The sequence below is a fragment of the Peromyscus eremicus genome, chromosome 13 (genome assembly GCF_949786415.1).
Source record: "Peromyscus eremicus chromosome 13, PerEre_H2_v1, whole genome shotgun sequence".
Taxonomy (NCBI): Eukaryota; Metazoa; Chordata; class Mammalia; order Rodentia; family Cricetidae; genus Peromyscus; species Peromyscus eremicus.
The window spans coordinates 18,059,869-18,636,584 of record NC_081429.1 but is presented as its reverse complement, the minus strand read 5'-3'; the positions used below and the strand labels follow the sequence as shown (position 1 = coordinate 18,636,584).

The 576,716-nt window shown below is 40.3% G+C and overlaps 1 protein-coding gene and 1 pseudogene across 1 annotated transcript; both read left to right on the top strand.

Moving 5' to 3' along the window:
* Nucleotides 1-90,660: 90,660 nt before the first annotated feature.
* Nucleotides 90,661-91,396, top strand: LOC131923629 (splicing factor YJU2-like; annotated as a pseudogene).
* A 30,209-nt stretch (nt 91,397-121,605) lies between these two features.
* On the top strand, nt 121,606-571,143 carry Fbxl17 (F-box and leucine rich repeat protein 17). Its single transcript, XM_059277888.1, has 9 exons — nt 121,606-122,780; nt 134,172-134,294; nt 137,078-137,335; nt 153,652-153,783; nt 248,210-248,317; nt 280,726-280,856; nt 414,670-414,746; nt 549,707-549,849; nt 568,345-571,143. Exons 1-9 carry the CDS (start codon nt 121,620-121,622, stop codon nt 568,483-568,485), a joined length of 2,274 nt encoding a protein of 757 aa, XP_059133871.1. The 5' UTR covers nt 121,606-121,619; the 3' UTR covers nt 568,486-571,143.
* The last annotated feature ends 5,573 nt before the right edge of the window (nt 571,144-576,716 follow it).

Genomic DNA, 576,716 nt, shown 5'->3' with positions numbered 1-576,716 from the left:
CACACGTGTGCACATGCAGGCATGTATAGATATACATCTAGATTCCGTATTTAAGAGAAAGTATTGATATTTTATCTTTCTTATTCCCATTACTCTTTTTTTTATTATTAATATCCTGCTGCTTCTGGGCAGTGGTGGTGCACGTCTTTAATCCCAGCACTGGGGAGGCACAGGCAGGTGGATCTCTGTGAGTTTGAGGCCAGCCTGGGCTACAGAGTGAGTTCCAAGACAGCCAGGTCTGTTACACAGAGAAACCCTGTCTTGAAAAAAAAATTAAACCAAAACAAACTATGCTGACTTCTTTGTCTAAACATTTGTTCAACCACAGTTTTATCCATAAAAACAGAAGCCCTTGACATATGTTACTCAAATAAACTTCTTAAAATCAAACAATTATAGCAATAAAACAAGCATCTTTATTTAGAAATAGAAACTAGAATATAGTAAGATTAATTAAATGCACATTATTTTAAAAATTCTGGGGCTGGAGAGACTGCTCAGCAGTTAAAAGCAAATGCTTTTCTTGCATAGGACCCTAATTTGCTACCTAGTACCCACATTGAGTGGCCATAGCCACCTGTAACTTCAGTTCTGGGAGATGACCTTTATGAACACACATGTATACACATGGTATACATACTCTCAGGCACACACACACACAGAGTAAAAACTATAATAAATATTTTTTTCTTTCTTTTTTTCCCAAGACAGGGTTTCTCTGTGTAGCTTTGCACCTTTCCTGGAACTCACTCTGTAGCCCAGGCTGGCCTCGAACTCACAGAGATCCGCCTGCCTCTGCCTCCCAAGTGCTGGGATTAAAGGCGTGTGCTACCACTGCCTGCCTATACTAAATATTTTAAAATGAGTTTCTAAAAACTGCAAGGTAATTCTTAATTCACTGGTATAAAAATAGTTATGAAGGGCAAGGAGAGAATTTTGACATTCCTTTCAAATGACATTGAATCCTTTAGGTCAAGAAAACCTTTGTCCTCCTTGTCTTTGCTCTAAATTTGTTTACAGCTCTAGGTGATCTTTGGAGTTGTACAAAAGCACTAAGCTTTTAAAGTCTTCCAGCACCCACCAAAAGAAACCACAACTCATTCTTGTTGTGTAGTGTGTCTTGAGAGTTGAACATAAACAGTGCTAGGCTGGTGGGTGACCTGATTACAGGATGAAGACTAGGCAATAGCGAAGTTAATCACCCTGCCCCCTCTGCAGAAAGAGCCCTGTAAGCAACGAATCCAAGCTACAAGTAGTTCATTACTTGGTAGCCTTTTCCAAAGCAGGCGGTACAGAGGCTGACAAGGCAGCCCAAAATCACTCACTCAAAGGTCACTTCCTCTGGCCTTTTCAACTGGAAATACAATAGTGACCTAAGGCATCAGTTTTCAAAGGTTTTAAGTTGTGCTTCAAAAACCAAGCACAGACCTGTGATATTTGTGCTTTATTGTTAGTGAAAACAACTCATTGCTATGGTTAGTGGAGTGGCTTTGATGGAGAAGTGGAAGCCAAGTGGTGAAAAAAAAAAAAAAAAAAAACAAATTATATGGCTCTTGTGTAGAAAATCTGAAAGAAAATCCATCACTTCACTTTCTTCAGAAAGTAAAGAGGTAGTGTTTGGGATTGGGTTTCTTTTGCTTCTAAGCATCCCTGGGAATGGACGGGAAGCCTAGGGGTGTTGCCATGGAGAGGGTCACCAAGCAGAGAGGAGGGATGCCCTAGACAACTGAGGAGCTCACTGGGAACAATTGACGAGACCTGAGTCACCCTCATTGGGAAGAAAGACAAGGGCTGTAGACATAGTTCCCCAAAGCTGTGCAGGAAATCCAAGCAAATCTTGAATGGGGAAGCGAAAGCCACACGACTCAGAACGAAGTATCTTCTACGTCTGACTTTACTGATAGTATCATCAGTGTTAGCCAAAGCCAATTTAGTCCCATCCACACAGCACTGACTTGGATTTGGCTCATTCAGAGAAAACGAGTTCCAAACTGAATAAGGCTGATTATTACCTATAAAATATCTTTGCTAATCATGCCAGTGGTGTTATCTCTTTATGATAAATCTGTGCTTTCATAATAGCCACTTGAATGTGTCTATGACCAGAGTGGATCTTCCCAACCATTCAAAAGTGGAGATGGATAAGGTGGGCATGGTGGTGCTTACTTGTAATTCCCACCCTGGTGTGGTGATATATTGTGTACCCTAATAAACTTGCCCGAGGATCAGAGGACAGAGCCAGCCACTAGATATAGCCACCGACAGAGAGGTCAGGCAGTGGTGGCACACACCTTTAATCCCAGTACTGAGAAGCACAGACACCTTTAGTCCCAGGAAGTGATGTCTGGGCAGAGAAAGGTATATAAGGTGTGAGGAAACAGGAACTCACTCTCTCTTTAGACTGAGGATTTCGTAGAGGTCAGAACTAGTAGCTGCCCAGCAATACCACTCTTGGGCATATACCCAAGGAACTTTCAATCATACCACAAGAATACATGCTCAACTATGTTCATAGCAACATTATTCGTAATAGCCAGAACCTGGAAACAACCTAGATGCCCCTCAACTGAAGAATGGATAAAGAAAATGTGACACATATACACAATGGAGTACTACTCAGCAGTGAAAAACAATGACCTCATTAAATTTGCAGGCAAATGAATGGAACTAGAAAATATCATCCTGAGTGAGGTAACCCAGGCTTAGAAGGACAAACACGGTATGTAATCAATCATTAAGCGGATATTAGATGTAAAGGATAATCAGACTACAACCCACAGCTCCAGAGAAGCTGGCTAACAAGGAGGACCCTACGAGAGACACATGGATAGCCCTGGGAAGGTGAACTAGATGAACTCTCCATGAATAAACTGGGAGTGGGAGGGCAATGGAGAGTAGGGGATGGGGGTGAGAACATAAGGGAATGGGATGGTCAAGCTGGAACAGGGATGGAATGAGAGAGCAATGAAGGAGATACCATGATAAAGAGAGACATTATGGGGCTAGGGAGAAACCGGGTGCTAGGGAAGTTCCCGGGAATCCACAAGGATGACCTTAGCTTAGACTACTAGCAATAGTGGAGAGGGTGCCTGAACTGGTCTACCCAAGTAATCAGATTGGTAAATACCCTAATTGTCATCATAGAGCCTTCATCCAGTAACTGATGGAAGCAGATGCAGAGATCCACAGCCAAGCACCAGGCCAAGCTCTGGGAGTCTAGTCAAAGAGAGAGAAGACGGATTCTGTGAGCAAGGGGCATCAAGATCATGATGGGGAAATATCCAGAGACAACCAAACCAAGCTAGTGAGAGCTCATGAACTGTGGAGCAACAGCTGTGGCGCCTCCATGGGACTGGACTAGGCCCTCTGCATAGGTGAGACAGTTGTGTAGCTTGATCTGCTTAAAGGGCTCCCTGGCAGTGGGATCAGGATCCATCCTTAGTGCATGAGCGGGCTTTTTGGAAACCACTGCCTATAGTGGGACACCTTGCACAGCCTTGGTGCAGGGGGAGGGGCTTGGACCTTCCTCAACTGAGTATGTCAGGCTCTACCGACTCCCCATGGAAGACCTTGCCTTGGAGGAGATAGGAATGGGGGGTGGGTTGAGGGGGAAGACTGGGGGGTGGGAGGAGGGAGTGGAGGGGTATCTATGGTTGGTATGTAAAACAAATGGAAAATTTCTTAATTAAAAACAAAGAAAAGAGGCCGGGCGGTGGTGGCGCACGCCTTTAATCCCAGCACTCGGGAGGCAGAGCCAGGCGGATCTCTGTGAGTTCGAGGCCAGCCTGGGCTACCAAGTGAGTTCCAGGAAAGGCACAAAGCTACACAGAGAAACCCTGTCTCGAAAAACCAAAAAAAAAAAAAAAAAAAAAAGAAAAGAAAAAAATGAACTAGTGGATGGCTGTTCTGCTTCTCTGATCTTTCAGCTTTCACCCTGATATCTGGCTCTGGGTTTTTTATTGAAAGACCATCTAAGATTCGAAGAACACCCTGGGGAGGCTGAAACAGTATGATGGAGAGGACCAGTTCAGCCTGGACTGCATGGTGAAAGGATGGAGTTATTATACTGACTGTTCATTCATAACTGGCTCATGCTACTTGTGGAGAGAAGTTACTCAGCCCAAGATGTTTTGAAACCCAACCAACTCAACCACTGACTTGTTATTCAACCTGCCTAGTAACACTTCTAGTTTTTCTTGACTATGTCAATGTACCTCAGAAGTGAGTGGTTGACAACGGCTTGGCTTTGTGTCCTGATCATGAACTGAAAGGGAAAAATCAGTAGCCATCTTGAGAGATGCTTCCCCCTCCCCTTCTCCAAAGGAATTTGCTGACCAGCAGTTTTAGAAGTGACCAGAAGTTGAACTTATAAGACTGGGACAATAAATCTATGTATCCTGGACTTGGCAAAACAAGATATGGGGAGTAATGGGCTTATGACCAGAAATTGAACTTAATGGAACAATAAATCTGAATGTATCTCCTGGGTTCAGCAAAAGCAGGACATAGGGAGTAAAAAAATGTATGTCTCTTTAGATACCCTGAATCCTGTTAGCCATCAGTAACCTCATGCTTATAGTTCAGTCAGTAACTTCAAAGAGCTACCTCACCCCTAGCCCCGTCATCCAATCCCAAGCTGCATGAAAACCTTTCCTATATAAACCCCTTCAAGTGAGTGCTCAGGCATCCTCCTCAACCGTTGTGTTGGATATTGGATGCAGACCAAGCCCGAGCTTGCTATCAATAAACCCCTTTCTGTTTTGCATCAGGTATTGGCTCTGTGGTGGTCTTGCTTGGGGGTCTTGCAACGCAGGCACAATAGAACTAACCATTGGTCATTAGTCTTTCAATCAGACTTTCTACATATCTCACACTGCAGCTGTGTAGCTTTGCCTTGGGGCCATCACCACTGAAATCCATAACTCAGAGGTTCCACATTCCAGGCTGTTTCCGAATCACGTCAAGCTGCCCTGCTAAGAACTCCATGGAGACAATGGGCTACTGAGTTTGGAGCTGATTAAAGGGACCAGGCGTCAGTTTTGCTTCCAGGAGAATTGATGCATCCGCAACAATGACAAATTAATGAAACCGTAGGTTGGGTGGGAAATTGTCATAAAATGACAATAGGTTTATACCTGTCATGAAAATCGATAAGAACAGCAACAAGACAAATGAAGTATGAAGTTCAAGAGATAATCTTCCAAAGAGTAAATGTAGCTAGTAAAGAAACCTGGAGAAATGTTCAATTCTACCAGTGATACAATGAATATGAAATTGAAAACCAAGACTTTACTTCCATCCTTCAAACTAGCATGTAATTAAACTAATTGACAATACCCAAAATAATGGAGTATCACTGGCACTCTGACCGCGGCTGCCAACTACATTTTAATTGGCTCACCCCTTCAAAAAACATTTTGTCAATAAGCACTGAGAACATTTGAAAACATGCACGCTTTAGGGGCTGCAGAGATGACTCACTGGCTAATAGCACTTGCTGTTCTTACAGAGGACTGTAGTTGAGTTCCAGCACCCACATAGTGGCTTACAGACCCGTGGAATTTGACACCCTCTTCTGGTCTCTGTGGGCCCATGCTGGAAGCCCCCCCCCCACACATGTCCCCTGAACATATACATATAAATACTAAAAATAAGTTCTTTAAAATAATGAATGCTTTTGGTTCAGTAGTTAATGATGAAATAATTTCTAATGTATATAAAACATCATAGATAATTGCCTTTGCTTGGGGGATGATCTGTCCTGGGAAACATCTGTTGTTTGTGGGTAGTTTTTGTCCCTTGTTATGAAGATATATATTGATATCCCTACTGTAAATGGATGTTTCCTGTTGTTCCAGCAAAATGTGACTGAAGGGTTAGGGCAACACTGAAGACTTTCACATTCCTTTCATGGGTCTGAACTAGGACAATGCCAAAGCTAACCGAAAGATGGTTACTGGAGAAGGACAGAAAATGAAGACAAAGGCACCAAACTTTGGCCCTGCCCTTGGATACACAGTGGGCTCACGTGAGCCAATGCAGCTCTAAGCCCCTGCAGGATTCATCACAGAGTTATTCACATGAGATTTTTTTAAAAAAACAACTTCAATTATCAAAAGGGAAAATATAAGCTGGGCTTGGTGGTACATGCCGGAGCTCAAAGAATTTAGTCATTCTTGGTTATATAGCAGCTTAGAGACCATCCTGGTTATGTGAGATCCTCTCTCAAAAGACAGACTAACAAAAAAACAAACAAACAAAAAACAGGGAAAATGTTAAGCAAGTGGCCAATTACATAACCACAAAGTAAATGAGTATTTAATATGCACAACTGAAAGCTGTATATAATTTCTGGCCAGCATGATAGTTTGTAATGTGTGAGAGATACCTTCTTTATCTTATGTGTATTAAATTTTCTCTCAAGATTTAACTTATTATCCAACTTGAACTCCAGATAAAGAGTAGAGATACAAGGGGACAAATATATATACATATTTAAAGTAATTGCTGAAAATTCCCTCAAACAGGCATCAAGAAACTTTTAGAAGTGATAGAAATTTTCTGTTTGGGGGATGTACTATAGTTTCATAGGTATACACATTCACCAAAACTCATATAATTGTAGAGATTTAAATCATATGTTTTATTGTACATAATTTGCTTGTTCATAAAATTGTTTTTAAGGGTAAAAATGTGCAATTTAAAAACATTAACTCTGTAAGTCAGTTCAACATTATAAAGAGAACCTCATGCACACTGCTAGTTTGCTTTCTGTTCCTATGTTAAAACACTGGCCAAAAGCTACTTGGGGAGGAAAGAGTTTATTTCAGTGTTCTCAGCTGCAGGAAGATAAGGCTCAAACCAGTTGCCAAGGCATGCACATATCATACTTCCTTATAAGCCAACCTGGAGTCTGCCCAAGGGCCTAGCAACAGGTGCTGTCAGAGGTCCTGATAGTGCCCAGCCAATGAGGCGTGACCATGCATTGTCACCAGATGGCTGTCAGAGGTCCTGATTGTGCCTAGCCAATGAAGGGTGACCACGCAATGTTACCAGATTGGAATGCAGCTTGGGTGCTGGGAGGAGGGTATATAAGGTTTCCCCATTACTGAATAAAGGAGTCTACTGTTTGACTTTGACCTGACTCCCAGTGTCTATGTCTTCTCACCCCCTCCCCCAAGAGAGTTGTTAGGACCCAGCAACACTCAGTCTTCCTAATACTGTGACCTTTTAATACAGTTCCTCTGTTGTGGTGACCCCCAACCATAAAATTATATTCGTTGCTACTTCATAACTGTAATTTTGCTACTGCTATAAATCATAATATAAATATCTGATATGCAGGATATCTGATATGAGACCAAGGGGTCATGACCTACAGGTTGAGAACTACTGGTTTATTTCATCTTATATTTCTAAATAACAGTCCATCATCTAAGGAAGTCAGGACAGGAAGTCAAGCGGGAACTTGAAGGTAAAAACTGAAGCAGAGACCTCAGAGGAAAGCAGCTCACTGGCTTGCTCTTCATGATTTACTCAGTTTGGTTTTATTTGTTTGTTTGTTCTCTTGTTTTAAAAAATGTTCTTTAATTGAAGTAGAATTACATCACTGTAAATTCAAAACAGAAGTATTGACTTGTGTGGTAGGTCTAGAACAGGGCTTCTTAAACTTGTCCATGCATAATTCCCCTTTACCCAAGAACATCTATAGTACCTTGAGTTGTATATAAAATACACAAATCAAACATTGACTGACAACAAATCACAATAAAATATATTTTAGAAGAATTTTGGTATGCATGTAATTTTGCAGTTAATGAGATGGATATGCTGGCTTTATTTTTGACATAAAGAATTATCTATTCACTGAAAAAATGGTATTACAAGATATAGCTGGTCTATAATTAGTTTTTCAGAGTTGATCAGTATTTTGATTTCATAATCCTCATTGTTGAGAGCATATATATAAAGTAAAATTGGAAGAATTGTGTTGTATTTTATATTGTTAATTTTCTAGACATGCTTTCATGTAGCTAAACTGGCCTTGAACTCCTAATCCTCTTGCCTTTTCCTCTGGAGAGCTCAGACGACAGAGGTGTGATGCCAAGCCGGGCTGGGGCTTCTTGAGGGTTTTTTGTTTGTTCCCTTGTGACTATTCTGTTTTGGAGATGGAATCTAGTGTTCCAAAGCAACTTTTAAACTTAAACATTCTAACACAATCCAATCCAAAGATCAGTTCCTTATATGCTTAAGAATGATGGCAGGAAAATACTACAAGTTTTACTTTTTTGTAATAAAATCATTGTATGCAGAAAATTTTGTGTGTACATTAAAAAAACAAAACAGTGTAACCCATAACATATGATAATCCTGACTCTGACCTAAAGCACTTCAGACCTCTGCCTCCTGAGTGCTGGGATTAAAGGCCTGTGCACCACTGCCCAGCTAAGATAGTTTTATATATACACACTTATATATCAAACAGAAAAAATACAAATATAATTAGGAGAGTTTTTTCTGAACTGTTTGGGAGTGACTGGACCTATTGCACTATCACGCCTGTCTATCCCTAAGTTTTCTCACAAACAGGGAAGTGCTCTTAACCACTGAACTGGGTCTCCAGCCTCATTATGTACATTTTTAATATCTTTAAAGGTTGTCATATAATTTTATGATTTTGATTTACTAACAGGATAAATTTTTGATGTTGGATTGTTCTTGTACTTTCAATCTTGACATTTTTTTTAATTTGCTGCTGAGTTTTGATGATATATATAATATATATGAATGGCAGATCTAAGAAGGATTTTATGAGTTCCTCCCTTCTACCAGATTTTGGCTCCTATGTCAAAGTGTTCTCATTATATGAACAGAATGTGGAAGCTGTCCTTCTGTCCTTCTGTCCTGCAGTAGCTTACACAGGGCTGGAATTTTCTTTCCTTCAGGGACTAAAGAAAGGTGTCCAGTGAGAACCCCTGGACTGCATAATGGCTCCTTTTCACCGTGCTCTCTTTTGGTTCTCTGTTAATTTCTTTGATTGTGTTTTAAAATAATCTTCTTAAGTCATTTTTTTTGGTAATTAATGTTTTCCTATGGAATACATTTTAAGCAAGATAGTTGTTTTTGTTGTTGTTCTTGGTTTTTCGAGACAGGGTTTCTCTGTGTAGTTTTGGTGCCTGTCCTGGATCTCATTCTGTAGACCAGACTGGCCTTGGCCTTGAACTCACAGAGATCTGCCTGCCTCTGCCTCCTGAGTGCTGGGATTAAAGGCATGCACCACCACTGCCCAGCTAAGATAGTTTTATATATACACACTTACATATCAAACTTAGAAAAAATACAATTATAATTGGGAGAGTTTTTTTCTGAACTGTTTGGCAGTGACTAGACCTATTGCACTATCATGCCTATCTATCCCTAAGTTTTCTTACAAACAGGGAAAGTCCTTTTATTCATACTCATTTCTTTTTCTGAGCTGTTAGATTAATTTCTTTTAAAAATGTGACTTCATATTTTCATTTACAAAGAAGTCTTTATAAGAGGAATATTAATATGATCTCTTGAATACGTTTTTCATTTCTAAACATTTTAATTAATGCACAACAATGAGTTTCACTGTGTCTTTTTCATACATAAAAACCCTCAATAATCCTTTATGAGTCTCTCATTCTCCTTCTGTTCTAATGGTTTCACCTCTAATTTCATGGTATCTCTTCCCCTCCAAGATTATCTCCAAGAGATACCAAGATATCCATGGTATCTCTTCCCCTCCACATGTGAGAGAAAAATCTTATTATAATCAAAACACAAGCACCAAATGCAGGAAATTCACATTGACATGTCACTACTTGTAATTTTCAAACTCATTTACATTTATAAATGGGGCTAATAATGTCCTTTAGAGCGAAAAGATCAAGTTCAGGATCGTTTAGTTACCATATCCCTTTAGTCTCCATCAGGGTGGAAAATACATTCTTTCAGTGATGTTTATGCATTGCACTTTAAAACATTTATTGACCAGCTTTTTTGTAGAATGTTCTCTGGTTAATATTTGTCTAATGTGTCTTTATGATTCAATGCTGATTATTTTGGAAGAGAATATCATAGAAGCGGTGGAGGAATTTTTATTTTATGTAGTTAAATTTATCAGTATAAAAAAATGTCTAGACTTTTGTGTCACAGGAGATAAGCTGTTCCCATGCTAAGATTAAGGAGGTATTTGCTCTTGGTCTTTAAGTTGTTAGAACTTCACATTTGGATTTCTGAAGACTCTGAAGTTTCCTCTTGTGTAGACTTTGAGGTTCTTTACATTTTCACAAATGGCTGCACAAGTGCATCTTTGGTTCAGTGACTTGAGATGACCCTCATCACATGCTGAGCTTCTGAGTGAACTCAGTCTCTATCTGAGTTTTCTGGTTCACTCCAGTTCATCTGGGTATTTTTGTGCCTTGCCTCAGACTATTTTATTTAGAAACTGTGACTGTTTTAATGCCTACTAAGAGCTGTCTTCTGTCATATTTTTCAGTTTTGGTGTTTTAGTTTATTTTTTTACCCGCAATTCTTAAATTTTTTTATACAAGCACTGTTACCAACTGATCTACCTCCATACCAAAACTTGTTGGTGTCTGTATTGTGGTTAAATGAACAATAACTTATGTAGGAAACATGCCATGTACTTCCTAGTTCAAATATAGAAGATCTACTTTGTACTTGTTCAGGTCTGTTGTGTTCTTTGGGGGTGTTTTAAACTTTATCTCATATGGCCTGTTAACTTTAATTTTAAGTAACTCTTGCCATTATAAGTGGTCTTATTTCTACCATTACACAGAAAACTTTATGTTAAACTAGACATAATTGCCTTGCTTCTTACAGCAATTGCTTTTCCTGTGACAAATTAACTGCCAAGAAGGAACTTAAGGGAGGAAGGAAAACTCCCTCAGATGTGTGTGTCTTTTAGGCGACTCTAGATCCTGTCAAGTTGACAATCTATCTTACCCATCATACCTCCAAAAGCTGCCCCTTTCTTCTTTGCAATAATTTATTGACCTAATTAACTGCCTCTCTAAATGTTCATCCATTCAAATATTTTTCAGCAAGTTGGAACTCAGCATCCACTTCGCTGAGTACCACCATGTATAGTCTTCATAGGTGGTATGCTGCCCCATGATGGAGCACATCATTCTTACTGTAGTTATAACCCTATGCAGAGGTCCTGCTAGCACACATAGAGCATCATCTCTGATGGTCCTGCAGAAAGGACATGGGGAGACCCCCTAAGAGTGTTGCTATAGAATTGAATTTTGGCAATGTCTGACAAACATTAATCACTTTATTTTCTGAACAGCTTGCATATTATTATGCTTAACACGGTCATTACCAGCTAGAAGTTTAAGTATTTGACTCCATGTCTACCTTCCTTCATCTGTGTTCCACTTTTAGGGGTAACATGTTGGTTATTTAATGTATTCATAGTGCTTGGCTCATATTGGAATCTCAATGAATGTCCGTTCAGTTGGAATGAATGAATCGTGTCCACTGCAGAGTCCTTTCTACTCAGGGCATGGGAGTTGCTGCTTGTTGTTATTTTGTTTTCTGTCCCCAACATTCAAGCTTTTGAGAACATTTTCTCAGACTTACTACCTCTTTTTTTTACTTAATGTATTTATTCATTTTACATCCCAAATGCAGTCTCCCCTCCCTCCCCCCTCCTGCCCTCTGCCTCCCTTCAATCCACCCCTCCTCAGCAATTGCTCAGAAAGGGGCAGGCCTCTCATTGGCCTCAGCAAAGCATGGCCCATCAAGCTGCTATAAGACTAAGAACCTCCCCCTGCATCCAGGCTGGGCAGGCAATCCAGCATGGAGAATAGGTTCCCAAGAGCCAATCAAAGCACTAGGGACAACCCCGGCTTCCATTGCCAGAAATTCCACATATAGACCAGGCCACACAACTGTCACACACATGCAGAATGCCTAGGTCAGTCTCATGTAGACTCCCTGGTTTTGGCCCGGACTCAGTGAGTTTGTTCCCTTGAGTCAGGCCAGTGGTCTTTGTGGGCCTTCCCGTGACATTCCTGACTCCGCTGTTTCCCACATCTCTCCTCCCTCTCCCTGGCAGGCTCTGAATCTGCCTCCATCTGTCTCTGGATGAAGGCTCTCCTACAACAATACAGGCAGTCACCAATTTGATCATAGGGGATGGCCAGTCCAGGCTATGCATCTACTGCTGCCAGGAGTCTTAGCTGGGGCCATCCCTGCAGACTCCCAGAAGTTTCCCTTGCATTAGGCTTCTACCTGACTCTGTAAAGCCCCCCTTTCCAGTCATCTCTCTCGACACTGTCCCCCCTCCACCCCACCAACCTGATTCCTCAAGTTCCCATGCCCACCCATGCCCAGTCCAACTAGGAGATCTCTTCTATTTTTCTTTACCAAGGAGACCCATGCCTCCCCCCCCCCCACACACACACTTAGGCCCTCCTTGTTACCCAGCCTCTCTGGGTCTGTGGATTGACATCCCTTGCTTCACAGTTAATATCTACTTATGAGTGAGTGCATACCAGGTTTGTCTTTCTGGGTCTGGGTTACTTCATTCAGGATGATTTTTTTCTAGTTCCACCCATTTGCCTACAAATTTCTTGAGATCTTCCATGCTCATAGATTGGTAGGATTAACATAGTAAAAATAGCCATCTTATCAAAAGCAATCTACAGATTCAAAGAAATCTCCATCAAAATTTCAACACAATTCTTTACAGACCTTGAAAAAACAACACTCAACTTCATATGGAAAAACAAAGAACCCAGGATAACTAAAACAATCCTGTACAATAAAAGAACTTCTGGAGGTATCACCATCCCTGATCTTAAGCTCTACTACAGAGCTATAGTAACAAAAACAGCATGGTATTGACATAAAAACAAACAGGTGATTAATGGTATCCAATCAAAGACTCAGACATAAATCCACACACCTATGGACACTTGGTTTTTGACAAAGAAGCCAAAACTATGCAATGGAGAAAAGAAAGCATCTTCAACAAATAGTGCTGGTATAACTGTATGTCAGCATGTAGAAGAATAAAAACAGATCCATATCTATTGCTGTGCACAAAATTCAAGTCCAAGTGGATCAAAGACCTCAACAGAAATCCAGTTACAGAACCTGATAGAAGAGAAATTGGGAAATAGCCTTGAATGCATTGGCACAGGAGACAACTTCCTGAATGGAATACCAGTAGTATAGACACTAATAAGGACAATTAATAAATGGGACCTCATGAAACTGAAAAGCTGCTGTAAGGCAAAGGACACCACCAATAGGACAAAATGGCAGCCTACAGAATGGGAAAAGATCTTCACCAACCCCATATCCAACAGAGGGCTGATCTGTAAAATATAGAGAGAACTCAAGAAACTAAGGCATCAAAAAAAAAACCCTAAACAATTCAATTAAAAAAGGGGGTAATGACCTAAACAGAGAATTCTCAACAGAAGAATCTCAAATGGCAGAGAAACACTTAAAGAAATCATCAACATCCTTAGACATCAGGAAATGCAAATCAAAATGACTGAGATCCATCTTACACCTGTTAGAATGGCTAAGATAAAAAATACAAATGACAGCTGGAGAGGATATGGAGCAAGGGGAACACTCCTCCATTGCTGGTGGGAGTAGAAACTTGTATAGCCCCTTTGGAAACTAATATGGTGGTTTCTCAGAAAATTGGGAATCAATCTACCTCAAGACCCAGTGATACCACTCTTGGACATATACTCAAGGATGCTCAATCATACCACAAGGATACTTGCTCAACTATGTTCATAGCAGCTTTATTTGTAATAACCAGAACCTGGAAACAACCAGGATGCCACTCAACTGAAGAATAGATTAAGAAAATGTGATGCATTTACACAATGGAGTATTACTTAGCTATTAAAAACAACATCAGGCATCCATTGGATGGCAAATGGATGGAACTAGAAGAAAGTCATCCTGAGTGAGGTAACCCAGACCCAGAAAGACAAACATGGTAAGTACTCACTCATAAGTGGATATTAACTGTAAAGTAAAGAATAAATATGCTATAATTCACAGACCCAGAGAGGCTGGGTAACAATAAGGACCCAAGGAGGGGACACATGAATCCCCCTGGGAAGGGGAAACAGAAGAGATCTCCTAGTGGGACTAGGGATTGTGTGGGCATGGGAACTTGAGGATCAGGTTGGGGAGAAGGCAGAAGAGGGCAGTGCTGAGAGAGATGACTGGAAAGTGGGGCTTTACAGAACTGGGTAGAAGCCTGATGCAAGAGAAACTTCTGGGAGTCTGTAGGGATGGCCCCAGCTAAGACTCCTGGCAGCAGTGGACACATATCCCTAACTGGCCATCCCCTGTGATCGAATTGGTGACTGCCTGGGTTGTCATTGGAGAGTCTTCATCCAATGACTAATGGAGGCAGATTGAGAGACCCATGGCCAACCATTGAGCTGTGCTTGGGGAATCCTGCTGAGGAGGAGGAGGAAGGATTATAGGAGCCAGAGGAGTCAGAGACATGGGAGGAAAAACCCACAGAAATGGCTAGCCTGGCTCATGGGAACTCACAGAGTCTGAACCAACAGCTAGGGAGCCTGCATGGGACCAACCTAGGCCCTCTGCAAATATGTGACAGTTGTGTAGCTTGGTCTATTTGTGGGACTTTTGGCAATGGGAGCAGGGGCTATCCCCGGTGCTTTGACTGGCTCTTGGGAACCTATTCCTCATGCTGGATTTCCTTGTCTGGCCTGAATACAGGGGGAGGTTCTTGGTCTTATGACAGCTTGATATGCCATGATTTGTGGATGTCCATGGGGAGGGCAGGGGCTGGCCCTTTCTGAGTGAATACAGAGGATGGGTAGATGGGGTAGTCAGTGGAGAGGAAGTGGTGGAAGGGAGTGGGAAGATAGGAGGGAGGAGAGGCTGTAATCAGGATATAAAATAAATAAGTAATTTTAATTTAAAAATTGTTATTAAAAAAATGAGAGTGACCCATGAGCTGAACAAAGACAATAGACATAATAAAGCACACAAGGCTTCAACCCTATGCAAAGATCTGCAAGCAACTAAGGAATGCTGAGTGGGAGAAATAGTCTTTCCAGGGAAGAGCACACCCATTGGTGGTCCAATGACAAATTGTCAGCCCTGAAAATACATGCACATAACACTATATAGACTAAGCGGGTTATATTATATATTATACATTATATATCATATTATGTTTTATGTTATATATGTATATAACAACAATCAATGAAAAAGGAGGCCATAAATTTGAAAGAGAACAAGGAGTAGTATATGGGAGGCTTTGGGGGGAAGAAAAGAAAAGGGAAAATGATATGATGATATTAATCTCAAAAATAAGGAAATATATGTATTTTAAAGTGAAGTTTCTCAAGTAGTTTATAGACACATAGGCCCTCTTTCACGGATTGTCAGACCCTCTCAGAGCCTCGCCTAATCAGACACCTAATGATAGTGAAGCCACTAGACACACTTGGAGTACTTAGCACATATTTACACGTGACCGTCTGTAGATATTTTTGTCCCTATCAAAATTCTTCTGGCTAAGAAAGATTTCTTCTCTGTATCTAATTTAAAAAAAGATATTTTAAAGTTAACGAGTGAAACCCACTGCACATGGCCACCTTCTCTCTCCTCGGTTTTAAGCTACTCTGGAGCCTTAATGGAACTCATAGTTCTGCAGGTTCAGGAGAGCAGAGTGCTTGCAAACTTTTCTGTTGTCTTTCCAGGCAGTGAACTGCTCATATTACTCTAAGTTTTCTAATTTGGTAAGCTTCTCTCACAAACACCAGAGAGAAGCCAGGCATGACAGGGTGTGACTTTGACCCCAGCACTTGGGAGACTGAAGCAGGCAGGTCTCTATGAAGCCAGCCTGATCTCCAGAGAGCTGAAGCTACATAGCAAAACAAAACAAAAAAACAAAAAAACAAAACAGAAACAAAAGATAAAAATACAACAAATACTAGAAAGAAATGTCTCATATTTCTTACAAACATGCAGCTCTTATTTTCCAAGAGTCAACATGCAGTATGCAAACAGCACACTATTTTTTACATGACTACTCAGAGGAAGCAAATGTTCCAACAGAAACAAAACACAGGACAGATGAAGGGAAAGTCAGTCTGATGGGTCTGATCACTCAAGGGAGTACCCTGTCATTTCAGCAGTAACTGGAGGTCCCTCGCGTTCTGATGAGATGGGATGTCCAGTGGGGGCGGGAACAGGCAAGAGGTGGACAGATGGTGTCTCAGCTCATTTGTGGAAGTAGTAATAACGAAGGACTTTAATTCTGATGGTTGGGTAAACTATCACCTCTCATAGAAACATATGGAAGGGATATTACCATGGCAACAGTGGAGGTAGGAAAGAGAAGACAGTCTTCCACTTTATCCACTCAAAGTGTCAAGGACACAAAGAGAGTAGACATGCCACTAGTGGCCAGACACAGGCTGAAGGCAGGGAAAACGTGGTGCTTAGGCAGTCTTGACCCTAAAACACACAGGCTGTTGACTGCTGCACTGTACAAAAACGGGTTTTTAAGAAATGTTGATTGGCATAGTTTGTGTATGCTCCTTTTGTTTATGTGTTTGTTTTGGTTTGGTTTGGTTTTTTTTCAAGACAGGGATTCTCTGTGTAGTTTTGGTGCCTGTCCTGGATCTCGCTCTGTAGACCAGGCTGGCCTCGAACTCACAGAGATCCACCTGGCTCTGCCTCCTGAGTGCTGGGATTAAAGGCATGCACCACCACCACCCAGCGATATGCTCCTTTTTTATATGATAAGTACTACTAAGTCATGACTATTATCTTTAGATGTTAGGATCTGAGTTTCCTGTTCATTTGGGGGGAAATAGTAGACACTTGCAGGTGATCCCAGCATGAGTACATGTGCTTGTGTGTACAGTTATTTCTATAACAGTGCTTGAACTAAATATACCTTTTCAGTTTAAAGTGCATAATATCAATAAGAAAATAGGAGCATTCTCTACAAGCTAAGATAAACATTTTATATTGAAAAATGTGTCAAGTTTTCTTCAGATCCAGGCTACCACATGAACTTGTAAACACACACAGACACACAGACACAGACATGCACACACACACAATGAGATTCAGAAGTGAAGGGGCATTTGGAAGTGTTTTTATTCTGCTTTTATACTCTTTGATTACATACATTAATACAAATAGTGAGAGTCCATGTCCTCGTCATTAAAATTCATGTGCATTGCATATAACTAAAAGCCCTTTCATTATGGTGGATAGATAAAAACAGTGGGCTGTTTTAAAACAGCTAGGGATTTTCAATGCTAAAAAGACAAGAAGATAACAAATGTCCAAAGTGATAGACATGCCAATTCCAGTTGGCATATCTATAATTACGTATCACTATCATGTGTTAAAATGTGACACTGTACCCCATAAATACATATAATTACTGTGCGTGTCAGCTAAAAATAAAAATATATGTCTTTAAAAGTATCTACAGATCTTTAATTTTTTAAGGGTTTTAAAATTTTTTTATTTAGTGTTTGTCTGTCTTTGCTGAGACTAAAACCCAGAAGCTCCCTACATACAAGGCAAATGCTCCCCCCACTGCATTTTAGCCCATGTTGTTCTTTGAGTACGTATCTAGGCACCAGTCACGGTGGCACACAACTGTGATCCCAGCACTCAGGAGGCAGGGATAGGAGGGTCACTCAAGTTCAAGGCCAGCCAACACTGCACAGGGAGACCCTGCTGTTAATCCCACTGAACATGACTACAGACCATTACCCAAATTATTTGCTCAAATTATGCAAGCTTTGTTTTCTGTCAGGCAGGGCTATCTTCCAAAGCAGGGCTTGAGAAAATAGTATTGAACACAGGAGAAGGTAGGGTTTGTATAGCCCCCACAAATTGCAAGGTTAGGGGTTTCCAAGGGTTGGGAGGTTTCCAGAGGAACTTTGGTTACATAGGAACTTGGCTGAACATTTTAAAATTACTTGGTAGAACATCTTATCAGGGTGTATTCAAGCTGTGAGTCAAACTCCATCAGGTGGGGAGCACTATCAAATTCCAGAAACAGGTTAAAAGCACTTAGGTCAATTTGAATTTTGCAGCGGACAGACATGAACTCGGTCTGACCTTATAACAAAATGGCTTCCACTGTTAAGATGAGGTCAGGCTGCTCCATCACTGCCTCAACAAACAACCCCGCCTCAAAAAAATCACCCAAAACTTTGGTGCATACATACATATATATTTACCACCTCGTGTCTTAAGTCATTCTTTAGCATCTATTACCTCATGTGACTTTGTGGAATAATTCTTGTTCCAGGGCAGCTTTCATGCTAGTATCAGAGTTTTAATGCTAAGCTGCTGCTGACATGTTTGGTTAACTGAAAAACAGCTCCCTAGCTGACTTTTAAATGGCCGCAGCCTTTCCTTCTGGTAGCATTAGAAGTTATGCCACCACTGGTTGATGAGTCAAAAGAGGAATTTTCACTACTCTCCTGAGATTCCTGACCCTTTCAGGATGGCATCGCTGTCATCAACAACCTATAAACGAGACTACGTCAGTGTATGCGAAAGTGTCAAGAATTGAAAACCGTAAATGTACGTCCCAATAGGGTGAGCATAAGTAGAGTACATAAGATAATCAAAAGTCCTGCATTTAAAACTACTGGTCACTCAGAATCCAGCAGGGCCTCCACAGCTAACTCCGCATGCCTGTGATAAACTATTCCAACATGAAATGGTTTCCGTTTTGATCATCATAGCTAAACTATTTTGCTAACTTTCAGGGTTGAACTTGCGACTTAAGTTTAACTGTCTCTACACAGTACCTCGCCCATCAACAGCAGAAAACAAGCATCTGCCCTTGCAGTAAGCATTAGCAAATGGTGTGCATATTTCTGTGCTGCAGACAACTACGTCACTGTAATCTAATTTTTGTTCCAAGATCATTCATCTCCAGTTCGGCATCAGAGACAAAAATTACTTTATTTGATTAACCACGAGGACTGGGAAGCAGTCTTCCATATATCTTAATATTCAACTTTAATACATTCATTAGAGAGAAATGATCATATAACCTCAAGTAAATTGTCTCAAATTGGAATGGTCAAAACAAAAATGTTAATATCCAAAGAGAATTTAGTGTATTACATAAGCGTATGCAATCATCTAAAATGAAAACTAATCACTCTGTATCAGAAGAGTAATAAAAGCCAAACTTCTGCCTCGTTGTCTTCCAGTGGAGGATGAATAATTCATGACTCAGGTAAGATTTCCATCTCCCCTGCATCTTCCATAAGATTTTACCAATTTCATTATTCAAATCGTTTCTCTTTGGAGGAGTTTAGCCATGCTGGAACCGAAACGATGTTAGACATCAAACCTCCTGATGTTATTTGTACATCTGTCCCCGGTAGCAAGCACAGTGTGACAAAGCCTTCTGGGAAAATGCACGATCTGTGGGCCTGGAGCTGTGGCTTCAGAGCTTGACACACTCATGAGTCTGACCTGCTTTTTCTCCATGTTTCCTTACACTCTCCCTGTAAGCAGATCTTTTCTTACTCAGAAGTATTTGGTCTCATTAATTTTTTTCCATATAGTAGAATATTTAAATTATCCTTTTACGGCTAACACCTTCTTTTATTAGTGCTTTTTATCTCATAATAAATGCCCCCATCAATACTGTCACCATATTCATCCACCAGTGATATATTTAATCAGTCAACATTTGCTGAGGTTTCAAGTGGGGGTATTGTGCTAAAAATGGAGGGCAGGGGGAATCTCGAACTCTGCCTCCCGGGAGGTAACAGATGCAGTGGGCTGGATGTTAGCATGCCCAGCAATGCTACTCCACACAGACAGACAGGTGACGCCCGGGGCTTACAGGGTTCCCTGCTTCTTAAGGATGGCGATGTCTGAGGGAAGAGTGAAGAGACCTGTAGAAGGAAGGAGAGCATGAACATCTATGAAGGTGGAGAAGGTGGGGAAGCAAAAGAACTTCAGGAGAGGCGTTGCCAGCTCTAGTGTCTCCAGGCATCAGGGTCTCCGTGTGGATGACATCATGCAGCTGAGCGCAGGGTAGTAGAAAGAGGAAGACCAACTGGGGGGGGTGGGGCTCGGCACACTGGGGCCCTGGCTTAAAGAAACAGCTACACGGAAGTCAGACACTCCTTACTTCTCAAGAGAAGCCAGAAATACATATCTACTCTGGCAAAAAAGAAAACGGCCCTGGAGGATAGACTATTTTAAACAGAAGAAGGACAGAAATTGATATCCTAAGGACTGGCTTAGAAAAGCACAACCAGACCCAGTATGTTGGTTGGAAAGCTGTTGCAGAAATAACAGCAGTCCTAAAAGCCGGGACCACGTCCATGGAGGTGTGGTGTAAAGACTGATCAGATACTGAAATCTGAACTGGCAACATGTGGAAACTAGTTCAACACTGGGAGAGAAGGGAATGGAAAGTCCCAGATACGCCTCCAGTTTCTACCAGCCAGAGTTAGGTGGGAAAAGGATGTATGGGAAATAAGGTGAGTTTTGTGTTGCACAGGTTATGTTTATAGCTCTAATGGGATGTCAAAATGGAGATGTTCAGTTATCACATGTTCTTGAGTTTAGCTGGAGTTTTACGGCACAACTAAGAGATTTTTGTCAATGGTCGCTGTATTAAAGCCAGAGCTTTTGAAGTACCTCGTAGAGATAGTCCATGAGAAAGAAAAAGAAAGGGAAGGGGAGGGGAGGGGAGGGGAGGGGAGGGAACAGGAGGGGAGGGGAGGGGAAGAAAAGGGAAGAGGAGACGGAAGGAGAAGGGAAGGGAGAAGGGGGGAAGGGAGGGGAGGGGAAGGGAAGGGAGAAGAGGGAAGGAAGGGGAGGGGAGAGGAGAGGAAGGAAGGGAAGGGGAGAAGGGGGTAGAAAGGGGAGGGGAGTGGAGAAGAAGGGAAGGAAGGGGAGGGGAGAAAGGGGGAAGGAAGGGGAGGGAAAGCCAAGGAAGGGAAGAAGAGGAAAGGTGGGAGAAAAGGGGAAGGAAGGGGAGGGGAGAGGAGAAGGAGGAGGGCAAGGAAGGGGAGGGGATGGGAGAAGGGGGAGGACAAGAAAGGGGAGGGGATGGGAGAAGGGGGAGGGCAAGGAAGGGAAGGGAAGAAGAGGTGAAGGAAGAGGAGGGGAGGGGAGAAGGGGGAAGGAAGGGGAGGGGAGGGGAGAAGGGGAAGGAAGGGGAGGGGAGGGGAAGGAAGGGAGGGCAGTGTGAGCATAGGCTCAAGACAAGTATCCTTCCAGAAGAGAATAAACAGTGAAGGAGACAGTGAAGAAGAGGAAAGCAGACAAACAGAGATGAAGGAAGATCCAGCCGGAGAGCTTACTGCAGAAATGTGAGGTACAGAAATTAGCAAAGACGAGTGTGCAGGAGTGAATGTCAGGCACTGTGGACTTTATACAGTGAAAAGAACTATGGCTCAAGAACTATGGCTACTGCAGGAATAAACTGCTACTTGTAAGAAACACTTCAGTGGTAGTGAAAGGCTGTGGGCAGCTGTTGGGCACAAACCAGACTGCAGTTGAGAAGAACATGAAAGGTGAGTATATAACAAGGGTGAGCAGAGGTGTAGGGGTTAGCGCTGGACACAGGCTAATTGAAGTTGTTGGTGTCTTGGGGTAACTTGTGTGAAGCCAGAGTTTAAATCCTTTCTCAAAAGCAATGGTGGTTTGAAAGGCACAAGGAGAAGAACTGTTAGGTCGCCAAGTGATGGAGAAAGACAGCTGCCTGGGAGAACCATGATCAACGCTTGCTATCACAAGAGGTCAGTGTATCCTAGAGGCCCTGAATTTGTGTCAACCCAGGCTCTTGTCCTCCCTGGCTATTACAGTAAAAAAACAACACTCCAAAAGAGTGAGAGTGTTGGTGTGTCGTGGATCTCTGCCAGAAGGAGGGAAGTAAAGGTGGGAAATGGGAAGCCAAGGACAGGGTGCTGGGAATAAAGGAACCCAAATGATAGACCATAAGAGAACCTGTTCTAATTTCAGAACTGTACTTACATCTCTATTTAAGCATTGGGGTGTCTAGATGGGAGCAGGTAGAAATCTTTAGAGCCAAGGACAGTATGAATTCTAATGTGATGATGGAAGTCTGTGTTCATATATGGAGATAACCCTCGTTATAGCTTGATTATGGAATATGCCACAGACTCATGTGTTGAGTACTTACTCCTAACTGGTAGCACTATTTTAGGAAGGGCTAGAAATTTGGAGATGTAGGGTCCATAAGGAAGAAGTAAGTCACCAAGGATGTACCACTGAAGGCTATTCTGGTCCCTTTCCCTCTCTCTGTTTCTGGTCCACTACGTTGTAAGAAACATCCTCTTCTACACAGTTCCTTAAACATGTTCTGCCAAAGCACATGGGGCCAAGCAACAGTGGAGTATGTGTAGATGTGCATGTGTGTGTGTGTGTGTGTGAGAGAGAGAGAGAGAGAGAGAGAGAGAGAGAGAGAGAGAGAGAGAGAGATTCATAGACATGCATATACCATGACACTCAAGGAGATTAAAGAACAAGTCTGTAGAGCCATTTCTCCCCCTCCTCCTTTACATGGGTTTCAGGGATAGAATGCTAGTCATCAGGCATGCAGACCAGTTCACTTTATCCTCTGATCTATCTATCTCCTGGGTACTCCCTTATCTTTAATAATATTCCTACAATATGCTATGTGCCTCCCTTCTCACTAACAAATACTTGTGTTCACTGCCACATTTTTGCCATGCGACCTCCTCACCTAGAGTGATTTTTACCAAAGGAAGTCATCCTTATTGGCTACTCTGGATGAAGTTGCACTACTGACATGGAGTCCTTTCCTTAGCCATTGCTGAATCACTTTACTACACAAAATAGTCTTATCTTCTAATATTCTCTAACTATTCATATGTTTGTCTTCTAAATAACATCCCTGAGGACTTTCAAACACCTAGCCACAGTGGTTTGTAGAATGTGGAGTGCACTGTACTTAATACAGTTGAAAATGCTTGAATCAAGACATCTCATACTTTGTATTTTAATTCCAGCTTTGTCCCTTGGGCTGAATTCTCTTATTTGTGCATTCAGAAGCTCATGATCACTTAGATCCTTTTCACATACTGAAATCACTTTTAGCAGAACTAAATAAAAAAAAAAATCTGGAACTACATGAAAATGAAACACTACAACAAAATCTCTAGAACATATTGAACACAGTCCTACAAAATAGACCATATCCTGAAATACAAATAACATCTCTGCAAATTCAAAAAGTTTGAAATCACTCCTCATATCCTAGCTGACCACAATCCAATAAAATTGAAAGTTGCAATAAATTTTAAATTCTCCAGTAAATACACAAACTTGTGGAGTTTAAAGAACTCATTACTAAATGGAGAATGAGTCCAAGAAACAATCAAGAACTAAATTTTAAAAAAATTCTGCTGGACATGAGTGGGGGTAATGAAGGGCGAGGATCGAGGGAAAGAGAGCTTGGGGGAGTGGAAGATCCCAGCTGGATCAACAACAGAGAGGGAGAACAAGGAATAGGAGACCATGGTAAATGAAGACCACATGAGAATAGGAAGAAGCAAAGTGCTAGAGAGGCCCACAGAAATCCACAAAGATACCCCCACAACAGACTGCTGGCAATGGTCGAGAGACAGCCCGAACTGACCTACTCTGGTGATGGGATGGCCAAACACCCTAATTGTCGTGCTAGAAACCCCATCCAACTACTGAGGAATCTGGATGCAGAGATCCATGGCTAGGCCCTGGGTGGAGCTCTGGGAGTCCAATTAGCGAGAATGAGGAGGGTTTATATGAGCGAGAATTGTTGAGACCAAGGTTGGACAAAGCACAGGGACAAATAGCCAAACGAATGGAAACACATGAACTATGAACCAATGGCTGAGGGGTCACCAACTGGATCAGGCCCTCTGAATGGGTGAGACAGTTGATTGGCTTGATCTATTTGGGAGGCATCCAGGCAGTGGGACCGGGTCCTGTGCTCATTGCATGAGTCGGCTGTTTGAAACCTGGGGCCTATGCAGGATCGCTTGGCTCAGCCTGGGAGGAGGGGACTGGACCTGCCTGGACTGAGTCTACCAGGTTGATCTCAGTCCGCGGGGGAGGCTTTGCCCTGGAGGAGGTGGGAATGGGGGGTGGGCTGGGGGGAAGGTGAGGGGGGCTGGAGGGGGGAGAACAAGGGAATCTGTGGCTGATATGTAGAATTGAATTGTACTGCAAAAAAACAAACAAACAAACAAAAAATTCTGGAACTAGGTAAAAATGAAACACAATACAACAGAACCTCTGGAACATATTAAACACAGTCCTACAAGGGAAATTTATCTTTCTAAGTGCCTACGTTAAAAAATCAGAACAAGCACAGATGAATGGCTTAATAATAGTACTCAAAAAGTTGGAAAAACAAGAATAAACCAAATCCAAACCCAGTCGAGCTTAAATCAATGAAATGGAAACAAAGAAAACAATCCAAAGAATCAACAAATCTAAGTGCTGATTCTTTGAGAAGATGAACAAAATTGACAGATCATTGGCCCAAGTAACCAAAAGAAAGAAAGAGGGGACTTAAATCAATAGGATCAGGACAACAGGACAACATTACAATAACTCCCAAAGAAATTTAGAATACTGTAAGGGAATATTTTTAAAACCTGTACTCCATTAAGCTGGAAAAACCTAAAAGAATGGATGAATTTCTAGATTCAGCCAAACCACCAAAATTAAACCAAGAAGGAATCAACATCCTTAACAGATCAATAACAAATGAAGAGACCAAAATAGTAATTAAAAGCCTTTCAGATTAAAAAAAAAAAAGTCCAGGACCAGATGAATGGATTCAAAACAAAATTCTATCAGACTTTCAAAGAAGATATATAGCCAGTCCTTCTTCAGTCAGAAGGAGCACTCCCAAACTCTTAATACCTTGACCAGGTAAAGAAAGACACATACACACACACACACACACACACACACACACACACACACATACACACACACACACACATACACACACACATACACCACACACCACACACCACACATCACACAAGAAAAAAAGAAAAGAAAAGAAAGAAAGGAAAAGAAACTACCTGCCAATATCCCTGATGAACATAGACTCAAAAATACTCATGGGATACTTGCAAACAGAATATAGGCATACACTATGACCAACGTGGCTTTATTCCTTAAATGCAAGTATGGTTTGACATATGCAAGTCAATAAATTTAATAAACCACAGGAATGGACTTAAGGGCAAAGATCAAATGATCATCTCAATAGATGCAGAAGCCTTTGACACAATCCAACACGCATTCACAATAAAAGGCCTAGAGAATGTAGGGCTACAGGGAATGCACCTCAACATAATAAAAGCCATAGCCGACATCATCCTAAGTGGACAAAAGCTTGAAGCAACCCCACTGACACCAGGAAAGTCACAAGGGTGTCCACTGTTCCCGCCATTTTCAATACTGTGATCAAAGTGGTAGCTGAAGCAATGAGATAAGTGGAGGAAATCAAAGGGAATCGGATAGGGAAGAGGTTGTCAAACCATCCCCTCTGACAGAAGGGATCCTGCACCTTAGCCAAAAGTGCTACCAGAAAATGGAGATAAGATAAACAAATTAACCAATGTGGTAAGATAAAGAATCAACTTGCAAAAATCAACACCTTTTCTATATACTATCAACAAATATACAGAGAAAGAGCTCATGAACACACTCCCATTCACAATAGCCTCAACAAAATGAAATATCTAGGAGTAAGCCTAACCAGGGAAGTGAAGGACCTCAATAGTAAAAACTTTAAACCTCTGAAGAAAGTTAGAGAAACATACTAGAAAATGAAAAGACATTCCATGTCCATTAAGTCTATCAATTCTAATTCTTTTCATTGATAGAATATTGTAAAAATGACCATTCTCCAAAAGCTATTAATTAATATACTCAGTGAAATCCCAGTCAAAATCCACATCTCTTTTTTTTACATAAAGGGGGAAATCTATCCTAAAATTCATATGGAACTACACAAGACCCCAGATAACTTAAACAGTTTTGAACAAAAAGAACAATGATGGAGATATTACATTTCTAGATCTTAAGATATATTACGGAGCCATAATAACTAAAACAACATGAAATGGGAACAAAAACAGACATGTAGACCAACGGGACAAATTTGAAGACCCAAACATGAGCGACACAACTTCAGCCACTTAAGTTTTGACAAAGATGCAAAAACATAAGCTAGAGAGAACATTTTCAGCAAATGGTGCTGGGAAAACAAGGTGTCCACATGCATAAGAATGAAATTAAATATGTAACTGTCACTTTGCACAAAACCTGGAATCTGGAACACTGCAACTGCTAAAAGATAACACAGGCAGTACCCTACATGATATAGTTGTAGGAGGGGACATTTTGAATAGGACTCCATTTGCCCAAGAATTTTAAGGCCAATGATTGACAAATGGAACTTCATAAAACAAACAAAGAAAGAAAGAAACCTGCACAGCTAAAGAAACCTCAACCGAGTGAAGAGGCCACAGCATGGGAGAGTATCTTTGCCAGATCTAGATCTGACAAAGGAATAAAATCCAGAATATACAAAGAACTAAAAAGCAAATAAAACAAATGATCCATTCAAAAATGGACCTGGGCCCTGAAGAGCAAGTTCTCAAAAGAAGAAAAAAATAGCTAAGAAATATCTTTTAAAAAGAGAGAAAAGTGCTGATTGTCCCTAGCAGTTTGGGAAATGCAAATCAAAACAACTTTGGTATTTCATCCTACCCTCATCGGAATGGCAAAGATCAACAGAATAGCCAACAACAAATGGAGGAGGGAGAGAATGATGAGTAGAGATGAACAGGAAAGAAATGGTCAGCATATAGACTCTTCACTTCTCACATATATGTGTGTTGCATTAAAATAACTGAACATTCTTGAGACAGATTTCATACTAAAGCCCAGGTTGACTTTGAACCTCTGGGGATACCTCACTCTTGGCATCCTAAATGCCATGCTTACATGTTTTAGTCAGCCCATGTGACTATATTTTTTTAAAAAAGAATAACTACGAGCAATAAGATATCTAAGCTTGCTGGTAGCATATTCTTATGCAAATAGATGTTTTCTCACAAGGCATATGAATCTTCTTTGAGAGTTCTGATTAATACGTGCACACTGAAAACTGCTATTGTAATAAAACGTTGTCTTCTTAATAATGGTCAAACCGTAGTGCTCCAGAAACAAAGAATAAATGGATAACACTGGGGGAGTAGAAGGCATGCACACAGATCATCTTAATGCTGTAGTTAAAAACAGTTATAATGTAACAGACACCTAAGGAATGGCAGGATCCCAAAAGCTGCTTGCAAGTGTGCTAGGTTTAAAATTGGATTGTTTCTCAAAATTTCCCCACTATGTAACATTTTCCTTTAAACTTAAAAATCTCAGAGAACCCATGAAGTTACATATTACACATGAGAAAGTGATAGCAAATAAAGTTATGTGGAGGCCAGAGCTATGTGTTGTCCTTCCACTTGACGTATTTTTAATATAAAATGCAGCAAATACTAATCATTTGCCCCTTGGAGTCATGAAATTTAAGTGTTTAGATGGAACAAGCATGTCATCTGTGGGAGTCTACTTAATTTATATTCAGCCTCTGGGATGAAGCAGGTGGATGGAGTCCAGGGTACAGCCTCAGGATGACCCACTGGAATCAGACCCATTATTAGCCACCTTCAGGTACTATCACTTACTGTTCATATAATTGCAGCTGAGAAGACGATTTTCTGTCAATGAAAAGCTTTTTATATGCTATACATGTCAGCTTTATGTGATTAGTTGGGTCTGTAATTAATGCCTCTTTATAATAAGCTTGGGAAGGATGTGGGATGTGGGCAATGAAATCATGGCAGACAGGTGTTCTTTGGCATTTTGTACTCTGCTTAGTTATCAGAAGAAAAAAAATGTTTCAGGTCAGCTTAAAATTGAACACAAAATTATCTTCCATTTCCGAGAGTATTTGGAAATAAATAGATAACTGTGGCTGGTCAGGCAATGACCCTCCATTTATAGAAATGTGATCCCTTCACTCTGGAACCTCTCCCTCACAGCAAATGCCATTTTCTCTCTTTCTACTGAAGCAAGCAGATCACAGAACCATGCGCCTATCTGGACAGTGGGTGGAATGTATATTTAAAGGAGACACTTTCTCAGCATGGAACTAATTTAATGATGCTGAAATGACGCTTCTAAGAGCTGCATTATTAGCATCCCATTTTAACTGAAATACTCAGGTACCTTTGACTCCTGTGCCATAGTCTGTGAGTTATTAGTAGAGACACTGCTGTCACATCTCATTAAGGATACACAGTTTATTTGGGGAAAGGATTTTATTAATTTCTGATCATTTGAAGCAGGTTGTGAGATTTTAAAAAAAAAACATAAAAATACTTGAAATTTAGCTCAAAAAAACCCAAAGGGTTTATGTAACTCATTAAGAGTGTGAAATCACTTTCATCTGGAATACACACATCCAAACAATGAGTTTCCTATTATAATACAGAGGGAAAAAAACACACTGAAATAGAGTCCTTTTAACAAAGCTAAAAAACTGGGATGGGAATAACAGAACTGTAAAAACATGTTCTTCTGAACTTGGAAATCAAAGGCTCCCAGTTAGAAAGCTGTATTATCACATATCTGGACAGAATCTCCAAGATAAGAATGTGTCTGCCTGAAAAAAAAATGACCGAAACCATTTAATATTAAGGCATGGAGTTGTTATCTTATATCCTGTGCATGTAACTGAGAATCTAGGCTGTGTTTCCTTTAATTCCTTGCATAGATGTACATTCGTGATGGATATATCATGCCTTCCTGAACACTCCAGTATAACGTGACAATGTCTGGACATATTTACACACAGAAGGCTTGTCTGAGGAGAAACAAAGACAGCTACAGGGATGAGCAACCAGTTTTGCTGAAGTCATTAGCCCTTCTGTCATCAAGTGTGCGGTCACTTTCCTACCAGACATAATAAAAGAAGATAGGACAGTATAAAGGGGGTATTCTTTTTCCGTAGATTGAGAAAGAGAGATGTATATCCTCAGAGCAGATGATAGCGTGCTTAGAAACAATGATCTTATGCACTGTGGAATATAGGACAGTAAGTAGTAGCATTTGGCCAGCTTTCCAATACTCTGGGAAGATTGTGTGGTGATATGCATTAGAATGGAGAGAGATTTACACAATCTAGATTTTGAGTCATAGGCACATTAATACATGAAATGACTTAGAAGCCTTAAGAACGTTGAGAGTGCTTGGAAAAATGTGTCTTAACTCCACTCAAGAGTTTCAAAAGATTTCATTTGGGCAAGAGTGAGCAAGACAGAGTAAAAAAAAAAAAAAAAATAGTTATAAAGCCTGTCTGGGCTGCTATTCTAGTGTTGTGAAGAAATACCATGACCGAGGCAACTTATAAAGCAGTCATTTCATTGGGGTTTGCTTACAATTTCATGAGTTCATGGCCATCATGGCAGGGAGCAAGGCCACAAGCACAGAGGCATGGGGCTGGAGCAGTAGCTGAGAGCTCATATCTTATCCAAAAGTCAGAGGCAGAGAGAGAAGGATTAGACCTGATACAGGCTCTTCAAACCTCCAAGCCCACCCACCAGTGACATACCTCCTCCAACAAGGCCACACCTCCTAACCCTTCCTCAAACTGTTCTCCCACCTAAGGAACAAGCGTTTAAATATAAAAGCCTATGGGGGCCATCTCATGGAGACAGACCACCACAAATCTTCAATTGGCAAGGAAGTAGACAGGGCAAGTTTGCAACAGTTCCAATACAAAATCCAGAACTTCAATTTTCTTCTGCTGTCATTAAAATATCCACAGGTAGATAATGAGCAATCGAGAATAAATTACACGTAAGTACAAATTCCAGCTACATTAAAAGTCCCTGGAAATTTTGTTGCAAAAGCACCACCCAAAGGTCATCCTCATGTAGATGTGCTTGAAAACAAAACAAAAGAACACAGAAGAAAACATCAATCTTGGGTTGCATAGAACAAAGTGACAACCTTTAAGCTAAAATCACCCAATCCACGCCAGGAAACTCCGACTCTATCAAAGCCTGTTCTTGCCTACATTTATTCTGGAGCAAATTCAATTTCTCTCTCCACTGTGGAGGAGAAGCAAGAGGGTGAAAAGGGGCAGCTTCTAAACTCAGACACTCTAGCAGCTACATATGAAGCAGCAAGCCATCTGACAGTGAAAAGGGAGGCAGAAAGACATTAAAAGCCCCATAATTTGAGAGACATTGAGAGACATGTACAACTATTTACTTTAAGCTGTGGTTAATTACCTTAATATAAAAAACCTTATTAAATTACTTAGCGCTTTATTTGCATTCTCTGGTGGTTTTCCTATAACACAGGCCTACATTGTCCAAAACTACTCAAAAGAGAAGAGCTTTAAAATTTACCAGAAAGGTCAATCTTCCTCTGATTTTCCTCACCAAGCTCAGATTTACATCCTTCCTCTTAGTTCTCCAATGTAACATGTGGTTATACTTACACAGGATGCATAATACTTGCTTCAAAAGAGCTGAATGAAGGGTATTGTACAACTAACAATATCTTCCTTGTAATACTGTAATCACATCTTTGTAGAGAAATAACAAAATTCCGAGTAGTAATGTTTAAAGGCATATGCGATCTAAGAAAAATGTCTTCTTTAACAGGAAGACGTCTCTTCTCACTGATTTCATATCTTACAAACTGCTCCAAGTAAGCACACAAAAATGGAAATTGCTTCAGGGTTGAACATGACTCTGATAGAGCAGTTGTATTCTGTCGCCTCCCTGTATTAACTGTTAAGTCACAAGAACAGAAGGTGTAAAGATCTAAAGTCCTGCTTATACACTGAGCCACCAGATGTGCATCCAAATGTGGCCAAAGAAGCAGATGCCAACAGCAGCATTCTGTGAGGCTTCTGGGTGTCTTTCCAAGACTGGATGTTTTGATGTCTAAAGCTGATGAGGAATAAAAATCATAATGCATTTGGGAGTGCTAATTATTCACAGGCAGCATGCTAAGCTTGTTTCCTAAACTAACCTGTTTGATTTTTTGATCTGAGAGTCCTACTAGGCAAGACTACTATTACTCCTACTCTAAATCGGAGCAACTGTGGCTGAGAAATTAAGTAGTTGACCACAGTCTCAAAAGCAGAAGGTGGAAAAGAACTGCCATGATGATGTCATCCTGGATTTCACTAACCACTGCTCTCTGCTGCTTTGTCGTCTTTCCTTCTGTGCTATTCAAGATTTGTATTGCTGTTGTTGTAATGGATGAAAGAAAATCAAGTAACTTGAGTTAATGCAGTTCAAAATGTTGACAGTTTCTGGCTTCAGGTAAAGCTAGATTTATGTGCTCAAACAATATACTTTTCTTATTCAAAATAGTTTATGAGCAGTCTTAGACTTAACCCCTGGAATGGAGGATGAGCTTCCTTTTCCCAGCAGTTCTAGCAGAAGGTCTAGCCTGATGTCCATAGCTGTCATTGGCCTTCTTTGAAGTGGCCAGGATCATGGACCATGATGATTGGTTTTTATCAACTTGAAACAAACCTAGACATGTCTGGAAAGAGAATCTTGAGAAAATGCCTTCAAAAATTGGTCTGTAGGCAAGTCTGCTGGGCATTTTATTGATTACTGGTTGATATGGGAGCGTTCAGCCCACTGTGGGTGGTGCTACCCTTAGGCAGAGTCCTGGTTTGCATAAGAAAGCAGGCTGAGCAAGTGTTGGGGAACAAGGCAGCAAGCAGCACTCTTCCATGGCCTCTGTATCAGCTCTGCTTCCAGGTTCATGACTTGAGTTTCTGGTCTGACTTCTTTCAACAGTAGCCTCTAATGTAGAAGTGTAATACGAAATAAACTTTTTCCTCCCCAAAATGCTTTTGGTCATGGTGTTTTAAACAGCAATAGATATCCTAACTAATAGATATGACTCTCAACAGTTGTATAACAACTGTTAGCTTCAGAGCATAATTCAGCCCCTTGTTCTTTCCCCACACCCCAAGCATAGATATAAATGAGCCAGTGGTAGAGGATGGTTCCCTAAAGAGGTAGATTTCATATCATTATAGGAGAATAGATGCTGAGAAGAAATGAATTACAGATGTCTATTATATGCACCTTGCCATACTAGAAAAATAAATTGTGGTCATGTTATATAACTGAGGAGATTTTAGTTTCTGCATCAAAAAAGCTCTCCTATAATGAACTACCCTGTGTTAAGTCAAGGCAAGAAGTAGTCTGTAGAATCTGAATAAGAATGATCTCCATAGGATCATATATTTGAATACTTGGTCTCCAGTAGGTGGAACTGTTTGGGAAGGATTAGGAGGTGTGGCCTTGTTGGGCAAGGTGTGTCACTGGGGGCTGGGCTTTGAGGTTTTAAAAGCCCACTTCATTCTCAATTAGATCCCCCCCTCTACTTTTTGATTGTGGGTCAGGATATAAGCTCTCAGCTATTGCTCTACCTGCCCACCTGCCTGCTGCCATGACCCCTAACATAATGATCATGGACTCACTTTCTGAAAAGGTCAGCCCCTTTGTCTTTATACTCTCTAATATACTCTTTCTTCTCTGAGTTGCCTTGATCATAATGTCTTCACAGCAATAGAAAAGTAACCAAGACACAGCTAAAGAAAATCAATGAGATCTCATCGGAAAAGTAACTACAAGACAGGTAAGCATCAGATTTTGTGTCTGTTCAAATAAATATGCTGAGAGCAATACTACTGTTATGGGCAGCAGTATCTTTATATACCACAGTATTTTATGGAAATAAAGCATGAGGGAGCTTCAGTACTCTCCTGCACAGACAATTTATGCTAATTTGACTCAATTTGCCATGCTACACAGGTTTTCCTTCATTAGAAGTTATAGCCACTGGGGGCTGGGTATATAACTTAGTTGGTACAGTATTTGCCTGCCATGCATGAAACCCTGGGTTCCATTCCCAGCACCACATAAAACTGAGCAAGGTGGTACATGCTTGTAATCGCAGCACTTATGTTTGAGGCCAGTGTAGGTTACAAGACCCCTGTAGGCAAAAATACAACAAAAAGGGGGGCGGTGTGGTCATCAAGTTCAGACAGTTCTTCACCTTCACCATCTTAAGAAACTTCATTTGTATTCGGTGAACAGTTAGAGCCATTTTTCCCACTGAAAAACTATTACAAAGATAACTGGGTTCTAAAACTTGGCATAGAGCTTAGGACATTATAAACATGTAGCAGATTAAAGCTCCTATTATTTCATAAGTATGAACAAAATAATCAAAACTATTTTAAAATAAAAATTAAGGTGTTGGTCACTTAGAAAAATAAGAGGAATACTCCATAAGATACTATGAAAAATTAAGTCCTTGATTCCACTTCAAAGCAGATATTTAATATAATTCAGCTTGGAAATTTTTTCTTAATACCAAGGAAGAAGTTAAGGAATTACTTAAATATACTTTATAATAGAATATTTTATTACAACTTTAATTAGTGAATTCATATACTGTGATTATAGCTATACCCATTCAAACGGAAATAGTATTTAATGAATTTCTTTTTACTTAGCAGAACTTTTCAGACTTCGTCTTTGCACATGCCCATGTGGGATACAATTCCACTTACAAGGTGAAGGCACAGTCTATTAGCAGAACCAGAAACAGAGCTGTGATTGGGATGCAGCCTGAGTGAACTCACATCTTAATTACTTATATCCTTCTCTCTCCAGCCTGCGTATCCCATGCCTGAGAGCTGGTTTGAGGACAAAGTATCATCCAGAATTAGTAATGCAAATAGTCTTCCAACATTGGTGACAAGCTCTTTTAGGGACTCGTGGAAGTTCTCAGTGAAATTACTTTCCTTTAAGAATAAACTCCAGGCCGGGCGGTGGTGGCTCATGCCTTTAATCCCAGCACTCGGGAGGCAGAGCCAGGCGGATCTCTGTGAGTTCGAGGCCAGCCTGGGCTACCAAGTGAGTTCCAGGAAAGGCGCAAAGCTACATAGAGAAACCCTGTCTCGAAAAACCAAAAAAAAAAAAAAAAAAAAAAGAATAAACTCCAGGCTGGGCAGTCATGGAGCACACCTTTAATCCCAGTACTTGGGAGGCAGAAACAGGAGGATTTCTGTGAGTTCGAGGCCAGCCTGGTCTACAAAGTGAGTTCTAGGACAGCCAGAGCCCTTACACAGAGAAACCCTATCTTGAAAAAAAAAAAGGAATTAATTCCATAGATCTCTTATGGAATAATTTGATGCTGATTCCACTTTTAATTATATAAATGCTGAAGGTAAGATATCTAGCTGCTATAATTTATATGACCACTGGTAACTTTAGGGGGAGCTTTTTATTAATTTTTTTTGAGAATTTCATGCCTGAGTACTGTATTTACATAATTTTTACCCCTTTCCATCTTCCTCCAGCTCCTCTGATACCCCCTCTCCACTCCTGTCTCAATTCACAGCCTCTTCTTTTAGTTATTGTTACACACACATAATGCTGAGACCCATTCAGGTTGTTTCTATGCATGTTAAGTTTGGGGATAACAGCTGGGAGTGGACCTATCAGGGACCTCATTTGTAGTCAAGAACAATTCTTCCCCCCCTCAATAGCCATGGTCTGTGGCTTTTCATCTGTGGGTAGGGCCTTGTGGAATTTCTTGGGGCAGTTTTAAAATCAAATGTATGCTTAGGAAATAATAAATAGCTGGTGTGGCGGTGCATGCCATTATCCCAGCAGAAGCAGGCTGACCTCCATGAGTTTGAGGCCAACGTGATATACATAGTGAGTTCTGGGACATCCAGGGCTACAGAGAGAGGCTGTGTCTCAAAAGAAAGAAAGAAAGAGAGAGAGAGAGAGAGAGAGAGAGAGAGAGAGAGAGAGAGAGAGAGAGAGAGAGAGAGGAGGGACATATTAAAAAATGTAGAAAATGATATCAATGACTTACTGACAATAATGCTATCTCAATAGTTTGGGATTCTATTTTCCAAGTATCTGCCACATGATGTATCAAGAGATGAAATGGAGGTATAAGTTGCTGGAACTTTGTTTCATTCTTTCATTCAATCAATAAACTCATTATTGAGCCCCTAGTATGTGGTATGTATCAGGCATTTTCATAGATTGAAGGAAGACAGAAGGAAACAATACAAAGTCCCAATTTTCCGTGGAACTCTGCTTGGTAAACACACACATGAAAGTGTTAGGTATTTTTCACCCTTTCCATATGGGGGTGATAAAGATATAATGAGGAGAAGGGGTAGTGATCTGGGAAGAACTCCCAGGAAAATGATAGCTGGGTGAGTGAGCCACACAAAGCCCAGAGTGCTGGGAAGTGCAAAGATCCTGATGGGGAACGAACATGTCCTGTTCAAGCAAAGACATGGTGGCCACAGCCAAGTGACTGAGGGGCTCTGAAGGGAGTGGGGGAGCAGATTGCTCAGGACCCTGTGTGGTGAGTCACCGAGGCATCTTACACTTACTGCAGTTGTGAGGAGAAGCCCCTGGATGTTGGGAATAGGCGAACAGTGTGCAGAGGAGACTCTACAATGGAGGTTCCAACCTGGGGGTCACGACTTCTTTTGGGGTCAAATGACCTTCACACAGGGTTGCATAGCAGATATCATGCATATCCAATATATATGTTATGATTCCTAACAGTAGCAAAATTACAGTTATGAAGTAGCAACAAAATAATGTTATGGTTGGGGGTCACTACAACATGAGAAACTGTATTAAAGGGTCTAGCTTTAGGAAAGTTGAGAGCCATTGCTCCACAAAGACCAGTTAGCAGTTAACAAGAGCTGATGTTAGCATCTGCATAATTGTAATGCTGACTATCACTGCCTAGTTTAAAGCATGAAAAATAAAAAATGGTTTCTGTACAAATGGTGTGTTGAGAACAACAACAACAACAGAAATCAGCTTTCTAACCAGAGTGTTACAAACGCAGCTCAAAAGAAAATCCCTGTTCCTATTATGACTGTAGGGGAACTACCTATGCGAGCTGCCAGCTTAGAGGTGTTCTTTATGGATGGTAAGTTGAGTAGAGTATAAAAGTTCAGGATATTCTGAAACATGTCTACCACCTCGGCTCCCATCTCCTCCCCCTGTTGACAGCCTGACTGCAGTGAACAGAAAAGCAGAGTGGAACTCCCAGCATCGTCTTCCACAGGAACATGCTGCCATCTGGAGGCTTCCAGAGGAAAATAAAATAGATAAAGAGGAACCTGGGCCCTGACTCCACATCTGTTCATTTCTGTATACAACCTATTTTCTCTGGAGAAAATTATAAAGCTGTTTATTTAAAAGCAATCAGAAGGCACGTGACCAGTTTCACCCCGTGACCAGCTTCACCCTGTTGCTTTGACAGGCCTGCTGTATGAAATGGAAGCCCCAGCAGTTGGTTTTATAAACCTTATTTTTCCTGTGGGCTGTCCATTCATCACCAGGGTAGAGTGAATGCCATTTCCCCCCTAGAGCTACTGTACCAGGTCCCATCCCCTTTCAGATGGCAAATCTTCTCCATTTCCTCCATGATTATGGACCAATTCAGGCTTTCCCTGTGTTCAATTTTGATGACCTTTTTTTAGATAAACATTAATTCTTTCAAAATTTCAAATATATTTCCAGAATTATATGTAATATTCTTCCATAAAATTTTTGTTCTCTCATTTGCCTATAGTCAGATATGATTTTTAATCCTTCAGATTATCCTTTTACTTCCCTTTTATGTAGATTTTTTTTTTTTTGGATGCTGCAATGTTGGAATGGGATTCAGGGCCTCATACATACCAGGCAAGTGCTGTCCACTGAGCTGCATATCCAATGCTATTATGGATTTTTGGGTGGCAGAATGACATATTTGGAGTGTGTTTTACCCTGGAAGCATTGTTATAAGCTACTGTGTTGACAGAAAGATGTGGTGATATTTTGTTTGTGATCTAACAAATAAAGCTTGCCTGAAGATCAGAGTGGGGAGCTAAGCCATTAGTTAGCCACAGAGGCCAGGAGGTGGTGGCTCACACCTTTAATCCCAGCACTTGGGAGGCAGAAGCAGACCGATCTCTGTGAGTTCAAGGCCAGCCTGGGCTATTCAAGATTGATCCAGTCTAAAAGAGAAACAGAGCCAGGCAGTGGTGGCACACACATTTGATCCCAGCACTTGGGATCTCACACCTTTAATCCCAGCATTAGGGAGGTGGAGACAGGAAGTGATATGGCTGGGTGGAGAGAGGAATATAAGGTGAGAGGAGACAGGAGCTCACTCTCTTTTAGGCTGAGGAGTTATCGAGGTAAGAGGTGGTGACTGTGGCTGGCTCATTTGTCTCTCTGATCTTTCAGTTTTCACCCCTATATCTGACTCCCAGTTTTTATTATTAAGATCAATTAGGATTTGTGCTACAGAGATAAGACTCAGGAACACTGTTTAGAGGGCAACTTCCGCATCTCAGAGTAGCAGTGACTAGTGTCTGAACTATACAAAGGACAATTTAGAACTCTGGCCAGGCAGTGGTGGTGCACGTCTTTAATCCCAGTACTCAGGAGGCAGAGGCAGGTGGATCTCTGTGAGTTCGAGGCCAGCCTGGTCTACAGGAAAGGCGCAAAGCTACACAGAGAAACCTTGTCTCGAAAAACCAAAAAATTAAAATAAAAAAATAAAACTCTGTACAATAAAATTAGCAGAAGCCTGTGACTATTGACATTTAATGGGAGAAAAGAGTCGACATGACGGTCAGTTCCCTGCCTCTGGAAATGGGGATGCCCTTAGTGGAAAAACATTGCTTTCTTTAAGGACATTTGAGTTTGAAATGATGGAACGGGTGCCATGTAAAAATGCCCCGTAAGTCTGATATATAAATACAAGTCCCTGGTAGGAGTGGTAGGAAGGGCCGCAAGGTCATCTGGGGAAGAGAGGGGGAGAAAAGACGCAGAGAAAGGATGGGAGGAGAGGACAGAGGAAGAGGGAGAAGAGAAGGAGAGCAGAAGGGAAGAGGGAAGAGACAGATACGTTAAGACAGAATGCGTGTAAGTATTAATAATTAGAAACCTTCTGCCAGACCTATGCTTTGAAGCAGCTGAACAAAATCAAAGAGCAAATTGCAAAAGTCAAATGAGAAAATAATTTTTTAAAGGTTTAGGGAAAGCATAGCACATAACGGACAGCAAATGAAAGATTAACAAATTGGCTACACACACACACACACACACACACAAAAAAAAAAATATGAAACAGAAGTACCACAAATAGGAAAATCTTTCCAATAAATATGAGAACCATAGACTAATTTCCTTAATATGTGTTTCTGCCAACTTGATAAAAATTAAATTCACCTGGGAAGAGGGAACCTCAATTGAGGAATCGCATCCATCAGATTGGCTTGTGGGCATGTCTGTGTGGCTGGCGTTTTCTCGATTGTTGATTGGTGTAGGAGGGCCCCGCCCACTGCGGTCAGTGCCGTCCTGGAGCAGGTGGTCCCGGGTTGTCTGTAAGCTGAGCAAGCCATACGGAAAAGCCAGGAGGCAGTGTTCCTCCATCCACCACGGCGTCTACTGAAGTTCCTGCCTCCAGGTTCCTGCCCTGAGTCCCTGCTGAAAGAGGCTTTCGTTGGTGATGTAACTGTGAGCCAAATAAACCCTTTTGTTCCCGAAGATGTTTCTGATCAGTGTTTTATCACAGCAACAGAACATGAGCTAGGGTAATATGCAAGCACTTAAAGTCAATGAAAAGATCATTTAAGAATTAGAGAAAAACTGCTAAGCTGAATTTTATCAAAACTGAAACATTCCCTCTGTGAAAGACCCTGGTTAGATGAAAGGACAAGGTCTGAGCAGGAGAAACTGTATAAATCTCATACAGGGACAAAAAATTTTATCCTGAATAAAAACCCCAAAATTAAAGATGGGGGAAGAAACAGAGGAGGAAGAAAAAATATATATCCACCTAAAACGTGTAAAGAAATGAGACATTGTATCAAGGCTGGGGTAAAAACCGCAAACAAGTGCAAGAAAAGCTTGTCAGCGCTGTTCAGTGTTAGGGAAATACAAAGTAAAACCAGTGCGCTCATCACAGGACTGTAGAATGGCTAAAGAAAAAGATGATGGCAGTACCCAATGCCCCCCAGCATGGGAAGATGACGAAATTCATACATTTCTGGGAAGAATGTAAAAATGATACAACTTTGGGAAATAATTTGGTAGTCTCTTCAGAAACCAAACATGTATCTGCCATATAACCCAGCTGTCAGACTTTTGGGCATTTCTCCCAGAGAAATGAAATTTTATACTTATACAAAAACCTGTATAGAATATTCACTTATACAAAAACCTGTATAAAATATGCTGTATAGAATATTTTACTTTCAACACCCAAAGAGAGGGGGGCAGTCGAATGTCCTTCAACAGATGAGTAGTTAAACTCTGGACCATACATGCAATGCGCCACCCTTGAGCAATAAAAAAGAGTAAACCTGCATAACAGCCAGGATGGATCTCAAGGTAATTACGCGGAGTTGAAAAGCTAGCCTCCAATGGTTAAATACTGTACAGCTGCACTCACATACCATTCTTAAAATGACACAGTTACAGAGACATAGAACAGACTGATGTCTTGCTTCTTGGTGACAGGGATTGGGCTGGTGGAAATACAAATAGTGTATAGTATCCCCAAAGAAATAAAGTGGTTCCACATTTTGGTAGTGATAAATATACAAATCTACACATGGAACAAAATCACATAGAATTTTACATGTAGGAGGATGAAAACTATATGAACTATATAACCTGTTACTATTGGAGAAACTAGATGAAAGTGTACTGGGCTCTGTGTATTCCTCAAGTCCCTTTAAGTCAATATTACTTAAAACATTTTAGGTTAATGAGGAAGCATGTTATGGGTTAGAAATAGGTTTAAATATTTAATTTATTTAATAATATTTAAATATTAAGTATTAATTTATATATTCTTGATGTCTTAGGGTTACCATTGCTCTGATGAAACACCATGACCAAAGCCACTTGGAAAGGAAAGGGTTTGTTTGGCTTACACTTCCACACTAATCCATCACTGAAGGAAGTCAGGACAGAAACCTGGAAGCAGGAGCTGATGCAGAGGCCATGGAGCGGTGCTTCTTACTGGTTTGTTCCTCCTGGCTTGCACAGCCTGCTTTCTTATAGAACCAGTAAGTAGCCCAGGGATGGCCCCACCCACAATGGCCTGGGACCTCTTCCATCAATCACTAATTAAGAAAATGCCCTACAGCCGGATCTTATAGAGGCATTTTCTCAACTGAGGCTCCTTCCTTTTAGATAATTTCAGCCTGTTCCAAGTTGACCCAAACCAGCCAGCACAAGCTTGTCAACTTGACACACAAACACGTCACCATTAAGCCACAACTCTTTTCTTTCCTTCCCAAGATTACATATTAATAGAAACATTCCAAAACTTAAAAATCCCACAGTCTTTAAAAAATTCAAATGCTTAAAAATTCAGCCTTTTTTAAAAATCCAAAGTCTTTTTAAAATTCAAAGTCTCTCAACTCTGGGCTCCGGTAAAAACCAAAAATAAATTAAATACTTTCTTACTTCAAGAGGGAAGAATCAGGTCACAGTTACAATCTAAATAAAGCAAAACTAAACTTGAAAAGTATAAATAACTCACCATCCGATTATCTGGGATTTACTCACCATTTTCTGGGCTCCTCCAGGGGGCTTGGGTCACTTCTGTGGCTCTGTCCTCTGCAACACACACAACTTTTTGGTGGTGGTCCCATGGTACTAGCATCTCCAAAATGCTGGGGTCCCTTGCTGCCACTGGGCTACACTTTTACCAATAGCTCCTCCTAGGCTCTCTTCAGGGACTCCAGCCCTGCTACACAGTGTCAAGCCTCAGCTGCTCTCCATGACCTCTTCATGCCTTCAAAACCAGCACCACCTGGGTGACTCTTACACTACCAAGTTCCGCTGCCAGCACTTGGCTGCTTCTGGAACACAGCTTCTGTGTGCTGAGCCTGAGGAAACACTTCCCAGAAGACCTTACCTCAGTGATGCTGGTGTCTTCTAACTCACAAATGGTTCTTCAGCCCCAGCTGTCCAGCATCCATCATCCCAGGAAAGCAAAGGTTTTACTTTAGTGGTTCTGGTCTCTTGTCAATCACAGCCAATTCTCCAGCTCCAGCTGACCAGACACCACAGATTCTTCACACAAATGGTCTAGTAGCATCTTTGCTTCCCTCTGAAACTTCGCAAGCCAGGCCTCTGTCATCTGCACTGCTCTCAACATTCTTATCTTCCAAACTCCTACAGAGCAGCTCACTGAGCTCTCAACACCCAATGGCTTTTCTAGAGCAAAGTTCCCAAGTCCTTCCACAGTCCTCCCTAAAGCAACATGGTCAGGTCTGTCACAGCAGCACTCCACTATCCCGGCACCAACTTGTCTTAGTTAGGGTTGCTATTGCTGCAGTGGAACACTATGACCAAAGCAACTTGAAAAAGAAAGTACTTGTTTGGCTTACACTTCCACATTGTAATCTGTCATTGAAGGAAGTCAGGACAGGAACTCAAACAGGGCAGGAACCTGGAGACAGGAGCTGATGCAGACACCATGGAGGAGTGCTGCTTACTGGATTCTTCTTATCTTGCTCAGCCTACGTTCTTATAGAACCCAGGACCACCAGCCCAATGATGGCACTCCTCACTAGGAGCTGGGCCCTATCCCCTCAATCACTAATTAAGAAATGCCTTATAGCCATATGTTCTGGAGGCATTTTCTCTGAGTTTAAGACCAACTTATTCTAAATAGCAAGTTTCTGGCCAGCTAAAAAGACCCTGTCTCAAAAAAAATGCAAAAAGAATGTATCTAATAAGTTCACTCACAGAAATGTTCAAAGATGTATATCCACAGATCATCCCTTTATTATCATTATAATACAATTATCAGAAATATTGCTATAATATTATCTATTAATAATGTGCAGTTTAAAGTTAGGATATAGCTATACAACAAAATAGAAGTAATCTAATTAGTGCTAACTACTTACCAGATCTTTGTCCTAATTGTTTTCTAAACATTAACTTAGATAATTAACCCAACACTCCTGTGGAGCAGAAACTGTCATTATCCCCACTGTTCAGAGGGAAAAGAAAAGTGAGGCTTAAGGAGCTGAAGCAACCCAAACAAGGTACTCAGCTAAATACGGGCAGTCCTTGCTTCTGATGCAGAGGTGCTGGATCAGTGCAAGTTGGCCTTCACAATCAATGAGAGAATTGTGGTTTTAAAACCCTACCGAGCATTAGGGTTATTGCTCAGTGATAAACTGCCTACTTAGCATGCACAAAGTTCTTGGTTCGATCCCCAGGACCTCAAAAACAAAGACAGAAACTCTGTCAAAAGATTGAACAATTTTGTGTTTGTATCCAGCCAGGGATGTGAAATGAAAAGACGGCAGCTAATGAAGGGGTTTTCTTCTGGAGGGAAGTCGAGCACCTCCTCAAACTCTCCTAGAACATCTGTCCTGTGAACACCTTTTCTATTCCTTTTGACTGTGGCTCATCTTCCACTCTTGGACCCTTGTGCCTTTGGTGTTATGATACATATGGGAGAGATTTTGTTAAGTGAAGGCTTTGCTGCTGCCCCTTTCTCTAGGGCATCATTTTTTTTTCAGCATGGTCATTTCCTGTACATTGTTTTGCCTTTGCCAGATAATTCTGATTAAGGATATTTGTAAAATGTCTTCCAGGTTTACCAATGGTAGACTAAGAGGTGCCATGGCACGCTTTTGCTATCTGTGTATGACCTGAAAAGCAGAATCCACAAGAATTGATGCTCTGGTCACTGACCATGATGCACAGTTGCTATTTATGTGATGATCTGTGTCCTAAAGAGCTAAAGGCAACATTTGTTCTTTACACAATTGCAGTTAGAATTCCATGGGTACAATTAGGAGACTAGCATTATTTAATTGAAACATACCAACTGACATATTTTGTTATTGAAAAATATATGTTTTCATACAATATTTTCTGATCACGGTTTAAACCCTCTCATCTCCTCCCAGATCCAACTGTATACCTCCTTTGTCTCTGTCTTTAGAAAACAAAACAAAACACCAGAATAGAACAAATCAGAGAAAGAGAAAAAGCACTAAGGAAAAGCATTAGAACCACAGAAGTAGAGGGAGAGGGAGAAAACTAATAAAAACATAAAATTGGAAACCATAATACATTAACGAAAGACCAGTTAGGTGAAAAATGACCATAGCATTATGAGATTTAAAAAAATCTCTAAAAATACTATTGAGTTTATTTTGTGTCAGACATCTACTGCTGGGCATGGGCCTGTCCTTAAGTGTGGTTTGTATATCCAAGGAGACTCCCTTGGAGAAAACCAATTTTTCCTTTGCAAGCGGCTGTCAGTTGGAGACAGCTTCTTGGCTAGGGTTGGGAGATCATGTCCACTTCCCATCTTAGTGCTGGGACCCCATCTGGTTTGGGTCTGTGAAGGCACTGTACATGCTGCTACAGTCTCTGTGAGTTCATAAATGTGTCAGTCTTGTGTCCAGAAGGCCTTGTTTCCTTGGTGCTATCCATCCCTACTGGTTCTTACAATCTTTCTGCCCCCTTTTCTGTAAAGTTCCCTGAGCCCTGAGGGGAAAAGTTTGATAGAGACATCCCATTTAGGACTGTCACTCATTGCACATTGCCTAGTTGTGGGTCTTTGTATTTGTTCCTATCTACTGCAGGAGGAGGCTTCTCTGGTGATGGCTGAACTAGTCACTGATCTGTGGGCATAGCAGAATGCCATTAGGAGTCATTATATTGCTACATTTCTTTGACAGAACAATAGTATTTGGTTTTCCCCCAGGTTCTTGGCTTCAGTCTCATGGAGTAGGCCTTCAATACAATCAGATAGCAGTTGGTTACTCCCACGATTTTTGTACCCTTATTATACTGTATCATGTAGATCAGTCACCATTATAGATTGAAGGGCTTACAGCTAGGTTGTGTTTGCCTTTATCCTCTGGTAACAGGCAGAGTACCTTCCAGTACTGTGAAATCATTCAGTAGAGGGTGAAGGTTCTAGTTAGGCATTAGCTCGACTTCCCTGTGTTAAATGAAACATGTAGGTGTTATCTTCATCAATTTGTGAAGAGCTATAAGTAGCCTTGGCAAAAGTCCGAGTAGTTTGGGAGATTCCATGGGGTCCCCATAGCCAACAACTTAATTAGATAGATGTAACCCATTCCTGGAACTGGAAGTTTCATTTGATGATGGGAGTTGTTTAGTTGGAGCTTTATATTATTTGGTGATTCAACATATATATATATATATATATATATATATATATATATATATATATATATTTATTTATTTATTTATTTATTTATTTATTTATTTATTTATTTATATGAAGCTGGGCCGTGGTGGCTCATGTCCTTAATCCCAGCACTGGGGAGACAGAGACAGGCAGATATCAGAATTCAAAGCCAGCCTGGTATACAGAGTGAATTCCAGGATGGCCAGGGCTACACAGAGAAATTTTGTCTCTAAAACAAAACAAAGGAAGGAAGGAAGGAAGGAGGGAGGAAAGGAAAGAAGAAAGAAAAAATGAATGAATGAATGAAAAAGGAAGAAAAAATGAATGAATGAATGAATGAATGAATGAATAAGGAAGGAAGGAGGAAAGGAAAGAAGAAAGAAAGAATGAATGAATGAATGAATGAATGAATGAATGAAAGAGAGAGAAAGAAAGGAAGGAAGGAAGAAAGAAGAAAGAAAGAAGGAGGGAGGAAAGGAAAGAAGAAAGAAAGAATGAAAAAAGAGAGAAAGAGAGAGAGAGAAAGGAAGGAAGGAAGGAAGGAAAAAAGGAAGGAAGAAAGAAAGGAAAATCTCTACTGTAGCACTATGACCCCTTAGATGTCCTTAGTGTTAGCTGTTCCTCCTTGTATTCCTTCCCTTACCCCGTCCCTCTCCCTCTCTGTTTAATCATCCTGATTTTGTCTATCCTCCCAACCCCATCCCTCTATTCCTAAATATTCTATTTCCCCTTCCTTGGGAAAATTCCTCCCTTCCCCCTAGTCCCTTACTCTGTACGAAACCTCTGTGCTTATGTGGATTGTAGCCTACTTATCAAAGACTTAATAGCTAACATCCACATATAAACAAATATATGTTGTATTTGTCTTTTAGGGACTGGATTACTCCATGCAGGATGATTTTTTTTTCCTAGTTCCATCCACTTACTGAAAATTTCATGATTTCATTCTTTTAACAGCTGAATGATATTCCATTGTGAAACTGTACCATATTTCCATTATTTATTCATTCATTGATGGACATAAAGCCTGTTTCCAATTTCTGCCTATTATGAGTAGAGCAGCAATGAACATGCATGAGCAAGTGTCTCTACAGTAGAGCACAGAGTACTTTGGGTATATGACCAATAGTGGCACAGATGGAGCTTGAGGTAGATCTATTCCCAGCTTCCTGAGGACCCACTGCACTGGTTTTCATGGGGCTGCTCAAGTTTGCACTCCCACCAGCAATGGAGGAGTGCTCCCCTCACCAGCATGAGCTGTCTTTTTTGTTTGTTTGTTTGTTTTTTTAATCTTGGCCATGCTGACAGGTATAAGATGAAATTTCAAAGTGGTTTTTGTAGCAAGTCTTTCTTTGGATTGCCAGCTCCTGAATAACAACATGGAGACATTTTATTCGTTATGAAAGCTTGGTCTTAGCTTAGGCTTTTCCCCAACTAGCTCTTAAGACTTAAATTAACTCATTTATGTGAATCTACAGTTTGCCATGTGACTTGTTAACGCTCCTCAGTACTGTCTGTCCAACTTCCTCCAATTCTGCTGGCAAATTTCCTGAACCAGATTCTTTCCCAGAGTTCCTATCTCTGCCCGGAAGTCCCGCCTATCTTCTTTCTGCCTAGCTGTTGGCCATTCAGCTCTTTATTAAACCAATCAGAAGGTGCTTCAGGCAAGCGAGCAAGGACAGTGATAACATCTTACAAAAAGATTATCCTAACAGATTTTGGTTTGAATTTTCCTGAGGACTAAGGATGTTTAATATTTCCTTGTTTCTCAGCCATTTGTGTTGCCTCTTTTGATAACTCTCTGTTTAGATCTGTACCCTCTTTTTTAATTAGATTATTTATTTGTTTTCATTATATCCAGTTGATTCTTAGTTCTTTATATATTTTAGATATTAGCTTTCTATTGGACATGGAGTTAGCAAAAATCTTTTTCTATTCTGTAGCTTGTCAGTTTCTCCAAATCATCGTGTCCTTTGCCATGCAGAAGCTTTTCAGTTTCATCAGGTCCCACTTATTATTTGTTGATCTTAGTGCCTGTGTTAATGGTGCTCTGTTCAGAAAGTCTTTTCCTGTGCCAATAGGTTCAAATCTATTCCTCACTTTCTGTTCTAAAAGGGTCAATGTATCTGGGTTTAAATTTAGGTCTTTGATCCATTTATAGATGAGTTTTGTTCAGGGTGATAAAATATGAATCTATTTGTATTCTTCTACATGCCAACATCCAGTTGACCCAGCATCATTTGTTAAAGATGCTATCTTTTTTTCTAGTGTACATTTTTTGCTTCTTTGTCAAAAATCAGATGTTCATAGGTATGTAAACTTATGCCTGGGTCTGCAATTTGAATTCATTGATCAAAATGTCCTTTTTTTATGCCAATATTATGCTGTGTTTTTTTTTTAACTATAGCTCTGTAGTACAACTGGAAATTGGGGATGGTGGTACATCTAGCAGTTCTTTTATTATTCAGGATTGTTTTAGATATTCTGGTGTTGGCTTGTGTGTGTGTGTGTGTGTATCTTTCCATATGAATCCAAAAATTGTTCTTTCAAGTTCTGTGAATAATAGTGCTAGAATTTTGATGAAGATTACATTGAATTTATAGATTGCTTTTGGTAGGATGATCATTTTCACTATATTAAACCTACTAATTCATGAGCATGGGAGATCTTTCCATCTTCTGATATCTTCTTCAATTTCTTAAAGTTTTTATTATACAAATCTTTCATTTGCTGGGTTGGAGTTACTCTAAGATATTTTTTAGAGGTTACTGTGGAAGTTATTGTTTTCTTGATTTCTTTCTCAGTCCATTTATCATTTATATATAAGAAAAGTACTGATTTTTGTGCTAATTTTATATCCTGCTACTTTGCTGAAAGTAGTTATCAGCTGTAGAAGTTCCCTGGGCCATTTATGTATACTATCGTATCATTTGCGAATAAAGATACTTTGACTTCTATTTTTCTATACATCTCATTGATCTCCTTCAGTTGTCTTATTTCTCTAGATAAGACTTAACGTACTACAATGAAATAGGTATAGAGAAAGGGGACAACCTTGTCTTGTTCCTGATTTTAGTGAAAATGTCTTGAGTTTCTCTGTTTAGGTTGATATTGGCTGTGGGCTTACTGTAAATCACCTTTATTATATGAGGTATGTCCATTGTATCCCTGTTCTCTCCATGACTTTTATCATGAAGTGGTGTTGGATTTTGCCAGTGGCCTTTTCAGCATCTAATGAAATGATCATGTGGTTTTTTTTGCCTTTCAGTCTGTTATGTGGTGGATCACATTTATCAATTTAGATAATGTTGGACTCTGCCTACCTCTAGGAGGAAGCCTACTTGATTATGGTGGGGGTTCATTTTTATGTTTTCTGGATTTGGTTTGCAAGTATTGTATTGAGAATTTTTACATCTATGTTCATAAGAAAAATTGGGCTGTCATTTTCTTTATTTGGGGGGAATTTTGTATGGTTTAGGTATCAGGGTAATCATGGCCTTGAAAACAAATTAGGCAATGTTCCTTGTGTTTCTATTTTGTGAAGTATTGGCATTTGAGGAGTATTGGTATTAATTCTTCTTTGAAGATCTGGTAGAATTCTGAGCTGAATCCATCTGGCCCTGGACATTTCTTAGTTGGAAGACTTTTAATTACTGCTTCAATCTCACTAGGGGTTATGGGCAACTGACATTTGCCTATAACAAGATTGTGAAAAGGCTATAGTAGCTTGTCCAGGTTCGAAAGCAGTCTAACTGTACTATAATGCTTTCTTGTAACTAGTAGGCAATACTGTCTCTTGGAATAGATATGTTAAATATACTAAAACCTATACATGTATTATTACAATGGAAAAATCAATTACTGAGATATTATAATATTTGATAGTTATAAAAATAAATTATTGCAAAAATGTAATAGAGTTAATATTTATAGAGAAAAAAATCTTCATCAAGGGTCACTAAACTCTTTACAATAGTGTCTGTCTCAGGGCTGGAATGTAGATTCCGAGACCTTCATCTTGTGCATTACATTGAGCAAGTCTGATCTACTAAGTTGGTTAAAAGGAGAGGACGTGAAGTGAAGTACAAGGAGATTGAGAAGTGATGGGTGATTATTCGTGAGAGCATGCAACACAGGCAGGACACAGCCTGTGACAACAAGAACACATAATGCAGGCAGGCAGGACACAGCCTGCAACACCGAGACCGTTCCTTTACATGCTCTCTCAATCTCCATCATTCCAGTTCTTCCTTCCTCTTTCAAGCTCTCTTCCCCTTTTCTCTGTAGTGTTGAAGAGTCTTCCTCTCCACTCCTTTGCTCCCTCTCACCTTTTTCCTGTTCCTGAGATGTGTTCCCAGGATGTGTCTGTCGTGGAACTCACTCACCATATAGCTAGGTCAACCTTCAAACTTACGATCCTTCTGCCTCCTGCTCCTGAGTGCTAGGATTGCAGACATGCACCATTTCATCAGGTGTCTATCAATATTCTCTGTGTGTGTGTGTCTCTGCCTGCTCCCAGTAAGTTCTAGAACAACAGGGATGCTTAAAAATGAATTTTATTTGATGATGTATGAGTCTATTTGAAGTTCAGATCCAGGAAATACCAGATTACCAAAGTACCAAATTACAAGAATTTGGTAAGACACTTACTGCCATGTGCACAATGGATGCCAATCTTTTCAAGGACCTTCTTGTATCATATGGAAGGTACGTCAGAACCATCTCATCAGTGAGTGGAGAAGCTGAGCTCTCGGCTCTCCCGTACTTCCCTGGTTGAGGATAGTCCAGAGGCATTACTGTCCCTTTATGACCAGATCTAGAGAACAGACTGGGCAGAGGGACTTGAGAAACTATGATCATGAATACAGACTGAGTGCCAGCAAGTGTTGGTGGGGATGCTCGTTATCAGATAGGGGCTGGGTAAAGGCAGCATCATTACAATGGAACATACTCTGCAAACAACTGCCAAACAAATGCAGTGTTGACAAGTAAACTAAAGAACGGAATTCTATCACCAAGGAAGATTGGTTTTCTGTTGGCCTCAACTGTGATCCAGAGTAGACTTTCACAAGCTCCTTCCTGTCACCTGTTCCCCTCCCACTGTGCACTTCACATCCCTTACTCACCAGGACCATTTCCTCCTTCTCACCATTCTCGGGGAAAAGTTTCAGATGAACTTAATCCCTCTAACTTTTATGAGGCAAAACACCGCCAGGTTTCATGGAAATAAATATAGCATTACTTGCTGATCCAATTTTTCCTGACGTGTGAGTTATTGCCTATAAATTAGTTGGCCAACTTTTAGAAGTTGCATTAATTCTTTGGGGCCAATTGAGTACCCTTTAGTGCACAAACAGCAATAGAAGTTAGATTTACAACCCTGAAGACTGGAACCATTAATCCAGATCAAAGCCTTCTAGGGACCACTTCCTTCTCGCCTCCTTTTTATATAGTTTTCATCTGGGTTATGAATAAGACATCTTATTCTGAGAAAAGAAGTATTATGTCTTTGGGACACTTAAATTCTTGATTAATAATACTAAAAAATATTTAAACCTCCAATGAATGTGCTGATGTGCACATTCTCTTTGTTCCCCCACCCCTGGAGCTCTTGACTCACAGAAGGTTGGTTTAATTTTATTACATAGCAGTAATCCATGAGAATTAGCTCTTTTTTTTAAACTGTGAAAATGATAAGAATGAAATTGAGGTTACTAAACTTACCCGGCTTGATTTGTAGTTGTTTTCTACAGATCCTTTTCTCTTGACTGTCCTTAACAGTAACTTTTTCTGACTTCCAAGTGACTTGCTATTATAGTGTATATTATATGTGTTATAGTGGGTAGTAAATTTACTTTTTCTAGAAGGGGTCACCCAAATAATACTATTTTATCTTAAAATTAGTTTTATATGTAACTCTTCTTTTTTGGTTCCTATAATGGCTAATTTTATGTATTAAATTGGATAGGCCACGGTAGCCCAGTTTTTGGCCAAACACCACACTGGGTGTTTCTGTGCAGATACTATGTAGATGTGACAATAGACTTTGATAAAGTGAATCACTTTTCATAATGTAGGTTGATCTAGACCATTCAGTTGAAAGTGCTAAGGAAAAAGACTGAGATTTTTTTGAGGCAGGTGGAATCCTGCTTCCAGGTAGCCCTTGGACTGTAGATTCCCATCAATATTTCCATATATTAAATGGTAGCCATGGAGAAGCACTTGCTCTCATTGTTTCAAAGAAGGTATTATGAAGAGCATTGCAGAGTGATATGTCTTTGTATCCCCAACAAGGTTCACATGGAGGCCATGCCATCCAGCTGTTCCCTGCTAATGACTTGTTAAAATAGGGTGCCAAATAAATAAACTATGAAATTTCCAAGCCTCACCCCTAAAATGTTTCGTAATTTGTTCTTGGTCTTCACATGCTAGCATCATATGCAAAAGCTCAAACATCCTCCTGGAGAGCGAGAAGCTGTGTGTGAAGACCATGACCCAGCCAATGGCTGATATCAACCACCAGACCTATGGGAACATCTTCAGCTTTCTCGTTCTAGTCAAATGGCCAGGCAATTTGTAATTATGGAAACAATCACAGATGAAACTTTTAGAGGAAGCGCTTGGCTGATTACAACTCACGTTGTTAACCCGTGGAACAGTGAGCATGTCAAATTTTTGCTATAATAAGCCATTAAATTTTGGAGTAGTGTGCTAAATAACAGTAGGGAACTGGTGCATACCTTCCATAGAACTACATAGTGACAAAAAATGTAAAAACAGAGTTGTAGACACCACCAAGGTGAAAGTTTGGCTCTCTACATTGATATCAGACAAAAGAGATTTAAAGACAAAAATGTTATTAGAGTTAAATGGGGTTAATACATATGTAAACTATATGTATCTGATAAAATAGTCTTAAAAACATGTAAAGTAGAAAAAGAGAAAGAGAATTATAAAAAGCAAACTCAAAATCAACAAAACAGTGTATGATCAAGATAAGTCAAGCAAGAGGTCAGGAAGGATGTTGGGGTCTTCAGACTCCAGACCCAGTAGCACTCTGAGATCAGTGCTGCTCCCAGCCATCGCCAGAGATGTTTCTTTCAGCCATGGGTGGTGGTTCCAGGAAAACAAGGAAGAGGGCTTGGGCCTCTATAACACACACACACACACACACACACACACACACACACACACACACACACACTGACAGAGCTCAGGGAACAAGAAAGAGAGGGGTGGGGCTGGAGGGTTGGCTCAGAGGTTAAGAGCACTGGCTGTTCTTCCAGAGGTCCTGAGTTCAATTCCCAGCAACCACATGGTGGCTCACAACCATCTATAATGAGTGAGATCTGGTGCCCTCTTCTGGCCTGCAGGCAGAACACTGTATACATAATAAATAAATTAATTAAAAAAAAAAGAGAGAGGGGTGAAAGAATGTAGAGGTTAGAGAGGAGTGTTTGGGGACAGGACATATGGCAATCACAAACTCACCACAGTTGTGGTTACCTGCACAAGACTGCCCCATTTCATTGTGTATGGAGGAGGGGCTCATAAGACCACCTTTCTCAGTAGGGGTCAAATGTTCAAAAATAACAATAAAAAGAGGCAGATCAAAGTAGAAGATTGTTGAGAAGAAGAAGAGTTTTGGCAGGATGGGGAGTAAGAGAGGGCATCAAAGCACCAAAGCTTAGTATATACATGTGTGGAAAGTGTCAAAGCAGCTAGTGCTGGCAAGGATGTAGGGTCAGGGGAACACACATTCATTGCTGGTGGGAGTGCAAACTTGCACAGCCACTATGGAAATCTGTGTAGGTTCCAGTAAGATAGGAACAGATCTGCCTCCAGCTCTAGCTACACCACTCTTAGGCACATAACCAAAGGATTCTACATCCTACAACAGAGGCATTTGGTCTATAGTCCATTGCTGCTCTATTCATAATAGTCAGAAATTGGAAACAATATAGATGCCTGTCAACAGATGAGTGGATAATGTATTACATTTACATGATATAATATTACTCAACTGTTTAAAAAAATGAAATCATGAAATTGACCATGCCAGAAATAAAAAATCTTCCTGACCCAAAAGATGACCCAGACCCAAAAGGGCAAATTTGCTTATAGATGGAGGTTAGCTGTGGAGTGTTTGATGAGCAGGCTACAATCCACAGAACCACAGAGGCCAGGTACAGAGTAAGAAACTGGGGAGAAGACTGGATCATCTAGGAAGGGGAAACAGGATAGTTATAGATGGATGGTGTGTTTGAAGGGGACTGGAATGGGAGGATCAAATGGGGAGGGTGCTGGAACAGGGGGATGGAAGGAGGAGATATGAGGAGGGACAGCTAAAACTGAGGGTCATTTGAGGGGTTGTATGGAACCCTAATAAGGTAGAAACTTCCTAAAAAAATACATATATGAAGGTGACCTAAATGGAATTGCCAAATAATGAGGGAGATGGAGTCCCAGTTCATTTAGCAACAAGAGATGTCCTGGTAACTCATTGCAATGAACATTTGCTAGTAAAGCTGATAGGACAAATGGGTATACTAAAGGACACAGCATGGCCCCCAGTGCCACCAAGATGAATGAAGAGGAGTTGGAGAGGCGGGTATAAGAATGATAAGTGGAGCTGGTTACCGCACGGAAAGGTCACGGCCATGACAAAACCCAGTATCTGTATCAGACCTTTATTGGGGCGGGGGGGGGGGGGCAAGAGAACCAGGCCTGGGGAAGGAGCATGTGCAGAGAGAGAAAGAAAGATGGTGGGGGGAAGAGAGAACAGAACAGAGAGAGAGGGTAGGGTCTGTGTCCAGCTCTCTAAGGCTCTGGTGAGCTTACGGAGCTACACCACACATGCACAGATTGTGTGACCACACCACGTGTACGTAATCATCAGCGCACATTGATGACATAAGATGTAAAACCCTTGACTAGCTCCTGAACTGCACATCTGTGATCATGCAGCTGGAGTGTGGCAGAATCCCAACATTCTAGACTTTTTGCCTATTATAAAAAATCAAGTGAACAGGAACAGGGGCATCATTTCTCCCAGAAAAACGGCTTCCAGCTGACTTGGTGGGCATCGGTTGACTCTTGGGGGTTAGGGAAGGGGACTTCTGAGGCAGACAGGAGTCCTGGGATGGTGGGCTGTGGTCTGCTGCCTCAGAGTTGTCCAACTTTCTTGGCTTGGCACCCTGGCTGTTTTTGTGTTTGACAGGATGCTGGTGAGGCAGAAAGGCTTAGGGAAAAGAATCTTTTTTTTTTTTTTCTTATTTTTTTCCTTTGGAGGGTTTCCAGGGTGATAGAAGAGGTCCCAAGACCGGAAAGGTTTGAGTTTGGCACTTATCTTGAAGTAGATCCGACCTGTCCAGATGGATTTAAGCTGGTTTCTGGAGCTTGGGGAAAATTTTGAACATATTAAGGAGGAGCCATGAGAAAATTAAAGTCTTGGACTGGTAACCATTGTATTGTTTAGCATTTTGTTTAATTTTTACCTGAGATAAGCTTTACTAGAGACAGATTCTTTTAAGGCACCTGGAGGTCTTTGTCTGATACTCCCATGCTCCTGGGTGCATGGAGGCAGTCAGCTGACCAGTTATCTCTCTAGGTGGCACTTTGAACAAGGCTCAATTGATGGCCCAGCAGGGCATGCACTAGCCCACGTGGCCTTCTTTCATCCACTTAAAACAGGAGTCCAGCAGCTTTCAGGAGCCGGTTGGATAGCATGTGCCAGCATTTTGTTCACGGCTTTCTCATCTCTCCCATGGTACACTTCAACATGCCACAGCTGAAACTTCCATCTGTGGGGTCAGGAGCCTTGCTCTCCAGATGCTTAAGTTTTAGCCCTAAGGTCAGGGAGCTCTGGGAAACAAGAGACAGATTTTATTTCGTGTCTTGAATTTTTTTTTGATAGTTTGCTGGCTTGAGGACAGCTTTAGGAAGACCCACCAGGAGGCAGGCTGTAAAAGGATCTCTGGCCAAAGAGCCATCCGGATTACTGTGATCCCCATGTGGGTCCTGACTGTAAACTTATTTGCATGCATCCTAGCCTGTTTCAGACCTGTCTGCGCTTCTCAGGGCTGCTTGAGAATGAGTAAGAGGAAGTAAGAGTGGGAAGAATTAAGGTGAGAACCAGAGTTGGGCAGAAGCAGCCAACCCGATACTGGAGAGCCCGCCCAATACTGGAGAGTCGAGCGGAAGTCAGATAGGCAGAAGTGGTTGCACATGGCAGAGAAAGAATCAGAAATGGGGAGGGAGGAGGGTTCAGCGCTTAGGTAGAAAGCTTGGGGATGAGGTAACTCTTTTCATTTGCCAGAAGTTTTTCATTTGGCAGAAGTTAGATAATTCCCGTGACGTACCGGGGTTGAAGCAGCCGTGTTGCGGCCATATTTATTGGGATATTTAAGGCATTTCTCAGAGGAGGAGTGGGACCAAGAGGAGGAAGCCAGATGTCCCATGACTGCAGCGCTGAGAAAAAAAAAATTAAAATAAAGAAACGGAATCAGACTCCAATCCCAGGCATCCCCGAGGTTGGAGAAGGATCTGTGAATCGGCACAAGGTTACCCCACCCTTTGTCAAGAGGGGGGTAAGGGCTGGGGGCATACACAGCCTGAGAATCCCCTGGGGGTCCAGCAGTGAGAAGTATATCTCAGGCTACAGTCGCAGGAAATGGCAGGGGACAAGAAAGGGAAAAACTCACCAATCTGGTTATCGGATGTGGTGTGTGGAGTGGTCTGGCGGCTGGGCAAATGAAAAAGCAGAGTGGGTAGTCATACAATAAACCACGGTACAGGTTTCCAGACGCTGAGCCCTGGACACAGAGTGCTGGAAGAGCCTGTCTCGTCACGGCACCAGTGGGAAAGAAGGAGAATCAATTTTCCTTTTCGTTTTGTTCTTATTTTTTGTTTGCTTGCTTGCTTTTTGCTTGCTTTGTTTTATTTATTTATTTTTTTCTTTTGTGGTAGAATGCTGCAGGGGTGAAGGGAGGGTATGGGAGGACCAGGAGATGAGCAGAATTGGATGCATGATGTGAAACTTCCAAAGAATCAATAAAGAAGTCAAATTTAAAAAAAAAAAAAAAAAAAAAAAAAGACAAGAGGTCCTCTCTATGTAGATCAGGGCTGACCTCCAGCTCATAGAGATCTTTCTGCCTCTGCCTTCCCAGTGCTGAGATTAAACGTGTGGACCACCACACCTGGCTGCAGATTTATTTATTGCCATTTGTGTGTATGTATGTGTGCCTGTGTGAATTTGCATGCACCACATGAGTGTAGGTGCCCATGGAGGTCCAAGAGCATCAGATCCTCTGGAACTAGAGTTACAGGTGGTTGTAAGCTGCCTGCTGTGGGCACTGGGAACTAGACCCAGGTCCTCTGCAAGAGCAGTAAGTAGTCTTAACTGCTGAGCCATCTCTCTAGCCTCCAAAGACTCTTTAAATAGAAACAGGCTGACATGTTACTGATTAGCAAGAATAAATTTTGTTTTGTATTTTTACTGTGTAAGATATGTGGTTGGTGAGGCGTATTTCCATACCTGAGAGGACATGAGTCTGGATGTTTTAAAATATCACATGACCTTTTCAAAATTCATTCATGCCGGGCAATGGTGGCATATGCCTTTAATCCCAGCACTCGGGAGGCAGAGCCAGGTGGATCTTTGTGAGTTCAAGGTCAGCCTGGTCTACAGAGCGAGATCCAGGACAGGCACCAAAACTACACAGAGAAACCCTGTTTCAAAAAACCAGAAAAAAAAATACTCATTCATAAAAGGTTTTAAGATTTGTAAGACTCCATCTCATGGTATATGTTCTCTTGATAGACCTAATTTTATACTGTGATCTCAGACTCAAGTGCTTATCGAGTAACATATATGAACGAAGCAGACTTATTTTAAAAGAAGATATGGTGGATCTTTGGTCAACTATGGAAGACATGCCACAAATTAAAGTATCTTATATTCAGGTGTGGGCTTTCTGAAAGGCCTCTCTCTATTTTCTGTCTTTCATAATATGGAATCCATATGTACAGTTGTTATCTCTATAACAGATTAATCAGATTGTGTCATAGGGATTTGTTGCCCCTACGGTGTGGTCTTCCAAATGCTGGAAGCAGTCCCGTTCCTCTCTATATCCCTAGGATCCAGGCCATGGCACACAGTAGCCTGCAATCAACTGTTTGTGGCAAGAACGGTAGATGAATGAATAAATGAACAAGGATCCTGGCAGAAAATCATCCCAGCAACACATTAACATAACGATAACAAAAGTAATGAAATCAGAATATGGACATGGGACACCTCATCAAGGTCTGTTCCTCCGCAGTGTGATATACAAGCAACAGTGTCCTCTGCTCAAGGACACTCAGCAACCTGAGATTCTAGAAGCTCAGTGTTTGAAAAGGCATTAGTTTCTTTCATTTTTAATTAGATAACCAGTGATTACATTCTTATTGCTAGACACAGGCAGAGTAAGATGTCACTCACAGGCATTTGTCCTCCTCAGAAGGCTGTTACACTGGTCCATTTATACAACGACAGCTTCCCGGCTGGGACCTCTGCTCTCTGCTTCTGTCATCTCTTGCAAGAAATAACGTTTCCTCCCTGCTTGGGACTTCAGTATATTTCCCAACCAATCTTTTAGAAGAAACTTTTATTGGAAAATCTTAGAAATGGAACTCTACCCTAAGGGAAACGGCTGAGGCTTCTCCTCTCCTGGCCAGCCCTTCCTTCATATGGTGGATGTAGGGAAGGGTGAGAAGAAAGGTGGGGGGGTGGGTAACATTTCACAAGGGGGATAGCATAGAGAGTAAAGATGGGGAGTTGAGGATGGGTGGAAGGAGTCTTCTAAATACTGGTGAACCTACAAACAAAAACGACTTGAAACTGGAACAATCCTAAGCCTCAAGAACGTCTTACTTTTAATGTTTTTCATTTTAACAACCTTTTGAGGCTCATTGCATTTCTTCATTTTCATATAAACAGTTGATTATATTCAAAACATGAAATATGAAGAGAGAGAATTCTACTTTTGATGATTTCAGATTAGTGAGGCCTCAGCTATTTTCTAAATGGAATGCTATTAATCAGTTCCCAAATTGAATCATAAGAGGAAAAATGAATACACCGACTTCAAGTACAGCTCTCAAAATAGCCAAAAAGTATAAGACAAGCTAACTCATTTGGAGCAAGTGTTTTATATTAAAGCCTGTGCAAAATAAGAGAAATTGGTTTATATAGTGTTGCCAGGTACGATCTTCTGGGGCTGTGTAATGAGTTTCTCTCAAGTAGGTGAAATATTTTTCACACGTTTCATCTAAATCGTTAAGTTGTTTGGTAAATCTGTTTTGTTCATGATTACACTCAGGATGGTGTCCAAATTGTGGGAGCCCATCATGAGATAAAGAGGCCTATGGAGGTGAGTTCAAGCTCAGAAGATCTACAAATGCAATTGCATCTTAGAGACAGACAGCAGAAAGGTGCAGCGGTACCAGACATTGATCTTGCTCTCACAAGCCTGCCATTTGGATTGTGTGGTTGAGGTGGGCCTTGGTGATCAACTTCCAAAATCATCCAGTTACTTGGACAGAAAGTTGGAATTAGTTGTTGTCTAGAATCCCAGAAGGAAGTCTGAGTAGAGGTCAGCTCTCTCCACAGGGGGTGGGCTTCTGTCCAGCATGACAAATGGGAGTAAGAGCGAGCATCCGGGACTTGAGTAGAAACTACAAACTCCATCAAAATCCCAAAATGTCATGTCAGCTACATTCTATTACCAAGCCAGTCTCTGCAACCAGCTGAGATCCAATGGGAGAAAACTGCCTAGCTTGGAGCGAGGGGCCAGCTTTTGTAGGCATCGTATGCAAACACTACCTGCTTGCAGACAGAGATCTTAGCATGTATAGCACCCAGTCCACAGCGGGAGGAGTTTCTGATCCCGTGGGAAACTGAACCCACATGATCTCTCCCCAAGGAAAGTGGTAAGATGAGGTCTCAGCCTGCTTACCAATCTCTGCCTATTTTCCTGCATTCTTCTGGGCTCACTCAATATTTTCTGCTTTGCTGTCTCTTTGATCTTTGTCCCTGACGTATTTGGACATTGAATTTCCTAGACTAGTCTTCTAACACTGACATATTTTCATCTCTTTATATATGCTAATGGGCGACTACCTCACTTTTATCTTCTAGTAGTCTATTGAATTTTCTGCTACTGTTACAGCTTTTAATCTCACTGTTTTGTTCTTTATACAGTTAAGAATCCTGTTCTTATTTCACAATCACAATATTTTATTTCTCAGAGGATATTAAAAGTAGCATTTCTTTGTTGTAGGGCTGTTTGTTTAAGTTTTATTCTGCCTGGATAGCTCTGTTTCCTACAGATTGCTCTTTATCATTATTTTTGTCTTCATTTTCTGTAGTATATTTCCCACACACATGCAATAATATGTAGCTGCATGCCTTTATTTAATGTGGGTCACTATAATACTAATTAGAAGTGCCTGGCATGCAGATGAGGTCTATCAACTTAGAAATTCCTGCTTATTTGTCTGGATAGGCCATTTTTGTCCAAAGCCCTAGTGCTAATGTTTTGGATAATTCCTCTCACCTGATGACATCATTTTCTAACATTCTGACTGGAATGTGAGAGTCTGCTTGTACTTCTGTTGATGCTGAATGTCTCCTTGCTCTCTAAGGTAGTAATACGAGATGGCAGCAGAACCTTCAAGGGGTAGGGAAGACAGGAGGTTTGTAAGTCATCGGGAGTGTTCACCTGAAGGGAAAATAAGACTCTAGACCCCTTGTCTGTCTGTCTTTTATATTATGGCCACAAGGTGACCATTTCTACTCTGCCACATAGTCCCCTCCATGTGTTACCTAGCCACAAGTGCAAAGACACAGAGCCAATCAATCATGAGTTGGAACCTCTGAAACTATAAAAGAGAATAATCTTTTTTCTCTGAATACATTCATTGTTTCAGGTATTTCATTATAATGATAGAATATGGACTAACACCCTGACTGACTGTTGTTCAGCAATTTCCTCTAAATTGAAATATTTCATCCAGGACAGAGAGGCTCCTCATGACTCAGGAAATCAACAACTCCTAAGTCTGAGGAAGTTCCTGAAACTTAAGTCATATAATAATGCTGATTTTGTTCTGGAAGCCAACTTCAGCAAACCCCCCCCCCCCCATTCACCCTTCATCTGACTTCCAGGACAAAGTCAACATTGCATGACTTTTTCTGGGGAGACACAAACAAATGTCTACTCACTCCAGATAGGGCACTGACCACAAACCAGATTCCATGAAAGTCCAACTTGGCAAAAGAGTACGTTAACCGGTGTTAGTTACAGGAACGAAGAAGGAGGTGGTTACTCACGGGAGTATGGATGAGGGATAGCGTAGATGACTCAAAGGCAGCTACCTCATCAAAATGCTCGCTCATTACCCTGCCCCCATTCCCCTGGTTACAGTTCAAGAAATCTGTATGCTTAGACTCTCTGCATGATTGCAGGTATCTCAACAAGTTGAAGAAATTCTTCTTCACAGCAGTTGTTACTCCTTATAGAATCTTGAGGAGGGGCCTTATAAATCTTTTAAATTAAGTATATGATGATCACTCTTTGCTCCTCATAGAACTCATGTACCTTCAACTGTGAACATAAATCCCTTCCCTATCAATCCTGGAACTGAAATGTGGCAGTGGCTTGTTCCTTTGTCTCTCTGATCTTCCAGCATTTACCCCAATATAGGGCACCAGGTTTTTATTAAAAGACCTTTAGAAATTTGAGCAACATTTGGCATCCAACTTCTGGGGGCACGAATTTAAAAAAAAACAAAAAAAAAAACAAAAAAAAAACACAGGTTCAGGCAATAGCTACATGTGGCTGGAATCTGCACCCCGCCTGGGCCAGAGTCCCTAACGCGCTGGCTAAGTTTTTGTTGCAGCCTCTTTACAGCAAACTCCATAGATTTTTGGGCTCCAAAAACCATGGGAGTTAGCCACTTTCACACACTTCCCCCATGTAGACACTGGATCTTTTGCTTCTTTCCTCTCTGGGTGGGTTTTGGCTTTCTCTCATCTGAGTAAACACAACAGCCTCCAATCATTTCCTTTGTACTATGGGAGACCTTGTCTTCCAGTGACATGGGTAGCTCAGGCTCTAAACATGCCAGAATTAGCTGCTTTTGCACATTCCCCCATGAAGACAGCTGGCTCTCTAGCTTCTTCCTTTTGGCTTTCTCTGGGCCCCCTCCTAGGGCTGCTGCCACACTGTCATCTGAATTGTCATTGTCAGCAGATTTGGTGAGTCAATTGGGACTTCTTAAAGGGAGGAATCAATTAAAAGAGAGTTTTTCCCCCACATTCAAAGATGGGAAACATTAATAAAAATGGAAGGTGTTTGGTCTCTATTTGATAACACATTAGATGGTCTGAAAATGGAACAATAAAATGAGAGGATAATGTTGATGGGATTTATGTAATGTCAACTATAAATAATATTTGTTTGATCATTTGTTTTATCATTAAAAAGTTGGTTAATATGAGTGCCAAGATAAAAGTTTTAGAAAAACCTGTTAAAACAGATCATAGAGATATTCAGACCCAGACAGAAGAATTTAAAGGAGAACCAATCTCAACATTGCCTTATAAAGTTAGAGAGAAATAGGCTAAGACTTTCAAACAGTCAACTTTATTCAATCCAGTAACCTTACAAGAACTTACAGATGATAGATATCCTCAAAGCTGTGTAAGAGCTGACTGGACTCCTGTGCAAATGTTAAATTTGAGGAGATTCAAAGAAGCAATAGTCCCATATGGCATCCACTCATCTTTTGTGAAGCTAATGTTAAACTCGTGGTCAACTTGTAATAGAAATATCTCTCAAGACTAGAGAGATTTGGTTACAGCAGTCTTAGAGGCTGGTCCCCAATTCTAATGAAGGACCTGGTGGAAGGATGAGGCTAAGACCATTGAACAACAAAGTAGAGCTAGAGGTATAGAAATGTTCCAAGATCAACTTCTTGGAGAAGGTGATTATGCTGACACACAAAGACAATCTTTTTTTTTTTTTTTTTTTTTTGGTTTTTCGAGACAGGGTTTCTCTGTGTAGCTTTGAGCCTTTCCTGGAACTCACTTGGTAGCCCAGGCTGGCCTCGAACTCACAGAGATCCGCCTGGCTCTGCCTCCCGAGTGCTGGGATTAAAGGCGTGCGCCACCACCGCCCGGCCAAAGACAATCTTTATATGATGACAACACCCTAACTTTATGCCACATGGCAGCCTTGAATGCTTGGGACAGAACTGAAGAAGTAGGAAAGAAAATTGAGTAATTTACTGAAGTTATACAGGGCCCCAAAGAAACTTTCACTGATTTCTTACAAAGATTGACTTCAGCAATGAATAGAATGATACCAAATTCAGAAGCTAGACAGGTAATTGAATCTCTGGCTTTTGAAAATGCTAATGCACAATGCAAAAGGGAAATTAGGCCATTAAAGGTAAGATCAGCAATCTTGGAGGAATGGATCCAAGATATAATAAATATTGAATCTCATGATCATGATGATGCTCAGATAGGAGAAGTGATTCCAGAGGTTTGAAGAAAAACAATAATGTTAAATGTTTCAATTGTGATAAACAAGATCACCTAAAAAGGACTGTAAATAGTACACTTCTAGAAACAGTGTTCTTGCTAGGAATAATCCCAATAGAATACCACTTCCTTCTTGATTATGCAGAAGGTGTAGGAAAGGCAGACATTGGACTAATGAATATAGATCAACCAGGGACAGTCAAGATAATCTTTCACCATCAGTAAACTCCCTGAGGGGCCCCTCACAGGCCCCCATGTCAAATTCCATTCAGTCCTTACCTGTCATCATAGAAGAAACTCTTTTCCAGAGTAATTAAAGAACATAATACTTATTATAAAAAATCATACTGCTCTGGATGATAGAACAGCTACAGAAGAGAGAACAAAAAATGAGGAGAAACCATAAATCAAAATCGATAGAGATTAGATTTGGAAATTCCCCAAAGTTAGGGTTGGGAAAGGGTTTTGTTTTTGTTTTCTTAGGAAAATAAAACAACCACCTTGAGGAATTTAAAGACCTTTGGAAATATAAACATTCAAAGAAGAAGAGAGAACTACCTGGAAAAAATTGCCAAGAAAATGAATAATCTGACCCAATGAAATCTTTGAAGTCTCCAAAAAGATGATGGGACCCCACAATGGTGATTCCATCAGGATGATGATAACACCACCAAGCTGAAAAACATCACCCAAAGATCAGCTTTGGACTACAAACTGCTCAGGACAATATTGAAATGGCTAGCTGAGATGATACAGCCTCACAGACTACTCCAATCAGGACTTGACCATCATCCTAAATTTTCTTTGTGTTCCCATAAGATTATCAACACCCTTAATCATCAGGAAGTAGCCTAGAAAACTACACACATGTTCCCAAAAAATGGATTATGAATGTTTGTTTCTGTTTAGGGATTGGTTAAAAATTATTATTGGTCATAGTCAATCTCTTTCTAAAAGGAGAAAGGGGGTATGATATAGAAATGTATTATATAGAAATGATAGGACAAAAGGATAGATTATTGAATCTACTCCAAAAAGAAAAAAGGGAGGATATGGATATGATAAGATAAAAAGGCAGATTACTGAATCTACTTTTAAAAAGCAACTATTTGTTTCAAATACATTACATTGGATTGGATTTTTTGTATATTGTATACAAATTTTGTATATTGATACAAATTTGAGATTGTTTTTGTTAGAACACACTGAAAATACATTTCTAATCTTGTTCAAGGTATTATATCCATACAACTCACTTAACAATGTAATGAAATTTTCTAATTCTTGAAAGTTATTACTACAAACTATTTAGGATAATAAAGAAATGCAGGTTAGTAATTAGTCACCTATTACAATGAATTGTCAGGTTAGGTATGTTTTCAAGGTCAAACAGATATATTTTATATAGATAGGTCATCTTCAGATACTTCAGAGATCTACAGAATATTTAAGATGTTTTAATAACATAGATTCTTTTTTTATGACTATGAGACATGTCTGCTCTTGGCAACACCAATCTACTTCAGAAAAGATGGGCATTGAAGAAACTCCTTATGGTGTTTACTTTCTTTGTGGCAAAAGTTAGCCACTGGGCAAAAAAGTGCCCTTGCCTCGACTACTGACAGTATGCTGTCCAGATGGATAAGTAAGACACAAAAGAAAGGACTGCTGCACCTTGCCAAGACAAGGTAGCAAGGCCCTTTAGAAAATCCTGTTTCACAGACAAGTCTGTAAGATATGCTAAGCCTATAGACCATAGATGGATGCCCCAATGTTGCAGAGGAGCTTTGGATGATTGTCTAGGCAGCCAGCTGTTTCTGTCATTTCTAATATTTTTTGGAAGTTGGTTATTTGCACTTCCTGCTTACTCAGTTAATATTATTTCCTTCTCAGGTCTCTGAGTGAGTTGAAGATTAGATAATTATAGTTTTCCTTGTTAAACAAACTGAGAAAAGAAACTCACTAAAGAAGTGTAAAGTGTGTAAATTTGAAAGACATCAAAAGATAGTTTGGGGTTGGTAATACAAGTTAGAATAGAAAGTGAATTAGTTACAACACTTTGGACTTACCAAAATAGGATAAATAATGGAGTACTTTCTCTAAATCTCTCAAATGTTAATGGACTGGACGTTGTTAATATAATTATTGACTGTATATATTTTATATACTTATTGTATACAGTTTTTCTTACATTAGTTATAACCTTCTTTTATTATTTTAGACAAAAAGGGGAAATGTGGTGATATATTGTATACTATAATAAAATTTGCCTGAAGATCAGAGGACAGAACAAGCCACTAGATTAAACATAAAGGCTAGGCAGTGGTGGTACACACCTTTAATCTTAGCACTTGGGAGGCAGAGATCTATCTGGATCTCTGTGAGTTCAAAGCCACCCTGGAATACATGAGTTTGACTCAGTCTAGGAGAGAAACAGAGCCAGGCAGTGGTGGCACACACCTTTAATTGCTACTTGGGAAGCACACATGCCTTTAATGACTAGGCAGAAAAAGGTATACAAGGCATGAAGAGACAGGAACTAAAGACTTTTTCAGCTGGAGCCTTTTGGGTGAGGACTCAAAGGATTTCAGTCAGAGGACTTGTGGAGTTGGCAAGGTGAAACGTGGCAATGGCTTGTTTCTTTGACTCTCTGATCTTTCACCATTTACCCCAATATCGGGCACTGGGTTTTTATTAAAAGACCTTTAGAAATTCAAGCAACATGGAATGTTTTGATTCATAACCAACTTTGCAAAACTACTCTAAAATTGCTAAATGACTGTATATTCTATGGATGCTTGGTCTTTACAATTTTTGCAAAATTTACTTGGTGTATAGATGTTTATTGAATGGCGCAGCTCTTCAAGTTGTGGAAAACTGTAACTAGCATAGTTGGAGTCCTAAGACTCCATTTTTCTAAAGCATAAGTGCTAGGAACTCACATTTCTCAGAAAGAACTGCTTAACTATGACATATGGAAGTATTTGAAGCAGTGGGTGGAGCCTGGTAAGTACTCAATAAGGGATAGGAATTAAAACTGAAATTCAATTTGGCATACTAAGTATTTCAAGTAAAAATCCTTAAACTATTTTTTGAATAGTATTATAAATACTATTGCCTTATATATGACTGAGAAAATGTAAACTAAAAAAGTTAACACTTGTTTTTGTTTTGTAGGAAAACTTAAAGGGATTTACAACGGTTTCTAATTTATGTTTACTTACCTTTAATTTTATCAGTTCTGACAAAAACGATGAGAAAGCAATACTTCAAATCTCCATCATAAATAGGATGTTATAAATTAAAGTTATGAAGCAACCACTGTGTATGGGCATTTAATAAAGCCAGGATATTATTAGCAACATGGTAAGTTCCATGCAATAATTCCTTCATTCTTGACAACCCATGTTTTAGACAATTACCATATCTTTTTATAATTAGAGCTAATCAAGCAGGAGTTTTTGCTTTCGTACTACCAAAATGAATTCCATTTTATGTCTTATTGCTTAATTACAAGATATAAATCTTCCCTGCTGATAAAGATGTTTCATCATGTGAAGACCAGCATTGCAGTCTTTTCCATTTTCTGGCTAAGCCTGAAGCAAGAGTGACACCCGGTGGTTAATGGGTTTAGCACATGCAACTGTGTCAGAATTATTTCTTGTGTTTTAAGGTTCTTTTCTATTAAAAAAAACAACAACAAGAAGCATTTAAGGTTATATTTAGGTAAACCATATGAAAGTTATAGAAATAATAAAGTGTGTGCTATGCAATTAAATATTCAAAATATTCTCAGATGAAATTTTGAATATGAAAAACATAAAATGACAGATTTATTTATCTTGTTTTATTGCTAGAAGAGATAAAAATCTGATTTTACACAATAAAAAGGCATATTTGTTTTTCTGAAAATACGGATGTTTTGCAGATGATTCTTCCTACTAATCCTTTTTTGAAAATAATAGCAACAAAGAAAGCGAAGTATAAAGATAGTATTGTCAATACTGAACTAAGGGGATGAGCTTGAACATTTCTACAAGCTTTAGAAAGCATCAATAAAGAAAATTCAATACTGACCTAAGCAAAGATAAATAAGTACAAACAGTAAAAAGAGAATTTCTTTGTGTAGGGTCAAGGCCTTGTGGGCTTGTCTCTGTCTAGTGAAAACTGGGAAAGCTGGGAGAAGAAGGGGTGGCCCTCCCTAGGGAGGAGAAAACCAATTGGTTGTCCAGTGCTAAATGGTCAGCTCTAAAAACATACAGTATGGGAGAGCAGCCCCTACCTTTTCCCCCAGGGTACTCTTGAGGAGTGAGGGGTAAGAGATTCAGATAGAAGGATAGAGGGAAAAGAAAAAGTCGGAAGCACAGAATAGCCTTGGGAGGGCCTGGATCCTTATTCACCAGCCCAGAACTTTATTTCAAAGGGCTTTTTAATAACCATGCCAAGAGGTGAGGCAAAAGACCTCCCCCTTGCTAGATACAACCAAGGTTAGACCTTTTCAAACACCTGGTACCCAAAGCCTGTGGTCCAATCATCCTCTTATGCAGCCTTGCTGGCAAAGCAAGCTCAGATCTCACTAGGAAACCTCTGTAGGATCCCACAGGTCCCTCTTCTTAATATTTAAAAAAGCTCCCCATTAATAGCTTGCAAATAACTGTAACAACCACAGTAATCCTCATTGCTGCCACACCTCCCAGTGAAGGAATAGAGGATGATAAAGATGAAATATCCTTTTTGAGTGGGTCTAAAATGTAGTCTTAGCTGTACCAAGCCCTTTTTTAAATCAATAAACTCTTGATGCAACTGCATCAAATAAATCAAACTCTGGATGCAACTGCATCAAACTTAAAGACTCCCTTAGGTTCATCAAACATTAATAGGGTAACATAATTCTAACATAAATATTACTATACATAATTACAATTCTCCCAAACTTATATCCAAAAGCAAACTCTTAATAGAACCATTAACACTTTAAAAAACTTTAGTACACTTTAAAGCAATCTCTTAATAGAACCATTTGCATTTTTTGCTAACAAAACATAGGATAAACTTCTTATGCATCCACATAAAACTTAAATACTCCCTTAGCTTCAACAAACCATGGTGTATCAATATCAACAGATTAACATAATAACTCTAACATAAATAGTACTATACACAATTATAATTCCTACAGACCTATGTCCAAAAGCAATACTGTCAACATAACCATTAACACTTTAAAAACTTTAGCAAACATCCAAAAGCAATTTCTTAATAGAACTATACAAAACATAGGGTACATTAACACAAGTTAACATTAATCCACTCAAGTAACAAGAAAAAATTTAAATTAAATAAACTGAGGAATATTAACTCCCCCTTTTCTTTATAAATTTTTTAAGCCACATCTTGAGCTTGAGAAAAAAAAAAAAACCAAAGTTCTCCATTTCTACATAAAGCTTTCACTTTTATACAAAACACCTGGTACCCAAGCCCATGGTCCAATCATTCTCTTATGTAGCCCTGCTGGTAAAGGAAGCTCAGATCTCACTAAGAAACCTCTGTGGGCTCCCACAATACAGACACATAGCATTATATAGACTGAACAGGTCATATTTAGGAATATATATCTATATGCTTATACATATATGCATGCAATAACAATTAATGAAAAAGAGGCCATGAACTTGAAGGAAAGCAGGGAGGGGTACATAGTAGAGTTTGGAGGGTAGGAATAGAAGGGAGAATTTAATAAAAGGAGGATTTTTATTTCCTGTAGAGGTCAAGGTGTTGTGGCAAGACACTGAATAAAAACTTAGCTGCTACTCTGGGAAGTACTAGGATCCATGACAAAAACATAATAGGAAAAGTGGAAGGAATGTAACCTGAGAACTTTAGCACAAAGCAGGAGGTAGAAGGGATACCAAACAGTAGAGGTTTTCTCCTTGACCTACCACAAAGTGTAATAGAGAAGGGGGTCATTTCTGGGAATTACCTTGTTACTTAGTGATATCAACAAGTAAGAGTGAGTGAGGACATGTGAGTATAGATACATATTTGCACATCCACAGCAAAAGTAGATGAGTAACTCATCCTGAAGAACAAAACATGTTGTAGAGACTAGGATCAGGAAATACCACTGACTCAGCCCAAGAAATAGAGAATAGGGTTAGGAAGTATTGCTGACTCAACCTGAGAAAAGGTTTAGCATAAAGAAAAGGAATAATGAACAGTGGCACTCAAAGTTCAATTCAAACTCCAGAAGTTTACTCTGGCAAATAGGGAACAAGTGCTTGCTGATATCAGAGTAAATATAATGTCAGGAATAAAATAAGAACCACATAGGTAGAGGAAAACATTTTAGGAATAAGCTAATTGATTGGTAAGCCTAACATTCTGTAGGAATAAAACTCAACCCTCAGAAAAGGGCATCTACGACATCATGCCATAACTAAGGATACCCAAGAAAGACAAGGAATAGTGACAGATACTGATAACTTAGAAGATGAATAACAGAAAGTCAAAGTGAGAATAGCAATATAAATACAGATCTGGAGCCTGTGGAACAAAATCAAAGATGCAGTGGTGTCATAGAAGCTTTCACACTTGCATTAAGGAATCATTGCTGTCGTTGGTTGTCTTTGCTCTTTTTTCTCTTTGGGGGCCTACCATCCAGCTCCCAAATAAATCACACACAGAGGCTTATTCTTAATTATAAATGCCCAGCCTTAGCTTGGTTTGTTTCTTGTCAGCTTTTCTTAACTTTAATTTATCCTGTCTACTTTTTGCCTCTGGGCTTTTCCTGTTCTCTTACTTCTGTATATCTTTCTTTTCTTCTTACTCTGTGGCTGGCCTCTAACATCCTCCTCCTCTCTCTCATTCTTTCTTTTTCCTCCCAGATTGCTCCTTGTATATATTCTCTCTGCCTTCCAGCCCTGCCTATCCTTTCTCCTGCCTCACTACTGGTTATTCAGTTCTTTATTAGACCATCAGGTGTTTTAGACAGGCAAAGTAACACAGCTTCACAGAGTTAAACAAATGCAACATAAAATAATGCAACACATCTTTGCACCATTAAACAAATGTGGAACATTTGTTCCACAGCATAAACAAATGTAACACATCTTAAAATAATATTCTATAAAACACTACTTCCCAGATAAAAACCTGTACAATCCTAACAAGCTGTCCACAGCATTATGTGTAAACATGCTACTGTTTCACTTCTTTCATTTAATTTCTTTCATTTATTTCTCCCTAAATGCCTTATTAAGAGGAAGTTTAGTCTCTCTGATCAGAAGCACCATCTTTCAGATCAGCCATAGGTCTCATGGCCATCACAATTTCCAAAAGAGAAGGAAAGAACATCATCCATTACATCTGCAGAAAAAGCTGTATCATGCCAACTTGTTCTCAAATAGTACAGTAGAACACGTCACTGACATCAGTCCAGCAGGCAAACTACACAGCAATAATGTGACATACAAGAATCATCAGCGGATGCAAAGAAGGTGTGTGGACAAAAGGACAGTCTTTGAGATTGTCCTCCTGTCCTTTCAAGATGTTTATCAATTAAAAGGAAATGTGGGGGCTGGAGAGATGCCTCAGAGGTAAAGAGGACTGGCTGCTCTTCCAGAGGTCCTGAGTTCAATTCCCAGCAACCACATGGGGGCTCACAACCATCTATAATGAGATCTGATGCCTTCTTTTGGTGTGCAGACATACACGTAGGCATAAATATTTAAGAGAAGGAGGAGGAGGAAGAGGAGGAGGAGAAGAAGAAGAAAAGGAAAAAGAAGAAATGTGATGCTTTATATATTTTAAGTTTTTTATAATAAAGTTTACAAAATTAAAAATAAATAAAAATAAACTCTATCAGACATTTTTACAAAGCTCTAGAGATCAAAACCAGGTCTTTATGCATGCCTCAAGCACTTTCACTTGCTGAGCCATCTAGCCTGCCTACTATTGTGTTTTAGATGTAAATTTCAATGTGTATTAATTGTATACAGAACAGTGAATCTCTGTGAGTTCAAGACTAGACTGGTCTACAAAGTGAGTTCCAGGACAGCAGGACTGTTACACAGAAAAATAAAACAATTTTAAAATTTTTTTAAAAAAAGAAGAAAGAAGAAAGAAAAGCAATTCACTCTTTTGTGTTGACCTTGCATCCTATAATCCTGCTGTCACCACTTCCAGTTTCTGAAGCTTTTTAAAATTCTTTGTCATCTGCTAAGCTACTGTGTAGCTGTTTCCTTTGGATTCAAACACTTCCTCCTGGCGGGAGTCTCTTTAACACCTGGCAAACAGGTAAACTCAGAAGTCTCAGGAAGCTCCCGAAACTGATGAGATTCTCAGATGATGCTCCTACGGATATAAACTGTACAATTCCTGGGGAGACGAGACTGTCACCAGCAGAGTAGTCAAGCTGCCTAAAGTTGTGCAGGGATCTCTAGAGATGCAGCTCTCATGATGTGCCCCCTTGCTGCGCTCAGCTTTTTGATGATGCAGTTGCCTTGGAATCATTCATACTCCTACAAATAACCTCTGGGTTATGCTCCTGTGAGTCACCTCAGTGTCCCCTTGTTCACTAAGTTAAACTAGGGTGGCTGCTTTCTTTGCTCTGTCATTGGTACCCAACTTGGGTAAATGGACATTTGTTCATGTCTCCCCAGGAAACGTCAATCAACAGAAGCTTTTACATTTTTTCCACATAATACATATTATTTATTCTTGTATATGCTTTTTAAAGGAGCCTCAATTGAGAGATTGTTGTTTGTTTGTTTTTTAATTAATTTATTTATTTATTATGTATACAACATTCTGCCTCCATGTATCCTTGCACGCCAGAAGAGGGCACCAAATCTCATTATAGATGGCTGTGAGCCACCATGTGGGTGCTGGGAATTGAACTCAGGACCTCTGGAAGAGCAGTCAGTGTTCTTAACCACTGAGCCACCTCTCCAGCCCTCTTGTATATATTTAATCCACTTACCATTTATTTTATAGAATGAGAATATGAATATGAAAGAAAAATCATTGCCCTAGCAAATCTCTTTACAAGGTAAAATATATAGTTAAATCTTTTGTTTAACCCATGCTTTCTTTCTCCTGGAAAAAAAATAATAATCCTTAGTTGGTAACCAGTTCGTGTTCTATTTCCGGGTTTGTTTTCAGGGGGGCTTCCAGTTGGGACAAAAACTTAGTTACAGTTAGAAAAAATAAAATGAGCATAGTGTCTCTTTAAGAAAACTTGCTGATTACACTTGACCACTTTATTTTAGGGACTTTTTCTTGCCTTGCTGAGTATAACTCAACTTGCTAGCAATCTCTTCACTCGTCGTGTTCTGTCAGCCAAGACCAACTGAAAGTGCAAGACAGACCAAGCCAAGCTTAAAGTGGCTGTGAAAACTCTACACAACACTGGGGCCACAAGGGATGCCAGAAATTTCCCAGCCCTCTGTGTAGAAATCACCTCAACTCTAGCCAACAGAGTAAGCTAGGGGTCAACAGAGTCTGGGCTGCACGTGATTTTGCTGGTTTAACCCTACATCGGAGTCTGAGAAGTGACATCGGCTATCACCTAGTGACTACAAGAGGAAATGCAAGGCCAAGAATTACCTGAAAGATTGCAGACAATGGCCTACCACTCTGGTTATAGTAGCTTGAGGAGAAAGAGGACAGAAGTGATCTGGAAAGCAGAACAGAAGATGTAACCATCACTTTCTGAAGGCTGCTGATGTGAGAGATTCTCTGGGTACACTCTTCCCAATTGCTGACTGTGTAGACCAGGAAAAGAAACCATCATCAAATGTTGCACTGTGAATGCACAAGTGTTAACCAACAAAATGGAGCAACTTTCCGTAGACTTTGACACAAGCTCTTCAGGGTCCATTAGAGCATCAGAGAGTCAGTTTTCCCTTAAGCTCTTACTTGTCCATTTGAGCCTGTGTACTGGAATAACCAGTCCTTTCGAAATTCTTGAATGTCTTTTTTCAGGATTTCATTTACCCAACTCTTCTCCCAACTGTAAACTGTCCAATTCTTAAAATAAAGCTTTATTCCATACATTCTAGGTGGTTGTGTATGGTTAATTTTGGCTGTCAGCTTGAGAGATTTTAGAGTATAACCTTGGAGACAAAACTCTCGCAGTGTCTGTGATGAGGTTTACAGAGAAGTTCAACTGGATGGGAAGATCCACTTTACATGAGGGTAGCACCATTTCACTGCTGATAGACTGGATAAAAAGTAATGGAGCAAGTGGTCAGGGTACAAACATCTGCCCAACTTTCTGACTCGGGATCCACTATAACTTTTTAACTTCGTGGCTCTGCCACGCCTTTGCTGCATGACGGACTGAATCAAAAATAAATCCTCTTTTCCTCTCTCACTCCCTCGGTCCTTCCTTCCCTCTATACTTCCCTCCCTCACCTTGTTTTTTATCAGGTATTTAGTCACAGTAATGAGAAAACTAATTAAAACTGTATTAAAATTGTATTTCCCTGAGCAAATTTTATAAAACATCCCTGCACAATAATCCTTGATAAGTAAACACAGGTACCTGCTTGTTCCCCTATATTACTAAGCTTCAGTTAAAAACAAACAAACAAATGGAGGTGAGTGGCCTGTCTCCTGGCTTGACAGCCATGCTCTCTATGCCCCAGGTCCCAGGGCACATCCTGTGCCCCTCTCCCAACCCAATGCACCCCCAGCAGCCCAGACTACTATACCCAGCAAAACTTTCAATCATCACAGATGGAGAAAACAAGATATTCCATGACAAAACCAGATTTAAACAATACCTAACTACAAATTCAGCCCTACAGAAAGTACTAGAAGGAAAACTCCAACCCATGGAAGTTTGCTACACCCACAAAAACACAGATGATCTCACTCCAGCAAATCCTAAAGAAGGGAAACACACACACACACACACACACACACACACACACACACACACAACCACCAGCAAAAGCCAAAAAAATTAACAGGAATTAACAATCATTGGTCATTAATATCTCAATATGAATGGACTCAATTTGCCTATAAAAAGACTCAGACTAACAGAATGGGTACGAAAACAGGATCCATCCTTCTGCGGCATACGAGAAACACACCTTAACTTCAAAGACAGGCATTACCTCAGAGTAAAGGGTGGGGAAAAGATTTTCCAATCAAATGGACCTAAGAAACCAGCTGGTGCAGCTAGCTTAATATCTAATAAAAATAGACTTCAAACTAAAATTAATCAAAAGAGATGGAGAAGGACATCTCATATTTATCACAGGAAAAATAAACCAAGATGAAGTCTCAATTCTGAACATTTATGCCCCAAATTAAAAAAAAAAAACCATTTGTAAAAGATATGTTACTAAAACTTAAATCACACATCAAACTCCACACACTAATAGTGGGAGACTTCAACACCCCACTCTCACCAACAGACAGGTCAGCCAGACAGAAACTTAACAGAGAAATAAGGGCGGTAGCAGATGTTAAGATTCAAATGGACTTAACAGACATCTATAGAGCATTCTACCCACACACAAAAGAATATACCTTCTTCTCAGCACTTCATGGAACCTTCTCTAAAACTGACCACATACTCAGGCACAAAGCAAATCTCCACAGACACACACAAAAAAAAAATTGGAATAACCCCCTGTATCTTATTGGATCACTATGGCTTAAAGTTAGAATTCAACAACACCACAAATTACAGAAAGTCTACAATTTCATGGAAACTGAAGAATGCTCAACTGAATCACCACTGGGTCAAGGAAGAAATAAAGAAATTAAAGACTTCCTAGAATTCAGTGAAAATGAACGCACAACATACCCAAACTTATGGGACACTATGAAAGCAGTGCTAAGAGGAAAGTTCATAGCAAAAAGTGCCTACATAAAGAATTTGGAGAAATCTCACACTAGTAACTTAACAATACACCTGAAAGCTCTAGAACAAAAAGAAGCAAACTCACCCAGGAGGAATAGACACCAGGAAATAATCAAATTGAGGGCTGAAATCAATAAAATAAAAACAAAGAGAACAATACAAAGAATCAATAGAATAAAGAGTTGGTTCTTTGAGAAAATCAACAAGATAGACAAACCCTTATTCAAACTAACCAAAAGGTAGAGAGAGAATATCCAAATGAACAAAATCAGAAATGAAAAGGGAGACATAACAACAGACATTGAGGAAATCCAGAGAATCATTAGGTCACACTTCAAAAACCTCTACTCCACAAAATTGGAAAATCTCAAAGAAATGGACAATTTTCTGGATAGGTACTACATACCAAAACTAAATCAAGACCAGATAAACAACTTAAATAGACCTATAACTCCCAAAGAAATAGAAGCAGTCATTAAAAGTCTCCCAACCAAAAAAAGCCTAGGGACAGAAGGTGCAATGTACAGTTTGGGCTTCTTGTCAAAAATCAGGAGTTCATGGGTATGTGGATTAATGTCAGGGTTTTCAATTCAATTCCATTGATCCACATGTCTGTTTTTATGCCAATATCAAGCTGTTTTTATTACTATAGCTCTACAGTAGAGCTTGAAGTCAGGGGTGGTGATGCCTCTGGAGGTTTCTTTATTGAACAGGATTGTTTTGGATATCCTGGGTTTTTTGTTTTTCCATATGAAGTTGAGTATTGTTCTTTTGAGGTCTATGAAGAATTATGTTGAGATTTTGATAAGGTTGCATTGAATCTGTAGATTGCTCTTGGTAAGATTGCAGTTTTTACTATGTTGATCCTATGTATCCAAAAGCATGGGAGATGTTCCCATTTTCTCATATCATCTTTAATTTCTTTCTTCAAAAACTGTACAATGGAAAAAAAAGAAAGCATCTTCAACAAATGGTGCTGGCATAACTGTCAATGTGTAGAAGATTGTAAATAGATCCATATCTATCGCCATGCACAAAACTTAAGTCCAAGTCGATCAAGGACCTCAACAGAAATTCAGTTACACTGAACCTGATAGAAGAGAAAGTGAGGAGTAGCCTTGAATACATTGGCACAGGAGACCACTTCCTAAATATAACACCAGTAGCACAGACACTGAGAGCAACAATTAATAAATGGGACCTCCTGAAACTGAGAAGCTTCTGTAAAGCAAAAGACATGGTCAATAAGACAAAACGGCAGCCTGCAGAATGGGAAAAGATCTTCACCAACCCCACATCTGACAGAGAGCTGATCTCCAAAATATCTAAAGAACTCAAGAACCTAGACATCAGCTGGGCCATGGCAGCATATGCCTTTAATTCCAGCACTCAAGAGGCAGAGGCAGATGGGTCTCTGTGAGTTCAAGGCCAGCCTGGACTACAGAGCGAATTCCAGGACAGGTTCCAAAGCTATACAGAGAAGCGTTGTCTCAAAAAAAAAAAAAAAAAAAAAAAAAAAAAAAAAAAAAAAGGAAAAAAAAAGGAAGGATGAAAGAAAGAAAGAAACTAGACATCAAAATACCAAATAATCCAATTTAAAAAAAAAAAATAGAGTACAGATCTAAACAGAAAATTCTCAACAGAAGAATCTCAAATGGCAAAAAGACATTTAAGGAATTGCTCAATATCCTTAGTCATCAGGGAAATGCAAATTAAATGACTCTGAGATACCATCTTACACCTGACAGAATGGCAAAGATCAAAAACACTGATAACAGTTTATGTTGGAGAGCATGTGGAGTAAGGGGAACACTCCTCCACTCCCTGTGGGAGTGCAAACTTGTACAGCCACTCTGGAAATCAACACGGTGGTTTCTCAGAAAATTGGGAATCAATCTACCTCAATCCAGCAATACCACTCTTGGGCATATACCCAAAGGATGCACAATCATACCACAAGGACACTTGCTCAACTATGTTCACAGCAGCATTTCATAGTAGCCAGAACCTAGAAACAACCTACATGCCCCTCAACCAAAGAATGGATAAAGAAAATGTGATACATTTACACAATGGAGTATTACTCAGTGGTTAAAAAAAAAAAAATGACATAATGAAATTTACAGGCAAATAAATGGAACTAGAAAAAAACAACCTGAATGAGGTAACCCAGACCCAGAAACACAAAAACATGGTATGTACTCACTCATAAGTGAATACTAGATATAAAGCAAAGGATAACCAGGCTACAATCCATAACCCCAGAGAAGCTAGGTAACAAGGAGGACCCTAAGAGGGACATGCATGGATTGCCCTAGGAAGGGGAAAGAGATAAGATCTCCTAGGTAAACTGGGAGTGCACCAGGAGGAGGGTGGATATGAGAACATGAAGGAATGGGATGGTCAACTTGTGGGAAACCCACAGAGAGGGAGAGCAAGGAAAGAGATATCTTGATAGAGGGAGCCATTGTGGGGTTAGGGGAAAACATGGTGCTAAGGAATTTCCTAGAAGTCCACAAAGATAAACCCAGTTAAGACTCCAAGCAACAGTGGAGAGAATGCCTGAACTGGCCTCCTGTAATCAGACTGATGACTACCCTAATTGTCATCATAGAACCTTCATCCAGTAACTGATGGAAGCAGATGCAGAGATCCACAGCTAAGCACTGGGCGGAGCTCCTGGCGTCCATTCAAAGAGAGGGAGGAGAGATTATAGGAGCAAGGGGGGAGGTTAAGATCATGATGGGGAAACCCACAGAGACAGCTGACCTGAGCTAGTGGGAGTCACAGACTCTGAACCTGCAAGTGACTGAACTAGGCTCTCTGAGTGTGGGTGACAGATGTGTGGCTTGGGCAGCTTGTGGGGTCCTTGGCAGTGGGACCAGGATTTATCCCTAGTGCATGAACTGGCTTTTTGGAGCCCATTCCCTATTGAGGGACACCTTGCTCAGCCTTGATGCAGCGTGGAGGGGCTTGGTCCTGCCCCAACTTGATATAACAGGCTTTGTTTACACCCCATGGGAGGCCTTACCTTCTCTGGGGAGTAGATGGGGATGGGAAGGAGGTAGGAGAGAGCAGGAGGAGGGGAGGGAGGGGAATCTGTGATTGGTATGTTAAATAAAGTAAAAACTTAAAGAGACTATGTACTTCTCTTGTATTAAGGCTGGGTTAGGCAATACAGTATGAGGAGTGGGTGCCCAAACGGTAGCACAAGAGCCAGAGACAGCCCCTGCTCCCACTGCCAGGAGTCCCAGCAAGCCACACAACTGTCACATATATGCAGAGGGCCTAGGTCAGTCCCATGCTGGCTCCCTGGCTGTCAGTTCAGACTCTGTGAGCCCTTATGAGTCCAGGTTAGTCGATTCTGTGGGTTTTCTTATGATGTCCTTGACACCTCTGGCTCATACAATCCTTCCTCCCTCTCTCAGCGGGATTCCCTGAACTTGACCTAATGTTTGGCTCCAGGTCTCTGCAGCAAGCACTCTTTAATTGTTTCTTCTTCTTCTTTTTCTTCTTCTTCTTCTTCTTCTTCTTCTTCTTCTTCTTCTTCTTCTTCTTCTTCTTCTTCTTCTTCTTCTTCTTCTTTGAGACAGAGTCTCTCCCTGGGAGTAGGTCTTACCAATTAGGCTAGGCTGGCCAGCAAGCCCCAGAGGTCTGCTGTCTCCAGCTTTCCAAAGCTAGGATTATAAGAAAATGCCATGCTATCATGCTTTTTTTCATGGATGCTGGGGTTCAAACTCAGGTTCCCATGCTTAAACAGCTCATGACTGAGCCATCTCTTCAACCCCCTGATGGATACGTTTCCCATAAGTACTACAGAGTACCCGACTGTGTTGGCTACCAGGGATACCATGGAGAATTAACCCGAGTCTTTGAATGCTGCTCATAGTCTGGTTGAGGAGACAGACATTTGAAACTAATACAAGATGGCGACAGAATCTGCATAGGGAAGCGCTGGTGTCTGGGGAAGACCAACTCTCAACGGTTGGAGAATAACAATCAAGAGATGTCCAGGTGGATTTAGGGTGCAGTAGCTGGAAGGGCATTCCTGAAGATGGAAAAGAGTGTGTAAGTGCATGGGATTCAAAGGCTCAGTCAGCTGAGTGCTGTTGATCTGGAGACTTAAGTAATGGGTGGTACGCAACTAGACGGATCCAGTTCCTACAGGGTCCCATGAACCCTGTTACAAAAAATAGTCCTACCAGGTGCTTGGCATTATGAATTAGCAGACTGGTTTATATTTTAAGTGGCTAATAAGGCCTATGTTTTATCTTTATCAATTAATTAGCTAATCAATTAATTATGTGCTGCAGATGCAACCCAGGCTTTTTGTGTGCTAAGCATACATTCTAGCTCTTAGCTAGACCCTGAGGCCTCGACTTTATTATTATTGTTGTTGTTTTTAGAGACAGGGTCCCACGGAGCCCCGCCTGACTCCTAACTTGCTGTGTGCCAAGGATGACCTTAACTGTGCGATCCTTCTGCTTCCACTCCTGTGTTTTGAGATTACAGCATGCACCAGTGTTCCAGGGTCATGCGGCGCTAGAGATTGAATCCACAGCTCTGCGCATTGCTTTGCCTCCAACCCTTTCCTTCTTCCACAGAGGTCTATTACATGAGGTTCTGTGACGTGGAGGTGGGGAAGCCATCTTGAATTCAGGAGGCCAGCAGAGGGGAGAGGAAGGAAGATCCTGTGATTCCGTCTGAATTGTTGAACTGCAAACCAGTCCTCAGCTTCCTACACACAGGCTCTAGTTCTAGGAGATGATTAAATGTCTTCATCATTGAAGCCAAAAAACCAAACAAAAACAAACTCGAGGCCTTACCTCTACTGGGAGAACCTAATTCACGTAGTATTCTAACAAATAATGCATGGTCTGAGGGACGTGTGGTTTCTACTGTTAAATATTAAAACATGGAAATGGTGTTTCTGTAGGTCAGGTGCTTCCTTATTTATTCATTTTTAATGAGTATGAGTGTTTTGTCTACATATATGTATATGTAGCACATGCATACCTAGTGCCCTTGGAGACCAGAAGAGAGCACTGGAGCCCCTGAAACGGCAGTCCCAGGCAGTTGTGAGCTACCATGCGGGTGCTGGAACCTGGAACCTCTGAAGTACCAGCAAGTGCTCTTCCCTGCTGAGCTTCCTCCTCAGCCTCGGTCAGGGTCTTGTCTGGAACACCTAATATCCATAACTGGGTAATGTCATGATTTAAGGTATGCAAAGCTAATTTTGTAAAAGTCGTAGGGGGAATAGCTTACTGTACACCTTACTCCACAATTGGCAGTGTGAAGGCTATAATCTCAGGATAAATAGAAGGATGAGCAGAGGATAACACAGTCAGAGACAGAGGAAAGAGGGGCCTCTAAAGGGACATGAGGCTTCCATAGAGAACATCGCCAACTAAGTGTGACCTCCGGCTATAAAGCTTTGGGCCACTTTCTCTTCTGTCTTGTAGACCTCCTTGGGCATTCCTTATGGGAAGGCTTACCTCAGCAGGTGTGGCAAAGCCAGTTGTTAACCTTCATGCCCATTCCCCAGCAGGCAGTCTTGCTTTCTTCTGTTCCTTGAAAAGGCTAGAGGAAGAATGGTAGATATTGTCCACTTCTTAGCCTCAGGGAATTCTAGCAACCCTCCTGCAGGTCTTGGCCTGACACTATGGTGGTAAGGTTTTGTGCCTCTGGGTTTCACCATCTTTGCTCAAATGTAAGGTTCTAGATTTTATTTCTCTACCTCCCCTAAGTACTGGCTACTATCTCTTTCAGTGGCTCAGCTGAGGCTGGTGAGGGAAGCCTCACCATCTTGTCCTCTCCAGGAAAAGCAGGCATTGTGCTCTCTCACCTGACTTCCTCATCTGTCATGAGGTAGTTTGGTCCCCAAACAGCTGCTTGACATAATACGCCTGTGGAGAGACCACTACCAGAGTGGTGCCTCTTGTTCTATTTCCCGTTGGAAGTTTCTTTATCCATATTCTCAATTTTTTTTTTTTGCAAAAATGCCAGAAGAGGGGAACACAAATTGCATGTAGTCATGAACAAAATATGAAACAAAACAACCCAAACTACAGTCTAGAAGGACGCCAAGACAGAACGTTACTGCAGGACAAGTTCTATCAAAGTGATATAGGATGCTTGGAAAGAAGCAGATCAAGGGAGCTGAATCCCTCTCCCAATGATACTGCATTATTTGTAATGAGTTTGTTTTGTTTTGTTTTGTTTTGTTTTGTTTTGTTTTGTTTTAACCCACTATTAAAGACAACAGAGGGCTGGGGAGATGATTGAGGGTAGAGGTACTTGTCAAGCATGATGACCTGAGTTGGACCTCTGGGTCCTACATTGAAAAGAGAGAACCAATCCCACAAGTTGCCCTCTGACCTCCGCAATGCACCCATGATGCTCTTATATGTGCACACGGGTATACAATAAATAAATAACAAATAGAAATAAAAACTGTTTTTAAAAGCACCAGAAAAAAAGCCAGGCAGTGGTGGCATATACTTTTAGTCCCAGCACTCGGGAAGCAGAGGCAGGTGGATCTTCGTGAGTTCGAGGCCAGCCTGGTCTACAAAGTGAGTTCCAGGACAGCCAGAGCTGTTACACAGAGAAACCTTGTCATGGAAAACAAAACAGAAAGCATCAGAAACTTGGAAATACTTTAGCTCCACTGTGGTGTGTTAGCACCTGCATGTACTGCACTGTGGTGTGTTAGCACCTGCATGTACTGCACTGTGGTGTGTTAGCACCTGCATGTACTGCACTGTGGTGTGTTGTTAGCACCTGCATGTACTGCACTGTGGTGTGTTGTTAGCACCTGCATGTACTGCACTGTGGTGTGTTGTTAGCACCTGCATGTACTGCACTGTGGTGTGTTAGCACCTGCATGTACTGCACTGTGGTGTGTTAGCACCTGCATGTACTGCACTGTGGTGTGTTGTTAGCACCTGCATGTACTGCACTGTGGTGTGTTGTTAGCACCTGCATGTACTGCACTGTGGTGTGTTAGCACCTGCATGTACTGCACTGTGGTGTGTTAGCACCTGCATGTACTGCACTGCACCCTAATGCCCTTGTCTCAGCTGCTCTGCTGAAGGTGGAGGGAGGAATGTGGAGGAAGGGTTCCCACTGATCCCACAGAGCTCACTCAGCTGTCTAAGGGAGAGTGGACTCCATGAGGAACTCCTTGCAATTATGGAGTCCCTGTGACGTCCACTAGCTCCATTCCCACCACACAGTCCACATACCCTTGCTAAACTGGCAGCCACCTGGAGCTACCTTAGATGTCAACTTTATGGAGACTTCTCAGTAACTGGCAGGGACACCCATTCCCCACCCTGTGTCTCTGTTACACAAGACAAGTTTTAAATGTAAGAATGATGGCTGTTTATCCTTTGACATTAACGGAAGACCAACAAGCCTCATTAGAAGCCACTAGAAACTGGAAAAGTACATGAAGGGGTGCTGGTGTACTTCACCTGGTCTGAGTTACAGCTGGTAGGAGTACCCTGGGGGAAAATGTGGGGGCAGGTCCCCCACACTCGCTCACTCACTGCATCTCTTACTCTGGTCAAATTTTACTTCTGTAAACCATCTCCCAACATAACAATCTGTTTTCTAGAAGGTAAACCTATAAGAAGCAGACATTTTGAGGGTTTAGTATACACTATATTTTTGAGGAATCTAAATTATAATATTTCGGATAAGTGAACAAATGATCTTCTGAAATGCATTAGTGAGAGGTACTACATCAGATGGTGACTCAGACCTGAAACACTGTGCAAGCTGCATGAACAAGATTACTGCATGGGTATACTACTCTCCTTGGCTAACGAAAAGATTTAAGGAGTAGGGGAAGTGAATAACCCATTTGGGAAATGTGGGGGAAAAAAATCAAAATTAGTTTAGGAGACTAAACACTGTTAACTAGGATGCTGAAGCATCTGTTACAGCCATAGTGAAAGACAGAGCCACCGTTTCTGTGGGATGCTGGGGTTTACCATTTCAGAGAGTTAGAGTCCGTGGTGGTGGAGCCAGAACATGGTGGCAGGATCAGCTGAGAAGTCACATCTTGATCTGTAGGAGGTAGAGAGAAAGAGAGACACTGGGAATGGCAAGAATCTTTTGAAACCTCAAAGCCTGCCCCCAGTTACAAAGTTCCTCTAACAAGGCTGTACCTCCTGATCCTTCCCAAACAGTTCCAGCAAATAGATGAGCATCTGGGGCATTCTCATTCAGACCGCCACATGATTCTAAAGAGACAGAAGGCATCCATAGATCTTTTAGGAGATAATGACCTTCCTTTCCAATAACTGTAGCCCTCTAGTGCAGCCCCTGTGAGCTCCCAGGAGGTTTTGTTGGGCCTATTCACCTTTCAGAAAGGCATCACTCATCTGTGTATGGCTATACCACCCTGAACATGCCTGATCTTGTTTGATCCTGAAAGCTAAGTAGGGTCAGATCTCATTTGTGCTTGGATGGGAGGAAGGTGTAACTTCTCCTCTTCATTCCTCTTCTGTCTTTTTCCTTTGGATGCTGTTCAGAGCCTACATGCTTTATCTGGTACTTTGGACTTCCTTAATCTTTCTCTAACCACTCCCTCCCCCTTGCCCCTGCCATTTAACTGCTTATGTATCCTATGGCTTACACTCCATACCAACTTGACAATCTGAGTTCACAGCTTGCCTTCTGTAAAATTTGTCCTTTTAATGTCTAATAAAGTGGATCTTGAGCTTCCATGTGAGTCTGTTCTTAAATTCTTTTACTTAATGAAACTAAGAACCCCAAGAAGGGACCCTGTTAAATCCCAGGTATCAACGTCAAACAAAATGTGATGCACATATATACACGAGTACGTCAGTTTGTGCGTGTGTGTGTGTGTGTGTGTGTGTGTGTGCAATTAAAACAGATTTAAGTTGAACTCTAGCGATACCAGTTTACCATGCTATCTCATTTCCCCCAATATCTAGTTTGATTTTTTTTTCCCCTCCCAAGTACAGGGAAATGCTCTCTCACTCTATGCTTATTTCTCAGGGTCATTTTCTTATTTTAAGAATGGGTTTTTCTAAGTTGTTTGGGATGACCTTGAAATCACGCTGTAGCCCAGTCAGGTCTTCAGCTTGTGACACTTTTGCCTCAACCTCCCGAGTATCTGGGAGGACAGTTCTAAACCACCTCGTAGGTCCTGCTCTGGAGTCAGCTTTCTTACACAGACAGTGAAAGCGACCAGAAAAGAGGTGGTTTAACTTAATTTTTCCTTTCCTATGTAACCAAGTGAGTAGTTTTTATAAGTGATAATATTGTCAAATAGAAACACAATACACTGGTACTGCTTTGAGAAATGAAAGTATCCTTGATTTGCTGGAATTTTTCTTTCTTTCTTCTTTTTTTTTTTAAAGATTTATTTATTTATTATGTGTACAATGTTCTGTCTGCATGTATGCCTGCAGGCCAGAAGAGGGCGCCAGATCTCATTACGGATGGTTGTGAGCCACCATGTGGTTGCTGGGAATTGAACTCAGGATCTCTGGAAGAGCAGTCAGTGCTCCTAACCTCTGAGCCATCTCTCCAGCCCCAGGAAGTTTTCAAAGAAGAAAATGGGGAAAAAGCTTTTCCTAAACAGTTCTTAGGAAACTTTGTCAGGGAAGGTAGTTGGTATTTTAGGAATTCGTCTTAAATTAAAAGTTAGCCTGAAGAAAGAAATCAAATGGAAGACATTGGGGCAAATTTGAAGGGCTGATTCTTGGTAATGTTGTTACAATAATAATAATAATAATAATAATAATAATAATAATAATAATAATAATAGTAATAATAGTGCTACCATTCCTACTTGCGTCTTTATAACTGCTCGGGAGGAGGAGGGGCTAGCAGAGAATTGGTGGGCTTAAATGGATCTGTCCTCTGTGTAACAGGAAGGATTTACCTCTTAAGACTGCAGCAGTCAGTAAGTTGCTAATGACTCATTTCTCTCCCACAGAGATTTAGATTTGGGGCCAATTAAAGGCCCCATCCAAATGAGGGGAAAGGGACCATGGGGTTGGGGAATGGGAGAATGGGAGAGGGGAAGTACATAAAGGTAGAATCAACATGGAAACGTGTAGAAAACACAGGGTCAGAGCTTTCCTGGGGGGTGAGAGTGGGGCGGGGGGTCAATGAGACTCCTCCCTCCCACAAATTCCATGAGTGACAACACAAGAAAACCCTCCCTTTATTCTGTAAATGTATACGGGGACTGGGCAGAGCGGTGCATTTGTAATTCTATGATAAGGCCCCAGGATTAAAGGTGACTGAAGGAAATACCATAGTGAGAATGAAAAAGACAGTTTCCCAGCCCCAGTAACTTAAGCACAGGGTAAATCTATGTGGTCATATTTCCTGGGCCTTGTTTTACCAACGCTGTAGCATTGCCTATCGGCAGGGGAGAGAGAGTGACAATTTTTCTTGGTTGGCCAAAACTGTAAGCAATTTTACTTTTGCATTTTTATACATACTGTGTTATTTTCCTTTAATGTGGGCAAGTGTTTGGAGTGGGAGCCAGGTTTTCTCAGGTAGGACTTCTTGTTGTTTTTGGTTTTTCCCTCCTCCTGTTGATAAGAACTGGAGACAAGTTGGAAAGGATCAATTCAAGGAAAGGACCCCCAAAATGAACATGGGGATTTTTTTTGGTAAAAGCTGGTAATGTCCTTGTTTCCTCCTTGGCTCAGTTTTGTACCTGCCTGGAGGTCAATGTGCGAAAAGTGTTTAAATCAAAGGTTTATAGGCACAGGCCTGTGACCCCAGCTAGTCAGGAGGCAGAGGCAAGAAGATTCCAAACTCAAGACATGCTTGGGCTGCGGAGTGTGTTCAAGGCCAGGCTAGGCAACTTGGTGAGACTTGTTTCAAATAATTCAACAATGCAAATGTTAGGCTGCTGGTTAGAGACCTGGTTTATGGTGTTTCCTTTTCTCCCTTCCCTTGAGTGAGCGTCTTTGCTGGAAACTGTGTGCTGTAACTGAAAACAAGAGGCTCTTGGGCCTTTGTGAATGGGTCAAGTGCATTGACCAGTTCACCCTCCCTCCATAGCTCCATCCAGTAAAGCTTATTAACTCTAATGCGCTGACCCTTGGATTGGTCAACAGTAGAAGACAGGAACATTCTTGCCAGTGAAGATGATTGTACATAAAGAGGAATCTAAACAAACTTGTTTTCCTAAGTTTCTTCTAATTCCTTACCATTAGCCCATGCATACTGTCCTCTTACTGTATTGCTTATTAGTGCTCTTTCAAATAATTCAGATGTAAATGTTTCTCTGGGTCTTTATCTCCCGAGTCACATGAGTCACATGAAGCAGTATGCCTATATGATTCTTCTTCTGTCAATCAGTCTTTTCTTATAGAACTTAAGTGTGCATAGAGACAAATAATACTTTACTTCTTCTTTAGTAGATGCTGAGAAAAAGCTATCCTGACACTTGCTAAAAATCATGTGGAGAAGAGTTTATTCAAGACTATTACAATAGGGTGTAGATGAATTTTTAAATGGTCTTAGCACATAAGAAACACAGAGCCAAATACAGAGTTAAAGCCCAAGAGATCAGAGCAAGAGCCACGACTCCCTTTAGCTTACTACTCACTGCTGTCCTTCCCCTAAGAGAGAGACCATCTTCCTGTGTCCTGTCTTTTTATTGCCTTTCTGTTCTGCCTTCTCATTGGCTCCAAATCCAACCACATGACTTTCTCTTCACTGCCTGTCTATACAGACCTCCAGGTCTCTATGGTTGGTACTGGGATTAAAGGTGTGTGTCACCATGCTTGGCTGTGCCCTTGAACACACAGAGACTCTGCCTGCCATGTGATTAGATTAAGGGTGTGTGCTACCACTGCCAGACTTCTGCTTAATGGCTATGACCTCTGATCTCCAGGCAACCTTATTTATTAACATACAAATAAAATCACATTTCAGCACAAATAAAATATCACCATAATAGGGGTAATATGCTAGGAAAGTGAGGTCAGGGTCAACTCCACATAGAGTAAAGATGTCTGGGGATTTATGAGCAGAGTAAGGAGTCCCTGGATAGAAATAGGAACAGGAAACACAGGGAGATTCTGACAAAGCTGACCTAAGTGGATTCTAACTACAAGCAAGTGATAAGAAACTTGACCAAACAGGCAGGATGATAGTAATCAGCACAGTGGTTCTCTCTCTCATGCACACACACACACACACACACACACACACACACACACTCATACTCACACACAAAACAGCTTTACTGTTGATGCTACCATTGGCATATCGGTCCATTTGAGTAAATGAAGCAAATTGGTCTGATAGTCTCTTGTGAATAGTTTTACTCCTAACTGGATGTAGTGGTACATGCCTTTCATCCCAGCACTTGGGAGGCAGAGGCAGGTGGATATCTGTGAGTTCAAGGCCGGCCTGTTCCACACAGTGAACTCCAGGGCAGCTGGAGCTACATAGTAAGACTGTTTGGAAAAACCAAACATAAAGTTTTACTCCTTCTGTTTTTTTTTTTTTTTTTTTTTTTTTTTTTTTTTTTTTTTTTTTTTCTGGATACTAGTTTAGATAAACTGCACTGGCATTAGCAGCAGAGTAGGACTGGAGATGAGGGAGGATGAAAGACAAAGGAGAGGTCTGTGTTCTCTAGGCTGAGGGAGGGGTTGCCTGGACAGTTTGAAGGTGGTGGAGCACAGAAAGAAGGAGAAGAAAACAGTGTTAGGGAAAACTCAGAACAACTTTGAGAAGTTGGAGGAAACGTGTGCCCTGCACTGTTAGCTGTTGTCTAGCCCAAGCTTCCTGGTTATCTATCTCTTGTCTCGGGGCTTCCTTACCATTCAGGAGTATGAAGCAAATCAAGAGGAAAACACAAGCAATCCTGTGGGTGAACGCTCATATGAACTGACGGCAGCCCTGTGGATAGTGGCCAGTTTTGCATCTGTTCAATTCATTTCAACATCTGAGTGCCTTTCTCTTGGTTTGCTCTTTGAATTTTCCTTTCACCTTGTTTTTAAAATCCTGGTTTCCTCATTAACACATCTTTAAAATCTTTGACATGCTTTCACTTTATATTTGATGGAGTTATAATTTTTCTTTAAAACCTTTCCACTTCACAAATCATTCTTGCTCTTTGCCCAGATGGTACCCAACGTGAACAAGGACACTCGTGCCCACCGATGAAGCTGAGGCCAGGGACGAGGTATTGAGAGCCAAGATTGCAGTGCTGAGATGACCCGACCTGAGAGTCACTCACCTTCCAGCCCCTCAAGACACTGCAGCTCTGGAGGCCCGAATACCCTCGCAAATGTGCTGAGAAGAAACAAGCTCAACCACCACGCCGTGACCGAGTTCTCCTGACCACTGACTCAATCACAAAGAAGGAAGAAGACGAGACACTTGCGTTCATTGTGGATGTCAAGGCCAACAAGCTCAAACAGGATGTGCAAAAATGTTATACCCGTGATGTGGCCCAAGTCAACACCCTGATGAGGAGTGACAGAGAGAAGGCATATGTATGTTCCGCTGCCTGATTATGATGCTCTGGTGTTGCTAACAAAATTGATAACAAAACTGAGTCCAGTGGCTAATTCTAAATACATGTGCTTTCACCATGAAAACAAACAAACAAACAAACAAACAAAAAAAAAACCATCATGAGGATGCTGAAGACACATATCAGAGTTTGGGAATCCACTGCCAGAGATGTGCACCTCACAGGCCATCCAGCACATCTGTTTTGACACCCACAGGTGACACACACCTCACAGGCTGCCCAGCACATCTGTTGTGATGCCCACAGGTGACATACACCTCAGACTGCCCAGTACATCTATTGTGATGCCCACAGGTGACATACACCTCACAAGCAGCCCAGCACATCTGATTTGACACCCACAGGTGACAAACACCTCACAGGCCACCCAGCACATCTGTTGTGAAACCCACAAGTGACTGCAAAGCAACAACATAGCTATGATGCCATGGACTAATGTTTTTAATGTTTCCTTCTCTCCCCTGCTTGTGTGTGCATGTGTTTCTTACTTTTTACTACCTATTTAGATAGAAATATGCATTGCTGTAGAAAGTTATGTTTTGTGTATTAACATGGGACTTTACTCAGATGCATGTGTATGGTGAAGAATTTGACAGTCTTTTCCTCTTGGGAAGAAATGTTTTCCCTTTTCTACTTATCTCACTGTGACTGGGGTCTGAAACTTAGCAGACAGTAGACAGATGATCGTGGGGGAAAATGACAGACTGTTATGTCTGCAGATTGATGGTTATTGAGTTCCTAATCCTACCAGACACAATGATTTATATACAAACTTCACAGCATCAACAAAATGGCAGATTTTAGGGCTTTACCAGAAAGCCTGGAAATGTTGGGGATCAAACCCACAAGTATCTCACATGACAAACTCTCAGCCCCTGGGATTTCTGATACTAATGAGTATCTGAATATTCGGTGGTAAGGGTGAGCCTTCTTAATAAAAAACCTTCCTGGGATCAGAGTGAGATGGTGGCGGCAGGCACCAGCATTCTCCCCACGGACATATAATTTATCCAACCGTTTATGTCCTGCTGCAGGAAGGGAAGCCAGATGAAAGATAATGGTGCTTAGATTTAGTAGAGTAGTAAGAAAAGATACATGGAGGAAGGAAGCAGGAAAGATGTCCTCACATATCTCTCTCATAACTCCAAGCAGCCTGGAGAGAGAACCGAATCCAAGGCTTGGACTTGAATCTCAGTACCAGGCCTATCACAGCAAAAATCCAGTGCCGGGCACATAACTCCTGTCCCCAGGTTAGCATGTAGGAAGTGAACAGATAGAATTGTGTTAGCCAGGACATGGGTCTTTTTTCCTGGTGCTGGGCAGCTGGGCACTAGGGATAGGCCATCTTCATTCTCAGGATTGTGTGTCCTGTAGGAAGCTGGGTCTTATTGTAAAGGACTAGTCTGTACCACTCTTTGAGTCTTTGGTAACACGGCTATCCCAATGCTGCTGCTTAGAGACAGGGCCACTCTATTTGTCCTGGTCCAGCTAGAAACTGCACTCTAGTGTAACCAAATGTAACGGGATCTCCTCTTGGTGAATGCAAAGTCAATGAACACAAGCTGAAGACCAAAGAGTAAAGAAAGACCTAACACATGAAACAAACACATGAAAGCACCAGGGTTATTTGCAGTCTATGCTCTCCCTGCACAGAGAGTATAGATAGGGATTTCTCTTATGTTCATGTAGGATGGTACCTGTGGGGATGAAAGCATTTCTGAGCATGTTTAGATTCAGGTCATACATCAAATATTTAGAAAGGAAAGATAGAGGACACAGGACTGTTTCTAGATACATTCAGTTCAAGGGCATAGAGCATGTTCTCAAAAAGGAGATAGTAGATGTGAATATTTCTGAGCATGCTCAGTTCAGTATTACAATGACCCACTCCATCACCTAAAAGAATGAGTCAGAGAGGCTGAACGACTTGTCAAGTTCCTACAAGTTTCTCTGAAGAGTTACAGTTGAAACAGAAAGAGAGCAACTTTGAAGGTAGCGTAGGAGTTTTTAGAGGAACAGCAGCTGTGGCATGGACCTTGGCACATTCCTGACATAGAGCAGATCCTTGTGGTGTAACACAGCTTAGTGCCAGCTCTTGTGACTTAGGGGTAGTTTCCTAACAACTGGATGAGGGCAGTGTGGAGAGAGGCTCCGTTTGCTGGGGTAGAATAGGGTAGTATGCACAAAACTTTGCCTTGGAATACAGTGTTGGGTTAGTGAAATCTTTTTTTTTTTCTTTAGATTTATTTATTATGTATACAGTGTTCTGCCTGCATTTATGCCTGCAATGCAGGCCAGAAGAGGGCACCTGAATGCATTATAGATGGCTGTGAACTACCATGTGATTGCATGGAATTGAACTCATGACCTCTGGAAGAGCAGCTAGTGCTCTTAACCTCTGAGCCAATTCTCCAGCCCCAGGTTAGTGAAGTCTAACACTGGAAGAACCCAATGGCTCCCAAACCCAGCCCAGTGGGGCCAGAAATGGTAGTCCACTGTAGATATCAATATCTCCAAAGGCTAGCAGATTAACCCCCATATGATTATTCTTCCTCTATATTTCTTGGTTTTGCTTGTTTTTGGTTTTGTTTTGTTTTTGAGCCAGGGTCTTATGTACACCAGGCTGGTCTTAAACTTGCAATGTACCTGAGGCATGCCTCATAGTTTTGACCTTCTCAAGTCCATCTATTTTTATTATTATTATTATTTAGATGTTACATTTATTTATTTATTTTTGGCCACGAGTGCATGCATGCTTGTGTGTGTGTGTGTGTGTGTGTGTGTGTGTGTGTGTGTGTGTGTGTGTGCGCACACGCGCCATGCCATGATGAGTGTAGCAGCCAGAAGACAACTTGCAGGAGCCAGTTCTTTGCTTCTACCATGTGGATCCTGGAGATGGGACTCGATTTGTCAGGCTCGGCTTTAAGGCTGATGCTCCCGGAACCTTTATTTACTGCCTCACCTAGGGCCACTCAGGAAGGGAACGAAAATGCACATGCGACCTTGATTGACAGAGATTGCAGCCAACGAGAACGCTAAAGCCTGTAAGCTACAGCCAGTAAGACAGCCGAGGAAGTGACATCAAGAGAACTGTGGCACCTGGTTGGATAAACTCTGAGAGAACCAAAGTGAACTGCTTCTTCCCTTGTGCGAGGGACAGGAAGCGAAGATGTCGGAATGGAAAGTTTAAACAAATACTACCCACCTGACTTCAACCCGTCAAGGTTCCCAAATCCCGAAATGCGAGCTACCCAAGGACGGGCAATACAAGGCTGGGCTGATGTCCTCCTTCAACATGAGGTGTAAGAAAGACATGTGGAGAATACATCTACATGGGGAAGAAGTTCAGTGCATGTAAGGAAACGGTCTAGAACGAGGCCTGCCTGGACCTGCCTGTCTTCCGCTTCGGCATACACTGCTTGGCCGAGATCACCTTCAAGACAGACCCGAGCATGGGGCCACGTGCAACTTCCAGCCCGGGAAGCTCCTGGAGGAGGAGGAGGGGCTTGTGTAAAAGGAGCAGGAGGATGAGGAGCTGAACTGAAAGGGAAAAATCAGTAGCCCTCTTGAGAGACGCTCGCCACCGCAGGCTTCTGGAGGATTCTGACTCAGAAGATGAAGCCCCCCTTCCCGACCATGGGCAGCAGCAAGACCCAACCCCACAGCCATCCTGGGCAAGTGCTAAAGGCCAAGAAGAGGGCGGAGGCAGTGGGCAGCAGAGCACAGCTGCCTGGCTTAGTTGTGCCAAAGAAGGTGAAGGCAGGTGGAAGTCAACGTCGGCTCAGAGCAGGCCCAGATGCCCGCCACAGGTGCCCCCCCCCCCCAGAGCAGGAAGGCGGCCAACCTTGCACCCCAGACCTCGGGGGCCTCCTCCCTGAGCCAGCTGGGTGCATATGGGGACAGTGACAGCTGAGCCCCCATGGTGGCATCCCAGACTCAGCAGGTGAGCACAGGGCAGCTATACACAGAAAACAAAAAACAAACAAACAAACAAACAAACAAAAAACAAAAAACAAATTTAAGCCACTTCCCCCCACCAATCTAGCTTTTCAGAGGACACTACAAGGAAATTTTCATTCTGAAGAGGTTAACCGTTGATCCCCTCAATTGAGAATGAAAACCATCATGCAAATTAAAGCCAATTAAGCAAGCTTTATTTACTATGCATAGGACTGACTCTCCAAATTGGGATTTGAGAGTACAGAGTGGGTTAACTTTTCAGGCCTCCTCTCATAGGGAGAAAGTGTAAACTGGGAATTTTTTGACCTGAGGATTTTTCAAGCAAACATTACAGAAGCAGATAGCAGATTAGGTTATCTGGCAGATCGTCTTGGTAGAACTTCGCAAGATTCCTTAGCAAAACACCTTATCAGGGTAGAGCATGTGTGAATCAATCTTCAGTCTTGTAGCTGACCTTATAACAAAATGGCTTTTTACCCTAACACGGAATCAGCCTGGTCCATCATAACCACACCCAAGAAGATACAAGGAATAAATAATCCCAGACTAATCAAAAGTGTGTGTGTGGGGGGGGAGCCCATACCATAACAGTAAAATAACAGGAATCAATAAACACTGCTTGTAAGGATTATGTCCTTAATTACGTCACTAGCCTGCAACGGCGTCCCAGCCTAAAAAGCGGGCATGCTCTCTGTGCCCTCCCTCTCTTTCCGCACTCTCTCCTTCCACCGCAGGCAGCCAGCCACGAGCGCCACCGCTTAACCAATACTGCTCACTGAGAACTCTTAGTATTAATGGTCTCAGTTCCCCCAATAAAAGACACAGAAACAGATTGCATCAGAAAGCAGAATCCATCCTCCTGCTGCATCTCAGGAATGCACCTCACCGTTAAAGATAGACATAACCTCAGGATAAAAGGATATAAAAAGGTATTCCAAGCAAATGGCCCCAAGAAGAGAGCCCATGTAACCACTTTATTATCTGACAAAATAGTCTTCAAACCAAAACTACTCAGAAGAGATAGGGAAGGTGACTATGTACTCATTAAAGAAAACAAAAATCCAAGAGGATATTACACCTTTAAACATCTCTGCACCAAATACAAGGGCACTCAAGTTCATAAAAGAAACATGACTGTAACACAAATCTTAAAGGGTCTTATTAATAAAAAAAACTTGGGAGCCAGATATTGGGGTGAACGCCGAAAGATCAGAGAAACATAACAAGCCACAGCCAATCTCACCTCGCCCATTCCTCAGCTGATCTTGTTTCCTCAAACTGAACATTTCTGAGTCCTCATCCGAACGGATCTCAGCTAAACTGCTGCTCAAACGCCTAAAATCCTAAAAAGGCTCTAGTTCCTGGTCCTTATATAACTTTCTGCTTCCTGCCATCACTTCCTGGGATTAAAAGTGTGTGTCACCATGCCTGGCTGTTTCCAGTATGGCTTTGAACTCACAGAGATCCAGATGGAATCCTGCCTCTGGAATGCCAGGATTAAAGGTGTTTGTGCCACTGTTTTCTGGCCTCTATGTCTAGCTAGTGGCTGTTCTCTGACCCTAGATAAGTTTATTAGGGTGCACAATATATTGGAGGACTTAATATCACCACACATTACTACAATTAAAAACATAGTTTGATAATCACTGAGTGATAGTGGGTGATTTTAATACTCCACTCTCACCAATAGACAGGTCATTCAGAGAAAAATGCTGAGTTAAATAACATCATAAATCAAATGGACCTGGCACATATCTACAAATCAGTTTACCCAAACACAAAAGAATATACTTTCTTCCTAGCAATTCATGGGATTTTCTCCAAAATTGACTACATACTTGGATACAAAGCAGGTCCCAACAGATATTAAAAAAAAAAACTGAAAAAATAACAAGTAAATAAACAGCACCCTTTATCCTATCTGACCACCACAGATTAAACTGGATATCAACAACAACAAAAAGCAACAACAACAGCAGTATATAAACTCATGGAAACTGAAAACTCACTACTGAAAGAAAAATGGGCCAACACAGAAATCAAGAAGGAAATTAAAAACATTTTATAATTAAAATGAAAACACAACATATCCAAACACTGGGACACAAGGCAAGCAGTTATAAGAGGCAAGTTCATAGTACTAAGTGCCTACATCAAAAAGTTGGAGATATCATATTAGTAACTTAGCAACACACCTGAAAGCTATAGAATAACCACCACCACAACAAAAATAACACCTCAAAGGAGTAGATGGCAAGAATTTATTGTTGTTTCTGCTTTTTTGGTGGGCCTGCCGCCCTGTTCCCAAATAAACCACACATGGAGGCTTATTCTTATTTATGAATAACTTGGCTTAGTTAGTTTCTAGCCAGTTTTTCTTAACTTCAGATTATCCTGTCTACCTTTTGCCGCTGGGCTTTTCCCATTCTCTTACTTCTGTAAATTTTTTGATAACATATGACCTACCAACATTAAAACAAGATGAAATAATATACACAGAGTCATAGCTGCTAGTGACACAGGAACAATAATGAAGTTTCCCAACTAAAAAAAAAGCCCAGGGACAGATGGATTTTGCTAAACTTTCAAAGAATAACTAGTGCTAACACTTCTCAAATCATTCCACAAGATAGAAACTGAAAGAACATGTCCTAATTCTCTCTAAGGACACTTTCCACTGATATCTAAACCACATAAAGACTCAACCAAAAAAGAAAATTATAAACCAGTATCTCTATGAGCATAGATACAAAGCTTCTCAATAAAATGCTTGCAAATAGAATCCAGGAAAATATCAAGAAGATTATCCACCATGAACATGTGGGCTTCATCCCAGAGATGCAGGGATGGTTCAACGATTGTAAACTGATAAAGGTAGTCTACCTTATAAACAGACTGAAAGACAAAAAAAACCACATGATCATCTCATTAGATCAGAAAAGGCAAGACATGCTAGGACAATGGTGGCAGAGTTTGAGGGAGTAATCAACCAATAACTGATTTGACTTAAGGCCTACTCAATAAGATGAAACCTGTACCCAACACTGCTTGGGTGATCAAGAACCTGATATTAGATTGCCCAGGGACCTAGGATAAAACCAAATAATTGATATTGGTCTAAAAAGATTTTTAAAATGTAATGATAAAATGCCTCCTAATGACATTCTGCTATATTCACAGACCAGTGCCTTGCTCAGCCATCATCACAGAAGATTCCTCCTGCAGCAGATGGAAACAAATATAGAGACCCATAGCCAGGCGTTAAGTAGAAAGAGAGAGACCTTGGAACACTCAGTCTTAAATGAGATGTTTGCATCAAATCCCTCCCCTCATAACTCAGAGAGTCCCACAGAACAGGAGGCAGAAAGAGTGTTAGAGCTAGCAGGAATGGAGGACACCAAAAAAACCCAAGGCCCTCCACATCAACATGAGCAATATGAAGCTCATATGAACTCCCAGACTGAAGCTGCATGCACAGGCCCTGCATGGGTCTATGCCAGGTCCTCTGCCTAAATATTATGGCTTCTAGTTGAGAGTTTTTATGGGATTCTTGAGTCTGTGAACAAGTGGGTCTCTGATTCTTGTGCCTTCTCTTGGGCTCTTTTCCTTTTGTTGGTTTGTCTTGTTCAACTATGATGTGATAGCTTTTCTATTGTCTTATTGTATTTTATTTTGTTGCATTAAAAAAATGCATAGGCCTCCTGTTGGGGAGTAGTTGACTAACATATAACAGACTCCAAACTTTTGTGGAGTATTTTTTTGCGTGTGCTTTTTTTTCAAATGATTTATCTTTATTTTGTGTACATTGATGTTTTACCTGCATGTATGTCTGTATGATGGTGTCCAATCCCCTGCAACTGGAGTTATTGTGAGCTGCCATATAGGTGCTGGGAATTGAACCAGGGTCCCTGGGAAGAGCAGCCAATGCTCTTAACTGCTGCACTATCTCTCCAGTCCCCTTTTTTGGTACTTTTATTTGGTTATAGTTTGGTGTTTCTCTTTTTTGGTAGTGTTTTATTTTGTTTTCTTGGTTTCCTTTTAAGTGGTTTTGTTGTTGTACCAGGTTTCTGTTTATTTGAGAAAGAACTTACAATTGGGTGGGTAGGGAGGGGGGAGAGGATCTGTTAAGGACTTGGGGAAAGGAAAGAACAAGATAAAAATATAGTTAAATTTAAAAATGTTTTCAATAATAAAAAAAATACAATAAAAAAGTAAGACTGAGTTAGATGACTGAGCTAGCATCCCTCTGTGAGTCTTACCCACAGATGGTGCATTTTTACAAAGTTGTAATTACATAGGTACAAGCTCGAGGTCCATCATTGATCCACATGCATATTTACTTTTATATTTGCAATTAAAGCAAAATTTCTGTTTTTTAAAAAAATGGCCCAAATAAGGAAAGTTGTAGAGACTTATGGAAAGGTTTATATACTGGGTACTTAAAAGTGTAGATGCTTAAGGAATACAAAAGATAGCCCATTAGTCTTCTGAAGTTGTAACACTTAAATAACTTTTTAATTCTATCCATCCAATCAACTCAGAACTTATAGGATTCTGTTAGTCCAGAATAATGGCTCTAATGAGAGCAGAGTGCTACCAAATTTTAGTAAAGCAAATGCTCTTACTCTTTCTTCTTAAATAATCTATGACCAGGTTTAACAGGCTAGTTCTGCATGCTAAAATAAAATATTTTGCATGTATCTTATTTTTTCTTGACTAATTAGCATTCAGGAGTCTATATTATCTCATTTTCTTAAAAATTACTTTGACTTCAACAAGAAGGTATCTGTGGAGACTAGAGAGATGACTCAGCAATTAAGAGCACCAACTGCTCTTCCAGAGGTCCTGAGTTCAATTCCCAGCAACCACATGGTGGCTCACAACCATCTGTAATGAGATCTGGTGCCCTCTTCTGGCCTGCAGGCATACATGCAGGCAGAACGCAGTATACATAATAAATAAATAAATCTTAAAAAAAAAAAAAGAAGGTATTTGCCTAGATACCATGCAATGATTGAGTAAATGTGTAACTAAGGCCTTTCACAGAGTGTGTTTTGAGACTGTCACTTAAATTTTTTTCTATTAAATTTTTATTCATACATTCTATTTTGATCATGTTTCTCCCTCCCCAAACTTCTTCCAGATCCTTCCGATCTCCCTCTGTTCTTTTTAATCAGATATGGCTGGTCACTTGTGTGGAGAACACCCAGAACACAGGGCTTAGAGCCCTAGGCTTTAAGAAGATGACAGAAAGCAGACCAGGAGACTGTTAATTTTGAAGCCCTTACAAAGGAGAAAAATTCACCAAAACATATAGATATGGCAATAATTTATTTATTTATTTATTGTTTTGAGACACACTCAATATTTTAGCCATGGCTGACCCGGCACTTTCTGTGTAGGTGAGGTTGGCCTTGAACTCAGAGATCTAGTCATTTCTGCCTCTGCCTCGAGTACAGGGATCTAAGGTGTGAGCCACCAACCACTATAGTCATGGGGTAGAGATTTACCATTGATTTCTTAGCCTCAACCTGGCAAATGAGGAAGCTTTTAGGATTGCAGTACAAGATTCCTTACAAGCCTTCCACCCTTCTACCCCTCCACGCCCCCCACTCCAACCACCCCCCCACCCCCACCCCCACCTCCGCCCCAATTCTGAAGCTCATTTTGTGATGTCAACATTTAGTGCTAATATTTGCATAGCAAATCAGAGAGGCCCTGTGTGGCTCATTAGCACTAGTACTCACAAATTTTTCTATAAAAGACTAGTTTTTTGTTTGTTTGGTTGGTTGGTTTTGTGAAACAGAGTTTCCCTGTGTTGCACCAGCTGTCCTGGAACTCTCTTTGTAGACCAGGCTGGCTTCGAACTCACAGAGATCCACTTGCCTCTGCCTCCCGAGTGCTGGGCTTAAAGTGTGCACCACCGCCATGTGGCCTAGCTAAAAGACTAGTATTTTAAGCCGGTCAACACCAAGGTAAGATACAGCTGTGCCCTGCCAAGTCTTGCACCAAACAGGAGGGAATATATCTTTTCTTTACCCTTCTAAGGCCCGTGGCTTAGGTTCCAATAACAGAGAACACATTAATAATAATAAAAAACTCATTAAAATATGTATATGTATGTTTAAATTGACAAGAGAGGCTTTGTAAGGAAAACAAAGTGCTGTTCCCCATGTTCCCACATGAGAGGTTCCGTAAGGAGGGGCTGGTGATGAAGAAGTATAATGATCTGATTATGGTAACAAATCAGGGAAGCTTAGCCAGGTCTCTTTGTTCTGATTCTCGAAGTTTCTGTCTTTGGAGAGCAGGCTATTTCTTCTTTTTAGTTAGAGAGCCTCATACCTCACTCAGGCCTTGAGCTCTGCTCTGGGTGAGAAGGGCCTGAGGGAAGGTCAGAGTGACCATCTATCTTCTATCTTTTTCTCAGATTCTTTTTGTTTAAAATATTTAATGTACTAAGGTATTAACATTTGAGGGTGGCATGTTCTGAATCTCATCAAGAAACAAAGGGAAAAAAAAACCCCAACTAACAATATTATGCTCATCTTTGTTTAATTTTCTGACACTTGTTCATATTCTTTTCTTTCCTTTTGACCTTAAGGTATAATCATGGTACCCTATGTCCCAGGGGTGGCATCTGATGTAAAGGATTTGTTTTGTTTTGTTTGGGGGTGGGCTGGCAGTCAGCAACTCCTACTGATCTTCCTGTCTGTGTCCTTAAAGCACTGGTGTTATAGGTGTGAATGAGACCATATATAGCTTGTTTATGCATATACTGGGAATTTCACCTTTTTTAAAGCTACACAAAACATTTAATACCTTATTATAAAACAAGTCTTGTGTAAGCAATTAGGGCAAATCTAATAAAGCTAGCCTTTTTGTGTGATCAAGAATAGTTTGATACTTATTTTTGTGATTGGATTTCATGTAGCCCAGTGTGGTTTCAAACTTAAAAAAAAAACAAAACTTATTTGTGTGTGTGTGTGTGTGTGTGTGTGTGTGTGTGATGTGAGTCAGTGTAGGTTCGAATGTTCTATGGTGTGTGTGAACATGAAGGTCAGAGGACAACTTTCAGAGCCAGTTCTGTCCTCCCACTATGAATTCTGGCGATTAGTTTCCTCAGGAAATGCTTTTACTCACTGAGTCTTAGCCTTGAATTTGCTGTGTGGCCAAGGATGACTTTGAACTTCTGATCTTCCTGCTTTAACTTGCAAGTGTTGGGATTACAGGTGCCCACCCCCACATCTGGTTTTATGCTATGTAGGGGACCAAACCCATGGCCTAGAGCATGCTAGCCAAGTACTCCACCAACTGAACCACATCATACTCCAAGTTTGAACATTCCATTACTGGGGACCAAGATGGAAGAAGTGTTGTGAAGTGTAGGGTGCTGACACCCTTATTTTGGGTAGCTGTTGCCTTGCTTGCCAACCTTGACCAGATGTCTTCCCTATGCTGATTCCCTACTAGTTTCCTTCTTCTTGAAGGCTCACTGGAGGTTCTTTGTTTGTGTATCCTGCATTTGGTGTAAACAACTTAGATGCAAGAATGTAGAACATGGTAGCGAACTTCTGCCCTCTGGGGTTCCCCCATTGTGCTGTAAGCCTGTATTTAAGGTTTCCTCCCTCTTTCAATAAACGGCATTCAGCATTCTGCTGAGGTGAATGACCCGCTGTCTCTTGTCTCTATTTTTTGAAATGACAAAAAACGGAAGGAACACTGCGTCTTCTGAATGCTAGGCCTCATTATGGGTGCCTCTTGCTGCGTTAGAGCTGCGTTAGCGCTGCATTAGCACTCTATTAGTTGTGTTAAGCTGCTGGTAATGTAAATTGTTTGTGCTGATGATGATGAAATTGAGTATTTCCCTTTGGAGTCTGACTAATTTTGCATGTTAAATTCATTTCAGCATTCCTACTGACCTGTATTGTGTTTTGCCTTTGAATCTCCTTGAGCTGGCTTTCTACTCCATTCTAATTCTTGTTCCTGAAATAATTAAAATGCTCTTTACGTATCTTTATTTTTTGTACTATATACATCTTATTTTTTTTCAAAAAAAGGTTGTGTGTGGTGTATATGTATGGTATGTGGTGTGTGTGTTTGTGTGTGTGTGTGTGTGTGTGTGTGTGTATGTGTATTACAAAATTCCAGGTCCATTACCAGAAAGTAAAGCTAGTTCCTACGGATTATTCTCTCCACATTCAGTGGACATCAACTATTTAGCAGGCACTGGAAATACAGTCATGAATAAGAAGATGCTTTTTATGACCCAGAGACCCTTTCTTTCCTATTGAGTGGTCTAGTGACTCATTTTCTCACTACAAACATTATATGTAACAGATCCACCATTAGGATTGTAACTTGGCATATTTGAACTGAATAGTTTTTTCAGCCTGACCTTTAGGCCTTTCAGACACATTTAACAATGCTGCTCTGGGAAAATGCTTTTGCATTCTGAAGAACTTTCTGTTGACTAAACAGAAACCATAGTAACTTTGCCTCAGCTTTTCAAATAACTTCTGGCTATGACAAGGTTAGGACTAACCTGAAAATGAATTTTTAATTATTATGTTACTGTACTGAGAACTGTGAACATTACCCATAGAATGCACTTATTTTTCCAGTGATATCATCACTGTTGAGAATGTTTTTATTCATTCAGATTGCCTTCAAAGGTAAAAGAACATTTAATAATACTTGAATGCAGATTTTCATCCATTTAAGGAGGATGTAAATTTAGAGAGAATTTGTCTTGTTGTACAGATATGAGACTATGGGAAAAATATGATGTTTTAGATGCTTCTTTTTCAACTTTGTCAAGTCTTTTACCAAAGGAGGAAAATTTGTCTCAAGGTCTTTAGCACTGTGATGGAATACAAAGTGTTATGCATAGAAAGCTGAATAATATTGCTATTCCTGATCCTCTGCCTCATGCCAGATGGTGATGCTATTGGTGATATGAAGTGTATTAGCATCAATATATAACATATATGCATCAAATTGTTTAAAGATAGGTCTGTATGTGTGTGCAGATTTTTAAAATTTACAATCCTGCATTATATGTTTACCTGAATTTTCCATTGTATATATAATTGTTTAGTAGAGGTCGTCTTTGATGCAGAAAGAGTCCTCATCAGTAGAGGTGAAGCCTCTAGTTAGGGACCAGCTTCACTTCTCTGTGTTCAGTAAGAGATGTGTTCTCTTCAGAACAGGGCGTTACTGTCACCTTGTGGAGAGCAACCGGCAACAGCCTGCGATGTTTGAAGGTTTCTAGCTAGGTCTGACAAAACCTACAAGTGTTGAATGAAAGGACCAAGCAGATGCCATAACAGGCTGCTCAGTCTTCTCTCAGAGATCAGGCCTCAATTTCAGTTTCCTGAGACTTGAGCAAGCAGTTTCTGGGAGGGCCATGAACAAAAGACATGTCCTTGCAGTAGCTCCCTTTCTGCACATACTCGGACTGCTCAAAGTTCAGCCAGATGTTTACTTTCTGGGGCCCCTCATCAACTTAGAGTTATGTGCAGTACGTGCTTGGCCAGCCAGCCCCCATGGTGGCTCAAGGACAAAGCCTGGGACTTGTGCTGGACTGCCCCCAAAGTAAAATTGTAACCACCAACCAGTAAATTCAAAGGTTACATACCCTCACCCAATTAAAAGAGAACAGAGATAAAAATAAACCAATCCGAGTTGCACCCGTGCAAAACTCCCCCAACACCCCCCCCCCCCCCCCGTGCAAAACTCCCCCAACCCCCCTGAAGGGTTTGTGGATTTTGCCTTTAAAAAGCTAGCCACACAAAGAAAAAGCAAGTTCCTCCTGGCCTCACGGTTACTACGAGTGAGTGCTTTGGATTGAGCTTCCCTGCCCACCGCTTGTAAACAGAAATAAACCATGCGTTTGCATTCTGTACCTAAGGTCTGTGGTGGAATCTTTGGGGTCCCAATCTGGGCATAACAGTGAACATTTCCTAAGTGTTTCTCAGACATCTGGGGTTCATCTTTGGGGAACCGTGTTTAGTTTTGCACTCTGCTTTTTAAGTGTGTTATTTGTTTGCTTGATGTCCAGTTTTGTGTTGTTTTCTTTCATTTATTAGTTATTTACATATTTTAGAAATTAACTCTATATTGAATGTGTAATTGCTAAAGATCTTTTCCCATTCTGTAACCTGCTAGTCTGTAGGCTGCTGCTTGGCCAGAATGGTGGTGCCCTGCCGTACAGAAGCTTTTCAGTTTCATGAGGTCTCATTTATTAATTGTTGATCTTAGTGCCTGTGCTATTTGTGTTCTGTTCAAAAAGGCTTTTCCTGGGCTATTAGGTTCAAGGCTGTTACCCACTTTCCCTTCTACCAGATTCAGTGTATCTGTCCCGTGGTTGAGGTCCATCGTCCATTTGGAGTTGAGTTTGGTGTAAGGTGATAAATATAGATCTATTTGCCTTCGTCTACACTCAGCTATCCAATTTGACCAGTTCCATTCTTTGAGGATGCTCCCCCCCCCCCCCCCCCCCCCCCGTGTGTATTTTTGGATCTTTGTCAAAAATCAGGTGTTCATAGGTGTGTGAACTTATGCCTGAGTGTGCAATTTAATTCCATTGGTCAAGGTGTCTGTTGTTATGCTAATGCCATGCTGTTTTTATTATTACAGTTCTGTAGTACAACTTGAGATTGGGGGTGGTGGTACCTCTAGCGGTTCTTTTATTATTCAGGAGTGTTTTAGTTATCTTGGTCTTCTTGTGTTTCCACATGAAGTGAAAATTGTCCTTTCAAAATGTTTTTCTTTTGCTGTTACGTGTGTGTGCGCGCGCGGTGTGTGGTGTACTCTTCCTTGGAGATGATTTCTCCTACTCTCAGCATCCCTTAACTGCCTAAATGGTTCTCTATTTAGGGTCCAGGCCTTGTGAGCTTTCTCCCTTCCACATTAGCATGTCTATTAACGGCATCCTTGTTCAGATCATGTTTAGGCAGTCATGTTAGTGAGACTTTATGGGTGTAGCTTCTGACATTCCTAGGAAACACAATCTCACATAAAACTCCATTTCTCTAGCTCTTAACTCTTTCTGTCACCTCTTCCACAATACCCTGTGCCTAGGCTCAGGGGTTGTTTTGTAGATGTATCCATTGGAACTGGGCTCTACCACTGCAATTTTTATTGGCTGTGGGATCTGGAAATGTTATATTCTATTATAAAGACTTTTTGTTCTAGGTATGACATCTGTTTTCTCCTAGACTTTTAAATTTGTTCACACGGCACTAACTATACAAAAATGAGTATTTCTATGTGAATAAATATGTGACTTTCCTTAGTAAAAATTTATAGTTCTTTGTATTACTTAGGAATGCTTTTGTTTCTCAGGAAAACCAATAAAATAATAACTACTGCTTAAGAAGGATTAAAATCGCAGGGCAGTGGTGGCGCACGCCTTTAATCCCAGCACTCGGGAGGCAGAGCCAGGCGGATCTCTGTGAGTTCGAGGCCAGCCTGGGCTACAGAGTGAGTTCCAGGAAAGGCGCAAAGCTACACAGAGAAACCCTGTCTTGAAAAACCAAAAAAAGAAGGATTAAAATCTTCTCCATCCCCTTAATAAAAATGAGAAATCTTATTTTTAAATAAAAATCCATTTAAAAATTATGGACCAATTTAACAAATGTATATTCAAAAGTCCAAATAAAACATAAATGACTGTGACCACATATTAAGATAATAGCACATTCATATTAAGATAATCGTCTATTCCAGCAACATAACTATCACCTCATATGTAGAAATCTGTTCATTCAACTTATCATGTGAAATAGGCCAAACATGAAAAACAACTATACATTTCTGTAGGCTAGGAATGACCAACTCTGTGGTACCACAAACACTGTAAGTGAACTAGGAGAAAGAAATGAAAGTGTTTTTGAAAACGCAGTATTTGCTGAGGGACATAAAGACTTGACCAACTATAGAAACCTCATGCTTATTTAAAAATACAATTCTATTAAAATGTTTATTTCCCTCAAATTAAGGTGTAAATTTCACTTAATACTAAGCAGAGTCCAAATGAGACAATAAAAGTAAAATTATGGTATTAAAAAAAAAAAAAAAAAACCATTGAGTTGTATCTACCTGCCGTTGCTGGTTTTCATAAAGGAGGTGTAGTGTTAGTCCCTGTCCAGATGTCCAGGGCTGATCCAAGTGTTTACAGATATAGAAATATGCCATCGTTAACGGGGCATCCCTCGTCGAGACAGCAATGCCTGTGGGTTGGTAAAGGGCATGGAGATAAGCTGTAGTAGAATATTTTAAGGTGTGTTATTTTTGTTCATGTTAATTTGTTTAACTCTGTGAAGCTGTGTTACTGTGCCTGTGTAAAACACCTGATGGTCTAATAAAAAACTGGCCAATAGCAATAAAGGAGAAAGGATAGGAGGGGCTGGCAGGCAGAGAGAATATACAGAGGGAGAAATCTGGGAGGAGAGATCTAGCAGCCAGAGAAGGAGGAGGACACCAGGGGCCAGCTACCCAGCTATACAACCAGCAAGCCACAGAGTAAGAGTAAGATTTACAGAAGTAAGAGAACAGGAAAGGCCCAGAGGCAAAAGGTAGACAGGATAATTTAAAGTTAAGAAAAGCTGGCTAGAAACTAAGCCAAGCTAAGGCCAGGCATTCATAATTAAAAATAAGCCTCCATGTGTGATTTATTTGGGAGTTGGCCCGCCAAAAAGAGCAAAAACCTCTAACAATAAATCACTCTGGAAATGGTATCAGGGAACAGCGTCTGCTTTATTGCATGTAAACAGCTACATGTATAGTAGAAGCCTATGGACTGTGATTGGTGAGCACATTACCTCCGATTGGACAGTGAGTGTTCACACCACCAGGGTCTATAAAGATGTACCTAAAAGGAGATGTGGAGAGTGCAGACTCATCTGCAGGCCAGCTACTGGCTGCTCATGCTACTTCAGAATTCAGGGTCTGACTTCAGGAGCATGGTGTGCCAAGCTTCTTATTTAGAAATGCAGGCTGGCTGCCAGGTCATGCCTGATTTTCTCTACAGAAATATATTATTAGATTTATTATATCAAAACATAACACACTCCCGGTTCATCCATTTGGGTTTTTTTCTTTCTCTCTCTTTTTTTTTTAATTAAGAAATTTTTTTTTCATTCATTTTACACACCAATCAAAGATCCCCCTCTTCCCTCCTCCCGCCCCCAGCCTCTCCCTCCCACCCACAATATTTTTTCTTTTATAACATAATTCTCTATTAATTCTCTGGGAATGCCACACCATGCACCCGCCCACCCCTAGTCCTGCCACATCTGCCCCCTACCCCTGCAGCGTCCTCCCCAAACAATTAAAAACAAAACAGAAAAAAACTCACCTTGCTCCTCTGTCTTTCCAGCCCCCCAACACCTCCTCATTCACACCAGTGGCATTAGGAGCTGCCGTGTGTCATGCAGTACACCCTCCTGTCCAGTCAGCCTACATTTGGTATTTTTATTTCTGCTCTCTCCCTGGATTCAGTTCAAATATTCTACTCTTTTATTTTCATGACACTGAAGTTAAAAAAAAATATTATTTGTGTGTGTGTGTGTGTGTGTGTGTGTGTGTGTGTGTGTGTGTGTAAGTGTGGGTGCATGCATGGCATGCAGATGGAATTCTGATGCCAACTTGTGGTCAGTTCTCTTTCCGACAGGTAGGTTCCTAGAGGGATCCAGCACTGAAACATAAAAGCCTATGGGGTCATTTTCATTCAGACTATCAATTCCCACTCCCTGACTTGCACAGGCTTGTAGTCAAAGCATAATGCAAAATGCATTCAGTCCAACTTTAAAAGTCCTCTAGTCTTTCACAGTCTTAATATTAATTGTTTAAAAGCCCAACATTTCTTCTGAGACTGGAGGCTATCTCTTAACTGTAACTCCCTATAAAATAAAAAAGCCAGTTACATACTTCCAGCACAGAATGTACACCATCATTCCAAAAGGGGCACAATGACAAAATACCATATAAATCAAAGCTGAAATTCAGCAGGGAAACTCCAAATTCTCTATCTCTATTCCTGATGTCCAAGGGCTTATAAGATATGGCTCTTAGGGTCTCCTAGTCGTCCAGCTTTGCTGACTGCAATACACTTCTTTCTCTTGGGGTGGTTCCACACCTGTCTGCAGCTCTCTCCTTGGAAGATGTCTCATGGCTTTAGCACCCCCAACATCTTGGGGTCTCCAAGGCAACCCAGGCTTCATCTTCACAGCTTCACACATGGTCTTGCAGGGCCTCCTTGTCACATGCCTGATCTCAGAGGCATTCCTTAACCATCAAGAAAGGTCCTATAACCCGAAAGATCCCATAACCCCTTTCTTGTATCCTTCACTCTAAATCCAAAACCATGTGACTGAAGCTGCCAAGTTCTGCTGTCTGTTAGGGCTAAAACCTGGCCCTCTCCATGGCTTCCATTTGCATACGCTTTAAAAGACTAGTTGATGTCCTTTGCTCCATAGCCTTTCCTTTTTACAAGCTGCAGGATTAGGTGGGTGTGTTGTCCTGAGTGTACTACTCCCTTTATTTCAGTTAGCATCAGGCTTTCCTTCAAGCTCCCCACCCCCTTAAGAAGGACTTGGCTCCGACAATTACAGCCTTGGTGTTCCTTTTCTCCTCAAACTGTACATTTTGTATTTCTATTTGTCCCTCTTGCTCCTTCTGCTATAATTCCATATAAGAGGCTGTCTTGAAATCTCCTCCCCCAGTGACATTAGCTCAGGACTCTTCAATTTAGCCTCAGGCAGACTTTTAGAGCAAGGGCAAAACGCAGCTACTTTCTTTGCCAAAATATCCTAAGAATGGTCTTTAGGCCACTCACTGAAGTTCTTCCCTTCTGAAACCTTTTAAGCTAGGCTGACACAGTCCACATGGCTCTCATCATTACTGTCTTCTAAGCTCCTACCAATGTTAGGTTCAAAGCAGCTCCCCAAAGGTAAACTATCTAGAGCAAGGGCATCTAGAACCCATCAATCTGAACAGGCAGCATCAGCTCAAAGATCCAACCCTGTTGACTGTGAAAGGGCCCCAAAATAGCTTGACCACACAGCAGCCATGACAGGCTTAGGGGCCTAGACACAGCTTCTATGATAGGCTTACTGGCAGGCAACATGCAGATCCAGGAAAAGCCTCAAGCTGATACCACCCACGGATCCACCCAGGGGTGAGGAAGTACCATACATGCCAAACATTCCAACCATTAGATAAAGTGGCCAGATGTCCTTGAGTCTAGCACACACCTATTTTCTGTTTTACAGATACCCCTAGACAATTGTCAGCCAATCAGGTTCCTGGACCCTGGAAATCCCCTCACCCCAACCTCTGCTAGGATAAAAACTCTGCCCCACCTGAGCTCAGGGCTCTCTGCTCTCACCGCTGTGTCAGACAGACAGAGGGACCAAGCTCTGGAGCTTGAAATAAAGGCTCTTTGCTTTTACATACGGGATTCGGTCTCCGTGGTGGTCTTTTGGGGGGCCCTGCGATCTGGGCATAAGATTGACTTATGTAAAATCTACTCGCTTTCCCACCATTTGTCCCTCCCACCCTGAGGCAGCCTTGGCAGTCTGAACCCCAGTAAACTTTCTTTCTATTCATGGAGGAGTCTAGTTCAGTGGTCTCAGGGTACCTTCACTTACAACTAGGATGGCCCACTAAGCCCCGCTTCAAGTGTTCAACCGCTTTCCAGAGCCCCAAAGCCTTCCACATTTCTCCAGCTAACAGCATGGTCAGTCTCACCACAGCAATACTCTGTTATGCCCAGATGGCAGGGATCCCCAAAAGACCACCACGGAGACCGAATCCCATATGTAAAAGCAAAGAGCCTTTGTTACCTTCAAGCTCCAGAGCTTGGTCCCTCTGTCTGTCCTATGCAGCAGTGAGAGCAGAGAGCTCTGAGCTCAGGTAGGGTGGGGTTTGTATCATAGCAGAGGTTGGGGTGAGAGGATTTCCAGGGTTCAAGACCCTGATTGGCTGACATTTGTCTAGGGGTTATAGGGAATGTTTGGAATGTCAGGTATTCCCCCTTAGATGCAGGCCCCACTGGGTGGGGTCAGCTTATGGCCTTTCCTGGGTCCAGGTGTTGCCTGCCAGAAGCTGTGTCTGGGCCTCTAAGCCTGTCATGGCAGCTGTGTGGTCAAGGTGTTTTGGGGTCCCTCCACAACTCCACTCCTTGGTACCAACTTCTGTCTTTGTTACTGTTCTATTCCTGTGAGGAAACACCATAATGAAGACAAGTTTTAAAAGAAAGCATTTAACTGGGGCTTGCTTACAGTTTCAGAGGTTTAGTCCATGATCATCACGGCAGGGAGTGTGGTGGCGGATATGGTACTAGAGCACTAGATGATAACTCACATGATCCACAAATTGCAAGGGGGGGGAGGGGGAAAGGGAGAAAGAAGGAGAGAGAGACACTGGATCTGGCACAGGCTTTTCAGTGAAAATGGCCTCCAAAGGCTCATGTACTTCAATACTTGGTCCCCAGTGGAACTATTTGGGAAGGATTAGGAGGAGCAGAATTTGAGGTTTCAGAAGCGCACACCATTCCCAGGTGGCTCTCTCTACCTTGTGGTTGTCTCAAGATGTAAGCGCTCGGGCTGGAGAGATGGCTCAGAGGTTAAGAGCACCGACTGCTCTTCCAGAGGTCCTGAGTTCAATTCCAGCACCCACATGGTGGCTCACAACCATCTGTAATGAGATCTTGCACCCTCTTCTGTGTACATAATAAATAAATAAATCTTAAAAAAAAAAAAAAAAGAGATGTAAGCGCTCAACCACTGCGCTAGCACCATGCCTGCCTGTCTGCTACCATGTTCTCTTCCCATCATGATGGCTATTATGTCCAGATCGCGGGGATCCCCAAAAGACCACCACGGAGACTGAATCCCATATGTAAAAGCAAAGAGCTTTTATTTTAAGCTCTAGAGCTTGGTCCCTCTGTCTGTCCGATGCAGCGGTGAGAGCCCTGAGCTCAGGGGCAGAGTTTCTTTGTTTTTTTGTTTTTTTTTATCATAGCAGAGATTGGGGTGAGGGGATTTCCACGGTCCAGGACCCTAATTAGCTGACAATTGTCTAGGGGCGTCTATAAAACAGAAAATAGGTGTGTGCTAGACTCAAGGACATCTGGCCACTTTATCTAATGGTTGGAATGTTTGGGATGTCAGGTACTTCCTCACCCCTGGGTGGACCCCTGGGTGGACCCCTGGGTGGTATCAGTTTAAAGCTTTTCCTAGATCTGGGTGTTGCCTGCCAGTAAGCCTGTTACAGAAGCTGTGTCTAGGCCCCTAAGCCTGTCATGGCTGCTGTGCGGTCAAGCTATTTTGGGGCCCCTTCACAATGGTCATAGATTTACTGGAACTGAAAGCTCCCAATAATTTATTCTATAATTTGCCTCAGTCATGGTGTCTCTTCACAGTGAAAGAAAAGTAACTAATGCACAACTCAAGATGAAAAATATTCTCTAATTCTCTGAAAACGTGCCACCCTGCATCATTGGCTATGTCCCCTCTTTGCCTCCCTACAGATTCTGGCAACCTCTGCTGTTCTGTCTCTCCAAATTTGCCTTTTTAGGAAAAGAATATAAACCAAATCACGTAGTAAGCAAGAAACCAATACATGTGGGAACACAGAGCATATTACTGCTTCTTAATGGAGATGGACCCACTACGTGGATGCCTCGGTGTTCACTTCCAGTGTCAGGTAGCTTAACAGTGACTGCAAATGTACGCATAAAAGCTTGTGTGTGTGTTGTGGGGGTGAGCAAAACAACTTGACCACACAGCTGCCATGACAGGCTTACTGACAGGCAACACCTGGATCCAGGAAAAGCCATAAGCTAACACCACCCAGGGATGGGCCAGCATCTAAGGGGAAGTACCTGACATCCCAAACATTCCAACCATTAGATAAGATTAGATAAGATCATCAGATGTCCCTGAGCCTAGCACACACCTATTTTCCTTTTACAGATACCTCTAGACAAATGTCAGCCAATCAGGGTTCTGAACCCTAGCAATCCCCTCACCCCAACCTCTGCTATGATAAAAAACACTACTACTTGCCTGGGCCTAGGGCTCTCTGCTCACATTGCTGTGTCGGACAAAGAGACCAAGCTCAGAGCTTGAAATAAAGGCTCTTTGCTTTTACATATGGGATTCGGTCTCCATGGTGGTCTTTTGGGGGGGTCCCCTCGATCTGGGCACGACAGTGTGAACATCTATTTCTTTTCTGTTGTGTAAACAAGATAGAGATTAAGAGAACAAATGGTACTATTTATTAAACTAAATTAAATTACATGGCTTTTTGAGACAGAATTTCCCTCTGTAACTCAGATTGGCCTCCTGGAGCTTTAAGGCTTTGAAGTGCTCAGATTACAGGGGTAAACCACCACACCTGGCAGATTTCTTAAGAAATTAGCAACTGTTTCCCAAGGCAATTGTACCATTTTGTATTTCCATCATTGGCAATTTTAATTCTCCCATAACCTTGCTATGTCAATAACTATAGCTATTGTAACAGGTTTTGCTGGAATCTCATTATGGGCTCAATTTACATTACGCTGATGGATAATGACAGAGAGTTAAATGTTCCTGGGACAGGCAGGGATCTTTCAAAGCTGAGTGAGATTAGAAAGAATCTTGCCAAGTAGAACACGAATTTGTCTTTCCTTTAGGTTCCCTGGTTTCAAGCTTATTCTTCTATGGTTGAGCTGCTGCCTTATTCTCCTCAGAAATCACCAGACTTTCCCTAACACTGCAAATCTGTACTTCTTTGTTTAGACTCAATTTTACTTCAAAGGAAAATACAAGCTAGTTATGAATCATTTGGGTTTTCTTAAAATTATTGTGGCAGACGTGAGGAGCTTTACATTTCTGCCTTTCACCCTGTCTCTCATATATATGTATTTGTGTAAGTTGGTTTTCCAGAAAATGTCTTCCATGCTCACGTTTTATTCCAGATACTATTATTCCCCCCATTAGTCCTCTCTTCAACGTGTCTCAGAGCAATTATCCTCCAACTTGATCTTAGCAAATACTCTCTCTAATGTGCCTGAAAAGGATTAATATTCTTCACAGACTATTTCCCAGAACTAAATCCATAAGAAGATACTATGAAGCATATCTTAATATCATTAGGAGGTAGAAAGGAATAGAAAGACAGCTAGAAATGAGGTTATTTCAGGGGTGAGAGGAGGCTGGTTGATAATGAAGTAGATGAAACAGTATGGAATAAGCAATGCAATTGAAAGTCAGTTTTAGGGTATGCTCCAGAATTAAAGTTCCTTTAGTAATAATGAATTTTCACCGTCTAATGACTGTGCTCCATAAAATTTCATCAGTGAAGATTTTGATCATTTAGTACCCTTACACTTTCAAAGTAAGTTCTATTCTTTTATTTAAAAAATGTATAATAATGTTCAATGTTGGTGATGCGAGGATATTATTTATCCATCCATGGTTGATATGGAAAATGAAGAAACTCAGTTTGGAAAGTGTTCCTCTGTATCGACAGCCTGTGAAAACAATACCTACCATGGTCTGTGTTTGTGTTACATATTACTAACTCAACAGAGGTCACATCTCATTTATAGCGCAAGAAAGATGTAAATTATTGAAAGAAATCTAACTCAGTAATGCTGTGGGCTGTTGATTTTTAACATGCCTTTTTAATTGTTTATTATTACTGTGTGTATGACATGTGTGAGAATGGGTCCAGGCGTGCCATGCTTGGCAAGTGGAGGTTAGACAACTTTTAGGGTTGGTTCTCTCTTTCCACCTTTACATTGGTTCTGGGGATCGAACTCAGGCCCTCTGGCACTGAGCCATGTTACTGGCCCTGGGCTGTCAATTTTTACATACATTGAAGAAAATAGAGATAAAATATACTTATGTCAGGGGAGTCACTTTCTCTGTGTCACACACGCAGCAAGGCTGAAATGAAGATATGAAGCAGCCATGAAAGGAAGCTACATAGGACACTGTGCTACCCAAGACAACAGTTCTTTCAGTAACTCCCTTCAAAGAACACCCTGAAACTGACTTTACTCACCCGCAGTGTTCAGTTGTAACAGGAGAGGTAACTCTTAAGTTTACTGAACAACCAAATTTAGGGAATTATTCTCTCATCTACTTTACTAGTTGTGTTACAGACCACATTTAAAAATTTGCACCCTCAGAAGGAGGAGAAGAACTCACCCTCCAGGACTCAGGGAACGTTGGGGGTGGGGGGCAGGGCGGGCAGGGGGGATCAAGTGTAAGAGCAGAAAGATGGGGAAGAAGGCTGTGAGGTGCTGTCCTCTGTACTTGACAGGGCTGTCGCAGGCATGAACTGAAGGCAGCTGTGGTTACCTACAGAAGACCTGGACAAGATCAAGCTAGTTTCAAAGAGTAAATAAAACTAAGAAAAAATTTGTACCCTCATCTTAACAGAGAGTAAGAGTGGATTCCAAATAGGGATGACCCAGTTGCATTGTTCCATACTGTTGGTCTGGCTGGGCAGCACACATGAAACTACATTTAACATAGTAACAATAACCAATATGATGTATTAAAAAAGCAAGTAGAGCAGACTAAAAACTCAAGGCCACACAAGACAGCCTTGCTGATGTGCCAACGCTAAGCGTCTTCCTAAAGGTCAGGGGAGCTAGTGCAATTTATGAGGTCAGAGAGAACATATCACCAAGTCATTTCTTCCTTTTTGTTTTTCAAACTTAAGTGTGATTCTCGTTTTTATTTTTAGAGAGGAAAGCCAACTAGCCTTTATTACAACCACAAAAAATTACCCATTCCCTATGTGTTGACCAAGACCAATATCCCACCATTTAAACACAGGAAAAAGTTCTGTACTCCAGGGACTATGAAGCCAGTGGATCAGAGAGGACCAGAGGAGAGGTGAAGGCTGTAGTTGGTGGTCTGTGATGAATGGGAGTCCTGACACCCTTCCCTTGTCCCCTGCTTGCACCTGTCACAGAAGGGACTGCACTGAAGTTCCTTCAGTATGTGCATCCTCGTTCTGACTGTTTTATCTCTAGGTATTTGAAATGAGTTAAGAAGGGGCAATCTACTCATCACATTCAAGGCAGAGCAAGCATGTTTGGAACATACATTTTTGGTTGACTATTAGAATAATACCACAAATTGTCAGCATGTGGTATTAGGAAAGTGCTTTTTTTTTTTTTCCTATTAAAGCATGTTTTCACTTTATTTATTATGTGTCTTATATTATGTATCTTGATCCCATTCATTTCCCCATCCCTTCACATCTACCCTCCACCCCTTCACCCCTCAAAATAAAACAAAATTTAAGAGTAAAAAGGGGAAAAAATTAAAAATCTCATTGTGGAAGAAGCTGTAGCATGACACAGTGAGTCACACAGTTAAACTCCTTTGTCCATATATCCTTACTTGCAAGTGTTCATTGCAAAGAGTCATTGGTCTGGTCTGAGGTCTCTGGTTTCTACTATATTATTGATGATGGGCCCTCACTGGAACTCTGCTCGGATATGCCCTGTGTTGTGGAGATCCTGCAGCTTTGGGTCTGCAGGTCAGGTCCCTTCATGTGCTCCAGTAGATCATAGATGAGGTAGATGTTGGTGCAGGCCAAGCCATAACTGGTTCTGAGCATGGGTAGCTGTAGGGTTGGTCAGCCTGCCAGTTCTCCCCTGTCCTCATCACTAGGCTGAGCTCTCCAGCATTGCTGGGGCTAATTCACCTCTTGAAGCAATGAGAAAAGGGTGGGGATAGTTCTCCTGCTTTCACACCCTCAGGGGCAGCTCTCGCACACCTACACCACCAAAGCTAGCTCTATTGTGTTGCCCAGGCAAGGTAGAGGGGGTCACTCTTCCAAGTGCTGCAGCCGGTGAGGGGGAGGGACAGTCTTACTGCTCTTATGATCCCAGGGCCAGCTCCTCCACCTGTTTCAGGCATTGATGGGCAGGGGTGGGGGTGGGGGTGAGGCCACCTCTCCCTTGCCCATGCCACCACATGTCAGTAATGGGGACAGCTCTCCCTTGCTCACAACATTGGGGCTGGGTCACCCTCACTTCCAACCAGCTCTGTTGTGCTGCCTAGGCAAGGAAAAGGGCCTGCTTTCCTGAGTGCTGCAGTTGGTAAGGGAGAGGGTCTGCTCCCTCCTCTGTTGCAGGCTGTAAGGGGCGAGGGGTAAGGGGGGCATCTCTCTTCCTCCCACACTACTTCATGACAGACGAGTAGTGGGAACAGCTCCTATGCTTACAACATTGGGGCTGGCTCACTTATACCTTTGCCAATAGGGTTGGCTCTATTGTGTTGCCCAGGTGAGGTGCAGGGCCTGCTCTCCCAAGTGTCGCAGCTGGTGAAGGGCAGGGATGGCTCTCCTGCTCTTGTGACTTCAGGGCCAGCTCTCCTATCTGCCTTAGGTGTTGGTTGATGGGTGAGTGGGGAGGGGAAGGAGAGCAATTCTCCCCAACTCATGCATAGCTTGCTATTTTTGAGTCACTGAAACAGTTTTAATTATCTGGCCCTGGGTTACTGTTAGCAATTTAAAAGCTGTGTAATGAGAAACCCAAATGTTATTAAATTCTGGGAGAAAACGAATGAAATTGGTTAGGGAAACCTAGATAGATTAATTTGCACCAGTTGAAAATGAGAAAATAAAATGATAAGACTTAGCTGGTCATTGACTTGAGGGAATAGAAGTAGTAGATCTTTGTGTTGTATTTATTTCACTAAAAAAAGGATAAATATAGATCTTTATCAAATAAAGTACAATAAACCTCCACATTTGCCTTAATTATCCCAATAACATATGTAAAATTTGGAGAACAATAAATCATTTATAATAAGTACTACTTAGTTGTTTTCTTTTATACAAAGGATAATTATTTGCTTTCTCCTATTAGAACTATGTTTTGGATTCCACAGGACTATTTGGACATGTTTTCTGTTACTGCAAAAAACAAGTCCTAGAGATAAAGGGATTTAACCAATACCTAGGTACTGCTTGTAGATCTGCAAGTCAGGAGTCCTGCCCTGGGTTCAGCTGTGTTCTCTGTTCAGCTTTTTTTTTTTTTTTTTTTTTTTTTAAATGAGGCCAGGTGTGATAGCTCACAACTTTATTTATTTATTTATTTATTTATTTATTTATTTATTTATTTATTTATTTATTTATTATGTACAGTGTTCTGCCTGCATATATGCCTGCAGGCCAGAAGAGGGCAGCAGATCTCATGGATGATTGTGAGCCACCATGTGGGTGCTGGGAATTGAACTCAGGACCTCTGGAAGAGCAGCCAGTGCTCTTAACTGCTGAGCCATCTCTCCAGCCCCCTGTTCAGCTTTTTTATCAGGTGAGCTCCAGGGGTCAGTCAGCTAGAGGCTCATCTGTCTCCAGAGGTCACCTGAAGTTTCTTGCCACACAATCCTCTCAAGGCCAACAGGAAAGCCTCTGTAGCTTGCTTTGAACCTCCCTAACTTCACCATGATTCACTTCTGGACCTCCTTTTATGTGGTTCACCTAGTTAGATCAGACTCACAGGAGATATGCAACCTTTAAAATCCTGCTGATTAACAATCATAGGCACTGACTATTCTGAAGTAAACAAAGTAGGGTTTAATTCATTAACTAAAACAGAAACCACAACTGCAGGTGATGGTGTAAAGGAGTTCTATAGAGCAGTTCAGCAGAGAAACTAAGAAGTGGTCCTGTGAAAGGGATATCTGGGCTGAGACCAGAGAGAGGTGAAGGAAGAACAGTCTGGGTGGCAGTTAGTGTCTGAAATAAATTCAAGAATAGGTTGTGTTGTAGAATATTATTATTATTATTATTTAAATATTTATTTATTTACATTTTATGTATGAGTGCTCTGCATATATGCCTGACGCCAGAAGAGGGCATCAGATCCTATTACAGATGGTTGTGAGCCACCATGTGGGTGCTAGGAATTGAACTCAGGTCCTCTGGAAGAGTAGTCAATGCTCTTAACCTCTGAGCCATCTCTCCAGCCCTGTAGAATATTATTTTAAGATGTGTTACATTTGTTTATGCTGTGGCACATTTGTTTAATGATGCAACGATTTGTTGCATTATTTTTTATGTTGCATTTGTTTAACTCTGTGAAGCTGTGTTACTGTGCCTGTCTAAAACACCTGATGGTCTAATGAAGCGCTGAACAGTCAATAGCGAGGCAGGAGAGAGAAATAGTCAGGACTGGCAGGCAGAGAGAATAAATAGAAGGAGAAATCTGGGAAAAAGAAGAAAAAGCAAGACAACAAGGAGAGGTTGACATTAAGGCCAGTCACACAGCCACACAGCTAGTTACGAGTAAGAAGTAAAGAAAGGTATACAAGAATAGAGAAAGATAAAAAGCCCAGAGACAAAAGGTAGATGGGATAATTTAAAGTTAAGAAATGCTGGCTAGAAACAAGCCAAGGTAAGGCCAGGCATTTATAATTAAGAATAAGTCTCCATGTGTGATTTATCTGGGAACTGGGTGGCAGCTCCCCCCCCCCCAAAAAAAAAGAACAAAAACAACCAACAACAAGGTTGTCTTCCTAAAGTGAATTCTTTTAAAATCTATTTGTTCTAACATTTCTGGATACCTTGTGTGTTCCATGAGTTCCAGATGCCAAAGCTATTTTTCTTTTGCCTTCTACAAGGGCCCTCCAAGCCCTCCATCCCCTCAACCACAATCGGTAGGATTAATGACACATGAAATATGCTCTTGTATCATTGATATGATGTTTGAGCAGTGCATCACAATCATTACCCAACTGCATGCACTAAAAAGCCTTTTTATGCATGGGTAAGTTTTACAGGCAAATGTGAACTTAAAAGTCAGTGTATTTTAGACAAGAGAGAAAAGCCTATTTGTTATTGTTTGTCTTTTAACACAGAGTCTTGCTATTACAGGTGCAGGTCACCATGCGCGATTTAAGGCTTTTATTTCCAAGTGGTTTCCTTTGAAGTTTACTTCAGTGCACATCCTACTGTTGTATCCCTAGGTTGGGGATACTGCTTACATTCGCAAAAAATTTCAGTACACTGAGCTTCACTGAAAGAAAGTCAGGAACATGGAAGTTGTAATTTTGGTGTTCATTTCCTCCTTATCCATCATTCTCTTCCTTCCACTCAATTAATAAATAATTCAGAAATATCTGAAAATTCACATCAGAAATGTTGCTCAACCCCATCTTACTTCATTGTCCCAAGGATGCCTTCCTTCCTTCAAAGATTTCTTCTGATCCCTTGAATAATCTTTGCTGGTCTTCCTACTAATTAAGTGTTCTCATTCTCTACTTCTACATAGTTGCCAAATTACCTTCTGAGAATTGAAAAAACAAAACAAAACAAACAAACAAAAAAACTCATTTTTTTCCTCCTGCATGTACTTTTCATTCTAGTGGGACAGAATTGGCCAAGAACAAACAAACTAACAAACAAACAAACACACACCTAACTTAGAAAACCAACTGCCAAACTTCCAGACAGACATGTGACAATGAGTCAAAAAGAAAGAAAGAAAGAAAGAAAGAAAGAAAGAAAGAAAGAAAAAAAGGCAGGGTAGTAAGTACAGTAGAGGGAGTGATTTTAGATATACGGTGACGTAGGGTTATTACCCCCAGCTAAAGACATACCTACTCAAACACAGCTGAGATTAATGTCTTGTTGCAAACAGGCAACCAGAACATGAGATATTGCAGCAACTCTTACTAAGAGAGCATTGGAAAGACTACGGAATCTGGCTTTGGAAATTATTCTGAGGGCGTTAGAGGATGTCGGAGAGCAGAAGAGCTTCTAGGAATAGATATTTTGACATGTATTATCCAGAAGACAAGAAGAACAGAGCAAAGCTGTCATTCTAAGTGGTCAGAAAACAGGAGTCACTTACAATAGCTACAAGTTCGGCTTTGTGGTTTAGGAAACCCAAATACTAGAGTTTGTTATGCCTGTCACTATAAAGGCCAATGAGCAGTTAGGAATTAAACATTTAAGCTGGCTCTGTTGAGCTCCAGTGCTCTGCCAGGGCAGCAGACCACTACCTTAAAGAAATAACCGCTGTATCTCCTCTCCAGCCAGCCGATTATACAGGGAGCTGCTGAAGGATGGGTACATAGCCTTCATTTAGGAATCTTGTTTTTTCCCTTGTCACCCAGATCTATGAACTTTGTGATGTCTCTGTCTCTGTTTTATGGACATCTGGCTCCAGGCACTTCTTGAAATGCTCAATCTTAAGTGTCTTGGATATCACCCTTGTACTCCTCTACAGGTCTTTGGGCTGGGGGCAGTGATTAACTCAGAACAAGCTATTCGCAGTGACTAAAAAGCTATTAAAAGCATGTATGTGCAAACTCCTTTCTACAGTATCAGGTACAAATGTGCCCTTACAACACAATACAAAGGTGTCACTAGTCAAGCCTCCTGCCCACTGTAAGTATGGAGGATGTTCGTGTGTTTGATGTATTCAGACATGATTGTGGAGAGTTTTTTTTTTTCTCACTTTCTCCACTACGGCCACAGTGGTCTACGTGACATTGATGTTTGATGATTGTTTATGCTCAAGAGACCATGTGACTTAGCTGACAACGCCAGGCCAGATGCTGGCAGGACTACCAAGGGTTAGCTGAAAGGACCAGTCTAGTCTCCGTCTATACAGGATTATGGGGTTTATTAGTTTTTCTTTAATATTTAACTGCCAAAAATGGTCTCTAATCGCAATGTATTAACTCTTGCTCACGGTTTTATTTCCTGTGTTACTCTTTAGGGTACTGAGTTCCTACAGTTTCGGTGACTATGTTAGTTACTTCTCCATTGCTTTGATAAAAACGCCATGACCAATGCATCTTATAGAAAGTGTGTTTGGGCTTACAGTCTCAGGATTAGAGTCCTTGATGGCAAAGTGCGGGCATGGCCCTGAAGCAGGAAGCGAAGGGCTTGCGTTCTGAAGGACAGGCTGGAAGCAGAGTGTAAATTGGGAATGTTGTGAAGTTCTGAAACCTCAAAGCCTGCCCCCTACCTTTCCATCAAGCTCTACTCCCTAAACCTACCCCAACAGCACCAGCTGGGGTCCAAGTATTTAAATGTCTGAGACTACGGGAGGCATTTATCATTCAAACCACAATGGTGATAACAGTAATTTACCCCTCCCCCTGTAAATGTTGGTAGCCCAGGCAAGCCTTGAACTGTGACAATTTTCCTGCCTCACCCTCCTCAGTGCTGGGATTACAGGTGTGAACCCCTAGACTGAGAGCTGTACTATCGTGAAGAGTTAAGTGGTAATGCTAAACTGAGGAATTTCTTTTTTTCCTTTCAAGATCTAAGTGGGTGAAGGGAGGGGGTGAGAGCAGAGAGATTTCTTAACTGTCCAACATAGATGTCACTTCTCATGAAGGCAGAGTGCAAACAGGAGACCAAAGACAGTATGTTCATTGCTGACTGGCTCAGGAATTGTAATACGGTAGCTACTGTAAATTTCAGAAACTTCAAAAGTCTCAGACTCATCTGCTCAACTCATTTTTAAAAATAGGAATCTGAAGTTAAGAGTACATATGTAGCTCTGATGGGCCTGCATGGTGCCAGGCTCTCTATAAAAGACTAGCTAAAATCAGGAAGATACTCTTGGGTTCTAAATCCACAGTCTGATTCAACACACATTTATGAGATTCATTCATATTCTATTTTATTTTTAATTCATGAGTAGTGTTGCACTGGGTGAATATTCCAACTTACTCATTCTCCCACTGATAGACATCTGGGCTTCTTGAGGATTTTGCTATCCTAAGTACAATTGCAATGAGCATTTTTGTACAAATCTCTTTGTAGATAAAGGGTTTTATTTCTCTTGGTGAATACAAGATGTGGGATTGATGTGTCAAAGGGTAGGTCTGTGTTTGACTCACATGAAACTGACTGGGCCATACTTTCCAACATTTGTAGAACAGCCTTTTTTTTTTGCTCAAAGAATAGCCAAGTGGAGAAAGCAAAGGATCTATAAGGCCTTAACTCTGCCTGTCACTAGTAAAGGTCTGGAGCCCTGGAAGACTCCCTCCCCTGATACCCACTATGGCCACATGGGTAATATCTAGAGGAAAAAGGAGTTCAGGCAGCACATTCAATTGCAACAGGTATGTGAGTCTCCCGGACAAATCTTTGTTTCTTGAATTCCATTTCATTATTATCAAGCCCTGGAAGTGGGATTTCTGAATATGTAGATTTAAAAGGGTGGTTTCTGAAAAAAGAGACCATTGTTAGCAAAAATCTGATGGTATGTCAGGGTGGATCCACATCCCCAGCCTTCTTCTTGGTAGCTTTCAAAGACACCCACCACTCTTCTCCAGCAGGCAGTGGGCCTTCTTTAATGGAAAGTAGGGACTTCCAGAAACAGGATTTACCCTATTTCTTTCCAAACTTGGTTTCCTTTCCTCCTTCCTCCAGTCACAACGAAGACATTCTTCCTTTTCCTCTTCATTTCCATTCTCCTGCCTTAGAACCGTTACTATGGTTTGAAAGTCCCCTCCAAGACTCACGCTGAAATCTGCCATTGCAAACAGTATGGCTGCAACATTACTAAGAGTCGGGTCCTTTAAGAGTTGACGAGGACATTGGAGTCCTTAGGACTGGATTGCCACCACAAGAATGGGTTCCTCATAAGAACAACGACGGATTGTCTCCTGCCCTGCCACTTAGCTGACGCTGCGCGATGTTATTCCCCTTTCCAAAGCCCCCCCCTCCCCCACGAACCAAGAGGCAGATAAATTACTGTTTATTATTTAACCAGTCTATAGTATTGTCATAGCAGCAGAAGAGACTAAGACAGCCATCCCAACCTTCTCCCTTGTGAAAACTAACCGCTCCATACCAGGGAACCTGTTACTACCGTATCTGCCAGGATCAGTGTAATTAAGATTTCTAAAGGGTCAGCTGCAAGCTTACTTTCCCACCTTGGTCACCAAAGCCTGACGTGTGGGCACGGCACGGGCCTCCATATAGTGGACAAACTGGGATTTCCAAGGTGCCAACAGTAACACTGATCCTGAAGCCTGGAATGTTGGATGACTCCTTGTGTTCGAGAAACTACCTTGCAGCGTGCATGGGTAATCCGATACATGCTCTCACCTTGCAATTGTGTGCAAAGGCAGCAGCAGCAGCAGCAGCGTGCAACAGGTACCCAGACAAAATGAGTACCATCAGTGCTGTTGCACAACTAACGGGGTCCTCACTGGACTGTCACCCATCACCCAAGGGCGGCGCATGTGTCACTCCCTCCGGGCTCTCCACCGCCGCCTTTCCGGGAGAACTGGCTCTTGGGTTCCCACCGGGCCTCCGTTGCGGAGTCCCGGGGCTGAAGGTGGGGTGGGAAGTGAAGGGGGAAGAGCTCAAGCCTCGCCTGGCCAATGGCAGCTCTTGAACTTACACCTCCAGACGTCAGTGCGGCAGTGGAAACGGATGTCACACAGCTGGCTCGGAAGTGTCTCCCACCCGCCCGCCGGCCTCTGGAGAGGGGCGTGCACCCCGAGGCCTCCGAGCGCCCCCGGGCGCGGCGGGAGGGGCGCGCGCGCGCGGCCTCGAGGGGCCCGGCTCCTCCCCCATCCCCGCTGCCTGCGCTCGCCCTGGGTGAACCTCTCCCGCGCGCCCCCGCCCTGGGCGCGCCCCCGCGGCCGGCTCCGCCCCCTCCCGGAGAGGGCGGCGCGCTCCTGCGGCGGCGGCGGCGGGGGCGGGGGCGAGCCGTGTCGCGGGCGCGCGCGCCGCCGCCGCCGCCGCCGCCGGCCGAGCCGCAGTTAAAATGGTCCGAGCCGGGCTCCGGCGTCTCCCCCCCCGGCCCGGCGCGGCGCTGACTTGACTGACTGACCCGGCTGGCCCAGCCGGCAGACTCGCCTCCCTCCCTTGGCGTCCCCACAGCTCGCGCGCGCCCCTGGTTCTCCCGGGAGACCCAAGCATGTAGCCCGCGTCGGGCACCCACCCGGGCGGCCCGCGGCTGACGCTCGCCCGCCCCCCCTACTCTCCCCCGCCCGCTCGCCCGCCCGCCCGCCGTCGCGTGTGCCGGGTGCGCAGCGCGGGCGACCCGGCGGCGGGCAGAGGCCCGGCCAGCCCAGCGGCCTTGCCCCGCCGCCGCCACCGCCGCCGGAGCCCGCCCCTCGGGCCTCCCCTCCCGCCCCGTCCCCGCTCGCCCTCCTCGGGGGCCTTTCTATATGGGCCACCTTCTCTCGAAGGAGCCGCGTAACCGCCCGAGCCCGAAGAGGCCTCGCTGCTGCAGCTGGTGCCGCCGCCGGCGCCCTCTGCTTAGACTGCCCCGCCGGACTCCGGCCAAGGCGTCCCCGCACCCCGCGGCGGCGCCCCGGAGCCGGGACTGCTTTTTCCGCGGGCCCTGCATGCTCTGCTTCATCGTGCACAGCCCCGGCGCGCCCGCCCCCGCCGGCCTAGAGGAGGAGCCGCCGCTCTCGCCGCCGCCGCCGCCGCCGCCGCCGCGGGACGGGGCCTACGCCACCGCCGCCGCCGCCGCCGCCGTCTCCTCGCAGCACCTGGCGCGGCGCTACGCGGCCCTGGCCGCCGAGGACTGCGCCGCCGCCGCCGCCCGCCGCTTCCTGCTGTCCTCGGTCGCCGCTGCCGCCGCCGCCGCCGCCGCCGCTTCGGCCTCGTCGCCCGCCGCGTCCTGCTGCAAGGAGCTGGGGCTGGCCGCGGCCGCCGCCTGGGAGCAGCAGGGCCCGAGCCTCTTCCTGGCCAGCGTGGGGCCCGTGCGCTTCCTGGGACCGCCGGCCGCCGTGCAGCTCTTCCGGGGGCCGCCGCCGCCCCCGCCGCCGCCTCCTCCTCCTCCTCCTCCTCCGCCGCCGCCGCTGCCGCAGGCCGAGTCCCCTACGGTCCTCGAGATGGTTTGCAAGCGGAAGGGGGCCGGGGTCCCCGCCTGCACCCCCTGCAAGCAGCCCCGCTGCGGCGGCGACGGCGGCGGCGGGGGCTGCGGCGGGGGCGGCGGCGGCGGGGCAGGAGGAGGAGGAGGAGGAGGAGGAGGAGGAGGAGGGCCCGCGGGGGGAGGTGCCTCGCCGCCGCGGCCGCCCGATGCCGGCTGCTGCCAGGCCCCGGAGCAGCCCCCGCCGCCGCCGCCGCCGCCTCTCTGCCCCGCGCCCGCCTCTCCCGCCTCCGAGTGTGCCCCGATCGAGGCCGCCGGGGATGCTGTCCGAGCTGGGGGCGCCGCCCCCTCCTCGTCCACCCCGCAGCAGCCGCAGCCGCAGCAGCAGCAGCCAGAAAGTGGCGACGCGGACTGTCAGGAGCCCCCCGAAAACCCCTGCGACTGTCACAGGGAGCCGCCCCCCGAAATCCCAGACATCAACCAACTACCGCCGTCCATCCTGCTTAAGGTGGGTCTGGGCGAGAGGCGCAGGGATGCTCGCTCGCTTTCCCCGAACCCGGCCCCCCACCCCCCGCCTCCGAGTCTCGCTCTCTCTCTCTCCTCCCCCTGTGTGCAGAGGAGGGGGGTTCCTTGACAGCCGGGGGACGCCGGAAGGGGAGACTAGGAAGCCAGTGGGGCCTGAGCTTTCAGCCTGGTTTTGAAGTAGAAAAAGTTGGGAGTTTGCCAAATGCCTTGTCGTAGCTTATGCCTGTTAGCCACACCTCGGGGGTCATGTATTGCATTAGCAGCCCCCGATGTAGAAACTACCAGATTTCTGTGGGATCTGCGTGCGTTCTTGAGCAGTGTGTGCAGAGTAGGGCTAGACTTTGCATCGTGGTGTTTGAAAGTTTTCAAGTTTTGATAGCTGCTCGGAAGTGGCAGTGATTTCCTTTCTGTTGAGCACTGTTAAGCATGATCAGTCCCTGTATCCGAGCTTTCTGTATTACAGATCTCATGGATTTCTCCAGTTGATGCTGTGAGATAAGTCCTGTTAATATGTACTATATGCAAAAAAAAAAAAAAAAAAAAAACAACCCTGACATTTTCAGTGTTTTTGGGCAGATGACATAGATTGGTTAGCCTGGAAGAGGAGGAGTTTTGATTCTCTTGTGAAGTTAACAGTCTAGTTGGACTTGAAGTGGTTGAATGGTTCATTCAAGGTCACACCCATAAACTAAAGGGCACACTTGGGTTGTGAACTAGGGAGTTTTGGCTAGCTTGACTTGAATCAAAGCCAGCCCAACCACCCTGTTGTTGACGCTGGTTTTCCTTCCTACCGTCTTTACCTTTATATACAAACGCGAATTATTACCACAAGTCAGAAGTCCTTTTTTCTTGGGGGTCGGGTGAGTGCAATATTGAAGTGCCTGGTGGGAACTTCATGTCACTTTAAATTACCAAGTCAGAGTTCCAGTTTGGTCAGGACAAACTTGGTGATAAAGTTTGTGTGACGTTATTAACTTCTCCCCCCCCCCCCCCTTGTTTTCTGTCTTTGTTAGCACACCTCTTTCAGTGTGGATGCTATTTAAGTAAGACTAGCCAGAAATAACCTTCAGGAGAATTTGGCTACTTTTATTGTTACTGAGGTAACTGTCACGAATTACAATTATTCCTGTCCCTTCAGTGTGCCTTATTTGATGAGACTTTTTGCATATTTATACTTCTGTGTTTGGATCTGTTTCACTGTGACATCGATGCTCTTGTGCACAATACAGCAAAAGAGTGGGCAAGTTTACCATTACCTTGTGTCAAACTGTGATGATTTAATTATGCAGGTGTATTCTTTGGAGGAGTAACTACTGTGTGTGTGTGTGTGTGTGTGTGTGTGTGTGTGTGTGTATGTGTATGTGTATGTGTATGTGCCGGGGATGCATTTGAGGGCAGAGGAAACTTTCTCAAGTCCTTTCAATCACTGGATGACATGGATAAATAAAGCGTCAGCAAACATTGGTAGAAGTTTCATGGCTGTCTTATTTGACAAGTCAGACTTGTAGAAGCAAACTGAGGTAAACTAAGACTTTTCTCATTTTTGCCTAAGTCCTTCTATCATGAAGAAAAGGGCATTGTTCATTATCTTTTCTGGTTTATTGTGACAGTCTCACTGTGCAGCTCAAGCTGTCCTCCTCATTCTTGTTCCTCTGCTTCAGCAGCTTGAGTGCTGGAATTACAGGTGCATGCCACCATGCTAGTGTAGAACATGTTAAATTTTAAATAAGAAGAAGGGGTGTTATCTCACAATAAAGGGAAACTCTAAAGGGGAAATTATCTACTATGTTCAATTTTTTTTTTTTCCCCCCAAGAATTGTTGAAAACTTGGTCCGGGAGACATTTAGGACTTGCTTGTTGTGTTGGAGTATTTGGACATGGTACATAGATTCCTATTCTTTGTGCTAGAAGCTTGAATAAAGAGTCTCAGTCTGAGTATCAGGTCCTAGTGGTATTCCACATGAAGTGAGTTGGGCCAGGATGAATTGGAGGGATTTTCAATGTCTGCCAACCCACGTAGAACTTGTAAAACAGTGGCTTTGTGAATACACATGTCTCGTTCATTGGTCTAGGTTACACTGTCGTAGTTCTGAATGAGTGAGTGAGTGAGTGATCAGAGTCTGGGTTGGGATTCAGTATGCATGAGTATGCTGTGCTGCTAAGGGAAGGTTATGGCTGACATGAAGTTGAATCACGTTAGAGCTGTAGAAAGCTGGAGGTGTTCTGACTCTGGTAAGGACCTGAGGTGTGTGCTTTGGGGAGGAAACCTTGGAAGCCATGGCAACTTTTCTCCTCCCTGTGTTAGGCAGGTTATGTCTGGAGAGGCACAGATTCCATCTCCCTGAGAGTGGGTTAGTGATTGTATTGCTGCTGCTGCTGCTGCTTCCTCCTCCTCCTCTTCCTCCTCCTCTTATTCCTCCTCCTTTGTAAATTGTTAAAAAAAAATGGAGGTTAGGGAGGAAATAGGATTTAAAAGAAGTATTTTTGGGAAAAGCCACCATGCTTGACCAGTTTCTTCCAAGTAGTGCAAAGTCACAAACTAGGCTGCTTATTTTAGTGCTACATGCACCTTTCCTTGAAGTGTTCCAGCATTGCCAACCAAGACAGAGTTTGCTTTGCTTCAGCCGAACCTGGCCATTTCATTGTGTCTCCCCGAGCTGGAGTAACCACTGTTGACAGTTGAGCTTCCTTCTCTAGATCCACACCATCTCGTGTGTTCGCCACTAGCTCATGTGTGTACATTTACAACGGTTAAATACAACTTAACATTGAGGTGGTTTTCAGTGATACGGGTCAGATTTCAGAAGTCCATAGTCACATGTCCTCAGTGCCTCCTCTACCGGACTGTGCTGTATAGGACATTTCCTTCATTGCAGAAAGAGCTGTGTACACTTAAACTCCTCCACTCCCCCCCCCCCCCCCCCCCCATGCTCCTGGCATCAAATTGTCCATGTGCTGTAATTGTTATGGTTAATGTGATTTGGAAGTCCTTTTTTTCTGTACCATATAGTTTCCTTCATTCTAAACCACTGCTTACTATCCCATAGTATTAAATCGCCTTCTGTTAAGAAATAGTTCCAGTTTTATATTTGCTACTAGAACTATTATGTATGCAGATACACCCATGGTATTAATTTCAAGGCTAGGGATTAAGGAAGTGGAATTCCAGGTTGAAGAGTATGTGCTTGGCAGTTTAGAAGCCTTTGGTAACAATTTGTCCTCCAAAAATGGAACTTCTTTCTTGAAATAGTAAGCATTCCTGGAAATCATAATTATGTAACTCAAGAACAGGAAGTGATGGTTGAGACCCTCTAGTTGCTCCCACCCCTTAATAAATACAAAAATCGAGAAGAAATGTCTCATTCAAAGACATTTTAGTGAATGGCATACCCTGGGCTGGAGCCCAGTGTGTTTTCAGCTCTACACATCCTTTGAATATACTGGTAAGAAGACTTGAATACTCTCTCAGCTCTCTCAGGGAGTTTGTGAAAGGCATTCCTGAATGGGGGAAGTTGTTTGCTTACTGCAGACACCTTGTAAGCCGTTGAGTTCTTACCGTGTGGGTCTGCAGTGGGGTCTTTATAAGAAGTGTGAGGAGCAGAGGCTGGCTCTTCGAAGGACTCTGGGAGTAGCATTTTTGTTAAGGACTTACGCTTGTTATGTTAGGGCTTTGGTTACTGGATTGTTTTTAGTCAAACTAGCTACTTGTTGCCTTTACAACTTTAAGCCATTCTACATACTGAAGTCACAGTTTAATTTTTATATGACGGAACCACTGTTCAACAATTTTCCTGACATATTTTCTGTTTGCATGCATGGCTACCTTGAAATACACATTCAATAAGAGAGATGGAGTTTGCTGTAGGTTTCAATTGTTGCTCTTCTCTCCGTTGTTAGCAAGCTTGTTTCTTTCACAATGGAAGTAGGAGAACTTGTCTCTCTTAACCATTAGAAGACCTTCTCTGTGGCCCTTTCACTCTCATGGCAGTAGACAGGAAGCCTTTAGTTTGGGAGTTACTACAGACAGCTGCTTTAGTGGTGAAGGACATTTCATGGGAGACTTTTGCTTTGGTAGCAGGCCTGGAAGGCTTTAGGCAGCCACGTTTACCATATTTCCTTTCTGAAGTGTGCTAAGTGGTCTTAAGTTGTTAGCCTGCCAAAAAGTGCCGCTGACTTAGGAATTCTGTCAGTTGTGTTTTGTAGTGAAAGCTGCCAGAGGGGGGTCACCGTGAGTCTTTGTGGAGCCTTGAGTTTCAGGTTGGGTAAAGATGGGAGAGAAAGGGTGATTAAGAAGCACCTCGCATTAGCATAATGGAATCTAAAGAAACCGCCCCACCTTCCCAGGCGACCTCTCTTTTAATCACCCACCTGTTACATTCCTTTCACATTGATAAGCAAAAAACTAACCTAGATCCACATGGATTAGTCAGCGCTGTGGGGATCAAAAGTGCCCTTTACTTTTACAAGAGAGAAAAGTGGAGAAGTGCCAGACCGTGAGCATGTGAACAGCAGGTCAGTCCCTTAAAACTGGAGTCAGGGCCACTGAGACAGAGGCTCAGCCCGTGAAGGCGGAAGATGACCTGAGCTCAGTTTTTGCGACCCACGTGGTAGAAGGAAAAAAGGACTCCTGCAGGTTGTCCTCTGACCTCCTCCCATGTCTGTCTCTGTCTCTGTCTTTGTCTCTGTCTGTCTGTCTGTCTGTCTCTCTCTGTCTCTCTCTACACACACACACACACACACACACACACACACACACACTTGTGCACACATACATCTTAAGTATGTGCACACACATACCTTGTGTGTGTGAGCATACATACATTCTTGTGGGTATCCACCCCCCACACAAATAAATGAAATGTAAAAACAAAACATCCAACCCTTTAAAAAGTTACACAAATGACTCAGTCTCCTTGAATCTTTATTTTCTCATCTGTAAAGTTGGGGGATGAGCATAAAATATCCATATAACTTGGTTACTAGAGGGATAGGACAAGTTTAGTGCATCCTTTCCAAAGAAGAACCAGGTTGTCCCAACTATTTGGCTTTCAAATGAAATACAAGACAAATCCTGGGAGGAATTTGTTTTTAGGAAACTCTGGTAAGAGTCAGTAAGACTAGGATAGTGCTCCTGCTGTGAGCTACCCAGAGGTCTGAATTAGTTTGGAACAGTAAGTAGAAACCATTTACCAATGAAAGGCAGAGGATTTGAGGAAAAAACAAAGTGCAAACCCAGGGAAGCTCACATCACGCTGGCTTGAAAATGGAGTGCCACTTGCGGGAGTGGGAAAGGGCCAGAAATGGATCAAGTAGAGCGTGAAGTGAGAGAACCATCGGGCATAAGCTTTCCACACGCCCTGACTTCTTTTAAGACTGTGCTTGTACAAGGGGCTGGCAGGAAGGAATGGTCAAGGTAGACTGAGGAATTGGCTAAGCTAATTATTCCAGGAATTCTAGCACTTAGGGGGCAGAGGCCGAAGGATTACAGATTGGAGACCGACAAGATCAGGATCCTGTCTCAAATGGGAAACAAAAGACAACCCTGGCTGAGCCTTGAATATCCATTTCTAGCACATACACAGATGGAGGGGCAGGCTAGAGAGCTGTGCACAAACTTTCCAAGACACTGAAACACCTCTCCAGACACGGGGATTTCCCAGAAGCCAAGTAAAGGACACCAGGACAGCAGTGGCCCAGACTCCTGCACTGTAGAGAGCAGAGATTCCCTAAGGAGCAGGCAGGTTGAAAACAGAAAGGCCCAAAACGTCTGGGTCTATTACTTTTACCGTATTACCTGAAATACTTAGTTTTGAACAGTTTTGAGATCTGTAGAGAGTATAAAGAATGAGAGTCAGACTGAGGGAAGGAAAGCAGGTCGGAGCAACTGACTCTCAGTGGCTCCAAATAGACCCTGCAAAGACCTCAAAAGGACCCTTGTCAACAATGGATACAACAGAACAATGCAAATAAATAAAAGAACGAAAGGAAATGTTCAGATAATTAGAGGAGAATATTGGCACATTGACTTAACCGGTAGAAAATCTGAGTAATGAAGGAGAAGTTATGAAATCTTACTCTTTTTGATGCTGTTGTAAATAGAAATTGTTTAATTTATCTTTAGAATACTAATATTAAAAATACGTGGTTGTTAGCCCAAACTTTACTTTTAGTTTTTCTTTGATTTATTGTATTTAACATCGTGGCATCTGGATTCAATAGCTTTTTTTTTTAACTTCTGTTTTATTTGTGTGTCTCTCCGTGTGTGCCGTGTGTGTGCAGGTGCCTGTGGAGGTCAGAAAAGGGTCTTGGGTCCACCAGAGCTGGGAACTGAACCCTGGTCCTCCAGAGGAGCAGAAGGGCTGCTCCTTCTCTCCAGCCCCTGAATGTTTTAGTCCCTTGCAGAACAGATAGTTTTAGTTCTTTTCCTTGCTTCCTTTGGTCCGGCCGGAAGCTCCCGTGGAATGTTTCATAGACGTGGTAATGTCCATCCTTGTCTTGTTCCTGGTCTCTGGGAGCAATCTTCAGCTCAGGTGTCACATCGCTTTATGGGTGGGGTGCGGTGATGTACAGCTCATTTTTCAAGTGGAAAAAGCACTCATTTCTAGATTGTAGACTCTCTTAATCAAGAAGTGGTGTTATGTTGCTAAGTCTTTTCTTGCATCAGTTGGGACAATTATTTTCTTTTAAACTTTGATCTTATTGGTCTGGCATGTTATATGGATCTTTTTTTTTTTCACATGTTGGACCATCCTTACTTTCTTAGAATAAATCTCACTTGCCCATGGTCTGTATGATCTTTTTACTATGTTGCTGGATTAAATTTTTTTAAATCAGTTTTTATTTATTTATTTTCTGTGTATGGGTGTTTTGTCTGCATGCATGTCTGTATCACATGCATGTCTGTATCACATGCATGTCTGGAGCGCTCACAGTTCCTGGGACTGGAGTTATATATAGATGGTTGTGAACTGCCATGGAGGTGTTAGGAATTAAACCCGGCTCCCTTGGAAGAGCACCAGCTCTTAACTGTTGAACCACCTCTCCAGCCCCATAGTTCCTTACTTTTTGAAAAGATTTTTTTCACCTATATTCACTTTAGTCTATACATTTTAGTCGTTACATTTTTCCAGAAAAAAATTATTGTTTTTTGTTTGTCTTTGGTATCATAATGCTGGCCTCATAGAATGAGTTAGGAAGTCTTCTGTTATTCTATTTATAGAAGAATTTAAGATGGGTTTTTTAAATTAAGTTTTCAGCCTAGTATCTCTGAAGTCATTTAGTTACTCTGACTCAAAAGTCCTTTGCTATCAACAGGTAACATGTCACAGACCCTGCAAAGCCAACTGTAGGCTCTAAATGGTTACATTTTTCTTTCTGGCCTCTTTGAAGGCAGTTTTGTTTGTAACGATTTTGAATTTCATCCCGAGTGAGTTTTGAGCTAGTGAGTCCCGAGAAGAAGTGCCAGTGCAGGGCTCCTTTGCCTGAAGCTCTTTGCTCTCACCTGTCTTCCTGATGAATGTTCCTGTCAGTTATGGTGTAATTCAGTCCCAGATTTCCTCCTGTTTCTGTGATTTCTACCTTTCATTAATATTCGCTGATGAAGCATCTCTGGGTTCATTAACTTTCGTTCTTTTTCTCTTTTTACTGTGCTGAGTCTTGAACGCTGGGCTTCACATGTACTAGGTGTGTGTTGTGTTTTACCACCGAGGCCCATCCCAAGCTCTTTGTTCATGGTTTTTCTAGCTCTTGGGGTATATAGACCTTGATTGTTGATGTGTCTTCAGCTTCTTCATGCGCAGTTTCCCATGACTTTTCTTGTCGATGGGTCTTCCTGTCTGTGTCTCATTTATACACACGAATTTTTTCACATAGCTTATATTTGACTGTGTGTTAGTTACATTTAAAGTTGGCAGTGTGAATATTGCAGTGTGGCTGTTCTGAGAATTAGGTTTTCCCCTTTTAGGATACATTGTTGCTGCTTGTGCCTGCCAATTTTTTTGTTTGTTTTTGTTTGTTTTTTCCAGACAGGGTTTCTCTGTGTAGTTTTGGGGCCTGTCCTGGATGTCGCTCTGTAGACCAGGCTGGCCCTGAACTCACAGAGATCCACCTGGCTCTGCCTCCCGAGTGCTGGGATGAAAGGCATGTGCCACCACTGCCTGGCCTGTTGTGGACTCTTCCAAATTAGTTCTTGAGATCACTGCTTCGTGTTGTGTTTAGCCCCTGAAGGCCTCTGCTCAGGTAGTCATTTAGTAGTCATTTGACAGAGATGCCTTCATGCTGAAACTTGGCTGCCTCCTTCTCTTGGTTAAAACGAACCACTTTCTAGTTTATAAAATTTTAATAGAATTGATGCTGACAGTTTTGTCAGTTTCTGTGAGGGAATAGACTTTCGGATTGAACTTTTCTGACATATTTTTGCTAACGGTTTCGTGTGTCTGAATAACCAACCATTCATCAAGGAAGACATCACAGGAATATTGGAAATATTGGGAATTGAAGGAAATGAAAACCAGTGCAGAAAACATTATGGGATACAGCTACAGTAGATTAGAAGGAATTTATAGCTTTAAGTGCATGTGTGTTATAACGTGGGTTTCATGAACATTGCCTGGGGCAAGGCAAATCTGCTGCCAGGTTTTATAAAATTGTATTGGCACGCAGCCTTGGAAAATGTGTGCCTGTGAAGCTTACTTTTGTGGATTAGAGATGGAGTTTCTGCCAGAGACGTAGATCTGGGCTGCTGTGTAGTTTTGTGTGGCTGAGATTGTGTTCATGATGAGTTTTGTTTTAAACAGTGGCTCCACAGGACTCTTTAGGTCAGAGTTCTCTCCTCTGGTTCTTTGGTTAGAAACAGGTTCCTTTTGGAGTTTTAGGATTCTGCATAGCTGTCATGTCGCAGTTCCACCACAGAGGCAGCGTGTGGGACTGAGCAGTAGGGATAAAGGAGAAGAGAGAAAGAAGAGCGAGCATTTTCTGGCAGAGGCACATTTTCTGGGTCCTCCGGCTGGAGAGAGGATGGCCTTGTCAGTGTTGTGTTTTCGTGCAGGTCTGCACAGGAGCTGCTTTCGTTTCCATGCAGCAGAATAGAAGGTGCCAGCAGAGACCAACAAAACAAGCCGGAAACTCGGCCCAGTTTCTGGTCGTTCTTCACAGTTCTGCTTCCCTCTGCACTCTGCCCGTTATTAACTTTTAGTCTTGAGGAAATGACTCTTACTATGCTATCAACAGGTTTTGCTAACAATCTCATGCCTCTGACTTCATCAAGGAAGACATCACAGGAATACTGGAAATATTTTAATTTGAGGGAAATGAAAACCAGGACAGAAAACATTATGGGATATGATAAAGCAGATTAGAAGGAATTCAGTTTGTCAGTAGGTTTTTACTTTTAAGTAGCGCAGGCAAGAGCGTAGCTTACTCCACTTTGTTAGTATTGGAGCCACATTTATCAGATGCTTCTTATGCATATATTTGTGCTTTCCATTACACCCTTTGTGGAACACGCAATGCTTGTGACAGCTACAGTAGTGATTTCCCCAAGGCTCAAGGTTTAGATGTAGACTTGGAGACTACAACTCTTGGTTGCACAGAGGTAAGTTATTGAGACAGAGCTATGGCAGAAACGGTCTATAAACTTCTTTCCCTGTTTCAGACAACAGTGTGTCAACTGCCCGTGCTTTCTAATTCTCACAATTAGCCTACTAGATAAATGTTCTATTATTCCCATTTTAAGAATGAGGTACAAAGAGGTTAGGTAGTTTGCCCAAGGCTATATCCATAATAAATGATTCAAGCCTAAAGATAAGGGACGTGTGTTAAAAGTTTGTTCAACAACATTCACTTCTGTGAAAATTTTTACGTATGAGCCAAAGTAGAGAATAGTGAGACAAACCCTTTAGATAGTGTTCACTCAGCCTTCAACAATATTATGCTTTGCTCGTTTTAACTTTTCAACTTTTAAAAAAAGTTTCAGTGAATATAAAAGCATATTTTAGATTTCTCATAAGTACCAGAATAAAAAAGACAATGAAAATATCAATATCATCATAATATAAAAAGTAAAAACTAATTTCCTTTATATGTCTAACATCTGTTGGGGTGTCCATTTTTATCGATTGTCTCAGAAGTGTTTCTCATAATTGGTTCAGCTCAGTATCTTGGTGTACCTCCATACCCTTATTTGTTGATGGATCTCCACATCTTCAAAGATCTGCCTGGACCCTAACCCTGGCTCCAGCAGTCCTTGCCCGATATAACGTTAAGTTCTTTTAAAGTAAGTTTGCAATTTGGAGTAGTTGTATTTTTATTATAATATTTAAGATGTACAATGTGTATTATATGGAATGATTTTAGATTTATAGAAAAAGTACGAAGATAGTACAGAGGTCCCCCTCCACTCTGCACCCAGTCTGTCTCCCTTGACTTCATTGATTGATTCCTTAAGTACATTTGCCAAGACTGTGGTGCCAGCATTGGTGTATTGCTAGTAATTGCAAATGCATCTCTATTTTGATTTGATCAGTTTCTTTGCTAATCTTCTCTGTTTTCTGTCCAGAGTCCAGTTCAGGATTTACACTTGTAGTTGTTTCTGCTTGAACTTTTCTGGACTGTAATAGTTTCTCAGTCTTTCCTTGTTTTTTTCATGACCTTGAAGTTTGAAGTCTCAAGCAGGTATTTTGTGGGATGTTCAGCATTAGCTGTATCTCTCAGCATTAGACAGGCGTTGGGAGTGTCTAGGAGGTACCATGAGGTACAGTTCATTCGTTATGGTTTACTTCTGTTTTTTCTTAAGTCGTCCCCAAAAGTTCCTATGCTCCCAAGGTCAGGCAAAAACTTCAGAGGACCCTCCCTAGTCTTTCCTGTTTCATAAGCTTAGGCATTTTTTTCCCTTTGTTGTTGATTTATCCTTTTTTTTAAAAAAAAATTTATTTATTTATTATGTATACAGCGTGTATGACTGCAGGCCAGAAGAGGGCACCAGATCTCATTACAGATGGTTGTGAGCCACCATGTGGGTGCTGGGGATTGAACTCAGGACCTCTGGGAGAGCAGTCAGTGCTCTTAACCTTTGAGCCATCTCTCCAGCCCCCGATTTATCCTTTTAATATGCTTTACTCTAAGGAAACTGAAAGATACAGACGTTAGTATCATTCTGTTTTCTTCTCTTCCTCTCCTTACTGACAGATAGTGCCAGTTCCTGTTCTTGTCCCTGTGTCATTACACTTCTTGCTCTGCAGGACAGTCTCTGACTGACTTTGGTGGTGTCCACTTGTATTCAGTATTCATTCATATTGGCCTTAAGCCCATAAATTTGTCCTGTTGCTATTCCTTGGAAAACATTTAGCACATGCATGGTTCCTTTTGTAATTCACAGATATTTTCCAATTTGTCCCTGGATGAACGTTGCCTTTCTGCATCATTGGTCTGCAAGTACTGGCGTGACCTTTGCTTGGATTTCCAGTTCTGGAAGCAGCTGGATCTTAGCAGTCGTCAGCAGGTATGGAGTTGAATTCTATTAAGAGCCTTATTTGCCCTACTCAGTTGAATAAACATCTTTATTCTCTTTTCAAATGACTGCAATTTACAATGGTAAGCTTTCTTTTTTAAAAAAAGTTCTAAAAAATTTAATGCTACACACACACACACACACACACACACATACACACATTGGGTGTGTATATAAGGTCAAGTGAAAGCTACATTCTGTGGTGGAAAACATAGTTTCTAATGCAGACTGGAGCTGGGAGTCTTCTCTCTGTTGTAATCTCTTGCATCTCCCTTTATCATCATCATTTTAAAGCCATGAACCTTTTCATTTAGGGAGGTCACATCCGAATAGTGTAATGGTAGAGAGTGTTGGCACACAGGCATCCACCCGTCTGCCACGTGCTGGTCCACAGCTTTAGACATAAGAATTCATCTCTCTCTCCTCAACTTTAGTAGGAGATACTGTTATTTCGTGTTTTATGGATAAAGAAATGGAGTAAATTGGGCTAAAATAACTCTTTGAAAAAAACAAACAACTTCTGGCAGTTTTCCAATTTTCCAATTGTTCAGTTGCTCAGTATACTTACTAGATCAAGAAAACAGATGGAATTTATAGTGCTGATTGCAGACAGTTTATTAGAGTTCTTGGGTTCATTCTTTAAATGGTAGTTGGTATTTGGCATTAGAAATGTATGAAAACATCCAATAAAGATATGATCTTACTGGAATCCTAAACTGCTCTAAATCTCTCATGATATTTACCATTGGTGCACTGGGAAGTAGCTGATGACAGAGGTTTTCTTAAAAAAGAAGCAGATCTGTAACATTTGCTGATTATTAGGGTATGGATAACCCCACCATGCTTTATTTCAGGCTGCTCCTGCCTGCTGTCAAGTGCAGATTACGAGGATGTGCGTAGTAGGCTTTTGTGAGTTGGTCCAAGCAAGTGCTGACACACCACTGGTAGTTTATGAACCACACTTTCTAAGAAGATTAAGCAAGTTCCAGAGCTTTCATAATAAGCCTTTCTGTCTTGCCTCCTCATTGATAAGAGGCTAAGATGGCTACAGAGCTAGTTGGTTACTTGCTTGGGTTCTGAACTATATGTACAGCAGGAATGCTCAGGCCAGTAGGAGGTGGCCCTTGGCCTCCTCCTGACTGCTCTTCCCCCCCAGGCTCACACTGAGCCCTTCCAAACTGCTTTCAGCGGACACACACAGAGCTCTCCCTCCCAGCACACTCAGCATTTAGTCTACTCTTTCTGCATTTTAAGCTTTATCTGCATTTTCTCTTTCCCTTATTTTTAATCGAAAGAACTTGAATAACATTAACTCTGATTTTTCTTTAAATGTGGTGATTGGGCTGGGAACATGCGTGGTTGGCATTTTATTATTACTTTAAATTCAGATGGCCATGTGAGTTTTTTTTGCCAGATGAATTATGTTTACTTGTATTTAGTATTGAATGTTATGAGTAAAGATTTTTTGACAAAGCTCTATAGCCTTTGATATTTTGATACACAGTGATGCATTTTCTCACCTGTGAATTTATTACCCTGAGGTAGTATTCTGGTAGCAGTAAACTTGCAGTTTATATACTGTGCTACCATCTGATATCAAGTGTAGACATTCAGTTCATGGGGCTGGGAATGTAGCTCAGTGGTAGAGTGCTTGCCTACTATGTGCACGGACCTATGGTCAGTTCTTACACCAAAACAAAACAAAACAAACCCCCTAAAACACACCAAACTAAACCAGAAACCAGTATGTGTATCATACTGATTTATATGTAATAATTGCTTAGTTGTAAAACCTTTTAAATCTCAGTGTAGATTTGTTTGTAGATTTTGGTGAGCTTGAAGGTTTAATTAAATTGAGCCCCCCAAATGATTGATTTTTAGGGTTTTGATGAAAAGTAACATGCATATTCTCCTTGTATTCTGATACTACTTCTAGAACCAAATCCATGGAGATCATTGCACACTCACAGCCAGTGTCTATAGAGCTCTTGTGCCCAGGAGCTAGTGTAGACCTCTTAGGTTAAGGTCCTGTAACCCTGCCTCCCCTCATATGCCGCTTGCAGACCCTAGGAGTCAGTCTTTCTACAGTAAACAGCTACAAGCTGAGGTGCCCCAGCTGTCACCCCGGCCTTGGTAAGTAGCTGCAGCTGTCCAGTGAGCTCAGGAAAAGAGTCTGCTTACATTTTCTAATTTATAATTAAGGATACAATCGGAAAGGTTACAAGTCACCATAGGGATATTTGGTCTTTAGCACTTCAGTGTTGATTATTAACTTTGTGCTGACAGTTCTTACGACCTAATCTCCGGCAAACCTTTTCTTCCCCTCCTTGGGGTTAGAGGGATGACAGATCTACTCTCTGGTCACCTATTTAGTGTTTGTTTTTCTCACTGGAGTTTGAACCCAGGGCTTCTTTCATGCCAGGTGAGCATTCTCCACTGAACTCTGTCTCTAGCGCTACCTGTTAGTCTTTATGGTCACCACTCTTCCGGAGCTCCACTCTCAGTCACCTCTTTACTGTGTTCAGGAAGAGCAAGTGACCCCGACACTCAAAAAGTTCCAAGGGTTTTAGGACATTGTACCAGAAACTGGGAACAAAGAAAAAGTATATAGATATATTATTATACCACAGTTCTTGATAAACTTTAAAAGAAAGCTTTTCTTTTAATTGTGTTTTTCATGCTATAATATAATTATTACTGATTGGTATAAATTATACAAAGTAGTTTTCCACTTTCAGCAAAGTTTAATTTTATTGTATCTTTTTCTCTCCTAGGTTACTGATGAATTATTGGAAAAAATTGCATCCAGAAGTCAGAATATAATTGAAATCAACATTTCTGATTGTCGCAGTATGTCTGATACTGGCGTGTGTGTTTTAGCGTTTAAGTGTCCTGGACTTCTTAGGTATACGGCCTACAGGTGTAAACAGCTTTCTGATACCTCTATCATTGCGGTCGCCTCTCACTGTCCTTTCCTGCAGAAAGTCCATGTAGGCAACCAGGACAAACTCACGGATGAAGGACTCAAGCAGGTAAATGCATGGCCTCTGCTGAGCGCGCTCACACACCAGTTAAACAGCTCTGGCAGCAACAGTTTGAAAGGTTGTTGTGTGACAAATGGTGACTAGAGGTAGAGTGAGTCATCTTTTCTGTGTAGTGGTGACTGTTTGCTAAGAAGGAGGAGCCAGTCAGATGTGTTAATTTTGTTGTGTTCTACACCCAGTGCTGTGACCAGCCATTTTATTAGCACCTTTTTAAAATTTAATTTTTAAATTTAAAAAAATATTAATTTTTTGTTAACATTTATTTTTAAGTTGGTCTATACCAGATTTTGCTTTAAGTTACAGTATTCAGTTTGGGTCTGAATAAGGTTTTTTTTTTTTTTTTTTTTTGGTTTTTCGAGACAGGGTTTCTCTGTGTAGCTTTGCGCCTTTCCTGGGACTCACTTGGTAGCCCAGGCTGGCCTCGAACTCACAGAGATCTGCCTGGCTCTGCCTCCCGAGTGCTAGGATTAAAGGCGTGCGCCACCACCGCCTGGCCCTGAATAAGTTTTTAAAAGTTAACTTTTAATTTCCATTTTATGTTATTAGATGGCATATTTTAAACATGGTTTAAAATACCAGTGTACCATAAATGGAAGTTCAAATTAAAGAGTATAAAATAAGACAAAAATGGTAACTACATATATTTGGCTTAATAATTGGAATTAAATCAGCTCAGTATTACACATCCTTCTTACACTCTTCCTTTTGGAATAGCAGTTAACATTTCGTGACAGAATGGCTTACTCATTCACGAAGGAAGCTCCTTAAGTTGAAGTATTATATGTGAATGTTTTGGAAGTTGAATGTGAGGAGAACTTTGGAAGACTGTCTTGAATACAGTCTACTGAGTGTGACCACTCACTGTTTATCAAGGACGTCGCCAGCTTACAGGAGAGTCTCTGTCACTGCCCAGGCATGCTGTGAAGCAACACCTTTCCTTATTTTAATATTTTCTGATTCATTTCTACTCTGGACAGGTGAAGCATTTCATAGCATTCTTAAAATCAATTATATTAATCTTTTCTGGAGAAATATACATTTTTTTTGGATGTAGCATGATTTATTTCTTACAGGATTTTTTTTCAGCGTTTCATATTTCACAGAGAAACATTTTTTAAAAGTCAATGTATTAACAGCTGGATTATCTTTACATATTCAAGTGTCATGTAACACAATAGGCATCACATTTGCAGTCCACTGGGGATGCTCTGAGTAATTCTTGTGAAAAAGAATAAAATCATAGTTGTGGTTGAAGCCGAGGGAAATTAGCAAGTTTTTTAAGGGACAGAATATGTTGTGACAATCAAATATTACAAACTTTACAACTCTGAAACTGATTATGTAATAATTCTACTCCATTATGTGAGTCATTTTATGAGTTTGTTAACTTATTTTAATATTTGTTTTAGATTTTTATGGTTTTTGAATTATGAAGAAGCGTCATACAATGCAGTATTCTGATTGAAATAGGAAAGCTGTCTGAATATTTCCTCCATATTTGTTCTTCAGTAATCACATAGTATTCTCATTGTAATATAGAATAACATTTTCCCATTAAAAAAAAGATTTATTTATTTATTATGTATACAGTGTTCTGTCTGCATGTATGCCTGCAGGCCAGAAGAAGAGGGTACCAGATATCATTTCAGATGGCTGTGAGCCATCATATGGTTGCTGGGAATTGAACTCAGGACCTCTGGAAGAACAGCCAGTGCTTTTAACTGCTGAGCCACCTCTCCAGCCCCTAAATTTTATGTGCATTGGTGTTTTGCCTGCATGTATATCTGTGTAAGGGTGTCGAATCCCCTGCAACTTCAGTTACAGACAGTTGTGAGCTGCCCTGTGGGTGCTGGGAATTCAACCTAGGTCTTCTGGAAGAGCATCCAGTGCTCTTAACCACTGAGCTATCTTTCCAGCCCCTGTTTTCCCAATCTTAACTGTGCTGTAGCAAGGTGTAGCAAAAGTTGGGCTGTAGGTGTAACCAACCGTCTTGTTAAATAAGAAACACAGAACCAATGCAAAGAAGAAAGCCAAGAGATCAGAGCTAAGAGCCTTACCCGCCTGCTGCAGCTAGCCTCTTAAGCCAAGAGACCTCTCCAAAAGAGAGCTACTTTCTGTCTGTTTGTCTTTATATAGACTTTCTGTTCTGCCTTCTCATTGGTTGTAAACCCAACCACGTGACTGCCTCGTCACTGCCTGTCTGTACAGACCTCCAGACACACATTGGAGCGTGTGTCTCCAATGCTGGCTGTATCCTTGAACACATAGAGATCTACCTAGCTCTGCCTACCAAGTGCTGGGATTAAAGGTGTGGGCCACGAACGCCCAGCTCTGCTATGGCTTGCTATTAGCTCTGGCCCCCAGGCAACTTTATTTATTAACATACAAATAAAATCACATTTTAGTACAAATAAAATATCACCATATTGGGCTGTTTATTTGATTGCTCTGACTGAGTGGTGTTACTGGTATATAGAAAGAGAATGGATTTTATGTATACATAAACAATTAAGATTTGGTGTGCAGTGTACATTTGTTTCCTGTTTTATTCTATATTACTGTGTTAAATAAATGTTGCCCTTGACCCACCTAGTGAATTAATTTTATAACCTACTGATAATTTGATAATTGTGCTGTGAAGTGTATTATGGTTTTAGTAAAGCAATACTTTTATAATGAGCTATTTATGATTAACAGTTTTCTGTGATTATTATTTTTCTTTGAACTCAGTAATTTAGCAGTTAATTGATTCTGTTGATTCATCCCCCCCCCATTTCTGACAATAAACTGACAAGTGGTTCAGAAATGTATACATGCTTTTTATTGATAATGTCTTTGAACTGTCTTTCCTTCCTAAGTGCTACAATTTTGACTGGTTTTAGCAAACATGGAATGTATATGCTTTTTGAGTTATTATTTTTTTTTTTACAAGCAATTACTTAAAGCATTTTCATTTAAAGCTCTAATAGATCAAGACTATGATGTTTAAAGTATTGAATACTGCTTGATAATGTTTCTCAGACTATAGTGATGTACTTAAAAGTTTGGCTGTTTAGAAAAAAGTTTTCTTCCTTCATTTTGTGTGCGTGTGCGTGTGCGTGTGCGTGTGCGTGTGTGTGTGTGTGTGTGTGTGTGTGTGTGCGCACATGTCATGGTGCACAAGTGGAGGAAAGAGGATACCTTGCAAGAGTCAGCTGTATCCTTCTCTCACATGGGTCCCAGAGATTGACCTCAGGCCACCAGGCTGGCGGCAAGCGCCTTTACCTGCTGAGTTATCTTGCCAACCACAAGTTGGGCTGTTTTGACTAAACATTATCTTCTTTATAAAATATTATCAAAAGAATGTTGATATTTTATTTGTATCTCCATAGAAATCATGCCATATAATCTTATCAGTGAAAAAATTTTACCAATATATTCTATCTCTGTCATACTTGTAAGACTGTACTCATGAATCTGGGGGGAAAGAGCAATTTAATTAAGAGTAATAGGCTATTTTAGTTTTCTTAATATTTTATCATATAGAATTTTTTTTTTTTTTTTTTCAAGACCAGGTTTCTCTGTGTAGTTTTGGTGCCTGTCCTGGATCTTGCTCTGTAGCCCAGGCTGGCCTCGAACTCACACAGATCCACCTGCCTCTGCCTCCCGAGTGCTGGGATTAAAGTAGAATTTGTTTTTAAGGAAGTGGTTGTTAATAGTCAACTCATTAAATAAGTTTAAGAAATTGTATCCATTGTTACTATCTTATGTGACAGTCACAACCTAGTTTGAGTCATAGAACTCAGATATTTCTGAAAATAAGCCAGTGTAGATTTTCTCCATACTAAAGTAGTACTTACAAATTAAATCATCAGTAAGTTTCAATCTAGTTATGCTATGAATTTTTTAGTTTTCAAAAAATAAATATTTAGGCTAGAGACACAGCTCAGTGGTATGCTTAGGCTATGCAAGGCCCTGGTTTCAGTCTCCAGCGCTGCCCAAACAGACAAACAAACCAACAGAAACAATAAAAAACAAAACCAATCCATGAGCAAAATCTTTGAGCAGGCAGCTCTAAAGCTCTGTGGAAATGTCTGAAAGCTGCCAGAGATGGCAGATCATCCAGGTCCCCACTGGAAACAGCAGTATGGGGACATACATGGTCAGGAAACAATACATGCTAGCCTAATCTACAGAGTGAACTCCAAGTCAGCCAGAACTATATCAGAAACAAAACCAACACCTCAAAAACAAAAACACAAAAAGGCCAACTAAGAGTAGAAGGAATATGGCATTGTGGCTTTAAAAAAACAAAACAAAAAAAAAAACAACAACAAAAAACAAACCAAGAACCCCCGAAATCAATTTGTGTCCCAGTCTCTTCCTTGGCTATCAACAGTCATAAAGATAGCAATGTATTCCCAGTGTGTGGGGCACAGGTCCCTGGTCCAGAGGGGATAGTGCAGATCTATCTTACTTGCAAGTTACTCTGTGTGTGTGTGTGTGTGTGTGTGTGTGTGTGTGTGTGTGTGAGAGAGAGAGAGAGAGAGAGAGAGAGAGAGAGAGAGAGAGAGAGAGAGAGAGAGAGAGAGAGAGGGGTGGTGGTTTTCCTTTTAAACGTGTTATTTCTGGAAACCTCTTTTGAAATCCTGGTTGCCAAAGCAGTTGGTCCCAGGGACTGAAGGAGAGTCTACCTTCCCAAGTCACCATATTGTGTTATTCTACCTAATATTTGCTTATTGTTATTTCACGTGTGTATGTGTGTGCCTGAGTGGGTATACATGCATCACTGTGGAGACCAGAAGAGGGCGTCGGACCCCAGAACTGGATTTACTGGTGCCTGGGAGCTGTTTGCCGTGGATGCTCATATCTGAACCCAAGTTCTCTACAGCAGTAGCAACTGATCTTAACCGCTGTGCCATCTTTCTAGCCCTTCTAATACCCAATTTTGGACTAAAGTCACAAGACGTGCAAGAATAAAAAATATGGTACACTGAAAGATCTTAAAAAATGGACAGACTCCATCCTTGAGGAAACCTAAGCAATGGACTCCTGAGATTAACGTTTAAAATCAGTTTTGTTTTTTAAAGTATACACAAAAAGCTGAAGAAAATTACAAAGAACTAAAGGAAAACAAAATTGTATATAAATAATAAGAAAATGGAAGAATACATATCTTTATGTACACATGGAATTTTCTCATAAATAGACTGTCTTTTAACAAACTTAAAAATACTGAATTATACAAAGTAGTTTCTGGGACCATGATGGAATGAACTGGAAACCTAACAGGAAAGTTGTAAAATGGTCAAATATTTGGAAATTGAACATTATACTCATACCCTGTGGCTCATAGGAGAAATCACAAAGGAATTTAGAAAGGACTGTGGAATGAGTGAAAGTGAAGTACTGCACAGAAGAATGTCTGAGAGTCAACATGTGCTCTACCAAGAGGGTGATTTACAGTTTCAGAGCTTACAGCAAACAGCGTAGACCTCAGATCATTAACCTCTGTGTATATCCGAAGGCATTTGTGAGTGAAGAGCAAGCTTAGCCCAAGGCAAGCAGAGGGAAGAAAATAGTAATAATCAGTCATAAAACCAGGAACAGGAGACTATAGAAAAGCAAAACCCAAACAAATTCTTTTCTATAAGCCATCAACTTGACAGACTTGAAATTGGTTGAGTAAGGGTGGGGGAGGGGGTAAGGAAGAGACTCAGATTACTAAATCCTAAGTAAGAGTGGACATTGCTACTGAATTACATGAAACACAATACATGGAAAAAAAAGAGTCAAATTAGCCAAAATGGAAAAATGCCTAGGAATAAAACTACAAACTGATTCAAGAATTAGAAAGTCTGCAGACTTAAATTAAGTCATGAGATGGAATTGTTGGAGAATCCGCTTTAACATTTAAAGGAGAATTAACACTAACCTTTTTTGCGTGTTCCAGAAAGTTCGAGGGAGCTTATTCGTACATGTAACTAACCAGCCATTTAACCAGTCAGTGGTCACAAAAACAACCGAAGAGCTCTCTAATGAGTTGATAACAGTCCTTAGCAAGGTTTTAGCAGAATTCAGTGGACTTATAAAAAAGATCCTGTTATAAGCAAGTGTGATTGATCCCAGGAATCCAAGCATGATTCAACATGGAAAAATGCATTAACATGAAAAGAAACGCTGCCTCTGTTTGCAGGTGACATCCTTTTGTGTGTAGAAAACATTAAAAAAAATTAACCAGATTTTTAGTGGAGTACCAGGATTAAAAATCTTGAACTAGAACCCGGACACTCTTTACAGTAGCATCCAAACCATGTATCTCCTTTTTAACAAATGCTTTGGATCTGTTCTGTAAAATTTGATGTGTTGGACTTTCATTTAGTTGAGAATATTTCAAGTGATTCTTGAGGTGTGCCTTTTTTCCTCCCTCCCTCCCTTCCCCCTCCCTCCCTCCCCCTTTCCCTCCCCCCCTCTTTTCCTCCCTCTTTTCCTCTCTCCCTCCCTCCTTTCTCCCCTCCCCCATGAGTTATTTAAAGAAACATTGCTTAATTTGTAAATATTTGGAAAGTTAAGGGATATTTCTGTTACTAATTTTTAGTTTAATTGTGGTCTCACAACAGTGTGTAATTGCTATTTTTTTTAGCTTTGTTAAGCTGGCTTTCATGATCCAGAATTTAGTCTTTCTTGCTGAATAATCCTTGTGAACTTTCCAAGAATCTGTATTCTTGTCTTAATGAATGAGATGGGCTATAGTAATCCATCTTATGCAGTCAATTGATGGTGTAGTTGAATTCAGTTCAGCCATACCCTTACTGTTTTTATTTGTTTTGGGTTTGTCTTGTCTGGTAGATCTGCTAATTTGGGACAGAAGGATATTAATATCCATAACCACCATATTGGATTCATTTGTTTTTCCTGTAGCTAGCTTTGGCTTCACACATTCTCACATTTCATGACTGGTTGCATACTCTGTCGTTGATTATTATGGCATCTTGATGTATTTTGTCCCCTTTGTCATTATTTATTTCCCATGTTATTCCTGGTTAACTTCTTAAACTGAAGTTTGTACTGTCTGAAGTTATTATAGCTATTTCAGGTTTTTTTCTTTAAGTTTTAATTGTGTTGTTTTTCTTCTTATATTTCTGAATCATTACTTTGAAGTAGTTTCTTTTTATCTCAACTTAAAATTCTCAATGTACAGCATTTGCCTAATAAAGCCCTTTTGTCCACTCAAGTCCTTTTAAAATTAATGGAAAATCTAATATGCTTCCAAGTTTTGTGAATGTACTCTGCACATCTTAATACATTTATTTGTTGGCTTATTTATGTGTGTGCATAGCAGCATGCATGTGTATGTCAGAGAACAACTTGTGGCTTCCTTCAGCTCCCACCCACTATGTGGGTCCCAGGGGTCAGACTCTGGTGGTTGGGTCTGGTTCCAAATACCCTTCCCGAGCCATCTGTTTGGTCCCTATATAAGTTAAAAAAGACTTTTAAAAGGAGCAGTTTTATATTCAAAGCAAAACTGTGAGGAATATGCAGAGAATCCTGCTTCCGTGCATGTGTGATGTCCTTCATTGTCCCTCACTGGTTTATTTATTAGAAGTGCTAAGGCGTCACTAACAATCATTGTTCTGCATCCAGAGTTGGTGTTAGCGTTTACTGTTCTTACATATTCTGAGCTTAGATACATGATGTACATTTTAAGATTATAATAACATTTTCACTGTTCTAAAAAGCCTTATTGCTCTAAGAATCCTCTTCATTCTACATTATACTCCTGCCCTTGGCCTCCACTTTTCTTTCTATTTTCTTCCTAATTTTAACTGTTCTAGACTGTCTTTATTCCATCTGAAGTTATACATTGTGTAGCTTTTTCAAAATTGACTTTTTTCCACTTAGTCATACATGTTTAAAGTTTATGTCTTTTTATAGCTCATTTCTCTTTAGCAGTTAATAATCTTGACATTCAGTTTATTTCTCCTCCATTCAACTACAGTAGGATATCTTGGTTTATACCCAACTTAGGCAATTATGAATATGTAGCTGGAGAATTTTTCTCCAGCTCCCACCACCAAGTCCCGCCAGTCCCAGAGCCCACTTATAAAATAAACACACAAACTCTTACATTATTTAAACTGCTTGGCCATTAGCTCAGGCCTATCATTGTCTAGCTCTTACTCTTATATTTAGCCCATTTCTATTAATCTTTACTTTGCCTCATGGCTCATGGCTTACTGGTACCTTACATCTTCCTTGTCCTGGCAGCGGCTCCAGGCAGTCTCCCTCTTCCCTTCCTGTTCCCTCAATTCTTTTCTCTGTTAGTCCCGCCTATACTTCCTGTCTGGCTATTGGCCAATCAGAGTTTATTTATATATAGCGATATCCACAGCATGAATAAAATTGTTATAGTTTTTTTGCATAGAATTTTTTTTAAAGATTTATTATGCATACAGATGTATTCTGCATGTCAGAAGAAGGCACCAGACTTCATTATAGATGGTTGTGAGCCACCACGTGGTTGCTGGGAATTGAACTCAGGACCTCTGGAAGAGTAGCCAATGCTCTTAACTTCTGAGCTCTCTCTCCAGCCTTGTCTATGCCTTTTAATTGGTGCTTTTTTGTCGTCCAACTTTAAACATTTCACTCTGTTCTCTTGCATACTTTATGAGAGGTTTTGCGGAGGGAGGATGTCTTTATCATTTGCCTTCCTACAGGGTTTTTTATTTCTTTCTTTTTTTTTTGAGACAGAGTTTCTTTGTGTAGCTTTGCGCCTTTCCTGGATCTCACTCTGTAGCCCAGACTGGCCTTGAACTCACAGAGATCCACCTGGCTCTGCCTCCCGAGTGCTGGGATTAAAGGCGTGTGCCACCACTGCCCAGCTTTATTTCACCTTTGAAATATTTTCTATAGTTTGATAATTCCTTGTATTATTTAAGCTTCATAGGTTGGCTTGTGGTGTCTAATCTGGGGAAGCTTAGGCCCATCTGCTTTAAATGCTACCGTTCCTTCCTTCTGGTATTCTATAGTCCCTTTTCTATTACGCTATGCTTCTGTAGTGGCCAGTGGGCTCTTGGCCATTCCATTGCACCTCTTCAGTCTTTTCTGTTTGCTTTCAGTTTTGGAAGTTACTATTTTCATACAATCAACCCCTCTCCCCTCTGCCCCCGCAATATTCCACTGAGCTCTGTCCAGTCTGCTAATGAACATTTTTATTTCTAACTTTGATTACTTTTTAGAATTTCTACCTCTCATTCATCTGTTCTTTCATGTTGCCTATATTTTCCATTAAAATCCTCAGTATATTAGACATAATTAAAAACAGTCCTGGTCTAATAATTCCATATTCTAGCTCTGTCAGACTCTAGTTCTAATGATTTTTAATTCTCCTTTACCTGTCTGTATATTTACCTGTACCCTTTAATACTCTGTGGATATTATAGTTTGACAAACGGTACTTCTGTCTGGAGTGTGGGAAGGATTGTGTATGGTAGGCGGAGTCTTCTGTAGTCCTGTGATGAGGGCTGTTAACTTTCGGTGAGTGTGCACCTGCAGTGTTAAAATCCCCTGGCGCTTCTGTTTTTGCTTCTGCCTTAGGTGGGATAGGAGGAGCACAGGAGACCGAAGTTGGGTATGTCCCAAGGCAAAGGACTTCCCAGGGGCAGGGCTTAGGCTCTGACAAAACTCCAGCATGTGAGGCTCTGGTAAAAGGTTTCTCCCGAGCACCAGCCCTGTTAAGGACAGAATGTAGATGGGCATGTGACACACAGCTCTAACCCCAGGACTTGGTTTTCTGTGAGATCTCTAGGCCAGGGTTACAAGGTGGGACCTTGTCCTCGCAGAATACAGTGGAACGAAACAACCCAGACTTTTCTGGTGTATTCAGAATGCTCTCTCCCACGGTCAGAATCATGACGTGATTTCTCTGACCCAGCTGTGAAGACTGGAACTTCTGTCAGTGACTTATCCAGTGCGAGGGTCTTAGAGCCACACTTCCTGTGGGTCCCATTCTCAGAGTGTCTGTCCAGAGCCTTGAGCAGTTTGTTTATTTCAGCTCAGGCCTTCCTATTTCCTGCTGCTTCTGCCAGGAGGTCTGGGTTCTGGTAAAATGTGACCGTCTGTAGCAGTTTGCCCTGCGTCCTTGTTTCTCAGATGGAGGAAAAAAGTGCTGACTTCTCAGTTTGCTTGGCTTTTTACGCTGGTAGGATTCAGGAGATGAGAAAGCAGAGATTGTTTCATTAATAGATATAGTGATTCCTGAGTGATCAACTTTATCTCTCACGTGCTCAGTCTTCTGCTCATTATGGTGGGTCTATGGAAAGTTGACAGTGTTTCCTAGATCTTTCTACCGGATGGTCTCGATAAACCTTCATGTAGGAGCTATGCTGGCTGGCTTTATGTCAACTTGACACATGCTATAGTCATCGGAGAGGAGGGGACCTCATTTGAGAATATGCTCCAGATGATAGGGCCATAAGCTTATAATCCTGTGAGACATGTTCTTATTTACTGACCAGTGTGGGGAGGGTCTGTCCCACTGTAGATGGGTACACTCCTGGGCTGGTGGTCCTGGGTTCTATAGAAAACAAGCTGAGTAAGCCATGAGGATCAAGCCAGTAAGCAGCACTCCTCTATGGCCTCTGTATCAGCTCTTGCCTCCAAGTTCCTGCCCTGTTTGAGGTTTTGTCCTGACTTCCTTTGGTGATGACCAGTGATGTGGAAGTGTAAGCCAAATAAACCCTTTCCTCCCCAAGGTGCCTTGGTCATGGTGTTTCTTTATAGCAAGCACGGTGACTAAGACAGAGATATATCTTATTTTCAAGGTCCCACCTTTGTGTGGGTCTCAACTGGTTGGCAGGGATCTGATGGAGATCTGTCCACTGGCAGTCGGGGCTCCAGTGTCTTTAGTGTGGTCTTCATTGATAGAGAATCCCATGTTTAGAAGACTTGTGTGCCATTTCTGTGATGTGAGACTTGGGAAAGCTTACAGAGAAAGGTACAGGGTGTGGTTGGTGCTCTTTGAATGTTTTACTGTGGGACATGGACAGACTTTTACAACATTGAGAGACTGGAAGGACATCAACAAGGTTTACTGATTTGACACTGCCTGGAGAGTCTAGAACCTGGGACATTTATGGATACAATAATGGTAATTAGTTCAGTCAGGATTTATCTACTTTGTGGGGGAAGTTGTCTAAAACAGGACTGTAAATGACATGGCAGTAACTGGTGTTTTTTCCTTTGGTAGTGAGTCATACTGGCTTGCTTCCTGAGACTTCTCTAACAACTGGCTTGAACTGAAATAATGAGACTATCTGTGGCAATTGTCTGCTTGGTCCTTTCCTTGCCATGATGTCATTTCCTTGTAGATAAAACCATCAAAATCACTTGTAAATGTTAGTGTGCCATGCAAGCAACTGAACTATCTCGTCTGAGCCTGACGTTTCACCAGCTTGTCGTCACACAGTGATGTGTAAGACTCCACCATATAAGCCCCAGTCATGGCATATATGTAAACCATTTTGCTGTCAGTGTTCTTCCTGATGCACTAATTGCTGAGCTCACAGGGAGTCTGTCCTTTGTTGCCCAGAATCCAAATGGATTGAGACTAAAACCAACAATGTTGGAATCAAATATATCAGATTTATTACTCAGAAACTTTTAAGTAGAGGATATTGCTTCTTCCAGAGCTAAATGGGCTTGTTAACATGACTCTGGCATTTGGCCATCTGACTTAGAGCTGGATAAAACAGACCAGCAAAGGAGTCCCAGTCAGAGGAGTCAAGAGTGCTTGCTTCTTGGGAACAGTCTGTTCCTAAGGGAAAGGAGTGTGGAGATGCAATGAACATGTCTCCTTTATTAGTTATAGAGGGATCAGTGTACCCATGAGGAGTGCAGCTACTTGGACTTTCTCCAGAAGGAGGAAGCCTTTGCTCTACCTAGTGTATCTTCTTCTTATAGTTATCTGTTCCAGCCAGCCAGCTGCTTCCTTTCCCCAGAATTCAGCCCTCTTATATATCTTCCTCTGGCTCTTATCCTTTCATCTTGTGACAGAATTTCTGTAGTTTTTGCTTTGATTGGAGTTTGTGTCTTTCTACCTTCTTTTGTTTTTATATTATCATTAGTGGAGCTCCAAGATTTCCCTGTTGCATTAGTGCATTGATGTGTTGCTACTGAATGGAATTGCCTTCTTAAACATAGCTAGGATACTCTGAAGAGTCTACCTTGGACATCTTGTATATAAGGGCTGTTGCAGTAATGCCATTGTAATATGTCTTCCGCATAGTCCATTAGTTCTTTTCATCTTGATGTTGGATTCAATTATCCTATTACCTAGTTGTTATGTCTTCTTTCTTTGATATATTCTTACGTTTTGTAGAGTACTTTTTTTTTTTAATACCATCCTTATTAAAAATACATGTGAGATAGTTTTTTTTTTTTTGGGAACTTAAGTGTCTGGAAACAAACAAGCAAAACACTCCCAAAAAACCAAACCTGTAACTCTTTCAGTTTAATTGAAGTCTTGAGTACAGAGTTCTACTCTAGAAATACAGTTATTCAGGATTTGATGACACTGCTCTGGTGCTTTATTATAGCACTTTTAAGAAGTTTGAGGCATTCTTAATTCATTCCTTTGTGTGAATCTAAATTTTGTTGGAAGCCTGGATAATCTTCTTCATAGCTAGAATTGTGAAATTGTATGATGATTTGCATGGTGATAAGTCTGTTTTGATCATCTGTGCTAGACATGTGGATGAACCCTTTCAGTTCGGAACATTTAATAGGTTTTTAAAAGTTCCTCCAGTTCTACAAGTATGAACTTTTATGTAATCTCAGATTTATCAGCAATATGTCTCTGTTCTTAGTGCCAGAATTCAAATGCTGTGTTCTACTCCCAAATACCCCAGCCCTGGACTTGACTCTAGCCTGAGAACAGCAGTCTTGTGCCATTGTGGACTAGGAGCAAGGTCCATGTAGAAAGTGATGGAGAGGTGGTTGAGGGTTAAAGTGGTACTTAGCAGACTTTGAATAGTCCTGTTTTTATCCTCTGTTAGACACATGTGAGCCAGTTCAGACTTCTGAATATTGGTTTGGGTTCAGTTTTCTTAGTGTAAGTTCTAGAAATATACCTGCCTTTTTTGATGAATTAAATGGGATTTGACAGCTGATACTAATGAGTATGATGAATAATAATGAAAGTTATATTTCTAGGTATTTGCAATAACAGCAATGTCTCAAATTATGTTCAAATTATATTATGTACAAAACCACCAATTTAGCTACTGTATTGTAGTGGTGTTCTGGTTACCATGGTGTTTTGCTTATAATGTGAAGGAAAGATTAAAGCTTAGGTAAACGATCTTATGAAAATGAATTCATGTTCTTGTTTTCTACTCTTCTGGTAACTATGCATTGAGTAGTTTTGAAATCCGGAGTTAACTATGACAGAATTATAAAGCAGCAATCATAGCTTTTTGCATTTGTCCATTTTCAAGCAGGCTCTTTTGGCAGGGATGAGGTTGAGTGGTACAGTGTTTGTGTAGTATACACAGCTCCTGGGTTAAACCTTCCACACTGAAAAAAAGAAGTATTCGAGAGAGCTTTGCTTGTACAACTTGATCAGTATTTTCATTCATTCAGAAATACTTAAGTACAAGTAAGGACAAGGACTGAAAGCACCTATCTCCACATCCTCAGAAGAGCATTGGACAGTTTAGCTTGCCTAATTGATGAAAGTCCTGGAGAAATTAGGAATAGTAGGAACATGCCATAAACAACAAAGGCTGTATCCAACAAATAGCCAACATTATACGAAACGGGAAAAAACTTTTTCTCTAAGATCCGTAATGAGAAGAATTTCACTCTCGCCACTCTCCTGGAGAATGTTGATGCTTTAACCAGAGCAGTAAGACATAACACAGATGGACAAAAATAGAGAAAGAAGTCAGGTTATCTTTATTCATAGACAGTATGATTCTATACTTAAAGGACCCTTTAGACTCCACCAGAAAACTCCTAGATCTAGTAAACCTTTTCAGTAAAGTTGCAGGATACAAAATCTACATCCAAAAGTTAGTGACTTTCTTATATACTAATAACAAACTCTTGAAGAAAGAAATTGAGGAAATATTCTTTAAAAGTATTCAGGAATAAACCTAACCAAAGGAGCGAAAGACTTCTAAAATGAAAACTTGAAGACACTGAAAAAAGAAACTAAAGAAGATACTAGAAAATGGCAAAATCTTCCATGCTTCTGGATTTGAAATATTATTGTTATGAAGATGGTTGTATTATTGAAATTAATATACAGATTTAATACAATCACCATTAAAATTCCATTGAAATTCTTTATGGAACTGGGAAACATAATCCAAAGGTTCAAATCAACCATATAAAACTAGTAATAGCCAATGACTTCCTAAGGAGAAAGAACACAGCTGGAGGTGTTCTAATACCTGACCTCAAAATTCTACTACCCACCTATAGTGTCAAGACCTGGAAATACTTTCAGAAAAATAAGATATGTAAACCAATGGGACAGAACAGAGGATCCTGAAATAAACCGGCCCAGCTCTGAACGTGTAATGTTCAACAAACAAATAAAGTTAAGATCCACCTCTTTGCACTGTTAAAAAAAAAAATCAATTCAAAGTGGATCAAGAGCCTTAATGAAAAACCTGAAACTTCTAGAAGGAAATGGGGAATACACTTAAAGGTAGATAGGAACCTTCTGAACAGGAAATAACCCCCAAAATTAACAAATGAGACTACACACAATTAAAAGTGTCAGCTGAATGTACAGGATCTTACAAAATAGGATAAAGTCTTTGCCAGCTGTACTTCACATAAGAGCCAATATCTAGAATTTATGAAGAACTGCAAAAATTAAATAGTCCTTCTAAGATGAAAGGAAATGAATTAATGAAACAGTTCTCAGAAGAAACACAAACAGCCAATAAATATTTACAGAAATGTTCAGTGTCCCTAGCCATCAGGGAAATGCAAACGAAAATAACTTGGAGATTCTGTCTCATCCCAGTGAGAAGAGCTGTCATCAAAAGTGATGATAATAAATCATGGTGAAGATGTGTGGAAAGAGGAGCCTTGTTCACGACTGATGGGCCTATACTAGTGTGGCCTTTATGGAAGTCAGTATGGAGGCTTTCCAGAGAAATAAAACCAGGTCTACCATACGACCTGGCCATACCACTTCTGAGCATGCACTCTTGGGACTCCATCCTAGCGCAGAGATACTTGTGCATTTATATTTCCTGCTGCTTTAGTCGTCATAACAAGGACACGAAACCAACTTAGATGCCCATTAGTAGATGATTGGATAATAAAAATATGAATACACAGTGGAAATTTGCATAGCTGTAAAGAAAAATGAAATTGTGCAATTTGCAGGTGTAATACATGGATCTGGAGATTCTTTTAAGCAAATTGACCCAAATATAGAAAGACAAAGACTGCATGTTCTGTCTCATATAAATTTCAGCTTTTAACACACGCACGCACGCACGCACGCATGCACGCACGCATGCACATACACACGAAAGAGAGAGACAGACAGATAGGGGAGAGGAGTATGGGCAAAGATTGAGAAATTAGATCAAGAGAGGACAGTTTTTCTGAGGGAGGAGAGGACAATGGGGTCCATGTGATATGAAGGCATAAAGGAGATGGAAGATGAAGGAGTGTGGGGGGTGTGGGGGTAGGAGAATCAACCAAAACAAATTTTCTTGAAAATATCATAATGCAACAGTACACTGTGCTAATTTAAAGAGTAAGTAATAAAAAGCATAGATAGTCAAAGGGATAAACCTCTATGCAGTCATTAATCAAAACTAATTGTCTACATGTTGGTATGTATTTCAGTCTGTTTTTGTATGTGTGCATGTTAATTTAAACATACATATTACACTGTAAAAGTGTGTATATTCATATTTTTACTTTTCTGATACTCCAGTTTTTAATGGCCATATAATACTGATTTTTATGACTATACTGTAATTTGTATATTTAGGTTTTCCACCATCTACACACTCTATTAAGCTTAAGAGAAATAAAAGCATGAACTAAAACTGTTAAGGAATCTATGTACTTTGGTGTCCTGTAATGTAATTGAAACAGGCTTGTTAGAAGGTAGATGGTTTCTGAAATACTGTTTTAAGTTACTAGTAGCCTTTGTTAGTTTGTATTATTTTAAACGTAACTTATAAATCATTCTTTAACTTTGGTATGGCTACTTTAGAATACTGTACACTAGAAATACGCTATCTCTGTCATTTTCTGAGCACTGAGCCAAATGTCTTTGTTTGCAGCTGGGCTCCAAATGCAGAGAACTCAAAGACATTCACTTTGGCCAGTGCTACAAGATCTCAGATGAGGGCATGATTGTCATAGCTAAGGGCTGCCTGAAGTTACAGAGAATATACATGCAGGAGAACAAACTGGTAAGTGCTGTTCACATTCATGCTGTCAGCTTGGTACCCTTTGAGTCCCTTGTATTTTGTTTACAGATTGTCTTCTGGTTGTCAAGTGGCAAATCCTACTCATTGAAAAGCAGAGATCTCCTCCAAACTGTTTTCTAGTGTGGTCATCTAAGCGAATAGATTCTTGTATGTGGTGCTGGGTTGTTAAATATTCTTCACTTAATGTGCTCTTTGTGTCTTTAAAGAATTTCGACAGTGAATTAAACCCAGGTAAACTGGAATAGATAAAACTTGTTAGCAAAACCTGTTCATCGTTGGAGTTTCTGTGGTCCCTCTAGGAATTATAATTCTAGACTAAGAATATTTTAATGCTCATTATATAATACATTATGTATAAATTATAATACATTTATAAATAAAATTTTTTACTTAGAATGGTGAAAAGATAGGACCTAGTAAATTTGGGCAAATAATCTTCATAATTACATAAGTTCTATATTTTAAGTACATGTATGTGTGTCTCACAATGTATTAACGCACTACTCAATTTTCTTTATTGAGATGTAATTACATAAGATTCATTGGTTTTTATTATATCCATAAGCTGTGCAGTCATCACCAATATCTAATTGTACAACATTTCTTTATCAGATCAAACCCTGATCATTAGCCATCGCTCCCTGTTTTTTTTCTAGCACTTGATAACTGCAATTTATTTCCTGTTTTTTATAAATTATCCTATTTTATATGTTTTGTAGTATGTGATCCTTTGTGTCTTTTTTTAGGTTCATCCATACTGTAGCTTGTATCCAAATTTCAGTCCTATTTATGGCTGAATGAAATGCAAAGCCATTTAATTTTAACTGATAGGGATATCATATCAGTTACCAGAAGATGTTATCACTGGGGAGGAACTAGTGGGGACTTCCAGTGTTAAATAATGTATTTATAAAAAAGACTTGTTTTTAAATTTGCATCTCAAAATGTAGACATTTTTGTTGCTATTTTCAGTTTTTAAAATTCTAAAATTTTTAAGAATTTTGAGATTATAATATAATTACATTTTCCCTTTTCTTTCCTCTATCCAGACCCTCCTGTCCCCACTCTCCTTCAGATTCATAGCCTTTTTTCTCTAAGTGTTATTGCTTACATCTATATTCCTAAATAGAACTTGTTCAGTTTGTATAGTTCTTTGTATGTGTGTTTTCAGGGCTGACCACTTGATACTGGCTATCCAGTCAGTGTGCTCTTCCCTGGGGAAGACAAGACTACTTCTCTCACTCCCGGCTTTCCTCAGTTGTCTGTGGTTCTTTGTGTAGGGTTGAAGCCTTGTAGGTCTCCCCAGTTTGGCATGTCTTTTGGTGTCGTCATTGTTTAGCTCATGTTTGGGGGTCACGTTGGTAAGACTGTCTGGGTGTAATCTCACAGCAGTTTGGGGGTCACATTGGTAAGACTGGGTGTAATCTCACAGCAGTTTGGGGGTCACATTGGTAAGACTGTCTGGGTGTAATCTCACAGCAGTTTGGGGGTCACGTTGGTAAGACTGTCTGGGTGTAATCTCACAGCAGTTTGGGGGTCACATTGGTAAGACTGTCTGGGTGTAATCTCTCAGCAGTTTGGGGGTCACATTGGTAAGACTGTATGGGTGTAATCTCTCAGCAGTTTGGGGGTCACATTGGTAAGACTGTATGGGTGTAGTCTCACAGCAGTTTGGGGGTCACGTTGGTAAGACTGTATGGGTGTAGTCTCACAGCAAGCTCCTTGGTCCTCTGGCTCTCACAATCTTTCTGCCTCCTATTCTGCAATGTTCCCCGAGCATTAGGTGAGAGAATGTTTTATAGATGTCTCTATTGGGACTGGGGTTCACAATTGCCTTTTGATTGTTGGGGTTTTATGTAGTGGTTTCTATTTATTGCAAGAAGTTTGTAGTGGTATTTGCTCTGCCCATGACCTTGGGCTGTATGGCCCAAAGGAGGCCGTGCTTCTTGACCTTGTACGTGACCTCTTATAAGGCGTTGAAGGGTCACATGCCCCTTCTTCCTGCTCCTGCCTGCGAAGTGGATTCACTCCTGGTCAGATCAGAGGATGACTTCAGCTTTCAACTTCATTCTGTATTCGTGAGTGTATTTCCTCAATTTATATCTTAATAAATTCTGTTACCCATTTAATAAACTCACGTGGATTGATCCTAATAGAAGTTTCCTTGATGAAGAGTGCAGATCACTTATCTGTGGGTCTAAGGACAAATGTTTATAGATTGTTGTTAGGGATTTTGCTGGTTTAGTAAATTAGTGGTTGTAGGCTTTCCTCAGTAACGATGATTTCACTTGTAGTGAGTATTTAGGTAGATTTCCAGTACCAGACATGGTTGGTCTTCCTCTTATTGATCAGATTTTAATGGGGCTACCACTGAGGTATTTGTGCCACTACTGGACCCTTAGGGTTATCATGCTGAGCTGGTGGTTGATGTGGTTCATAGGTGTCATAAGTGGGTAGAACTGTTGGTTGCCTCCTTCCTTTGGAAGCTTTCTCAGTGCTTTCTGGTACATGAATGCTAGTCCTCAAGAGGACCCATTCATTTTTAAAATGCCTCACATGTATGGACTTCAGTTGTGGAAGGGTTTGAAGCATCACCTCTTCTATTGAGATGACACTATTTAAAAGTTATTTTAAAATAGAAGCACTGTGAACTAAATTAAGTGCTTTTATTACCTCAAAATACGCTTTTCCCTTGAAAATACGCGATAAAAAGTACCTCACAGTTCTTTTTAAAGCTAATATAAATATAACCACTTGAGGGTGTCTGAGTTTATAGAGTTAGGTTTTCTGTGTTAGATAGACTGATGTTTTGTTTCTCACTTGTGTTGTGACCCAGCAGAAATTATTGAAGGCCATTAGACCTCATTTAATGTTAATGGTGTTATATTGATATTTGTCTTTCAGGTTATAGTTGAAGATTAAATGGCGTAATAAATACTCTCAAATTTCTTAATGCAATTTCTGACCCATAAGATACACTAGAAGCCTAAGGTAGTTCACATTTGATCACAAGTGATTTATTCAGCGTTCGTTTTCATGGTACACAACATAATTAAAGATCATTAACCCTGTCTCACACATTCTCTAGTCTTTACTGGGATAGTTGTTGATTTGACGAACACTTGTCTTCTTGTTCGTAAGCACAGAGAAACACTTCTGTTGCCGCCAGAGGAGGTAGCTAGTGGCCTTGCACAGGAGGCGCTATTCATGGGGGAGGTTATGCTTCAGTTTCTTGCTTTTTTGGTCCATGTTGTATTACATTGAAAATGTGACATATACTTAAATCCGAAGGAAATAAGGTCTGGGTTTAGTTTTTATTTCATGGAGGATTTAAAGTGTTGTGATAAACCTTAAAGAGAAGCCAATGTAATTCTCAGTGAGGTTCTTAAAAGGAAATTCAGAACACATTGAGCTCTGTTGGACAGTTGAATCATGGATAACTAACTTCCCACAGGACTTACATGTATTTATGTGAAATATGTAAGTAGTCAACTGTTTTTGTTTTGACAAGTATTATTGGTCTTTGCTAATTACATTAGCTACTGATAGAGGAACTTAAGAAAGAACACTATGCCAGAAAGGATGCTATAGAGTTTGACTTGTGCTTTGATCAGTATTCAAATGAACTCTGTTATTCTGCTCTCTTAATAAATTGAATCTTCTCCAAAAGACTTGGAGCTGCTGCGTAGTCGGGAATGGCCGCAGTTGATTGCACACATCTTTCATGTTAAGCCTTGGCCTTTAGATGGCAGCATTGTCTTGGTATATATTTCACCGACGGAGCTTTTCCATCCTTGATGCAGCTATAAAGATGTAAGACTTAGTTTCTGCTGATGTGAGGCTTCATTTAAAATTTTTGTCTTTCAGGTGGCATTAATGGGGACATTTCTTTTTTGTGTCTTATGATACTAATTGCATGAAGAATGCTATAAGTTGAATTGCCTTTGTATGTGAAGCAGAGAGAGGCTTGAATATTCTTATACTCAAGTAGGGTGGGGTGATGGGAAGAAGGAAGGGATGCAAAATACAAAAGAGTGGTAGATCTGTGCCCATCACATAGACATTGTCAATAGTCTGTTATATTTTCTGATGCTTTTTGAAGTAATAAAGCAAGGCAGCTTCAGTATCTGTCGCTTTGCATTTTTGTTCTCCCATTTTCTCTTTCCAAAGGGAGCTATAATAATAACCTTCTAAAAAGTAATTTAACGGCCATGTGAATAACATGGTGTTTACTTGTCTTCACATGGAATTTATATCTCTTGTGATGTGGTTAAGTATCTCCTCTCACAGTGTATGTTCAGACTGTACTTGGTATTTAGTTTAATTGTTGAGGTCTACCCACAAAAACTATGTAATTCTTTTTTTGGTTTTTTGAGACAGGATTTCTCTGTTTAGTTTTGGTGCCTGTCCTGGATATCGCTCTGTAGACCAGGCTGGCCTTGAACTCGGATCTCCCTGGCTCTGCCTCCCGAGTGCTGGAATGTACCACTGCCGCCTGGCCTAGTAATTCATTACTTTTAACTCCTACTTATCTGTCATATGTCTCCTGCTTATACGTTCTTAACTGAAGGCACTTACATTGTGCCTGGCATTTTGTTGTCCTAGGCAATATTGCGGTAAAGTCTGTGTGTAAGTCTACTGTGCTTACGTGAAAGGATTTCTGTATGTATAGTCCAAGGTACTAAGACAAGTTCAGGTTCAATTTATTTCTACTAAATGCTAGATCACTCTCATTAACTGAAGTGGTTTAGATGTGCTTCGTGCTAATGGCTTGTCATTTCTTTTGAAGGTAGGGAGTATCTAGTCACCTTTTTGCCCTTCCTTTCCAAGTGTAGACATAAAACAGAGATTCAGTAAATATTGGTTTAGTGATATATAGGTGACTTCTGAACTGAACAGGCTATATTAAAATGGATTTCTTTAAATACTTTGGGATTGTACTTTTAAAAAGAAGATATGTTTGAACAAGTAAATAATAGCTTTATAGTTTAAAGATGCAGAATCAACAGTTTTAGGATTTTTAAATAAAACAAATAAGTAAATTTCTTTTAATGTAGTTCCCATACCAATGATGTAATTTTTGGGTGCTATTTTTTGATCAGCCAAGTTGGTCAGTGAAGTTGGGGAGTACTCAGGCAACATATGTAGTTCTAACCAAATAGACTGTAGAATTCTTGTTAGAATTATGCTGGCTTGTGTGTTTTGTTATTAAATTGGCTTTATTTTGTTGAAATAGTATTTGAAAGGTGAATATAATTAAAAGTAGAAATTATTTAGCAGGATAATATCAATCTACTTCTATGTTCTTTACTAGGTCTTGTCATTCTCTTTTCAATTTATTGATATCTTTCTCTTTTTTTAAAGGATTTATTTATTTATTATGTACATAGAAGAGGGTGCCAGATCTTATTACAGATGATTGTGAGCCAGCATGTGGGTGTATCTTTGAGGTACCAGCTATCTTATCAACATGAATGCATTTAGTCTATCATTTTAAATGCATAGGAAAAGAAGAATGAATATGTGTATATTTCTACCTACCCTGTGTGCCAGTGTGTATGTAGGGCAGGCAGTGGCTTGGATAATATCTAAATAACTTTTCTTGGTAGTGCATTAATTTTTTTACCCTGCAGATTCACTTGCCTAATTATATTTGTTTAGTAATATTAAAATTGGTTGATAAACTCCAGGAACTCATCAGCTAATGATGGGAAATGCCCATATGCTAGCAGAACCTCAGAGGAATTTAGCTTAGTGTTAGAAGCTCTGATAGAGATAGCCCAGCTTGGAAAATTCAGGGTGGACTATGCTCAAAATAGGATGCTATAAATGCTATTTTTATATTCTTTTTCTAAAATAATTTTTGTGTCAAATTTTAGCTTCCTCTCATGAGTTTAACATCTCCAGTTAAGGAAGTGATTCCTGGTTGTTGGGGGTCTCCACTTGTCTCTTCCTGGTTTTTGATGTGTAATTTAAACATTTTTACATTCTCAGGGTTGCATATTTTCAGAAATTAGAAAGATATGAGCAAATTGAATTATCTCTCAGATACAAGAGTGAAAGTGCTGTCTCGGCTTTGTGCTCGATGCTGGCACCAGGAGATAGTGTGTTAAAGCATCACATCATTAGGCTTGGCAAATAGAGATTTATAAGGCTGGGTGCCAGAGGGATGCTGGGAGTACATTCAGCTGTCATTTCTGAGTACTTGTTTCCCACCCCGCAGCCTGCCAGTCAGCAAATGGGAGGTGTTATTTGATCTGGGTGGAAGTTTGGATAGTGTTTTTCTTTATTCACAGTAATGAGGTGCTAAGGTTTTGAGGTTATCGGAGACTTAATTTAATTTCTTATTTTAGTGATTAGGCTTAGATGAAAGAATTGGAGAAATAATTTTTCCCCTTTTCTTTTTTCCATCCTTTCCCCCTCTTTTCTTTCCTTTAAACTTACCTCTCTGAATGTAGTTTACAAACTATATTTTAATATGGTTTACAGATTCATCATTTACAGCTTTTCCACTATTTTATTATCATTATTTAAAAGATGCACAGTTGTGAACACTCTCTGACACTTGGGCTTTTGACAAACCTGGTCTTCTGCCGAAAGCTGTACAAGTTATGTTCTGGTGTAAACGTGTGGGTGGTGCTGTTGCTGTGGGTGCCGCAAATTTACCTACTCATGTTATGAAGGTTGTCTACCTTGCTCTTTTTTGAAATCTTTGCTTTTTAAAATAAAAAATACTTTGTTGTAGTGAATTTACAAATAAAGTCATCATACATTTAGGTTTAGGCAGCTATTCAAACAAACACTGTCCCAGTCCAAAATTAGAAATTCTCCACAAAATAGTTGCAAACTAAGGTCAGGAACACATTAGGAATGTCGTGCATTATAACCAGGTGGGCTTCATCCTGGAGAGGCAAGATTGGGTCAACATATGTGAGTTAATAAATGGAATATACTGTTTAAGTAAACTTTCACAAAGCTATCGGATCAATACTAAAAAGCATCTGAACTCAGCATGCTTTTGTCAAAAAAGTCCTCCAGATATTAGGAATAGAAGGAACAGACCTCCAGATAACAACAGTTGTATACAACAGACTGTTTACAACAAATCCTTAGCCAGCATTATATTAGAGACAAACAATAGCATTTCCTCTAAAATCAGGAGTGAGACAAGGATGCCCATGGTTCCCTCTTATTCACTGTAGTGTTTGAAGTATTACCTATAGCAATTAGACAAGCAAACTAAATAAGAGAGGTAAACATAGGAAAGGAAAAAGTCACAGTCAGGATTTGCATATGACATGAATTTGTACTTGAGACATTAATAAAACTTACTGGAAAGCTCTTAGATCTAATGAACACATGAAGTTGTAGGGTAGAGACTCTATATAAAAAAGTAGTAGCCTGGGCTGGAGAGATGGCTCAGAGGTTAAGAGCACTGTCTGTTCTTCCAAAGGTCCTGAGTTCAATTCCCAGCAACCACATGGTAGCTCACAACCATCTGTAATGAGATCTGGTGCCCTCTTCCGGCCTGCAGGGATACATGCAGGCAGAGCACTGTATGCATAATAAATAAATCTTTAAAAAAAAAAAAAAAGTAGTAGCCTTCATTTATATTAACAATGCACTCTTAGAGAAATAAATTAGAGAAACTGCCTCATTTATAATAGCTTAAAAACAACAATAACAACAATACAACCAAAGAACAGACCGACGACCACACACCCAGGAATACATCTACAACAACAGGAAACAGAACAGACCGACGACACACCTAGGAATACACCTACAACTACAGGAAACAGAACAGACCAACGACACACCTAGGAATACATCTACAACAACAGGAAACAGAACAGACCGACGACACACCTAGGAATACGCCTACAACAACAGGAAACAGAACAGACCGACGACCACACACCTAGGAATACACCTACAACTACAGGAAACAGAACAGACCGACAACCACACACTAGGAATACATCTACAACAACAGGAAACAGAACAGACCGACGACCACACACCTAGGAATACACCTACAACTATAGGAAACAGAACAGACCGACGACCACACACCTAGGAATACACCTACAACTATAGGAAACAGAACAGACCGACGACCACACACCTAGGAATACACCCAGCCAAAGAAAAGAAAGATCTCTGTGATGAAGACTTGAAGACTGAAGAAAGAAGTGAGAGACTATACTGGAGGATGAAAAGACCTCCCATTGCTCCTAGACGAACAGAATTAATAGTGTAAAAATAGCTCTACTACCAAAATTATTTACAGATTTAATGAAACACATAAGCCTTAGTCAGGGCCACTATTGCTGTGATGAAACACCATGACAAAAACAACCTGGGGAAGAAAGGGTTTCTTTTCCACATCACAGTTCATCATGAAAGGGAGTCAGGACAGGTACTCAGGCAGGGCAGGAACCTGGAGGCAGGAGCTGATGCAGAGGCCATGGAGGGGTGCTGCTTACTGGCTTGCTCAGCCTGCAGCCCAGTCTTCTGGAGGCATGTCCACAGTTGGGGTTCCCTTCTTTCAGATAATTCTTGCATGTGTCAAGTTGACATAAAATTAGCTACCAGAACATATTAGAGTTCTGACGTTGTATTTCACAGATCTAGATTTAAAAAAAAAAAAAATCCAAGAATTTAATGGACTCATAAAGGCCACAAATAGCCAAAGCAATCTTAAGAAGTAAGAACAGTTACACCACAGAGCTATCGTGGTAAAAAACAGCCCAGTGCTGGCATAAAAAACAGACAGGGAGACCAGTGGAACAGAGAAGACGATCTGGAAACAAACCATCAAAGTTATTGACACCTTACTTTTGATAAAGATGGAAAACCATGCAGTGGGAAAAAAGGATGGCTTATTCAAGAAATGGTGCTAGCAAAATTAGATACCTACCTGCAGAAAAATGAAACTGTATTTCACCTTTGTACAAATATGAATTCAAAGTGGATCAAAGAGTTTAAAACCCTAAACACTGAAATTAACTAGACAAAAACATAGGGAGCACTCTCAAAGACATCGGGGTAGGCAAGAACTTTCTGAGCGGAGCTGAGAAGCACAGCGGCCGGCCCAGGTACCAGTGGATGGGACTCCGTGCCATGAAAGCATTTCTGCACAGCCAAGGAGTCAGCAGAGGCGGCCCACTGAGTGGGGCGAGTCTTTGCTAGCTGAGAATCAAAGAAATTAAATACCATGGAAGTAAGCTGCCAATCCACAAATGAGCTGATGAATTGCAGTTTTCAAAAGAGGAACACAAAAGGCCAGTGACTATTTTTAAAAATGTTCAATTTCTCTAGTCATTGGGGAAACTCACATTATAACTATGCTGAGATACCACCTTATCTGAGTCAGAATATTCTTCCAAATATTTGAAAGAAATTAAAAAATATTTTTAGATTTATTATTACTACTATTTTTGGTGTGTATGTGTGAGAGAGAGAGAGAGAGCGAGAGCGAGAGAGAGAGAGAGAGAGAGAGAGAGTGTTTTGCCAGGTGTCTGTCTTTAACCAAGTATGTGCATATTTTGCCCACATGTGTATCTGTAACCAAACACGTGCCTGGTGTGTGAGAAGGCCAGTACAGCACACTGATACCCTGGATTTAGAGTGAAAGATGATTGTAAGCCTCCATGTAGGTGCTGGGAATTGAACCTGGGTCCTGTGGCAGCGTGGCCACACCTTCACTGCTGTGCCCTCTCTAGCCCCATTCCTTATAATTTAAAAACTCTATTATGATTTCCTCCCCCTTATTTACTCTAATAGGTTTGTAGAATCAATTATTTGGGAATGAACGACCCAAACAACACATAAACAGATAGTTTGTGTAGCATAATGTTTGATTCTTTTTTCCTTCCTTCCTTCCTTCCTTCCTTCCTTCCTCCCTCCCTCCCTTCCCCCCTTCCCTCCCCTCCCCCTCCTTTACCTTCCCTCCCCTCTCCCCTCCTTTCTTTCTTTTTTGATTGTAAAGTGACATTTGGATAACTTGAGGGGAAAATTCTTGAGAAATTATTGATTCTGGTTCACTGTACTGTTTCTCCTTTAATTAATTGAGTTACCTGGTGAAGTGAGAGTCTTTCCATAGCATTTTTATAGTTAGTCCAAGTGTATGAGTCATCTTTTTCATATTTTAAGATCCAGTGAAAATGATCACATTTTACTAATGCACTTTGAGTTACACTTATGTACTATGTACACTAGTTCTCATTTACTAATGTACTAATGAGTTATAATGTTTTTAGAATGTTTATAAGAGTTTAATAATGCTAATTGTTGATAGTATAAAAATGAGTGTTTTCCATGTAGTCCTCTATAGTAATAAATAACTTAGTTTCTTGGGTGCGTTTTCCTAATTTCTTCAGTTAACTTTTTAGACCTGGGTACCTTCCCTTTCTATAAATTCATGTGTCTTTCACCATTGTAGACAGTAACTTTTCCCATTTATCAGAATCAACTTAAAAGTACTTCAGTGCTCATCCTCCCATCCCAGGATTCTTCATTGTGTATGTATAATGTTAATTATTCATTTGTGTTCATTATAGTACTATTCTACATTGACAGTGAATTTGCTTGTTTATTATTGGTCATGCACTTCTTCCCACTTTTTTAAAGTTAAGAAAATCTATTTCTTCATCAAGAAGAAAAGAGATGGTGTTTTGACTTTGTGCGACTTTAGAAGATCTTTAAAGTTCCTACACTTCCCTTTAGTGCATACCTTATAATGACCTGTCTATTTGTGTGTGTGTGTGTGTGTGTGTGTGTGTGTGTGTGTGTGTGTGTTTGTGTGCGCGTGCGCGCATGCATGCGTGACTGTTAGAGGAGAGAGAAATTTATATTTAAGAACTTGTAAAATATGTTAATGGAAGTTGAGGAATTACCAGTAAAATGTTATCAAAATGATGATTTTCCTTACTGCTCATTTTTAAAGAAATGATTGTTAGTAATGTCTTAAAGAAGCCTTTACTCAAAGCATTCTTTAAATAAGACTGCTGGAATTTATTTTCAGCCCTCATCTAGTCGCACACCAAAACAGTATGAGAGTGTGTACTTTAACGGTCAGATCGGTTTCCTCTTGTGAATAGATGCATTGTTTTAGAAGGTGGTTCTGTTCTTAGGCCATGAAGGCAATATGCGTTAAAACCCTAAAAATTGGGTGATTTTGTTTGCTACTAATGTGCTGTTTGACGGCTGTCTTAAGTTCACTTAAGGGTTTGAAACTTTCCTTTACGGTTTAGAGTTGAAATACAATACATTGTATCCTTTGCTTTGTCCTGGAAAGGGATTTAAACAAACTTTCTTTTGCACTTGTTGAATATGTATTTCATAGTAAACACCATGAAGTTTGCAGCAGTTAAGAAGATGAAGAATCAAAGATAAAAGATACACATTCAAGAAGGCTTGGTCTCACAGTGGCGCATAATCCTTTCTGCTGTCTGTCACTGGTACCCTAGCCCTGTACCTACCAGAACAAAAGAAACTGAATTGAAAATTGTGGGAGCCGGGGCCCATTCTGTTGGCAGCATATCGCATGGCCCATAGGCCTTGTCAGGTCTCAGTTTGATGCTCTTTATTCTCCCTGACAGATGTGAGGTAGGGTCTGTGAGGGGGAAGTCATTACTAGAGAGAGGGCAGTGTCAGATCAAAAGTAACCAGTGATCAAACAAGGTAAGGCTGGGGAAAATAAGCTCTCGCCCTGGCCTCAACACCTGCCTGATCACTGAAGGGAATAGTCCTTCCGCATCAGGGCGAGTTGATTTTCTTTGATGTACAGTGAATTACAAGTCAGAGTAGAAGCTTAGCTGTAGTACATAAGATCTTTACTCCGAGTTCTTGGGCAGTTTGGGTGTTTCAGTTTTTTATTTCTATTACCTCAATGTGTGTAGAAGTCATTCTCTGTTGAACAACACGGTAAAGCTGTAGCTGCTCACTTGGTTGTCACTGGATGCTCAGTGATAGATAGCACTGTTAAATAAGTCTCAATACAGTGTGGTCGGACTCTGCACATCGCCAAACTCTCCATTTCTGAAGTACCTAATTGTAATTTTAGTTAAATCATTTCTGTAATTTTAATGGTGGACATAAAGTAATGCACTAGTGACGTTTGGCACCCAGTAGATCCCCTCACAGTGGAGCTTGGAGCGCTGCTTCCCTCTGGGATTTAAAACACAAGTGCATCTAAGAACTCACGTCTTAGTTTAGAATAACCAGCCCCATCATGGCAGTTGTGAGTGTATAGAGTTCTTATCAGTGGGGTTTCTGTGTATGTTCTAACTTTGCCATTGCCCACTCACCCGCAGCCCAGGCGTTTGCCTACCTCTGTGCAGCAAACGCGCATGAAGCAGGTTCCAAGCATCCCAGTTAAGTGTGTCCTCTTCGGGCCCTCCATCTTCAGACTGTGATAGAAATCTTCTGTCCTGTATCTCGGGCCTCTGGATGCCTGTGTCATTTAGTCATCAAGTCATGGCAGGGAATTTGTTTGAAATTGCTTATTTTTTAAGACAGGAGAATAGTCTCAGTGCCTCATTACCTTAAAAAGTAACATTGGCCTAGTAATTTGTTGTTTGAAGTTATGTGTTTGGTTTTGACATATTTAGATAGCAAATTCTTTACATATGTAGAAATAAAAACAAAAATTATTATCTTCTCATTAATTGATGTTTGGTTGTTAAGTATAAATTTGTTATCTACTTCAAAATTAGATACTGAATTCATTGATATTTTCTGTCTGATTTATATAAAAATTGCTTATAAAATAACTGTGTTTAGGTCTAGTTTGACTTAGAGGGACATATATTGAGTTAGATGTATTCCAATTTTAAAAATTTTATAGGTGTAAATGGCATGCAAATGAAGCACGTGTCAGTGTGTAAACGTTATGGATGTAGCTCGTTGACTGCAGCTCTCCATATCCTCTCATGCGTTGCCCTTTGCTCACTCCACATGAGGGGTGAGAGCCAGCCACGACCACTAGTGTTCCATGTTTTCTTACATCTGACTGTCTACCAGGATAATAAACGTTGATTGTTTTTCTTGTGTGTGATCAGAAGTTTAAGATCATTAATGATTGGTAAATGTGATGTTTTAGTGGGTATGTCAGTATTTAAGAAGGTTAAAATTTAATAAATTAAGGAAAGCATGCTTTTGGAGTTTAATTTGAGAATGATTCAAACCTAACTTTTAGTGTACTCTTTAATGTATTCTTGTGCCGCTGTTCAGATGTTTAGGTTGAGATTGTCTGTCCCTTGAGTTTTTCATCTTCCATTTGTAGATTGTGTGTACAGATTTTGTAATGAGGCCTTTGTTCTATTGTTTTGATTTCCTGCAACTCTAGCAATGTCTGTGACTTAATGTCCAGCTTAGAAAAGTTATATTCTTTCAGGATGTACATTAGCTGATCAGCAGTCTAACCAATTGCTAGTGTAGCATGGGGGTAACTAAATTCAAACTTACCAAATTAATTTTGTGAAAGTTTACCCACTAGTTTATATTGTTACCAGTAACTGAATAAACATAGCCAATATCATTTTTCATAAATATAAATTAATTTTATTAATTTCCTTTAGTAAACAGGTCTTCAGAGAGAAAAATGAAAAAGTACTGTAAATATTTAGGTCTTCTTCCAATTTTAAAACCACCCATTTTCAGAAAAATTAGTATTTTTTTCTATCTTAGTTAACTAAATTGATCAATACTAGTCTAATACACAGTTTTGGTGAAATAAAACCTAACAAAAGCACAGTCATTTACTGCATAATGATGTTTAGTCAACAGCTGATCACATGCCTTCCAGTGATCCAGTAAGACTGCATAGCCTTGTGATGTCATAGGATTTGTGAATACCCATTGTGGAAACGGTACAGCAAACGTCAGAGTGGATAGCAAACTTATATAGACCTGGATGGTACAGGTCCGTCAGTCAAGCTGTGGTGTGATGTGTTTGAAACTGCTACTCATTTTGTAGTAGACTTTTTATAGTCAGATGGAGTACATTTTAAAATAAAGGTAGAAGTATTAGTAAGAAGGTGAATCAGCACCATAGTCACTTGTTACCCAGTACTCTGTTATGCTTACTCTGTCATTTTAGGTGCGTATTATGTGCATTATTATATCAACCCAGAGAAGTGATGCCAACACTTCATTTGCTATATTTAGGTCTTCAAGTACTGTTACCTATGGAATATACCCCCATATGTATGTATGTGTGCTGGTTGTTTATGTTCCCCTAGACATATCCTGGTGAGATTTGGTTTTCTTAGTGTAGATCAACCAATGGGACAATTTAATGGGCAAAAGTTATTTTGTAGTTTAACAGCATTCATTGATTTGTAATCATTGATTTTTGATATTTGGAAGAACAGATCCTAAGAATAGGTTGAAAATTAGTGAGTGGTGTGATATTTTGTGCCCTAAAAACTATGTATTCAAAACTTGGAAGTAAATTGATGCCTATTATAGACTTGATAATCCTGTAAAACAGATGGTCTTTTGCTCCTTTATGGTCATTAGGTCTATGAATAAATTAACTTTTCTAAGTCTAATCTCCTATTGTTAACTAACTTATAAGCATTTGTTGAGTGTTAACCACAGTGAGATAACTGGTTTCAGATCCTTTGCATAGATGTCCACAGCCCACCTTACTGCAATGCTAAGTCATAGGGGTAATTTCATTCTTGTATGTCCCTGTCAAGTGTCTGGTGGAGAGGACCGTTTTTGCAGACACTCTGTAAAGGCTTTGTAGCATCTTTAGATACTTATAGCACTTCTTAGGCATTCCATAGATAATGGGACTGAAGGATTAAATACAGTAAATTGAGTTTTGGTATTACTTACTGGTTGGTGTTACCTTTATTTTTAGAATTCTGTCATCCATTATGTCCTATAAATTTCTCTCTTATGGGAACACCTAAGTAGAAACTAGATTTCTCCCCCCCACCCCCCCGGAGCTGAGGACTGAACCCAGGGCCTTGTGCTTGCTAGGCAAGCGCTCTACCACTGAGCTAAATCCCCAACCCCGAAACTAGATTTCTAAAGCAATTGATTTCCTTTATTACAGTAATACTACTAATTTTGTGAAGAGATAAAGAGTTCTTTTTGCCTTTTTTCTTTGGTATTTTAGAATCCACAAAAACCCACGATAATCCATTTAGGAAAAAAAAAAGAAGTAATTTACATAAACATGGTAGTCACATATTAAATGATCTGTATAGTTTTTCCTTTAGATAATTACCCATAGAGATGTTGATAATTTTGAATACACCTGGAGTTAAAAATATATTTATACATATATTTGGAACAATACAATATATTGAGAAATAAAAGAAAGAGGCCTAAATAACTTGTTCCCATAAAAATAAATATGGATAGCCAAAAATGTTCTTATAGTATAGAAAAGTAGAATGTGAATTAAAATGCTTTTTTACCAATTTCCCTGGTTATTATTTTCAGAAAACTTTTAATGCACATGCTAAGATATCTGTGTCTCTTTAAAATTATACTAAATATTCCAATATTGATACACACTTTGGTTCTTCTTCTTTTTTTGTGATAACAAATTTCGGCCATAAGCTCCATTGCTTTCTATCAGATTATATTTTGTGTGCCCTTTCTTTGTTAACTTGATCATTTTTGATAAAGACAATATTGTCTTTTGTATAGCCCATCTTTCAACTGTGTTTCCAGTATTTTTTTAATTATTAGTGACATTTCTTGCCGTAGTTTTTGAAACTATCAAGTAGTTTCAACATGTGGAGGCAAGGATAAAATGAAGAAATGAGAGGAGATGACTCACAAGAGCACTGGCTGCTCTTCCAGAGGCCCTGGGTTCAATTCCCAGCACCCACAGGCAGCGCACAGCAGTCTGTAACTCCAGTTCCAGAGGATCCGACACCTTCACACATACAAATGTGCACATAAAATAAAAGTAATGAAATATTGTTTAAAATGAAGAAATGATGAAAAATGCTTCTAAAATTCTTGGTGCTGTGTGTCTCACCACCACAGGGAGTATATGTTCTTGTGGCTGTTTTATTTATTTATTTCTTCTTCGTCATTGTCTTCCTCCTCCTCTTCCTACTCTTCCTCCCTTCCCTCTGTCTCCTCCCCCCTCTCCCTTTATCTCCCCCTCCATCTGTCTCTCCATTTTCATGTGTCTCCCCTCTCCCTGTGTCTCCCCTCTTCTGTCTCTCCCCTTCCCCCATCTCTCCCCGTCTCATCCCCCATCTCCCCCATTCCCTCTGTCTCCTCCCCTGCCCTTCTTTTAGCTCACCTCCCATCCTCTTTCTTCTTTCCTACCTCCTCCCATTTCTCTTCTTTTTTTTTTTTGAGACAGGGTGTTAGTGTGTGCCCTAGGCTGTCCTTGAACCGACAGAGATCTACCTGCCTTTGCCTCCCTAGTGCTGGGATTAAAGCATGTGATGCAAAGCCTGGCTTATATCTTCTCATGAGAAGTACCTGTCAAATACTTTGTCCCTTTTTAAGTTGGGTATTTTGGTTACTGTTGTTGAGTCGTAGGAATGCACTATACATTCTATTCTTCATATGAACTTTTTTCCAGGTACATTCTTTGTAAGTATTTCCCCCACCCTGTGGGTTGTCTCTTCATTCTAATTGTGTTCTTTGATACTCAGAAGTGTTGAACTTTGTATAGTCTTAATATATCTCTCCTTTACTTCTGTTATCACATCCCGTTAATTGATACTAAATCCAATAGTCTGACATTTTTGCAAACTTCATTTATTGCTTCCTCCCCTCCCCTATTCTCTCTCCTTCTCTGTGCTGGGGTTGAACATGGAGGCTTGTACATTGTTTTCAATGTTTATCTTTCTGGTTGTTCATTGTTATTGTTTAGAAATGCACCAGATTATTATGTGGTAGTTTAATGTCTTACAATGTTGCTAACATCATTTATTTTAGCAGCTGTGTGTGTGTGTGTGTGTGTGTGTGAGAGAGAGAGAGAGAGAGAGAGAGAGAGAGAGAGAGAGAGAGAGAGAGAGAGAAGAGAGAAGAGAGAATTCTTTACTCCTCTTCCTTTCGTCTTTTCCTTCTGTATCTCCTCCTCTTTTGTCTTTTCTCCTCCCCTCCTCTTCCCATCCACTCCACTCTTCTCTGTCTCTCCCTCCTCCTCTGCTGGCTACTGCAGCCAGGGCCTCATGTTGGTTCGCCCAGGCACTGGACCACTAAGAGTGTTCTAATTCTAAGATGACAACAGAAACATATTTTCCCTTTCCAAGTAGGATGTTCTCTATTTCTTTTCTGCCCTCTGTGTGCTAGTGAGGACTTTGCTAGTACTATTCTTGATATAAGTGCGTGAGCTGAAATTAGTGTGCTCTGTCTTACGTTAGGGGGAAGGTTTTTGGTCTTTGGTCATTGAAAACGATGACAGCTGTGGGCCTTCTATATCATAATTATTTGTTGGTGTATTCATTTTTTTGTGTCAGTGTCTTTATATAATTCAAGCTGGCATTGAACTAGTATGTAGCAAAGGATAGCTTCACACTTGTAGTTTTCCTTCCTTCACCTCTTTTTGGAGTGCTGAATTACTGCTAGGTGCCATTAGCCCATTGTCCTTGGTTGTTCCCAGCAGCACTGTTGAGATGCGGTGCACATAGCATGCATTTCCTAGCTACAAAGTGACAAGTGCTTTATTGATACTAGTCTCTTTCTTCCACAGGAGACTTAGGCATAATGACTTTTTAATATCTCTGGTGACAGTAACGCCACCGACAGGGCACTAGGTAACTCCCTATCCTGCTTGAGCACATTCATCAAGCGGTTGTTGGAGAAATCCTAAGTGACTTCGGAATTAGGGAAGTAATGGATTACCACTTCTGTCTGGCGACATCAGTACTTTGCTATGTTTTGGAAGATTTTGTGGTTCACAATTGTAATTCCATTATTACAATAATAGTTCTCTAATGTGAGAAACACAATGTAGTTATCTTTTATAAAACCTTGATAGTATTTACACAAAGATAATTATGTTATTGTTCAAATCAAATTTTTTTTGAAATTTTATATTTTTAAAACATTTCTTTTTGTATTTACTTTTTAAAAAGTTAAATTGGTATAAAACTTTGCACTTTTCTATTTTTTAATCTTAACACATTTCTACTAATGGGTCCATATATTGCTCCCTTGTTTTTATTTTCTGAAATGTAATATGGTAGTCTCTTCTCTGGAATTAACATGAGTTTGGGTGTAGTCAGCTGCTTGTACACTTAGGTTGCATCTTTTATGTTTTGTGGATTGTTGTTTTATTTGTACATATATTATTATAATTTTATGTAATTTTTGTACATATTTTAGTGTATTTGTTGGAGAGAGTCTCAGAAAGGGACTGCTAGCTCCTAGAGTGCAAGCTTCTATAATTTTGATATATAGTGTCAGGTTCCCCCCTTGAAGAATGATACTATCAGAGGCAGGTGGATCTCTGTGAGTTCAAGACCAGCCTGGTCTACAGAGTGAGTTCCAGGACAGCCAGGGCTATACAGGAAACTCTGTCTCAAAAAATCAACAGCACAAAACTAAAGAATAATGCTGTTTTGCATTCCCATAAGCCAAAAGTAGTTGTTTCCTACACCGCTGTCAGTGTACTATTAAACTCTTCAATTCCTGCTATTTCAATAGGTGAGAAATGGTGTCTGAACTAGTTGTAATTGGCCTTCTGTTATGAGTTGGACATGTTACTGTATGTTTAAAGCCATTTGAATTCTTCTGTGTCTCTTCAGCCTTGGCCCACTTTCCTATGGAGTTCCTAATATTTTCTTCAGTATTTTATTTTTAATTCGTTATATAGACTAGTTTCTTGTGAGTGATAAGAATTGTCATTTTTTTTTTCTTGCCTACTTTGTCATTTACTTTTAGCTTTTGCCTATGGCAACATTTTTTAATTTTTTTTGATTTTTTTTTTTTTTTCGGTGGTGGTGTTTCAAAATTTTACGTACATTTATCTCTTTTTCCTGTTTTTATTTTTTAATTTGGAAAGGCAGAGGCAGAGAAGATCTTTTGAATGAACATGAACCCCCGCCCAGTAATTACAGTTGTAACTTAAATTTCACAGCTTGATGTATGGCAGGGACAGTGTAGATGAAGTCACAGGGCAGCTTCCAACACTGTTGTTCTGTATCTGTAAGTCTGTTTCTTCTTCTAACACTCTCTAAAGACAGTGCCAGGCAGCCCAGGAGGAACTAAAGCTCTTCCATGAAGCAGGCTGACTTGCTAACTTGCCACAGTTCCCAGCTGCCATTTCTAAACTGGAGAAAGATCCGATGTTCTTTTAAATGGGATCTTTTAGACTTGGGCAGCACTGATTTGCTCAGGACCTGGGCAGAAGCCACTTTATTTAAGTATCTTAAAGTTGTGCATATAGGTCTAACTATTGTTTTGTGATACTTTGTTTCTTTCCATCTTGGCGTTTTAATATTTTTACACGTTCAGTAATTAGAATTTTTAAATGTGATTGTTACTATAGATTATTACAGGATTATTACAATAAGATGAACATCTTAAAAGAATATATTTGATTAGCATCAGCTGTTAAGTAGCAAGGCAGTAATTGTTACTGAGGTGCCTTGGTGGGAAATTCTGCCTCAGTATAGCCAGCTGGTGATCATTTATCTGCAGACATTTGGTGTAAAGTTTTGTTTGCTGACAGACATTAAACTTGTGCTTAAAAAAAAATTGCTTTCTTTTGTGTGTGGTGAAAATTGGCACTAGCTAATTCATTAAAAAGTCGAAGAACAATTGAATCAAATATGACATCCAGGAAGTCAGTTTCTTAAAGCCTTATTAAATTACTTGATTATTTTTCCCTATCCCGGTGATTATATATTTAGTAACTAATATTTTTATCAGTCAGAGCAAACATTGTGAGAAGCATAAAACTGTTTAGTCTGACTTCAGATTTAAATATTTAAATGAAGCTAAAATGGTCAAAAGTTCTAGATTACGAAGATTTCGTTATTTTTTTTTCATGTTCAATAGACTTGCTAAGGAGATTGAATTATTATAGCTCAATTATTATTATTTTTTTAGTTCTGTTTCCTAGACAGAAGAGAAGAGTTAAAAAAAAAAAAAACTTGGATGCTTTCCAAGAGCTCAGTGTGTGTGTGAAGTTATAATCAGTGATTCCAGTCTGAGTTTTATTGGGCAGGCTTGTCTGATGCCTAAAACTCCCCTCATCTCCAAGATGATAGCTGACTTAGTTTTACCCCAAAATAGGGAGGATGTGTTTTTCCATAGCTTTATCAGGCCTGGTGACATGGGCCGTTTTGGTTCTGTGCTGCTGGATAAAGGACGAATGAAATACGAAAAGGCACAAACAAAGGAGGCCAGGACAGCAAAGGTAAGGGCAGGGCCACAGCCACAGGACAGGAAGAGTGAGCACTGAGCACTCAGTCTGAAGTCAGCACAGGTAACTAGGACAGGGAGGCCGCGGGGACATGTTTTCTTACCTGTCATTTTAGAAAGGGCTGTTTTAGGTAAGACAATAGTTATCTTTAAGAAGACATCAAAATTGAGAATTTTTCAAATGGAAATAATAGACCAGTAGGTCAGTTTTGGACTTTAGTAAACATTTGAGCCCATGTTGATAAAGTTATTTTTACCACATACATCTCAAGTACACATATTTGAGAAAAATACTACTGCTGTTCTTTTTAGAGGTGTGTATTGTGGTAGGAATAATTACCTTAAACTCTGGAGTAGTAATAGAGATTACTAACAGTATAGTTTTAAGCTTAAAAGCTGAAGGTTATCTATTATTTCAAAATATATTTTTTTTCTGAGAGATAAATCAAAGCAATTACTGCTTTTTTTCTAATTATTTTTAGGATTGCATATAACTTTCAAATTTAGTTTTCATTTAGCTAAAATAAATGACTAATTTCAGATTTATTTTCGAAATATCTCTGCAAGGAAATCAGTAAAGTCTTCACATTATCTTAGATGTATTGTTTAGTAAATTCTGCTGAAAATACGTTGTGGTTGTTTCATTTATTGGTACATTTTGCATTGGAATGTACAGTGCAAATTCATTAGGTATGTAATAGATGGCTGTTGCTTCTCCGAGCCAAACTGCAGATGTTTTCATTAAGAAAGGAAACACTTGACTTCTGTTGCATAATGCCATACTAATAATTTTCATATTTGGAAAAATTTCAAAGAAGGTACATGTTTAAATGTGCCTTAGTGAATATGAGATATGTGTTATGTTTTCTTATCACTATATTTCCCGTTTTGCACTTAAAGGACTAGACGGATTTTATAATTTTAGAACTTTTACACAGAACAAAGATGAATGAGTCGCTTATTTAAAATGCTTTTTTTCCCCCTTTGGTGTTGTATGCAAGCTCTAATGAAACTGGGAGCCATTGGAAGGTAGAGCTGTGTCTCTGCCATGCACGTTCAGGGAGTGTAGACAGTAGAATGTGCCAGCTGTGCGAACAGTCAGAGTTGATTGAAGTTGGGTTTGGCCTTGATTTGGGGATGTGCTATGACTTACTTTTAAAATAAATTTTAAACTTCCCATGTGATTTTTAAAATGTGAAATTAAAAAGTACTTCCAAAACTGCTAATTGCAGTTTCCCTGTCATAAACATAATGAAGCGTAGGGAATTGTTTTAATAACTGTTCTCTGTTTGGCTTATAATTTGAATGCCTTAGATAGGAAGAGCAAACATTTCATTTTTTAAAAACATCGTATGTAGCTTGCTATTTTGTGGGCTGTTTTGAATACTTATATTTCAAGCCTCTGAAGGCTACACAATTTTTTCCTATTTATAATTACATTATCAGGAAAATTAAGCATATTTTAATGGAGAGTCAAATGTTCTATATTATGATATCATATGTAAATAGCAAAATAAACTAAATGATACAAAATAGTTTTTAAAGCCATTCATTTTTCACTTTACTTCGGAATCCAGCAATTTTTATGCATGTTGATTTTGAGGGACCTTTTTTTTCCATGTACCTATTTTAAAACAATATTTGGTTATTTTGTATTCTTAAAAATCGAAATTATTAAGCCACCTAGGACTACACAGTGAGATTGTCTCAAAAATATTAAAATTATAGCATAAAATTAGGCATATTAACAGGGAAAACAGTGTAAAATGTAAAGGTTAATAAGTTCTATTGGGTTAATGTTTGTGTATGATTCTTAACTGCTTCAGCATACTGTATGTAGTAAGAGTGAAACCCTAATGTAGAAAGCTTTAGTAGCTAAGTATTGTTTGTTATTGAGTATGATATGATATACTGAGCATATAGCTTATTACCAATTTTTACTAAATTAAGTTACAAATACTACGGCATAACAGACATCTTTGTTTTGTAAGCGGGCTGGTTTTTCCCTCCCATTTAGGAAGCCTAATGGTCTTTCCTTTGGAAGGGAAATGTTCACAGTCTTTACAGCTCTCCATTAGCACGTTACTTTACAGGCACTGAAGTGATTTCTGAACTGTTTTGTATAAGCTACTTTGGGTCAAGAGCATGTAAAATTTTATACTTAATATTCTGTTGCATATTTTGTGTTGATAAATGTGCATTTTAATACAAACAGTTAAATCTCTTGGGATTTTTCTTTGTAGGTGTCTCTATAGGAAGAATGTATGACGTTTTGTATTAGATTTGTAAGGCATACCCTTTTATACTTAGTATAAAATTAATATAATTCAGTGTAATCTATTCCATGTCATTAGCAGCTAAAATTTTATGTAGTTCTTATATAGATCTTTATAATAATATTTTAACATAACTATTAAGTGTTATGTGCTTATTATATTATTTCTTTAATTTAGCAGACTAAAATATTTGGAATTTTTTTTTTATTCTACTCCAGGTAACCAACCTTTGGTATAACTGAGCTTCATTTTTTAACCATAGTACAGGACATTATTTTATAGTAGATTATTAGTTTGTAGAAAAGCTGCTGTCATTTAAAGTGTTTTTTAAGGCAGCTTTTAAGCTTATGCCCAAAGTTCTAGATATATTATTTCAATCAACAAATGAATGTATATAGTCTTAACTTTTGGAAAATTAATGTTAATATTTTGCTGGGTATTAAACTCGAGTCTTATAATAGAAAATATATTGCAGAAAAATGTGACATTTAATATTGTCCTTCTTTGTTTAATTAATTAATTTATGATCATATTTGCTAGACATACAACATAGGACTAGAAATTAACTCTCTTGTATGCACTCTCCTCCTAAGTGTATTTTGAAATTATCATAAATAACTTAATATGATAGGATATAGACAAGTATTGCTTTAAAAAAGATTAAAAAGTAGAAAGTTTTGGCCACGAGTTAAAACTGATAATTAATAAGTTAATTTGGTTTAGAGTAATTTTATTTTCTGATAGTTTAATAATTTCTTATAATTTAATGACTATAAATCTTAAGAATCAGTAGCCTAATTTCTTAGAGAGTAGGATCTTTTTTAGTGCTCTTTTATAATTTTTGAGTTGTTCATTTTATTTATGTTATTATACTGAGCATCCTTAAGGAGGAAGTAAGTTGTATTTTCTCCACCCTTTTTCGTATTTTAATAGTATAGTTCATATTCAAAGATAGCTATCATGTATATACCTAGTTATATGTTCATATGATGCACTAGAATTTTGAATGATAGGCTCTCATTCATCACATATTAAGTGGTCTGAGGTTTAATTGCTAACTTAGAAAAAAAAGTCTGTTTGTTTCATGGGTTATTTCTTCAGATACTTGAATTTAACCATAATTTTTCCATTGTTATTTTTTAAAAACATACTTGTTTGGCCAATATTTTAAGAACAGTATTTCGATATTTTCTTCCCATCCTTTAAAGTTTTTAATCATCTGGTAAGTGAAGAGGCTTTACTTAACCTTTCACAAGGATGGAGTTTCATTGGATTCTAATATTTATTTTTCATGTGTCATAATACATAGTGTTCAAAAGCAATCTGAGCAGACCTCATTTAGTTTCATACTCCATAGCCCGATGCTGCGACAGCCTCCTGAGCAGTGTTTCTGCTGGTCAGGCAGCATAGCAGTCAGCCTCCAGTGACGTTTTTGCTCATTTGGGCGGGGGTGGGGTGGAGTGGGTGGGGATGAGCACATCCTTAGAGTTCATTGTTTAGTTCAAAGACGATGCTTCCAAAAATTTCAGTTCTGAAGTAATTTGGATTGATGACAAGCTCATGCATCTTTAAATAGTCTCTGTATTTTAAGCATCTGTAAAATGTTCGGTTTATATCCTAATTGAATTATGAAGTGATAGAGGTCAACTAGCATGCCTTCAGGGAATTCTTTGGGTTTTGTGAGACCGACTGCTGAGGTTCAGTGAGCACATGACTGGTGTTTCGTTGTGAAGTTCATAGGAAAGAGAAAGTCAAGGTCCTGGTTATATTATAAATGAAAGAGAAATACTAAAGGAAGAGTCTAACGTATGTGGATGAAATTAAGAGGTTTGAGGTAAATTATGGTGCTATTTTAGCTTCTCATATTAGAAATATTTTGAGAGATAGTGTATTCATTTGTAGTGTAATAACATGATGTATTTACTCAGTGTTACTAAGCTTATACATATGGTACCCATTTCTGCCTACTATGAAAAAGCACAAAATATTAAATTATACATGAGAGAATTTTGTGGTCTTACTGGGATATTTTCTGTTTTAAACAACAAACCCTGAGCAGAGCAGAGCTAGGGATAGATTGTCAGCTGCTTCTTTTCCATCTCGGCTGCATGTCATGGACCTAAGGCAGCCTGAAAAGACACAAGAGGACTGTTGCTTCTCCTGAGTGTGGCTTTTATTTTGTACTTCATTAGTAAAGCGGGCCAATAAACATGTTGTTTTCCTGCATTTCGGTTCTTTCCTCTCTAATTAGCAGTGCTTTGGTAAGCCTCTTGATTGATGCATTCTAAAATGATGGATCTGTTATTTTTAATTGCTCTCTAGGATATGTTCTCAGTGAACATAACAGTGAATTGCCTGGCATTTTTGTTGTTGTTCAAAAACCATTAAAAATGGGGAAAACCCCTTTTCTTTTTAATTTTTTACTATTTGTTCTCTAACAGTTTCAAACATGTGTGAAGTGATTCTGGTGACCACACTTCCACTCTCCCTTCTCTCCTTCTCACTGCAGAACTAACTCTCCAGAGTGGTTTTGATGTCATGTAGATAGAAAACTTACTGCACGTTGGTGTTGCACCGGTTCCCTAGTATACAGTGTTTGGTGACACTAGAATAAGATTACAAACCTTAACGTGCTTTATAAAGCTTGAAAATTCATAAAGATGAGTTTGAGAATTGCAGGAATTTAGAAATAATGATGAAATAAGCATGTCATTCCTATAAATATTAATTTTGCATTTTGCTCAGTTTTGCTGATTATTCTTTTTATTGGCTTAATTAGTAGGTACTATGTACAGGTTGTTTAACTTTCAAGTCCTGTATTAGTTTGAATTCAGTTTCTAATATGGAAGACGGTATTCAAGCTATGAACTAGATTTTGGATTATGTGTTTAATACAGTGTAGAATCCAGCATACACCAACCATATGATTGGAATGTTAAATTGCACCTTGTTTTCTCGTGGATGTTTATAAACTTGCTCATGAGAAGGTCTTAAGGATTTTTAAAATATAGAGGATCCATTTTTTTTCTTGTAAGTCTATTGTTTATAAATAAAATTAAAGCTTCTTGATTATGCTATTTTAATGTTGGCAGACAATATAAAGACTATTTTTGAGAGCTTAATTGAATTTCTTTGTTTTAAATTACAGTTCAGGAGAAAATTTATTCAGAAGAATATGAGAGAATGTTAGCATTGAAGTCTTCATAATTTCCTATAAATATTTAGAGTACCAAAGAAAATGCTTTAAATAATCTCTTGCTTTTATTTAGTTTAATGTTCATTTATTTTTCAATAATTTCAATATAGAAGTATTGGGGAAAACCATAAAATTTACTCGTTTATTCTTTATACAGATGTCCTAATGCTTAAAAACTTTTTTTTTTAAATCTTCAAACATAATCTTTCAGCTTCTGTTTTGGTGGTGAAAGCATCCTTTATCTTTTTCTCTTCCAGGCAGGGTCTCATTTATCCTAGACTGGCTTCCAACTCATTATATAGCTGATGATGGCATTGGAGTCTTGATCCTAGCCACCAAGTGCTGTGATTAAAGGTGTGGGCCACTGAACTCAGTGTATAGTCTTGGGATTTGAATCAAGGGCTCCATACATGCTAGACAAGCACTGCACCAACTGAACTACAACCCCAGTGTGATTTCCCCCCCTTCAAACCTAGTAACTAATTGTTCATATTAGTTAAAATTTTTGCTTGTTTTGCTATATAGCCATGGCTGGCTTAGAACAGCTCCATGGCCCAGACTGACTGACTGAGCAACAGTCCTTCTGCTTTTGTGTCCTGAGTCAGAGGAGTGTAGGGTGTGCCACCTCTGTACTAAGAATTTTATTTCTAGAGTTGGAAAAATCAAGAATCCTTCAGCTGTGTTGTGTAAAACTTTCATTATGGCGAAAATAATGTGAATGTTTTCATTGAATCTTCAAAAGTGATTTTTAGATGCATTTTGGGACTAGAACTAATAATCATTAGGTGATTAAAATTTACAGTGTCAGATGGCTATATGGCCTGTGGGCATACATGTGCAATTCATCATCATGCCAAGTAGGAGAAGAACAATAGAAAACACAATGACATATAGAAATAGGTAATTGAAAGGCACCCTTCAAGCTTGCTATCACCTGTGAAATAAACGCCCTATTCTTACTGAGACATTAAAAGAGCAGAGTAGTTTGGTTGTTGTTGTTTTTAAGAGCAGTTGTTGACTTGGTAGAAGTGAATGAGAGAGCTAGGTCTGATTTCTTCCACACCAACACAGTGGCATTGGGTAGAGCCAAATTTAAATGGCTGTAAGCCTTTGCTTTTTAGAAATCCTGACCTGCCATTTTCAGATTGAAGTAACTGTTTCCCAAGGATGCCTGTGTAGAGCAGCTGGTTTTCTCCGGATGTGAGTGTAAGTGATGGGAGGACATGGTCAGACTGCAATCTGAGCTCCTCTCTGTCAGTCAAGGTTGTTCTTCAGCTGGAGTTAACCGGGGAATCGTTCTGTCTAACAGTGTGGTTTTCTACTGTATCCTCACATCTTCTAATTACCTTTCCCAGTAATAAACAGTGAAGAGCTGAACGCAGGCGTTGGAAGGCAAACAGAGCTGCATGAGTATTGGGCAGTACAGAGAGTAAGTGAGAGTCCGAGTATGGAGTTTCCCATTCATTTAAAGCCTTAGAAATGGTCATTTGGGATTTTTTTTTTTAAAAAAATAAAGATCACTTTATTATATTGTACTTATGAAATCATCACATAGGCAGATTGAGGTAGCCCCTCTTTACATTAATTTCAAGTATTATTTCACAGTAATCATTATTCTGAGAAGTAGGAACTTAGTCTCTGCCAGCCATTTATTAACCCTTTCTGATGAAATGGATAAACAATGTGTCTTAAATGCTAAAATGACTATACTGTCTTAGAAATGGTCAACAGTAGAGCACTGTAATTAGAGGGCCTGGAGAAAGAATAAATGCTTGTGAATATATCATGTAGGTGATTAAGCTGACATGCAGGTAGTTTGAATAAGAATCATATCTGTTTCCTTAACATGAAAAGTCTACATAGTTGTACTTACAAGGATAGACTTTTTTTTTTTTTTAAAGTACAGGATTACCATACCTTGAACTAACTAATTCAGCATTAGAGTATTTCAGACATTTTCATTAAATTTAAGGTTTCCTTGAGTGGAACTTAGTTTGTAAAAGTTTTTTGCTGACACTTTGCTGTGTGGACACTGTCCTAGCATGCCAGTGTTTATACTGAATGCTTATCCTCCTATGGGCTGCCTTCAGCAATGGGTTGTTCTGTCGTAGGCAGCCAGCCTGCTACTCAGGATCACGTAGGTTTCCAAAAAGAAGCATTTGTGCCTTTTTCCTTTTTCCTAAAAAGAAATGAAAAATTTTTACATGGAAATGTTGATAATTATATATAATTAATATATATAATTGTAGATCTTCATGAAATGCAAGTGAACAGTGCATACAGAAGACCTGAGTGTTCAAAATCGATTGTGAAGGACTAGAACACTTACACTTTGTAGGAGTGTTTTGTGTAGCGGGTCCTTACTCAACTCTAGTCTGCAGTAGCCCTTTAAGTGGTCCACGGTGCTGGAGGTACTGTGAGGCCCAGACACCATTTATAAGAAAGAAGGACCAAAAAATAAAAAATCTTAAAATTGACTGGGAAGGGATGGAGAGAGCTGGGAAGCTGGAAAGAGGAGGAAGTGAGGGGGTGAACATGTTCAAACCATATTGTATGAAGCTCTCTAAGAATTAATAAAGGTATTTAAAATATTTCTATTAGAACTGTGTTCATGACACTAGCTTAATATGTCCAAAGGATGGAGATACATGTGTGTCTTTTGATGGTAGTTGCACAGACCTCCGTTAATTTGACCCAGAGGCCATAGGAGTGTGTGTATGAGGATCTGGTTTGTACAATAAAGGGACTGGGCGACACGCAGCTTTAATACCTGGAGCATTCAACACTCGCCTGGCTGGACCATGGTCTTCTCTGCTGTAGGCTGTTTTTAGCCTCCATCATCACACAGCCTGTTGTCTGACTCGGATACTTTCTTCAGTTAGAAAACACAGAACAGCATTAGCATGCCTTCTTTCCTGTCACAGAACATGTCCTGCTCTTGACATTCTCTACACATATATACAAATAATGGATGGAGACTTGGAGAAGGAGCGGAACAATTCCCAGGAGAAGCCTGGGGTCTGACAGTCATTGATTGTACATTTGGGAGAACGCCCAGACGTTAGCAGGGCAAGAGAGAAATAGTGTAGAAAGTTGTGATTAAACAGTATGAAAGGATGGGTAAGTGTGTTGACTTTTCAGTGGTGGACTGAAGGTGGAAGGAAGGGATTTCAGGGTGCTCTCCTTTACTGTACCCCCCTTCTGGAGCTCTCACACATGTTATTTGTGTCAATCTGCTCTCTTAGTACCAGGAGTGGCAATGCTTGCAACTGTCTGAGGGTTTCCAGCCGTTTGTGTAATGGTAGCAGTGGAAGAGAAGGGGTAGGAGCCGCAGGCTAGGGAAATTAGCTGTGGGCCTTGAGAGTTGGGATAGAGACATTGCGTATGTGTGGCACCTGTAGAGCCAATGGTACCTGGTGCTGAAATTCCATACTGTAAAGCTGAAGAGAGATTTTTCTAATGCAGCAGTGGGTGAAGGGCTCTACAATTTGAACAAATGTTACAACCCACAGTTTATTAATTGTTAAATATTGTCTTTAAATTAGTGTCTGAGACATTTCAGAAATATTTTAAAGTTCTAATGGAAAATAATTGTAGTATAAGACATTTACTAAAGTATTTCAAATGATATACATCATGACATCAACTGGTTTGTTTGTTAAACTACATAGTTGATATGAGCAAATTTTTGGCATAAATATTTTGGGATATAGATAACTTGACAGAATTGTCACCAAGACAATGGCCAATTTGGGTACAGGATGTCTCAGAGGCCGAGCGTCTCAGGCTGTTTGTTTCATAGTAGGGAATACTTCCATAGAAAAGGAGTTGTTACTAGATAGGCTGGTAAGCAGAACAGGTGGCATGCTCCTTTCTAATCCCATCCGTCCTTTTGCAGCTGCGGGACCTCACAATTCTGGAACTGTGGTTGTACATAGGAAATCTTACACTAGAGCGTCCTACAGAAACCTTGGGTTAACCTCATCAATAATTTAATGGTATTTTTTTTAATTTTTTTTTTTTTTTTTTAGACAAGGTTTCTCTGTGTAGTTTTGATGCCTGTCCTTGATCTCGCTCTGTAGACCAGGCTGGCCTCGAACTCACAGAGGCCTGGCTCTGCCTCCTGAGTTCTGGGATTAAAGGTGTGTGCCACTGCCGCCCAGCTTAATGGTAGTCTTAATGCACAAGAATCTACTGGTCTTTAAAAAGAACGTTAAATATTTTATTTTTAGAATGTGACAATTCTGTGCATTTGTTAAGGTTATATTTTATCTTATGTGTATGAGTATTTTGCCTGCATATATGTCTGTATACCACTTGCATACCTGGTCCCTACAGAGGCCAGAAGAGTGTATTAACACCCCTGGAACTGGAGTTATAGAAAGTTGTGAACTGGTGGGTACTAGGAACTGAGCCTGGGTCCTCTCTAAGAACAAATGCTTTAGCCACTGAACCACCTCTCCAGACAGATATATGTGGTATTTTTATAAAAACATGCTGAGAGGTGGTTGCACACACCTTTAATCCCAGCACTTGGGATGCAGAGGCAGGTGGATCTCTGAGTTTGAGACCAGCCTGGTCTACACAACAAGTTCCAGGACAGCCAGGGATACACAGAAAAACTCTGTCTCAAAAACAAAAACAAACAAAAAAAATGTAATGACCTTTGACCACTTCTCTTATTTTATGTAGTATCCTTTTTTTTTTTTTTTTTTTTTAATAAAGTATTAGACGGGGGCTGGAGAGATGGCTCAGCGGTTAAGAGCACTGCCTGTTCTTCCAGAGGTCCTGAGTTCAATTCCCAGCAACCACATGGTGGCTCACAACCATCCATAATGAAATCTGGCGCCCTCTTCTGGCCTGCAGGTGTATATGCAGACAGAACACTTATAATAAATAAAAATAAATCTAAAAAAAAAAAATAAAGTATTAGACATAAAATAATTCATGTCTCAAATATAAGTAGATAAGGGTAGAGATGGCTTCTATTTATTTACTTTTAGAAATTACAGAAACAATAAGTCCTCATTAAAGAAGTGTTGGAGGACATAGTAAAGCACAAAGGGTAGAAATCACAAGTTACCTATAATCTAGTGCTCAAAGAGAAATCAGCTATGGTTTATACCGAGTCAGTAGTTCTTTTTCTGTATAAATATGTTATATTTTATAAAAATGTTATACTTTACATGTGACACCATTTAATTTGTTGTGCACATTATTCTGAGACAATAAATCATCTGCTGTAACATTGCAAGTTTTCCATGGGTGGGGTGGATATATATCTGTATATGTATTCGTTTATCTGCTGCTGAAGTATTGCTGTGATTTTGCTTTTTATGTTATGCTTTAATGAATATTCACATACATCTAATAGGTTCTTTGATTATTTCCTTGGATTCTGAAAAATGAAAGTCACCTCTTTTCCTATGTGTAAACGTGTGTGTGTGTGTGTGTGTGTGTGTGTGTGTGTGTAAAATTATAATATATATTTCTGGGATATACATATATATATTACAGAAAGGTGTTTATTAAAGTATAGGGTTTTGGAGTTTTCTGGTATATAACACACTGTTAAATGGTCAATTTTATTTTATATTTGTTAATAAGCAAATGAATCTGTTTTAATTCTAAAATGACCCCTATGAAGTGTTTTGCTTTTTTATACTATCTCATACATATTATTTTATGTCAGTCATTATGGATTATTGCTTTTTTTTATTTTGAGAAGGGCCCCAGGCTGTTTGGAACTTGTTATATGGACCAGGCTGGTCTCAAATTAGAGAGATCCTCTGGCTTCTGCCTCTTGAAGGCTGAGATTAATGATGTGTGCCACCACACCTAGCTGATTATAGCAGGGGTTTCTTTTTAAAATATTTTTATTTTTTGAAATTAAAATACAATTACATCATTTTTTCCTTTCTTTCCTCTATCTAACCCTTCCATTCACCCCCTTTGCTTTTTTTCAAATTCATGGCCTCTATTTCCTTAATTGTTGTTAAATAATATGTGTTATTTACAATTATACACATACACACACACACACACACACACACACACACACACACCCCTCTGATCAGGGTTGATCACTTGTGATTATAGCATTTTTTAAAAAATAATTTTTCATTCCATTGTATTGATATGCTATGGTCTATGTAAAGTATTAATTATTGTTGCATATTTAATTTGTTTAATATCTTTACCATGATGGTTCCAGTATTAGTAAACTATCTTTGCATGAAGATATTTTGCTGATATGCTCATAGCACATTGTATCAGACAAGATGTCCCAAATAACAAATGACCTTCCATGTTGATCCACAGGGATCTTCATTAAAATAAAAATTATGCTCTTTAAGTTATGTTACAATATATGAAGGAAAAAAAAAACAGCTGATAGCTAAGGCTATAGTGTAGGTAATTTGATTTAAATTTTGTATATGCATGCATCTATTGAGTATACAATATAACAGATTCATCAAAGTGGTGTGTGTGTTTTGCGTACATTAAATGGGTAGGGTATACACAAAATTTCTCACATATTGGTGAATGAATATTGCTTCCAGTATTCATTGAAGTCCATGCTTGACCTGACCGCAGTGTTTCCAGATATTTGGTTTTTAAAATGAAAATCACCGTTTTTCCTATTTATAAAGACACACAAACACACACACACATATTAGCTACTAGGATTGGAACCATAAACAGTAAATATATAATAAAATATACTACAAAGGTGTTGGCACTCATAACTTGCCATATCTCATCTAAATTAATATTTTTCTTAAAGGCAAGTTTTTAACTTTAGTATAATAGTATAGCACACTAGTATAATACAGGTTTTCTTGGTGACTCAGGTTCATCAGTATAAATGTCAATAAGAATGTGGGATACAATGTTAACACTGAGGAGCAGCTGGGAGGTGTCAGAGTGTGTGCTTGGCCTGGCAGTGTTTCCAGATATTGCTATTTAGTTTTTCTAGTGAACACAGGAAAATAATATATTACTTAAAATATAGAGGGTACGAGGACCAATTAATGGCAGAGACTGAGCAACACATACTCATACACTGATTACAGTAAATTAACACTTGTAATTGTATGGTAATTGCTACTCTCAGTATTTACAGATACCCTTGCATCTACATGCTTACAAACAAGCGAATTATAGAAAAGAGAAGTGTGACGACTCAAGTTCTTTTTTACATAATACCTTCAAATTCTACCCAATTGAAAATACCACAACCCGGTGCTCTGTAGATAGTTTGGAAGATAGGAGTCCTGTTCCTCACACTAAGAATGAGTGAAAAGGACTTGTCATACTGCATAGTGAACGCTTGTCTTCACTAGGAGGAAGGAAGCTTCAGAGAAGGTGTAGGCACAGCTGACACTTGAACCTGGTGCTTTTCTAGCAAGTGTAAGTGTCCCGCTGCCCTGTGAGATGGGGAACGGCATCTCTGTCTTGCAGATGCGGAAACTGGAAGCACAGAAAGATGATGACTAGTGAGTTTCAGGCCCAAGGTTGGAATCGGGGTAGGATGGCGTACAGATTCTTAGTCTTAGCACTGACTCTGAACCTCTTCTCTTGTAGCAAATTGTTCAGGCTGATGCTTTAGATTAAAATAAAAGCTGCTTTTGGAGATCTATATTCCTTAATACCTACTTTATGCTCCTTACCTACTGGCTCTACATCTGAAGATTCAGTCAACTATGGTTTAAAAAGACTCCAAAAAGGGGCTGGAGAGATGTTCAATGGTTAAGAGCACTGACTGCTCTTCCAGAGGACCCGGGTGCAATTCCCAGCACCCACGTGGCAGCTCACAACAGTAACTCCAAGATCTGACACCCTTACACAGACACACAGGCAGGCAAAGCAGCAGTGCAAATAAAATCAGTCAATCAATAAAATTAATGATAATAATAAATAAGTGCTTAAAACCCCCAAGCAATTGTATTTGCACTGAACATCTGCAGACTTTTCCCCCTTGTCACCGTACCTGAAACAGTATAGTATGACAGTTGTGTGTATAACATTTGCATTGTCTTGGGTATCATAAGTAATCTTGAATGTATGAGAGAGTATATGCAAATATTGTGTCACTTGACAGAAAGATGAGTACTTGATGGGTCTTGGTATCTGCAGGGGTCCTGAAAACAGTGGTCTTTTTGTTAACAGTGAACAGACTGTAACTTACACCAGATGCAAAATCACCATGGTACAGTCCTCATTTCTCTCACAGCATCATGGATTAAGTCTTTAGGCTGCTTAAGACACTGAGAAGTATGTTTTCATGTGTATCATGAAATCACATGAATAAACCATCCATTTATCCATTCCCCTATACTCCCCAAATAAGAACTTTACCCTCAAGTAAAACATACCCCTACAAATACACAGATCTTACATCTTTCCTCCTATATACATAGGATTTGAAGATCTATGTCAGAGCTCTTGGATATTGGAATTTGCACAGATTGCTTCAATAATAATACCCTGTCTATGTCTTGTAGTATTCTGTAGGTATTAAATCCACTAATGAGCTTTACATACATTTATTCAACTCAATTTTTTAAAAAGGGAATGAAATCTTGTCTGGATGAATTACATGATAGTAAATACATACGAAATGTTAGTTGGAGGTCCAGCTAGATAAAATAGGTGAGTGTTTGCTGCTATCAAGATGGGTTAAATGGTTTGAAAGGCCCACCTAACAGCCCCTGGGCTCTGACTGTCACTGTTCCCCTCTGCTGAGATTGTTGAATGATCCTCCTCATCTTTTCTCTAGGTATCACATTGGTTTTCAGTTCAGACTGAGCATGCCCAAACTCAGTGGACCAAATTCTTAGTATCTGCTCCTTCACTCAGTGTGTTTTTCTCCTGTGTTATTCATTGGTGAAATCCTTCAGTGTTCTTCTTTCCTCTTAAGTAGGGTAGCACTTGACAGTGCATAGAGCATGGTTGACATTTCCCTGTTGGCCTGACTTCTGTTTAGCAATCTACATTCCTGCCTTACCCTAACAAACCCATCCCATGTTAGCTAAATCTGTATGTTTTCCCAGGCTCAATTCTTCCCTCTCAAAGTTCCCATTTCCCAAGTGTTTCATCATATTCATCGTTTATGCCTTGCTGATTTATGAGGTAGGTCCATCTCCCTGCTTTCCAGATGAAAAGGTGAAAATTCACATGCACAAGTGTCATGTGGTGGGATTCCATTACATACTCAGAGATTGAGAGTGGATGACACATGACATCTTTGTATTAGTATTAAAATTTATTTGGGGTTGTACTAACCTAGATAGGCCTCAGCTGATAATTATGGGTCACCCTTGAGAAGCTCTGTACTTCTACTTTAAAGCTCTTTAAAAGGGAGAACCTTTTAGCTGAAGTAAAGAATTGTCTTAAGAGCACGTGTATATTTTTTATGGCAGTTTAGCAAACTTATTGCTCTTGAATTCAGAATTATTTACCAGAGTATAAGACAGTAATTTAAATTTACATTTGGTCTTAAATAGGAAGACAATAATATGGAAGAACAAGAGTAGATGTTGAGATAGACAGACAGACAGACCAGGTGTTCTGGGGAAATGAGCTGGTTGCTTACAGTTGAACTGAGACTAGAACTATATTCTAGGTGGCTTTCAAGTTAATATTTGATGGTGGTAATGGATTAATTTTGTTCGTTTGTCCATACATTTCATGGCTTACCATGTAACTTATTTGAGCCCAATACCTGGTAATGTAGAGGCCTTGGTTAAAACAGAGGCTATTTTTTTTAAACATATTTTTATGTATGAGAAAGTCTCAGGATCTTTGAATTTTAGGAAATGTTTCTATTAAGAATGTTTTTTTTTTGTTACTAGCAGCATTTGGATTTGAACTAATGAAGTAATGGTGAAGCTATGTAATTTCTTGTGTAGTTGTTATAGTGGTAGTGCTTGCAGCTTCATGGTTAGGAACAAAATGAGTATAGGCTGGGGTGTAGCTCAATGGTAGAATACCTGCCTTGCATCCACGAGTCCTGGATTCAGTCCCTGTCATGACAAAAATAAAAGGGAAGACAAATATAAATAACCTTTTACACATTAATCTACATATTAGTGACTTGTGACATTTAATGAAATGAAAAATTATTTAATGCCATTAATGTATCTTTCCATGTAAGTTTTTCTTAAAATAGCTACTTGTAAATCCCATTGATATTATAGAAAATGTATTATTGATAAAGGGTAATACAAATGCTGAACAAACAATATTTAAATAACCACCCAAGGTCAATACATAATTTTTAAGTATTATTTAAATATAGTAAAATTATTTGAATGAAATACTGAATATGTTTCATCAGCAGTTCAATTAAACTTAAGGTTCATCAGGAAGTTTAATTATAGTTTTTGGTTACAAGAATTTTTCTTGGGTTTTATATGTGGAAACATGTATAATTGATTTTTCTAAGGTTTTCCTCGGGCCTGCTTAAAAATTAAAGCTAATCTTCTTTTTTTTTTAAATTGGTTAATTTAAAAGTGATTATTTTTTCAGGCTAAAATTTCAAGTGGAGAGATGTCTAAGTAAACACTTAAGGGAATGGAATTAGGAAACTATGTTTCCAGCTTTATTTTGGTGTTATGTGTGGTCTAAGTATTCTGTGGACTGGAGGTGAGCCTTCCCTCCAACCATTTTCTTTATTGTTGTTGTAGTGTTTCCCTGCTGATGACTCTATGTTCCTGTAGGGATACTGATTACACTACACTTCTCAGTATTTGAGGGTCCAGTTTGGTTTTGATTTGATGTATCCGTACAGTTACAGTGCATGACAGCTGTATTTTCACGTCAGTTAGCCTCGCCCTCGTTTATTGATCCCAATTTATGGCATGGTTTTCAGAAAGACATGTAAAGGGCTGACTCGAGAAGTATCATGTTTCAGTCAAGACACGAGAAATGGCTGGACTGCCGATCCTACTAGGAGGTGTTCTTACAATTCGTTATTTCGTTATAGCAATATAGAATGTGTGGCTAGGTCTGGTTACTGTCAGAGTTAAATATGTTTAGTTATCGTTACAGGAACTAATAGGCCACACTTTTGGGGATTCCAAATCTTTTAGAGTTCTCTTCCTAATTAAGAAAATCCTGTCTTTTGTGGATAATTAACATAATCTGTTTTGGGTAATAACATAAATTTTCCAGAAATGATGACGTTTCATCATTTATATGTAAAAAATAAGCTAATTCTCCAGTGAGCTTTTTTTTTAAATTTTGAGATTATGTCTATGATACTGCAACTTAAAATAAAAAAACTTAATCATAGTTCATATCCATTATGTTCAAATAGTAGTTACCATACTATTTATACTTTTACTTATTAGAAATCAAAGGTTCAAGTGCAGTGTAAGACAGATGTAAGAATCTCTCCCTTATAAAAACATACATTAAAAGGAACTTCACAAAATTAATATTATATTATTTTAAAAATCAAATACCAGTAGTCCTGTTTGAAAATAGACTTGCTTTGTCCTTAAATCTCTCTTTTATTTCTGCACTTTTAAAGTTTGCAACTCAGCTTTGATTTTTGTTAGTTTCCCCAGGTGCGCGCGCGCGCGTGTGCGTGTGCGTGTGTGTGTGTGTGTGTGTGTGTGTGTGTGTGCGTGTGTGTGCCTGATAGTAGAAAACAGCAGCAAAGTAACTACCATTCCTAGAAGTAAAAAGTGGTGGGAATAGCAGAAAGCAAGGTCCTTTTCTGTGTGGCTTTAGTCGATGACAGAAGTGTGTCCAGAGGGAGTTACAAAAGCTGTAGTGTTAGCACTCATAGAAAGATTCTCTAGGTAGATTTGTTGGGGTTTATGTTGTATGTGGATATATGTCTCTTCCCGTTTCACTCTCTGAACTAATACAGTGTATTTTAATCTGTTTTCACACTTTTAAAGAAGGTATACACACTTTCTTACTGTGATTTTAATTATGAAGTATTTAATCAGTTTGTATTAGAACAGCAGAACTTTATTCATATGTAAAACAGTGTCGCCTAGGCCTTCACGATATAAAATTAGCACTTTATACAAATGCAGGTCTGTATTTGGGTCTTTATTTCCCCACTGGTTGAGGTGCTTTTCTGTGTGTCATTCATTCTAGTGAATAGTCATCGGGTCTACAAGCTGCCCTCTGGGTTTCCTTAGATTGCCGACCAGAGCAGAAGAGAACTGAGTGACAGTAGAACACAGTGAACAGTTTCCTCCTATATGGAGAGTGGTCATAGTAAGTCCTCCTATGGAGATAGTCACATGGTAGGAAAGGAGCATCTTCTGTAGTCTTCATTTTAAAAAGATGCCCACTTGATACCACAGATAATTGTAGCCATTCCTTGATGGTAGAAATCAAGACTGTGTATATATTAAAAAACCTCCAGTTCATGTGCTTAATGTAGTTAAATGTTAAAGGCATCTGTGTTTTCCCTTCTGCTATTTTGATCAACTAAAAGGAATTCTGTAGGAATAATTGAATGAAACTTTAAAAAAATTAATGTTCTAGTTCCTAATTTTTAGAGTCCAGGATGCCTGTACTAAGTCATCTACTTGTTAGCAGAAGGTTTTAAAATCTCTAGAGATGCTAATGTATGACCATTTACTTCTGCTTTCAGTGAGTGTCGATTATGCAACCTGACAATTGGAATTCTCTTTAAGAATGCGAATATTCTTTCTAAACATTAGGAAGTGAATTGTCTGGAGCCTTTAAATGTAGGACCTACATGTGAACATTTAGGTTCATTTACCAGTTGCTTCAGATGTTCTGGGAAGAAGTTTTCTATGATGTCTGTCAGATTCTCAGCTGATGGTTATCACGTTTCTGTGTCGAAGCTTTTTAGTTCTGGAGCCTTCGCAGTTCCACAGGGCTGCCTGGGTCAGTCCCTGCAGAGGGAGAGCTTACCTGGGACCTAAGCTTCCACACCAGTGGCCAGGACCAGGGCCAAGCTGCCTTGTGTATTTCATACTGACATTTCACAGGGGAGATGTTCAGGGGAGAGCTTTCCTGGGAAGTGAAAGCTGGTGGTTTCCAGACTCTCCTAGACTCCTGTATAAGGGAGGGATTACCAGGCAGCAGCCTACCTGAGGCTTCTCCCACTTCTAGTGGCCTACATTGTGACTCAAGCAGTCTCTGCTGTTCCGGCATAGCTTCTGTGTGGTCCATATTTTGTAATCTTAACCTTCTTTGGCAGATATGGATAACAGTCTGAAAACGATTTGTGTTTTTTTTCTAAGTCTACTTTAGTGGTTTTTGGAGGAAGCACTGTGAGAACTTCAGGCTTAATAAGGAATACAAGACAAACTTGCCCAAGAAGCTTCAGCCCGGCTGTACACAGTTCTTTCTGTGTGTCACAAGGTGGAAGAGACCAGCTCCGCTCTTAAGACGGGACTGTTACAGAACCGAAGTCATTTTTAACAGTTTAAAAAAATGAAGAAATTTGGATATCAGACTTTAAAGGAGGAACAACGAGAATTTAGAGCTGTTTTTTCAAATGTGTACTAGTTTAAAATTGTTGATGTGATAGATGAGATACAATAAATGATAAAATGTTATTTTAATTAAATATTGATATATAAAACTAAAAGTTAATTTTTTAATACTTAATGCAGCAAAATTAAATGTGAATGCAGAAGAAAAAACTCATTATAAACTTCAGTAATAAATACATATTTAAATGATTAAGTATTAGGGTTTTTTCATTTAAAAATAACTGATACATAAGTTAGGTTTTTCTTTAATTATTACATGAATATACATGGGTTCAAAAGTGAAATGACTACAGTGAATTAGAAGTTGTAGGACTTTTATGCTTCTGTTTACTGTCCTGTGGGAGGGAAGTGGTGTCCAGTGTTGAATTCTGTTTCATACCGACTTTGTTATTAAAAATAGCATTCCTGCTTGCTAGGATTAGAATTCTGTCTCCACCTCTCAGATCGAATTCCATCTCTTCTTGGTGCCATTGGGCCGAGTGGTGTCATTTACCTCTTCCGAGGGACAGCACAGACTCTCAGTGCCTCCTGCAGAGCTCCCCGGCACTCTCCAGCCTGTCCTGCCCTTCTGTGACCCCGGACCAGAAACAGCTTTCCTGAGCAGATTTAGAACGCAGTTCTGTCTTAGTTCTTTCTGTCTGTCCTGCGGCCTCTAGAAGAGAAGTAATACAGTGGACTCCATCTCTAACAACCAGGAACACTGCTGTTGGAGCAGACTTAAACGTTACTGCTGGCATTTTTTTTTTTAACCCTATGCACTTACATTTTCAAGAATTTCTATGGTTCTTTGCGTTTTTTTTTTTTTTCTCCTTGGAAATAAAATTCTATTACATAAGCCCTATTTGTATTTTTGTGGGAATTTGGGAGTAAAATTATTTTATCATTCCGAGAAAAAGTAATAATAGTACTGCCTTTGGTGAGAGGAGATCACGTTTAGAATTCATTCAGACAGTTGAGTCAGAAACTGCTTTTACTGGTGGGTAACATGTGCTGTATGGCAGTTTGGAACTTAAAAAATGTATGTGTGCCGAGTTTGAACTTAGTTTTTGTGTTTTAAAACTGCGTCGTGCCAGGGGATTAGGGTGTTAGGTACTTAGAATTCTAAAGCATGAGTTAAGTTGGAATAAAGTGACTTAACCTAGTCCACAACATGTTTAACAGTGGCCCAGTTTTAGGGAATTTATTTCCGAGTTGCGTAACATTTGTTTTTTGCAGTACTGACATTAGGGTTCAGAGATAGAGTTCGGCTTTTAAGAGTGTTGGGTTAACCAGTGCCACCTTGAGATTCTTTTGGAAGATAGGTAGGTGAAATTATTTCCTCTACAGACAAGAAACAGCTAATTTGATATTACCTGTTGGTTTTCTGGTGTGAGTCTAAATTGGTACCTGGTTTGAACTTTGTTCTGTTGGAAGTGCTGGGAGGTACTTTCTCTACAAATGGAGATTGAGCACCACCTATTGGTCAGCCTGAAGTAGTTGAACTTGTGAACCCCCGAAAGCAATGAAGTCATGATGTTTTAAATTGGGTGTCATCTTTTCTATGGTTCTGTCACAGGAGTTATTGTGTCTGTACTATATTTATGATCAGATTCACGAGGCTGTCCCTGTGGGAAATACAAAATGAGTCATGCTTATTTTCCTTTCTGTTTGTTTTCCTGTTTTATGTTGTTGAGGGTTAAAACAACCTATGAGCAGGTGGAAGGCCACTCTGTCCCACAGCCACTTAGAGCTGCTTGTTTGCATTTGTGACTATCAAATTGAGACCAGCTAGGTAGGTGCTGCTCTATCACCTCTGCTCAGCTGAGCACTTAGAATTTGTGAGAGGACATGGCAGCTTTTTACTGTGTCTTCTTCAGTATCAAAAGTTAAACAGCAAATTACGTGACTTTGAACAACAATGCGTTTTTGTATGCAAAAGAATTAGTTTGATTATAATTGTATAATTTTGGGCTTCTGTATTATTGTATTTTAAATACTTATAACTCAAGTAGATACTAATAAAACATTTAAAATAGTAATTTCAGTAATATATGTTAATGAATATGTTAATTCTTATTAAGATAATATTAACTTCTTTTTTAGAACTATGTCATTGTTTTATGGTTTAATGGTCTAAAGAAGAAGACTCCAAGGTGCAGAAGGCGGCCAGTGTGTCTGTCTTTCTGTTCTGACATCAAAGCGAGTTCTGGAGCTTATCAAAGTGTTAACCCTCATACATTAGTAATGCACAGTAAATAAATCAGTGCTCTGGGGCTTCGGGAGGTCGGTCTTTTTATTTTAGGTCTTATTTCTGAGTGTGAATTGCTCAATGCTTGTTATCAGAAGTCTTTTTATTAAGGGTATTATACATAAGGCAAAGAAACAAGCTTGGGAAACTCATATTGGTATTTTTATATTTCATAACAGAAAGTTACTGAGTTTTTAATATAAAAAGACACTCAGCTATACTGGTTTAAATCATACATCTTGATTTTCTTGAATACTCTTTTTTTTTAACCATTTAATGCCATTACTTCTTCGTATTTTAAGCTGGACACTTGAGACTTCTTAAGACTTCCCCCTGATTTTTTTCCCTCTCTCTCACTTTTCCTCTCAAAATTCAAAGTTGATGCTTTTGAAGTGACTCTTCATCCTTCCATTCTTCTAAGCACAGCCTTCATCTCTCTTCAGTGTTCCTGTTGTTTGTCTTTACCTTTCTATCCTGTCTTCACTAGTACCTGAAATTAACTCCCTGCCTCCCTCCCTCCCTCTCCCCTCCCCCCTCCTTCCCTCCCTCCCTCCCTCCCCCCTCCCCCCTCCCCCCTCCTTCCCTCCCTCCCTCCCTCCCCCCCCCCTCCCTCCCTCCCCCCCTCCCCCCCCTCCCACTCCTCTCTCCCTGTTGTAGGAGATACTATCCTACTATGTAGGTCTGCTTGGCCTAGAACTGACTATGTAGACCAGGCTGGCCTTGAACGTAGAGATCTGTCAGCCTTGTTCTCTGGCGTGCCCCCTCACACCCTGCCTTTAGAACTTTAGATTCTAAGTTTTGCCCTGTTTTTCTACTGAAACACGTGGGTGGCCATATTAAAGATTCTCCTTTGGCTCTCCATTACTTATCACACAAATGAGCTCAGGACAGAGCTCCCTGGACCATTCGGGCTGGCCTCCAGCCCACCCTTCTAGCCTCCTTTGCCCTTTCTTCTTCCCATCCTAGAGGCCTTATGTATAGGCCAAATGTGAAGTCATTTTAGGAGTTAATCATACTGGCTTGTTATCTGCTACCAACGAGATAGTACCAGATCTCATCAGAAGATTCTTTTAATATATATATATATATATATAATATTTATATATAGATACCTAGGAACTTCTTGTCAGTATTAACAGTTTAGTTTTAGTTTGTCTGCTTAGTCTATAACTTCCAATTTCTAGGATTATCCATTCATGCACATGGTTGCTTAATTTTCTAAGTAAAGAGCTTGGACTCTGGACCAAGATTTTCTGTGTTCAGATCTCATCTCTGTGTTCTGTCCTCAGACAACTTACTAATTCCTCAGATCCTCAGTGGTTTTTCAGTAAAATGCTGATTATACTAGTACCTACTTCGAGGGTTTTGAAAATTAAATGTACTTGTATATAGAATGTGTTTACAACATTGTTAATGTTATATTTTAAAAGTAACAAAGCAGTAATTTAAGAGATGCTGCGTCTGGGCGGGAGGGATGGCTCAGCCATTAAAGGCTGGGTTCACAATCAAAAATATAAAGAAATGCTGTGTTACATGTTTTAGAATATTTAAATATGGCACAAAGTTATAAAGTTTATGTTTCTCTTATAGTAATGCATCATTTCACCTTTTACTTTCCTCTTTCCAAATCCTCCCATATATCCCTCCTTGATTTCTTTTAAACTCAAGGCTCCTCTTATCATTAATTCCCATCACACATATGTATGTATGTATGTATGTATGTATGTGTTTATACATATATATGTATGTATATATTCCTAAATACATAAATATACCCCGCTCAGGCTCTATCACATTTTCCCCCTTCTACTAACACTACAGAGACTTAATGGAAGGTTTAATGTTCTTGCTTTCCCATTTCCTCAAGGTACAACCCAGATTATTTATTGGAAATCTTTGAAATTTTTGTGAAGGTGGGCAATATTGCTGTAAATTTTCCTTTTTATGCACTTTTTATTGTATCCTATGGGTTTTGGTTGGTTTTTCATGTTCATTTGCTCCGGGACAATATAAAATTTCCCTTTCACTTTATTGATTGTCTCATTGTGAGTCAAGAGAATGTTGTTGAGTCTCCTCGTTTTTTTTTTTTTTTTTTTTTTTTTATTTACAATTAGTACTCTTTTTGTGTTGATTTCTAGTTTTAGGTTTTTTTTATTTACAATTAGTAATCTTTTTGTGTTGATTTCTAGTTTTAGTCTGTTGTGGTTAGTGATGACATGTACTATGAGACTTATTTTGGGACCTAACCTGTCACTTTATCTGTTACGAAAGACGTTTCATGTGTTGGTGAGAAGGAAGCATTTCTGTAGCTGTTGGAGCAGATGTCCTGTAAATGCTGTAGACCTGTGTGCTGTGCAGCCTAGGTCAGCTCTGCTGTCTCCATGTGACTTCTTCAGGATGCTTTGTCCCTTACAGCAGTGGGTGTCAACACCGCATTGGTTACTTTCGTCATTGCCTTGAGAAAGTACCTGACCACAGCAGCTTACTGAAGGTTTTTTTGGGCTCATGGTTTGAGCCTACAGTCAGTCCACCATTCAGGGAGTCATGGCCGCAGGCACTTGAGACAGCCGCTCACATTCTTTTTAGCCAGGCAGCAGAGAGGAAATGTTTGTGCTCAGCTCCTCTCTACTGTTTATTCAGTCTGGTACTCCAGCTCATGGAATGGTTCTGCCCAAAGAGGGTAGGTCTTGCCACATCAGTTACCTGACACTAGATAACGCAGCCTGGACATACAGGCATCCAGACGCTTTTCTCATAGGTGATTCTAGATTCCATCAAGGTGACAAGACTAGGTACCTCTCACAAAGCCATTCAGCTATGAATTAGCCTGTTTGTGTCCCTTGAGAGGTAAATGTTGTTGGCTTTCTGTTGGGCATACTTCATCATTGGGTGCATTTGTATATATAATTGTTGTTTCCTTCTTCCTCTTTCTGAATCGGTCCTTTTAGCATTCCCAGTTGCCGCATCCAGCACAACTCAAGGGATGAACTGCCTGGGGCTGGGAGGGAATGAAGAAAAGACAGGCAGAGACAAAAATCTGCGCTCTCTGCTGGAGACACCACCGCAACACCCGGGAAGCTCATTCAGGGTGTTTATTGTTCAGTTGAACTAGGAGGCAGGAATATTGCATGCAGCCAAACAAGGAGGCAGGGTTATTACATACAGATAAACAGGGATGCTGGGATTATAGATACAGCTGGATCGAGACAGGTTTAGCTAATGTTGGTAGGAACTGTCTCTGTCTGGGAACCATCTTCAGACTGTAAATGTCCAAGAGGGAGAAAGCCACGATGGATGTGTTCTGTACACTTTGTCAACCCTGGTTCCCAAGTCAACACCCAGTCAGCGTAAGTACTCAGGAAGGCTTTGCCATACCTCTGAACCTCACCCCAGGGGGAGACATTTGCCATTCTTACATGGGTCTGAGCCTCTGGGGTCTTTGACATGGCTAGCTCATGTGAGCACACACATTCACTCAGGACTTTCTTTGTTCTTTCCACAGAGAGAGCTTCTCTGTCTCTTACTGTCTCTAATTTAGAGTCTGACTGACCTGTTTAAATAGTTAATTGAGCTTACTTTTGGTTTGTGTGTATGTGCTATACCCTTTTCTATCCCTTGACTTTCAATCTACCCTTTCTTTACTGGTAAAATGAATTTCTTACAGACATCATTGTAAGTCTTACTTTTTTTTTTTTATTATGTATACAGTGTTCTGCCTGCATGTATGCCTGCATGCCATAAGAGGGCATCAGACTGAATTATAGATGGTTGTGAGCCATCATGTGGTTGCTGAGAATTGAACTCAGGACCTCTGGAAGAGTAGCCAGTGCTCTTAACCTCTGAGCCATCTCCAGCCCTGTTGGTCTTACTTTTTTCTTTTTCCATTTAGCCAGTCTGTCTTTACAGTGAGGAATTTCATCTGTTTACGCTCATGGTTATTATTGGTGAGACTTTCAGGGCTGGGGAGGTGAATTAGTGGGGGAGGTCCATGGCACAAGCATGGGACCTGTGCTTGTGTCTTTAAGCACTCAAAAGTCAGGCGTGTGTGTGTTTGTGACCCCAGAGCTGAGGGGCTAAGGTGTAGAGACAAGTGGATCCAACTGGCTGTCCAGCCTAGCTGAAATGAAGAGCTGTAGGTCTAGTGAGAGAATCTTTCTCAAACAATATGGTAGAGAGCAATGGAAGAAGACACTGAATGTCCACCCATGGTTCCACATGAGGAGGCATTCTGAGCATGTGTGCCCTGATGCCAGTGAAGTAATGGACTTAGCAGAGAGAGAGAGAGAGAGAGAGAGAGAGAGAGGGGGGGGGAGAGGGAGGGGAAGAAAGAATGAGGAGAGAGAGAGAGAGAGAGAGAGAGAGAGAGAGAGAGAGAGAGAGAGAGAGAGGAGCATGCAAAGAGAGAGCTTTCTTTTTCCATGTCCTGTATATAGGCTGCCGGAAGAAGGTGAGATTACAGGTCAGTCTTTCCACCTCAGAATATCCAGATCCCATTTCCAGTGATTTAATTCAGAAACAAATCTCCTGCAGGTTACCCAGCCACTTGGGTGTCATTAATACCAGATGTAGTCAAGTTGGCACTCAAGAACAACCATCACACTGAGTAACATCTGAAGTTTTTAAATAATAACCTTTATTTTTAAAGTTATGTTTGCATCATTTCCCCCTTCTTCCCTTTCCTCCCTCCATGTACTCCCCCTCACTCCCTGTGTGTCAAATTCATGGTTTCTGCCTTTAAAATTGGTATGAATCATATCAACAGTGAAGTGGACATTATACAATTTTCATTTCATTCTCATTTTTAAGTTTTAAAATTAAGATTTACTTTAAATATTTGATTTTAGTTAATTCTAAATTTTGCTTGGAGAACAGCCGTGTGTGGTTTTGAAAGGCTGAAGGCAGAGTGGCGCCTCTGTCTGTTTCCGGTCCTCTGTCCAGGTGCGCCGCCCACATCCTGATTGCCTTTTCTCACCTCTCGTTTCTGTCTTTAAACTTCATTACCCTGAAACAAAGGGATTGGGCAGTCTTCTTCCTTCCACTGCTGTTTGGTTCTGTTTTTCTTTTCCATATTTCTGAGGCATTTAGAGTAGACATTTGCTGACATTACACATTTGCGGCTGAGTTTTGTAATGTATTCTATTGTGTTTTCTTCCCCGGGGTGACACGGTTTGTTTATGGGGAGGGGAAATCAATCTTCCTTCCTTCCTTCCTTCCTTCCTTCCTTCCTTCCTTCCTTCCTTCCTTCCTTCCTTCCTTTCTCTTCTTTCTTTCTTGTTTGGCTTTCCTTGTGCTAATTACCAATTTTTATTCCTAGCTCTAACCAAACTCTATACTCTCTTTTTTTTTTTTTTTTTTTTTAAAATGATGGCCACCCTAGTAACAGTTATTTTTCTTGGTGATATTTCTCTGGGGACTTTAGGCTTTTTATCTCTCTTTTCAGTGTGATGTCCCTATGTGTCCTGGTGTTTGTCCTCAATGCTGATGCCTCCACTAGCTTCTTGGAGAAGAGTGCACAGATTGATGCTCCTCCCTGACTTTACTGTAAACTGACAAGGCCGTGGGAGTTAATTCTCTTATAAATTGAGTCAAGTCTTTTTTTTTTTTTTCCCATAATACCTACTATTAAGAACAAATTACTTCCTTTTTGTCCTGTAAGGAAGTGGTTTGGGGAAGGATATGAGGGATGGCTGCTAGTGAAAGACTCCCCTTAAGTTAGTGCTAGCCGAGGTTTCAGATGAGTCGGTTTGCTCTGTGATGAAATGTGCAGAGTTAGGGAAGTTGTAGTTAATGTAGTTTCTTCATAGAAGAGGCAAAGTCAATTGCAAAGGAGAGTCACGGCTGCTTTTATTCACTTGGTGGCATTTATTCTAAGTAATGTTGATTTAAATGAAAATATCTAAATTGTAGTGTTTTAAAGCCAGCATAATGACATTCTTACATAAATATGTCTAAGGTACAATCTAAATACCTATTAAATGAGAAGAAAGTCTTTTCTAATTGCGTATGCAAAAAAAATAATAATTCCTAGGGTATGCATATTGGCTTGTGTAGCTTGTAAATGAAAGCTTTCTGTTTCTGACATTGTAGAAAAGTCTTTTTACATAAATAACATCCCATAAATCATTTCCAAATGTCTGAGATTCTGAGTAATAATTTTTTTTTTCTTGAGCAGTCTACAAATGACATCTCAGTCATTAACTACTTCAGGATAAAAGCATTTTGCTAACATTAAGCTTCACTCAAAATTCTTAACTTGTTTAGATTGGCATATGCTGTTTATAGTGTTGTATTTGACTTGTTAGATGTCTATTTTTTTCTCTCCTTGGTAAGAAATTTTACTGCTAGTTAGCTTGTCAGAAATGATTATAAATATGGGGATAAAATTCCTGGTGGTAGATTGTAGTGTTTTATTCTAAGCATTATTGATCCGTAAAGACTTCCAATATATTATTCTAAGGTTGTCATTGCTAGAAAGGACTGAGGAAGGATTAAGAAACCACATTGACAAAAGTCATCATTTTAATGACAGGCAATTTAGTTTGAGGTAAGTGAAGCAAGGAAAAATGCAATCAATCATCACAGCTAGGATTTTCACAAATGTTTATCAGTCTGTAATGAACGCTGTGCAGATCATCAAGGTCATTTCATAGCTCCTCCAGAAAGTAATGTTTTTATATTGTAGCAAAGCAACTATTTAAGATTATTGTGTATCTCCTCAAGTTTTGGAAATTTTAAAGGATTAAAAAGTAAGAAAAATTCCATCTAATTTATGTAACATTTCATTTTATGCACAGAATTAAGTAATTATCCCCACCTGAGATGATTGACTCAGCATCTGGTACAAGGATGTATGTGGAAGACAATTTGTGTATCTGATAGAATTTACTTTCTTGGTTTTGAGTACAGTGATGAAAATGTTCTGCAGACTTAACCGCTCTGCATAGTGCTTTCTTTTGTTCTGTATATGCAGTGTATGAATTCTTCTCTACCCAGGTCCTCCTCAATCAGTCTTGCCTCTGGGATCATGAGTAGAGAGGAATGCTGGGAGATTGCTGTTAGCCAAGAAAGGGAGAGTATGTGTTTGCAGAGAGTAGCAGAACATGGACTTGAATCCCTAGTTGAATAATCTTTAGAGCTGCTCTTGATTGCAAATTTAGACTCTGTTGCTGGATAATGTATGTTTTGTCAAGATGTTAGTTCCTGTCTCTACTTCCATATCTATAAAATTGGAACAATAATATTATAACAACCCATGTAGTGGTCGTAAGGTTTAATTTTATAAAATTGGTAAGGGGTTGTGGTGGTTTGAAAGAAAATGGCCCCTAAAGGGAGTGGCAGTATTAGGAGGTATGGCTTTTTTGGAGTAGGTTTGGTCTTGTTGGAGGAAATACGTTCACTGTGGTGGCAGGTTTTGAGTTCTCATATATGCTCAAGCCACGCCGAGTGAGACAGTTCACTTCCTGTTCCCTGTGAGTCAAAATGTAAGGACTCTCGGCTCCTGCTCCAGCACCATGTCTGCTTGCATGCCACCATGTCACACCATGATGATTATGGACTAAACCTCTGAAAATGTAAGACATCCCTGTAGACTGAAGTTTCTTGGTCCCACCTGGTCCTGCCCAGGCAGTAGCCGTTTTTATAAAATAATCACTTAGAAGGTTAATATTAATTACAAACTGTTCCATGGCTCAGGCTTATTGCTGACTAGCTCTGACATTTTAAATCAACCCATTTCTATTAATCTATATTTTGCCACATGTCTGTGGCTTAACCGATCTGCTAGCATCTTGTTTCTTGGGCAGCTGGATGGTATCTGCCCTGACTCCACCCTTCTTCTCCCCGTCTCTGCTTGAATTTCTCTCCCAGCTCTTATCCTGCCTTACCATAGGCCAAAGCAGCTTTATTTGTTAACTAACAGGAGCAACATATATTCACAGCATATGGAAAGATCATCCCACAGCATTTCCCTTTTTCTGTATAATCAAAAAGGAAGGTTTTCATTTTAACACAGTAAAATTATATATAACAGTTATCAAATAAGAATTACAGTTATAATATCTAGTCTATTTGTATTTGGCAAAATTAAAGAAAATGTTCTATTATCCACCTTATCTTTGTGAGTCTAAAATTTTATATCTAATTTACCTTTTATCATAATTAAGGAAAACTATAATTACAATTATCTAGTCTTCAGCTCCATCAAAGATCCCAGAAGGATCTATTACCTAAGTAGACAAGAAGTACATTGTAAGCAACTTCCAAAATTCTCGAAATGACAGAGACATCTCTTTACCTGGACAGTCACCCAAAGTTTCTCTGTAATGTTGGGGCAACTGTCTTCAGCATACAGTCCTAGAGTCTCTGGCATACTTTTGAGTGAAGCAGGAAATTTGAAGGACTGTCTGTCTAATGGCAAAATTCGTTAGTTGCTTTCCTCTGTGTCCTGTAGAATATCTGGCAGTTTCTTCTGCAAAGCAGCAAACTGAAGGACCCACCCCACTTTGTTTTGCCAAAGTTCAGTGGTCACTTTCCTATGGGTTCTGCATGTCCAGTTTATACAACAATCCAGGCAAGAGCAGTTTCTTGCCCAAATGGCTAGCCTTTTTTTGTATTGTAAGCTAACTTCATAACCAGTTTCTTCAATGCCCATCATCTTTGAAGTAACTGGTGCTTCCAGGAGCAGACGTGTCTCATTGTCTAGGAAAGTCTAAGTTCTTAAAAACATTTTAAATGCCATATTCTGTAGGTCTTTGAAGTGTTTGAAGATAATCTGATTGAAATATATCTTTGTATACCTAAAAAAACCCAACTAACATGACTATAAGTTGGATTATCATAGATGACTATTAATTTGTATTTCTTAATGATATATTACAATTTTAAATGAGATGCATAAACATAATATCTTAAACGAGTAGAAATATACAGTATATCAAAATTGACCTTAAATTTATATTAATAAACCAAAATGCATATCAATGTAAAGTATTTTGAGATCGGCACTTGTTTTTTGGATTAAAGTAGATTTAATAATCTACTTCTTTTCATCATTTCTGTATCATATCCTCCTTTAAATAAAATCAAACATTCATAAACAGTATTTTGGGAATTTGGGCATAGCTTTCTATACTACTTCCTGTTGACTGGGGGCACTGGTAATCTTATGGGGATCCTGAGAGATTAAGAATTATGGTCAAGTCCTGGCTGAAGTAGTCTGTGACATTGTATTCTCTGAGTCAATTGCCTTGAAACTGTTCTGGATGTTGGATCATCTGGAGACAGGGGATCTTCCTTGATAGAACCATATTAACCTGGAAGGGATCCACAGCTTTCTCATCTGTGGAAACAAAAGCAGAACCTCTTTTTCAAAGCAACATATCTTTAGACCCAAATTTTGAAGTCAAGATACCTTTAAGATACACACACACACACACACACACACACACACACACACACACACACACATACATATATATACACATATATATATATATGTTTAACTTAGTAGTTCCCCAAATCAAATGTCTCTCTGCAGTTAAAAATCCCAAAGACAACACATAATATACAGTATCCAGACTCTGAATTTTCCATCTTTATGTGGCTTTTTAAAAAAAATTCTATTTCTAAGAACTTTCTCTTTCCTTTTTCTTTTTTTCCCAAGCCTATGTATATTTTTCAACACAGTATAACCCATTTAGAGTTTTTTTTTCCCTCTGAATCTTTTTTATTGTATATCTGTAATCCTTTTCTGACTCAGAGAGTTTTTAAACTGCTAAGTTGCATGGCTAGGACGGAAGTGGTGACTTTGGCTGCTGATTCCACCCTGCTCAGCTTTTCAACATTGCTCAGGTACCAATGAGTCACACTTATCTCCCCAACTCTGGGAAGCAGTATTAAATAGCATACCTGTGTTTTTAAGCTGTGGCTGTGTTCCCAAGTCCTCAGGCAGCAGCTGGGAGAAGCCTCTTTGTATCGTGGCCTGTGAGAGACCACAGGAGTCTGCCATGTTGCTGCTGAAGCCTGCCTGGCCAGGGGACGCATCTCTGTATCATGGCCAGTATTGAGACCTGAACTAGGAAGCTGTTCTTGGCTGTCTTTTAGAGCCTTTTTTTAAGCTCTCAGGTTTTATGTGGAAATTCTTGCCAATCGTCTGGGCACCAATTATAAGAGTTGCTGTGGTAATGGTGTCTCTTTACAGCAATAGAAACCCTAAGACAGGGACCTTTTTATTTCTTGGTACTAATTGGTACTTTAGAAATGTTAGTTCATTACTCACCCTGATTCTTCTATGTGATTGCAAAGAGAGTAAAACCTTGGATCATTTTAGTGATAATAGTGATTGATTGATGGAAGATATTTAAAATTGCTATATTATTTATTAAAGTTTTGGGAGATTTAGTTTTAATTTATGTGCATGCATGTTTGCCCAAATATGTCTGTGTACCATGTGCATACAATGCTATCGGAAACCTGAAGACGGCATTGGAAACCCTGATACTGGACTTAACAAATAGTTAACTCCACCACCATGTGGGTGCTGGGAACGAACCTGGCTCTTCTGGAAGAGCAGCCAGTGCTCTTAACTGTTTAGCCATTGCTCTAGGCCCCGGTTTCTGTTTTACATTTCAGTGGAAGATTATTTAAGATATAGAGTGTTAACCTGAGACCAAAGCAGCATGCCTAAAAGTAAAATTGCAGCATGTAAAAACTGTCTTAATAAATTCATGTAACTATTTTGTCTTAACATATTAAAGAAAATCCTGAGGCTAATGGGATGGGAAGACACAAAGAGGTAGGGATGTGAGAGAGTCAGAAGAGAAGGGAAACAGCAAAACCAAATTTGATCTGAAAATTTGCATAAGGAAACCTAATTAAAAAAACTGTTCAATTATCTATTTGAGTGAGTAGTTTTGTAGTCTTTTGTTCTAGGCCCTCTTAGCTGTAGAAATTCACTGTGTCTCAGATGAAGGAAGTTTCCTTGTATAACTATGAGTTTTACACTTGTTTTCTAATCCCTATTCCTGTTAAATTATAGGTCATTAAATGTGCACATGTAAATTGAAATTTGAATTGATACTAGTGTAGGCAGCATACATATTGATTTGGAGCTCTGGTTTAAGGTTTATGTAGATTTGCCCTTATATTCCTACTTAGTTGTCTTTGTTCATGAAAATTTGAGCAGTTAATGGATCTCTCTGCTCTTCATTTTCCATATTAGTATAATTTGGATATAATAATATGCATATTTGGGTCTCTCTTTGCAGTAAAATACTATAATCTATGTATTTAATGTTAACTATTAACTATGATTTCATTTTCATAATCCCTTATGGATTATAACATGTCTTGTTTTAGTTGGTTACTGGCTTTGTGGGGGTAGGCTTCTGTGAGAGGAAATCCTTTGCTATTGGGTAAGGATGTAATTTGTTGCAACGCCATGGCTAATGTTGAAGCCCCACACTTGATACCACTGTAGAGTTTATTTAGTCATCACTGTGACCTTATGAAGTCCGTACTGATGAAGAGAATGAAGCAGAGAGACTGATTTGCTCAAGGTTGTACAGATAGTAAGAAATCCCTGCTCTGGGGCATCTTTGAAGAGTTAGGACTTGCACTTGCTGTCTATTCTTTCGCTAAGTAGAAGGGTTATCTTCCTTCCTTCCTGAGTAAAAGGAAATTAGCTATTAAGATATCACTGATAGATACACAGAGGAACCTTGCAGTTGCATCCGGGTCTCTCTGACATGCTACCCTGAGCGTTTTTTTCTAGTTTGTGATGTATTGTCAAGTGTCTCCCAACTCATAAACTGTGTCATGAATGCTCTCACACAGTTGACTGTAACGATGGTCTCTTTCATGGCAGAGGCCCATCCTTTGTAGTGTAGGCCTCTAGAACCTTCTCATCAGTCATCTAGAGCATTGTTTCTCCATCTGTGGGTGAGGGCCCCTTTGAAGGCTTGAACAACCCTTTCACAGGGGTCACCTTAGACCATCAGAAAACACAGATTATGACTCATAAAAGTAGAAAAATTACAGTTATGAAGTACAGCAAAAAGAATTTTATGGATGGGGCGGTCACTATAACATGAGGAACTGTATTAAAGGGTCATAGTGTTAGGAAGGTTGAGAACCACTGCTCTGGAGTGTTTGTGTTGTAATGAATAAAGAGAAGTCTTAAGCTTTGCCAGGTTTGGACATTCATAAACTATCTTAATCAACCAGTGTGTGTGTGTATGTGTGTGTGTGTGTGTGTGTGTGTGTGTGTGTGTGAGAGAGAGAGAGAGAGAGAGAGAGAGAGAGAGAGAGAGAGAGAGAGAGAGAGCATGCTCTTAATTTCTTGCTAGATTACTGAATGGGTAGAACAAGCATCGGAAGAGCCTGAGAGCCCTGTGACTACTTCATAGATGACCTCTGCTCTCTTCAGGTCTCCTTCCCTCATGGTTGATCCTTTTCATGACAAACTGAGGGCTTGAAACTCAGAATGGGATCACTCAGTGTGTGGTGACTAAACATAAATGGTGGGTGGAAGCTCTCTTTAGCTTGTAACTTTCTTAATTCATCAACAATCTGTGAGGAGTTGTGAAGGGTGGAGAGGGAAGAAATTCCCACGTGAATTCAATTTGGACATGGACGTTTAGTAGAGAAGATGGCCCTTCAAGAGAGAAAATCCGGCGAGCTCTGGTTTTGTGGTTTACTTTAATAATTGGTTTCAGAGATTGTTTTTTTTTTCATTTTTTTAAGGTATAGGTTATAATTTCATAATCATAATTCTCTGCTGTTACTGTCTCATTATTTATGTCTTTATGTATTAAGTCATTTGTCTTAATTTCTATTCTCTCTTTAATGTGATTTTCAGAAGTGGAGATACATTGTATGTACACATGGGGTTGAGGGGATGAGGGAAGAGAGAGAGGAAGAGATGGGGGAATGTTTATTGTGAATAAATAGACTTTTGAGGGTGAATTTCAGTAATCTCTTAGTATTCAATTTTTGTGACTTCCTCAATATTATAAAGAAAAAACATTAGATAAATTCTTGAGTAACATAGAACTTTATAAAAATTTTATGCTGAGACAGAAAATGTTAGATGCTCTACTTTTTGATCTTACCAGATATATTTCCTGAAAAAATGTATTTTTGAAATTAACCTAAAGCTCCATTCCTTTTCATTGCAGTGTGTGCTAAATGTGTAATGTAGTTGTGTTTGCACATGAGTGAAGGAAGCAGCCTGTTCCCATCCTCACAGTGTAATGAGCTACAAGGAGACCATTCCACCCATTCCCGTCCTGTAGTGTGGACAGGATGTCTCCAAATTCAAGCTTATGTTTCGTTTTTAAGAACAGCCAGTGTTCTCACTGAATGTGACTTCATGTCATGGTAGCATGTGTGGCAGGCATTCCTCTTGAGTCTTTCTGTTTGTTTCCCACATGCTCATGGTGGGCTTCTTCTCTCGGGCGTTTTAATACACACTTAAAACTGAAGTCCAGAGTCATCAAAGAGACTTCAGCTTGCAGTGTTTTCTCTTTTTCTCATTCTTCTTCCTCTGTCTGCTCCGCAGTGAGGGGAGTGTGTCAGCATCACCTTCTGCTGACACTTGTGGCAACAGCAGGTGGAAGTGCTCCTGATTGTAGTCACTACGTTTTATGTGGTGTTTCCATTAAAGGAAAAAAGGCCTTGGGAAAGATAGAACCCTTGGGAGACATTTCCACTTACATAATTATTTGAATGTTTTGTGGCAGCACTATCTTAGATGCCAGTGATTTCAAAATCAGTAATTCTCATCCCTAAAGTCTGTCTTGGTGTTGGCAGAGGGCAGAGGACGATACTGTACCCATATTCCAATGTTGTTGCTGAGTCTAAGGTTTAGGAAAAGTGTGGGCCCAGAGAATTCTCTTGTGAACCAATTTTATCATCACATGGAGCCAGTGATGTAATACAAAAGAAATAATGTGAGGAAGTTTCCACGTTTCTTGCCAGTGTCTCTGATTGCTAAGTGCTGGTGGGGCTGTGACGGTGGGGCTGTGACGGAGGGACTGTGCCCGGTGGGACTGTGACGATGGGACTGTGATGGACGGTGGGGCTGTGACGGTGGGGCTGTGACGGACGGTGGGACTGTGACGGTGGGGCTGTGACGGTGGGCTGTGATGGTGGGGCTGTGACGGTGGGACTGTGACGGACGGTGGGGCTGTGATGGTGGGACTGTGACGGTGGGGCTGTGATGGTGGGACTGTGACGGTGGGGCTGTGATGGTGGGACTGTGACGGTGGGGCTGTGATGGTGGGGCTGTGACGGACGGTGGGACTGTGACGGTGGGACTGTGATGGTGGGGCTGTGACGGACGGTGGGAGTGTGACGGTGGGGCTGTGACGGTGGGACTGTGACGGTGGGGCTGTGATGGTGGGGCTGTGACGGACGGTGGGACTGTGACGGTGGGACTGTGACGGACGGTGGGACTGTGATGGTGGGGCTGTGACGGTGGGACTGTGACTGTGGACATCTCTACCGTTCCCGAGGCTTTGTCTGCCTCAGCCTGTGTTCGGGAGAGGATGGTCTCAGAGCTGTTGCTTTGACTGCCACTCTCATCTCCAGTTAAAAGCAGAGGCCAGGAGAGGGAGAGGATGAAGGACAGAGTTCAGCACTCATCACTTGAAGAGAGGCCGCCTTTGCTTATCGACTGCTTTGAGTTAAAGGCACTTGAAGAAGACCACTAGGGGGTCTTCCTTCTTCTTGAGAGCAGAAAGAGAAAGTAAACTGACTTATTTATTTTTAAGACAGAGTTTCTCTATGTAGTCATGGCTCTCCTGGAACTCTTGTTGTAGGCCAGGCTGGTCTTGAACTCACAGAGATCTGCCTGCCTCTGCCTCCCAAGTGCTGGGGATTAAAGCTGAGTGCTCTGTCTCATTTTCCTGTCCCTGCACAAGACATATACAAGATCTAGTCATTGCTTGTGCCAGAATGGGTGGGGGACTCATGAGCACTCATCCTTAGTATGAGCTATTGACATTTGATGACTTGTAGGGGAGGGAGAAGGTGAGGCCTTAAAGATGCGGCCCTGGTGCTGACTATGCTCCAGTGGATGCCCCACCCCCATGCGGACATTGATAGCACAAATACAGTCATGGGCTATGAGAGGGATCAAGAGTACATGAAGCTGGGAGGGAACGAGGATTGGATCCAGGAGTTAGGAGTGGTGTGTTACTATGATCAAAGTACATTCTGTGCATGTATAAAATTCTCAAATATTAAAGTATTTTAAAAGGGTCTTATGGCACATCAGACTTGGGGTAGCTGAACTTGTATGCATTCCCCTCTGGATCCTGCCTCATGTTAATGTAGTTCTCAGGCCTAGTTGAAGAACTCTTAAGGGAGTGCAAAGCTGTGCTTCCCCTAAAATACATTGTAAGATAACTTAATCCATATAATAAATCCTAATGCCCTCTAATGAAGACTCTCTGAAAATGTCACAGTGTGTGAAAACTGGGTTAGTGTCTCAGTAGTATGTGTATATTTTTAAAATGCATTTCCCTCTACTCTACCATCCTTTCAGGGTTAGAATTCTAGCCCCCTCCCTCCAACCAGACACTCATTGGGCATAGTTCTGATTGAACAGTTTGTTAGAGAAGGAGTGAAGAATCGGGCATTTTATGGTATGCCCCATAGCTGATGCATCTCAGAATTACAAGCTTTCTGCTCCTTTTCTGGTGGTCTTGAACCAGTGCCACTTGTCAGCCGTTTGCCTGCAAGTCCTACACTCTGACATAAAGTAAGAGAGGGAAGCATTGGTGAAGTTCAGAATAAAAGCTATGATATCCAAACATAAAGAACCGAAACTGCATATTAATAAAACATATAACCCAATTAAAAAATGGAGTACAGATCTGAAGAGAGAATTCTCAAAATCCTGAATGGACGGGAAACACTTAAATCTTCAACATCCTTATCAGGGAAGTGCAAATCAAAACCACCTTCAGATTCCATCTTACACCCATCAGAATGGCTAAGATCAAATAAAACAATGACAGCTTGTAGTGGTGAGAATGTAGAGCAATGGGAACACTCGTTCGTGGCTTGTGGGAGTACAAACTTGTACAGCCACTGTGGAAACTAGTGTGCTGCTGGTTCCTCAGGAAGATGGGAATCTGTCTACCTCAAGATACAGCATATACCCAAAGGACACATCATCCTGCTACAGAGACACTTGCTCAGTCATGTTAGTCCTGCTCTATTCATAACAGCTAGAAATTGGAAATAATCTAGAAGTCTCTCAACAGAAAAATAGATTGTACATTTATAATATATATATATATATATATATATATATATATATATATATATATACTCAGCTGGTAAAAAAAATGAAATAGTGAAATTCACAGGTAAATGGATGGAACTAGAACAAAATCACCCTGGGTGAGCTAACCCAGACCTAGAAAGGCAAATATGGTTTATATTCACTTACATGTGGATATTAGCTGTTAAAGTCAATGATAAGCTATCCAATCCATAGAACCACAGAGGTTAGTATAGAGAGTCAGGGACAACAGGGACAGATAGACTCCCAAGGATGGGGAAATAGAATAGATAGTTATGGATGGATGGGAGTGACTAGGATGGGAGGGTCAAGTAGGGAGGAGGTGGAAGGGGGAGCAGAGAGGAATACTGAGAGAGACAGCTAAAATTAAGGGCCACTTAAGGGGTAATATGGAAACCTAATCCAGTAGAAGTTTCCTGAAATATATACATCTATAAAAGCCAGCTAAATAAAATTGCCCAATAATGGGGAGGCGAAGCCACCATTGGACATCTCTTGTCACCAAGTGAAGCTTACAGTAGTGGAAATTTATACTAAATGAGTTGTGCATCCAAGAGGTTCCATGGAACCCCTCTCAGACAACCCAGGCTGTTGATGGCAAGGCTTAAGATAAGCCTATACAACTCATTGAACATGAAGTCAAGCTGGTGCCCGCATAGAACCTTCACCCCCATGGGATAGTGTTCTTGGTACTGGAAGGTATTCTGAATGCTACCAAAGGAGAAATGTAAACACCAACCCAGCTACAAAGCCTTTAATCTACAGTGCTTTTCTGCCTGCAGGCTATGCTAGGGCAATGGTGGCACAAAGCTTGTGGGAGTAACCAACCAATATATGATTTAGGGCCCACTCCATGACACGGGACCCATACCTGATGCTGCCTGGGTGACCAAGAACCAGAGACTAGATGGCCCAGAGCTTAGGGTTAAGCCAAATACTACCTTCTACTAAAGGAATGTAGCAATAAAATGACACCTAATGAAATTCTGCTATACGAGTAGATCAGTGCCATGCTTGGCCATCCTCAGCATATGGAAACAAATACAGAAGCCTCTGGCCAGACAATGTGCAGAGAGTGAGAGACCATGGAACACTAAGCTCTGAATGGATGTCTCCATCAAATTCCTCCTCTCAGGGTGTGGAGAGCCCTGCAGAAGTGGAGGTGGAAAGAACCAGAGGGGCTGGAAGACACCAGGGAGACAGGGCCTTCTAAAGCTAACAGAACCACACACACAGGAACTCGGAGAGCCTGAGGCAGCATGCACAGAGCCTGTACGGGTCTACACTAGATGGGTCCTTACAGCTGAAAGAAAAAGTGGACACATGTCCCCATCCCTAACCCAGAAGCTATCTCCAATTGATTATCACTTGCAAATGAAAATTTAGCTCCTCCAAGGGAGCCTCACTAGGGTAACAGATGTGTTTTGAAGGTAGACTGCATGCCCAGTAGTAGATGGCCAACAGAAAGTGAACATTACAGCATCTTTGGAGGTCAGGGCTTGTTCTTTCTGTTTGTTTTGTCCTATCCCGATTTGTTGATGTATTTTTTTTTGTTTTACCTTACATTTTATTTTATTAGCCATTAGAAGCCTGTTCGTTTTCTAATAAGAGACAGAGAGTGGGTGGGTTTGGATGGGAGGGGAGTTAAGCAGGAACTGGGAAGAGTAGAGGGAGGGAAAACCAAATGATGATATATTATGATTAAAAAAACATTTTCAGTAAAAGGGGGAAAAACATGGCACAGATGCAGGCACATGGGGATGTGGACATCTCTCCCTTTCCTCATTAAAATGGTCACCTCTCTGAAGTAAAACCAGAACAGAAATGCCATTTACTTCTGCTTAATTTGTGGGCTGACCCTCTAGTCTCTAGATTCTAGTGTATGGATCTGTCAGGTCCAAAAGAAACTGGACGGTGGCTGGCTGTGGTACCTGTTAGCATCTCAAAGCTCATGCTGGCCTCCAGGCTCCATCAGTATCACTAGCACCTGCCCATGCTGGCATCCTGTCTCAGCTCTTCTCACCCCATCCTCTATCCTAAATTTCTCCAGCCCTTGGGCTCCCCCACCCCAGCTTCTCATTCCCCTGAAGCCCCACTATTTCAGTGATCTGCTTTCTTGGTCCTCTCTATCCTCTTCTCTCTGTCTTCCTCTCTTCTTCTCCCTGCTTCTCTCTCCTCTCTTGACCTAGTCCAGTCTGCTGACCATGTTCAGTCTACTGCTCTCTTTCTGTGCTGTGGACTCCTCCGGATGGCTCTGGCTGCTTTCTCTCTCATATGTACAGTAAAAACCTTCCATGCACCCATCCTCGGAGTGGTCATGTCCTCAGTCTGTACACGACGAACCAGATCTTTGATTTCTTTTTATTTTCCTGCTCTCAGGTTTCCTGTTAACAGCCTTTTGGTAAGTTGTTTTTTCCTTCCTACCAACTGTACTAGAGGGTGAGGCATGCAGAGAATGCACAGTGATTGAAATTAGTCACCTTTGTTCTTTGCTAGCAGTTATTAAACTAAGGACCAAAATACCTTGGAAATTATGTTTGGCACTTAGTTGCTAATGCTGTCTCTGCTTATCATTATTACAGATAAATGAATATTGATTTTTTTAAGGAGATGACTTAGACAATGTATTTGAAGCAAGACAGTACCATTAATTTTTTTTTATAACATTCTAGAGACAGGCCTTGACTAAAATGTCTTTTCTGAAGAGAAGCCTTCCCTAATCTCTCCATTCCATATAGCAGCTGTAGCCATTTTATTATCTTAACCTCCCGTAACTGACTTCTCAATACTTAACTCTGCTCACTCATCACCTGTCTGACCACCTCTTTGTGTTAGTTAGGTGTGGTTTGATTTAGATGGTAGGGGTTGGAATGGGTAGCCTCAACGTATTTGTTGAATAAAAGACAGGGAGGGGGCAACTCACTTCATTGTATAGAAATAAGAGATTAATACTTGAAAACATAACTTACCTTTGTAACATTAATAATGAGTAGGAGGAGCCGGGCGTGGTGGCACATAATCCCAGCAGAGGCGGGTGGATCTCTGTGAGTTCCAGAACATCCAGGAATATGTAGAGAGGTTCAGTCTCAAAAAAAAAAAAACAAAACCAAACAACAGCAACAGAATGTGTCGGAGGCACATACAGTCATCTTAAAATGCGTGTCTTGAACATTGACCAATTGTACAAATAAGAATTTATAACTATCTAAATTTATATCTATATAAGGTAGAAGTTGAATATTTTGTGATTAGGTATAATTTCATGCATATATGGAGAGAGAGAGAGAGAGAGAGAGAGAGAGAGAGAGAGAGAGAGAGAGAGAGAGAGAAGTTCTTTATTTTCAGTCCAGTAGTAAAAACCTGGTCTATTTTATATATATGTTCCAAAGCGTGTTCTTGAAATACTGCCTTGGCTCTATTTAGAGAATTGCACGGATAGCTGTTTTACAAGTGTTAGATTTTCTGTTGTACAGAAATACTTGGAAATTTAGATTTGCTTCTGTAAAGTTAGAAACATTGAAATAGCAGTAAGGTAAACAGCTTTGACAATAATTCTCAAACCCAAGTCCTTTCAAGGCTGCATTTGCCAGTATCGTCTACTGAGCTCAGAGCCTATCCAGTCCAACAAAATGAGTTTATTTGCATACATTATGGGTGATATTTCTGGAACTGCTTTGAATACCTGCAAATGAACACTCGCAAATATTAAGGCAATAAGCAAAAAATATAAAGGTTTATAAAACCTTACTTTTTCTAAATCTAAATGTTCATTCTTTTAAAACAGGGAAGCTGGTTCTTAACTGCCAACTAGTTTTTTAATAATATTGTAAATTTTTTCCTGATTACCTATTGCTGGAAAATCAGGAATATATTATGCTAGTTTTTACGACTTTTATTGATACCTAGATGTTAAATATATTTAATAGTTAAAAGAATGTTTGAATAATTTTGTGGGGACCTTATTTATAACTCACTCTGTAAAATAAATATTAAAACTCAATAACCATTAGTTATTAAAATTATTTCTCATTATTCCCAATTTAAAATTAGTAGTATAATCTTGGCAAATTATTGGTTCTTAATTAAAGGGCTGTTTTTAAATCTTGAAAAAATTCTTATGTATATTTTAAAAATTTGCTCCAGCTTGATCACATTTTAAAATTCAGAGGTATGAATAATATGGAGTGCATGCTAAATAATAGCTTAAGTGAGTAGTGCCTCCCATATCTGTATTTTCATATTTTAATAGCTTCAGTTATAATGAGTACTAGTCTGAAAATAGTAAATGGATAGTTCCGGAAATAAGCAAACTTGAGATTGCTTGCTTCAGTGAATACTCAGATGAAATCGTGTGCAATTCCTGTTTCTTTCCCATGTAATCTGAATGAGTCCTTCTCCAACATGTCTAAATGATTCCCTCCCTGTACCGTTCTTCACATTTTATACATGTGGCTTTTGGTCACCAGATGTGCTGTGGCAATATCACACTGTCTTGGTATGTAGTAGCCTAGTGCCACATCACTATTCCTGCATTATTTGCCTCATTTCTGATCATGTCATTTTCCATCACAAAAGAGCAAGCACATAAAATTTATAGTAACATTTGTAGTTGTTCTTTTTTATTGTCACTCTCTTACTCTCCATAGTTTATGAATTAAACTTGCCTTAAATATGTGTGTGGTGACAAAAACATAGTATATATAAGGTTAGATCCTATCCAGATGTTCAGGCATCAACTGACAACTCACAATCTTAGTGTGTGTACCTTGTGAAATTTTTCTATCCGTGTTTGCATGTTGACTGGTGTGGTCATTATGCTGGTCAACTATGTCGTTGATATTTCATGGGTACAAAGTCTCTGTCATGTCTAGAAGACATTTTCTTGCAGCAGGCATTTTGGTTTTCTGGTTCTTAGAATCTTACTACCCTTTTTCCCATGATGATTACTGAGTCTTAGGTAAAGAGATTGAGTTATAGAAGCACTAGTTGAGCTGGCCTGTCCATGGCCACTTATTCTCTACATTGCAGATATTGACCTCTGTAGCAGCTTCCATCTGTTGTAAAAAGGAACTTCTTTGCTAAGGGGCGAGAGGTTATGCTTAGGTGTGGATAAAAGGATACATATTTAGAACACTGTTGGGGATTATATTGGTTTAGTAAACATCAGTCTTAGGCTCTCCTCTAGAATTTATGAACTCTTGCTATGGGTGATTGACTAGGTTTACAGTTCCAGGCTTGAATTCTTACCCATTGAGTGGGCCTTAAGTCTAATGAGGCAGTTGGTGGTTACCCACAAGATAAAAGTGCCACTATTGCATCTTTTGGAATATCTTGGTGGTTGGTCATTAGGACTTTTGATTGTTTTTATCATTTAGCATCTTGCCATAACTAGAGCCTATATTGTTTTGGAAGTCTCTTGGACCCCCACTGACTAACAACTTGAAAGGGAGGTTTCTAGTGCCTGGCACTGGGGTTTTTGTTAGTCTGTGGCTCTCAGGTAGAGCATTGTCACCCTTTGTCACATAACTCAATTTAAACTATGTATGTATACATATATACACACAAATATTAAACACACATACATATTGTATGTGTTTTTTAAGTAAGCTTATAAGATGATGTTTTCCTTTGGCTTTTCCAAACATCCTCTGTGTTATTTGTCTCTCCTTCCTACCTTTCTCTGTATTACCTTCTCAACCTCTTCCCCAGTTAATGCACCCCACCCCCTTTCTCTCTTTATAGTACTTGTATCCTACTGTCCCTGTCTCTAGAGGTCCTTCTCTCTCCTTCCCCCATGGTGCCTTTCTACTTTGCTGGCTGTTGCAGCTGCTTCAGGTTATACAGTCCATCTAAAGATGAGAGCTAGGTTCTGCAAGTAAGAGAGAACCTGCAGTGTCTGTCTTAGAGCTAGAGTCTACAGTAAGAGAACCTTCAGTGTCTGTCTTAGAACTAGAGTCTACAGTAAGAGAGAACCTGCAGTGTCTGTCTTAGAGCTAGAGTCTACAGTAAGAGAGAACCTGCAGTGTCTGTCTTAGAGCTAGAGTCTACAGTAAGAGAACCTGCAGTGTCTGTCTTAGAGCTAGAGTCTACAGTAAGAGAGAACCTGCAGTGTCTGTCTTAGAACTAGAGTCTACAGTAGGAGAACCTGCAGTGTCTGTCTTAGAACTAGAGTCTACAGTAAGAGAGAACCTGCAGTGTCTGTCTTAGAGCTAGAGTCTACAGTAAGAGAGAACCTGCAGTGTCTGTCTTAGAGCTAGAGTCTACAGTAAGAGAGAACCTGCAGTGTCTGTCTTAGAGCTAGAGTCTACAGTAAGAGAACCTGCAGTGTCTGTCTTAGAACTAGGGTCTACAGTAAGAGAGAACCTGCAGTGTCTTGTCTTAGAGCTAGAGTCTACAGTAAGAGAGAACCTGCAGTGTCTGTCTTAGAGCTAGAGTCTACAGTAAGAGAGAACCTGCAGTGTCTGTCTTAGAGCTAGAGTCTACAGTAAGAGAGAACCTGCAGTGTCTGTCTTAGAGCTAGAGTCTACAGTAAGAGAGAACCTGCAGTGTCTGTCTTAGAACTAGAGTCTACAGTAAGAGAACCTGCAGTGTCTGTCTTAGAGCTAGGGTCTACAGTAAGAGAGAACCTGCAGTGTCTGTCTTAGAGCTAGGGTCTACAGTAAGAGAGAACCTGCAGTGTCTGTCTTAGAGCTAGAGTCTACAGTAAGAGAGAACCTCCATGTCTGTCTTTGAGCTAGAGTCTATAGTAAGAGAGAACCTGCAGTGTCTGTCTTTTTAGGTTTGTGTTACCAGACCAGATTTTACCTGAAAAATTTCATGATTTTATTTTTCCTTTACAGCTAAGTGGAATTCCATTGTGTATGTGTATCATATTTTCAGTATTCATTTATCAGTTGAAGGACATTTTAGGTTGTGTCCACTTCTTAGCTAACGTGATAGCATGGAGGTGAACCTGGCTGAGCAATTATCTCTGTAATAGGAAATCAAGTATTTAGGCTTCGTGTTTAGGCAGTATCTGGTTGCAGTGTGTTTATGTGTGTGAGGGGTGTGTTTCTTAGTCAGTGTTCTGTTGCTGTGAAGCGACACCGTGATTATGACAACTCTTACAAGAAAGTGTTTAATTGGGGCTTCCTTACACTTTTAGAGGTTTAGTCCATTTTCATCATGATGGGGAGCATGGCAGCATGCAGACAGACATGGTGCTGGAAAAGTAGCTGAGAGCTTTATATCCTGATCCACAGGCAGCAGGAAAAGAGAGCCACTGGGATTGGCTTGGGCTTTTGAAACCTCAAAGCCCACCCCCTGTGACACACTTCCTCCAGTAAGGCCACACCTCCAAACAAAGCCACACCTCCTAATCCCTTTCAAGTAGTGCCACCTCCCCCCCATGACTAAATATTCCTATGTTTGAGCCTGTGGGGGCCATTCCTGTGCAAACCCACAGAGTGTGTTTATGTCTGTTTTTCTTTCATTTACTTTGTAAGTGAGGTGGATCCATATTTTCTTCCTTTGTATTATTGGGTTTTAGAATTGTGTTGACCTAAACAAACTGGGCAATTTTGTCGCCTTCCAGTTTGCTGGTTTAGGCTGTTTTAGAGAATTATTAACATCTTTTAATATTAAAACCTATGTATCACTGTGTGGACCTTGACTTTTAGGTTTGGAGAAGGATGCTCTGGCTAACATTCCAAATTATTCCATGTATTAGTCCATGTTTATTCAAGGTATTTCTTTATGATAATTTTGTCATGTTTTTTTCTGAGCTGTTTTTCTGTTCATTTATATTTTTGAATTAGATTGTTTTTAAAATCTCATATTTATAAACTACTTAACATTTCATACTCCCCCGTTAATTCAGTATTTTGATTTAAAAAAATCCCATATCCACATCTCACTGTATTTCTGAGTCTTGAGACTGGTTTTAAATATTATTTCATATTCTTAGTCTTCAGAAAAGCAACTTTGGTCAGTTTCTTCTGTCAGTTGTTTCTCTGAAACTTCGCCGGTTTGTGTTATTTCCTCCCTTCTCATTTCTATTAATATGGTATAGAAATTTTGCTTTTTAGGTCTTTCTTCCCATTATGCCTTGTTTTGGTTCTGAAGTAGTAACAGGTAAAACACTTGATAACTCTTATCTAATGTGTTGATGCCCTCTTCCTGACCCCTTCCCTTTCAGTTTTTTAAAATTTATTTTTAAGTATTCATCTCTGTGTTGGTGAATGCAGTGCCCTCAGAGGCCAGAACAAGGTGTCAGATCCACCGGAACCAGAGTTACATACATTGTAAGCTGCCATGTGGGTGCGGGCAATTGAACCTGGGTCCTCTGGAAGAACAGCCAGTGCTCTTACCCACTGAGCCATCTCTCCAACCCACCTCTCCTCTTCTCATGCTGTTTTTAATTTGAATACTTTTTCCACAGATGTTTTCAGTTTGGGTCTCTGTTCAGATAAACCTCCTTGGGCCTGGATATCGAGGAACTTAGGTTTGCTTCCCTGGCTCGCAGCCCCCTTTTCTTCCCTCCCTTCCGTGTCTGATTTAGACAGGGTCTCGTCCTGTAGCCTAGGCTGGTCTTGAACTTATTGTGTCCTAACCTGACATCATGGCAGTCTTCCTACCTCAGCTGTGTGAGTCCTAGAATTCCAGCCATGGGTCATCACACCCAGCTTCTTCTGGGTTTTAAAAGGTTGCTATGTGAAAGTTGTTCAAAGCTTTCTCTGAGAGCTTTAGGGAATTGAATCCTTTTGCTCTAAAATGTAACGTCATGTGGTTCCAGATACTTTGCTGCCTCCTTTGTCCTGTCATTCTCTTCACACTAGGATCTTTTGTCTTTCTTTAGCTCTGGGAGTTTATTTTGATAATTGTATCCAGAGTTTATGCTGCTCTCCCTGACTTCCTGACCTCTCCATTTCCCCCCAGGATGCTTAGCTGTTCACACAGCTAAGTGCCTTGACTTTTTTTCCATTTTGTTATAAGTGGTCTTTTCCTATTGCCTTTTAGGAAAGATCCTATCCCGATTCTTGAAGGCAGTGATCTGCCCTTTAGCTATATTTATTCTAGGTATCTTCACTATTATTTTTAAAAAATCATTTCTGTTGCCATAGATATGTTACATTTTAAAGTATTAGTACCTGTGTCGCACAGTCTGCAGTGGACAGCCATGAGCACCTACAATTTTCTGTTACGGAAAGTACAAGAACACAATGAACTGACTGGAGCAAACGTCTGTAGTATACAAGCTAGGGGCTTGTCTGGTTTGTCTCAGAAACAAATTGCTCCAGGTCCCAGCCATGGTTTGGTGCCACCTAGTGGTCATTTAGCCTCTGGCTTTAATTTTCATGAACAAAATTGAGTTTTCATTGATGAGCTCCAGGAGATCAGCAGCAGCTTTAGACACTGTCATTGTCTCTGGTTTTGTGAGCCTGATTGGACCAGCTGACTGGAGAAATATGGCCATAGGAGACCAACCCCCCCCGCCCCCTGCCCCCCTTAAAGATGGCATGGCTCTACTCTCCTCTGCCCTTTCTTCATTTCTGCCAGAAGGGGATGCCAGTGTTACATGTTTAGGTTTTAAACATCTTTGATGAATGGATGTTTTTCCTAGTTGTGTTTTAGATCAGTTCAGATTCCCGTGGTCTAGGCACTCTATACGGGAATGTGACTTGGAAAGGGCAGGATTCTGTGGTCAGGGCTGGTTTACTACGCAGGCAGACACCTGACGTGGTTTCCTATTACCTGCTGATGTTGGACCTTTGCTGTTCACTGTGGTGTGATGGTGATGGTCCATTCTCTACTTATCCTCAGGAGATGTAAGAGCAGAAACCTCTCTCAAAACACATTTCTCACAAAGTAGGCCTTAGCACCCCACCTCCAACATATTCCAGTTTTTTCCTTTTATTTTTTGCTTTTTCTTTCCTTTATTATTATTTTTTTTTATGTTTTTGAGTACTGAACAGGAGAACCTTGTACATAGAAAGTGCATTCTGAATCTCTGAGCTAAAACTGAATATTAGGAATTTTAACATACTTGCTTTGTACATGACAACTTCTTGGAGTCTCAGTGCTCAGAAAGCTGTATTTGTGGTTTATTTTTTCCGACTCAAATTCTGCTAATGTCAAAACAGCCCATAACAGCAGAAGTCCGTCAAGTCTCAGGGTGTGTGCGAATGCTCTCATTGTGATGAGCTCCAGACTGCTTGGGATTAGTGGGTTCTGAATGTTACCTTGTGGGGGGGGCTACCTACCACCCCCACATTTCCCCAGAGTGCTCTTGAGTGGGAGCAACAGGAAATACTAGATAGAAGGATTTAGAGTGTGGAGATAAAGAGATAGAAAATACAGAAGAGCCTCGAGAGGGCCTGGAACCTATTCCAATGGGCCCTGACTGTCTCTGCCCTAGGGTATTTAGAGAAACGCCAAGGGATGGAGCAAAAGACCTCCCTCCAGCACAGCCAAGTGCAGACCATCTCAGACACCTGCACTCAGGCCCGTGGTCCACCTCTCTATGCAGACCTGTTGGGTAAAGCCACTAGGAACCTGAAAATGGGCCATCACATTACCCATCACATTTTTTTTATTCTGTTTAGTTTTTTATTGTTTACTAGAATTTAATTTATGTCAGTAGACTTTGTTTTCAGTTCAGTGTGCTGTTCCTTCAGGATTATCCTGGGCAGTGATTCTGTTGTGGCTTCTTCCAGCAGCTAAATAGGCTCCTGGTGTGTTTTGCAAAGGACAAAGTTAAAGATAATCTCCTCGACTTCCTATGGAGAAGCTGAAAGGTTAAATGATTGGGACAAGGACCTGAGTCTTCCCAGAGCTAGATGTTCTCACCCCAACTGTGGTTCTAATTCAGTGGATGGCAAACCACACAACAATCTTTTTATTTTTTTATTTTTTTGAAGCCAAGTTCTCTCAATGTGGCCCTGTCTGTCCTGGAGCTTGCTATGTAGAGCAGGCTGGTCTCCAACTCAGAGATCCTCCTGCCTCTGCCTCCCAAGTCGTGGGTTTAAAAGTGTGTGCAAGCATGACCAGCTCTGCACCACAGTCTTTAATCTCTCTCTCTTTTAAATAGTGTGTTTCATTCATACCTCGAAAGAGAACTAATATTCAAAATCCCTTCTAAGTTTATGCTCTATTATCTTGCTCAGGCCGTTGTAAGAAGATAGTAGACACTGGTGACTGAACAATGGATTTATATTTCCTAACTGTTTGGAGGGGAGAGAGCCAAGCTCAGTGCCTGGAAGCGTTGGGTTTCTGGTGAGGGCTCTTCCTGGCTTTCAGATGGCTCGTCTCTTCTCACACAGCAGAGACGACTTAGAGTCCTGGTCTTTTGCGATAGGGCATATGACCTCCGTTAAACTTATTTCTTAAGGACATATCTCCAGGGAGAGTAATTTGGGGGGGGGGCAAGGGCTTCAGAATATGAATTTGAGGGAGACCCAGCTCAGTCCTTTCTATGGCCCCTGTATAGTAACTTTTAATGTGACTGACATTCCTCATGGGTACTGAGTCTCATCTCACTACGGGGCTTAGACAACAAGACAATGTCTGACTAGTCCCCGGAGAGTCTGGCTGGTACAGTATGCCTTCTTCTGCAGCCTCTGACAGCATCCAGCTCTCACGCTTGTTGCCGTGGCTGTACTCCAGGTTCTCATCACCCTGCACCCCGCTCTCCCTCTCTTCCTTACCTTCATGTCTTTTTTTTTAAGATTTATTTATTTATTTTGTATACAATGTTCTGCCTGCATGTGTCCCTGCAGGCCAGAAGAGGGCACCAGACCTCATTACAGATGGTTGTGAGCCACCATGTGGTTGCTGGGAATTGAACTCAGGACCTCTGGAAGAGCAGTCAGTGCTCTTAACCGCTGAGCCATCTCTCCAGCCCCCTTTCTGTCTTTATTTTGAGACTATATCACCTTGTGGCCCACACTGGCCTCAGTCTCACAGCAAGAACTGGGGTCACAGGCTTGTACCAGTAGTCTTTTCTTTCTTTTCTTTTCTTTTTTTTTTTGTTTTTTTTTTTTTTGTTTTTTTTTTGTTTTGTTTTTTTGAGACAGGGTTTCTCTGTGTAGCTTTGCACCTGTCCTGGAACTCACTTGGTAGCCCAGGCTGGCCTCGAACTCACAGAGATCCGCCTGGCTCTGCCTCCCGAGTGCTGGGATTAAAGGCGTGTGCCACCACCGCCCGGCAAGTCTTTTCTTTTAAAGTTACAGTTTCCATGTGAGTAATTTTAAATCACTTTCTATTCAAGTGATTATGGCAGGCATTATTAGAATTCTTGGGTTGAATCTTGGTTTTGCCAAGTGGTACCTGTGAGTGTAGATATATTAATGCCTCAGTTTCTTATTGGTGAATTAGATGTATTTCTGATAGTAGCTGATAATCTGACAAAGCCCCATTAAAAGTAAATATTCAGTTAGTGATAATGATTATTATCATCTAAACTTAACCGTTTTTTAGGGAAATTTATGATCTAAATGTTTCTAACATCTGTCTTCTAAGTACCATCTCTCAGGAGTTCGCTTTCTGTTATTTAGGACCTTGCAGACCTTAGTCATTCTGTGCCCTTCCTTGGTGGGTACGCGTCTATACAGGATTTTATATAGGTCTTACTATTCTTAAATTATTCCATGAGATACTGATCAGAAATCCAACTGTGGTATGTCCAACAGTTCCTTTTGTCAGCTAAGGAAACTGACGGACTGTCGAGAAAACTGAAGGCAGAGTGCTGTGAGATCTGGCTTTGTGGATCCTCTCCTTTCATTGTGGCACATCAGAGTCAGTTATCACCATTTCGTTTGAATTTGTGGTCCTTCTCCCCCAGCCGTCTGATGCTGGAGTCCCAGGTATTACGTCTCTCTGTTAGTTTTTCTCTTTTGTTTTTATTTCATCAGTGGATATCTAGAATGAATACACAACCCAGCCAGCCTCCCACTGAATAAAACATGAGGCTGGTAAATGAAACACTGTTAAAAACAGTTTAAGTATTCAATTTCTCCTTAAAATGACAAAGGGGCACAGGTATAAAGCACAGCAAAACTTATGAGATATTACCTAGAAAAGACACTGGTGTACAATTCCTCTTACACACTTAGACAGCTAAACTAGGAAAACACAAAGCAACAAAATGTAACCCATAAAACTTATTAATTTCATGTAAACAGAAGTTGTGCTTGGAAAGAAGTAATAAGAGTTCATGACATGGCTGAGATCTGAACTGTTTATATAGTTGTAATTCTGTGAATACTAGATAAGAATCCAACCTAAATTACTGAGGAATAAGTCAAGGAGTCTGTGTATGCTGGATCTAAGTAGGACAGACAGAGTTCAGGTCTTACTGTCATATGTGAAAAAATGATTCACACTTGATACTGAAAATGTCAGTGCTGGCATGGCGTTGGGAAATATGGAAGTGTATTCTGGATTAATCTTCTGATGGAACTTAAAATGTTTACCTCTGGGAAGGGAGATAAATGGTGGGATGATGGGGGAAGACTAGTTTGCTATGTTACTAAATAAGCCTGGAGTTATTTGATGATTGAAACCATGTGCACACATAGTCTTAATAAAGTGAAAGCTAAAATAAAGAAAAAACAAACTTGCCTAATGATAAATATTTTGACTTTCACTCAAGCTGATGCTTTGCTTGAATGTCAAGATAAGCACTGATTTTCTTGAGAAGGCATCATACTTAATTAATTTGCCTAATATTAAATGAATGTGTGCTGGATGTAGTGGGGGATGAAAATGTAAACGAGACAATAATCCTTGCTTCCAGGAAAGCCATGATCCTGTCAGGAGATGAAATATGCAAATAACCTTCATGGAAGTTACTACACAGGACCTGGTGGGAGAGCAGGCATTCCTGAAGCGCCCTGACTCTGAGCTTTACCTCAGGCCTTGGGTTCATAGCTCAACTCCTATTTCCAGAGATTGTGGTTTTGCTTCTTTGGTTGCATTCAGGTGTTAATCCGTTCCTACTCCTGTTGATCTGGACTGTTTTCTCCTGGCCTGCTCAGCTCAGTTACTTGCCAAGTTAGAGCTATTCAGTAGGTAGGAACAGAACTCCCTCATCAGTAGTTCCATTTTTAACTCAGTTTTCTTCTTTCTCAAGTCAGAACAAATGCTTCTTGGTTTGTTGACATTTTACTTTGAGAACCTACGATGGGGCAAAGACGGTACAGCGTGTCTTCTAGACTTGAACTTCGAGAGTCAGAGACTTTTACACACGGATGGGTTAGAATCCAGGAGTCTAGTTTTATATACGAAAATGAACCTGTGTAGGTATCTGAATGGAGTATCTGAAGGCCACCTTCAGAATCAACACAGAAGCCAGTATTTCAAGCTTTCATTAATGTTTGTGCGTGCTTATCAGGATTGTGGAGGTGGCTAACCACCTCTTCACAGTGCCTCACTTCGTCACCATAGGAACTTTATTTCCTATCTTTAATGTCCCAATGCTAAATTTTGGACTATTTCATATTCTAGATCATTGGATTAGGAATGTTTAAGGATCCCCTAAATCAAAGGCCTTCTGAAATCCAAAGCCTTCTTGTCCTAAGGATTTTATATAAAGGATAGTCAACCTTTATTTCTTCTCATTTCTCATAGCTAGATAAAAATGTTAGAATCTGTTTGTAGAGATCATTCAAAGCTCCACTTTTCCTGAGTGATTATCGAAAACTGTCTTGCTAGAAACAGTTATAAGAAGCGTCACTTACAAAAATCTTGGAAGGATTTACATTATTTGAGGGTTTTTTTTGTTTTTGTTTTGTTTTTTGTTTTTTTGACAGGGTTTCTCTGTGTAGCTTTGCGCCTTTCCTCTTACTCACTTGGTAGCCCAGGCTAGCCTCGCATTCACGGAGATCCTCCTGGCTCTGCCTCCCGAGTGGTGGGATTGAAGGTGTGCGCCACCACCGCCCAGCATTATTTGAGGTTTCAGGAACTTCATCTGGTTTCCAATCAGTGCAAAGCACCGCAGCATGTGGAACTAGACTCAGAGTTTGGTGACTGATGTGGTTCACGTGTGAGGAATGCTATCCTGCCTTCTCTGCACTCTGGGAGGTGGAATGGAACATGCATGGGGCCAAGTCAGACTTTCAATAGACACAATCCTGAAGAATTCTAGGACTGAGTTTAAACTTTTGACAAAATTCTTCTAAATACCCACAACCAGGAAAACCTATTTCTAATAAGCAAAAAAATAAATTACTGTATTGTTTTAAAAACAAAAGCACCCGGAGAACCTATATTTCCTTTTTTTATGAATTTACTTTGAGTCTACAAACATGTAGCAATTGATGAAGAAACATAAAACAATGTATTATTAGTTCTAGAATCAAGGTTTTGTAAAATACAACTTTTAAAAGATCATATGAACAAACAAATGAATAAGGTTATCATTGGTTTTATACTATGTGTGAATTAGAATAGGCTGTGTGTTACATAAGCTTTTGGTCACTGTTATTTTTAGAATACATGTGTTCTGCCATGATTATTTTTCATCTTAATGTTCTTCAGGAATTGAGGAAAACTATTTTATTTATCAAAGAATAAACCATAGATATGCATTATGATATATACTTCGCTTTTTCAGCATTAATTGAATAATCTCTTTGATGGAGATAATACTGTTTTCCAGGTAGTGTCAGCCCCCTGAACATTCACTAAAGCCACGTTAAATGGATTGTAAGTTCATATAGAGGCATAAAAAGCTGTGGGTTAATGTACAGATGACATGGTTTTCTGTTGCAGTAAGTTGTGACCCAGTAGCCTGTGTGTATAGCCTAACAGGAGGGGGATGCAAAGATTGGATGCTGCACTGGTTTTCTGGAGAGTCTCCTGCTGTGCTGTGGGCAGCAGAGATGGAGCCATCCCTTGTCTTTTTATCATTACGACATATCTTACCTCTGTGGAGGAAATGTGTTTTTATGAAATTAGGGCTTACTAGAAATCATTTTATATTACTTTGAAAATGTAACATAGGCTCTTTGGAAGGCAATTAAATAGGAGTCTATTGTTCTTCAACATTATAGAGCTGAAGAAACTGGTTGAGGAATAGTACATTCTTGATTTCATTTTACTTAGAACTCAGTTTGAACCTTGGGACTAAGTAACATGTGCAGTGTGTCCTGAGGACCACTTTTGATTCACCAGCCAACAGTTTTGGGAGACTAAAGGACTTGGAGTGTAGAGGTGGCATTTTAGCTTCAACAAATAGGAAAGTGTTGTTGGTGATCGAAAGATTTAGGGCCAGTGAGTGAGATGCCTCTGTTGGTAACAGCGGCCTGCTCTGCAAGCCTGGAGACCTGAGTTCAGTCCCTGGAACCCATGTAGACATTGAGGGAGAGAACTGATTTTACAAAGTTGTGCTCTGACGTGTCCCCACATGGGCAGTGTGGTGTGCATGCCCATACACACGCCGCAATAATAAATGTGAAAATTTGAAGTAGTAGATTAGCAGGTTTGAATCATTTGGAGACAGTCTTCAGAGGGCCATTTCTTGTGTGTAAATACCAGAACTTGACTTTCAGAACACTTGCAGAGGCACAGAATGGGTATTTGAAAGCAAACAAAACAAACAGGCAGAGCTAATCCTTCCTGTAATTCATAGAACCAGATTTTAGAGGAAAGTGTCCTAGGACAGCCTGAAGAAGCTTCTCTGCAGCAGCTTTACAGTTGTTTGGATCACAGTCAGATTTTGAGTTTCCCCGAGAATACGTTGCTGGTTTGGTGATCTGCTTGTGCCCGCCTAGCTCGTTCTCTCAGAGCCTTGGTAGAACTCAGAGCACCTCTTTCTGTAGACACAGCAACGCTGTGTACGCAGGGCCTCAGGAGACGTGCTCACCAGCTGATGGCTTTTCCAAAAGCAACTGTGGTGATTCTTCTGGATGGGGGCCCTGTCAGCAGCCAGTGACATAGCTCCCCACTGCCTGCTGAGCGTCCTCAGGAGTTGCCGGAGATCTCCATTTAGGTGAAGCCAAATTCTTGATCCTCCTCCTGACACAAAGTCATGTCAAGTGGGTGTGAAGCAGAGTTGGAGTTCATTAGGAAGAAAATTTAACAAACCCAAGTGTACAGTTAATAAAAGAGAAAAGAATAATTCCTACCCAAGTGTGTATGTGGGTTTTTTCAAGGGAAAGTCCCATGTTACATTCTTACAGCAAATGCTATTTTGGTGGATTCTGGTTACATGTCAGAGTGTTGCTAAGGAACTTCTCTTTTTAAAAACCCGATAAATGAGATCATAGGGTGATTCCTGGGATGCAATGGTTAGGATTACAACAGATAAGGGATAATATAGGTCACAAGGGTTGCTCAAGGGGATTAAGACACTGCCATACCCCCAACTCCATAAAAAAAAAATTATAGCTTGTTTTTTAGATTCAAATTACAGGAAAAGAAAATTACATATTTGAATTTGGGAAAGGAACAAGGCTGTATATGCTTAGGGCTCAAGCATGGTTCATTGCTATTTTGAAATTCTTATTTGAGATACCTCCATGTAAAAAGAAAATTGTCTCCGTATCAGGGGTCTTCACAGTATGCTTTCTTGATTGTGCTGGTCTTTTGACTCAGCTGTTGAGAGCTTCAGCCAGACTCTAGAGTGAAGGCCTCCTTTCCTTTCCCATATTCTTCTAATTTTCCATTCCTTTCTACTCTGCCTCAGTCCAGATTTGCCACGCACAACGATAATTTGGGAGTTTTTAAATGATGGAACAGTTCTTGGTTCTCTGTGGTCAGGACAACTTTATGTCTATAACACTGTCTTCTGTTCTAGAGTGGCTTATGTGACCTTTAACCTTTGAGTTAAAATCAGGTATGGTCTTATGTCAGCATCCTGTGTTTTTCTCTGTGTGGTAGATTATATTTAAGTGCTGTTGAATCCTCAGGCATGTCTGTACATTGTCAACTTTCAGAAAACAATTGGTTGCTGCATCCACACTAAATATATTACTGTGCTTGTACTTGGTTTTCTTAATTTTGTGTCTTAGAAATACTATAGAGGAAACTAAATAATGATCCTTTAGTATTCTGGTTTGTCAAAATTGATTCCTGTAACCATAGTACTGTATTTAACAAAGCTATCGCTGCTTTGATTTGGCACTTTGGATGTTCTGTGGTCACGAGTACAATTGTAGCTCCCGTGCTCCCGGTACACTCTATCTCAGCCAGTTTTCTACTGGATACTCCAACAGTTTCTCCCCCGGGTAAATAACAAGAGCGAAGGGAGCTTCGGGAGGAGGAAGTTCAGATATCTCCACTGCCACATCACTGTCTTAAGTGCCCATGACAGTTTGTGTTCAAACAGCTCTGTGTCCTTCCAGAGCTTAACCTTCACAACTCCACTTTCTAGGTGTGTGCACACATACATATTTTATAGAGAGTGCTCTCGATGTCTTCAAACAGATGCAAGGTTATAGCCATGCATTGCAACTGTGTAAAATATACCACAAAGCTAATAAGTAAGCTACTAGGTGATGTATTGGGAGTGGTTAAAATTTATGAAAATATGCTTATATCTCGTTCACATGATGTCAGACAAAAAGATAAAGGGTGATTATAAGATGGTTTGCAACCCAAATATGTGAAGAAGAAGAAGAAGAAGAAAAGCCTAGAAAACATAAAAAGGCATTGATAGAATTGTTCAGTTTTGTAAAACTTTCTAGAATGTGGAGATATGTATATTAGGCAGAACACCCTAGAAAATGGTCTGTGATTGTGCCTCTAGGAGACTGACTCCTCCGTGCTGTGCTCCTCTTGTGTGACTTGCTCGCCCTGTGGTGTTGCCAGCTTCTTTTGGCTCAGGTTCAGGAATCTTGTGACTTTTGTAAAGCAGCATTAGAGTTTGTCATAATAACAGTCTGTCTACGCAACAGTTCAGTCTAGTAATCTGCTGTTTGATTCATTTACTGGAGACAGGTGTTAAGTTTGTAGCTGTTGTGTGCCAGGCCCTGCATAAATGAACCAGACTTGATTTTTCTATGGTAACTAAATAGGAAAATCAGAGTAAATTTAAAAACCGTTTCTGAGCAAAGAAATCAGAGTTTTACCCTTTTATCAGTAAAGAAACAGGTTCACGTGTGAGCATTTTTGATATATGTTTCCCTGTACGTGGTTCTGGGCATTGCCAAGGAGTTTCTGTCTCTAGCGTCTGTCTCAGTCACTCCAATCATAGTCTAACAAAATGTCACTAAAAGCCAGTGTCCTCTTACACAAGTCAGACTACAGAGAATTATTGTAGTTACCTGGTATCCTTTTTACAAAAGTTGTTTCCAGGATGTCCACAGGAGCATTGCTTGCAATATAAGAGCAAAATAAACAATACAAATGATAGATGACTGAAATAGGCCTCAACACAGGAGTAATTAAATAAATTTCTATTTTCAGATTAGAATACTGTGCAGCTATTAAGTAAATAAGATAAACTATGCATGCTATTGTGGAAGGGACTCGAGATTACTGTAAATGAAGAACTAATTTCAAACAACACGTCAAGTATAAATCTGTTGCATAAAATCAGAAGGAAACTAAACAGATCAATAAACTATGTGAAGCGTCTTCACTGAGCATTTTGAGGGCCTTTGGGAGTGAAAATGACGGTCTTTAGTTTTCATCCTGTGCCTTCTAGTGCCCTGTTATCTACCCCAGTACATGTTTCACTAGCATTTTAGCTGCTCAGTGCCAACAGAGCTCATCTCGGATTTTCAGTCTCCTCACCCTCCACCCTTATTTCCATTTTAATGATCAAATACCAGCAGCTGCAAGAGAAAACAAGTGAAAATCAGCAGCTGACTGAGTGATTCTGTGAACACAAAACAGTTATGTTTTCAGTGAGCATAGATGGTCACTGAAAACCACTCTTCCAAATAGATCATTATTAATAGTTGTTTATTGTTTTGTATTTTAAAACATGTTGTAAAGGTCAGGACAGCAATGGTTAGAACCAATTGGTCATTAACTGGCAATCATTGACCTTAAAAGGAGACTTGGTCTTCGGAATGCTTTCCTGAAGTTGTTAATAACTGTATCTGAAGATTAGCAGTCATATTGTGATGGTGACAAGCGTGCCAAGAGACATTGGCCCCATTCAGATGAAAAATTATGTTTCCAGTGTGTAATTTGCAATAGCATTCATCAAAATTATGCATTCTTTCTAGAAGGAAAAAAATTGATTGGTAGCAGTTGCAGTGCCAAGGTTAGCCTTAATGGTGCTGAAACATCTAAATTCCCTGGCTTTTAAACCTTTAAAAAAAACCTTTGAAGGATTTATATGGGCTCTTGGATATGAAACAGTTCTTAAAAAATAATAAGGTCATTCCTTGCTTGCATGCCAAAAAACATGCTTTGTAAACGTAGCAGGGAAGTGCCAGCTCGCTCCTCTCAACAGCTGTACAGTGCCTTCATTCACTGTTTACTTCTCTGCCCTAATGCAGTGGTCCCCAATGGGGCCTTGTCTGCCTCTGTATTTTATTAGTAAAACAAGAATAATGGTGACTCGCAGGCTCCTGATAGCATGCTCATGAGACTAAGGTCACATTTCTTTTATTCTCAGAATTACAGTGTTCCTCATGGCGTCTTGCTTGGAATCTAGGACTATGATCTGAAGCTAGATAACATTCCTGAATCTATACTCAGGAGGCGCAAAGAGGTACAGAGTCCTGTCACTGGTGATAGAGCAAGACTTACTCTAAAGTCTGCATGGTGATGTATGGAACACTGACTATAGTTGTGTATAAACACATTGGCACAGAATAGAGAAGTTTGTTTAGTTGTGTTTGGCCAGATCATAAAGAACTTTCTTTTTAACCATCTCTTGCTCCATGATTAAAACTCATGTGCAGAGGTGGATTAGCCAGATGCATTCTTAGCTACTCCTTTATCCACCCCATAGGCAGAAGGCAATAATCCCCCCCCCCCTTTATTAAAGCTGTAGTGGGATAAGGGATGTCTGATCAATGTAGCGCATGGTCAGAGGCATTGGAGAGGTCTCCGGGCCGAGGCACCATTGCTTTGACCATCCTCTGGCCGGCTGACTAAAAAAGAAGGAAGTGGGTAAAGGAGCTTTAACCACCACCCGCATCTAGCTTTGCGTGTCCTACCCTGTTCTTGGTTTGAATGTTGTGAAGGTGTTTTAGGAAACCTGCAGGTAGAAGTGGAGCCATTGGGTTGCCCATCTCCCTGCATTGCCTGTTGCTCCTTCTGAGTTTCCCGAGAGTCTTCCTTGTCCTTTCCTCTTTTAAGAACTTCCCTTTGTTCTTTTCTGGCAGGCAGGCAGGCAGGCTAAGAAATTCTGTAAGTTATTCTTCATCAGTATACATCTTAATTTCCTGCTACTCCTGGAGTGTATTTTTGCTAGATTTAGAATTTTGGCTTGAAAATTTAAATTGCTTTAATACTTTGAAGGTATTTAAAAGTACCACCCTACTCTCGTGATGCTGACAAAAAAATGTCATTCAAATTATCCTTCTCATTGGCAGAGAAATATTACTGCTTTCAGGATGTTTTAGTTTTAGTTTTTGGGAACTCATTACGTGATAGCTTAATGTGTATTTCTGTGGATCTATCCTTTTGGGAGCTACTGACCTAATTTGCAGGTTCATATCACTTATCAAATGGGAAAATTTCTGCTGTTGTTTCTTTGAATATCGATTTAGATACTGTATGCATTCTAAAATTCTCAAGGCAAGAATTGAAAGCTTCAATCATAGCACTATATGTGTCTAGGGCTATGTTTGGGTCTCTATCATCCATGGGTTTTTTCCCTCTGAGTTGCCTTCATTGTTTAGAACAGTGGTTCTCAACCTGTAGGTCACGACCCTCTGGGGGTTGACACACCCTTTTACAGGGGTTGCATAAGACCATCAGGAAAAACAGATATTTACATTAAAATTCACAATGGTAGCAAAACTGCAGTTATGAAGTAGCAACGAGAATAATTTTATGGTTGGGGGTCACCACACACGAAGAACTGTGTTAAAGGGTTGCAGCATTAGGAAGGTTGAGAACCACCATGTAGAACAACCAGTGACTTCCATTTTGGTTAGTGATTATTCTTTTCTTAGTCTAATGTTTCCATTTGCTTTTTCTGTTAATATCCATTGCTTTACTGAGGACATTTACTTTTCCATTACCTCAAGCATGTCTGTACCTGTTTGCTGAGTAGTTTATATAGTGGTGCTTTAAAAATTTTATCAGATAATTCCAATACCTGTGATATGTAGGCGTTGATGTCTCTTGATTGTCTTTTCTTAACCGTGATGGGAAGCCCCACAGGAGCTGCTGCCCATTCTCTGGCTACGTTTTGTTGCTTGAGCAGGCACAGTCTGTACACACGAATGAGCCCAGAAGTGGTCCCTAGGAAACTTTGCTCTATCTAGCTAGGGGTCAGAATCAGCATTTTATAAATAATAATGTCACGGCATTTAATGTTACTCAGGGCAATAGAGCAGTACTTCTTGTCTTGGATCTGCAAGTGCCATTTGAATGATAAACCTGATAATAGTTGGGACACTAGCATCAGGAAGTTACATGCTGTCAACCCTAAGAGCCAGGAAGTTTAAAAGTCAATAAAAGTGCTTCAAGCAAAAGTGGAAATGTCTCAAATATTGTTCATGAAGCTTGGGTATCAAGTTTTGATTTATAAATTTAAAAGCATCCAATTGATAAATTTGCACCCTTGGAACTGTCTTACTCTTTCGTCTTTTTCCATGCTCTTACCGGCCCTCCAAGCTTGGGTTGATCTTTCTAAGTCTCTGTTTCTGTAACTTGGGACTACCCTCTGATTGGCCACAACTAATTCTTTTCTTTTTAATTTTTTTCATTGATAGAAGAAACAAACAAAAAACAAAAAAGAAATGCACACACAAAGACTCCTCCCCCCAAAAAACCCAGAAATCAAAATGAATAAGCAAAAGACCAAAAAGCTAAAAATGTGCGAACAAAGCAAACTAGAACAAAGTCTACAAAATACAGTTGTATTTGTTTTGTGTTGGTCATCTGCTCTCGGCACAGGGCCTGCTCCCACATGTGTTTGTTACACCCAGTGACACTCCAGTGGAGAAAACTGTGTTTCCCTTTGTCAGTAGGTAGCTCTTTGGTTAGGGGTATGGGAGCTTGTCTGCTTGCCCTTCTCAGGGCTGGGACCCTGTCTGGTTTGAACCTGTGCAGGCTTATTTCTATGAGTTCCTGTGTGCCCCAGTCCTGTTGTGTCTGGAGGATACTGTTTCCTTGGAGTTATTCATTACCTCTGGCTCTTACAGTCTTTCTGCTACCTTTTCCACATAGGTTCCCTGGATCTTGAGGGGAGGGGTTTGACAAAGATATCCCATTTAAGACTTGAGTGACTTTAAGTCTCCCAATCTCAGCATATTCTCCAGTTGGGGGTTTCTGTATTCATTCCCATCAACTGTAAGAGGCAGCTTCCCCGGTGGGGGTTGAACAAGGCACTGCCCTGTGGGTGTAACATGATCATTAGGAGAGTCTTTCATTCCCGTGATGTTTGACCTTGTTGCTTTGGGGCTTGGGCAAGTTGTCCATGATGGTGGGAGTACATGGCTGAAGAAGCTGTTCATGTTGTAGATGGTGTGGTGGAGGCAGGAAGGGACCAGGATTTTGATATCACTTCCAAGCCATACTCCCTTTTTTCAACTTCCTTGCCCTAATTTCCACCTCTTAAAGGTCCTGCTACTTCTCATTAAACCGGAGGCAGGAAATGTAAGGCTCCGAACACATGAGCAATTGGGCCCTTCTCTGTGTATAGTGTTTGCCAGTTTCTAGTGTACATATTTTGAAAACACAAGGAGGAAGTGTGTATATGTGTGTGTTTATAGGGGAAAGTGCAAATTGAATGATATCTGTCTTCCTTCGCCCTTGTGTTCAATCCCTTCTCTTGAGTTTTAATTTTTGTGGTTAGAACTGAAAAATGTGTGTGTAAGAGAGACAGGCATTCATTTGCAAGTGGTAGGCAGGCCCCAGCACAGGCTTTGAGTTTCAGGTGAAGAAGTCTGATGGAGACTTGAGAAGGAAGGCATAGGCATACATCGGAAGCACTCTGGCGTCGAAAGGCTGGAGGGTCCGGTTGCAGTAGGATGTTACCCCATGACCTTGGAGGAGTTCTGAGAGACTGAAAAAGACATCGCGTGGCTCTGGTGTTACAGTCGGGTATCCTGGAGCCAGATCAAGTAGAGGATAGCAACCAAAAGATGGACACTGAGCAGGAGTAAGGTGGTACCTCAGAAATGACTGGAAGGAATTTAGAGGTGCAGTCTCTAGGAGACAGGCTAACGGGCAATCTAGCTTCCTGATTAGATCACCAGCCGGAAGTCAGTGGGTCTGATGTGTATTATCTTCAGCCCGGCACGAAGAGCAGCTGTGCAGTGCAGGGTTATTCTCACCATGCCGCTGAGGGAGGTGCTCAGTTCCATGTCTCCTATTCACACACCCGGAAATACCTTTTAATAACAGGTTCTAACTAGATGACTGTGTTTTGCATCCCACCTATGTGTATTCATGTTTTTATTTCAAACTAGCAAATTAATTCAACATGGCATTGTGCTTATTCTTTAATTTTTAAGGAAAACTTTACAGTTTTTCAATATTTATGAAATAAAGGATTTTTTAAAAATACTTTTTGTTTTTGTTTTTTGGTAGGTTTTTTTTTTTTTTTGGCTTGTTACTGATACAGAATTCACGTGTACTGTTTTTTAATAATGTTCTTTCCCTGTGGTTTATAGAAGCTTTTTTGTTTTAAAGACCAAGTACTGATTTTTATTTAGTATTTAGAACCTGAATAATCTCTTAATTTACAAAACATTTCCATTTTATTTTGTAAGGGTTGATAGAAGCTATTCAGGCTATAAGAGGAGGTAAATTTGAAAATGTTTTCTGCCATGCATTTTTTTTTTAAATTGTTTTCTATGACTGTAAGTGCAAAAGCTGATGCAAGTGTGTAATCATGGCTACTTTGAGGCTGAAACAGGAGGATTACAAGTTGAAGGCCTTTCTGAGCTAGAGTAAGTTCAAGGCCAGCCTAAGAAAGTGTGTTGAGGCTCTGTCCAAAATGGAATGTCAGAAGAGGGCTGGGTTGGCTTCGCTGTAGAGTGTCTGCCTTTCATGTGTAAGGGTCTTGATTTCAATCCGGAACCTCTAGAGAGGAGGCAGGCATTAACCACTACTGTAGAGCTCTGTGGAACAGGAGCAGAAGGCAAGCAGGAAGTTGGAGCAGCTCTGCAGCCGCACTGCGAAGGGGTTTTTAATATTCCACCTGACGAATGGAGCCATATTTATACACCTTTTAATATCATAGCTTAAGTTGCATTTATTTTTGCACGTCAATAAATATTTTTAGTAAATAGCCTTTTGGCCACATACACCATTGTTTGGCTGTGTCCTGTTTCAGAGCATTGTTACTGTAAGTCATATTGCAGTGAACATTGCAATGTGCAAATCTCTGCTGCTTTGCTTAGCATACTCCTGAGGAGTCCCTAAACGTCCTCCTGTGTCAAAGTGTGTATAGTTCTTTAAGACTGCTACACTGTTGTATAAATAAACATACATGAATAGAATCTAGCACCATGCTTGACAAGCAGGCACCCAAATCCTCCATTTTTCTTAATGGCATTAATTCTGAATTGCATTAGTCTGTTTGGCTTCCGTGATACAGTGTTTCCATTGACTGCTTTGCCTGGAATGATTCATTCCTTTGCATTTTCACTAGGTGTTTATGGAGTTCGTATTGTTTGCTGGGCCTGTGCTACCAGTCCCTGTGCGGTTGGACTTGGGAGCACAGTGTCATAAGGAAGCTGTAAATCTTGGCCTCCCATCCCAGGGATGTGGATATCATGATCTTTGTCCATCCTGGGTCTCTAATATGTAAAATGTGAGAATCTTGCACAATACTTTTTTGTTGTTGTAGTCAGATGCACAAAAACTCCTCCATTTTTTATAGTTGGCTTTCTTGCAGGAGGGAGGGTGTATATGCTGATCATATTGGCTTGGGCAAAACCTCTCTCTCTTCTTGTTGGCACCTTACTTAAAGTAGGTAAGATTTCAGAAGCTGTTTAAAATGTACGAAAGAACTTTTAGTGAGCTGTGAATGTATTTGTCTGACATGATGAAAAATGAATAACCTAATTTAAATTTTGTTTTTGATGATGGGTTTCCTTGTTTAAAGAATGTTAACATGAATATGTAAGAAATGTTCTGTATTCATACACCAGATTGTGTGTATTATTTTTTTAAGCAAGTGATTATTGCCTTTCATTTATGATTAAAACATAGATTATTAGGGCTTTATACCTCAGTTAGATTTTATCCATCCTGGGCAGCATTTTTCCCTGCTGAAATATTAAAGTCTACTCTAGATATTGTCATAGCTCAGGTGACTCTTGAAGGTTGTGCTCCTGCGTTTCCCTTTGGTTTTGTATCTCAGCTTTACACTTTTTCTCCAGATACTGAATAACTTCCTTAAGGGTCCATCGATAGTAAGAGTTGGGGCTGGATTATAACCTAGGCAGTCTGATTCCAGTAATGTTGCTAAAGTTACATAATCTTTTTTTTTTTTTTTTTTTTTTTTTAAGACAGGGTTTCTCTGTGTAGCTTTGCACCTTTCCTGGATCTCTCTCTATAGATCAGGCTGGCCTCAAACTCGCAGAGATCCGCCTGCCTCTGCCTCCCGAGTGCTGGGATTAAAGGTGTGCACCACCACTGCCCGGCTAAAGTCATATAATCTTAAATTTCTTTTTGGGATAAGTAGCTTTGTCACTATTCTATTCTATTCTATTCTATTCTATTCTATTCTATTCTATTCTATTCTATTCTATTTATTTATTTATTTATTTATTTATTTATAATTAAAACTTTATTGGAAAGTGCCAGTATTTTCAATTAATAACAGAAATCTTTTTAAATGGATTTCTTTTCTGTTTCATGAACAGTCAGTTAAAGGAGAGTGTATAGTGGGCAGAAGGATTTGTGAGGACCACATGGAGTAGCCAAGCCCTGGGGAAGGACATGGTGACTGAAGGAAGCGGGAGGGGACAGGGTAAGGGAAGGTGAGGAGGAAAATGTGGGCCACAGAGGCCAGAGCCAGGCAGAGATTGTAGGTGCACGTCAAGAAATGAAGCATGGACAGCTGGGAAGTCTCAGTACCCTGCCTGCCTTTTGCTGTCTGAATTTTAGCATCCCTGTAGAAGTCTCATTAGCTCTGCTGCCGTTTAGACGGCTTTGCTCTGTACTTCGGCCTTCCCTCTACGCTTCAGGAAGAAGCCCATTCAGAGGTGGATGATGCAGAGTTCAAGTTGTATGAACCACATTTCCTGTTTTCTTACAGACAACCCAGCTTTGTAAGTGACCTGCATGGTGGATTTAATTTAACGTTCTGTCATGCTCATGAGCTTTTTCTTTTTGAAATGACTTCTCTGAGTGTATCTGTTAACTTAAAGGTTTTATTTAAAAATGAAATAAAGTTCTACAGTATAGAGTAAGAGTCCTTTGCTTTCATATAATTAAAGCATGTTCCTGTGATGTACCACAGAACTATTTGCAGTTACTTGAGCTTTTTGCTTATTCATATCAAATGGAACTTGTTCCTGCCTTTTGATTTCCAAGGCTAATGTTCGAGTGTATGTGTCTGTTTTCAAGTACTTGTAATTCTTCCTGCTGTGTGTACCTTATGGCTGCATTCATAGATTATATTTCAGAACGCCCATTTCAGGAGTTAAAGTTGGAACACACCCAGAATAATCTAGCTCTCTAATTTATGCCATACAAGTATTAACTTTTGGTTAACTAAAACAGTGTTAGTCAAAGATACTTAGGAAATGGAAAGAAAGTAGTTCAGTTACACTCAATGTAAAGATTTTTTAAAAATCAGGACGGATAGATCCCTACGCCACTAGAAAGAGACCAGAGTCTTCACTTTTATAATTCTTTAACGTGGAATTTATAGGCTTTTAAAAGTCAGCCAACCCAATGTTTCAGTAGAGAGACTAATAATTAAATAAGATAGAATGTGTTAAAATATGGAAGGTCAAATAATCACATTTTCATTGCACAGTAATGAAATTCTAAACTTTTAGTAAATGATGCATTATGAATTCCAATGCCCTTGCTAAGGGTCCTTTTTTTAAATTTTGGTAAATTTTAAATGAGATTTATCAATCACTGTGTTAGATTATTTCCCTCAAAATTGAACACAGGTCATATTATCACACATGAGTGTCGATGGCAAATTAGTGTTGCTATAAAGAGATATGTACAGATAAATATGATATTTTGTACATGTATGAGGGCTGTGTGTGAAATACCATTGCCTACAAATTAATAATTACCAAAGTTAGAAGATTAGTAAATGGAGGTGCATTTGTAATTTTGTTTACTTTTGTACATTCAAATTGTTTAATTAAATTAAAAGATAAAATTTCACTGTTTTGTGATGTTTTTATTTGCTTGATGAAGTAATTGCATAGCATTAATTTAAAAATTATATTAGGGACTATGTTAAAAGGTCTTTGATTTTTCATGCTATGGAAAAGTGACACTTGTGATAGCTCTTCTCTGAAGTGTTATCATTTGTACAACTAAAATGTTTGAGAGGAACAATGTGTATGATTTTAGTCATGTTCTTGACTCTTTCTGCATCCACTACATAATTATGGGAGATGAAGAAATCACTGAATCACTGACTACTGACTTGGTGATCTTAGTGCAGTGGGGATATCACACCGGGAATCAGTGCTTCGTGTTTTTCGCCATTCAGGATCATAAGCTCTGTACTCAATTGTTTGTCCTGTTCTCGACATATAGATTAGGACCTGACACCTATGGCAGGAAATGCCGTGCTCTTAATCGTGGCTTAGAAGAAATCTGCTTCTATTAAAGTATCTATAAAATAATTTTTCTTTTTTCTTTTTCTGGTTTTTTTGAGACAGGGTTTTTCTCTGTAGCCCTGGCTGTCACGGAACTCATGCTGTAGCCCAAGCTGGCCTTGAACTCTGAGATTTGCTTGCCACTGCTTCCTGAGTGCTGGAATCAAAGGCGTGCATGGAGGATAGAGTAGTGAATTGTGTAGATGTGATGTATTCATATAGGTACAGAGATAGGATATTGGATTAAAATGAGGTAGAAAAGACGGGGGAGTCAGATTATTCAGGGCCTTGTATATCACAGAAAATATTTGGATTTTATTCTAAGAGCAATTGGTGTCATTGGAAGATTTTCAATAGCAAGTGGATTGATTTGATTTGTGGTTTTGAAAGATCACTGGGGCTTGATTTGTGAAGGTTAGGTTGGTAGGGCTGTGAGTTGCAGTACAGGGTCCTATATGTAGACTATTGAAGGTGTTCAGAGGAGGGGGGTGGTATATTTTGGATTACACTGGGTGCAGTAGAGCAGACAGAAATAATCCCAGTATAGAATCAAGGCCATCTTCAGTATTAGTATTCAGTATTAATATCTAGTTAAACATATCTGTTTGATTCATTCATGGGACTGTGTTTATATTGACTCAATAATTATAATTTGGAGAACTTCCATAATTGTGTATCTGGACTGAAATTTTAGGAGGAGGGTGAGGTCCCCTAAATCTTATTTCTTTTAGTTTTCTTATCAAGGGCAAGAAACACTATTTATTATTTGGTACCCTCATTTAGGATTTCGCAGAGTAACTCTATGGCAGCTATATATAAATGTCTAAAGATTTTCCCACTTTTTTTTTTTTTGGTTTTTCGAGACAGGGTTTCTCTGTGTAGCTTTGCGCCTTTCCTGGGACTCACTTGGTAGCCCAGGCTGGCCTTGAACTCACAGAGATCCGCCTGGCTCTGCCTCCCGAGTGCTGGGATTAAAGACGTGCGCCACCACCGCCCGGCCGATTTTCCCACTTTTTTAGAGTTAATACTTATGGTTTGAATGAGAAGGTTCCCCCACCTGCTCAGTTATTTGTACACTTGGTCCCCGATTGGTAGTGCTGTTTGGGGGAGATTCAGGAGATGCAGCCTTGCTTGCACTGGGTGTCTGCGAGTTCATAGAGTCCATCTAGTTTGTTCTCCCTCTTCTTCATATTTTCTGTTGAAGATGTGACATCTCAGCCTCCTGCACATGCTACCCTGCCTGCTGCCTGCTGTTTCTTGCCATGTTGGGCTTTTAGAACCATAAGCCAAAATAAACTCTTCTTTCCAAAGCCACTTTGGTCATTGTGTGTTAACATAGCGTCAGAAAAGTCACTAATGTAACCACAGGCTGTTTTTCTTTCTGGGTCTGCAGTAACTCAGAGGTCATTTCCCTTTTATGATTTTGAGCCTTTTTAGATATAAGTGCCTTCCTCAGAGTCCACTCTCTGCCTTTCCTGTTTTGTTTTATAACTTGCTGCATATTCAGCTTCCCTGTTCCTTTGGATTAGACTACCCCAGCCCTCTACTAAGCATCCTGCTTGTGTGGGGAAGATGTGGTTGCTTGAAGAGTATACAAGCCTCACAGAATCTATAACACATCTGTGTCATCTGTATGGGTTGCAAATGTTAACTAAAGGATAGAGCATGTCTGGAAGTTCCTTAGCATGCTGATCCACCATGCTTCTGGGGTAGATGGCCCAGGGTGGGCGAGGTGGGGCTTGAATTCATTCTCAGTTTTGAGTGAGGTTAGCCCTATGAGTGGGATCACATATTAATTTGTATATGAACAGATTCTGACTTCAGCACTCAAAAGACTGTTTAAAGCTATCCCTTGGGAAGGCCGAGAGCTTAGCTCCTGGTGAGACGCTGGTCTCCCGTGTGTGGGTCTCATCCTCAGCTCCCACACAGACCAGAAGGCCAGTCTAGTTGTTTTGTTGGGAAGTCAGTTGCTTTAGGCTTGTTTTCATTGCCTTCTGACTGGGGAACTGCCGCCTGAGGCTATAATCAGGATCCTAGATGATGCGGAAAGGAAACTTGGCTTGGCATACACTGAGTCTCAGTAAATATAGCTGTTTGTGTCTACGATATCTTTTAACCCACTGGCTTTGAGTGTCCCAAACCCCAACTGAGTGTGAGCTGTGACCAGAAACCGAATCTCTAAGTTTAGAAGCAGTCTACGATCTAAGACCACGTTGGTGGAATTAGTGACCCTCCACTGCAAGCCAGGGAAATTTTAGTCACACGAGGCCATTTCTGCCACACTGGCTAGTCTAGTTGTCTCCTCAAGATTATGTAAACCCATTACTTTTGTCTTCTGATGGGGCTCCCCCGCAGCAGCCAAGATTTCAGACCAGAACTCACAAAAACCATCCTCAGAGCGATTTCTGATTAAGTGTACCCCTTAAGAATTCGTGAGAAACATCACTGCCTTCCTTTGTTCACGTTAACCCTGCGTTTCTGGTTTCAAGGTTAGCAGTTAGACAAAGTCCCTTTAGGGTTCTGAACTGAAGCCCTGCCAGCATCTTTGCATATGGTTATATTTGTTCATGGTCCTCTTGACTCAAGAGGACGCAGCAGACATTGTTAGCAGCAGCGCTTTCTCGATGGAGACCGAATGAACCCTTGTCCTTTTTAGCTTACTTGGTTAGCATGTCCGGTTAAGGAGGCCAATCATGTTCTCCCTGTGTTAGGTGAATCGCGCTGAGTCTGGCATCTTCCCCCTTGTTCTCAACAATAGCTTTGACTCAAAGCTCGGCATCTGATTTGCAAACTGACTTCATGCTTCCACAACCCAGAGTCATGCCTGTGTTTGTACACTAATTCTCACTCTCCACCTTGCTTTTCCAGTCTGTCTTCTCCAAATAAATGAATCACAGGTAGGAAACTTAAAATTCCTTAGTGATGTGTAGTGATTTTGACAAAGGATGCTGAGAAAATTGGATAGACTTATATTAAAAGTGAACCCTTATCCTTACTGCACACCTGGCATAAATATTAATGCAAAGAACACCATGGACCTTGATATTAGAGATACCATCATTAAGAAAATGAAAAGACAGGGCATAGCTTAGAAATGATTTGTATATAGAAAATGTAAAATCTCCTTCAACTTAGTAAGACAATCTAATTCTTTAACTGATAAGAATCAGACATGTACTGAGTTATCAGTTCTACTCAGAGACATTTACTCAAATAAAAATAAAGTTCCATATAAAGACTTTTATGTAAGAGACATCATCTTTCAAAACCCTAAATTAGAAAGGATTTCACATATTTATCACCTGGTCAAATGTACTGTATATAGTGGAATTCTATACAGCAGTGACAATTCTACTGAAATACAAATGTATATACACACATATATGGATAAATCTCAAAAACATTTTCATAGGAAACCAATTACACAAAAGGCTACCTCGGATGGACTCATAGAAAGGTTTCTAGATGAGGCAGAGGTCTAAAGATAGAAAATGTGTTGGCAGTACTTACCAGAGTATGGGCCTGGAGCAGAGCTTGACCTGTATGGGCCCAAAAGGAGTAAAGAGGATTGGCTGCATAATGGTATTATCTTGTTAAAATGATAGGACCTATACTTAGTTGTACGGTTTTATCTTTTAAAACAAGTGCATTCATTTAGCACAGTGATGCATTTTGGAATTATACAGTGAAAAAAAGTAAGTTTCTTGGTGTTTTCATGCCAGGAATTTACTTTTAAAATGGGGAAATTGTACCTCAATATGTTATTTTAAAAATCCACCATCTTCTGTGAGTTAGGACATAGCTATTCAGTTTTTTGTCTTCTAAGCCCCAAAGATAATCTTCATCCCCTGGGCAGTTTTTCTCAAGGTGTAAGGTACATGATAGTCACCTGAAGAGTGGATTAAGTGCATAATGGGATTTAGCATGTAGTTAGCATGACCCAGGTTCTGCAGTTTGAGCAAATTCCAAGATGAGGATGACGCAATAAGACTGGTCAGAAGAACCAGACCTCGTTGAAGGTCCATTTGACATCGTTAACCAGAACCTGAACATCGGACTCTCTGGAGGCTCTTTTAAAATAAAACGATACAGGTCTCTAGCCAGGGAACCAGGAGTCCCCTCTGAGTCTGGTGTGTTGCTGAGTTGACAGCAGCGGATTTTCACTTGTCTCCGTCACCGTTACCTCCCAGTTCCACTTGTAATCTAGTGCTCCCAGACGGAGACTGGGATCTCCAGAGAGAGTGGAGGAATAAAGTAGCATCCTTTAGTTCTGCAGGTTTTGAATTATTACTCCTTAGTTCTGGCTGTGAATCACATGACAGAAGAAATGTGATCAGGAGTGATGATGCTAGTTAACAGCTAGTGAGAAATTAGGATTTCTCACTGTTCAAAGCATTTTACTTGCATTGTCTTTGCGCTCATATTTTACTCTGTGAAGTAAGGACCATTGTTTTCTCTGTAGGGAGATAGACATAATACAGAGAAGTGACCCAAAGGGATGGGACGTCCATGTGAGATTTAAAACTAAGCATCCAGACTTGAGGGTTCTAGAGAAGCTGAGACCCACGAATACTTCCCTTCCTATAATCTATACTTGGGTTTATGGCAGAACTTCTGCCCCAGGCCACTCACTGACTGTGAGTTAGGGTTTCTGTTGCTGCAATGAAACACCATGACCCAAAAGCAAGTTGGAGAGGAAAGGGTTTATGAGGCTTACACTCCAGCATTGCTGTTCAGCACTGAAGGAAATCAGGACAGGAACTCAAACAGGGCAGGATCCTGGAGGCAGGAGTGATGCAGAGGCCATGGAGGGGTGCTGCTTACTGACTTGCTCCACATTCCTTGCTCAACCTGCTTTTTTTGCGGGGGTGGGGAGTGCGTTATAGGACCACCATCCCAGGATGGCACCACCCATCATGGGCTGGGCCCTGCTCTATTGATCACTAATTGAGAAAATGCCTTACAGCTGGATCTCCTGGGGGGCATTTCCTCAACTGAGCCTCTTTTCTCTCTGATGACTCTAGCTTGGGTCAAGTTCACACACAAAACCAGCCAGTACAGCTGACCCCCTGTTAACTTGACACACAAACACATCACAATTAAGCAACATCCCTTCCTTAATTATTCATTCCCAAGATCTCACATTATAAAATCATAAATAATTTTAAAAGTCCCACCATTTTTACAAAATTCGAGCACAATAAAATTTCAGTCCCTTTAAAATAGCCAATCTCTTAAAATTCAGCCTTTTAAAATTCAAAGTCTCTTCACCTGTGGGCTCCAGTAAAACTCTTTCTTATTTCAAGAGGAAAAAAATCAGGGCACAGTCACAATCAAATAAAAACCAAAACCAAATTCCAACTGCCCAATGGCTGGGATCCACTCACCATCTTCTGAAAGGGGTTGGGTTCCTTTTCACTGCTCTCAATATTTTTATCTTTCAATCTCTCACAGAACATTTTACAGAACTCTTAACACTCAATGGTTCTTCTGGTCCGAAAATTCCAAAGTCCTTCCACAATCCTCCCAGAAACATGGTCAGGTGTGTCACCTTGACACAAACTGAAGTCATCAGAGAGGAAGGAGCCTCAGTTGAGGAAATGCCTCCATGAGATCCAGCTGTAAGGCATTTTCACAATTTGTGATCAATGGAGGAGGGCCCAGTCCTTGGTGGGTGGTGCCATTCCTGGTCTGGTGGTCCTGGGTTCTGTAAGGAAGCAGATTGAGCAAGGCATGTGGAGCAAGCCAGTAAGCAACACCCTTGTATCAGTTCCTGCCTCCAGGTTCCTGCCCTATTTGAGTTCCTGTCCTGACTTCCTTCAGTGATGAACAACAATGTAGAAGTGTAAGCCAAAAAACCCTTTCCTCCCCAAGCTGCTTTTTGGTCATGGTGTTTCGTTGCAGCAAAGAAACCCTAGCTAAGACGCTGATCTTTGTAGGAGAATAGATCACCTCTGACTTGAAGGTCATTTTATTAGTCTTCTAAAACAAAAGTACCCGATCAGAGTTTCTACACTTGAGGGCGTCAGTCTGCTCTCATTCTGCAGGCTCTGTTGATGGTGGAGGTCTATCTCAATTGTCTTAGTCCAGTGGCTTCAGCTAAAAGAGAAAGACCTACCAACAGAACTTTGACTATTCCTCTCCCTCTTTAAAAGCTCAGGATCCTGGCATCTGAGTTCTCTTGTCTTCTTTATCCTTATCTGAGTTCCTCTCCTTTCCAACCTCTTCAGAAAAAGACTCGAAGCCAGTCTGAGATGGAGCAGGGCATTTAACTTACTGACCATGTACTTAACCCCCGTAACCTTTCTTTTTGGTTTTTAATTAAAGGTTGTGTTTCATTGATGCTTCCAGCGATTTTAGTGCCTTATGTATTCCATGTTAACATAATGTATTTAGAAAGCTGAGTGTAAGGCAAGTGCATTTTTAATTTATCAATGGCACCCTTAGTCTTAATATGCTTAAGCATACTTTACTTTTGACGGCAGAATTAATCTTTTATCAGACTTGCCATGGATGCTGTTGATGTCATTACTTTAGGGAAATGTTCCTGTGATTGTTCCAGAATTAATGCTGTTCACATTCTTCTATTTCCCACTGTCTGAGCACATAAAGAAGATGCAGATAAGAGTCATTCATACTAGAACTAATGTTAAAACAATGGATGTCGTTGTTGTCTGAAATCTAACAAACATGTTTGGTTTCATTTTGGATGAAGAAAGTGAATTTAGAGTACTCATGTGTTACCATGTGTTTGGACTTTTTTTTTTTTAAAGTTCAACTTTAAAGAAAAAGTTCACATAATTACAGAAAGATAATTTTTATATGTGGAGAAAAGTTTTCGAGATGATTGAGACAGAAATGGAGTTTCATTCTGCCTTTCATTTTTAAAGGAAAGCTAGTTAGAAATATCCACAACTAATACTGTAAGTTCTTTGCATCACAGGGGCCTCTGACTTTTGAATGACTTGAGAGTCACTTGAGGCTTATTAAAGGTACAGACTGTGGGGTTCCCTGCCTTTTACTTGTGAGTTTGCAGTAGTCCCCCAGAGGATGTCAGTGTACACCGCATGGGGGTTCTCCAGAGAAAGAAGACCATTAGGAGATTTTCTGTTTTCACCAAGGAAGTCTTACAGGGAGTTGACGTACATTGTTCTGAGACTGAGAAGTCCCAAGCTCTATAGCTGGTATTTCGGGGACCTAGGAGAGCATATGGTATAGTGAAAGTCAGTCTGAAGGCAGTGATCAGGGGAGGACAGTAGGAATGAATGTGTGGAGTTAGGTATTGATGATCCTGCCCAGCTTTATAAATATATTACTAATCACTGAGCTGAACCTTTAAAGGGTGAATTTTATAGCATGGAATAGTGTCAATAAAAATGTGAGGAGAAGAGAGAGGAAGAGACACAGGACAAGAATTGGAGTAGCTGTTGTCAATGTATCTTTTGTTTCTCTAAAGAAGGATGAAAAGATCGGGGATAAGGGATGTAAGGTCAAGGAAGTAATTCTTAGTCACACTGATGACATTGCAGTGTGTGTGTGTGTGCTGATTCAGATGACCCATTGGAAAGGTTAAGGAGCCACTGTGAAGCAGACTTTGATAGGTGTCAGATCATGAGTTCATGGGATACCATCTCAAGTAACTTCCTTCACGTTTCTTCCCTAGGTGACAGACCAGTCAGTGAAGGCGTTTGCCGAGCACTGCCCTGAACTCCAGTATGTCGGCTTCATGGGTTGTTCAGTTACTTCCAAAGGAGTCATTCACCTCACCAAAGTAAGTACCACAGCCCCGTTTTCCTCATGTTTCTGAGTATTACGAAGGTGACGGGCCGTAGTACTGTCACCATTAGCCACCCTCCCATTTCTAGGCAGGCACTCCAACACTGAGCTATATCCCAGGCCGTCTTTGTGCTTTTTATGTAGTGGCACGACTGGCCTTGAACTCAATACGTAGCTCAGGAAGCCCTTGAACTTGTGGCCCCCCTGCATTAGCCATGGACTGGCAGGAATGCAGACCTGTTACACTATGTTTACTTCATTGTTTTGAAGCCATATCTTCTTCTGTGGCCCAGCTGCTCTTGACATCGTAGGTTCTGGATCCGCCTCATTCTCCTGAGTGGCTGGGCTTACGGGCAGTTTCCGGTTGTGCCTGGCTTTCTGGTATTGCTAAATGTAGTTGATGAGGAATAGTTGGATAACTACAGAAATCAGCTAGTATTTGATAAACTAAAAGCCAGTTTTAGAAAACAAGCTACTTTTTCTGAAATTGAATCCTTATTTTAAAATGATAAACTTTGAAAAGTTTGTTTTACATTTTCATTGCTAATACTTATAAAAACATGAGGTAATGAAACTGATATGTGACAGGAGTCATTTAAATTTTAACTTAGGAAGCATTGCGTATAGATGATGCTTTGAATTTCAACTACTCTTTCCTCACCGTGTCTTAGGAGCATTTGCTTTACAAAGGGAATGTGGTCATTACGTTGACTAATCTGAGTATATAAAGTGAAAAGAGATTGTATGTCACAGATTTGCCTGGTACCTCAGAGCTCACTTACAACCACAAATATATTTTAGAAATGATGAAGGTCCTTGCTTCTTTGCGGTAGCTTTTCATTTCTCCTCCTGTGATACTTAGGGGCTAATTCTTACATCCATGTGATGGAGAAAGAGGTTACTGTAAAATACCTGTGCACTGCCTTTCTTGCGTGTTGTGTAGCTTTAACCCATACCACACTGTGCTTGGAAAAGGAGCGCTGGTGTTGCCTTTTGACTTGGTAGCAGAATAGCCTGTCCTTTGCTTTTTCTCACACTGATTACAAAGCTGTTGCATGGCAGCCCAGTGATAAAATAAATAGGGAAGATCGAAGCTCTCTTTATGCTTCATCTGGTTGGGTCTCTTCAAGGTTCCCGCTTAGTGAGTCACGTTACTTTCCTTTCAGGAAACAGAACAAATGTTTCTGAGTTACATAAGACTGTGCTGGTGGGAGCAGCGAGTAGGCGCCAGAGCTCCCTCGTCGCCTCCAGTTTGGTCCTTGGCTCTGCCACTTACTAACTTAAGCAGGCCAATTACTTTTCAGTCTACTAACTAAGGCAGTATTGGGCAGGTGCTTTCCTCAGTATTGAGACCACAGTAGGAGTGAAGTAAATGGTCGTTATTACTATCAAAGGAAATTCTACTCTATACAAAATTGCTAGAAAATTAGTGCAAACTTTGGTTCAAAAAAAATCAAATCACCGTTCTTATTTAGTGTATCTTAAAGAAAGAGAGCCTGCAGGTATATTGTGTCTGAAATGACTGATGAGACTTAATTGTGTTCTGAGGACCAGAGCCTAAAGCTAGAGGAGAAGATATGGGCTTATATTTTCAATTATCGATCTACCAGAACATCTAGTATAACCGAGACCATATGTAACTACATATTTTTATTCATTCCCTGTAACCTTGGCCTGAAAATCTTGAGATGAATGTTTTTCTAGTCCCTTCTAATGCTGAATGTAGAAATGCCATGGGATGAACAGATTGTGCACAACTGTTACAACCACCATTTGTGGATTTTTATGATCACTCGAAATTGTGCTCACTAAAGACAAAACAAGATTATCAGATGACTTTGTCCTCTCTGAGTATTTGAGATGGCTCCAAATTCTGTTTGGTGGTATTTAAAAGAATTATTATCTGTGATAAAATAACAGCTACAGTAAATGTATGGCTGGAAAGTTTCGTTTGCTGGGAAGGTTCTTCTGAAGTTTATAGCAAGGGCTTTTGGTGTGGCCTGCTAACAGGTGGAGACTTCTAGACTCCTATTAAAGCTAGTCCACAGAGTTCTCCATACAGTGTATTCACTTAGATGGAAAGTGACTTGAGGTATAGTGATGGTTACTTTTTTGGGCTCAAATGAGAGCGAAGTGGTATTGTGTTGTGAGCATGCCAATCTTTTGTAAAGCTGTGGAAGTCAAGTTTTATGAAACTCAAAGCTTTACGCTTAACATCTTTGCCTTCTGGTAGTGTTTTTAACCAATTACTAATATATTCATAAAACATTGGTAAGTATATCAAGTGCCCCTTAAAATTGTGTTTTCTTTGTCATAATATGTAATTTTTAATGCAATGATTCGGGACATGTAAAATACAATGTTGAGAGTAGTCACCTTAAATATGTTTACTTTTGACATGATTTTAAAAAGTCTCTTTTAACATATGGTTTTGCATTTTACAAATTAAGGTAAATGACATAAAATCACTATACATTAATTTCTGTATAGGAAGCCATACACTTGGATTAAATGATCTATCCTTAGATTAATAATTTCTTGTACCTTAAAGAATCAAAGGATTTAGAAGTTGTTGGGGTGGGGAGACTGTGAAGCTACTCAGCAAAACTAAGAAATGTCAAGTATTTTAGTACATTAGTAATAAAAATTGGGTCATCGTGACTCTTTAACTTAAGCAAAGGGCCAGGGAGCAAAAGATTGGAACTAAATGGAAGACTGTTGTTATCCTACTACCCTGTCCACCTTGGTTCAGTTCCACTTTGAAATTTCAGTCTTAACTGAGCTCTCAACTTCCTTTGTGATGGTTCTTGTTTCCACAAATCATGAGTCTGCTAAAGTCAAACAATATCGCTTAGGAAACTGTCTTCCTAAACTTCTTTATTTATTTTTTTATTTTTTGGTTTTTCGAGACAGGGTTTCTCTGTGTAGCTTTGCGCCTTTCCTGGAACTCACTTGGTAGCCCAGGCTGGCCTCGAACTCACAGAGATCCGCCTGGCTCTGCCTCCTGAGTGCTGGGATTAAAGGTGTGCGCCACCACCGCCCGGCCCTAAACTTCTTTATCATGTCAGTGTGAGTCGGGTTGAGAAAGCCGGGTCAACTGGACTGTGTTTGCAAATGTCCAGTTAGCTAAGGTAAGACCTGAGGCTCCATGTAAACCTTGAGTGCCAGCAATTCTCCTGCAGCAGAACTGGCCTCTGCCAAAGCAGTTGGGTTTGTGACATAAATCTGAAGTGTCTTTCTCTTGCTCCCTTTAAAAACAAATCCAGGAACTGAAAGTGTACAGTTAACCCCTCCTGCTCAGATCGAGGGCTTCCCTATCACTTGTCGCTAAAGCCGCTTCAAGGAACATGGCAGAGCCCTTAAAATTCCCAGGAGGTGACTGTTGCTGGTTTAAGTTCAAATGCTTAGAGTAAGAAAAAGAGAATTCACTGAAAGGGATTAAAACACATCAAACATGGAGACACTGTGGGTTTATAATGACACAAACAGCACTTGATCCTTCCCCTAAAGTATCATAGCAGGAACCAACCCTTCAACAGACAGGATACAGGAAAAAAATACTTCAGGTACCTCATGGTGGAGCACGCCTTTAATTCTTACACTCGGGAGGTAGAGGCGGGCAGATATCTGTGAGTTTGAGACCATGCTGGTCTACATAGTACCAGGACAGTCAGGGCTAAGTAGAGAGACCCTGTCCTTTTTTTTTTTTTTTTCATTCTGGATACCAGTCAACAGAGAACAATGATCCCTGAGATTTGAGAAAATAACAGAAACCCGCTGCGATCGTCTCAGAGGACTTGACCGAAGGATTTCCAGATGGCAGCTCAGGGAAGGGGAGCATACAGAGAGCAGTAAACTCTGTGAGGTGACAGAGCAAACCGTCCAGGGGATCAGCGGATTTCAGGAGGGAGTGCTGGTGTGGAGAGAACTCCAGGGAGAAGGCCCTCTGCTCACCCAGCCTCCCACAGTCCCTGAATAAGGAGCTGGACTGAAAATAAAATCACGTGTTTCCGATGTCTTCTGATGCTGCTAACTCATTACTTAGGTAAATGAGCAGAACTAAATGCCTGCGTAAGAAAAGAAGAACATTCTCTAACCAGTGAGCTCAGTTTCCATTTAATGAAATGAGAAAGAATAGCAGCCTGGAATCCCAAGTATGCAGAAGAAAGAAAGCGGTAAAAATGCAAGTAGAAACTAGCAAAATAGAAAACCAATAACGAAACCTGTACTGGCTGGTTTTGTGTCAACTTGACGCAAGCTAGTGTCAGCAGAGGAAGGAGCCTCAGCTGAGGAAATGCCTTGAGATCCAGCTGTAAGGCATTTTCTCAATTAGTGATCAGTGGGGGAGAGCACAGCCCATGGTGGGTGGGGCCATCCCTGGGCAATTGGTCCTGGGTTCTATAAGAAGATGGGAGAAGCAAGCCATGGGAAGCAAGCCAGTAAGCATCCCCCTTCCATGGCCTCTGCATCAGCTCTTGCTTCTGGGATCCTGCCCTGTTTGAGTTCCTGTCCTGGCTTCCTTCAGGCATGAACAGCAGTGCTGAAGTGTCAGCCATTCCTCCCCAACTTGCTCCTTGGTCATGGTGTTTCCTTGCAGCAACAGGAATCCTAACTAGGACAAATTGGTACCGGCATAGTGGGGTCCTGCTGTGACAGACCTGACCATGTTTTGGGGAGGACTGTGGAAGGACTTTGGGACTTTGGCTAGAAGAGCCATTGAGTGTTGAGAGCTCAGTGAGATGCTCTTTAGGAACTTGGAAGATCAGAATGTTGAGAGAAATGCAGAAGATAGAGGCCTGCCTTGCACAGTTTCAGAGGGAAGTTTAAAGACTATCTTTAGGGCCATTTGTTATTTTAAGATCCTGTGGTTCTGGTTAGCTGATGCTGAAGAATCAGCTATGATTAACAAGATACCGGAACTACTAAAGTAAAATTTTACTTTGCTGGGATACTTGATGTTGATCAGCTGGCACTAAGAAATTATTGGTGATTAAGAAGAGCCCAGCATCACTGAGGTGAAATCTTCTGGGAAGTGTTTCCTGAGAGCACAGAGAAGCTGTGTTCTAGACGCAGCCAAGATTGTACCTCGTGCTGACATCTGGACTTGGGAAAAGCTGGCTTTTTGATTACAGAGATAGAATCTAGTCTGATTGATTGGAAAGGGAAAGAAGATGAAAGTAACAATATCCAGACCTGTAGCAAGTGGCACAGACCTCAAAGGAGTGGGAAGAGTGGTATTAGGAATAAACGTGTGCATGTGAATGGGGCACTGTGGAGGAAAAGCTTTATCTGGAAGCACAAAGTAGCAAAGCTTACTCAGGAAGCACATCCAGCATGAGCTGGCAGCCTAGCTACCTGGGTCAATGAGACAGAGGATCATTAGAACCCAGGAATTGAGTTCCAGCTGGTCAGCAAGGCAAGGCTGTCGTTCCTGGAAAGGAGAAAAAATGGGCCATAGATGACCAAAAGTTCTTTGTAAAGAAGTTGCATTTTTACTTAAAAACCTTTTTGCTAAGAGTATTCCAAGTGTAGGTGGGTTCCATAGTGGATTCCACCAAGGATTTAAGAGAGAAGAAACCCATTCAGCATGACTGCTGTAGAAGTGAGCCTGCCATTCCCTTCTCAGGAAAATCTGATAAAGACTTTACAAGGTAAGAATGTTACATGTCACTGCCTGTCATGAATAGAGCTTCAGCCGGGTCTCGTGGCACACCCGTTTAATCCCAACACCCAGGAGAGAGAGACAGGGGAGACCCTGAGTTTGAGGCCAGCCTGGTCTACAGAGAGAGTTCCAGGACAGCCAGGGCTAAAAAACCCTGTCTCAAAAAACATTCAAACAAACAAACAAAAAAATGAGTTGGAAAAATACCTACTCTACACTTAATAGTGATTAATACCAAAATTTATAAAAACTGAAAAATGAGAAAAGGATTAACCTAGTTTTTAAAACTGGTAAAGCACTTGAGTGAATATTTTAAAGAGGACACATAATGGCCAAAGGCTTAATATTTATCGTTAATAATCATCAGAGAAATGTGTGTTAAAGTTGTAATGAGATATTACCCCATACTTGCTAGAATGGTTATTATGGAGAAGTTAAAAGATAACAAGTGTTAGTAAGATATATATGGACAGAAGTGAACTCTCTATGTAACTGATGGTAATTTATATTAGGATAGCATTACATAAAAGAGTATGGAGGTTTCTCAAGGAAATATCAAAAGTACCATGTGATCAGTTATCCAGAAACTGAATTCAATATGCTGAAGAGATCTTCTCACTCTCATACTCATTATAGCATTATTCACAGTACCAAAATATGGAAACCACGTGAGTGTTAGCAGATGGAAGGATAAAGATCATGAAGTCCACACCGCCGCCTTGCTCCATACCCAGACTTCCCATGTCCTCTTCCAGGGTTCAGTGTGTTCTCATCACAGGAATGCCAACATAGGACCAAGCCGGCCTCTTCCATACCAGTCCTGTGGAAATACTTGCCCATGAGAACTACCTAAGTGAAAAGAACAATCATAATTAAAGTTAAAACACAGGAAATGTTATGTCAAAGAATTCAAGTTTAAAGAAGACACAGAGAAACAGTTCAATGAAACGAAGAAGAAAAAGTATAAGGAGAATAAATGCCTGATTGATGCCCAAGAAAACAGAAAAACTGACTGAACTGACAAAGATGATACAGGCCTTGAAAATGGAATTCAGTAAAGAACAACATTGAAGTGGACTCAACCCGAAATAAAGATTGAATTGAAAAACCCAATAGCTCACCTAGAAATTCCAAAGGAAAGCCTTAAAAGTGAATAAATCAGGAAGATGGAGTGTTGGGTCTTGAAGGTTAACTGGAGGATCTAGACCAAATAAGCAAGGAACATGAACAATTAAAAAACCACACACAGGAAAGGAACACACAGGAAATATGGGACATTGTGAATAAAACAAGCTTTCCAAGTATAGGCATAGAAGAAGGAGAAGAATCCCAAGTCAGTGGCATAGGCCATGTCTTCAACAGAATCATAGAAGAAAACTTCCCCAAACTAAGGAGAAAGACACACCCATACAGATGCAAGAAGCACACAGAACAAATAGACAAAACCAGAAAGAAAATCCCCACAGCATATTATAGTTAAAACACTAACTATATGTAACAAAGAGAGTATATTGAAAGCTCTGAAAATAACACGTCACGTATACAGGAAAACCTATCAGAGTAACAGCTGACTTCTCAAAGGAAACTGAAAACCAAAGAGCCTGGAGCATTCCAAGTCCTAAAAGACAGTGAGTGACAGCCAATCTAAAATAATATATCCAGCAAACTTATCTGCTGTGATTGAAGGAGAAAGGCACTTTTTCTATGACATAAACAGCCTAAGAAATCTGTATCCAACAGACCAAACCTAAGAGAAATAGAGGAATTATTATGTGGAAAGAATGTGCATAGCAGAGAAACTGTGGGAAGAAATATGAAGCCATAGTTATGAAAACAGAATACCACTGAGAACGCAACACCTAAAATCAACAACACAATGACCACAACACGCACATTTCAATAATAACTTCAAATATCTGTGGCCTCATTTCTCCAATCAAAAAACATAGACTGACTGAATAGATCAGAAAACAGAATCCATCTATCTGCTGCCTCCAAGAAACAGTATAATTTTTTTAAAAAGATTTATTTATTTTATGTATATGAGTGCTCTATCTGCATGTCTGAGTTTATGCCAGCAGCGGGCACCAGATTTCACTATAGATGGTTGTAAGCCGCTTTGTGGGTGCTGGGAATTGAATTCACGACCTCTGGAAGAGCAGCAGGTGCTCTTAACCGCTGAGCCATCTGTCCAGCCCGAAGCAGCATTAATTGTAAAGATAGGTACTGTTTTAGCGTAGAAGGATGGACATAAGTTCTGTAGTCAAATGGCATCAGTTAGGAAGCAGGCATCATTATCCTAACATGACAAAATAGACTTCAAACTACAACTAATCAGAAGAGAATAAGAATGCCATTTCGTTCTGATCAAAGGAACAGCTAATCAAGAAGACATTCCTATCCTAAACATGTATGCATCAAACTAAGGAATGCCCAAATTCATTAAAATCTAGTACTGGAATTAAAGCACAGATTAACACTAATCTGTTAATAGGTGTTTACTGCTCTAATTGGAGCTGTGAGGAATCTAAATACATTGTTAATATATATAATGGAGTTTTTTTGTCTGAATCTGTCAAATGTTAATGGACTAGACATTGTTAATGTAATTCTTGACTCTATATATTGTATATACTTATTGGATAGTTTTTCTTGTATTAGTTATAAACTTTTTTTTTTTAAATTTTAGACAAAAAAGGGGAAATGTGGTGATATTGTGTTCCCCAAAATATTGTGCACCCCAATAACTTATCTGGGGGTCAGAGAACAGAACAGCCATAGTATTAAACATAGAGGTTAGGCAGTGGTAGCACACACCTTTAATCCTAGCATTCCAGAGGCAGAGATCCATCTGGATCTCTGTGAGTTCAAGGCCACACTGGAAACAGCCAGGCATTGTGACTCACACCTTTAATCCCAGGAAGTGATGGCAGAAAGGTATGTAAGGCATGAGGACCAGGAACTAGAGCCTGGTTAAGCTTTTAGGCTTTTGAGCAGCAGTTCAGCTGAGACCCATTGGATGAGGACTCAGAGGCATCCAGTCTGAGGAAACAGGATCAGCTGAGGAATTGGCAAGGTGAGGTGGCTATGGCTTGTTCTGCTTCTCTGATCTTTCAGCGTTCACCCCAATACCTGGCCCTGGGTTTGTTTTTATTAATAAGACCTTTTAAGATTCATGCCACATCTAGGAATCTAAAACTGAGGCAGATTAAAGTCTCGTGCATGGCTAACTTTATTAAGAGCACCAGACAATTTATACTCTGAGGATTAAGAGTCACATGAGTAAAGTGTCAAATCAAAAGGATAAGCTGCACAAACCAATAACAATAGCCAGTTGTGATAAAAAATCAAAAGCAAACTCACTCTTACCTGCTGTACCTGGCAAGGGCATGAAACCACATTCTGAGAACAATTCCATGATTTTGAAAACAATGAATATCATAGGACTTGTCTTGTCTTGTTTTCTTGGAATTTTCTCCCAAACACACAGAATTCTCATTGCTGCCTCCGTTCTTGTACTGTGTTACAACAGTGACTTCCTTACCCCACTTTGTTTAATAAACAAGTCATCTGGACAAAAAAATGAATAACTCAGAATTCACTGACCCCATACAACAAATGGATTTAGCAGACTAGTCTATCCAAACACCAAGGAATACACATTCTGCTCAGTACCACATGGGAGCTCTTTTGAAATAGATAACATCGTAGAACACAAAGCAAATCTTTACAGATTCAAAAGGATTGAAAGCACTTCTTATGTCTGATGTGACCACAATGCAGTAAAGCTCAGTTTGCAGCAGACAAGTTCCTTGTAACTACACAAACTCAGGGAGATTAAGCAACTCATTACTACATGGTGGATAGGTCAAACAGGAAATCAAGAAAGAAATAAAAACTCCTGGAGCTATGAAAATGAAAGCACAACACAGCAAAACTCTGGGACACACTGAAAGAAAGTTCACAAGGGAAATGTTTAGTTCTCAATGCTTACCTTAAAAAATAAACACAAGCACAAATAAATGAGTATTCCATGAAGCTGGAAAAAAATATGCAAGAAATGGATGATTTTCTAGATTCAGCTCAACAACTAAAATTAATCAAGAGAAATTCAACAGCTTAAACAGACACAAGTGAAGAGATTGAAATAATAGAAAAAAGAAAAGTCTAGGACCAGATGGATTCACAGCAGAATTCTTCTGGGCATTTAAAAAATTATAGTCATTCCTTCTTAAACCCTTAAAAAAAAAGTAAAAGAAACAGAAGGAACACTCCCAAACTCTTTCTATAAAGCCAGTATCACTTTAATATCCAAACTAAATACATAGAGAGACAGAGACAGGGACAGAAGAAATATTACAGGCTAGTATCTTCAATGAACATAGTCTCAAAAATACTCAATAAAACACATGGAGCCAGAATACAGACAGACATATATCAAAAAGATTATCCACATGACAAAATTGTGATTAGCCCTGAAATTGAGGGCTGGTTCAACATACACAAATCAATACATGGAATAAACCTCATAAATAGACTTAAAGACAAAAATTACTTGATCACCCCAATAAATGCAGAAAAAGCCATTGATAAAGTTCAACATGCCTTCATGATAAAAGTCTTAGAGAATGTTGGGCAAGAGGGCACCTACCTCAATATAATAAAAGCTGTATACAGGAAACTCACAGCCGATATCATCCTAAATGGGGAAAAGCTTGAAACAATCCGACTGAGGTCAGGAACTAGACAGGGATGGTCACTGTCCGCACTCAAAGTACTCAATGGAGCAGTGATGCAAGAGCAGGAAACTAAAGCACTACAAATAGGTGAAGAAAAATTGTCCCTATTTGCAGATAATAGCGATCACAAAAATTTTACCAGAAAACTTCTAGAAATGATAAATTCAACAATGTGGCAGGATAAAAAAATGAACTTGTGAAACTCAACAGTTTTTCTATACACCAACAACAAACATACAGAGAACAAGGTCATGGACAAATTCCCATTCACAGTAGCATCGAAGAAAATACAACATCTAGAGGTAAACCTAACCAAGGAAGTGAAGGAACTCTACAATGAAATCTTGAACTGTCAGAAGAAACAGAGAAAGACAGTAGAAAATGGAAAGACATTTCTCAGTCATTGGCTGGTAGAATTAATATTGTAAAAATGACCATTCTACTAAATGCAGATTCAGTGCAATTCCAATAAAATCTGCATCTCCTTCTTCCCAGAAATAGAAGAAAATAACCCTAAATTTCATATGGAACCACAAAAGACCCCAATAGCCAAAACAATCTTGAGTGTGGGGAAATGCTGGAAGAATTATAATTCCAGATCTTAAGATATATTACAAAGCCATAGTAATAAAAACAGTATGGTGTTTTCATAAACACAGACTTGTAGACCAATGGAACAAAAGCAAAGATCCAAACATGAGCACATATAACTCTAAAACAATACTTGAGAAAGATGTCAACAGTATATACCAGAAAAAAGAGGCTTCAACAAATAGTGGTGTGAAAACTGGATGTCCTCATGCAGAAGAATGATAATAGACCCATATCAAACGCTTTGCACCAAAACTATCTCCAAATTGATCATAGACCTAAATGTGAAACACTGAAACCTGAAAGACTGAAACTGCTGGAAGAAAATAAAGGCATTACCCTACATGATGTATATGTAGGGAAGGACTTTCTGAATAGGACTCCATTTACCCAAGAATTAATGCTAGAAATTGACATTTGTATGTTCATGAAACTAAAAAGCTTCTGTGTAAAAGAAGCAATTGGCTGGGTGAAGAGGAAGCCGAGAGAGTGGGAGAGAACCTTTGACAGCTAGACATCTGACAGAAGCTTAATATCCATGATATACAAAGAATTCAAAAACAAAAGCTCAAAACAAACTAACAAAAAACCCAACGAATGACCTATTCAAAAAAAAAAAGTGGGACCTGATGAGAGAGTTCTCAAAAGAGGAAAAAAGAATGGCTAACAAATATCTCAAAAAAGTTTATGTTCCCTAGCAACTGGGGAACTGCAAATGAAAACAACTTTGAGAATTTATCTTACTCCAGTCACAATGGCAGAGATTTAGAAAGTAACCAACAATAAATGCTGGAGGGCAAGTGGAGCACAGGGAACCTTTACTCACTTCTGGTGGGGTTGCAAACTGGTGCGGCCACTATGGAAATCAGTGTGGAAAATCTTCAAAAAGCTAAAAATAAATCCATCATACGACCCAGGTATTCCTCTCCTTGGCATATGCCCGAAGGACCTGACATAATACTCCACAGATATTTGCTCTGCCATGTTCATTGCTGTTGTATTCACAATAGCTCCAAAGTGGAAACAACCCAAATGTTCTACAACTGATGAATGGATAAGGTAAATGTGATACAAATGGACCGTGGAATACTATTAAGCAGCGAAGTAAAATGAAATCATTAGCTTTACAGGTAAATGAATTGAACTAGAAAAGAGTATATTGAGTGAGATAACCTAGACCAAGAAAGACAAATGCCACATCTTGCTTACAGGAGGCTCCTACTTTTTCATCTTCAGATATGAGTATGTAGCTTGCAGTTAGGACAGAGCTCAGGAAAGTAAAATGAACCTTTGCCAGGATAAAGGGATATAGCCAGCAGAGAGATGATTAAGAGTACAAGAGATCTGATAAAGGAAATTGGAAAAAGGTGGTCTCCTTAAGGAGGAGGAGGAGGAGGAGGAGGAGGAGGAGGAGGAGGAGGAGGAGGAGGAGGAGGAGGAGGAGGAGGAGGAGGAAGATAAATGGGAATAACAGGATTCAAGTAATCTGATTGGGGAAATGGGCAAAGGAAGGGCTGCTTAGAGAAGAGATGTTCCTGGTGCTGTGGCTGTGGTCTCGCTGGCCCTGATACCCGAGGGCAGTGGGTTAGAGGACACAGAGGCAAGGACACAGACTCCAGGAAGTTGAAGTCAAGCTTGTTTAGTAAACAAAAGGCTAGGGTATATATGTGGGGCTCTTGGCAGGCTTTTGCTTCTACCTGCCATGGTGTTCCTTGGTTGGCCCTGGGCTGCACGTCATCATTTTTCGGTTTGGAGCTTATGGGTCAGGTTTCCTCTGGCCAGGAAATGACACACATGTTGTGTGTGTCATAGCTCATTGTTAGCTTAAGGTGTGGCCTAGTGCTTCGGCCTTGCTGGCCTCAAAGAGGGAGAGAGGTTTAAATAAAGGAGAAGGAGGGAGTTCTGTAAAATAACAATATGGATGTCTGAAAAAGCCACAAAGTTTCATACCACCAGCTATTTACAAACAAACAAACAAACAAAAAAAAACCCCAAAAACAAAACCAAAAAAACGAAACCACACACATAAACAAATAAACCCCCTGAAATTTAAAACACACATAATTTGGTGTGTAAATATACATAGATAGTTTTAATGAACTTTTCTCATATGGCCTGATGGCACTCCAGTACCATATATGAGGTGCCCTCTTTTGAGTTGTTGGTCAGGGCTGTCTAAGAGACATACTTCCCGAAACATACAGCATATTGCTGTTCTCTTGGTTACCCTCCAAGAGGTGGAAGGTAATTCCCTATTGCTGAAGACACAGTGTACTTCATAACCAGGGCCCAGAAGTCCCTGAGATGGTACTGACCTGAATGTTACCTCTCTGAGGACTAACTTTTATGGTACCAGAAGGCACCATGCAAGATCCAAAGATCTTGCATGTAAACAACAGTCTCATCCAGCTCTCACACTTTGAAATACATGGATGACTTGTATGGCCTAACACCCCTACAGGTAGAGTAGTGGTACACATGCCTTGGTGGTAACCAATGGCTCTCTACTTGAACTGAAGCCCGGCTCAGCAAGAGGGAGACCATGCCTTGAAATTTAGATAACTACTCAGTGCTAATGAAATCATGGTTGTTGAGGGAAATCTACAACCACTAATTTACAAAGCTTACATATCCCTAACAACAGTCTGTAAACATTTGTCCTCATACCCACAGGTAATTGTAGTCTTCTCCACTCTTCAAGGAAATTTGCTTTGCAATAGATGGAGTCTACTACAGAAAACCACAATCAATCAGTACACTTTGTTGTAGAGCCCACTCCCAATGAATATATACACAAAACATTACTGCACCCAAGGCTCAGGGGACATTGAGAAAGAAAGGGTGGGAAGACAGGAAGAGGATTGTGGTTTGCTGAGATATTGTGTCTCCCTAGTAATATAAGAAGATATTGTGTCTCCTAGTAATATAAGAAGTTACACCGTAAAGTGTTCACATAACATTATAAATACTCAACAGGTTATATTTGTGTGTGTGTGTGTGTGTGTGTGTGTGTGTGTGTGTGTGTGTATGTATGTATGTATGCATGTATGTATATACGTACATACACAAAGCCAGCATATCCCTAACAATAATCTATGAACATTTGTCCTTATACCCACAGATAATTGTATTCTTCACCACACACACACACACACACACACACACACACACACACACACACACGCAATATGAATTGATGGAAAAGGAGGCCGTGAATTTGAAAGAAGGTATAGAGGTGTATATGGGAAGGTTTGGAGGAATAAAAGGAAAGGGAGAAGTGATGTGATTTAATGATGTGATTTGAACTAATAAATTAGGGAGTAGATTGCATATACCAGGGTTTAGGGATATCAGGCAGATGCTGGCCAAAGAACCCAAAAGACTGGATGAATTATTTGGAGAAGACTTAGGCAGAGCAGCTGAATTATTTGGATCTTCATTGAAGTAGAACAACTTTGAAAACACTTATTGGGGTTTCCTGAGAAAACTCAGATGTTATGTGTCCATCGGGTATTAGGAGATTAGTGTTAACTGTGTGATTGTCACACATTTGTTACAATTTTAAAACTCTTAATGATAAGAAGTGCACACTTGGGTATTAGTGAAATGTCACAAAATTAGGGAATTACCTATAAGGAGATTAAGAAGAAAGAAGTGGATAGGCATATAAGGAAATAAATATGATAAAGTAGTGATAATTGAGCTGGGTTAAATAACATTGACTGTTAATTGTTTATGGTATGCTGTTTTTATTTGAAAATTTCTATAGTAAAATAAATTGTAAGGATCATAAAATTAAAACTTCAGGTGATAATCTAAAATTAAAGAATTGTACTAATCAAGGTTATAGTTTTAATGACTATATAATGACATGAAAATGTGTAGGATAGTAATTAAAGTAGGTATCAATATACAGATTAAGTTAAAAATTAATTGACTATCCCGATAGAGTCTGACATATCAACATGTGCCTGGAGTTCAACTTGGGACCCTGGACTCCAGAGTGTGTGTCACAGACCTGGAGTGAGGCTGTTAGTCCACACCAGCTCACAGATGACTTTATCCAGCTGTTGACATGAAGTGGGCATTAAGGAAGATATTGAAGGATTTTGTCCAAAGGTTATTGTTATAACATTGGTATATGAAAATTATACATTCTCTATGAGTTAGAAATAGGAATTTATTTTCTTCTTACATTGTGAATATGTATTAAAGTTGGAAGACTGATTAGTAGTATTTGGTTATTACATTTTTGTCTTACTGATTTTTTTCAGTTATTCAGTTTATTAATAAATTTGGTTAATTTTGTGGGATTTGCTAAATACAGGCTGAGTTGAGTTTGGGTTTAAAACCAGCTTTCTTTGGGAAGAGATCAAAAACCTAAAGAAAACACCCAAACTTCTGATATTTTCTTTGACCATAGTCACATTTAAAGAAGTTGAAAAATAAGTTAGAAAAAAACTTATTTTTAAAAGTGCTTAGGGTTGAAAATATGAACTGTTTCTTAAAGGAAAACAAAATTGATTTTTTTCAGTCGATTTAACATAAGTAACGGAAAAAATGATCATTCATGCAGCTAACTCAATTTTTGTCTTCCTTTTCTTGTTTATTCAGAGACCAGAAATGAAAGATGAACTTTCTTGCCTTTTTAAGTTTCCAAGCAACTGGTCACTTTTAGTGTCTTATTCTAATAATAGAATGTACTGCTTCAGTACTTAGAGGGTGGTACTATCTGTTAGTCAGAGATGATTACTTCATTTGTTTCTGGTGAGTTATATGTGCCTGAATGATGTTTTGAGATGTAGAAAATATGTTCTTAAATTGCTTTGAAGTATGCTCTCATGCGTATCGCCCAGCGAGTATGAGGAAGGGCATCTGCTGGCTTGCCATGTTTTCCATTCTAAGACAGAAGTTGAGTTTGAGACAATTGGGGGTGTTTCTCTAGACCTGATAAGAGCTCTTAATTGACTTTTTTTTTAAAGTTTGCAGAGTGCAGCAGACTTATTTATCACTGTCATCAAAGCTAACGGTATGGCTGCCGATTAGCTGCAGCGGACAAGTCATCTCGTCTGTCTGCCTTGCTTTCCTCAAGGTGCTGATGCCAGTGCCGTTCATCTACTTTACATTATGTAACGAAGGATGCTTAGCTTTATGTAAAGATTTGAAACATTGGATAAAGTGAAAGAATTTTATAATGACCTACAAAAGTTTCTTAGACCTCTACTTCTAGCTACTTCATGAAGAGTAAAATAACTTTTAAGACAAACATTATTAAAAACGTTAAGGCTCATTTTCTGCCCAGTGTCACTGCTGACTGTCAAGATTTATAACTACGTTGATCCTCATTGCGATATTCTTTCCTTTCCCTGCTCTTCCCTTAAGATCTGTAATGATTTGTTTTGGTTAACACAGTGTACAGCTGAGATGAGTTGCCCAGTAGTGGCTTTACTGTTCTAGCTTCTTACTGTTTCCCAAATTAGTGACTGATTTTTTATTTCTTGCAGGAAGGTGTAGTAATTGGTCACATCTATTGTTTTCTCTCTGCTAAGTGGGTACACCTGCTCTGTGGTACTACTCTTCACATTTTATAACTCTATTCCTCATACTCTAGCTATAATATATTTATTTGTGCTACATTTTCATTTCAGCCACAGAAATAGCAAGATGTGTCTGTGTGACACCAGTAAAATAAATGACTTCATCTTTCAAATGACTGACCTAGGCAAGTCCTAACAAATAAAATGAAGAAATGAGCTCTGTGGCCCCTCCTCTTTGATACGATTGTTACTTCAGTTTTAATGGAAATATATAAACATAGAGTGAGGAGAGCTGATGGGACTGTTTCGAAGGGCTGTGCTGAACTCTTGGCATCATACTTTAAATATTATTTTACTGTGCTTATGTTATCTCCCATTCACTCTTTGTGAATTCACTTGTTATGAATTGTGAATTTTGTTGCAAATAGCTTTATAAGGAGGATTTCAGCGTTACTTCATTAGATCTCAAACACATGAGGTCAGTATTTATCCAAGAATATATTGAGAGATGTTACCTCCAAACGGTTTTTATTTTTTAAGATTAATTCATATTGTTGTAATGAAGATTTTATTTGAGGACCAGTGTGATTCTATTGCACTTCTCTTGTGACTTACAAAGTAGTGGTGTTGAAATGCATGAAGTCCCATTTATAAATCAGAAGACTATAACTGCCTGCATAAAGAAATCAGACTTGTGGCTCATCGATAACGACTTAGTAATGTAGTCAGGAAGTGTACTATTGAGAATAGGGTGAATACATTTATTACTTTGAAGTAAACATTGTGAAGTATTGAATTAAATAGAATCTGCTTGTTTTAAAACATGATTTATTTTAAAACATTGACAATTAGTCACTTGATAGTTTAGATGATTTGTCTTAGTATTCTGTTTGTAATTGACTGTCTCAATTTTAAGCAATACATTAATTATCTGGGGTAGGCTCTGTCAGCTGCAGGGAAGCTTCTGTGTACTTGCTGCATATGCACTCATAAAAGTATTCACATATGGCTCTATAGAGCTAAACAGAGAATTCTCAACAGAGGAAGCTCAAATGGCTGAAAGACATTTAAGGAATTGCTCAACATCCCTAATCATCAGGGAAATGCAAATCAAAATGTCTCTGAGATACCACCTTACACCCGTCAGAATGGCTAAGATCAAAAACACTGAAGACAGCTTATGCTGGAGAGGATGTGGAGCAAGGGGAACTCTCCTCCACTGTTGGTGGGAATGCAAGCTTGTACAGCCACTTTGGAAATCAATATGGCGCTTTCTTAGAAAATTGGGAATCAATCTCCCCCAAGACCCAGCTATACCACTCTTGGGCATATACCCAAGGAATGCTCAATCATACCACAAGAGCACATGCTCAGCTATGTTCATAGCAGCATTGTTTGTAATAGCCAGAACCTGGAAACAACCTAGATGCCCTTCAACTGAAGAATGGATAAATAAAATGTGGTATGTATACACAATGAAGTACTACTCAGCAGAGAAAAACAATGACATCATGAGGTTTGCAGGCAAATGGATGGATCTAGAAAAAATCATCCTGAGTGAGGTAACCCAGACTCAGAAAGACAAACATGGTATGTACTTACTCATAGGTAGATACTAGATGTAAAGCAAAGGATAACTAGACTGCTACTCACAACTCCAGGGAGGCTACCTAGTAAAGAGAACCCTAAGAAAGACACAGGGATCTCCCAATGACAGCGAAATGGATGAGATCTACATGAGCAAACTGGTCATAGGTGGGGGTAATGAAGGGCAAGTTCGGGGGAAAGAGAGCTTAGGGGAGTGGGAGATCCCAGCTGGATCAAGAACGGAGAGGGAGAACAAGGAAAGAGACACCATGATAAATGAAGACCCCATGTGAATAGGAAGAAGCAAAGTGCTAGAGAGGCCCCCCAAAATCCACAAAGATACCTCCACAATAGACTACTGACAGTGGTCGAGAGAAAACCTGAAGTGATCTACTCTGATGATCAGATGGCTGAACACCCTAACTGTCGTGATAGAACTCTCATCCAATGACTGATGGAAGCGGATGCAGAGATCCACGGCCAGGCCCCAGGTGGAACTCCGGGCGTGAGAGAGGAGGGATTGTATGAGCGAGAGATGTTGAGACCATGATTGCAAAAAGCACAGGAAAAAATAGCCAAACTAGTGGAAACATATGAACTATGAACCAATAGCTGAGGAGCCCCCAACTGGATCAGGCCCTCTGGATAAGTGAGACAGTTGATTAGCTTGAACTGTTTGGGAGGCCCCCTGGCAGTGGGACCAGAACCTGTCCTCAGTGCATGAGCTGGCTGTTTGGAGCCTGGGGCCTATGCAGGGACACTTTGCTCAGCCTGGGTGAAGGGAGGAGGGGACTGGACCTGCCTTGACTGAATCTACCAGGCTGAGCTGAATCCCCAGGGGAGTCCTTGCCCTGGAGAAGGTGGGAATAGGGGGTGGATTTGGGGGAGGGCGGGAGGAGGGAGGATGGGAATCCTTAGCTGATATGTAAAATTAAATTAATTATAAAATAAAAAAAGTATTCACAATACACTCCAAAGGATCATGTGTTTCTTATAATTGTAACACTCTGTTCAGTCTGTAATGATTGTCTAGAGTATACTCCAAGATCTGAAAGAGTTCCTGGATACTGAAAAGAACAGTTACCTTGTGTCTCTGTTGTTCTTTGAAGATGAGAATTACCTTTCTTTGATGTCTCCATGTGAGTCAGAAGTTAACTTATATAGGAGAGTAGGACGTTCAGACATTTACACATGAAGCCTCAACATTGAACCAGATCCTGGCCTCGGTGTCATTATTCATTATCTTCCAGTGATGTTTGGGTTTGCCTTTGCTTCTGAGCCCCGTGTTTGTTAGACTCGACAGGAAATGGAGGCCACGAGAGAGAGCCTGTAGGGCAGCTGTGCTTCTTGAATTGCTTTGCAGCCAAGCGGTACCTCCGTTGTTTACACAGAAGCTGTTGATCAGCGCATTTACAACCTTTAGGAACATAGGCCTTCCACCATTCTACACTTCTTTTCAACTGATTGTCGTCCAGGCAGTGATTGGCAGTCCGCATCCCTCCTGCCTACCCAGGGAGCAGCTTCCCAATGTGGCTAGAGGAAATGCTTGGTTATTGTTTTGATCAGAGGTACTTGTTTCAGTATGAAATTGGCATTCAGTCTTGGACCTTAACAGTGGTGCAGGTACTCCTGTGTCTGAGGAAGCTGCTCGAGTTGTAACTTACACTTTCTCCAGGCTCAAACAAGAAAACAGACATGGTTAGCACTGTGGAGTTTTAGGCAGGATACAATAATACCCTTGCAATTATTCCTACTTCTGGGTTGCTGTAAGGACCTCTGTTAGATAGACTACATCATTTTTGTTGTTGATGCTAAACCCACCCTTCCCCTTTCTTGTCCTTTGCTTTGTGCTGCTCCAAGACCTGTTTGCCTTTCAGAATCTGCCTTTTAAATTGTAGGAGCCCAAGAACCAGCACATCTGCTTCAAGATTGTGTACATCATGAAGTCTCAGCAATATTGTGTCCTAGACAAGACCTGAACAATGATAATACTAGTTAACATGACAGTGTGGATGGGTAAAATCTCCTGGGGTGCCACCCCCGGTGAGGAACTACAGGCAGTTAACATGTCTTCTCCCTGAATTAATAATTTTCCCTTAATTGGTGATCTGCTGTGGGATGTCTTTCTATATGTTGTGAATATATGCTGTTCCCATTGGTTAGTAAATAAAGCTGTATTGGCCTATGTCAGGGCAGGATGGATCCAGGTGGAGAACTCCAGGAGAGACAGTGAGAGGAGAAAGGAGAGTGGGGGGAGGCGCCGAACTGCTGGCTGAGAAACAACATGTAATGGGACGCAGGTAAAGCCACGGAGCACGTGGTGATGCATAGATAAATAGAAATGCGTTAATTTAAGATGAAAGAGCCAGCTAGCAAGAAGCCTGCCATAAGCCATACAGTTGGTAATTAATATAAGCCTCTGAATGATTATTTTATAAGCGGCTATGGGACCTTGGGGCGGGTGGGACTGGAGAAACTTCGGCTGCAGTGATCCAGTACCAAGTGGTCAGCCCTAAAATCATACTCATATAAGCAACACTAAACAGACTCAGCAGGTTGTATTCATATATTTATATGCATGTATTTACATATTTATGTGTATTTATATATTTCTATGCATGCTGTTCATGTAATAATAATAAAAAGAAAGAAAAGGTGGGTTAGATCTGGGAGGAGTTAGGAGGAAGAGTGGATTGAGGTGAATGTGATCAAAATTTATGTATAAAGTTCTTAAAAAACATTGCGCGCATGCACATGCACACACACACACATACACACAATCTTTTCTAAGCATGTGTTTTTAGACCCGTGGATTATACAGGACTTCACTCTGCAGTGTATATTTAATGGAGCCAAAAAAAAAAAAAGGAACTAAACCAAAACCTGAGAGGGAGGTTGTGACATTTGTGTGCACTCCACCGTCTGCAGTAGCGATACATGTGCCAGCCCACCTCTGTGGTTCTGCCCCTGGATAGCTCTAACTTGTTATGGGTGACAGTGGCCTGTGGGCTCCAGGGATGCTGACTCTCCCTTCTGTGTGTGACTTTGCAGTGGTTGGGCTTTCTCACTGTGGCTAATCCTCAGTCATATGCTGCCACGTCCAGTTTGTTCAGCTTCCCTTTCTCTGGAACATCCCTTTCCTTTACTGATATCCCTTCATGTAACACGATCTTACTAGCAATTCTTTTTATTGGTTAAACTCTGACTGACATTTCTACATCCTTCTAGGTTTCTTACATAAGAGCACACTGTAAGCGTGTTAATTTTTATTTTCTTTCAGGGACTAGAGGATTGGATGTAAGATTTAAATCAGGCTTGACCCTGCTCTGTACGACCACTACCTGTAGTGCTGCCGAGCATCTCGTCAAACTGTACTGGAGAGATGAGGGCAGCCGGTTTACATGACAGTTCAGGGTAATGACCCTATGGAGTTCTAGGGGCTCCCAAGCATAGGTTTCAGTGTAGATGCTTCATTCTACTTAGGAGAATAGTTTTAACACACGCGCCTAGTAATAACACACTTGCCATGTTTCTTACTGCCGGAACCTGTAATGTCAGTCTACAGAAGCACATGTAAGACAAGCAGCTAACGAAGTTAACTGTTGTAAGCTACTTACGTGCATTTTCGGTTATTACTGGATATTTGATATTGTATCTGGGATTATTTTGATTGGTAATTAAAATAGATTATATCATTTCAGTACTTCTGTTTGTTTCTTTTCAAAAATATTTTTTTTTTTTTTTTTTTTTTTACTGATATGAGGAAGGTATAAATGACTCAGAACATATGTCAAGGTAAGCCACAAATTTGAGAAAGTTTTCCTTTAGATGTAAACCAGATACTGTCATTTTAAGTTTCCTTCACATTAGTTGAATGTTTAGGAGTCACAGTGGACAAAATTGGTTGAGAAAAGAAGATTACAGGTGAACAATTTTCTATCAGAAAGTAGATTTTCTATAATTTTATACATTTCTCTAGCTCATTTTGAAACTTTCTGTTTCTTACTTTAATGGTAACATAATTCAATTTTTTTAAGGTTGTATCATATAAAACTACATAAAGACCTTCTGGCTGCCTTTTTTTTTTTTTTTTAAAATAACTGAGTTCCTACTCACTACACAGTCATTGTGCTGGAATTTTATCTCTTTGCTTCCACCTTTTAACATTAGTATGATGATAAGAGTCCCGTATAAAAACGTCAACCCATTCTCCATTTAAAAACTTTCCAAACCAAACATCGCTGCTTCTTGGACCTGCCTGTAGAAGGGGTGAGGCCAAGTAAACAGGTCTGAGTCAGTGTTTAGAGAGTTGCTGTTTTTGGAGTATCACTTCTCACATACTATCTTAACATTTGGCTCTTTTAAGATGTTGTTTTAAAAACCTGGAAGTGTTCATTCCTTATGTGTGCATGGCTAGGTGATGGGGCGTATGTATGCTAAGAGCCGTTAATGTTTAACTCAAACACAGTGCCAAGATTGTTGGAGAAATAGTTTGTCTACATCTACACTGAGATTTCCTCTAGGCCTAGGCTCTGACTCCTTGCTCACATATGTGGTCTGATACTCCAGATTTAGGTAGTACCAGACTTGTCACTTTCTTTGTGGATTTTGGAAAAGGGTAGAAATAAATTTTTCAGAGAGAGAGAGAGAGAGAGAGAGAGAGAGAGAGAGAGAGAGAGAGAGAGAGGAGAGAGAGATTGGAATATTTATTGCAATAAAAGTGGCTTATTGCTTATAAAGAAACATTTTGCAGCATGCCTTGGTGATCTGCCTTGTAGTGGGTTCCAGACCTCCGGTGAAGTGAAGCTGTGGGTACTTGTTGACAGGGGCCTCCCATATTGTGAAATCTTTTTGGTGATGGTAAAGAGTGTGGCTCTACCAGCTGTTAGGTTCTGTGCACCAGAGCTTTAAGATGAAAGGGTGGAGCTTCCCTTCTGGCCTGGGACATGGTGTGCAGTCCTAGAATAGGACAGTTCATTTCTGAAAGGAGCGTGAGTGGTGGCTCTCTTTTCCTCTGGGCCCAGGAGCGAGATGGGAGGCTAAGACATTGTTTGAAGTCAAGTGAGTTCTAGGTGTTTATTCTGAACCAGGAAAGATAAAATAGACATTTAATCTGATTTACTTAAATTTTATGATGCTGAGGATTGAACCTAGACCTTGTACGTGCTAAACCTACACTCTATCCCTGAGTGACATTTTATTGTAGACATTGACATCTTTGTTGCACTCTTAGAATGCCCCAAATAAAACACTCTGCCAGAATAGTCTTTTAATTTCAAGATCACTAATTTCCTTCCTTCGTTTCTCAGCTTAACAGATTTAGAAATAAAGAATAAAATGGTTTGAAGTCTTTGCTTTAGTAGGCAGTAGGAGACCCAGCAGATCATGCACAAGTCATAGTTCTGGGGGTGATGAGTGTTTGTCTCTGGCAATGGCATTTTTGTGATTTTACTACGATAAAAAGTCAGAATATAAACTTTTCTTTTACAATATATTTGCAAAAACTTTTACCCTATTGAAGTGTGACTCATGACTGAAGTTGGTTCAAAATTTCATTAAATGTGTCTTCCTTTCTTTTTAAAATTAATATATCGCTGAGCCTGGCAAGAAAAATGAATGAAAGAAGAATACAGATGTCTGATTAGAAGATGCAATCTCTCCTTAGTTTATCTGACTCAGTGTGCCCTTCATTTGTGTTCCCTTATTTTTAGTTAACAGAGCTGTGTGAACATGTTATTTTTTAATTGAGGAGCAGTCCTGACTCTTGGTCCCCACTATGTGAAGAGTGACAGGGTTGCTTTGCACTTCTAACTAGAAGTGCTGATTGTAGCTCATCCCGAGCTCTAGAAACCCTGTATGGAGGGAAGAAAAGGCCTCGAAGAAGTCAATTATGACTGCATGCCTGCCAGACTGAGAGGAGCAGCACATCCATTCTAAACCGTACACTGAGCAGAGACCCAATTAACAAATTCACATTCTGCAGCACGAGGCTGTGATTACGATTTTGGGGAAGAAAAACTCAGAATCCTTACCACACATACCAAAATCCTGACGCTTACAGAGGCTTTGTTTTTTTAAATGTTTTACATTTTAAGATCAAATATGTAAATAGAGAATTCATTATACTCCTTCTCAAATGGCTGTTAATTGTGTGGCTTGATAATGGTTTTTTTTTTTTTTTTTTTTTTTTTTGCTATTTACTGTTAACTTATTAGTAATGCCTGTTTCCAAACTTCTAAAGACATGGAGCACCAAATCTGACTTCTAGACACTTAAAATAGAAGTTATCCTTAAAGTGTTTTTTTTGCAGTTTATATCACTTTTTATTTGAATTGCTTTTCAGTTAGTTACTGTGTGGAACCCTTTAAAATGACATGAAAGTCAGTCATTTTCAGGACGGAATTTGAGGTTTCTAGAGTTTCAATGCTGATTCCTCGTTTAGACAATCGTGTATTAGTGCGTTGTCCGATGCTGCTGTGTCAAGTGCGGGGAGCACAGCACGGTGGTGCTCAGTGTTGACCTACAGCAGCTTCTGTCTTCCTGTGTGTGGGGGAGAGATGCTTTACTAGATAAGAATGTAAAGCAGTGTGGTGCACACTGCTGCAGGAATGAGACTTGCCCTGGGTTTGCATAGAGCAAGGCTTCTGTGCAGAGTTCTGCCTCCAAGGGTGTGTGCTAGCTGTAAAGGCTGGCCTAGCTGGGCTGGCCAAGGAGGTGAGGCATGAATGTGGTCCTGCCCCAGATAGCAGGGGCATCGTTGCTGCTGTTTCTGTAGTAAAACACTTGAGCCGCGCCCTTGCATTTCATTAGTTATGTTGCTTGTTGGCGTGACAAATGCAACTTTAAGCCTGGGGTTCATTTTGGCTCAGCCTCGGTATGGTCCGTCTGGTGGGGAGGGTGGGATTGCACACTTGAAGCAGCTGGTCCTAGTGTGTTCACAGTCAGGAAGCAGGTGTGAGAGCTGGTGCTCAGTTTGTTTCTCTGTTTTATTCAGTGTGGGACCCTAGCCCATCACAGATCTACTCTCAGATTTGTCTCCTAGGTGATTTTAAATCGTGTCAAGTTGTCAGTCACTCTTAACCATCACAGATTTTGTTTTATTACTATATGCATATATTTCAGGATATCAATTTTATACGTTTTATTCAGTATAAATTCTTTTTTTTTTTTTTTTTTGGTTTTTCGAGACAGGGTTTCTCTGTGTAGCTTTGTGCCTTTTCCTGGGACTCACTTGGTAGCCCAGGCTGGCCTCGAACTCACAGAGATCCGCCTGGCTCTGCCTCCCGAGTGCTGGGATTAAAGGCGTGCGCCACCACCGCCCGGCCCTCAGTATAAATTCTAAGCCAGTGTTTTCACCAAACTCATTTAGTCACTTACACACACACACACACACACACACACACACACACACACTCACACACTCACACACATGCACACAATTTATACAGTTACATGTTAAATTTAGAAATATAAATATACTTATCTACTAATGGCATCTAAATTTATCCAGTGTGTTCTTTAGATAGCTAGGCATTCAGACATAAAATATTTGAATGCCTTTATAACTGTATCTCAGCCTGTCTTTTAAAAATATAGTATTTTTATTCTTTGAGAATTTTATAATTTATTTTGCACATTTTTTTTTCAGATCACAGCGTCATTCCCCCTTTTCTTTCCTCTTTCCAAATCCTCCCGAATACCCTTTCTTTTTCTCTTTTAAATTCCTGCCCTCCTTTTTATTAATTGTTGTTGCATACTTACATGTATGTTTTGTTCATATTTATTTCTAAGGAAAGATCTGATCATATGACTGTTTTTAAAGTTTTCCACATGCTCCTAATGTATAGCCAAGGTTCAGGCCAGATGTTTACAGAATCCTTCACTGTTAGTGAAGTGAGTGGAGAAACACCACAACTATGGGACTGGAGCCCAGATCTAGGCAGCTGTAGTTGTGTTTTACTCTTGGACTCTTATTCTTTGGGAGTCTGCCACCCAACTCCCAAATAAATACACAGAGGCTTACAATTCTTTCTTATGAATGCCCGGCCTTAGCTTGGCTTGGTTTTAGCAGCTTTTCTTAAATTATACCTCTGGGCTTTTATCATTTTCTATTTCTGTAATCTTTTCTTTACTTCTTACTCTGTGGCTTGCTGTGTAGCTGGGTGGCTGGCCCCTGGAGTCTTCCTCTCTTTCTTTTCTTGCTCCTCAATCTTCTCTTCTCAGATTTTTTTCTCCTATTTATTCTCTCTGCCTGTTAGCCCTGCCTATTCTTTCTCCTGCCTAGCTATTGGCTGCTCAGTTCTTTATGAGACCAATCAGGTGTTTTAGGCATGCAACGTAACAGCTTTGCAGAGTTAAACAAATGCAACATAAAAGAATGTAATACATGTTTGCATCCTTAAAGAAATATTCCACAGCATAAACACATGCAACACATCTTCAATTAATACTCCCCAACAGTCTAAGAGCCTAGCTTAGATTTCAGATGTGTGGCATGAGAAATTGGGAAGAGCATCACTGGGGCTGGAAGGGAGGAAGAGGTCGGAAAAGGGAAAGTGAGATTTTGAGCAATCAGAGGAGTACTGAAATGATTGTAGAGTAGAAACGTGTCAACCAATTTTTCCTTCTACAGGGCATAAATGTACTAGAAATTGCTCACTTTAGGATTTGCATTAAGGCAAGTATATTTTTAGAGACATTTTTTCTTTTTCCTAAAGTAACCAAGAAGAACTTACAGAGAAGATGAGATCTGCCCTGGGAAATTAAATAATGGCAAAGAAAGAAGCAGCATTTTCAACTTATCCCAAATGAGTCCCATGAGACCAGCCTAAAGTAATGACCACAGTTGACTAGACACAGAGACAAGTACTCAAGTTTGGGGAAAAAAGTTTGAGTTAGTTTATTTGATTCTAGAAAATGGTAGGCATAGACAGTAAAGAACCTTGATACAAATTCCTTTTGGCAGCAGAAGCATTTTTTTCCCTAGAGGCTTTGGTTATGATGAGAGACGTGAATAAAATGATTCAAGGAAGTTGAATGTGGATAGTGAGATGAAACACAATGACCAAGACAACTCATAGAAGGGAGGATTTATTTGGGGTTTACTATTCCAGAGGGATGGGAGTCCATCACCATCATGGCAGAGAGCATGGCAGCATGGAGCAAGAGTTGAGAGCTCATATCTTGATACACAAACAGGAAGTAGAGCGCACACTAAAATGTCACCAGTCTTTTGAAACCTTAAGCCTGTTTCCAATGGCACACCTTCAATAGGATCGGTCATATCTTCTAGTCCCCCCCCCCCCCCCCCAACAGTGCTCCCTACTGAGGACCGAGTATTCAAAGATGTGAATTTATGGGGGGGACATTCTGGCTTAAACCACAGAATTAGCCAGTGGCTATCCATTTGGCTTTGCAATAGTGGTCTGAGTTTACCAGTGTCCTTCACTGTAGTCAACTTGTACAGTGTGGCCAGCCCCTTTCCCCCCATTCTCCCTCCCTCCCTCTCTGTCCCCTCCCTTTTCCTTCTCAGGTGTGTATTTTGATCCTCCTCTCTGGGTCTCTCTCCTTTTTTCCTTATTTCCCTTTCTTCTTTTCTTGGTCTTAAAAAAATTTGAAGTCATTGTAGACATCTTTATAGTCTTCATAATTCTGTATTTCCTAGGTAATGATTGAGTATCTCATTTTATGTTTAAGTACAAACTTGGTCATACCAATCATTGACTAATTTGGGTCTTTTATGTGAATGGCTACAAGTTAATTTTTTTTCTATCAATGCAGTATTAAACTAAAGTGATTACTTATATTCCACATTGAGACTTAGGTTTCTTTTAAATACCTTGCTACGTGTCTGAGAATGGGAGTGAGGCATTCAGAAGCTCCTGGTAGAAAGACTCTACTTACTCAAATCCTTTGTGATTTGTATAACCCAAGACTACCGGTGAATTGTAAGGAAAGCATGTTTAATTAAAATGTCAGTTTTCTAGATGTAATTATCTGTTTCAGACTATGAAGGATTATTTCAGGTACCTTTTTATGAAACACTGGAGGGCACTGTTATAATATTCCCTAGCAAGAAAATGAATGTGATGAATTTGACAGGGCTGTTTTCGGAGTTTTGAATAAAAATGCCATATCCTGTAGAGATGTTGGGTCTGTCTGTGTCTTGTGATGATCTTCTGAGAGTTAGCTTTCTGCAGCTGACTCTGGATGCTGTCATATTTCTACTAGTGTTGGTCAAAATGCTCATCAGGAAGGCCACATGAATACATGCTAGTCAAGAACTCTCACCTCACCTCACCTCACCTCACCTCACAAAACAAAACAAAACAAAACAAAACAAAACAAAACAGCTTTAATGAATCAAGTATTTTCTCTGCTGTCCTGCAAAGCCCTGGCATGTGAGCTTGTTAACTTGTAACATCAGGATCATAAACATTAGGCAGTGACAGACACATGGCCCAACGTGATCGTCTGGACCTGGAGAGTTCAAAAGTCAATCAGAGAAGAGTTTTGTTACTCATAGCTCAGCCCTGGCGTTGTGTTTTCCTGCTGTGGGTTAATTCCATGGGATGTCTGGATTTTCACAAGCCTGTGACATAGTTTGTCTTTATTAATGTCTTTCTCCCCATTATCCGCATTCACCAGTCGCTCAAACCTTTGTGGTCCTCAGTGTCTTCCTTGATAGGAGGGACTGAACTGGAACTAGCAGCTGGGTATTTTATTCCTTTCCTTTCCTTTTGCACAATTTTTATGTGCGTATTAAATATTTTCCTTTTTGAAAATGACTTCTTATTTTGGTAAAATGTTTTACCAAAAAATTTGAAAGAATTTACCAATTTAATCATTTTAAAATGCACATTTCTTTGGCATTAAGTACATTCATTTAATGTATTCAACCTTGGCTTCTCTTCACATAGTTTCCCCTGTAGCCTGTGTGCAGGAGTCTTCTATTGGTATGTGATAAATAACCACTAATTTAGCAGCTTGAAAAAGGGATGGGTGCCACCTCACTATTTACAGGTTTCTGGAGTCCTCCTGTAGCCTAAGTACATCTTCTGTCTACACAGAGCTACATTTCTTTATAGAGCTTGGGTTCACTTGAATAGATGCACTGGAAGGAGTCAGCTTTTAGCAGTATAGGACTGCTATGCCTACTTTCCTGCCGGCCATAGCTAGGAGCTGATCTTAGCTTTAGGGGACCCCTTTAAGGACGCAGAGGGTTCTCTCTGTCATCAGGTAAGTGTTGTGCTGAGCAGGTCAGTCTTCCCCAGGCTGCTTGTCCTTTTCATTCACGGAGTTGAGGATGACAGCTGCAGAATCTTTCACCTGGGTTTCTCAGGAGAACCCGTCCTCTGTGCAGTTATGCCTGCGTGTGAGAGCAAGAGGATTTACCAGGCACTGGGGTCAGAGTCTGCTTCCTGCACCTGTTCAGTTTCCAAGTGTGCTCTGACCGAGAATTAGAGGAAACTTCGCTGTCCATAGTTCTCATAAACCATCACTGTGTTACTTGTCTTGAAAGATGATAAGCAGTCTATTTAAGAAAACACTGGGACTTGAAGTTTTGCCCCTTGGCATTACTGTTCTCTCTGGTTTTATTGCGATCTTCTGATGTCCGCTTGTCATCAAGGTAGTGGCACTCACCACAGCCTTGCCCTTTGCTCTCAGTCTGTTGCTGCAGGCTACTTTAATTTCCATTTACCACATGGAAAGATGTCAGGTATTGTGAGGGGTGCAAACATTGCAGGAATAGAGTGTGAGCCCTTTGGATTTTTACTGAACTTCAACTGAAGTTATAGATTCTGGAATTTATCTTGCTATTTATATTGTATTTTATAGTTTTTTTTTTCCTTTTTAGTTCCCTTAGGGGCTTGAAAACATTTAATTTGTTTTGTTTACTGTCCAGCAGTGTAAGCTGCAGAGAGGTAAGGGTTGGGGATCAAAGGGTTAGAACTTCGGAAGTGAAACAGGTTCCCTGTGGGCTCTGTGCATGGTGCGCTGGTTACTATGGTTACAGTGAGGCGTCCCTAGAAGAAAGGGACACTGGAGAAGCTGGATGGCATTTGACTGGTCAGTGGCCTGAGATGTTTAGACTGCCTAAAAGATTTTTGTTGTTCTTGTTTTGGCGTTGTTTTGTTTGTCGCACAGGGTCTCAGTGTGCAGGCCTGGCTGGTCTCAGAGCTTGCCCGCTTCTGCCTCTCCAGTGCAGGGATTAAAGGCGTGCGCCATCATACTTGGCCCAGCAGAGGTTTGTTTTTAGTAGGTGTGAGTCTGTTCTCTCCCAGTGTGCTCCTGGTAGTGAGGCCCTCAGCCTCTGCCGACCAGATGAGGAACTGTCAGAAATCCTGGCATTCCTGCTCTTGCCTTCTCTCTGGAGTTTTGGTGTTCCTGGGTCTGGTGCTGTACTGGATTCAACATCATTGAGCATCTGACCTGACAGGCAGACTGCAGAGAGGCTTCTTAAGAGTGTTTCTCTACAGAGGAGACATTATGGCCCTTAGAAGGAGCCCCTGCAGGAACTTCACGCCTCTGCAGTAAGCCTGTGGTGTCCATTTCTCCCTTTCTCTTTTCTCTCCACAATCATGCAGCATGCTCCAGAGAGCAAAGAGCCATGGTGTGTCAACTCTGTGTAGCTTCTCCCTTGTGATCTGAGATGCAAAGGGAGCTTGGGAGCTAGCTGCCTGGCTGACTCCTCCCCAACTCCTTCATGACTCTTCATTCTCCAGAACCGTGGCCAATACAGTAGCCATGAACTGCACACAGATGTAAAACCAAAATATAAATGAATTGAAGACCTAGCCTCAGCACCCTGGTCGCCTTTGAATTGCTCAGCCGTTGCCCGTGCATTACCATGGATTTTTGTGTCTGCTTCTGGGGGATTTAAGCTGAACTGACTTAGGTGAGACTTTTCTGCTCTGAGGCCTTTGGCAATTGGGTCAGACCTACAGTTCTGCTTCCTATAGGGATAACCTTCCCCAAAGAGGGATTTGACGGTGGTCTAGAGAAGACAAACTAGTCCTCGGAGAGCTCCTTCAAGTTGCTGTAAGTGCTGTGTCCCAGTTTCTAAGTGCTGTTGTGACAAATGTTCACGTACTTAGCTCCAACTGCACAAGTTTATTATCTTACTGTTGTCTGAATAAGATGTCAGTCTGTCTGGGTCATTCTAGGTACGTCAGGGTGTGGACTGCTTGTGTTTCTTTGTGAAAGTTCAAGGGCAGAGTTAAGTCCTTTAGGGCTGTCGGTTTTCATCCTTCCTCCTGGCTGTCAGCCCAGGGCTGTGGCTGTTCCCAGAATCGAGTCTCTCACAGGCTGCGGCTCCTGGCCCCCTCTCTCTGTTTCCACTGTTTGGGCAAGGCAGGTTGGCTCTCTCTCATGATTCAGATGGCTGGTGTAGCTTCCATCACATCTCTGACTAGCCAGAGAAGATGCTCCACTTAGAGGATGTTCATCGGTTAAATTGTATCTGCTGAATAATCTGGCATGATTTCTCCATCTCAGGACCAGTCACCTAATCACATCTGTGGAGTCACTCTTGCCTTATAGGTTGGCATATTAAGACACACACAAACACACACGCACACACACACACACACACACACACACACACACACACGCTTCTAGATTAATTCTTTTGTCTGTTACTAAGCAAAAGTTACTTATTTGGAAATATACCTTACTTGAGAAGGGTAATCAACATCCTGCCACTTTTATGTAAATGTTATTAATTTGCCTTTGGAGACTATACATCAGGGAAAACCAGGAATTATCAAAAAGGAATGAGAGAAATGAAGAAATAGGGTTGGAGTGGTACAGTAAAACATGTGCCTCTGATAGTCCCAATTTGGGGACTACTCATCTCTGAATTGATTATGTATATTTCCTAGATGAACATGAGAGAGCTGGTACAAAAGTGATGTTTTAGTTTGGAAGATAAACATCTGAAATTGAGCCCTGTCTGAACTTATCAACTGTAGGTACTTTCTGCAATGTGTTCCGCAGCTTCTCTACTTTACATAACAGGTTGCTAGTTCTTTATTTTAGTGGTGCTTCAGTAAAATCTTTTTTATGTTTTGCCCATTCATATATTCATCATAGATTCCAATGCTTATTTAAAATTTTCTCTGTAAAATACTTTGATATTTAATTTAAAGGCTAGACTATCTCATGTACATTAATTCTTGTACAGTGGTGCTACTCCTAGTATAAGGTAAATGATAGTATAATTTTTGAGAATTAACTTGGCACTTATTTTTTTTTTTTTTGTCTTTCATTTTATTTATGTCATTAGCTAAGAAATCTTTCCAGCTTGGACCTCCGTCATATCACTGAACTGGATAATGAAACTGTGATGGAAATCGTCAAGAGGTGCAAAAATCTTAGCTCTCTGAACCTCTGTCTGAACTGGATCATAAACGACAGGTAACTATCGTAGCGTCTTTAGACACGTGTGTGTCCAGAGGAAAGCCTGGCAGATACAGATTACCACTGTAATAAGACATGGCAGCATCAGGAAAGCTGCATGCAGCTGCCTCCCAATGGCTCTGCTGCAGTTTGCAGAAGGATCTAGATGCATACTTTGATGCATCGCTGCTTAGAACTGCAGCAGGGTTTCATGTGCTGCAGCACTGGTGTTTGCTTGAGCAGCTGCAGCAGTGTTAATTTGTTCCTTGTTACTCATGAAGCATATATAGTTCGTCTTTTTAAGGATTTGAGAGTTTTGTGGCTGATTGTTATGGTTTACCCTATCAATGATTCTGAGGAGTTACCTCAAATGTTTTGCATTTAGACCTCTTCTTGATGATGATTTCATTTCTTATAGCTTATATTACTTTTTCTTTCGTGTTTTTTTTTTTTTTTTTTTGGGGGGGGCCGGTTTTCTCTGTAACAGCCTTGGCTGTCCTGGAACTTGCTTTGTGGTCCGGACTGGCCTTGAACTCACAGAGATCCCTCTGCCTCCCAAGTGCTTATATTTCTTATAAATGTAAGTTGTTTTTAAATAGAATCATGTGATTAGCAGTTTAATACATAATATACAATGTGTTAAAAGGGAGATCTTTTCTTTTAAATGACCATATGCCTATTTTTCTCTGAAATATCACATTGATAGAAGTATACCTCTTGCAAGTAGACTTTGATAATGCAGACAAGTGCATGATGGTCCCATCATTGCCAAAGAGGCAGGTGTTTGAGTACAGGCATGAGCCTAGAGCCTGGCCCTCCACCCATTAGAATATGGTTTTTGTTTGTTTGTTTGTTTGTTTTGTTTTTTTGTTATTCAAGACAGGGTTTCTCTATGTAGCAAGATAGGCCATTACAGAGAATTTGCTTTCAAAATAAAACATACTGTTCCATATAAAATTAACGACTATTTAGATAGCAATATTTTACAGGCAGGAGAAATAGTATTGTTTAATCTAACAGTGGTTTAAACTTAAGATTGCCCTGGAGTTGGTTTTCGTTACTCTTTTGGCTCTTTGTTCTTTATTCTTTGGGGGCCTGCCACCCCGCTCCCAAATAATTACACAGAGTCTTATTATTACTTATGACTGCCCAGCCTTAGCTTGGCTTATGTCTAGCCAGCTTTTCTTAACTTAAATTATCCTGTCTACTTTTTGCCTCTGGGCTTTTACATTTCTCTATGTCTTTACTTCTTACTCCGTGGCTTGCTGTGTAGCTGGGTGGCTGGCCCCTGGACTCCTCCTCTCCTCCTCTTTTTTGCTCCTAGATCTTCTTCCAGATTTCTCCTTCTGTTTATTCTCTCTGCCTGGCAGCCCTGCCTATCCTTTCTCCTGCCTTGCTATTGGCCATTCAGCTCTTTATTAGACCATTAGATGTTTTAGACCAGCAAAGTAACACAGCTTCACAGAGTTAAACAAATGCAACATAAAAGAATGCAACACATCTTTGCATCATTAAACAAATGGTCCACAGCATAAACAAATGTAACACTTCTTAAAATAATATTCTATAACACTCCCCATTCTCCTGTTTTTTGCAATTTCTTTTTATACTTAAAGTGATATACATTCCATTTTTCCAGTTTTAGCAAGTTATAGTAATCAATTTTAGATTGCTTTAAATTTTTCTTTTAAGTTATATGATAGTCTTCATGTGATTCTTAGTAAAATTTTTATAGTAATTTTTGTATCATTTATTTGTTTAAAATTTAAAAATTTTAACCGATACATAAAAGTTGCAACTGAATTTATTTATTGGGTCTCATATAAAGCTTCAGTGCATATTTAACTGATACAGTGTTTAAATAAGGCTAAGCAAATTTGTCTCCTGAAGCACGTATCCATTTGTTATTAAAAAAAAAGACAAAACTCCAACAAACTCTGTTCTTCTTGCCATTTAAAAATATACAGTACAACATTGCTGTCTATAGTTAGTGTCTTGAGCATCGGACTCTTGTGTAATTGATGGCTAGCTACCATGGTTCTCTCAATTTCCAGAAGGCCAGTTCTTGCATATCCCTCTAATGTTGGAGAGCAGGCAGCACTTGGCTTTCTTGCTTGGCTCACTTCACTTAACATCATGTCCAGTTCTGTTCTTGTTGTCGTATGACAGGATCTCAAAGGCACAGTGAGGTGCATTCCAGTTCCCGCTCTATGAAACGTCACTAACCTGTCTCATTATGCTGGTTAAGCAGTCTGTCACTGACCTATATCCCCAGCCCTTTGGGGGGAGAATATGGCAGGGAGTGGGAAAAGGAGTGATCAATATATTGTTGTAAAAATATACTGTTTTTTAAAAGCTTCAAGATTTTTATCCACTCATGAGTTGATGGACACAGAGATTGTTTCCTTTCTTGCATATAACAAATATGCTGAGCACAGCTGTCCTTTCATTTCCTGGTTTCACTGGAGCCTGTGGTAGCCCCGTGTTCAAGTTTGTCAGTAGCGCCCATACTGCTTGTCCTAATTTTTATACTCACACCTCACTATCCGTGCACAGAGGTCCTGTTTTCTGTAATTTTGCCAGCAGTTATCTTTTCATTTTCTTTTTTCTTAGTAGTCCTTCTTGCTAAGTGGGTGACATGGGAGTTACTTTGTTTCCCACTGAACAAGAGCTCCTAAATCCTGCCCGCTGTCCTGCCCGCTGCTAAGATTACAGGCATAGCTCATGATGTCTAGCTCTCTCTGGGGTTGACAATTAGAGATGCTTAAGTTTATCTGCCTTTCGTGTGTCTTTTAAAAGGTCTATTGCTTGTTTTTAAAATCAGGCTATTTGGTTTTTGCTGTTGAGTTACATGTATTTGAGTTATTTTCCTGTTGTGACATGACAGTTTTTAAGTATTTTCTCTGATTGTGTGAATTTCTTTCCCTCTGGTGTTTCCTTTGCTGTGTGGAATCCTTCAGTTTGATGTAATCTTCTTGGTCTCTTTTTGCTTTGTTTCCTGCACTTTCGAGGTCTGCCCAAACACTTCCTAGTGCAACATCACAAAGCACCTTTCCGTTTTGTTTTCTTACTGCTGGGTTACAAGTTTCTTTTTTTCCTCTTACAGCTTTATTGAATCAAATTTCTTTCGAAAAACTTACCGATTTTTTTTTTCAAATTTCATTTAAAAATCTAATGGACTGTTAAAGAATTAGAATCAAAAAATTTTAAAATGTGTTTATTGTTTCTGGTACTATTTCCCTTACAAAGTAAGCTAAATATTTAAAGAAAATTGAGTGATATCAAGTTAAAAGTTAAAATGTCTCCATTATCAGTATTCTAATTTATAGATAATTAAATGACAACATACTTTTTAATAACTTTTCATAGCAAGTAATACCATAAAAATATGAACATTTGTGTTTCTGTCTGCTTAATATTTAGAGACGTTTCTTGGCAGTATATTGAATTAAAAGAGGGAGAAGTCATCCTGCAGCAATGTGATTACATTCCACAGTTTTCTGTACACATGACCTAGGCGTCACATTTAACAAGAGAATCAGTAATCAGAGAATGCTGTAACTGGAAAATGATATGAAATCTGGGAATGGTATATGAACACTTTGCATAGGTTCGCTCAGGGTTCTTAATCTTCTGGCTCTTCAAACACTTACTTAGCCCAAACTGGGGGACTTAGGATGGGAAGTGAGCAGCCTTTACTGTGCCTTTTCTTCCTTTGTTGGGCTTGTGGATGCAACTTCTTGCTCCCTATCACTTTCCTTTGTACTTATCTGTAATGGTTATTTAGTGTTTGATTCTAAATATAATAAGTACCATGGAGATTGATTTCTAAGGAATGAAAGTGTATTTTTATGTTTTTAATGGAAAAGTTTGGATTAATTGAGACAACATGCATTTTAATGAGCCAAGCACTAGAGTTACGAAGATCAGACTCTTTTAGTTTTAATTACACTACTTGCACTTATCCTGTGTACTGTAATAGAAGTTTCAGACATTAAAACCCACTTTGCAGTATCATCTAAATTACTCATCTCATTGTTCTTGCCATACTGTATTACTAAGCTAAGTAATATTTGTAATTATATTGGTATAAATCTAGGACTTCCCATCAGACTTAATTATGATTTCAGCACTTAGCCAGATGGGTTAGTAACCTTTCACAGAGAGAGCCCTGGGAAGCACTAATGCAGTTAGCCTATCAATTAGCTTTTGTGTTACATTTGTTCATTATGACTATCCTTTAGTAAGTCAGGAAGCAGTGCTGAGTACTTGGTACTATGTCTCAGAAAGTGGGGCACTGAGTTTCTGCTGCTGTAACGGCCATCCATCTCTTTAGGTGACATAAGACATAACATTAATAATGAGCTCGCTAAGGATAGAGCGGAGGAATGCAGCTTTTATTGCACAGGTGATTTATAGGTATTTTACACACATTCTCATTTAAGCTTTTCAACATCTTTTGTTCAGGGAAAGGTCAAATTATTCCTATTAAATTTAGATCATTTGTTTGATTTTTTTTTTTAAGATGGATGTGTTTTCTATAATTGCTACTATGAAAACTGAGTGAGGACAAACAAGAAAATGTTAATGAATGATCAGTCAATTTTCTAGTTCATAGATGGAATTAATCCACTATTAATATATGAAAAATTCTTAGTTTTGTGTTTTTGGTAAGAAGTCATTATTTTCTTTGGTCTAGAACAGTGGTTCTCAAACTGAGGGTTGTGACCCCTCTGGGGTCACATACCAGGTATCCTGCATGTCAGATGTTTACAGTTCATAACAGTAGTAAAGTTGCAGTTATGAAGTAACAACGAAATAATTTCATGGTTGGGGGTCACCACAGCATGAACAACTGTATTAAAGAACTGCAGCATGGGGAAGGTTGAGAACTGCGATCTAGAACCTTTAGATATCATTTAATGTATTTATATATGAAAAACTTTCTTACTTTTGTGAGGCTGGCACTATAAAGTGCTGGCTTAATAAACTGCAGCGCCCCCAGTTTCTCTACATTTCAAGTTCTTGTCTGTGAACTTTTTAAAAAAGCTAACATTTAAAACTGTGTAGTGATGACAGGCTCTTCTCGTTAAAGTCCTGCCACTGAGCTCCAACCCCACCTCTACAGGCTGAGCATTTTGCAGTCTTGAAGTTGATCTGTGCGACTCCTTTGTTTCCTAAAAGCACTGTTGCATCGAAAGGATTGCACAGCATGGTATTTCCTTGTATTCAGAAGGATGGCCCAGTAGTCATTTGACATTTATCGTTGCTTTTAAATACAAATACAATGCAAGTGTTCTATGAAAAGAGACTATGGATACTTGTAGCTGTGATTTAAATTAAACATCTGGCTATTATGTCTTCTCTATTCTTTCTGACTCCAAGCTTATTGAAATATTTATCTGTATTTGATATAAATCTTTTGTTATTTTACGTTCAATTTGGTCTTTAGAGTTTTGTGTAACTCATGCAGAATCCAAAAGCCACACATTTAGGTATAAAAGGGTGATAAGTAAAAATTGAATGGTTCCGAGCTTTTTCATAGCAATATGATTATAATAGTTCTTTTTTTAATCAATAAGAATTAAAAGTAATTGCCTTGATTTAATATTTAAATTCACTGTCAAAAATGTAGTTTTTCTGTTACCAAGTGAGTTCCAGGAAAAGGCACAAAGCTACACAGAGAAACCCTGTCTCGAAAAACCAAAAAAAAAAAAAAAAAATACTTGAAAGTAAGATACACAAATCAAAAAGAGTACCCACCATGACCAAGTTGACTTCATTCCTGAAATGCAGAGACGGTTCAACATACCCAAGACAATAAATGTAATAAACCACATAAATGGACTTACCAAAAAAAAATATCAAAAAAAAAAAATTTTTAACAGTGGGAAAACTGAAAAAAAAAAAAAAGGTTAGTTTCATTCCTGTGATATGTATTTTCATTAGCAAATGACCCTTTGGTTTTCAGCCCATTGTGTTGCTCATGAAAACAGTGTAAAGTAATAATGTGAGAGAAATGAAAGATTTTCTAGCAGCCACTAGCTAATATTACAAAGCACAGCAAAAGCCAGGCTCTACCCTTGGGATAAGAGTACTCTCCATTGAATAACAAGTAATGAAAAGAGGTTTATTTAGTTGATCGTTTTTGAGGTCGACAGTCCAATGTAGAATGGCTGATGTGCTTGACTTTGGGTAAGGTTCTTCAGATGGATGCCTACAAATGGCAGGAAGAGATCACATGGTGAGACAGGAAGTCAGAGAAAGACTGGAGGCCAGGCAAGAACTACCATGATCCTTTAAGAGGCTCTGTCTCTTAAAGGGTCCACTGATTCAACACAGGCACACGGAGAACTCAGTTGCGAACATGGATGACACTCTGGGTCTTATCCAGATCTCAGCAGTGGTTGTTGAAGCAAACTATCATTGCTGTAATTTGTTGGGTTAGTCTTTTATTTCCAAAAAAGGCTTTACTCTAAAACACGGAGGTTTTTAAATCTTTTCTCTTATGTCTACTTTCTTTCAGGTATTCAGTAAGGCTTTTGTTTTGTTTTTCTTTTTTTCTTTTTTTGTTTTGTTTTTTTGTTTTTTCGAGACAGGGTTTCTCTGTGTAGCTTTGTGCCTTTCCTGGAACTTGCTTTGTAGACCAGGCTGGCCTTGAACTCATAGAGATCTTCCTGCCTCTGCCTCCTGAGTGCTGGGATTAAAGGTGTGCGCCACCACCGCAGGGCTTGTTTTTCTTTTTTAATTAGATAATTTACATGAAAATTCTGAACTCAAGTCTTGTAAAAGTTTTGGATTAGCCTATCTGTTTTGTCAGCAACGTTTTCGTGAGAATGAGCTATTTGTTGTCTTGGGCTGTTGGCCAGTTTCTCCTCCTACAGACACGATCCATATTTTTATTTATCTCTCACACAGCATAGAAACTGAGTTCTTCTCCATTAAAATATAGAATATTGGGGCCAAAGGGATGGCTCAGTGGTTCAGCACATTTCTTGCTCTTCTAGAGGAACTGAGTTTGGTTCCCTGTAATTCCAGCTTCAGAGGATCCAGTGTCCTGTGGGCATCTGCATGAAGGTAACATATATTCCGATAGACAGAGACACACATACACTCAAAAATATATATTTAACTGTAAAGATTCTTGTTTCATACATTAAATCAAATAGTTCTTTGCAAGTGGAGTTTAATAAAGGCATTAACAGATAATGTAGTTAATTATTTTTACCTGATGTAGTTCTTTCTTGTTATTGCTGTCTTTTCTGACATCAGGACTTTGCCCAATAGGTGGAAGTTACAGAGGGAAATCCAGTCAGCTCTGATAGATAAAGCTTTTGTTTTCCTTAGCAGACGTCCAATAATGAAAGCAAGCAAGCAAGCAGGCCTCCTATAAAACAATTTATTGGATTGTTAGCACAGATCAACTAGTTTTCTAAACTCTGTCCAGCTTCAAAGCTGTGAATTATTTATTTATTTTGTTATTTATTTATTTATTTTGGTGCCATTGTCTAAAGTGTTCTGGGCATGTGCTCTGCCACTGAGCTACATCTTTTATTTACAGTTATTTTAGGTGTTGTTGTTTTTTTTTTTTTTAAAGAGAATTCATAGGTATTGCTTAATTTTGATTCATGATTCCTTTGTTTGCAGTGTTAAGAGGAATCCTAACTCTCTTTTTCTCTTTTCTCTGTCTCTTTATTCTCCTACAGAAAAAAACAAATCCTTTTGTAGTGCTTTTGGGTTTATGTAAGTTCAAATTGTAGATTGGCAGATGCAGCATCACACCCACCTCTCAGTGAGACTGACAGCACCCCAGCTCATGTGAAACTCAATGAGGTTTTACAGAAAGATTTTTCTAACTCCCTTGATCGTCTCTGGATGTTTATTCTGTTTCTTCTTTCAAATTTCCGTTGATTCAATAAAAAGCAGTGATATTTAGAATTAAAGTTCAGAGAGGATTTGAGCAGGTGTTGGCGATATAAAATATTTGCTGAGTGTCCATTGTGTTTTATTTCCAAGAATTGTTTTGTGAACATATGCTATATATTGTATTTATAAGTGCTCAAGGACTGAGTGGGTAATCTACTATCTTCCAGTGAATGTCATGTCACAGTGGACTTAGACCTTTATTTCATTTCAATCCCCTAATATTACTTAATTCTCATAGAGACTGAGGTTTAGAGGTTGCCCAAGGGGACAAACCTAGCCATTAAATCCAGCAGCATAGTTGAATTTGAGCTTGAGGATATTTTACTTTCTATTAACGTTACGTGGTTTGGAGGAGTGGATGCTTTTCAGCTTGAAATATTGCAAAGTTGGAGCAATTTTTTTTTTCTACCAGCCCGGAAACTCAGAAATAAAAAGGAGATAAAAATACACCGTGGTGTGTGTAGTGCCATCACCTGTAGTGCCATTGTCTTGGGAAGATGAGCACAAGAGTCTCCCACCAGCCTAGGAGCCAGCCAGTCCCATCTCATAGGAAACTAGTTACTGATGCTAACCGCCGAGGCATCCCCATGGTAGTGTTTGTGCTAGTCCTGTTCCTCCGCTAGGATGTGGAGGAGTTTGGATACTAGTGTGTCTTACTTTTCTATAGTTATGACAGAATACCACAACAAAGGCAATTTTAAAGGGCTCCTGGTTCCCGAGAGTAGTAGAGTCCATAGAGTCCATGACCATCCTGTGTAACATGACAGCTAGTAGGCAGGCCTGACATTGGAGCAGTATCTGAAAGCTTGTCACAAGGGGGAGAGAGGGTGGGGGAAGAGGGAGAACTGGAATGACATGGGCTTTTGAAACATCAGCGCTCATGCTCAGTGATATACCTCTCCAACAAGGCCACACCTCCTAATCCTTCCCAAACAGCTCCACCAGTTGAGGACCAACCATTCAAACATAAGGGTCTATGGGGGCTATCCTCATTCAAACTGCCACATGGTGTCTCATAATGTGGTAGGATGGTTTAATGGAACAATTTTAAAATTCTGTCATAAACTACGTATATAATCCACTGAATAGTTTTGTATGTGTTATATAATTGTATTTTTGAAAACAATATATTTTACTGCAATAGTTATTTGTAAGATCTTCTCTAGAAAGGTAATTTCTTTTTGTGTGTGTGTATGCATGCGTGTGTGTGTGTGTGTGTGTGTGTGTGTGTGTGTGTGTGTGTGCAATGGGGAGTGAATGTACCCATGCAAGCAAGTACAGAGACCAAAGGTTGATGTTTGATGGTTTCCTCAATTGCTTCTTCATTTATTTTTTGAGATGGGAGACTCTCACTGAACTTTAGTTTACCATTTTTGCTAGAGAGCCTAGCCATGATCCCCTGGGATTCACCTGGCTCTGATTCTCAACACCTGGGTCACAGACACATGCCATGCCTTGCTTTTTAAACAGTGGTAGGTGGGGATCTAAATTCAGGTCTTAATGTTTTCATGACAAGCATTTTACTCACGGATCTATCTCCCTATTCCAAGAAGGGTAGTTGTATTTAATCATGTCATGAATGTTTCTGAATGTGCTATTGTTATGCAGTTTCTTGTTTTATGTTTTCAAGCTATAGAAGGATGACTAAATATACAAAATAAGCATTTAGTTTGTGAAATTTGCTTTTGTTAGGGGGAGTATTTGCTGGGTATTGAACCCATGCCTTTACTCATAATAAATATGCACTCTATCACTGACCACTGCACTATTACCCAGTCTAATTTGTGGTATAAAAAATGTTTTCCATGTTAAGAAATCAGTTTATGATCATATCATGGGAAAGAGCAGGAATGATACATTTTAAATGTTATGATAATGCAGTACCATAAGCCTGTGATTTGGTGGTTTCCTACCTCATGCCTGTTTTTAAATTGCTAACAATGTAGAAAACCTTGATTTATTCATGAAAGTAATAGTTTATTGGTTGCTCAGATGAATTTCTCTACATTTCCCACCCCCATGTCTCCTAGGAATGGTCTTATTCTTAGTCACTCAAACTTGAAATAGCAATTAAAATAACTCACTGTTGTCAAAATCTAAAGTGTATGATAAATGAAGCCCAGTAAATAGTGAAAATATGGGAAAGGTGATTAAATCTGACAATTTCCCTGTAAAAGACTTGAGATGATAAATATCTCCTGTGATTAGTTATTAATTTAGTGCAGGGGATTTTCCTTCAGCCTAAAATGTTTTATGAACAGTGGCATAAAGAAATACTTTGGAAGATAGGTACACACATGTTTAACCAGAGAGGAAATGGCTGTAACTTGATTGGTAATAATTAAAAATGGCAGATCTGACAATGCACGTGCCTGGGCTATTTTCTGTGTGACAGTTCTTTCAGGAGTGAAGAAAGGGAGGTGTTCCTGAAGACATGAAAATGACAGAACACTTTGGCTTGAACCTTTTTCTGCGCGAAAATGGAAAGGTTTCATACATACCCTTCCTCAGCTGATAAAATATTTTATTTAAGACAGTATGAACTTAGTCTTCAGGTACTGAAGCTAAAAAGAAAAAGAGCAAACTCATTACATTAGCAGTTGTAGTTGTAGTGGTACTAATAATTTCTCTTAAAATGATTGAGAATGCTTTTGTAGTTAAGACAAGATGGAGTGAACCGGAGAAGCACTACATCACACTCCTGTGCATCAGGATGCAGGGAGCATCCCTGCTGGTGGCCTTGAGTGTGGGGCTGTGTGCTGTTTGGTTTATGAATCTCTCTCCATGTGAGGAAGTCCTGGCTTCTTCATTCTTGAGCCTCTAACTTCATCTCCCGCCGCCTTTAAATTGTACACTTTTCAGAGAAGTCCTTTAATCCATGTATGTTAAGAGAATTAGGAATATTGATTTTATTTTAGGTTGAATAAATGTACTTTCAAATTTGGCTCAAAGTTGGGAAACAATCAGGCAGTTGGCGCCACTGCCCTCTTCCTTCCCGACTTACTTATTTCTGAATAAAATACATTGATACTTAAATGATTTAATGTTATTGTCTAAATTCAGATTGAGCTTTATGTATTTCATACTGATATTTGAAAGTCATAATCTCTCTTTTATTAAAAAAGAAGTTTTAGTGCTCAGTTATTGAGGATTGCCTTTTTTTTTTTTCATTGTGGGGATATTTTTATGTGAAGAACCATTAACTCACTTGTATTTTGGCCTATGGTGATAGCCAGTATTAGCTGAGAAAAGAGCAAGAAAGGTAGCTCCAGTGTTCCCTCTGCTTCTTGGTGAGAACAGTATGGCTGTATGAGGGGAAAATCAGGCATTTGCTCTTGCTCTCGTGTGCCGCCTTCCATGCATATTTAATATTTGGTTAATTGCTAACATGTATCTAAACATACTGATTAAGGCCAGGCTCACATTTCAGCAGTTATCATCAGAACATCAGGCTGTGAAAACAGTGGCAGAATTGTCAAGGCCACCAAGCATGCCTGCTGCACAGCACATCAGCAGAGCAATTAATTTAGGCTAATTGCTTTTCTGTTTGTTCAAGGTGCACTTTGGAACTGTCTTTTGAGATCCCAGCATATAAGAAGAGTAAGTGAGATAATTTAAAAATGTTAGACTAGTTACTGTTCTTTAAAAGATGGTAACTATGTAGTTTATCTACCAGACTGTAAGACTTTGGAGGTTATTTTAAACATGGACACAGTTTTTACCATCATCTGAGAAGTAGATCACCTGTTCCTGGACTGACCCTGAATAATCACCTAGAATTGTCTAATTTCTGGAAATCATGCCAAACACTCTGGAAGAAAAATGACAGGTGACTTGGTTAGTGGCATTTCCTCTAGATGAGCATTATTTGGCCTCTTATAACATAATAAAAACAGTAAAGTGGCTTAAAAAATTAGATTAGCATGTGCACATCGGCGAAATGCTCCTCGTCACCCGCATTATAGCCTTGCCAGCACCAGTTTGTCTGAAATCCAGAGCTTCTTGTGCATCCAGCTCCGTCTCTCGGAAGCAGCTCTGTAACAGATCCTCAGCTGAAAATAACTGCAATTCTAGGAATCAGTTCCTCACTGGAAACTGTAGGGATGCCATTAGTGGGGACTTAGCTCTTCCTCAGACTGCTCCTCGGTTCACCATATTGTGAAACAGCAAGTAGCGATTTCCTCTCTCCTCCCTTAAGGAATGGTTCTGATTATGTAGTGTGTTCCGTGGCATATTTTACCCCTTGAAATTGTCCAAAGCAGACATACCACAGTGCACTGCTGCTATAGAAATGAGTCTTTTAGAGATGAACATGTTCAATGAAGTCTAGGTAGCAATTATCACTTTGTGACATTCTGTGATTCTCTGGGTATTTCAGAAATATATTCAGTGAAATGAGATTTCATGAAATAAAGTTTCGTCTTTTTAATCAACATTCTTATTTGTTAGTAGACACAAAAACTAGTGTAATAAATTTGAACTCTTCATAATTCAGTATGAATAGATTTCCAGATCAGCTGGTTAATTACAATGTAAACAAAAAAAATTTTCCATAGGTCATCTTCATACAAATGAATAGAAGTATATGTAATTTTTACAATGGTGTGTTTTCCTTCTCTTATGAGCTTTGTAACTTCTTGAAGTGCTGCATATATAACCTAGATTTCTTGTGTTGATGCTGTTTATTGTAGAATGTTCAATTTGAACGCTTGCTTGTTAAAAGTAAAAATATCAGGGGTGCCGGGAGTGATGGTTCAGGGGATAAAAGCACATGCTGCTCTTCCAGAGAACCCAGATTTGATTCTCAGCACCCATGTGGCAGTTTATAACCATCTGTAACTCCAGTTCCAGAGAATCTGACGCCTTTTTCTGGCTTCATCGGGCACCAGCCACACAAGTGGTGCACAGACATGTGTGCAGGTAAAACACCCATATACATAAAAAAGGGAAAATATCAAACACAGCGTATTAGTTACGAGATTAAATATAAAAGGTTGAAGACTTTCATGACCTGAAAGCAACCACCACCTACAGAACCAATCAACCCCAACAATAGTCTCAGCCACTGGTTCTGGATTGTGCTCCTGTTTTGAAGTTCATCAGTAAAGCAGCCAAGTCGTGTAAGTCCATATGGCAGAAGATGAAAGTTAACGCTTCCATTTCCTCTTCAAAACTAAAACCCTGCAGTTATTGATCACAGGCAGCTCTAAAGAGAGAGATAATACAGGAAGAGCAATCAAAGCTCACCTGTATTCTGCAGACTATAACCCCAGACTCTTCCCACCTGTATGTACACTTTGAAGTGCGAAGTGACGTGACCCGCTTCCCCATTAAGAAGTCTTTACCCCTTTAGGATTTGCACCAACTGCAGTGGAGCTCGTGTTGTGGGGCTTTCAGCATTTGGCTTCTGGAATTCTTAGAACTTCTGTGCTCGCCTCTCTGGAATCCTGCCATTAACATGTGTGTAGCAAAGACCAGCAGTTCTCAACCTATGGGTCAGATACCCTACATATCAGATCTTTACATCATGATTCATAACAGTAACAAAATCACAGTGATGAAGTAGCAACGAAAATAATTTTATGGTTGGGGTCAGCACACCATGAGGCACTGTATTAAAGGGTCGCAGCGTTAGGAAGGTTGAGGACCATTGGCATAGTCCACCTTCTCTGATCTTGAGAGACCTCATTAAGAAGGAAGACTATCCAACGTTTACAGCCAGCTGTTAGCTTTGTAACTGAAGCTAAATCAGATCATGTGGCCTCAGCCTTCAGACTCCTGCAGTCTCATAATGGAAAGTGGCAGAATGTCAGAGGCGCCCCATTCCGATGCCTGGCCTGCAGAGTTGTGAACAAATGTTAAATTTTATTGAAGCTCCACAGTTTCAGTGTGTTTTGTTACACAGCATTCCTGGTAAAGATACTTTCTGGTTGTCCTCTGCTGAAAAGTTCATACTGCATGAAGAAAGTCTCTAGGAGTTTATTCCTCATTCTCTTCTTTAAGGATCACCCTAGGTCTTTGTCTGAGGTCACTGTGCCCTGTTATTGGTTAGGTAGGGAGGGTGCCGAGAGTACTACTTTCCAGCCGATACCTGGCCAAATGCACAGTTTAATGTTTGACCTCACGGCATCTGCGCTTTCCTCCTCTGACAGCTTATTCTGAATTTAGTGATTGCTGCAATAAACAGTCCATAAGTAAATATCATTGTAATATAATGACAATAAAGGGAATATCACAGTAAAATAAAATCCACTTGTGGTTTGTGAGTTTTTACTCTTAAGTAGTCAGGTAAAGACACACTAGAAAAAAGGGCAGCTCTCTGGCTCCTGCAGGCCCGAGTCTGAAAGAGGTAGTGTGAAGATATAAAAATGAAATATATTTATATATAAACCTATTGGTGGAAGTATTAAGGCAACTCCACATAGTGAAAAGGGAGGTTTATTTTGGGGGTTTTACATACAAGAAGTAAAGGGATAGGTTACAGGATCTGGGAGAGGTGAAGTGCAGTCCAGTGGTGGTCTCTGGATAACTCTGCTCAGTCTACATCTAGTATCCTGGATCACCAGGAACCAATTGAGCCAGCACATCTGGATCTTGGGTATTAAGGCCTCCGGTCTCGGCCCACCTCAGGAGCAGGCCATAGGTAGGCATGACAGTTACTGGAAGCTTCACTGGGGGTAGTGCTTCCAAGTCAAAGCTGGAACAGCTACCCACTTCATAAACCCTTGAATTTATATATAGTAAAACCAGTTTTGTGCTCCATAGTACTAAATATTTGTCCTTCGTGTTGGGAAGAGATGAAGAGCTTAGGGAGTCCCATACTTGGGGTAATGGTGGCTGAGGTTTCCTGGCCATTTTAATTTTGCTTTCATCACCTATGCAGAGACAGGACATTGATGGTCTATAGGTACTGGTAGTACTAATGGCTGCCAAAATCTGGAGAAAGTGCTTTCACTTTCAATTTCAATCACATTTACCACTTGTTACTAAGCAAGCAGAAAGTTGGCAGGTGACCCTGGCCTGTGTGCCGTTGCTTCTCTTCACATTTACCAAGTGACAAATGAGTCCAGCCCTCCTGTTTCAGCCTCAGAACATTTCCTATATAATTGTATCAAATTGTGGAAACTTAGTTTATTTAGGAAATACTGTTTCCAGGGTTGGTTTTTTTCCTCTTAAGGTGAAAATTAATTTTCACTTTAATTTTCACCTTAAGAGAAAAAAATGACCGATGTTTTCAGTATTTTATTTTATTTTATTTTTTTTGGTTTTTCAAGACAGGGTTTCTCTGTGTAGCTTTGCGCCTTTCCTGGAACTCACTTGGTAGCCCAGGCTGGCCTCGAACTCACAGAGATCCGCCTGGCTCTGCCTCCCGAGTGCTGGGATTAAAGGCGTGCGCCACCACCGCCCGGCTGTTTTCAGTATTTTATTACATTGCATATAAGCACATATAAGAATATTTTGCTGAGAATGCATATAGATTTTGAGAATCTTCATTTGGGGCTGCGGAGATGGCTCAGTGGATAAAAGAACTCTCTGTACAAACATAAGGACCTGAGCTTGAGTCCTCAGAACCCATAGAAAGCTCCAGAAGGTAGCATTAGCATCTGTGATCCCAGCACTCCTGTGGGAGAGACTGAGCTGAGAGAGAATCCCTGGCAGCCCGTGAGCAGCTGACCTGGGCTGTGCAGACCTCAAACAAGGTCGAAATGAGAACTGACATCTGGGCTGTCCTCTGATACGCTGGTTCCTTTCCCACACACCTTGGCAAGCATGCATATACATTTACATACATAAATACACATGCATACACACTAATAGTTAATTAGTGAAATGAATAAGTAAATAAAACATTCTTTTTATATTTGAAGGAAAGGAAGAGAGTAGATATGTATTTTTTCTTTTAGTTTTAATTTTTACAGAAATGGATTTGAGTTTCATATACTATCATGTAGATGGCAGCATTGGAATTAATCTGTGGACAAGAACTGTGACTCTTCCAAAGCCTCAAACATTTAGCTGAAATCTCAGAAACTGCTTCCTGATTGATGATTGATTGATTGATTGATTGGCTTGCAGACCTAGTGAGCATAAGCTTGTGTTCAAGGTAAGGAAGGAAATAAAGAACTACTCATGTTTGACAGGAAGTACAGGATGTTAAAATAAGATGGGCAAAATAGTTAATTTGAAGGGTGCCCTCTAAGTGCTTTACAGTCAAAATGGAAGAATTAAAGAGTCAGCCTGTGAGGTCTCCGATATAGAATGGTGGTTTATGTGAGGGAAACAGATTTTATCCTGACAATATGTTACCCCTACTGATTTTTTTCCTGTCACGTTTCATTCTCTAGCCTTTAGATGTTTGTGATACGATTGTCTTTGAATAAATCCATATTACCATGTAGTTAATATCTTGAGTATTGTGATCTCATCAGAACTACAAATGAGAAGTTGTTTATATTTTTAAGCTGATGGCTCTCATCTTTTTGTGTCTGAGATTCTCTTTCACAAGTTTATTCACAGTACACAGACCTCATTATGCTATGAAAGAGCTTTTGGGGGGTTCTCTCTTGGCAGTTGTTCTCCACGAGGACGTAACAGTGAAGCTTGGTAGCAGGAGAAGGGTGTAATGTGTCCACAAGCCATCCTCACAGACATCATTGGTACTTGATGATCCTCTCCCATCTGTGAAAAATGTCTGTTTTTGGAAAAGGTCGAGGCTACAGCAGCTTTACCATTGTGAGCTCCTGTTGTTTATCATATGCATAGATATTTGGCTTGTGATTCTTTCCCCACTGACGGAATGTTTGTAGTTTTTAATTTGAGTAGCTGTTACTTTATCTTAATGATTTGTCACTGTTGATTTTGCACTTCTCCGAGTTGGTTCTCTGTGCTCACTTTAAGAGGGTGTGATGGTCCAGAAAGATCTCGGCTTGGGATGTGTGTTGAGCATACTATAGAATAATAATTCAATGGTAAGGAATCCTAAAATGCAACTGGTGTATTAATGCTTATCTTAGCATTGATTTCACTCCAAGTTGCTTTTGAAAGAATGCTGTCCTTTGAGCATTTAGGTGGATCATACTGTTTTAGACTCAGTGTGAACTATGGTTAACCCTCAGACAACTTTGAGATAACTTACAGATGTTTTATTTTCAAGGGTCTATTGAAGCCCTTATTTAGAATGTCTCAGTCATACACAGATAAAAATTCTAGAATATAAAAACTACATTTTATTAGTAATGAATCACAGTCACTTATTCCCGTAACAACTTTGACAGGCAAGGTCCATTTTTGAATAAAGACCCCAAGACCTGGTATAAAAGTCATTTTCTCAGTGAGATCATATTTTTTTAATTTGCTTTAAATTTCAAAAGAATGGCTTTATCTGGCTGGGTTCTTTGAAGTACTGGTACAAGTGAAACTTTCTGAGACTGCACGGTGGGAAAATCAACATCTTTTGACTTTCTCTTTTAAGGGCAGCAGTAAGTAACTTTTATTCAATTTCTATTTAATTTTCTGTAACTACTTTTGACATTCACAAATTATATCACTCATTTTGACATGCAAATGAGAAAATGAATAACTTTGGGATTCAAATGTGAGAAGCCCTCCTATGTGCTTAGACATGTTACCTCCTTTCCCCCAAATCCCTTTCCCACCTCCTTCCTCCCATCCCTTTCCCAGGAACAACAACAGTCTAATCTCTTAAAGAGAGTCCTTTTCCTGAAGACAAGCTTTTGTAAAAACAGCGTTTCTTCTCCTAGTTCAGTCAAAAGCCTTTGCTCCTTGGCTGACTGCCCCTCCCCTTTAAGCTGTCTTGTCTGTTTTAAAGCTATATTCGCTCGACTTTTTTGTTGATGTCCACTGATGACATTTTCTCTGGTAATTTTCTTCCATTAATTTGGATCTTCTTCTCTTTCTGCGGACTGTTTTCTTTCATTGTCTGTATCACTGATGACATTTTCATCTGATCCATGACATATTCATTTCAGAAAACACAGCATTGTAAGGCAGTTTTTGGTCAGTGACATTTTGGCAAACACTTGCCAGTGGCCACCAGAGAAGGTCACATACACTTGGTTCAAGGAAATAGATTACCCAGAAAGTCTTCCTGAATGCTAATGAATGGAGCCTACAATGAGAGTTGAGAGAGGAGATCCTTTGTGTTTCTGGTTCTTTGTTCCAGTTTTTTCTATATGGGGTCATTTTCTGTCTAACCTTGGTAAACTTACTTGAGTTATTTTTAATGACTGGGGTAATGGGAGCCCACCTCAGTGAAATGTTTGGAGGCTTAATCATGTTTCAAAAGCACCTTGAGCATGAATCATTAGTTCACTTTGAGAGTAGAGGCTTGTGGCATCATCCATCAGTGCTTTCTCCCCAGCCTAGCCTCGTGGTTACCTAAAGATGACTGACATGGCTGGCCTTACATCACACTTTGTAAAGACACCAGCAGGTTCCTGAAGGTTACTTATTACCTAAAGTATGGTAACATGAAATGTTCATAATCATCTTAGGAAGATAGGATGATTACAGTATGTTCATTGTGTTCCTGTAAGTATCTCTCTGTCTTCAAATTAAATGGACAAAATGAATTCAATTCATGAATAAAGATTTACGAACAAAGAATGTTCTTTATATTTTAAGTTCATGTTGAATAAAACCTTTTTATATATAGTAACATACTTTGTAAATGTTTTTCACATGGATTTTTCATAGGAATATATTTTAATGAATTGTGGTTTTAAAAATACACTTTGGTTCTCTATGTATACATATACACACAATCATGATGAATTAATAGAACAGTAATGTTCCAGGAAGCACAATTTTTTTTTTAAACTTCTAATTTGGTGGAGAAAATGAGCTAATTAACTATTTACTTTGCTTCTATGTAAATTTGAGCTTGACATACGTCACACATACTGGGATCCGGTCAGCAGTGATATTATGGCGTAGCTTATTTCTCCATTGTCTTCCAAGTGCCTGGCGCTTTGATGACCGTGTGGCTCAGCTTACACTGTTTTCACTTCCCACCAGTGCTCTTCATCTGTCATCTGGGTCCCGTTTGCTAACATACTCAATCATAGTCTGACTCCAAATGCTTCTTATAACCCAAAGATCAGCACTTTCTTAAAGTAGTTTGAAAATTAGGTTACCTATTCTCAGCTTCTTTTTTTTTTTTTCCCCCCCCAAAAAAAAGACCACACCATACCCTCTAGACAGAGCATGGAGAGGTCTTTGAGAGAATTTAAAATACAGAGGCGTCTCCCTGGAGTGGTGCAGGGCATGGGGCTGGCAGGACACAGCGGGCTGCCAGAGGGCAGACTGCTGGAGGTGAGACTGGCGTATGCTGATTTCCCTTTGCTCTGTCTTGCTCTCTTTTTCCTGCCCTGTGGCTTGCAGGTTTATTAAAATGCTAATGATGTTTATTCTATTTTTATTGGCAGCTCCCCAGATTTGATTATTGATATATCTGAATAACAGTGGAGTGCAATATCAAAGTCTCCCTTGGCTCTTTCCTTGGATTTTTGTCAGGAGAAATAGAAATGCCACAATGTCAGATAGATCATATGCATTTTTTTTTTTAATCTGTGTAAAGTGAAATGTTGTAAGGGAACTATCAACTCTTTGGAACTGAACTCTTCGTGGGTCAGCGATGTGCCTCACATGGGTACCTTCTTTAGTGTGGTGTGTCATCCCTCTGTTGAACACTAACTGTGGCTGCAGTGACTGTTATGTTGGGGTTCCTTTGCTGTACCCATTTGCTGGACTTTTCTCTGTCAAATCCCACACAAACTGAGTGACATGTGGGCTGATAGGGAGTAATCTTGTATGATTGGCAGAGGATGAAGCTGTTGCTATGTTCCTGCCTATTCCTTCTTAAAATTGTCACTACGGACTCTTAGAATTGTAAAGAACCTCTGAGAACAGTCATTCTGTCTGTCTGTCTCGTCTTCCAGTTTTGAAACTCAGACTCAAATGTAATTTGGTGGCTCATCCTTTTTCTGGCTGCTGGATCGGGCTAAAAGTGGAGCCTGAGTGTTGTCCTGTGTGCGCCTCCCAGCCCCCCTGCACACACGCTGTGAGCTGAACTTGTTCTGCTTCTGCCTTCTCTTAGTTTCTTTCTTGAACTGGAATTGACTGTAGTCTGCCTGGACTATGGGTTCTTGTGTTTCTTTTATGCTTTTTGAGTGGCAGAAACTCCACACACACTGTGAATACTTTGAAAATGAAGACTGCAGCGGTGTAGAACACCACTGGAGATTTCCGCTGTTGGTGCTTCGGAGAGTCTTTCCTGTGCACACCTGCAGGTGTGGCTTTCCCATCTCCTGGTGCACTTGTACTGTATGCAAGGTGCTGCAGTCCAAGTCCATTGCTTAGTAATATGTTGCAGACTCTTTTCTGTTTTAGTAGCTACAGGCCTGTGTCATCCATAGTAGCAAGATTTTTAGCACATTATATTTAACTGTTCTGTCATTGGTGGGCATTCTAGTTATTTCCAATTTTTAATCCTAGCAGTGACCATGTAAGCAACATTGTTAATCCATATCTTTGTAAAGTTTAATTGTTGTTGGGGTTTTTGGCTCTTTTTTGGGGGGTCTACCACCCAGCTCCCAAATAAATCACACACAGAGGTTTGTGTTTACTTATGAATGCCTGGCCTTAGCTTGGCTTAGTTTCCAGCATTACTAACTTAAATTATCCCCATCTACCTTTTGCCTCTGGGCTTTTCCCATTCTCTTACTTCTGTCAATCTTACTCTTACTCTGTGGCTTGCTGTGTAGCTGGGTGCCTGGCCCCTGGAGTCCTCCTCCTTCTCTGGCTACTTTTTTCCTTCCTCTCAGATTTCTCCTTCTATATATTCTCTCTGCCTCCAGCCCCACCTATCTCTCTCTCTCCTGCCTCACTATTGGCAGTTCAGTTCTTTATTAGACCATCAGGTGTTTTAGACAGGCACAGTAACAAATGCAACATAAACAAAAGTAACACACTTTAAAATAATAATCTACTACATTTAGTCTCTTAGCAATCAAATTCTTTAAAGGTATTTATGTGTCTGAGAACTGGCTTGTCTAGAATGTTTGCACATCTTGCTTAATTTCCTCAAGGAAAGACCATGCCAGTCCTTTTGCATCTTTACAGAAGAATGTCTGTCTCCATGCCCCCGCCAATGCTAGGGGCTATTTTGGAGCATTGAAATGGGCATCAAAGCTGGGAGTGTTGTGCTCTTAGCATGTGTGAGGTCTTAGGGTCGATCTCACAAACGAAGGACAGCAAATGAATTACCACTGAAGAACTGAAATCAACGTGCCGTCAATTCCTCAGACCCATGGATGTCCATGAAGAGACAGTAGAGGTCGGCGGATTGAGCACACCCACTGCAGTCAGGCAGTCTGTGTTTGAACCCTACCTCTGCCACCTCTTACTTGTTAGTTGTAGGCAAGCTGCTGTCCCTGTGTCTCATTTTGTTATCTGTAAAATGGGACAGCAGTGGTCCTTACTTTTAAAAGATTTATTTATTTTGTTTCTTTTGGAATTTTCTTTTTTTAATTGAAAATACTTTTCACATATAATATGTTCTGATCACTGTTTCCCCTCCCTCATCTCCCAGATTCTTCCCATCTCCCCATCCATCCAACTCCAGGCACACTGCAATCCACATAACCACAGAGGTTAGGTATAGAGTAAGCCTAGGGCAAGGGGAGGCTCTCCCAAGGAGGGGGAAATAGATATATAGTTATAGAGACAGAGGCAGTGCCAGGAATGGGCTGCTGGTCCTTGCTTCTTAAAGTTACAGTGTGGCTTAACTGTGACTGTGTATGTAAGTTCTTAGAATCCTTGGCATGAAGTTAACAACTCGATACCGGATAGCTCTAGCATCAATAGTAGTCATTAGGTTTGGGATCCTGCTTGCCTCTCATATATTTAGGGGATTTCTGGATAATTACATATTACATTAGCCACTTTTCTCCGTTATCCCTTCTATTTACCTTTTTAAGATCTTGCTGTTCTAGCATCAGTGGTCTCTGTTTTGCATTTCTGGACAGTGTTTAATTACAGTGTGGTATATTTTTGTATAACATGGGTTTTCATGAGTAATTCCCCAACAAGCCTTTTATATGCATGATTTTCGTACTCTAACTGATGAAAGATAGTCCTTGGCTGTCATTCAGATTTTCTGACTTTTAGTGATTAACATGTATTTACTATTTAACTATAATTGCTATTATAATCATATTTCCTTTTACATACAGAAAAATGAATAAGCTCTTATGCTAATGAGAAAATAATACTGGATCCTGCATTGAATTATGATTACTCAGTGCTATTATTATTATTATTACCTTCCAAGTACTGCAGTGGGTAGAGAAACAGTGAGTGAACTCTGCAGAGGTCTAGGGATGTTAGTGGGTAGCAATTTGAGATGAGACAATGGACCTAAGGTTGAGCTTGTGTTGGTCGTTCTTTTCCTGTGCCATGTTTCTTTCCCAAGAGTGTCTTCAGCATGCCATCACTTAGGCACACTCTTGGCTTCTGTAGAAGCAATCCTCATCAACTTTCTTTCCTCCGGGGGTATCAGTATTTCCAGGCTTTGTGACTGAAAGGCCTGGAGGCTGTCTGCTTGATTCCTTCTGGCCCAAGACAGGATGGAGAGGTGGGTAGAGTTCTCAGGGTCCACAGTTTGGTGATTTTCCAGGGATATCTGGAAAGCGTCTCTTCTCTATTTCCTAACACAGATTCTGACCTTTCGTGGGCCCCAGGCAGGTGTGCTTCCATGCAGCACAGTTAGGAATTTATAGTTATCATTTTTTAATCTGTTGAAGTAAAACTTCTCTCCCTTTTTCTCTACTGCTGTCCAAACAACTGATTTCTTTTCTTCTCTGGTCTTTTAAGCTCATATCTATCTAGTTTTCATCTTTAGTTGTAGAAACTGCCTCTGCTTTCCTTTGGGATTCTGGTCTGTGGTTGGATAGTCAACCAAATATAATTTTTTTTTTCTGATTGGTAACTCATTTGATCCCAGTTTTATATTCTTAAAGCTAATGACTGAGAGCTTCTTCCCCTACTCGCTAAGTATTGCTTTGTCTAATTACTGTGCTGTAGAGTTATGGTGAAAGGTCAGTCTAGTCGTTGCCAATTAAAGTAGGGAAAAGCTACATTTATTACCACTAGGATCCATTATGTCAAATTAATGCTGTTCATCAGTGTGTAACTGTTTCCTCGGATGTATAAATCTGATCTTGGTATTACAGTGCACTTAACCTACTACAGACCATTGGTGCCGCCATGAAGAGGTTATTGCAGGCAGCTTAGATTAGTGGCGCATCCTTTGACGCATCGTGACTTCTCCTTTGTGGTAGGAATAAGCACACCTAATTGCCGGGTCATTCTTTTTGTAGGCAGGTGACAAAGTGAAAGGGCTTGTTAAGATGGATGACTTTAAAATGTTTTTGTTTTCTAGTAGGCACATACTAAGAGTCTAAGAGTCTCTTTGCTGTGATGTTTCTCCTATGTGAGAAGGTATAAAGGTATAAACTTTTCCTGTCCTCATGGAGAAAGTAATCCCAGAACGTAAGCTGATTTATCATTGCTGTTTTTACATTTAAAGCTTCATGTATTAACAGACTTTTGTTCATAAAAAGACATGGATGTAGCACATTAAGATATAATGGAAAAGCCAGGTGGCGGCGGCGCACGCCTTTAATCCCAGCACTCAGGAGGCAGAGCCAGGTGGATCTCTGTGAATTTGAGCCTAAACTGGTCTACAGAGCAAGATCGAGGACAGGCACCAAAACTACACAGAGAAACCTTGTCTCGAAAAATCAAGAAAAAAAATTCAATTTTCCATTTTATCTTTTTTTTTTATTTCAATCTTTAGGAAAAATTTGTCACTACTTCTTTTACCATACAGTATCTTTATATGCTATTTTAGTCTATTTGGGTTCCTGTAACAGAGTACCAGATGCTAGGTGTCCTATAATCTAGAAGTTCATTACAGTTCTGGAGGAAAGTCCAAGATCAGAGTGCTGGTCAGGCTTGAGTCTGTGAGCAAGCCCATCATTGTTATCAGGTGGTACATTATCTCTGCATCCTTACCTATTGGAGTGGTAGGTAAAGGATTCCCATCCTCATAAGACCATTGATGCCATTTCGGTCTCTGCTTGCATGAACTACAGCTCCCAGATGGTGGTAGAGGACCACAAATACGCAGACCAAAGCAATGCTAAGATTGATATGTTTTGTCTCAGTAGGTTCTTAGAAATATGAATTGTTATCCCCCCACATCATCTTTAGCTTTAGTAGTTTCTGTTAACATCAAATTTAATCATCTTTTGAATCAAGAAAAAGGGTCTGTGGGGGGAGTTGAGTTCAGCCTAGATGGAGAGACATGAGAGTGCAGCTGCAGCTTGACAGTAGGCTGTGGGTTTTTCTGTTCAGGGTCAGTGTCATAGTTGGTTGTCTTGGGTGGAGGACATGCCGATCTTTATTTTCTGCTAGCATCATGAATCTGAAGTTACTTATTCAAACACCACCACTCATTTGCCAGATACTGCCTTGTTTTCCTGGTCCCTGTTCCATGATTCAGTAAGTCAGTCTACAGACTTATTGCTAATAAGCCTCTATTATCAATAAGACTACAGACTAGTAAACTCCACCGCTCTGTCTGCCTCCTTCACTGCTGTCTACACTCAAGAAACCATAAGACTGAAATCAGTTACCAAGGCGTTCTCGTCTTGGCTTCCAGATGCCTTTGTCTTAATTCTCTAATCTGAGTGTTTCAGACTTGATTACCCAAAGCTCATTGTGAGCCTGATGCACTCTTAAGTCTAATTGGGCCTTAGACTTTGCACCAGTGACGTGAATGATCCCTGCCATCCTGTGTACGTCACTGAAATAGTCTTGTGCCTGTCTACCACCTCTCTGGCACCCAGCAGACCCGAACAGCACGTTTGTGCACATGCATACACCTTACTGTGTTAGTGTTTTCAGTTTGAGTTTTATTGGGGAAATTTAGCATGATTAAAATATTGGAAGACATAGAATTCATATTTCCTTAAGCTCTTCTTTTTTGAGGTTGATATTTCCTTTTTAATTAAAAGCTCTATATAATTGATGTTAAGTTTAGTTTTAGGTTTTTAATAATTTTATATATTACAAATGGCTCAGTATTTTCTAATTGGTTGCTGATAAATGACTATGCTTTCTATACATTTAAATATAATTGTGAATGGTAACTTCATAATTGGCTTGTTCTCTGAACTTACATAATTTTGATAATTGTATAGATGATTATCTAGGATATTAAAGTTAGAAATTTATATTACACCATCTGAAAGCCATTCTGTTTTGGGAGCTATGCCTTTATTTATTTGATATAATTTAACTGTATTTCTAGAACTTTAAGGGAGTTTTTTATTTCTTTAAAGCTACTTTGTGATTTTATTACAAACTTTTCCCTTTTTATTTTTTTAACCTTTATTTTAAAGCAGGTATATTAAGTTCAATATAGCAGCAGTGATTATTAATGAAAGTTACCTGCCTGTAATTAGGGTCAGAAGGTCTTATGTAGAAATAATTGGTCCATTTGTTCTGCCTAACACTGAGCCTTGACATGCTAAACTGAACTTGGTTTAGTTTTTTCTTATGATCACGAATAAATTGTTGCTTTCAGAGTTTTGTCTTTTATCCTTTCTTTGTTAAGTAGCCAGTATTAAAATATTGTACTTCTTAAATATGAATTTATTTTGATTATAATTTGCTGAAACTAGTGATTCATTATTACTTTTAATTTTTATTTCAATGAGAAATGAAAACTAAATTCATTCTTCCTTGAGTCTTCATAGACTGTTCTTAAAACTGTTCATAAAGCAGAGCAGATATGATTTTTTTCCTCCAAGTAAGTGTTTTTCTTCAGGGTTTTGTATTTTCTCCTGAAAACCAGAGCCAAGGTGTAATGTCACCTTGGAATATTCTCATGACCAGATCTATGTAAGGCACGCTTCGCTGTAATTTAGAATGTTAAAATATTTCTCAACAGAATTATGGTAGTACCCCTGCAGCCAAACAGAATTACGTATTTGGAATGGAAAAGTCTTTTGGACAGAAACTTCCCCCCTTCCAGTGATCGTTTTAAAAAGACTTCCCTAATTAAAGCACATTTGAATGTTGTCTTCAGCTCATTCTCTTTTCCAGCTTGCTCAGTGCCCTGCATAGGAGAGCATGAACTGGGAAATGGAATGCCGCATGATGCATGCTATCAGATGTGGGCATTTGCATATCTAACAGCGAGATCTGACTCTTGTTTTTATATTCATTAAATAACAGTCTTTATTGAAATTCATTCTTAATTTAAATAATCTAGATCATTTAAATGATTGGAAGTGTAAGTATGTAACATCATCTTAACAGACTTGGTTTAGTTCTTTGAATAATTCTGTTGTCCTGCACTATGTTGTTTTAAATTTTCAGTGTCTGTTTGCCATGCAAAACAGCTAACATATTTGCATTAGAAACAAATTATTATTCTTGGAACTTCAGATTAGAGCAGGAGTTTAATTGCTGCTATCATTTTTTTGTATTTTGTTCTTTATTTGATATGTAAAGCTAGAAGTACATTTTAAGAGAAGCTCATTTTAGATAGAATTATAAAATGAATCTTAAAACATGTTTTTATGAAAGTGGATGAAAACTGGTCGATACTAAGTTTTCATAGCAACACAGTTATAATTGCTTTAAGAGACTTAAAGACAGGGAGTACATTGATTTCAGTTAGAATGTAATTCTTCATAAGCTTTGACACTTCTTTAGAGTAGAAAATTTTAAATTTCAAGTTAGCTAAAAGATTTTTTTCCCTTGAATGGATCAAAGGTATACAAATAGATATTGAGCTATACGCATTATATTAGTACAGAAATTATAAACTCATATTAAAGATGCATATTTTGTATTTGATGTAAACATGTTTATATTTTCCCTGTGATAAAGAATTTTTTTTTTCTTTCCAGTTAACTTTGTGAACTCAAATAGAGGCACACAGCAAGCTCCCAAGTAAAGTGACCCTGGTGAATCCTAGCACTACACGTACTAGCCACTGGTTACAAAAACATGAACTAATAGTGTGGTCATTTGGCCCAGTTTGCTCATTGCCACCAGTAAAAGAAATAGAAAATTAAAAGTCCATAAACATCTCATAACTTTGTGCCTCTTTTAATAGCAGTTACAAGAAGTAAAAATACCAGTTTAATAATACTAACCTATTAAATACCAAATATTTATACCATGTTTTAAGATATACCATGTTTTAATATCTTATAAGCTTGTCTAATTTGCTCTGTGGATTGTCCTTGTTAGATTGAAGTTTAATTTCAGCTAATTCCTACCTTAGTCATTATACTTTCAATTACAATCTATAGGAAATGCCTGAATATCAGTTAATTTTAATACACTATGAATTAAATTCAGAAAACAAAATGCAGACAAAGAATGATAATAAATACAATGAAAATAATCAGAAAGTGGAAAGGTCATAGTCTTTAGGAACTTTTATTTTTCTTTAAATCATAAAGTATTCTGGTGCCAATTAATACCTGAATCTGGCAGAATAATTTTTCATTTACAAATGATCAGTTTATGGAAGAAGAGCTGGGATATTAGGAAGTTCTACTTGCAGGCTCACCTAAAACCTCAAACTTCTTCCTGTTTTTAGTGTTTTCTTCACTGTGCAGGTGCAGACAGGCTGCTTAACTGAAGGCTAATTGTAGAACAAGGACTAATCTTGGTTTCTGTCTCTAGCTGGAAACCATAGCAGCTGTACCAACCTGCTTTATTTAATTTAGGGATTTTAGGGTGGTTGTTTATTTTTGTTTTCTGAGAAAGTTCACAGGAAGGCTCCTTTAGAATACGTTATCACCTGGCATCTGTGAGGACTGATTCCAGGACTTCAGACTTTGTAGTGCTTATATGAAATCTATGTCAGACCTCCTGGGAATTTGAAAATGTTGCTAGTTTACTAACAGTAACTACTACAATGTAGTTGATGCAAATGGTTATTGTGCTGTGTTGCTTAAAAAGTAATGAATAGGAAAGGGATGGTGCCATTCCTAGGCTGGTGGTCCTGGATTCTATAAGTAAGCAGGCTGAGCAAGATGTGGAGGAAGATGTGGAGCAACCCGGTAAGCAGCACTCCTCCATGGCTTCTGCATCAGCTCCTGCCTCCAGGTTCCTGTCATGTTTGAGTTCCTGTCCTGACTTCCTTGGATGATGAACAGTGATGTGGAAGTGTAAGCCAGATAAACCCTTTCCTCCCCAAGTTCCTTTTGCTCATGTGACATTCCTAAGCCAATGGGTCTACCCAGGGATGATTGACTACATCCCTCTGATCCTACCTTAAACCCTTTCATGCCTTGTTTTCCTATTTCTTTTCTTTGTTGAACCTATCTTGTTGCATCTTTGACGTTATTTCCAACCCTTTCCATGGTATTTTCTCTTTTCCTTTCTTGGATTTACCCACCTCTTTCTATTCTCTCATTCTCCTGGTTTGAGGATAATACTGTCTTACAACCAAATCAAATGTTTTTGCCTCTGATGTTTCATGGAAAGTGGCAACAACTGAGTAATTTACATATTACTGTTGTTGCATCTGTCAAAATACCCCCCAAACTTAAAGAGTTACTAAGATTGGTTGCCAAAAAGTACAAAGACACATAAAGATGAACCTTGCACAGTCTCTTGAACAGTAACCCTTACATCCTTCTAAACGGCAGACTTGAAAGCCTGGCGGGATGGGAGCCTACACATCATTGTATAATTTATTCTCAAAGATGGTAGGTGGGTGGTGGGGAAACAGCCTGCCATTGCTTGAAATTTGGGTATTTTTCACCATGGAATTTTGCATATTTAAAAAATATTTGTAAATTATTAATATTTTAATTTTGAAATGTTTTACTACCTGCTTAAATTGTATACTTTTGAGTTCAGTCTTCTGGGGGAATATATTGAGTTATGTCTGCTTATGTATGTCTTAGTCATCTGTGTGTTCATTCAGATTCGTAGATAACTCTGAATTCAGAATTCTGAGAATTCATTAGTTCCTTTTCCATTGCTCAGAGGGCAAAACTGGTCAGAATTCCTTGCTCATTGTGACTACAATGGACATTCAGTCTTTCCTTGGAAGAATGTATTATTTACCATTTTCTTTTTTTTTTTCCTTTTTTTTCACCTTGAAATCAAAGTTCCTGAGACACATGCCACTGAAGCATTCTGAGTTCATTATTAGGTGCATTAATGCATATTGGTCTTCCCTAGATCACTTAGTCAAGAAGCCTGCCAGTCTCTGTACAAACGAAATAATGTAAATGGAAACATAAGCTCCCAAATTTAAATTGCCTTTCCACTTTGCATACTAGAAAGATCAGTTTTGAGTTTCCTGAGTAACATTTAAGCCTAGGTCACAGTGACTCTCTTTAGACGTTCCTCTCGTAATCATTTGTCGTAGCCAAGTTTCTTCTAGTCTCTGCAGATGGCTCTGCTCCTCCTTGACTGCCCTCTTGACTGCCGATTGGGGAATTAGGATTTTGATCGAAACCTTATTTCACCTTCTTATGCAGTTTGCTTCATTAGAGCTGATGAAGTAAGATTTGCCACAAATGAAGAAACTAGAGATGTGACAGACAACCTAGTACAGATCTTGTAGGAGACAAGTTGAGAGTTTGATTGACAGATTTCCCTATAATTTGGTGAAGCAAGGAGAATTTTCTTTATTAGCAAGTGAGACAGATGGGCTCAAGTTTTATGGGCTTAGTATAGTTTTGCTTGTGTTTGGATGGCATTTCCCCCCTCTCTTTTTATAGAAAGTAAGGCGAGCAATACCAAAATGTGTGCTAGAGAAGTCAGGAGGTAACTATTATGTAAAATAATATATAATGTCATATATATGTGTGTATATATATTATATATATAATTTTTTTTAAGATAGGGACTTATGCAGCTCAGACTGCCCTCCCACTTGCTATTGTAGCCAAGGCTGGTCTTGAACTTTTGATCCTTCTCCTTCTACTTCCCAGGTGCTGAGATTCCCATCATATACCCATACCTGGTGTAACAGTACTTTTTCAATAGAGAAATCCAGCATTCATCACCTTAACCAGATATTCAAACATCACCACCAATCATGAACATGTATACCATTAGAGGCAGGCCTATGGCGAGCACAGCTTCTGCGTCATCATTCTGCCACAAAATGGTTGGTCTGCATTGTAAATCAGGAGCGCAGTCAGACTAGTCATGATTGTGGGCATCCTATGGGACAACTGAAGTGGGCTTCAGGATTGTCAGTGTGATGAAAGGCAAGAACAGAAGTTTAACAAATGTGACAGTCACTTGCACTGAGTAATTATTCATTGCTTTTTGCATCAAAACAAAACTATGAAAAATGTGATAGGGATAAGTGGAAATACACATATATGTAAAAATGATCTTACCAGAGTTATTTTCTTGGCCATGACTGTGATATATAATGCATCTCAATAAGAGAATGTTTTTAGTAAGTAAATGCTGAGTGTGTAGGCAGGATGTTTGAAATTTATTTTCCCGTGGGACTGTAGAGAAACATACATGTTGAGCAAACAGTGACACAGATGCTGTGAAACAGTAGCGACTGATGTATTTCAGTGAGAGATTCATGGGTATATATTCCAAACCTCCTTTCTACATGTTTGAAATGTTTCATAATTAAAAATTAAAAAGCAAAGAAGCAAGCATCAGATCTCTAATCATATGCAGGATCAAAAACTGAAGGATCCAGACTCAAGGGGAATGGTGAAGGGCTATCAGCTAACATTGAACATTGATTGAAGCCCCCAAATCTTCAAGGCCAAAAGGAGTGTTTTAAAAAATATAAACCACATACAAAAAGCAGTTAGGTGATGTGGGATATCTTAACATGAGGGATTCTTCTCCATTCCTACTAAATTAATGGATAATTAACTTTATCTTAGCATAAGCAGGAGGGTGTGACTTGTAAAAGGTAAAAGAAGTGAGTGTAGATTGTGATGTTGGAGTTGGTATGGAAGCTGAGGTGGTTAATAGGCTGCTAAAGGAAGTCACTATCGTGGGCTGTCTGAAGACTCACCCATCAACGACCATAAAAGCCTGGCTCTCTTATGCTTACCAGATGTGGGATGCTCTTCACAGTTGAGCCTAAGGAAGCTTAAGAGTTAGACCAGCTTGGGTGGTGAGGCATCAGAGGATGAGGAACCTGAACATCAGCAGCGGTTCTCTTCCAAGGAGAATGTTTACTTCCACGACAGTTCTTCACCTGGTACTGTATTTATATGTTTACCTGTAGCAATGATATTTAACCAGCTGTTTAGTGGCTGTTTCATCTATTTAATAAAATTATCCTCCTCTATAAAAGTATACCAATATAAATTATTAACTGGCTTTTCTCAAGGTACAAATTGGCTGTGTATTACAGTGACAGGGTGGGATTCGAGTCTGGACAGCTGAACCTGCATTCCCTCATTTCAGGATGTCTCTTATTTACTCCAATCCATAACTGGAGTTATCGGGAAATGAGTGTTTACTTTATATATAAAGCACTTGTAATAGGATATTTAGTTTAAGAAATACAAAAATGGTAAATGAGATATAGATCCCATCCTGAGGGTATCTGTATACTGTTCAGTGAGATAATGGATGTCTGTAAGTCATTGTTAGTGTATATGAAACACTGTGTAAATGGCGCAGCGTAATGATGGGTAGAGAATAATTAGAACCCTTAATTATAGTAGCTGAGTTTTGGTTTTATTATTAGCAAAGGGAGAAACTCTTGCTTTGCCTCAGTCATGAAAAGTCATTATGTTTGAAGAAGGACAGTGGCAGGCACATACTTAGCATTTAAGAGATTATGTCAACAGGAGAGTGTTAATATTGTGACCTATTTCATAGTTCACAATGCTCTATCTTATCCAGAACCTGCACCACATCTGCCACCTTGTGGCAGCCTTAAGAATTACATAGATTAATGCGGAAGATGAAATTGACCTGTGTGTGTGTGTGTGTGTGTGTGTGTGTGTGTCCGTCCATCCGTCTGTCTGTCTGTCTGTCTGTCCGTCCGTCCCTGTCCTTCCTGTGTCCTTTGAGACTTCCAGGAGACACTACTCTTAGGATATGAATTTTCAGACTGTCACAATCTACCTTACCACAAACATTCTGGCATATTTTATTACATATTTTTTTTATCACCTGTAGATGTAATTCTTTATAATACAGTTTGTCTTTGTTTACATAGAGGAATCATACTTCATCTGCTCTTTGACCTGTTTTACTTGATAAAATATATACTAAGGTTTATTAAACATTTAAGAAATCCTTCTAATCAGGCTGCCTTGGCGTTCCGTGCGTGGGAGGTGGACTCCAGAAGGAAATCTGAGGTAGCATGGGCCCTAGCCTCATTTGCTCCAGTGTGGTGAGGCCCAGCTAAGACTCATTGTCAGTGTTGAGGGCTTGGTTGAAACTGTTCACACCACTAAGTAGAGAAGGAAATTTCATCTGAGTTTTAATTGTTATTTTTTGAGTTGACTTGAAGTGTTTCCATTTATTTAGGTCTCTCTCTCTCTTTCTCTCTCTCTCTTTTCCCTCCCTCCCTGTTTTTCTCTCACAGTTTAATTGTAGCTGGGTAGTTTAACCCGTTTGCATTTAGGTTTGCATTTCTAATACATCAGACTTCCAATATATCAGTTTTACTTTTATGAAGTTACTATGCATTTTCAAATTGATTTAACTGTTATAACATTAAATGTTAGACCATTTTTCTCTGGTTAGACACTGTTACCAATTTACCTCTGTCCTTCCAGTGGCTACTGTCCTTGTGTCTGTCTGTTTACCTCTGTCCTTCCAGCGGCTACTGTCCTTATGTATGTCTGTTTACCTCTGTCCTTCTAGCGGCTACTGTCCTTATGTCTGTCTGTTTACCTCTGTCCTTCCAGTGGCTACTGTCCTTAATGTCTGTCTGTTTACCTCTGTCCTTCCAGTGGCTACTGTCCTTAACGTCTGTCTGTTTACCTCTGTCCTTCCAGCAGCTGCTGTCCTTATGTCTGTCTGTTTACCTCTGTCCTTCCAGCGGCTGCTGTCCTTATGTCTGTCTGCATATTTGGTAGCATAAAGTAAATGCAGTGTGCTTTGCCACACTTAACACTTTTCGCCAGTAGGAATTAATGTTTTAATGCAGTTGGTGTTTATTTTTATCCACGTATTTGCCAAGACTTGTGCGTATAGTTTGTTCTAGCATCCCTGCCCCCATCCTGTGGACCGTGACAGGAGGCAGCCTCTCCTTCTCTGTTTTTCTGGTAGGGAAAGGAGAGAGTTGAGGGTGAAAGGAATGGCCAACCCCTCAAGAGTCTTGGGGCTCCTTGGGAAGTGAGTGGGCATAGTTAAATTTTAGTCTTTAGCACTTCTGAAACTTAAACACCAGGTTTTTGTAACACAGAAGTCTGAGTTCCTGAAATTCGAGGACACTTTGATTCTTGCCTTCCTATGATTGCTTCTCTGAGACAGTGAATTGGATTGCTCTGGCCACTTAGACAAGAGTAAGGGCGTAGAGTTCCCCAAACTGAAGGAGGTGGGGACACTTGCCTGAAGGTGACTGTGTATATTAGTGGGAGTGGAATGGAAGGGACACCAGAGTTATCTTGGGGGCCATGAATTAAATTAACCTTCATCCGAGGATTTACAGACCCCCTGACCTTCACCCTTTCTGTGCACCACCGAGGTGACAGCATGATGGGGATCTTCAGACTGTGGCTCAGCTCTGGGGATCAGAGCTCAGTCTTCTTTCCCTTGAGCATCCTGCCTGGGACGAGTGTACGTATTCCAAAGGGACCCAACCCACCCACCCACCCACCCCTTCAGACTACTAACGTGATGGGTCCCGGGAAATGGATGTCTCCCTAGCAAACTTCCACGGGGAGAAGAAGAGCTCAGAGCCCCGGGGGAGCAGAGATGGAACTGGTCTCCTGGAGCAAGACTGACAGTGTGCCAGTCCACTGTGGGGAAACTGATCTTGTAGGCAGCCTTGGAACTAAAGCAGTGATGGGAAGGGCGGCCTCCTGGTCTCCTGACTGCACTGGGTACTTAATTATGCATAGCTGGTAACCCTGCCCTCATGGTAGAGCCCCGGAGACGGACTTCCGGGCTCCTGGAACTCCTCTGTCCTCCTCCCTCTGTCGTGTTGAATAAGTCTCCATTTTCTGCTTTTCACTGGCAGTTTAATTGGCTTCTTGAGGACAAGAGGCCAAACATAGCTTGCTGGGGCCTAGCCTCTGGCTTGAGCCTGGAAGCATTACTACCACATCTGTGTGTTTCTCTCTTGAGGTTGCTAGTGATTGCTTCTAAATTGTGAAGAGCTACTTGCTTATTTTCGGCAGTGGCGGGTTTAATGCTGTGTCTCCTTGAGCCATGCAGTTCCTCCGCACACTGATAATGCAGGCACCTCCCATTCTGATTTCAGACAGCTCTTTAAATCAGGCTGCTCTCTAACTTAGGGTTTTGTTTTTCTAATCCTTCTTATTGCCTATGTGATAAACTTTATTTGTAGAACGGGCACTTAAAGTCTAGCTTCCTCCATATCCTTAATTTTTCCATAGTCAATAATGTAAGGTACTAATATTTCTCTGTGTTCACAAATGAAAGTGGGAGAGCGAAGGATCAGCGAGCTACAACTGTTAAACCCTGTGGTGGATTAAAATGAGCTTCAAGGCTCTGCCGGGCTCTAACACCCGTGAGAGTCAAGTGTTCTAAGACAGTTGTTCTAAGAATGCACTTCTCTTTGTCACCATGGGACCATTACTTGGATTCATTAAGCTGTTCTGTATCACATTTGTCTGACAGCAATGTGTTCTCCCTCCCTCCCTCCTCCTCTTCACCCTCTGCCTCGCAGGGATTGAACCTGGGATCTTCATGTTCGCTACATGAGCATTCTGCCACCGAGCTGCAGTGCTCGGCCCAAACCTTCCATGCGTTGGGTACATTTTACAAATCACAAATAATAGTCTTGAATGCATCATTGACAAGCATGATTAATTAGAATATTTCAGTTTACAGAAAATTGGGTCTTATTTTACTATTTAATTAAGAATGCCTTTGAAACTCTGTTAATTAAACAGCTATTTTCTTTGGTGCCATTATTTCTTGGTGCTACTGAGTTTGAATTAAAACTGCACGACTTTGGAACAATGCGTGTAAAGTGTTATTCTTTTCTACCACATTTGCTTTTTAAATATGCACACATTCACAGTGATCAGTGTGAAAGTCTTAACTAATTTTCTCGAATTGTTAATTGTGTTTATTTTCATTAGATGCGAAGGTAGGTCAGGGGCTTCAGTTTACTGGGCTCTCAAGGTAAAATAGACCAAGTAAAATTGTTTTCTCAGTGTTAGTCATATTTTGAATTTATTTACCTAGAGAATTTCAGTAGATTATCTGTGTTAAAGAAATTTCTTCTAAGAAAGAGTATGCAGAGTCTCTTAGACATAGTGTTTAAGCAGTGTGTGTGGAATGGTTTAAAATATGTCGGCAGAACAGGATTAATGGGAACAGTTTTCTTGCCTACAGCAGTTGACTATGAATTAGAAATGTTGGAATGCTTGGTTTTATCTTTGAAAGAGAAATGTGCAGAACTCTGCATCTACCTTTGGCAAGTTACCAAACCCATGCGTCGTGGCCTCTTAATGTAATTTTATTCTTATATCAGACTCAAAAATATTTTTAGCTGTGGAAAATTGCTTCCTCTGATTGGCAAAACTATTTAACGAGGGTGTTTTACTGTTAGCACCCCCCCAACACGTGATGTGTGTGTGTGTGTGTGTCCGTGTGTGTGTCCGTGTGTGTGTCCGTGAGCTGAGTCCGTTTATCATATCATCTTGAGTCTATATAGAATTGGTGTGTTAAGCAACTTACAAGCATTGCCCTCCCCAGGAACAAGTGTTAACTCTCTGAGGGGCTTAGAGTGTACAATGGAAAGAAACAGTTGTCTCCTGATTTGAAAAGTGCTCAGACAGAAAGCCTTTCATTTTGCTTTTGGTTCTTGTTAATGTGGTTTGTTGCAGATGTCAAAGAAAACAAGACAAAGAGCCGTTCCGAAGGTAACACAGCTCCATGTGTCTGCCTGTGTTTTCAGAAACACAAGTTGGAGGCCTGTTTCCTGAAAGCTGGAGATCGGGTGACTCTGTGATGTCTTTCTATGATTTTCAGTCTGAAATTATTTTCATTAATTTGGGATTTTGTTATTCCCCCTCCCCCATATCTTTACTGTCTTTTGAGGATTGAAATTAAAGTTTTTGTGCTGTTTTCTGCCGGAAATTCACATGGAGACAACTTGCAAAAGCAACCATAGACAGGATGAGTCTGGGCTTGAGAAAGCAGCATTGTGCCTTCCTGCTCACTTGCTCACCGGCCCACCTACTCACTTCACCTGCTCACCTGCCCACCTCCTCACCTGCTCTCCTGCTCACCTGCCCACCTCTTTACCTCCTCACCTGCACACCTGCCCACCTCCTCACCTGCCCACTTGCTCACCTGCCCACCTGCTCATCTCCTCACCTGCCCATCTTCTCACCTGCCCACCTGCCCACCTGCTCACCTGCTCACCTCCTCACCTGCCCACCTTCTCACCTGCCCACCTGCTCACCTCCTCACCTGCTCACCTCCTCACCTGCCCACCTGCTCACCTCCTCACCTGCTCACCTGCCCACCTGCTCACCTGCCCACCTGCTCACCTGCCCACCTGCTCACCTGCTCACCTGCTCACCTGCTCACCTCCTCACCTGCTCCCCTGCTCACCTCCTCACCTGCTCCCCTGCCCACTTGCTCACCTGCCCACCTGCTCACCTGCTCACCTGCCCACCTCACCTTCTCACCTGCCCACCTGCTCACCTGCCCACCTCACCTGCTCACCTTCTCACCTGCTCACCTGCTCACCTTCTCACCTGCCCACCTGCTCACCTGCTCACCTTCTCACCTGCTCACCTCCTCACCTGCTCCCCTGCTCACCTCCTCACCTGCTCCCCTGCCCACTTGCTCACCTGCCCACCTGCTCACCTGCTCACCTGCCCACCTCACCTTCTCACCTGCCCACCTCACCTGCTCACCTTCTCACCTGCTCACCTGCTCACCTGCTCACCTGCCCACCTCACCTTCTCACCTGCCCACCTGCCTCATGTTGGAAAGCAAGTTCCCAAACATGGCGAGCAGAAGGAAGTGCCTTCGCTTCACTCAGCCCGGGGGATTCCTGGCTGTGACTGTTGGAGGTATCTAGGCTTCAAAATACACTTAAATATTTAAATAAAATGAAGTGGGGAATTTTGGTATAGATATTGGTAAAACTATGTGAAAAGATCATCCTATAATCAGAAGGGTGGTTCGATTCACTCTGCCTAAACGAGTATTTTAGGGAGGCTGGTCTTGAGATATTGGGGGTTACAGTTCTTACTCTCCAGAATGGACTGCTGCCGGCGAACAAATCTATCGATTGTGTGTTCTTTGTATGTGTATATGAATGCTGTTGTGATGAAACATTCACTGGAGAATGTGTCTAGAATCTCAGTGATTCTTTGTGATGATATCTACAATGTCATGTTTTCTTCAGTGGGCAGTGGAATTCATTTTACAAGGGTTTTACAGTTTAAACAAAATCCTCTCCAGTTCATCAACATTTGCCCCTGTGATTTTCCTTGTTTCCAGTTAGTTTTAAATGCAGTGATGGGCATTAGTTATTACTGTTACTTACAAAAACTTCAGGGAAAATGAGTTCACCAACTGCTGTTTACTAGAACCAGAGGGCATCTTTGTACCAAAGCAAGAAGGCCTGTGATGGGAGTGGCCCTGCTGGGCGCTGGTTCATGACGAAGGCGGATAATGGGGAGCATCTGGAAGCTCAGGCCCAGCTGATCCTCCGTGCAGATCACTCTGTGTCTGTGCAGATTCCGCCCATTAAACACCTTTTAAGAGTCTCCTATTGCTGCAAGGAAAGTGGGAAAAAATTCCCTAAACAGCCTTTGAAAAATTACTGTTTGCAACAAAAAAGATTATGGGAAGCAAAACATGGAATTCAAAGTAATTATAATTGGAGTGTAGCCTTTTAGTTCCTAAAGTGCCAGTGAAATGATAAGAACGGAGGGGGAGGGTATTTCGAGTGTAGGTAAATTAATGCCAATTGGAGTAAGAATGTGTTTGTATTTTGTGTTGGTATGGGATTATCCCCTTGCTCATCCTACGAGCACTTGAACGTGTAAGTGCCAGTGTTTTAAGGATGAAAATAGCAGCCTCTGTTCTGAGGAGCCGAGATTCTAATAGGAGAAACACATTCTTAACAAATAATTAAAACTCCGGAGGCTTTGCAACTCACAGGATACGCTGGGAAATGCCGCGAGGCAGGTTCATCAACACAAGCTCGGTGGGAGTGCTGAGGTCAGACTGCCTCAGAGGGGAGGGTATGGGATCCGCAGCTTTCAGGATGAGGGCTGTTTCCCCCTGTGCATTGTGGGAATGCAGACCTAGGGGTGCGTACCTGGAGGCAGAAAGCAGTGTGGAATCTGTTGGTTTTGCAGTCTCTGGTTGGAGGGTGAGTAGGAGGAAGTGACTGGAGAGGGGAGTGGAGGCAGCTGTGGTTTGGAGGTGTTGAGAAATTCCCTCAAAGACAGTTCCTTGACTTCAGATTAATTGATGAAGTCACTTGAACAAGTCTATTTTAGAATCAGAACTCATGTCCATGTGTGGGACAGCTATTGGAAAGAAAATAGGTGAATGCTTCATTTTATTTTATTTTTCATCAAAACGAAATATTGATTCTTTCCTACAGTGACTTGGGCAAGGTTTGAAACTCTGGAGTCATAAAGCAAAGACAAATCTTTTTTCGCCATGCTTTCAGGGTTTTAGGGAGACGGAAATTTCTGGAAGTCTGTAGAGTCTAGCGAACAGTAGCCATTCTGACAGAAGCTAAAGGAATGTGTCAGGCTCCCAGTCTGTGTGTGCTGGGACAAGCAGTCAGAGGACCCTAAGGATGGTTCACACAGCAGGGAAGAACACTAGGCCCGGGACTAGAAGGCCAAGTAGAATTTTTCCAGGGCGATTAGCTGTCCTGCTGGGTTAAGGTAGTGTTCTGGAAGATAGACCGAGGGGAGAATACACTCTGTGGAAGAACCAAGCTCATTGTTACTAGAGCGCACAGGATGAGGGGTGACGTAGGAGACATAGACAGTAGCCAGCCTGCAGACAGTGCTGAGCAGAGGAGTGACGTCAGGTTTGGACAGGTGGGAGAGAAGTTCCTGATAAAGGTTTAGGGAAGGTGGTGGAGGGACGTAGTCCAGGTAAGAGGTGATAGTGTTTAAGTTGAAGGCAGAACTCGAGAACGTTGGGAGTGGGAGCTGATGGGTTTAACAGAAGACACAGTTAATGATTTGCTCTCGGATGTCAGAAGGGTCAGCTGGAGTTCCTCATTTGTGTCACTGAGTGCTCGTCACACTATGAATAAGATGGGGACAGACTTACCTTCCAGTTTTTATGTGCTTTGCTGCTCAGTTTTAGGGTTAGAAATTGAGAGATAAATTTGAGCCAGACATTAGGGCAATGCCAGTACATAGGTGACTGTTACTTCCTTAGTTGGATGTGCTAGATCAAGATGCTTGAGGGCTTAGACAAAACCCTCAGAAGCATGCTGATGTGTGGGCAGAGGAAGTAGACATAATGAAGAAAATGGAAGTTTTCCAAACTCCGGGCAGACTCCTGTGACTTGAAACTGGGAAGAGAACATTTCGAGAAGGTGCCAGAATCATCAGAGATAACCCTGAGGTGGAGGACCCAGACAAGTACTTTGGACTTAGCATTCTGCCACCTAAAGTGGGAGACAGATGCCAGGCTGCTGCATCCTGAGCTTTGCTTTGTTTTACTATTTAGAGAGGGAGAGATATGAAGTTGTTCAGAGGCTGAGGCTGAGGAGATGTGAAAATGAGAGAGAGAGAGATCCGTGAGTAAGGAGAAGGGGACTTTGGGAACGGTGGAATTGGGAGGCATGCTTAGGAACAAGGGAACATCAGGAAGAATTAGCCGGATAGAGGAGATGTTCTCATGCTCAGATGGCGGGTGGGCGCTGAGTAAGCATCAGAAGTTTGTGGAGAGCAGGAAGCTGAGAGAGGACAGGCCTGATGGCCCTTAATTGTTCTTTGAAGCTAATCAAGTTCCACGTTAAAAGCCTCAGGCAGAGAAGGACTTGTTGGGGGCCCTCATGTCAGGAGCTACAATTCAGAAGCCCTCTGGGATGTGGCAGAAGGAGTGGAGGGGCAGAATGGAGAATTGCTGAGTGGTTTGGCGAGCTTGGAAGGCAGAAATCTGATGTGGCACCAGTCCACATTACTGTTGCATTTCCTCCAGCAGAGCTCAGCAGCTCCTTGGGAGAACTCAGGAAACGTTGATTGAAACTGAAACTGAAGGTGCCGTGAATCAGGATGCTATAAGACAGCCATCAAATTCCATGAATTCAAATTTGTAGGTGACAGAATAGATGGACTAATTCTACACGTGGCAAATGCTGTATCTCTAAATGGATGTGACTTGTTTACTATTCAGGAACATTCTTAGGTACTTTAATATTGTAGACCATAGGCACCTGCTTCTCTCCCACCACACCATGTGCCCTAGGTATGTTATTTCAACTGCACACCATCAGTACATGGGTGCCTGCTTCTCTCCCACCACACACATGCACCCAATGCATGATGTGTTCTTAAATCTCCCAGTGCCTGGTTTATGCCTGGAAACTTCTGTGTTTCCATTGTATCATCTCATTTAAGTATAAAAGATCTCTCAGTCAGGAAGGAGATGATGCTCATTCCTCATAAGTTGAAAATCTGAGGCAATTCTTCCATCTCTGTCTGCTGTTGTTGGCTGTTTTTTACTCTTTTGGGTCTTTGTTCTTTTAGGGGTCTCCCACCCAGCTCTCAACTAAATCACACATGGAGTCTCATTCTTAATTATAAATGCCTGGCATTAGCTTGGCTGTTGCTAGCCAGCTTTTCTTAAATTATCCCCATCTATCTTTTGCCTCTGGACTTTTACCTTTCTCTATTTCTGTATACCTTGTCTTTCCTTCTTACTCCATGTCTGGCTATGTAGCTGGGTGGTTGGGTGGCTGGGTAGCTGGCCCCTGGCATCCTCCTCTCCTTGTTCTCTTGCTCTTTTTTCAGATTTCTCCTTCTATCTATTCTCTCTGCCTGCCAGCCCTGCCCATCCTTTCTCCTGCCTTGCTATTGGTCACTCAGCTCTTTATTAGACCATGAGGTATTTTAGACAGGCATGGTAACATAGCTTCACAGAGTTAAACAAATGCAACATGAACAAAAGTAACACATCTTAAAATAATAATTCTACAACAGTCTGCTGCTTATATAACCTGCTCTGTAGAAACTTGTGTTGAACTGTTTTTTTTTCCCCCTTTTGAATGGTCAACTTGATGTTTTCTTTCTGTCTGTTATTGTAGCTTTTTGTAGACTTTGCACATGTCTCTTGTAGACTTTGCACATATCACGGTTATCACAGTGGTTTGTGGTTCTGTGTGCTTACATTTGGGTTCCATCAGGACAAGCAATGAGTTCTAGTCATTTTTTAAAATTTTTTTTCATCCTCTTGTCTGATGCAAATTATAACCAAATGTGTGGTAGGTAGAACTAAAGTGACTTATTACAAACATAAAGGAATTCGAAAATGACTTCTGAATCTCAAAGCCATGGGTGCGGAAGCAGGTTCCTACTGATGGGCCAAAAAGTTGACACCTTTAAATTCTGTTTTTAAAAATATTTTTAGGAATTAAATATTCCTTAAAAGGGACAGAAAATTTTTGTAAACATTCATGATTTAAACCAGGTTTAGTGGTACATGCTTGTAGTCCCAGCAATAGAGAGGCAAGAGGGTTGCTGCAGATTCTAGGCCAGCCTGGTCTACATAGTGAGTTTTAGGCCAGCTAGTGCAACACAGTGAGATCTTGTCTTACAAAAACAAAACAAACATGTATATGTACATATTCTTAACTTGTAGTTTAGTTTTTAATCAAAGCATACCATAGTTGTTAAATAACTGTAACCAAGTCAGTGGCCATAGCGCCAGGCGAGAATGTTTTCATCAACGTAAGGTTGCCCACGTCAGAGCAGTGAGGTATAACTGGGAAGTAAGTGAGTTTCTGCAAACCACCAGTCACTTCACTTGAAGGAAGAAAATAGAACACATGGAACGTGTGATAATAAAATACAACTTTACACTCAAATCCTAGCCATCACTTTTTAGCTTATTTATGTGCTTATCTTTATCACCCAGTCACAGTTTGTCTCCCTCAACAGAAATGGCAGTGAGATACCCTGGCAGTTGGTCCTTACTTGGTCACTTAGAGAGAGAGAAGTTAGGTCATTTTAGCACTTTCGTTTGGTTTGTATATGTAGTTGTCAAACCACTGATAGCATTTTGTTCTAAAATGAAGCATTGCTTAGTACATTTTTTTAGTGTCACACTGACTGATTTTTGAACCTTCCAAGATGTACAGATTTTAATATTTTAGGTATGGTATTAATATTTGCTCATGTTCTCTAAACACCATACAAAATAAGATTAATTCATCGTGCAGAACAATTCTTTAGGTTCTATAGGCAGTCCATGTTTGAATTCACATTACAGCCAGTGAAGGATCAGCCAGACTTGGGCAAGAATAGGACATGGATTAAGGTTCCTTTGGAACGCCAATCGTGCTGTTTGCTGGAGACAAATCCACTGGACCTGACCTCACTAAACTCTTGCTTGCTTCATGCTGTCCCTCATTTAACTAACTTCAGAAAAATTACTCAATGATCTAGTTTGTTTGTTTGTTTATTTGTTTGTTTGAGACAGGGTTTCTCTGTGTAACAACTCTGGCTGTTCTAAAACTCACTCTGTAGATCAGGCTGGCTTCGAACTCAGAGAGATCTGCCTGCCTCTGCCTCCAGAGTTCTGGGATTAAAGACGTGCGCCGCCACCACCACCCAGCAACTGAACAATATCTTATCCCGCTAACAGATCTATCTTTCTGAGCTAGTGTCTTTAAATTATCTTTTCATTTATAAAGATCAACATTTTGGAAACTTTTGGGAAATTGTATAAAGGAACCACAAATATTCTAGGATTAATAATATAGGATTAACTTAAAATTCACGTAATGAGCAATCAAAGTTTTAAAAACAGATTTTGTGCATGTGTGTGCATAGGTGTGCACATCTATGTGCATGACTGTGGGTAGGTGTGCACATCTATGTGCATGTGTATGAATAGGTGTGCACATCTATGTGATGTGTGTGGGTAGGTGTGCACATCTATGTGCATGTGTGTGAGTAGGTGTGCAATTCATGTGCATGAGTGTGAAGTCCAAAGGAGAATTTGGGGTGTTGTACTGGATAGTTTTATGTCAACTTGACATAAGCTAGAGTCATCTGAGAGGAGGCAACCTCAATTGAGAAAATGCCTTCATAAGACCAGGCTGTAGGCGAGCCTGTAGGGCATTTTCTTAATTAGTGATTGATGGGGAGGGCCCAGCCCATTGTAGGTGGTGTCATCCCTGGGCTAGTGATCCTGGGTTCTATAAGAACACAGGCTGAGCAAGCCATGATTTATAAGCCAGTAAGCAGCACCCCTCCATGGCCTCTGCATCAGCTCTTGTCTCCAGCTTCCTACCCAGTTTGAGTTCCTGCTTTGGCATCCATCAGTGAGTGGACTGTGACTCAGGATATGTTGGCCAAATAAATCCTTTTCTTACCAGGTTGCTTTGGTCTTGGTGTTTCATCACACCAATAGAAACCATAACTAAGAGTGACTGGTGCCATCACTGATCCTGGTGCTTATGGTTAACAAGCCATAGCGATCCTTTTTCCTTTGCCCTCTCCAGTTCTGGATCTTAGGTGTGTGTGGCCATGACCAGCTTTTTATATGGGTTCTGGGAATCCCAATCTTGCACAGCAACACTTTTATTCCCCAAGGCATTTTCCCAACCCCATAGTTTATTTTTTGTGTGCGGCTATAATAGAATTACAATACTTCTTTCTTCCCTTTCTTCCCTCCAAGACATCCCATACACCCTATCTCATTCTCCTTCAAATTCATGGCTTCTATTTTTACCAATTTCTGTTGCGCATGCACGTGCGTGCGTGTGTGCGTGCGTGCGTGCGTGCGTGCGTGTGTGTGTGTGTGTGTGTGTGTGTGTGTGTGTGTGTGTGTGTATTCCTAAATATTACCCGTTAGGTCTGTATAATGTTACTTGTATGTGTGTTTTCAGGGCTATTTGGCTGGATAACCAATTGGTGTGCTCTTCTCTGGGGAGCCCTTATAGCTTTCCTCAGTTTTCTATTCCAGAAGAGGAGGCTGGAAAGATTTTAACAACCAGAGGATCAGAGAGTTTGCTATGAGATTGTACAGTGATGTAATAGATTGTGTAGTAATCTCCTAGTAACATCAGAAGCTACACTTACGAAGTCTCAGCAACATGACTGCCCAAATGTGAGCTGAACAAGGACAGCACCGTAAATAGTTTTAATAGTATCTGGGTTTTTATCTTGGAAATGTCATACTTGGCTTATCAGTGGTCTAGGCACAGGTACTTCTGCATATTTCCAATTCTCACTGGGCCAGAGTTAATGTGGTGTTCTTCCTCTCCCCAAGTTTGACACTTCACTTTATCTGAAGGATTTATATGAAATAAATGGATATGTGGATATAGTGAAGTATTTATTGGGAGGACAAAGTGCACTCCTGCAATGCCTGTCTGGAAATTTGTCTTCAAATGACGTCAGGACTTCCGTGTGCAGTGCAGACTTTACAAGTACAGTGTGTTTTCTGAAGCAGATCATTGTCGGGCAGCAATCAGCTCTGGAATGATTAATCTCATCAGTGTGCCGTTGGCATCTATGGCATCTCTCTCCAAGTGGCATGCACTGTCCTCGCATGCTTGGTTACTAGCAGTGATGGTGCCAGTCAGTAAAAGTCCATGTGTCTGATGACAGTGTGTAGTGAAGAGGTAAGAACAGCGTGGTTCCACATGGAGGTCAAGAGCACGGAGGAGGAGGCTCTTCCGTGTTTGCAGAAGAGAACACTGGTCACTCCTCAGACTCCATCACTGTGAAAAACCCAGCCTCAGGTTGCCAACACCTACCATATACCACACACACACACACACACACACACACACACACACAACCAATTTCCATAGACTAAAACTAAGTGTTTTTGGAAGAAATCACCCCAAAAATAATTATCCTCCTTTAAAAGTGAAAAGACATTTCAAGAGTTTTCTTGACTAACCTTGTATTCAGTCTGTAGAAAATTCAAGTTGAAGTAACTTTACAATACTGTAGGTATATTTGTGAGCACTCTGGTTTTTAACTCTTATTACTCTTAGTTTAAAAGATTAGGTGGTATTATTTAGTCTCAAGATTAGTTTCTTGGAATATTAGGTGAATGTTACCCTCTCTCCCTGCCTACTCCCATCTACTTCTCTGTATACCAGATAGGTAAGACACTGGCAGATCGAAGACAGGATTCCTAGCCAAGGCTAGCTTTGGTGAACAGAAGGTTGTTTACAGAAGCATGGGTGACTTGCTGTCAAACTGCACCAAGCTAAAGTCCCCTAGGCAACTTACACACAGGTCCACCACTGGACAGTCCCACCTGCATGAGGACAGGCCATGAGCTGCACACTGAAGATTCCCTGAGGGGGACATATTGGCAGCTACACTTCTGAAGAGTCCCTTCCACTCCAGTTAATTGTTTACCTCTTACATGACCTTGGGGAAGGAAGGGACCTGCTGGTCTCCAAGCCTCCATTCCTCCATGAGAGACTGGTACCAGGGTAGATCTCGTAAGGGTTTCCTGCCTTGAACACAGCTACTCTAATTCAAGATGGAAATGGCCCTATCAGACCCAGAGGAACCAGCTCCATGGCTTAATTTCAGCCATATTTTCAAAGTAATTAACATTCAAACCTGGTTTCAAAATAATATCAACAATATCCTAGACTTATTAAATACTATTCTTTATTATTGTGTTAAGAATACAGGATGGAATCAGTTCTTCATGCTAATTTAGGAACATGAATTTCTCTGTGCCTTTAGACCACATTCCTAACAGTAACCACTCATAGAAGTTTCATAGTTGAGTTACTTAAAAGAACAGGTAAATCTCATTATCATCCTTTCTTCTGAGGAATCAGTTTTAGGCATTAGCATAAATATTGGGAGAGGTGGGGATGAAAAAACTTCCACTAAACAGCATATAAATGGTGTTTTATATGAAGTAATCATTTGCTTACACTTGGTACTTCTTTTGTTAATACTTGCCATGGCTCACAAAGAACTATGCTGGAGGCATTGATTTCTGGACGTTGTGAGAGGAAGTGGTTAATATTTTAGAATTTACTTCTTTACCACTGTGGTAATATTTCCTAAAACATTTATCTAAACACTCATTCTTGTGGAAGATCAGAGATGCGTCATTTATTACAGAATTTAGAGCAACTGATTGAAAGAGGAAATAGAGTTGTTTAACCTTATTCTCCCAAACTCACCACCCAAATCTAGTATTTTTGGAAGATAGGGATGGGAGACACAAATTTTACCATTTAGAACAAAGGATTTTTATCTGTATGTTGCCCACTGCCTCCAAACCCCCACATAGAGCCTAGGTTCGCTTGAGTTCTTATTCTCTGCACAGTGTGATAATTATGAGAGAAGGTAGATACTGGAGGCATTTGGATCTGTTCACTTCTCTGCTGATAAGAACGGAAGGTCTTTAGCGTGCACTAAACCTCTTACAACATGGCTTGAATTCCAAGAGTGTTAAGTCAAGGCAGATTTTCACCAGGGTCCAGGTGCTTGCTGCGTCATTGCCCTTCTAAACGTAAAGGTTAAAGGCCCAGAAATGAAAACAGCACATTGCGCATCAGTGTTCCCCAGGTTCTTGTGCAAAATTCTTCTACTTCTCCTCATGAAATAATGTTTTAATTTTTTTCAAGTGTGAAAAAAAACCAGACTGGTCCAGTGTCCTCAAAACCACACCCTGTTTCCCCCTTCCAAACCTATACTAAATTCACAGGCAGCATGTCAACACTATGAGTCAACTGTTATCAGCACAGCCCCTGGTCCCATCTATAATCATACTGGAGACTGTCACTGGATATATAGATCCAATACCCCTCTGAGTTTGTATGTTCATAGTCACAAAGGATTGTTTTATCTCAGAAAAGTAGCAGCAGTGCTTTCTGTTTAAACAAGAGATGACAAAGATCTGTTTAGATGATGATGTTACTATTAAAATGTAAACACATTAAACATGTCTGAATTCGTGCTTTTTCTGGGGAGGGGCAGGACAGAGGGGGCATGCAGGAGAAGTTGAATGTGTAACAGAAGCACAGGACAGGGCGTTGTGACCTAAGGACCCCACAAACAGAGCTGTGGAACCAAGGGTGACTTCAGGAGCCAGGAGGCTGTTGGAATCGTGATAGGGCATCAACAGATGCATCAGTGTAGTGAACATCCCAGCATGCTTGCATGGCTTTCATGCCCTCTGTCACACACAGCTTTGGGAGTTTACTCCTGTCGCTTTGTTCATTCCCTGTGGCAATGTACTGGCACGGTTGTGCTGTTTTTTCCTTGGCCATACCATGCCTGGTGTTCCCTGGAGAGGAAACTCCAGCTATCAGTTCAGTTGTGTAGTTTGAGGAGAAAATGAGTTGCATTTTTAATGTGTCTTTTCTGAAATTACATCTACCTGTTGTTTTAAACCATATGAGTAGACATGTAAGTAAGCTGACAAGATGCCCTGGATTTAATCCCCTGGAGTATTGGAGCATTAGGAATGATTTTACAAACTCATATTATTTAAGGTTTAAGATGCTAGATTTAGAGAATCATGTAGTAATCATATCTGGATATCTTAAAAGGAATGGTCTTCATGTAAGTTGTATAAAAAATAATTCTTCTTGGTAAGACACATAACCAGCCCTGTAGTAGAATACTAGATTGAATGTGGTTGTACATGAAACTTCATATGCCAGTTACTCTTAAAAATTAAAAAGATTTCTTGAAAGAGTCATGTGGTTTAGCCTTTATATTTATTTAGATAAATTTTAGAAATCATGAGAGAAACCCAGAAGTTGTAATGGAATCATAATTATTGAAGTTATATAAAAATTAGCATTCATAGTATAACACATATTGTAATAATTATTTCTCACTAACCACTATTCTAAATTCCCTCTGTAGTGAAGATTTATATTTTGATAAGAATGTGGATTATTGCTGTTCAGAGAGTACAAGGGAATTCACAGTGGTCATTAGTTTGTAAGAAATACGTCTACCTTCATTGTTTCCTAATGGAATGCTTTATTAGGATTTCCCATCAAAGGTCTGGTCTACTATTAAAACTAATAATGTATATGCAAGTTGCAATTCCTTACATTCATCCTCCTCACTTCAATTCTAAATCATTTATACTCATTATTGAGGACTGTGAGTCTGTTCATGTGGAATTTTAGCAGCCCAATTCTTAGGCAACTTACAAATCTTTGGCAAATCACTCTTACAGCAAAATATTGTAACTTAACCATGGTGTTTATTAAGATCAGGATTTGCTTGCTGCGCTGATGGGTAGGCAAGGGAACAGTTACCCTCTAAGAGCACCTTTTAGTGGAACCAGGAAGTAATTTACTGGCATGAGAAATAACTTCAATCAAGAACTTTCTGTTAGCACAGACATAAAATAGTAGTAGAGTTGTAATGGAGTAGGTCTTAACCTGGAAAATTGTTTCTCTTCCTGTTCCTGTTTGGAACACATTATCTCAGAAGCAAAGTGAAGAACTGCATAGAGGTTTTTCTGGATCACTTGTCTCTTGAGTTTTATAGTTTTTCTAAAATTTGAAGGTTTAGAAGGATTGGTGCTATCTGGAGTAATGGAAAAGATTATGTTTTGCTTTTCAGAAACAAAAAAATGTGAGAAATATGTTAAAATAAGGACTGACCTTAAAGTTAGGTCACCACAGTATTATGCTGTTAATTTCATTTGTAAGGCTCTCCTCATCTGCACGCCTGGCTAATGTACCCGTGCCGTCTTTGAGCCTGTGAATCGTACTGTGCAGTCAGAACCCAATTGACAACCTGTGTGGATGTTTTTAACTGAATGAAAAAGCAAAGTTTCTTTCATACTTATAAACATAGACATTAATAATGTCCCTACATGATAGCAATGGAAAGAAGTATTGAGAAATATTCAACATACAGAAAAAATCTTCATGATCAAACTTGGTTTTGCCCCACCCCAATCCCTCCCTCTGTGTGTGTGTGTGTGTGTGTGTGTGTGTGTGTGTGTGCACATGTATGTACATATATGTGTGTGTTTCTCCCCATGTGCATGCATACATTGACAATTTACTACTTGGTTTAAATCTTGAATAGATTGTCTTTTTCTTTTTATTTATTTTGAAATATATGCACTCAGATCTTGGCATGCCACCAGAGGCCTGATAACAGTTTTAGGTCATCTCCACAAATTGTATGATTGTGTGCAAATACTAACTTTTTTATATTCTGCTTCTAATAAAAGCTCCTTAATTATGAAGATATGTGGTATTTTGTTGTTGTTTGTTTTGATTGTTTTAATGCTTGTGATTCTGAGGTTAGAATGTATTTCTTGTGTGTATATGATAGAGTTTAAAAATTCCTTTCATGTATTTCCAAATTAAAATCTCAGTTTTGGCACCACCAAAACCTTTTAATATTTTTTTATTCGACATAATAAAATCATAAGTTAACAACAAGTTATATTTGTCATGTGCATGTTTATATAAAATACAGGACAAAGCCTTAAAGCAAACATGAAAAATAAACAGCTTATATATAAGTATTCTTCCTTTTAAACAGAAATTTCTCCTGTGGTAATATTTTTTTAATAAGCAGCCACAATAATGGACTTTGTGTGTGAACTTACCAGAACTTGTATTGACTCATTTTGGTCAGTTTTATTAAGTTACTGAGTAAATGTGGTTAGCAGAGATGTGCAACACTCTCAGGAAAGACCTATTTAAAAACTGTAACAAGGTTATTTTATGTATAAAAGATGATAATTTGCCACTCAATCATTACTTTCGTTTATTTTGAAAACCTTTGTTGTATTCTGGGTTTAGAAAAGGTTTAGCAATCTATCATGGTAATGAATTACTACTTCAAGGAATGCTGTTCATTAAACTCTCGGGGGTTATGTAACTACCATGACATATTTCCACTCAGTAATTTTCTTCTCAGCAGAGACATATTTAAATAAGTAATGTTATTTGGAACTATTTCTGAAGTCTTTTGATTCGTTTTCACTGTATAGAAAATATTAAAGTTAAAGCTGCGAGTGAGTGAGGCTAAGTGGGAGCATACTTTGATTATAAAAGAAAATGATACTCAATTAGACAGTTTCGTACCTGCGAGAGTTTTCCACAGATAGTGGTAGGTTGTCTATTTTAAGATCATAAATCAGACTGCAAATGGGTTCCTTAGAAATACGTGTGTGCAACTCGGCTTGAAGATGCGTTCCCTTAATTTACAGCAATGTCACTCGGTGAGTGGCAGCTGCTGAAGACACTGTGTTGATTTCTTAGGACTTGACAGCCTATACAAGCCCAGAACAAATTGGTGAAATCCTAGTTCATGAAAAAATGGTGCTGAAAGAGTCTTTCTTAGCTCGTGTGCTCCATCAGGGTGCAATAAAGGTAGATTGAGTGCTTACAGTTGAAAGAATATACTTAAACCAAAATTTCCTGCTAACAGCAATCACGATTGCTGAGTGAGTTTTTCAAGTTAATCTTTTGATGCAGGACTCTGAGAATGCAGTTTTTCTAGCCCCAGTTGCATACACTTAAAAATCGCATCAACTAGGAAATTCCATTTAGTCAGATAGGAAAAGAATCCCCGTATATACTGTGACCATAAAAGTAATCATTGAATTTGGTTTAGTGTGTTCTAATATTGCAGGTATTTTAGTACCCCGGTGTTCCTGCTGAAATTATATGTGGTAGTATCACAGGCTCCTTCCCCATAGTTGGCACGTAGAAATAGACATTGGTAGCTGTAGTCCCTTGTGTTTTACAGTTGCTTTCTGTAGCAACTGTTGAGTGATCTATATCTCATTAAAAATTAAAACTGCCAGAAATAAAATGGTAGTATAGCTCTCCTCATAATTTTTAACTGTGCTTGTTGATTTTTACTATTTTAAGCTGTTATGGCAAACCCTCAGAAGTGTTGTTGGGGCAAGTGTTGCTAAGGGTGACAAATTATTGTCAATGTATTAACCCTTTCACTTTTAATCTGTTTCCTTGCCTTCTTTCATGTGTACATGTGTGTATGTGTATGTAGGTATGTGTGTATGTATGGATGTGTGTATGTATGGATGTGTGTATGTATGGATGTGTGTATGTATGGATGTGTGTATGTATGGATGTGTGTATGTATGGATGTGTGTATGTATGGATGTGTGTATGTATGGATGTGTGTATGTATGGATGTGTGTATGTATGGATGTGTGTGCTTGTATGTGTTAGCTGTAAGGCTGCTTCAAGTGACTGTTATATTAGAGGAAACAGTGTCCACAATGAAGAGCATAAAACATGGCTTCCTCTTACAGCGGGAACCTCAATGGAAACAAAGAATTGTAGATGGATGATTACAGTGTTGGGGTAATCAAGCTTTAAAGAGAAATTCTTAATAACCGATAAGCAGCGAAAGAAAAAGCGTTGTTGGGTGAAAACTGGCGACTCTTGAAAGCCTGCAGGAGGGCTCTTACACAGACGTGTCTCATGCGAGCATGCTTTTAGACGCAGCATATTTTAAAAAATCATTTTAATTCATCTTTCTTTTTTATTAGATTGATTTTGTTAAAATAAATTGGTTTTAAGGTGTTAAAACCTACATTTCCTGATCCATGTATTTCCTGCATTTTCAAAAGTAGAATGTTAAGTGTCAGCCACATTTTCCCACAATACTGTCTGTGGAATCCTCCCTTTAATTCCCAACAGGTCCTGAGTGTTCCTTTCTTACCTCCTTCAGGACTCTATGAGTTCCCTTTCCCCAAGGCAATAATCATTAGGCCTCACTAACCTGTGAAACCCATTCCTAGGAAGCTGGTCCTGTTCTGCATTTCACTCACCTGAGTAAGAAAGAGTGGGACATTTCTGTCCCATTGTGCCAGCACGGCTATTCTAGCCATTGCTGTTTGGACAGTGTGATGGCAGCACTTTGAGACCAGTCTGGTTATCACTATAGACCTTGGGTAACAGAGCTTATTAGTGGTCTCGTTGTAGCCTAGCTTGACAGAGAGGATGCAGCCTGAGAGCTACCGCTTCATATTTGCTTTTTTTTTCATCTATTAGTGTAAGCAAGTTAGCAAGGAAACAAAACACATGTGCTCAGTAATAGCAAGCCTGGTACAGAGGGTGAGATGGGAAGTGCATTGTTTGGAAGATGTTGGCCCTCAAAGACTGCTTGTGAACTCAACTGAATTCCTTGAACATTTATGCCATCTCATCTTTAAACACTAAGGTGTTTTATTTTGATTATTACTTTTAGTTCCTAAATCGCTCTTTCAGTGAGCTGAAGACCATACTAACCCTGGTGATGTATAATTCTGTGCCTTGACTGTAGAGTTGGCAAACTTGTTCATCCGACTTAGGAAACATGCCTATAGCTGGCCCGCTGCTAAAGATAACAATCAATGATGTACACCCGCATAGAAAATTACCCATAGCTGTTGGCAAAATACAAACAAGCAGTTTCTTCTAGTGGTTTCTTCTAGCTACCTAGAAAGTTATTAAAAATCACTTTTAATCTGAAGTAAATACAGTCTGATTTAAATTCGGTGAAGATTTCAGGTTTATTCCTTTATGAGCTACATTTTGAAGACTATATAATAGTATAACTCAGGAGACTGAATCTTGAATGTAGAGACGTGAATGAATCTTACCTTGCTTCACTCTACAGAACACCCAAATAGTCCCTAAGTAAATTTGCCCTTGGGCTGATATCTCATATACCAAGTTGTAGCCTAGGGCCCAAGGTACCCCCTCAACCTGATTTTTAAGCTGATCAAATTAGAAGCTAAATTATGCTCTGTGCTGTAGTCAAGCCATGTTCCATTAGTATAGCACCCTAGTACTATCTCTGGTCCACAGCTGGGCACAAGCTGCTTGCCTCTGCATCTCTTGTCACTGGCCATGATTGCTGTAGGGGAAATTCTCAGAATCCCATTCCATCAGAGCAATCTAAAATTAGGGAGTTGAGAAATAGGAATTTTGGCTTGTGGGCTTTCAGAATTTCTGTTGACTCTTTGGACCTTTTGGACTGTGAGGACTTATAGGTGTTGTGTTTCCTTTGGGTTTATGCCTCAGGGTGACAGAAGATGGTGTTTGGACAAAGGAAACCTAATTTCTGGTTCCTGGGCTTTGGGTGTCCTTTGAATGATAGTGTTATATCATAAATCTCTACTCACCCACTTTACAGAGGATCCTCCCACACATTTAAATTTTAACCAGGCTATAGTTACATTAATGAATGTTATATGCAAATATCAACCGGAATGTCTTAGTGTAGCCTACCAAAGCTACTTCCATCACTTACAGTTACAACCATCTGCCATTTGAAAAGGTCTAATATGGTTGCATTACTATCTATAGTCCTTATTCTACCAGTGACTACTGCAGTTACATATAAACTCTAAACAGCACATCTAGAACGTTTTTGTTTCTAAGTTAAATTTCAATTAGTATGTGCTATTTGTTTTGTGATTTACTTTTATTAATTCTTCGAGAACTTTCGCAAACTTTCAGTTTATTTATTTATTTTTTAATAATAGATTAGCTCCTCTTTCTTTCTAGTCCAGGTAGGAAATATCCCCAGGAGTAAAGATCATTTATACATCTTGTGTTACATTTTATTTTTCTTATTTTTTGTAGATTTATGATTTGAAATGTAGTTTTAAGAAAATAAAATGTAGGAGTTTTGCATCGTCTAGTACCCAGGAAGCTAGAAGGAAATGATTGTTAATTTGTTCTCATTCCATTGTCCTTGTCCTTAGGTGAGGAGCTAGATAATTACAGGTACAGGTTAGGTGGATGTGGACGTTAAAATCCACCTAAGCTATTACCCTAGTTGCTCTTTTTTTTTTTTTTCTCAAAAAGAGGATATTTGATTGCAGCTAAATTGTGAAGTTCTAAAGCAATGTTAGCTAAATTTTTTACCATGTCAGCAAGCAGAATATTGTTTGCACTTCTTTGCTTTTTAAATGCTGCTCAGGGAGCTGCGTAAGTTATAATTGATGCACAGAAGAGATTTCAAATTTTATATGCCTATAAATTGGCACTGCTACATAGACTAGAAAGATGAGATTGGAGAAGTTATTTTCCCGTGAGAATGATACAAATTACTGTCAAACTGTTTATGCTTGCTGTAAAAATATTTTCAGTGTACAGGTATTTGCTTAGTAGCTGGCTAGCATTCTTAATAAAGTGTAGCATTTTGAGCCAAAGTGAAATGTTTTTCAGTAGCTTTACTTACTGTAGTATGCCATTTGAGTCACTGCAGCGCCTAAATACCTGTAATTATGTGTGTTCTTGAACATTTGGCTACATTTGCTTAAATGTAGAGTTTTTCAATGTTGCAGAACTGTAGTTTGTACGGTTTACCTTCTTTTACATGTGAAGAATTTGAAGCTAGGAGGAATTGACTAATAAGTAAAGGTCAAAGACCTAGAAATTAGCATGTTTAGAACTGGGAAACTAAATTTTTCTGCTCCTTTACTACTCTTCTGAAAAACCTCCTGTCTTTTAAACCCCCTGTGTTTAATATGCATTCATATAATAGTAGAGATGTCTCTCTGCCTTAGCTCACACTTAGCCTCCATATGACTTAAAACCGCTAGTGTTTAAGGCAAATCTATAGCACTTATTTGTGAGGTTGGAAGAACTTAAAAAACAAACAGTGAACAAATACTTTGTTTGTCTTTGTTAAGCCAGTTTAGTGATGTCAGCACCAGGAACGTGAAGTGATTTTTACTCCACGTGAAGGGACGGCCGTGACTCTGACTTGGTTCATCCTTTAATGTGGTTCAGAAGGGAGCTGATTTGCATGTGCTCTGTAGGCTAGACCTAGGAGGAAGCACACAAGGACAATAACATGGTGTGTTCTGCGTATGAAGACTGACTTGGAGCACTGTAGGAACATAGGTTCTCGTAGCACTCGCCCCTCCAAGAAAATACTGGAAAGTAGTGTGTTTGCACCAGAGTCACCAAATGGGCATGTTTTAGTGTATCTAGAGATGAGCAATTTTAAATTTGTGGGCAGATGAGACATCACTGCCGACCTGAAGGTAGGCCACCTTGCCTTCCTCAGCGGTTGCTTGTGTTGTTCTTTGTAGCTCTGTCCGTGTGGGAGGGAAGGGAAGGTATTTGAACATAGCTGAGTATTAGCAACTCCTAGAACCCTCCCTGCTTTTAATAGTATTTATTAGTCTTGACTTTCCTGCAGAAGGATTTCTAGAGACTGTATGGAGGCAATTATAAACGAACCTGAAATTCTCACCAAACACATGCACACAAGAGCCACAACCACCACAGGAAATCTTTCCTAAGCGATGCACTGTGGTGAAGAAGGGGATTTTACAAGGTCACTGAGAAGAGGGTAAAGTTGGACTAGAAGGCGAGGAGCAGTGAGGCATGTGCCTCTCAGCCCCGACCTTTGGCCACAAAGTAAGGTCATGAGTTGGGAGTGCAGGAACCAGATGCTGGAAGGGGATGTTAAGCTAATGAGTGTGATTGCTCCGCCAGCAACTAGAGGTGGCTGTTAGAGCATACTTCCTTCCATGAGCTTTCTGCTGGGCTCTTAGAGTGAGAGCGAGCTCTAAGAGCTGCCACAGAGGTGGTGCTTTCTGGGCAGCTCGGTGGGCATTTTTTGTAACACTTTCTGGGTTGAACATCAATGAAAAATGTGACTTGCATTTGCCTCAGTGACTCTGCATGTACGTTACTGTAACGTCTTTGTGTGTGTGTTCATGTACAGTTGAATACAGTTAAATGTTGGCTTTCTATTATTAGGTGACTCTTTTAAGGGAAATTAATGTGTGGACTTTTCAAGCTATGCTGCCAGTATTTATCTTTGCATTAGGTAGCAATGCCCTACTTCATGAGTTTCACAAAAACACTAAAGGTCTTGAAATGTGGTTAATGAGAAGATGGGTTCAGAAGCCAGGCTGACTGAGTTTGAATCTTGGCTCTTTTACAAATCAGTTATGTACGATTTGCAAGACATTTAACTTTTGTATGCTCCAAAGTGGAGGAAAGGATAGCATCTACTTCATAGTGTGTGTGTGTGTGTGTGTGTGTGTGTGTGTGTGTGTGTGTGTGTGCACTGATATAATAGAAAACTACGATTGATGATATGTACTATTTAGTGTGGTACTTACTGCATAAGAAGTTGATTTAAGAGCTTGCTATTGATGCTGTTGGTGTTTTCATCCTAAAGCACCGATATATTTTCCAAGTATGATTTGGGGATTCAGAGAATAATATTTCATTGCCTTTCAAGGATGATCTTAGTATTTACTGATTTGACTCTGTCCTTCTAGTGGGTAAGATTGGAGCTACCCAGATGTAAAAGTTTGAGATTAGAGTAGATGTAAAATTACAGAGCAGTAAAGTACCATTTTTCAGCATCTTGGGATAAATTGAAGAGCTTGGCATTGAGGCACATCCCTGTAATCCTAGTACTCTGGAGGAATATGCAGGAGTTCCCTGGTTCAAGGCTGGCATAGGGAGACCCTGTCACAGCAAAGGAGGAAGGGAGGGAGAGAGGGAAGAGGAGAAAGAAAACTTTCAGGTTGCAAACACATTTTATATCTACTAAGTCATGTCACCATTTTTCTTTTTATACAGTAAGTCTTACTAAAATCTCCATGAGCTCCCTGTGTACAACTTAGAAAGTTAGCCCATCACGGTTTCCGTTGCTCTCAAATCTCCGTGTGTGGGCTGCGGTTCGTGTCTTCTTCATCAGCGTCTCATCTATCTGGTTGTCAGAGTGCATTGAGACGGTGTCCTTTTGTGGTACACAGGGTTGAACCCAGGTCAGTGCAAATGATAGAAAGGACTGTACCTCTGTGCTATATCCCCACCCCTAAGGACCCTCCTAATGTGCTGCATTCATTTAGAAACTGTAACAATTAACAGCTGAATTTAAATCCTTTAATCTCTTAAACTTTGGGGTTTGTTTTTTTGTAATGTTTTATGTTCTCACTTTAAAAAAAATAAAAGTTGTGGTTTTTATAGATTTATTCTTTCATTTAGTTGAGTGCTCTTATGCCCCTAGATCCCATCCTAGACATTAAGGACATATTGAGGAAACTTTTGAATGAGATAGTTAGCTTAGAAGTTTATTTTTCTCTTTGTTACGGGGATTTCATGGTCGTAATTTTTTGATTGTGCTGAAGATTAAACCCAGAGCCTTGTGCGTGCTGGGCAAATACTGCACCGACTGAGCTACATTCACAGTTGATCTTAATTGTTAATAAAGCCAAAGCACACATTGACACCACAGGGCTGTTATTTATGTTATTCTCTTCCATGAAATAGTTATTAAATGCAGTGGTCAGATTTGAAGCATATTTTACAAAGGTGATTAAGCACATGGACTTATATGACTTCCACCTTGATGTAACCCACCTTGAATGATCAGGGATGTTTTGGCACCTAAATTAAGTTAGGCTTATTTAAGCTATGTATTAATCTTTGGGGTGGTTTTTCCCCCTCTGTAATCAAAACCTGACCCCCAAGGAGGCTGTTGCTGTATACCTTACAGAATCAAACCTAAACACATAAGTAGAAGGACTAAGCTTAACTAAATTGGTGGTAATGCTGTTTTTGAGGAAACACGAATTCAGAAAGCCGTGAAGGTCATGGATGTGTTGCTCTCTATGGCATGAACCAGCTTCTGCCGACCTTTTATCCTGTAGGCTGGCACAGCACTGCTGATCAGCCTCTTTGTTCCAAAAGGCTAAGGAACTGGAACAGGGCACTTCGTAGCCGCCTCTGCCCGTCGGAAGCCTTAAGGTGCTGTTCTCCAGTCGGTTGCCCTCATCTACCCCATCGCTTTTGGAAAGGGATGAAGGATACTGGAATGTTAATCGTGAAACCAGCACAGACAGTGCAGTGCAGCATATGCTGACAATACAGAGGCTTCATGACGAGTGCACAATTAGAAGATGACTAATGCCAGCACCTGATCAAGCCTCGCTTGGAGCCAACGGCTGTCTCTTCAGATCTCTGTTTCCTGGATAATAATACCATGGAAACAAAAGCATGGGATAATCTTCAGTAAAATTTGGTCCCAAGGATTACTTGAAAAACACAGTGATATGATAAGGAATTTCTTTTATTGTTATAGTGGAAGGGATGAATTAACTTCAAAATAAATAGACTGTGCTGGCTACACTTGGTTACATAGAACTTTCTGTACAATGCTTAATTCAAGAAACAACTTACTAGGCAGACAACTCTTCTTCATTATAGTAGTAGGTGTTTTTATTTAATTGTCTGACAGAAATATGAATGATGCAATTTCATTAATCCTGGTAGGTCTGTATTCCAGAACTTTCTGCATTTAGTCTTTGGCAAGAGGGAAATGAACTCTTTCTGAAGTTGAGGGTCCTGATTTTCTCAGTATTAACAATGGGCCCTATTATACTGCTTCCAACTGTGAAAGGCTAGGAAGAACTTCACAGCTGGCTGGACACCTGACATGCCCAAGGCAGGTACTGTGACCTGTTCATAGAGCTCTGGTTCCTCCTGGGGAGAACAGCAGTTTCCATTCCCCAAAGTGCTTAATTTATTCCAGACTCTGAATAGAATAGGCTTGGTGGTTTGGGACCAGTGGCATTCCCCTTACACAACCTCAGGACATGATTATTCACACCAGGGTCAGGCAGGAGCTTCCCACTTGACCTTGGAGAGTTTTACCCTGGGCACTTAACAAGAGCGATAGGGTTGGCTGGAATGTCATGTTTTCTTGAACTTATGTATACGCATGTCTCCCTTTGCATCTGAGAGCCTTGCCTCATAAAAATCCATTAACTCAGGGAGTTGTTGAAGATAGTAATAAATGAATCAGGAAAATCATAGTCTTCGTTTTCTTTCAGAGCACATGTGTTCTTTAATTCATAATATATGCAGAATACATATGCAATGTAGGAATAAAACAGGAAACAATAGCTTGCTCCTAAGGCAGGAAAAATCTGGAGACATGGAAGAATTGAGAAACAAGTGGAAGGAAATGAATGAATACAATCCTAAGATTTCCTTAAATACAAAGAATGCGTCAGAGAGGGAGGGAGGGAGGGAGAGGGAGAGGGAGAGGGGGAGAGCATGATTAGGATCTTATTGTATAGGTAGCAAACTGCCCCAAGTTGTACAGTGATTGAACACATTGGAAGCTTGATGGGAGGACCACTTTCTGCCAGGCAGTCAAAACTGTGTCTTCCTGTCTGGACTGGCTTCTGTTGAGCGGTTGCTCAGTAGACCCGTGTTGAGGGTGGTCAGTTTTCTTTGTAGGGGAGGAAGACTTGAAGTACTGGCCCTGCCAACAGAAAGCATCCCATGAACTTCAGATCCTCCCAGGCCTTAGGCTTGTGGACTCGTGACTAAGAGACAAGAAACATCCTATAATGAGACATTTGAAACTTGGCTAAATGTAGAAAAGATTGAATGGATTCCCCTAGAATTTACTATTAAGAAGAGGGAGAAAGGTAAAGGGTTTGGAGGGAGGAAATGAAAAAACTCAGGTGAGAAAATAGATGAGGATACACACTTGTGAGAGAAAATGAAACAAGAAAGAAGCAGTCAACATACTAACAATGCTCAAAATGATTTTAGAATCGTTATTTCACCTTAGGGACTGTGCTAGATATTTAAGTAATTTTAATTAGTAAACAGCCTATGCCGCCCACTCTTGGGGATTGAAGCAACAATGGTGACAGTTTGAAGTGTGTAGAAATAAAATTCAGTAAGAAGAGAAGTGTGCAGAGGGATGTTCTCCAGAGGGAAGTGTGAGGAGTTGCCTTGGAAGAAGAAAATAACAACGATGTTCAAACAGGGAAAACATACTTTAAAGACAGATCTGAAAGATCCTTGTATTCTAGAAAGTGCAGGAAGTTGGATGTGTTTGGACCACAGCTTAAGCTCTAGAGATAGAAGTAAGGATCAGAGCAAGGGACCTCAGCTAGGATGTAAAGGAATTATCCAAAGGGAAACCTTCTAATTTCTAATAGACAATTTAAAAAATTCACCATGTCCAAAGGATTGAGGGAGAGATCAGATCCAGGGCATCCTGCTATAGGTGGTTGTAGTATTACAGAGAAAATAATGGTATATTGAATGCCAATAATAAACAGCAGAGTGAAAAGAAAAGCATGAATTCAAGGACCATTAAGCATGATTTTTTAGTATTAGTGATGTGAGACTTGAGTACTTTAGATTCTAGAACTTAACTCCAGTTTTTGGCTTAAGCAACTGAATAAATGGAACTTTGTAGGAAGTTGGAGAGTAGCTTTTTTTTTTTTTTTTTTTTTTGGTCTGGGATGGACAAGAATGAACTCAGCTTTGGATGTTGAGTTTGAAGTTCATGTAGATCAGTGAGGCAATGGCACTGGAATTGGCGACAAGGATTTGGAAGCTTCAAGAGTTTAGGAATGAGTGGAGTCCATGTGTATGCCTGGGGTTTTAAGAGGAAAGGCTGTGGCATGTTTATGAGAAAGGTGCAAACCTCTGAGACCCTGAAAATGTCACAGGGCAGAACATCTCATCTTGTTAAGGTAGCCTTTGTCAAGTGTTACGTGCTACCACCAAGCAATGGAAATTTCTGTCACCTGTAACCATTTTCATTCCTTATGGTGCCCAGCGTCCTGCGAAGGATCTATGTCCAGCTATCTAATACAGCAGTTTCTACGCTGTTCTCTGCAACATCTTCTATTCTGTAAGATGTTCATGAGCATTCAATTAAGTTCCTCACTGAAAACAAACGAGTGGAAACTGTTTTTAAATTCTGAGACTTCTTACAAACCTTTAGTACTGTATATGGTTATATTTCTTAGGGTGGCCTTTAGTACTGTACATGGTTATATTTCTTAGGGTGGCCATATTTGCTAGCTTTTAAAATTTTTCTTCCAGATTACATACATTCCCCTCATGGATAATATTAATATCTCAGGTTTGTTGGATGGTTATTTTTCCAAAGTTCTTGCCTTTTGAATTGTGCTCATCTCTTGATTGGAGAAATTAGTGATTTCACAGAGTCATTTGAACTTTTAATCTTTAAGGGTCTTTGATTTGTGAGATAAGTAACATTTCCAGTATCATAATTAATAATCTTTTTTGAATAGTCTTAAATCCTAAAGCTGGATATCTATAAGCCTTTAAGCTGAATTTACAAAGCTTATTTATTGTTACTTTTTTTGGTAAATATAGTTATCTGAGTTATATTTAAAACATTTTTATTTCTCCCAGGGTGATCAAATCATCTTATACCATTTACAGTTGAATTCCTCTAAGTATTTCATACCATTTTCATATTGACTAAATTCATTTCTGTTTCAAACTAAACCTTACCAATATGTTAATTTTCCCAAACTCTTTTCACCCCTCATTAAGCAGCCTTATATATCTAACCGAAGTCTGCCCAAGCACTCAGGTACTACAGTGACTGAATAGGGCTCAGTTGTGCTTTACCTGGGCATTAGCAAACATTGCATAACTTACTCAAAAAACTGCCCTTCAATATTTCAAATTAAAACGTCAGGATTACCAGTAGTCAGCTTATTTTAATTATTTTAAATTTAAAAATGAAAGTATCAGATTCCCTGGGTCAGTTTCCTGTTACATGTTTCAAATACCATGAATTTCAGACAAAATATCCCTCGCTTTCTCAAAAATTTGAAAAATATGATTTTGGTCCACATCTTGGTTTTGTGTGTTTTTCCTCTCTGAGGTTGCAGGGTTGCTCACCTGGTGAGGACTGAGAGTTGTGACAGCCAAGCCAAAGGCATGGGTGCAGGGTTGGCACTTAACTAGGGAGTAAGTGGCTTGATGCATTCCACAGTGGCTCCACCGGAAGTGCTTCTTAGCAAACAGTATATTTTCATTGCCATAGCTTTTTCTTGAAAACAGGCTCTCGCATGCCTTGTTTCATGGCTTGTTGTCTTAACCTCTGGAAGCTCTAATTGTCCAGTGTGGGTTTGTGGAGTTCTCTGTCCCTAAAGGATTACCCGCCTTGATTCTCCGCTCATTTCAATGTTGCTTTCCTGGCTTTCTCTGGGTCAGAGGTCCTTGTTATGATCTCCATCACGTTCTTTCTTAACTTTGCTATTTGCTATGCTCTCGTTGACTTTTCATCTCCTTCCCCCTCCTTCTCTCCCTCCTTTCTTCCCTCCCTCTCTCCCTCCCTTCTTCTTTCCCTTTTTCCTCCCTTTTTTTCTTTTGTGAAACATTTCTTCTAGGCCAGTTTCATTCACTGTCATCTTTATTTTAAATTTGATTTCTGTCTTTCCATCTATCCTCCCCTCAAGCCATGCCTTATTCATTAAAATGTAAGCTAATGTTTATTTATTTAGCTTAAAAATAAATCAAAGCCGGGCGGTGGTGGCGCAGGCCTTTAATCCCAGCACTCGGGAGGCAGAGCCAGGAGGATCTCTGTGAGTTCGAGGCCAGCCTGGGCTACCAAGTGAGTCCCAGGAAAGGCGGAAAGCTACACAGAGAAACCCTGTCTCAAAAAACCAAAAAAAAAAAAAAAAAAAATCAAAACAATCATGGAAATTTTGCTGTTCCCTTTATGTGTGTGTGTGTGTTTGTGTGTGTGTGTGTGTGTGTGTGTGTAAAGCTTACTTTATTCTCTGCAGTGGTTGATGTAGCTTTTAAACTAGTCAGATACTATATCTGGATGTCTAGATGCAACAGATGCAACAGGCCACCAATGTAGTGGGCTACCAATGCAACAGACCACCAATGCAGCAGCCTACGTGAGAAGGGACAGTGGAAGCCTCTCCTGCGCCTCTGATAGCTTCAATTCTTCTTTCTCATCTTACTCAGTTGCGTTTTTACTGATGTCATCTATAAACCTGGGTCATTCTATAGAACTGCTCAAAGAAATCATTTTTCTGCCATGGAAAAATCCTCCTGTACACTGTAAAGATTTATCACTTGAATTGGTTTAATAAAACACTGATTGGTCAGTAGCCGGGCAGGAAGTATAGGTTAGTGACCAAACTAAGGATGATGAGAAGGAGAAGGGTAGAGTCAGCAGTTGCTAGCAGACACAGAGGGAGCAGGAGATGAACATGCCTTGCTAGGAAAAGTACTGCCATGTGGCAGAGCGTAAATAAGGAGTATGGATTAACTTAAAATGTAAGAGTTAGTTAGTAATAAGCCTGAGCTATTGACTGAACATTTATAATTAATATAAGCCTCTGTGTGGTAATTTGGGAAGTGGCTGCTGGGTATTTTGCTGGCAGGCAGAAACTTCCGCCTATAATTTTCAATGTTTAATTAATGCTAAAAATATATAACCTGAGATTTTACTCTTTTCTTTTTTCCTAAAAAATAGAAAGGTGGTGAAAAATTATATCTTATGCCAACTTTTTTCTAACAACTTGAGCTAAGCTACGTCTGGATGAGTCTGTTCTTTCCCATTCTTCCTAGTTCACACTTGTATGTAATGAATGACTCCTGTGAGATATACATAGAAACAGTGAATCCAGTGTGATTGTATAGATGTTAGTTTAAATAATTAAATAAAAATTAAATTACTATAAATGTATATCAACATATACAACTATCAGATTTTGAAAACAATTTGGATTTAAAATTCAGTGAATAACACCTCTGTTTCTCCTAGATTTTTCTCCCCTATAGTGCAAACTTTCATGTTTTACTCTTGGTGTGAGGAAGAGGCAACCACTTTGTTTATGTAACTTGAGTTCTCATCCTATCAAGGTGCTGCACCTGGATACTTATAGATAGCCTCATACATTTTCTAGTAGTTACTCCCAGCTCTTTCTCATACATCTTGAATTTACCAATTATCAGGTGATTGATGCAGTCATTTAAAAAATTGCTTAGGGATTATGATTTCATTTTCCCTAAACAAGTGCACACTAGGTTAAAATGGCTACCTTTTTTTTTTCTTTCAGTATTTCTGTATAAGATTAGAGGCGCTCTTTTAATATTCTAGATAAGAAAAGAAATCTGCAACATGTTTGTCATTTTCTGTGGTTCTCTAGGCTTAGGACATGAAATTCTATCCAACAGCTTGAGAGCAATATTAAAAAATGATGTAGTATCAAAGTCAATGATAAATATGTTTCCTGTAAGAATTTAAATGCGGTGAATAGTTGTGGCAGTGTGATTAGCATTCAGTAGCTTACCTCTACTTTCCTTTTCAGGCACATCAAAGCTAACCAAGCCTGAAACATTTGCAATGTGCCAAGCATTTGTGTGCTCCACCCAGTCTTGGGAAGAATTTTGCACCTTGGAATGTATTTCTGATATACACAGTTTGAAAAACAAATGTCCATATAAGAGTATAAAAGTCACTTAGCATCCTGCACCATCAGAAACAGCATGGGGCCAGTGAACATACAGCTTTATTTCTCATTATTGGCTATAATATGATTTTTTTTGCCTAGTTTGTTTCAATCAGACACTAGTGATGTGTACCTAATTGTCTTTCAATAACAACATTCAGCTAATATAAATGATGATTTGTGCTTGGTGTCACACTGAATTTATAATAATTTGGAAACTAGAGAAAGTGAATTTTTAAGGCACCCACTCAGGCATAGAAAGAAGAGAAAACAGATCCTCGCTACTCACAATAAATCCATAATTGATTGTGAAATGGGCACATTTTATTTTCACAAAATGGAGAAGAGACTTTGGGGAGGTGCTTTTGTGGTGTGTGTGTGTGTGTGTGTGTGTGTGTGTGTGTGTGTGTGTGTGTGTTACAGAGAGCAACATCGAAGGCGAGCTCTTAACTCTCACATATATTACACAGGGCTGCTCTTTGAAGTGCGTCCTGTCGCCACAACTGTGTCTCTGTAGCTGGAAAGACATGCAGATGAGCATTTTATTGAAGGAACTGCTGATAATAAGAATTATAAATATCTTTTATTTGCAAAAGCTCTAAAATCACAAACCGAAATTTGTTACTTTGTTTATTCCTCAGTTTAGTTGTACTTTTTCTTTTGAAAAATGAATTTTCTGAAAGCAGCTATGTACAGCCTCATTTCTGGACTGGATAGACTGTTGTTTTATTCAGGGTTGGTTCAGAGAGAGGAAATACTGAGTAGAATGACTTGGGTAAACACTTTCTGGGTTTAGAAGAGACAAAGAGTTAAACCTTTAATGTGATGAGTGTTTCATTTATTCTATGGGAATGTTCCTCAGGGAGACAGCTTAGCCTTGGAAGGCTGACTCAGCATCCTTGGGAGTTTTTCAGTAGTTGTCTTGCTTCTGAGGATGACATTTCACTTTGGAACTACATTATTCTTTCCCGTCTCTATTTCTCATCCACTTCACTGGACTGACTTCCGCTTTTACTCCCATTCATGTTCACTCCCACCCTCCATACATTGCACATAAAACTTAAGAAACTACAATTATCCCAGAAGGATTATCTTTCAATTCTATGCAGTGATTGGATTTGTTATATATCCACAGAGTATAAGCTTAGGCATCTTAAAGCTACTGTAGCAAATATTCTTATCCTCTCAGCTGAGACGGGTAGGCTCTGAGATCTCTCTCTTTGCAGTATCTGCAGACTCCCTGAGTCAGTATTTTACTTCTGTGAAGGGTGCTCTCATCTGTTTCCTGCTCTGAGATCCCTGCCTGCATCTCCTTTTGTTCACTGTCTGACCACAGGTTTATGCCACAGTGTTGATGTGAGGCACACAGTGGGTCTACACACGCTGCCCTAATGTCTGTACCCACAAGGGCCATGTTTGAGTTATGAAGTTCTTGACAGATACTGCTTGAGAGTTGACCATGTGATCACCTTTTGCTGGTCACTGGAAATAGTGATGGATGGAGAGCGGTGCCAGAGTCAGTGAGGACAATAGCGTGTACATTTTTATATACTGGGAGATTGTGGAAAATAGAAAACGCTTTTGAGGGATCAGAAAGGTTTAGAAAGGTTGTTGTTTGCAAAACTTGGCATATAATTGAATTTTGTACACAAAAGGTATTCACTAAAACTCTGGATAAAGTATCATCCAGTAATCTGTCAGCATATTCTGTTCAGAAATGACAGCAACACGTTTTACTTAGTATCAAGAAAAGGCAGTTTCTATACATGCACATTCAGAATGCTCTACTGTATACTCTGCATTTGCATGAACTGTTACGTGTATATTTACAGACAATTCCAAAGTACCTTACCTGTAGCGTTGATATCTATGTTATACAATCTTGCTTATTTCCCTGTTATCATATCAAAAAGTTTAAAAATGATGATTTAATCAAACCTTAAAAATATATTCCTTAACCTTTCACCCTCTTTTTCTTTTTCTTTTCTCCTTTCTATCTGTCTTCTTTATTTTCATTTTTATTTTTTGGCTTATCCCTGTTCATATTTTGAAACACAGTGTCTGCAGATAGTTATTTATATGTATGAATTCACTGGTTCATTCTAGTGCGAAATAGGTCATTCTGGAACAGTGAGAAATGTGATTGCTGAATTTCAAGCAGTTTTTGCTGCTCAGCTGGATCTGAAGGAAAAGGAAAGGGGTCAGGACGGCACTTGTTGAAGTTTTCTGTCGCCATTGTCCAAGTGAGAGACTCACTGGGCACTGCTGATCGTGGGATCTTCACTGTGTTCGGAGAGAAGGGGAAGGTCCGGGCTCCGAGGCTAAGAGCAGCTGGCATGTTGTGCTAACCACTCGCTGATAACAGGAAACATGAAGGCTCATCTTCCTTAAGATGCGGGAGGATTTTTTCCTTAAATGATTGAGTATACTTAGTCAGCAGTGGCACTACCGAGTATTTTAGGCACAAACCTGCTACTTTTAGTGGATAAAATACTATAAAAGGGTAGAAAACAGAGGATTGATGAGTGATGATTCTCATAAAAAATGACAAATCCTTTAACAAGAAAATGAACAATACTTTGGAAAAAACCTACATTATTCAGATTTTGAAAAGTAAAATTATTTAACTCTATACCTCCCTATCCTGTGTGGAAACATGCTGAACAGGAAACCACATTTAAGCAAACTCAATAAAGGGCCCATTAATTAAAATTAAATTCTCATTATCAAGCGGTTACAAATGCATGCATTAATTCATAGGTTTCATTGTGCTAATAATAGCTCTAATAAACTATAATTATTTTTATTAGTACCTATTTGAGAAATTTCAGAAGTTTTCTATTTGGAAATATTCTGTTTCAGCCTCTTTCAATTATTAACACACATATTTTCTGCATTTAGAAACAAAAACAAATGTCATGTATTATTGAAGAATTTATTTCAAATTAAACTCAAAGAAAGGACCATATAAGAGATTAATTCAGAAGTATGCTTCAGGTTCTGCCTGGGTGTTCTTGAATCAAGTGGCTTTTCTCATATGAATTTTAAAGCAAGTGAGTGGAAATGAGCTGATGGAGCAGCAGGCGAGCTCTGCTTGGCTGGCCAGGGAGCCAGCCTTAACTAGGGCCTCCACATCAGAGCTGGTGCAAACAGTCTCAACTTCGTGCCTGGGACCCATGATGCTTTATTGCTTCATTGACTTGGCAGTCAGAAGAAAGTAAAGGCATTAAATCTATCACATGCGAGTCCATCAGACAAAAATCCTTACTGTAAGACCAGAAATCCTTTTTTTCTGTTTTCAACAGACTGGTGGATTCTTTCCCCAGTTCCCACCACCCTCGCCCATATGGGTTTAATGACCTGAATATTAGAAAAGTGATTCCTATAAAAGTAGAGCATTATCAAAGGTACAGCAAAACATTTCAGTCATACATTATTCTTGTGTTTATATCATTTGTTTTATTCAGTGTTTACAGAATTTTAATTGACTAGCCATGCATGCCTGAGAAACTTCAAAGTGAGATACTCACAAGTATTCTACTTCGTAGGGGAAATAATTTTTTCCTTCCTTGTCCATTGCTGTGTTTGTAGCTGAGGAGCTTGTGACAAGAGAGAGGTTAGCAAGTGTTCTCCGTCTTATGCGGCATAGCAGCCTTTAAAATGAAGACCTAAATGGAAAAGCAGTGTGTCGTTTTTATGCTAGGATTGATGAAGAAGATAGTCATAGAGTTGGATGGAAAGGAGGTATGGCCACCACTTACCAACTTGGGGGGACTTGTCAGAACCTCTTTGTTCAGAATCTTCTTGATGTCTCCGCATCTTCAGAGAAAAGACTTCCTGCATTCTCTGGAGCTAGAGAGGGTTTGCTCACATCAGTCAGGACAGCTCAGGGGAAGGTCAGAGCAGCTCTTCCCAGGCTTTGTGATCCACTTCTGAGCAGAGGAGGGTGAGGAAATGGAGAGGCACCATCTGCTCCTGGTGTGTGCTCAGATATGCAGGCACCATATTTGGGGAAAGGCATTCTGATGCCCACCCATTAGTTGCCCTGGTGTTCTCTGCCCTCTGTTCCAGAGGATGCTATTAACCTCCCTTTTCTCCCTTTTGGGATGTGTCTTTAGTTTTGTGGGGGACCAGACAGCATGATAGGACTTCCTATAAGATGCCTGAGTTCAAGACACAGTCTCAGGATTTCTAAGGAGCCCTCTACTCAGTGGGGAAAAGTAGAAATTACAGTAGGAAAACTTCAGTGATGTTTTAAGCTTTCCCTAGCCTTTCCTCGTGGCTTTGTTTAAAAATAGAGATGTAGTTCTTATCTGAAAATGTAATGGATACACTTATTCTTCAATTCATCTGTCACCCTTCCGACATTTTATATATTCAACTCACGCTACATGAATGACTGTGGTCCAGAGAACTTGTACTTACTTCCTAGTTTCTGAGAACTTTCACTGAAGTTCATCTGAATATTTAAACATGTATTCAGCAGATACTTTGTGATCTTTCTAACTGTAGCACTTTAGATACCCCAATAAGTGAATAGAAACCCTGCCTCTGGGGAGCCATGGTCCAGTGGATGGACGGAAGTGAACAAGTGAGGACTTTTCAGGTACTAGGCAGCTGTAAAAAAAAGGCCAGCAGGTTGAGTGGCCGTAAGGGACAGGGTGTAGAGCTGAAGAGTGTAGTTTCTAAATCTTTCTAAAGGATGGTGAGACTGCCTTTCCTGCAAGAGATGCCCCTGGGTGAAGGCCAAGAGTGAGCCATGTAAAGGAGGAAACAGCATGGGCTAACTACATGCTTAAAACAGGAACACACTGGCGAGAAAGAGAGAGGCCAGTGCCCAGCCCGAGCACAGCTGGTGAAGAAATGGGAGCAAATATTGTTGTGGTCCTGTCTGGGGGGCAGGTTATCCTGGAGTTCATGGGTCAAATGAAAATGTATGGACTTGACTCTAGCTATGACGAGAAGTTGTTGGAGGATTTTGAATGGAACATGGCACAATCTGATATATACCTGACAAGAATTATTTAGGATTATCATTAGGATATATCACTTAGGATATATGCTCACCATGTGTCATTTAGGCTAGATGGTGAGCAGCTAGTATTGGGGAAATGATAGAAGCAAGGAAATTGGGGGGTGTTGAAGTAGTGTGAGAGATAGTGGTAATGTGGATTTGGGTGGTTGGATTAGATGTTTTGAGGATGTAGCCAGGAGCATTTACTGCTAAATCAGTGTGGGGACCAATGAGAGGAGTCAGATGAAGCTGCCTGTCTTGATGCATACTCCATTCCTGAGATGCTTCTCACCACAGCACATAAGCAATGGAGGTTTGTGCTAAGTACTTTCCCAAGCTTATTTTCTTTCAGAAGCTAGGTAAGATATATTTTATACAAATTTTTCTAGCTCATTGCTTTTTTGCTATTTCCTTATATTAAGAAAAAATGGGTACAGGACAATGTTCTCTATAGCAGAATTCTGAATATAAAGAGAATTTACTATTTTGTCACTATATGGACTATAGAAAAGTTCACTGTTGCTTTTGTTTTGAAGACATGCACTCAAAATTCTAGATCAACTCTTAAAAATACTTCTTTTCTACTCCATAGAGCCTTTCCTAAGTAGGACAGTGGTGAATGATTGACAGTTCCATGTCAATGGGACAAAGGACCACTTAAAGAAGGACTCATATAAACCAGAGGCGGAATATAAAAGAACGGAAAATTGAGAGTTCAGAAGAATTCCATTTAGTTGTGGATTGTCTCTGATGCCTATTGTTCTCTCCATGGGGAGGACCTCAGCATTCCTTTTCCCAGCAAGGCAAAGGCAGTTGGGATTTAGCCCAATGGTAGAAAACTTATTAGGTACATCAATTCAGTTGTCAGCTTAAAAAAAAAAAAAAAAAAAAAAAAAAAAAAAAAAAAAAAAAAAAAAACAAACCAAAAAAAAAAAACCCAAAACAAAACAACAACAACAAAGAAACAAAAAAACAACCCAAGGTTACTAACCCGAGGGGCAGAGGACGATTTGAGTTTGTTCAGTGCAGCAGGCAAAGAAGAAAAAAGCCAGCAGCCCAGCTCCTGCTGCTGTTCTTGGGATGCCGGGCACAGTTAAGGCTGACCCTAGTTGAAGTGTATTCCAAAGTTTGCTCTGGTGTATATTATAGTTGGGTTCTTAGTTAAGACATAAGAGAAAGGAACCCTGGAATTTGAATCGGCTTTGAGTTCTGGCTGACCCCTTTCTGCTTGAGTGATTGATTGTGAGTAAATCCATCTCCTCACTCTATGAACCTCAGTTTCCCACAACTTCAAATAGCATCATCAATCCCTTATTTCTGGTGACGGTCCAGTAAGTTACATGGAAAATCTATTAGAACATCAGGCTCTTTTCCCTTTCCCATCTCTGACCTTTTTACTCATGCACAGTTTTAGAGTTAAGTAAGAGATAGTAATTTTGATTTGATGGCCTTTTAAAATAGTATAGAGTTTTAAATGGCCCTTTTTCCTGCGTGGCTGTTGGGTAACATTGGAAGTAGTTGTGTCAAGACAAAGAGTGAAAAGTGAGCTTGTATTCTGCCCTGTCGCTTTGTGAATGAATTTGCAGTTCATCTAGGATGAGCAATGAAATAGAGACTGTATTTCACAGATAGTTGGGTTAAACAGAGCTCTTTATTTTCTAGTGTTGAAAAGCCCTTTCCCACATTTTTCCTGTTTATACTTAGAACTTGGGTGTGCATCCAAGGAAAGCAGGGTTTTCTCCTGTGCCTTCTTTGTAGTGAGAGGCAACTCTGAGAACATATGCAAGGTCTAATGTCATAATAACAGCCTAGCATCCAAGCCCTTGCCAGTGCACGGCAGCCAGACTTTCCTACCACAGCTTTGCGCGATTGTGATTCATCCTTCAAAGCCAAGCTGGCATGGTTACAGTCTTTCAAAGGCACCAGCCACAGTCTTTCCACCTGTTTTGTGCTTTCTGAGCCACCGTCCTGTCCTGTCTCTCCCTAGGGTTCAAGGTCCATTCCAGTCTGCCCTATGAAATGAGATTTCTCTCCATTCTTTTTACTTACTGTTACTTTTCATTATAAATAACAACAACAAAATGAATGAAACCAAACTCCATGGAGAGATTAGTTCTTTCTGCTCCACACAGATCGTGTGAGCGTCCTTCTGCTTATTGGTGGTGTATGGCCGCATATGCCACTCACACACACAGGACCCTGCAACGTGCACTGCCACAGGACTGCAGATCCTCATGTACTGAACTCAGTAGATGCTGCTCCTCACATCTGTTGTTTTTGTTCCCTTAACTTTTCATGTGTGCTAGTCTTCTAGTGAAGATAAGCTTCCTGGAAGGCACAGACTGTGTCTTAAGCTCTTCAGCTTTATCAGAGATGTGCAGAGGCCACTTGTGTGGGAGACACTCAGTAAGCATTGCACAGTTAATTGGACATTTTGAGCCTGTAGCTTAGATTGGTGTTCTACAGATGCATAAGTCTTAGAAGATTGATTAATTTCTTTATTTTAAACACGGGTCATCTTTCTAATGAAAGTGACATTGAGCAATACAATCACATGTAAATTAATATTTAGAGTGGAGGGAGTGGATCCAGTTGATGGAAATATGAGAAGGCCTATTATAGGCGTCATGACTTACGCAGTTTACTTTGTGAAATGGAGGAGGATATCAGAGAACGGAACTAGAAAGAGAAAATAACAGAAAAAGAAATAAAAGTGACTTGGCCAGAGAGCAAGAGGAAGGTTGAATGAATGGAAACGTTTTGAGAGGTAAAATACAAAAAGCCAATGCAGAACTACCAAAGGCTGTATTAGCCTCTTAACTATAATAAAAGCCACAATGACTTCCAAAACACCTCCGTCCAAGAGAGAGAAAAGCATTGTGGGAAACGAGAGAGAAAATACCTTCTTTGTCCTCAAACAGTTGAAACATTTTGCTGCAAGGGCATAAACTGCATTATTGATAAAGTATATGGCTTGACATAAAAGCTAAAAATTATTTTTCTCAACAGATTTGTTTACTTTTGATTTTAATTGGTTTTTCTTAAATTGTATCATAGTATTTTATAATAAAGATTCATAGTGAAGATATTGAGTCACAGATTATTTATCAAAAAAAAATAATTTGAACAAGAACAGCAACAAATACATTGTTTTTAAACAGAGACCAAGTCTTGGCTTTCTGTGTTTTCAAGTGAAAGGTGTTTGGATTTTGAAGTTCTTTGCCAGTGGAAAGTGGAGTGCTTGAAGCTTCAGACTGTAAACTGCGGGAAGGGAAGTCGGCTGAAGTTTTAGGAAGTGCACTGCTAAATACAGGTTACCTTCAGCATACTCGTGTAAAGCTGATGAAATGGGTCTCTTTTGCTCTGATTGCTTCCAAATTCTACCCAGGTGAATTCACAGCTGATGGTTTTAAGCAGAGCGTGGACAGATTAACCAGCTCACATGAAATTAAACCGTTAGAAACAGAAAAAAATGAAGTAGTTACCCATCTTCACAAGATGTTATACACATTTACCAAGTACTCAGTAATTCTGAAGGCAAATATCCCCCTCCATCTTCATTTACAACATGAGTTACAGTTCCCAATTAGCAAATGTTAGGACTTTCGTTTGCTCCCTCAAGTGTGCGTTACAATCTTCATATCATTGACAGGAAAAAAAGTCCTGAGAAAATTGCTTTGACATAGATTTTTCTGTCTTATAAAAGGTGTTATTTATATATTTCTTCTGCTGTGTATTCTTTAGACAGTTAAACATCAGTGACACCCAGAGAAAATTTATTCCTGAGTGTTGTTCTGCCTGAAATATATTCTCATGAAGGTTTTAATCTTCTGAGTTTTGCTTGTTGGTAGAATACACCAGCAGTCTGGGCAGTGACGAGCTTGAGTAAGGGCAGATAGGTACGCAGGGCAAGACCACTTCCACAGTGGCTGTGTCTCCAGAGTGCTTGGGGCTGAGACAGGAGGATACCTCACCCTTCACCATACACACTTCAAATTCAAAGCAACAATGTAGGCCTTATTCTTTTTTTTATCGATGTGGGATCTGTGGCTCAGAAAGACTTAAATATCTTGACTAAGGTCCTAGTGAGTGGTAAAATGAAGATTAGACTCCAGTCTGTCTGATTGGAAAGCTATTTCTTTACTTACCACATTCTGGATTTTATTGCCTTGATTCTAAAAATGGGAGAAATAGAGCTATTTTAGTCAAATGAAATTAAGCTTGTAATAACTTATTTTCCTAATTTGAAACTGGAAATGATTTGAGACTAACAATTTTAATATTTAAAAATGGTACACGTTACTTCTGAGTTTACGTGCTTGGGAACTGGGCTGTCTAATACTGTCATGAAGCTTTCCATGTTCCTACCAGCTCCTCAAACCTCAGTTGTTAAAAGCAGAAATGCTTCCGTTTGTAATGGCGCCTCTCAAAGAAAAATAAACTAAAAAACTGCTGTTTAATCCTTGTTGACAACACAGTTCAGTCTGCCCAAATGGATTTCCCTCATCTCACTGGAGCCATAGCAACTTGTGTGGTAGTCTGTCCCACTGGGTGCTGCATCCCTGGAGTGTGTCTGCCCTGGAGTCTTGGGAGCCTATCCACAGATTTCTTTTATATGTGCCTTTTCCCCAGGGGTGCTTGATTTTCTGTCTGTTTTGAAATTTGGGGTGTGTGTGTGTGTATCCACTGCATTTCTCCTGGCATTTAAGTGACATGCACAGTAAACTCCAATTCTGTATTGTTAGTAGCTTTTGTGATTGTTCTCTTAGTTGAAATAAAAGCCACTGGTTGGTATAGCTGGTGAGTAGACATTGATGCTTTCAATCTAGTCCTTTTCCCATCTCATGTACAGTTGAGAAGCATGGGAAAAGCACGTGTGGAAAACTTTTCATCACAAGCGTAATTGGAAATGACTAGCTATAAACATTGTCTCTCCTTTTCTATCAGTTAATGTTAAAATACAGCAAAGGGTGACTCAGTTTAGTTCAGAAGCCGTTTTCTAAATGAGAGGAGTTGGCTGGGAACCGTTACTCTAATAGTCACTGCCGGGAGCTGGTTCTGCACACAAAACACTTGTTCATGCTTTCCTTGACCTCCTTTGGCTGTGCCCAGTGCTAACTTTGTACTGAATGGGTTTGGTCTGGTCTTTGGCAGGCATCATTTGGAGTAATGAATAGTATAACATCCAGAGGCTTAAATGCCCTGGCACGGGCCCTGTGTCAGTATGCTGAGCTAACCATGGCATTGTTCAAAAAGAAGGCCCTGTGTCTCTTTGAAAATAAAATCTTGGCTCATGGACAGAGGTCTGTGTACACACATTGGACTTCTCTGTTTTCTTGCTATGGTATTTCATTCACAAGGAGACCTTTAAAGCAAAGGTCTGAAAAGTTCTTGAATGCCTCCTCTCTGAGTCTACCCAGAAACAAGTAGCTGATGTAAAAATGGCATCGCCTATATCTTTATTTGGTAGCTCTCTGAAATTCACATAAAGACTTTAAGAACAAACTCTCTAAACTGGAGAGCAGCGTCAACACTCACTGTTTTTCCCTCCAAATGTCTCCCCTGAAAGCTGTGGTAATCACGGATTTGCTGTGGAACTTCTGATGTTCCGATTTTTTATGTTTACAGCTCCATCTGTATTTGTAGTGAAAGGTCTAAATTTGTCTCAGTACATCTCAATTCCAAGAATGAGTTGATCTTATGAGCAGCTCCCCCTTGAATGCAAAGAAATGAAGGAATTTTTCAGCTCACAAGACTGATTAAACGTGACATTACAACTTGCTTTCTTTTCTGATTCTCATTTTTAAAAACTGGAATGTAAATGTCATAGTTAGGGCAGAAAGGACCTGAAGAACTCAGGCACATTTCCGTCATAGAAAGTCTGTAATGTTGATGTGTAAATTATCAAGAAGGGTGCATCTAAAATATTTTAATCTTGCGTTTTAAAACAGAATCCTGACAGGGTGCAAATAGTTAGATAATACCACGAAAAACCTTCATTACTGAAATATTTACCAGTTTGCTCTTTTAGAAGTACATGTTGAAATAGAAACGTGAAGAAATAATGGCTGCTGTTTACAGACAGTTCGGTGGAGAGGGAAGCAGGTCAGCCAAAATGAGTCGTAAATTAATTGACCTGATTCATACACACGGCCACTCCATAGTGTTTCTTCTACTGTTTAGAAGTCTGAAATTCTTCAGAGTAAAATGTTTCAAAGTATTTTCTGGTTTGTTAAAGAGTAAAATGTTTCAAAGTATTTTCTGGTTTGTTAAAAAAAAAGAAAATCACAGTTCCATAAGATGAAATATTTTCCAGCTAGAGAAATGAATTCTGAAAATCTGAAATGCTTTAATAGTTTTAAATTATGCTACCCAGGTAAGGCTACAAATGTACATGATCAGTAATAGTTTTAAATTATACTCTGCAGGTAAAGCTACAAATGTACATGATCAGTTTTTTACTTGTAAGATGTCCTGTAGAATACTTGTTATAAATGAGGGTATTAAAATCACGCTGTCAATTAGTTTGATAACTGAAATGTTTAGGCCATTAAAATAATTAGAATGTCTTAATATCTGATAGATTATTCACAGAAAATGTCAGTATGTTGAAATGTATACCAGTAAACCAGTATCAGACATATGCAGGTCTCTGTGTAAAGTGATGGGGAAAGTGGTTGAGTTCTCATGTTTAGTGTATCAGATCATTGTGGAAATGTTTGATTAATGTAGCACCAAGGGAAGGAAAGATGTTGGCATTAGGAACTTATCATCCCCAAATACACACCCTGGAGTTTTAACTGATTTGAGTTTAAAAGAACTAGAAAAATTGTAGGTACAGGAAGTTGTAGCTAACTTCCCTTCCTGTTATTTAGATAAGAGATGAAATTCCCGTGCAAAACAGGTCCTGCCTGTGCCAGAAGGGAAGTAGCAGTCTCGCTAAGGATGAGAAGTCGAGGCCAAGAGAAATGTGTTTAAAGTTGTCAGGCTGGAGGATGGCTCAGCAGATAAAAGTCCCTGCCATCAAGCCTCAGTACCCGAATTTGAGCCGTTCACCCCCACCCCCCCAGCCTATCCTCCACTCCGCCACATACACACTCCCAAACCATGTGGCAGGAGAGAGGCAAACTCCAGCGAGTTGTTCCCTTGCTTGTATATGTGCCATGGTACCACCCCACCCCCATGCATCATTCCCTTAGTGTATATAAAAATCAACACTTGATTCTGTGACAGGTTGACTCAAAAAATTAACAGGAAGTGAATCCCCGGAGGCCAAAACCTCCTTTAAAAACTGACCTACTGTAGAATGGGCTGGGTGGCTCCATGGGCAGATGAACAGCCTAAGCACCCACAGGAGACAAGGGGGGAACTCACTGTCATGGTTGTCCTCTGACCTCCACAGGTACAGTGTGGCATGTGCATGACACATACACACGAAATAAAATGTAAAACAATTTTAAATTCTACTCTAAGTTCATAGATGTCTGTAGATATGAAAAAATACATAGTAGCCTGTATTAAATTTCTAGTCTTTTCAGAATATAAGTAGTAATTTCATGTTTGTTGAAGCCCTATAGAGTTGCAGTGTTTCCATCTATCTGTCCAGACAGGTGTCCACATACTCATTCAACACATAATTATTTAGTGTTTCTGTGAGTTTAAGAGACCATGTGGTGAGTAAGATATGTAGGTGCCTTATCATGAAACTTACATTCTAGGTTGCACAGGAAGATAAAATCCTCTTGGCAGTATAGCGTGTATTAAAAATGCTGTAGTAGCATGATGTGATGGAAAGCGATGCTAGGTTGTCAAACCTCTCTGAAGATAGTGTTTAATTTGAATATGCAGAAAGACTTGGTCATGCAAAGATGGGTGTGTTAGACTGTTTAGTAGGAACTATAATCTTTAAGATATTCCTAATGTTTATGGAATAGAATTGTATCCATATTATCCAATCATACACACACACACACACACACACACACGCGCACACACACACACACACAGGCATGCACGCACATGCACGCATACATGCATGACATGTAAATGTGATTCTGTAGAACTAAATAATCTCTAGAAATGTCTGTTAATCCAGTCTGTCCTCCTTTGCTTCATTCACCAACACACTTTAGGCTGGCATTCTGTCTCCTACACAATGCACTGTAACTCCCCGTGCAAAACTTGAAACAGTGCTGGTGTAGAGTGAGCTTCTCTTGGCCTTTCAGCCATTGTGAGGCCGATTTCTCTCGCCCAGAACTTCATGCTCTCCTTGGTTGCTCAGGTAGCTCCTTGCTTCCTTAGTATCTTTCCAAAACGATGAGCCACCCATCCGCTCACACGGTTGCCTGCACCCCCCACTCTCAAATCAGACATGAAGCTTTCTCTTTGCCTTCCAGGGCCAAAATATGCGTTCTCCTGGGGCTAACCCTGATCTACTCTGATATTCTGAGTCTGGGCATGGAACTTGACAGTGTTCTCCTCTGTCTCCTACTGTGCTGGCCTCTCTCTGTCAACTTCTTTCACTCCAGCAACCATAAGCATGTTTTTAGTAGTCTTTTTTGAGAATTTCCATATGCCGTGGTAATTTTGAACAGTCACCAAAGATATTTTAGGGGCAAATGGGCTTTGTAACACTAAGGTCCTCCTGTGTGGGTGCCTGGCTAACTTAAGATCTGTTGCACACTTTTGAAAAAAGCTGTTTTTCCCTCTTTGTACATGGTAGGTATTACTGATAGCAAATTAATAATCTCTTACTGAGCTCCTTCATGTGTAGACTCTTCATGCCTAAGTGAATCAGTGCTTCAGTGAATATGTAAGAGGCAGTGAACATGTATGAGTAAAATCGCATGTGATGCTTTGCGTTTTGGTAATTGTTGTGGTTTTTGTGTTGTTGTTGTTGTTTTTTTTTTCCTTTCTTGTTGTTTGGACTCCTTAACTTTCTGGAATTGCCAGCAAGTGTAACAATTTTAAGCCAGTGACTAGATTGATGTGGTAATCATGCCTTTCATATAGTTTTAGAGCAGTTCAACTCCTTGGATTCAAAATTTTTCAAAAACAAAGTTGTCTATATTTTCGAAGTCATTTTTGGTTTGGAGGCTTTGTCCATCTTGGGCATTGATTTTTACCTGTCCAGGAAATTGACTTATCAGTTTTCCTTGTTTGTAAAAAGACAGTTCACTTCATCCAATCCCCCTAGTGCTTTTCCAGCAATTGAAGTCTTGTCATTTTATTCTGGCATCTGACCTAACAGGTGAAAACTCTATGAATAGTGCCATTTATCATCACATCAGCTCTTATTGTGAATAAAATACAGCTTAGATTCGCTATTGATTAGCTCGGCCTTCATAAAAACAGGGCTGAATTGTATAGAAGAGGTTTCTAACATATTATATGTTCCTAAGATTGAAATAACACAAAAATTACCAGAAAATTATTAAGACAATTGCTAGATAACATTTTGTTTAGTTCATTAGCTACAATTTTATCTGTGCTCTGTGAGACGGAGGATTAGGACTGGGCGAAACTTCTCTAACGTCTTTGTGAATTGTTTACTAAAATAATTTACTTAAATTTTGTGTAGCTTGAATTTCCCCACATAATAGGCATAAATGCCATTTCTTTCTTTTCTTTTTAACAGTGTAGAAAATGTTACATAAATGTCATGTATTGTGATAGAAAACTTGCCACACTGTGAGTTCTGATCTTAGTGCTTTTTTCATATAGACAGCAACTTTGCTGTCTTACTATATAGCATTATTTTGAGGTCTTCAAAAGTAGGGTCTGGTAAACACTCTGAAAACATTGATGTGAAAAGCACTCGCCCCATCCAGTGTGGACATGTGATGTTAGGATTTTTGTTTGTTTTTGTTCTAAGTTTTTGAACTTTCATGGTCAGCTGTCTTGGAGTTTGGGGCACTCCTGCTTCAGCCTGATGGGTGCTGGGATTACAGAGATGAGCTATCATAATTGGCTGACATAATTTTCAAATGAAGCCCTGTGCGTAGGCTAAACTGACCTTGAACTTTGGATCCTTGTGCCGCCGCTCCCCAGGTTCCAGGATTCCAGCAAGCATCAGCATTTCCTTTTAAATGGCACTAGCTTGTCTGTGCTGTGGCAAAGCTGGACACACATCACATCGCATTTGGCCAGAGAAGGCTGAGCTTTTGTTTTTCCGCCTTGTGTCGTTGGCAGAGCTACTTTTCCAGTAGCTCTCAAACGTTCTGAAAAGTCCCAAAAACCCAGTGTGCGGAAGCAGCGTGAGACGGTTCTTCACGGGTTATCAGACCCCCTTCCATCCTTACTTCGGTCTGTTTTGATATGAAGATTAACACTTTGAGCTTTTCAGTTCATGCAGGTGGTCAGCAGTAGCTCTCAGCAGCCCTGTGCTCTGAACTGTGGCCCATTTTTCCTTTAAAAGAGGAACTTCTAAATGTTGTCCTTCTGAATAAGTAGAACATTTAGAGATGGTTTCCATAGTCATTAAACAAACACAGAAGGGAGGTGAAGCACAGCAGAAATTCCCTTTTCTCTTTCTTTAGACAGCGTTTACTGGATACACAGTTATGTGCTTGTCTAGCAGACCCTCTCCCCATCCCCTGCAAGCTGAATGAGGTAACAGTTTCCCTCCCTTGCATTATTACCACATTTACAAGTGTGCAAAAGTTTCTAGACATAAAATATATACAGATACATAATTAATTTTATTCTTTTAATCAGAAGGATGATGACTGGTTTCCATAGAATGGATTTTCAGTGGTGACTTACCCTTATTTCTTGATTAGCTTACTGGCCACAGTGAGCTCAATTCGTACAGGGCCGTGATTGACAAGAGCATCTGCCCTCTACAGAATTAACCAGTCAGAAATTAGGAACCCAAAGCTGAACTGTGCCACCTCCAGAGAACATAGAAGCAAGTACAGATCTTGATTTTTAAACCATAAACTTTTTATGCTTACATTTCAGAACAGCAAGTGACCAAGACTTACAAAGTGGCATGTGTGTACCTAAATTAAGGACTATGGAACTAGCTTCCTGAATGTGTGGTTTTCGAAGTATTGGGTATCTTTTAAAAATCAGACATTTACATTGGATTTTAAAATAAAGACTTAAACAGCGACAGCCCACTGAGTTAAAGATTTTAAATCTTACTGTATTTTACTTACTCTAAGATCCACCCACTTAATTCTTGAGGTCTGCACATAATCTTTACAAATATAAATGTAACAAAATGAGTAAAAAAAAAAAAAGATTTAAAAATAGGCAGTGTAAATTTGGGAACCTGAAGGTAGGAGAAGAAATTCTTTCAAGCTATCAAACATGATGGAATGTTCTTGTTTTCTCACTGGCCATCCTTAGGGAGTGTGTAGCAGGCAGGATAAGCTGCCTCTTGAGCTTTTCACAGGGATCCTGACTGGGAGCCCAAAGTGTTTGAGTGTTTGAGCACTCCTGTCCGTCCAGGCCTTAGACCTTGCTTCTCTTTTGCCTAGCTTCTTCATCACAAAGAACCCAGGATGGGGCTGTACCACATCTCTGTAGAGCTCAGGGGCCGGCCACTCAGTAGAACTGACTAGTCCACTCATTCACAAAACTTCATTTCTTTAAAAAGCAGAGTGAGGTTTTAAATAGGAACAGCATTGGAAGAGTTGACTATAGAATCTGAAATAATGAAAATTTGAAATATTTAAGAATTTTGTCAACAAACTGTCAAAATTGAATTTCAACGTACCTCCTTTGAAGGAATACTTAGACTTATGCATGATGAATTTATGTAGAGTACAATAGTTAGATCCATATATGACTAAGGTTAATTTTTTAATTATTAATAATTTATTATTTATCTAACTATATGGTTTAGGAATGTCCCTATTGAATTCTGTTGCTGTTTCTCTGAATAAGTATCTCAAATTACTTGTATCTTTATATAATTTGGAGATAAAGTAAATGATACTATAGTCAGTATTTTAATTAATAGTTCTTTCTTATTTGATAACAAAACAAGAATAATCAAATTCTTCAAAAGATACATCCTACATCCTAACAATATGTACAACAATAGTTACTCCTCATTTTCATTGTGTTCCTTGGAAAATATTCATCTTGTGGATACGTACTTGAAAAGGTCTTTTAATGAAACCTGTCAGTGATTCTTGGAAGTAGAAAGAGAAGTTTTACAGTTTTGTAAATACAGAGTCACCCTTCAGTTAGGGAGCCTGCTGGTAGCACCTCTGCTTGCCCGCTCTTCCCTGCCTCATTAAAGGTCCTCAGGAACATCAAAGATAGGGACTGATCCAGACGTATCAGGAGCAAACTTTGTAGAGTTCGTCTTTTCTTTAATCACAGCAGATATACTGTAATTTTAGACCAGAATTAACATTAGATTGAAGTAAGTTTGCGTCTGTAAAGATACATGGGACTGAGCAGCACAGCATCTGAAGGCACAGTCTGTCTCAGCCCAGCAGATGGTAAAGCAGCCAGATCCTGTGCCACCGTCTGAACACAGGGGTAGATGCCCAGCTTTTAGGCAGAGGTGTGTAGTGTTTAAGGTAACAAAAGAAAATATGTTGTTGTAAATTATTTTTACTCTTGCTAAAATAAGTATTTTATTTTGCTAACCATACATTTAAACTACACTATACTGTACAGAAAACACTAAAAAGTTACAAGAATTCTTACATAGTTCCCAGTTGATCAGAAACACTTAATCAAATTGCACAGGGAGAGGATTCCTTGACCTCTGTTGGCAGTGGACTGTTTCCTAGGACTCACTGCACTAATCCAGTTTCATCAGGGTGAACAGTGTGCATGTTTTGTGTATAAGGTATGGGGCAAAGCCACGATACCCGATCCCGTCCTCAAGAGGCATATTTAACAACTTGTTAGAGAATAAGGAAGGTTTACTGAAACAAATAGCAGTGAGGCAGAGAACAACAGGAAACATGCAGTAAGGTCTGCACGTGTTAAAGGAAACAGAAAACCAAAGCGGACCGCCCTTCCAAATTGAATTGCATGTGAAGAGAAATGAGCTTTTTACTGCTGCAATTCTGCCCTTCACGTTAAAATGTATGTAGCATTTACTCAAGAGTTTGTTCAAGAAAGAGGCCGTTTCAAGGAGTAGCAAACTGGCTGCCGTATGTTTGGTAAGGCCCCAATAAACGTTAGTTACTGTTGTTATTGGTAGTAGTTGTGTATGGTGTGTTCTAGATGGCAGTTGCTGTGCCGTATGAGCCTTGGCTTTCAGAAGTGTTTTTTTGTTGTTGTTCTTTTGTTTTGTTTTCTTCCTTTTATTATTATAAGGTTATTATTATAACCTTATTAAAGGTTATACTTTGCAGGGTGAAAAATGCGTGCTTTGCCTTAGATAAGTAGTTGGTGGTGGTAAGACGTCTACATTAAAATTTAATTGTTTTTAACAGCTCTCTTCTCCAATTTACATTGTGACAATTTACAGTGAACTCCATAAATTGTTTGTTTTAAATGTTCCTCCACTGTATGAAAACAAAAAGCAAAACTTGGGAGACACAGTTAATTCACTGATTATTTTAGTATATGGATAAAACATAAATATGTGGTATTGTATTATTGTTTAACAACAGCCTACAAAATAAAATCAGGGTATTTGAAAACTTCAGATGTAGAAACCCCCTCATGTAATAAAACTGCAAGGCATGTGCCACCGCTCTAGAGGCGGTGGGAACTAAAGTCTCATGCAGTAGCCCTCTTTAGTCAGAGCCTCCAATAATTTATACTCTGAGGGTTAAGATAGGTCACCTGAGTAAAGTTCTCAGGAGTTCAAGCTGTGTACAATCACCAGGACAAGCCACACATGGCAAAACACATTTTTCCATAGAGGCATATAAACATTTGAGTCCACTACACCTGGGAGGAGCATGAAAACACATTCCAAGAACAATTCTGTGTTTTGAAGAAACTGAGGTCACAAGATTCTTGTCTTGATATATTTTCTTTTTCCTTTTTTTGGAGTGTTCTCACAAACCTTCAGAATTCTCCTCACAGGACTCCATTCTTGGACCGTGTTCTGTCAGGAGCACACTTGAAGTACCCCTGTTGTGTTAGGTATCGTGGAGCCAGACTCCAGTACCTCAGCCAGATCTGGGCAACCACCCATTCTGGTGTGGTCAGTGCTAAAACTGGCTTTTGCATTTCAGGAGTTGAAATATTTTAAAGAGAAATTTTCATGACAAATCAATACCATGAAATTTGAACTTATTATCTGTGTACTCACAGACAATAAATAAATAAGCTTTACTAAGTTTGTTTGAACACAGTGGTGTTCATTCAGCTCCTTGTCTGGAATGCTTTCATGTCTTAGTGGCAGATTAGTCATTATAATGGAGAGCGGTTGAGCCGTAAAACCTAAAGTGTTTATTAGTAGGCCCTTAGAGAAAATGTTTACCAACCTCTGTTGTAAGAAATACTGTGGTTGAAAAGGAGGGGGACCATGGAGTGCCAAAGTTAGGAAGGCCTCATAGAAGAGTTGGTCTTAATCCAGTGTGGTTAGACAGGAATTTCCATGCATGAAAGACAATATAAAGAAGATTGGAGGAGAGGTGAATGACTCTGATTTAGTGTACCATAATCAAACATAAAAGCGTGGAATAATTTTAAGATACAGTGCCTTCTATATATGAGGTAATGTATAAAGAATTGTAGGTATAATGATGACCAAAGCCAAATTAAACAAATAGTTTATGAAGATGAAGGAAATGTCTCAAGCAATCACAAGCAGAAACAGAGGTACCATAGAAAAGCTTTTAATTGACATAAAAGATCTGAGCATATAAAAGGAGGGTAATTGCAGACACAGATCGAGGGAGGAAACATGAGTTGCCCTGGTGAGTTCTGGATTCAGGAGGAGATGCGGACCTAGCAGCTGTTGAGGTAGTGGGCATGGACGACCAAGGAAGAACACAGTGCGGTTTGAGAACAAGGAATGCAGCAGAACATTGAGGATCTTTGTAGCCGTAGTAAGATATAACCCAGGAGCAGTGGTTTCCCTGAAATGTTTTTTGATATTGGGGATGGTTTGTGAATTGTGAGCAAGAATCAGGCCAGCCGATCTGGCCGGTTTAGGGGAGTATTGGAGTCTAAAGGAGAGAGAGCATTTTGGATGGTTTCTACCAGTAAGGATAGAGAAGCGGTGGAATTCCAGAAATCCTGTGGAGGCAGAGGCAGTGGGACTTGACAGAGCTGGATTGAGGAAGATGGAGGAGAAGGAAGTGTCAGCTCAGACTCTTTCTTGGGTTTGGGTTTTTTTTATAATGAGTAACAGTGCCACACATCAGAAGCAGGAAACTTGAGAGAGGCCTTTTAGAGGTTCAGTTTTCCAAGAGAGAAATGAGGTCCCTTGAGGCAGTCCTGCTACAAGAAAGATCTGTGTACATCTTGCACAGCTGCGATGAGGTACTGCATATTCATAGGGGTACAGCAAGGTACTGCTTTAGAGTCCTGAGGAGGCCTGTGAGTTCCAGAAGCTGCTCAGGGAGTGTAAGGGGAACGGGATAGAAGAGACAAGACTAAGTCTAGCAGTCCGCGGGGAAGAGGGAAAGAATTCTCAGTGGTAAAAATCAAAGACAGGAATGTCTGGAAGAGGTCAACAAGGATGAGAGTCTCTGGGTTTTGTGACGTGAATGTCTCTGCCAATGAGAGCAAGAAAGATCCTAATGAGATGAGGAGAGTAGAAAGCGTAAATTATTGTTTCATCAAAATGATTTATATCTTCAATTCTATTCAAGAAAACTGACATTCCTAGCATAGAAGTGGATTACCGTCTTTACTATACCATTTTAAAACGGAGCTTACTTCAAAGAAAATTGCATCACAGCAAATTTTGGTTCAAAAACCTTATCACCAAAACTTCTTCCCTAGACTATAGATGCAGTCGCCTTTAATGTGAAAGAATAAAGAACTGTTCATTGCTACATTTAAAATTACATTTGCAAAACTGGTGACTTATGAAAACCATCCCACTTCTCACAGCCTTGTCTATTTTTAGGATGTTCTCAGCAGCTATTATTGCTAAATAGTGCATTTCCGTCTCAAGTACTGTGAAAGGTTGGTTGAGAGAGCTGAGGCAGAAAGCAGAGTTACACATTTTGGTTATAGGAGTTTAGTGAGGATTTTTCTTCTATGGTTTCTCTTATATTTAAGAGACTTACGTGAAAATGGAAAGAGACTGTATCTGTTAAGAGTTGGTTGACTAGAAAGTGTTATTAGGAATCAGTGGTTAAAAGAGTAATCTTACAGATATAGAGGTAAAATTCAAAACGATAGAGGCACAGAGATTCCTCATTGTGGTTTTAATATGAAATATCACCCCAAGAGGCTTGTATATTGAAGGCTTGTTCTGAGCTCATGGTGCCATCAAGAGATTATTTGACTGCAAGCGGCCTGTTGCATCAGTGGCTGATCCGCACTGAAGTCACTCTTGGGTTGTGCGTTGTGGGAGGAGGGGCCAGGGTAGGAAAGGGGCCTTTGAGTTCTGCATCTCATCTCTGGCTCCTTCCTGTCACTTCTACTGTCTCCCGACTGTCATGAATTGGCACCACCATACCCTTTCAACATGTTTCTGCCTTGTCACCAGTGGACTAAATGGTTTTCTCCTTTGATTTGATTTATTTTAGGCATTTTGTCATAGGTAACTAACACACTAGGCCAAACCAGGCAGGAGTTTGGAGGAATTTTTGTCTGTCAGAGTATTCTTCCTGGCAAAATAGACTTCCTTTTACTTTCCCATGGCTCCATCGCTGTTTAGGCTACTGCTGGGGTAAGGTGGCTCTCCGTAGACAAGGTTGACCCTGAAGGAGTCATCAGCTAAGGCTGTGTGCTACCCCTGACTCAGTGAGTAGGAAGTCTTTGCTCAAAGGGAGAATGCATGACTATCTCCATCCCAGTGTGTTGTAATCCTGTACATAATTAATTGAATGCCTTTTATATTTTGAGTTTGATTATCTCTATTACAAGCAACAAAAAACAATTCACACTCATTCAGTCTAGGACTTTACTAGCTCTTGTGAACAAAATCTCACAAATTGAGTGGGTTTCAGATTTTTCTTATCTTTGCAATTCCAGCTACATCCTCTGGGGTTTGCTTGACTTAATTCTCTTTGATAGATAGGCCTTATTCTCTGGTGTTATCAGGAGCAATGCTTCTCTATCTGCATACCATGTGGTCTGTAGCAAGACAGAGCACCTGTTGTTAGGCAGTCTTTATATAAACTCAGCCTTGATGAAGGTTGGTACCGCAGCAGGAGAAGAGAAGGGCTAAGGGCTAAGCCTGGGTCCGGCCTCTACTCTTGGGTCTAGGATGGATTCAACTTCAGCTAGGTCCCCTCAACAATAGGGGTTGTGGAATAGGGAAAGGAAGACACCAAGAAAGCTGAGACAGAGGGTTGATGATAAATGCTGTCTCTAGTAATTGGTTCTCCTTGTTCTGTGAGCTGTTGCTTGGGGGTAAATTTAAACTTGTTAGCTGTAATGCTGTTGAAGAGTTGGGCATCCACTGCCAGGACCCAGGACCAGGACAAGACTGGTAATCAAAATTTGAAATTGGCCGGGCAGTGGTGGTGCACGCCTTTAATCCCAGCACTCGGGAGGCAGAGGCAGGTGGATCTCTGTGAGTTCAAGGCCAGCCTGGGCTACCAAGTGAGTTCCAGGAAAGGCGCAAAGCTACACAGAGAAACCCTGTCTCGAAAAACCAAAAAGAAAAAAAAATTTGAAATTCATATGTCTGATTTCTGTCTTGTCCTTTCTGTGCTTGGTCACCTGTGGGTGGAGATAATAATGAGGAAAAGGCGAGGAATCAAGGCTTTTTAGAGAATTCAAAATGTAGGCACGAATTAAGTCCCTGAAAGCTGACTTTTGGGTCAGTTTGCAACTCAAAGGAAAGAAGAAAGAAGAAGAAAGAAGAACACAACATGCACATCCTGAGCTGTGTTAGTTAAGATGTTTACCCACTGTAGCAAGGCTGGGCTCATCCTGGGCACCTGCTGTACTGATGGGAACTAGACCCTATGAAAGTTTCACTTTCTTGGGAGATTCTATTTTACTTCATTTTTATAAGCCGACAGCACTTGATTGCCATGCCTTTACTAAATGGTTAAGATTGCAGACTGACACTTATTAATTATACCAGATTTCTAGTTTTAATTAGAGACTCTCTTCTGAGACTAAACCTTTTTACCATTAGACCGTTTGAAACCTATGAGATAAAAAGGGAGAGTTCTTTCAGAAAATTATTTACATGATTTTAATTAATGATTATAATCTCCATGGTCATTTTTTGCAAAAGAGCATTTACTCCCTTAACCACTTGTCATGATTTGCATTTTGCAAAAACATGTCGGCCCTGCAGGCTTACTATCTCTCAGAGTTGTGTTTTTTTTTTTTTTTAAACATGAAAATTATTTTAGGTAAGTTTTATTTTGCTGCTACCCACAGCCCCATTTCATACCTTAACACCTGTTTCTCATGCAGAGCAAACCGATTGGTAGAAAGGTAAAATTTGCTTCCTTTTGCCAAGACAGAACATAGCCCTTGGCAAGGTTACCTTTGAAAACAGTTTTTCCTGCAGAGCCCTTGTACAGGCGGCATTGCCGTTGCCAAGACCCGCTTCCTAATGAAGGGTCGGAGAGATGGCGTGTTCCTTTTCATTGCTCGAGGCACGTATATGTAGCGTTTCTTCTGAGAAAAGGCACCAGCTTTTCAAACAGGAGTCAGCAGTTTAACCTTCCAGGAAGAAGGTCAGCGTTAGCTTTTATTGATAATACAGAAGAAAGCCACTTTATAAGAATATGAAAGATAAATTCTTTGCTAAGTAGAAACGATTAAACAGAGAATTTTACACTTTAATGAGAGTAATCCAAAACTCTTTTATGTTTCCAAGTTGCTTCCCCCTGTCCCCCTTGCATAGGGGTGGGCTCCTTCTTTACCGATCGCATGAAAGCATGGTGGAGACTAGGCAAGGAATCCACATGTACAACGATGTATTTTCCATCAGAGCATCTGCATATCTAGCATACTTTTGAAAGATATCTATGGATTTTTAATGTTTTCATAAATTCTGAGACTGATGTTCAGCAAGTTGGAAAATCTTAGAGAGCAGAAAGAATGGAGAAGCTCTTCCTGTCTCAATACCTGTGTTTTCTGAGCAGAGGGAGTGGGCAAACCATCTGGAAGCTTGCTGTAGTTTCCTCATGTGAGGTGATGCTTTCCATATTAAAGATTTTTCAGATTTGATACCTCCTTAATCAATCATGGATTGTTTTTTTCTTGGGTCTTCATCCGTTCTGTCACGAGCAAGGAAAAACTAATGGATCACTTTCAAAATCTGGAGCAGTTATTGCTGTGTAGATGCTTGCATTTCTAAACAAAGGTGAGAATAGCTAATTGTTATTTCCCAAGAGAGCCTTCCTCCATGGCTTTGCACTGTGTAATGGCAGAGCGTAGTGAGAGGCCCGTAGGTCATTGTGATGTGCCTGTTGCATTCTCCTGAGAGCCTTGTCAGTCTCTCTTGCTCTTCAGTTTTTATCATAGATGTGATCTCCTCTTGCACCCCCTCTGCCTTGAGATGCTGCCCGTGTTAGCCAGAGCTCTCTAAAGGAAGAGAACATGTAGAATATGTATATAAAGGGACTTGATCAGAATGGCTTGCAGACTGTGTTTCAGTTCAAGAGGCTGGCTCTGCGCTGGTCTTCAGGGTATATGCCAGAATCCTGAAGAAGTAGGCTCTGATGGCCGCGAAGGAATGGACTTGCCAGCAGAGCTAGAGCAAGCATGTGAAGAGAGCGAGCGTCCTTCTTCCATGTCCTGGGTATAGGCTGCCAGCAGAAGGGGTGGCCAAGGCGACAGGTGGATCTTCCCACCTCAAAGGTCCAAATTAGAAGTGGATCTTCCCACTTCAAATGATTTAATTAAGGAAAAATCCCTCACAGGTGTGCCCGGCCATTTGGGTTTTAGTTAATTCCTGATGTAGTCAAGTTGACAACCAAGAATAGCCATCACAGTTACCATCACAAAGCTTTTACCAAAGCTGAACTGGTACCAGTGCCATGCTCTAGAACCTGCAGAACTGAGGGAGAAGTAAACCTTTTTGTTTCCTTTTGTAACTGCTCGGAAAAGGGATGGGTGTGGCCGCATTTGCAGCCATGGTCTTCTCTTCTTTAGAATGCTACTTTAGCACAAACAATATTCTTTTTTTCTCCGATACCTCGTAACTCCTCACACATCTTAACTCCCTAGCAGGTGAATTGCTTTCCATATTGTTTCTTGTTTTAATTACCATATTTTAATTAGAATTTTTGATTAATAAAAACCTCTGTGGGGATTATGTGAATATATGTGCTAGATAACAGTGAAAATAGAGGGACTGTATTGATTATAGAGTGCCTAGCACATACCACTTTTTATTTTTTATCAAAAGTATTGAACATTATGAACTATCTCATATTAGCAGTGACCATTTTACAAATATTGTGTCTCCTCAAATTTTAATATTATTAACAAATCTAAATCAATGTAATTTCTATATGCCTAGGAAAACCACACCGTCAAAGCATTTAACCTAGGCTTGTCTTCAGTGATTAATGTTGCATTACTTAATAAGAAATAAACTGAATACCTTAGTTAAGATTTTATTTTCTGTGATAAAACACTGTCACTAAAGCAATTTGAGGAGAAAAGGGTTTATTTGGCTTATGCTTCTAAGTTACATTTGGTCCCTCATCTAAGGAAGTCAGGGCCTGAACTCAAAGCAGGAACCAGAGGCAAGAACTAAAGCAGAAGCCACAGGAAATCCTGCTTCCTGGCCTGTTCCTCGTGACTTGCTCATTCCTTTCTTACACAACCCAGACCACCTGCCCAGGGAGGCACCATCCACAGTGTGCTAGGCCCTTCCACATCAATCACTAATAAAGAAAATGCCCTCACAAACCTGCCTGCCGTCCAATTTTACAGAAGCATTTTCTCAATTGTGATTTCCCCTTCCCAGATATGACAAAAAAAATCAACCAGGATATCACATATTTAATAAATATTTGCCACAAGTTTCAGTTTCAAGTTAAATGATGTTTCTAAAAAATATTCCAAGCTGGGTGGTGGTGGCGCATGCCTTTAATCCCAGCACTTGGGAGGCAGAGGCAAGTGAATCTCTGTGAGTTCCAGGCCAGCCTGGTCTACAGAGTGAGTTCTAGGACAACCAGGGCTACACAGAGAAACCCTGTCTCAAAAAACAAAACAAATTATAAAACATACTTACTAGTGGAAGTTCACCTATGAACTTGTATTACATTTAACATTCACTTCATCCATTTTTATAGTTACACTTGAATCACTGGTGAAAGTTTCCATGAGAAATTAAACAAAACTAGTTACTGATTGTCAACAAATAAGGCCATAATCAAAGGAGGAAAGAACCATTCTAAACCATGGACAGGCATCTGTAGTAGAAGGCAGAATTCCTGGCTCTGTGACAATCAGGCATCCCATGTTTACCTTGCCCTGTGGGTCTCTGAGAGCTGAGCTGAAACTCAAGGGAAGTGGGACAGGTTTGTCAGACTTGCCCAGTGCTCCTAGCTGTGTGGACATTTCCTCAAAGCTGGCCAGTGCTAACGTTTCTTCTACAGCTCTTACGTGCCTAAAAACATTGCATGAGTCTCTCTGTGGGTTTGACTATGAAGTCCCCCTAACTGACTGAGCCTACTGAGTGCTCAAGGGGAAAACTGAAGAGGATGGAACCCAAATCCCTGTCAACTCCTGGAGGAATCCACAGCCTCTGCAGGCTCCTTTGAACTGCTCAGTCAAAACTGCAGCTTTTGCCTGTGACCCATCCGGAAGACTGTTGTCCTTTGTACTTCTTCTTGTAGCTACAAGCTCTCCTGTGTCCCACCTGTTCTGCAGCCGCTTGGACCCAAGTAAACACACAGAGACTTATATTAATTAAAACTGCTCGGCCATTAGCTCAGGTCTACCACTGACTAGCTCTTCTGCTTAAACTCAGTCCATTTTCATTAATCTATATGTCTCCACGTGTTCTGTGGCTTTACCTGTGTGCCATTACATGCTGCTCCCTGGATGGTGGGTTGGTGTCTCCTTACTCAGCCTTCCTCTTCCCAGAATTCTCCTTGTCTGCTTATCCCACCTATACTTCCCTGCCTGGCTACTGGCCAATCAGCATTTTATTAAACCAGTGTAGAAAAGCATTATCCCACAGCATCTTCTTTTTTTTTTTAATTTGAAAAAAATATTTTTCATAAGGTATAGTTTGATCATGTTTTCCCTTTTCCTAGCTCCTCTCAGACCCTCTCCTCCTCAGTTCTCATCAAACTTTGTGTTCTCTTTCTCCCTTTCTTTCAAAAAATAAAGAAAAAAAAGAAAGCCAATAAACAAACAAAAAGCAAAGCAAAGCGAAACAAAACAGAAAAACCCCAAAGCAAACAAACAAAAAAACATTGAGTTTGTTTTGTGTTGGCCTAATACTCCTGGACGTGGGCCTGCCCTGGAGTGTGATTGATCTACTCAGTGAGACTCCATTAGAAAAAAACTAAATTTCCCCTTGACAGTAGATATTAATTGCAGATAATTTCTTAGTTAGGGGTGAGAGTCTGTGTCTCCTTTTCCCCCACACAATGCCGGGACCCCATCCGACTTGAACCTGTGTAGGTCTTGTACACACTGCCACAGTCTCTGTGGGCTCCTGTGGGCTCAGTCAGCCCTGTTGTGTGTAGAAGGCACTATTTCCTTTGCGTCATCTACCACCTCTGGCTCCTACACTCTTTTTGCCTCCTCTTCCACATAGATCCCTGAGCAGGAAGGGAGGAGTTTGATGAAGACATCCCATTTAGGACTGAGTGTTCCAAAGTCTCTCACTCTCTGCGCACTGTCCAGTTGAGGTCTCTGTGTCAGTTCCCATCTACTGCAAGAAGCTTCTCTGATGTGGGTGGAGAAAAGCATCAATCTGCATCTCAGCCCAGTGTGTGCACCAGGGTCCCTGCTAGAAAGGGTTTGTGCAGATTGGCAGCTGACACAAAGGAATGGAGATGAGCAAGAAAGGAAGGTCAGTGGGAAGCAGGTAGGGGGACCCTGGATCCCTACCAAGAGGTGGAATCCTCAGGGAATGGAGGCAGGTGGGAATGGGGTGTGGGCTCCCACAGGCAGGCAGTAGTGTGAAAAGTCAGCATGGAGAAACAGATCCACTGTATTTCTACAGGAAAATAAGACTTGAACTATAGTTGGGCCTTTTTTAAAGCCTCCTATATTTAACCAGAGTTACATTTATTTACTTTCAGTTTTTCTCTACTATGCTTGCTTTAAATCCTGTTGGTTATTTGCATCGGCCACATCACTGTGTCACAGAGGTATAATTGACTGACTCAGGTGCCTGCAGACAGTAGGTGGTGGTGTTCAGTTCCCTACAAAAGTGCTGTGCACTGTGGAAATACCACGCTTAATATCTGCCTCCCTACCTTCTTTTTTAATTGGATCTGTGCTCTAGGGGGCATTAGGTTGAAGTGAACAACAATGTGGGGACACCATTACGTTCTTGGAATCCAGTCAATTAATCACACAACACATTTCAAAGGAATTACTTCTAAGTAATTGTCGTATAAATTAGGCCCATTGCGATTGCTGGATAGTAAACAAGACGCAAGCCTGGGTTCTACAGCCTGAAACACTACGCAGGTTTGCTGCTTCTAACCCCCTGTGAGATAATCCTTAAAACCCCATTGCTGGCACCCACAAATAACTATACATCTTTCAAAATAATCACACTGGTTGTTGTTTTCCCCAGAGAGCCTGTAATTACACATTTAACTTTTCAAGCAGAGGTTAATAATGATGGGATTTTTGAGTTTGAAGGTATTTTATTCTTCTCCAATGACCTTTTCTGGTCCTTGTATGATACTGAGGTAATAGAAAAATGAATACAGAATTCTTCCCAGTTACTAGAGTTAAAGCTCCACTCAGTGGTTTTCATCACATGAGATAACAACATTCATTCTGTCTTTGTTTTTAACTGGGAGCCATCAGTTATAGATTGAATTGTCTATATCATAGGAACATGACCAACTTTCTGTGAAGGACTCATGTGGAAGATGTGTTAGAATCACTGGGCCTCATCATTATCTGGATTCTTTTTTCACAACATGGTCAGAGTTCTCAGTAGAGAGCTCACTGGTCTCATAGAGGGACTGTTGAGATTTCAAGTAGGCATGCTCAGTAAGTTAGCTCCTGTTGGATTGTGTCTAACCATGCATGATCTTTTGTTCGTGTTTCACCATTCACTCAGACATCAAAGGTGTTGAACTTCAGGTCTCTAAGGTAGTATTCCTGAGGTGGCTCATGTTTTAGCTACATGTCTATTGCCATGACAAAAAACAAACAACAAAAACAACCATCACCACCACAACAAAAAACTGTGATGAAGGCAACTTATAAAAGAAAGCATTTAGTTTGGGACTCATTATTCCATAGGGTCCCTGACGACCATGGTGGGAAGCATAGCCACAGGCAAACACGGCCTGTGGCAGTAGCCAGGAGCTTCTGTTTTAGACCACAAACTGCAGGCAGAGAGAGCTTCCTGGGAATGGCATAGGCTTCTGAACCGTCAAAGCCTGCTTTAGTGACAGACTTCCTCCAACAAGTCCACACCTCCCAATCCTGCCCAAACAGTTCCACCAACATATAAGCCCATGGAGGCTATTCTTACTCAAATCACCACTGCGCATTAATGATTGTGTAATACAGATTGAGCTAGGAAGTCTAGAGGAAGACGAGATCATAGGAATGTAGAGAACCTTCATGTTTCCAGGTGGTGGAAAACAGTTTGGAGGGCTAGAAAGATGAAGGAAGAAAGTAGGGCCCAGGATCCTTGCTTCCAATTTCTCTGAATGCATTTTCCTTTTTGTGGAGCCCAATTCATTGGCGCTAATTCAGCATTAGTTCAACTGGAGTTTCTTTCATTGGCTTAGTTATCTCCCTGCATTTCCATAGTATTCAACCCTACAGAATTCCCAGTTGACCATTGCTTGATACTTATCTCTATAGGGAGAAGTCCGTGAAAAACACCATGACCAAAGCAACTTATGGAAGAGTTTATTAGGGCTTCTGGTTCCAAGTGGTCAGGGTCCATGATGATGGAGCAGAGTCAGTGGGAGGCAGGCATGGCAGCTGGAGCAGAAGCTGAGACCTCACATCTTAAACCATAAGCATGAAGCAGAGACAGTGAATTAGGAAATGACTCGAGACTTACACAGCCTGCCCCCAGGGACATACTTCCTCCAGCAAGACCACCATCCTAAACCTGCCCAAACAGCACCGCTACCTAGGAACCAACTATTCAATCCTCCAAGATACAGGGGACATCTCATTCAAACTACCACAGTGGGCAAATTCCAAACGAAGAACGAATAAATAGGCAACCACATGTTTGTGTCCCACTCTGTTTCTAAAGTGAGGATTTCTTTATTACACTCTCTTGGAACATTTCGGCAGTTTGCAACTTGAGACTTTCATTATCTTGCTATTGCTCATACTCGAGTTTCTAACAATTGTCTTATTCAAACATTATATTGTAAGAGTTTCAGGGATTTTATAAGAAGCTTCTATGGTAATTGTAATTCTTTATATTTTGCCAAATGATCTTTTTAAAACTATGCTGCATAAAACTAAATTCGTGGAGGAAATGATAAAGATGTTGACTTTTAAACACATGGAATTCCAACTGAAAACTAAAGTTTTTGGAAACAAATAACCATTAAGAAAAAGGTCATCACTCAGGATGCATTTGGGCATCACCCTGGGAGCATGGCACCCTAACACTGTGCTAGGATGGCACAAAGCAATCGTGGAGTCAGCCTGAGGCTGCTAGAGGAAAATAGGACTTCGTGTAGGAGAAATCTGGCAAGTTAAGATCCTGCAGAAGTTGTGTAGGATGAAAGCCCAAACTATGCCTTTAATTTAAGAAATCCTGTTAGGCAACTTTAGTGGAGTTACACTCTAAAATGTAGGATATAGAATTGATGTATATATCTTAAAAGTTTAGATTATTTTATTTTATATGTATGTATATGAGTGTTTTCCCCATGTTTATGTGTGTGCAAAACATGTGTGCCTGGTGCCCATGGTAATCGGGGTCAAATCTTCTGCAACTGGAGTTATGAATGGTTATGAGCCACTGTGCAAGTGTTGGGAACTGAAACTGGTTCCTCTTCGGGAACATAAAGCACTCTGAGCCACTGGGCTATCTCTCTAGCCCCGAGAATTTGATTTTTAATGTACTGATTGAATAAATAAAAGACAGGAAAGAAAAGGCAGCAAGCTGAATGACTTAGTTTATAGTCACAAATGCGTGAACAAATTTGAGGGGAGTTTCTCTTAGGATTTAGGAAGCAAGTTTTTTTTGTTGTTGTTGTTTCTTTTATTTATCTTTGAGACTATTATTTAATTACAACATTTTCCCCTTCCCTTTCCTCCCTCCAGACTCTCCCACGTACCCCTCTCCACTCTCCATCAAAGTCATGGTCTCTTTCTTCAGCACTTATTGCATATTGCATGCATGTGTGTATTATATACCTATATACATACACACACAGATATACTCCCAGATATACCTGTTGCATCTGTATAATGTCACTTGTGTGTATGTCTTCAAAGCTGACTGTTTGGCACTGGACATCCAATTGGTGTGTTCTTCCTTGGAGAGGACCACTCCTCCTGTTCCCCACTTCACTGAATTTTCTGTAGTTCTTTGTATAGGGTGGAGGCCTCATGGCCTGATCTCCATCCAGTTGGACAATGTCCGTTGGTGTCCTTGTTCAGCTCTCCTTTAGGCGGTCATGTTGGTGAGAATGTGGGGGTAGCTTCTGATATCACTAGAAGCCATAACCTCACAGCAAAGCCCCTGGTTCCCTGGCTCTCAGGACGCTTCCGCTTCTCTTGTGCAGTGTCCCGAGCCTTAGGCTCCGAGCGTTTCATGGATGTGTCCACTGGGACTTGGCTGTATCACTCTGCATTTTGGTTGTGGGTTTCTGTAGTAGTCTCCCTCTGATGCCTAGAAAAATTTAGGAAGTGAGTTCTGAGAACAAAAGAGTAAAAGAAGGGGAAAGAGGTGAGGGATAGAGAGGTAAAGGGGGAAGAAAAAGAAGAGGAGGGGAAGAGCGAAAAGGAAAGGATGGGGGAAGAAAAGGAAGGGGTACTTTGGAATCGAAGTGGTATCCATTTGATCTGATAGAGATTGGTTAGATAGCATGCCCTGCAGTGAGGTCCTCACAGCTGGTGACCTCAATCACAAAACTCCGTGTTCTATCTAATTTGAAACATGCTCACAAGATACAGAACGCACGTGGAGTTTTGAGTTTCAGTTGTTGTCTTCTGAAGTGAGAAGTAAGGAAAGCTTAAGCTCTTCTCTCATGACTCTATGCCTCCGAGCATCGTAAGGAAGGGGAAGACGTAGTGAGCTAGACTACATCTTCAGACCTGCATTCCTCCTTTGGAAGCACACTGGGAGGTCCCATGTGTGGGCAGTCACGTCACAGGCCACACTTGCAGATGCACTGAGGTAGCCCTGAGATCTCCCGTAGTGGGGCTGGGTCTCAGTAACGCAATTCTGTCATCTTTCTGCTGAGAAACTTTGTTGTAAGCCCAGGTGTTTGAGGTTCTATTTAACTGAGACAGCTTCTTCATTATTAAGAAACCTTAATTGCTTGGTTTGTTAAATAAAATCTTTCAGAATTCTTACCTTTTTTCAGCAAAATTATGGAATTTAAAGAATTCATAGAACTGATTTTTTTCTTTAAGGATTGCTTTTTATTTTCATGAAAATGTTTCCTTAAAGCCGCACTGCAAATTAAATTACAATTGCCAGTGGTGTTACAGGGCTGTAGGTGTCTGTGTCGGACCTCTATTTTGGAAGCCTTTATGGTCTGCTCACACTGGAAGTAGTCAGCCTTAAATTATCTCAGTCTCACTCTTCCAGATAATAAGGACCAGGGTTAGGAAACTGTCTGAAGCAAACTCTCTGCTTTTCATTAACTGACGTTAACTTGGATATATCTCTGTTTTCAGAAGTGCTGAGATCTGAGCAACTGAGGTTTGGTCTGCCCTAATGGGTTTATCCTAATGAGTTCTGTTTGATTTACTCAGTAGCTATGACAGGGGCATGGGCACATACTTCTTGTGTGATGTCTTCTAAGCAATTGTAGTGATGTGGTATATCTTGATTAAGTAAACTCCATTGACTTGAAAACTGTATAATTTTTTCATTTTCATTTTATGGAATTTTCTTTCTACATGCATTCATGAAAAGGTCTCTGGATTTTCCGGCATGAAAAATAAAATCTTAAGTAATATAGACAATCTTTTAAGAATGAATGCTGAACATTGTGGTGTTCTTAAGAGCTTTGTACACTCACAAAAACCAGCAGTAACCTAATGGAAGCCTTATTCCATGTGTCATTGAATCTTTTAGCATAATTTAGCTTTGCAGGACCTAATTTTATAAAATGGAATGGCATAGTGAACATGTTAATTTCTGATGAGGTGGTTTTTATTTATTTATTATTACTCTTATTATTATTATTATTTTGTGTGTGTGTGTGTGTGTGTGTGTGTGTGTGTGTGTGTGTGTGTGTGTGTTTTCTGTTTGGTGCTAGAGATTATACCATGGTCCTCATGTATATTGGTAAAGTGATTTACCACTGAGCTATATACAGTCTTGGCCTTCTGAAAATACTGATAGATTCATTTGTAAATCATCACACTGAGGAAATGCTTATACTTAAAATGCTGGAAATACATGCCATGTATTCAACCAAATAGCTTAGGACAGTGTGGAGATTTGAATTAGAATGGCCCCCATAGGCTCATATATTTGAGTTCTTAGTCATCAGAGAGTAGCACCATTTAAGAAGGATTAGGAGATGTGGCCTTGTTGGAGGAAGTGTGTCACTGGGGTGAGCTTTAAGGCACCAGGCCCTGTCTGTCTGTCTGTCTGTCTCTCCCTTCTGCTCCTCCCCCTCTCTGTTTCTCTCTCTCTGGATCAGGATGTAGAACTCTCTGTCTGCTTATGTGCCACCACGCTCCCTGCCTTGAGGATAATGGACTAAACCTCTGAAACTGTAAGTGAGCCCCGGTGCTTTTCTTTATAAGAGTTGCAAGGCCATGGTGTTTCTTCTCAACAATAGAGCAGTGATTAAGACAGACACCAACAACAGAATGAAGCCACTAACTTAGATGGGCAACATCTCTGTGTGAGATGGTTTTTACAGACTCGCCTTGTTTGACCAAGGGAATGTTATCTGTCTTCAAAAGACTCTAGGTACCAGTTAGGAATGTGAGGTGGGAAACTGCCCTCCTCTGCACTGTAGACCTTGGCTTCAGGTGTCTGCATGTGGGAAGTTTTGAAATGAGCACGAGCAACATCAGTAGTCATCAGCTCTCATTTCTTCTTTCTCCAGCTGTGAGGGGCATGGCATGTTTGAAAACCAAGGGGGAAAAGAGATGTCTGCTTTACCAGCTGTAACCTTTGCTCCCCAGTGGGGCAGGTCTCTGACCTGAATTGCAGTTCCTACGGTCTAGCTTTCTAATGAGAAGGATTCCTTTTTTTACTTTTTCCTGTGGGTTTGTATTTCCTCCTCAAGTGTACTGTGGCACAAAACATATACATAGAAGTTTATTAATAGATGTAACAAAGTATAGCCTTTAAGAATTGTTTCTTCGGGGGCTGGAGAGATGACTCAGAGGTTAAGAGCACTGACTGCTCTTCCAGAGGTCCTGAGTTCAATTCCCAGCAACCACATGGTGGCTCACAACCACCTGTAATGAGATCTGGTGCCTTCTTCTGGCCTGCAGACATAAATGCAGGCAGAACACTGTATACATAATAAATAAATAAATCATAAAAAAGAATTATTTCCTCCAAAAATTAAAAAGTCCCCTTGTATCTTGCATATATATATATATATATGTATGTATGTGTGTGTGTGTATATATATATATATTTCATTCATTCATTTCTCACTGCCGTCTTTGACTTAAATAAGATGTGTCTTTCACATTCTTATTTTCAAAATATAATATGTATTCTTCAATAGCCTAGACACAAACATATGCTAACTATCTAAATTAACTCCAGGTCTCCTAATAATTTTTTCTGCTCATAAAAATAAAAATTTTATTTTATTAATGTGTATTTTGATGGATACACATTAAAAGAAAAATAGTTCATAACATTTTAAAGTTCATTTAGATGACAAGGAATGATTGGTAATAGTTCTAAGCCTCCCCTCCCCCCAGTTTATCAACAATCATACTTTTGGCCTTGAATGCCACTAATTGTCTATAATCCAGGCATGTTCATCCTATAACAGGAAAAGATAGATTTTAGAGTCATCTACCTATGGCAAGGTTTTTCTCCCTCAATTTTTCTTTTGCTGAAAATAGATTTTTTTCATGTAATATATTCTGATATGGTTGTCTCCTTCAACTTCTCCAAGATTCTCCCCACCTCTCCTCCCATCAGAATCCACACCCTTTCTTTCTGTCTCTCCTTTGGAGACAAACAGGCACCTAAACAAAAATAATTAAATAAAATAAGATTTAAAACAAAACAAAGAAAAAAAATAGGACAAAACAAAATAAACAAAAAAAAAAGAGCCAAAAAAAAAGCACAAGAAACATATGTAAGAACGTATAATACATGGAAATCAGAGACATACATGTTCATATACACATAGGAATCCCATAAAATCACAAAACCAAAAGCCAAGATCTGTGCACAAAGGACTGTGAGGTTGTCAGTTAAAAAAAAAAAAAAAAAAAAAAAAAAGGCCCCGACAAAACATGATGGAACACGGAACTCCAAAGAGGCCATTGAGTTTGCTCTGGGTTGACATTTACTGCTGGGCATGGGGCCTACGCCTAAGATGGCTTTTTTCCCCCTGAGACTCCCTTGGAGAAAACTAAGTTTTCATGTGCAGTGTTATCAATTGACAGAGCTTCTGGGTTAGGGATCTGGTCATGTATCCTCTCAGAGCTGGGACCCCATCTGGTGCAGACTTTGGCAGGCCTGTGCATGCTGCCACAGTCTCTGTGAGTTCATGTTTATCATTGGTGCTGTGTTTAGAAGGCCTTGTTTTCTTGATATCCTCCTTCCGTTCTGGCTCTTACACTCTTTTTGCCTTTACTTACACAATGTCTCCTGAGCCCTGAGGGGAGGGATTTGATGGAGACGTCCTATTTAGGACTAAGTGTTCCAAAATCTCTCATTCTCTATATATTGTCTGGCTGTGGGTCTCTGTATTTGTTTCCATCTACTGCAGGAGGAAGCTTCTCTGATGATGACTGATAAAGACACTGATCTGTGAATCTACCAGAATGTTGTCAGGAGTCATTTTATGTCTATGCTCCCATAGCAGAACAGTAGTATTTGGTTTTCCCTAAGTCCCTGGCCTGTCTGCTCTGAGATTCTTGGCCACCCGAGCAGTGTCAGGGATGGTTCCCATGAAGTGGGCCTTAAATCCAATCACATATTGGTTGGTTGCTCCCACAACCTTTGTTCCATTAATACTCTAGTGCACCTTGATGCTAGTCAGCATTGTAGATGGAAGAACTTGTAGCTGGGTTGGTCTTTACTTTTCTCTTTCATTAGCATGCAGAGTGAGTACCTTTCAGTACCATGAACACTAGCCCTTGGGGTGAAGGCTCTTGGTAGGCACCAGCTCACATTCTAATTCTTATCTACATTCAAAACAAACAAACATACAATCAAAAATGTTAGTGTTGAGGATTGACTGTTAGTATCTTACCAAAATTGATTTGAGTTACAATCTTTAGGATATGTGTGGTTTTCCCTATTTCTCATAGCTTTGCCTCTAAAGTTTAAGAACATAAAAAGCTAAACTATGTGTGTAGTGGCTGTTTGTGTGTATGCAGGTACTGGTTCTGGCAGAGTCTGCTGAAAACATCTGTGATCAGGTGTTATTAAAGTATTCCGATGCTAAGAGCATTCCTACTGTCCTGTTAGCTACCTATGCCCAAGGTCGGTATTTTTTCCTAATTTTGTTTTGGACCATGCCTATATTTCTACTGTGAATGCTGTCTTCCAGGCATCCATTGCTCACATAAGCATAAACCTTCATTTTGGGTTAAGACTTATCAGAAAATGTCTGCTAGCTTTTAAGGACTATTTGTATTTTATTGGTGTTAAAAAGAAAAACTTCGTTTTGCTAGCTTTAACACAAACATCTCTGACTTAAAAGTGTTTCAAGATAATTGACTTTTCATAGTTTACTAGAATGAATATGTCAAAATATTTAATTGAAAATCAAATGTTCTATGTATACTTTAATTAATGGACATTTTTAAGTGAACATGTTAGATCATACAGCCAAAAATCAACAATTTTGTGATATTTTAGCATGGTGAATAAAATGTAAACAGTTTATAAAATGCACTCTACTGTTTGTTCCCCCGAGTTCCTTAGGCTGTCTGAGAGTATGAGTGAATGTGAAATGTGATCTCACAAAGTCAAGGCAACATCATGTAACAGTTGCTGTCAGACAGTGACCAGGCGTGATCAATAGAAGAGGATTCTCATTGGAGAAGACCCTCTGATGCGTAACTGAGCACTCACTACGTAATTTGTTAGATTATAGAGTATTCTTCAGAACCATGTACTTAATGCATAGCTTACCAGTGACCTGATTTGTGTTTCCCACAAGTGACAGATTTACCATTGTAAAGCAGTTTTAACTCTCAAGAAGAGGTCTGCTTACTGTATTAAGAAATGCAGAGGAGCAAATCTACGTATCGAGGCCTATAACTTGCTGCACTTACCCTCTCTCTATCCTTAAGAAATGAAGCACACGATTACAAATAGGAAATTTAATTCTAAATGTGGTTTTTAAGTAGTTGGAATATAATAGTTTATGAACTTTTTCGACCAAGTAAGTTCTGGAAACATGGCTAGGGATACATTCTAGAGTTAGAAATTAAGCACATAATTACAAATAGGAAATTTAGTTCTAAATGTGGTCTTTAAATAGTTGGAATATAACGGTTTATGAACTTTTTTGACCAAGTGAGTAAGTTCTGGAAACATGGCTGGGATACTTTCTAGAGTTAGAGTGCTTGCTGGCGTGAGGGCCTAAGGTCAGCTTCCCATTTTTGCTGAGAGACGCAGTAAGAACTGAGCTACTAGAGAAGTAAATTATCCCTTTACATTTCTTCCCATTCTTGCATAGGAGTGAATTTTAACAATTTTTATCACTGCCTTTAGGAATGTTTTCACATGTTTGCCTATTCATCCAATAAAGTTTGAACTCAGACCATGTGTGGCAGGGTCTACTAATAGAAGTAATATTACTTCTGTTCCAGGACAGGAGGGAAATATGCATATGATACTAAGATGAGGTGCTTATTAACTGTTCCCCCTGTTGCTCAAGACAAGTTCTGCCCTTGTTACCACACTGACCTGGGACTTGGGCTCCAGTGACCCCCTGTGCCAGTCTGGGGGTATACACATGTACCAATGCCCCCATGCAAGGGGACCCTTTGAAAAACAAAAGTTGAAATATTTTGATGTTGGATACATTATGTGTTTCTTGTTTCTCATTTGTTTATTTAGGAATATATTCCCTATGATGGTCTTGTTTCCTAGGAATCTGTAATTAATCACATAGTTTGAATTATTACAGTAATTATTGGAATAGAAAGGCAATTAGAAAAAAATTGTCTATTCTGAAAATTCATAGTAAATCATGATGCATTCATAATATGCTATACATTAATTGATATTTTGTTTTTAATTATAAATTTAGCATTGAAAAATTATATAAAACAATTTGGCAGTGTCTTTTCAGGTAAAAAGTGTAGATACCCTTTGACCCAAAATTTCACTTATAGATACTTATCTAATGGATGAGCTTATGTATGTGTAAATGGAAGGACATACAGTATATGTTATTTTCAATATGTCTTGGAAAAAGTTCCTTTTTTTTAGAGTCTGAGGATTAAGCCCAGGACCTTACATGTGCTAAGTAAGCATGTGTGACATGCTGTGACTTACATGAAAGCAAGTGTATTTCTGTGTGCATACATTCATATCTGTCATGCATAGATGTGTACATATGCATTTGTTTATAAATTTACAGATTATCCTTGGAAGTTTCTTTAAGAAATTGCTAATAGTGTAAGCTCCATGTGAGAAATCCTATCTAGAGGTGACAGGGAAGACAGGTAGACTGTTTGCTTTGCCTACTGTGGTAGCTTCTATATAATAGTTACTTAAAGAAAATAACTAAAATCAAGTTTAAATAGTTAAAATTAAATGAAAAGGCTCAGATGATAAAGAGTCAAGGAAGTTACCATTACCAGAACGTTCTCTGAACTGCTTGGTAAAGAACTGAGATTATTATCAATCTCTTGAGGTGAGGGATAGTGTCCACCCACGCTGGACACTGTACTGTCAATTTCTGCACGTCCCGCTCTCATTACACTAATGTCTCCTAAATTAGTCAGCTAGCATTAAATAGGAGTTTGGCTTTCATGGATTTTTCTCCATTTCTGTATAATAAAATTGTTTCTGGACTGCAGAGGTGAGGAATGCAGCCTCATTGGAGATCCCACTGAAGCACGGCCCTCAGGAGATCCTGCTCAGCCACTCTGGAGAATGTCAGGTGACATCTCGGCTCCATCGCTGTGGGTTCCTCTGTGTGGGTTTCATTTCTTAGGAGAAACTCCAAGGCAGGGAGACTGCACGGCTAATGGACGCATGCTTGGCGTTGCCGAGGCCGAGTTCTGAGAGCAGTGAAGAGCAATGCTCGTTACCTACATGACAGATGGGGGGGGGGGGTTAGTCCTCAGAAAAGTGACACTTCTCGGACTCATAAAAGAAAATTGTCCTTACGCAGCATTATTCAGGATGGATATGAAGCATAATAAGTGATTGATTGACATCAATATAGGTGTGCCCACAATATGCATTAATAAAGGGGCATGATATTAAGGGAGTAGAAGCAATTTATTTTATTTTCAAAATACCAAGTGAGAGTTATTTCCACAATTATGAATATTTAAACAGTATTATAGCTTCTCAATATATAACACACGCAAACACACCCCATCATTTTTATTACCAAAAAGGAAAAAATAATTAAAACTATAAAAAGCTGCTTTTAGTGTCATTTTAATGTGTGTGTTATTGCCATTTATCTCCAAGAGATAATATGAAAAAGAAATTGAGAAATAATGCATCAGTACATGATAAATTTTATTCATAGCAAACTGATTTTTAAAAATAAAGTCACTTTTGTTTTTCACCCAAGGAAACCGTGAGAACATAAGACAGCCTTGTCGGTTACAAAGGTCCAATTATATTTATATCATTTTAAAAGGAAGTGTTTGCCCCCCCCACTTTAGATTTCATTCAGTATACTATTTGTATGATTTTCACTTACCTACTTTTTAAAAACATAAGTGACATTTTAATTTATTTTAATAGTCACATTTATGAGTGACTTCTTTTCTCTCTAGTACACACTCTATATTCTCTTATAGGCCCTTCCTTTGGACTGTGGCAGACTAGGAGGCACAGTTTAAAGACTATCCTTTGCCTCATTGCTCATTGAGGATTGTTGGCCGAGGGTCCTTGAGCATGAAGAGGGTCTACAATGGAGAGAAGTGGACAGTTCGGGCCTTTAGAGTGGAACACAGGGAAGATCGCTAACTAGCTTTTAGGTTATTCTTAGTTACACCACACAGACTTCTAGCAATGGAGTACAGGGCTAAAATCTTAGGTATTTGACCTGGAGAAGTCTGGGTCAGTCACTCAGGCACTGCACTGTGTCCTTTGCTGGTCCATTTTTCAACCCTTTTGGAAACAGCCAGTAGGACAATGACAGATTTCTAGCTTCCACAGAACCTCCTCTTTGTACATTAAGGCATGCCCGCTTTCCATTGTGAGAGATTAAAGCAGTTGTTTGGAGAGTGGGGGGAAAAGACCTTTCAATGAACACGGAAAATGCACCCTGTTTAAAATACTCTTGATAGATAGCTGAAAAGAGTGTGATGGAGCATTGTGTCTCTCTAGTATAACAATGAATGAGATAAAAAGAAGAAATCACAAGAGAAAGTAAAGTGAAAAAGAAGAGGAAGGAGACACACAAGTGACAGCAATTGCACCAAACTCATAGCATCATTTTCCAGTTTTTCATTTTTCTTAATTCTGTGTTTTCTTTTATGAACTTGTTTTGCTTACACACAGTGAGTGAGGGGGAAATCTGGCCTTTGGAATTTGGTAATTTTATGTCATATGTTTTTGCAATTCTTTGTGCACTCTCTTAACACTGTACATCTCCCTATTGTGTATTTTTAAGTGGCACGAAAATAAACAATTATTTTTTTTTAGAAATTAATTAATAAATGGCTGATTTCAAAACTATTATGAAAACTGTTTTATTATTTTAATTTCTGGACTGAGAATGTTTCATCGCATTAGGCCAGGGAGTTTATCTGTTTAATTGTTTTCTGTAACGTGAAATTGAGCTTCTCCCAGCAACTGAATATTTTGTGATTAGTATTTGTGTCTTCCTTTAGGGAGTCGCTCCTCCTTGCCTCCTTTTCCATACCCAAGGAAATAATTGACTGTAATTGTTATTAGAAGGCCTTGTGTTCATTTTAATTGATACTTACCTTATTAAAATATGAATATATACGGATGGATTTCTAGCTTTGTATTGGCTAGCCATCATATCCACGGGCATAGAAGCTTGATGTCTGTATGCTAATATGCTTACTTAATCTTTAATACATTATATTTTAATAATATAGGAATGCCAAGCTACGGAAGAGCAAATGAAAAGGTCATTTTTTATTCATGTACTACTGAATGTACCTTCTGCTTGTAGCTCATTATACATGCAGTTGAGCTCAATTTTTTAAAAGTGGAAAGCATACCAAATTAAACCACCAGTTTCGTAACTGATGTTTCTTTTGTAAAAGTACTGTTCCCCTTCTTTTCGATTTTATTTATTCTGACGGCTTGTTGCTCATTTGTGGCCCCTCTTCCCTGTTGTGGTCTGAATCTCTAATCCCATCTCTAGCAGAAGGCTGCCACTTTCCATCAGCAGAGAGGCAATAAATACACATCACACTCACATGTGGGCTTTCATCTGGGGAGCTCAAAGTGTTTTATGCATAAGGAGCATTTCCCGTGGCTTTTAAAGAGGAAACATGAAGCCCAGAGAGCTTAGATGACTCAGGGAGGCCCACACCTGCATCAACAAAAGCCTGGACTTTAATTAAATGTGTATCTCTGAACATACTCTATTTCTGGACCTGGATTTCAAGTTCTAAGCTCTGCTAGAAGAGTAACAAAGTTGTGGACAATCAGAAATGATTCTAGCACATTCTTATTCTAGCCTTGTTAGGGAAATAGTAGCAGCAAAACTCAACTCTGCAGGATTTTATGAATCTCATGTCATTTAGTGCCTCTCAGTATGACAGTTAGCAAACTAACTCAACTGGGGATTTAAAACACAAGTTTCAGGGTCAGTTTTTTAGGAGTCATGTGACTATAAATGAGTAGATCAGAGAAAGGGTACCTGATGGATGGGACTGAGTCAGGGCACCCAGAAAAGCTGGCTGCAGGAATTCCCCCACCTTGTTCTCTCTGCCCAGGGTAAGCCATCTTAATGTAAGTGAATTAACTGTGGATAAGTACCTGTAAAAGCATGAGTAACAGGGGGCTGGAGTGATGATGGCTCAGTGGTTAAGAGCACTGACTTGGCACTGACTGCTCTTCCAGAGGACCCAGGTTCAATTCCTGGCACCACATGGCAGCTCCCAACCGTCTGTAACTCCAGTTCCAGGGAATCTGACTCCCTCATAAACAGACATATATGCAGGCAAAATACCAATGCACATGAAATAAAAGTAAGTATTTTTTTTAAAAGCATAAGTAAGTATTGGTGAAATTATTAAGGCCACTCCACGTAGTTAAAAGGAGATTTATTTAATGGCGTAACTTACAAATTAAGGGATAGGTAGGTCGCAGGGTCTGGGGAAGGTGTATCGCAGTCCAGCGGTGTTCTCTGGAGCTCTGCTTGGCCCACCTCCCCCATCCAGGGTCCCGGAACGGAGAGAGCGCCTGCCGATCCAGATCTCAGGTCCCCAGGCGCCTCCCTTGGCCCCGCCTTGTAGGCGTGACAGTTGCCGAAGTCTCAATGGGGGTTGGAACTTCCAGATCAAAGCTGGAATGGCTACCCACTACAAGTAAGAGATTACCAAATAAAATTCTAATGTAAGAAAACACATTATCCTGAAGTTGTATGAATATAGGTGTGTGGTTTCCTACCTGCCTTTCATGGTGTCAGTAGAAAATTCTTCCAGGAATTATAAAGTTAAAGGTATGGGGACTATGAAAGTCTGCATCTCATATTCACTTTTACTATAGACTCATTCAATGAATGTATGTAGAAGTATGAAAGGACTGTTTAAATATGACTTCCACTGAAGAAGTAATGTTATAAGTGATAGGATGGTGAATAAAATGAAAACCAGGGACATCTGAGTCTGAGAGAATGCGGAGATTGGGATGGCGAGTGTAGAGGATGTGCTTCCTGTGAATAGGGCCTTTAGGATACAGGCAAATGAGAAGATTTTTTTTAAAAATATATAACTGGACAGTTACAGACATGATTGCAATACAATACTAACAGGCGGAAGATTACCAAACACACTGGCATGGAACACTTTTAGCCTGGTGAAAGGGTATTTTCCCATGCAGTCATGATCACTGAGCAGCTGAGAACAAATGAAATCAAGTGCTAATTTGAACAGTAGAAGGGCATGCACATAATCACACTATGTATTACTATTTAGCATTTAAACAAAATGCTTAGTAAAATTGCTGAGTCAGCACTATGAAACTTGCTTTTCTATTTAAATGAAGAGTTACATGGTCAGAATTAACTAGTACCAATCAATATATTTTTACGCTTATATCTATAAACACCTATATGAATATAGATGTGTTTAGGTAACATGTGAATATATACTTAGTATATTACTAAATATTTAGAAACTGGATTTCTTACCAAGTCTCAATATACACACAAACTTTGGAATAGGTCTTTATGTAAGATGATGAGAATGTTTTTGTTTTTTCCCTCAATTTTTCCTTGTTAAATTTAGACATACCCCTAGATGTTTTATGCATCTGTCTATACAGTAGTTTTATGGGAAGTTGTGAGTGTATTTGCTCAGAGATGTGAACATTTCAGGATACCTAATACCTGTATGGCATTCCATTACAAACATTTCATGTTCAAAATTGCAGCCTGACCATGATGTTTTTGATGTTTCTCTTTAGAAGAGAGAAATAGCAAAGGAATTGGGCAGACTAATAGTGTCCTGAGATAGTATTCTTCATTTATAGCTATGATCCCAGTAGCCCAGAGCCAGACCAGCAGAGACTCCCACTCTTTAGGATGGGACACTTCTCAACTTCCATTCCCCAATCGCCACGGTCAAGTGTGGAGGTCAGATGCTGTCACTCGTTCCCGATTCCTGAGGTCTTGGCATTATGGATCCAGTTTGCAGTTCCTATTTATCTTCAGTGACTTCTGAAATGTCCAGATTTCTTCCAGGAGATGCCAGTGTGTCTACCCTTGGAAAACACTGGATCAAACCAAGTGAACCAGGCTTTTGTCCTGCAGTACTGTTCATAGCTTTCTTTATGTTTGTTCACACGTTATTGTGGCCCCAAATCTTCGAGTTGCACAGTAGCTGTGTTTTTTCAAGTGACTTGAATGAAGAAGCTCCCTCTATTGTGTCAAAACGCTCTCCAGTTATGGAAATAGCATTTTTGACTGGTCTCAATCTATTCACAATATAGTTGGCTAAGCAGTTGTCAAATATGCTGAACACTTCGTTTGTAGCTTACTTCAGCTTCGAGAGGCAGTGTCTATAATAAAGTCTGTGTTAGGGATACATATAGGAATAGCTGAAGGCATTGCAGACCCAGCATAAATTAGTAGGTAGTGTTTAGCACCCCACCCTCACCCCCATACCCTCCTTCTTCTTCTTTCTCCTCCTCTTCTTCTTTGCTTGTATAAAAAGACAAGAGTATGGACAAATTACGGGAAACAGGTGCACCTTTTAGCCTTTGAATTTTTCCTAGCTTGAAGTTGTTTCACTCAGGGAAAAGTCCATACACTTTGTAATGTTCCCAGGCCAGGCCTTCCATTCACTAGAGGCAAGCCCAGCCACTATCATATCAGGCTGTGTCCATGATTGTGAAAGAGAAGAGAAGATGATAAAGTAAACCAGTAAAAATCACAGTTATATAAATAAACACCTCCCAAGTTGAGGAGCATCTGTTTCAGTGGCCGGTCGCTGCTTCCTTTGGTCCAGCAGGTACCCCTGAATCCAGGCAGTGAGGTTCTCATCCCTTGGCAGTGCCTCACTAACTACTAGCATACATACTAACATAAATCATTCACCTTAGGACCAAATCTCTGTTTAACTTAAATCAACCGTTTACCAAATACAGATAAAACCACCTGGGTGGGGCTATAGAATAAACTGACTACCAGATATGTGGTTAACTTTGAGAGATTGAAATATCAGCTGACTGTACTTACTATGACCAGGAGCCAAGTTATTACTGATATCCATGCTCCAGCAGAACTTACTGTTCCCAGTTACCTATCTGTCAGAATGAGTTTGCTGAAACATGGTATTTTTAGCATAATCCCTTAGCATGGACTTGAGAAGGCCCCCTAAGCCTCCTGATTTCCCTCTTCTGGGAGGTTAGCATGCATCTAAATGCTTGGACACAAGTTCTTTCATCTTTAACTGCACAACTGTAGAAGAGTCAGAGCTTTTAGATTTTTAGCTGTGTTGTATAAAGATCAGATTCATGCCTCAGAAGTGCTCCGGGAAGAGTTTGTAAGGCTTGGGAGACAGAGTTAAACATTTATAAATCTTTGCAGTCCTTAAGTGGGAGAGGTGAAACTGGTTTTTTAAGAGGCTTACAGCCTACACTTCAGAAGGCTGGGGAGCTCCATTGGGGTACTGACTTTTTTCCTATCACATTTTAAGTCTATCATTATTAAACTTATAATGCAAAGGTGCTATTAATAGTAACATTTTGTTGAAATTAATGTCTTGTGGAATTTTAAAAGTTTAACACAAAAAAATATTAAAATTATAGGCATTTTGTTTTTTAGGCAGTATCTCAATTTATGGCCCACTAGTTTGGAATTCACTACATAGCCCAGGCTAGTATCACAGTCATGATCTTCCTGCCTTAACCTCATAAGTGCTGGCATCACTGGTGTATGCCACTGTGCCCAGCATTAAACATTTTTGTAAACTAAATGTTGAGACATACTGTATTTATTTTTTTATGTCAAATGTATTTTGTCCAAGATTTTCATTTATATTTTCTTCTTGAAACAGACTAATGGTTTTGAAAGCATGTTCAGAATGGTGCTGTAATGAGTGCAGTTTACATGTCTCTTTGTTAAGCATCCTGTTGCTGAGCAGACATGCAGAGAGATCTATACCATGCACATACCATGCTACACACCATGCACCTTTCAAGTCCAACAACTTCTTCTGTCTATTATAAATGTCTGTTGTTTGCATTCCACGTGAGGATAGTTAAATGGAGATTTATGATTTCCTGTAGGGATTCTTTGTCTAGGTGGAAAAAGCCTTAGAGTGAAAGAAAAACTTCTTTCCAAGCGTATATTAAATGTGCTCACATTGATGACATAGCAGAGGATCGGTGTCCATGTTCAGGTCACGAGTGATGGCAGTGGATCTTTAGATGGTTTTCTAGAAGGATATTTTGAGGTTTCTAAACTGAGTTCTGTTTCTAGGCAAACACCATCTCAGTCTCATAACTGCCAACATCTCAGTGAGAAAGGTCTCTTATGTGCTTCAGTGTTAGGCTTGCCTACTCATCATGTGTTGACTATAGTTTATTCAACCACATTTCCACTGCTCATACCAAGGGTCACGTTAAGAACTGGTAATGTGCAGAGAAGCAGAGCAGAATGGAAGGGACCAAAACCAGGAGAACTAATTACAGAATATTTGCTTTGTACTTGATGGAATATGAAACCTGAGATTTTCAGTTTAGTGCAATTGTGCACTATCCTCAAATAATCTACAGCTCTTGAAAATTAAATCTCTGGCCAAAGGCTCTGGCCTTTCTTCAATGGACAGTTTCCAGGAAAGGGTGGAGCATTGGCATGCTGAAGAAATGAAGAAAACCCTCACAGGTTCCACGTGGAGCAGATCTGCACTGGCTTTTACTGTTGTGCGTGAGCAGTGCGTGTGTATGGTGGGGAGTCGTGAGAGTTCCCATGTGCTATACAGATGTTCTACCCCTGATCTATGTCTCTAAACTCAGAGGAAGTTTTTAATGCGTTTTTATTTTGTATTGGACCATCATTCATTTTGGAAAATAAATAATTTTAGAAAGCTGCCAGGGTCAGAGCCAGAGAAATAAAGGCATATCACTCCCATTAGGGCTTGGGGTCATCATGGACTTTATCTTATTATTATAAATTGTTACTTTAAACTCAGGCCAACAGTGAGATTAGTGCAAGACTAAATAGAAACAAACATGTATCATGCCCCCACCCCCTCACAAAGAGATCAGGGAATAGTTATCTATGAAAAATCTTTTAACAAAGTGGGAGTGCTTACTAAGGTTCATTTGATTCCTCCAAGAAAAGATAATGACGCAGAAATTTAAGCCTGTATGTCCACATCTCAATTTTTATTTACTTAGTAATGTGTATTTGTGTTGCCTGATCCATGCTGGGGAAACATTCTGCACTTGGCTGCAACAAACCCAGCCCCAGTCCTCAATTTTAAAATTCATCTTTCATTGCAGACCATGTGGCTCTTACATCTTAAATAAAATATATTTTTATTTATTTTATGTATATGGTGCTCTGTCTGTATGTACACCTACATGCCAGAAGAGGGCACCAGATCCTATTATAGATGGCTGTGAGCCACCATGTGGTTGCTGGGAATTGAACTCAGGACCTCTGGAAGAACTGCCAGTGCTCTTAACTGCTGAGTCATCTTTCCAGCCCGAGACTTTTTTTTTTTAAACACATGTTAAATACAACTTTTTTTTTTGTTTTTATGTCATTTCTTTTCTCTCTCTTTCAGAATCTAGCTCATTAAAAAAATCAGGTGACATAAGCTTGAACTTTAAAAATCATTTTGGGGTAGGTTTTTCTTGTAATAATGCAATAACATTGATTATTAACAAGTTTATGTCCTCTTTTAGATAAAAGGGGGCAGTTACTTATTTTCTTGTAGTTAATAACTTAAACAGGTCTATTGCAAGCTTCTACATCCAGAGAGACAGAATAGACACACTTTTCCTGTTCCTTTTCATTGTTGTTTGTTTGCTTGCTTGTTTGTGGGGTACAAGATGGCATCATTTAACACTAACTGGCCTGGAAGTCAGTATGTGGAGGCGGCTCACAGAGATCTCACTGCTTTCGAGGCCTGGGATTAAAGGTGTACACCACCATGCCCTGGCTCCTAACCCCCTTTTAAAGAAGAGTTTATGTTTTATGTGCTTAGATACTGCATTCGAAACATTCACAAAAAGATGCCAAAGGTTGGAGAAAAGAGAAACCTGGCTGGAGTCCTTGGGACCTGGGAAACAATGTTGGTATTTTTCTGCGTTTTTCCTTTTATCTATCTCAGACTTTGAGCTATGAAAGCTGGTAGTCTAGAAGTAACAGTGAGTGAGCACATACAGAAGGTCTCCAAAGCTCACAAATTAAAAAGGAAAAAAAAAACACAGCTATTTGCTGTTGGCTTGATTATATATGTATAACATATTCTTAGAATTAATAATCAAGATTTCAGAATGCAAAATAGATATGCAAAAATCAATTGTATTTCTACAAAGTAGTAGTGAACATATGGATACCAAAATTAAAATTACAGATCATTTACATTTACCACAAAGAATACAAAGGAAGAAATTTGTAAGTGTAAAGCTAACAAAACATGCCTAAGAATCATGTCCCCAGTACTCCACAATCCTTAAAAATAAAAACCTGGGTGAGGCATCAGCAGCAGCAGAGCACTTCCCAGCATGTAAGGAGGCCTGAGTTTAGCCAGCACTGGGAAAATAAAACAAAACAAAATAAACAACAACCACCCACCCCCAAATACATAGAAATGCCCTGTGTAATTACTAGAGTAAAGTCGATGTCGTAAAGATGACAAATTTTCCAAAATTAATGAGTTTAACAAAATTCCTGTATAAAAAATCTTGATTAGTTCTTTTGTACATATAGGCAATTACTCTAAAACATACATGGCAAGCCAGGAGAGCTCAAATGGCTAAAACAAATAAAAGAAAATAATGAAGTGACATCTATTCCTCAATTTTAAAATTAAAGTAGCTACAAGTAAGACTGTGGCATTGGTGAGGCACTAGGCAGAGAAAACAGAGCCAGGAATGGACGGACTCACAAGGGACTTTTAATTTTGTGCCTGGGTGACGGAGAGGGAGTGTACTTGTTAAGGTGTGGGGGTCAGGGCCGGTCAGGTGTCTCCTTCCCCATGTGAGTCCCAGAGATGAAGCTCGGGCTGTCAGCCCTGTACCACCTCACCAGCCCTCACAATGGATTTTTAACAAAAGATTTGCAAACTGATTTATTTCCTATGCTAGGATCAAACTCAGGCTTGTGCATGCCAGACAGGTACTCTGATCTACATTCCCGGCCTCAAAGTAATTTTTAACAAAACTGTGAGAACAATTCAGTAGGGAAATGGTGGCCTTTTCAGTGATGAGTGCTGGAAAACCTGAGCATCACAGGCAGAAACCACGAACCTCAACTTAAATCATGTATTTTGTATAATAATTAGTTAAATATGAATCACAGACTTAATTATAAAACAAGTCTCTAATATAAAAATAGATATCATGGGCTATGCATATAATTCTTAGCCCTGACAATAAGAAACAAAAACATGTCCAAAAAAAGGAAAACTGACGCATTCATCAAAATTAAATTTCTCTTTATAGCTAAGATTTAAAAAACAAATAAACAACAACCAGAAACAACAAACAAACAAAAAAACCCAAAAAAACCCCTGAGGATCTCACTCATACTGGGCAAACACTTTACCACTGATATGTTTCTATCTATAACACTCATATATATATTTATATTGCCAATCCCATGTAAAAAGAATTATAAGAGAGTGAAAAAGTTATGTTAACAGTACAATAATCAAAAACAGTCTTAAATGCTGGATCCCCAGTGTTGAAATTCCCCCATGACTAACCACAAAGATCCTGGTCCCTACATCCCCAGATTCCAAAGTCCCCAGTGTAGGGATATCAAAATCCTACACACACACACCCCCCACCACCACACCCACACAAATAAATAAACCTCATTTTCTGTTTGAGAAGGAAAAGCTGTGAAACACAGAGACTTCTCGGTTAGTAGTGCCCAGGATAGGTGTGTGTCTTTAGTAGAGCCCAGGATAGGTGTGTGTCTTTAGTAGTGCCCAAGATTGATGTGTGTCTTTAGTAGTGCCCAAGATTGGTGTGTGTCTTTAGTAGAACCCAGGATAGGTGTGTGTCTTTAGTAGTACCCAGGATAGGTGTGTGTCTAGTAGAACCCAGGATAGGTGTGTGTCTTTAGTAGTGCCCAAGATTGGTGTGTGTCTTTAGTAGTGCCCAGGATAGGTGTGTGTCTTTAGTAGAGCCCAGGATAGGTGTGTGTCTTTAGTAGAACCCAGGATAGGTGTGTGTCTTTAGTGCCCAGGATAGGTGTTTATCTTTAGTAGAACCCAGGATAGGTGTGTGTCTTTAGTAGTGCCCAAGATAGGTGTGTGTCTTTAGTAGTACCCAGGATAGTTGTGTGTCTTTAGTAGAACCCAGGATAGGTGTGTGTGTCTTTAGTAGTGCCCAGGATAGGTGTGTGTCTTTAGTAGTGCCCAGGATAGGTGTGTGTCTTTAGTAGAACACAGGATAGATGTGTGTCTTTAGTAGAACACAGGAGAGGTATCATGTTAGGTGCAAAGGAAACCTCAAAGCCCTGCATGGTGTGTGTGCAGAGGAGCTGAATGTGTGAACTGAGTCTCTGTGGATACGAGGAAGATCTGCCATGTATTAGAAAGTGAAAGGAACTGTATTCCCTCAGGAGAGCTGGACCCCAAAATAAAAAAAAAAGTTTTATCAAGAAGCTTAACTTCAAATTGTAGTTAATGATCATGAAAGTAGGCCGGCTCTTAGAGACTACCTCAGTGTAATTGCCTTGCCTTCTTTCTGTGATATACTTTCTATATGTCAAGGTATTTTTCTCGTGGTTGTACAATTCCCTGTGATATATATTCTTTCTTAGTTCCATAGCTTGTACTAGAGATATGAATAGTATAAAGATTTTTAGAAAACTCTAGTTTCTGTTACACATTTTGCAGATTAGATTCCTTGAAAACTCATTATTATAATACCACCTTGTATATAAACATTGTAATATATGTTGCAGCCCAGCCTAATAGCATGGGTTTGATTCCCAAAACTCATGTGGTGAAGAGAGCAAAGGAACTTCCACAAGTTGGGCTCTGACCACCTACACAGACTGCACGCTCCAGCACACATAAAGACGTCCAAAGTCAATCAGTAAACAAATGTAAAACAGGAAAAGAAGGAAACAAAATTTCCTCAGTAAAACAGAGATGTCCATTTTGAATATTTGCCTTTGTGAAATATAGAACTTCTCCAAGATCGTGCCCTTTACTTGTATACTTACCTTTTCTGTTGTGATAAAATGCTATGACCAAGGCAAAGGGAGAGTCTGTTTTGTCATGTGGTCACAGAGGGCTAGATGTCCATGATGGTGGTGGAGACATGGTGGAAAGAGCGGGGAGCTGAGAGATCGTATCTCAACTATACACTGAGGAGGCAGAGAGAGTGAGCATTCAGAGCCTGCCCCAGTCACATAGCTGCTCCAGCAAGGCTCGTATCCTCCCAAACAGCGCCACCAGCTGGGTAAAAGTGTTCAGACATGAGTGGATGGGGAACATTTTTTATTGAAAGCATCACAGTACCAATGGGGTGTACATTGGGAATGATGACATTCGAGGACATATGTAGTCAGTCATGGTAAACATATGACCAAAGTTCCATAGCCGAGTGCACACAGCTGCCAATCAACTTACCTTTTTCTGTGTGTTTCACTTTTAATATTCATTTTTTTGTAACTTCATCTCATACAACTGTGAGTAACCTGTGTACTCATACATACAGAAATCTTTATTCTGTAAAGTGACTTGTGAAGCTGTTAGTTGTTTTCTTGTTTTTACATTTCATAAAATTCAAATTTATTTATTTTAATACTTTTTAAATTTTTCTTTCTAAAGAATTTGATCTTTCAGAATTTTAGACTTAAGAACTTTGGTTCTTCTTGATTTCAGTGTTCAGTCTTAGAATAATGTCTTTGGGGATTCTGACCCAAATACCCTTGGGTCATATGTGGTGGTACAGAAGTATATAAATTTAGGAAGGAATAATAGACCATGTTCTACACTGGTTTTATTGATACATGCTATCTTAACATGTCTTTCCAGATCCTTCCCACAGCAACCCAAGGAAGCTGATGGGAAAATCTATGATGTCTTTTGTTTAACTGAGCTGTTTCCAGAGGAGCTACAAAATGATCACAGACTTTTGTCGGTGACCCTGTGTTTGGGGTTGCACCCAAATAGCAGCTGTGACATTTGTCTAAACCCTCTTAGTATGCAAGTGTCTTAGTGATTGTCCTGCTGTGGGAAACACAGTGACCAAGGCAACTCTTATAAAAGAAAGCGTTTAATTGGGGGCTTGTTTATAGTTTTAAAGAGTTAGTCCATTTCCATCTTGGTGGAAAGCAGACAGGCATGGTGCTGGACCAGTAGCTGAGAACTTTACATCCTCATTAGCAGGCAGCAGAGGAGAGAGAATCTGAGCCTGACAAGGGCTTTTGAAACCTCAAAGCTCACTCCCAGTGACACACTCCCTCCAGCAAGGCCACACCTCCTAATCCTTCCCAAACAATTCCAGTAACTGAGGACTAAACGTTCAAATATATGAGCCTACAAGGCCCATTCTCATTCAAACCACCACAGCAAAATTTTATTCACTTTATATTTAGCTCTTAGGAATTTAGGAAGTTTGGTGTGGAGGAACTATAATACAACACACACACAGACCCTTTCATCGTTGAGTAAGTATCGAGATGAGATGGAAGAATCATTTGTTGATCCATGCTGTCTCTTAAGGACTGACACTGTCCCTTTCTTCCTTTGCATGCCATTCGTTTGTTAAAGAACATAAATCATTAGTTTGACAAGAAATTTTACATTCTGGATTTAGCTAATTGTCTTATGCAGCCACTCAATATGTCCTGCTATTCGTCTTTTTATTTCCTTAAAATAGATCAGTAAATTTGAGATGATTAATACTAGGTTCCAGATTTGGAGGAAAGTACTACATAAATTATGCTGGTTGTCTTTCTGTCTTTTCTTCTTTGTTTCTTCTCTCTGTCTCTCTTTTGGTACCTCAGCCTCCTGAGTGCTTGAAGTAAAGTGCTGAAATACCATGCCCTGTTTGTTATGTCTTACTGTACTCAGTTAGGAGTTGCAAAATGTCTAAAAATAGAAATATTGTTTAAATTATAATAGCCAAAACATATACTAACATACTCAGATATATAAATTCTTGTAATCTATACAAAGACCTGAACATAATACATAAACATAAATAAGGAAGATGAGGCCCAGGGAGGGATCAGAAAGACCTGAACAGAATACATAAACATAAATAAGGAAGATGAGCCCCAGGGAGGGATCGGGGTTTCCCACACTTGGCTAGACCCATGCATGGGAATCTTTGAGCCTGTGCAGTTTTGTGGCGGCCATTCTACCTCAAGAAGGCAGGGTGTTCCTGAACCACATTGCTAGTCATGGTCCAAGTCACTCCAGTCAAAATACTGTCTCGACCCTTCCAGGAAAGAAATGTTAAAGTAATATAAATTAAAGTCCTTGTGAATTATAAATTTTACCTCATCTACCTTCCTTGAGAGAGATACCTTTAAAGCTTGTTTCCCCCCACACACACCCGTGGTCTTTACTGTCACGTTCACAAATTGTGTATTTTCCTTTACCTGCATTGGAGTATTTCATGAATAGTAAATTTATTTTCCTTTAAACCATTTCCATTTAAACAGAAATGTTTCTTTTCTGATATGAAGAAGGTTAAAGTGAACTTCTTGAAACTAAAGGCAATTTATAAATTTTCAGCAGCCTTAGGATTTTCGAAAACTACATTTTAGGTTTTGGTGTGTTCTTACACTAGTAAATGTTACTGCACTTTCTCCGACAGATTGACAGGTCCAGTGTAGAAGGAGTTTTTACTGAGAGAAATTTTGTTGTTACTGGTATTTTACTGTTTTGTGGAAGACCCACCACCCAGCCACCTAGCTCCCAAATAAATCACACATGGAGGCTTATTCTTACTCATGAAGGCCCGGCCTTAGCTTGCCTTATTTCCTTGACTTTAAATTAGCCCCATGTACCTTTTGTCTCCATGCTTTTCCGTTCTCTTGCTTCTGTAAATCCTACTCTTACTCAGTGGCTTGCTGTGTAGCTGGGCGCCTGGCCCCTGGCGTCATCCTCCTTCTCTGGCTGCTAGATCTCCTCACTCCTCCAACTTTTTTTTTTCCTCCTCCCAGATTTCTCCTCCTATATATTCTCTCTGCCTGCCCTGCCTATCTCTCTCCTGCCTTGCTGTTGGCCAGTTCTTTATTAGACCATCAGGTGTTTTACACAGGCACAGTAACGAAGCTTCACAGAGTTAAACAAATGCAACATAAACAAAAGCAACACACCTTAAAATAATATTCTACAACAAAATTTAGAACAATTCATGTGTGTCCAATCTATATTCTTATGCTCTTGTCCTACTTATATGTTTAGCCCTGGAGGTCTTCACATAGGATTTTTTTTCTTTATCCTTTTAAATTCCTGTGTATTTTGTTGCTGTTTACTTTATTTCTCATTATTATTAAAAGGGTTTTACATGGGTATTTGTCTTCTTATCTACATGTAGTTTAGTTCTCGTTCAAAAAATAATGTCCTACTTAGCCAAAATATTCCCAGTGAAAAGTGATACAAATTTGTGGGGGTTTCCAAATGTTAATTTTATAAAGTGGCATGAATTGTCTTATTAGCATGTGATATTCCTTCTATCATTCATTCATCACACCTATCTTGATCATATCCTCAATTATGAGCAAAACATTCTGGGCAGAACTCGAACTCAGGTTAGCATGGTGACATACTCCTGCAGTGGTCAAAGCAGAAAGAGAGAATTCTCAAGACAACAGTCATTCTAAAAAGGCATCTAAAGCCAGGCTCACTAATGAACAGCCACTTCCTGTTTGTGTGAATGCGGTCTTCTAGCCACGTGGAAGTACTTCCGCCAAGCAAAGCGGCACTTCTTGCCGTTTTGACATTGGTTGTGCTTATGTGGCATGTTTTCACACTCACATCTGGTTTATTAATTTTTGCAGTAAGTGGGCACTTAATCTTAGTGTCTTTGTAGACTTCTACTTTTACAATTTAGAAGGAAGTGTAAACGTAAGTATCCTCAGATACTTTTTTTTTTATCTTAAAAGTGGAAAGGAAGTTTGATCACTTTGTGTGCCTCTTTCACAGTTATGTCTTTAGCCAAAACAGGGTGGAAGGTAATGTACTTGGAAGAGCATACCTAAAAATAGCATTTTCATTGCTTAGACATGCCAACGTTTATAAAGTCCTGAGAGAAGATGGAGTGACCTCCTGGTTAACAAGGCCTGTGTTGAGACTGATACTAAGTGTACTTTTAAAACAATTAGCTTTAATGGTCTGAAATTTGCATGTCCTCATTGAGTAATATAAAAGTACAAATTGCTTTCATACAGTTAATAATTCTGTAATTATTCCCAGTGGTTTTCATTTTTAAATATTAATCTTGTGAAAAAATAGTAGCTCATAGAATTTTTAGTGTATTTTTACACAGCTGAGAAATAATGGTATATCTTTTCTTCTATCTTTAACTACTAGAATTTGGAAATATGACGTGTGTAGTAATGTGCCAAATATTTTCTCCTTATTTTTATATTCTATACTAAAATGATCTTTCATACATAGCAGGAATTCTGAGATACAAAACCCTGTGGTGTGCTCGGCTCTGTTCATTTGATTTGTTTGCCACTTTGTACATCTGTGGCCAAACCTAGATGCGTCTTTAAAAAGAAGACAGGCAGGAAATCGGTCAGGCTTGTGCATGACTGTAACTCCTGGCACCTGGGGGCTAGTGCACGCAAGTCACAGCAAGTTTGAGGCAAGGCTGGGCTCTATAGTACCTGAGTTACTGAGATAAAGAAGGAAAGGGGGTGGGGGGGAGAAGAGGGGAGGAAGTGAAGGAGACATGGAGGGAGGAAGGAAAGAAGAATAAACTTTAAAAATGGAAATAGCAAGCCTCTCACTAAAGAGTGACTACCTAAGATGCAATACCGTCTTGAACAGACTGTTAGGACAACAAGGGCATTTCTAAGTAGTTGACTGTGTCAGTGGAATGGGATTGATGGGCATCGACTTGGGGTGTGTGAGATCTCACTGGGTGCTAAGCTTCACTAGCAGCTCAAGGTAGACATACAAGCATTTGTCAAAACTAATAGCATTTGTGATTTATTCATTGAACAATAGGTAAATCTCGTTTTAATAAAAAAAGGTCCATTAGCAAACTTTGAACTCTGATTAATGATGTATGCTACAATGTTTAGGAGTGAAGTACATTAATTTTCACTTATGGTGCATAAAAATAAGATAAATCCATGAATACATACAAGTATGGACAGAGAAAGCTGAATGCATCTGATATGGAGAAAATAAAGCAAAATGTCACTTGCAGAATTAAATGGTGGGTAGTAGGATTATCACTGCAGAATTCTTTCAGCTTTTGAAATTTTCAATATAAAAGTGTTGACAATAATGAGTGTTTATCCTAAACTGTATAGAAAACTTACGTTTATCCTAAAGGTATAGAAGACTTACTTTTTGGAGTTTATTTTTATTCAGACTGAAAATATGAGTTTTTCCATTTTTTCTATAACAGCTTAAAAATTTGTAGTATCTAATTAATGCATCTTTAATGTCACTATGTTGTTACCTTTATAAATAAAAAACTCCATACATGCAAACCATTGATTAATAACATTTTTAGTGCTCTGTGGAAGTTTCCTGTCAGTGTTATGTAGCAAATTATTACCAATGTGTTGCTTAAAACAAAAGTAAAATTTATCATCTCACAGTTGTGGACAATAGATGTAGACCAGTCATTTTCACATACAGGTGTTAGCCTACCTCCGAAGGTTTCCTCTTGCTTCTGGTGGCCTCTGGCAAGCACGATGGCATGGCTGTATCCCTGCAGGCTGCCTCCATAGTGATGAGGCTTTCTCTGTGTTATGCTGATGCCATCCAACTTTTAAGGACCCTGCTGGTGGCCATTAAGACTATATAATACAGGATATGTTTTCATTGAAGATATCGTTTATAGGCTCTGTGAACTTTGACCTAACGTTTGGGAGCCATTGTTTAGCCTACTGAGGATACTCTGTGTGTGTGTGTGTGTGTGTGTGTGTGTGTGTGTGTGTGTGTGTGTGCGGTGTGCATATTTTTATAACTGAGATGTTGTCCTGTTCAAGGACCTAAGTAGTATTTAACATGTAACTGCATACTGTCTTCTAGGTATTGCTATATATGTGCTGTATATGTTTTTTTTAACCAGGGAAAATGGGCATAATTTATATAAACTTACTAGACCATGCATTTCCTTCTTGTGTGTGCCAACTATTAAAGCTTCAGAGTAATGAAAAAATAGATGAAAGGGGGAGGGGCCCAGTGTTGGTGCTCTGAGAAAGGTGCTTTAGGAATTCTACTCTGTTGTGAATAACACCACCTTATTCATGTGGAGGATGTGGAAGCTGACAAGATTATGAGTTCCTCTGGAAAGAGACTCATCCATCTTTGTATTCGCATACTGAATGGAAACTTTGGCATTTGGACATGCTTGCTGCATGAGTAAAAACATCTTTTCGAACATGAAATGCAACCTTAAATCCTTGGAGGTTGATGTTGTGATTTCTGCCTTAGAGAAGAATCTTCTGGAAGCTGAAATACATCTCGGTTTCAGAACTGTGTTGTCCGTGTGCACACAGACACGGAGAGTTTATAGCTGAACATTGGAAACATGTCTATTATCCATAAGCAGAGGATTTTCAGAGCATTTTTACAGGTCTGTTTACTACTGCGTAGTGTGGGGAACTGACGGCTTGTATGGTGTGTGTGTGTGTGTGTGTGTGTGTGTGTGTGTGTGTGTGTGTGTGTAAGGCAGAGGGCCGCTCCCAGGAGCAGCTTTTCTCCTTACATTGTGTGTGTCGCAGGATCAAGCTCAGGTACCAGCCTCATGACAAGCGTTTTTACTCAATGTACTGCCCATCCCTCTGGCTCATAGATTTTCTATATAAAACATTAAAAATCTATAAAATTCTGGTGCTGCTAAATATCTATTTTATTATTGTGTGGTATTTCCAAGTTATCTTTGCCGCTCCCTAACTTTTCTTGGAGGTCAGTTTCTCACAGATCTAGGACACAGTTGTATTAAGAGATGGGAGACAAGTTTGTGAACGACAGAGGGTATTTTGGTACTTTTTAAAGCAGTAGCCTTTCCTTAGAAACGCCTTAAGAACACCTGCTGTCTCTGCAGCATATCCTGAGTATCGGGTCTTGTTAGAAGTGCACCTGCATTGTGAATCTTGGGAATGCTTATGCTCCTCCTCTCCTGTGCTTCCTTGAAAGCTTATTCCAGAGTCTCATGCCACAGGCGGAAGCTGAATTACATAACTGCGCTTTTTCTCTGCATTTTTAACTTACATGGCTCTCTCTCAAATGTGTCTCTCTCCGACGTTTTAGAATATGACTGGATATAAATAGACAGATATCAGTAACTATTGAGTCTGTGAATGTGTTGTCCCTCTTCTTTACACAGTCTTTCCAGGAGTTTAAATTGAACCAGTATTCAAGCTAGTGCGTGCTTAAACAATAAGTTTTCATAGATTCCCCTTTTCTGGACTGTGGCATGGTTTTGAATCACTATTGCTATTCCCGACGTCTCTAAAGTTGTCAAATGTCCTATATGTATTGTGTATCTGGTAAGCTTTGTTTACATTCCAGCACAAAAGTACCAAAAACAAAACCAACTAACCAAACAAAACAACAACAAGAAACAACTGTGATTTTTTTTTTTTCAGCATTACTGGGGTATAAATTGTGTAATTCCTTCAGGATTCTTAGAAGCATAAAACTGACCCCGAGCACACTTACCTGGCGTCCTTTTCCATGTCTGCCTTCGCTGTCACTTCCTTTTTCCACTAGTCACTTTGGAAAGTGCCAGTTTCCCCTGACCCCTCCAGCGTGCTCAGCATTCCTGAGTGTCCGTTTATGTTGTTAGGTCTTGAGAGAAGTGTGTTCCTGTGGAACAGAAGCCTGAATCCTATGGTTCTACTCTGTCTCACGGCTCTTGATGTAGACAGAGAGTAACTGTTATTACCAATAGTGGGTCATAGGGAAGTCCGTGGGAGAGGTACTTTCTTCATCTTCATTCATTTATAAATTACGGAGTGCTGTCCTGGGAGTGCCGCGTGCTCCTCCTGTGCCTCCAGTGTGCTGTTTCCAGCAGAGAACCCCACTGCCTTGAAACAAACCGTGGAATGTGCCTGTACCTTCTCCGTGCTTCTTCACCGCCTTGTCTCTGCAGGTTCCCGTGAGAGCATGGATAATGTTCCCCCCTCTCGCTATGGTTTCCACCATTGTTGAGGGCTAGCTGGTTTCATTAGCTTTGGGAAGCTTTCCCTATGATCAAGGAGATGTTTTTCCCCTTCATGAGGAATACTTTAATGACTCGTCCAGGCAAAGCCACCTGAATTTTGGTGATTATGGTATTTCAGTTGCTAAATCCCTTGGTCTAGTGCACTTCCACAATTCGGATTTGTTAATTTAGTGACAGTGTTAGCTATGGACATATACTTTTGTTAAGAATTATATTTAACTGGGTGGTAGTGGTGGCGCACGCCTTTAATCCCAGCACTGGGGAGGTAGAGGCAGGTGTATCTCTTGAGTATGAGGCCAGCCTAGCCTAAAAAGCAAGTTCCAGGACAGCCAGGGCTACACAGAGAAACCCTGTCTCGAAACTTCTCCCCCCCCCAAAAAAAAAAGAAGAAAAAAATGTATTTATAGTATACATAATATAAGTACGAGATATAATACTTATTCCTCTAAATTGTAACATGTCATTTATAATCAAGTCTTTGCATTGTTGAATAAATTAGAAGTTTGGAGCAAACTCTTAAATGTATTTTATAGGCCAGTGGAGTTTTGGATGTGAGGGATCATTTTGCTGCCATCATAGCCAGAGAAGAGAATATTTGAGAGATTTTCCTGGCATTTCTAAACCCTACCCGTCTACACTGACTGGATGTTAAGAACAAGAGGGCTTTGTACTCCTTCCTTCAGACAAATGCACATCAAATTAAATCAACTCTTCTTGGTATTTAAAAGTTGCAAACTATATTACTGTCACTAGAAATTCTATTGTTGTCACTTAATAGAAGTATATGAACAGTTATTATAAGTGTAATTGTTACTTCTTTTAAGTCAAATGCTTTCTGGTTGTGTAAATATAATGGCTAAAACAACCAAACCTGACCTACTGCCTTTCTTTCCTATAACTATTAGAACAGAGATGGTTCACCTCTGACAGGAACATTAGAATGTGACCATGTAGGGCCAGGGAGCAGAGCTGTGGCAGTCTGCAGCCTAGGATGCATGTCTGTGCGTTCAGCAGTGACAGTCATTGAGCCTCAGAGGGCTGAGAGTTCAATCTGACAACTTGAGTCAGGGGACATTTGTGACATCATGCCTTCTCTTTCTCCTTCCTCTTTCCGAAAGCATGTGTCCATTGGTCCTTGCTGCCTGGTCTAGACCAGGGCCTTCCTATTGCTTCTGTTCCAGAGCATGACTTGACTCTCATGGTCTCCTAATGGCAGGATTCATTACTTGTATATAGTCTCTACTTAGAATCTCTTCTAAGAATTCTTTCACTCGTCTTTTGGACAGGTCCGAGGGTTACTCAGGCTCAAAAGCTCCTGACAGAGTGTGGCTTCCTGAGGAGAAGTCCCTTAGCACATGGGAAGTGTGTGGAGTGGAAGCGCTCGCCCACTTTCCGTTGTGTTTGATTCGAGCTATCTAATTACAAGCTTCCAAGAATATCTAATTACTGTTCTCTTCATTTCACTTGAAAACTACTAAATTATTTTTTCATATCACTACAATTGTTTCCTCAAACAAAATCTTGCGTAGTGTTTTGGGGTGTTTAGAACTATTGTTAGCTGAAGCGGGCAACCATTTCTTTACTTAGATTTAGTTTTTACCTCCCGTGCTCTGTAGTTTCCTGAGAGTCTCTGCCTCCCCAAACGAGAAGGAACCCTTTGTCAGTGTGTTAGCCCAGTTGCCTCGTTGATTACACAGGGTCAAGGGAGGTCTGTGCTGGAGCATCAGTCTTTGGCTGCTTCACAAAACTCCTGTGGAGGGTGGGCCGACTCCCAGAGAGTGGCAGAAAGAGGCAATTAATTAGTCACTGCAAAGCACAGTTGTGGCTGTCTTGGGGTGAGGACACTCTTTCTTAAATGAGACCTGAAATCTCATCTCCTGAATCATCCACTAAAATAACGTAGCCATTTTACATTAAAGATGAGTCAAATAAAAACCTGTTTGATGTACAGCGTGGATGAGACTTTGATTCAGCATTAGCAGCAGTTTGGGTAAAGGTGGAGAGTGAGAGGGAGGCTGTCCTCCGTTAGGTCTCCGTTAGTACTCTGCTTCTGCATAGATTTCGTACTTTTTCTTTGGTCAGGTCAGAAGCCTGACAAATATCTTTAAAATATTGCTGGCGTTACTATAGTTGTTATTACTCATTAACAGTGGTAGGAAAGGTGGGTGCGGGCCAGGGTTACCCCTGACTGACTCTGCAGGAAAGAAGTGGTCTGATAAGATCTCTTCATCTGCCCTCTGTATTAAACGGTCAGGATACCAAAGGATGGCACCGGTGGTAGTGTACATTGTACAGTGTCTGGACTCCCTTCCAGTCATTGAAGATGAACTGATGGTGACCCCGCCCCCCAAACAACAAAACCACAGAAGGTTTTAGCAGTCATTATTGCCAAACTACTATATTTCTCTCCCAGTGAAAAAACTTAATAAATTGGAAGATCTTCATTAGATGATGTCTCTCCTTTAAATTTTTTTTCTTACCTTTTTTATAGTGTTTCCATTCACCCTGAAAATGACTACCTTTATTTGATTTTAGTAATTCTGAAGGTAGTTACAGTTGTCTATTCATGGTTATGTATTCATGGAATACTAATATTAACAACAAAAGTAAATAGTATTTGATCCTTCACAATTACAACCATTGGTCCATCATTATATAATAATGTACCTTGATCATACTTTACATTTGATAAAATGTTGATTTTAAATAAATAGAAGTTAGTATATTTTCTATCTTCTTGCTTGCTTTATGGAATGCTTCCCAAAAGTTAGCTCAGTTTGTTAATAGACGTGTGGTAAAAAGGACAGAGCATTGGCTAAATTAAAAATAAGATTTAATGCCAGAGTCAAATTTATTTTTATTTTTTTGTTTTTCAAGACAGGGTTGCTCTGTGTCGTTTTAGTGCCTATCCTGGATCTCGCTCTGTAGACCAGGCTGGCCTTGAACTCACAGAGGTCTGCCTGGCACTGCCTCCTGAGTGCTGGGATTAAAGGCGTGTGTCACTGCCACCCACCTCATTTATTATAAAACTCTTAGTTCAAGTCTCCTTTTCTACCTCTTAGAAAAACTTCAGCCGTTTTGTTTCTTGGTAGTTCAAAGGAATGTGCCATTTACATACAGGCCTTACTCTGCCTGAAGAATATTTAAAATATCCTATTAAACATTTAAATTCAATTAAAGCATAGTTGGATCCATGGGTAGAGACAACTATTTCCCACCTGAGTTGTTTATGTTGACATTTATAAATACATTGGGAAACTGTTTTGCTGCTGTATTGTTCTTTCCTTGCTGAGTTCTGTGACTCTCCAGAAGAAACCTACCTGATGTTGAGAGTTCTTCAGAGCGAGTGACCATGCCTGGAAAGAAGCAGCAGTTACCCTTGAGCTCAGCCTTTTCCTCCTCAGAAGTCTCTACCCCTTAGGAAGGTCGAGAACCCAAGGACCGGAAGGCTCGCCTACATTTTGAGATGCTTCTCTTGTATGAAAACCACAGGAACAAGTTTCTACAATGGTCATTTTCTAGCCTTCCTCTACCTTTCTATGGGACAGAATGGGCATGAGTCTGCCACTGTTTAAGTTGGAAATGTCTACCTAAATAGATCTCAGATTTACTAATCAGTTACTGGCTTTCTAGAGAATGACATTTGGTAAGTGAGAACTTAATTGGTGTCCCAAGATAATTGTTGCTAACTGGTGGAGCTGGTGACATTTTGCATGTCACTCCTAGTTTCTACCCCTGTGGTATATTAAGAATGTTCTTTGAGCAAATGAGTTAGCATTTTAATTGCAAATCAATCTTTTAAAAAATCAGCTTATATATCTTCTATGAAAATATCTTCACAAGTGTTCATAAAAGTTAGACGTGAGTTTGTATTTGGTGCTCTGCAGTTATTGGTGTTGCATAGATGAGCATTTATGAGAAAGGATATGGAGGAATACCAAGAGCTCTCAATATATCATCTTGGTGACATATGCCAAATTCCCGAAATGATCTTATGTTTGTTCATCAAGTTCAATTTGTTAACCTAAGGACAAAAATAACTACATTACTCTGTTTCTATAAGGTTAAGCTATTCTTTTACTAGAAAAATTACCTACAAATTTAATGCTCATAAATGGGATTTTATTCAAATAAGGGAAATACACTAGTCATAAATTCTTGAATTAACACAAATATTTTTGTAAATTTTCCTTTCTTTGAACCCTGCGATCTTTCACATGTTCTGAAAGCATGGCACACTTGTAAATCATGTCCACTGCAATTAGATTGTTCTTCAGCATAACTCGATTTCAGACTTAAAAAAAAATCAATCAGATGTCATTATGCTTTTTGTCAGATAGCACATTATGTTTTGGCAACCTCTGGCATCCCTTAAGTAGCCCATCTGTGAAGTAGCACAGCCCCCTTCGGCAGCACTTGGGACCTCGCTTCCTCCCTGCCACTCTGTTGAGAACTTGTAAACCCTCAATTCCTTTTTCAGATGTGTGCGTGTGCGTGTGCGTGTGCGTGTGTGTGTGTGTGTGTGTGTGTGCGCACTCAGGTGCACTGCAGTTTGTCTGTCTACAGTCCATACAATGTAGGGTTACTTAGAAGATGGCTTAGTTTTAGAAATGATGAAAATCCATGTCTATTTCTAGAGCTTCCCATAGATCACTTTTATGGTGTCTTTTGAGTTGTGAGGTTTCAGCTCCATGTTTATTCAACCTTAAACACATCGAGCTTTGTCCGTATTTACCAACTTCTTTATAGTACTCTCTATACATATTCTTGTTCTTAATCTCTGGGGTTGTTTTTGTCTTGTTGCAGTTTTCTCTCTTTAAAGATATGTCTGCTATTCAAAGAGGAGTGGGGCTTAGGAGAGAACATCCCAAAGTGTCTTTAGAACTCCGCCAAGCCCTGTACTAATGCGTCTCTAATGGGGATATTTCTTTTCACACCTCGAAGGTGATTGAGCCTGTCCTTTAAAGTAAGATTTGCAAACCAGTGTCTGGCAGCTCCAATTAGCTTCTTTGTGGTTTCCAGCACATCACAAACAGTAACAAGGTCTCCTAGGACACTCCTCTTGCAAACAGTGGAGTCATATTTCCTCATTAGTTCTTTCCACTTGTCACTAATGCCATGTTCTGGCTTTTGAGTAAGAGACAAAAAAAAAAAAAATTTGGTATGTATGTAGAATGGGTCATTGTTTTCCATAATTCAAGGCTCTTTTGAATTCCTTTGATAATGTTGAAGCTTACACAGCTTAATTCATTAACCTTTACCCTTCACATAAATCAGGTGATTAGGAATCTGTTACTAAGAAGCCAGATTTTTTTTTCCTCCATCAAAATTGAGAAATGCTTTCTTTTTTTAAAAAAGAAAAAGAAAAAAATGCACCTTATATATCTCAGGAAATAACCTTTCAGTTTTTAAATTTTACAAAATGTTTCAGGTGTATTTTAGAACATTCTTAAAAGCAAGTGAGTGTAAAATTATCAAAAATAATTTTGGACTCTGACTATCACAGAGCAGGTTTTCTGGCACTTTTCTCTATTCTAAAAGAGAGAGAAAGAATATATATATATAATACATATATATTCATTCTCAACAGCTGTTACTCAGTAATTTACAATAGTAAGACTTTAAAATTTTTTTCTTCACACCCTTGCTGAAGCATAAGAGCAAAAAAATAATCTAAAGGCAGACAATTCAGAATAAACTAAAGAGTATCTAAATGAACCCAAGACATTTGATTTGGAAGAAAATGTTTACAGGGAGCCTCATTTTGAAGCAAATGATGTAGGATGTAGGATCTCCAAGGAAGGTAGGCATCTGCCCCTCCGTTCCTTATAGGTGTGGCTGGGAATGTGTCTTGGAGTCTTTCCTTCCTATTGCTAAGGACATACCTCCCTGTGAGCTCTCAGAGCTCAGGAGGAGCAGGGCAGCATGGCCTAGCTGGGTGTGGTTGCATGGAATGCTTTAACAGTTTCTGATGTTTTTTGGCCTCTTTCTATTATGTCTTTTTTTTTCTGTGTTATGCATTTGCCCTTTATAATCTCACTACTTCCCCTAAGGACATAGTCTTTCTTTCTTTCTTTCTTTCTTTCTTTCTTCCTTCCTTCCTTCCTTCCTTCCTTCCTTCCTTCCTTCCTTCCTTCCTTTTTTCCTTTCTTTCTTTGTAAAATTCCTATTTTGTCATGAGAACTCCTGGGTCTATGTAGAATGTTTGTCATGTAATGTCAGAGGCCTCTCCTTTGCAGTGATGGGACAAAGTATAGAAAGGGTGGGAACATTTTAAGTTCTAGGTTGCATGGAGTGTTCTCTTGTGTGATATATATGAATGGAGCAGGAGTGGAGACATAGAGGTTCTAAGTATCATTTATGTTTCAGTCACACTACTCAGGATCATCAAAGATTATCACTTTGAAAACATTTTTCTCTTTTAAAAGTGTTTGAAAATTCCCCTTAAAGTTTTCGTTAAGTACCTATCATGAAAATTTCTATCATTTCTATTATTTGCTGTTTTTTTCTACTTCCATACTATACGGTGAGGTGAGTATGCTCATACCAAGAGTCCATAAAGCAGGGCAGATGTGCTTTGTAGACGTGTTATCTATAGTGCCTCCTCTAAATGTATTCTGGAATGGACTTCAACAGTTTGAGGAGAAAAGGTTAGTCACTACCCTGGTCTCTCATCTAGACCTGTCACCAGTGCTGCCCGAGAAGCTACACTTGGCAGAATTACAAGTCTTCAGAAGCCAGCCAAGGATGTGTGGTGCTGTGTATTTCTATCAGTTTGCAACAGCGGGGTAATGCAGACCAACTCCATTTTCAGATTTCAACCAGCTACTCATTTTCACTACTCTGTGTTTGTTTTAAAATTATCTTAAGAATTTGTCTCACATGGAGGTGAGTGGTGGCACATGCCTTTAATCCCAGCAGTTGGGAGGCAGAGGCAAGTGGATCTCTGTGAGTTTGAGGCCAGCCTGGTCTACATAGTAAGTTCCAGCCAAAGCTACACAGAGAATCCCTAACTTGAACAACAACCCCCGCCCCCCCACCAGAAGGGAGAATTTTAGTCTAGATTCATAGAACTTGAAAATTCTGTCATCAAATATCATACCAATGGCTAATTTAAAATTAAATTTTTGGGAGGGGGGAGAACAAGGGAATCTGTGGCTGATATTTAGAACTGAATTGTATTGCAAAATAAAAAAAAATTAAATTTTTGCTCTAAACCCTTCAAGGAATAGTTTTTGCCAGTGTAGTTCCTCTTGAGCAAGCTATGTAATTTTGCACATCTACTCATAATCATCCATACCTCCATGTCTCTGTCATTTGGCGGTGCAGTGGGGGGAGAGGGACTTAATGCTCCCTGTCATTCAGCTGTTGGGGCAATCATCATCCAGTGGTTGTCTTGTTTTAAATACATGTGGTTTTGTTGTCATGAAGCAGAGTTTGATTCCCTGGTATAGCAGCATTTTTTCCGTTATCTGCTACCTCCAGCCCTCTCTGTGAATCTGTAATGTTCATATGTGTTTGTGGCGTATCCAGTATAGATTGAAGATGAGTAGATACAATGAGAGACTGCATTTACTTAGTGTCTTTCACAGTCAAATATAAATCAGGCATTTTGAACTATTTGTATGAAGCAAGAGAACAAAATACAATTACTTCTGTTTTCGTTGTTGCCACAGCATATTGGATTGACTGTTTTAATCCAATAAGGATCGTAAAATATGGATCTTTGATATTGCACAAAATGTTCAGGAAATTTTAAATCATTAGGATTTTGTAATACTCTATGACTTTTATTTTTTATTTGTAGCATGAAAAAATTCACTGTAAGTCATATGTAGTATGTGGGCTTTGCTTGAAGTGTTTCATTTCTTCTCTTAGCATTTCTTTTTTATGAACTTATTAAAATGCTGCATTAAAGCCAAATGATGTGAAATTAGGTTTAAAGTTTCAATCATAATTGTATTGTGTTTTAAGTTGTCTGTGTGGTTATGGAAAAGCATATCTGTTTTAAGCATAAATCTTTTTAGATAAAATAGCCAAAGAAGCATGTTTGCCTGGCTGCCTTAGGAAACATGATGTTTATCATTCCATTAGGACAATATTCTATAACAGTACTTTAAAAGAAAAATATGTCTTTCTTACTAATTTAACCTTCAATAACGAATTATATGGGATAAAATTATATAAAATTCCCTGACATTTTATGAAGATACCTACAAATAAGCCAGGCAGCAAATGAAATATCTGGAAGACAAAGATGGATGCCAAGTGAGTTTTGATAGATTATACACACAGGTATCAAAGTGCTCGATCCTTACTTCCTAGAAAAGGTTAATGACTCTTTTGCTTTTTACCCTTTTGCGTAACTGCTATCTATATAGATTAAAGCAAGGACTGCATTGAAGGGCACCCATGCCTGTATGTCAGTCTCACAGTACAGCTTTCTGTATTCTAGAGAACTGAGCTATGAATTAAGTAGCATGGTTAATTATTATTTTTAAAATTCATTAAATTCTCTACTATAGTTCTGCTAAGGCTGAATTGAAAAATCTTTGAACTTAAATGAAAATCAAAAAAGATTTTTAAAATATATGACTGTGTATAATTAAAATAGTCTGAATAACAGTTCATTTAAAATGTTAAAAATGAAACTTTTTTAAAGTGAAAGTTTTATTGTTCCTGTATGTTCTGGTTTTATGTCCTTTATCAGTTATAGATTTTTACAACTTTGGATTTTATGTTGAATAAAATTTCCTCAAATGTGCACTTAATGATATCAAAGTTCAGAATTAAAAATTGGACTCTGAATAATTATCTTTCTTTGAAATAACTATACACCTATATACTGCAATTTTGGTTAATTATTTTCTATCAGTTTGTATGTGATACATTCATTATAGAACATGAGTTTATCAGCTTTTTGTACCCAGATTTACAGTGGTCTTAAAGGAGCACCTCCTTCCCATCTCCTGGGTTTTAAAGGACACTGGTCAGACAAGGATTTAATGAAACTATTTAGGAAGAGAGCAGAGACTGTGAAAGCAGAGAATGTAAGACTCCTAGAGACACCTTGAACGAGGTGTTGAAAGCAGAGGACTGGGCCATGCATGCAAAGCTGACCTCTTCTGGATCCGTGGTCCAACTCTTGCTAATTTTACTGGGATGCAGTAGTATAACACCACCACCTCCGTGTGTTTCAGGTGTGTGGAGGTCATCGCAAAGGAGGGACAGAACCTGAAAGAGCTCTACCTGGTGTCCTGTAAAATCACCGATTATGGTATGTACCAAGCCTTCGTCCTAACTCCTTACCCTTACGTGAATATTAAAGAGAAATCAAGAATGGTCTTAGAGAGACGATTTGCATTCATTTATGCTAATTCTTCTGAAACAAAAATAAAGAAAAAAGAAATCATCATCTAAAAACCACAGTAGAATGAATGTATGCATGAGTTCAAAGTGGCGCACAGTCCCATATAGACATCTAACACACAGAATTAAAGAATGTGGATTGGAGAGGAAGGAAATGAAAATAATTTTCAGGTTAATTAAAGTTCTGATCTCATAAACATGAATAATAAAATCAGTGCACTGAGTTCACTTGCTCACATTAGTACTGTGTAAAATATATGCCTGGTGTTCTAAAGGCAAGCCTTGTTAATGCTGGAGAGGCTCTAAGGCAGCAGAGTGTCCACAGTTAGAGATATGAAGTAGCAGTGTCCATTTGCATCAACACTGTAAGTTATTGAGTGTTAATACCCTCTGTAAACAGCAAGAACCATGTTGTCGTATAGAGTGTGGCTCACCCTGTTGAAATAAGCCTTGCTTACCTTGTTCTGTTTTCATCGTGTTCTTATTGGCATGTGTTTGACCTATATGCAGTTTTAGCCAGATATTGTCATTCTGTGAGGGAGAAACTGTTTCCTTTTTTCTGAATGTTTAAATTGTTCATTGGAATCTGAAATTTTTCCATCTTGAGAGAAATTAATATCCCATTAAGTCTTTTATTTTTAGCTTTTATATCTGCTATGACTCACTCCAATCCTAGAATGTCATGCTGACCTGCCCTGGGGAGGAGATAAGTATCTTGTCACATCCCAAGTTTGCCATTTAGAAAAACTAATAAAGTCACAACAGGACAACATAGGGTCTAGGAATGTAGCTAATTGACATATTGTTTGCCTTGCATGTATGAAGCTTTGTGTTTAATTTATAGCTACTCCCTCAAAAAACAGTAAGAAATATTCAGATTGTGTGTGTGTGTGTGTGTGTGTGTGTGTGTGTGTGTGTATTTAAATGCTGTTTCCACATTGTTTTCTTTTCCTAACTAAACCTTGTAAAGATGTGTTACTTCCTTTTTCTTTCCTGTAGTCTCTTGCCTCTCTTGGCATGTTAAACTGACACTTACCTGCCTGTTAAGATTCTCCTGAAGCCCCCGATTGTCCATGCCCTGGAGAGTCTCCTGTTCAGCACATGCACATGGAGAATACATGTGCTCAACAGATCTGTTATTTATGATCCTCTGCTCTTCAGTCATGTGGGATGTCCCCTTCCTCCAAGCTCTGTCACATTACCAATAGCCAAGAGCTGCGGATTAAATTCCTTCTCCTCTTTGGGACTCTGCTGGAGCTGTGTGGTGGAGAATGTCCCTAATATTGCTCTGTTTTGGAGACTTATTTTGTTTTAACAACAAAGCTCCTGTCTAGCTTGTTAACTTGGCAAGTGCAGAGTATGTTCCAGAAGTTTTAGAGAAGAGAAAAGATGTTGGGCTTGAGACAAATCTAGGGTTAAATTTTTCATTTGTTCTTTGATCTTAAGGAACTACCTTCACACAGTAGAGACTCAGTTATTCATTTGTAAAGTAGAGAATTAATTCCTCTGTGTAACTAGTCTAGTGAGCCGTGTAGTGTATACTGCTTGAGAGCACTGCTTTCCTATTGGAGGACCGATAGAGGCAAGGCTCACTAGAGACATTCCCACCACTTTCCTGTCCTAGGTCCTGGGAGTTTTTCTTCTGTTTGTTACAATTCCTATTATGTTGTGACATTGTCCTTTTTCTGTATTTCAGGGTTTGGTAATTTTTGTCTCCTAGTATGGTGACAGTACACTAAAACCTTGCCACCACAACTTGGTTTACTTGTGTCTCTGAATTATGTAGGTAAGGTTCTCAGTCCCCTCTGCATATTAGAATACCTGCAGAGTTTCGAAAGCTATGAATGTGTGAGCCATGTTCAAGACCAGCTAAAGCAGAACTTCTAGGTAGTGGGATTGGAGCAGAGAGTGTGTGATTGTACATAAATGATGATTATATACAACCAAACTGGAACAGCTGATCTAATCCATTTGACTGTTGAAGCCAATTTAAAATTGGATGTTTTTATGGACTCCTTATTCCTCAGGGGTGTCATTCTTTTGGTGACTACATATTTCTGCTTTACGCATGTTCAAATTAATCACTTTCCTCCCTGCCTCCTCTTTCTGTGTTACTTGGTACGGGCCTGCTTTGGGTAGGGAAAGATGATACTTTTTACAGTGTTGTGGGATGCATCGACTCACAAACAGCAGCTCACCGGCATATCTTTTATGATTTTTGTCAAGATCCTCACAGGTGTTGAATGTGGTTATAGTGCTCAGCAACACCTACCCAGGCTGTTACAAAGTTATGTTCATTGAAATTGATATATGATACAGTTGTCATGAAGAAAGCCATCATACTAATATGCTCCTAACTCCTCAAATTAAACAAATCTTTATGGTAAAAGATAGCAATTTATAAACAAATTAGTGGGTCAGAAACATCTAAATGGAAAACACAGCCTTGGGAAATGGGTCCCTGAAGAAAAATCTAATCCTGTCACTCCACCATCAGTAAACAATTGTTGTGCTAAGTATCGGGGTCGGAGGGTGGGGAGGGGAGGAAGCATAGCAAAGTGGGTTATGTTCTACTTTTGTCTTTTCTTATGTTCTTTTTGTCTTTCATAACCCTAAAGCATGTTCCTTAGTCTCTTAGTTTTGCTGTCTGTTAAGCCACATAACATGTTCTGCATGGAGATATTGGAAACCAATAAACAGATACCCATGTAGTACCCGCTGGTACACTGGACACTCATGAGTGGTTAGTTCTTAGAAACTGCCCTCGCCATGCACACACCGCACTTCTCTTCCTGCAAGTGTGGCTTCCTGTTGGTGGGAAACATGAGTTACACCGCACTTACGTTAGTTAGCTGTCGCGATGACTCCCAGACCTGCGCCATTAGGGAAGAGAAAGAACGGTCCAGCAGAATCCCAGCATCTTTAAGTCACATCCCTTTCTTGACTTTTTTTTATCCTTTCTTCTCTGTATTTCTTCCTGAAAACTCTCTCCTGGTCTCTTGTATGTCTTTCTAGAATAGTTTGTCAGCTAATATCTTTTTGCTCTCTTTTAAAGACTACTTTGGAAAATTCTCACTCAGAAAAGTATCTAATGCAATTAAAAAGTGAACAAGGAGTAGGAATCCCTCCATATCATCCAGGTTCACAGAGGTCAGAAGCACAGGACATCATGTGATGCAGTAAATGGAATGTATTAGGAAAGCTCTTATCTCCATTGGTGTCCTCATACTCAATTTTTCCTGTGTGACCCTTGTGTTGGGGGCAGTTGTAAAAAGAACCCAGGTTACCTTGAGAGTTGTTAGCACATTTCTTTTTTCTTTAGTACTCTGGAGGACCCTTAGATGTATACTCTGGAAATATCTTCTTGTTTCCATTCTCCAACTGTCAAGTAACCTTTGAAGAGGACTGTAAACACTTACCTACAGGGTCCCTACCACCCGCAGGGGCGCTGTGTTTGGCATGTTTTTTCAGTGCTGACGTCAAGCCCAGGGCTCTGACTACTGGTGAACACGTTCCCGGCCCGGTAGGAGTCACTTGGTGCCACTCCACAAGCTCTTCTGTTGCTCTCAGAAGCCCAGGAGTGCTCTCCTGCGCCGCCTCTTCCCTGCTCAGTATCGCTCTTGGTCACATGACTTCTCTGATTTGGGACGTTCTAGCTTGACAGCAAGTAATGCCACAGACTTTTGGATTGCTCAGGCATTGTTGTCCTGGGAGCTGTAACTTCAGTTGACCTAACAGTTACAGGCCTGAGACGTGTTCGTTCTTTCACAACAGAAAGTCAACATCCACAGTGTGCAGGCACTGTTCTGTGTGGGGAAGAGGCGTGGGTTCTCTATCCCTGATGATAGCACGGAAGGACTGAGAGGCCAGGGCTGCCCTGCATGGCTTGGGGCTGGGGGTAGTAATACAGCTGTTTCTCCGAGCAAAGAAGAATGGTAGGGTGGTCTGCTAAGATTGATCTTTACTTTGGTATAACCCATGCTTCACCCTTGCCGTGTTGACCTTCTACCATTCTTGAAAGATTAATGAGCTGTACCTTCTCAGCCATTCTTGGGATCCCGGGTCTTTTTTGCTCTTAGTCCACTCAAATTAGGATCTGAGATGCATTATCTAAGCAGCAGTGATCTAGAGACAAAAGAAAGCCAAACAAGGACTGCAAGACCCACAGCCAAAATGCTTCTCTTTCTTTAAGTCTTATACCAAAAATCAATTTATTCTTATTATATCATCTTATTTTTCATATTATTAAGTATGTATTACCTGCAATGATGTTCCATTTAAAATAAATTCCTAGCTTTTCTTTTTGTTTCACTTGAAATTGTATTTTAAACTGCTCTGAGATTGCTGGGTAAGATTCACCTCTTTTTTGTCAGCAGGACTAACTCTAATAGCTGTAAAGTGACAGAGAAGAGCTATAGAATGTATATTTGCAAGTCAAAAAAATGCTTTATTGCTTACTGTTATTATTCTCATTTTCCATTCTTTTATTTAAATATAAATAGCGTTCATTGTTGCTTGCAGAATGGTACTAGGCTGAACTCTCTGTTTTGCAAATTCCCATTTTTATATGTCTATTTAAAAATTTCTCTCTATTTCTACTTTATTCTTCATTCTGCTGCGTTTAGAAGATAACATGATCTCTTTTCTTCTAAATAATGGGTCTGATTCCTTACCTGAAATTTGGTGTATATTACATTTATTTATTTGAAAGAGAGACAGGGAGAGAATGAGGGACTATGAATGAATGAGAATTTACTTCCCCCCCCCGCCTCTCTCTCTCTCTCTCTCTCTCTCTCTCTCTCTCTCTCTCTCTCTCTCTCTCTCTCTCTCTCTCTCTCTCTCTCTCTCTCTCTCTGTGTGTGTGTGTGTGTGTGTGTGTGTGTGTGTGTGTGTGTACTACAGTGTACAAGGGACAATTGTGGGAGTTAGTTCTCTCCTTTCACCATGTGAGTCCATAGGACCAAACTCTTGCAAAGACTTTACCCACTGAAGCATTTTTGATGCCCTGAAATATTTAATTATACCCCATCTAAATACCTTTGGTTGCTAGAACAAGTTGACTTTCTTCCCTGGTTACTAGTCACCACAAGATTGTAGCTGGGTCCCCTTGAAGTAAAAGATTGAACAATGATGGTGTTTATGCCATTTGCTATGATAAGCTACAATATTCAGATGTAGTAAGACGAATTTTTAAAAATACTTCTTCAAATAATACTACTGTTGAATGGAGAACCATCATCTTAACAGTATTGAGAATTCTGTTACATATATGTAGTACTTATTTTAATTATATCAGCAATGCTTTATAGTTTTCAGTTAAGTTCATCTCTGTATATTGTATGCATTTTCTATTTTAAATGCATTCAAAATTTGTTTCAATAGATTTTTCACATGCACAGAAAGGTAATATTTGTATATTGACTCAGTATTTTTCTGTCTTGGTAAATTACTTATTAAATCTTTTAGCTTTTAAAATAAAAAATTTAAACTTTCTCTATGAAAAAAAAATTACTACCATAACCAACTGAACTTTAACTCTGCCTTTAGTAGAGTTTTTAAGTTAAGAAATAGCCTAACCTATATTTTCAAGATAAATAAACTTGTTTATATAATTATGGCACATGAGTGGTCTTATACCTCCAAGCACATACATAATACCTACATACATACATACATACAATTGTTCTAAAGTAACTTTTGTAACTGAATGCTATAATTCTACGTTTAACATAGCCATTATCTAAAATACGAACTTTGCAACGTTCCTTTTCTATATTACTTTTGTATTTTGGAAGTGCCGTGTTTCATTTTAACTAGCTGTTCCTAACATCACACTTACTTACTTACTTACTTTACAGATGAGGAAAACTTACCCCGAATCACATGGTCCCTTTTACCACATGCCCACTTTCCCCTCCCACTGCTTAGAGCTTCCCACTGTGCAGACTGAGCTTTGTGGTGGTTGTTGTGTTGTAAGCGTGAGCACACATAGGTTCATGATTGTTCCTCATCAGTGTGGTGTCAGGGATGAGTGGTTGTCAGTGGCACTGTGGCACCGTCACTGAACACCACGATAGTAATAAGACTTCTCACTTTGTAGTAGTCAGTAAAAGGAAAAAGGACATCTTGATGTTCACAACTTCGTGGAAATGTTTTTCTTAATGAGTTCTCTACTGAAAGATCTGTGCAGGCAGAGAAAATCTCTGAGGAAGAGGTAGGAAGATGGACCTCTGGGAAGACACTTGCCCTATATGATCGTTAAATCCTTTTCTAATCCTAGGCTTTATTCTGTACTGTTTCATTGAGCAAATTTGTACTCTTGAGTTTGCATACTGCTGGTGGGATGATATGGAAAATTCAAAAATAGAGACGCAGATAAGAAGTAATAGCCGTATATTAGTAAGCTTTCCATCATTTTAAGCAATACGATGGTGTCAGTTTAGAAGGCAGGTCTGTGAGATGTAGGGGTGTATGAGAAGACAGAATCATTATGGACTGCCCTAGTTGGGGAATGATTTGTGCGAGAGGCAGCAATAGAGGGCATCTGAGGTAGATGCCATGGGGAAAGACTTGGAGCATGAACAGGTGTCTGAATGGATGAGTTTGTATGCATTGATTAATCTAAAGAAAGAACAGAAATCATCCAAAATGATGACGTGCACACACAGGCAAATGTTGAAGAAACCTCATGAAAATATTCTATTTGAAAATGCAAAATAAGTTCCCATTTTTGTTGCAATTTATCCTATCTAATTCATCATTCCCATGGCAACAACTTTGCTTAACATATATTATATAGAGGGGGAAACATTATGTTGGGTAATAACTACTAATAAAATATATAGCTCTACTGAGAACAAATGTAAACTTTTGTCATAATAATGATAGAATAATTGCAGTTTATTTGATATTTTCTGTAGGCATTACTTTAATTCCTTAAACATTCCATTTTAAGAGTTACTGCTAATACTTGAGACTACAGATGTGGAAACTGAGATCTGGTGTGGTGTTACTTCTCATGGTTTATGAACTACAGTATTACATCGATTCAGTGTTAAGGTAACTTCTTATATAACTACTTACAGGTCAATGAGGTACCCAGGAGTATTATTTCTTAAAAATACTCTATGTTCAGTACTCACTGATGTATTAAATATTTCCTTCTTTCTCTTTTAGACAGGGTCTCTAGCTTAGGCTTCCCCCAAACTCACTATGTATTTGAAGATGTCCTTGAACTTCTGATCCTCCTCCCTGCACTGCATAGTATTGAGATTACAGTTGTGTACACCATGTCTAGGATGTTTGGTGCCAGGACTCAAATCCAGATCCCCATACCTGCTCGGCAGGCATCCTAGAACTGAGCTACATCCTCAGCCCAACTATTTCTGAATTTGAATTTTTGTATAATTTTTTACAAATTAAGTTTTCTGGAGCCCGTGACATGTGTCATTAGGTAAAGGCTCTTGCCTAAAACCCAAGGGCCTGATTCCAGGCTCCAGGACTCCCTTGTCCCAGTTGTAGCAGGTTGTTCTCTGACCTTTACACATGTGATACAGCATGCATGAGCAGATGGGCATGCATGAGCAGGTGGGCCTGCATGAGCAGGTGGGCCTGCATGAGCAGGTGGGCATGCATGAGCAGGTGGGCATGCATGAGCAGGTGGCATGCATGAGCAAGTGGGCATGCATGCACCCACCTACACACTCACACACTAATAAATAAACGAAATGTAGTAAAATCTTAGTGAATGAATGAATGTTTAAGTCCCTTTTCTGGAATATTGCGATGAATTTGTAAAGGACCTAGAACCATTATGCCTTCTCAGTAGATGCGCAAACTGAGCCCAGACAGATCTTAGCACAACCACCCTGCTGCCTCCAACAGCACGTGACTTTTCAGATTTTTTAGGCTTTTCAGGCAGGTATTATTTCTTCATTTAAATGGTTATTTTAAACCAGTTTCCAATAACATGGGATAACGGATCATGTTTTTAGGATGCATACCTATCTGGAAATCCATAACTGTGCCATGAAAAATAGCATGGCTAATGTTCTCTCCCGTATTTCTCAGGTGTGGAACTCACAGGCTCTTAGGCCTCAGTGTCACCACTTGCCTCAGTTTCCACTAATGAACATGCTTTAAAAGACAAAATCAAACCCCTCATCGGTGCGGCTCTGCCGTATCCTTTTGCTTTCTCCTTAGTGCCCCCCCCCATTTGCCGAAATAAGAAGAGTGAGAGGAGAGGGGTGGAGCACCTAGGTTCCTTCCTCGCAGAGCATCAGGCCTTCGTCTCCCTCCATGTGCTCTCTTGTCTTTGTGGAGAAAAGGTCAGAGGAATCACGATCCTTTCTCTTTAGCAGTTTTCAAAATCCTTAGTTGTTTATTCCATCTTTCAAATGGGACTAATAAGTTATTGTTCACTTTCATTTTAAGCTAGGTCGTTGTTTTTTTCTTACTGACATCCAAACAGTCCTGCCTTTGGTAATGGAAGCTTTTTCATGTCGATTCTTCTGTAAAGACATGCCTGACTTGTGGGAATCACTTTGAGATTCACACATGGATGGGCCTTTTTTTTTTTCTTCTAAAATCTATGGTTTATTTAGTGGACTTCTCAAGTCTAATTGTACCCTGAATTGTCTATTGTTGGTTTTTGGCTTAGGAAGTCCAGCCTATACCCTACTGTGTTCCTCAGAGAGGCGCAGCCTCTGTAACTCAGCAAAGTCCAGTTTAAAGCATCATCATCTGGGAATACCCAGCACCTCTCCCCATCCACAGCTCAGTCCCTGCTGCTGGAGGATGGACGGGACTTAAGAAGGAAAGATAGAGCTGGGTGTGTGTGTGTGTGTGTGTGTGTGTGTGTGTGTGTGTACGTGTGCACATGCAAAAACCAAACAAAAGGAGAGATGGTTTATGCTTTTGCTACCCCATTAACTCTCTGATTACTTTGAGGTTTTGCTTGGAACTTTTGGATCCAACCACTGGAAAATAAGTATCAGGTTATTCAAGTTATGTATGTAGTCTTACATACTCTCCCACACAGCCCTTCAAATTCCTTGTCCTGCAATAACTATGACTCAATAAATTTAATCATCCAAAGAACCACTGCTTTGTAAAACACTTGTGCAGTTCTACTTTCTCCAAGTGTAGATGACATGCTGGGCCTGTCAGTAAATGACCTGCTCAAGGGTAGGAAAGCAGTCCATTACGGTGGGATCCCCTGGAGAATGTCTTGAGGGAGATGGTCTCAACCTTTTCAGGCTCATCAACTGTACTGATTTTGTTATCTGCAGAACAAGAAGGAATATCTATCTACCTCCTATCTTCCAAAGAAACAGAACCTCTTGATGAGTTCTCTGTAGTGTGGATGTTAAACAGAACTTTTTCATGTGCAGAAAAGCTGGCTTATTAATTTACTTTATTAAATAAATCAAACTTACTTCTAACTCTGGTATTCAACTGTTCATTTTAACCCTTATTCTAAAACATTCTTTTAAGATTCAATCACCTAGAATTTATCTGTCATATGTGTTTCTCTTCAAGGGTTTATCGCATGACATTTAATAAATAGTTTGAACTTTTCAACTTTTCTAACAATTGAGTTGAGTTGGCATGGCTGATTCAGCCTCTGTGCCATGTGCCATGTATTTCATACTGAAAGTGACTTGGCTGTCGCTGAATGTGACTGTGAGCATGCAGAGAAAAGGAGACTTTTAAAAACTGAAAAGGGGAATAAACAAAACAAAACTCACGCCATCTTTAAGAGTGTCTGATGCTTTTCTCTTTGTGTGTGTGTGTGTGTGTGTGTGTGTGTGTGTGTGTGTGTGTAGTATACAGCTATCCTTGTTAAATGAATTATATTCACTGATATAATTTAATTATTACAGATCATGGTGTTTGCACATGGTAAATAATTCTTTGGTACAGAAGAAAAACGTGTAGAAAGCTAGTTATGTACATTTTCTTTGATGATTGATGCTGGCGGATTATAAACACCCTGTTGCTTAGGTTCATTTCTCCCTTTCTCCCCACAACTTGTTTTTCTTTCCTTCTACTATCTCCTCTTGGCTCACATATGGCTTTAGGAGCTTCTCCAGGAAAAGTTTGGCATTGAAGATATTTTATTTCCTCCCATAAAGATTCTTCTGTTCTACTATTAGATTTGAAGATTCACAATAATCCCCTAATAGGATCCAGCCCCTTCCTTGACCTCTGTATTTTTGGAAATTCCTCTGCAGTCAGTCCTGGAAAGCTGCTTTTGAGAATCAGAGTCCCAGAGATGCTGTTCTAGAGTGCGGAGCAGACACTCCGTAGGGCACGGGTCATGGCCAGGCGTCATCTGCAAGGACACCCTGAACTTGCACGAGGAGCAAATACTCAATATTCTAAATTATTTCGATTCTATAGTGTGAACTACCTGTTAGGTGAAAAAATAATAGTGTTAAATGTGCTAGATAAACATGTTATAGTAACGTGCATATCACACACACACACACACACACACACACACACACACACACACACACACGATTCTCGCTGCCCATCTTGAACAACAAAAAGGAACTTAATTTTTAGCTCTATAAAATAAGTGAAAAGCTTGAAATTCAATCAGTCTTATTTTATGTGAGGCAAATGTACTTGGCTTTTTTGAGAATCATGCCGTCTGCTCTGGTTTACATAAGAAATTGGGCGAAATCCTCACAGTGTTCATTTTCAACTTTGCCTTTCCAACACACCTTGCAATCAAAACTTGGAAATGATTCAGTTTCTAAAATACTATAAATTAGTATAGATGCAGATACCTTTCCCTCTCGTATTCTAATTAAAATATTTTCCTAAATGTCAAGAAAAGAAGCGAGTTTATCAAGCTTGCTGACATTCACACGTAGTTTTTGCTTTCCTTCATGTTAGAGGTTTGAGTCCCTAGTACTTACCACTGTAAATGATTATCGGTTGCTTACATATTTGTGACCTGTACCATTGGAAAGCCTTCCGCCTTGACCCAAATATATGATCCCCTAGACTGCTGTCACATTCATTTACTTTGATAATATTTGGGACCAAAACAAATTCCCGAAATAGGCTGTACATACATGGTTAGCCCATACATTCATGTTCCTACGTCCTACGTCCATCCTGTTTCTTTGTCTGCACAAGGACAGTCTGCTGAGGCCCCTTCAGAACCAGGAGCACCAGGCATACAAGTGAAGAGAGAACGTTCCCATCCAGTGTAGATGTGTCATATCCTTTACATAACTGTGCAGCTTTTTGCACAGAATTTCATCTCTTTTGCTTGATAGATTATTGATTTGTAATCGGTTCTTAGTTTATGAAAAATACAAATTTTAAATTTCTATGCAGGAAAGTGGTTTTCATTTTAATATATGCTATTAGATCAGTTGCTTTATAACAGTATTTAAATTAGAAAGCTAATTTCTAAGTAAGTTCTTATGGTTTCTTGATGTATAGTAAGGCTCTTTTAAATGTGTTTTACATGCGACAGACCCTACAGATATTTGTTTTTTGTTGTTTTTGGTTTTTTTTTTTTTGGCTACCAGAAACCAGTTGGCAATCATAGAGTTATACTTTGGAGCTCTGCAGTATATTTTCTACTATTATAAATCTATATGAATCTTTAACCCGCTAGGAATGATGGAATCTCTTCCAGCCTGTGATTGTAATAAATGGTTCCTGTGAACTCTGGTCTGTCTCACAAATGCGTTTAATATTTTCTGAACTGAGCTTCTGTTGCATGCCAGGCATGTTGCTAACTGTGCATGTTCAGGCTGTCGATTGACTGGGAACCAAGTCATTCTCACTAACACAGACTCAGTCCCAACTACTACAGAAAAGATGGATTCCGGGGCCGAGTTTGTCCCTCACCAACAAAGCTTGCTTTCTGCCGGTAGTGACACTTATACAGTGAATGAAAATTCAGTGACCTATATTCTCCAGTTTAAATCCCTGAAAATTTAAATTAAAACTTTGTCAACAGTAATTCTAACCATACTGAGGCAAAAAGAGCGTTCTCTACAATCTGGCTGCACTAAATGTAATTCATAACTATCAAAAATCCGTTTTCTCTGCATAACTTTTAAGAACGCTCCTGATGTCTTGAAAATTCCATGCAATTTTCTTTAAAAGTTGGTTTGGAATACCACTGTGCATCTTGAAGCCCACATACAGTGAGTTAAATTACAGCAATAGCATATTTCTCAAGCACCATATAGTTGCAAATCCTTTATCCTGAAGTACATAGCAGCAGATTTTCTCCTTGAACAGTGAAGAAAGTTGAACTTGGGGGCTATTTCAATTTAACACATGATGTGCTGCATGTTCACGCTGCCGCCTGCCTTGCCTAGTGTCTCTTCCTGATTCATCCTTGCTTCCTGTCAAAGGAATTAAGTATGTAATACCGATTATAAACCTGGATCCATAGTACCTCTATTTTCAAAGCCTCACTTCCTTGTACTGGCTTCTGTGTAAGTGTTTTCGTTTCAATGGGTTAATCTAAATGCAGAACAGAATGTTTGCTTTCAGCATTTTTAGAGCTTTTACAGCCATTATTGGTCTTCTCCGGCCCTGAAAATGCTTCAGGATTCATGGTGTTCCTCAGCTAACGCTTGGGTATGCTCGATGCGTCACTTTCCTTCATACCTCTCATTACCACCATGACCAAGCCAGGCTGGATCTGTTCACAAAATATATCTTCAATGAATTTGTCTATTGAAAGTCCATCAGGCATCTAACTATAGTCTCTGTTACTTTGATCCTGCCGTTCTTCTTAGACAGCCAGACTGACATGTAACAGCTGTCCCATACCCAGCCCAGCACAGTGTACTCTTCGGAAAGGAAAAACAGGTGTCAGGATTGCAAACATTTACTTAAACCCAGTGTTCTCTTTATCAGAGTTGTTAATGGAGGGTGTATGGATTGGAAACGTCCTATCTAATATAGGCAGCAGTGGGGGAGTACTTTCCACAGAACAGCTATAATGAACATTCTAAAAATGTTTTGCAGATGAATAAATAACCTATTTCCAATTGTTCATGCCTTTAGAAATATGTTGTTTTAAGCTAGTTATCACAATATACACCTGTAGTCTCTGTGCTGGAGAGCTGGAGGCAGGAGGATGCCAGGTTTGAAGCCAGACAAGTATTTACGTAGTGAGCCTTTATTTTTAAAAACAATTAAAAGACGAAAGAGAAGGACAAGAAAGGAATTGTTTGTCCTGGCTTTTTGAAGCCCCCCAACCAAAAGAAATGTTAAAAATTAAGCATTCAGGTGCCTCGACTACCCTCAGGCATTGTGAGTCATCCCAGGTTGCCCTCAGAACAGTTCACTCAGGACTAGAAGCCCGGAGTCAGCCTACTAGAGGCCATTATCTTTTAGTCCACTAATGCAGGAGCCTGCAAGGTCCATGCCTCAGTTTACCCAGTGGTCAGACATGCCTGTTTGCTCACCTGACCGATGAAGGAAGGCTTGTTCACAAGGCAGTACAGAGCTTCTTGTTTCCAGGGAGAAAACATCAGCCCTGAGGACTTGATGGAGTGGTGTCCTCAGTGACACTTCAGCTGCTTTCCAGCCAGGCAGGGCCTTTGTCAACCTGAGCAGTGTGAACAATGTTGCTCAGGGACATGATCAGCACACTCCTTTCCTCTTCATGGGAACAGATTTGGGGAGTTAGCCAGAAGACAAATTCTAATGCAGAAAGAAGAGGTTTCGTAGCTCTTTGCCCACTATGAGAAGCTTCCAATCCACTTCAGATTTAACTTTAAAACAGTTTTGTGGTTATTGGAAGATGTATATTTACCCCCAGTCCACCTCCATCCTTCCCATGCCTAGTTCTTTATTTTTGAGAAGTAGAGCTTGTTTCCCTGTGACAGAGGACACAGATGTCACTGGATGGCACGACTGACCCCGAGCCCTCTGCTGCAGCCCACGATGCTAGCGGGATTGGCAGGACCACGCCTCTTTAGTTTTCCTTTGTTTTATTTTAAGATGTGGGAGGAAAGAAAAACCCGCACCAGGCAGTTAGATCGCTGAGAACACATTTCTGCCCATTGTATCAGTCTGGTCTCTAAAATGGCAAGAGAGAAAAGTTGTTGACAGTTTTTATTATAGCTCTGCTGACACTGGGTAGCCTGGCAGAACACTGACCAGCATCCCCCGAAAAAGGAGAGAACACTTCTAGACAAAAAGTGGTCAGTTCAGCAAACATGTAGGCCTCTGTGTGGTACCTGAGCTCTTAGAGCTGGCATGAAGAGTCAGAATCAAATCTTCCTAGCTAATAAGAGTAATAGTGGAAACTTGCAAGAATGTCACATGATAAGCTGCAGATCCTACCAGGGATGCATGTCTCACTAGCTTGGCTCCCAGTTCTGAGATCACAGAGGACAGAAATTTTGGTGGCATCTGACAGGCTTGGGCTGGAAGGTTTTCCAGTCTCACTAGCTCTTAGAAAATGTTGGATCCTCCAAGGCCCCAGTTTTCTATATGCAGAAACTGGCACACAGCTCCCTCACAGTGCCCTCTTTTCCAGGCTGAGAGACTTTTCCTTTCCCTGTCTAACTGGTCCCTTCCCTCCATCCTCCTATCATCCTCCTATTCACGCTTTTTGTTTTATTTTTGGTGAAACTATCTGGACTTGAAAGGGTGGAAACATACTTATTGTGCAAGTAAGCTTTGTTATGTGATAATATTCTATAATTTCATTTCCGTGATGTAATGGATTTTAATAAACAAGGCAAGTTAAAACCAAATCTCTAAAATGAAATTCATTTCAAATTAAATGACTCATCATTACAGAATTTTAAGTCAGTTCTCATTACAATAGTAAATGTAGATTTTAGTAGTATAGATATAAGTATTTGACTAAGTGAAGAATATATTTTAACATAACTCTTTAGCTGAAACATCCATACAAACTACCTTTGTTTCATAACCAATCATTTTATTTTCTCTAAATTGGATACAAACTAGTAAATTCTTAACAGTTGTTATAAAAAACAAAATTACAAAACTACCTAAATCTGCCATTGCATGTGAAGAGAATTCTTCTGCCTTCTATCCTTAGGGGGTGTGTAGGGATTCAAGATCAACACTGTAATGCTGTTAGCTGCCTGGAGGTTTTAAATTTGCAAATTAGTTTAATGAAAATATGTACAACAAATTCATAATTTCATACTCTAAAATTAGTGGAGGTGGGCACTTGTGTATTTAAGTGTGAGAATCATAGTCTGTGTTGTATTTCCCATTGCTATCAAATGCATTAAAATAATTTATTGTACTGTTTTTTCAAGGCAAATTATTTTTGAAAGATCTTTTTAATAAGGTGTTAATTTCATTCATAGAACATTTTAAGAATAGAGGACTTATTTAAATGCTTTAACCAATCTCTAAACATCAGCACAGTGAGGCAGCATGGGGAATCTGAAAGTGAGGTCAGCATGTGGTACGTAATACCTCTTTTTTACTGTCTTGAGTCAATACAAAGTTGAAGATACTTTATTCATTGGAATGATTCTGTTTGCAAATGATGCTACATTTCCACCAAATACATAATGTTAAGTTTCAACAGTAGTCAGGTGTCTTTGCTATTTGTTAAATACTATTTTTGCTTCTGAGTGAGTGTCCACATGAAGAAGAGATACAGTTTCCTTGATAGAGTAGCAAAGGCAAATGGAAAGGTCTCTGTACTCACAGGCAAATGAATTCCTGTCCAGTCTCCTTGGCCTTGCATAGTTCCCATTGTCAAGTGTGACCACTTCTTCACATTGTACCCTACCTGCTAAAGCTTAGTGCCAAGTAGATGGCACGATTCTGGTAAACTCAGAAGTCAGCCTTCCCTCAACGCCAGCAGGGTGTTACCGCTTTAATGTTCTGTGCATATGCTGAACAGTAATCATGAAGCTTTCGTTTTGAGAGCATGAAAGACAGCAGATCTGGATGTAGAGAACATTAGATCCACTTTACAGATAAGAAGACTGAGACACTAAAAGGTGAGTTACCCAAGATCACTGAGCTAGAATGTGAGCATAGGCTGTCTGATTCCAGATTCATCCACGTGGTATTGGTGTCAAGGGTGTGCTGACATTTGACTCTGTGAGATTCCTTTGTGCTGCCCACATGTCCTGTCTGTCACCATTTCCTTCTACCTTGGACTCAATTGATATGCTACTGTAGTTCTTCACTTGGGCTCTTCAGCAGTTTACATTCAAGTCCGAAAGAGCACGTGCATCACTTACCCACTCTCAAAGGTGTGTTTGTTACATAGTTATTATGAGTAAATCCTCGAGAACAAGAATTTAGATGTCATGGAAGTAGAATAGACTACTTCCTTTTGCTTATATCTTCGTGTGGAGAGAGAGGTGGGGAGGGATGAAGGGAGATGGAAAAATGGAAAATGTGTGTAGTTTAGAAATCTGAGAATGAAGGGAAGAATCAAAAGAAAGCCAAGCGTTTCAAGTGGTTGATTTAGGAAACTTAGATTTGAGGATGAGAAGGAACTCAGCATGGAACTACTGATTATATTGTCTTACTTCTTCAAAAAAAAAATACACATATGCTATCTGGTATAAGTAAACACGGGGCTGGAGATATAGCTCACTGGTGGAACACTTGCAAAGCCATCCCTAGGCTCTGTCCCCACCATCAAAATAAATAAGCGAAATCCATCCATCCATCCATCCATACATCCATACATACATACATACATACATATTTTAAAATCATTTTACCTGTGCTGGAACATACCGCTTGCTTTGAAAACATGAGTCTTCCACACCCAACCATGGTGGAGTTAGGAGAATCCTGCAGAAGAGGAGGAGAAAGGATTGTAGGAGCCAGAGGGGTCAAGGATACCACAAGCAATCAACTAACCTGGACTCATAAGGGTTCAGAGACTGAACCGACAACCAGGGAGCCTGCATGGGACTGCCCTGGGCACTCTATGTATATGTTACAGTGGTATAGGTTGGGCCTCTTGTGGGACTCCTAACAATGGGAACAGGGGCTGTCTCCAACTCTTTTAAAGGCTTTTGGGACCCTATTCCTCATACTGGGTCACCTTTCCCAGCCTTAATGCATGGGGATTTGCTTAGTCTTACTGCACTTGATATTCCGTGTTTTGTTGATACTCATGGGAGACCTGCCCTTTCCCAAATAGAAATGGAGGAGGAGTGGATTTGGGGGTGGGAATGGGAGATAGGAGGGAGAGGCTGGGAGGAGAGGAGAAAGGGGAAACCGTGGCTAGGATATAAACTAAATAAATACGTAAATTTAGATAAATAAATGTAATTTGGGAGAAAAAAGGGAGAGAAAACATGAGTCTTGTATCTAGTACAAGAGTGGTGGAAGGTGGTGACAGTTTCTTTTAATTTTTTTTTTTTTTTGGTGAAATAGAATTATATCACGTTCCCCTGTCCTTTTCTTTTCTCTAGCTACCCCCAGATGCCCTCCCTTGGCTCCCTCCCATGTTCCCCCATCTTCAAGTTGATAGCCTCTTGTTCTTTATGATTGTTGTGACAACTGTCTCTTGAAGAGGCAGTATATGCCTGTCCCTGCACCAAATCCCAACACTCCCCAGAACAAATGTTTGCTCTTAATTTTATCCTACTAACTTGCTCTCAAAATACTCTCCAGTAGGTCGTAGACGTTTACGATACAATATGATGGGTGGGACTTGTGATTATATCTATCAGCTACCTGGACAGTATAGAGAAGTCCGTCCCCAGATCACTAGCCTACATGCAATGCAGGCAAGCAGGGCTTGCGGAGCTGTGAGCAAGCTCCCCTCACGGGGGCAGGCATTCACCTGCAGTACTTAGAATGGATCTTGACAAGTTCAGGAGTGGTGGGTATAGGTAATTTACAGTGCAGCGTTCAAAGCTTTGTGCTACAAACGCTAGGAATTACTGACATTGCGGGCAGAAAGCGGAGAGACAAGTTTACCTTCCAAAGACGAAGTCGGCAGTGATGGAGGAGTAGGTGTCGCTGAGGAGAGATTAGCAAGCCCAGCCAGGGTGACACTGGGATTGTTTGGAGGAAGGGTTCCTGGGTGTGCATCTACATGTTGTACTTTGCTGTTCTATTGATATCTAGCTACTGTGATATGTTACTTAGGATTTATATTTCAAGGTCAAAATACCTCAGTTATGAAACTCTTAGAATGAGGAATTATATTAAATCTATTACATTTTTATTTAGAATTAAGGTGTATTCCTTGTCCTCCTCCCTCCCCACCACACACACACACACACACACACACACACACACACACGCACGCACGCACGCACGCACACGCACACACACGCACACACACACACACGAACACACATTCTCTAGTGCCTGCATGTTTAGAAGCTAGCAATAATACTGCAAACATCTTTCTCCGTCACTCTCCACCTTAGTTTTTGAGACCGGGTCTCTCATTGAACCTGGAGCTTGCGTTTCTGCTTACACCATCTGCAGAGTTACCTGTCCCCTCCCGCACAGTGCTGGTATCACAGACACGGGCTCCCAGGCCAGGCTTTCTGAGGGTTCTGGGATCCTAACGTGGGCACAGAAAGTACTCTATCCACTGAGCCATCTCCCCAGCCTCTAGAATTCAGTTCTTTAAATTGCATATCTGTGGACATTGATATTAAAAGGTAAAAATGTTTAATGTAGCTCTCGAACATGCTAATTACATTCTGCTTAGCGTCACATAAACATCTGTTTCTCAATTACAATTTGCCAGTGGAATTCTTAATGAAATCCAGCCCTTCCTGTTTAAATTGAAGAGAGTAATTGTTATGTATTGCTAGTTGTGTGCAGTATGTTTAATTCTCACTGTTAAGCTAGCCCTGTCCTACAGAAGCATAATGCAAATCACAGATAAGAGTATCAGAAGTCATTTCTATTTTTCTAGACATCACATTGAAAAAATAGGAACAGACACTGGTGAAATTCATTTAAATAATATTTAATGCAATATAATGAAAATACTGTCACTTTAGCCAATAATCAACTTATATTACTTATGGAATTTTTTTTCTCATACTGTCTTTGAAGCATGGTGCATATTTTACATTTACAGCACTTCTCATTTTGGACTGCCCGTGTTTAAAGTGCTCCATAACTGTATGGCCTTTTGTCTTCTGTGCTGGGCAGGGTAGCTCTAGATTCACCACCTTTAGTAGATTCATTCTAAATTTAATAAGATGTGAGAATGACTGTGAGTTTCTTTATCTGTGGCAAATAGGAAGCCAGTCACTGAAACTAGGTTTTATCTCTTTCACTATGGTGGTAACTAGAGTATTCCTTTATCTACCTAGTCAATTACTTGAATTTACCTCCTACCTCACCCTGTAAGATTTTCTTTTTTTTTTTTCTTTCTTTTTTTTTTAAATAATCTCCTCCTTTTGTTCTCAGCTGTACTGTCGTTTATAAATACAGCAGATTGTTCACCTAATACCTTAGAGGAAAGGCAGACAGAAGTAAAAGGGGCATCCTAAGTTCTTTTCCTCTTCTAGTGACTCCTGTGTTATTTGGATGATAATGAATTCTTGATGTTGTTTTCAGGATGTCATTGACAGGATACTCTTAAAAGTTATGGATAGCGGAGAGTACTGTCCCTCTCTGAGATGCTTAGAGAGGTCACAGTTGCTGTGGATTAGATGCACTATGGAGGACCTTGCTTTATGATGAACCTGTTTGTGGACTGATGGAGAATAATTAGAATATGGAATTTCAGGATTACATATAAATTGGTTGTGAGGGGCACCAGGAGACTAGTTTTGAGGATGATCTTGGTTAGTTTAGCATTCATTGGCTCATTTAATCTTAATTATAGATTTTCTTTTTAAAAAATTATTTGTTTTATGTTATGGGTTTTGCTTTTGGTGTGTGTGTGTGTGTGTCTGTGTGTGTGTGTGTGTGTGTGTGTGTGTGTGTGTGTGTATGTGCATGCACCAGACATGTGCTCCAAGTGAATGCCTGGTGCGATGGAGCCCCTGGAACTGGAGTTCCAGACAGTTGTGAGCTGCTGTGTAGGTGCTGAGAATTGAACTCAGGTCCTCTGGAAGAACAGCCAGTGCTCTAAACCACTGAGCCATCACTCCAGCCCTGTAGAATTTCCATATTTGTTATTACCATTACACTGAAAAAGAATTATGCCCTCTGTTGCCTAAGGATAAAAAGTAATTAGCAGGAGCATGATTTAAATTTACCGGCACCTTTGACACCTAATCACATCCTTTCCACCATACTGTGCTATCAGCTTAGTGACCATTGCTTGTCACCAAAAGCTCTAGCTTCAGTTTTCAGTGAGGCTTGGAGCAAAGCTCCCAGGCTCCCGGGAGGTGGTTTCTAGTCCCAGCTCTGGCCAGTAACCAGGAATGTGAACATGTGACCGTGTGAGCATGTGAATGTCCCCACAGTTTTCAGGTGATAGGATAGGATCATAGTCTTCTCCAAATTCATGTGGCCTTGAGGGCATGGGCTTTAATTGCTTTGGAGAAAGTCAGCTTGAATTCAGAACCAGGTTCTGTTTCTAAATATGTGTATAAAGGTAAGCTAACTGTTTCTGCTGTGTGAAGATACAACAGGAAAATGCAGTAGTTATAATTTACCCTTTACTTACTTATCCCATCAAACAAGAATGAAAGCTGAACTTGTAACACAGTCTCCCATTAAAGTTATCTTTCTAATATCATAGCAATTCTGAAAAGGAAAATTAAGTGAGAGCTGGGGTGTAATCAGGACATCTCAGAAAGAATGAAGATTTTTAGGCTGGTGTAGTGAAGGGGGCCTGAATTTGGATAGGAATGCTTCATAGTTCAGACTGGCGATATGTGATGAAAGATGTGCTGGGCCATGGCGCATGTGACGACCTGTCATTCCTCATGACCTGTGGGCATCTGTACATAGTGACCTGCCATTCCTCATGACCTGTGGGCATCTGTACACAGTGACCTCTCATTCCTCATGACCTGTGAGCATCTGTACACAGTGACCTCTCATTCCTCATGACCTGTGGGCATCTGTACACAGTGACCTGCCATTCTTCCTGACCTGTGGGCATCTGTACACAGTGACCTCTCATTCCTCATGATCTGTGGGCATCTGTACACAGTGACCTGCCATTCCTCATGACCTTTGGGCATCTGTACACAGTGACCTCTTGTTCCTCATGACCTGTGGGCATCTGTACACAGTGACCTCTTGTTCCTCATGACCTGTGGGCATCTGTACACAATGACCTCTCATTCCTCATGGCCTGTGGGCATCTGTACACAACTAGGTTGTGGAGGTTTGGGCCGTGGCAGGTCACAGAGAGAAGAGCTTCCTCTGTCTCTGCACATCTGCCTGCAGCTGGAAGGGTGATTCTATAATGACCATCTTGTACAAACTCTGGTCTGCACTGGACTTCATCAGCCTTGTGTTCAAGTTATTTTTAACCTTTGGGTGCCTCCTTTTTCCATATCTTCATTTTTCCACATTCCATCTCCTGAACTTTTACTTTGTTTAAGAACAGAAGTTTTGACTGTTTTTATGCCTTTAAGTAGGTTTCACAGAACTAATTTAAATGCTGATTGATATAATACTATTTATTTAATTTAATAGTATTTATTTTTATTTGATAATATTATTAAATTAAATTTTAAATGAGACCAGATCAGTTGAACTTCTTAGTATGAAACTCATACCATTTTTCAAAAGTAAGTATTTTAAAGGTCTTGAATAATTTATTAAAGCCTTCAGAAATTTCGGTAGGTTTTAGTTACATTGATGCACACACATTCTCCAGGGACATTTGGTTTTTAAGAAAGGAGAATTTGGTCTTCTCTCAAATAAAGCATACTGGAATTGATCCACCCAGGGTTTTTGATCATATGTTCACCTGATAGTTTAAATGTCCCATAGGAAACAGTTCATGTAGCCATACCTAAGTCTTATGGAAGCCATGCAGTGTTATTCCTAATTCGTTCACAGGAACATGTATTTAAACACACCAGATTAAATGTGAAATAATTATCCTTGTACTGCACTGACAAGATCCACCTCTATATTTTATGTATATATATGAATATGGCAATATTGTTTTAATTTATAAAATACAGCAAGAGCAGAATATTCTAAGTAACATATATAATGGTCTAAGATTTTTATTTTTTAACTTTTCAAAAGTTGTTATTGGTATATGATATATAATGGAGAAAATGTACACTTATTAGACACACAACTTTATAAACTGAACATAATCCAAGAACCAGCAGACATTTCAGATTTGCTGTCGTCCTCCTGGACCCTTGCTCTCTATTGCCTGTTCCAGTGGGCAGTATTTAATTTTGTCTTTTCTACTTATTTTTAAACATGTAACATTATAGACATCTCTATGTATATTTTGTGGGAGATTATTGCTTATTATGTTGACTGTTTGAAATATATAATTAGTGCTGGGCATGCAATTTGGTAACAGAATGTTTGCCTTCCACACCCAAGGCTGAGTTCAGTCCTCAGCACCATGTGAAAAATATAACTCTAGTAGCAATTTTAACCTGAAGGTAAACTCTGCATTAATTTCTCACGATCTCAAAGATAGTGCAGGAGACCAATAATACACACATACACACATGAACATACATACACCTTCCTCTGTACATTCAAAGGGAGAGCAGAGGGTGACCTCACACACACATGCATACACATGTATGAACATACATACCTCCATAAATATACACCATAAAAAGATTTAGGCCTACTGAAAAATTTTATAACTCAAAGTCATATTAATAGAGAAAATTATCTTTTTGAATTAAAAAAAAATTGTTATTTGACATCAAAGTGGAGGATTTGTGATGATCTCTAATATCTAATGGAATGAATCACTATGTGGTAATCGGAAGAAACAGTCTAGCTTATGTCAATATGTCTGCTGTGTGTTCCAGGCCTTCTTGATTAATGAGTCACACTCTTACCATGAAAATTTATTTCTAAATATGTATAATTAATTGTATCTTTTGTATGATTTTAACATACTTTTGAACATGCTATTCTTAAACCTACGTACCAGGGCCCCGACGAGGGTGCTGAAGGGAACACGTATTCTTGAAAGGATGTTAGTCTAAGGTTGATTGATTGAGTAGGATAAACATGTCAGTGAGACTGATCCAGTATGACATTATCAGATAGAAAGTTTGGCTTACCACATTCTTTTGTCTTAGAGTTGTTATATTTTATGTTAGTTAGCACCATGAAATAACAAATTATGATTTGACCAGAAGATTTCTGAGTAAAGACAATAAAACATGCACTGTCATTTTCGGTATTGTCTGAGCTCTTCCTTGTTGCTGCCTCCTCACAGAAGGAAGCATAACGAAAGCAGGTTATTGTACTTTATAGTCCTGGGGATACAGCCGCTCACGGCAGGGAGTCCACAGCCACAGAAGGCCTGCGGGAAGCAAGGAAAGTTCCTGGTGGTGCCCAGCTCACCGGCTCCTTTTTCTGCAAACCAGGACCCAGTCACAGTTGGGGGGGATTTCCCACCTCCTTCAACCCAGTCTATAAATTCCCCCACAGGCTTCCCCAGATGTTTATCTCCAGGTTGATTCTAGATCCTGTCAAGTTGACAATCAATATTAGCCAACTCAAAGGTAAGTGTTGTATTTTTTAAACCATGTAAAAATGAAAAATTCTAGGGAAAAATGTATATATTAGATTATTGGGGAAAATATAAGAAATGTTCTCATTTCTATGTGCCCTGGCTTTTAGATACACCAGAAACATACCTGTGCCTGTTCACAAAGCCAGTCTTACCTTTCATCTGGTGGTCTGTTTAACAAAGCCATGAAGAACAGAGCACATCAGGACACACACACTAATGACGGCGGTCTTGCGCCGTCTCCCTCATGCCTAAGAGAACCTCTTCCCGCCTTCTAGCAGGCTTATGCGTGGATTAAAATGTGGGAAAAAATGGGAAGGAGAAAAATATAAGAGATCTTAAAAAAAGAAAACTATTAATGCTTTCAGATGCAGGCCGATGGCTTGATGAAATGCTGGCCAGCATGGAATGGCACGCTCTTTATTGTCTGCTTTGAAGCAGCTGTGACAATGTGCCCATACAGGTGCGCGGGTGGAGGCGTTTACCAAGTACGCTAAGGTTAATTACTGAACTCAGTTTGGCCAGATAATGGCTACCTGAAAGTTACTGCTGTTTTCTTACTCCTTGCGTTTTTGTATTTTAGAATTTTATCTGCCAAAACACACTCTGAACTAACGAGCACAATTCTTCCTGTTTCTGTCGAGCTGATTAACTTTTTCATTGTAGAGGAACAAGGGGAGTCTGTGTGGCAGTGGGAAGAGTCTCACCTATTAAATGAATCATGAGAGAAATTGGAAAAGTCATAGCCCCCTTTGATAAACCGTATTAGAAAATTAGAAAAACTTGTTTTGTTCTATATTTTACACTATCCTTTGCATATGAGTCCAGGGTATTTGGTGATGAAGAAAATAACTTCCATTGTCATGTAACATTATAGTTGAAGAGAGAGAATTTTTATCCAGTTCTTACTCTTTATGAGAAAAATCTCAAAATTCAATGGCCTATAGACCTGCCCTGGTATATTATTTTTAAAATCCTCACAGGTGGAGAGGTTGTCATTATATATGTCTATATTTGTATGTGTGTGTATAATTTTTATTTCAGTATTTTTAGGAAATTGGTTGGCTTTTTAACTTGTTTTTTGAAACAAGGGCCTGTGTAGTCCCAGGCTGGCCTCAATCTTACTATGTAGCCAAGGACATTTCGAAGAGGTAAAATCATATTTCATCTGTCCTCTGACTTCATTTAAAAGAAATTCTGATATTCTGAGTCCAGCAGATTCTATTTCACTAAGCATTAGATTAAATCTGCCAACCTAAAGCAATGGAATGATACACTTATGTGTGGTAAAAGTAGGTTTTATCCACAGTATCCCTGAAAGTAAGTCACATTGACTCCTCATTTTCCAAGCTGAGGAAAGAATATTATAAAATAACTGATAAACAGTTCAGAGATTATTTTTTTCTCCCAAAATAAATAGTTTCTAACTGCCGAAGACAGAAAGAGATAAACTAGAAGGAAAAACAGATCTGAAGAAGCAAGTTAACTCTGGGGAACTGGAGAGGTAAATATAGCCAGGCTGCCTGTAATGGCCGCCTTCTCTTCTATATATTACAGCCTCACCCGGGCAAGAACACAGTAAATTGCCAAGACCAACACAGTCATCTTCCCTGACTCCTGGAAGCACACTCAGCTGTGAATTTATTGGGAAGGAAGCTGTATCAGTCATGAACAAGCAGGGAAAAGCCGTAGAAAGTACTCTGGGACAGTGCTGTGGCTCCTAGGACTAGCAGTCTCTATGTGCAAATCAAGAGGATTTACCAGACAGTCCAAGCCTGTCAGCAAGTGTGAAACTGAAAGCCCTGCACACTAGTGCAGTGGCCTAGGAATTAGGTCCTGAGGCCCGTGTGCTTCCCCTCCAGGGTGAACCACCGCAGTAACTGCTCAGTTCCTCTCAGAACGCTCACCCAATGGCAGCTAGCCTTCCTGAAGTCTCTGCCACTCCTCACGTCTGTGCTTGTTTCCAGAGAGGTACTCGGGGATCAGATAGCTCCACGGCACGAATCTGTCCCCTGTGGGGCTGGCATCAGCTTAGTCCTTCCAGTCCTGCCTCTGTCTGGGTTCTGTGAACGAGGGCTGAGGGTATTTGGCTTGCTCCCAGCACGTGTAGCACCCCGATCCTGGCATGTGGGAAGTGGGCAGGGAACTAAGAAGTGTTTCCAGTCGTGCCTGAAGGACTGAAGAGGCAGCTTCTCACCTACCTAGGTTTAGAGAAGTCCTGATTTGCTCCCTGACTCTCCTGTCTCTCCGGTGGTTCAGTGCACGTGGCAGCCTCACTTTGCTGTCTTCTTCAGCCCTGTCATCCTGTGAGAGTGATGTGTAGCTAACACAGTCATCACATGGAATTTGGCATGAACTTTCTGAAAGTATCATAGGTGATTCGGCGTTACCCATTACTGCTTATAGACCCCAAGTTATGTTTATGCCTCTACTCAGTGCTGACCTTTACTGGTAATAACAATGGAATGTGCTATTTGTTTTGAAGTACAGAAATCAGACAGATTAATAAATTGTTTATCAAGAATGCCTTTAACTAAAACCTGTATTATCCAATGCAGGCTGCATTTTAGAAATATTTACATATGTTTTATGAAAAAACAGTCAGTATATGAAGTGGTATATTTAATTAGCCTGACCTAAAGGTAAATATACTAATTAACATTTTTATTAAAATGAAATATGTATATTAAAAATAAATTTCAATTAGAAAACAAACAATAAGCCACCTCCAGGTCCTATGCCGGAATGGTGAAGTGAGTGTCAGTGGAGGGCTGGGACTGTGTAATAGCTAGAGATTGGATCACGGCCATGGCACTCAGTGTTTTCAGAACTCTAATACGCAGTGGTTTTGAAAAACAGCCTATAGGGGTTATCACCTCTACATCAGACCTACTAAATCTGTCATGGCAGGCAGAAGGGAGGGCAGGCTAGCTTTGAGGAAGGTGTTGGCCCAGAGCTCTATGGTATTTCCTAAATGTTTTTTTATTGTTCCTCTAGTGGCTTTTATAATTGGTTAGATTTAAGTATCACTAATCAAGATAAGGTAGCTTTCTTAAAAATCATGGGGGTCTGTGTGTGTGTGTGTGTGTGTGTGTGTGTGTGTGTGTGTGTGTTTGCACACGCTCTCGGCCTGAGTGTGATCTGTTTTCCATGACATCACTTAGGCCTCCAGTAATAGAGAAGCTTCAGCCATACACTCTGAACCCAGCTGTTGTACCTCCATTTCTCCTTTCAGAAAGACTACTGGCGTGCTCTGCCTCCTCCCTGACCATAGTGTCTGCCTGTTCACTCTGTAGTCATGTTGAACAAACCAGAGAGACTAAGATAAAGTGAGATGCTAGACTTGAGCAGAACACAGGGAGAGCCCAGAGAAAGGCCAGCTCTTTCGTGCTGTTGGCGTCCAGTTATGTGCAGCCACATTCTAATTCATGTTCAGGAATTCATGTTCCTGAAACCCCTTGCTAATAAGCCAGACTCAAAGCATAACATTAGTTACAACATGAACTCTTTAGACAAAATCAGGAGATTTAGCCAGTGATCCTTAAATGTGGACCTAGCACCTTTTGAGAGTTAGTGTTAATTTTATGGTAAAAATTCATCATTATTGTGACATTTCACATCAGAATTCTTGGCAGAAACAAACCCTAGCAGTTTTAAGAAGATGCATGGGTAAGATACCAAAAGACAGTCTTTGGGAACCAGGGATCTTCAACTTTCTTGTTTACATTGCACTTTTCAGTTCCTTACCTACTGGCTACAGAAACTAGAAAACTTCTTACATTCAATAATAATAGAAATTCTATTCACCACGCACCTACTACTATATGCCTGCCTTGTTTTAAGAAGGCTTCATATGTATGAACTCAATCCTTACAACCTGCTGATAGAATTATTATTATTTCTGTTTCACAGATGAGGAAACTAAGGCACAGAAAGCTGAAATGCAATTTTCCCTGGTGGAGCCATAATCCCAATGTAGAGAGGCTAATTCCAGAGAGTGCTTCTTTAATAACTCTTTACCCTACAATTATTCATTGTTATATGATGATGAGCATATATGGCCCAGAACCTAATAAGCAATCTAACTTTTAGAAGTGACATGAAATATTCTTTTTGTCTCGACCTAAGGCTCCAATGGGTTCCTAGCCAAACACAATTAGTAACCGAGTCAGAGTGAGGAGTCATACCCATTGGTGTCTATCCAGGCTAAAGAGAAAGGGATTACAAGGATGGTCCTGAGCAGGTCTTCACGTTGGCTTCCTCCTCTCCTCTAGGAGAAATGATGCATTCCAGAGCTAAAGAAAAGCTCTTGGAAATTTCATGTATAGTACATGGGCTTAGCTACAATTCTGTAATCCACAGACTGTCTTCTATAGGAAAACGCAAAGGGATTAGGAGAGAGCTTCCGAGCCTTCTTCTATGCCCCAGAGTGATGGTCTGTTCTCATTAGAGATCCAGGAACACAGTTCCAGTAAAGGAAACCTGGTGCATAAAGTACCCAATTTCTCCCTTAGCTCGGGGAGTTACTAGGAACAGTATGAACTCCAAATGTACCCTTCCTCTGGGGTTCTAGGAAAACAACCCATGTACATGTAGACATATGGTGCTGTTCTTCTCACTATCATGGAATCAGTAGTTAACTTCATGACACAGATGCTGATTAGTTTCATTCTTGGCTATTGGAAATTTTAATCCTGCTGTTAAATTCCAGTGTGAACAGTTCTCTTCAGATTAAGCTATATAAAATGTGGGATTGTCATGATATTTTAACCTTTTTTAAAAGATTGATTTTATTTTTACTCGTGTATATGAATATGTCTCTATGTGGGTTTGTGCATGTAACTGCAGGTGCATGCAATACAGAAGAGGACATAAGATTCCATGCAGCTGGAATTATAGACAGTTGTGAGCCATCCAGTAGGTGTGCTGAGAGCTGAACTTAGGTCGTATGAACGTTCAGATCACTGAGCCATCTTTCTAGCCCATTATCTTTATTTTTAATCAATTAAAAAGTCAAATATAGTACTATATCTAGATGAATAATTTAATTCTTCTAATTCATATCAGTAACAATCTCACATTTAGAAAACTTGGCATCCAAATTTTCTCTATTATTGATAGCACTCATTACTTGTTTGCTTGGTATTTCATTCATATGTAACTTTTAATACATTCTGATGCTTTAAGAGAATTATTTCTTTGGTGCCCTCTAAGAAAATTCTCCTAAAACTAAACTTAGAAAAAGGACTATTTCTATCAGCCTATAGTTTCAACTCATATTAATTTTTCATTTCTTCAAAGGTGTTGATCCAGTCACAAAACTGAGTTTGCTGTGAATGTTTTGCCTACAGGGCATATTATGAAGATCACTTCTAAATATTTTGTCATCTGATCCTTTTAATATTACTTTTCTTAAATAATGAAAAATACATTGAAATTGTCCCTGTGTTTAAGAAAAACCCTGTTATCGGGCTCGAGAGATGGCTCAGCAGTTAAGAGCACTGGCTGTTCTTCCAGAGGACATGGGTTCAAGTCCCAGCACCCACATGGCAGATCACAACTGTCTGTAGCTCTAGTTCCAGGGGATCTGACACCCTCACACCAATGCACATAAAATAAAGTTAAGTAAATTTTTTTTAAAGAAAAACCCTGTTATTCCTATTTTTATTGATGACTTTAAGTTAGCATTGTTAGATTTTTATGTGCTTGTTTTGAAACATGTATATATAAAAGTAAAATAAATCTAATGCTTTACTCTTTCAAACAAAGTATAATAATTAACAAAATAATCCCCTCAGCTATCAGCAGCTGTCCGATTTCTTCTAATATGGCTGGTGATAAGTTCAACACTGTGCAAGTGTTATCTTTTATCATTTTATCATAGAATAGTGGTCACTGTCTGGCCTCATCAGAGCTTCCTGGTTAAGTTTAGGGCCTCCAAGGCTCATTTCTTGTTTTCCAAGACATGGATTTAAATAGATTTTATTTAAATTTAAATTAAATAGATTGCAGGGCATGCATTTAAGATCTGCTAACATACACTGAATTTCTTGCCTTTAAATATCTTCACCCTAAAACCATGACTAAAAACAATAGACAAGATCATAATTCGAAGAGAGGTTCTGTTTTTTAGGTACACAGTGTGCAAGCAGAATGAGCAGAGAACAGGTCATGCTACCAGGACTCATTAGATTATGTTCTGAGATACTTGAGCCATCCTCTCTACAGCAGTGGTTCTGAACCTTCTTACTGTTATGAATTATAATGGAAATAGCTGTGTTTTCTGAAGGTTTTTAGCAAACCTGTGAATGAGTCATTCAACTACCAAGGGAATTGTGACCCACGGATTGAGAACCACTGATCTAAATCATTAAACTATTTAGGAGGGAATATGTGAAGGATTTTACACAAAGCACCATACCTTTCTAATATTTCTTTTATTTGAAAATAGGGGTTTTTTTTCTTATTATAGGTTTTGGTATTGAGGGAAACTCTCCCACCTACATGATTATATATCTATTTTTGTTTTGTTTGTTATTATTCCTATCATAGTAATACACATAACACAGGAGTATTTTAAAAGTTTAGGAAAACAATCTTTGTAATGCTGGCACATTAATTACCAAACATTGTAGCACGAATACTGATTGTTCTTATTGATAAAAACCCATAGTCAGATACCAGGGTGGAAGCTGAAAGATCCAAGAAGCAGAGCAGCCAACCACTGGTTCTTACCTCTATGAAATCCTCAGCTGAAAGAGCTCTCAGATACTGTCTCCTTCTGCCTTATATTCCTCTCTCCACCCAGCCCTATCACTTCCTGTCTCCACCTCCCAAGTGCTGTGATCAGAGGTGTGTGCCACAACTGCTTGGTCTCTATTGCTAACTAGTGGCTTAGCTCTGCACTCTGATCTTCAGGCAAGCTTTATTTGTTAGATCACAAACAAAATATCACCACAAAACATGCCAATAAGAAATCTCTCTTAAAACAATTGTCTGTTTCTTACATTGTCTTTGTCAAAGCTGCTTTGTTGATTCGAGAGAATTTCTTAGTCCATGTCCAAGCATCGATCTGTATTAGACCCTGAAATATTTACTCCAGCTATGGGTATATTTTCTCTCACACATTCATTCCGGTCTCTTTGTGGAGTGGACAGCACAGTGATAAGGGTGCAGATTATACTTCTGATCAGAAACACAACATCGTTTAACCACAGTAGGCATTATCGTAACTTTCCAAAGTTATCAGTTTTATGTTTTCAAGTCTCCACAAAAAGCAATAAAGTCTACTGTCCCCATTTTTAACTTCAGCAGAGACAATGGGCTGCAAGCATGTCATCTGTACCTGCCTCCACTCTCCTCACAAACACCACTGTATTGTTCCAGAGCAAGTCCCCCGAAGATGGCATTCATTTACAATTAGCAACTTGTATCATATGTGATCTTTTAATTAACAGCTTTGGGGCTGTGTTTGACATTTAGCCTTTTTTCCTCAGCTATTTGCGGATCTCTAGCTGGTTGCCATTTGCCTCTTGCATGGTGGTGTTGTTTCACACATGGGGACATGTTAAAAGTTCCCTTTGGAATTAGTCACCCTGCTTCACCATTCTGATGTGTGTAAGTCATAGTAAGGGTGGAAAAGGTATGTAGCCATCAATGACTGACAGCCCGCTGTAGGGTGTTTTGTTTATCAGAAGCATGATGAAAATGAAGGCAACAAGAGACCAGTTTAAGAAGGGCCCCTTAGAGCAGTCTGGAAACACAGCACAGGCACAAAGGGGATGGATAAACTGACGAGCTCTCAACAGCAAAGCCAGAATGTTCTCCGAGGTAATTCTGGAAGAGCTCCATGGTCTGCACCACCTCCACTGAACTCTTAGCTTTCTCTCGAGACCCTTGGCAACACGCCATATCAGCCCGTTCCAGCAGCACAGGACTAATCATCTTTCGACGTGGCATGCATGCTCTGAAGGTGCATAGAATCCTCTCAAAACCTGAAATGGGATCACAGGACTGAGGCATCTATTTCCAGTTAATTTGGTCACAGGAGTTGATCTGTCATCTTTGCTCTGTTACAGCAGTCTGCGGTATACCTGCTTCATGTGGATTATCAAATATTAACAACAGTGGCTTGCAGAATCCCACCCCCCAGTCAATTCCTATTTTGTCACTTTTGGTTTAAAGGAGATGAAACTAGCCGTGGGTTTGAAAATGAACTTGACATTTTCAGGCTTCCGTGAAAGGGAATTGGTCAAACTCCTGGCACGATGGCATAGCAGGTTATTGTAGGCGCCATGCTAATTCATTCTGATTTTCTGCAAAAGGTTGGCATAAAGTTTTTACTCTAGGAAAATACATACAGTTTCAGCAGAAAAATACTCCTCTTTGCCCCCAAATCCACATTGATAAAGTTATACATATGCCTTTATTGTATGCTGAAGTGAATAGTAGCGTGCCGAATGATCTTTCTTAGTACTTAACTATTTTTTTTTTTATGTACCTTAAAGGCATAATATAACTCCATTGTAGAGCAGGTAGGAACTTGGATGGCATGAAAGCCGTTTTAGTTTTTAATTGACGTTGACTCAACTGCTATTTAGGCTCTCTTGCTTGCAAGAAAAACAACGTCATTCTTGAGGAATAGCCAATAAAGGGAAGGTCGTGTTTGCAAATACAGGATGTTGTTGGTGTGCAGTAAAGCAGATGGGAACCAGGAGCCCATGGGTACCTGAGAACTGAAGTTGTCCGGCTGGCTTCCTGTGTCCTGGAACTGGACACAGCATAACTCTGAAGATCTGTCAGCATTGCTGTTTCAACAGTTTGCACTCATTTGTCAGTAGCACACAGTGTCCAAGCATTATAAACAAGAGTAATGGTGTGCAATTGATGTAACAAATTCGTAAGATGTATTTTCGTAAGCTTGAAAATTAAGTGCAATAGAAACTGAGCTCTGGCACTTCAAAAGTGTTTTCAACTCCTAAGTCAACCCTCAGAACAGCTGTGGGATGCTGGTACCGTCCTGTGTAACAACTTCCCTGTACCTTCTCTACTTTGATGCAGCTGGTTCAGATTGGGAAAGCTGCAAATTCAAAACCTTACTTACACAAATTACTAAGACTGTACTTGCTCACTGGACACTCTGTGATAGACATAACAAGACTTACAAAAAGCACTCATACTGGAGGATCAGAAAAGGGCTCTCATTTCTTCTCTTTGTGATCCAAATTCATTCTCTTAAACCAATCCAGAACCTGCCCCAGCCACCTCCTCCTTTCTCTTTGCATCAATTCTTTTTTTGTCTCTTCCCAGTACCTGTGGGTCTAGCCACACCCAGTCCTTTCTGTTCCATTCCTGGTGTGGACTAGTGTGGGTAGAATGTGACACATCCCTGCCAAATGACTGGGGAAACACGGCACAGCATCATCCCGCCTAGACTCTGCCCTCCTTTTCTGGGTTGGATGTTGCTGTGTTCTTACAAGGGAGCCTCTGAGATGCTCTCCAGAAGTTACCGATTTGTCCCATGAATTTTCTGGAGGAGTTGACTGTTTGTTTTGTGGAGAGGGGTTCACGGTTTCCAGTATCTTCATTCTCTTTGCCCTTTTGGTGTTGATTTTATTTATGAAGTTAGTTCATTGTTTTTAAATTTTTAAAAATTGATAACATGCACATCAGAGGCCAGCAGGTCCCACCTGGAAGAAGCAGTGTGCCAACACCACATCAGGTAGAAACAGCGTCAGGAGCCCACGGAAGGAACAAAAAGCCAGGAGAAGAAGGACAGTAGAAGTGGATTGCCAGCAAAAGCCAACGTTTCAGGGGGGGTTTGAGGTTTTGCCTTGTTTGCTTTGCTTTTTAGACAAACTGTCAGTGGCTCCCCATGGCCTGGAATGTCAGTGGGGCAAAGGATAGCACTGTCCTTGTCAGGGCCAAGGCACATGGAAACCATCCCTCTCGTTCTCTCTCTGGGGTCCTGATTATAATGGAAACACTGCCAGACCCTTAATTATGAAAGTACAACAGGACATTAATAGATCCTCTCACCTGTTAGAAAGAGCACTTGTGGGCTGTTTACTAGAAATCTATTAAATATGACATGAAGACAGATTGCCTTCCATTTCTTAATGTGATGTTGTAGTCAGGATATATGTTCAGTAAAAGGGTTTATGGAAACCATGTCTGTGTGTTCTGTCAATTAACCTAAACGCTGTGTAAATGAAGTACAGCCAGGCAGCACTTGGAGCAAATGGGTGTGTTTACCTCTGTTCTCATCAGCTGAAAGGTTCATTTTGAACTCTGGTTGTTTTTACAGCAAGTTCATTGCCGCAGATTGTACCTATCAAAGCAGCGAGTGAAAAGATGTCAGCGCAGAGTACTCACTTGATACTTACATTATTGATGTTGGAGGATTTGTATTTTTATGAACCTGCTACATTTCCTTGACATCCTAATATAAAAGTCTTTTGTATAGAAAAGGCATTGATGGCCCAGTACAATAATCCTGTAAAGTATGCCCTGGTGTACCTTAACACACAAACACCCCCTTAACTTTCTGTTGCAAATGAAAGAAAATCCATTTTCATATTATCCACCTACCAGTGAAAAATTCTCTCTCTCTCTCTCTCTCTCTCTCTCGCTCTCGCTCTCGCTCTCGCTCTCTCTCTCTCTCGCTCTCTCGCTCTCTCTCTCTCTCGCTCTCGCTCTCGCTCTCTCTCGCTCTCCCTCTCCCTCTCCCTCTCCCTCTCTCCTTCTCCCCCTCCCTCCCTCCGACATTAAGTGAAGAACACCATATATTCAAATGTGCTTATCACTTTATCACAAAGTTCATCTTTGCATTTTATTTATTTTTTCCCAAAGAACATTATATGAAACTCTCATTCAGTTACAGTTATAGCTGGGTCTCTACACTCTGTTACACTGGAAACATTGTAGAAAGCTGGCAGTCATGTAGAGCATTTTTCACAGTCGGCCTTGGTTTAGAAAATCATGTTGTACATTTTGTCTAATAAAGTTAACCTCAAGCATAGTTTTCCCGGTAAGGAGGCATGTTACAGCCGTAATGAGGATGGAGTGGGGAGGTGGAAGAGACTGCAGGAGACTCTGGGATGAACGCATGCTCATGCTATATATTCACTGGTGTTTTTTCCCTTCCCAAGGGACCGGAACTGCAAGGATGCTTTTCTTTTATAATGTTCCTGTCCGTGTGCCATAGTTTGCTAGGCTGTAAGAGAGAAGTTAGTGCTGTCACCTGAGATGCCCTTAAGGAGAATGTGCTTTCTTCAGGGCAGAGGGACAGAGTCCTTTACACCAGTGGGACACTTGGAGCCCCGTGGGGTGGGTGGGCATGACTTCCTCACCCCTGCTTCCTGCCCACAAATACCTTTCCCACAGAAGGAGATAAACACTGTGCCTCCGTGGAGCTCATACCTGGATAACATCCTCTTATCATTGTTCATGAGAAGATTTTCAGTATTTTAGGAGCCCTCACATTCTACTTTGGTTGTAGTTTTCTGAATTTTTCAGAATAAAACTGGAACACACACAGCCCGCACGCACATATTTTTTTTTTTTTTTTTCCGATGCTGCAGCTTAAGATCCATTTGACGGCTCCATCGTGCTGTTGCTTCATAACTGAGCTGTGTCAATTGATTGACATCTCTTGGTCTGCTTCAAATAAGCCTATCCTCCAGGGCCCCCGGAAAAGGATTAAATTTAAGGATTGTCAGAGCATGCAAGATGCATTTGCATTTAATGCTGTTCTTGTTCAAGATTATTTATTCTCTAAAGCTCTTTGCTTTTCTGTATAAATCTTAGAGAAAAGCAAACAATTGTATTTCTTGAAATAAAAAAACCATTTGAAAAAAATCCTCATTTTTTCCCCCTCAGTTGTGCCACATACACGTAAAATTGGTGTTCTCCGAAGCATAGTTCTGTGTTCATGAGAAATACTTGTTAACAATGAAAGTAGCTAGCTGTTGTCTTCAAAATAGAAATGATCATTATCAATAATCTAGCCTCAGCAATGGATTAACACTTTTTCTGTTTACTACCTCATTTCTCGAAGGGGCTGTGCAAGAATCAGTGCCTTGAGTCGCAGCTGTCAAATCCTCCTCCCTGCAGGGGACACCGGGCCGGAAAAACGGCTTTCCAAAGGGTCAAGGAAGCAGAAACTGATTTCTCACACACTATTACACAGTTTAACTAACGTAACAAATGCCAAATAATTGCTGGCACTAATGCGTAGGTGGGTGTTTATTTTGTGTGGTTACCATGGATTCCCTTAACATTGATGTGCCAACCGTGATTGAATTACTGCCAGTTTAAGGAGATATTAATGATATTATTAGCGTGACTCAATAATTCATCCGAAAGACAACTAAAACTACTTATATCCAACTTGCTTTGATATTATCCTACCTTGTGAGAATTGTTTCTATATTTGTAATTCCATTTAATCCCAAGAGAACTGTGTATACTTTTTGTATAAAAGGTCCTTGAGTTTTTGAGTTTACTGATTCGTGATGAGAGCTGATAGAGCTGTTAATATATGTTAGGCACCAGACTAATCACTTCACATACGTTGTAGTATTCACAGGCCATAATCACCTCCATCTTCTCAATTAGAAACTGGGGGCAGGGGGAGGTTAATCAGTTAGCCATCCCACACTTGGTAAGACCTAAGATTTAAACCCCAGTGGGCCCAAAACTTTCTCACACGTGATATTTGGCGCACTATCCACCACAGCAGCACTACTTGGAAATGGGGAGATGGAAATATCGGGCCACTGCACAGCCCAGTCGAGTCGGAGACTGTGGGATTAGGGGCCAGCACTCTGTTTTCACGAGCCCCAGGAGATTCTGCTAGCCAGGTGATTTGAGGTTGAGCCCCACTGTTCCCTTGAAGCCAGCTTTCCCAGTCTGTATCTGCATGAGGACCTACAGCCCTTTCTTTCACGGCCCATCGCCTAACCCCCTTCTTTAATCTCCTTTCTGTATTTAGTAAATCTAAACTTCCAAGAGTTACTTAACGAACTATGTATGCTAGGATTCCCTTTTGAACAAACATTTTCAATATTACCCAGTGAAAGTTGGGGTCAGTGTGTGAATCCTTGTGGAATGTGTTTATCTGGAGCCAGTCCCTTGGATAGTTATAATTTCCCAGTGAGGACTGGCAGGTAACACCTGTTAAGAATGCCGGGATTGTCCCAGGTTCACAAATACCCCTCACAGTGTACATAAATAAGACAAACCTGAGCCTCGGTCTTGTTTTTGTTTTTCCTATAAATGAGGATTAAATGATAATAATCATTCACCTTGCATGATTGTTGAAAATTTACCTGTAGTAAAAGAAAAGTTCCTAGCATTGCATCTGGATACTCTTAAAAAGTGTGTGTGTGTGTGTGTGTGTGTGTGTGTGTGTGTGTGTGTCTCCATCCGTGCGTGCATTGTGGGGGACCAGACCCCACCTTTTCCTGGGTACTCTTGAGGAATGAGGGATAAGAGACTGAGATAGAAGGATAGAGGGGAGAGAGAAATAGAAACACAGGATAGCCTCAGGAGGGCATGGATCCTTATCTACCGGCTCAGAACTTTATTCAAAAGGGCTTTTTATAACAATGCCAAGGGTCAAGGCAAAAGATCTCCCCCTTGCTAGATACAGCCAAGTGTAGACTCTTCCAAACACCTGGTACCCAGGCCTGTGGTCCAATCATCCTCTTATGCAGCCCTGCTGGTAAAGCAAGCTAAGATCTCACTAGCAAACCTTTGTGGGCTCCAACAATGCATGTGTGTGTGCAAGCTTACAGATTCACATGCCCTTTGTCATTTTGAAAATGACAAAGGAAATGAATAATAACTCACTAATAAAATAACTCAAAAATAGCAATAGTTGCTTCTCACCTAAATACAAGTATGAAACATGTATAGATTACTGACTCCTGCCTTTCCTAAAGAGCTCTTCCAAAACCCTGTCAGAAAGTTTATCACGTGTCAATAGTAAGATATACACCCTTTCCTTCCCTCACACAACTAGAGATTCTTGTCCCTTGATGGTACTAAGGGGTCCTCCTCCAGTGAATTCCAGAACCATCTCAGTCATACCTGAGACCAGGGATAGGGAGAGAGTGAAGGTGAAGAGTTTAGAATGTTTCTTAATGTTCTAGTATATTCTAAAATTTATATATGTATAATGCCCTCTTCCTGCATGCATACATACACAACACATTCTCATTCTCTCTCTCTCTCCCTCCCTCTCCCTCCCCCTCCCCCCTCCCATCTCCCCTCTCTCTCTCCCTCCCCCTCCCCTCTTCCCTCCCTCTCCCCCTCCCTCTCTGCCTCTCCCCCTCCCTCTCTGCCTCTCCCTCTCAAGACTAAAATTAGCTCCTTTTCTGGCTAGTGTGGCTTGAGAGCCCAGAATAAACACTTATTCATGTTGAATTCTGTTCCATGATACTTTTTATCTTTTGTTTTTCTCCAAATGGTTATCATATCATGACATGTTCCAAAAAGCAATGGAGGGAAAATGCCATGAACTCATTTTTTTTTTTTAAGAAGCAAATCATGTTTTTTTTTCTGCTCATGTCTTATGATAGTTTCTTTACTGCTTTCTGAAATGGGTATTTCCAGATAGTCAAAGCAAAAGCCTAAAGTAAATACTCATAGAAAATCCTGAACAATCACCTATCCTTAATTAGCATAATGACTCCTGAGATGGGGCTGCTGGTCCCTTTCTGTCTTCATTTTTGCATAGTATGTAATACTTCATACAATTAACAAAGTCATTTGATAACTCTTGGTTGATTGAATAATACATACTAGTTTCAAGTAGGCACAGTAGTTCAAACAGTATCTTTTCGTCCTTGTGTTGAAATGGGGTGGGGGGGAATTCAGCAATGAGTAGAGAAATCTAAGACAAGGGGTCGTAGATCATTCTGCTTTCTTAATACCTAAAATGTTCTTTGTACTTCATGTTACTAGTAGAGATGAGATGGACTTTTAAAATAGAGTCATGATTCTTCCCAGTGTCCGTATGTCAGCTGCAGAGATGTCAGCATACATCACATATAACATCTGGGAATTTATGTTCCCTTGGAGAATACTAACAAATCATCCAATCTCAGAATTGCATTTGACTTTAAAGGTTTATATGTTAACTGTTTTAATCTGTTAAAGTGGACATCTACTTATAGCACAATGGCTGAAAGATTTAGAAATAGTAAATAAAACTCACAAATTCCAACGTTCAAACATGTTTTCATTCTGTTCTCTTGGTTAAAATTTCTGCTTTTGAGACCCTTGTTCACTGCATTAAGACACAGGTTTTGAGCGTACTAACATTTATATTCGTTCTGATAATATCAACCACGTTATAGTTAAGTATTAAGCATTTCATCAATAAAACTTGATATTACCATATTTGATCAACCATATTTAAGTTTCCTTTTTAAAAACATCAGACTTGGGAGAATCATAGCAAGGGGTAAGAGCAGGATTCCTCATTGGACCTAAAGAACAAAAGCTTTGATATTATCAGTAGGCTTGTTATTTCAAAACTTGAGTAACCATAACGAAAGTGAACTGTTAACAGTTAGATTAACTTAGATTCTGTAACTCATCATTCCTTTTCATTTCCAGAATTCTGTCTTACACAAAAACACAGAAAACTCATCTTGTCCATTTCAGTTCTTAAGTCATATTCCACAATCCTAAATCCCTAAATGAAAGCCATCATATAATAAAAAAAACCAAAATCCCAGGCAATGACACATTAAGGTTTTCTTTAATATAATAGATGGTGGTGAAACAAACGTGTGTGTGTGTGTGTGTGTGTGTATGTGTGTGTGTGTGTGTGTGTGTGTGTGTGTGTATACTTTTACCTACATCTTTAATCTTGAATATTACATAGAATTAAAAAAACAAGTATCAGATGTTATTTAGTAGGAATAGATTATGAAATGATGGTAGATTTGAATTGAAAATAAATATTATTTCTCTACAGAAGCTGTTTATGTGGCATTGATTTAATCTTAATTAAACATTTTGCAAGCAACAATTATAATGAAAAATCAAATTTCTGTAAGAAAGTGAATTTCCCAAATTTTATAGGAAACCTTGTTGATTGGTGATTTATGTCAGCCTCCCTCTGCTTTCCTGGAGGTGTTAAGGCACAGTCAGAGACAATACATACAGAAGGGGAAGGAGGAGGTGCAAATTTGAGCATATTTATAGGCAACTCATGGCTCAATGACTAGAAGCAGAATATTGGAGCATTAATTTCATAGAATAGCATATTTAGGAATGAGACCTTTCTCAGGTCCTTTTACTCTGGGAACAAAGACTGTCATCTCGGTATATTTTTAGGACTCTCGTCTAGGGCAGGCTTTTGATATAAATAAATGATGCATTAACATTATGTGCAGACAGGACTGTCTATGCCAGCAGAAAACTAAATGGGAAAGAAATGTGTGTTTGTACAATTCCAAGGTCAGCTCACTAACTCTACTGAACATCAGAGCCCAATTTTTCTCTCTTTCTTTTGATACAGGTTCCCTTTTCTGTTGGAGTATATCCCAAATTGTCAAACGTCCAATAAATCTGAGTCAATTGGAATAAACTGTTATAATTCTCCCTGGAGTCGTTTGTGTGTGGTTTAGTAAATACATAACAAGCAGTGGTGTGGTGTGACATGGTAGTCTAAAATAACTGAACCTGGAGCAGAAGGAAATTTTAAAGTAATCAAGTAGTTAACTCTAAAGCAGATGGACTTTGAACCAGTAAATACTGCTGACTGACGAAATGCTCTAAAGGACATGGCATCCACTGTCCAGAGACACGGAGCTTCTGTTCTTAGTACTGCAGCACCCACGACCGAGGATCTGACAGAAACTGATCAGGGTCAGATCTGTTTCAATGAAACTTCAGCTCACTTCTCTAGTTTAAAAGTGCCAGTGAAGACAGACGACCATGATTAAGGTGACATTTCTGTACTCTTTCCTAACTCTGTAATACAGTGTGTAATGTGAGATGTACAAAGTAAAGGCATCTACTGAAGTTGTGTGTGTGTGTGTGTGTGTGTGTGTGTGTGTGTGTGTGTGTGTGTGTGTGCGTGGGCCCAGCTCATGATGGGTGGCACCATCCATGGGCTGCTGGTCTTGGGTTCTATAAGAAAGCAGGCTGAGCAAGCCATGAGAAGCAAGCCAGTAAGCAGCACCCATCCATCAGCTTCTGCCTCCGGGATCCTGCCCTGTTTGAGTTCCTGTCTTGACTTCCTTCAGTGATGAACAAAAATGCTGAAGTGTAAGCCGAATAAACCCTTTCCTCCCCAGCTTACTGTTTGGTCATGGTGTTTGGTCGCAGTAATGACCCTAACAAAGACAGTCATAAAGCACAGGAGCCTGCTGATTGGAGACCACCAGGATTCGGTCCTAGGGCTTCTGATGGCTTCTGTTCTACATGTTTATTATTGAGCAGGTAGCAGAATTAAAGGCATACTTAAAAATGTTGGAGACTACACTAACAGAAGCCACAAACACTTGGACAGCTAGAACTGGAATTCAGAATTGTGGTGATAAATTATATGAATCACATTTGAGCAATAGGGAACAAAGTCAAGGTTATATTCTGAGAGCTCATGCCAGTTGTACAGAACTTTGAGAACAGACATGACCAGAAAAAGACCATGATTTTGGGGTAGGTGGGAACAGTGGAGCCATTTGAAAATGGCTTCCTGGGTAGTTTCGCTTTGCAGTGGGTACATGTAGGTCTTTGTGAGGTCCACAGGGAAGTAGGACAGGGGGCAGCCTGAATGGTCTCCTGGTCCAAAGGTCCACTGTTGCATCTTGACACTGCTTTGTGAGCCATTGTCCAGAGAGAGAGGACGAAGCCCCTCCAGCACCAGATGTTCAGGGAACACATGAAGCAGGCACAGTGAAGTGGCCGGGGCTTGCTGGCTTTTAAAAAGCCTGCTGTAAAACTCATGTGATACTAGGATTTAGGGAATTAGGAAATAATTCTTTGTTATGTTTGGCATTAGATAAGCGCTTAGTAAACTATTTGTTTGACTTTCAGTTCCACATTTTAAGAGAAAGCATGAAAATTGGAAAAGGTCTGTAAAAGAAAAGCAGAAATGTTTGGGAATATAAAAGGTCACATGGGGAAAGATTTTTAAAACAGGAAAGTGAAGAGACAACTTAAGACTATTAATAGTAAACAGAAGCTGCTTGCCATTCCAATATTGACCAGTTCTCCATCCACATAATACAGAAAAGGGAGAATTAATATGAAATAGTAAGGAAGAACTTATTTTTACATTGAAGGAATTTCTTGATTATAAAATATTAAGTATTTTCTATATTACCCAGAGACATAATATTTGAAGGTGCTCAAAATGGAGTAGATGAGAGCCTTGCTAGAAGACGTAGGAGTTGACCTACTGAATCAGAGAATCTCTGTTGGAGTTAACAGTGCTGTCCTCATTATACACCAGCCCGGTCATCTTCCCTCCTACATCTGTAGGATCCACATTGTGCTATTTAGGCAAGGACTTGAACATTTCAAGACATAACATTGCGTGCTATCTTTCTTCTCCCTAAGGCACGGTTTTTCCATTTTCTTCACCCGAGAAGTGCCTTTGCAGGACCTGTTCTGCAAAGCGCTATACTCAAGCTGAGCGGTCATGGGCAGAAATGGCATTCCTTTGTTCTGCCTTCTGTTTCTGGGCACCTCCCTTGTTTGGGGCAGTATGCCACACATTCAGAATCTTAACCCATGTACAAAGAAGGTTCTGAATTGCTCAGAATAGAGCAGATGAGGATTGTAAGTAAAGAGGATTGCAGTGTGGAGTGATGGGCCCTGTGCCGAAGATGAGGAGTAGGCAGGGGACACCCTGGTGTCGTGGATTCAGCTGTAGATACTGGGGCAAGTTTGGGAGAGAGGACATGTGAGTGTCAGGGGTGTGGGTGGGATGGTGGCCTAAAGCACCAAGCTATACGAACTGATTGTTTTTACCCAAAAGATGCATGCTAGCAGGAAGTGTTTACAAGCATTTGTCTCACTTATCCACTAAAATGCTATTGACTCTGTCCTCTGCCCTTTCTTTGATCTTTAATACAACAATAAAATGTTATTTATAGTGACCTCTGTTATGAGGTGACATACATGCTTCTCAAAATTTTCATTACATTTTTTTCACTATGTAGGGGTGGGGCATGCTGTAACGCACATGTGAAGATGAGAGGACAACTGGGGGGGGGCATCCTTCCACTGTGTGGCTCCTGGGGCTCGAACTCTGGCCATCAGGCTTGACAGCCAGTTCTTTCCTGCCGAGCCGCTCATCAGTCCAGCACACGTGTTTCCTAAAACTCATGGCACTACACACACAGTTGTCTCTTGTGGGAAAATAGAGCCAGGAGGCAATGCTCAAACCTCTACAGGTTTACATGCTTCAAATGCTTAAGAATTACATAATAACACGACTGTATATATAGACAAAACAACAGGTTTATTTGTGGGAGCTAACATCAGAAAGTTGTGTTTGAAATGCAATAAAATTTTATTTAGCCATTGACTAATACAGTTAGGAAAATTTCAGGTGAATTTATGGAACTTGAGAATATACTGTAAGTTAACCCAGGCTCAGGAAGACAAACATCGTCTCTCCCATATGTGGATGCCAGCTTCTGATTGTATATGTGTGTGTGTGTTGGGGAGTGAGCGTGGGTACAGCTCGAAACTGTAGGGGCAGATGAAGAGGGAAAGGGGTTTAACGGAAGGAGCAGGGTGTAATAAAAGATGTGACATGAAAGGGAAAAAGAATACTGGGGGCAGACGGTTCCAAGTGAGAAGTGGGAGCAGGGAATGGGGGAGGGGAGGATCATCCGAAAACAAAACACGGAAACACGTTAACTTTGTGTGCTAAGTAACAATAAAAGAAGGTTATGGTGATAGACAGAGGGTTATCTGGAATCAGACAGAAAGGTGAACCCCCAGTTGTAGATAACACCTGAGTCATGCCACACAGGTGGATTGCAGTAGCCGGTAGGCATTTCAGATTTGTGCTTTGATATGCCATGTGAAGTTCCAACTCACATGATTTTTTGTAGTACAATTTTCTGTGGTCATCTAGGGAGTGTCCACAATGAACTTGGTATATGTCAACACATTTACATCATGCTCATATTGCCCCCCACCTTTAAAAAAAAGATGTATTTTTATTTATGTGTTTTATCTGTGAGTATATGCCACACGAGTGCAGTTCCCTTCAAAGACCAGAAGAGGGAGTCTGATCACCCTAGAGCTGGAGTGGCAAGCAGTTGTGAGCTGCCTGACCGGGGTGCTGAGGACTAAACTTAGCCCTCTGCAAGAGCAGCATGTGCTCTTAACTGTTGAGCTCATCTCTCCAGCCCCTCAGATGGTTCTTTAATAAATATGTCAATCCTTTTCTAATAAATTTGTGATTTGGAAACAAACTTTATAGTAGGACTGACTAAATACTTTTACAAAAAATTTCATTATTTACTCTCCCCCACCTCCTTTTCCTTCTCCCCTCCCTCCCCCTCCATGTCTTTTCAGCACTGGAAATTGAATCTTAACAACTAAAAAGTGGTAGGCAAGCTCTACCACTGAGGTACTTACCCAGCCTTTCATTATTTAAGTTTTACTTTATCTCCTGAAATTTGCAGTATACTATTATCCAGATTCCATTGGGCATACCAGAGTTCTTCATGAATCCTGTTTTCTGCCTAACTAATCCTTACAACTTCCATTTTTTTCTATAACAACATCTTACATTGGGCTTTACTATCAGGGAAGTGTCTCCAGGGACTTAGCCAAATATCTGATTACTATACAAGGGCTATCTGTCTATCTAATCTATCTATCTATCTATCTATCTATCTATCTATCTATCTATCTATCTATCTATCTATCTCTTAGTAGGGAGAGCCTCTGTGTGTGCAATAATCTTTGTAAAGGACTAGTAAAGAGAGCTGTCGTCTGTTTTCACTCTGTCAAGATAAATGACCAAAGCTAAAAAGGAAATTCACAGTAGAGTATGTCCATGTCCGTGGGCTAGCCTTCTCTACAAAGTACACAATTCATGTAGGAATCAGTGTTGCCCTTTAGTAGGGAGCCAAGAGGTCCTATGAACTGACCTATTGGCTCCACTAGAGGAAATTAAGGATGGAGAAGGGTAGTAGCTGAGGAGTCAGATTTCTGGGCACCTGTCCTTTTAAATATTCCTTCATAAAAACATGAGGGTATTTTGGTATATATGCATTGCGATGGAAATCCTTAAGACCTAATTCAAATATTCTGGGAAAAGGCAATCTTACTAAAGAACAGGAGAAGAGAATCTTGGGTTGACGTTGCAACAGTCATCACTGTACTCCCAGGCAGACTTGGGTTGTTTGATTGTTTTGGACAGGTCTCACTGTGTAGTCCAGACTGGCTCAGAACTCAAGATCCTCCTGCCTGCTGGGATTACAAGCAGCACAGCCTGGCTTCTAGGTGTCCTCTTAAACTTACCAGAGTCCTCCCTTTGAAGTCTTCATCCCAAAACAAAGGGAAGCTTCCACCTGCCCAAGTTTCTGATTGGACAGCTTTTTTTTTTTTTTTTTTGTGTGTGTGTGTGTGTGTGTGTGTGTGTGTGTGTGTGAGAGAGAGAGAGAGAGAGAGAGAGAGAGAGAGAGAGAGAGAGAGAGAGAGAGAGTGCTGAAGGGTTAAATTATGCCAGATGATAGAATCCTTACATAGCCTCAAGCAAACATTCAGCTGACAAAAATGTTATTGTATGTTCTCTCTTGAAAGCCTTAAAATATGCTTGGGTTAATTAGATTTCCAAATATGCAAATATTCCTTAGCAAGATTTTTCTGAAATGCAGCATTTTAAAATTAGGTAGCGTGGCATTAGTGTTCAAAATACTGAGTTGTAGAAGTAAGTCTGAATGGCTTACTAACATATCATATAAATTCATAATTGATCAAACCCATTTATTCCCCACTGTCCATATTATACTGCTCAAATTGGGTTAGAAGGTTTTATGGAAATTCGATTCTCTAGCATGCTTTGGGGGAAGATCAAGGAGTAGTTTAAATTACAGCAGTATCCTTCAGACATGCTGGCTCACTTGCCTGGGATCAGTGTTTCCAGCGAGCTCAGTGTAGGGAGCACAAACCTCCTACAGGCCCGAGACAGGCTCACCTGAAGGAAATCAGACCACAAACTTTGATCTTAAGGGAAAAAGTATTTTTGCAAGGGCATCTGAAATGACTTAACTTGATTCATCTGCTTGTGCCAATGAATAATTTTAAGATCTCAACTTCTGAATATTCTTCTGGCAATATTAGGAAGAACTGCCATTTCTTTCAGTGTTCTTTAAATGGTTTTCTGCTTAGATGAAATGGTTATAATTATTCCTAGAAAGTGTGTGTGTGTGTGTGTGTGTGTGTGTGTGTGTGTGTGTGTGTGTGCCAGGTTCTAGGCAATTTTCAGAGACAAGGTCCTCACTGAAGCGAGCTCATCGATCAGCTCGGAGTTCTGTCTTACACCTTTCTGTTTACGGCCTGTGGTTTGCGCTGTTGGTGGGGAGCACTACCTGGTTTACCAGAGTCACTGGGCTCCCATGTGAGAGCCATTGCTTTCTGATGCAAAGGCGTACTGTGCATTCACTGTGGCCTGCCTTCTCCACGTTTGCTCACAGGTCATTTTTATTTATTTCTGAGTTATTGAACAAATTGCAGACATATCAAGTAAGTTTTGTGTCAAGACAAGTTTGTTGTGGTTCAATGAATTTTTGTAATGATTCATCACATTCATTTAAAATCAAGAACAAATTTTTCAACTACTTTTTCATGGGCCTAGTATAGTGTGACTCGTCCAGTGTTTTCCATATTTATGAATAGTTTATCAAGAGTAACAGATGTGTCTACTCTAAAAGAAGCAACTAAATTGCCTTTTCAGATGAGAAGAAATTGCCCTGCCCTCGCTTGCCGTGATCAGTAGTACTGTAATTTTTGTGCTTACTCCTCGGTTTACTTTGTTCCTGTAAGTCAACTTGGTTTTGAGTTTTCAGGAGCTCCTTAGTCTACACACACAGCTCAGTTGCTGAAAGCATAGGATGTGAGTTCACGTTGTGGCTGTCTCCTGTAGCTGTGTTGTTAACGGACTTCATCATCTTTCTGAGTCTCAGCCTTTTCCTCCACAAAACAGAGGCACAAGGACACCTGCCCAAGAGGCCCTTTCTTGATTCTGATACTATTGCCCTAATTATTCCTCTTTGCTAGTGCCTTAAACCCAAGACATCCAATCATTATAGGTTTGAAACTTAACATTCAATTAAAACATTATCTGATGTGTATTCAGATTTTATACTTAAATTTAACTTGGTAAACTTGAGAAAAATGTTAATAAGACCTAATGTGCTGTTTAAGTATGCTATCTTGTAGAGACCCTTTTCCTTTCAGTTCATCGTTGAAGCATATAATACCTGAGAGTTAATGGAATAATAGGTGGCTACATGATACAAGGAATATAGGAAATTAGAATGTACCACCAAAAGTGATTTCCAGTAGTAGGAAACATAGATACTTTGTCGTCATACTTCTAAATATCTGTAGTATTGTTTCCGCTGAGTTTGGAATGCATGTTAGGTAAGGTATTACAGGTATAGCACATGGGTCCTAAAGTGGGGACTGCAGGCTCATCTGCAAAGGGATATAAACTTAGCTATCTACGTTGTTCAGCATGTTCTTCGATGCTGACCTAGCCAACTGCCAGTGACTGAGGTCTAGTCTTCAGTTTCTAGTTACTGTCACCACATAACTAAAAAAGGTCTAGCTCCTGTCCCTAATCAGCACTTGTCAAACTGTTGGTATTATAATAACTTCTAAAGTATCACCCATCTCTTAAGCATGTATAACTATGCATAGAAAGGGAGAGAAGATGAGCGAATAATCAAGGGAAATGCAAACTCACAAGGACCCAGGAAGGACAAGAGAAGTGTAGATGAGGAATAGACGAGGCAAACTGGGTCCTACTTTTGTTGTGATGCCAAGAACACATCGTTTAGCCATTCTTGACAACAATTGTTTTCAGAGGATGAGACATGGGTTGGACTGTGTAACAAACTGCACCCTTCTTTGGGAAGTCACTCCCATGCAAGGAAAAGAGAAACGTGTACAGTTAGGGTGCAGTTGTAGCTCATTACAGCCCTAAAACAACCTGTGGCCAGAAAATCGATGAAGACGGGCAGTGAGGAAGTTTTGCAAGTGAACAGTGATGGTGGTTGAAACAATAGGAATTCCACTGCATTGATTGTGCCCTTAAAAACAGTTTAAATAGTAAATTTTTATTATACATATATCTTCTCAGAAAGAAATTTAAAGAAAGCACAAACAACTCAATAGAGGATAGTAAAGGCAAACAGAATGCTTTCAGTGAAGACACCAAAGAGCAGCTAGCCAATTTGTCTCCCAGCAGGTCTCATAAATTGGAGGCTGGGTGTCTTAGTCACTGTTCTATTGTTGTGAAGAGACACCATAACCAAGGCAACTCTGATAAGAGAAAACATTTAATTAGGGATTTGCTTACACTTTCAGAGGTTAGTCCATTATTATCATGGCAGGGAGCTTGGTGGCACATTTTGCGCTGGAGCAGTAGCTAAGAGCTTTAGATCTACAAGCAGCAGACAGAGAGGAGAGAGAGTGGGTCTGGTGTGGGCTTCTTCCAACAAGGTCACACCTCTTCCACAAGGACACACCTCCTAATCCTTCTAATCCTTTCGAACATTTCCATTCCCTGGTGACTAAGCATTCACATATATGAGCCTATGGGGACCATTCTTATTCAAACCACCATACTGGGTAATAAAAGAAGGTGACATTAATGAAGACAAGACTGATTACAAATGTGACCCCACCTCCTAAGCTCCATTGCTTCCAAACGCCCACTGACCCTGATCACCTCATCACATCCATCCTGGCTGGAGGTGATGTTAATGAAAGATAAATCTGAGCAGATTAGCCTTGGAGACTACAGAGCCTGAAGAGGGCAAGGTACGATATCCAACCATGGTGAATGCCTGGGCCTAACATAAGGTATCAGCTCCTCTCCTGATGAGCTGTGAAATATAGTCAGTCAAGGCCTATCCCTCTGAGCCAGTTAAGCAGGGAGTCTTAGCTGCTTGAAAACTGTGAAGGGAAGGAGACAGAGGCTAACACAGGGAATACCTCTAAAGTGAACTCTGGTGGAAGCATCACAGTTCTTCATCACTATTTGACTTTAAAGTATATGGATGCAATACATTGGTTTAAAATGATTTAATAAGAAGTCTAAAAAAGCATAAAATTGGGGATATTTCTAAGTGTCCACCCCACCTTTTGTTTATTTTATTTAACCATATTCTTCTTTGTAAAAATATTGTTTCTCACCTCCTTTTTTTTCCTCAAGGGAAAATATATCTGTTTCTCAGGGTGCTAATTGATGCTTTTGCGTTTTCTGTGTAACATATGTTTTTAGATATTTTTTTTTTTCCTGTAATAATTGTATGTCTGGACACACTAGACTACTACTTGAGATCGCTAAATCAGCCCCAATTCAGTGTCTGGTGTCAGTGTCTCATGAACTATGCTTAGCTCTATTTGTGTTACTTTTTTTTTTTCAATGAAGAAATCATTTACTAAACAGTGGGATGGGGTATATTTAAAACTGTCTGAGGGAGACATTTCCCATCCAGCACCCAGCTGCTTTGCGTTTGCATAGAAACTGCCTGCTAATTTCAAAGGATCTTATCTGTGCCTTAGTAGGGGCCTGGGAGTTTATATTTTGCAGCATCTCATTTCCATGTAGAGATATCTTATTGGTCTACACACTCGTTGGCCTATATTTTAATTCATTTTTATGAATCCCAACAATGAGTTGATTTAACAAGATATTGTTATAATAGGCTTTTTTTTTTATCAGACTTCTGCAGTTGATTTGAGCAGTTCTTTGTTTATTCCCATGAAAAGACCATTTTCTTCTTTTGTTTTTATTTTCCAAACATACAAGGGTCACTGAACCTCTTTAGAGTCTGCCTTTGAATAGTCATTCTTTGTGTAGAAAAACTACAGTATATTCCTTAAATGAAATTCAATCAACTACGTTTGTGGTAACTGGGCTTAAAGACTTCAGTGAAAATACCCGCACAAGCTCTTACGATCAAGGCATTTGTTTCAGCTGACTTTAGTATGTACTTATCCATTGTGCATCAAATGATGAGCAAAATAGCCAGGCTTCTAATAAGCAAGTACAATATAGACAAAAGAGAACACTGATTTAAGGTCCTTGTGTCAAATGCGGTAAAACACTCTGTTTATAGCAGGTCAGGCTTGGGTTTACAATTAGCACTAATTACTGAGAAAAAAATCAAAACCGCAGCTTTAAGGAAGGACACTTTTCACTGTGAGATCAAAGCCTGTCTCTGTAGAATAGGGAAGTCTCTAGCACTTAATTGCACTGAAGTGCTAATTGGATTGTAAGGTGCTTTCATGAGTCCCTCCAATTAGCCAGCCATCCCTGACCAAATCCACAAAGAAGAGATTATGAGTTCTTAGAGCCTTTGTCTATATGGCTGTGATTTGTATACCTGAGTGAATGTAGCCTTGCCTCCTTTTTATGTAAATTGAGGTCTTTGGGGGTCTCAGTTATTAGCAGCCTATAAACAGCTTTGGAGATAAAGCTATCCATTCTATATAAAGTATTAACTGTGTACTAATGATAATGACACAGCATTAAATGGAAATTCATTTTATTAAGATTCTTAGTTTAAAATATGGGAGTTAGGCAGGTACAGCTCTGGGCTCAGCATTATCATCTCATGTGTTTAGGATGCAAGTAGGGTGTTTGTATTACATTTCATTACTCTTCACTTTGAGTAATTTTCTGAAAAGGACAGATAATCAGTAATTTCATGGTGTTTATTCTCTAAGTAATAATATTTACCCCTGAGCATAATTCAAAGCTATAAATGCTTTGCCCATGCACTCTATCCCCTGTGCCTTTTTACTGTGGCTGTTTCATCATAGAAAACTCACCCCATAAAAGCTCATAGGACAAAGTGATTTCTTTGGACAAAATTATCCATTCAAATAAAGCAAGTGGGAACCTTTGCATGGCGCCTGGTTGACCCTATACAAGGGAAATAAAAAGTCGGCAGCTGTGTGCTGAGTCCACGTGTCTGTGAGGGTGAAATCACAATCAATCTTTAAATGCTTCTCCAGACATCAAAGTTATTCGCAGACTTTCCTCTTCATCTCCCTCCAGCCTTGTTTGGACATTTGCCTCGGTGGTGAGTGTGCTTGGTCTCCTTTGTAGTGGGAAGGAAAGACTATAATCTTTCCTGGATTTTTAGATGTCCTGAATTACCCGATGATGTTCCTTAATTATTAGAAAGGACTCTTTCCCCCTCTACAATTTTCTTTCTATTATAAAAAGCCTAGAGGGAATTTCCAAAGAATAAAATTGTTGACTTTTTTTGTGCTGAGTTTGAATATGACCTAGGGTGTAGTTAAGAAATAACTTGAAATCCGTGATCCCAGGGCTAAACATGCTTCCTGCTAGGTGTTTATGCTTTAAAGGGGACTATTGTAGTGATAACAGCATCTACTTTAATGTGATTTATATTATATGTGTACTTCACACACACACACACACACACACACAGAGCCATGCACGCATGCACGCACATGTGCACACTGTTTTTTTACCTTTTGGTTTTTGTTTAACTTTTTGTTTCCCGTTTTGGACAAAGGGCATGTGTGTTTCCATCAGTGCTGAACAAAGCCTGCTTACAATAGGTCCTTAATAGGCAGATGGAGGGGATGGGTATGTCCAGACCACAGGCAAAATGGCTGCTAACTCCAAAGATGGTCCTTTAAATATTCAGGTAAAGCTCATGTTCATTGGTAAAAATATATGTATATTAATAAAAGATCAGTACTCAAGTGTCTTAGAAATAAGAAAATAGTTTCTTCTTTGGTAGTTCAACTCTTGCTTTTCCAAATATTTTAAGTTTTTTTCTGGTTCTATTTGAGTTTTGATGTTGTCCTTTTGGTTTTTTGTCTTTTCCTCACCATGAACTTGTAAGTTACACCTTCAGATGATAAGTCCCCTAATAGTTTATGGATTTTGTGTTCAGATCAGCCCAGCATGGTGGTTCACAGCATGGCCATCCCAACACTTCAGGGACTGACACTGAGTACTGATAGGATTTTGAGGCCAGCCTGGGATACATATATAGTGAGTTCTAGGCTAGCCTGGATATATAGTACACCTGTGTCTCAAAAATGGACAGAGAAAAGAAGAAATTACTCATACAGTTTTCATAGTTTAAAATAATGATCATGGGACAGGGAGTGTGGTGCGGTGAATGAGTGCCTGCCTGCATACACAAGGCCCTGGGTGTATAATAATATATAATAAATAAATAATACATCCTGGGAGTGTAATAAATAAAATAACCATCTCACATGTAAGTGTTAAACTTTGCCAAATGCTGGCCTATCTTTAAACATTCCTTTATAGATGTTGAAATAACTGAAGTTACTACAAAGAATTTATAAAACTATGTAAATCATTGAAAAAAGCTAATTTATGAAAAAAATAGTTAGCTTATGTATCTGCATTTCTTCCAATAAAACAAAGGTATTATTATTATTATTATTATTATTATTATTATTATTATTGTTATTATGTGTGTGGGGTGTGTGTGTGTGTGTGTGTGTGTGTGTGTGTGTGTGTGTGTGTGTTGCATGTAAGTGAATGTGGGCACACATGTGGATATCAGAGGACATCTGTTGGGAGCCTCTTTTCTTCTTCCTCCATGGATCCCAGGAATAAACTCAGGTTAGTGAGCCATCTCATTAGCCTAGCAAAGTAATTTTTAAGAAATAAATTTCTAATATGTCCCATTGTTTTAATTCTAGAGATATAAATCCATAGATATCATAAATATATTTAATGATGTAAGAAACAAGATAAAATACCAGAGTAATAGTAATAACCTCTGTTAATGGTCTTCCAAACGTTGCTTGTAAGTGGTACTTCTCCTCCTATTAGTAAGCGTTCCTTTCTTTAAAGTGAGAACGTCCTCAGTGTTGCAGGGTATGTGTGTATAATTGGCTCCATTCCGGATAGTCTGTCATTGGTCGCAGTGTAAGCAATGGGATGTTGGCACTCAGAGTGAAAACACAGGTCACCAAATGTCATTAATGCTTTTGCTCTACATAAAAAAAAACAAAACCTGTCTTACAAATTGTAATTTTTGGCTATTTTTTTACTTTGATAAAAATATGTGCATTATTTCCCACTGTAGACATTTTAAGTATACAGTCTAGTGGCATTAATATATTTGCAGTGTTGTTCAAGTATCACCACTATATCTAGAAAATTTTAATCAGCTCAAGTAGAAACTGCATTTTATTTTTAATTTTAAGATGATTACCTCCTTTTGAAAAGTGAACAGCAATTTACTTAAAATATTTATAGTGTGTATAATATTGCCATTTATAAACCTAAATGCATTTCACTATCTAATGAGTCATATTTACTACATAGGATTAATAAATAAAATAAAGATGTTCATCTTTGCTTCTCCGAGTCCCAAGAGCCCTTATTGTCCACATGTGCTTATACCCCAGCCTGTGAGGGTATGGAATGAGAGGGCTCAGATGAGAACACTTTACAAGTATGAAATGGCTTTTGCATATCCAATTCCAAGCATTTTTAAATCTGGAATGTTAAAAAAAATGAAATATTTACCGGAGAGAAATGTTTTTCACTGGTTCCATGGTGTTCACATCACACCAAGGTTGGATTCATGTTGCTTTAGCCAGGAGTCTGAATCACCAATGGCTACTTCCTCTGCCCTTGTCAGCCCTTGCCTGCTCCCTCCTCTGTGTGGTTCCTCATATCTTGTATCTGTGTCTCTTGTGTGAATCGTTTATTATGTGGTAAGTGTCCTGCCCACTGGCACTTGGACTGGCACTTCTCACTGTTTAGAAAGCAGACTGACAGCCAGCCAGCCTTTCCTCTCTCCACACAGCCTCCTGGGGAGACATGCTCACACTGTGCATCACAGTGCTGTGAGTGGTCCTGTGGGCCTTTCCCTTTGGATTTGGAGTTCCTTAAGGCGTGGATTATAACATAGTTGTATCTCTGTTTCCTAGCACAGTGTCTGACCAAGAGAAGGAGGCAGTCAGTCACTAAATATTGTGAGATAGGAGCTATGTATTCAGATCTCTCTGGTTATTGTCAGCCTGCCAGACCCAATCAACTTGCAGTCCTAGATTTATACTTTTGTTTATTCGGTGGAGTTGGATGTTACTCTGGAGAAGAAACAAGGGAGGTGAACAGCTGTATACATGAGGAGACTTACTAAGGTTGAGTTGTACCCCAGAACCATGGGCAAATAAATGAACTCTCCAGCACACATGAAAATCCCCACGTCTAGAAGAGCAGGGATGGAGAGGGGCTGAGAGCAGCAGCAGGCACCAAATTCTTCATCTAGGCCTCCCTGACCATGCCAGTCCTGGCTTTGATTAATCTACATATCAGTTTCTACAAGAGAATAAGGCCCAGGGACTTGTCTATGAAATGGGAAGAAAGGCTCATAGATTAATTTTAGTTACTGCGTTAGATCTACTGAAACACTCCCTGCAGTAAGTATGGATTTTATTGCAAAGTGCTGAGTAAACCTCTGAGAGCTTTCCTTGCTGTTAAAAAACCATGCTAGTCCAGAAATGAATCAGCAATATATGAAGGGCGGGGAGCTCAGAGCACATTTCTAGCCACAATTTCAGCAAATTACTGTTCACTCTACCCTGTTTTAGTCATCGCTAGGTTGAAAGGACCTCAAAACTGGAGTTATTTGAGTAATAAATGATAGACTTAGTCCTCATATGGTAAGACGTACTATAAAACTATGTACCATGGGGATACCAACGTTTTGGCACGATCTAAGTGTTATTTTAAAATATAAGCCAAGATGGGGTGTTTAGCGTGCTTCTCACACTGTGGTTGTTGATGTAAATCAAGCGAACACACTGGTGAGTTTGATGAGTGAGGGAAAGAGGGCATGAGGTTGGTGAAAGCAAGATGAGACTTACCAGAGTATGTGCACAGAAATCCATCTTTTGTTTTGAGACAGGGTCTCACCATGTAGACCCAGCTGCCCTGGAACTTGCTACATAGGCAGGCTGGCCACAAACCTATGGAGATCTGCCTGCCTCTGCCTCTCAAATACTGGGATTAAAGGTGTGTGCCAGCATATTTGGCATAAAATTTATCTTGATGGTTAAGTCCCCCCGCCCCCATGTGTGTGTATGTGTGTGAGTGTGTGTGTCTATATGGGTGTGTTTGTATGTTTATGTGACAGCCCTATATGGTCATTGCCATTACATGATTATGTAATGATCATGATGTCTCAAAACACTAGTTTTCTATGTAACTTGACTAAAAAGTTGAGATATTTCTAAATACTTCTAAGTATACCTCTTTTTTTTTTTTTTTTTTTTTTTGGTTTTTCGAGACAGGGTTTCTCTGTGTAGCTTTGCGCTTTTCCTGGAACTCACTTGGTAGCCCAGGCTGGCCTCACCTCTTTTTAGAAAGTACTTTTTGTACTCTGCCAGCACCAAGACTGTGGGTGATAATTTCACCTATCAGCATCTTAAATGAAATTTAATGATGAGCCCAGACTATGGAAGGCCCCCTGTGTAGGAGAGCGATTGGATGGCCAAGCACTCATCAGAACTGTGATGGCGTGTATGTGAGTAAGAGGTGGCTCTTTGATGTAAGCACCAAGGCTGTTGCCATGGAGACTACGTGATTCAACTCACTCCCTGATGCTGAAGCACCTGATGTTCATCTCTCGACTAATTTCCACGGGACCTTGACCAGAGTTGACATTTTCAACTCTAATGTGCCAGACATTAAGAAGAAGAGTCATCTGTTGTTACTATTATTCATAAATTAAACGTACAAATTTTTGAAAATTGGAATAATCCATACAGATATGAATGATGATGAAAATTATCCTTTTTAAAAATTCTTTTAGTGTTAAGGCAGGCTTATTTTTACATGTCATGTCTAATGTTATTCTTTAAGTTTAGACATTTCTGAAAAAAAATGCTACCTTGCCTAATATATATGTGAAACATAGCACAACATAGGTACTTAAAATGGGTTGTGGAGGATTAGCTGGCAGCCGCATTATCTGCCAAAAGGTAAGGGCTGTGAGGGGACATGCCAGGAGCACCTGGACACGTATTCATTTAGAGCCGGGGCACTGTCCCGTAAGGAACTGATTCCACGGGACAGAGGCACACATGAAAGCTGTCTGTAGATCAAACACCTAACTGACTTGTGTTGTGGCGCTTTGAAAGACAACCAGTAGCTGGCATCACTATAGAAGGAAAGATAATTTAGGATTTTCCTTTTTCACAAGAAGATGTGTGATGTTGGCTCTCCACTTTTGTGAGCTGGCAGCAGTGAGGCTCACTGCATTGTCCATTACAGTGCGTCTTCAGTCCTGCAAGTAGAGATTTTCGTATGAGTGCAGAGGGTGCTCAAGGTAGAGAGGGGAAATGGCCACGAGGGAAGAGACAGGCAGACATACAGCAGCGGTCCTAGGCCTCTGTGTGCCTAGCGCCGCTAACAGAATCTGCTGGCTTTCCCCTCTTAATTTTACTGACTTTTATTGTTTTGTAAGACCCCATCTCTGTATATCATGACTGAGTCATAGCCATGAGGGGAGAATTATGCCCTCCACGTTTATTTCTTGACCTTTGAACTGTTGCAGCTTGGGCTCTTACCTCATCTGTAGTTAGAAAGTATTACGTGGACACAAGGCCTCCCTCTGTTTACAGTATGCTCAAGACACAAATTGCTGTTGAAGGATATGTACCACATATTGATGACTAACCCCCCCACCCATGGGAATGATAGATCATCTTAAAACTGTTCCATGAATATGGACAACAGAAATTCATTTTCAATCTTTCAGGTTTTCTTCTCAATTAAAAAACTTATTAAATAGAAAGTTCTTAATTGCCATTCATATATACTTATATATACATATATATACAAATCCACATATATGTATATGTCCATCCATATTTGGATTATATGATGTATGTGAGTATACATGTATGCATCTTTGCATGTGTGAGCATGCAGTTGTGTGTGCACATGCATGTAAAGGCCCAAAGTTGACACAGGGCTTCTGTCTCAGTCACTCTCCACTTTATTCGTTGAGAGAGAATTTCTCACTGAACTCTTGCTGATTCCAGCTAGTGGCCTCATTGCCTTGGGGCTCTCCTGTCTCTGCCTCTTGAGTAGCTGCAAGTGCAAACTCTAGTCCTCACACTTGTGTGGCAAGGGTTTTGCCCCCCGAGCCGTCCCTTCAGCCCACCACTGCGTTTTAAACGTAAAGATGTACAGTGCAGCTGAAGGACAATCCAGAGTGCTTCTCTGTGTGTGGTATAGGAAAGTGTGTGTGTGTGTGTGTGTGTGTGTGTGTGTGTGTGTGTGTGTGAGAGAGAGAGAGAGACTTTATGGAGTTTGGCCATAAAAGCAGTTCAGCTTGGACCTGGAGGGATCTGGTGAGAGAAATGTCTAGTTCTGCTAGGTAGAAAACTGCCATGTGCCCCTTTAGGGATTGTGTGTTGCCAGCGAGCACAGCCATGAAAGATGGTGTGCGTGTCTTTCTCCTCACACCTTACTTCTAAATGTAAATCCTGCAGAATAATTAAGGCTTCTATTCTTCCTGAGTTAGATTTATAATTTACCCGAAAGCCAGTTTCTCCAACCAATGGGGGGACAGGTTTCCTCTCTTTCCTATTCCAGTGTTAGAGCTGTTTATTAGTCTGTTACTTCCTGATAGCACTAATTGGCTGAGTCTAGTCAACAGTCTGCGGAAGCAGATGATGTTCACACCCTCTCACCTGCATTAGAAGTGAGCCAGGCCTCTTTACATACAGGTCGTCTTCCATAGTTCTGGTGTAAGAAGTCTTAATCATTGATTGACACTGGAAAGTTGAGAAAACACAAAGGGGAAAAGGAATAATAAGGAAGTGACTGCATTAAGCAAGCAGTAAAACCATGTGAACGCAAATGTAAGGAATTGTGAAAGTTGCATATAATGCCCTAATTGTGAAATCTATGCAAATTCACTTAACACTTTATCAACACTGTCCCTGCCTGGAGTTGATTACTCATACAAACCAAATTTTTGTCTTGGAGTCAATTACTTTCCCTGCTTTTCTTAATTTATTTTTCTAAATTATCTAGTAAACAGAAAATCCAGCCCACCCCAACCAAATAGATTCTGTGTGGCTTTGGTAGAACTGCCCGGGCCTTCATCACATCACCTTCTCTTGGTGCTAAGAGCTCACGATTCCAGAGTCATTTATTCCTTTTATTAGCTGTATGTGAGATATTTTCTGTGGAATCGGCTGCAGAACAAGCTAATTTTCACTGTGGGGAATGAACTAATTATACTATCTTTCAGAACATTCTGGGTGCCAGACTCTCCAGAGCACCTGTATAAAGTGTTATAATCTCTATTTTCAGATAAAGAAACCAAGATTTGAATTTAAATAGCATGCCCATGGTTAGATTGCCAAAGGCAGAGCCATATTTAGTATTTAGTCTCTGGCTTCTAACCCCTACACCTATACCTTTGGAAAGAAAGCCAGGTGTCACCAGCCCCATGCTGTGTACACAGGAAGGACTGCCCTTCTGTGGTGAGAGCTTTGAAACCTTACTACTGTATAAGTGATCAACGGGGAAGCACAGAATTGCAGATTCTCGTAGTACCCTCAGGGATTCCAGGAACTTGAACTTTTAACAAATACACTAAGGAATTCTGAAATAAATTTTTACTTAATTAGTTTCTAAAGGTATAAATATCATTTCCATCTTCAATTCATTCATCCATTTTAGTAGCTGGGAGAGTTTTCATAATAACTTTTTCTTGATGAACAAAAATGATTTATCTTACTACTGGCTGGTCATGTTTTTGATAGTTTTATGTCCATCCACTTATTTTTAAGTATTTCTCTGTCCACTATCTTCATCCCAAGAAAACAAAAGAGTTGAATTTGCTTTCTTGAGATTAGTTTGAGAGATCATTCACTGACACACTCCTCTCTCTCTCTCTCTCTCTCTCTCTCTCTCTCTCTCTCTCTCTCTCTCTCTCTCTGTGTGTGTGTGTGTGTGTGTGTGTTTGTGTATGTATGTATGTATGTGTGTGAAGTTAATTCAAGTATTGTTAAAGTTGTCCTCACTTTAATGGGATCGGAATTTAAGATTGACACCTGTCAGTGTCTTGAAGAACCTTTCTTTGGACTCTGTTAGCCCTGAGTGTTGATTTTAATTAATAGACTCAAATTCTTGAAGAGGTAGGCTGTTCTGAAACCAGCAATAGGTTACTTTGGAGTCTATGTCTCAGAAGTAATAGTGAATTGGCGTAGTAAAATATGTGGAACAAGACTTTTAACATACCATGTTTAGTTTATGAAATGAGATGTTTCATAAGTTGGTCCATTTTTTATTGCAAAGGGCTGTTGGTATTTGCTAAAGTGCTGCCACATTTGGTACATTTTAAAAGGTCTGCTTCAGGTGAGTTTTGCAGTCAATGGGATGATCTCATTTATCTCCTTTGGACCTTCTTGTCAGGGTCAACTGCAGTAGCCCACATGGTGATTGCAAAACCCACCTCTAGGAGGGTTTCAGAGTCCGATTGTAGTCAAGTGGAGGGGGTTTGTGACCTTTCTTAAGTGTTCCCTTTTGGAAAGTGAAACACCTTCAGAGCATTCATTCTTTATTATTTGTTTTGAGTTTTAAAAAAATTCCAACATGTGGTTCTGATACTATTCATGTAACAACTCAATTTTTTTTTTTTCCTTAAGACAATGTGCTCAGGTAAAAAGTGTTCCTTGTGGTCTGTATTGAATGATTAGTTCTTTGGCCCCTAATTTCTCCCCAATCAGTGCATTAATTTTACTCATATAAAGTATTCTACTTGTTGCAGACTATTCTAGTGTCAGGGACTATCAAAAGGTGCAATCCTTTACAGTCTACTGGCTTTGCAGTGTAAAGGGTGATTTTAAAGAGCTCTGCAGCTCTCCAGATTCCTCATGTGCTCCCCAGGTCACCTTCTCAGGAATGTCAGGAATTAATGAGTGGACTCACTCTGGAGCTTCAGAGTGAAGCTCTGTCTTGAAAGTCTTCTGTTGGATCAGAGCAGAAATTATGCAGTCTGTAATTCTCGAGCCTAAAGTTATGGATGGTAAAACTGTGAAATTCAGTTTTCCTATAATTAACCTCCTGTTTCTTTCCTGCTTTTCATGTTTATTAGTCTTTTTCTAGCCATTTCATCCTTCTAATATGAGTTTATCTCAACTTCCCTTTACTCTGAGTCATCGATGATCAAAAACGTTTTCTCTCCATCTGCTATCTTTTCATTCATCTCTCCCTTTAAAATGTCTTCTCCCCTGTACACTCATGAATATGCCATGCTATGCCAACTTTCTTTGTCTAATTAGGAGAGAGATTCTTGACTTTAGAGATTGTCATTCTCTCTGCGTACCAGTCTAAACAATTAAAATCAGCTGTCTTTGCCTACTAATGAGTCCTCAAATTGGATGGCGGGAATTGAAATAGAACGTTTGCCTCTTCACAACCCTGCATTCTGAAATGGCTCTTCCTCCACAACTTCCAAGCCCTCGGCCTATGATTCATTTGTGATTCAGCCTAGTTTCTGAACTGCTATTTCCTAATGTGACAGTCCCTTACAGTCATTCCTAGTTTAAATTTTGTGTGTGTGTGTGTGTGTGTGTGTGTGTGTGTCAAGCATGTGCCAGAAAAAGTATTTAAATAGCCCCATTTTGTAAAGTATGTAATACCTTGTAGTTATTTTATATCTGTCTTATTGTGATTTTTGTGTTTGTTTATGTGCAAGTACACATGTTTGTGTTGTTTTTGTTTATTTGAGACACTGTTTTGTTGGCCTGAAATATACCAAGTAGTCTAGGCTATATAGCCAAAAAGCAGGAGGGATCCACCTGTCCCTCATGCGATAGAATTGTTAGTACATGGCCCCCTGCCCAGCTGTTTTACTGTGGGTTCTGGGGCTCTGTCCCAGGTCCTCATGCTTGCAAGGCAAGTTGTCACCCGCAGCCCCCATTTCATTTTGGATATCACTAGTATTTACCTTCCTTCTTACTTAGAAACAGTATATTGAATAAAATGTCTTAAAGGCATACTTATTCAGAACTTAGTTTTCTTGCTTTTAGTGTTTGAAATATAAAAGTGATAACCACCTCACTCATTTTCAGAGATATGCCAGTAACAAGTTACATAGAAACAATCAAAATAATGAGAATTTAAATAGAGTTCATATATATATATATATATATATATATATATATATATATATATCTTATGAGAAATACGGAACAATTTAGAGTTTGGTCATTAGTAAAAATATAATATATATGATTAAGTATCAGAATAATTGATGAACCCAGTCAATGCTCTATTATTTCAGAAGAAAGAGAAATCAATATGAATTAATTATTTTGAAAGCTTCATTGAAGATCTGGTGTTTGCACTTGTCCTTGAAAGATGGGCACAATTTCAATATATTTGCCACACCAAAGACCTCTATTGATTTAATTTAGATGCTGAAAAAGAAGCCAAGGATTCTTTTCAGGTTTCATGCAAGGATAACCTGGGGGATGAGGTATCACTGGGGGAGAAAGATGTCATGCAAGTCGGCTTGAGAGAGGAAGTAAAGAACCTAGTGTGGTTTTTTTTTTTTTTTTTTTTTTTGGTTTTTCAAGACAGGGTTTCTCTGTGTAGCTTTGCGCCTTTCCTGGAACTCACTTGGTAGCCCAGGCTGGCCTCGAACTCACAGAGATCCGCCTGGCTCTGCCTCCCGAGTGCTGGGATTAAAGGCGTGCGCCACCACCGCCCGGCTAGTGTGGTCTTTTTGAAATGTGGTGTTTGTCACTATTCCCGTGGTGGGAGCTGGGAGGGAGGAGTCTAAAAATGAGGCGGACTAAAGTCTCGTGCACTAGCCCACCTGTATTCAGAACATCGGACAGTTATACTCTGTGGGTTAAGAAGGGTCACATGAGTAAAGTTCTCATGCGTTCAAGCTGTCTACAATCACAAGGCCAAGACACACGTGGCAAAAACGTTTTTTATCACAGAGGTACATAAAGGATAGTTTCAATATTCAATTGAATAACAGCAGCGAGCAATAATGAGTAATCTGAAGTAAGTTCCCTCCTATCCACTATACCCAGGAGGGGCATAAAAATACATTCCAAGAACATTTCCTTGTTTTTCAAGAAACGGAGGTGACAAGAATCTTGTTTTCTTGGAGTTTTCTCACAAGCACCCAGAATTCTCCTCACAGGGCTCCATTCTTAGACCATGCTCTGGCAATGTCCAACAAGAAGGTAGCGGTACTAAAGACGAGCTGAGACATGAGGGCTAGAAAGGAAAATGGAGTTGAACAGACTTGTGGAGTCTTAGTTTCCTTCCATAACACAACTAGATGGATAAATGTAGGCATCCTGCTTCCAGCTTCCGTTTTCTCTCATACACAATAGAATCTGTATGGTTGTGTTCTGAGGCTGTGGCTCTGTGACGGAACACTTGCCGGCCTGTGCAGCTGAGTTCAGAACCACGGCATCGGGGGTGGGGGGGGTGGGGGGGCATCGGGGTGGGGGGGGCATGGGGGGGCACGGTAAGGACTGGACGCTCCTTTTGACTTCACCAGTCCTTGAAGAAACCTTTCAGAAGTTTTCCATGCATAAGCAATCGCTGAATTCGTGGAGGTTTATCTGGCCTCTGAGAAGGGAGGAATATTTAGTGGGAATAAAGAAGTAGGGGCTAAACCTTGAGGAACCTTGTAGTTTCAAACTGGAAGAAGGCAGAAGAGATGAGTGTGGAATACGGGATAGATAGAAGCTAGTTTGAAGGAGAGGTAGCCAGCGTGACAGATGCTGAGATGGCCACAGCAGAGCGGGCAGGGACAGGGACTGAGGGTAGCACAGGGTGTGTTGCCTGACGCCTGTCTAGTGCTGTGTTTGGAGTTGGGTGTCATGGTGTGTGTCTCACTGGAGCAGGGTTTCTCAAAAGTATGCGGTCACAAAACATGCGTGCGTGTGTGTGTGTGTGTGTGTGTGTGTGTGTGTGTGTGTGTGTGTGTTACCTGCCAGTGGTTGTATTGACAAGTTATCTATTAAGCACTGGGACAGCAACATTAACTTCTTTACTATGCTAAGGAAAGCTGGGCTCCTTTAAGTTCAATCACATTCACATACACAATGCAGTTCAGCTAGAATTGTGAATATTTTAATATACTGTTTGTGCCGTTTAAATAATTCAAGTGATTTTGCTTCCATGTCTGATTACCTATCCTAGGTCTGCATTTTTAAACTATATCATTTAAAATAGAATCACTGCCCCCCTCCAATATATGTATATCTTAGTGATCTGAAGTGTTTGGTGATGTGTTGAAATAACAGTCTTGTTTGTGGTCCCTAAACTCAACAAGCATTGAAAGACCTTCACTTCACAGAGGCCCTCAAAGCCTAACAGCACATTCTTTTAAATTTAACCCTCTCCTCATCAGCGGTTATGTCAAAACACTCATCATTTCTAACAGTTCCATACCTAACGTCTCCATGAAATGAATAAAGTTCATTATCAGACACGAAGCTGAGATAGTTTCAGTAATACCGAGTCCAAGCATGAAAATTATCGACACCTGAAAGTTATCTACTAGAGTTTCAAGACTATTAACAAAACAGAGAAAAAATGAATATTTTTACCATTAAAAGAGATAGAAATGTGATTATAAACAAATGTGAAAAGTAATTGTAAAAATGTAACATATGAGCCGGGCGGTGGTGGCGCATGCCTTTAATCCCAGCACTCGGGAGGCAGAGCCAGGCGGATCTCTGTGAGTTCGAGGCCAGCCTGGGCTACCAAGTGAGTTCCAGGAAAGGTGCAAAGCTACACAGAGAAACCCTGTCTCGAAAAACAAAACAAACAAACAAAAAAATGTAACGTATGAAGTAGAGGAACCACGGGAGACACAGCCTCTCTCTCCTCCAGCCCCTCGCTGCCTGCTCTGCTTGTGTCCTGCTAAGCACCCCGGCAAACCCACCTACAGCTTTCCTCAACTCCCCCAACGGCCAATAAATATCCCTACACATTTCTATATTTAAAATTGGAACATATGTTCACACTTACGTTTATGGGGGTCTGAAGGGGTATGAGACTGTGCCACAAATCCATTTGTACAAAACCTACTTTTGTACAAGTATAAGCTATATCTGTCCTGCTTGCCACTCAGAACCTGTCACCTCCACAACTGAGCTGTGATAAAATGACCATCTTGTACTGCATCTTCTCCGCACGCTGCTTCTAGTGAACTTTCAACACTAACCTCTGTTTACTATAACAAGTGGCTATTTTCAGCACACCATGTCCTACCTGCAACATCATTAATTTTTGTCACAATAACATTTTCATTTTTCTTACAGAGATAAATTGAGACTTAAAGTTAGTTGCCTGGGTTGCGTAGGCTAGTTAGTGAATGACAGAGTCAGGACTCGGAGCCTGTTGACTTAGCTCTCTTGTCCTACCCTTTACTAATTGGCCGTCTGGGTGAGAGCACCATGCCCAGGGCTGGGATGTAGTGATGAGCCAGCTCTTCCCGACCTCATAGGACTCTGTTTAGCAAGGTCCAGTTACTGCTTATCCTCACGTGGCCCAACTGACTGAACCACGCCTGCCGGTAGCTGCCAAGATAGATGCTTCCTCCAGGTATCCGGAGACATCAGCTAAATACCTGTTTTGCCAGAATCTTCAAGCTGTTTTCTATCCTACTGCCAGTGTGATGGTTACTGAATGCATGTTCATCACATCTACAAAGTGCTTTAATTATTGTGACCCTGCTACTGGTTTAGTCTTACTGGTTGAATCTTACTGTTTCTTTTGGCAGAAGAATAGATAAGGAATATAATATGAAAATTAAGCAAAAATATTTCCTATATTCATTGAAACTGTTTATGCAGCTTCGCTCAGAACCCTCAGGTACACCCAGGCCCTGAGCTGGAGCCAGTAATGAGTCTGACTTTTTTTTTACAGCACCCTGTGACCTGCCACCTAGCCAGTCCATTATGACAGTGGCAGCAGCAACTGTGCTCCATGCATCACATGGTGACAGCCTTTCCAGTGTGTGCCTGCCATTTATTAGGACATTAATGGCCAGCCATTCTCCAGATGCCCAGCCGTGACTATCACACAAAGAAAACATTAGCTTTCTTGGACGTTGCTATTATAATTCGAAAATTAGTTTTGCCTTCATGGCTGCATCACATTTGGAATCTCTCTTTGATGTTGTTATTAGTTTGCACTCATGGTGCTCATGATAACTGTCACACATTAATCACATCCATCATGTGATTCTTAATTTGCTCTATTATGACAAATGGATTTAGACACAAACTTGCAATTACCTATTTTGAGGTTAATAGCAGAGTTGGGGTTGTAATTGGTTCCCAAATATTCAATTATTTCTCACTCTTCTCTAAAACATGCTCTAAATGAGCAAATTGTATTTTTTACTATCTCTGAAAAATTGTGCCAGATGAGACCATATGACACTGGAGCATAGTAATATGCCCATAAGTTTTTACTAGAACAAAATTTTTTGTGCATTGTGGCGTAGAATTCTGTCCTTCTCCTTTAACTTACTTATTTACCCTATTTACCTAGGATCAAATTATTCCAAAATAATTTACTTTGTACACTGTCTATGGAGGGTCAGATGGTGACTACTGTGTGTTCAGGTTACAGGGCTTACTAACTTATTGCAGCTAACTGTTTTAGTCGGCTGGTTGGGTTTAGTGGCTTAGAGTTCTAATCCTGGCATTTCAGAGACTGTAACAGGAGAATCTTGATTTCAGGGCTACCCTGGGTGAAACAGCAGTGTTTAGCTACCCTAGGCTGCATGGTGGGGGCCTACTCACACAAAGTGCATATACAAATTATTACACTTTTGAGAACTATTATGTGTGTGTGCGCGCTCGAGCGCGCGTGTAGACTGTAGGTACATATGGAGGACAGAGGCCTCGGATCACCTAGAACTAGAGTTACAGGTAGTTGTGAGCAGCTAAGCATTGGTGAGAGGAACCAAGTTCTGGTCCTCCACAAAAGCAGGATGTGATCTTAACCTCTGAGCCATTGCTCTAACCCTAGACTAGAGATTTGTGAAGTTTGCTCTGCTTTGTTTTGATTTGTTTTATGTTTGTTGGTTTGTTTCTCTTGGGTCTTGATTTCTGTATTTGAAATGGCGGTTGATCTGAAGTGACCTCAGAAATCCTCTTTCTCAGGGAGCAGCCTGTTCTTACTGGGCCCTTTCTGGCTACAGCCACTCCTGCCTTTGCCTTGGAGGGGTAGATTAATATTGCACTCCTGCTCCAACCAATGCCTTTTGTACATGGGAATTCTTAGTCATCACTAGGAAAACCTGTCCATTCATTTATTGCAGAACAGCCTTTTCTAACAAATCAGAGTAACAGGAAGTTACAGGCATGCAGGATACCGGTCAGCATCAACTGGAAAGGGTTTTGAGATGTGCTAAACTGGGAGTTAGAGGGTGGTATTCCAGGGGCCACTGGCAACTTTAGAAGTTGCATGGCATGGAGATGATGAGTTCACTCTCCCAGCTTTAAGTCTTGTTTCAACTGCTTCTTGCTGGGCTGTGAGCAAGATACTTAACTTGTGTCAGTTTCTTTATCAGTAAAACCATGCTTTCTATTTGATGACATTATTATGAGTTTTAAATGAGTAATTTTGTGAAGTTTTTAGCACATTGTTAAGTGCTTAATAAATACTAGCTGCTATTATCTTGACCATCGAGTCTGTCCTATTATTCAAAATGAAATTCTTTCCCCACAGTTCTTACTGGATGATCCTTCAGTCTGCACTTTAAAAACCTCTCCCTTTAAACAAGCATTGTTAGTGCCTCCCATATTGTTCTTCCGGTCAAGACCTCTGAGACTGAGAATTCAAGTCTTCCTCCTAACTAGTGACTTCTGTAACCTGGGCTCAGCCCTCCTCATTAAAACATAGTTTTCATGGAAAGTGTTTTCAAATATTTGAAATATTTTAGCCTTCTCTTTTCGTCAAAGCTAATTACCAGAGTTCTTTTAGCTGTTTCATATACAATGTTTCTGGGTCCAATACCTTCCTACTTCCTCTAAATTGGTAAATTACTCTATCAACATATGGAACCCACAATTAAACTTAACATTGCCTGACTAGTGGAATAAATTATATTCTCTTGTTTGGAGGTTTGTGGTCTGTGGGGTTTGGAGGGGCCTTCTCTGGTCTACAGCTGTTCTCTGTGCATGCATTGTCGAAAAGACAGCATCAAGATGGCCCTGCTCAGGCACTGGCAGTCCACAGCACTCTTAAGGACTCTTCACACTTGGGAAAATGCACTACACTATTTTGTGATACTACTGGTATTTTAGCCCAAATAAAAGACCTTTTTAGTTAAATGTCATGATCCCCTTGTTACCAAGAGAGTGACGCAAAAGGCAATATATATTGGGAGAAACATTTGTCAGTGTTTACTGGTTTTTGTTTTGTTTTGTTTTTAAGTGCCTATCTTAGTATGATACACAGATTGGATCCTCAGTGCAGCTGTAGATATGCGAAGACTTAACACCCATTCACTGCTTTCTGGGTACTGAGAACTGTCTTTAGATTTTTTTTAATTCTCGTATAAAGATTAGGTATCATTATTGCACTTTCAAACAAAGTGTATTTTATATTTCCAACAAAGCATATTCTTCTCTACCCTTTTATCCTTCAACCCCCTTGTTTATGTATACCACATTCTCATTGTCCACTCTTCTGTTGATGGACATCTAGGCTGGTCCCAATCTTTAGCTGTCATGAGTAGAGCAGCAATAAGCATGTATGTGTACAAGTATCTCTATAGCCTTTGGGTATGTGCTCAGGAGTGGAATGGCTGGATAACATAGTTCTGTTTTTAATTTCCTGAGAAGCCTCCATATTGATTTCCATGATGGTGGTACTAGTTTGCACTCCCACCAGCAGTGAATAAAGGTACCCCGTGCCCCACATTGTTGTCAGCATCTGTTGCTATATTTATTGACAATAGCCATTCTGACTTCGTGAGGTTACTAGAGAAGTTACTCAGAGTAGCTTTAGTTTGTATTTCCCCAGTGACAAGGGATGCTGAACACTTTTAAATGTTTTTTGCTTTTTGTGCTTCTTTGGAGAACTACCTGTTCATGCCATTAGCCCATTTGTTGGTTGGCAGGGTTATTTTGTTTAGCTTTGCTTTGCTTTTTTGAGGGGAGGAGGGTGTGCTCAATTTTTGAAGTTCACGGAAAACTCTTAGGTAACTTACAGGCAGGTTCTGGTTCACAGCTGCATTTTATAGCATAAAATTTATCATGTAACCTTCTAAAGCTCACATAACTACTTAAGGTAGGCAGGAATGAAATCCCACTTTGAGTGGCACAGCCAGGTGTATGAGCTAAAGACGATGACTGACAATCTGTGGAAGTGAGCTCAGAGAACAGCTATTATGCAGACAAAGATGCCACCACAAGGCTCTCGGAGCATTTAGGCAAAAAAAAAAAAAAAAAAAAAATGGTTTTGCTAGGCAACACAGCAGTAGCGAAGTCCTGAGTTCAGGCTTTCACTCTGCCTGGTGGTTGGGTGCGTATAGTCAAGGAAGGTAAAGAAACTAGGGTGACTCCAGTGATTGTGGCCTCAGTGCAGCTAAATAGAAATTAGTTAAGGAGTAGGTAGTCACATGATTGTGATAGGCAGATGCTCAGAAACTAGTTATCAAGTGGATGGGCAGCACATGTTAAAAGTTCTGTCTTAAGACGATTGTGTTACTTCCCTTGGTGAAATATGTCTTCTCTATTTGTTGTAACCAAAGTCCCTTGAAGACTTTCTAAAAGAAAATGACTTCTCCCAGGATGCGGTTGGGAAGCAGTAATTCCCATTTGTTTCTTTATGTTTCCAAGGCTTTTGAGTCTGTTCTAATACATATCTAGGAGATAAATCATCAGTGCATGTTTTTAAGGGCATCTCTTCTGTCAAGAGTTTGTTTAAAATGTTTAAGTGCAGAATGGACTAGAGCTTGAAGTGGTAACTGTGATGGGTAATACTACTCATCAACTTGACAGGATCTAGAATGAGGTAGGTGATAAACCTCTGGACATGTCTGTTCAGGAGTTTCTAAGTTAGGTTCATTGAGAGTGGAAGACCGACCCATCCTAATTATGGTCATGAGTCTTCTATCATCCATTAAATCTTTCTTGAGACACACCCAGAGATGTGCTTTCATGGTGATTCTGAATTCAGTCATTTGCCCATAAAGATTAACTATGATGCTTTTACATACAAAAAGAACCATAAAAAGAAGACACCAGGTTATAATTTAAGGAGCAAGGAGCTTTCCACTAGATAGACGTGCTCATTAGTTGAAAAGATATATAAATGAGAATTCACTATTGTATGTCTGAGAAAATTAGGCCTGGGTGGGGGGAAGAGGGGAAAAGGGCCTTAGAATGGATGGATACCCTGGTGAGCATCCACAGGCCATGAAGATCAGCCTCACTGAAGCAAGTATGATGAGAGCCAGTGAGCATCCAAGAGCCTAGATGTCAAGACAAGACAAGGTGAACTCAGATAGCCAGCATGTTCTAGACACAGAAGAATGTAGGTACCTTCCAGGCTAAGGCAAGTCCAGCACCATGTCACTTGCCATAATGCAAAACCCATATTCCAGAAGAAACGGGCTTTAAGCATCTCAAGCTGGGAGCTAACACCAGAGTTTTCGTATACAAGAAGCTGAGTCCTTAGACTGTCCTTCCATGGTAAAGCCAAGGTAATGGCCACCATACAGCACCAGGTCATCATTCTCTGACCAACTTAGGGGAAAGCTTGCTTAGGTTTCACAAGAAGCTGGAAATGGAGTGCATGTAAAGAATGAGAATAATGATGCATTTTTTCATAATAAAGCTAGATCGATGGATCTTTTTGGAACTTCTCTTTTAATTTAATTAATGAAACATTTACATAATTCAAACTGTAAAAATTCAAAAGGACACAGAGTGAAAAGCCACTCTGGGCTGTGAGGGGACCCTCCCAGTCAGTACCATTCCTACTCACAGCTATCCACTTTTCTTAACCACTCCATGGATATTTTTCTGTCTACTCAAGCCAACAAGTACAGTATTTCTGATGAAATTCTTTCATCAAGCATACTCTATTATACACAGTTATGTGACTCACCATTTTCACCAAGTAGCTATGGTGAATGAATGAATGAATGAATGAATGTGAAGAGTTCCTTGTTACTCAGTCATCTCAAGGCCAAAACTGATGCAGGGGATCTGTCTCTAACACAAGTTGTATGCCATGTGCTATGCGTAAAGATTAGGTGATGTGTGATCAGAGAAAGCATCCCAAGATTTGGGGTACTGCTTCAAAGGCCTGTGTGGTTCTACCCTTTTGTCCGTGGTTAGAGCACATGGGTCCTAATTTTAAAATTCACCCATCTGACAGTTCTAAGGAGTTGAGGGACGGGAATAGCTTCTGTTTCCTGCCTTGCAGACAGGAGCATATAGAGCGGCCAAGCTTAAAGACAAATTCTAATCCTAAAATGGTAGCACTTTGGAGTGGTCTAAAATCTGTCTTAAGCGACTGGGAAAAATCTCATTTCAGATTATCCTTACATGGGGCATGTTTTTTACTATTTCCTCTAAAAATAATTGTTTTTACAGTGGTTGACTTTTTTACTTGTAAAACTATCAGATATTCTGAAAAGCATAAGGATAGTATTAATGTCATGTACATTAGCTTAAAACAAAATAAATGTTTACAAAGACATTTTAAGTTCTCTCTCTCTCTTCCAAAAAAAAGTAACCACCCTCCTGACTTGGGGAGTTACCATTCCTGGACCATCTCTACACTCTGCTTCTTCTGATTATATCTCTGAATAATAGATAAGATTCCTTTGTGAATTTCAAAATTTCATATAAATGTTATAATGTAGCATACCCTGTTCTTTGGATCTTGCTTTTTCATTGTTACCAACATTCTGTTCTTGAGATATAGCCAACTGCATATGGTCCTAATTCATTCCTTATATGTTACACATTCTAAGTAACTACTCCAACTGAAGTTTCATTCTCCCACCAATGAACTTAGCCTTTTGCTGTTTCCGTGTTTCTAACAGTGCTGTAATGAATGTCTTATTGAATGTTCTCTGTCTAAGGATGAATATAGGATTAATCATAAACTTTACTAGATGTCACAACTTGCCCTCCAAAATAAGTTTTGCTAATTTGGAATCCCATCAGGTATAAGTTTACTCATGCTTAACATCTTTGCCAGTAGTTTGGTTGATATTTGTGTGTGTGTTTGCCAATTCTACTGATGTAGAATGATATAACTGGTTTTAATTTATAGTTAATTGAGTCTGATAAGATAGAGCATGTTATGATCTGCTTGTTGGACCTCCAAATGTCACTGTATTTAAATTGCCCATGCATCCATACCTTTTCTATTTAGAAGATTGATTTTCTCCTGTTGATTTGTAGTCATTTGTAGACAGTCAGCATGCTGTTTTTTTGTCAGTTATAAGCTCTGCAAATATTCTCTGTGAACTTTTATTTTTCATACTATCTTCAAGAATAGATTCCTCACTTTAATATAGTTGAAGTTAGCTTTCACTTCATTTCATTCCCTCAGTTTCGTCTATTGGAGCCGTTCTTTATCCAAAATTTATAAAGATAATTTTCCCTTAATGGTGTTCTTTTTATATTACATCTTTTGTTCATCTATATCCAGCTGCCTTTTTAAAAATTTGAATATCTGCTTAATGAGTGAGTGGTCCATGTTCCTTCCCAACGACAGTGAATAAATTGTTCCCTTCAGACCATGCAGTAAGCCCATCTATTGTCCTGTCTGTTGTTAGGTCAGTAGCCTAATAAAGGTGCACATCTGTTTCAAGATGGCCGCCATAACTCTAAATATGTATTTTTTATTCTCATTTTAAGAATTGTATTTAGAGCCTGTTCTACATTATTTAGCAATGAGCATCACTGGCAGAGTTCTTCTGTTAAAAGCAAATGTGGTACTTGGAAAGGATTAAAACTCCTTGAGATTGTGCTTGCTGAGAAAATTAAAAAATAACTTTTGGGTTTAATTTACAGTAATGTATAATAGTGATAGTGGCATTTCTTTCCTAACATAAAGTGACCCTAAAAGCAGGCACATTAAGAAAATTCCCAAACTAGATTGAAATAACAGTGTCTTCAATTGTGCATAAGGGCATAAAACTCCATTGTGTTCATTTAAATGTTGAATGTTCTGTATTTAAGCTGGGTCTTCATGATTGAGCAAAGAAACAAATATGTAAATAGATGAAGGGAAAAAACAAATAGTGATACATGCAAAACAGACAAGTGTATAAATCATATTTAAATGCAGCATGTGTGAAGGACTTGACTCTTGAAAAGGAGTCAAAAGAAGGCCCCAGGGTGACACCATTGCATCGAGCCTGACAGGCTGCCTAGAAGTTCATCATTTAAAGGACATGATATACAGAACACACAGCAAAAAAAAAAAAAAAAAACAAAAGGGCAAAGTTGGCATCGGCATGCAAGGCACCTTCAGGATAAAAGGGTTGACTCCGTGCAACAGAAACCCTGGGATTGGTAGACACTGTTTCCCTGCCACCAGACCTAACTACCACAGTTTAATATGTGAAAGCAATGGGCTGAGATCTGTATTTTCAATCAGGATTATCCTGGAAATAACAGAAGCAGCAAGCATGTTCTCTAGAGAGCCAGGTAGTTCGTGTTTTAGGTTTTATTTGCCACCACCATAGTATAAAAGCAATCGTGGACTATACGTATATGAGTGGACAGAGTTGGAGGATTTTGTTAGTTTGTTTAGTCGTTTTGAGACCGGCTCTCATTTCATATAGGTTAGACTGGCCTCCAACCGTCCATCCTCCTGCCTTAGCCTCCCAAGGGCTGGCATTACAGGCCTGCATTGCACACCAGTCCTTAAACAGTGTTCTCATAATCCTTACATAGCAAAGCAGAGTGCAGGATATGAATTTGGTAGAGGCTAGGTTATAGTGAAGCTGTAAGAGATCTCAGAGGGTTAACTGGAATTGTTGTCCTAGATTAGGGAGAACAATGAGGCTCCAAACAAGTTCTATGAAACCAGGTTGGTGGGCAGGAGGGGAGCAAAAGGGATCACTAGGCAGTGCTTCAGAGTTACACGCCCTGACCATACTCCTCAGGCATGGTGCTGGCTGGTAGAGAGAGAAGGGAAGATGTCATGAGCTCCTGGGAGGAAAGCTCCCCTTAAAGCCTCTGGGCCCCTGAATGCTGAAAAGCTTTTCTTATCTTTTGAAATATGAATGCTAACTGGAGGACATGGAAGAGTGTAACATGGAATCAGGATTATATCGATTATATCCAACCTCAGCCACCAAAGCTTGTGTTAAAGGAAGGAACTGAAGCACCCTGGGGCAGCATCCCAAACCAAGCGTGGAAGACTGCACCAGAACTTCACCTAGAGTGTCTATAAAATCCATGCTCATAGCCCAGTCTGCGAAACGGTGGCTAAGGGCTGGAATACCTTTCAGCCATTATTAATTCAATTAAAATACTGTGCAGTTGTCCTGGGCACATTTTAGCCAAGATTTTAATGGGATAAAGTAAAGATGCTCTGATTTTTTACCTATCATACCCAACATGCACTGGTGGATGTTTGTGGTGCTTGAGGAAGAAGAAAACCTCTTGGAGATAGTAATGGGTTTCCCTACCATGTTAAAGGCCACAGGGTTTACACGTTGTTTTACCTTCTGATTCTGTAACAACCCCCAGCATTCCGTCACAGTCTAGCCAGAAAGCCTTTAACCTTTGACATATAATCAAAAGCAAAATGTGGTTGTTATTATAGTTTTAATTCATTCAGCACTAGGAGTTTTTGTTTGTTGGTTGGTTTTGGTTTGTTTTAATTGGTTTATACAAAGCTGAGAATCATATTTTAGGTAAAATCTGATTTGCAATTTGGATGACATGTTTAATAGTTTTATTCTTTCATGAAGCAGGTACTAGAAGCCATGGTGTTCGGCCTAGATTGCTTGTTTGAATCACCCAGGGAACTTGTAAATGGAGTGATGCCCAAGTCCTCCCTCAGACTAACAGAATTAGATTCTTTGGGGATGGGGTCAAGTTCTCCATATAGCTGCAAAAGCTCTCCAGGTGATTCTAATGTACAGCCAGGTTTGAAAACCCCTGCCTCTTAAAATGCAACTCTGGCTGTGTGTGTCCCCACTTAGAACCCTTCATCCACAGAAAACAGACCAGCTCAGTGGCAGAGTATTTAAAGTCCCTCCCAGAAAGGCTCTTTCACTTTTTCTTAAAGTTTATGATACTTTCGTACATCCAGTCACCTTCTAAAGACATGTCCTAAAACAGGCATGTGCCTGTGTGTGTGTGTGTGTGTGTGTGTGTGTGTGTGTGTGTGTGTGTGTGTGTGTATGTGGCGGGGAGTGATTATTTGCTCTCAAGTAGAAGTACACTTGAGTTAGAGGTGTTGCAGCCACCTGAAGCTGGGGTGAGCTGATTGTGAGCCGCCTGGTGTGAGTTCTGGGGACCAAATGGGTCCTCTGGAAGAACAGTAGACCATTTCTCTGTCCTCTGCTCCCATTGCTCCTATTACCTCTTCGTTATTAACTTCTACCCAGATGGAACTATAGGTCTTTTCTGTGACATAAATAGAGTGTGATACAGGTCAAAATCAGTCAACAAAATGTGTACAAATTTGATCTGGATCAGTTGATCTCCCTGCTCTCCTGTTCCAGGGTCTTACTGGCAAGCCTTTAACATGTTCACTCTCAAATCAATAGACTGAAAGACAGCATTCTGCTTTTGAAAGGGGACTGTCTCAAGGGAGTGAAATTTTTTTTGTGTGTGTGTGAATGGCATCATTCTATAAAATTTTACTAATTTAGAAATAGAAAATACAAGAATTGGCAATCCCCCTAGTATGACAAGAAATTATGAGAATCTACAAAGGGTAGAGAAACTTTAAAAGTCCTGCTGTATAGCAGCCTGATGATAAAAGGGGATATATGCTAACATTTAAGGGCTAGATTCACCCATCAAAAGACAGGTGTTAATGGAAACCTGGCTACATGGTTTTCAGTCCTGCTCTGAGTCAACTGACATTCTGTTAGTTAAAAGGGAGAGAAACAGTAACTATGAGGATTGAAACTAAGCAAAGGACCCCTGTCCCTTACTTTCTCACTCTGTCTACCCTGAAAGCACTAGGTTGTCATTTCCAGTGTGCAAAAACCACTGTTAGAAATGATAGCAAATTCAAGCTGGAAACACGTGACCACAAGCATTGTTACATTTGTTTAGACCTCTTATTTGTGGGAAAAATAAAACCTGACGGACTGGGAGTAGACTCAGTGGCAGAGTGCATGCCTGCTAGCCTAGCACATCAGAAGCCTAGGTTTGTTCCCTCACACTGCAAAAGGAAAAAAAAAAAAGCATGGGGTGGGGGCGGAGATAGGCTGTGTCTCTAGCATAGTGTTCTCAGTAGCCACAAACCACAAAATGTTTATATTATAGATGATAGTGATTACTGATGAGGATTGTTCATGACTCATTCACCAATTGGGGAGCATTTACTTCTAGAGCATATTTATGAACCTAAGTGTGCATGATGAACTAAAGTTCATGTTAAATTCTCTTTGATCAAAATGTGTATGTCAATATATCTTGACTTTGGGGCTTGACAATTTTAATATCTAAAACAAGTTCCTTGTTCTAAGAAAGAAAACATTGCATATAACTGGGCTTATATTCATATGATTTGAAAAATAATTATTTCCATAAATATTTACCCATCACAGCAAAGAGAGCGGACAAAGACTCGGGGAAGGCTACCATTCTTTAGATATGAAAGAGATGCATATGGCCATTTTCGAAAAGAAATGTTTGGATAATATAACATATGCGTAGCATATGGAGGAAGTCGGGTTGGACGCCCTCTGGAGATCTGACTAATACATCAGTGCTAAGCAGCTGTAAATTGCAACGCCTTAGTCACCTACCGACTGTCTCTCTTAGCAATTAACAGAGCTTTTACAGTGCCTGAAAGTGAGTAGGCATGTATTTACAGAGTGTATTCATTTATATCCTTTTTATTTCAAAGTAATATTCTGACTCTCGCAACCATTTGTGACAACTGATGTGACTAAAAGGCAGAAAAATGACAAATGACCCTTCCACCCTGGGGTCACAGAAACCGGAGTCTTTGGTCCCTAGAATCATGTTCCCCACGTAGGTTTTCTCAGCATGAGCTGCCCAGGCTCTTGATTACTGATAAGCAGGCTGATGTCAGCTTCTCTGTTTTGCAAGACTTTTTTTTTTTTTTTTTTTTCCTTTAAAGCAGCTTGGCTGTATCATTTTTGAATGGCCCTTCACCGGGTTCTTTACAGCATTTCTAACACTCATCCGGCTTATGTTAATCCCATTTCAGGTCACCATAAAGCAGTTGTTTTCATGTCTAATCGGCAGGCTTGCATAATCCACAAGAAGCCTGTTGTCAAGTGCATTTCTCCAGCCTGGGAAATCTGCCTCGTTCTAGGGTTGCTGTTTGCGTCTCTCTTTGTTTGCCAGGATCCAGGATCCAGGATCCGAGGTCTGACTCACCTGTGATGCTGATGAAATCCTGCAGATAATCAGAAGTGGTCAGTTCAGGTCTCTATCCATGTCCTAGAGGGTCGGACATTCGTCACTTTGATCTTGACCTTGTTGCTACAGTGAGTGCACACCCTGCCCACCAACTCAAAGGTCATGCTGCCCTTCTTGATTTGATTTTCTACTCTGTCAGTCAGCACACCATTAGGCAGAGTGCTGCCGGTGACCCCTGCAATCTCAGTATTGCCAGTAAGAGGAGGGTAGGGTCCTGTTGATGGGGGCAAGTACGTGATCTCCTGCTGTAAATCAGCTCAGCTCCTGTTGTACACCTGCCATGTGCCAAGAAATACACAACATGCCACAAGATAGAGAGAAAGCACACTTCGTGCCTTCCAGAAGCTTCCAGTGTTACCATGGAATGATGAAAGCCCATCTCACGATTAGATGGGACACACAGCAAGTACCATTGGAGGTGGGGATCCCAGAGTTGGGCCACTGGTCGTATTCAGCAAAGAGTCTGTAATCATGGTCTGTCTTTCTCTGTGTGTGCATTTTAAAAGATCCCCGGGCTGCCTACAGCAGCAGCCCTTGAATGAGAGTCTCACAGGCTTTTAATGATATTCAGAGCTGTTAAGTGGAGTTTCCCAGAGGACAAAAATCACAGTCTAACACTGGCTTCAGAGTCCTTTATTCCACCCTCAGAGAATTGCTGCACATAATAGATTGAATAAGACTGGCTTGATTTGCATCCCTTATCCTCCAATTGGTGACTGAGCTTCTTAGCTTATTTATGCTTAGATGACTATTGGGTGTTTCACATACATTGTAGAATCTTTTTGTCTCTAAAATAATTCTTACCCTATTCTGTTTATATGCGAGATTATAGAACTTTTTCTTAATAATAGAACTTGTCACCCTGGCTCTTTATTAATTTAAGGCACAGTTTTCCATGCTAACATTGAACACTTTCTTCTCATCTTTTGCTTATCCATAGTTACTCTCAGTGATGAACTGATTCATTTTTGTTTTCTTTTGATTTTCTTTATATAAAGAAACTTCTGCTGACCAGTTAGGACAGTGCAGAAAGCATGCTTGTGGTGTGGAAAGTTGTTGACCTTATTTCTGTTTTAAGTTATAACCTGAAGAGGTTACCACTGTAAATATTTAGTAGACTAGTCCTGCTACCCAGCCTCATGTTTACACATGGGATTTGCTAGTGCAGTGCTGTGTCAAAAGGCAGTGTGAAACAGGAATAGAGGCTCTAATGCCCTGTTCCTTGAAAGTGTTTCCAGGAAATGACATAAGCAGATCTGTAAGAATGAGGGGCTGCTTAGCACATCCCTTGTCCACCTGCACAGGAGTCATTGCTAACACATCCATCAGTCTAAGGTAGCACCACTGATACCTCCAGTTCAAGAGAAGCAAGACAAAGACATGTGCCGGGGGAAGGGTCGGGGTGGGCGTTACCCAGAAGCCAGAGACAAGCAACATGCTTAAGAGAGTCTCAGCCCTGGGAAGAATTTTAGAAAAAGCAAATAGTACATTAAATGATTCACAAGCTTTTTTGGCCTCACTTGACAGCAACTCAGATAATCTCTTCTCATGAAATAAGTATCTACAGAGAGAACTGATGATTCGAAGTTTTGAACTATTACGATATCGCAGGCTGTAAGATACAAGCTATACCAGACTCAACCAGACCTTTCAATCATTTTATTTAGGTGCAATATTTTAAGAGTATAGGCAGACATATCAATATCGAAGTTAAGTGATGTCCTAGTGAGAGATTATAAAATACTACATTTGAAAGTTCACTTCCAAACTTTCCCAGACTTGCAGTTGAACACACACGAAAAGAAGAAACCTACCATTACAACTTTAATAAATGGCTATTGTAGTAATAACAGAAAAAAGACTTCTTATAAGAAATAGAGCAAAGTGGCCAACATAAACTATAGTAATATTACTATGTAGATGTTGACAACATGAATGCTTTAAGTTAAAAAGAGATTCCAATTAAGGTTTTCTGTTTCTGACCCAAGAGCTGTCCTCAGATCCTCCAGGAATTTCTTCAGCTTACAAATAGTTCTCCTAATTGATTAGCAGGTGGCATGCAACGCCTGCTTCCCACCCCACCCCCACCCTCTCGGGTTGCTATGGAAATACAGTCTCCCTTTCCTTCCACCACTTCCCTGTTGTGTCTGTTCTGTAGAATGAGGTCTTGTGAACCTATTGGGCAGGCAGCCGCTGGCATTTCTATTCATGTGCGTCAATCCCACCCACCTGTTTGGCTTATTAAGTGAAATGTGTCCCTTTACACTCGCTCACACGCTTACATCTTACAACACTATCAATTTTTTTAATGAGATAATTCTTTTTGCTCTACTGCCTTACACTGCTACTTCTAAAGTACCAGTGTGTTAATGCTCTTAAGGAAAACCTTGAAAGCATGCCTATTCTGTAAAGATTCTAGGTGCCACTAAAAATATATGTAAGTATTCTGTTACCACGGACAACACTTACCTTTTTTAAATAATAAGTACAGTATTTTGAGATGAGTACACACACACACACACACACACACACACACACACACACACACACACACGTCTGCCTCTTTTTATTTTCCCGGAAAAGCTGAAATAAATCAGTCGTTTTTTTGGACCTTTGTTATAGTCTTCTACCAGTGTAAAAAGCACAGCAGTGACTTTCAGATCAGTTTCTGTGGGTCATTTCCAAAGACTTCAGTTCACACATAACAACCAGTGAGGCTAACCTATGCAAATTTTGTGCCCTCAGTAAATAATAGACACTTAATGCATAAAACATACCAGTTTTTATTTCAATCATTTATTTATTTGTTTGTTTGTTTATTTGTTTATGTGGGTGGGTGGGTAGGTATCATATCTGGATGTATTTCTGTGCACCCCCTATGTGCCTAGTGTCATGGAGGTCAGACAAGTATGTCAGATCCCCAGGGACTAGAGTTACAGAGGGGTGTGAGCTAGGAATCGAACATGGATCCTCTGAAAGAGCAGCTGGTCCTCTTTAACTGCTAAGCCATCTCTCCGGCCCTCCAGGTTGTATTTAAATGGCAGCTTTTGTATATAAAGGAATCCAAACATCATCATGTCCATCACCTCTGTCTACAGACAAAGGGCAGCACTGATCGTAAACAGCTCCTTTACACACATTTGCCTGCTTTGATCATGAGGAGATGGTTGGAGGACAGGATTTGGAATCTGTTTATACCATGACCTTACGCTTTACAAAATACCTTAATCCATGTGATAAAGTTCATATAACTAGGGAAGCAGTTTAAAATGTGTTACCATACTTTTACAGGAAATACAACACATGGTCAGGAATTGCACCTCTGAGAACTCGTGGTGCCCGGGCTTCTGTGAAATGCCTTCGTAGCGTTTGATGAGTCCTCCTCTCTACTTTCCCCAAGAGCCACACAGGTGACCTTTCAGATCTTATAACTAGAGTGAGTCTGAAAAGTAGAGTGCTTAGTGAAAGAATTAGGGAAATTAGGAAAGCAAAACACAGAAGTTTGAACCAACCTTGGACATTGCTCATGTGCTACCTACCAGCTTCAGAAAGAAGGAAAAAAGCACCTTTGATGAAGTCATACTGCTTCAGACAAACAACAGGTTCAACCAAACTTTTCAATAATTTTATCCAGGTGCAATAATTTTAAAGTATTATTTACTATCAAAATATCATGTATGCTTATTCTGTTATTGACTATTCTGAAAACAAAATGAATCACCTAATTTATATGAAGTACTCGCATAATATATTGAATGAGAAAAAAGATGATTTTAAATAAAGTTGTTTTCTTTGAAATCTGAAATGCATTATATAGTTAAATAACATTTTTGAGGTAACAATTTGGCTCACACTTCACTATTAGATTAATGTAATTCCCCAGTGGAAACAATTCTTCCCAATCCAAGAGTTCGTCATAGGAAGTAACAGAGGTAGAGGACTTATGAGTGGATGGTAAATCATCAGAGAAGCACAGACTTTTAGGTCTCCTGGTGTAGCACTTTTGAGAATATTAAAAGGTAGCCAGTGCTTAGACTCCTGAGTCCACATGCTGACATCCAAGAGGAGCCACAGGCCTTCCTCAGCTTTAAGAATTAGAATTGATCTTTTCAGAATGAGTTCACGTCCTCTCTAAAACTCAATCTCCATTTTGTTCTTTTGGAATTGTTTAATGAAAGTGTAATGTAATGTTGAAAGCAAACGGGAAAAGCCATTTCCTATAATAAACAGATTTTTAACCTTTGACACTACATCACACTCTGCAAGAGTTGAGTCAAGGTGAAAATGCACAAGCAAAATCCAAAGCAATTGGTGAAAGGACATAGGATGGGCTGCATCCCAGGGACTGGCTTGGCGTATTCATGGGGTAGTTACTGTTTCAAGTGTCTATACTTACTGTAAGTTCCTTCCGTATTTGACATAATCAGAAAACAGACATTTAGATTCCGTTCCTTTTCCTTCCAGTTCACTTGATAGAAACAGCACTTGTGAAGGCTATTTCCAATTCCTTAACAACCTTTAACTCACTGGATTGTTTATGAGTCTTACCATAAAATGATCCTCTAGAACAAAGGGAAGGTGGTAACGGTTGCCCTGCTGGACAGCCCCTGAAAGTACATTGAAAAGATAGTGAAGGAGGCGAATTTCAACACACAAATGAAATTGACGAACATCAGTATCTCCCCAGGGTGATCTCTCCCTTTGCCTATTGATCCCATGCTGGGGCTTCATTACTAGCATTCCCACAGTCAGCCGTTTCCAAGGCCCTTCACACAGATCTGGCATGCCCTTAGAGTAAGCCAGCGATAAATCCCTCAGATAACTGCCCCTTTCCCTCTCTTCACTATAAAAAGGGTGAGATTGGAACTGTGGTTTGGTGAAGGTCACATTGCTGGCCCTCAACCTTGTATCTTTTTGTTCTAAATCATATGCTTTGTTTACTGTTGCCCCGCCTCCCTCTTCCGGTACCGTTTGTTTCTCTCGGAAACCACCCTGCCTCCTTTCTCCCCGTCTCCTAGCAGCTATCACTTGCATCTAGTTCCTACATTCTCTAAACTTATGTCACCAGCCACACTGACTGGACATCTTGCCCATCCCGCAGCTGGCTTCTTGCTTTCTGGAAGTGATAGATTTTACAGGCTTTGAGTATTTGGATATTAAACACTATTTTAGAGGAAGCCCATGGGTCCTTCTCTCTCTCTCTCTCTCTCTCTCTCTCTCTCTCTCTCTCTCTCTCTCTCTCTCTTTCTCTCTGCTAATCTTTCTAGTTTGTTTTTTTTAAAAAAACAGGTCATTTTATTTTGATAACTAATACGTTCAAATCTCCCTTTTAAAGATTATCTTTGATTCTTTAACATACACACAATTACCATATACTAAAAGAGGGAAAAAAGTCTAGCTCAGTAATCTCAGATACTGTTATGCTTTAAAAACAGATTACATTTGTTTTATTAGGTCTGTTTTTATTCCGAGTCCAGAAGACAGTGATCTTCACCTAATAGAATTAATAGGATAAAGCAGATGGTAAAGAGAACTTCTCTGTTCTTCACAGTAATTCCTGCTACCAAAAGAGCAGTGGCCATTAAACATCGAGCTTCATTTCATTCATAGAAAGTTTTAAACATAAACATCCCTTAAATGTGTTCCCTTTAAACTGAAGCAGTAGTAAGTGATAGCACTATTCAGAAGATAAACCAATGAGAATGTACTACCAGTTTATAAAATTACAAGTAAAGACACATTTTCTGTACATATGACCAGTCCATTTAGAGAAAAAGTGTCGTGTCAGTAATTTCCAAAGTGCTGAAGTGGACACTGAAAAAAGCCAGATAAAATCCTTCTGGAAGAAGGTAGAGTCAGCCAGTGTCTTCCCGAGTATATGCCTTTTCCACTGGCGTGGGCATGATCTGCTGAGCTTGTTAATAGTGGAGACTCTTGAACCTCAGCCAAGACGTGCTGAGTGAATCGTAATCCAGAGGAGGGACCCGGGCATCCTGACTGGCATCCAGACTCTGAGGCTGACTGATTGTGGAGATGTTTGTGTATCATTGAGACCGACACAAAACAAAAGAACAACACCGAGCTATCATTGTTCTGATAAAATCAAGATAGACAAATAATCTAAATTCATACGTTTCCAATGAATGTAAAATGTGAACATATGGCTATAACTAGAGGCCGAGTGAGTTCAAGGATAAATGCCTTTGAATTTTAACAGACATTAAATATGTTTTTCTAGAAATCCCTTTTTGAACTAGGAATGTCAAAGTAAAGTCATGTTTGTAGAGAGTTGCAGTAAATCACCATGCAATGAAGTAGAAAGATGCTTATAAACTACTCAATTAAAAAATATGTTCACATGGACAGCAACAAAAACACTAAAGACATATTGGCTTCTTCCACATTTTTTAGAAAAGTGTCAGGTTGCTCCTAGGGAGGCCATCAAGGGGCCAGTTGTTCAGTGGACAGTCTCCGAAACATCAGTGGCTTGGATTTCACTGTTCTGCCCACTTAGGGCAGTTTGGTTAGCTGAGACAGAAGTGGCAGTAGATGTCACCTAGGGCACCGTGCCTACCTAAGCCAAGAAACAGTGCCTGTGTTTGCTTTTGTTGTACCACACCACAAATGGTAAATTGAGCTAACTTTCAGAAGATGCTCAGACAATAGAAAGTACTGATATGCTGCTGTGTGTGTGGCGGCGGTGGGGAATGGGGGGGGGGGGGGCGACAAAACAGCTTGACCACACAGCTGCCATGACAGGCTTGGAAGCCCAGATACAACTTCTGGCAGGCAACACCTGGACCCGGGAAAAGCCATAAGCTGACCCCACCCAATTAGGACCTGCATCTAAGGGGAAGTACCTGACATTCCAAACATTCCCTATACTCCTAGACAAATGTCATCCAATAAGGGTCCTGAACCCCGGAAATCCCCTCACCCCAACCCCTGCTATGATTTAAAAAAAAAAAAATACCACCCTGCCTGGGCTCCGGGCTCTCTGCTCTCACTGCTGCATAGGACAGAGAGTCCAAGCTCCGAGCTTGAAAATAAAGGCTCTTTGCTTTTACACATGGGATTGGGTCTCTATGGTGATCTCTTGGGAGTCCCTGAAATCTGGACCTAACACTGTAAGTATAAACAAAGCTTTTTCTAAAATTGAGTGTCACTTTACAGTATTTATTAAGGAAGTGATAATCCTACTAAATCTTTCAACTTCACCAGTACATTTGCAGTCTGTATAGTAGGTCCTAATTGTAAATAAACAGCAAAGCAAAGTGAATCATTAAAAATTCCTCTGGCCCCCTATTTCTTTCCTGTGTGCCTTTTAGTTAATTATGCTCATTATGTACAAAGGCTGATGTCTAGAGTAAGCATGCTCATTCCCTAAAAGTAAACAAACCAAATAATGACATGATGGCTGAGGGAATTGACAAGATTTTATGGCAGAGAACAACAGAATACAATTTGAATTGCATACAGTATTATTAGAGAAAGTTTCACTTAATAAGAGATCTCTGTGCCTGGCCCTAAAGATGAGGAGATGGCCCGGTGACTACAAGGATCTGGCAGAGGAAAGAAGTTCGTGAGTTGAAAAAACTGGTAGAACAATGTACGAGTGACAAGGATTAGATACTCAGATTGGGGCATGACTCAGACTGTGCAGGTGTTACCGCTTTTTATTCTGAATTCAGTGGGAAGCCATTGAAAGGTATTGTGCATAGAAATGACCAGCATTACTGTTTAGACTCTTTTGTTGGGTTGCCAGGTGTGGAAAGAATGGCTGTTGAGGGTGGGAGGTGGGACTCACCATTTTTGGACCCTTTGCTCTGGTACATGGAGATACAGCCCTGGAAGTGGACAAAAGCGAATTTTGAAAGCTCCTCTGGGTTGTAGAAGGAACAGACTATGGTGGTCTGGTGGATTACATTTCCTTCTGGGATGTACGTGGAGTTGTTAAGGGCATTTTTAGGATTATGTAAATCCAGAGGTTATAGCTGTAGGGAGTGGAGGAAGGTGTACAGTGCCTCCTCCCATCCCCACTCCATGTCCTGCTGCCCCCTCAGTCCCGGGATGAGACACTCTCCAACAAGCTTCTCCTTGTAATTCACATTACAGGCTCCCGCAGTGACAGCCACAGCAGGATTTATTGTTTCCTTGGTATCTGACTCCAACCCTAATTTTTGTCTTTCATACCAGTTCATCTTTCCAATAAATAGAAAATTTTAAATTGGGAGTAAAACCCAAGGAAGCTTTTAGAAGCTCTAAATATTTTGTGTATCTTTAAAATGTTGTCATTTGTATTATTTATTGCATGGTGCATATACCGTGTCGTATAACTCAAGCATTGTCTTATCATAATTTAATATGTTTTCCGACTAAGCAACAGTAAAAGAAATTTCAGAGCATTAAGGTTAATTTATCAGACTTAATAATGCCAAACAAATGTGGCTCATTTCAAGTAGAAAGACTAGAATAGCAAAAGTAACATCAGGAGAAATCAAAACCCACAGAATAATTAGATTAGGCTTTCAAAAGAACTAGGTCCACAGCCGCCACTCCATCTGCAAGGAAATGAAAGGAAAGGCCATTGAGAATGAATTCTTCTCCGAAGACTTTGTCTAGTGTGTCTTTGTCACTGTCACAGTTCTCAGTATTAACAAGGAGTTTCTTCTCAGTCCTTTGAGGTGGAGAGAGATTTCACCTTTCATTGTCTCCCGTTATTTCCCACTACTGACCTGTGTAAGGAAAAGTAAATGGTAAAATGGCAACACACAGGACACACTGTTGACTCCTGCATAGGGAGATTGTTTTCTCCTGTCAGATTTTATGTGGGGGAAATGTGCTTTTCTAGCAAGCAGTTCTTCTAGGGAGGCAATTAGGCTGTACATAACTAGTGTTTTAAGAACAGCTTTTTCTACCAGTGGGTGCATGCTCTTGCAGTGTTGACTATAATTGTGGACAGACCCACAGACAGATAAAGACCCTTCCCCTGTAAGAGTCAGGATGCATGCCTTCTGCTGTTTACAGTAAATAATATGGCAGGTATCAATCATACTAAAATGTTTACGTCTTGATTTTCAAACTGTGCCTGCCCGCATAGAATAGCATGCTGAGGCTGTTCCTAAGTAAAGGAAAACTACCTGCCTCTTCTCAAATCCGAGCATGAAACAATAGTGAGAGTTTCTGTAGGTAAATGTGATTGTAACATTATTCCAAATGCAGTAGAGCTTCTGCAAAAGAAGCTCTAGTGAGGGTAGGGGAGTCATCTTTGCTGACTTAAAAAGGATTCACAGTAGCTCTTTGCGTATTATTTTGAATCCAATAATCAAACTTTCTCAAGTAAATAAAGGTTGAAAAGAATAAATATTTCCCAGTCAATGGTGTGGTAAATTGCCACTGTGTATGGATTTCATTGCAAACCTAGTCAGAAGCCCTTTGCTTACTAGCTCTGTAACCTTAGGGAAGAGCCCAGAGGAGGCCTGTTTTCTCTTGAGTGTTTTCCATGCTGCTTCTGTTGAACAGGTTTTGAGATGTATTCACATTTCCCATACCTCTGTTCAAAGAACAACTGTATTTTCCCATATCAATTGTTACTTAGACTTTCCTCTGTCATGGCTGAGACTATCCAAGAACAACCTTTTCCAGGGCAGCCTTAAGATTTTTGCAAAGCTTTGTAGATGGCAAGAAAATTTAATCACTTTTTATATCATTTATTCCATGCCATCCTTAAAGTACTTGGGTATTTATTTATTCAAATGCCAAGTGAGGTCAGTTATATGAGCAGGTGAAATCAAAAGAGTAATTGTTGACTTTTTTTTTAAGTCACATGCAACCTCCTTCATTCTTAATTTCTTGGAACACAAAGAATCCAGTATACTTTTGACAACAGAGAAGATGAGTTATATTGATATTTTTCTCTCTGTAGAGAATGCAGCTTTAAAATTAAAGAATCTTTTCTGAAGAAAATCAGTTAATGAAATATATAATCTTGTGAAAGATAATATTCCCTTTTACATCAACTTTATTAAAGAATCTCCATGTGTTTATAAAGACTTATAAGAACTTACTAACTGTAAAAATTCTTTTCTAAGTTTTGTTTTTTGCACTTCACTAAAAATCCTTTTTTAAAAGTAAGTGATTGTTGACAATGGTTGTTCACATGGCCCACTCAAGAATTAAAGAATTTAAAGCCCTTTAAAGAGTCTTAAGTACTTACTTGCCCATCCACAAAATCTACTTCATGGATCAAGTAACTGGAAAGTTGGGGTAACCATTGCACTTTCCGAACATAGTTAATTGCCTGAACCATCACATCAGCATGACTCTGAGCCGTTATTTACATAATGTTGTTTTGTAATGTAGTTACAGTTCTCATTATTGGAGGCCATTTATTATTTACAACATGTCACTTTGTCATAGCTAGTTCACCAAAATAGATTAACCTTTGGCATTTACAATATTTAGAAGAAATTGAGTTAGTAGTTATTCTGTATTTAGTGTTTTTATTAAAAGTCATAGGGCTTTGGGAGTGTCATTTTAATGCCCACTGAAACCTACTCTGTAGATGGTTTAGTATATGGCTTTTTTAACTCCTCATTCACCTGTGCAGTTTTCACTATGATTTTTAGATACCACCTTTATTGCTTTTTAAAAAATGTTTAACCAGCTATTTTATTGTGCTTTATTTTCAAATAAAATTCAAATCTACATTCCAGTAAAAATAAATAAGTTTTCAATGATGGGTTGGCCAAATCATTAATTTATAAGAAAAAAATCAAGTGTATTCAATACATATAACTAACTGGAAAATATTTTATTAGATACTACGTGCTCTTAATTTCTTTTGAACCAGAAAATAAAATTTTTATTAATACCCCCTCTACCTTTCTTCACCTATATTAGTTTTTAATAGAGAAGGGGAGGTGTTTGCTCCTTTACCTATCATGGAGAGGTTATGACACATGCCCATCACTAAATTAGAATCTTCTCATCATATGCAAGGGCGAGCACATGAACGTACCTTTTCAGGAGATGTGTGGAAAAGCGAAGAAAGGATAAAGTCAGGCAAAAAGGGCATCTAGTGCAATCAGTGAGTGTGCAAATAGTGCACTGAGTATATGTGCGTGCGTGCGTGTGCTTATATGTGTGCATGTGTGTGTGTATGCCTGTGTGGGGGTGTGAAACATTAGGCACTCTGCATGTCATTTATGTGCCTGTAAGCCACATTAGTATTAATCAAGGAGACTCCCTGTTCTTTTCCTTTAACTACATTGTTCTCAGTCCAGTGTGAGGTTAAAACTGGGACTCTAGACTGGGCCCTTCCATTTTTATCTGTAGAAGCACCAGCAAGTTCCTTGCCTTCCTCAGCCATTACTGCATCACTTACAAACTGAGGCTCAGCCATTACACTTGGGGGTGTCTGATATGAGTAGGTACTTCTCTAGGAGCTGGAGTTCAGCAGTGAACTAATGTAACGTTAGTTGATGTCAACTACTAATTAGTGCACTAAGGCGATGGAACAGGCAATCGACTCTTGAGGGGAGAACACAGTGGGGTATGGGCAGAGCCCAAGAAGAGTCACTGTTAGGCACACACGTGAACATCATGCTACTGCAGAAACCCATGGCCCCTCCCCCGCTGCAGGAGCCCTGGAGAGTCAGAAGCACTTGGCATACACTCTTCCTCCTGCATCATCTGATGGTTCCTTCCAAACATCATCTTTCTTTCTTTGGCCAAAGGCTACACGTTGGAGCTTACTTCCGTGGCATTCCTAGCTGTACTGTACGTAATCCAGATGTACTGTAGAGCCAGAGGACTCTTCACAAAGGAACAGGAGCGTCCAATAGCAAATGCTCAACCTTTTTAGAGACACTTGTGACATGTATCTGGGGGGACCAACACCAGGCAGTGTACGGTAGATGAGAGCTGTGGAAATAGGAGAGGAAGGAAGCAAACACTGGCTCATGAGTCTTTTGAAAGAACTAGAGGAAAAGACTAACATGGAAGCTGTAGTATGGAAGTGGGCTTGGGAGTTTTTCTTTCTAGAAGCGTTGCATGTCACCGACCCTGGGGAGTATTTCAGGAAGATTACCACTTCTTCTTTAGCGCCTTTGTCAAATTAAACTTGGTCACATAGTATTTATATGAAAACTTCCAATTTTGTCATAGTTTTTCTAACCATCGATTCTCCAAAGAACATTGAATCTTTTCATCAATTTTAGGAAAAGAAGACCGTGCAGTCTTTGTCCTTAAGGGTCAACTGTACAGGGTCAAAGCAATTCTTCCCTTGTGTGTCGCCATCACAGCCATGAGAAAATAGAAGATTTCCCCGCATTCTCTTCTTCTCTTAAGTCTACAGCCGAGCACGGGTATTATTAGGCATATGAAATTTTGTTGAATTTTTAAATTGATCTCAAGAATTTTGTGATGGATGGTTTGCTCAATTTAAAACAGTTCATCTGGTGAAATTGCTTTTCAGTTAAAAGAGAGATTCTTCAGAATCCTTTCAGGGCAGATCTTTTCAGTGACCTGGTTAAGTCCAGAATGGCTGGCCTGTGGCGTAGGAAGACACTGGGTCCGTTGTAACACATAGGAGAAAAAGAGAATCGAGCAGTCTCTGTGCTAGACCTTGTTAGGTTGACATTTTTCCAGGGGATTTGCACTCACCTGACCACTTTATCTTTTTCAACACAGCATATTTTGAATAATCTGAACCTCAATTAATGATTATTAATTTGATACAGAGCTCTCTGCAGATGCCCAAATACCATCTGGAGAATGCTAGCAAATTACACAGAGTAAATGTTTCTCTAGTATGACTCTTTGTACCCAATTAGAAATGCATGTGGCTTTCTGCCATGAAGCTTCAGTTTTTAGGGAATCGAAACTGCACAAGTGCAGACAGATAAGATCTACCACACATTCCCTTCCCAGCCCTAATGAAGGCAGCAAACCGGTCTCAGGAATGCTCTCAAAGGGTCATTTCTCACGGAGCTCAGAGCCACCTAGGACTTTACAACACTGCCCAGCAAATCTAAGGTTGCCCACCCCCACCCTCCTCCTGCATCTGGCTCCTCATCCAGGTCTGTTTTCTTCAGCACTGGGCACTCTCCAATTCTGCTCCTTTATCTGGTCTCAGTCTGGCTCCTCCCACTAGGGAGTCACAGCCTTCCAGAAAGAGAACCTCTACCCCCTCAGTCCTCTGTTGAGAGTGATGCTTCTTTCCTTCTTTCCGTAGCTAGTGCCCAATAAATCTTTGTTGAACAGATGCTAAGAACCCTATGTCCTTGAGAATAAATGTAGCATATCAAGCACTATGGTATTTTAGGGAAGAATCTTAACTCTTTGTGGTTAAAAAGAGAATGCACTTTCATTTTGTCTCACTGCAGTAGGATATAACAAGTTCAAAAAGGAGTCAGTCTTCCAGGTATAGAAAGGCAGATTGTGGGACCAGGGAGCAGAGGCTGAGGGACTAGCCAGGATGAGAAGATGTTGACCAGCATGGAGGCATCTGTACAGCTGTGTTCGGGAAGAATCCAGGAATTCAAACTCTGTTCATCAATACAGAAACAGTAGTTATCAAAGGTTCTGTGAATTACAGCTTTCTTATAACTAAAACACACCGTCAGTTTCAAGGTTACAGACTCCACTTACCTAGACCAGGAATACAAGCTGAGTGGGTTTGAAACAAGCCCCGTGGGACTCCAGAACAATTTGTCCTGAAACAAGAGTCCACTTGTTCTAACAGACTCTCACTGAGCGCCATATGTGAGCCAGCACCGTTTAGACCTTGGCCTAACCCGTTCCTTCTCCCTACCCACAAGTCACTGGCATGCCTAGTGCTGGAGTCACTCTGCCTTTGATCTTCTTATTAGTCTTTCTGGAAGCCTTCGTTTGGAAGCGTTCTGCCGCTAGGACAAGCTGGACAAGCCTCCGCTGTGCACCTCATTAAACACTGGTTGGAAGTGCTCTGAGCTATTGGCAGAGACACCTGCTTCAGGAACACCGCATGAAAGAAAACATGGCCGTGCTGTGTGTCCGTCTGCAGCTCTTCCTTGTGCCTGCCCTGGAGTTAGGAGTCTTGGACCTCACTCTTTCCAGCATCCCACTTCTGTGGATTCCTGCTTCTTCAAAAGTGGCAGGTGACCCTACGCCTTTTGGGTAATTGAGATAGAAAGTTGGGGTATGACTGCTACGGTAATCTGAACCTCGTTTCTTCTTTGATTCAACATGAAGAAGCTGGGCTTTTAGGATTCCTTCTGTTATATTTCCCAAGATGAACGTGTGACAGGAAATCCTATTTTAAAACAAACTGTGATCCATGTACTAACTGACAGAAGATATTGGCTTAAAAAAAAAAAAAAAAGACTGTGTCAGTCTTAAAGAAATTGGGCACGACGGTCCTGTTAATCAGACTGGCCAGTTGCTGAACATGCCCTCATTCCTGCCTCTCAGGGACCCTACTGCACTTTCAAAGTCTATACTGTCTTTTGCCCACTGGGCCCTTACCCTGCGGGATGAGGCTAGTCAAGACCTTTGAAAACAACTCATATTGCCTTTTGAATCTGTTTGAAAGGGAAAGTATTTTTAGAAAGAAGAAAAGAGATAATTGAAAAGCTCTGTATTCATCTTTCTCTGCCCTAGGACATTGATTTTTCAGATGTTGTAATGTATTGCATGGAGAAATGGTCCCCTGGACTTTCATACATATTAGTGACTCTAGCGCCCACAGCACTCTTTGCAAGCCATACACATTCCAAGATTCAGTGTGCCTTCTGGTATTTCTGTCTGACCTCAATCTATTTCAGAATTATGTTTCATGTGCTAAAGGGGAAGAAAGCAGGACTTACTGGTCTCTCACTGGCTCCCCCAGCATCCCTTGGTACCCGTGTAGAGGAGGCAGCCGTAAGCATCATTCTTCTCCGTGTGTTTGGTAATACCCTGGCCTCTGTTCCTAGCTTTAGGGTCCATGTTTCAATCTGCTGGCTCCAGCAGTACTACCTTACCTGGTGCATGGAGGAAATGTAAGCTTCATATTCAGAAAATGCTCCACAGACATCAAAATTAAATCAGTGTTCAGTAAAGCCGGGCCAAACCATGTTCGAAGTATATGATTGTGCCTTCCCCAGCTGCCTTGGTGGAGGAAGGAGCACCTAGCAAGTCTAGGAAGAGGAGCAGTTCAGGGTAAGGCGCAGGTGTTGGACTGTTCAAACTGGGCACCTGTCCGTGCTCCTTCCCAGCATCTAACAAGCAAAGTAATAGCTGATGTAGGTTCAGTTCCTTACCTGGCATGTGGAGTAGTATTTTGTTGGATGTTGCCACATATTTCCTGTTATGTTCATTCTTCTGTGTGAGCAGCCCCCTCCCCTGAGCCACGCTTCTTGCCCTTGGCCATATTACTTTCTGCATCTCCATCCCATTGCCTTGAGCTGCGACAGATCTATTAGAAGAGCTATCAAACCATAGTGGGTCTTATGCCTCTGATGCCTTAATACTGTATTGAGTGACAATTCGTAGAATATGTGGAAATGCACCATCCTGTGATTACCCTCCGTTATCTTATTTGGTGCACAAAATAGAGGTGGGTGTTTAATTTAAAAGAATTTCTGAACAAGTTTCATGGGCTATAATATAGTCAGTATGTTCCTAGTATGCAAATAAATTAACCTTTCAACTGGATTGGAGATAAACAGTCGGTTCCCTTGCACATAGGAAACCTTCTATTCAATAGGTTAAACAGTGTTGTGGCATTTTGCTCCAGCTGCTGTAGCCAAGCTGTGTTAGTTTTTAAATAGTTTTCCCTTTGAATTTTCTTACAGCTGTATCTTGTGGCCTCGTAATATATATATGTGATATCACATTTTCCCAATAAGCTATAAACAAGGAAGTTCAATAAAAATTAAAAACCTTTTTAAACCATGATTTTGACAAGAGCAACGTAGTTCCTGTGGGTAGCTTTTATAGCTTTCAGGCAAGGTGGTGACAGATTATACCGTAGAGACCTCTGAAACACTTAGCCTTGGTGCACATTAAGCCTGTCCCTTCAACAGGTTTATTGCAGAATAAGGTACACCTTGCAGAAGAATCGCTCTACCTTTGGCATTGGTATAAATTTGGCTTCTACTAGATTTATATAAGGCGTTATACAGAAGTCATTCAATTTTCTCAAAAGTTCAGTTCAGAATTTGGTGTGTGAATCTGTTTGTATGACAGATGTCAACACTCCATTGTCCCGTCAGTTTGGCCAGTGATGAAACCTCAGGTTTGTGTTGAGCTTAAGTGCCTCCTCACCTTGTGACTAATGGTCACCGAGAAATCGCATTAACTCTTCCAGCTCGGAGTTACAATGATTAGGTGACAAATCCACTATCGGGAAGACTTACAGGTTGTGCATTAATATTCACACCTGCAATTTCAACAAGAATCGGACAGTTCTGGCCCCTTCTGGTCTCAATTTGTAAATTTTTTTTTATATAAGGAACAATGTGTTATTTTAAACGTTTAATTGCTAAATACATTAAATAACTTTACTAAAAATGCCCAAGTTCGAGTGTGCATCTTGCAGCTGTGGCAGAAAAGTAGATCTCGGGTGACTGCAGGGTCGTGCTAATCAGCCCTGCTCTCTTATCCTGGATTTAGTGACTATCACACCTCAAGCATTGTCCTGCTTGCCGCAGTGAGGAATGCAGGTTAAAGTGCTTTTCCACAGATTACTTCCGTCCTAGCAAATGAGGAACATCGACGGAAAAGCAAAGCGGTGCACGATGTGGGGGAGTGAAGATGAGGATCATTTATCACCAGCGTATAGTCAGGGAAGGTTTACATGAGAGGAAGCTTCTAAAAGGAAGATCCACTCCCACGAAAAAAAGCGACACTGTAGGCCATAAAAGCTCAGTGAGAAGCACAGAGCAATCTGGGGGAAGTCACTTGTGGAACAGTGATGGGCATGTGGCTTTAGTGGAGGTTGAGGAGACCCAAAGGTATTGCGTCTTTATGGCGTGACTCTGAAGGGAGAATTCATAAGCTGTTTGTGACTAGAAGGACTGTGGAAGAATCGCTTGAGCTTTCCATGATTGTAGATTCCATGCATACAAATGACCAGGAAGAGGCTGCTGCAGTCATCAGTAATCAAGGCTTGGGCCCTAGTGAGAGCAGGGCAGTGGAGAGAAGCCATTTGATTGGATGGAAAGTGATGCCAACAGGACTTGCTAAAGGACCAAAGACGGCTGAGAGGAAAGGCGTGCAGAGGATGCCAGTGGTGTTGCCCCAGTTCTCTTGTTAGATGTGCAGAACAAGAATCCAGTCTCCATTTACCCGGCACCCTACATACTTGTTTCCTTTCCGATGCAGTGAGAATATTTGTCTATACAATGAGCCTGGCCTGAGTAGAGTCATATTTACAGATGTCAACAAAGCTTACAACGGCCTAACGTAAATAGGGGCACTATTCCAATAATATTAATGAATATTACTGAAATTAAGCTGCCAAATGGGCAGGTTCTGTAGCATGATGCCTTCCCTAAAGTGCGGTTCACATGTAATGCAAACAGGGAGGATCGAGGGATGGAATAAACAAACAAAACAAGAGCTTGTCCATGACTTTGCTGGACTACAAAACAAAATCTAGAGAGAGGCACAATCAGCAAGACAGCCACTGGGAATCCAGAGAAATACAACGCATAGCACCCTCTTTTTTTTTTTTTTTTTTTTTTAAGACATTAAAGTTTTATGAAAGCACCTTGCCTAACATACCTCAGAGGGCTACTAGGAATTTACTTCTGCCCTTTACTGAGCTTTTCCAGTAGTGCTACTAGTTCAAATATAGATGTAGACGTCCATATATCAAATGCAGGAATATAAAGATGGCTATCTCTGTGTATTGTTATGTGGACATAGACAAACAGCACAGGCATGTGAAGATGAACACCCATACCCTCGTCTCAGTTTTAAATATTTGGCGACTGTAATTAATAAGGCCAGTGACAAACAGAGAGCTCATAGAAGCTACTTAAGTTCTTCGTCCACATGAGGTTGAAACTCAATTTGCAGGTTTTTGTCCAAATTAATGATAAAATATCAACCAAGATTTCATGAAAAGGTTTTACATTGAGTTACGGAATAGGTACAAGTCCTAGGTCTACCAGAACTCTCCAGTGGCCCTGGGTGGGACAACAGCTATCCTGGGAAGTTTGGGAATAACTGTGTAGATCTTGAATCACTTCTGGCTCTGCCACCATCAGGCTCTTGCCTCAGCCTCCCAGGGAGAGTAGCTCCCTGCCAGAGCAGGCCTGACTTCTGTGGCACACCACATCTCCTGGGGCCTTTGCGTCTGCCTGTACCCTACCCTACCGACCGAAAGGCATCCTCAGTGAAAAAAGAGGAGGCATATCACACTGGCACACGAAAGTGAGGAAGGCCGAAGATATACCAGTAGCCATTGCTGATATTTCTGTGCCCCTCTGCCAAATAGAAACACACAGTTAATCCATTAGCATCCTGTCTGCCCGATGGAAGATAAATTCAATAATCAACTCGTTTCTGAGACGATCTTAAGCAAGTGTTACTGTTAACTCATAAAATTTCCTGAGGTGTCCTCCCCACCCCCATCCTAATTCTCAGCTTCCTTTAACTCATTTTGGAATAAGCCAAAAAAAAAAAAATCATACATTCTAAATCAAGAACTAAAAATGGAGCTGAACTTCATTGATTAAATATGAAAGTGAGCGTCTTGAGCAAAACGAAGGCCAAGCTTTTAAATCTTCACTGAACACTGGTTAATCTTAAACTGCCTTGGCACTAGTTTCTTCATACAATTTTGCATATCAAGTGTTTACAGACTAAATAGTACATGAGCTTCAAGTACACTGTGTCATTTAATGTCAGCGAGCTAACCCTGTTTATTCGGCTGTGAGCTTAGCAATTGAAATCATTTGCATGAAAGTGCTCAGTATGCTACAATTAAGAAGCAGAAGTTCAGCTTTTAAAAAGACCATCTGTTTCTTGGTATGTTCCTTGCACAGGTTTTCCTTTCATCTCTCACCTTCTCTGAGAAGAAGATGCACAGCTTCATAAGGCTTTGATACTATTTCATTCTTGGGCTTTAGAGAATGCTCACTCTCTGGATTTTCAGCTCTGCTCTTAGCAGCGTCCTTGCAAGATCATTTTAAACCCTCAATAATCTTAGAAATTAGAATAGAAAATGGGGAGCCTTCTCCCTCCCCATATTTGTTCTCTTCCAGGGAGCTGTCAATCACTGTTGGCAGCCAGTGGCAATATCCAATTTCCAGTTAGCAGGGCTATAGTCAAGGTTTAGAAAGTGACCATTTACACGTTTCTGCAAGGTAGCCTTAGGAAAGCGTAGAGATGTCATGCAAGCCTGTGAAACAGGATATCCTGCATAGGATTCTTGGCCTCAGAGTTGCTATGTATATGTCTTAGTCATCAGCACACCTTTGATTATACTCAAAGACTAAATTTTTAGTGTGTTAGTGGAAAAACGACTCCATATTAGGATTATTCTTAACTTAGAAAACAACTTTTTTTCTCTTTCTCGTTTTGTTTTTTTGTTTGTTTTCAAGACATACATTTATATATATATATATATACATACATACACATACACATTTCTCTGTATAACCCTGGCTGTCCTAAAACTCTCTTTGTAGACCAAGAGGAACTTGAACTCACAGAGATCCACCAGCCTCTGTCTCTTGAGTGCTGGGATTAGAGGTGTGTGCCAACCACTGCCCAGCCAGAAAACAAACATTTTCATCATGTGTGTTTGAGACACTTCCTCATTCAATCTACTCAAAAGATAAACTTACTTGGTGAAAAATCACTAGGATAAAGGAAAGAGGCAAAGTGTTCCATAGCAAAACAGCATGTTTGATGCCTAGGAGCCACAAAAAAAAGTGGAGCAGCTTACTTAAGACATTTACTTTCTTACATAAGAAAGAATAAAGATGATGTTTGTATAGCATGAGCTCTGGAATAAAAATAGAAAATTTTAGACTTGACTTCATTTGAAATGATTAAACAGAATACCTATTTATTGTTGGATGTCTTGGAGGAGAGAACAGCCTTTTTGGAAATTGCATATTCCCAGATAACTTTACTCAGTGTCATTTTTATCATGAAGCTACATTTGAAAGGTAGGCAGAAGATGATACAATTTAGAGGAAATTACAGTAGAAAAGAGATTGGAGTGAGTGAGGCAACCTTGCCACCCCCCCCCACACACACACAGTGCTCACACATACACACACTGTGGTCACACACACACACACTGTGCACACACACACTGTGCCCACACACACACTGTGCTCACACATATACACTGTGCTCACATGAAGTGCGGATCCAGTTGGGTTCTTACAGAGATTTTAGTTTTAACAAGGCACCTTCTCAACCTCTGTTGAAAATTTCATTTTATACTTTAAAAAGCATGACATTAAAACATGTTTAGGTTTATATATAGTTCATCAAGTCTTGGGAAAACAAAAGATTGGTTATTATAGTCCCTAACCATCTAGTCTTTGTTAACTAAATATGGATGTGACACCTGGGACTGGACTTGGTGTTTCCTGCCCTGTCTATGCCCCAGACATGGATTCAGTGAGGTCTGCACTGTTCTTCATCAGTTTCAATTCTTACCAGACTGCCCTTCTGACAAAGCAAAAGGCTCCAGAGTTCATAACATTTAATGCTCTTGCAGAAGACCAGTGTTTAGATCCCAGCACACACATGTGACTAACAGCCCTGAGTAACTCCTATTCCAGGAGATCCAGCACCCTCTTCTGGGCTCCCCAGGCATCAGTCATGCACACAGTGCATATACATACATTCAGTCAAAACACTTATACACATAAAATAAAAATAAATATTCCCCCCAAAGGAAACAAAATACCATATTGTCTAGAACAAGAAAGTATGAAGTTGGCCTTTACATAGTAAGATGCTGAAAGCTGAAGAGCTTAGAGATGGAGATGATGAGGGTGGAGATGTGGTACCACATGTCCTTCCTTTGTTTCCTGTCAATGTTTAGTTTTTTGAGCCAATAGATGTAGCCTGATTGAAAGTAGACTGGATGGAGACAGCAAGAAGTAGCAATGATGATGAAATGTTTGGGAAGTCAAGTTTCAGTTGAGGTCTTTGTAGCTGAACAAGTCAACAGATAAGGCCAATGTAAACATAGCCCTCTTGGTTATCTGCTGATGTACTGTAAGTACCCAAATTACTTTTATTTCTCCATGCAAAACTGCGTGCGTGTTCTAAAATCATGACCCAGGATTAGATTCCACAACAACAGTATGGTTCACTGTAAATGTCCCAGAAGCTAAGAGGAAAATCTCATTACTTTCCAAAGTTCTTCCAGAAAATATTTTTCCATGCTACTTGTGGAAATTTTGCTTCACATACAAAGAATAAACCATTCCTCCCCCCTAGCTAACCAGTGTGGGAAGTTGTTCTCATAAAGTGCTGGTCCTCTACAGCCACCAAAGACATGGAAACTAGGGACTTTTCTTTTTTTCTCTTTTTTCCTCTCTTTCTCTTTCTTTCTTTCTCTCTCTCTCTCTCTCTCTCTCTCTCTCTCTCTCTCTCTCTCTCTCTCTCCCTTTCTCTTTCTCTCTCTCCCTCCCTCCCTTCCTTCCTTCCTTCCTTCCTTCCTTCCTTCCTTTTTTTATTGTTGGCATTGAATACAAATCAACACTAAATCTGAGACCATTTTTAGTGTCAGATTCCCAGATCTAAAATAAGGTATACAAATAAAAATTGGCAAAAAGGGTTTTACTTATGTTTTATACTGCTTGTAATGGTTGAGACTCTTCATTTAAAGTTAAAACACGCCCCCTGCCTCCAGAATCCACATGGAATAATTTTTAGGGAATGCCAAAAATAATGAAAAGATGCTTGGGTCTAAGCAAATAATATATTTAATTTTTTTTTTTTTTTCAAGACAGAGTTTCTCTGTGTAGTTTTGATGCAGGTCCTAGATCTCGCTCTGTAGACCAGGCTGGCCTCAAACTCACAGAGATCCGCCTGGCTCTGCCTCCCAAGTGCTGGGATTAAAGGCGTGCGCCGCCGCCACCACCACCATCTGGCCTAAAATTTTTAATTATAGTAGAAACTAGTTTTTATCTACACAAAAGGTATCCCATTATTATTCTTCATTAAGTACTAAAACAGTTCAGTGTGGCCATATTCATTTTTTAAATCATTAACCAAATAAATAGAGTATTATCAATTCGGAATCTTTTGATAGCAATTAATATAAGCTTTACCTCATCTGATTAAAAAAAATTTAGGGGAAGGAAATTTTATTGACTCATAGACTGAGAGGTAGTTGTAGTTATACATGAAGGGCATGCATACCTAGCCCATAGCACATGGGCTGCATGTGTCCATGGGTAACACAAAATCATAGAGTCACTTAAACTTTACAAAAGTATTTTGCAATTTTAAAAGTAACTCAATTATGGGGTTCTGGAGCATGAAATTTGCAAGGGATAATCTTGTTGCAATGTCAAATGGTTGGCCATGCCTGCCACTGAGTTCTCAGGTGCCCTCTCTGTTTCTCTATAATTCGTTTGTCTTATGCAGGTATATGTGGCATTATCCTTAGGTGGGCTCTCTTTATAGTAGTGAGATGGGCTATAGTAGCTCTAGATACGATGATTCATAAACATCATCTCAGAGGGAAAAAGAATCCGTGTACAGGCACCACCACCAAAAGTAATGGGGGAACTAGACCAAGTCGAATGCCTGCAAATCACTGGCCGTGTGGATGAGATACACAGGTGTGCTTGGGCCTAATTAGGGCCTAACCTCAGTGCTGAATGTGGCTTCAATCCCCTAAATGCAGGTAGAAAAACTGGCAGTGATTCGATTCTGGAAGGAAAATCTCACTGCTTTTAGGACAAGGGGAAACGAATAGTAGCTGAAAATTAGGAGAGCCAGCAAGTGTCACTTACACCTGTGTGTCTCAAAGTCACAGGTCCCCAGCTGGAGTTGAGGGATGTTAATCTTGCTCATTATTTCCTTTCACTTTCAACAGTCCCATCCTTTGGTTATCTCCAGGTAGAAGAAGCGGAGTGAGTGTAGTCATCAGACATGAGGGATCTACTCCCAGACCTTGTGAACCCCATTTGAATTGACTATACTGTCCGCTGTAAAACATCCTCCCAGTTTTAGAGAACTCTTTACGGGGTTTGGATAAAAGCTAGATACTACAGGAAACATTTTTTATCACTTACATTTAGAGTTCCTTTTGATGAATCTATAAGACATATCCCTGTAGAATGCAATTGTCATGATGATATGCTGGTAGTTGTACTGTATACTTACATCGTTGTGTGCCTCAGTACCAAAACAAACAGGCTCAAAGATCATAAAAGAGGAGTTTGAATTCTTTCTCTCTTTTTTTTTTCTGTCTCTACATGTGATTATCCAACTAAGCAATTTCAGTCCTGTCTAGCACGTGTGTCTGTGTGCTGTCTTCAATGGCACTAAAATTGTCACATCTTGTCCATTACTTGGATTTGAACTTTCACCCACAACTGGCACTATTTACAGAATGAACAGAGTCACTGTTACGAAGTTCAGTCTTGAACATTGCCCATGGGCATAAGGATTAGAATGTGTCATTCCATGCCTTCGCCTTGTACCTGTAGTCTTCAGGGTGCTGTGCATTCAGAAGTGGATGGCCTGATTCACTCATGGTTTCAATATTCTCACAGAGGACTCCAGATGCTCTGTGCCTAAATAGAGCTCTCTGCAGCCCAGGGGACTGAAAGGTGATGATGTGATGGTCATGAGCGCATGACCATCCCTCCAGGCTCCTCTCCTTCCCTCCAATGTTCCATATCAGAAGGAAGGTTGCTTCTTTAACCCAACGGTTTCTCTGTCTCCGTGTCTCAGCACACCCTTCTCTACAGCCGACACAGCACAGAGAATCCAGCAGTAGTTCAACCCCAGTCCGTCAGTGCTGTCAATCACCACCCTCTCTTTGCTGTTCCTGACAGTTCTGCTGGCTGGAAGTGAAGTGGTCCGCTGCCTTCTCCTGTCCTCCTCAGATGCATCTCCACCCTCCAGAAATCTCTTAACAGTTTCCTAAGTATTTATGGAGTGTCTCTTGAGAAAGTTCATCACTGGAAAGATACAATATGAATGAAATATGACCACTTTGTTTATGATAAATAAACAAATAATTATTTATTTATCTGTTGTTTTTTTTTCTAAGACATGGTCTCACTATGTAACACTGGCTGTGCTGGAACTCACTCTGTAGACCAGGCTGGCCTCCAACTCACAGAGATCCGCCTGTGCCTGCCTTCTAAATGCTGGGATTAAAGGCGTGCACCACTACACCCAGTATGTCCACTTCTTTTCAAAGTCATGGAATCTTATGTTGCCTGCTCTCAGTCATAACCAAATCAAACCACGGGTGCCCATTTCGAAGGGTTCTTGATGTCTGCCTCTACTTCAGGCCTTTCTTAAGTCCTTCTGTAACCTTCTCAGAACCTGAGATTCCTTGGCCAAGAAACTAGTGGCAAGACTAGAACCCACCCGTAGAGGGCGCCATACTGTGCACCGCCTTGAGCATTGCATTTCTGTTTTGCCATGTGTATGTATGTGTGTGTGGTGGGTGTGCCTGTGCCTATGTGTGTTCATAGGTGTGGACACACACGTGTGCGTACAGAAGCCTAAGGTTTATAACAGATGTCATCCTAAATCCCTCTCCACCCTAACTCATTTCAGTTAGTATGACTAGCTGGCTTGCTTGGGGAGTCCCCTTTCTCTGGTGCACTGGGAGTTCAGTGGGTTGTCACACCCACCGGGCTTTCCCAAGGATTAGGGGACTCTCAACTCTGGTCATATGTGATTGCTGTGTCCACTGAGCCTTTCCTTGGTCCTGCGCTCCCTCCTTTCCTAGTGGTCACTCTTGTAAACTATTATATGTATTCATGTGAATGTGTCTATCAGAATATCTTATTTTAATTTCTTTTCTGTGAATGAAATCATAATGTCTATATCTTCCAACAGCATGCCTTCATTCACTTAGCAATATTTCTTTGAGATTCATTTATATCAATTCCTATACATCTAATTTGTTCTTTTAACCAAGTTATGGCTAAAACACATTTGTTCATTGCCCATGAAATAAATATACCATATTTCATATATATATATATATATATATATATATATATATATATATATATAAAATGCATGTGTATATCAATATTTATCAACATTATGCTTTTTCATTTTTCTGTATTACAAATGATTACTTCATTGAATTTCCCTGAATACAATGAAGCAATATATCTTGCTGGTTACTTTCCAGTTCTCAGCTCACGAGCTTACCTTAGACCTTAGACAAGTTATGTAAATAATCTAAATTTCATTCTTCTTACTATATAGCCATGATGAGAGTTAAGCGATTAATATGTTGGGTGTTGAGGTGTGGCCCACAGCAGGTGCTGCATAGAAAAGGAACAGTTGCTCTTGTAAATGTCTGCATCCTGGGCTGTGCTTGTTTTCATTTTAATTGGTACTTCCAAATTGCCCTCTAGAATGGCCACATGGATTTATGCTTTTCTCAGCATTGTGGGAGGGTGTCTGCTTTCCTAATTCTTGCCCACACCTTGTATTAGCAAACCTTTTCATTTGCTGCTCTGCTCAATGAGAAATGTCTTCTAGGCAACGTTTTAATTTGCATCTCCCTGATTACTAGTGAAGGTGAATATTCTTTATATATTCATTGGCCAGTTTTATTTCTTCTCTAAATTATTTATTCGAATTGCCAACTTTTCTATTTTTGTAGACTTTGGTCAAATATGTATTCTTGACACTGATTTTTTTTGTTATGTGCTACAAATATTTTTCACACCAATCCACTTAAATTTACTGTGGCTTCAAATACCCTTATCTTTTTTGAATGTAACTTTGGAGACCACACTTATCAAGCTGTTTCTTAAGTGCCTTCAGTCTTCAGGGTTGAAATTTGAATCCCACCTCTGCCAGTTCCTGATCTAAGACATTAGACAACTTAATGCAGCCTCTTGGTGCCTTCATTTCCTTGGCTATAAAATGAGAGTAGGAGTGTCTACTTCCTAGGTTTATGTAAGTGTAGGAATCAACATGTGCAAAGCCCTTGGCGCTAGGCAACACTGTAGGGGTGAGTTCCCTTATTTAGTAATCCCTCTGCACCCTGGAGTAAAAAAGATCTTCTGTAGTGTCCCGATTATGTTATTTTACTTTTCTTTCAGTGCTTGAGTCCTTAATGTACCTGAAATGCGTTTTTATATGTGAACTTGGGATCTGTGTATTTTAATATGGGACCATGATTATCTCTACATCTCTTCAAATCTAATTTTCCATCTGACTTGATGTAATACTTCTCTCATAGATAAAGTTTCATATATTTATAGGCCCGTGTCTAGGATTTCTTCTGTCTGCCTATCTATTTCAGCACTAATCTGAGGATATTTGAATGGCTGCTACTTTCTATCAGCTGGTTATCTTGGAGAGCCATCTCTGGCCCCACCTCCTTATTCCTTTTTTTGGCATTAATGCACTTATTTTTGCATAATAAAAACAATAAATTTCTTAAACTTAATTTAAGAACTGTTGGTCTCTTGAGGAGACTACAAGAATGTATAGATTTTGTTGAAGAGAAATGTCATATCACAATGTGTTTTCCATAAATTGGCTACTGTTCATTTAGAGCTTCCTTTATGTCCTGTTAATAGATTTTTGTAATTTTCCCCACAAAGCTACCTCATATTCTGTTACGTCTGTTCCTACTTAACACTATATAATTTCATTGTTTCTGTCAGTCTGATTTATTTCCCTTATCTCGTTAATTCTGAGTGGCTCTTGCTCATATTGGGGACACAGTTGATTTTATGGCTCTTGATGTTGACTTGCCATGTTTTGCTAGTGTCTTGAGTAGCTTATTTCAGTGTCTGTTTTTATGTTTTTTTGTTTTTGTTTTGTTTTTAAGAAAGCAAGCATATTCTTTGAAATCAGGATCACTTTGACCCTTGTTTACTCTTTCTCTTGGTTAATGACATTATCTAGGGCCCTGAGTGAAGAACATACTGGATGCTGAGGTGCTCTGGCCTGTCCTTGCTTGGCCTCCATGGACACTTACACTCTTGCATCATCAAATCCTACTCTTGCTATAGGATTCAGATGGTGTCTACCACACCATGCCATTCTTATTTCGGACTTCTTAAAATCAACCCAATTATCTGTAAAAGTCTATGTCAACCTTCTGTATTTATGAACCTCTTACTTTATATTTTTTTCACTGATTAAATTTGAAGTGTAGGCTTCGCAATTTACTTCATTTGCTTCTTTCTTAGTTTTAAAAAGACTCAGGCCCAATTCTATTATTTCTTTTTGTCCTTTAACAGGTTCTTTTCTTGAATTCCTTGAATAGATTGCCCCTTAATCCCCCATGGCCAGCCCTTCACTTTCCTGTAACCTCCCTCCCCACAGCTACATCCCACACTGCAAGCAAATAACAGTGGAGACTCTGAGAAAGCATTCATTTGAGCAGCTTATAGTGAGGTCACTGTAGTTCAGTGTGCTATGTAACTCTCCAGGAATGATTTAGTGACTTGACTTTTCTTAGACCAAAACCAATGTATATCCAATATGTTAAGCCATTTAAGCAGCACGATAAGGTGCAAATAGAAGAAGACCTGTTTGTCTTCCTCGGGTGTGACTTTTATCTCTGAACTGTTTGCCTTCCTTTGGACATGGACAATAGTTCTGATTTGGTTGCTGTGCCTCCAGCTGGATGTTTGTGGAATTCTGAATGGGATCCCTTGGGAGAGAGTTACCTGAGCCCCTGCCAGTGTTACAGCCTTCCCCCATCACTGCACTGGGCCCTTCTGCTTACCTCTCTTGTCTCTGTATTTGAGCTTTATATTTTATTTAGAGCTTCAGAATTCACTGGGTGAGGATGTAAAGAGATACTGCTATTTGTAATATGTGTTCTTGGAAAATCCCTGAGGCAGAAAGTCCTTAATTAGTGAGGAAAGTAAGGGTGTGCTACTTAAGCTTCCGATGCAAGGTGTGCTGGAGAAACGTTGGAGTTCGGGGAAGCTGTTTCAAAGGCCCCTGGAACTAATAGCCAGCCGTTCCTTGTATTTCCATCATTCTTATTGTTACTTAAGGATTTCAGAACTATTTCATTCAACCACTTTCTGAAAGTTCCTTGAGCTCATTAGGCAAGGCAGCTAATTATGGCTTAAAGCTCTGTTAGTCTGAAGAATATGTGAGTTTTGTGTAACACTGAGTAATAAACATTGCCTGCGTGTAGTAGGCATCATTATTTGAGGCTAATTTGACAGGCCTGAAACACTGTGCACAAATTGTGGTTCATTCCACAGAAACTTGGCTCAATTGTTCTTTGTGAAGGTCTCAGGATCCACTTAAAGGAGTTAATAATGAGTCTTCAGAATGCCCTGGCTGCGAGTGTCCATCCTCTGTGCTTTTATTCAATCTGTATCGATCCACACTATAGAATTCTGTTGAACTTTGTCCATTTTTCCCTAGACCCTCAATATAGATTGCTTTAAATATCTATTTATGTTAATTGAAGTCCATAAGCAAAGGCATCACAGGTTCAGTTTATCATAGTTAAGATCAGAGCAGGGTCTGTCCTGAGATCCCCTGGTATGCTACAGCCAGCAACGCAGCCCTCAGCTCGCCAGAAAGGCCTGATTTGCTTCAGATCGTGCTTTCGGATCCCGAGGCTGAGGCTGTGGGCTTTGAAATGGACTTTTGCTTCCCAGACTGATGTTTAAATGCTCTCCCCAGAAGACCTGGCTGCTGTTTCTCACCACAGGTTTTGTGCTCCCTGACCTGCCTGCTGAACTCTTTTCCTGGACTTCTCCAAACCCCTGTTTGGTGTTTGGAATGCTCTCCTCTGCCTCTCAGCCCTTTTGTGCTTCACAGCTTAGCTCACAGCCACACTCCAAAGTCTTTTTTTGTCCCAGCAAGAACAGGTTTTTCTGTGCTTTTGAATCCAAAGTTCTTCAGAGAGAATTGTATGCAGATTTTCATCACACATCTCAGTTTTGATACATGGATTCCTTTAAGTTTGAATAAGTGGACTTTTTTTTACTTGAAAACCTGGTATACTTTTTAATGTATCCTACCCAACCCTTTCTTTTATATTCCAGCATTCAAGAATTGTGTCTGGGACATAGTAGATATTTACAACCACTTGTGGAATGAGAAAATTAATTCTTCTACACGTGGGTTGCAGTATGTGAGTTTTTGTGAAATAGCGAATAATTTAACTATTACTACGTAACCAAAACATGTAAGAATGAGTTCTTTGCATATTGCCCTGTAGTGTGGTATTCCATGTTAGTTATTTGCCTGGTATGTTTGCTTGGTCTTGCTTTGAAGAGTTGTGCTCTGCATCTGTCCCAACCCAGGTACCGTGCTGACGTTCTGCAGGTGTTGCACGTGCTGAGTCAGGGTACACACATTGTGGGAACTACATAATTTCATCTGCAGTGCACAAGGGACAGCGACAGAGTGATGTGAGCGATGGTTAACCAACACTAGGACTCCTCTATTCCAATCATGGCCACTGCTTTCAAATTAGTCATCTTTTGAAACTCTTCCTGTTCATTATGCTGTAGTCAGACTTCAGAGCTCTTTGCAATGTAAGATGTGTGATGTGTAAATGGATGGCCTTGCTCCAGAAGAGGTAGAGGAGGGCAGAGTGTGGAGGTGCAACTTGGCTGTTAATATTTTGGTCCATTCATCAAAGAATTATTGCATAGTTCGTGAGACTTTTATCTGTTTTGCTAAGGTATTTCTATTCAAACGTTGGACCGTATTTTTAAGTCTGACAGGGAAATGTCTGCCCTTGCATTTCAGCATTGCCTTGCTGACCATGGAGAATGAGAACTGCTGGCGAGATGTACCTAAGTGCAAGATGATTCAGTTGAACGTAACAGTGGGAAGAGAAACTGCCTCAGAGTTGCATAATGCTTATGGGGATGTGCAGTAGTTCTTTGTCTTGTTCAGACTCTTCAAACAAAACACAGGTCTACACTTCAGGAGCTTTTGAATCTCTGCGGTCACTTTTGTTTATTTTAAGAGAAAACTCACATTTGCTAGCCATGTTCCTAGACAGGTTCCTTAACCCTTTTTACTTTCTTGTTTCTGTGAGTTTTATTTTATTCTCTACTGATGTGAAGTGAAATGTTGGAGCCTAGAACAGTCAGACAGACTTGAACTTGGATCCTGCCCCCGCCCCCTGACTATTGACCTTGGTGCTTCAGGTCCTCAGCTTCATCTCCTCATTTATATGGAACAGATAGCATCTGTGTCACCAGAGTGGGATTGGAGCTAATTGTGTATATGTGTAGAAAGGCACTTAGCAGGGTCTGCTGCAGACTGAGTGTCCCCAGCAGCCTTCCTTGGTTGCTCTCCTCAGGTCACAGCGGTAGGTGCTGAGTAACTTGGACCTGTATAAAGTGGGTTTTGTCCCCTTTGTTTTGTATATGATGCTTATGATAGTAAATGCTGTATATAGATTAATTTACACTTAGCAAGTACTTGTAAATATAGTACATCTTGAATCCCTGTGATGTTTAGGTAGTATGCTTTCAAAAGTCATGTTTTTTGTAGAAATTATTCTGACTACTAGACTAGCCTGTCATCTAGTTTCCATGAAAAGGTCAAAATATACATTTGGATCCACGGAATTTAACCAGATTTGCTAAACTCCTTGAGAACAAAAAAGAAAAAAAAAAAAAAAAAAGGTTTGCTCTAGGCAAGCAGTCTGCCTCTCTTCCTTTCGGCTCCTTTGGGCATAATGTGAGATTGCTTCCCAGCGCGGCCATGCCCTTATACTCCTGCCGAGTTTGACTGCAATCCCCTGCTTCATTCTCAAGCAGTGTTGCCCAGAGGCACATATGCACAAAGGTAGACACACAAATTACCACAGGAGGCTGCAGCTGCTTGAGGCAGGTGAGGCCCAGAGAAAATACGAAACATACAGAATTTATTAAAAGGCAAGTCTCCACCCCCAAAATATGATAGGAAATTCTATTACAAAAATAATTCCAGATGCATGATTGCTTGAAAGTGATCTTTTAACGTGGGCGAGTTATAGCCTTATCTATATATATCCAAAAAGATCAGATGCATAAACACATATGAATATATGCTAAGGATATTTTCATATGTATAGTTATCTGTACCTGGTGCATTTTAAAGTGTCATTTTCAAGGAGCATACTAAATATATATTTTTCCAGAAACAGTGGACAAATAGTAGCATATTATCATGGAAATCTGATGGGATATTCTACTATTTTAAAGTTATCGTGCTTAGGAAACAGAAATAGATTATTCAAGAAATCAAATTAAAAAATACTACAGAATGCTATTGAATAAAATACTGTTTGAGATAAATACTTTTAAAAATATGCAACATATTTCATAAACAGATTTTTTTTTAATTTCACTTTTGCTGTGTAACCTAGGCAGGTCTTGAACTTGCTATTCTCCTGCCTCTCAGCCTCCAGTTGCTACAGTTATAGTTGTGAATCAACATGTCAGGCCTCAACAGCGCATCTCAGCCAGAATAGACTGTTCCGTATGTCTGAAAGAATTCAGTTTGTGTTGATGATTATTTAGGTAAAATCTATTTTTACCATACACACTCAGTTAGGTGCTATACACTGAACTGGGATCTTTTCACCCACTCTAAATGTTCTGGACGATAAAGCAGTCATTTTTAAGCTGCTGTTTTAAGCATCATTTCCCTTTGGCAATTAACTTCACTGAAGGGCCATGATGTATATAGAAATATGTAGATTCGAACTGCCCTGAGTGGGAAGCAGGAACTAGGAATCCTGTTTATTTAGGATTTGGGGTAGCCCCCATCCTCCCTCAGCTTTCCCTCTTCACCTCCTTCTCACACTCCATATTTGGTAGACGTAGTTCAGAAAATCGTGATCTTAATCATTGTGCTAAAGTGTCCCACCTGCAGTGAAAGCCAAGTACAGAATCAGCACAGATATATTTGTCCAAAGTAACAGCATATAAGCAATTAGATTGGTTTTAACTAGACATTTGAGCCTTTGTATATGGGAAAATGTACATTTGGCTTTAGTTAGTATACATAATTATTACATGGGGAACTATTGTACTAAGGGCCCAAGTGTTCAGGTTGATTGTGTTTGTTGGTAGATGTTACCAACCAAAAACTGAATTGTGTTTATGATATTTGAGTTTAAGCCCAAAACTAAGGAAAGAAGCCATAACAAGCACATGTCAAAGATGACATGTGCTTGTTATGGCTAAAAACTAGAAAAGAAACTTCCTAGGAAGGCTAAATTAGAGCAGGCCCAGAATAGAAGCCAAAAACCAATTAGATCATTGATCAGCAGAAAAGGATGAGGATTCAAATTGGAGCAGAGGCCTTGGGAATGGAGGGCCTGGGGGTGACTGAAGAGTTGTGTAGAGCCAAAATCAATGAGAAGGTACTAATTGGACAAGGAACTTCGTCTTGATATTCTTGAGGACAAGTAGCATGAAGGGCAACTCTGCTAACACTGGCCAACTCAGTAGTACCATCACCTGACGAAAAATGGGAAGGAGGAGTCAGCAGGGTGGTTCCTGGGTAAAGGTGCTTGCTGCCTACCCTGAACTTTGAGTTCAGTGTCCAGAACCTACAGGGTAGAAGGAGAGATCAAATGGATTTCTGTAAATTGTCCTCTGACTTTTACACACACACACACACACACACACACACACACACACACACACACACACACTTTTTTTTTTAATGAAGGACAGAAGTGTAGTAGACTTTAGGGTTTAATGCCAAGTTTATCTGTGGACATTTGTATCTGAGTGCCTCTTCACTCAGGTAAAGCCTCGGGTGGGTGAGGAATGTTGTGTGGGCTGTAAAAACAGAGTATAAACTTGGAATCTTTTTTTAAAAAAAATAAGAAAGTTTTGCTTTGTACTGAGTTATAATGATATTGCAGTCAAAATGTTATTCCTTTAACTAGATGACTATACATATTACAGAAACATGCCCCCGTCATGTTTGTGTCATGTGACCAAGGCTTCTTTCTCTCCTGCCAATATATGCATGGTACTCAGAGGACGCAAAAAGAGCCAGAGGGAATAGTAATAATCTCAAATCCTGGTGTGAAGACAGATATATTTATTTTACGCTAGTGTCTGCGTTTGATGGTTACTTTTTCTGTTGTTATTATTTCCACAAGTGAATTACAAACCTCTTGTGATTAAGGGACTCTCACTTTTACCTTTTGCTCTGCTTTGATCGCCCCGCCACGTTCATGCTGGAGAAGTATTTCTTGGAAGAGGTGGGTCTGGAACCCTTACTGCTTCAATACGTACAGCATCCTTAGTCTGAGCTTCCGTTTAGTAAAAGCGATGATTGTGTTACCTACTAAGTTAAATGGTTAAAGCTGATGAAATTCAGGCTAAGAAAAAAAAAAAACACAACATCATTGAGTAACATTTTGCACTGTTATAGCAAGGATGAGATTATTTGTTTCAAGGGCCTTGAAAATGCTCAATAAATACATGTTTCAGTAGCCATTATATTCCTGACTACTATTACCACCGTATGTCTCAGTTAACTCTTTGCAATGATAATTTCTCTTAAAGAAATTACTATCAAAGAATCTATTGATATCAAGAAAAGGTATAAATATCAAGGAAAGTAAACATTTAAATTAAAAATGTAAAGAAAGCAAGCGTTATAAAATATAAAATATTTTCCAGTAGCATGTTGCTTATTTCTGGTTTAAGATTACATTACAAAGATTATAATCATAAAGACAAAATTAAGATGATTTAGTAGTTTTCATTTTTATCGTGTAGATGCAATAAAGTATCCAAGGAAAATTCTTCAGTCTGTAAGTTACTACCTGAGACAGAACATAAAATTTCTTCTTATATTCAGACTATGTGATGAATGACTTTTTATTAAACAAATACAGTACAATTTCAATTCTCTGGAGATCAATTATCAACCAACTTCAACTAGAACACAAACCAAAAGCCTAAAAGTTATTAAAATACTTTGTGCAATCAAAATAGATACCACAAAGTTCATGCATAAATTTCTCTTTTGTTCTTAAATTTACATTATAAGAACTTAAAAAAAAACAACAACTAACGATGTCGGATTGGAAGAGCAGACAAGGAACATTGTTGGTGTGCTCCAGAAGCATGCCATCTTCAGGTCACTGCTCACACCTCTGAGGTCCCATGCTCTGCTGAGACTCAGAGGCAGCTGCTAACAGGTGGTACTTGGGATAAGAACTGTCCCCTTCGGCTGGAGTGTTTGAATATTTGAATTTCTTCTCTCTAGCTCTACCGTTAGAAGGTGCAGTCCTGAGGTGGGGCACATTCCTGGAGACAGGCCTTGGGAGTTCATAGCCTTGCCTCCTTACAGTCAAAGACGCGCGCGCGCGCGCGTGGGGTCTCTCATCTTCCTGCTCTGGCCAGCATGCAAGCTTGCTGCCACACCTCCCCACCATGATGAGTTGCTAAACTCCTGAACCATAATCCAAAACAAACCCTTCCTTAAATTGTATTTGGCCATGGTATTTTGTCACAGCAACAGAAAACTAACTAATACACTTAGCTTCTTGAAATCTTACAGTATTGGCCGTTTTGACCACAGCTCCTACCCTAGGAAAGATGCTTGTGATAGGATGCATTGTAGCCATGCCTCCTGTCCCGTAGCAGCCCTGCTGGTTACATCAGTAACATGCCAGCAGTAACCGCATTCTTAAAAACCTGCACCTTGACTTGTACTGGACCCCGCAATTTAAAATATTTTAAAGAAATCTTTTGTCCTTTATTCCTACAGAGTATATTCATGCCTCTGCCTCCTGAGTGCTGGGATTAAAGGCCTGTGCCACCCTGCAAGGCTCAAGACATTTGTTTTGGAGACTTGTGTTCCTGCAGTATGTCTATTACCCAGTTCACAGCATGGCCCCCGCCTTCTCCATTATCTCCCCGACACTGTTTATTTGTTTATTTAAAACATTTATTTATTTATTTATTTATTTATTTATTTATTTATTTATTATGTATACAGTATTCTGCCTTCATGCCAGGAGAGGGCACCAGATCTCATTACAGATGGTTGTGAGCCTCCATGTGGTTGCTAGGAACTGAACTCAGGACCTCTGAAAGAGCAGCTAGTGTTCTTAACCTATAAGCTATCTCTCTAGCCTGTCATTGTTTATTTTTAAGATCAATCTGACTACAAAGAAATTGGACAAAATGTTGTTATACCTGAGTTGCTATTAAACAAACAAACAAACAAAAAGCAATAGGAAACTGGGCCTAAAAAAGCTGAACCATGTAGAAAAGGAGAATGTGTTTTTGTTTTATGGAGGGAAATATTCCTGTGGATAACATGCAAACCAGGAGTATCTATGTAAATAACTCAATAAAGCAGCTTCCCCGGTTTCCTTGACACATAGGGGTCTGTTAGGCATTTGTCTTTCCTAGGAACCCTTCTGCAGTGGTTAGTCAACTTAGTACAGCAGATTAAACTGTGGCCAAGGGAAAGTTTGACTGGATCTAGTCAATGCTGCTTCAAAGGCATAAAAGAATATGTAAGTTTTGAGAAATATTTCTCCCCTAAATAGTTAAAATAAGAAACTTTGACAATTCCTGAATAATTTTTAACTGGTAAAATTGTTTATGTTGTATAATAGCGCACACTTTCAGTCACAGCATCTGGGATGTGGAGGTGGGTGGGTCTCCGTGAGTTTAAAGCCAGCCTGGTCTACAGAACAAGTTCCAGACCTATGCTCTGGACATTAAGGCCATGCTGGGGGAGGGGGGGTGCGGGGAGGGGGGGGAGAGGCGTGAAAGAGTGGAAAGCACTGATTTATTGTTTATTATTTATTAAACACTGCATTGCAGCCAGTGTCTTCTCCTCTGTGGAGTCCCATCTTCGCCACGCCACCAAATGAGTGAGAAAGCTTCATCCCACTTAATACAATTTCCATATGCAGAAAAAGCTGTAAATATTATGTAAATCTCATAAAAGCAATTAAAGCACACAATGCCATGCTTCATTACATCCGAAATATAGCTTATGTTCATGCATGTGATAATATATTCTTGGTGAAATAATTGAAAATATTGTGGGGTTGATAAGCCCTTCATTATGAGCAGATAGCAGCTATGTAAACTCTCTAATCTCCTGAGATGCTGTGCCGTCTCCAGAGAGACTTGCTTTAGTTGACATGTAATAAAATATGTTCTTAAAATTAACTACATTGCACTGTGTTAGTTCTCTGTGTGTACACCCTGTGGCTATTAAAGGGTTCTCTTTGAAAAGAGAGTGTCTGGGCCGTGGTGAAGCCATTATTTTGTATGCTAACTTAAATAATTAATTTTTGAAAAGAAATCCTGGGCAGACTATTTGTTAAATGAAAATATAACTTGTTTCTGTTTTTGTTTTTTGGGTTTTTTCGAGATGGGGTTTCTCTTTGTAACTTTGGAGTCTTTCCTGGAACTCACTCTGTAGAACAGGCTGGCCTCGAACTCTCAGAGATCTGCCTGCCTCTGCCTCCCAAGTACCGGGATTAAAGGCATGTGCCACCACCGCCTAGCCGAAAGGTAACTTTTTAACATCATGTTTATTGACATTTATTGAAATCTACGATAAGCTAAGTTGTTTCTAAGTGAGCAGCTTGTGTCATTACATCATTTACTGTTTGGAGCAGAGAGCTGCAAGTCAGTGTGAGCTAACCTAGGGTTAGGACAAGAATGGTCACACACACACACACACACACACACACACACACACACACACACACCATTTATATGTCATATGATTCAGGATATCTGATCCCCCTACCTTCTCCCCCTGACTGCTGGGATTACAGGTGTGGGGGTCTCTGTGCCTAGTGTGTGTAGTTCTAAGAATGAAACCCCGCCCACTGAGCATGCTAGACAAGCAGTCTGCCACTTGAGTGGCAACAGCAGCTCCCCGAGTATATTTTTTAGTGGCATTTGAAGTTTTCCACCCGGTAAAGCGTTTGACCATGCAGTACACTTACTGTCCAGTACAGTAGCAGCGGACAGCCGTGGCCACACAGGGCTGCTGAGCACTGTAATGTAGCTGATCCCAGTTTAGAAGTGCAGCATGTGTAAGGCATGTACTAGATTTATTTTTCACCCAAAATATACAAAAAGGATGTAAAAGATCATGTATAACTTACATTGCTTACATATTGTAATAATATTTTGATTTACTGAGCTAGATGCATTATTACAATTTTTAAGCTTCAGTGAATTCATAGTTCTTATACAGTCACTTTGGGGAGCAGGAGTTTTGCTTAGTACCTTTAGTTTCTTACTGTCTGAACAGTTCTTCCACATAATGTGTGTAATGCACACAGATAACTTTCCGGCGCGTGTGGCTGCTCTGTGTTGTGTGTGTATGTGCTGGAACAGTGAGGGGGAGAAGAAAATCACCTGATGCCTTCAGCTGGGGAAGTTTGGTTTTTCTGCAACCATAGCATTTCAGAAAACTAAAATGTTTACAGCCTGCTTTTTTTTTTTTTAACTTTCAAAGCTATTATCACCAAGGATAAATTGTATTTCTCATACTAATAATAGTGTGTTTATAACTGTATATATAAATATTTATGATATTACTGATTTGAGGACACTGTCAATCATAGTCACTTCTCTTGAAGGAGTCTCTCCCTGGACCTGAGAAGCCGTTGGCTGAATTAATGCCTGTTACATATATTGTGAGTAGATGATGGGCAAGCAAGTGGAAGCAGAAGACTTTCATAAAAGTTTATTACATTTAAGCCAAACTGAACTCACCCAGTAAAATGCGAAGAAAATAAGTCCTGGTAAGACATTTAGTTTTTACAAAAATAGTCTCTTTACCAAAAATTCCCTCCTTCATATAATACCAGGTGTTTTCTTGTTTGTTTCCAAATATCTTAAATAAAGGTATTTAGCATATGTAAGGTGTTAGTTAAACAATACGTACTTCAGCCGAGCGGTGGTGGCGCACGCCTTTAATCCCAGCACTTGGGAGGCAGAGCCAGGCGGATCTCTGAGTTCGAGGCCAGCCTGGGCTACCAAGTGAGTTCCAGGAAAGGCGCAAAGCTACACAGAAAAACCCTGTCTCGAAAAACCAAAAAAAAAAAAAAAAAAAAAATATGTACTTCAAATATGTTACGAAGGAACAGTTTAAATTACAGAAACTATTGAAAATGATTGAGGATGTGGGGGGACTTTTCTAGCAAATCAATTTCAATTCCTGTATTTTTTATTCACTAACAAAAATATTGCACTAGTTGACAAAATAGTAAAATACACCCAGTTGCATAAAATTTACATGTTAAAAATTGTGCATTCTTCCAAGCACTATCGTAAATCTCGGAGCCAAGAACAGCAGACTAACTGGGAAGGTGTGGTTAGTTACTAGTTCTCCTTGCATTTGCTTCCCAGAGTGCACTGCTCAGCCTCATGCCGGGCCGTTCTCTCGTTTCTTTTCTTTTGCTTTTGACCAACAGTACATACCACATGTTCCATTCAAACTTCACAGAAAGCAAATCCTAACTTCTAAAACTGAGGACAATCAGGAAAGGCCATATAGTTCATGAACTCTTCTTTCTTATCAATTAAAAATGGTTGTGGCCACGTGGATTTATATAAGACAATTTTTAACATTTTTTAAATTTTAATTTATTTATTTTATATCCTGATCACAGTTTCCCCTCCTTCCTCTCCTCCCAGTCCCTCCTCCCTCCACTCTGCCCTTCTCCCCTCCCCCCTCATCTACTCCTCCTCTGTTTCTGTTCAGAAAGGGACAGGGCTCCCATGGGTATCAATAAAGCATGGTATATCAAGTTGCAGAAAGACCAAGCTGGACAGGGCAACCCAGTGTGAGGAATGGGTTCCCAAGAGCCAGCCAGAACATTAGGAGCAGCCCCTGCTAGGAGTCCCACATTGTTAGGAGTCCCACAAGAAGACCAAGCTATACAACTGTCACATATATGTAGAAGACCTAGGCCAGTCCTAATCAGGCTCCATGGTTGTTAGTTCAGACTCTCTAAGTTCCTGTGAGTCAGGCTAATTGTTTCTGTGGGTTTTCTTGTAATGTCCTTGACCCCTCTGGCTCCTCTTCCTCCCCTCTTCAGCAGGATTCCTCATGCTAGGCCTAATGGTTGGCTGTGGATCTCTGCATCTGTTTCCATCAGTTACTGGATGAAGACTGTCTGATGACAAATGGGGTAGTCACCAATCTGATCACAGGAGAGGGTCAGTTCAGGCTCCGTATCTACTATTGCTAGGAGTCTTATCTACGGTTGTAGATTCGTGGGAAGTTCCCTTGCATCAGATTTCTACTGATCTGGAAATGCACTCCCCATTTCCGGTCATCTCCTTCATTATTCTCCCCCTCCATTAAGGTTTATTTTTAATTTATTTGTGTGTGTGTGTGTGTGTGTGTGTGTGTGTGTGTGTGTGTGTGTGTGTGTAAACTTATGAATACAGGTCCCTCCTTAGCCCAGAGGGTTTGGACTTCCTGCAGCTGTAGTTACAGGTGGTTGTGAGCCACTCTGTGTGTGTGTTAGGAATTGAACTCAGGTCTTTTGCAAGAGCAGTACATGTGCTTAACAAGTGAGTCATCTCTGCAAACCATGTAAGAGAATTTTTTAAAGGCAAAATGATAGGGAAAGGGATAGAGAGATTGTAGGATGGTAGCACATTTTTAGAGAACGTCTGGAGACATGGTAACTATTGGAGCAGAACGGGGTTCACTATCAAAGCTATCATGGAAGGCTTTGGATCCACTTGGAACCCTGGGTGGTAAGGTAAAAGTATCTTTAGGTAACTGGTCATTTGACAAATATACATCCAAATGAGGCCAAGAGGAAACGGTGACAGAGTTGATGGCAGTCAATAAATAAGTCATCATGAATGTTATTTACACAGATAAAAAGCAATTGCATCCTTGAAGAAGAAGAAAAAAAGAAAGAAAACCACTTTCAAGTTGAGTGGGCCTCAAAATGCCCAGCTCCATGTATGATTAGAAATCTGTGTGGAGGTGCCTCATTGTGACATTTCAGATCAAGAATGAAATGCAGATTCTCAAGCTGCCTATGGAAGAATCATAATTCTCGTGCAGATCTGAGATGACAGGGGCCCAGGCTCTGAAACCATCAGCGAGGGAAACCGGGAGACTGGGAAACAGCACCTTCCACACTCTGAAGAAATGGTTTCACCCGGAAATTCTGTACACTCCGCAGCTGTTCACTGTGCAAGTGAAGCAGATTTGCTTTGAGATCTTTAGGGACTCAGATTTGATTACCCCCGAACACTTTAGAAGATGTTTATCTTGAGAGGAGATAAGCCTCAGTGGGGTAAGACAAGGTATGTGTAAAAGCTAGGAAGCAAAATGTAAGGGACTATTTGGGGGAATGTTTACCAACGTAAATAAGATAGGAGTCAAAACCACCTAAAATTGAGAAATGGAGGTTCCTTATAGCATAGCCAAGTAGTGAACAGTGTTTACATAGTCGTTATTTTTTTTCTCTTACTGAAAGTGAGGGCAAAAACAATTTTATTCATCTTTTTTACCCCCTTGTTATGTTATATATTTTATTCATCTTTTTTACCCCCTTGTTATGTTATATGCAGTACTCATGCAATAAATATTATTAAATTTAACACAAAGATCAATAATTTTCCAATAATTTCAACTTTATTTAACTTTGTGAGCAGAAATACCTTGGGAAATATTTGTAGTTAACATAAAAAAAGAGTATCCCCACGGAGAAAAGTATATCCAACAATTCTTTGATTAGAGTCTTGAATCTGAAGAGATAGGAATGCCAATTAGGGTCCCACTTTCACAACCCATAAATATTATAGAAAAAAATCTCCTGCAGAAGGCAGACTATGCTGAGAAGCCATCTATATCATCTACCTTCAGTTGGGGGAGATGTAAGAAATGATGTGGATAAAAGAGAGAAGACAAGAAAGTTCCAGAATTCCACTCAGAATGACCCCCAACAGTTCAGATGTTCAATGTCACATAACTTCTTGAACAGAGAAACCTGAGAGGATGTGCCAGGAAAAATAAAATAATAGATCTCTGCCAAAGACACCAGACAGAGGACTTCCCTAGCAGCCACTGTGGTCAGCTCTGGCTCACTGATCTCCTCGTCCCATGATTACCACAGACAACCATTTCCAGTCAGTCAAAGAAGACACACATTGAACGGAACTATCACAGGATCCTTTACGGTGTCTGTGACCCAGCATTCATGTGAAAGTATTATTACTGGGGGTGTGAGGAGGAGGGGGAGGGGCCTGAGAGCAACAGAGCGAGAGGGAAGCCCGGAGATCCTGTAGCTCAAGAGTTCTGAATACATTTAAAAAAAAATTAAACCCTGCAAAGTTCCAGGAAAATAAATCACTACAGAATTATGAAGACATATTTTGATAAAGATATTGATCCTGAGAGACAAAGGAAAAGCCATATGGCTTCCAGACATTAAAAGCAAGACACATATGGAGGGGAAGAAATCAGGTCAGACATATTGCTTCTGCACAGTAACACAGGGTACCTGTTTATAAAGCTCGGAAGATAAAAATAGGCGTGACTCCCAAATGCAATATTTAGCCATGTTATTGCTTAAGCATAAGGGTAACAGTCTTTCTCACACATGCAGGAACTTGGGGAGTATATGTGGAGGCTTGCTTTAGAACAGATCTTTAAATGATATCATCTAGCCACTCAAGGGATTAATCAAAATAAAGATCCGGGGACTAAAGTTGTGGGCAAACTTATGGTAAGTATTTTGTATTTAGTCCACTCAAATGTGGAACCGGAGAAAAACAGCCGTAAGAATTGTGATTACAAAAGCAGACAGGAACATCAGAACCCAACAATTTTCAACTAATAATATAGCTGACAAGTACAGGGAAGGGGGAAAGCTGGTCGGCTTCCCCACCCTTCCTGAGGAGGCATCATGAAGTCTGTCTGAAGTTCACGTGAAGGATGCTTACAGTCATTCCAAGTATTTAATATTTTCCTTAACCTTTTAATTTATGTGAGCTTTTTTTTTCTTTCTTTCTTTTTTAGACAGATTATTATGTAGCCTAGGCTGAGGAGCCTCTTGCCTCTGCCTACCAAGTGATGGGATTTATAGGAATGTACCACTAGGCCAGAACTAATTCTGTAGGTTTTTAAAAAGAATTATCTCTCATTGTAAATTCTAGAATTCTTTCTCTTGTGGTTCAGTTTCATTGTTTTGGTTAAATACAAAGCAAAAATTGGTCATGTATTTTTTAAAGGCACATATAATCACAATGAGTGAGGTTGTGTTTGTTGTTTGATTTGTGTGTGTGGATAAGGTGCTGAGAAAATGCTGGGAGGGATTCCGCTTTTGTAAACAACGACTGAGGTGTCTGAAGCCATTGAACTATGAACACACTTGATCTACTCTGACTTCAGAAGCTAAGCAGGGGCAATATCAAGTGTCTCATAATTTCCTATAAATGTTATCGTTCTTTGGGAGTGAATAACACCTACTTAAATACAATATAAAACCAGAACAAAGAAATATATTGACAAAAATGAGGTAACCCCCTGTATCAGTCACTGTTGTATCACTGTGAAGAGACACCATGAAAGAAGAATGCTTCTTATGAAAGAAAGCATTTAACTGTGGGCCCGCTTACAATTTCAGAGGTTTTATCCATTATCGTGATGGTGGAGAGCATGGAGGCAGACATGGCAGGGGCTGGAGGAGTAGCTAAGAGCTCTGTACCTGATCTGTAAGCAGAGAGAGACACAGAGAGAGACACAGAGACAGAGACACACACACAGAGAGAGAGAGAGAGAGAGAGAGAGAGAATGAGAGAGAGAGAGAGAGAGACTGGGCCTGGCATGGGCTCTCCAGTGACACACTTCCTCTAACAAGGCCACACCTCCTAATCCTTCTAATCCTCTCAAATAGTGCCACTCCCTGGTGACTAAGCATTCAAGTATATGAGCCTGTAGGGGGCCATTCTTATTCAAACCACCACACCCCCAGAATAAAAATTGTAAACTAACATGGTAAGCTTTGAAAAGGACAAAAACAGTATCTCCAGGTTGCCATGACAGTCTCTTTAGGGAACTCCCTCCAGAACAGGTGGACTCCGATTTTATCAAGCGAGACATCTTTAGATGTCTGTGCCTGAGCCTGGAAACTCTGGTTTGGGGCACATGCCAGGAACCGGATGGCAGCCCTCAAACTGCACCCAAGCAAGGGAAACTGAGGTTTGGGTTTTTTGTTTGTTGTTGTTGTTTTTAACCAGAAAGTAGCAGTGGATCCCAGGCAGGTAAAAACTGCCAGCGTCCATCACCTCCACCTCCCTTTAAACTCCTGGCCAGATCAGCCCCTCTCCTGCTCAGTGTGCCACAGGAGGAATTAGCTGATGTAGTCTCTTTATCAGATCTGTTCCTTCCTTCCTTTCAGAATAATTACAGCCTGCTTCTTTGCTGTCTCATGATACTGATTATTAGCTAAAGCTAATTCATCAGCTGGATATAGGTGAGACACCTTTCTCTATCTTTCAGGAAAAGCTTAGTAAATTATTTGTCATTCTCCAACCCGAGAAATGTTCTCCCTGTAAGTAAGAGTTTATTAGATACCGTGAGAGGTCCTTGGGTTCAGCCATTTTCTGTCCCAGCTATAATTAGAAAGCTAGACAAATTATATCAACTCTGTGGGTAAAAATCCACACAGATACTCTTTTTAATAAATCCAATTTACTCTATTTGCTTGGTATTAGCAACTGTTAATGTTCTGTCCAAATTCCTTTCCTTCCTTGTTGAAGAGCACTATATTGGTACAGCCAGTCCATACAAATGGATAGTTAATTACCCAGCACAGAGGGCTATGTGATTCATCACTGCAGTGTGGAAGTAAATGTTGCCAATTGTCAGCTTTTTCCAAACTACATAGCGTTATATAGTTTATGTCCCAATCAATGGTGGCAAAGTAGCAAAAAGGAAATACTACCTAGATGTCAGGGACTCATTAAACAGATCAGTCTGGACTCCTTTTCTCAGTGATTTCTAAACCTGGCTGTGTACCACAATCATTTGATGATACAGAAAAACATTGAAAAGACACAGCACCTGTTCACTAACCACAGAATCCGAATATTATGGGCCAGGGAATGAGGCAAGATTTTGCAGACTCTGGAGTTTATTGGATTTTGGAGTGTCCCCTACAAGAGTAATCCTAGAGTGTCTTACTCTTCCACATTTGGGAAAATATATTACTGTGTAGGTACACCTCTGGGACCCAGGCCCTGGTAGTGCAAGGATAAGCGTGTGTTTGTGTATCTTTCCTGTGATCCTCACAGGTGAACACACTGTCGTGAGCAGATCCAGGACTGGGATCCTGTCATGTGATCCCTGCACTGATATTCTCTGCAGTTGGTCTTTCTTTCCTTTCTGTATCGTTTGGACTTCCATGACCATGACAAAGGACCTGCCATTAGTGACCAAACAGGAGGAAAAGAGGTCTGGGATCATGGCTGTTTCAGCCCCAGACATTCAGCTTGCCACATTTCTGGGCCTGTGGGGAAGGAGAGCATTGTGGCAGAAGGAGCTGCTCACCTCATGGTGGCTGGGAACCAGGGAGAACCTGTGTGGGTCCAGGAAAAGGCAGCCTCCAGCAAGGCACCGCATTGACCTATTTCTTCTAAGTAGGCCCCGCCTCGTGATGTTGGCTGAACCATCCAAACCAGCGCCACTAGCTGGGGACGAAGCCTTCCATGAAGAAGATGTGAAGGGACACCTCATTTCCTAGCCACAGCACACGCTTCTGTTTGGTGCTTACTCTGTTTATTCTTTTCCAACCTCTTATTCCTTTTATGTTTCCTCTTGTTTTTTAAACTTACAGTTTGGTTCCCAATAATGGTATGCATAGGCTTCACTTGTGGACTTGAGGGTTACTGATAGACGAACAGACATATTAGAATGTAAACTGGTGGTGAATGGGAATATTCCAAAGAAAATCAGAAACAAAGATAATACAGACAATGTAATGCTCTCTGTTTTCTCGGGTTCTCCACCAGACCACAAAAACTCAAGTGGAAATACTTTGAATTTCTTTCTTTTTTTTTTTTTTTTAATTTTCTAATGGCAGAGACATACCCATAAGGAAAAATTACCAGGAAAATTCACACTCCAGGGGAGCCCATCACAGATGCTGTGGTTGTGGTGAGCCACACTTTCATGCTCAGTTTTGGTTGATGTGCAACCGTGCTTTTACCATGTGATTCCCAATGGTGTGAGGGGTTGAGTATTGACACCAGTAAGTAAGTGTGTTTGTCTGGAGCACTCTACACTCAACAGAGCTCTTTGTTTGGTGTTCTAGTAAACTCAGTGAGCCGCTTAGCTGTAACCCTTTAAGCTCTGCCTTTTTCTTTGTTTTTGTTTTTCAGAAAAGCCTAATTCAGTTGAGTGTTTTTTGTATTACCCTGTCGTCTCCCCAAAGGCATCTCCAGTCACCATACTGGCGGACGTACTAAAGCTGCCCAGTTAGGATTTTAAAAATGGAAGAGTGAATACGGACTCTGCAGGACAACAAAACCCTTCCTGGGTGCATGCAATTGCGATGTACACTTTTAAATAAACAGGTTATAGAATGCTAACAAACAAAGTCTTTATGTGGCTCAGTGAGGGACTGATGCCACTGAGCCTGTTCTCACTCCGTTGTTCATATGCAGTAGAAGAAACCTGTGTCTTCTCAGCAACACAAAGACACTTAGACACACATGGACACAAAGAACAGCTTGGTAAAAATCCATGTAAGAATTTTTTTGTCTAAGTGATATTTTCTTTTTGGCCATTTTTAAAATGTATTTAGCAGTACTGTAGATTAATATAGGGCCTTGCACCTGCTAAGCAAACACCACACAGCACTGGCCTTCTCCCACAACCCTGTGCTTTTATTTTGAGACAGGGTCTCACTAGGTTGGCCAAACTGGCTTCAAACCCACTGTGTAGCCCAGGCTGCCTCAATCTCATGATTCTCCTGACTTCACTTCCAGAAGAGTTAAGATTAGAAGTATATGCCATCATACCCAGCTCTTTGGACATTCTTAAAAACTCCTTTTCTCCTCCCACCCAACCCCCCGCATCCAGTCTGCCAGCACATGCCCCTGTTCTTACCTTTGCAGTCTGTTCAGAAGTCAGCCCTTCCCTTCACCTTCATCTCTGCCATGCAGCCCATCCATTCTCACTTCCTGCTTGGAAAATGGCAGTGGCCTCCTCCTCAGGACCCTGCTTCTCTTCTTACCCCAGCCCAGAATCCAGAGCAGCCTTTGATAATTGGGTTAATTACATCCGTCCTCTGCCACATGTATTCCACTGGATTTCTGTTTCCTTTAGAGCCAAAGTCAATACTGTTAAGTGACCTGAAAGATGATTTTTCCCACTCTTTTGTCTTTTCGTTAACTTGGTGATCTCATCACAACTGGTCTCTCATCTCTCTGGAACAGACCAGCCTTCCTCTCGTCTCATGAGCTTACTTTGAGGTCTGACCTGCATGGATGCCTTTCTCTTAAATATCTGTCAGGCTCCTCTTTCATGCTTTGCTCATATATCAATTTCTTTGTGAGGCATTGGAACACTCCCACCCTTGGTTTCTTTTTAATTTCCCCCAAACAGAATCACCACATGACAAATGATATATTCTACATAATTTAATGGAAGCTTTAGTAAGGCAGGAAATTGACCCCTTATTCGTAGCCCCTAAAACAATATCTGGCACATAGTAGGCACTCAGAATCTGTTGAAAGAAACAAGGGAGTGTGTCCACTCTGCTTTTCCTCTGCCTCTACTTCAGGAAACCCCTAGTGTGTGCTGGCTTGCCTGACGTGTGTGTCTCCACCAGCCTCTGTGCCTGCTCATCCTACTCTGCTCACATGGGCTCACACAGATGTTTGTAGCTCACGCCCACTGTCTTTAGGGTCAGTCTGGAAAATTCAGTTCAGAAAGGTAAGCAGACATTAATGTTCTTCTCCACATTAGTGAATTAACATACCCTAAGCCTGAATTCACTTCTCATAAAGTGAAGAAATCTCATATAATGTCAAGATTTTGAAAAGAATATGTAATTCTTTGATATATGTATTTATGCAGAATTATTGAACCAGGGATTTTATAGTCTCTGCTAATGTTAGAGTGGTAACTTTTTTTTTCTTCTTCTTCTTCTTCATTTTGAATTCTAAAATGTAATAAGAGGATTGTCAGGGGAGCTGAGAGATCCTCTCAAAGGTTGATTGTACAAGACATGCCACCACTGGAACTCAGAGCAGGGTATCAGGTTGACTCTAAATACACCCCTCTCTTAGCCCATTCTGGGAGTCAGGTATATAGGAATAGTTTCTACATGTGCCGCCATATTTGTGTGTTTCTGCCTGGGAAACAGTGTATGTACGTGGGTTAAAATACAGCACTAATCCTTGCTCTCATGCATTAAACAACTTCCTTTTTTAAAGAAAAATCTTCACTTGAACTTATTCTTTTTACCAGCTTGTTTACCTGAAAGGAAAGGAAGTAGATGCAACCTATCAATAATGCTTGCATCTCCGTCTCGGGACGTGAAGGACAGGAGAATGCCTTGCCAGAGAAGTCAGAGGTCACAGCAGGCTTGCCCTGTGTGATCCAGGCTTGCATACTGCTGCTCTGAGCTCTGTACAGAGCGATGTAAAATTGATGGCCTGAGGTGCAGCATCGTTAAAATAGGAGACAATTTTGTTTTCAGATTCTAGTGTTAGCCACAATTGTCTGGCAGTTTGTCTTATTATGTGGATTTTGTACTTGATTTGCAAAGATCCCAGGTCCCTAACTGAAGCATATTCCACATCTTTGGAGTGTCCTCTACATCCTTTATCACCCTCCTCTTTAACTTGCCTGTTTTAAGATTCCTGTTTCTGAAAGCAGAAAAAGTCTGTTTACCAGCAACTTCATTACATTGGAAATTATTTCTTCCTTAGAAGATTATTCTTTTATGTAGCCTAATAATTTAAAAGTTACCATCTACCTTCCCTTCTTTTTATTTAACCTAATTGATACCTATGTGTATTTATTACAGGATTTAAAAACAAAAATGTACGATATCGTGAAGAGATGCACAAAATCGTTCCTCCCTGGGAAATGACAGTTAAAACCCACCCCCACCACATGCCCACTGGAGTGCTATTGTCAGGCACATTTATTAAGTAGTGTCAACAGTGTGAACAGACTGGAACCGTTACACACACTGGCGGGAATGCGAAGTGGTGTGGCAACACTGGAAGCCACTTAGCTAGGGATTCCATCCCTGTGTGTGCATTTCCCAAGAGAAGTGGAAACGTATGTCCGCAGAAACACGTAAATGCTGATGTCCACAGCTGCACTGCCCATAATAGCCCCAACACCCTGTAAACCACCTGAATGGAGTACCATACAGCACTGAGAATGAACATTTCATCCTACCAGCATAAACAACTATGTGACTGTACCGCACGAACATAACGAACAGCTAAAAAGCCAGAATGCGCTCTGTTGTCTAATTCTGTTTATATAAATTCTTAAAGTGGCCAGTCCATGATTGGAAGTCAGGATGAACCTTCTCCCTGCTGGGGAAGGGAGACTGACAGGCCTGGGTTTGGCGAGTGGGGCTGCCATGCTGTTCCTCATGTGCGGCTTTCTGCATTTGCTTTATAGCTATGAAAAATAATTGAAGTTTTCAAATTTTATTTTCAGAGATTCAGAGTTCCCAAGTAAGAGTATAGTCCAAATTCAGTGCACCAAAGTGTTCACAATGTACTTGAGGGGAGACGGGTGCATTGATAAGCAATTTTAAGACGCAGAAAGCCCTGCTATGTGCTGTGTTTGAAAGTAAATGCAAGGAAATGAGAAATACATATATTTACAAAAAACAGAATCAGAAAAACTTGTCCTAGCGTGCAGTCAGCATCTGCTAAACTACATTATACTAAGACTATGGTGGCGAATCAAAAGGACAAGGCACAAGGATATTAGAAAGTGTTGTTCGTAAACAAGTAGCTGCTGTGTGTGTGAGAGGACACATTGTTTTAATGTGTCAGAACATGGGTGTTATTTATAGCCGTCAAAGTGAGTGCTTTGTTTTTAGTTGACTGACTTTGCCAGAGTTGTAGGTCAGTCCGTCCAGTGCATCTCAGCCCTCAGCTGCATACCAGGATCCAAGGAGCTGTTACAACTTCTAAATCGGACCCTCCAGGGGTGGCACTTGGGCATCTGTGCTTTGAGTAGGAGCCCGTGATTCTCCTGAGCAGAGCAGCCAGGGTGAAGTGTAGTCCCTGTGGGTGGGGGAGTCTTCTCAGGGACCGTCAACACAACAACAAATGTCTCTGAAAGTGTCATTTCTTTGTTTTTGTAGCCTGTGTGGCTTCCACAGAGACGGGCACTTTCTCATATTTATCTCTTTGTAAGTGTGCCAAGAAATTTCTTTACAAATGGCTTTCATCCAAGTATTACATGAAAGACGTTAATCCTGCTGTTAAATTTTAACCCCTATCCTTTCAAGCATGAGGGCATTTCTGATTTTATTAGAAGCGCCCAGCTCTGTGGCGGGAGAGAGAGCTAAGAAGGATATGTAGCATCTGCAGGGTCCTCGTTAACGTGCTGGTATGACTCACCCTCCTCCCAGGAGGGAAGATGTATTTTTAGTCCTAACATTTATATATCAGATCGTTTCACTTAGAAAATTTTAGTTCTCAGCTTAGTTCATTCATTTGTCATCTTTTGTGCATTTGTCCATGCTTTAAGTTATTATTTTGAAACAAACGCTAATTTTGCAAAAACCTTAAAAACAATAGTAGAAATCACATGCTGTATTCACCCAGATATCCCTAATATTGACAACAGATATAGCTGCTGTAAAATTATCAAAACTGGAGAATTAATGTTGAAAAAATGATATTAACTAAACTTATCTAAATGTTACTGGTTGTTTTTTAAAATGATTTATTTATCTTTATTTTATGTGTATTGGTGTTTTCCTTGCATGTATGTCTGCATAAGGGTGTCAGATACCTGGAGCTATAGTCACAGACAGTTGTGAGCTGCCATGTGAGTGCTGGGAATCGAACCCCGGTCCTCAGGAAGAACAGCCAGCACTCTTAACTACTGAGCCATGTCTCTAGCCACAGTCTTGCTATTTTTAAAGCTAATCTCCATGTCTGGCCCAGGATCCAGTCTCCTACTCTGCATTATATTTAGTTGTCGTATAATCTTGAGTCTCCTCTGGTTTGTGGCCAGGCGCTCACTTTTGTTGTTTCTTTGTTTGGAGTTTGATTTCTACCGCCCCCCGACCCTTTAGACAAGTTCTGGTGAGTTAATTTGTGAAACATTTCTCATTAGGGATTCTCTGAATGGGATGCTTACTCTTGTTGATTTCATTATTATGAATGTTAATTGTTACTGTGTGATGTGTGTGTCGATGTGCATCCACAGCACACATGTGGATGGAGGAGGGCGGCCTTGTGGGGTTGGTTCTTTGTTGTCACCTTTCCATGGCTTCCAGGAATGAAATTCAGATCACCAGGGTCACAAAGCAAGCCCCTTGGCTTGCTGAGCTATCTCACCGGTCCACGGTGTGATGATGTGATGTCTTCTTATGATGAGATGGAGATTGATTAGGTTATCAGGAAAACTGCAGAAATGACCAGGAGACACGTGTGTATGTGTGTGTGTCTGTTATGTATAGTTAACACTGATCAGGATACACAAGTGTGTGGGAATGTTATGTGTAGTTAACACTGACCGTGGTTTAAGGCTGTGTCTTCTGGATCTACCCACTGCAAAGTTAGTTTTTTCCGTTGGTAAATGAGGACCCCCTGAGTCCCGTATTTTTCCTTTTACAGTGTAAATAACTGGTTTGTGCGTCTATTGGTCTATCATGCCTATAATTATTGCCATAGTCTTTGCCTAATAATATTTCTTTATTTCTCTCATTGATTTACATTATTTAAATGCAATTCTTCTGTATGGACGGCCTGTTCGTTCATGCCTATTTATTTATCTGTTTATATCTGTGTGGATTTATAGATATATTTTGTATGAATTGTTAGTCAACACCATTGTATTTATTTTTGTGGTCAACTTGTTCCAGCTTTGACCATTGGCGTTCTCTCTAATTAGATGCTTTATCCTTTTGATGTAACTGCATTCTTTTTTAAATTCCATTTTTTTCTGACATCATAAGATGTTCCACACTTGGTTTTCTCTAGTTCTTTTTGTAAGAAATCACTTCTCTAGGAAGCCGATTCCTTTTATTGATGGATAGTATTTAGACAACAGCAAGTGCTCCTAATCCCTCTCAGCAAGAAGTGCCAAGGATGTGTGCATGTTTGCTAAGCCAGGCAGCCTCATCCACCATGTTTATTATCTGTTCTGAAAACTTGAGTTCATTCTAATAACTCGGACTCCTCTACACTACAAGGAGGTTCATTATAAACATCCTCCAGCTGTCCTTATTTGTAACTCCTTTAACAGTGAAAAGACTGCCTGCCATAATCTACCGTCCGAGATCACACAAAAAGTAGTTACTGAATTGCTAGCTCATAGTCTTAATATCCAATCAAAATGTTGTTTCCAAACCAAATTATTTCTTATATAATAATATAATATTATATATATATTTATATAATATATATTTATATAATATATATTTATAAAGTATGTAACTCTCATCCCATTTATTGTAGCTGCGTAATTCACCTGGGTTATGCTGTTCATTTTCAGAACAATTGGATTCATTTGTGATGGTATTCCTCTCTGAGTTCTCCACATTGATTTTTATTTTGGAAATGATGTAAAGCACTACGATAATTCAGAAAATCAAAGCTACAAAAAGAGGTAGTTGCTGGGCAGTGGTGGTGCACGCCTTTAGTCCCAGCACTTGGGAGGCAGAGGCAGGCAGATCTCTAAGTACGAGGCCAGCCTGGTCTACAGTGCAAGTTACAGAACAGCCAGGGCTACACAGAGAAACCCTGTTTGGAAAAAACCAAAAGCAAAAAAATTAAAAAAAGGCTGTGGCCTCCCTGCCTCATCCCCCACCCTACATCTCAGATTCTTCTCACTTTCTACCACGACTTGTCACATTACACAAATAAACAGATTTCTGTGTTTCCTTTCCTTTCTAGTGTATGAAAGATGGTAGCACACATATATATTGTTTTATACTTTTCTTTTTTTCCACTTAAATATCGAGAAACCAGTATGCATTAGCCCCCTGTCTATTTTTTTCTGTCTTTCAGTATTAATTACTGTGGGGTATCACAGTTTCTTCCATCACTTTCTTATATATAAGCACGTAGGTTGTTTCCTGTTTTTAAGTTCCAGTCAATGTACCAATAAATAAATTCATATGTAGTTTGATATTATTAGAACTGTATTTTCAAGGTAAACCCTCGAAGTGGAATTTCTTCGTCAAAATTCAGTGCATATGTCCTTCAGTCTTGCAGTCCTGTCTGCTGTCTCTGTGTCTCTGGAAATGTCTGCTAGTAGGTTCATGTTTACTCTTTATCAACATAGAAATTACTGAACAATTCTCATTTATTTGTGTAAAGTTCTTTAGAATGTAACTTTCTTCATTAATTGCATTCAGCACATTAAAAAAGTATATCGAATTTTCCTTAGAATTAGCAGTTAGTGTTGAATATTTTTTCAATGTTTATAAATACTGTTATAGTATGTCACCAGCCCCGATGTAAGTAGCAGTCACATATTTACAGTCACAGGCCTATGAACACAGGTGTAATTTACACATCATGGTCACCAGTGGAGAGTGTGCCGTTCAAGGACTTTGCGATGATGGGGTGCCTGAACACTCCCACAGTGAACACTCAGAGCTGTTCCTTTGCCTAACCTCTTAAAGTGGTTTTATTTTGTGGTACAAGGAGCTAGAACCCAGAGCCTCATTCACGCCAGGCAAATGCATTGTCACCAAGCTGTACCCCAACCTTTCCAGTTTTGAGATAGATCCTTCTGAAGTTGTCCAGGCTAGCCCTGGACCATGTAGCCAGGCCAGTTTAGCTTATGACCTTCCTGTCTAAGCCTCGCAGGTAGCTTGCCTTTCAGACCTGCACCAGCAGGCCCGGGTCAGACCTTTCTATTTTATATCAGCTGCTCCCTAGTGTGGTTTGCGGAAACACCAAACAAACTATGACATTTATGTAGCAAAAAGTCCCTTACATGCATTCTCTCATTTGAACCTGTGAAGTGGGTGAGACATACAGTCAATATCCCTATTATCTGGATGAAGAAGCTGTGTCTCACAAAAGTTAACTATCACCCGGAGGTCAGGCATCTACTAAATAGAGTAGCTAGAGGTGAAACCGACGTTATTTTAGATTACATTTTCACAGCTAGCTCAGGAACACAATGAAGAAGTTGCCAGAGGCGCCATAGATTTCAAGAGAGATAAATTATTTTATATATGTTTTGTAATCAAAATTTCCCATTAAGCCAGTGCCATCAACACAGACTAAATACTTGGCCATCCATAAGCTATAATATTTAGGTCTTGAGGAGTGTCGCAGGCTCAGTCTCCATCCCATCCAGATGTAACTGACCTCAGCCTGGGAAGCAGTTGCACCCCTTTGTTAGAGCTGGCCTTTGTGAACTTCTTAGCATGAGTTCTTTTCCTCTAAAATGCTCATTGTTCTGCAAGGCTGCAGGAGGGATTAAGGAGAATTCCATTAGGAACATCTTAGGTCCAGCTGGTACCCAACAACACATGCATCCTATCGTGATCAGTCCGCTCCCTGGAGAATACTTGTCACAGTTTAGAATTAGATTGACTTCCACATTTGTTTGCTTTAAACTGTATCTTCTAGACTAGCTCCGTGCTGCCGAGGACTCTGCTCTGCATGCTTTGTGTCTTGCCCCAGCGTCCACCATTGTTCATGGACTATTTCTTCAGTGACTCTTGCCACTTCTTTGAGTTTGTTTACCCGTCAGCCACAGAGTCCCTTTTCATCTCTCAACCTTTGAATAGGCTGTTTCCCCATCCAACAGACTTGCCCTTGCGCCTGCCTTTGCTTCCTCGGAGAATTCTGGGTAGTCCTTCGAGACCGGGCTTACCTCTTCTCTGAAGGCTTCTATGTCATCCTCCCACAATGAGGGCAGGGGCAGTGGTCACTTGCATATTTATAGCATGTTTAAGAATCCACTCTGTACCAGGCATGTGCTGGGTACCAGACATACTGCCCTCATAGCAAGCCGGTACTCTTAATGTGAGACATAGGCCATTAAAGAAGTAAATGCTGCTGGGCGGTGGTGGCACACGCCTTTAATCCCAGCACTCGGGAGGCAGAGGCAGGCGGATCTTTGTGAGTTCGAGGCCAGCCTGGTCTACAGAGCGAGATCCAGGACAGGTGCAAAGCTACACAGAAAAACCCTGTCTCGAAAAACCAAAAAAAAAAAAAAGAAGTAAGTGCTATTTCCAGGTGGAATAAAGAGCTGGGTGATGATTCTGATCACTTGAGATCTGGAAAACGAGAAAGAAGCGGGAATAGAAAGAGATGGAGAATTAGCATGATATTGTGACTGCTTACTTGGCTGTACTTTTCTACTCAGCCTCACCCTCGAGTCCACTCAAGCAGCCTTGAGCTCCGTGAACGTCTTTATCCCCAGCCCCTAGGCTCAGTAAGTCACACAGTAGTTCCTCCACCATTCTGATAGGATGTAGCCTGTTAGAATGATGCCATGCCCTGTGGTTCTAATGTGTAGATCTGATTAGTAGACAGGACTAGGTGCTGGCTCCCATCTTAAAATCTTGTTCCCACCTTTACTGTTTTTCAACATTATGAAAGTTATTCAATCTCTATCTGACTTGATTTGCTGATCTTTGAGGTGGTAATAAGAGACTCCACAGGCTTATTGTGAAGGTTAAATCAGATACTTAGCCAGAAATCCTAGTCCAGAACCTGACTTATGGAAAGTAGCCTATATGTTGTTGGTAGAAATGCTTTAGCATTCATGAGTTTTGCTGAAGAAATTAGCTATTGTCAGAATAATAAAGTTGAAGCCTGCCTTCAGTGAACAGAGCAAGAGCAAGACCAAAACCCAAACTAAATGCCCCTATTTGCCTGCAGTTGCTGCCGTTATTATATAATTTAATTTGGACAAGGGAGATAAAGCAAAGGAAAACTCCAGACACAAGTGACTCTGGAACCAGGTCCGCAGCTACTGTTGCCCCTTCATTTGCTTGTATGGCAGCCTGGGAGAGTGCCCGTGTCAGTTGAGTTACCTTTTTCTGGACGGTTCAGGACTCTGGTGCTCTAGCCTTAAGTCTCCAGCTGCTCACAATCTGCTGACCTCGGGCCTTCCTGCAAGTTCTGCCTTTTCATTGTCTAAACACCACAGTCGGAATACTTTGTTCTGGAAGGAATTTCATTTGTGCATCTCCTGCTTCCTTTAGCATAGGAGATCTTCAGGATATTGTTAACCAGTGAGAGAGAGGCCGATACCAGAGAAAAGAACAGTTTTCTTTCTTTTTTTAAATTCTTTTAATTTTTATTGGTTCTTTGTGGATTTCACATCATGCATGCCGATCCCATTTATCTCCCCATCCCGTCACATCTGCCCTCTGCCCTTGCAACTTTCCCCCTCCCCCCCAAAAAAAATTTAAAAGAAAAACCAAAGACCAAACATAATAAAAAAAGAGAGAGAGAGAGAGACAGACAGACAGACAGAAGAATCTCCACGTGGAAGCTGTAGCATTTGCCATTGAGTCGCACAGTTACCCTTTAGTCCATTCATCTTTACTTTCAATTGTTCATTGCCAAGAGTCATTGGAGTCATTGGTCTGGCTGGAGGCCGCTGGCTTCTGCTATAGGACTCTCACCGGGCTCTCACTGGGGCTCCTCTTGGACCTCCAGTTGTTGTCCTGTGTCATGGAGATCCTGCTGTTTTGGATCTGTAGGTTCATCCCCTTCACATGCTCCAACAGTTCCTTGATGAAGTGGACGCTGGAGTGTGACAACTCATAGCCCTGTTTCTAGACCTGGGTGGTAGCTGGGTTGGTCAGCCCGCCAGCTTTCCCTCATCATCACTACCTAGGAGAGCTCTCCAACACAGCCTCAGCTAGCTCACCCAATGCAGCCTGCAGCAAGGAGCAGGGGTGGGGGGTCAGTTTTCCTGCTCTCAGATCCTCAGGTCCGGGTCACCCACACTCACATCACTAGGGCCAGTTCTGCTGTTTTGCCCAGGAGAGGTGCAGAGCCCTCTCTCCGATTCCTGTAGGGGCATGCGAGGGTGGGGTCAGCTCTCCTGCTCTCCTGCTCTCAGGGATGGCTCACCTGGGCTCCCAACAACCAGGGTCAGCTCTAGTGTGCTGCCAATGTGGGGTGCAGGGCCCGCTCTCCTCTGTGCTGTAGCTGGTGTGGGGCAGGGTGAGTTCTCTCATTCTGATGACCCTGGGGCTAGATATCTCACCTGCCACAGATACCAAGAGGCAGAGGGGGGAGCATGGGGGGGTCAACTCTCCTGCTGTCACACCCTCAGACCTGTGTCCCTAACCACAGGGTCAGTCAGCTTTAGTGTGCTGCCTAGGTGAGATAGACTACACGCCTGTGGTGAGGGGCGGGGCATCTTTCCCAAGTGGGGGACAGCTTTCCCCTGAGGGGCACGGCCAGCTATCCCAGGGCCGATGAAAGGCGGGGCTGGCTCAGCAAAGCATGGTTCCAGTGACCCCCTGTGGGACCATGGCCCATGTTGGAACAGTTTTTCTTAAGTCGGAGACAGCAGTGGGAATAACTTGGGATATTGTTTCTACTACTACTACTGTTACATGCATGCAAACAGTTTAAAAGTGTTAATGAATACTGGTGTTATGAGGAACTTAAGAAAAATCTCTATGGTATTTTTAATTGAAAACACTGGGATCATGATTGTTGTTCTATGAACATTGGCTTCCTCTAAGTACTTTATTGCAGGATCCCTTGGGTATGAGTATAATAGCTTTTTAAAAAAATCACTGAGATGGTTTTCAGAGTTTTGACAAGTGGTGTTTCCCGGGTTTTATTTATTTACATGAGAAATGTATTCTGCCTTTCTAAATGTAGTCAGCACAGTTTGGAGAATACCTCCCACCTCTATGGTTCCAGAAATCAAACCATGTCATCATAATAAGGAAATAACTGGCAAACAATTGCTCTTTCCCTTTTAATGTCTGTGGCACTGCCGTCGGGGTTTTCATTCACCGATAATGCATCCTCACATTACTCTGGCTGCAGGTCTTAAAATCTGTTTTTTATGCTTCATAAATGTTAGAGCCGTGCTCACCTATCCAAACACACACCAGTCCCTGGAGAAGAGGAGCCCCGTTTGCTGATTGGTGGCTCCAGCAGAATGATGGGTTGGGGAGCTTTGCAGGGTTGACTAAAGTACATCTGAGACTCTAGCATGGGCATTTAGTAGTGGTGCAGTGGTAAAGAATCAAGAACACCAGAGATAACGGCATGGTTTTCAGAGGGCAGGCTCTTTTTATATATTAATAGAAAGATTTCTGATACGGAAAGGAAATTTGCCATAACAAATACATTCCCATTACTGTACTCTAGCCTGGCACCAATTAAATTAAACTATATGTATAATGTACTCTTAATTCCCAACAGCCCCAAGAAGAACTAATGTGAAAAGTATTATATGCTCTTACATTTTACAGGTTGTGAACAGATGGAAAAAATCATACTGATTCATAAAGAAATTTGCATGTAATATAGCACACCTCAAAATGGTGTTTATGTGGTGTGTGTGTGTGTGTGTGTGTGTGTGTGTGTGTGTGTGTGTGTGTGTTTTCTTTTAAAAAGTATTAGAGTTACCTTGAATGCAATTTTGATAGCACCTGGGCCTTTATAGTGCTCCATCTATAATTTACTGGTATTTATTTCTCCTGCAAATATGAATGCTTGAAGTATAGGTAACCTTGAAGTGAGTAAACTGATAAAAGATTGTGTTTCATGAAAGGGAAATTATGGATTGATTATTCACTGCACACAAGGGTTTGTCATAGGGCAAGCTTTCCTAAAGCATTTCAAATTTAATTTCGTTTATAAAACATTCATTTGCACACAGCATTTCAGGAACAAGTTCAGTGAGGAGATGAGCTCAGCAGTCATCGTTGGCTGGGGGTAGGCCCCTTCCACTGCGCACATAACACTCTCTCTCTCTCTTCCTCCCGGCAGCCCTGATCGCCATTGGGCGGTACAGCGTGACCATAGAGACGGTGGATGTTGGATGGTGTAAAGAAATCACAGATCAAGGAGCCACCCTGATTGCACAGAGCAGCAAATCCCTGAGATACCTGGGGCTGATGAGATGTGATAAAGTAAGATGGACTTGTTTGCTTTCTGCATGTAGTTGCTATAGTAACTAGCTTAATGCCACATTCTCTTCCTCCATGCCCATGCACACCGCTAGCCATGCATTTTTTGCCCTGGTTTGCTAAAGTAATCCGGAATTATTTTTGTATTTCTGATTAATAATGGATTTTTGTACTTAAAAAGGGGAGAAGGCAATCACCCAGTGTCATCATAGAATTTAGCTTTCTCTTCCTAAGTCCATAGAACAGAATTTAAAAGGCTGTATGCAAACTGCTGTTCATACGGTTTAACAAATAAAATTCTAGATTTTAAATTCCCTGCAACAGTAAAGTGTCAGATTGGCTTTTCATATGTGTTCGTTCCTTCTCCACATGTATGTGTTCTGGCCATTGGAGGCAACAAGGAACCAATTTGTGTCTCCCTGCACATCAGATTGTCTCTCCTATCACATGCTGTGAAATAGCCCCGGAGGCCCAGCCAGTGTTCCTCGGAGCTGTCCATTGTCAGGGCTTGAGCATGAGTTTAAGAATGGTACTGCACTTAACATCTGAAGACTGGGAAGGAAATGGGGAACATCTGTACAGACTCTGAGCCCTGAGTAGATGTTGTCTCCTTTGCAGCTCCCATGAATTCCCTCTAACAAATCAAAGAGTTAGTTCTGTATCTGCATTGCCGAAGTGAGAGGGCAGAGGCAGGAATCTCAGACACCTGCAGAAGGTACTCACCCAAAGTCTCTCAAGTCTGATTCTGACATTTCGAACATGCCAGAGGCAGCCTTTGGCCAGGAGGCTGCTTGCTTTGAAAAGGTGTGCCTCGAGGTGTGCTTGCCATGTGCTTACCATGCAAACCACAGTTTACATGTCTGTGCCACTTCTGCAGTGATGATTAGGAACAAATCTATCACAAGAATTGATTCCACACAAACGTGTTGCTCAAAGGGCGTGTATGTGTCTACATTTCCTAAATGTAGACAAATCTGGGGCGAAAATAACAATGACCCAAATCCCTTGTGTGCTTTGTCATTTTTGACAATAGATCTAATGATGTTTCCAAGGTTTTAAAACCTCCACTGCTCTAGACCTTTGCCAGGTATGTTCGAGAGACTGGATTGTGTCTTAGCCCAGCGAGGAAAGCTACTTGCTCTGTATCTTAGCAACAGCGCTGGGACCCACAGGAGCAAATCTCCCTCAACACTCATCGCCAGCTAAGAGAATGCTACTGCTAACCTTGCCACTTTACAGTTAAAGGGTCTGCAGTGGGCAGAGGATTCTGGGTACAAAAAGCAGGAACAGGCAAGCTCCTCAGCCTCCACCAGAAAGCCATGCTGTCTCAGCCAAGGACTCCAAAGTGAACGAATTCGAACCACTCCGTGTAGCCCGCCCTTTTTATACTTTTTACATTGAAGATCAACTTCCCCTTCAGATACAAATGACAACCATTTATGTTCTTGTTTCTTACTGTGGAAGACTATTCCACACCTGAGCAGCATTCTACTGATTCTAAGTTAAAGAATTCTGGACTTAAAAAAAAAAAGCACAAATTAGTGCAAAATGAGACAGAGAGGTGGTTCCAATCTGCGGTGTCCCTAAGGGTTGCAGCCTATTCCGTGTTGAGAGGACTGCTCTGAGAGTGTGTTGCCTCTGACCCAGTGCCATCTGGCCATAGCCTGCTACAGTTCAGCCCAGCCCAAGGAGATCAGCCTTGCTGTCTGGCTTCCTGAGACTCAAGTCAGCTCAGAGCCAAACATGAAGGCTTCCATGAGAACAGAAGACATTTCCAAGCCACACACAAAGTGCAAGCCTTGAACAGAAAGTTGGATGGAAAATGCAAACTAAAGTAGCTCTTCAGATTTCATACAATTTTGTTTGCTGTCATCCATCTTTACATTCTCAAGACCCGAAGAAAGATTTGCATAGAGAAGAAAATAAACTCGTAGTAAGGGGCATGCCCTCTGGGGCCAGAGCTTGGGTTCAAATGTGGCCTTACACACTTAATAGTAGAGTGATCCTGAGCAAAGCTTCCTGCAGCATTATCCTAGTACCCATCTTGTAGAATTGTGAGCATCTAAATAAATTAATGTATATAAAATGCCTAGGATAATGTCAATCATACATAAAATACCCTGAATTACTGTTCTTTTCAATGTTATAGTAACTTGTACTATAGTGTGGTATGTGAATTTCCAAATACAACACACACACACACACACACACACACACACACACACACACCACATTTTGGAAGCAGATTTAAAAGGGAAATAAAATAGACTCAGACTGGAAAAGATAACCTTGGTGGTTTTTCCTCATCAAAACTTGAATGTTTTATGTTCTATAGAAATATATCAATAATCATACTTTCTTCACATTTCACTGATAAAAACAAATGTCTCCATGGACTGTACATTTGAATAAAGTTCCTAGTCCATCTGCTCAGGCACAAAGGTAAAGAAAGTATGAATATAAGACTTCTGACATGGGTGGAGAAAGTGGCAAGAAGAAAGAAAGGCAAACAGGAGTGGAAAGAAGAAACAGGAAAAGCGGGCCCAGGGCGTGTATGGAGATCTGCCATGTGTCCCAAGCATTGGTCATCTTGCCGATGAAGCAACCCAAATCTTGATGTAGCTCAACCAGACCTGCTAACCACTAACAAAGTTCATTAGTTAGAGATTCCCCACCTCCTTAGGCATACCATCTGGAGCCAGCCAAGGGCCAAGAGACTTCATCATCTACACAATTAGCCACCTGGCCAGTAATGTGGGCAGCAGGATCCCTGAGCTGGGGAGAGACATGTCTGTGTGTTTGTATGCCTCTCCAGTCATGTTCTGAAGTTCTCTGGTCCTTAGAAACCATGAAGTCAGCTGGGTGTGGAGGTGAATTTCTTTAATCCCAGAACTGGGGGGGGGGGGCGGTGGGGGGGGGCGCGGGGCAGAAAGAAAGACAGAGGCATAGATGGTTCCAGGCAATCCAGGGCTACATAGTGAGACTCTGTCTCAAGGAAAGAAAGTGGTAGATTCTAGTTGCATTTTCTTTCACATGTAAGTTTCTTTTGGGGCTACTTATATTTAATTTGGAGGCTATATTTTTACCAAACTGGTACTTTTCCCCACTTCTGCTTCAAAGAAGTTAAAAGAATAATAACAAAACGCCTTTTATTTGTTGTAGGAAAATCTCCATCTCTCTCTGTGTCTGTCTCCTCCCCTACCCCCAGATGCGAAACATTAAACATATTCTTTGCAGCTGAAAAAGCATGTACACGGATTATCAATGTCTAAGTAAATCTGCAGTAAATTTGTTTGGCTGCAGCATTGCTGAGGCCTGGGAAGGAGTCCTGCAGCACCCCCCCACCCCCCCCCACCCCCCACCCCCGACAACTGGAGCCTTCCCTACGCAGCTGTAAAGTTAGGAAGTGCATTAAGAAGTCTCTGAGTAGCTTTTCCGATGGCTGCCTGGATAAGCATGTTAAAAGGGTTTGAAGCTGACGCCACATAATCTCCTAAACTTTAATGCATTGTAAAAACCAAGAGAAGGAAATGCTGTGTGAGGCTGCTTTGATGAATTGGGGGGAGCTTATGCTCTTCGAAGCTGTTCAAAGGCTTACTTGACCTTGGGAATTAGAGTTGACCTGAAATCACCTATCGCTTTGACTCACATTTATTTAGTGACTTAGTTAAAAATACTTAGGTAGTCAATGGGACTGTAATAGAAAGCAGTGTGTTTACTCTAGCTTCCACAACTACAAACAGTCAGTGGTGACGTTGTTCGTAGAACTTGTTTTCCCGACTTCAGTGAATTCTAGACTCTCTAGATCTGTTTCTTAGGATATTTTCCTCAATTCTTACAAGGCAATTTGGATAGAAAACAAGACGGAAAGAGAAAAATGCACGAGAAAGCTGTAGGGCAAATGGAAATGCAGCGTTCAAGGTTAATGAAAAAGGTTTGGGGTAACAAGGTTGATGAGAAGAGAGGGGGCACAATGGAATGGCATTGGCTGGAAAAGGAGACCTCGCCAGAGGCAACTTGGCTGGCTTGGGAAACCTCTGCAGTGTGTGTTAATACCAAAGTTTGGAGACACAGGCCTGAATTATGAGCAGTGAATAACATCATAAACGTAGCAATTCTCAAATGCCAAACCCTTGTGAAAAGCAGTTGGATGGAGAAATGCTGGAGCTTTTAAAAGCTCCCTTTCACTTTCTATTTTTTTTTAACTTCATGCAGAACTAATTTTACACACTGTTCATTTGATTTGAAAATGCCAGCGTCTGGGGTATCATTAAAGAGCGTTATTGAGGGAGCCAGTCTTGGCAAAGCCTTCACTTAAAATGCTTAGTTCTTATGTTCCTGCAGAGTTATGGACTAGGAGAAAACGCACCCCAGTTTATACCTCAGGCCACGCTGCCTTGCCCTCCACCCACCACCATTAAGCGGGAGCTGCCTTCCATCCACTATTGCCCTCTGGTTGGCCAGTGGAGGTGTGTCTGGAAGGCTCTGTGGGCCCTGCTCCTCAAGGACTAGACATTAATAGATTGTGAAAGGTCCACTCCAGTGTCCTGTGACCAAAGCCTCTTGGAATCTCTTTGATTTCTGGTTGACATAAATTAGAGTCACACACGCGGGAAGAGTCCACCAAGAAAAGATCAGAGGCTGCTGGGGGAGGAGAGCTGCCTTTGTGGGATCTATTGATTACCCAGCTGCCTTCAGGCCAGGGGCCCAGTGGAGGCTGGCTGTGATTGGTCCACGGCGTGAAAATAGTCAAAGGAATTCATTTCTTATTAACGTTCACTTCCCGAGACCGTCTTCCTCATCCGCCACAATTCTTGAAATTAGAAGAGCAAAATGAGTGATTTATTTCAATAAAGGTTGCTGGCTATAATATGTCCTCTAGGATGTAAGAAGTCTGGTTCTCACATGGCATTCGTATTTAAATGACAAAGAGGTGGTTAATGGGAAAACAAATCATGGGAACCAATCAGCCAGAACTCTGCTTTCAGTATTAAGATACCGAGGGCCCAGGTCTGTGTGCCCAATTTAATGTAAAAATAGTCAGGAAAATCTGACCACTGAACTGCTTTTCTCAGAAGGTAATTATGGGAAGAGAAGGCCTCAACAACCAAAATATTTCTGTGGGAAAAAAAAATGGGGTTTTTAGTAGCTTGTTTAGGAATTGTGAGCAGGAAAGCCCTCTGGGGAAAATAATAGACCGTTCTGTAACTAATACATAGAACTAACTGGAAAAATCAGTTTAAGGGAAAAATAATTTGTGAGGACTGTGTCCAGGGCTGTTTTGGTAGCAATTCAGCCATGAAACAAAGTTGACTACCTGCAGGGCTCTCCTAATCCCCCCACGGATGCACAGCTGGATTCAGATCGCCCTTAGCCAACATTTAAAATTTAAAATTAATGCCCTGTTGAAAAAAAAAAAAATACATTGAAAAACTTCACTGTCTGCTCTCCGGAGGCAGGAGTGGCCTGACTGACCTCAGCTGTGTGACCTGTGTCTTGAGAGACCTGTTACTGCACAGCCAGCCTTGTGTTCGGGAAGAAAGGGACGATGAGAAGTGGCGGAAGTGGAGGCGACAGGGAGCCACACTCTGAGCACAGCCTTCCCTGGAAGCATCAGCGTCTTTCTTCTGCTGATGAAACAGTTATGCAGGTGATTTTCGCACAGGAGCACTTTAGAACACGTTTTTACAGCCCTCTCCTCGTCAGCCCCGGTAATTGAACAGGGAGAAGCCTTCGGCTGAAATTCAGAGGTTACCTCTCAGCCTCATTGTAGTCAAGTGTCCCCATCTCCATTTCTTCCCGTCCTATTTACCTCCGCTTCCGAATGTAACTGATACTCGTGCCCGGAGTCCAGCTATTAAGTCAGGAAACACTGGTGTGGACCCCCATGGAACGGGCAGAATTGATCAGCACCATGCCACGCTGCTGGCTTTTTACCACCTCTAGGACCTTACAGAACTTAATCTCAAACCTTGGACTCGCCTGAGAGTGACCTGAAACAGGACGATAATAATAACTTGTGCCCCAGGGGGTCATCACAAGAGTAATTGAAATGAGCAAACCACTGAGCACAAAGTCAGGTTCACTATAAACAATAAATGTTTGTTTTGGTTATCATTAGTTCATTATTGTTCTTATTTTTGTGTGCACACCTACTTTGGAATCTTTTATCTGACAAATTCATCACCGGCCCTAGCAGGGTCATAATTTTCTAGCTCTGAATATAAATTCACATGCTAAGATTTTTTTGTTTGTTTGTTTGTTTATTTTTCGAGACAGGGTTTCTCCGTGTAGCCCTGGCTGTCCTGGAACTCATTCTGTAGACCAGGCTGGCCTTGAACTCTAGAACTCAGAGATCCTCCTGCCTCTGCCTCCTGAGTGCTGGGACTAAAGGCGTGCATGGCTGCATGCTAAGATCTGATGAAAGGAAAACCAGTCTCCCGAGATACATGCAGCAGTATTTTTAACATAATAGAATCTGTTTGCAGCCGTCAGGATTCTGTTTCATTAAAAGGAAACAGGAAGGCAGAACCTCGAGGACCACTTCGTTTTATATTTGCTTCGCTTTGTTTTGAGCAGGGTAAAGACCTGCCAACCAAAAGCCAGTCGGGATCCAGAATAAGACTAGGGTTTGCTTCTTGAGGAAGATGGACTTCTGGTAGGAACTTGTAAGATGTGCTAGGGTTTGATATATCATGAAAATGTTAGCGTACTTTCCAGAGGCTGTGAAGGAGAGTCTGCAGCCCCCCACTCCACCCCTCAAATGCTGTAAGGTCAGGAGACGTTGTGCTGTGTTTGCCTGAAGGCATACCACCACGCCGTCGTGGCTTCGCAGTCAGTATTCACCTTGGATCTTCGATTTGGCTTCAGCAATAATATGAAAGAATGAGCGAGGCTCTAGGATTGTGATTTTTATATTTTTTTAAGATTGATTTATTTATTATGTATAGAGCATGTATGCCTGCAGGCCAGAAGAGGGCACCAGATCTCACTACAGATGGTTGGGAGCCACCATGTGGGTGCTGGGAACCGAACTCAGGACCTCTGGAAGAGCAGTCAGTGCTCTTAACCTCTGAGCCATCTCTCCAGCCCCAGGATTGTGATTTTTATATTTAGTTGTAGAGAGGGTAATGGGAGTTGGCTAACACTTGACCAGGCACAAACAGAGCTGACTCCCCTGGCCTGGGAGACTGAGGGTTCCCGGCGGTTGGGAAGGAAATGGTCTAGCCTACTACCATGAGGTCCCAGCACGAGCTGTCTGCTCCTGCCCTGCTGTAACCCCTGAGAATCTTGCTTCTTTGATTCATAAGGTTTTCAGAGAGCACAGCCTTTCTCCTTCTAATTCTATCAAATATGTTCTTCATCTGTTCAATAAATGTCTATTGAGTGGCTCACTATATACTAAAGTCACTGTGGTAGGAAAAACCATGAAGAAGTAGTTCCTCGGCACCCAGAGCCTGCAGTTCCTGACAAAGATTGGCAGCTTGAATGTTGTACGCTTGAGTATTGTGCAGCTTCTTGTTCACTTGTATTAAGAGGACATCCTGGGTGATTCTTCTGAATCAAAACCCTTACAATGATCCAGTGTCCGCCCAGCCGCTGTCACCCTCTACCCCCTCCATCCCCCTGTCCATCCCCAGTCCATCCCCCTGTCCATCCCCCCTCCATCCTCCATCCTCCCTCCATCCCCCACCATCCTCCCATCCCCTTCCTTGTGTTCTGGCACTCCAGTGTTAAACCTCCTGAAAGGGTTGTCTAGGATCAGTTCCCCTGGCTTTCTCTTTGCTTTCTGGTTTTCCCCTCACCGTGACTCTGATGTGGTGCCTTCAAAGGCGTCCACCTCCCTCTCTCCAACTTTGTCGCCTCCTGCAGCTGCATTCAAATGATAGCCACTCCACATCCTGCTTTCCTGTCTTCCCCTTCTCCCCTTCCTGTCCCTCGGTGTCTCTATCCCCTGGATGAGAGGAAGAGGACAGTTTGTATAATGCCCTCATATGAAGTGAGCAGATCTTAGCTCTCACCTGTTGGGGTGGGGAGCTGACTCTTCTCATCCTCATCTCACAGAAAGTTCTCATTTTTTAAAACCAGGGCCTTCAACAGCGTCAGGCACACGCTCCTTGCCACACAATTCTGTATTAGAAACTCAGTGGATGGGTGGGTGGGTGGATTACATTGTGTTTATCATCTGTATTCTCTTCAACCATAGCCGTACTTTGTTGCTGTCTGTATTCAAAATCTCCCAAGATTTAGCTTACAGAAGTACTATATAGCTAAAAACAAGTTTGAAAGCATTTAGAACCCACTACCTCTTAACCATTTGATAGATTGGGGGGGGGCGCAGTATCTAGACTAAAGGAAATAACCAAATAAAAAAGGTACTATCTTAGGTTTAACACCTATTACTTGTAGCTGGGGGATTCTGGGAGCAGGAAGGACAGCCAGTCAGAGCTCAGACACTGCTATGATGTTGCACTTGAACTCTTTGAGAATCCAGCCCTGGAATGCTCTGACTTCTGTACAGTTCTGCTTCTACAAACCAAAACCCAAACCAAACTAAAAACACTTATTTAGCCGTGCCCTGTGTCCACTTATTTTCAGATACCAGATTTTTAATATACAGACTTGCTGATCCTATTCATGCAGAATATGTTTTTGCTGATAATGAATTGGGGGAGCAGGTCAGATCCATAAATCCCACCTGGGAGAGACTACAGTTCCAGGAAGGTAGCATTTCCTCAGGCGCTCGCTTCGTGCTCACCACTAAGTCCTGAGCCTTTGTACGTGAAAATAAAAACTGAAAACTGAACAGCGCAAGACATGAAAACCGTTAGGCACAAAAGAAAACTTTTTTAGTGTAGAGAGTTTCCCCCCTCAATTATGTTTTCAACCTAACTTTAGTAGGAGTTTAATTTAGAAACACCCAGATGTGTTCCATAAATATATTGTGCTTGCCACTCTGACTATATTAATTATCTTATTAGGGCCCAGGTTCTTCAAATAGCTGTGCTTTTGCTGAAGCATTGGGGAACAGCACAGATGACTCCTCTAGGCAACTCTAGCTCTTGCCGTGCCCTGTGTCCATGCTTGGTTTCCATGTTTACCGCATGTGCAGATGCGTAGTTCGGAGCATCGATCAAGCCCATGATCACACCTAAAAGCCTGGACTGGAAGCTTACCCTCAGCTTGAAATATCCTTCACGGTGGAAGATTGCTTGGTGATGCCGGGAGTGAAAATGTCACTAACTTGTTCTCTGACAGTCGGGTTATTGGACTTCCTGTCACACTAATCTCTAATTAGAGGCTTCAGGTTTGCAAGCCCCAATCCTCACTTAACACTGCGGGCGTTTCTGTGACTCCCGTCTCCCGGGTTCTTCACTGCTTCCTCACTGTGCTAATTCAAGTGAATAGAAGCAGTGCTAGTGTTAACAGGCAGCCTGCATTTCACGAGAAAGAGACAGCATGAAGCCAGGCCTGTTGGGATATTGATGGAGCATAACACTTCCGATCATTGCCGATTCCGAAATGGAATGACTGCATTTGACCAAGGTGACTGGATTTTCAAGGCTGCCCCTGTTAAGTTCACTGCATTCTCCATGTCTGTCTCTTCCTATCCTATGCTTTGGGATTTTCAGATGAGGTTTTGGTTGGTTTGTTGCAACTCAGGAGTTATATGTTGGTGTTTTCTCTTTCTCTCACTCTGTCCTCCTGCTCCTTCTCCTCTCATACCCTCCTTCCCTTCCCTCTCCCCATCCCGCCTCTCCCCTGCACATGCACTTTACAGTCTTAAGATATCAAGGACCCGAGTTTTGTCTTTGTATCCTTAAACAGCTCAAGCCGTGAGCAGAGATTTGTGTGTGAAGCGTACTGCATCATGTGTGCTCCATGATCAACTGAGCCCATGTTAACAAGTGGCATTGAAGATGCCAATGAGATGTCCAGTTTTTCTTCTCTTAGATGTACTGAACAGTACACACCCTGAGTAGTTCCTTGAGGAAGCACAAAGTCCATATGAGAACTGGGTTTCCAGGCTCTCTGTTTGTTTCCCATTAGCTGCAGGGAAAGTCAGCAATGACCAGTTAGAGACCCGAGGCTAGGCATGGAAAGAGGACATACCCACGCATATTTAACACACTCAAAGAACACACTTTCTGTGTGGTGCAGCAGTGCATATTTGAAAAAGATGACCGTAGCCCACAGGAACAAGTTCCTTTCTCCAGCTCCCATAGTCAGTGCAGTGAGGAGGGCATCACGGGAAGGGATGGGGACTTGTTGCTTTTATTTCTTGCTCTCAGGGGCCAGTGGCAGGGATCAGCTGTTTCCCCCACCTGTGCTGTGTGTCTGAATCTCTCAAGAGCCTCCAAACACTGATCCCTTACAAAGACTGATACAGTTGCCTTGGAGATGGCCTGGGCACCAGGACTTGAAAGAGACCCCCTGGTTGTTCTGATTTTCAGTGGGGATGACAACCACTATATTCTTGTCTGTTCCCGATGGCAGACACAGTTTAATTCATCCCACATCGGGAAGCGTGTATCATATATTTGTTATGTATGCGTCACTGTGGGGCTCCTGACAGAAGCCTTGGATAAAATGAGAAAGGAGAAGCTGCTTTCCCAACAGAGCTAGGGAACAGGGCTCTAAGACTCGCCTCGCTGTTGAACCAAAGAGATACAAGTGGTATTGAATTCCTGGTTTCCTGTTTTGCCCATAGGGAAACCATAGCAAAATGTGGCTTGTCACTAAACCAACAACAGGAAGAATCCTGCAGCAAGGAGATGGAAACGGATTCATTAAGATCTGTGGAGTTCCTTAGAGAACCGGTGCATGTTGTTAGCTGTGGCAGGTCCTAGGAAAAATCAATCCATCAGCTGGTGTTTCACTCTCTGCTAAGGGCTGATGGTAAATCTCCATGGTGGATCACTTGCCTAGCTGCCCAGTGTGTCCTGGTTCAACCACCAGCACCAAGGGGGAAAACAGTATCTTGTTGTCCTGCGTAAATCAGCTTAAACTGCACTTTGCTGGCCCATCACATCACTTGCAGATTTCAGGTGGCACTTAACTTCCCGTAACTATTCACCATTTTCAGTATGTGGCCATCTTGGAGCCGCTGGGAACTAGCTGAAAGAGCACTAGGGTGAGTGTAAAGAGACTCTCACTGGCACCCAGTAAATACCATGGATATCCAGTATCGTTTCCCAGAGATCCAGCAAACAGAAGCTGACTCCAGGGTCTATTGCCCCAGAGACAACACTCTGCCTCTGGGCTGCCTGGAGTTAGCCCCAAGGGTTGTTAGCATTGAGTGACATTGCCCAGGGAGTCTGTGAACAGTGACATGCCAGCATCAGGACAGTTCTGAATTAGGAGGCAAGCCCTGAGTATGCTGCTTGCAGCACCTTCACAGATGCACTGTGAGCATTTTCCACCTGCACAGAGGGACCGTTTCCTTCACCTTTCACCTCCTCAGAGCGCGGCGGCCGGGAGCAAGAGGCACACTGCAATTTACAAAGTAGAGAACAGGCTGTCCTATTATAATACCTCTTAGGCTGGCTTCCCTCCTTATCTGCACAACATGTATACGTTTAATGCCCGGGACACACACACTGACACCTTGTTTTTCAAAGTCCGTGCAAACGTTCTGTCTTTTGGGAGGCATTTTCCCAACACCACTGGGATGCCTGCTGTGGACTTCCTTCTGTGACAACTTGCATTTCTCCTGAAAATTCCTCTCAGCTTTGGCTGCTGCTGCAGTAATTACCTGTCTCCCCTGCTGTGTTATAAGCTCCAAGAGACCACAGCCCATATCCATCTTGCTGACCATCCTCTCTGTGGAACATGAGGAAACATTTTGAGCAAGGAAGATGGGAGAGCAGGCCGTGCCGGTTCTGGCGTGACCCTGGTTGGCTCTGTCAGAAGCCCAAGCTTCACCCTGTTTAACCGCATTGGGTTATCTCTCGAAACCACAGCTCCACAACAGTCTCTGCAGGCCAGTGGCATCCATCGTTCGTCAGAGCAGCTCTGTGGAGGAGGTTGTCAGGTCCTTGGAAATGTGTCTATATCCCAACTGGAATCTTTGCTTTTCATGTTAGAAAGTGAATGTTAGAAAGCCTTTTACAGGGCAGACGAGCTGTCAAGCCTCACTGATAGTTCATGGGCAACACTGTTACCCAGGTGCCAGGGTGCATTCAGTCCAGAGTATTAAGATCCTGAGTTCAAATCCTAGCTACCATTTCTGGCTGGCTTACTCTGTGAACTACTGATTCCAACTGTACCACATGTCATGCATGGCATGCCGTGTTAGCATGCACACAACTGGAAAGTGGGTGATGCTCATTATGTTACTCCCTTCCAGTCCTAGAGGTTACTTTCTCTCCAACATCTCTGCAGAAACACCCTCCCAGTTTAGTGATTTCGCACTCCTAATGGTGGTGGAGAAACTGTTGCTGGGCACAGGCTGACGAGAACAAGGCTGTACTTTGGTTTTATTATTGCTCATTAGGGTGAAAAGATTGAGACAAACTTTTAAATATTTTGCCAAGTTGAACCCTGAAGAGCTTACTTCTGTCTTCTCCCACCACATGAAATCTGATCCGCAGTGAGGATGTGGGGCAGTTAGGATTCGTAATTTCTGTACGCCTCAGACTGCACTGTCTGCTGCGTGCTTCCTGTTCTGCAAACACCATGGTGTCAACAGAACCAATGATAACAACTAAAGAAAGCTACTCTACTCCATTTCACCATGGAGGAGCAAAGCCATAGCGGTTCCGGAAGCATCCCCCTCCCCCAAAAGAAAAGGTATCAGCGGCATTGATTTGTTCTCTCTGCCACCACATAGCCATGGCATCAGAAGAGACCTTCGATGTCTTGAAATTTTCAGACTTTCCTTCAGGCCTTCTTGAGTTGACCACCTGAAGGAAGCCGCCAATGCTGCATGCTAAACCATCAAGTCTTCCGAGCTGTAGGGTTTGTGAAGTATTGGGAACCTGCTGATACCCAAGATTATTAACCTGTCTCCCTTTGTAGTGTGTGTAACTGATGTTGAAGGAGGGATTGACTGTTGATGCCTTCAGTCAACCCAAAGTACAGTTCAATCATTTCATAGAGCTACCTGGCAGCCCGGTACCCAGCAACAATTTCTCTACCACCATTGAGGGCAAAGTCACGCAACTCCTCGGGAGGTGTTTCTGAAAAGAGGTACCTAGTGGTGTTGGAGAGAAAACAATAAAATCCAAGAGTCCGGATGAGCAGGAGTGGTGTTAAAGGACTTTGGGACTGAGGTCAGGTCAAGACTTTAGGTATCCCCATCATAAATGACAGTCTGGTAACAGAGTTAACCTCTACTTGACACAGTGCCCACATGTTCCCTTTTTATTTACTCAGGACAAATTCTCCTAGTAACTCCTGGATTCACTGAGCCAGCAAATGTTCACTGAGTATGTTCTGCATAGTAGGCCTGTGCCACAGGCTGCAGATCTGCCAGGGTCTGAAAACACAACATGACGGCCTTGTAGAACCTGCATCTTAGGCGGATGAGAATAGTGATATAATAGTGTTGGGTAGAAGCAGAGTTGGCTCACGGACTCCTTGTTGTCAGGGAGCTTATAGTCGGGGTATAAAATAATAAATGCTGTTATCACTATCGCAGACTGGACCAGAACTTTCTCCACTAAGGAGAAAACTACTTTGGGCTGAAGAGATAGATGGATCAGTGAGTAAAAGAACTAGTCCTGCATGCCTGAAGACATGAGTTCAAGTCACCAGTATCCGGGGCTTCACGTGTCTGTAACTCTAGTGTTGGGGGATGGAGATGAGCAGATACCAGGAGCTTATTGGCCAGCCAGCTAGCCAACATGACAATTCCTGTTCAGTGAGAAACCCTGTATCAAAGCAATAAGACAGAGAGTGATAGAGGAAAGCACCCAGTGTCCTCTCTGACCTCCACACGTGGCCACCCATAACACACATATTTGCATATTTGTCACATGCATACATCACACATACAAGAAAGTTTTTCAAAAAAAATTCAAAGAACCAGTCACTTGGAGTAGTTTCTTCATGTTGACCAACTGTGTTCCAATATCATGGTTCTTGCCTCTGACAAGCATTTCTTGTGGTGTGATGAGGAATGTTTGTGGTTTCTTCGGCATATTTTATCAGATCTTCTGTTTTTTGGAATAGTTGAATTCTAGCCTAGGTTCGTACTTACCAGGAACTTCCTGTTGATGGTGTTGATGAGGCCATGATGAGAAGGAAAGGCAGGGAGGCTCTTGAAACTGGATCTCTGGAACTCTGAGGTTCTCTCCTCACCCCTCCGTAGCAGCAACAGCAGCAGCAATATACTGAAACTATGGTACGATTTACCTTAATTAGCATAGCAAATTGCCTCACATTTTTCAAAAAGTGCTAATAGATGTTAACTCAAAATAGATTAAAATACCAGACAAATTGTACTACCTTAAAAAGAGTTATAATAATCTTGAAAATGTAGATCATGGTTATGCTGTCTTTGGAGCAAATGATAAAATCTAATCTTTCTTGTATACTTTTTAAAAACCTGGGGCATATGCTTTTTTCCCTTTTAATCACAGTAATTTCTTCAAATAATATTTCTGAGTTTTTTCTTTAGGAAGACACTTCATTTTCCAAATTTCATGTGAAGTAAATTAGTTACCATTGATAGTTTAAAAAAAAAAAGAGAGAGATAAAAAAGAAAGAAAAGGAAATTGAACTTTAAGGAAAGATATTATGAGGGATTTTGTTTAAAAACCTTTATTTCCCCATTTATATTACATACTTTTTATAAGTTAGATAACATTCCTTCACCTTAGCAAGTGGAATGGCACATGACAAAATTTCTGCAGACATGTGCATGTCAGCATAAGATCAAAGATGATTTGGTTTCTCCTGGTGCTTACACCAAGCTCAAGCTCTTCTACGGCACCAGAGCACTTTTAGAGTCTCTACAAGAAGTAAAGCATCATATATACTTCTGAGGAGCCAGTGAACATAAAGTCAATAAAATCCACCATCGCACCGCCAGGAGACATTCTAAGTAAAAAATAGAACCTTCCCTGTTGTGAGCATACGCCGCATTCTCCCTGCGTAACACTTCCCCAGCAAAGGTCTAAAATGGGATGTTTGCATGTTCTTCTCTGCTTTGGCTTCCGGAATTTACAGGGCGCAGCTACCAAAAGGGTCACTTAGAAGACACAAATTGTCTGCTGAGGACCACCATTACCATTCCATACACAGCTACACAAAGTCAACTTGTTGCTTGTTCTTCCCCATATCCTATGAAAGCCAGAGAATTCCCATGGCATCACTGTTCTAAAATACAGGTGTACCTTACTTCATGAAAAAGAAATAGATAAATTGAACTCTGTTAAATAAAAGAAAGTGTATTAGGGGAGCTGATGAAATAAATTAACCCTCTCATGAAAGGCTTTACTAAGGTGAAAAATTATTACCTAATTTATATACTTCATAATTTATATAATCCATGTCTCTGTGCATCGGGTTTGCTTAAGGTGAATTATATCTCTCTTTCTGGAGAAGTTATGCACTGGTATTTTTTTCTTTTTTAAAAATTGGTTCTCCCGAAGAAATGCCTGTCAGCCTTATGCACAAAACCGTCCTTGCCCGTGTGTGGATTAGAAAAGGAGCTGTAAGTCTGCTCTGCCCCACCTTTCTGGGCTGGGTTTAGTTGGTTCCTTCCTGCTAAGTGCCGTGAACTGCGTGGACTTGCCTCTCTTTTCCCAGTGTTCTCTCTGACTCATATGGCTTCTGCACTCTCTGAGAGAAGCCTGCTTTCATGCAAGTGTGTGAGGAACACAGTCCCCTGATGCAGAGGTCTGCAACCTGCCACGCCTGTGGAACAGACCTTCACACACCCTAGCCACTCACAGCTCTATTCATCATATAGGATGTTACATTACCCCGAGCATATGCATTAGTAAAATAGGTCTACAACTCAAACATTTACTGATCAGAGATCACAGAGAAATTCATTTAAAAATAATACTTTGGCATACAAATAATTTTAATGCTTTTTAAAAGGTGAAAGCAAGTTTCTCCCTGATGAGGTGGGTGTACTTGTTCTGAGAATGAAATGTTGGCCGAGTGTTTGCTACTGTGTGTCATAGAACATCTTCAGTATCTTTCAGATTGACTGAGACTTAGATTTTTATAATTGTCTATGATAGAGACATAAATACATATCTGTAGTTCAAAACGGCTGAAATATGTCCAGAGCCATTTTAGAAATTATTGGAGGTTGGCCTAATCCCATACCAAAATTCATTTATGAATTTTTTAAAATGAAACTCAGACAACAGGTCTTAAAAATCAAACATTCCAACATAACACAATCCAAATATATACTAATTTGACACTTACATGCTAAGGGTTGGTGGTAGAAAAATAGAAAAAAGGTCTTTGTTTGCAGTAATTAAACCATTATGTAGCTCTAAGAGCAGAAAACCTTGAATGTGCAGTACAATTACTGCAGCTCATAGCAGAGGAGTCTTGGCTCTGAGACCGTGTGTTTCAGGCAGACTTCCTCGCTGCCGTACACAGTACAAAGTTTGACTGCTGTGGGTCCAGGACCCAGGGCCTCCGTGAACTCACACTACACAATACGGACAAACGCTGCCAGAAACATCTCCAATCCAATTAGCATTTAATTTTAAATCAATATTCAGCCCTTGAATGCTCAGAAACCATCTGCTGCCAGACTTAAAACTCTCACATTCAGCTATACAACTCTTTTGGGGGTCACAGTCCACAATTCCAGAAGCTGGGCTGCTGGCTCTAGAGATCATCAAGTAGGACCGTCTTCTTGCCTGTGAAGTATGTCCTAAAGATTACTCTTGCAGTGGTTGTTATCTTGAGAGTATTGTGACCACCATTGTGAAGATGGACTTCAGATACATCTAGAAATGGAATGATACTGATTAGCACTGCGAGAACAGGGTTATCCCATACATCCCTAGTTAACTCTTGCATTCAGTAACTCTCCACTGAGTACCTGCTTCAATAACCAGGGCTGCCATTTAGGGGGCTCTTATGTCAATCATGGTGCTCGGCATAAGATTACATCTCAGCCTTACAACAGTCTACAGTGTAAGTCCCTTTATCTCATTTTCATAGCCGAGGAATCCAATTATAAATTTTTTTTTAAAAAAGCAAGAAAGCAGGATTTGACCAAGCACATCATAACTAGAGAAATTTCCTGATAGCTGGGCATGGTGGTATATACCTATAACACCAGCTCTTGGAAGATTTAGCATCTTGTGCTTGATGCCAGCCTATATCACATGACCCTGTCTTAAACCCTCTGATGAAGATTGTCACCAGCACAGTGTGAGCATAGCAGTTCTCAGTATTAAACAAGAATAACAGCTTACCTAACTTTCAGATCACCTATTTAGAAAAGTGCAGATAAGCAAACTCCATGTCATGATTCTTCTAAGCATACCTTCAAGACAAACAGCAAGAGCTTCTAGAATTGTTCAGGTTTGGGGATTTTGTTTTGCTTTTCTTGTGGTGGTGATAATTTTCAATAATGAACATCAAGAGGGATGCTCAAAAAATGTTTACCACAAATACCTTCAGACTTAACTCAGTATCGCTTACACAGTGCAAATGAAATATTGATGCATTCGAAAATGCCCAAGTGTTCAATAAAGATTTTAAATAAAGCTACCTATAAGTTGTGGTTCTTAGGTTAATCATTTATTTATCTAAAGGATGAAGGAAGCTGTCTACTTCTGTGATATGAACTGCAATCAGCTTAAAAATAATTGACAAATTAATCCCTTCACAGCACAGCAATTGTAAAGGTGTTAGTTTTAATTAGGCCTGTCTGATTGCCTTGTCTAATCAAGAATCAAGGTGGATTCTTTGATGGCTAAGGTCTGTTGGGGCCATCCCTGACCTGCCAGCCATGTATGTTTTAATTATTGATTCCTCACATTTCAGCCCTTCTTACAGAGGGACTTGAGGTTTGCGATGTCTTAACATTTAAAGGGAAGAAAAATAAACATTTTCTCTTGCACTTCTATCTAGAATCCTGTGTGTCTCCCCCTCATTGTAAAGTGTTCATCCTAAAAAGGCTCTCCTGTGGGTGAGGAAGTCAAAGGTACATGAAAATGCTGTCTTACTGTTTCCTGCCTCCCGGGCTCTGTGTTTCTAATGGTCGTTGTTGAGGTTTTGGCAGATCAGTCATTTAGTCATTTATGTTTAGCGGGTACATTTGATTTCATGACATCATGTTTAATTACAGATCCATAGGAACAGGTGCAGTGCTGAGAAATCAGAGATGTCAGACTAAAGGAAAACATGTGTCCAGCAAACCCTTCCTCACACTGCTAAGCGGAAAGGAACGGGAGAGACCAGGCTTCCATGTTGCATTGCCCGTCACCACAGTACCCTCGTGAGCCCTGGCGGCATGGTGTTTGCTGGTGATCTCTGTGTATGACGATGGTTCTTCTTTGTTCACAGGTCAATGAAGTGACTGTCGAGCAGCTGGTGCAGCAGTACCCCCACATCACCTTCAGCACCGTTCTGCAGGACTGCAAGAGGACCTTGGAGAGAGCCTACCAGATGGGCTGGACCCCCAATATGTCTGCCGCCTCCTCCTAACGCTCTTGCCCATGCCTGGGCCTACTCAGGTTGTTGAGCAGGGCAGAGAAATGGGGCAGGGCGGGGCTGGGATAGGGACTCTTTTCGGGAAGGTTTTAACCACCACCTGTCCGTGTCTGTGCCCGTGTTATATTCGTGTCTTGTTTGCATACTGCATAGCATAAGTGCACTTGTTACGTCCCCAGGTGAGCGGGCTTGTTTTCCTAAAAGTGGAAGATTATGGAAACCACCAAAAAGTAATTCAAAAGTTTATTTCTCTAAAAAAGACTTTGTGAAATCTCAAGTCAGAAAACTGGGTGTATTATTTTGAGCTTCTAAGTTCTGCCGCATCTTGGAGATGCTCGGTCAAAGGCTTTCTTTTGTGATAAGGCCGGAACAGAAGTGATGTTGCTCTAACTGGAAGCCTGGAGACTAGGACCCTTCAAAATCCCGGAACACACACGTGCACTTCCACTCTCACGTATCCTCATGCCTGTGCACACATGCTAAGGGAATTTCTAACCAAGTTATTTCCTGGCAGAGGGACCTTCCTGGAGGCTGGCCATTGGCAGGAGCATGCCATTCCTCATGGTAGTGCCTGAGTCACTGTGCCCACAGGTGGTCAACTTACTGCCTTGTAGGTAACTTAGGAACTAGAGAGAATAAAGCCTTTTGTAAATTTGTATATGGAGGCAACAATCTGATGTCCCCTGGCCAGCTCACGAAAGTTAATTATTCATTATTCTGTAAAGGCATTCTATTGAGTAATAAATATTTTAGTTGGTTTTACATTAACACTGTGTTAGCTTTTACTTGCTGGGTAGTTACTGGTCAGGGTATATTTTAGTGACATTTGGGGCTAATCTTAACATTATCCACATTGAAGCCACGAATGTAATTAATGGTGTGCAGTTATTTTAAAAATTTTACAGATCATTTCATTATTTTGGTAATTTTGGTAATTATGAAAATATATTCTAAGGTGGAGTAGTCACATTGATAGAAGATTAATGAGTGAGATGTAAGTAGACAATCTTCCTATTGAATATTTTCTTTTGCTTTGGGATTTAGAACAGGTTTTTTGGATATATGCATGTTATAATTTTGAATAGTTCTTATACTACTGCAAAGATCTACTGTTAGCTAATGTATGAGTTAAGGAGAGATTTAGAAAATCTGTTCATTAAGATTCTGTTTACACTTGCCAGAAATAAGTATTTTAGTTTAATTAAATATTATCAGCATTTAGTTATCTCAGTACCTATCAGAAAATGAGTATATGTTTTGATTTCACACATCTTTACAGTTAATTCATTGTAGGGACTTGGGCTCCAATAACCTCTCCTGTGTCTAGATCTGTAATCAGGCTGCAGGGAGCCTTTTTAAGCTAAAGAGTGATTATCTCTCATAGTAGGAGAAGCAAAACCTTGACTTTTGAACTTGCTATTTATTCTCCCCTTATGTGGTCTTTGGTCTTTTAACAATTATAATGAGGTTTGGCTTTATTTCCTATAAATTCCAATGCTGCTGAAGAGATCCGAGCCATAAGAAGCCGAAAGCAGCCTTACATTGGAATGCCATTCACATAGTGTATAATGAGTACTTTTCTGTAGAAAATGTTTGTTTCCTTCGAGTATGTCAACATGCTTCTGATGTGGCATTTTTTTTTAATTCCTATCAATTAAAAATAAATATACTGAGGAAGTACCAGGAATATTTTTTTTCACAACCAAACAGATTGCTAGTTTAATTTGAAGGGAATAAAATTTGTCTAAGAAAAAGCTGTTTACCGTTAGAAAACTGCATTTCTTCTTATACATTGAACTATATCATTTTATACCCATTTCTCCACTACTAAAAAATGTTATTTCATAATATTTTAACTGGTTTTTAACCCAAAACTAATTTATAAGACTGTATGTATAGTAATAGTGGTTTGAGTGAATAAGCAAAAGTTTAATTTTTATATATGTCCCACTATATTTTAAATAGTTACAGAAAGGCAAACGAAGGGAAAGTCATCTTTGATATAGATGGTACAATTTCAGTTCAAAGTTGTAATCATCTCTGGAGTCTGCAGTTACATTGTCACTGGCTTCAGAGTGTATAATTAATTTTGTAAAGGTTGCATTCTTTGAAACTGAAGTCCAGCACTATAACATGCTTTAGCTTGGGGGGTGGGGGGCTACATTTACTCTCTAAGATGCTGACTAATACAGAGAGCCTGGTGCAACAGAACCCGGAAAACTGCTTTGGTTCATTTATAGAAACCTAGAAATATCATATCCAGCCTCAAAGTATTAATCTCATAAAAAAAAAAAAAACCAGCCAAGAAAAGCATCACCTCGAGTGATGCTGTGGAGGTTGTTGAATGTGCTCTCATTAGACGCTTTGAAATGAGGCTTAAAATACTTTGTCTGGGCAATATAGTTCCCTTTTTTGCTTAGACTGTCATAAATACATGTGAACACATATAATGCAGGGCTTTTTATCCTCTCCAAATGTCAACAGTATTTTCAGAATAAAGCCTATGAAATATATTGCTGTAGTGGAAAGTCTGGTCCTTTGTATTTAATGTCCTTTTGAGTGGATAAAGGAAATTCACACAGTTTGTAGTTTCTATATTTCTGTGAATCTTTTGACCTTGCAATGGGTTGCAATAAAAGAGAAACAAAACTCCGTGTCTTTTGTTTTATTTCAGACACTAAATGAGCTCGCTGTGGTTGGGTGGGTGTGATGCACACAGTCATCTGTGTCCTTGTGTGTTTCACTACAGACTTGCATAGCTTCGACTAATCTGGAATGATAAACACAATTCAGAAACAAGACTAAAACCTCATAAATGTAAGCAAGTGAATTGTTTAAAATCCCATTTTATATGTGGTTACTCATTTGCTTAGTCATCTATTCATTTTCCCCCAAAGGCAAGTAAATAAATATAATACTTAGTGAATAGCAGCTGTGTGCAAGGTACAAGGGATTTAAAGATGAATGAAATTCATTCCCAGCTTCAAGTTGCTCATACTGAATAAGGCAGCAGCCTGAAAAACAAGCAGTGGAGTGGAGTATGGCATTGATAACAGTGGGTAGAATTATGAGAGAGACTGTTGAAGTTCAGTCATAGACGAATTGGTGTTGAGATGTCCAAGTGACTATGTTAAGCATGTGCCTGGAAATAGAGAAAGAGGGAGATGTTCTAGGGATGGTCATCAGAACATGAGCCTGTCTAAAGTCCATTTATTATTGAGATAGAAAAAAGAAGGGGTATAAGTGAGTATTATGGTTTTGAACACTCCAAAGATAGGAAGACTGAGAGAAGAAGGAGACCCAGCAAAGGAAACCAGAAAAACACCCATGTGAAAGGAGGAAGACAAGTCTGAAGTTCGTGCTGGAACCTCGCACAGTTATGAGGCCTCATGCTGTTATAGAGTAATATTAGTTTGATAGTTGACCATGGGGACTGGCAAGATGGCTCAGTAGATAAAGACACTTGTCTCCAAGCGTGACCACCTGGGTTTAATCCCTAACACTCACATGGTAGAAGGAAAGAACTGACTTCTCTCTTGTTCTCTGGCCTCCATACATGCTTTGTGGCTCATGAACACAAACACACATACACACACACACACACACACACACACACACACACACACACCAATAAATAAGTAATATAAATTGACTGATAAAACATTGGAAGTTTTAGCTTGCTAAGGACAAAGCCTTACTAGAGTGAGTAATTTCTATGAGGCAAGTCTAACTTAAATATCAAAACCACACGATTATAGATAGAAAAAAATCTATAAAACAGTGAAGCCCTAAATACATTTTAGCAGTTAAACTGCCTTAACATTGCTGCTTCTTCTAAAAAAAAAAAAAAAAAAAAAAACCAAAAAAAAAACCATCAGATTCACCAATTAAACAATAGAAGTTATTCTTTATAGTTCTGGAGGTTAGGATGCTGTACAACCAAGTTTGGTGACTGTGGAAACCCAGTGTTTGCTTCCCAGAAGTGCTGTGGGATGTTCTGTATGGCAAATATGTTGCTAATTAGTCAATAAATAAAACACTGATTGGCCATTGGCTAGGCAGGAAGTGTAGGCAGGACAAGGAGGAGAATAAAGCTGGGAAGTGGAAGGCTGAGTCAGAGAGACACTGCCAGCCGCCACGATGAGAAACAGCATGTGAAGATGCCGGTAAGCCACAAGCCATGTGGCAAGGTATAGATTTACAGACATGGATTAATTTAAGCTGTAAGAACAGTTAGCAAGAAGCCTGCCACGGCCATACAGTTTGTAACCAATATAAGTCTCTGTGTTTACTTGGTTGGGTCTGAGTGGCTGTGGGACTGGCAGGTGATAGAGATTTGTCCTGACAGTGGGCCAGGCAGGAAAACTCTAGCTACACAGAAGGCATCTCAACTACCATGACCTCAACTGACAGAAAGTGAGGGGGAAGAAAAAGGACTGTTCCGGTCCCACCTGAGAAGACGGTGTTATTAACACTGGGGGAAGATGCTTTCCGGCTGTCACATCCCAGTGGTCACTCAATATTCTTGCCTTTGGGGTCAACTTCCAACATTATCTCTGGGAGAGACACAGACATTCAAATTGCAGTGTGCATTGACACCAAATAAGAAAAAATATGAGTGGTTTTTTAAATAGAGACAATGAAAATGTTCAAGGAAATTCGTTTGTATTTCCATTTCAAAATCTTAGGAAACTCATACAAATAGGGTGCATCCTTAACCAAAACCCCAGAAAAACCATCAGTCTGCAGTGAAACCTAAGGATCATTTTCTCTGGACCCAAGAAGACTGTTTGCTGGTATTCCTACTTCCATTTAGCATATAAATTGATGAGCATTGACAGCATAAAATGGTTCTTCTAGAATGGGAGAAACAACTTCTGAGTTAGGTATGTCTAGTAAGAGTATCTGCCAAGACAATCAAAACGCTCAAAGGAATGCACACATTAAAATAAATAAAATAATCTGTTAGTTGGCTAAAGTGTTAAAATACAGTGTTCACGTACATCTTTAGATCAATGGTGAAGTAGAAAGATGGGACTTTTACTCTTTGTTTGTTTTTCGAAACAGGGTTTCTCTGTATAGCTTCTGAGACTGTCCTGGAACTCACTCTGTAGACCAGGCTGGCCTTGAACTCACAGAGATCCGCCTGGCTCTGCCTCCTGAGTGCTGGGATTAAAGGCATGCGCCACCACCGCCCAAAAGGAATAAGGAATAAGATGGTAGAATTTGCTTTACACATTTTAAGACATTATAACAACTCTACTAAGGAGAGATGTCTCAGTAGGTAAAGACGCTTGCTGCCATGCTTGACAAATCATTCGATCCCTGAGACACACTACATGGTAAGAGGAGAGAAAACTGACTGACGAAGTTGTCCTCTTGCCTCACATATGCACTGTCACTCAGGTACACACACACACACACACACACACACACACACACACACACACAAATAAGTGTAATTTTTTTAAAAGGAAAATATTTTAAAACTATCCTAACTAGTCATAGTAACTAAAACAGTGTATGTAGTAAAGGCTTCAGGACTAATGGAACAAATTAGACACTTGAAAATGTCTAAACTATATTACAGAAGTAACAGTTTAAGTAAACGGGAAAAATTGAATACTCTAAAAAAAAATTAGGGCTAGCTATGGGCTGAAGGGATGGCTTAGAGGCTAAGAGCACTTACTGCTCTTGCAGAGGACCTGGGTTCAGTTCTCAGCACCCACAAGACAGCTCACAACTGTCTATAACTCCATTCCTAGAGAAAAGGACACCTTCTGGCCCCTGCATGCACTGCACACACATGAGGCCAATACATACATGCAAGGGAAACACTCACATACATAAAATAAAAATAAATAAATGTATAAAATATCAGAGTAGTTAAACTGGTTATTTACTGTAAAAAAGAAAAAGGAGTTTATTATAGATGAAGTAAACATTATCAAAAGGCCAAAATCAAGATTCAAGGAATGTAGCATAAAATCTTCGTGGTATTGTGGACTTAATTTTAATGATCTCAGAAACAAAACCGAAAAGTCCTGCTTATAAAGGCAAAGATTAAGCATCTTCTTTATATTAAAATGAGTCACTTTTCTTCAGAAGGCTAAGATCAGAAGCTAACATGAAATATCTATAACACAAAACTGCCAATGAATGAACAATATCCAGAGTATGCAAAAATCTTCGGTGTCCGGTTAAATGTGGACAAAAGATGTGAATAGACATTTAGCAAAAAGGAAACTATAGATGCCCAAATAATCATGTAAAACATACTCAGTTTTATTTGTGTTCACATAAATACAAAGTTCATGACCAATGGCAAGGCCTTGTATGACCAAGTATGGAGAAAAACAGCAATGGAAATACTACTCTTGCTTGTCCCTTATCTTACAAAGGCGACCACACGTGCAGCCATTCCCTCACAGGCATACCCCAGAGAAAACATACACATGAAACCTAAGCATGCAGCAAGAGATACCTAAGAATGACATTCATAAGCAATAATTAATAAGGGTTTTGTTTTGATTTGTCTTTGAGACAGACAGGGTCTCTACATAGCTCTGGCTGTCTTGGAACTCACTATGTAGATCAGGTTGGCCTCAAACTCACAGAGATCCTCCTGCCTCTGCCTCCCAAGTGCTGGGATTAAAGGTGTGTACACCATGCCTGTCAACTGATAGTTTTTATTAAATGAAACAAACTAGTAAAAATGAATTCCAGCTCCATAAACTCTTTTTTTTTAAAGATTTACTTATTTATTATGTACATAGTGTTCTGCCTGCATGCATGATAGAAGAGGGCACCAGATCCCCTTACAGATGGTTGTGAGCCACCATGTGGATGCTGGGAATTGAGCTCAGGACCTATGGAAGACCAGTCAATGCTCTTAACCTCTGAGCCATCTCTCATCTTGGATAAATCTTAGAGATGCTCAAATGAAGAAAGCAAGTCATAACAGAAATGTTTAAAGCTGTACACCACCTTTTAAAAATCAAAAACAATCAAAATTAAATAAGATGTCCTTTGATACACACATGTATTTAGAGAAAAGGAAAAAGGGTGATGGCACATGTCCATGCATTTGGCCAAGGGCAGTCAAGTGAGAATATAGGACTGAACATAAGTTAAAATAAGATGCTTTCCACACTGTTTGCTTTTGTACTATGAGACAGTGTTCTTATAATGTGTACGTCTAGTACTGCATGTCTCATACAGCACTGACTATGCATACAACAGAGATGTGTAACAACTTCATTTTCTTCAAACACTAAGATTTTAAATGATGGAAAGGCTTATGTCTGCTTTTAACTGATTAACTGGATGGCAAGAATTGCGAAACCTTCTAGCAAGTTCCCCTCCACACAGGAGTAGACATTAGTAGTGGGACAAACAGGCCTTACGTTGGTCGTCTCATATCTAAAGAGGTGGCAAGATAGAATGGTCTTGTGGTCCTCCTGTGCTCTCAACACTGGCTAACTTCTGTCTGTCCAGTCTCAAGTGGACACCTGTCTATGAGGCGCTGAGAAGAATTCATGGGACTTACGTATGACATCATTAGCACAGGAACCAGAGTGTCACTACACTGATATTATTTTCTCTTCATTTTCATTGAGTGATAAACATGTCTTAAAGCCAGCTGGCAATATGACAGTCGTTGAAATGGAGAGTCAGTTGGAGTCAGGCTACCCCTTTCATCTTATGAATAAACCACAATGTAGCCAGCCACGAGACCATCGGTGACTAGAAGGTTCTTCCTAGTGGGAAGTCTGCTAAGGAGATTAATCGTGCTTTCCTGAGATGTTTAGTAGACACATTGCACCCAGGACTCTTCAGTCACCAAAATGCAACCATCTGCAGGAATGTTTTCCCAAACTAAAACCATATCTAAGAAGTAACCCTTCGGCACGCAGTCCTGTGAACTTCCTTTGCTAATAGTTGTAAGGATGCCAGCGGCCAGTGAAGAGAGAGGAACTTCCAAAAGAGCTGGCATTGTTTGGCTCAGCTGTTTAGTCACAACAGGGTGGAGAGACAGTCATGCATTTCTGAAGCATTTTCCACAGTTTGGCGTCACTTGAAAGATCTGGAGATGAGAGGCATTGATGGAAAGTGGCCTGGGGACACTCAAGCAGGCTCGTGGTGCTGGCTAACGTCTCTCTAGCTTGAGATCTTCCCATCTTGTGCCTTGCGGGGGGAGGGGGAGAGTGTGCCCCGCACATGCA

Excerpts from the sequence above, each read along its gene's own strand:
- Fbxl17 (XM_059277888.1), top strand. The coding sequence starts at position 121,620 with ATGGGCCACCTTCTCTCGAAGGAGCCGCGTAACCGCCCGAGCCCGAAG. Across the intron at positions 134,295-137,077 it reads ATCTTAGCAGTCGTCAGCAG|GTTACTGATGAATTATTGGA; the intron begins GTATGGAGTTGA and ends TTTCTCTCCTAG. Across the intron at positions 280,857-414,669 it reads AACTGGATCATAAACGACAG|GTGTGTGGAGGTCATCGCAA; the intron begins GTAACTATCGTA and ends CGTGTGTTTCAG.